Source organism: Macrotis lagotis, chromosome 1, assembly GCF_037893015.1.
Source record: "Macrotis lagotis isolate mMagLag1 chromosome 1, bilby.v1.9.chrom.fasta, whole genome shotgun sequence".
In the NCBI taxonomy this organism is placed as follows: Eukaryota; Metazoa; Chordata; class Mammalia; order Peramelemorphia; family Peramelidae; genus Macrotis; species Macrotis lagotis.
This window is the reverse complement of record NC_133658.1, coordinates 504937358-505417949: the sequence shown is the minus strand read 5'-3', so window position 1 is coordinate 505417949 and position 480592 is coordinate 504937358. Positions and strand designations below refer to the sequence as shown.

The 480592-nt window shown below is 34.3% G+C and overlaps 1 protein-coding gene across 2 annotated transcripts; it reads right to left on the bottom strand.

Annotated features, from left to right (window-relative positions):
- Positions 1–110798: 110798 nt before the first annotated feature.
- RUNX1 (RUNX family transcription factor 1) lies at positions 110799–450151 on the bottom strand. Of its 2 annotated transcripts, XM_074214031.1 has the most exons (9): positions 450017–450151; positions 449685–449802; positions 256117–256155; positions 249182–249435; positions 242101–242257; positions 209387–209491; positions 173385–173576; positions 120197–120358; positions 110799–111914 (listed from the first exon to the last, which is right to left on the bottom strand). In XM_074214031.1, exons 2-9 carry the CDS (start codon positions 449740–449742, stop codon positions 111436–111438), a joined length of 1446 nt encoding a protein of 481 aa, XP_074070132.1. In that variant the 5' UTR covers positions 449743–449802; positions 450017–450151; the 3' UTR covers positions 110799–111435. The 2 variants fall into 2 exon arrangements, with proteins under 2 accessions (XP_074070132.1, XP_074070133.1); XM_074214032.1 differs by lacking the exon at positions 256117–256155.
- Between the last annotated feature and the right edge of the window lie 30441 nt (positions 450152–480592).

Here is a 480592-nt window from a genome sequence, read left to right as displayed (position 1 = left end):
TGCTAAAATTGCTAATTATTTCCAGTAGTTTTTTGGATGATTTCTTGGGATTCTCTAGGTAGACCATCATGTCATCTGCAAAGAGTGAGAGTTTTGTATCTTCCTTCCTAATTCTAATTCCTTCAATTTCTTTTTCTTCTCTAATTGCTGAAGCTAACATTTCTAATACGATACTTAATAGTAGTGGTGATATTGGCACCCTTGTTTCACCCCTGATCTTATTAGGAATGCCTCTATCCTCTCCCCATTGAATATAATGCTTGTTGATGGTTTCAGATAGATATTGCTAATTATTCTAAGGAACAGCCCATTTATTCCTACACTCTCTAGTGTTTTAAGTAGGAATGGATGCTGTATTTTGTCAAAAGCTTTTTCAGCATCTATTGATTTGATCATATAATTTCTGATAGGTTTGTTGTTGATATAATTGAGTATACTAACAGTTTTCCTAATATTGAACCAACCCTGCATTCCTGGAATAAATCCTACTTGATCATAATGTATTATCCTAGTGATAACTTGTAATCATTTTGCTAAGATTTTATTTAAGATTTTTGCATCTATATTCATCAGGGAGATAGGTCTATAATTTTCTTTCTCTATTTTAACTCTTCCTGGTTTAGGTAACAGCACCATATTGGTTTCATAGGCAGAGTTCCATCTTTCCCTATTTTTCCTATTTTTCCAAAGAGTTTATATAGAATTGGAACCAATTGTTCCTTAAAATGTTTGGTAGAATTCACTTGTGAATCCATCAGGCCCTGGAGATTCTTTCTTAGGAAGTTCAATGATGGCTTGTTGAATTTCTTTTTCTGAGATAGGGTTGTTTAGGTATTTAATCTCCTCTTCATTTAACTTAGGCAACTTATATTTTTGTAAATATTCATCCGTTTCACTTAGATTATTAAATTTATTGGCATAGAGTTGGGCAAAATAATTTCAAATTATTACTTTAATTTCCTCTTCATTGGTGGTGAGTTCACCTTTTTAATTTATACTAGCAATTTTATTTTCTTCTTTCTGTTTTGTTTTAATCAAATTGACCAGAGGTTTATCAATTTTATTGGTTTTTTCATAATACCAACTTTTTGTTTTATTTATTAATTCAATAGTTTTTTGCTTTTGATTTTATTAATTTCTCCTTTAATTTTTAGAACTTCTAATTTGGTATTTAATTAGGGATTTTTGATTTGTTCTTTTTCTAATTTTTTAGTTTCATGTTTAGTTCATTGATTTCCTCTTTCTCCAATTTATTCATGTAAGCATTTAAAGCTATAATATATCCCGATTGTTGCTTTGAGTGAATCCCATAGGTTTTGGTATGTTGTTTCATTATTATCATTATCTAGGATAAAATGGTTAATTATTTCTATAATTTGTTTTTTGGTCCACTCATTTTTTAAAATGAGGTTATTCAGTTTCCAATTTGTTCTGGGTCTATATCTCCTTGGTCTAATATTGCATATGATTTTTATTGCATTGTCATCTGAGAAAGGTGTATTAACTATTTCTGCCTTTCTGCAGTTGATCATTAGGTTTTTATGTCCTAGTACATGGTCAATTTTTGTATAAGTTCCATGTACTGCAAAGAAAAAGGTGTATTCCTTTCTATCCCCATTCAATTTCCCCATAAGTCTAACATATCTAATTTTTCTAACACTCTATTTACCTCCTTAATTTCTTTCTTGTTTATTTTATCATTCAATTTATCTAAATCTGAGAGTGGGAGGTTGAGGTCTCCCACTAGTAGAGTTTTGCTATGTCTTCCTGTAGTTCTTTCAGCTTCTCTAAGAATTTGGATGCTATCCCTCTGGGTGAATATATATTCAGTATTGAAATAACTTTATTGTCTATGGTACCTTTTAGGAGGATAAAGTTTCCTTCCTTATCTCTTTTTGCTGCTTCTTTGTCTGAGATAAGGATTGCTACTCCTGCTTTTTATACTTCAGCTGAAGCAAAATATATTTTGCTCCAACCTTTTACCTTTACTCTGTATGTATCTCTCTGCTTCAAATGAGTTTCTTGTAAGCAGCATATTGTAGGATTCTTGTTTTTAATCCACTTTGCTATTTGCTTACATTTTAAGGGAGAGTTCATCCCATTCACATTCAAAGTTATGACTACTAATTCTTTATTGCCCTCCATGCTATCTTCCATCTGTTTGTATTTTTCCCCTTCCCCCCTTATCTATATTCCCCAATATTTTGTTTCTGAATACCACCCCCTTCAGTGTGTTTGCCCTCCTATATCACCCCCTCCTCTTTCTTTCCCCTTTCCCTTATTCCCTTTTCCCTTCCCTTCCTTTTGTTGGTTCCCCTTTTTTCCCCAATCCCCTTCCCTTTTTTCCGTCACCCCTCCCCTTTTCCCCCTTGAAATACTTGAAAGGTTAGATGTTTTATAAGTTAACTGAGTATGTGTAGGTTGACTTTAAGCCAAGTCTGATGAGAAGAACATTCAGGTGTTTCTCATCTGCTCCCTTCTTCCCCTCTATTACCATAGCTATTTTGTACCTCTTAGTTTAATGAGATTTGCCCCATTCAATCCCCACCCTCCTCCTTTCTCTTTCCTGTCCCCCTTTTTAAGGAGGTAGTGTTTTTTTTAGATCATTCTATCTGAGTCATAGAAAATTCTGAGTATGTGTCACTTCTAGTTAAGTATATTCTATCTAATAGCATTAAAATTCTTGAGAGTTATTAGAGTCTTTCTCCCACGTGGGGTTAAAGTCAGTTATATCCCTTTAGATAGCAGTCTCATGGATAGACCATGAATGTTCATCATTTCTGGCTAGGTATATTCTTTCTGTTAGAGTTACAATTCTCCAGATTTATGAGAATCTTTTTCCCCATGCTGGGATATAGCCAGTTTCAACTTACTGGATAGAAGTTTTATTCCTTTTTCGCCCCCCCCCCCCCTTTTTCTTACCTTTTCATGTGTCTCTTGAACCTCCTGTCGTTTGATGTCCAAATTTTCTATTTAGCTCTCATCTTTTCATCAGGAATTTTTTGAAATCTTCCATTTCATTAAATGTCCATTTTTTCCCTGGAAGAGAAGGCTCAGCTTTGTGGGATAGTACATTCTTGGCTGCATTCCAAGCTCCCTTGCTCTTCGAAATATCTTGTTCCAGGCCCTTCTATCCCTTAATGTTGATGCAGCCAGGTCTTGCGTGATCCTTACTGTGGCTCCTTGATATTTAAATTGTTTCTTTCTAGCTGCTTGTAGGATTTTCTCTTTTATCTGATAGTTCTGGAACTTGGCCACAACATTCCTTGGTGTTTTCATTTTAGGGTCTTTTTCTGGAGGGGATCGATGTATTCTTCTAATAACTACTTTGCCATCTGGTTCCATGATATCAGGGGAGTTTTCCATCACTAGATCCTGTAATATTAATTCCAGGCTTTTTTTCTCTTCAATGTTTTCAGGAAGTCCTATAATGCTCAGGTTGCCCCTCCTCGATCTATTCTCGAGGTCAGTGGTTTTGCTAATGAGGTATTTTACATTTTCTTCTATTTTTTTCTATTTTTTGATTTTTTTTTACCTGGCTCTTGCTGTCTCATGGTGTCATTACTTTCTGCAGACTCCATTCTTTTTTTTAGGGAGTTTTCTTCATTAACCTTTTGCAACTCCTTTTCCAATTGGTCAATTCTACTTTTGAAAGAGCTTTCTATTTGACCCATTGAGGTTTTGAGAGAATTATTTTCTTTTTGCATTTGCCTAATTGAGGATCTGAGAGAATTATTCTCATTTTGTATTTGTCCAAATGATGATGCGAGAGATTTATTCTCATTTTGTAATTGTCCAGTTGAGGATCTGAGAGATTTAGTCTCCTTTTTTGTTTGTCCAATTGTATTTTCTAAGGATTTGTTTTCTTGTTGCAAGGTATTAATTGTCCCTCCCAAATTTTCCAGTTGATTTTTAAGCTCCTTCCTTATTTCTCAAGGAAGTCTTTCTGTGCTGAAGACCAGATTGTATTCTCCTCAGAGGTTCCAGGTCTTTCTGAATTAGGGTCTTTCCCTTCCAAGAATTTTTCTATGGATCCACCTTTCTGCTGACCCTTCTTCATTTTGATAAGACCTTGAGTTGGGGAGGGGCTGGTTCACAGGGGCTTGGGATCCATAGAGGCTTTATTCATTGAGTGCAATTTCTCTGGCTGGCCAGTAGGAGGTGCTGGTTGCTTTCTCTGGAGTGTCTGTGATCTTGATTGAGGCCTTCTCCCTTTGCTTGAAGGGAGGAGTTGGAGCTATTGAATTCTTTTGCCTTCAATCAATGGTGGGCTTTACTCTAGCCTGAGGTCATTCACTCTTGATTGTCAGCTGGGCAGATTCTTCTGCTCATCTGGGCCTGAGGCAGAATTAGTCCGCAAATGTTTGTTCTGGGAAGAGGCCTCAGTAGCAATGGAGGCATGGACTCAGAGTTCCTTAGACCAGAGGAGCCCAGGGATGGTATCCACAGCTTTCTTGCACTGGAACTCGCCCCCCCCCCCCAGTCGGCAAGCTCCAGAGGGACAGCACCAACACCAGTGCCTCTGCTCCCTAGTTGACTCAAGCCCCTGCCGTCTAGCCCCACCACTGATCCAGCAGGTCCAGCTCTTGGGCCCTCAGACTCCCAGCTCCACTTCAGCTGCTAATCTGGCTGATCTGGGGCTGAACCACCCTCTGAGCCCAGACTAACCTACCCGAATTCTGCCAATGCTGCTGCCAGAGACAAATCCTGAGGTAGATGTTCTTTCTTCTGGGTTTTGTGGGTAAGATTTCTGTTAAGAGATTTTTTTTCATATGATAGATGGGGAAAGATCAGGAGACTTCAGAACTGTGCCTGTCTTCTCTCCATCATCTTGGCTGTAAGTCCTTTTTTATATTTCTTTCACCAAGTTGCTTATTTGGTTTTCATAATTTATCTGCATTGCTCTCATTTCTCCTCCCAATTTTTCCTCCACCTCCCTTAATTGCTTTTCAAAGTCTTTTTTGAGCTCATCCATAGCCTGAGCCCATTTTCTATTTCTCTTGGAGGTTTTGGATATAGAAGCTTCGATTTTGTCATCATCTGAGTATGTATTTTCATCTTCCATGGGACCAAAGTAATTTTCTATGGTCAGATTCTTCTTTTTCTGTTGTTTGCTCATTTCCTCAGCCCAAGGCTAATTTACAGCACTTCCAAGGCTTTGTGGGGTTTTTTGGGACACCCCACTGGGAACTTCATTCCTCTAAAGTCTTATGCTCTCTTGCCTGTGCTTTGAGATATAGATGACCCCAGGTGCTCCCCTCTGCCCTGGAGCTATGTGGAGGGTCCCTGCTATCTTAGTATGAAAGGCCAAACTAAAACCTGGATCTGAGTGTGGACAAACTGCAGAGTCCTGCCCCAGGGAGAGCAGAGAGATTTCTGCAGTCTCCCCAACCCCCTCACAATCTGTGGCTGTGCTCTGGAGATGCATGCTGGTTTCCCCTGAAGGCTGTGCAAATAAAACAAACTCTGGTGGGTCCTATCAAAAAAATGCTTCAAATAGAAATCCAGTAATAGACTGTGTCTGTTTTCTGGGGACCATCAGGGAAGGCTGATTGCAGAGAAATTCCTCTCTTGGCTGGTTTCAAAGTCATGACTTTCAGCCTGGGAGAATGGTCTTCATCTGCTGCCTTGGTTGCAAGAGGATATCCCTGATCCTTGAAAACATTGAAGTAAGTCTCTGAATGCTAATGGGAGTGATGGAACTATGAAGGATAAAAGAAGAAAATAAAATAACTGAATAAAATGTTATTAAATGCTTACTAGATTGCACACATTCTGCTAAGCACTGAGGATACAAATACAAAAACAAAGATAGGACTTGCCTCTCTGTCACCTCAAGGAACTTAAATTTTAATGGGGGAGGTAATTCAGAAAGGGAAGAGTTGTTCAGTAGAGTTTTTATTTTTATTTATTTAAATTTTGGGGGGTTTTGAAAGCTACAGGGATTGTAAGTGGAGCCACAGGGAAGCAAATTAGCACAACTTTTCCAGGAGGAGTGGAAGTAATGCTGAGATTATGGTTCCAGAATTGAAAAGTTGGAGATGACATAGAAAGTATGAGTCTGAAGGCAAGTGAGTGATGATGGTGAGTGAATTTACTGAGGCAACTTTAGTTAACTCTTACCAATCAGGGTAGGAACCATGAGAATGACTTCAGTTCTTACTAGTGGGTCTTTGCCTGTAGCCTGTGGTGGTAATTTGCACTTTTTTGTACTTCTTTGGGAAGGGAAAGTGAAAAGGAAAGGAAAGTTTCTAAATATTCTGTAAAACATTTTGGTTGGCCAATGTGAGGAATTTGTCTGATCTCTTCAGAAGATCAATCACGCAACCTAGTTGAAACCTGGGTATGTTGCTTTATCATCAGTCTGGACCTCAGTTTTATTATCTGTAAAGTGAAAATTTTAGTTCAGATTATCTTTGTTCTCTTTTTAGATCTACTATTTTATGAGTCTAAGATGGAGGTAATAGATTCTTTAGAAGAACATACCTGTCTAGCAACACTGAAGGTTGACTCCAAGTTCAGGCCACAACGGTCACCTGAATTTTCAGACCTTTGAATCATGATATCATCATTCATTAACTGTGTGAGTTTGACTTTTCTGAAACTCAGTTTTCTCATGTGAAAAATGAGGATAATAACAGCTATACTACGCATAGGAAATGTTCTGGAAATCTTAAAGTATAGAATTGGAAGTCATTTTACCTTAAGTAGTTTTTTTAGGTTTTTGCAAGGCAAATGGGGTTAAGTGGCTTGCCCAAGGCCACACAGCTAAGTAATTATTAAATGTCTGAGACCGGATTTGAACTCAGGTACTCCTGACTCCAAGGCTGGTGCTACGCCACCTAGCCACCCATCATTTTACCTTCTTATGAAGAGTTACAACTTTTGAGGTTAATTCAGTGTTTCTTAAGAAAGCTGTCACTAGAGTCTTCAAAAGGGACCAAAATGATAAATAAATTAGAACTAATTAATTAATGATTTTCTAATCATTACTTTCTCCCAGCTACTATTGGCATGCTACAAATATATAGTGATACTTTTTGAAAGTTCTTTTAATTAACAGCATAGAAAACAACTATATGCCTTCTGGGCTCATCAAATCATAACTTTAAACTCGATCCACATCCTTAAGCAAGTTAAGGTCCAGAGAGGCTGGACCTTAAGGTCCAGGTGGAACTGTAGATTGAACACTGGGCCTGGAGTCAGAAATACATGAGTTCAAATACAGCCTCAGACAAATATTATCCTTATGATCTTGTTCAAGTCACTTATCCATTGTCTTCCTCAGTTTTCTCATCATTTAATTGGAGATGATAATAATCTAACTTCCTAAGGTTTTTATGAGTTTAAAATGAGATAATATCTGTTAGACTCTATGCAAACTTTAAAGTATTATGTCAATGGTAGTTAACTATTATTATTTTCATTGACTTGTCTAAAAGAACAGAAATAGTAATTGACATGACTAGAATTTGAGCATAGGTTTCTCTTACTCCAAATCTGGCTTTCTTTCTACTGTGCCTAATAATAACAATTAATTTCTACAAATAATCATTGAAGTTCAGTTATTTGTAGGTGATTATATAAGATGATACAAAGATAGACATGAACAGTTCTCACTTTCAAGGAGTTTATTGTCTCCTGGAAGAGCTATTACTTGAAAACAGATAAGTAAATGCCAGGTAATTTGAGAAGGTAGACATCACCACCAGCTAGAGGAGGTATCCTGTACTAAGTCTCAAAAAAAGATGAGGATAGAAATGCAAAAGCTGAATGTTGCAATGGTCCTCAGCAGGCTTCTAAAGTATTTCATAAATGTAAATCCTTCCTATTACATGATTAACAAGTGTTCTTCTCGACTCTTTGAAGATCTCTGAGGTATCTCAATACATTTTTCAATATTTCTAATTATTAGGAAAAAAATTTTTTACATCAAATCTCAATTTACTTCTTTGCAACTTCTACCCATTTTCTTGGTTCTGCCCTCTGAGATTAAACACAATAACTTAAATCTTTCTTCCAGTTCCTTCAAATACTTGAAGACAGGAATCATGGTTTTCCTGAACTTTGTCCAAACTAAATATTGCCAGTTGCTCCAATAGATTTCTAAAAGGCAGACAAAGATGAAGGAGTGCAAATTGGAAGGGTAGAGAAGAGGGGTAGAGCAACCTGTGTAAAGGTGTAGAGACAAAAATATCAAGTTATATAAATAGAAAGAAGTCCATAATTTGGGCTAGATTTTAGAGTATACATATATAATACAAATATGAATTTGGTGTGAAAGACTTATTAATGACATGACAGGCCTTATGCTAGAGGATATGAAAAAAAAAGACCAGTTCCTTCCTTCTATACTGGAAAAAGTAGATACAGAAGGGAAAGGAGCAGTAGACAATATGAAAACATAGAACAATAAATCAAATTTGTAGACTTGTTTTAAGATTTGTTAAGTTCCTTCTCCTCTATAGCTCTGTGAAAGCATATGAAATTGTAGGAATTAGTAATGATAAGGTTACAATGTTCCCTCCATTTCAAATGAATCCGCAGTTCCTGTAACCTAAGGTCAGGTAAGGTGACATCTCTGAATTTTCTAGATGATGTGTGACCCTGTCAGAATGGTGGCTGCACCCAGTCTTGGCAGATCTTTCCAAGGTGCTTTTGCTAATAATATTCCAGTTTGGATATTCATGGGGCTAGAAGAGAGGGCGTTGCCATGAAAGGTACTTGATTTAATTCCCATGTTCAACTGACAAAGCAGAAGTTTGTTGACCTTAAAGTACTGGCACTAAACCTAGCTATTTACTCAGTCTTTTGCCAAAGGGTGGGAAGGGAGGGTGGAGCAGAAGGAATTCTTTTGCTGTTGGTCAATGAGGTGCTTTGTTATGATTTTACTTCATGTGGTACAGGTGTCCAAGTGTCTCATGTAATAGCTAGATTTTTTTTCTCCTGAAGACTAAAAGCAAATTGTGAAAATCAAGGATGAAAACAATGACCTTACTTTTTTTTTTTTTTTTGACTATAGGGAAAGTTTACTTTAGAGAAAGTAAAGGACCAGAGAGCAATTACTCAGTACTTATCAAAACAAACTTAAAAGTACAAACCAAGAAAAGCTTTAAAACCTATTCATTTCAAATTTCTTTTTGTGTCACCCAGGAATGTGTTTTTTTTTTTATTTTGGTATAGATCTGATTTTTATTTTTATTTTTTGGCTGGAGATATTTCTGCCTTCCTCAGGTAGAATGGTCCTTTGGGTGAGAAAATTTGAAGTTGAAATGGGTTTTCTTATTATTACCAACATTAAAATTTTAATTAGGAGACTTACAGTCATGTATTTTAACCACAGGGAAGGAAAAATAAAATAAAACATTTTCTTTTCTCCTTTGACTATGTGAAAGATTTGTCCACATAGATAAACCTCAATGAAGAATTGATGCAAATATTTGTTCAGATGTCTTTACTGACTGCAGGAGCTTGGAAAGGCTAATATGGGATAATAGAAAGTACACTGACCTAAGAATTAGTAAATCTGAGTTCTACTACCAGTTCTTCTGTCACTTAACTATGCAATCTTGGACAACCTTAACCTTTTGGGGCCTCAGTTTCTGTATCCATAAAATGAAAGGTTTGGGCTAGATGACTTCTAAGGGTCTCTTCTACCTCAAAAATCCAAACTAGGAAATACATGAGTTTTTTATTTCACTCTTGGGTGTACTATATAATAACTAAAATTCTGAATTTTTTAATGAATCAACGAAGTAAGTTTTTCCATGACAAGTTGAATGAATGGATATATGAGAGATCAATGTTATGGTCATTTTCTAAGGTCCAAATATTTTCCCATACTGATGGCTTCTCCTTTCAAAGAATCCTCTCAAAAATAAAAGCAATGTGAATATTTTCTAGTAATATGCAATATATCTTCTTTCATGGAACTATGCTTCTTCTCATAGAACAGAATGATAGAGTGATCCATAATCCCAAGGAATTTCTTCTAGATTTGATTTGAATAAGAAAAAAAATGAAATCATTTTGTAGAGAGAAATGGACAATGGATGAAACAGTTTTAATTTGTTTTTTTTAACTTTTTGTTTTCAAAACATTTTTCAAAATATACAACTTCAAGGGAAATGTTATATGACTTCAAATGGTGTGAATGTGACTTCTTTAAAGGAACCTAGTATCTCATTCAATCCTTCCAGCATCCCTTAGATTATCAAGCTCTGAGTGGTTAAGTGATCAACTCAGTACAAAGTTATCAAGCTACAATAGAATTTAGAGGGGCCTTATAAAAGATCTTAGAAATCATGTAGAACAACTGCATCATTTCATAGAAATAAAAATTCTAGGCCTAGGATAGGGGAATTATTTGCCTGAAGTCACAGAATCTCAGGTAGCAAAATCAGGATTTGAATTTGCGTCTTCCCAATTCAAGTCCTATGTTTTTTTTTTCATTATACTTCATTGCTAGAGAACCAAACTCTTCTCACTCTACTTCCAGGTCTTCTTTCTCCCCCTTTCAACTGCCACTGCCAAAATGACACAATACCTTAGCAACATAAACATGAAAGTCTTTTTTTATCCCCCTTTGAGGTTTGGACTATTATAGAGAGCTCTACAGAGTATTTATCTTGTAGCCCTTTTGCAACATGAAAATGTAGCAAAAGTGATTTTTCTCCTTTGGAGGCTGCCCTATTTTCATGAAGAGTTTCTTTGGTGGAGGACAACCAATCCTGATTCTATCCAACTCTGTGTGACTCATAAAAAATCAATTTAATCAAATTAATGCAAGGAGTTAAATTTTATGGTAATACATGATATTAGTCAAATCTGAGAATATGAAGAAAAAAGAATGATATGAAGAATGTTATTCTTAGCTTCCCAACACTTTCTTTCATATATGCTATCCCAAGAATCACTGTGATACTTTGTGTAAAACACTTAAACATGTATACACATACATGCAGTTTTTTGGACCTTAATCTTTCCATTATGATAATGAAGTAGAAATTGATGGAGAATGAGGAAAGGAATCATGTTTAAAGTGGGTGGGAACAGCTGAGTTACCTAATACTTGTACTTTTAATCAATGAACCTTAGAAAAGACAGGGTATCTTTTGTCTGACCAAAAATAAATACATAGAACAAAAGCCAGGAGAGATTTAATATAATTAATAAGAAGGGCTGTATTTAGTTATTTTTGTCACTCTCCAAAAATGATAGCTGTGGAGAACTTACTGAAAGACATTATTTTAAACATGTCATTGGAAGAAAGGCAATGGTGACATCCTGTTGGTCGTCTCAAATAGTAGACCCACAAAGTTTATCATTTCAAATGAACTGACAAAAATAGGCCATTTTGATAAATGTTAATAGAATTTGTTTAGTTTACATTATATTATAATACTAAGTTTTCTTAAAAAAAATAAAACCACATAGGATTGGATTTAGAGTCTCTTCAATAGCTACAAGATATACTTTAAAATGGGTATCTTTTTTTTTATACTTTTTACTTTTTTCCTTTATTTTTCCAAATACAAGTAATGGTAGTTTTCAACAATCATTTTTAAAAAATATTTTCTCCCTCCCTTCCTTCCCTCTCCCTTCCCCCAACAGAAATTAATGTAATATAGTCTTTACATCTATTAACCATGCTAAACATAGATCCATATTATTTATATTGTGAAAGAAGAATCATATTCAAATGAAAAAAATTAGATCAAAAATGACATAATTCATAAGATAACTTTTTTTAAAAACTAAAGATAGTAAACTTTGGTCTGCACAAGATAGGTATCTTCATCCTTCTGTTTCTTCCTTTTAAAAGCCTTGCCAATCTAGCCTGTTCAAATATCATCCCCTCCAGGAACACTCCTTTGACTCTTCATTTTTCCTTTCAGTTTTCATAAAGAATTCTACTTGCATCTATCTTATGCATTGTTTATAGTATAGAATTTTGATTTGTTAGTCTGAAAGGTTTGTAAGGGTTTAGTATTTTATTTAATCTTTATACTTCCTTTACCAGCATAGAATTTTATATACAGAGGTCAATATTGAAAAATAGCTTCATTTTAGAGAATGAACTGAGGCACAGAGAAGTTATGTGACTTTCCAAGGTCAAAAATTTAGTATTAAAGTTGGGATATGAACCCAGGTCTTCCTAACTCCATTTACCAATATACTTTACCAATATGCTTTACCAATATACAATGCTACTCCATTTTGCATACATAGTAAGGACTTAGGAAACTTAGGAAGATCTGAGTTCAAACATTACCTAAGAAACTCACTTAGCAGGGGCAGCTAGGTGGTGACACAGTAGATAGAGCACCAGCCCTGGAGTCAAGAAGACCTGAGTTCAAATCCTATCTCAGACACATATTACCTAGATGTGTGACCTTGGGCAGGTCATTTAACCTCATTGCCTTAAATAAATAAAAATAAAAATAAAAGAAACTCACTAAGCTGAGTGTCCTTGGGCAAGTTATTTAGCCTCTATCTCCGTTTCCTCATTTGTAAAAAGGGGGATAATGATGGCAAACATAAAATTAGAGGATACTTATAACTTACTTTGTCAATCTCAAAGCAATATAAAAAGTCTAGCTATTATATAAATGCTGGATATTATTTGATGAATAAATTAGTGAATGAATAGATTTAATAGTTTTTCAGAAAGTTGCAGGACTATGTCATAACACTTCTAACTTGTTTTTAACTTTTCCCTCACTTCCAGTTGGATCCAAATGACGTATAGCAATCTAGTATTTCTGTTTAAAATTGTCTTTCTCCCTCTTTTACCAAAGACCTCTCCAAAGGATTGTGGGCACTGTGTAGTAATCTGAGTCCTGACGCTGATTCTGTGATCTTAATGACTTAATGGAACTTTCTTCATCTGTAATATGTGAAGATCTATAGCTGACCTAGATGGGGATTGTTATAGTAGAAAGAATGATGGATTTGAAGTCAAAGGATCTGGATTGAACTCGTGCATCTCTTATTAATTACTCATATAACCTTAGAGAATGTCTTACACAACTTTCTTGGATCACAATTTCATTATCTACATACATACACTCCAAGAGATTAGAAGATCATCATTTACATCATCATTTCAAAGGTGCTTTTGAGTTTTCAAAACACTTTGTGTTTTGCAGGTTATTTTATTAGATACTCACCAAGCCTGTGAGGTAGGTTCTAGACAACAAATAGGCATCATCCATTCCATAAGTAGTTTTCTTTTTATAAATAAGTTAAATGTATTAATATTCAAAATTATTAACACTTATAGATGATCTCTAGGATCTTTTCTAGTTTAAAAATGCCATGAATTTTAAGCTTAGAATTTATAAACTGTCTGCTTAAGGTAGTGTAAATATTATTATTTTTATTTTATAAAAAAGAAATTAAGAATCAGAGTTAAATAACTTGACTAATGTCAAATAGCTATTAAATGGTAGAATCAGAAATCAGGTCTTTTGATTTGAAGTACAGTTTTTCCATGATACAATTCTACAAACCTGCCAAAATAAAATATTTGTAGCAGGAAAAAAAGAAAAGTTGTTCAATTGTTTTAGTCATATCTAGTTCTTTGTGACCTCGTTTTGGGTTTTCTTTGCAAAGATACTTGGAATGGTTTGCCACTTTCTTCTCCAATTCATTTATTCAGATAAGAAAACTGAAGCAAATAGGGTTAAGTGACTTACCCAGAGTAATGTCGTTAGTAAATGTGGGAGGCTTTATTTGAACTCTGGGAAAATGAGTAGTCCTAAATCTAGACCTGGCACTCTATCCACTGCTGCCGTGAATAACATCATCAGCAACCACATAAACAACACCACACACTTACATCCTTGTTTCCCAATGTTTGTGAAAGTGTTGAACTGAATTTATAGATATAGTTAGATACCTATAGCTCTTGCCTCCACATATATTATGCAGACACACATATGTGTGTATGTGTGTGTGTGTGTATGTACCAGTTATAGTACATTAAATCTGGGAAATATTTATATTGGAACTTCAAACAGTTTGATTAGGAGGTGTCAGAATTTCCACTTTTACAAAGTTTGAAAGGTTAAAGAAACAAGATCTAAAAAAGATAAAATAGCTTACTGGTGTCAGATATATAACTGTATAAATTTAGTTCAACAATTCAACAAACATTTAGAAACAAGAAATATGTGGAAAACTGTACTGGGGAGGATACGTTGCTTAAAGTTGGAAAACTCTTGCCTTCATAGAGCTTACATTATACTGTGTGTGTTTTGAGGGAGGAATGCATAAACATAGAACTATAATATACAAGAGTGTATGCAGATGCAAAGTGATGTGTGAATTACCTATAGTAAATATAAGAAGAGGGACAGGTGGACTTTTTAGAGGAAGTAATGTGTATATTGGACTTTAAAGGATGATTAGGAATGTTTAGAAACACATATAGGAAACAGGATAAACAAAAGTAAGATAGTAAAAAATACAAGTTTATGTCTATATATATATCTCTATAGGGAGAGAGACAGACAGACAGACAGACAGACCTACACACGGATGGGAGACAGAGGCAGAGAGAGATAGAGAGAGGCAGAGGGATAGAGAGACAGAGACAGAGAGATAGAGAGAATAGTATTTCCATTTGGCTAGAAAATAGAGTTGGAAAGTTAAGAACATGAGATAAAGCTTGAAATGAGAGGTGGTACCAATTTTTTTATACTAGCAATTTTTATTTGTTAGGGGGCAAGGAGATATTGGATAATCTTTAGTGAGGATTAGCAAAACAAAATATCTGTATTTGTGAAGGTGATCGGGCAGTAGTATGAAATACCATTTAGAGCAAAGGGGAGAAAAGAGTCAAGAACATCTATCAATACAATTTTAGATGATTAATCATCTATTTGTTTTGCTTGACTATGGCTTTTTGTTTTTCTTTTCTAAAATTTTGTTATATGTAGAGAAAGTTAGAATTAGTGGAAATGAATATCTACAAAAAATAATAAAACAACCACTATCAAGGGTATTGCAATAGTACAGACGAGTGATAATAATGATCTCTTCAAGAGTGAAAGTCATGAAAATAAAGAAGAGGGAACAGAGGTGAGTTATATTGTAGAGTTATAAATCACAGGATTTGCAATTGTTTGAATATGAGCAATGATAGTAAAAGGGATAGCAAAGAGTTAAAGGCAATATCAAGGTTTTGAAAGTGGGAGATTGAGCTGCATTGATAGAAATAGTAAAATCATAAAAAAGGAAAAGATTGGAAGTTAATTTGGAGTTTCCTTTTAAAAAATGGGAATAATGCCTGCTTCACTGGGGAAAATGAAATCAAAAGGACTGTTTAAAAAGAGTGCTATATGTATACCTATAGTATTAGGTTTTTGAACTCTTCCCCTATCCATAGATCCAACAAGAAACTTTTGTTTCTCTAATATGTACATAATGGAATAGATACTGGAAGTCAGAAGACCTGAGTTCAAATCTGATCTCAGGTACTTCAGAGATTTTGATCCCAGAAAATCACTTATTGTCTATTTGTTTCAGTTTCCTCAGACGTAAAAATCTGAAATTCCTATCTCATAGTGTTGTTATGAGGATCAAATCAGATGATATTTTGAAGCACTTTGCACAATGCCTGGCAAACAATAACTACTAAAGACATTATTATCATGTGACTTTTTAATTTCAAGTCAGGTATCCATTTGGAATTTATTTTACTAGAAGGGATAAGGTGCTGGTATAAATCTAATTTCCTATTAACAAGAGATAGAGAGAATTGCAAATGAGTAAATACTTAATTCTTATTATAGAAAGTTTGAAAACTTTTATACAAACAAATCTAATACATTTAAGATTAAAAGGGAGATAATTACATGGGAAAAAATCTTTGAACTAAGGTTTTCTAATAAAGATCAATTTCTAATATATACATATAAGGTGCTGATTAAAATTTTTAAAAATAAGAGTCATAGGGGCAGCTAGGTGCTGCTGTGGCTAAAGCATCGGCCTTGGAGGCAGGAGGACTTAAGTTCAAATCTCATCTCAGATACTTAATAATTGCCTAGCGGTGTGACCTTGGGCAAATCACTCTTAACCACATTGCCTGAAATAGTTGAAATAAAAAAAAAACAGAGAATACAAACCATTCCCAAATTAATAGATGATGCAAAGATGTTAAAAGACAACATTTGTATTACTAGTAATTACAGAAATTAATGCAATTCTGATATTCAGTCTGATTCAATAAATCCAATAGATTGACAAAAATAAAAAAATAACTAAAATGACAAATATTGGAAAGTAGTGAGAAAACAGGCACATTGATATACTATTTGTTGAGCTATTAATGTGTTCAACCATTCTGGAAAGCAAGTTGCAACTATGTAACTACTAAATGATTTACACCCACTTCCAATTCTAATCCAAAAGAGATTTAAAAAACTGTGATTAAGGTCCTGTATATGCATGAATATTTAAAAAAACAGCTCTTTTTTATACTAGCAAAAACCAAAAAGAAACAAAAAAGCCCTGAAAACTATGGGAATAAATGGGAATCAAATGGGAAATGAATGAATAAATTTTTGTATATGAATATAATGGAATATTCTTGCGCTGTAAGAAAAGAGGAAAAAGACCAAGGGGATATGGAAAGACTTTTATGAATGGATGCAGAATGAATTGAGCAAAATAGGAACAATTTAGACTTTATCACAGATATTATAAAAGCAAGAAATTTTGAAAGACAAGTACTTTAATTAATTAATCAATCACAATGTTAGAAGATTAAAAAAAGAATGATGTCCATCTCATGGAAGAGAGATGTCGAATAAGAAATTTATTTTTGAATACAATTAACTGTGCTTATGCATATAAGCACATATGCAAGGATTCTCTCTCTTTTCTTTCTTTTCTTCTTTCCTTCTTTGCTTCTTTCTTTGTTTCTTTGTTTTTCTCTCTCTTTATCTTTGTCTTTCTGCCTGTCTTTCTGTCTTTTTTCTTTCTTTGTTTCTTCATTCTTTATCTCTCTCTTTCTTCCTATCTTTCCAGAAGATGGGAGATGGGATGGAAAAATGCTTGATAATTAAACATAAATAATTATTTTTAGAAAATTATCTAGATTTTGTCTTACTTCATCTTAGTTGATCTTTCTCCTTGGAATCCTCCTGAAGATTGCCTGAAATACTGTCTGGGACATCCCCTCCACTTCAAAAAATCATTTCTGAAATTATAACAAATATGCAATGCACTGAATAATTTCCTCTAGAATTTACACTTCTTTCTACTTCATTTCCCCAACTAGATTATAAATTACTGTCAATTTTGGGAAGAAAAAAGGGAACAGAAACCTTAGAAAAATAAGAAAATTACTCAAGATTTAGCTTGCTGCTAACTTTCTAAATTACTTTAACTTAGCTACTTTTTTTTAACAGACCAAGGAAGAGAGAATAAATTAAATGCTTCATAAAGTGCATTTTAATTTGGAAGATGGCAAAACTACCTTTCAATTTAATTCAAAACACTTATTTGTGTGTTCATAGTATATAAAGCACTATACTAGGTTTTGAGAATACAAAGGTGAAAAAAGTAGGACTTTTAAACAAATAAATGTACTACAAGGTGGTAGACTATATTGGGGAAAAGGGAGAGATCCAGACAAATCACTTTGTCAGTTGCAAAATTCAACAACTCCTTCTGCTCATACTTCAAAGGGATGCTTCTTATTGGTTTTATGCTTATCACTCTAGGCTAAGAATAACAAATAATAATTGTTCATATTTACATGGCACTTTATGATGCAAAGCACTTGGTCTGGTTTTATTACTTCCCTGTGAGGTACATAGAGTATTACTAATCCATTTTTACAAATGAGGAAATAAAATTAGGAAAAATTAATTTACTTAGGATCCTAAAATCATTCATGTAAATTCAGAAGGAAACTTAAAAGTCATCATTTTCCAGAAGAGGAAACTGAATCATAGAAAGGTAAAATTACTTGTGAAAAATCACATAATAAGGGGGTCAGACCAACCCTTAGATTGAGGTCTTCAAATACCAGTTACGTGGTTTTGATCCTGTATCATTGTTAATGCTTTCATTTCTTTTTTTTTTTTACATTTGGACCTGATGTAGCCTTATCCCAGTTCAATAAAACTCATCATCTTAGAAGCAATATCTAATCACTCAAGATAGATAGATCTTAATAAGTTACCATCTGTCATCCATAGTGGGTAGATCCAGATTTTTTGTTTTTGCAAACAATTGTCTACAGACATTCATTTGCTCATGGGTAGGTCTATCCAATCAGAGACAGAGAATATCTATTCTGTTATTAAGAAGCGTATAAGTAGGAATTTCATTCTATCAATAAACAACTTAGATTCTTTGTGTACAAAAAGCATTGAGGGGATACCAATGCTTCCTCTTTCCTAGGTACCACTCCCTTTTATATGTCATCTCCCATATTAGATTATGAATTCCATTAAGTCAGGGACTGTTTCATATTCATAATTGTATCTCAAGTGTTTGACAAAATTCTTGACACATAGTAAACACAATAAATTTTTTTAATTCTTTCATTGCCAGGAGGTTTGGTACATGTACTCCTCTGACAATGTTTCCCCATGTGAAGAGGCTGGGCGAGCCTGCTTCCAGGAAAATCATAATGACATGTAACAAAAGAGATACTTGAAGATGGGGATATATTCTGTAACTGATTGCAGTCTACTAACTGCCTTGTTTAAGAGAAAGCTTTTTCTTTTGGCTGTATCAGTTTAGGCTAAACAAAAAGGCATCAGTGACCAGAGGCTTAACCATTCTGTGTGGCACTGCACTCTTGGTTGATCTCTCTGACTCCTCTGTTGATAGTATCTACTTGCTTAGTCAATAAGCATTTATTAATCACCTACTCTATATCAGACACTAGAGTGAGATATCATGGTATTAGGGAAGAGGCCTTGGTTCCCTTCCAAGTTCACATAGTCCCATGAAAATAGGTCTCATTTCTTTGCCTGCCTTAAAGTTTGTTCTTTTTCTTTTTTGATGAAAGAGATTAATATTGAAGTTCTGACCTTCTAAATATTGAAAGATCAATAGAATGAGCCTCTAGGAATCTGATCCCAAGTGGAATTTTGTAGCCAGTCAAGCATCAGTGCCATGATGAACAAGGAATGACCTTCACAGTCCAGTCTGAGAATAGCTGAGATAAGGATTCATTTATTATTTATGTGTCATTTGGATGTGAAATTGTTGAGCATCCAAAGCTATGAAGAAAGTATATTAGCTTTGAGCCACTCTCCCCAGAGACCAAGGTGGGATAGGAAATAGTATGTTGATACTTCTGTTCTTGGTTATTTTCAAAATAAATATCTGTTTGTAAAACCTAATTGATTATAAAAGGTTTAATAGAATTGAGGTATTAATTACTGGCACCAAAAAGTGGTGCTGGTTGGGGTTCAACTGATGTCCTTATAGACATCTGTTAAACTCTCAGGGTAGTTCTAGAACCCTGAAAGATGATATGGATTCCTTACTACAGAAGAATAAAAAAAAAGAAGATACAAAGTCATTATTTTGTCCTCATGTAAAGGATAGGAGACATTTTCGGGATAATGTGACAATCTGGAAGTTGATGGGGATGGTTATATTGAATCATAGAAATGGCAGATCTAGTTATTCTCATTTCTACTACTGCCTTTCCAAGATGCTACAACAAGTTGAGGCTGAGAGTCAAAAGACCATAAGAAGGAAGTAAAAGAAAGTATTAGGGAAAGAGTTAGAAAACTTGAGTTCTAGTTGCAACTCTGTCACCTATGAATGATTTGATCTTGGGTAAGTCTTTTAACTTCATTGAGCCTCAGTTTCCATGGGAAAATTAATTAATGATTCCCATTAGCTGCTCCAATTTTCCTTTATTTAAGTGAGAGTAAAGTTCCCTCCTGGGGAAATATTTTTATTTATTTTTTTTTAATTTTAGGGAAGTAATTAATGCACAAAATAATTATATTCATCCTTGAAGATCAATTATAACATTCACATGTATGTCAAGGAAAGGAAATAGATGGCTCATTTGGGAATCAACTTTCTATTAAACTTAGATTAATTATCAATATAGTGATTAATTCACTAACTAGAATTAATTCCTTTATCCAATATTTATTGAACAAATATTAATGTGTAAGCATTAAGCTAGAACAATAAAATAATGTTTTTTTAAAAAAATATCTAACTTAGTACTTGGCATCTAGTAGGTATTTAGGTTGTTTTTTTTTTTTTTGTAAGGCAATGGGGTTAAGTGGCTTGCCCAAGGCCACACAGCTAGGTGATTATTAAGTATCTGAGTCCAGATTTGAACTCAGGTACTCCTGACTCCAGGGCCAGTGTTCTATCCACTGCGCCACCTAGCTGACCATCTAGTAGGTATTTAATAAATCCTTATTCTCTTCCTAGATAATGTAGGGAATTAAAAAAAGTCTAAAATATAATTTCTGCCTTCAAGGAGTCTACAATTCAGGACATGAGCACTCCAGTCTGCTTTGTTTTTGTAAATAATTCTCCTGGAAAAGTTCTTACGAGACTCTAAGATATAATATTCTCTACAAAATATCCAAAAAATAGCCATCCTGCCTTTGTTGAAGATTTCCAGTGACTGGCAGAAATATCCATAAACCAAGGGAGTCTATTTTACTTTTTATTTAGGTTTTTGCAAGGCAAATGGGGTTAAGTGGCTTGCCCAAGACCACACAGCTAGGTAATTGTTAAGTGTCTGAGACCGGATTTGAACCCAGGTACTCCTGACTCCAAGGCTGGTGCGTTATCCACTATGCCACCTGGCCACCCCCCATTTTACTTTTGAATCTAATTGTTAGAATGTTTTCCACTACACCATGCCTTATTTCACTTTTTTGCAATATGTGTTATTGAGAATGATAGAAGAAAATATGAAAAGTAAAATAATTCTCAACCTCCTTGAAGAAAAGATGATGGGGTTTGAGGAATGACTCTTCATTGTTCAGGCTTTTGGGGGTGGGAGTGAGGTAACATTTTACTTTTAAAATAGAATAAAGGATTTCATGTGAAAAATAACAAAAAGAAATCTGAAAAGATAGAATAGTATTCTGAACTGTATAAGGAATTAGAGAAAAGAAGTATGTGGCACAAAGGGAAAAGGAGTGCAGTAGAACCACTGAATAATAGCAGATTGAGCGGGGGATGAAATTCTTGATGTGATTGCACCTTCTGAAATGGAAGCAACTATTTTTACCCCCAAATGATGATTTGGGTCCTGAAGTGCTGTCAGATGACCCATAAACCTCAGAGGAAAATCAAATTATAAAAGATAGTTAGTCATTTTCTGTTTAGCAATACTGAGGCAGCCATTTATGTCATTTGTCAGACAGTTAACAACAGAAAAGTCTGACCTTTTCCTAGAGCATGCATCCTGGTATTTCAAAGAAACCTTTAATACTTGTTAAACTGAAAAATTAATCACTTCTAGTGATCCAAGCTTGGTATAGAGGAGAAGATACTGTCTTTGGGATCAGAGGAACTTGATTTACATTTCTAACATTTACTACCCATATAAAACCTATTTTATTTGTGTGTTTTTGCAAGGCAATGGGGTTAAGTGACTTGCCCAAGGTCACACAAGCTAGTTTACTATTAATTGTCTCAGGCTGGATTTGAACACAGGTCCTCCTGACTCCAGGGCTAGTGCTGTATCCACTGTGCACATCTAGCTGCCCGCATCTAGCTGCTCTCTACCCATATAATCTTTAGTAAAATCACTTAAATTCCCTGGGCCCTAGTTTCATCATCTGTACAATAAAGAGACTGAAGAAATCATGCTTCTGAGATCCTGGCAAAGAAGTAACAGACTAGACATATGGAATGAGATATATATTTCCAGGCACAAACAAGATTTGAGTTTATTTTTTCTGGTGATATTTAATTGTTTCAAGGGAAGGAAGAAGGAGATGGAAAATTAGTAATAATGATATTTTTAAAAGAAAAAAGAAAAACAGGAATAAAAATCAATTATTTTAAATAAGCAGAAATTCAGAATGGTACACAGATTAGCAACATAATATTGAAATTGTTATATTGGAAATATTTCTTAAAAAGTAGAAATTCACTTTCAGATGAAGTGTTTTTTCTTTTTTGTATAGGGAAATAATCAAATTAACTGGTGCTTGAAAAGTTCATAACAATAAAAAGAGTTTTTTAAATAAGAGAGTTGGACTAGATGGCACTGAGGTAGCTTCTGGTTGTAGAGCTACTATCCTATAATACCATGACATGATACTGTCACGAGGAATCAATAAGTCACTATTAAGATTATGAAATCTTAGACAAGAAATGGAAAAGCATAGGAGTACAAGTGGTATTGACATTGTTTTTCAGTCATGTTCAACTCTTTGTGACCCCATTTGAGTTTTCTTGGCAAAGAACTGGGAGTGGTTTGCCATTTCCTTCTCTAGCTCTTTTTTTTTATAGATAAGAAAACTGAGAAAAACAGGGTTAAGAGACTTTCCAAGGGCCACACAGCTAGTAAGTGTCTGAGACTAGATTTGAACTCATGAATATTAGTCTTCCTGACTCCAGGTCTGCCACTCTATCTACTGTGTCAGCCAATCACATTGCTGATAATCAAAGGCAAACTCTCCACAAGAGAGAAAAGCAGATTTGAAGAGTGAATAGCTTGCTAAGAATCTGGCATACAAGAGTAGGATTTGGATTTCTAGAATATGATTTAAGTTTAAGGAATAATACATTTTTTGGCCAGCAGTGGAAAACTTAACAATGGCTAGCAAGAATGCAGTTGCCTGAATCTTACAAATCTCATCCAAAGAACTAGAGAAAACTACATACACATATACATATAACACACACACACACACACACACACACACACACACTCAAATACACCCACAAACACCTTCAAACTAGATTATGCAAAGAGTAATAAGTAGGAAGAGTAGGAAGAATAAAAAGTTTAAAAATTCATAGATAACAAAATACAAAGGGTCACTAATAAAAACTTAATTATACCTTTCAATGGTACAAATTTGAATGGATCTTTTTAGTATATTTATTACTTGTATCAAATGAGAAATAGTTATGTAGATATAGCCCATGTAAACTCTGGGAATCTTTATCTCAATGCCCATCTCTACTGTTGAGTTAAGTTTCCAAAGCTTTCCTAGCTCATCTATCCTTTTTTTTAAGGTTTTTGCAAGGCAAATAGGGTTAAATGGCTTGCCCAAGGCCACACAGCTAGGTAATTATTAAGTGTCTGAGACCGGATTTGAACCCAGGTACTCCTGACTCCAAGGCCGGTGCTTTATCCACTATGCCACCTAGCCACCTCTAGCTCATCTATTCTTATAGATCCAAGGAATACCTCTGAGAATTCAGGAGTCATTCAAAAATGACAATGAGTAATGTCTCCTCCAGTGAGATTCCCTCACAGGATAAACATCTGACCATCATTTAGTCAGTCAGATTTAAATGACTTTTAGAAAGTAAAGTACTTATACATGATATAAAATATCTTCTCCATAACCCATGACACAATTCTCCTATAAGTGCTTATAGAGTCCAGGGGGAAGTGAGCTCAAACTTAGCGATCACATGTGGTAAATGGGTAAGTTATAGGTCTTGTTGCTGGAAATCACTTTATCCCATTTGTGTGGTACTCAAAAAATTCTCCTTAAGCATGGTGAATCTACATCCAATTTATTCTTGGTACAGATACTATAGCCAGTTGATCAAGAAATGTCATTGAGGATACCAAAAAGTAAATGGGAAGTCCAACATCCTCTGACTTTTAAAGCTGGAACATCTTTTTCCAATATAAAACAAAACGTGTTTGTGTGTGTGTGTGTGTGTATGTATGTATGTGTTTGTGTGTATGTCTGTGTGTGTCTTTTTAAAAGGGTTGATGATATTCCCTATGCAACTACATTAGTCTTTTTAGATAACTCTCCCTTTTACTTAACAATGAAACTTTCTTTTTAAATCTTCAGAAGTTCCCTCAAGAGTTTCTTATCACTCCTGAACTGCCTTCTGTGGAAATTTAGACTGAGTCTACTTATTCTTTTTTTTTAACAATGAGATTTGTTCTCCTCAAATCTAAGGTGTGTAACAGAGTATGCCCCCCATCTTATCCCCCTAAAGATAATTGCTATTTTTTTGGTAAGGATCAGATTTATACTAGTTCCCCACATTTGTTTCTCCATCTTTTGAAGGATGGAATGATAATTAAGACAAGTCAAGACATTACTCATTGCTCTGCTTGGGGCAAAGAAAGAGAAAGAACTATATAACAGATAATTCAAATGCTTCATTACTACTACTAAATCTTGCTTCTGCCTAGGTTTGTGATTTCTTTCCCAAATATCTCATCCATTTTCATTATTCCATATTCTTCATCTTATATTCCATTAAGATCTGTCAATTCTATCTCAGCAACAGTACTTTTATTTGGCCCTTCTCCACTACAATCATGCTAGTTTGGACCATTGTTATTGTTGTCTCTTCTCTTGCTAGTCTCAACAGGTCTTCCAAGCTTGACTCTCTCTCCCCTCCAAATAGTCATTCTATTGCCAAAATAATCTTTCTCACATGGTCATGACATTCCTCTGCTCTCAAAACTCTTCTTGAAATTTTTCAGTGTCTCTCTAAAGTATATCAAATAAAGATCTACCTCATTTGTCTGATATTCAAGGCTTTCCACACTCTTTTGCCATTTTCTCTTTCCAGATTTAATTAACATAACCATTAATCTTTGTGATCCCTATGCTTCCAAAAAACTCTGCTTCCTGAATTTTCTCTGAATTTTCCTATTGATAATGCCTTTGTTTAAGGCATTCTTTTTAATGCTTTTCCTCTGCCTGTTGATTTTCATTCCATCCTTTAAGTCCAACTCAAATGTTAATTCTTCCAATATGCTTTTCTAGATCCCCTGGTTGGTAATAAACTTCCAACGTAGATTTCCCTTTTTTTTAAAAAACTCTAAGACACTTTGCAATGTTGCCTATTATAGCTATGCTTAGCTATGGTCTCCTTGTGGATAGGAACTGTCTTAACTAAACCTTGTGGTTCCTCTAGCTCCCAGCATAGCATTCTTCATACAGTACTTAAAAATATGATTCAATGAATGAAATGTATGGCATTTAAGTAACCCATTAATGAATTGCTAATGTAGAGCGAAAATGTTATAAGTAGTTCAAAGGTGAAAGAGGTGACTATGGATTAGGAAAATTTCGTGCAAAATTAGAACTTGGCATAATGTAGCTAAAATCCATGTGATCGTCATTTTCTCAGATGAGACTACTAATACTAATTATAAACTGGTTATCTAGGGAGAATCATTATCCAAATGTGAAGTCATTTTTGTGATATTTAGTGGTCTTTAATGGTGTCAATATAAGCAACCAGAAAAAATTAGCATATATTAGTCGACTTTGTTTTAAAAGGGGTAAGACTGGTTGTTGGACCACATCAACAAAATTATGAATTACCTTCCCAGTTCTTTGATGAAGTTGTTATACTTAATGTTATACTTAACCTTTGATGCCTTAAGGACAATATTTTTTCATAAATTCTTGTTAACACAACTTTACAAAAAAAATCCCTCTTCCCCCTTGGATGAAGAAATCTTGGCATTTTGCATTCTTAGCTAAGTCACATTAATTCCTGCATCCTGTGTCAGCTCCTTCAGTTAGTGATTTAGAATGACCTTTAGCTCACACAGGGTCACATTCTTCCTTTTACAATGAATTAGTATATGAGTAATATTAAGAAGTAATATTATGAAGTAAAATTCTGTTTTGCTTTCATCTAGACTTCAACTGTTGAAAAATAATAGATGAATTATATAACTTATGAATTCGTGTCTCTCACTAGTTTCATGGATAACTTTTTATGGCTGAAGTATAAACAAATATTTAAATTTGGGCTTTCTAGGTGCTCAGGACTTGAGAAACACTATTCACCGCTCATTTCTGAAACCAGACCTTTCCTAGGGATTCAATCTTGCTAGGAAATTGAGTCCTAAGCATAGGGAAAGTAGATAGAGAAAAGATATGACATGTGAAACATGAAAACTTTTATGTATATTTTTAAAATAACTTTGATTTCCTTAAATAAATAAATAACCTCTATTTCTTCAAAGAAATATGTGTGCTGCTATCATTTTAAGGAATTTATTTGATATATGAACTAAAAAACTAGCTCTAGATTAGTTCAATAAATTCCAGACTGAGAATAGTATTCACAGGAAGTGTGCCTGTCTCTTAGAGTGAGAGGGGGAAAGATGGAGAAGTAGTCTTTTTGGAATTTAGTTATCTAGAAGATTTTTTCCTGGTAGAAATCTGTATAGACTTAAAAGTACTTTGAAAAGATAAAATCTCATTTGTCAACCTAACCATTTCTTTCAATTATTTAACTCATGTTGCAATATTTGAATCCGGTCCCTTCTAAGATCCTAAAGTTCCATGGTTTCAGTCAATTTAGGAGGAAAGTCAATGCCAACTTGTAGCATATTTTAAGTAAGTCATCAGAATCTTATTTTGGAAAGTATAATAATAATAAAAATAATAATAATAATAATGATAACTAACATTTATGTAATGTGATTATATAATGCTAAAGGAGGGGTTCTAGATCTGTGATTTCATTAGTATGGGAGAATTTTCAGTGTGGAACCTCTATTCACCAATGTAGACTGGCAATTGTTATGTATCTCACAGACTTAGAGAATCATCTGAGGCTCTGGGAGATTAAGTGACTTGCTCATTTAGTATGTATATGAGAGGGAAAATATAAATTCAGGTCATTCTGACTGTAAAACTAGGCCCCTAGTCTTTATATAATACATATATATATATGTATTACATTTAAAATTTTTAAGTTTTGTCCTCATATGAATCATATAAATTAGACATTACAGGTATTTTATAGCTAAGGAAATTACTTATCCAACATTATAAAGTTAGTAAGTAATCAGAATCAGGATGGAAAATTCCTTTTTCTCAAATTCAAGTTAAGTCCTTTTTTTCACCTATATCAGACTGTTGAAATCCAGATTATATAATTCACAGTCAGATTTACTTTAAAATTAGATATTTAATTCTATTTTTCTCATTTATAAGGTGATATGATTGGTTTAGATTAAATAAGCTAGAATATTTTGTGAATATTACATAAAAGAGTTTTAGAATAATATTATTTTATTGTTTCTTGTAAAAGAAAATCAGAGGTATCCAAGAAAATTACTTTGAGACACTTTAGTCTCTGAGGACTATTATTTACTCTTAATTGGGAGATGATAATTAGTTAATTGGTGATAGACTATAGTTAAACCCTCTCCCTCTATATGCTAGAACTGTGGTAAACTTTCCCACCCTTCCTGAGGCATTTTTAATTGTATCTATATTTAAAGAATTTCTTGGTACTTTATTTGGTTTAGGATGAGCCTAATTGGGTGCTGAGGTGAAATCCATTGGGACTGAAGAAACTTTCAGTGCTATTCAAAAGGATGGTTTGTTCCCATTCATCATTTAGACTGCTAGGAAATTAATTCACTTCTTAGATAAGTGTCAATCTGAGGAGAAATAAGAATTTTAAGACTGAATTTTCTATGTCCTTGAAGTGAGCATTTGTTTTTACATTTAAGTAAGGAATTATCATAAGCATAAGATTATTTCATATTTGAATATTCCTTATAAGTATGTCAAGTCATATTTCACTTTCTTATCTTTATGCTTTCTTATGCACTGACTCATCTCTACTCATTGAAATCCTTTTCTTCCTTCAAGACCTACATGAATTTTTCTCTGATCTGTGAGCTAAAAATGATCTTTTACTGTTGAAATTTTCTCAGAGAAATTAATCCACATCATCATAATGTGAATTTCTCTAGTTAAGTGACTTTATCAGTTCTCATTTCTGTATCTCCAGCAATTTGTTCATAAAGCCACATAATAAATAGTTGACAGATTGATAGCTCTCACATTCTGCTTTCCAACTTGCATTCTAGTTCAAAATTTTCTGTATGCAAATCTGCAAATCTCACTTGTAAAATTCAGATATTTCTTTTCTAAAAAAAAATCACATTTGGAGAAACAAAGTCACACTAATATAAGGGTGAATTGGTCTGACAATTTTGGAAAACTGTTTCAACTATATTCATAATGTCAATAAATTATATATTACTCTTTGACTTAGAATTGGTTCTTCTAGTCATATAATGTTCAAAGAGGTATAAGATCAAAAAAAAAAAAGAAAAAGAAGCCAGTTTGGTGGTACAATGCATTAGGCACTGGATCTAGGGTTAAAAGACTCACTACCTGTGAGATTATAGGCAAACCATTTATTTGACTCAATTTCCTCACCAAATGAAGGTTACAATAATCCCTAGGGTTGTTGCAAAATAAAATATGATATTTATAAAGTGTTTTGTGATCCCTAAAATTTCACAGACTTACAAAGGAAAATAAAGGAGGTCATTAAAGGGCCAACTGTATGGGAAGGATGCAGTCAGTCAGTCTGAATTCTCCTCAAATCTATGTCTCCCTTCTTGTTGTAAAAATGTGACATTTTTTCAAATAATAGCTACCTCAAAGAGTTAATATGCTAATAATATTTGTCACACTATTAATTTTATAATTATTGTTTAAATTCATAATATTGTTTAATTGTATAATAATGTTTCTATTGATAAAAGACAGTTATTTTATACCAAATATTTATATCTTCACTTTTTTTTTTTTAGGTTTTTGCAAGGCAAACAGGGTTAAGTGGCTTGCCCAAGGCCGCACAGCTGGGTAATTATTAAGTGTCTGAGACCAGTTTTGAACTCAGGTACTCCTGACTCCAGGGCCAGTGCTCTATCCACTGTGCCACCTAGATGCCCCCATCCATATCTTCACTTTTTACTATGGCAATGAATTAATTAGTAAATGGCTGAACAAATTGTGGCATATGAATGTATTGGAATATTACTGAAATGAAAATAACAAATGTTCAGAGAAATGTTTCAAATTGGATGACATATATATATGTGTATATATATATATATATATATATATATATATATATTCATTCTGTATGTATATAATAATGAAATGAGTAGTATTCCAGGAGGAAAATTTATATGTTTCCTCAGTATTGTAATTATAGAATATTTCAGAACTTTGATCAACACAGTGACCAGTCATGACTTCAGAAGATCAGTGATAAAATATGTCCTCATCCTCACTTGCCACCTCTCTCCTCCCACTTCTTAACTGAGATGGGGAAGAGCCAGAGGTCTAGCATGAGACATACTTTTTCAAATATTGTCAATGTGTTTATCTGCTTAAACTAACTCTGATTATTTGTTGAGGATTGGGGGAAGAGTTAGTGGGAAGAGATGGATGTAAGAAGAAAATAAATGAATAAAATACTAAAAATATAGAAGAGAAAACAAGTAGAAGTACAGTATACATGTAGAGTAGTTTTGTTGCTATCATGTTAAATTTAATAAGTTTTTAAAAACTGTAAAAATATTTTCTTGTTGTTCAGTTGTTTTTTTAGTTTGTGTCCACTTCTTTCTGACCCCATTTTTGGGTTTTCTTGGCAAAAATACTGGAATGGCTTATCATTTCCTCCTCTAGTTCATTTTATAGATAAGGAAATTGAGGCAAACAGGATTAACTGACTTGCTAGCACCAGGTAGTGTCTGAGGTAAGATTTGATCTCAAGAAAATGGACCTTCCTGATGCCAGATCTGGCACTGTATCATCTAGTTGCCCTGTACATAATTCTCACTTTTGTTCTTCTTATGTTGGATTGTTTATGATCTTGATTAAGTTCATTTTTTTTTAAATTTTGAAAATAATTTGTAAACAAAGTAATACATCTTTATAAAAATCACTTCTTCCAAATATCATAAAAGTTAGTTTGTTTGAATAATTACCTTTGAGGGACGGCTAGGTGGCACACTGGCCCTGGAGTCAGGAGTACCTGAGTTCAAATCTGGACTCAGACACTTAATAATTGCCTAGCTGTGTGGCCTTGGGCAAACCACTTAATCCCATTGCTTTGCAGAAAAACTAAAAATAAACAAACAAACAAATAAAATAATTACCTATGAGTTCAGCAACTATAGGATTCAATATCACTTTGGAATTTTTTTTGTTTCTTCAAGTATACATAAAAGTTTCAGAAATTTCCCTTTTTGATCAGCATTGGAATTTTTCAGAGACGTCTTTTACCTATATAAAGCAAGAGAACATGTTATCATTTATACATTAAACTCTAAAATTGTCAGATTCTTTCTCTACAACAGGTAATAAAATGGAGGTAGAGAGGCAGGGAAGACAATCAACATTTCTTCTTTCAGTTGATTTACCTAATCATTGCTACAACAAAAATTGAGCTTATATGTAATTGAGTACATAACAAATACTTAATATTTATACAGTGTTTTAGATTGCAAATATATTGCATAACTGAATAGGTCAAAAACAAATCTAACTCTGACTGTGTAAATCACTGTGTGATTTTCTTCACCCCATCATTTGTATACACATGGTTTAAGTGAGCATTAGGAAAAAAATAGGAGAGAAAGGGCCACCTGGATGCAAAGGATAATTTCAGTCAGTTCCATTCCTCTTCTACACAATAAGACTCCTTTCTTTATGTGGTAGGTTATCAATAATAATAAAACCAATTGTCAGCACAATTTCCTTCTATATAGTTGATAACAACATTCTCTAGTCTTTCTGTATCTCTATCATCCTGGCCTCTGTATTCCCTTCAAAGTTCATACTTGGATTGGTTGCTCATGTTACCACTTAGTTTGGGGGTATATTCATTTAGATCTTCCTTCCATACAAGCTGAATCAAAGATCAGAATCCTCACCTGACCTGCCATTCCTGCTAGTAAGAACTAAGAGTTCATGAAATCATACAACTACAGAATGTTGAAAAGTTCTCTGCCTGGTTTTTAATCTGACTCTTGGCTACCTTTTCAAGCTTATTGTATGGGATTCTCCTTCATTCTTCCCCATGTTCTAGACAAATTGAACTTCTTGCTATCCTTCACACAAGGACATTGCTATCCCCTGCTTTTGCACAGGCAAAATGTTCTGAAATATACCCCAGTTTCATTTCCATAAGGCAGAAAACCTAGATTTAAACATTTAACTCATGTCACCTTTTACAGGAAGTCTATCATGATATCCCCAGTGCCTAGCATCTTTCCTTGGGAAATTTTTTGGGACATATTTTTCCTTCAAAAGAGTGTAAATCCTTTGAGAGTAGACTTTTTTGATTTTTATTTTGTATTCCCCAGAGCCTAGTAAATAACAGACAACTGCTTGCTAAATATATGTTGAATAAAAGGTATCTTAGGGATCATCTGATTCAGCTTCTTCCTTTCATGGATACAAAACTGAGAACCAGACTTGCAAACTGACTTGTCTAAGACTACACATCTGGTTAATCTCAGAGACAAAGGAAAATGTCTGTCAAGGAAGTGTTCTTTGTTTGCCTCTTCTAGACATGGTTGAAATTTCTCGAATTTCTCCAGGGAATGGGAAAATCTTACTTGAAGTGGCAGCTCAACTGGCTTTATTGTAGATTTGTAGGCTGGAAAAGCTGCAGGCATGAGACCTGTGAGTAGCAGTATCACTAGAATTTTAATTCCCATTGTGACTCAAAATAATCTCTTTAAGTTTATGAAATCTGACTGACAGGGGCCTTTCCTCAGGGCACCTCCAATTAACCTCTAGCCTGGTTGTTTAGAGTACACCCGAAATTTGCTTTTATAGCTCTGTCCACCCACTGCTAGCACTGCTTCTCTCTCTCTCTCTCTCTCTCTCTCTCTCTCTCTCTCTCTCTCTCTCTCTCTCTCTCTGTCTCATACACACACACACACATACACACACATCCTGGAGATAATGTCTGTTTACCTCTCTTGTCACCCTAATTTCATTGGCAGATGAACATCTTAACATTTGAAAATACCCCCTTCTTTTGATGGAAGTTTGTTCAGTGCTCTTCCAGCTATCATTCTCACATTAGAATTCCCTTTACCTCTTTGAGCAAACACATTAAACTTCTTTTATCAATGGCTAACCAGAAGGAACTTCTAAGGAAGCAAAGCCCAAGATTTTAGAATGGAGATATTTGAAGCAACAGGAGGACTAGATGGTTTCCCACCATCCTTATCACCATCCTCATGTCCTTTACCTCTCACCAGGGTAATTATATTGGTTCATTCAAAGGAAGACATTTCTAACAAACCAGTGATGCAGTGACTCACATAGCAAATCATGGAGGAACACAGTAAATAGTAAGGATTTCTGGAAAAAGTCACATGCTTATCATTGGAGATGTAGGCATGTTGAATCCTGGGTTTGGGAATATCCATACCTCCACACCATCATGGACAAAACTAACATTTTCAGAACTTTCAGAAAAGCACCTTGATAGAGGGATAAATAGATGGATGCATGGATATGTAGATAGATAGGTAATGAAAAACTTCAACTAATAGGAAGCCCAAATGTCATTATGCAACTTACATTCATTGCTTTTCTTCTGTCTTCTGGGATCAAACAGGTCAATTATAATTTCTCCTCTACTTGATATCTTTTCAAAATTCTTTAAGACGTTATGTCCCACCTACTACGTTTTTAGTCAACTAATGAATCAATGCAATAAGCATGCATTAAGTGTTTAATATGTATCAAGAACTATATACTAAGTAGTAGAGACAAAGATGTTCATCCTTTGTAATCAAAGAGAACAATGTGGTATATACACGTTGACATGACTCACACAATTATGCTTATTCTAATGAAGAGAGGGTTGTACAAAGACCTCCTTCTCATTTGCCTTTTCCAGAACCATTCCACCCCATGGCCTGATTTACAGGAAAATACTGGGTACAATCTGTATACTGTGGAAGTCTCTTGGCCTTTGAATTGGTTTCTCTTCCTCCTATATCAGGAGATGCAGCATCAACACAGCATCAATGTCAGGGAAGCACCAGCTTGTGATTTCTGGTGATAGAAGGCAATGACCCAGCATATCCAAGCCTGTTTCTTGATCAGTCAGTATGGCCTTTCCTCTCAGACCTTCCTCCTTTAATCAATAGTATGATATGATTGGCAACAGCTTTGACCTTAGGACATTATCAGTTTATCACTCATAGTTCTATTCTATTTTGAACACTAGACCTGAGATGCTTTCCAAGGCACTGGCCTCTCTTTTGGCAAACCCATCCCAGGTGGCCCTGTCCTTCACAAAGAAAAGAGAACTCTTCCCTCCAGGCTCCTGTCAGCTTCTCCATTATTGGTTCTGTTGCCCAACTGCACATTTCTGAGTCTGTGTCTGCCACTGTAGATTAGGATCTGAACCTGAATCCTTTTGATTGGCCTAGGGCAATGGAGGCCATAGTTTGACTCTTCGGAAAGGTGCTCACGTATCTCTCAGGAGTGACTGACCTATGTTGAACTGCTGTTATATGGAACCCTTCTCCATTTTGTCCTTCAAAATTCTCATCTGAATATAAGGCAAAAGTGAAAGTCCCTGCTCTCAAGAAGCTTACAATTTAATTGGGGATGACAATAGGTAAGCTCAAGATATCTGCAAAATAGGTAGTGATAGGAGCTAAACTTGTGATTTCATTAGAAAGAGGAAATTCCAGATGAGAAAATGTTTTAAAGGTTTTTTTTTTAACTTGCCAATGAAGACCTGACTTTTCCCCACAATTTACAATGTGTGCCTAGAGCAATGAGAAGTTGAGTGACTTGCTCACAGTCACAAAACCAGTATGTGTCAGAGGTGGGAAATGAACCCAGGCTTCATGACTTGCTCTCTATTTCCTAAGTCTATGCACTCTGTCTGTTTTTCTGTATGCGTGTGTGTGTGTGTGTGTGTGCGCACACATGTGTGTGTCTGTCTGTCTCTATCACTTTCTCTCTCTGTCTCTGACTCTTTCTGACTTTCTCTGTTTTTCTCCATGTATATAGAAATTTATATTCATGTATATGTATGATGGGAAAGGGGAGCCAGATGGCTCAGGAGATAGAGCATCAGTCCTGGAATCAGTAAGACCTGAGATCAAATTTGGTTTCAGCTACCTGCTAGCTGTGTGATCCTGGGCAAATCACTTAACCCTGTTTGCCATAGTTTCCTCATCAGTAAAATGAGCTGGAGAAAGAATTGGCAAAGTACTACTCCAGTATCTTTGCCAAGAAAGCTCCAAAAGGGGTCATAAAGTGATGGAATTGTCTAAAGAGCAAAAAGCTTCCTGATTCAAGGTCCATTGTTGCATACATTGAACCACCTAGCTACCTAGGGAAACAGAGGTCAAGTGACTTGCCCAAGGTCACAGAGCTAGTAAATATCTGAGACTAGATTTGAACTGAGATCTTCCTGAACCCAGATCTAGAACTCTATTTAGTGACCCATTTTAGTGGGTAGGCCCTAGCAACTTAGGACAGAGTCAATCAGGAAAAGTTTCATGTAGAAGGGAATGTTTAAGTTGACTCTGGGGGCAGCTAGGTGTAGCAGTGGATAGAGCACTGGCCCTGGAGTAAGGAGTACTTGAGTTCAAATCTGGTCTCAAACATTTAATAATTACCTAGCTGTGTGGCCTTGGGCAAGCTACTTAACCCCATTGCCTTGCAAAAACCTAAAAAAAAAAAAAAAAAGAAAGAAAATGTTTCCAAGCTGACTCTGGAAGGAAAGTAAGGATTCTAAGAGAAAGAGGTAAAGAATTCTATACTAAGAATTGCATTCTTGACTTAGAATTACATACTTTATAAAACTTACATGAAAAAGGACATTCTTCAAAAGAATGAGATCAAGATGAAATAATATTTTAACCCAAAATCAATAAGTAGATATTGGAGTTGGCATAGTGGATAGAATGCTTGGTTTGGAGTCAGTAAGATTTGAATTCAATTCTTGCCTCAGATACTTACTAGCTGTGTGACCCTGGGCAAGTCACTGAACCTCTCTCAGCTTTAGTTTCCTTATCTGTAAAATGTAAGAATGACCTTAAGATTCCTTCCAGTTATAAATCTATGATCATATAAATTTAATGAGTAGGATACTGAGTTGGTCAGACATGTACTTTGTGAAAATCACTTTGGTGATTCTCTGGAGGGTGGATTAGAAAGAGGAGAAATTTGAAGGAGGGACACAATTAGGAGTCTATTTTACAAGGCTCCAAATAAGAGGTGATTAGGTCTAAATCAGGGCAGTGGCTGTATGAGTGCCAGAAAGGGAACACATGGGAGAGATGTTGAAGAGATAACCCTTTTTTCCTTTAACCAGTCATCAAGAGGAATGATCTTAGGGTCCTTCACCATTTTAGATGCTCAGTAGCTGACATATACTTTCTAAATGTAGCTTCCAGTATGGCAACATATTATTCCCAAACATTGGCTAAAGCTGATAACCTTGTCAAATATGTGAAAAAATTTCTATTCATGGGCAATATTTTCAACAAATATGACTTTAAATTGTAATCTATGTAAACTGTATATCCAATTCCAATACCTTGCAGAATGTTCTTTTGTACACAGTAGGTATCAAATAAATCTATTTTCTCTTTTTTTCAGTTTCATACATAGTCACATGAATACCCACCAGATGAGAAATGATTCCTACCTAGGTTTGGGGTTTCTGCAATGTTTAATCCTTTTCCTAGTTATCTTAATGTGCTTTTCAAACCCTACTTTTTTTTTCAAACCCATAGCCCTTTTTTTCCTCCTTAAATAGTTAGAAAGCTTGGTTTTCAAAAAATGTATAAATCAGAATAAGTCCATGTGCCTGACAAATGATAAAGCCCAGAGACAATAATATTACAAATTGAAAGAGAAAGGAAGCAAATCATCTAAGATCACAGTTAGGAAGCCAGAATTCAAATCTAAAAATTCTAAGAGACCAAGTGACTAATACAAGGATCCATGATCCATCAGAATTAGAAAAGGATTAGACCTCCAAAATATGTATTGTTAACTTTGTTGTTACACAGTATCAAGTTGCCTCTTACAAGCTCCATCCAACTTTCCATTGTCATTTAGGGATTATTTATTGGTGCACAAAGATCACGTGGAGAGCCTGCCAGCTCTAGGCTCAGAATCAGGAGACTTGGGCAGGCCCAATTTTTCTGCCGCCAGAGCATAAGACCTTAAGGCAATTTTCTCTACCTGTCTGGGCCCCGGCTTTCTCATCAGTAAAGTGGGAGCTAACATGCTTATCATTAGATAATGTTTGTCAGGTGTTATGAGATCTGGAGATAAATAGTGCTGCATTGCTGTAAGTTAATACTAATTACTTTTGCTGAGGGCAAAGCTCACCAGCCAAGTGAAATTTTCCTTACCTGGTTACAGAGTGCCATAGGGAGAACACTGAAAAGATGTGCTGGAGCCTGGTCTAAGGGGCTTGGGAGAACCCAGTACTAAATTTTCAGTGAGAAGATTTATACTCAGAAATCTGAAAATGCTACAAATCAGTATTTAATTTGTTATTTTGTGGACTGCTTAAACTCAAGATAATGATGGGGAAAACATTTATCATGTGGGTTATACTTAAAAGTGTATGATATTTATGTACATTATTTTTCCCATTGAGAAGGTTGTTAAAAAAAACAAATAAAACATCGACCAACATACTACTAAAGCATAGTTCTTGTACAGTAAATGCTTAATATTTACTTATAGAATCATATAGAATTGTTTAGGTTACTAAATCAATATGGTATGCCTCTGAAGGGTTGCCACATTTCTTGGTATGCATGCAGTTTGAAAGGCAAGTTTAGTGTATTGGATAGGGACCTAGACTCAGAGTAAAAAAGACAAAAGTTCAAATCTAGACTTACATATTCTATCTGTGTGTTTCTAAGCAAGTTTCCTACACTTTTGTGCTTTATGAAACTTCCTAAGCTATAAGATGCAGAACAGTGGTCAATCTGCACTGCCAGAGGAAGATTTTTCAGCAGGAGTACGCAATGGTTATGCTGGAACAAGCTCAAACTGACTCAAGAAAGCCAATTGTTAAATTTTCAATGTGAGTCTCAGAAATCTACAAATGCTACAAATCAGTCCTTGCTTTATTATATTCTTAATTGTCTAGATTTAGTAAAATGATGGAGAAAATGTTTATAATTCAGGCTACATCTAAAAACATAGCAAGCATATGCTTTCTCCCTCCCCCTGCCCCAAACTTCTTTGGTCCTCAGTTCCCTTACCCATAAAATCAGGGAATTGAACTGGATCAAAGATTGGACTCTATGAATATATTTTAAAAATATTTTGATAACTGTAATTCAGCATAATTGGTTTTCTTTGTAATCTTATATATTTTATAGTTTACTTTTAAGAAAACATTCTAAGAAAAGATCCACTGGTTTTACTTCCCTGTTTAAGGGGTACCTGATACAAAAATTTTTTAAAATGGTTAAGATTCTCAGATATCAAATGTCTCTTCTAGTTCCACATATAAAATCCTATGTTCTCATCTCAATAGTGAGCATAGACCTACCTCTCTATAAAGTCTCTGGGGGGAAATTTGGAAATAACCAGAGATATTAGTTTGAATTGAGCATATCCACATTATAACTATTGAGAAAAAAACAATGCCTAGGTTTCAAGAGGAGACAATGGAGTTTTGGAGCCAAAGCAGAAGAATCTCTGGTTCTTACTCTTGCTCTCCCAGTGATTAGCTCTATAACCATAAGGGCTAAGAAACTTAAATTTTCCAGGCTTTAGTTGCCTCATTTGTAAAATGATGGATTTTTCTTGGTCTTCATGGGTATCAGATAGATTCCAATGAGAATCTGATCTCAAAAATGTGAATGCTTAGCTTTGCTGCCCTACAGCTTCTTAAAATTTTCAATTAGTTAGAAGACTTTCAATGTCCTTCAAGCTCTTTTTTATAATTCTGATTCACAGGACCCTTTATGTAGGGTGCCCTGGATCTAATCTTATCTAGATCTATATTCAGGTTCCCTGAAGACTCCCAGACTAGTCTTAGATTTCTCCCTCACTTTCTTCTTTTTCTTTCCTCATTCATGGCAATGCTCATGTTGAAGCATAGGAGTGTCAGATGATCAGTGACACAATAGAAAATGCTGTTTGGCTACAGTATTCATTTTCATTTCCAAAGATGGCAATTTGTGAAAAACTGTGATGTCTCATATACCATATACCGAAGGCTACTTTTTAATCAGATATTTTCCAGGTGGCTACTTTTGCTTACATGCATCTTTTCCTCATGAGGAAGATATTTGGAACCTTGAAAGAATGCTAGCCCTCCCCTCTCCCATTTTAAACTATATTTGAAAGTTAATAATGTCTCGTGGGTTTCATCCAAAGTGATCAGCTTGGCTATCCCATGGTGGAGAGAATGCACAGAGGAAAATTTGAGAGCTCTCACTATTCACCACAACCACAACCACAACCACAAACCTTTCCTGGAGTGACACAATCGTCAGTAATCACCAAGTGGTTAGTGGTCATTCCCACATAAACCCTTTGATCTCCATTAGTGGACTTCTCAGGGATTTTCCCCAAGATCCTTAGCCAGGTGTATGAAACAGGAGGCCTGCCAATATAGTGGCATTATTAACAAATATATGCTAAGGTGCACAAGATGGCTATTCCTATGCAGACTTTTATTCTTTGCTCTCTTTACCCAGGCAATTTATAAAGATTCAGTTTTATTAGGAATAAAGTAAGGTTATCATAATGATATAATCCACAGTGACCTGACCTCATAGTCAGAAAACCTGGATTAAGGATCTACCTTTGATATCTTTGTGTCAGTTGTTGATTTTGGTCTTTTCAGTTTCTTAAGTTCTCTAAGGCATATCTTATCACTTAAAAATGAATATCAGACATAATGATCTCTAAGACCTTTTTTCAACTTAAGTCATCAAGTTTTCTGACATTTGTGATTATATTATTTCAGCTTGTTTTATGTTTTTATCTTCACCATTCCCATATCACTTCACCAAATCCCTTGACATCATAAGTGTGCAGAGGAAATGAAGAAAACTGCATGTTGCCATAAAAGGACTTTGGAATAGTTTAAGATAGCCTGGGTCTTGTACCCAGAAGTAAACAGCTCCCATAAAGCAGACTGAGGAAATTCTCACCAAGTTACTGAAAATCTCCAGAATATAATAATTTTTTTTAGGTTTTTGCAAGGCAAATGGGGTTAAGTGGTGTGCCCAAGGCTAGGTAATTATGAAGTCTTTAAGGTCAGATTTGAACTCAGGTACTCCTGACTCCAGGACCAGTGTTCTATCCACTGCACCATCTAGCAGTCCCAAGAATATAATAAATTATTTCTAGTCCTTCTTTCTCAGGAATGTTTGTTCTTCATTATTGAAGAAGACCATGACATCATGGAGATGATGCCATGACAAGTACTTGAATTGGATTTGAGTGAGTGGGGACTATCCTAAGTCACCAGCCTCACTTTCTCCTCTGGAGCCATCTGGATCCAGTGGCCAGATATGAATCAGGATGACTGGAGATGGCTCTGGATGTGAGGCAAGCAGGGTTAAGTGATTTGCCCAAGGGTTCACAGCTAGGAAATGATAAGTGTCTGAGGCTGGATTTGAACTTCTGTCCTCCTTACTCCAAGGCCAGTGCTCTATCCACTGCACCACCTAGCTGTCCTTTCTCAGGGAGGCCACTGGTCAAATGTCTTCCTACCTGAAGTACACCTATTCTGAGAAGGATATACTTCACCCTTTCTCCCTTGCTCTAGGGTCTCCTTACTCAAGCTGGGTATGACCAGAATATCTCTTATCTTGTAGTTCCCCCTAATCTTTAGGGAATTCTTCCTTTGCTCAGATCTTATCACCCTATGGGATGGGGAACACTAACATTTGTGGGTCAGATAGAACCCATGTTGCAATCACTTATTGAACCCTGGGCTTTATTTCCTCTCAAAATCTTTTTATTAGATTAAGCTGCACAACCAGTAAAGAGTCTACTCTTGAGTCCCAAGACATGGCCTGAAGAATACCTTCAAAACTCACATTTTTTAAGACTTTCATTAATATTGCTCTCTTGGAAAGTGACAACATTCCTCTTAGAAAATACTTCAAATAGAAATAATTAAACCAAGATTCTTTTCCTCTAAAGAAGGAAGGCAGGAGACTATTGCTAGAGGAATATGGCAGATCTCAGAAAAAAATCTTTGACAACATGTATGTTTTTAATTAGTGTTTTGAGAAGCATCCATTTCTTTGAACATAGTAGGCTTGGATTATAATAGAAGCAGAATATATTTACTATCTGTCCTCAAGAATTTTAGATTTGGGGAGGAGAAAGCAATAAAGGGAATTCTAAATCTTATAAAGCCATCTTTTAAATGTATAAGTAAAAATGATGACTGCACTGAGAGAAAAATAATACAAAAATGGATAGAAATTTGTGGAGTGACTAGGTTTCCTCATCTGTAAAATGAGGATTTGCACTCCATAGGCTTTGAGGTCCCATCAAGTGCTCAAGCTCTGATTCTCTGAGCCCAAAACAGTTGTCTTTTCCTTCTTATAATCTTAGCCCAACATTATCAATGTCCCTCTCTATGTGATATTTTAGATCACTCTTGCCCTTCCTATAAAGTAAATCTGTTCCCAGAAATTGGGGTATAGCTTTTGAAGGATAAAGCCTTCCCACCCCAGATGGCATGAGCCTATGGGAATCTGATCTCTGTATGATGATGAATTTATTATGTCAGTCATTGGGAAAGCAGGGACTAGATTTGTCTTGGCTTGACTTGTTTCCATTTTCAATTGAAAATGAAATTTTGGATAAATTTCCAGCCTAACTTGGTCTTGGAGACCTTGGACACCTGCCAGTGAGCTATGAGTAAGTGCAGACAGGGTGGGGTAACTGGGATTTGATTATTAGATTTTTTCCCCCCTGTGGTTTTGGACAGACTACTTCATGATATCCTGCTGCATCATCTGAAAACTGTAGGTGGAATTTCTGGCACAGTGTTCCATTTGTTCAGGTCTAGATCACTTGATATGCCACTTGGAAGAGGCCTGTTGTTCCAAAGGTATAAATTGTCAATTATAGAGAGTTATATGCCTTTTACCTTGCTCCCCTTTAGTGCTCTTAAGTCTTTTAAAGTTCTGGAAATAGCTAGGTTAAATGGCTATTTGTTCCAATATTTAAATGAAACGAAATGTTACACACATTTAAATAATGAAATAATTGTATTGGCTTCTCCTTGCATCTTGGGAATCTGTTAACTGTACTTCATTTGCCATAACTTTACTCACCTCCCACTCATCCTCTAAGGAGAAAGAATGAGGAAAAGTCCTGGTCAAGTTGCATCCTATTCTAGGATCAATCTTTTCTGTTTCCCAAACAATCACAAGTTTCTTTTTTCTTGGTAGATTGTTAATGGAAATAACCTGAGAGAGAATGCTACTTTTCCTCATTTAGGAGGTAAGCTCCTTGATGGCAGAAACTTTCAGGTTTTTTTGGTTTAGTTTTTGTATTGCCTGAGTTTGGAGGGTGAAGAAAAATTCTGAAGGAGGAGGTATTTACTTACTTCTTTAGACCCAAATCTAAGAAGTTGACATTAGGGACTGGCATCAGACATTCCCTTACCCCTCTTTTTTTAAGTTTTTTTTTTGCAAGGCAAATGGGGTTAAGTGGCTTGCCCAAGGCCACACAGCTAGGTGATTATTAAGTGTCTGAGACCGGATTGTCTGAACCCAGGTACTCCTGACTCCAGAGCAAGTGCTTTATCCACTACACCACCTAGCCACCCCATCCTTACCCCTCTTACTAGGAAATTCCTACTCTCTAATCACCACCCTTGACTCTGATCTTCCAAAGACCTTTCTTTGACCATTACAAGAGTGTGGGTGAGAGGGAAAAGAATAATCCCTAGGGAAGAGGAAACAACCTGATTACTCAGCGCCTTCCAGACAGCAGTGATGACTTGTATTCATCTAAGAGCAGAAGGAAAAACAAACCTGAATCTATCTTTGTCTACTTTGAGACATTTCTAAAAATTAGTGTTGACATCATTAAGATTTTTTCTCTTTAGACTTTTAGCCCCTAGGCTGGATAGAAAACTAGAATTTTAGACGAAGAATGAAAACTTCTGCTCTTTAGATTTCTGTATGTAGCATGTTTTGTTGTTGCCAGCACTTTTGACCCCTCTACCTTCCCTTTCTCAGATAAGGCATACAACCAGGCAGTGGGGATGGAGCCTTTAACTTTAAATCAGCTAGATTTTGTCCTGATTAAAAACAATAAGTAAACAACTTTAAAGAACAAAGATAAGGTTTGAATTTAACATCTGTCCTTTTGGATAGCAAGAACAGAGAAGAGAAGAAAAGAGATCTTTTATCTAATCTGCATGAATTCTCATTTGGCACAAATTTCACCACTGATTGAACTTGTTTTGTGCTGCGCTGATCTTGGTTTTCCATTTGTTTTGGTGGATAAAAGTGCTGGGCATCACAGAGGAACTTTTTTATTTAACACACACACACACACACACACACACACACACACACACACACAGTATTTAGTGCTGAGAATTTGTCATGGTATATAATCTTTCCTGATAGCTTCTCATTCCCTATGAAGAAAGGCAGAAAAAAAATGTTGTCTATTTAGAACTCTTTTCCCCATAAATTCATGCACTTATGGCTCATAGATTGTTTTATCACTACCCACAGAAAAACATGTCTACTAAACAATACATTTGTATCACTGGCATTGGCACAGTTTCTCAAACTCTTTAGGTGTTTAATAAATCCTCTTTGAATGGATGATTCTTTTTCCCTAGGTCTAATTAGCTATGTTACTTTGGGGGATGGAGATTGGAGATAGCTGAGGTACCCCACAAGTCAATCTCCTCAAGTTCCTGATGGCTTTCTTGATATCTCCCTTCACTCAGCTGCTCACTAATCCTAGGCCCAAGGAGGTCAGTGTTTCTTTTTTTCTAATTTAATGTTGAACATATGAAATTCTGTATGAATACTTCCCAAACCAAATATGCATGTGAATAGCCAGAATGTAGTCTGTTTTCCACTTCATCTCATTCCAGATTCATAACCTCAAATATGAAATTAGAGCACAGAAGCATAAATAGACATCTTTTAAAATGGCCAGAATATAAAAGATCCCTGTAGATGCGCTCAACCAACTGATATATTGTAAATTCTTGAAGTGAGTGGGATATTAAAGAATAGAAAGCAGTACTTTAGCTCTGGTGTTCTGAATTTTTGTCAATGAAGTACAAATTACACCAGAGCTTAAGAAGGCTTTTTACCATGCTCAGCCATTGGTGTCAGATGCAAAAATGAGGCAATGACTGAAAAAAAGTTGCCAGACAATTTATCCTATTGGCATCAAGCCTAGAATTAAAATCATATCTTCACTTTTTCAAAACTTTCTCGCTTTGAATTTTCCAAATCTGAAAAATAAATATTGTGAGTAATGACTTTCCGACAATTCTCTGATGTATGAAGAAATACTTTCATCTAGTTTTGTTCAGAGAGAATTAGTCCATGGAACTTGTTAATGTAGTATCAACAGAGCCAGACCTTTAGAGTTTGACCAAAAAGAGAGGAGTTATCATGTTCTGGGTTAATATTTTCTCCTTTTTAAGAAGTTTCAGGAATACAAGATGCCCTTCACAGACAAAATATTTTGTTTCTGCAACATTGACTATTTCCCATGTCAAAGTCCTTCATTAAGAATTCTCCTATCTCCCACGAGGTGGCAGCAAACCACCATTTCTAGATGTTTATATTTTTGTTCCACACAGAACAAGATTTTGTTCTTCAAACTAAACCATTGGTTTGACGTTTCCTAGAGGAGCGGAATCCCTCCTTCCCCTTTTAAGTTCTCTAAGTTAAACACTGAAGGGCTTCTCCTGAATAGTAGCTTAAAACTGATCCTTTTCATTTGGAGGGCTGCAGACCTATTTACTTTGTAATTGACATACAGTTCTTTGAAGATTCAAAGTGCCCTATAAATGTGTAATATTATGATGCTGATTGTAACTGCCAATAGGTATGGCAAGGGAAGTTTCTCTGTCTCTGTCTCTCTCTCTGTCTCTCTCTGTCTCTCTCTGTCTCTCTGTCTCTCTGTCTCTCTGTCTCTCTCTCTCTGTCTCTCTCTCTCTCTCTCTGTCTCTCTCTCTCTCTCTCTCTCTCTCCCTTCCTCCCTCCCTCCCTCTCTCTGTGTGTCTCTGTCACTCTCTTTTTGTCTCTATATCTGTTTCCTGTCCCAGTCTTTATCTTTCTGTCTCTCTTGTCTCTGCTCTGTCAATCTCTTGTCTCCTTGATTATCTCTCTGTCTTTCTCCTCTTGTCTCTTGTCTCTGGCTTTCTCTGTATCTCTGTCTCTGTTTCTCTCTTCTTTTAAGTGAAGATATCAGGTATCATGGACCTGTTTTGGAAATCTACTCAGAATCTACACTAAGCAAACAGCTACTTGGGAATAATAGAGGGAACAACATCTCTTGAGTGAACTGGATCTATAGATGCTTTCTTTGTTTCAGGTCCTGTTAAACAAATAGATTATGCCTTATAGAATATGCTCAGCATCCTTAGATTTCTGACTTGACATCTGAAAGATGGGGCCTTCACTTATTGTAAATTCACCTGTGGGATGAAAAGGAACAACATACATCAAAGGTTTTTGGCTACAATGATACCAAAGGGCATATCTTTTTCTTTGCCTTTTTGTTTGTGGTTTTGCCCTGGAGGCCCAGGGAACTGATTATATAAGAATTATTTATCTCTTCTGTAGTGGAAGAAGTTCTAACCTTAAGTCGGGAGACCTGGATTTGAGTTCTGTCTTTAACTCTAGCTATGTGACCATGGGTAAAGCTTCTAATATCTCTGAGTCTTATTTCCTAAATATGGAGAAGTATAAGGGAGGGAGAACCCTGGAAAAACTGTCCAGTGTCCAAACTGCCCTGATAATAATGCAAATATTACCTTCCTTAGAATTTTGTTCTGAGGAAAGTGCTTGATAAATCATAGAATGCCATAGAAACATAAATGGTGTTGTTATTTTTATTATAGTTTTTTCAGATACCAGAGTAAATTTTTCAAGTCTTGCTTATTCCTTAGAGTTGGGGTGGTAGATATTTCTGACTGAATTATAACAGCTACTTCATGGGGGGAGTGGATGGAGATGGGCTTCAATCAGAGTATACCTACTACTTTAGCCTTCACTCCCTCTGATGTACCAGTCTCCTGTGGTTGGGGGATGGGAAAGAAGGGGATGAGGGTTAGTGAAGCCAGCAACAGTCCTGATTCTGCACCTAACCTACAGACAACTGATAGAGAAGTAGCCTATAGTGAAGAACTTGGTCTTCCTTTTCAATGATTATAGTGAGTGATAAGTACTTCCTGATAGACCAAGGGATAATAGGGGATTTAATGATTATAGATTTTGAGGTAACATGGTCCTTTAGAGACTATCAAGCATAATGTCCTTTATTGACTATAAAGGAAATTGAGGCATAGAAGGCATAAATGACTTGTCTTATTTGTCTGTGTCACATAGCTAGTAAGTTTATGAGATAGAATTCAAATTCATGTCTTTCTAACATCAAATCTTATATTTTATTCACTATACCATGCTGATCCTAACAGCTTTGTCATATATTCTATACCATTCTGACCACTGGGCCTTCCCTTTCATCCTGCCACTGCATCCTGGATACCACTAGAGTTTTCCGTCCATCCTAATCAGCTCTGAGTACTATCAAACCTTTCCATCAGTCCCGCAGCTGGATCCTCTTATTTATGTTTCCTCCCCTGATCACTCATGTGAACTCCTTGAGAATAGGGATTGTTTAGTTTTTCCATTTGTCTCTCTAGCACTTAGTACAGTGCTTGAAGACAGGTAGTATTTCAGAAATGATAATTCATTCTTTATTCATTCTTTTTTGTAAAGGGAGCTGGGAATGGAAGAACAAGCAAAATTATGAGTCTGGATAATTGAAACACATAGACCATCTTGAAACCAGATTTTAACCTGTATTTCCACATTTCTGCTAAATATTTTATTAGAATTTGCTAGGTTATTTGCTTTTCAGCTGGTATGGTAATTAATTAATTAATTAGTAATGAAAAGACAAGCAGCTGAAGAAAGAAAGAAAAGTCAGTAGAAGATGAATTCATTTATGTATAAATTTGTGTGTAATTAGGGCCAAAGTATTTGAGAGTTGGCTACAATGTTCTTTTCCAGGGAGATTATCTTTACATTCCTAATTGGAAAACTAAAATGGTTAAGATGACAAAGAAAAATGAAACTGAAATTCTCATAAGATAAATTTATACTAGGAAAATAAGTGTGACACTAATTTCAAGGAAAATTTAAATCTATAGTAATAAACTGGGCTTAACAATGTCATTGCTGTTACTGTGGTTCCAGCCTATCTTTTCATATTGCTCTTTACAAAGTTACCAATGATTTCTTAATGACAAAATAAAATGGCTTTTTCTCAATTACTTTTGGGTACTATTCTTTTTTTGGTGATATTCTCTGTGTGTGTGTGTCTGTTTGTCTGTGTCTATGTGTGTGTCTGTGTCTATTTGTGTATGTGTCTGTGTGTGTGTGTGTGTGTGTGTGTTGGTTCTTCATAGTTTATTTCTTTTCTTCTAATTAATTTATTATTATCCTCTCTTCACTCCTATTCTCTCTTCACTCCATTTCATTCTCCACAAGCTACTTAAAATGATTTTGCTAAAACATGAGTCTCTCATCTAACCCTGCTCCCACTCCATTTGATATTTTTTAGTAACATCCTACTACCTCTAGGAGCAAATATAACATCCTTTGGCATTTAAAATTCTTTATAAGCTAGTTCCTTCCAATCTTTCCAGCATGCTTACACTTCACTACTCTATTTGATCTATTAACCAGCCATACTGACCCACAATGAAATGCCTTCTACCTTCCTTTGTGCCTTCACACTAGATCTCTTTGTCCACCCATCACCTCACCCCATTACCATGCTCTTCCTCCTTGCTTTTTCCTCTTAGAACCCTTGGTTTCTATCAAAACTCATTTTACATTCCACCTTCTATTGGAAGCCTTCTAAAGTGCACATAGAAATTAGATATTTCCTTCCTATGATAATATTCTATATCACTATTTATATAAATGTTTGCCCCCCATTAGAATGTGAGATCCTTGAGGAGAGGTATTTTTCCTTTCTTTGTATTCCCAGTTCCACAATTCCTGAAACAAAGTAAACATTTACTGAATGTTTATTGATTGATTGCATATTGCTTTAATATCCTCCATTCTCCATTCCAACTAAACTGGTCTACTTGCTTTTCTCCATATATAACATTTCATTTCTTATCTTATCTCCATGACTTTGTAGAGTGTTGCCCCCTTACTAGAATCCTTTCCCTTTTCACCTCTGCCGATTAGAACACCTAGCTTGATGATATGTTGTCTCGCTGTTGTCATTAACTTTCATGAAATTAATTGAGACAAAGCATCCAGGGTTTTTTGGTTTGGTCATAATTTTCTGATAATCCAGGGATTCTTAGACTTTTCTTTCCTTGACTTGATTTTTAGGTGAGTTGTTTTTAATTGGTGATTCCTTAAATTTACTTCTTTTGATTTTGTTCCAATATTTATGTAGTCTCATGGAATCTTCTATCTTTACTTGATCTTCTCTAATTTTTATGGCATTGTTATCTATATAGAATGTTATATCTTCTAAGCCCTAGCAAATTCTTTTCCCCATTTTTTTCCACTCTAGAGTTTTTATTTTATTTACATTGTAATTTTTTTTTACCAAAAAAACCTCTTTCTTAATTTCTTCTAGGAATTCTAGTTGACTGACATTGTGCTTTTTTGTTTGGTTCTTTCTTTTGCATTTTGTTGCAATTTTTGTTTGGTTCTTTCGCATTTGTTGCATTTTTGTTTGGTTCTTTCTTTGCAGATACTGTTATTTTCTTCTTATTGGTTTGTACCTTGGAAATATAAGGATATATTTTTCTATCTTGATTTTTCCAGCTTTACTTCTTATATTTAAAGCTTTTTTCATCACCAATGTCTATGCACTGAGGAGAGAATAATAGAGCATTATTTGGCAGAATGTGTAATATCTGTGGTCCTGCTACTAATTTTTCCAGGTAATTAGTGCTGTGACCTAAACCATAGTGTTAACCTCAAATAGAAATGGGGGTAATTAAACCATATTTTAAAGATCCATGTAGGCTATATGTTGATTTAGAAAACCACATATTAATATTATCTGTTAACTTTTGTATTTTTATTTATTTTGTTAAATATTTCCCAATTTTACTTCAACCTCATTTGGGCCACACTTGACAGTGTTGCAGACTTCAAAAAAGTCCATAAGCAGTTTGTTTAACTGATTTATAATAATAATAGGATGCTCAAGCCAGCAAGCCCAAAACTGCATTCAGTTCCACTTTGGGGTCTGAGTGACATTTGCAGACTATTTTCTGATCAGAGTTCTAGATGTTGGTGCTTATCCCTATCAGACCCTGTCTCAGGTAAGAGAACTGAAGGACCCTGATCTCTCCTCTATCCCCAACATCCATAGTCCTTGAACCTAATCCATAACTATGTAGTGTCAGAACTATATCGTTACAAACTTCCTCTTGCTCTGGTTTTCTCTCTCCCAGCACACAACTATAGTCCCCAGTCCTCAAGCCTGAAAGTTCTATGCACAGGAACCAGGATTAGATAACATGATGTTAACAAGAAGTACTTCAAAACTAACTCATTAGATTTTTCATTGATATGATCATCTCAATTTCTCCATGATTCCCTTCCTTCAATAACAGCATTGACAATGATGACAACAACAATAATACCACCACCAACAATAATATTCTATATTTTGTACTGTAGGCAACCTCTCTTTTGCCTTGTGGTTAAGCCCTTATCCTTATAACTGAGTATTGGTGGTAATGTCAAAAGAATATGATTTAAGGGGCATCTAGGTGATGTGGTGGATAATGCATGGGAGGACCTGAGTTCATATGTGACCTCAGACAATAATGGCCTAGCTGTGTGACCTTGGGCAAGTCACTTAACCCCATTGCCTTAAATAAATAAAATTAAGGAAAAAAGAATATGGCTTGAATTTTAGCACCTGGACTCTAGTCGCTTATTTACCAATTTTTAGCTATACAATTTTTAGGCAGATCACTTAACTTCTTTGAACTTCAGTCTCCTAAACTGTAAAATAAATAGGTTGGGTTAGATGACTTTCAAGGACTCTTTTAGCTCTAACTTCCTAAGTTTCCGTGATAGAATTCTAAACCTGGCCATCTTCAGATCAGTAATAACTTTTTTCTACTCTTCCATTCCCATTGCTTCATAGGAACTCAGTTCCTTAGCACCATATCTCTAAATGTGGTGGAAGGGAGGTCTTGGTTCAATCTTGGAAGCTTATCAATAATACTATTATATCTCCAACTATCATTTCCTCTGGGAACAGAATTTGCTTCATTTTACCTGCAAGTAGTACAGTTAAAACTTAAGGAAGTTTTAAACTAGTAGGGAAAACTCAGGCCACCCACTATACAAACGAGTTATAGATATGGAATGGGGGTTGCTATGGTGACCATCTGTGGGGCAGTTGCTCATTCTTCCCTAATTTCAAATGTCTGGGAATTGAATGACAGAGGTACTAAATGTGGAGATTAATAGGTTACTGGTACCCAGGAGTATTTACTGCTTTATTATAATCTAATATATTGCCCTATTGCTCAGCAGCTCAATCCCACAGAGTAGGGTTGTATTCTTAGTGTGTCTGGTTGGAAATTGGAGTGTTTTTTCCCCCTGTGGAAAAAATACTATAAACAGGGGTTAGATAAACTTTAAAACAGATCAATGACCTGGGATTTCATCTGAGTGAATACTCTCTCTCCAGAGATAGGTTAAATAAACTCTTGTAGGGGTCCTTGAAATTTAACCCTCATTTGTAGTACTGTTTCTGGGCAAAAATCTTTCTCAGAACAAGAAAAGTAACTCACACATTGTAATATTTTGCAAAATAATCTATTATAAATAGATATGTATTGTGATTATATGTTTACATATATGTCCTATTTTTCCAACTATATTTTAAGCTTTTATAAGGGATAGATTTCTTTAACCATGGTACATGGTACAATTGCCATGAACTTCAGAAACATTATTGGAATTCTTGGAACCATGGTCAAATCCAGTTGAAAAGAAAAAGGAAATGATAGGAGAGCAAAGATATAGAGATCCTGGAACACTTGGAGGCCAACATGTTCCACTATCTTCCCTTATCCCAGGTATCCCTTGTGCCATAGATTCAGCATGAAGTCAATCTGCCCTAGGCAAGTACAGCCAGTACACTGAGGACAGCCAGACCGGAGGATAAGGTTGGAATGGTTCTGGTTTCTAGGGGGTGTGGCATAAGTCTGGGTGAGGGAGGGGAAGGACAAACTCACTACAGAGAGAAAGCAAGCCAACTTCTTCCCCCATCTTATGACCCTGATAGCCTGATGCTTATTAGAGATCTGATGCACACATTTGATTTTAAACATCTGCTTTTTGATAAAAATGACAATGTGTCAATAAAGCTTCTCTTTGTCCCTATGGTCAACCAAAGTGCCTCTGAATTCTTTACAAAGGTTTAACCCAGAATGAGTAATCTGTTCCCACACATTGATTTTTTTAAAGAAATCTTTTGTCCTCTTAATTTATATATTTTTTCAAAAGCAATTCCTATTATTTTAATGGCAATAGAAGACTGTGAGTTGAAAAAAAAAGCCTAAAAAAAGCCTAAACATGGAATCAAAAGATTTGGGTACTAGGACCTAAATGACTCCACTAATTATTTTGTGTTATAACCTTAGCAAAGTCACTTTACCTTTGGGCGCCTCAGTTTCTTCCTCTGGGAAATGAGGACATTTAATGCAATAATTGCTAAGGACCCTTCTATCTTTGACATTCTGCATCTGTGATTCAGTTTCCCCTGAGAAATATAGCTATATAAAGTTAACAGGAGCTGCCCTCACCTGGTGACACCATGAGGCCACTTCCCTGGCAAAATCAATTGTTTTTTAATAGATGTGAAATTAGAATCCAGAGATTCCCTGAATGATAAAATACTAAAGAAAGACATGAGGGTAGACAGGAATGTTCTAGCCAAAAATGTGCCACTGTAGAGAACATTTCAGGCAGTCAATAAAAGTAATGGCTACTTGTAGCATTGAAAATAACAGCTGCAATCCTTTACAAAATCCTGCTATTAGAGGTAGGAGTAATTAGGTTACATTTTTTCACCTGTCCATCATATCTGTCTTTGGGATATGGGTATTGCCCCAAATAGGGCTAAGTCATGTGGAACCTGAATTAAAGGATATAAATAACTACTTCAGTGTGTCCCGGGATCAAATGACCACTGAGTAATAATAATAATTTTGTTGTTGTTCAGTCTTATCTGACTCTCAATGGCCCATTTGAGATTTTCTTGGCAAAAATTTTGGAAAAGTATGCCATTTTCTTCTTCAGTTCATTTTATAGTTGAGGAAACTGAGGCAAACAGGGCTAAGTAACACAGTTAAATGGCTGAGGCCAAATTTCACCAAATGAAGATGGGTCTTCTTGATTCCAGGCCTGACACTTTGCCCATTTGCAGCACCTAACAACCCAATAATAATAATAGCTAATAACAATATAGTACCTATGTGTACAGTTGTTGCTAAGTACTTTATGTTATTTCATTTGATACCAGTAAAAAATATTGCGAAAGAGGTATTATCTCCATTTTACAGATGAGGAAATTGAGGCAAGCAGCTAGTAAGTGTTCTGAGTCTGGATTTGAACTCAAATCTTTCTGACTTTAGGCCTCCCATTCCATCCACTGCACCACCAAGTTTCTCCTTAAGTAACAAGATGCTATAGTTTTAGAGCTAGAAAGATCGTGAAGACTTGTAAACCCAACACAAATAGTTTAACAAGCCCAGATAGATGAGGGTCACATGGTTTAGCAAAGATAAGCTTAGAATTTAGGTATCCTGACTCCCAGTCTAGTACTCTCTCCTATTTTACCCTTCAATATCCAGGTAATATAATCACTCAGGGCCTCTGGCTAAAAAATAAAAACAAAAACAAAAACAAAAAACAAGTAGGTGTTGCATTTTTTTTAATCACTGAGGATTTTGAGTGTCTTTAAAGGCCAAGGAGAATCAGTCATACTTCCATAGCAACACTATTTGGCTCACCAAGATTGACATGTGGCTAACAAACCACAATTAGATCAATCCAATTATATGTTTAGTTGCCAAGCACTGAAGCACTGTATTTTGAAGACCTGAGTTCACAATCAGGGGACCTGAGTTGGAATTCTGACTCCTCTTGACCTTGGGCAGTTTGAGAGAATTGGACTAGATGATCTTTTAATAAGACTTCTATTAGTCTTAGAACCTATGAATAAATATGACCCTGGTCAGGAAATTCAAAATAAAATTGAGAATAACAATAGCTTAAAGTGATCATTTATGTGAAAACATACTTTGAAAAGATCTCTGTGGAACAGCCTGGCTGCCATCCCTTAAACTGGGTTATTGCTTAAAAACAAAAACCTCTTATGGAAAGATGAAATGAGCCCTCTCCACAATTTCTATTCAGAAAGGGGGCAAGGGCTTAATGAATAAAATTCTCTACTTGGAATTAGGAAGCCTTGGGCACAAATCCTGTCTTTGCTATTTCCTTTCTGTGTTAGCATGGGCAAATTACTGGGAAAAACTCTCTGAGACTCAGTTTCCTCATCTGTAAAATGAGGGCATTGGACTAGACTGCTAGATTTTGTTGTAGCTCTGAACTGATGAACCTATAAACTGTAGTAGAGAGTAGGGAGACATTCTTTTCAAATTATTTTGATTCCCAGGAGAAAAATTTGAGAAATTAAAAAAAAATCCCCAAACAAACCAAAACCAAACAAAAACCTATTCCACTTATCTACATTTTAAAGAAAAGACAAAAACTTCATAGAATTCTATTCATTAAGCAAAATTATGCATTTTTCATTCAGTTCTAATTTTGAGCAGGCCATGACAACAACTAAAGAGAAGACAAAATTAAAGTAGGAGAGAAATGGCCAAAGGCAGAGACAGATAAACAAAGGTGGGTGGGTGGGGAATTTCCATTAAAGTTTTTTGAAACTGTCATATTTTCATTAATCAAAGTACATATCAAAATATCATCTTTTATTCTCCCTATAGTCAGAGAAAATTAATCTATGCCAAATATTGCCCTTGGGCTTGAGATTCCCACCTCTGACTTAAATGACTATATCCACATTTAGGGACATTTTTTTTTCAGTTGGAATAATCTCCAGTGTGTAGTAACCAAAATCTTTCATTTATTCAACAGGTATTTATTGAGCACACCCTATGAGCAAGCTATCAAAATAACTCAATATCCATTTGTTTAGATATTGGCCTCTCTGAACCTTCTTCATGGTGTGGAGATGACTTGCTATTCTTAGAACCTTCACTGTGCAATGAATATTGGACTGGACTTAAGAGTCAATAAGATATAGGTCCAAATCCTATTCCAGTCATTTAGTAGCTGTGTGACCTTGGATCGATCACTTAACCTTTATCAACCCCAATTTTGCACAAAATTGGGATAATAATATTTCCCAGGATTGTTGAGATGATTAAATAGTACAATACACATAAAGTGATTTGCTAATCTTAAAATACTTTGTGAATGTTAGCTACTAGGACAGGATAGTGCAAACATTGGCAGATTCTACAAATCTGGAAAGGCTTTGATTAGGGATCTAATGTAGCTAAGTTTAAAGACGTTCATTCCTAGTACTCTAACAGTGATGACAATCTGGACCATAACAACTCACAAAATCCATGTTCCTGAAGAATGTGTGGCAACGGTGGGAGTATTCAGAGTGAGTTAAAGCATAAGCCTGTCCATCTCCTTGGATGTTATAGAGGGCTACAATGAACTTGCAGAAAGCTCCATATTCTTGACTTGTTTCTCCACTCTTAAATTGTTTTGGGGAAAAAACAAGAAAATCTTGTTGAATTTTGTCCAACAACAGGTCCATATTACCAGCTGAACTGAAAATAACTGATTGTTGGACTGACTTCAACAGTTTTTTTTCCTTTCCTCCAAAATGGTTTTCATTTAACATAGCAGTTCTCAAAGTGTACCTTAAGGAACACTGGGGGCTCTGAGACTTCTTCGGGGAATCTATGAGGTCAAAACTATTTTTTTCATAATATACTAAGACATTTTAATTTCTAATTTGTGGTGAATATTGATATTTATATCCTACAAAAGTAAAAGTTCTTTGAAAAGAAGTTCTCAATAATTTTAAAAGTCTAAAGAACTCTTGAGACCAAAAAGTTTGAAAAAGTAGTTCCTAAATAGCTCTTTTCAAAGTATTAAAAAAAAAAAAATTGGTTGGAGCATGTAAATGTAGCTTCCAGAACATTGTTGGGAAATTTGCTTCCAAGAAGGATGTGGGTAAGGTCTAAGGTCTCTAACCCTTTTGGCGTCTCTTCATGTTGATTACTTACTCCCAGCAAAACCATAACTAGCAATTCCTACTCCTTAAGCAAAATTAGGGTGGGGTGGGGGGAGGGAGTCCCATTGGCTCACCTGAAGGCACTTCTTTGTGTATTATCCCATAGCACTCCTCCCCATTCCTCCATATATATCTTTTTTTTTTTTTTTAGGTTTTTTGCAAGGCAGTGGGGTTAAGTTGCTTGCCCAAGGCCACACAGCTAGGTAATTATTAAGTGTCTGAGGCCAGATTTGAACTCAGGTACTCCTGACTCCAGGGCTGGTGCTCTATCCACTGTGCCACCTAGCTGCCCTTCCATATATATCTCACCATTAGACCCAAATGGCTCCAGAGGAGAAAGTGATTCTGGTGACTTTGAACAGTCCTACTCTCATTTAAATCCAATTCATTTGCTAGTCATGATATCGCCTTCCTGATGTCAAGGTTCATTGGTCAGATGTGAATCAGGACCACTGGAGACGGCCTTGAATGTGAGGCAATCAAGGCTAAGTGACTCGCCTAAGATTATACAGCTAGTTAAATGGCAAGTGTCTGAGATCAAATTTGAACTCTGGTCCTCCTGAATCCAAGGTCAGTGCTCTCTAACCACTGCACTACTTAGCTAAGACAAACAACAACAACTATTACTACTACCTCCTAATGGAACCACCATAGTTTTGCTATCCAATCTAGGCACTATGTTTTTTTGAAGATGTTTCAATTATTATATTGGTTGCCCCCCAAATCTGAAACTTTTGTCTGAAATTCAAATTTCTCTACAATTCTCTACAAATCTCTCTACAATTTTTCTCTGAGAAGGAATCCAAGACTTTTGGGACACCCTGTACCATATTGTCTCAAAGTGGTCATCTGGTCTCTGCTAAAAATCTTCCTATGGTACAGAATATACCACCTCCAGAGAGAATCCTTACCTGTATTTTCTTTTGCTAGTTCTAACAGACAGAATTTTTTTATAGCGAACTTGATTTTTTTAAATAAATGCATATGTGATTACATCTTCATGCTTATCTATAAATATCTATTTATAATTTCCACCAGGTACTTGTGTCTCTTTCTTCTAAGCAAAATAGCATTGGTAATCTTACTCTTGGATCAAAAGCCCTCATTTTCTACAGTTAATTCAGACTAAAAGAATGTGATGTCAATTCAGAATAATATCAATCAAGACCAGTCTAATTTTTTTGTTTTTGTTTTTGCAAGGTAGTGGGGTTAAGTGACTTGCCTAAGGTCACACAGCTAGGTAATTATTATGTGTCTGAGCCTGCATTTGAATTCAGATCCTCTTGACTCCAAGGCTGGTGCTCTATTCACTGTACCACCTAGCTGCCCTAAGACTAGTCTGATTTAATGAAAAAGGAGAATATCAGAATATTTTAAGAAAATAAATTATTTCCAAATAATTCCTAATAAGCTAATAATTATGAGGCATATCTTCGAACTACATTACTAACCTGCTTTATCATCCTCTGGATAGTCTTCAGCTTTTGGCAATCGGGAGATCACCCAAGTTGGCAGAATAGTGGAAAGTAGAACTACCAAGCTCTTCCCCACAATTCCTTTACAATGATCAAAAAATTACATCAGACCAAGAAAATAGACCTGATCAAAAGCTCCAAGAAAAAAATCATAAAGTTTTTTTTTTTCTAGTTTCTGTTGGTTAAGGGAGACAGATGAAGAGTGATGTGTGGAAAATGACATTGAAGTTTAGTCAGGAGGAGTCAAAGGAAATGTCCTAATACAGTGCTTAAAGGAAGATCTACCTGCAGCAGTGTACCAGCAAGAAAAGATCTCTTATTTGGCACAGAGAGCCCTGGACCTGTTCAAGGAGCTGGGCATTGTGTCATTGACAGTTCTGTCACTCATTGCCCATGTTTGGGGGCCTTTGGTCAGTCTTTAAGGAGAAGCAAGCAGCAGCCATGTATCCCTGATCCTAGAAGCAGAAAGGGGTCAGATAAAGCATCTTATACAATCTGAAGCCTGTAACAAAATAACCAGGACATCAAACCCAGCCCAAAAGGGAGCACAAGCTCACAGCTGCATTACTCAGACACAAACTCAGGTCAGGAAATTGCAGAGCTCAAAGCAGGAAGATAGTGCTCAGATTTCATTCTGGATCATACCACAATCCCCAGTCTGAGCTCTCCTGGAAGAGTGCAACACAAATACCCTGATAAAGCAGGAGAAGACCATAAGAAGACACAAAACAGAAATAAAAACAAACTACTTATCCCCTCCAGAAGTTTGCAGAAGCATAGCCAAGTCCCAACACAAAATCTGAAGTCATGAAGGATAGAATAATGAACAAACAAACAAAAAAAGGAGATTATTATATTAAATGCAGGGATTCTTAAGACACAAATGCAGAAAAGAATGATCTCAACACATTTTCAAAAAGTCCAAAGTCTCAAAGAAAAACTCAGCTTGTATACAAGTTCAACTGAAATTCCTGAATAGATGGAGCAAAAATAAACAAATAAATAAATAAGATTTAAAATGAATTTATAAATGAAATAATAATACTATAGGATATAATTAGTAAAATGAGATTATTATTAGGGAGAAAGGGGGAGAATGAAAGCTATAGAATAAAATTGGAAAGAAAATTCACACTAGGGCACAAGAGGTAAAATCTTATCTAAATTATAGTTTCCTTGAAAGTTAAGATGACTCAAATTAAAGTTAATGACTCTATGAGACAAAAAAAAATTTTTTTAATTTAAAAGTCTGAAAAAATAGTAGTATAAGGTAGCTCATAGTAAAAGCAAGTGACATAGAAAACATCAAGGAGATTTAAGAATCACTATTGTATTCCAAAACCATGTCAAAAAAAAAACAACCTAGTTATCATATTTCAAGAAACATAGAAGAAAACTGGTTTTAGAACCAGAGGGTAAGAATCTATTGGATACCTTCTAAAAGAAACAAAATTCAGAACTTCTAGATAAAGGGGAAAAATGCTGCAAGCAGCAAGAAAATAAGAAAACATGTCTTAAGGAGTCAGTCATAAAAAGTTTAGCAATTACCATTATGAAGTAATGGAGAATTTGGACTACAAGATTCCAGAAGATAAGAAATTTAGACTTATATCCAAGAATAACTTACTCAGCAAAACTGAGTATAATCCTATGGGGGGGGGGGGGAATGGACACTTAAGAAAAAAGAATACTTCCAAGCATTCCTGATTAAAAAAAAAAAGACTGATCTTCATAGAAACTTTGAAATATAAGCAAAGATATGAAGTGAAATATAAAAATGTAAATACAAATTTGCAGTACTAAAGAACTAAAAATGTATGAATTGTTTATATTCAAATATGAAAAGATAATACACAGGTGCCCTCAAAACTTTATCATTATTAACAGTCATAGAAAAAAGTCTAAGAAAAAAACTTGGAGTTTTGCTTTTTTGTTGGTTTGTTTTGATGATGTTAAAAAAAGGAAGGAAAAGGGAATGGTGAGGAAAATCATCTTACATAATTTGGTTATAAGTAGATAACTATGTAAACAAGTAGGAAGAGTTAGGGAGAGTTAGTGACATTTGAACCTTACATTCATCTGAACTTGTCAAAGGAGAGAAAAATATACCCACAGAGTTGGGTGCAGAAATACATTTTGTTCAATAGTGAAACAGGAGTCAAAGGGGAGAACATGGAGAGGACATAAGAAGCAGGGAGAATGGGGAAAGATTCATCCTCACGAAAATAAACTCGAACCACAAATACCAATGAGAAAAATTTTAAAGGAAAGAAATGATAACAGGTGATGAGTTCTAGGTGAGGGAAAGAGAAGAGAGGTAGGAAACAGAACCACATTGCATGAAATCTAGAGTATTGGTCCTGAGTATGCTTTTCTCAGCCCTCGCTTTTTCTTGATAAAAAGGGATGGGAAAGTGTGTTCATTTTAATAATCAAACATGATTCCAGAGGGCTCATGATAAAACACGGTACCTATCTGCTGATAGAGAAGTAACAGATCAAGGTACAGACTGAGACACATATTTTTTAACTAGATCAGTGAGGAAATTTTTTCTTGACTGCATAATTGTTAAGAGTATACTGTTTTTCTATCTTTTTCAATGGGGTGTGTGGGAAAAGGTCTGCGGAAATGGTAGCTTTGCCACAGGAAAAAAAATTAAACTTTAAAAAAAGGGGGTCATTAGGGGCGGCTAGGTGGCATAGTGGATAAAGCACTGGCCCTGGAGTCAGGAGTACCTGGGTTCAAATCTGGCCTCAGACACTTAATAATTACCTAGCTGTGTGGCCTTGGGCAAGCCACTTAACCCCATTTGCCTTGCAAAAAAAAAACCCTAAGAAAAGGGGGTCATAGTCTGAATGCAGATAATATTGGAAGGAAAACAAGTAACTGGTGGGGGGGTAGGATAATTGCAATGCATTTCTCTGATAATGGTCTCACTTCCAAGTTATATTAGGAACTGATTCAAATTCATAAAAACAAGAGCCATTCTCTACATTCTAAGTGACCAAAGTATATGATTTAGATCAAAGAAAGCGGGAAAAGATTCAAATATACAAAAAAATATTTATAGCTTCTTTTTGTAGTGGCAAAGAAATGGAAATTAAGGGGTACTTATCAATAAGAAATTAACTGAACAAATTATTTTATGTGACTTTAATGGGATAGTATTGTGGTATAACAAAACCTTCATTTCAAAGTAAGCTGGGAAGACTTGTAAAAACTGAGGCAGAGTAAAGTGAGTAGGACCAGAGTAATAACAATATTGTGAAGACAAATGACTTTGAAAGACTTAAGAATTCTGATGAATGCAATGACCAACTATGATTCCATGAGATTGATGATGAGAGAAATGATGAACTCAAAATGCAGAATGAGAATATATATTTCTACATACAATGCAAGAATTTAATTTATTGACTGCATATTTCTATCAACATTTTACTTTCATTTTTCTTCTCCAGCGGGAGGGAAAAGTATATAGAAAAATAAATGCTTGTTCACTGAAAAAAAAAATTTGGAAAAAATGCAATGGTTTGACACTGGGGAAAATTTATTTGTTTGAATGTTCAACATAAATTTGATTATTGAATTTATGAGTACATTTTGTTTTATCTGAACAAAGTCAATGTTTTGGCCTCAATCCTCTCATTAGATATTTTTTATTATTACTACTAGCTACTAAAAATAATTCAATCAATCATCCAATAAGTATTCGTTTAGACTTACTGTGTGCCAGTCACTGTGTTAAGCTTTATGAATATAAAGAATAGCAAAACCACAAAAAATTCATTGCCCCGAAGGAGAATATTATCTAATACGGGAACCAGAAACAAATAATTATGAACATGTGGGAAGAAGAAAGATAACTATAGAGGAGAAGGCTTAAGTGGGCTGAGGGAACTGGGAAACCATTCGAACTGAGTTTTGTCTTTGACACATAGAAACTGAGGGACCATAATCTCTCAGTATATATCCAGACAACTAAGTAGCCAACCAGCATCAGTGGAGGGATTTTTGCATACCAGCAACACTCTTTCATAACAAAGTCACAGATTCAGAAAAAAAAACCAAAATGAATTTAAAAAACAAGCAAGCAAACAAAAAACAACCTATCACCTTGTGATAGACAATTTATTTGCACTTGACTGATCAGTTCCCATTTGGCTCATCTCTAATCTTGACCCAAATTGCTTTTCACTTTTCTTCCAACATGCTGTTAATTCTTGGACTCTCATAAGAAAACAGATTCACTCAGTCGATTAACTAGCATTTATTAATGTATCATGCAAACTCTTTAGGAAAGCAAAAGTCACTAGTTTCATAGGACCTCGGAATTGGGGAGGTAATGGGAGGTGATCTCAGATGAAAGGAAATAAGGTTAAATAGAACTGGGAAAGATTGCAGAAAACAGGAATTTACCTGAGACTGAAGGAAGATAAGGAGGTTTGGAAGGAGAATGGTCCAGGCATGGGAGACAGGTGGTGAAAACTCTTGGTGTGTGGCGGTGATTAAAGTTAAGGAGGTCAGTGGTCAACCAGGTGACACAGTAGATAGAGTGCTGGATTTGAAGTCAGGAAGACTCATCTTCCTGAGTCAAATCTGACTTCAGATTCTTATTGGTTGTGTGACCCTGGGCAAGTCACTTACCCCTCTTTGCCTCAGTTTTTTCATCTACCACTATATGTAGGGGAGAAAGGTGTAAAAAAGTCTGGAAGGCTGGGAAAGGAAAAGGTCATGAAAAGTTTTAAAAGCCAAAGAAAGTATGTTATATTTGAAAGGGAGTCACTGGATGGCTTTTTTTTTATTAAGGGGTGATCTGATCTGATCTGATCTATATTTCAGGAAAATCATTTTAGAACTTAAAGAGACTTCAGAAAGCATGAGTCCAACTCTAGAAAAAGAAACTGGCTTTGGAGTTGATTTCTCAGGTTTTGTCTCCTTTTGACCCTCAATTTCTCCTCCCTCCTATCATGCCAGACATCCTGATAGAGTCATAAGACCTGATAAACTTGAATCCTTTTAGTTTCAGTAATAAACTGCAGATGATCTTCAAATATGAGTCTATGTAGATCCTGCTCAGCCTAGCCTCTTATTTCCCTATATCTGCTACTACAGGCCAATTTAACTCTTCCCCTCCTACAGCTCACCCACTGAACTCTGATGAGGAACTCATAAGTGCAGAGGTGTCTAAGTTATTCTCCAGGATACATGTAAGAGCTAGGAAAAGTGAAGTAATAATAGGGCACCCTGCAAAATCAACCTCTAGGGCAGCAACTATGTCAGGACAGCTCAGAACTCAATCGTTTATTTAACCAAGCTTTTAAAAAGTGTCTACCTTGTGCCAGGTTCTGTATTAAGCAATAGAGATATAAAGAAAAATGAGATAATCTCTGACCTAGGGAACCCATATTCTACTGAAGAAAACAACTCATCCACAGATAGGTGGACACCAATACTTTCCTGATGAGAGAAATGGCATGGACAGAGCTTTGTTCTAGAATATCAATTTAGCAGCTAGGTGAATAATGAATTATGAGAGGCAGGGAAATTGTTTAGGAGGTTCTTGTAATTACCCAGATAAGAAATGATAAGGATATTAACTGAGGTGATTGTGTTATGAGTGGAAAGAAAGGGATGGAGGCAAGAGGCAGAATCAACAAGATTTGGCAACTGGATCTGGGAGGTGGGGTTGGAGTAAATGAAAGAATATTCTGCCAGTTCACTCCCATTGTTCTCTGTTGTGATACCCAAGTTTGAACTGTGTGGTTCCTACATGTACCAGCACCTTGACATGGGTGAACAGATGCTTGGTGTTTACTTTGGATGCTTTCTTGTACAGCCTCATTGAAACAATTACTCATATATTAACTAATTATTAAGGACTGGCCAATGTGCTCCCCTTCCAGATGACCAGTAGGCTGGTTCCTTGTTGCCATAGAACAGGTTGCATAGCACAAAGTCTTGAAAATTTAATCACGTTCAATTAACAGGCAAGGACTGGTTTGCCAGGTAGGGGAAAAATGCTGCAAATACTTTGAATTAAGCCATGTGTGTTAGATCTTGCTGGAGCATGCTGAGAATTTGAAGGCTCTGAAGGCAGCTCTTAATTAGTTTCTGGAGCCAAGTAGAGCAATCTTGTGAAAACTATAGCTTTTGTTAATCTGATCCAGTCTTATTTAGGAGGAGGAGCTACCTTGGTAATTGGAGGATAGTTGGGGTGGGGGGTGAATAGGATGGAGTAAGGAAGGGTAGAAGGATGGAAACAAAACCTGAGTATGACAGGGATTGGCCAAGGAAGCATGGATGTTAGCATACGAAACCAGGAAGGTTCCTTAGAAATATCTAACAACTTCCTTTCTTATCTGGTCTGAAGTTCCCCAGCAAGTAAGTCTATGTTCCCTGCTCTGGTTTCTTGATGTTATATTAATGGACACAAGCTCTGGCAGGTCTGGTCAAGTTGAAAGACTTAAGAGTATGGACCTGTTGCATTAATGGTCTGAGGACCAGTGTATGTGTGAATTAAGCATTAATTTATTTTTCAGGTTACTAGTTGCTAACCTAAATCAAAATTTGCCAGAGAATGGTAGAAAGCAAAGACAGCAACTGATGCAGATGTTACATAAAGCCAATGAGTCCAGGATGAGCAAAATTCTTCCCAATGCAAGAATGCATACATGAATGAATGAATTGAAAAGATTTTTTTATTTATTATTTGCAAAACACTGGTCTAAGTTCTTGGGATATAAATAGAAAAGTCAACAATTTCTTCTCTCAAGAACATGCATGCTAATAAGGAAAGACAACATATTAAGATTTCAGCCACAAATCAGATGATTCTTGGGGGTATATTTATTAATGTGAGAGCAGTCATATGGACAGTTAGGCTAATGCCATTTGGATAAATTTAAAGAAGATAGTAGAGAAGTACAGCATCTTGTCTGAGGAAAAGGTATAAGTATGGCCAGTTACTAGAATCTATTCAGTCAGCCATAGTGATTTGGGAGAGTAGAAAGAAACTTGATTTTAACTCAGAGAATCTGGTTTTTATTGTTTGTCATCTGTGTGACCTTGGATAAGTCACTTAAGCTCTCTAGGCCTTAGTTTTCTCATTTGTAAAATGAAGAGATTGGATTTAAGATCCTTTCTAGCTCCATGATTGGATCATATTGCTGTTAAAGGAAGGTTAACTAAGTTGACCACAGACATAAAGGAAACTAGAGCAGAATGGGGTTTGGGTCAAAATAACCAAGGGACTAGATAGGAACTTAAAGGATGTGTCTTTGTTGAGATAAGTTATCAAATTCTTCTAGTATCTGCCTGTGCCCAGTTGAATACCCTGAAGGAGCCAAAATTCAATGCCTGGATTCTTGGCACTTTGGAAAGCCAAGGGGCAGATGGCATTCTGGACCCTTGTCCAGATGACATTCAGCACAGACAAATTTCAGTGACAGAAATAACAAGCCCTATATGAAGACATGGAGTAAGGTGGGATGGGATGACAATAGAATGTCATTTCCTTGAGAACATTTTTCTATTTGTGTTTTCATAATGCCTACCAATGGAAGTATCTTGTACAGGTAGTACAGTGGATAAAGTATTTGTCCTGGGGTCAGGAAGACCTGAGTTCAAATCCAGTCTCAGATATTTTCTGGTAATGTAACCTTGGCAAGTCACTTAAGCTCTCTCTGCCTCAGTTTCCTCATCTATAAAATGAAGATATCAATAGAACCTACATCCCAGCGTTTCTGTGATGATCAAATGAGATAACATTTATAAAGTACTTTGCCAGTTTTAAAGCAATATATAAATGCTTGTGATGATAATGTATCAATACTCATTACACAGGAAAGAATCTAAAGCAAACCTTTTCTACTTCACAATTTTGCCTATAAGAATAGCCATATTGGGAATTTATCAGCAAACTTTTCTAGAATTCTAACAACTAAGCTATTGGTAATTAATATGCCTCATATCAGGTATATAAGGAGAAGCTTGTGACTATCCAAATCTAGGCTATGTTTTATGGAAAGAGAGAAGAGAAGAGAAGAAGGTATTCTATGGGGACCTAATAACATTTTCATTTTATAATTCCATTTCTTGGGGTCATTGAGCTGGAGAATATCTCCTTATATCTTTTCTAATTTAGGTAGATTGGATCACTACTGACTTGAATAATTCTCAGTCTCATCCACCCAGAAACTCTTGGGTACTTCCTTCAGCAGATCTGTAACTGGTTTCTGGTAGTTCTGGAAACACTTAGCTACTCAGCAAGTCTTTGTTGAATTAAAGTGAATAGTATTTCTATTGAATAGTAATAGGATGGCATCTGAAACAATCAATCTGTAAGTAGTTATTGGTCTGCTTCTCTACATTAGACATGGTGGGGATTAGAAATTGGATGGATGTTACTCTAGCCTTCAAGGATTAAGTTGGGAAGAGAAGACACAAATTTACACATATAAAGGTCATCATCAAGAGGCAGTATTGCCTAATGGTTAGGGGGCTGGTCTTGGAGTCAGGACATCCTAGGTTTCATGCTTGCTACTGTGTGAACTAATCAAGTCCCTTAACCTATTATGTCTTAGACAGCACTCTGAGACCATATTTGTAAATCAGTTGTTAATTGGCTTTGGTAGAGGGAAATTTCCCATCCCATGGTCCTTATCCTAAGGAAATTACAAGTCCTATCTATGCCAGGCTACATATTTTAAATTGCTAAGTGCTAGATAAGAGCATGAGTTCCTTTTGTGCTAGGGTGGTCAGGAAGACTTCATAGAGGAGTAGGAATTTGAGCTGGTCTTAGTCCTGGAGTGAATCTAATTTGATTAAATGCTTATTGTAAGACACTATGCTAGATACTAGATATATAGAGATGCAAACAAAATAGTCCCTGTCTTAAAAAGACCCCAAATTCTAAAGGCCATAAGTGTATTTTCTCAATAGCAACTGGATAATACATTAGTCTATTTTCAAAAGTAGATTAGTGGGGCAGCTAGGTGGATAGAGCACTGGACTCAGGAGTACCTGAATTCAAAAGTGGCCTCAGACACTTAATAATTACCTAAATGTTGCAGCCTTGGGCAAGCCACTTAACCCCACTGCCTTGCAAAAATCTAAAAAAAAAAAAAAATCCAGAGATTAGTACTATTGCTTCTAGTTTTTCTGGAGGAAATAGACAATTCAACCCTACTGGAAAAAGTTTGAGAAACACTGTAGCTACAACTAGAAGGTGCAGTGGATAGAATACTGGCATGGAAATCAGGAGAACCTGAGTTGAAGTCTATTCTCAGACACTTATTAGCTGTGTGACCCTGGACAAGTCACTTAATCACAATTGACTTCCTGAGTACCTATTTGGTTCTAGGAGTATAGAGGACTGTAGTTAAAAAAGAGTCCCTGCTCCTAATCTAATTGTAAGCATATACAACACTATGGAAACACGTATAAAACAACTAGATGATGCTAAATGCATTCCAGTACCTCTCAATTCTAATTTAAGATATCTTCTACAAACAAACTTCAGATTATAAGGGTTCAGGAAACAATGGGGGAAACAATAATCTAAGACACAACTGACTTGTTATGAAAACTGGATGTAAGAGAAGATAGATGGCACAGTGGAGAGAGCACTGGCCCTGAAGTCAGGAGGACTTGACTTCAAATCTGCCCACAGACCCTTGATACTAGCTGTGAGATGCTAAGCAAGTTACTTAATCCTGAGTGCCTCACACCCCCCAAAAAAATTTGCCACACCCTGAAACAACTTAGATTAGGGATGTCATAGTCTGTCCTGATCTCTGAGCCCCCTGCACCTCACCATGAGAATTTGGAGTTAAAAAATAGGATTTGAATTCTCGTCCTGTTATTACTTTCGTGCCCTTCCTTTCTCTGAACTTAGTTTCCTCACCTGTAAAATGAAAATATTGAATTAGATACCTAATTCACCAAGCTCTAATCTGTAGAATGTGAAATTTTTATTAATGTTATGTTGTGAATTTGTTTATTTTATACCAACCCGATATGACTTATGTGTTTCTTCCAGGTTTGGGGATCAATATGTCCTGCAATGCTACAGCTACTACTAAGAGAAGGAAAAATTAATTCAGTCACTATATCTTTTCAAGAGCTCTGCAAATACTCAGTAACAGTCCTGATTTTTTTCAAATTTTTTGACTTTAGAAAGCTCCAAAATGGAATTGAAGCTGGTAGCCTTCAATGTAGCATTTGCTGTTGCTGTTCTATTCCCATAGTCACTTGCCTAGGGAAAATAATAATATTCATAATGCCCATGAATTTAGATTCTCATTTTTGGCATATCTTCTGGCTTTTCTTAGGTCCTGGTTTTCACATTCCATGTTACCATCACACATTGCCACCCATAGAGCTAAGATGATGAAAGAATACTAACCATTCACTTTTGTCAGAGGTCTTGACTTTACTTAATCTTTAACAAGAATTGCTATGACAAAGTAAAATTTCTTTCTTCCACTTTTTGTCTCATCTTGTGACCACTCTCATAAAAGATCCTGGATAATTCTCAAATGGGATTTCAGTCTTTAAAAACTGATGAGTTACCAAATTTCTTGCCTTTGTTTGCTCCAAATAATGATCTGAAAGTGCTAAGATGGTTAATTTGTGTCCTTGAAAAGAAAGCAAATCCAACCTTCAAGGGTCAGCTATCTGTGATTCACCCAGAAGTAGAATGAGATAAATCTGCTACTTGCTATCTCAAAGAAAAGGTAGTGGGGTTTAGAGCTGGAATTCACACATATTTTCCCTATTGGGGATATCATCTCAACCTTCTTTTTTCCACTTTATCATCTCATCACATGCTGCTAAACCAGAGTTATAACTGACACAGCAGCTGGATTCTGTAGAGGAAACCAAAGGTTCTGAATTAAGTCATTCAGTGCTAAGTAACACTCTCTCCTTTAGTCCTTTCCAAGGAGAGTTAGGTAGTGCAAATAGTATTATTCCCACATTATAGAGAAGGATTTTATAGCCCAGAAGGGATATAATCCTAGTAAAGTTGTTCATTTCTAGGCCTTAATTTACTTATCTCTAAAAAGGAGAGCTTTAGACTAGATACTTTTTAAAGTCCTAATCCTACTCTGCTAACATTGTGTGGCTTTATGCATGTTGCTTAACTTTATTGAAATTCAGTTTCCTTATCCATAAAATGGGGACAATAATGTCTATTGTACATGCTTTACAGGGTTCTTATGAAAATCAAATTTCTTTGTAAACAACAAAAAAGCTTTATCTGTATCAGTTATTATATCTAGCTTTATAGAATTAGAGATTTCCATACTGAAGGAAACCCCAAATATAGCTAGTCCAACTTTCTAATCTTAAAACAATGCAAATGAAGCCCAGGCAAGTTAAGAGAGTTACCTAGAGTCACACAAATAGTCACTGTCAGAAGTTGGATTTGAACCCAGGTTCTCTGACTTCAGAACAAAGAGCCAATTTCATTATTATTATGTTTCCTCCAACAACTACATTTTATTATTATAATGATCATTTTTATTAGTGCAATCATTATTATTATTATTTGAAAGGCTCATATTCAATAGAATTTTATAAAAGGAGCTAATAGATAGTTCAAGGCCACTAGCTGCTAATAAACAAGGGAGGGACTACAAATAAAATAGGAAAGTATTTAATTGAGAAAGAATAGCAAAGTCAATATTAGGAAAAAAACAATAAAATAATGCTTAATACCTACATCCATATGCATCTAATCTCTTATAGGCTTAAACACTGACGTGGAAGGGTTTAAGTCCTCCTCCCTGAGCAAATCACCAGAAAAATCACTCTATGAGGTAAAGGAGGGCTGAAGTATCAGTGCTGTCTTCTGATGAGAATTCTATTCTGTTCCTAATCATCTTGTCTCTCATCAAGTCTTCTACAACACCCAGAATCATTCACTCTCAAGTTCACCAAAAAAGCATATGTATTCATTTAGCATAAGGGTAAAGAATTGGTTGCTGATTATAAGTCCCTTTCTTGAAAAGATGCTTCATTTTCATTATGTCTTTGGGAGCTCCCTGAGAAGTTGGTTGATTAGAAATATGATGGAGAGCGGTTAGAACCTAGGTGAGAGGGAAAGGTATGGGAGGTTTCTCAATGAGTGTCTCCTGAGCACTGAGCTGAAGGGCAGTGATAATCACAAGTGTGAGAGACAGGCTATTCTTTAGATATAGTTTGTATAAGGGGTGTCCTTTCCTAGGTGCTAGATAGTGCTTTATACTCACAAAAGATACCTTTCTCATCTACATATCTGTATATAATTTATAGTGAGATAAGGCTTCAAATGCAAATATTCACAGAAGGGGTAACACTCAGACATGAATTCACACCAAAAGTGGGATTTCAAATCTGATTTCCAGTACTTTCCTAGGAGCAGGCTTTAACAATGGTGGTGTAAAGGAATATTGGTTGAAATGTAGGAGAGGAGAAGGAAATGGAGTGAAATGCAGAGAAAAGAGTATGGCCTTGAAAATGCCTTTGGAGAACTGAACAGTTTTGCCAAATATCAATCCTGTTCTCACATGGTTAACATCATCTCTAGCATTTTAAGTAGGGAAGATCTTCCATAAAATTGTCAAGCAGCCCAGAAGGTATACTAAACAATAATACCTTATGGTGCTTCTGCTTGAAGAACTCCAAAGGCAGGAAATTCACTACCTTTTGGGCAGTTGTAATTATTTAGAAGTTCAAGTTGAATTAAGATTGGCTACTTTGCAATTTCTACCCAATGCTCCCAATTCTGCCTTCTGGGACATTTCCTAGAAGACTGGGTGAATGACAACTTAGTGTAGTGCACATTGATATATCCTAAGAGTTACAAGTACCAACACTGATACATACTATCCGTATAATTCTGGGCAAGTCAGTATCTCAGTTAATTCTGTAAAAATAAAAGTTACTGATATGCATTTGTGGCATGCATTTGTGGTATGACTTTCCATACTGGAAGCTTCCTACACTGATAAAATCACAGGTTTAAATTGAAAAAAAATGCAAGACATCATTTGTACTTGATCTTAGAACATTCAAAGATAATAAAAACCTGGTTTCTGCCTTTAAAGAATTTACAATTTAGTATAAGAAACAAAATAGGAATGGAAAATTACTATAACAAAGTAGACTTTGAAAAGTGACTACAAAGAGAAATGAGATGAAGAAATCACTTTCAGCTAGGGGAAAGGTTTATTTAATTTGTTAATTTGGTTATATCAGCATGACCTCTGATAAGGACCTAAGTTCTTTTAACTGAAATTTAAAGAGGTTAAATTTACCTTCTCAAAAGATGAAGATGTTTATCTATAGTCATATAAAGAAGTGCTCTAAATCACTTTTCTTTTCTTTGACTTTCGCAAGGCAATGGGGTTAAGTGGCTTGTCCAAAGTCATACAGTTAGGTAATTAATAAGCATCTGAGGTCAAATTTGAACTCTGGTCCTCCTGACTCCAGGGCCGATGCTCTAGTCACTGCACCTCCTAGCTGCCCCCCCAAATCGCTTTTGATTATAGAAATATAAATTAAAACAATGTATATTATTGACTAATTTATCAAAAAAGGAAAATTATAAATGTTGGAGAGAATGTGGGAAAAGTGGGACAATAATGCACCATTGGTGGAGTTGTGAACTAATCCAATCATTTTGAGAGCTAGCTGGAACTATGCCCAAAGGGAATTAAATTTTGTACACCTTTTGACCCAATAATACCATCACCAGGTCTGTATTCCAAAGAAATTATACAAAAGGGAAAAGAATCTACATGTGCAAAGGCAGCCCTTTTCTTGTAGGTAAAAGATTAGAAATTGTGGGAATTCCCATCAGTTGCGGAAAAGTTGAACAACTGTGGCATATGAATGTAATGGTATACTATTGTGCAATAAGAAATGATGAATGGGTAAATTTTAGTTAAAAAAACCAGACTTGTTCAAACTGATGAAAAGTGAAATGAACAGAACCAAGAAAACATTGTACACAACATCAGCAACATTGTATGATGATCAACTATGAATTGTCTCAGCACTTCTCAGCAACACAATTATCTAAGACAAGTACAAAGGACTCATGAAGGAAAATGCTATTCACATTCAGATAAAGAACAATAGTCTCTCACTACAGATAGAAACATACTTTTTCACTTCTTTTTCATGTTTTTTCTGATCTTTCACAACTGTGACTAATATGGAAAAATGTTTTATATGATAACATATAAATAATCTATATAAAATTGCCTATCATTTTAGAAAGAGAAGAGGGAAGGGAGGAAGAAAATTTTAAAACTTAAAAATTTTGTGCAAATATATGCTAAATCCCAAAGAGATCATAAATAGGGAGAAAAGATCCACATGTACAAAAATATATAGCAGCTATTTTTGTAGTATCAAAGTATTGGAAATTGAAGGTATGACCATTAATTGGAGAATGGCTGAACAAATTATGGTATATGAATGTGATGGAATATTCTGTAAGAAATCATGAGCTGGAGCAGCTAGGTGGCACAGTGGATAAGAGCACCAACCCTGGAGTCAGGAGTCCCTGAATTCAAATCTGGTCTCAGACACTTAATAATTACCTAGCTGTGTGGCCTTGAGCAAGCCACTTAACCCCATTTGCCTTGCAAAAACCTAAAAAAAAAATCATGAGCAGATGGATTTCAGAAAAACCTAGAAAGACATGAACTGATGCTGAGTGCAGTGAGCAAAATCAGGAGAATATTGTACACATCAACAGGAATATTGTATAATGATCAATTATTATAGTCTTAATTCCTCTCTGCAGTTCAATGAGCAAAGATAATTCTAAAAGACTTGTGATGGAAAACACCATCCACATCCAGAGGATAAAGCTATGGAGTCTGAATTTAGACCAAAGCATGCTATTTTCACTTATTGAAATTTGTTTTATGTTTTTTCTTTCTCATGACTTTTCCCCTTTTGTTTTGATTCTTCTTTCACAATATGACCAATATGAAAATATTGTAAACATGATGGTACATGTATAACCTTTATCAGATTGCACTCTGTCAAGGGAAGAAGGGTGAAGGGAAGGGAGAGAGAGATAAATGTGAAACTCAAAATCTTACAAAAGCTAAATTTTTACATGTAATTAGAAAAAAGTCAAAATTTTAAAAAATGAATGCTAAAACTTATCTTGACATATAATTGGGAAAAATAAAATATTATTTCAAAAAGATTGAACTCAGTCAGGGAACAATAAACTCTCAATTACACTTATAAAAATACTTCTCAAAGTCTCACAGTTAGTCAAGAACTCTGAGAAAACAGAAAAGGACCCCCAGAACCAAGCTCTTTTATGCTCCTACTTTCCCCAGAAATTTGGTGTACATAAGAAAGCCACCCCATTACAAATTGGGGTGTTTTATGAGTTCTGTTCTATGCCTTTTCAGGAAATATTGGTGAGATGCGCTATATTGGGGACTTGAGCAGTAATATTGGAAAGAATAGCCCCTAGAAACCTGAGTGGAACTTGGGTCAATTGGGTTACGAAGTTTAAGGGAGAATTTCAGAGTTAGAGAAATTATAGAGAAACAAGATCAGAAGAGGAGGAAGAGAAGAGGGATTTAAGTTTCTGAAAACTGATAAAGTTTTAGCAAATAAATCAGATCAGATGTAAGTAAAGGCCTGATTCTTTTATCAACAAGGATATCGGATAAGAAAGCTTTGCAGGACAATTGGCATTGATAGTATTTTTGCTGTGGTATCATTATTTTGAAAGTACCAGGTGGCACTCTTAATTTGGAAGCCATTCCATATAGAAGCTCATTTAGGGCCAGATTGTGAAAAAAGCTACTGCCTTTCATAAAGGTTATTGGTTTTCATAATAATAGTAGCATATTATCGTGGACAGGGAGTCAGCCTCAGAGTCAGGAAGACTTGTGTTTAAGTCTTGTGACACACACTGACTTGGTGATTCTGGGCAAATTTCCAAAGCTATGAGCTGCAGAACATGTGCCAATCTACATTGGTAAGGGAGTCTCCTCATATTGAATTCTCAGTGAAATGACAAATCTGGTTCCACCATTTCCTTCTCCCATCTTCTAATAGTTCACATGAGTGGAGCATTTCACATGTACCAGTGGATCTCAAATTTTATAGTCTCAGGAATCCTTTCCACTCTTAAAAAAAGTTATCAAGAACTCCCAAGTATTGAGTTATATGGATTATAACCAGATATAGTTACTATATTAAAAGCAATATATATATATATATATATATATATACATATATTTGTATATATATCTTCTCTTACCTGATTCTTCATTCAGTCTGTTGAGATGTTTTGCTTCGGCTGAAGATGAAGAAAAGCTAGCTTCAGACAGATATATAGTTGTGAAAGGAAGGAGCTACACACTGGGAAAATTATAAAGAATAGAGAAATCTTCTAACCTTATCATTCTTTTTTCCTAGTTGATATTTTATTTTATTTTGCCAATTAAATGCCATTAAAGTTTTTTCAACATTCATCCACAAGCCTCTGCATATTTTAAAGTTAAATAATTTCCTTCCACCTTCCCTTCCCCCCTCCCCTTTCCTCAGTGGTGAATAATCAGGTGAATATTGTATATACATATTTGTTTTAAACATGTTTATGGATTAGCCACTTTCTATATGAGGAATTAGGATTAAGGAAAAGAAAGAAAACCATGACATAGGAAAGAAAAACATAAGAGAAATTTTTAAAAAGTAAATGTAGTGTTAATTCAGATTCTATAGTTTTTTTCTTTTTGTTCTGTTCTGTTTTGTTTTTCTTCCTGTGGATGTGGATAGCCATGTCCTTAGCTGGTCTCTTAGAGTTGTCCAAGCTCTCTGAACTGTTAAGAGGAGTTGCATCCATCAAAGCTGATCAACTCACCATGTTGTTGTTAATGTGTACAACGTTTTCTTGGTTCTGCTTCCTTCGCTCAACATCAGTTCCTGTAATTCACTCCATGCTTCTCTAGAGTCTGACCATTCATGGTTTTTTATGGAATAACAGTACTCCATAACATTTATACACCATAAGTTGTTCAACCATTCCCCAAATGATAGACATCACCTTAGTTTCCAATTCTTTACCACTACAAAAAGAGCAGCTATGAATATTTTGGAATGTGTGGGACTTTTCCCATTTTTTATGATTTCTTCTGAATATAGACCTAGTATTGATATTGCTGGGTCAAAGGGTATAACTGAGTTTTGTTGCTCTTTGAGTATTTTCACATTGCTCTCCAGAATTAACCTTATCATTCTTAAACTTCTCTTTCCAAAGTTACTGATGATTTATTAGTTGACAAGTTCAATGACCTTTTTATACATATTGATTTCTCTGCAGCTTTTGACACTGTTGATCACTCTCTCCTCCTCAATACTCATTTCTGTCCATTTTCTCTGGACACTGTTCTCTCCTGCTTCTCTTTCTGTTGTACTGCCTCTTCTCTGTCTTCTTTCTGGATCATGCCACACTCTATCCAGTCCCATAGTGTTCAGTCCTGTGTCATCTTTTCTTCTTCCTCTATAATATTTCACTTGGTGATCTCATCAGCTCCCATTGATTTAATGATTTCCAAATCTATCCTGTTGACCTGTAATATTCCATCTTCAATAGCCTTTAAAATATTTCGAATTGGATGTCCAGTAGACATCATAAACTTGATATATACAAAAAAGAACTCATTATTTTTTTCTCAAGACCTTTCTTCCTTTCTCTCTTCTTCCCAAATTACTTTAGAGGGCAATACCTTGCAGTCCCTCAGGCTTGCAATCTAGAATTCATCTTGAACTCTTCACTTTCTCTCATCATGTTCCCCACACCCCCCTTATATTCAAGCTGTTGCCAAAGCCTGTAGATTTTATCTTTGCAACACTTCTCAAATACTCTCCCTTTTTCCCTTCAATACTGCCACCATTCTGGTGCAGGTCCTACTCACCTAAGCCTTGGATTATTTTAATCACCTTCTCATAGGTCAGCTGACCTCAAGTCTCTCATTCCAATTTATCCTCTATCTAGCCACTAAAGTGATTTTCCTAAAATATAGGTCCAATCATATCATTCCCCTACTCAATAAATTCCAATGGCTCCTTATTGCTTCCAGGATTAAATACAAAATGCTCTGACATATCATTCTCTAACTTTTGAAGTCTTCTTATGCCTTTGATCAGACCCTTTGATCCAAAGATGCTAGGCTCCTAGCTATTCCACAAATAAGAAACTCCATCTCTCAGCTCTGGGTCATTTTATCTGGCCATCTCCATATGCCTATAATGTTCTGCCTTCACTGTTCTACCTACTGACCTCCCTGACTTTCTAAAATTCCTAATTAAAAAATCATCTTTTACTGGAAGACTTCCCTAATCCCTTTCTTTCTAGTGTCTTTTCTCTGTTCTAGTGTCTTTTCTCTGTTATTTATTTCCTATTTATCCTGAATATAATTTTGGTTGTATATATTTGTTTGCAATATTGTCTCTTCTGTAAAGTTTTGCAATAAGCTCTTTGAGAATAGGGGCTGTCTTTTGACCCATTTTTGCATTCCCAATGTTTAGCACACTGCCATATAATAAGTGCTTAATAAATATTGATTAATTGATTGGGTGGCCAGATGTTCCCTCTACAAAATAATATTAGTTAATTATCTAAACAATATATAGACTAAATACCATGGAAAGTCTGAAGTTGGGGAGATCAGAGAAGACATGCTGGAGTTGGTGTCACTTTATTTGTTTTTTAAACTGGTAGCAGATTTTCAAAAAGATAAGATGCAGGGGGTGAGACTGAGAAAAAGGAAGGCAAAAAAAATGATTTTGAATATAAGTAATGATCTAAACAAAAGCTTGGAGGCCAGAAAAACCATAGTCTGGGTTAGTAGTTCAGCTTTGATCTCATTTATTCAGATTTGAATTTACTTTGTGAATCATATATTGTGTAGTATATGTTTTAAGCAAGGGCTACTTGCCTTTGGCATTCAGAAGATATAGATAACTTCCTTTCTATGTTAGTCTCTATATTCCCAGGGAAGGCCTACTAGACAAAAGAATTATCTTAAGCAAAATAAAACTATGAAAATGAATGTGCTGCCATAAAAAAATAAATTAGAACACCAAAAGAAGAATGATTTCTGTATCATTCTGCATTTGGGATTTTCTGTCATTGTTAGATATTTTAGAGCTGATTTCATTATGTAGATACATAGGATCTGAAAAATATTTTTGGAGAAATTTGTGATTCTTAATAAGAATTATGGGAATTCAAAGACCCTTAAAATTTCAAATGCAAATTTAAGGAGAATGCAATATAATATATTCTGGTAAATGCCCAAATATCTAGAGCTGACTCTTTAATAAGGTCACCATGAGATAGTGGGAGGTGGCCAAGAACATTACCCTTTGATTTCCCAGTCTACATATAATAGTTTGTTATTTTTTTCAATTATCAAGTATTCTTTTTTTCTCCCTCCTACTTTCTCCCAACTGAAAAAAATAAAGAAATAAAAAACATTTTTAAGGACATAAATATAGTCAAACAAATTCCCATATTTTCTTGTCTGAAAATGTGTCTCATTCTGTTCATCACCTATATGTCATGAGTTACATAATATTCTCTCATTGGTCCTTTGGAATCATAATAATTAGAGTTGCAAGTCTTTCACGTTTATTCCTTTTATTTCTTCCTAAAACAACATTGATGTTTTAGCATAAATTATTCTCTTGGTTTTTTTTTTCTCTTTATCATTTCATGCAAGTTTTCTTGGATTTTTCTGAAATTGCATATTCATGTCTTATAGTATAATAATATTCCATTAAATTCACAAACTAAAATTTATTCATCTGATGAGGACCTTAGGTTCTAGTTCTTTGCCAATATAAAAATATCTGTGAGTCTTTTTTGCTTTTTGTGACCTCCTATCATGCTCACTCTCTCACTTAATCTTCATTCTTTCCCCATCTAATATCTGCTTCCCTACTTCTTAAAAAAACATACTTGTCTCTCAAAAACCCATCATCTTCCAAATGTCCTCACATAATCCTTCTATCTCTGCTAACTGTCATCCTATAACACTTCACTCTTTCGTGTCTAAACTTGAGTCAATGCATTTCCATGTTTTCCTTTCATTCTCTTCACAACATCTTGGCCTAGCTTCTGAACTCATCATTAAAATGAAATTTCATTTCATTCATTTCTTTCAAGGCTAGATCTGTCCTGAGCCCTTTTCCTCCTTTAAACTACTGTACTTGGTGATCTAATTTTGTGGTTATTTACAATTTATCCTGTATATAATCTTGTTTGTACATAGCTGCTTGAATTTTGTCTCCTCCTCTTTAGACTGGGAGCTCTTTAAGAGAAGGGTCTTTATGTCTTTTTTGTTTATTTTGATCACCAATGCTTAGTATAGGGTCTGGCAGATAGTAGATATATCATAATGCTTATTGTCTGCTTTAATTTAGAGGGAGAATAAGTCAAGACAGGTCAACAAATATTTATAAGCACCCACTAAGCACTAGGAACACCTACCAAGGAGCACTTGCTAAGAATACAAAGGCAAAAGACAGTCCTTGTTTTCAAGAGTCAGCATAGTTGTACTTCAGCTGAAAGAGGTAGTGGAGATTTCAGCTATGCCTCAAAGTAGCTCAATAGATCAACCTGTTCAGCTGAAAGAAGCAAGCCCTACTAAGTTGCCTATCTGTGATGAGAGCTATAATTTGTGGGAAGTCAATTAATACTGGCAATCAAAAACCCCATTCAATACCCATGCTGAAGAGAACTTCGTGAACATTTTTTAGAGAGATAAAAGGTAATGAAACCTACAATAATTTGTGAGTTGCCTGGATTTGTGAGTTAGTTGCTTTGATTATATATTTTGCTACACATGTACCTTATTAACATTATATTTTTCTATCTACCTCTACCAATCCTAGAACCTTCATATGTTGGAGAGTGTGTTTTGGGGAATGCTTTGTGGCCGTTACTCTTGCCAATGTCCCTTGAGTAAAGGTCTTTTTGAAGAGCTAATTGAGTCCTCTTGCTGATTATTAATGGAAAGTATACTTGTTGGGACTTGTGAGTTACAGTATTAAGATTACCAACAGAACGAAGGGACTACTACTCCTAGAGTAATATTAATTAACTGTTCTCAAAAGAAAATTGCTGTATTAAGAACTGGTACCCAAAGGATTAGGCCTAGAACCCAATATGGCATTATTATTTTGAAGATCCAACCTACCAGTTGGAATTTGAATTGAGTGAGTAAACTCAGAGTGATTTGGAACATTAATCCATTTACAAGAAGAGTTTATTAATATTTCTTTTCTACTTAGCTTTTGAAATCCTTTGAATCTTTACTAATTTTCAAGTCCTTAAAATGTTTAAATATTTATTATTTCTTTTCTGCTCATCAAGGGAAAAAAGATATCATAAAGTAAACTGTATAGGGTAAAAGGTAAATTTCTAGTTGGCAAATGTGATAAGAATAATTTCTATTCTATAAGTGAGACTAGTTTTTCTTTAACCAATTTAAACCCCCCCCCCCACTAATTTTAGCCCACTTGTTTCTTCCTGTATTTGATCCAGCTATTGTAGTTTATGGACTTTACATGTGTTGAAGTCATCTGTGAGATTTTATTGGCTCAGGGATAAAGGCTTAGGACATTAATACAGATAGTTGAGGCAGCTACATGGTGCAGTGGGTAGAGTGTTGGGCCTGGAGTCAGGAAGATTGATCATCTTCCTGAGTTCAAATCCAAACTCAGATAACTATTAGCTATGTGACCTTGGGCAAGTAATTTATCCCTGTTTGCCTCTATTGGAACTATTCCAGATATCTTTGCCAATAAAATCCCAAATGGGGTCACAAAGAGTTGGATATGACTGAAAATGACTGAATTATAGATAGCTGGAGGTCTATTTTCAAAAGGTAGCATATAAGGAGACAGGAATTGTTTTCTCTTAGACATAACTATTGCTCCAGCATAGTCAATACAGAGACAGTTAAGTTACATTCAGTTGAATCAATATGTATCCTTGCTGAGTTTTCTTTCCATTCTCTGGCAAAGTAAGCTTCTTTTTTAACTATTAGATCGTCACCACTGTTATCATTTCATTCCATTTTGAAACTTGAAGCACTAGACTGACCTGAGCCAGGACTAGATTAAAATAATTATAACAATTTGGTTTTTTTGGTTTGTTTGTTTTTGTTTTTACCTTTAAATACTTGGGCCTTGTTTTTTACTTTGACTTTGTACATCAAGACCTTTAAATAAATGCTTGTTTAATCAAATTGAATAGACCATTTCTCTCTTTGTCTTATGCTTTAATTACAAAAGAAAAGGAAAGGCAAGAGGAAAAGGAATAGAGAAATGCTTATATAGAACTTCTTTTTCAAAAAAAGGTAGTGACTACCACAAAATGAAGTAATAAATTAATCAGCATTTATTGAGAGTCCATTATATGTAAGCACTATGTAAGGAACTAAAGATAGGAAGACAAAAAAAATGAAAGCATACCTCCCCTCAAAGAGTTTTTTTTTTTTAACATATCTTGGGAAAACAACCTGTATATCTAGGGAGCTTTATTTATATCTAGGGAGCTTCTAAATGGTAAAGGTCAGCAATTTCTAGGCAATTTATATTTTATACACTCAATATAGTTTATATGTTTTATATTTAGAAATTAAGTGATTTTCTTGAAGCCAAAGAGCTCCAAATCTTGACTCCAAATCTTCCTAGTTTGATCTACTCTCTTCCCACTATGCTACCGCTCACATAAGACTATACCTCTAAAAACTTGCAAAGTAAATGCAAGAGTTGTTGATTAAGTGAATTTTGAAGAAGGTGGGAAAGCCTTCTAAGCATGGGGCAAGTCCATGTTAGAATATGAAGAGAGAAAAATTGTCAGATACAAAACAGCAAATAAGTAAGTTTGATGGGAATGTAGAATGCAAGAAGGTGAGTAATGGGTATTAAGTCTGCAAGGATGGCATTTTACATTATCTGTTTAGTTTTCATTATCTTTCTCTCATTTTCTCCCCTTCCCCTTCTTTTGTGAATGCCTTGCTGGGATTTTATAATTATTTTAATCACATTTAAAATAAGTGCTTGCCTGTGTTTTAGTTCTTTGGTTAACAATTAGCAAAGCTTGTCTTAAGCTATAAAAAGTTTCATGAAATTGGCCTCCTATGCTTCTTTCTGGCTAAACTGCAAACTCCACCAGCCTTGAAACTCCATTTGGATTACCTACTGACATTTGGATATGTAAATATAGGGCTGCAAGTGGACTGCCCTTGTTTATGAGCCTTTTAAAGATCAAAGAGTCATTTCCAGCCCTTGGGCTTGTCCCTTAAAACATATTGTACTTTACCATTTAACTGGCTGTGCTTTCAGAATGCCCCATTTGGCTCTTCTTGGCCTTGGCTCTCCATGTCCCTTTCAGTACTGAGATGAACAATGTGTGAAAAAAATGGCTTTAATGGAGGATATGTTTTATTCTTAATATTATAACCAGAGTAGTTATCTCTTTGACTCTTGGATCCTATTTTTTGACTTAAGATGTAGATACTATTTTTTTTGTCAGTACAATTACTAATTAGCACATTGCAGTAGAAAGTGAATTAAACAGGTAATACAGAGCCTAAACCTTGCTTTGCTATGTGACTAGGGGCAAGTTATTTAACCTCTTCAGGCCTCAGTTTCTTTATTTGTAGGATTAGAGAAACTTAGAATATATGATCTTTAACATTCCTTTCAGCTCTAATAATTTATGAAATTGATTGCTCTATTTTACAAAGTAGACTTTTCCAAATATGAACAAAAGTGAAACAAACTTATGCATCTCTCTTTTGGATTCTCTCTAAATAATGGTTTCAAGCACAAGATCTCTTCAGTAGAGACTAATAGTGACTACAAATAATCTTTAACTCTCTCTCTCTCTCTCTCTCTCTCTCTCTCTGGGGTCACTCCTCACAGTGGACACATAAATCACAAGCTGGGGTTTCCAGAAGACTGGTAACTATTACTTAGTCAGGATTGTAGGGAAATCCTGAGGAATTTAGTTTCTCCTACTGTCACTCATGACTCTTCATTGCTGTGCTCCTGGTGAAAGGTTAGCCAGCAAGATTTAATATATATTTTGAGACAAGGTCATTTACTGAGAAGTCATAGCAAAAGCAGATAAAAAAAATAATACCCCCCACCCAACCCTGAGTGTATTTTCCCACAATTAAACATAGAATTTGTGAAGAGCTATACATGTGACAAAGGACTACCTTTCAACTTTTGACCCTAGAAGTCTATTTCTCTCTTCGTGGAGTCCTCCCTCCTGGAGTTTCCCTTAGTTGAAGCCATGGTTTTATAGAATTCAAAAGGGCTTTTGATCCTGGAAATGACTTTTCCTCAGGTAACTATTTTTCCCTGTCTCTTTGTCCTTGGTATGTTTCTCTGCTCCTGTTGCTCCTGCTGCCACTGATTTTAGTTATGTCTCTCTAGTGACTCTTGCTACTGTTGCTCTTCAGCTCTGACTATCAAGGGGGACTCTCGATCTTCTGAATGCCCAGACACAGCTACAAACAAGCATAAGAAACAGAGATATTCATGTGCTTATTGCTACCCTGTACAGGTGGTAGACAGAATAACTCTCCTTACTCACATTTTTCTCTTGGCTACAGTTCAAAGTAATCCTGCCTTCTTGAAACCTCAAAGGAAAGAAAGAGCAAGGAAGGGCTAGGTTGCCCCTTTTGTATACCCACTTAGTTCTGGCTCAGCAATCCCTGAATCAACAGTTTTTCTGGCCAATTAGAAAGCTTTTCATTAGTACACAATAGCAGCCTCTCAGTCATGCATGATCAGAAAAAGACTCATCCCATGTTTCCATAATCAGTCAAGGAATATCTATACATGTTTTCAAGAACACCCCCAGCCCCACCCAAGCCAGCCCAGGTGCTACAGATAACTTATTATTTATATAACTCTTTAAAGTTTATAGTTATTTATGTATCTCTTCCATTAGATATTCACCACACCCCAGGTAAAGTAGACAATTGCAAGTATTATTATCCTCATTTTACAACTGAGTAAAGTGAGTCTTAGAATAATGATAACTTTTCCCAGATAATATTGATGATAAGTAGTAAAGTTACAATTTAAAATCAGGTTTTAAAAACCAACAATAAACAAAGTCAGGTTTTTAAGCTCTACTTTTTTTAAACCACTCCGAACTTTTACCATGAAACTCTATTGAATCCCAAAGAACAAGATTGATATCCTTGTGTGGATTTTAAAATCAGCATATACTTCATGGACACAGTTTGTACACTTTGGCAATCATATTACCTAAGTATTATAGTGAATCAAGGGGGACTGAGTCTAATTGGTGGAGTACAGATTGAAACTCAGCTGAAGTGTCCCAACATTCCCCTCCAAACCACTTTAAAATAACTCTTCCAATACATTTTGGAGTGACAGGGCCAATAAAAGATTCAAGGCAGACACTTTTCCAACCTAAGACTTAGGAGGTCTACAGGAGAAATTTTGAGGTGGACCCAGACACAGAATTAGGTAAGAACACTAGCAATGGACTTTGGAATTGACCTTGACAGTAGTAGCAGAAGCAACAACAGCTTCAGGGACTCTCACCCCAGAGATGGGAAGGGATTCAAATGAGAAAGCAATCACAGGGGACCCTTTATTGCCCTGAGAGAAGGTGGTACTTATTGACAACTCTATAGTCCATAAGCAGTTCTGAGCTGCCATTCTGGGGTGTAGGAGAGTGTTTGTGATTGGTTACAAGGGAGCAAAGACCCAGGGCCAGGATGAGTGCTAGTATTTGGGATTGCTAGGGAGCAGGGGTTTTTTCTAATAAAAACCAGAGTGAAGACCAGGAGATCAATGACCATACCTTTCCCAGGATACCACCAATTTGATTTTTTGTTATTTTTCTTTTTAGGTTTTTGCTAGGCAATGGAGTTAAGTGGCTTGCCCAAGACCACACATCTAGGTAATTATTAAGGGTCTGAGGCCATATTTGAACTCAAGGTTCTCCTGACTCCAGGGCCAGTGCTCTATCCACTGTACCGCCTAGCCACCCCATACCACCAATTTGAAAGCATCAAAAACTTGCATACCCTCCACAACTACCTCTGAAAATAGTGGCACAAAAAGTCTGAACCTTGGCATGGTGTTGACCTACACTGAAAGCTGAACTATAATATAAAATTCAAAATGAAGAAGTGGTCTGGGAAAATTAACAATCGACAAAAAAAGAACTTCACCATAAAAATCTTCTATGGGGCAAGGAAAACTAACTTAAGAAGAAAACAACAACGTGAAAAGAGCTTTAAGCAAAGTCTCAAATAAACATGCTCATTGAACCCAAGACCAGTAAAAATCCCTGGAAGAGTTAAAGATAGAGATGAGTGGTAGAGGAAAATTTGGGGAAAATAAATGGGATTAATGTAAGAACAGCATGAAACATTTTTAATAGCTTGGTTAAAATAAGGAATAAAAGGTATTAAAAAAGATACTATCTCAAACTGAAGAGGCACAAAAAAAAATCACTGAAGAACTCCTTAAAAAAAAAAAGAATAGGTCAAATAGAAAAAGAAATGCAAAAATTACTGAAGAAAAGAACTCCTTAAGAAACAAAATTGGCCAAATGTAAAAAGAGATGCAAAAGTTCACTAAAGAAAGTAATTCCTTAAAAATTAGACTTAAGGAGACAACTAGGTGATACACTTAGTTCTGAAATTAAGAGGATCTGAATTCGAATTTGACTTCAGACACTTTCTAGCTGTGTGACCCCAGGCAAGTACTTAATACTGATTAGCTCAAAAAAGATTTTAGAAGCTAATGATTCTATGAGAATTCACAAAATAAAAACAATGACTTTGTTTTAAGTCAAAAGATTGAAAAAATAGAAGAAACTGTGAATTGGAAAAAAAGAATTACCTTGACAAGTAGTTTGAGAAGAGATAATTTAAGAATTATTGGACTACTTTAAATCCATGATTTTAAAAAAAGAGCTCTTATTTCAAGAAATTATAAAAGAAAACTTCCCTAATATCTAAGATTCAGAGGGTAAAATAAAAATTGATGTAACACATTGATCTACTAAAGGAGATCCAAAATGAAAACACTCAAGAATATTATAGCCAAATTCCAGAACTCCCAGATCAAAGAAAAAATATCACAAGCAGTCAGAAAGAAACAATTCAAATATCATGGACCCATAGTAAAGATCATATAAGATTTAGCAGTTTACGTATTAAATGAGGAAGGAGGAAACTTGAAATATGATATTCTGGAGGGCAGCAGAGCTAGGATTACACCAAGAATAATTCATTCAACAAAAAAAGAGTCTAATCTTTCAAGGGGAAAGTATATATTCAATGAAATTGAGGAATTCCAAGATATTCTTGATGAAAAGACCAGAGTTGAATAAAAAATCTGACATTCAAACAGAAGACTTAAGAAAAGTACAAAAAAGGTGAATATGAAAGAGTTATCACAAGGGATTCAATGAATTTAAACTGTTTCTGTTCCCTACATGAGAACTTGACATATATGACTCCTAAGAACTTTATCATCATTAGAACACTTAGGAGTCTGCATAGACAGAGGGCATGGATGTGAGTTAATTATGTTGGGATAATCTTCAAAAAAAAAAAGAATCTAGGAGTAAGAAAGGAGGATATATGGGGAAAAGAGTGGAGAGAGAGAGAGATAGAATGGGACAAATTTTCCCATAAGGTAGAACTTTTATAGTAGAAGGGAAATGGGGAAGTAGGCAATGCTTGAAACTCAATCTTATTGGAATTACTTCAAAGAGGGAAGAAAATATATTCACATTCAGTTGGATATAGAAATATATCCTACTCAATAGGGAGATAGGGAAGAAAGGGAATAAGAGATATTGAGGGTAAATAAAAGAAAGATGAGTTTGTTGGAAACAAGACATAATTTTGAGGAGGGAGAGAATTTTCTTTTTTAGTTTTTTTTTTTGCAAGGCAACAGGGTTAAGTGGCTTGCCCAAGGCCACATGGCTAGGTAATTATTAAGTGTCTAGGGCCAAATTTGAACTCAGGTACTCCTGACTCCAAGGCCAGTGCTCTATCCATTGTGCAAGCTAGCCGACCCAAGAATTTTTTAAAAAGGGAGAAAGGGGGTGGATCTGAGATGGTGGCATGAGGGCCAGATTTCCCAGAAGCTCTCTTCCAAAATACTCTTAAAAAAGGGGCAGTTAGGTGGCATAGTGGATAAAGCACTGCCCCTGGACTCAGGAGTACCTGGGTTCAAATCCAGTCTCAGACACTTAATAATTACCTAGCTGTGTGGCCTTGGGCAAGCCACTTAAACCCCATTGCCTTGCAAAAATCCTAAAAAAAGATACTCTAAAAACCTTAAAATTATAACTCTTAAATTTTAGAGAGGTAAATCCCAGAAAAAAGACCCAGTGAAACAATTCTCCAGCCCAAGGTAACTTTGAACATCTGTGGGAAGGCTTTGTTCCACTGGGGTCAGAAGTGCAGTAGTGTAATGGTAGTGCAACTAAGGTTGCACTGCATTGGAGTAAACAAGCTCCAAACTTTCCAGGAATAGCCCGTGAGATTCCTGGGTCCCTGGGAGTACCAGTTAGTAGCGGCAGAAGTGGTTTCCAGACCTTGTAATCCAGGGATCACCAAGCACAACTTGGAAGATAAGTGAAGGACTTCTGGGGCAGAGCCAAGATGGCGACATAAAGCTAACATGTTCCCAGAGCTTTTCCCTACCAAAGATAAATGAAGTCTCTATTCTGATATTCGAGCTACAGATTCCATCAAAAAAAAAAAAAGAGAAGATTCAAAGAAGTTATCAATGGAAGACATTGTAGAGGTTCAGTGAAAGTTTGTCTCACAGGGGGAAAAGGGGAAGTAAAGCCCAGGAGGTGGGAGAGCAGGAAAGGTACCTGGAGGTTCTTAGAAATAGAGTAACCCAACAGCTTAACAACAGCAGAGGTCCCAGAAGCTCAATAGCAAGCCAGCAGGAAGGATCTCAACCCCAAACAAAGTTTAAACCCTGGGAACACCAGCACAATATCAGAACTGAGTTGGGAAAAAAAAAAACCACTGCTAAGTCAGAACCTGGACATAAAGAAGGAAACAAACCTCTGCAAAGGCAAGACCTGGACTGCATAGGCAACATCTTGACCAATGACAAGCCAGGGATTAAACCCCAGCCTCAGCAAAAAAAATTAAAATTAAAATTAAAAAGCTTGGATCTATTTTCCCTACACCCCTGGAGCAGAGCTAAAAGAGCAAAGATGAGTAAAACAGTGCTCACTATAGAAAACTACTTTATAGACAAAACATATAACAATGCTATGTCTGAAGAAAGAACTAATGAAAAATCACTCACAGGGAAGTAGCAAAAAAGACTCAAATACAAAAGCTCACTGAAGAACTTAAAAAAGAATTCAAAAACCAAAAAAGAGAGGAAGAAGAAAAATGGAAAAAAAAATAGTCATGCAGGAAAATTATGAAAAATTGATCAGAGATTTCAACATCTTTAAAAAGGAAACACAAAAGATAATTGAAGAAGATAAAACCCTAAAACTTAGAATTGAACAAATAGAAACCAATGAATCTTTGAGACTACAAGATTTCATCAAACAAAATAAAAAGGCTGCCAAAAACTGAAGAAAAATGTAAAATACCTTTTAGGGAAAACAAAAGACCTTCAAAATAGATCCAGGAGAGACAGTCTGCAAATCATCGGACTACAAGAAGGCCTAGATCAGAAAAAGAACTTGGAAAACATCATGCAGGAAACTATAAGGGAAAACAATCCAAATTTGCTAGGACAAGTAAACAATAACCATTGAAAGAATATACAGAACCCCTCCAGAAAGAGACTCCAGGATAAAACTCCAAATTCCAGAATTCTCAAATAAGGAGAGAATATTGCAAGCAGCAAAAAAGAAAACAATTCAAATACAAAGGAAACACAATCAGACTCATGCAGGACCTATCAGCCTCAACACTGAAGGATCAGAAGACCTGGAATACCATTTATCAGAGAGCAAAGGACCTGGGATTACAACCCAGAATATACAATCCTGCAAAATTTAGCATGTACTGACAGGGGAAAAAAGATGGATGTTCAATAAAATAGAGGACTTCCAGAATTTCCTGACACTAAGACCAGAACTGAACAAAGAATTCAATTTCCAAATACATAACTCAAGAGTTGCATAAAAAGGTAAAAGAAAAGGGGAAGAAAAAAAACAAATCAAAACAAATGTTAGTCAAGACTATCAAATTGTATACAACCCTAAAAGGAAAGATATAACACTTCTAATTCTCCAGAACTTTACTTCACTTAGGATAATTAAAGGGGTATATATAATTGAAGAGATTGGATTTAAAGGATATGGTTATAATTGGGTCTTGTCTCTCCATTGAAGGGACCCAAGATGACCTCACCATGTTGGAGACAAAAAGTCCTGATGAAAAGCAGGGGTGCTAACTTTAAATTTGTGTCATTATAAGTTGACTCACTTTAATTCTTCTGTGCTGACAAAAGCTTCACACTTTGTCTAATGAGGCCATCATAAACTGGTGGCTCTGAGTCAGTATCTCCTATAACTTACAATCATTTGTAAAGTTCTCAGGTGAGACCTCCAGAGCCTCCCAGTACTTAAAAATCTTAAAATCTCATAAACTGGGTGGTCCTGAGTCAGTGTCTATAACTTACAATCATTTGTAAAAGTCTCAGATGAGACCTTCAGAGCCTCTTAGGACTTAGAGATCTTTAAGATTTTTTCAGTTAATTAGATTAGGATTTGACTTAATTTATCTTCACTTAACAAGGGGTTAAGTATCCTGTTTGGTGGTGGGAGGTGGGGTAAAGTGTGAGAAAAAAAAATAGGCCTGGGGGAGGGGCACAAATAGTTCAAGAAATGATTTGACTAGGGGTGAGGTAAAAATGATTATAATTATAATTTGATGTAATTTGAGACAATGCTGCTTATCAAGCAAGCAATCTGTGCTGAAATTTTGATAACAATATGAGTTTATCAAGCAGTCAAATGATCAAACTGTGATTGATGATACCTGATTAATAGTACTAGAGTGACCAGAGTAATGCCAGGGGAAGAGACACAAAGATAAATAATTTTAGAGGGAAAGAAAGAAGAATGTGAATGCTGAGTAAATTCTATTCAATAAATTTTGCCCTGAAAGGGAATAAGATACATTCCCACTTGAGTTTAAAAATCTATCCTAATATACAGGGAAGGGGGAGGCAGGGGAAAGGGAAAGATAAGAAAGATAAGACAAGAAGGGACTGATAAAAGGGAAGGTGAAGGTATAAGTGAAAAGAAACTGAAAGTTAAATTTTAAAAGAAAAGTCAAAGGGGAAAGTGAGTAAAATTTTGTTGAGGAAAAATAAGAGAAAAGGAAAAAGAAAAATATAAATGGAGAAAATAGTACAGAGGGAAAGAGAAAAATATAAATGGAGAAAAATAGTATGGAGAGAAACAGAATTAGTCATCTTAACTGTAAATATAGACATACATATGAATGGGGATGAATTGTCCATAAAATGGAAGTGGATAGCAGAATGGATTAAAAACCAGAATCCTACATTATGTTTTTTACAAGAAACACATTTGGGGGGTGGCTAGGTGGTGCAGTGGCTAGGGCACTGGCCCTGGAGTCAGGAGTACCTGAGTTCAAATCTGACCTCAGACACTTAATAATTACCCAGCTGTGTGGCCTTGGGCAAGCCACTTAACCCCAAATGCCTTCCAAAAAAAAACCCTAAAAGAAAAAGAAACACATTTGAAGCAGAGAGATACACATAGGGTAAAGATAAAAAGTTGGAGCAGCTGAAGTAAAAATATCAAGGGTAGCAATCCTGATCTCTGATAAAGTAAAAGCAAAAATCAATCTCATTAAAAGGGATAAGGAAGAAAATTATTTCTTCTTAAAAGGCATCATTGGTAATGAAGCTATATCATTATCAATCATGTATGCACCTAGTGGTATAGCATCCAAATTCTTAGAGGAAAAGTTGAGTGAATTACAAGTAGATATAGATAGCAAAACTTTAATAATGGAAGATCTCAATCTTCCTCTCTCAGAACTAGATAAATCTAACCACAAAATAAACAAGAAGGAAGTTAAGAAGGTGAATGAAATCTTAGCAAATTTAGATATTGGAGAAAAAACTTGATGGAGATAGAAAAGAATATAGGTTTTTCACAGAAGTACATGGCACCTATACCAAATTTGACCACATACTAGGGCACAAAATCTTATAATCAAATGCAGAAAGACAGAAATAATAAGTACACACTACTTAGACCATAATGCAATAAAGATTACATGTAATAAAAAATCATGGAAAGATAAACCAAAAACTCATTGGAAGTTAAATAATGTTATCTTAAATAATGGGCAGATCAAACAGCAAATGATAGAAATAATCAATAATTATGTCCAAGAAACTGAAACTAATAAGATATCATATCGAAATTTATAGGGGTGGCTAGGTGGCATAGTGGATAAAGCATCGGCCCTGGAGTCAGGAGTACCTGGGTTCAAATCCGGTCTCGGACACTTAATAATTACCTAGCTGTGTGGCCTTGGGCAAGCCACTTAACCCTGTTTGCCTTACAAAAAAAAACCTAAAAAAAAGATAAAATTTATGGGATACAGCCAAGGCAGTTTTGAGGGAAACTTCATATCTCTAAATACCCATATAAATAAAATAGAGAAAGAGGATATCAATGAATTGGGTATGCAACTAAAAAAGCTAGAAAAAGAACAAATTAAAGATCCCCAATTAAATACCAAGTTAGAAGTTCTAAACATCAAGGGAAAGATTAATAAAACTGAAAACAAGAAAACCATTGATCTCATAAATAAAACTAAGAGAAAAGAAAAAAGCCAATAAAATAGACAAACCTTTGATTAATCTGATTTTTTTTAAAAAAAGAAGATAACTAATTTACCAATATCAAAAATGAAAAAAGGTGAACTAACCATTAATGAGGAGGAAATTAAAGAGATAATTTGAAGCTACTTTGCCAAACTGTATGCCAATAAATTGGATAACCTGAGTGAAATGGATGAATATTTACAAAAATACAAACAGCCCAGGTTAACAGAAGAGGAAATAAATTACTAAAATAACCCCATTTCAGAAAAATAAATTGAGGAAACCATCAATATTCTCCCTAAGAAGAAGTCTCCAGGTTCAGATGGATTTACAAGTGAATCTTACCAAGCATTTAAAGAACAATTAATTCCTATGCTACATAAACTACTTTAAAAAAATAGGAGTTCTGTCAAACTCCTTTTTTGACACCAACATGGTACTGACACCAAATCAGGAAGAACTAAAACAGACAAAAGAAATTATAGACCAATCTCCCTAATGAATATTGATGCAAATATCTTAAATAAAATTTTAGCAATGAGACTACAGCAAATTATTATTAGGATTATATACCATGATCAGGTAGGATTTATACCAGGTAGGCAGGGATGGTTCAATATTAGAGAAACATTCAACATAATTGAACATATCAATAGCAAAACCAACAGAAATCAAATGATTATCTCAATAGATGCTGAAAAAAACCTTTGAGAAAATATAACATCCATTTTGATGAAATACAACATCCCTTCCATTATGTTTTTATAAAACACTAGAAAGGTGAGGAATAAATGGAGTTTTCCTTAAATAGTAAATACTATCTATCTAAAACCATCAACAAATATTATATGTAATGGGATTGAACTTAGAGCATTTCCAATAAAATCAGGACTGAAAGAAGATGCCTGTTATCATCATTACTATGCAGTATAGTATTAGAAATGCTAGCATTTGGAATAAGAGAAGAAAAAGAAATTGAAGGAATCAGAATTGGCAATGAGGAAGTAAAGCTTTCATTCTTTGAAGATGATTTGATGACATACTTAGAGAACTGAGAAAATCACCTTAAAAACTCCTTGAAATAATTAACAAATTTAGCAAAGCAGTAGGATATAAAATAAACCCACATAAATCATCAGCATTTCTATATATGCACAATAAAGCCCAAGAGCAAGAGATAGAGAAATTCCATTTAAATGGAATTAAATACTTGGGAAACCCAGAAACTTTATGAGTACAATTATAAAGCACTTCTCACCCAAACAAAGTCAGATTTAAATAATTGGGAAAATATCAATTGCTCATGGTAAGGTCAACCTAATATAATCAAAATAACAATTCTACCCAAATTAAATTACTTATTCAGTGCCATACCAATAAAACTACCAAAAAACTACTTTACTGAGCTAGAAAAAAATAGTAACAAAATTCATCTGAAGAAACAAAAGGTCAAGAATAGCAAGGGAACTGATTAAAAAAAAATGTAAAGGAAGGTGGCCTAGCTCTACCAGATCTGAAACTATACTATAAAGTGTCAATTATCAAAACTATCTAATACTGGTTAATAAATAGAATAATAGATCAGTGGATTGGAATAGGTACAAAAGAAATCACAGTAAATGATTACAGCAGTCTACAGTTTGACAAACCCACTGGGTTTATCTGGGATAAAAATTCACCACTTGACAAAAATTGTTTGGAAAACTGGAAAATAGTATGGCAAAAACTAGGCCCAGACCCATATATCACACCTTATACTAAAATGAGGTCATCAGGATTTAGAAATAAAGCATAATACCATAGATAAATTAATAGATCAAGAAATACTCTATCAGATCTATGGAAAGAGGGTAAATTTATGACCAAACAAGAATTATAGTACATTATTAACTGCAAAAATGAATGATTTTTGACTATATTAAATTAAAAAGGTTTTGCACTAATAAAATCAGTGCTGCCAGAATTAGAAGGAAAGCAGAAAATTGGGAGTTCTGATACAGGTCTCATTTCTAAAATATAAAGAGAATTGTATCAAATTTATAATGTTACAAGTCATTCTTCAATTGATAGATGGTCAAGGAATATGAATAGACAGCTTTCAAATGAAGAAATGCTCCAAATGAAAAATACTCCAAATCATTATTGATGAGAGAAATACAAATTTCTCTATACTAGGTAGGCAGGGATGGTTCAATATTAGGAAACACTCAGCATAATTGAACATATCAATAGCAAAACCAAAAGAAATCATATGATTATCTAAATAGATGCTGAAAACTCCTTTGACAAAATACAACATCCATTATGATAAAATACAACATCCATTCCATTATGTATCACCTCACATCTATCAGATTGGCCAAGATAAAAAAAAAAAAAGGGAAAATGATCAATGTTGGAGAGGTTATAGGAGGACTGGAACATTGATGCATTGTTGGTGGAATTGTGAATAAATCCAACCATTCTGGAGAGCAATACAGAACTATGCTCAAAGAGCAATAAAAATTTTATTCCCTTTGACCCAGAAATTCCAATTATAGGCCTATATCCATAAGAAATCATAAAAAATGGGAAATGTACCACATGTTCCTAAATATTTATAGCAGCTCTTTTTGTAGTGGCAAAGAATTAGAAATTGAGGGTATACCCATCAATTGAGGAATGGCTAAACAAGTTATAGTATATGAATAATATGAAATATTATTGTTTTACTGTACACCCTAACAGCAACATGGGAGTGATGTTCAAACTTGAAGGACTTGCTCATTCCATCAGCGCAACAATTGGGAACAATTTTAGGCTGTCTGCAAAGGAGAGTACCATCTGTATCCAGATAAGGAGCTGTGGAGTTTGAACAAAGTACAAGGACTATTCCCTTTAATTCGGAAAAAAAAAAACCCAGATGTCTTATTGTTTGATCTGGTTACCTCTGAGAATTCTGTTCTCTTTAAGGATATGATTTCTCTCTCATCACACCCAATTTGGATCAAGGTACAACATGGAAACAAAGTAAAGACTGACGGAGTGCTATCTGTGGGGTGGGGGTGGAGGGAGGGAAGCAAGATTGGGTGAAAATTGTAAAACTCAAATAATATTTTTAATAAAAATTTAAAAAAATACCATCTTGGAGGATATACCAAGATGGTTCAATAAACTTTATTATGCTCTTGCATGGGCAGAGATAAGTCAAAAAAAAAAAGAAATATTATTGTTTTATAAGAAACCATAAATGGTCAAACTCTAGAGAAACATGGAATGACTTACAGGCTCTGATGTTGAGCAAAAGGAACAGACCCAAGAAAACAATGTACACATCAACAGCAACATTGTGAGATGATCAACCTTGATAGAAGCAGCTGCTCTCAGCAGTCCAGAGAGCTAGGACAACTGCATATTAGACTGTGGATTATATTATCCCCATCCAGAGGAAGAAAAATAAAACAAAAAACAACTTTTCACAATCTGATGAACATTTTATAAAAATTATCTCTTCTGTATCTCTTTCCCTTAATCCTAATTCCTCAAACCAAAAGTGACTAATCTGTAAACATGTTTATCAAAAATATGTATGCATAATGCTAACCTGCCTGCCACTGAGGGGAGAGGTTTGGGAAAGGAGGATAGATGGAAATTTTGTAACTTAAAAATATACATGTACACATGGATGAAAAAAAAAGATAAGCAGGGAAAACTCTACCAGAGTGAACATGGAGGCCAGGCCAACATGGCCTTCAACACACCCAAGGCCCTCAGCACAGCCTCAGTACTGGAAACAGAAGCAGGTCTGCAGAACCACCCAGCAGGAAGCTGCCTGGCAACTGCTTCCGGAGTGCTCAGTCCACAAAAGGTAAGGGGGGGAGGAGCCTGTCAATGTCTCTCCACTTTCCCTGGGACAAGGAATCTTGTGCTTTGATCATATGCAGACCCTGGTTGCAGTCTGGGGACCCCTACTGCTATAGAGCAAGAACTTTCCTCAAAGCTGAAGGGTAGAAGGGAGTGCTTGTGTGATCAAGCACAGACCAGAGCATAGGCAGGAGAGCAGTCAGAGCCTTTCACAAGACACTGAAAGAACTGAGGGTGCTCCAATAACACTCAAAAGCTTGGGAAGCACCTCAAAACCAGGGTATAGGCTGGGGAAATGAGTAAACAGAAAAAAAAAAGAATCTGACCATAGATAATTACTTTGTTCCCATGGAGGATTAAATCACACAGTCAGAAGTTGACAAAGTCCAAGCTTTTGTATCCAAAGCCTCCAAGACAATATAGGAATTAGTCAAGCTTTTGAAGAGCTCAGAAAAAATTATGAAAATCAAGTAAGGGAGGTAAAGGAAAAATTGGGAAGAGAAATGATAGTGATGAAGGAAAAAAACCATGAAAACCAAATCAAGCAGCTTGTTCAAGGAGATGCAACAAAATTCTGAAGGAAACAAAATGTTAAAAACCAGTTCTGCAGTCCAAAAAGTTAATGAGGAAAAGAATACCTTAAAAAGCAGAATTGGTTAGATGGAAAAGGAAATGAGAACTCTCTGATGAAAACAATTCTTTCAACTGTTGAATCGAGCTAAGGTAAAGCTGAGGACTTTGTGAGGAATCAAGAAACAATAAAACAAAACCAAAAGAATGAAAAACTAGAAAGCATGAAATATTGGAAAAAACTGAACTAGAAAACAGATACAGGAGAGATAATTTAAAAATTATTGGGCTATCTAAAAATCATGATCAGGAAGAATCTTGATTTCATTTTTAAAGAATTTCTATAGGAAAATTGCCCTGATATTCTAGAAGCAGAGGATGAAATAGTGAGGGAATTCACCATTCTCTTCCTGAAAGAGATCCCAAAGAAATAACTCCCAGGAATATTATAACCAAATTCCAGAACTCCCAAGTCAAAGAGAAAATATTACAAGAAAATCGAAAGAAAAATTCAAATATCATGGCACTGTAGTCAGGATTACATAGGATCTAGCAGCATCTACATTCAGGACTTGTAGGACTGGGAATAAAATATTCCAGAAAGCAAAAGAGTTTAGAATGCAACCAAGAATCAACTGCCCAGCAAAACTGAACATCCTCTTCCAGGGGAATGGATGGACATTCAATGAAATAGGGGATTTTTAAACTTTCCTGTTGAAACTACCAGACCTGAACAGACAGTTTGATCTCTAAGTATATGACTCAGGTGAAGCATAGAGGGTGGATGAAAAGGGTAAATTATGAGGATGTTGAAATGCTTGTATTCCTGCAAGGGAAGATGATACCAAGAACTCAGCTGAAACATTTCAATTAATAGAGCAGTTAGAAGGTACATATTTAGACAAAGAAAAGGAGAGACCTGAATATGAAGGTATAATATATTATAAAGGAGACAATGGTTGAAAAAGGAATGTATTTGGAGAAAGGGAAAGGAGAGATAGAATGGGCTAAGATATTTCATGTAAGAGAGTCGAGAAAAAGCTTTTGCAATAGAATGGAAGCAGGGAAGGTGAGGGGGGGGATGAGTAAGCCTTCATTCTCATTGAAAATGACTGAGAAACAACAGACACACTTAATAGGGTATAGAAATCTCTTAGCCTAGAGGAAAAAGGAGAGGAAGGAAGTGGGAGAAAGAGGACAGGGGGGGTGTAGGTGACAGAGGAGAAGGCAGATCTTGGGAGAGGGTAGTCAGAAACAACACATTATTTTTGTTTTTTGCAAAGTGGTGGGATTGGGTGACCTGCCCGGGGCCATACATCTGGGTGGTTATTGGGTGTCTGGAGTGAGATTTGGGCTAAGGTCCTCCTGGCCTCAGGTCTGGTGCTCTGCTCACTGTACCACTCTTGGCTGCCCCATAACAAATTTTTGAGGAAGGACTAGGTGAAAGGAGAGTGAGAATAGAATAAATGGGAGTGGGGAGGAATGGATGGAGGGAAATACAATCAGCAATAGCAAGTGTGGGAAAAAATATGGAAGCAACTTCTTTGATGCTTAAAGAATGTGATCCACCCCAGAGACAGAGCCGATGGTATCTGAATACAGACTGAAGTATAAGTTTTTTCCTCTTTCTTTCTCTTTGGGTTTTTTTTTTTTGCAAGGCAATGGGGTTAAGTGGCTTGCTCACGACCATACAGCTAGATAATTATTAAGTGTCTGAGGGTGGATTTGAACTCAGGTACTCCTGACTCCAGGGCTGGTGCTCTATCCACTGTGCAACCTAGAGGCCCCTTTTCTCTTTGTTTTTTAATGAGGTTTTTCTATTTTTGTGGAGGGGTATATTATATTTACTCTTACAACAAGACTATTTTAGTAATGTATAAACAAATCAAAAAGAAAGAAAAAACAAAACAAAATAAAAAAAAGAGGAAGAAAGAAAATATGGGGAAAGTGAGATGAAGACAAATGTACAGTCAGTGAAAAAAAATGAGTGATTAACAGATTAAGAGGGGGAAAAACTACAGTGGATATTTATTGCTACTGGGAATAAATATAAATTCTTTGACATGGCATTTGAAATTCTTTTTCAGGACAGACCAAAACAGTCTGTGCAGATGTATTTTACATTTAGATGAAAAATGTTCCAATTGAACTAGACATCTACCAATTGTCCACTAACAGCTGATCTTTTTCTGCTTCTATACCATGAATATTCCCCACTTCTGAATTACTGCTCTCCATTTTTTTCTTCTTTCAGGATCCAATTCATGAAGTACAGAGCTGCTAGGCTTGTTGTTAAGAAGATCTGAATTCATATTTGGCCTCAGATACTTCCTATATATGTGACCCTGACCAAGTCACTTAACTTCTGTTTGCCTCAGTATTCTTAACTAAAAAATGCTACTTACCTCATAGGTATGTTGTAAGGATCAAATGAGATAACTATTCAACAATTTAGGATACTGTCTGACACATAATAATTCTTGTTTTCCCTTCCCTTTCATGGAGTCCTCTTGAATCTTCATTGAACATCATCTCTCCTTCCTTAAATTTTCCAAGAATACTTTGTTTAAATCTCTCTTCTCTTTGGCCACAATGAGAGTCTACTATATTTTATAATAATTTATGTACAAATATTTTTAAATGACTGAAATGTAACTTTTTTGAAGACAGAAAATGGTTAGAGTTAGTTCAAGTATATTGATTTTTTTTTTGGTGGGGAGGAGGACTGATCTAAAAAGTCTCTAGTTAAATTTCCATCTGGACTAATAGCATTATTTTTTTAATTCAATTTTATTTTATTTTTTACATCCACATTCTCTCTCAGTTCTCTTTCTTTCCCCACCCCCCCATCATAGTGGGATGTATCATCATTTTAAAAAATTTACATTGTTCATATTCAAAAAAATCCATTTTTGCAAACTGAGTCCTATAGCACAATAATTTAAGAAATTAAAGAATATTTGATGAACTCAATTATCAAATCAACTGTAATTTGGTCAACATAGTTCCTTTTAATCTCAATTAAAAGGTCAGATTTGAGTTCTACTTACCTAAACTAAGAGGAAGAGTGAGGCAGATAAGAACAAATGTAAATCCCAGATCTTGAACAGAAAAAAAAAAGTCACACTATAAGTGGCTATAGTTGAAACTGCAACATTCAAGAAGCTTAATTTGGGTTTTGAATTACAAGTATTCCCTAGAAGGCTCACACCTATAGTTCATAATCAGGAAAGTGGGTATATAAAAAGTGCATATTTAATTAGAGGATCTAAAATGACATTTAGACAAACCTGTTCTGACAAGTTGTGCAATATGCTAGTGAAACTCGATATTTAAAGTAACTTAAACAATTAATAACTTACAAAATGGATTCCAAAATGAATAAGTGAATCAAAAATTGACCTTTTTCTCATACCCAGACACATCCTTTTCCCCTCTTGCAAACTCTATGAAGACAAGCACACTGCTCTGCTCACAGTGTTGTTTAGTTGTTTTCAATCATGTCCACTCTTCATGACCCCTTTTGGAATTTTCTTGGCAGATATATTAGAGTGGTTCACTATTTCCATCTCCAGTTCATTTTAAAGATAAAGAACTGAGGCAAACACATGAAGTGACTTGCACAAGGTCACATAGTAAATGTTTAAGACTGGATTTGAACTCAAGTCTTCCTGACTCCAGATCCAGCAACTATACCAACTGTACCATTTAGCTGCCCTTGTTCATGGCAGGCACTTTATAAATATTGGTTGAAATTGTTGAAGAGCTAGTTGGCTATAAAAATAATCTTTGTTTTTCACAACCAGTTCCATAGAAAAAGTTGCAAGCACTCATAATCTTCATTCCTCTCTTATCATTTGACTTCTCCATCTTTTGCAATCTGGGTTTTTTGACTTCTTCATTCAATTGAAATAATAAGTACAGTAATTAATCTCTTGATTGATATATCTGATTGTCTTTTCCAGTCATCATAATTCTGATTCTCCCAGTGGCAGTGGATTTGTTGATTACTCTTTCCTCATGAATTTTCTTGATACATCTGTCTATTGGTTCTCCTTTTACCTGTTTGATCATTTTCAGTCTTTTTTATTGGCTTATTATCCATATAATTTTCCATCAAGTGAGTATATCCCAAGGCTCTATTTGGACTTCAGTTCCCTCTATATCCTTTCTCAGTAAGTAATCACATTATTTCTCATGGGCTTAATGATCACCTCTATGCTGATGCCTCTGAAATCCATATAACAACATTTCTTTTCTGAAGATCAGTAATGCATGTCCATTGCCTGTCACTCATTTCAAACTGTATATCCCACAGGCATGTCAAACTCAGCATGTCCTTATTATCTTTTCCCAAATACTCTTCCTCCTTGCAAACTTCTGTTTGTAGGTTCCTGCCATACTTCTAGACATTCATCTTTATAACCCCCCACTTTTTACTTTCTCACACTTTAAATATTAAACTGTCAAATTTTATTGTTTTTGCTTTTCCTGTATATGTCTTATATTTTCTCTTCTCTCTACTCTAATGGCAACTATTTTCATTCAGACCTTCATCATGTCTTGTCTTGACTCTTTTTGAAGAATATTTATTTTATTCTGAACTTAAGAAATAAGACAAACACTTCCATAATATAGTAGAATAGAATAAAAGATGATTCTACATGAAACTGCAAATCTATTATGTACAAATTATTTTTAAAAATTTATAATAAAATTATCATGTAACTTTCCCCCTTTTTTCTTCCCTTCTCCTGTTCTAGAGAAGGCTACCATTAGACACAAATATGTATAATATGTAAAACTATTCTATACAAATGTCTATTAGGTGTTTCTCAGGATGCAGATAGCATCTTTCTTCATATGTCCTTTGTTGATTAATTGGGTCTTGACTCTTGTAATAGATTTCCAATTGATTCCCCTGTATCATCATTCCTTAATCCAATCCATTTTCTACTCAGCTGTTAAAGCCATTTTCTTGAAGCACAGGGCTATTACCCATGTCACACTCCTCTTCAACAAACTTCAATAGACCTCTTTTGCCTTTGGGATGTAATATAAGCTTCTCTGGTTATCTTTTAAAGTCTTTAACTATTTGGCCCCAAGCTACTTTTCCAATCTTATGGTTGGATTGAGTTTTGAGGGTTTTTTTATTTTTTCCTTTTGATACTTCTCTGTTTCCATGCCTTTAAGATGATTGTCCCTTATACATCTCTACCTCTTGGCTGTCCTGGTTTCTTTAAAGTTCTTCAACCAATCCTTCAAGGATTGGTTTTAAGTGCTATCTTCTACCTAAAGAATTTCCTGACCATGACATCCTATGACCTTGGATGATGCTTTCTCATAACTATATATTGAATAATGCCTGTTTAGATACAAATCAAAGTGTCTCTCTCTCTCTCTCTCTCTCTTTCATACATATATGGATGTATGTATGCATGCATGCACATATATTCATGCATAGTTCATCCATTGATACACATACATAGACATACACACATTATATATATGTTTATACATATAGTTGTAGGGGGAATACAAATTCCTTGAGAATAAGGATAGTTTCACTTTTGTATTTATATTTCAGCTTGGTTCATAGTAGGTACTAATACATGCTTATTGATTAAGTGATTGAGGGACTCAGACTCTGTTGCTAACATTGATTTATCCTTAGAACATTCACTTGAAATATGTAGTAAGCATTATTATTTCCATTTCTAAGAGGAGTGAACTGAGGCACAAAGCAGAGAAGTAAATTTAAAAAAATATGCAGTACTTCTTTAGTATAACAAAGAAGAAAATCCAGAATTTCTAAACTTCTAAGGTGCAAGGTCCTTTAGCAAATAATCTGATAGTGGGCTGCATGTATATCAGTACCTCAATCAATCCACTAATGAGTTTTCAGAAAGTGTTTACTATCTATCAGATACTGTACAAAGTTCTGGGGAGGTGGAGGGAGGAGAGTATAACCTGCTAGTACTTCAAACTCAAGAGATTCAGTACTAAAATGATCAACTTCCTCTACAAATCTGCTCTTATTCCTCAAAAGGAATGGAGATATCATTCAGTCAAAAGAACACCAGATTTTTTAAATCAGATTTTAAGTGGTTTGCACTCTAGTTTTACCAGTTGTTTCCTCTCTGATCTTAGGGAGGTCAATCAACCTCTTATGTTCTCTGATTCCTTTCCTACAAATAAAGGAGTGGGGAATGGCAGGGTGGGATCTTCCATGAGCTCAGATAATGTAATCATAGAACATAGGAACACACTGACAAAGTTTTAAACATATCATCAAGATGACCTAGACCCCATTATCCTTTTAATGAGGTAAGAACTTTTTTGATTAAGTGAGCAGCATGATTGGCTAATCAAATAAAATAAGTAAATCTCTGGCACTTTAGATAACTGGAGGAATTTAAATAGTTTGTCATTTTAGTATTGAAAGATTCCAGGCATGGGAGTGAAACACAGCAACAGATATTATTTCTATGGGGAAGGAGAAGGAAGGTGAATTGTGAGGCCAGAGGAATGGTGGCATAGTCTCTTGCATCCTCACATTTAACATCATCAGACAGACTGGGTCAGAAGGGGATAATGCATCTATCCAAGAATAAAGATACCTGGGACAGATGTATGGGAAGAGACAGTCACTTGAGGGAGGTGGAAGTTTCAGTGACTATGAACCTTGAAAAGAGAGATCCACTGAGGATTGACAAGACTAAGGAAGGTTGACAACTTCAGTGAATGGAATACTTTGTGGATAGTAGAGAGAAGTGAAGGAATCAAGAAAGGACTTCTAGTATCAACATTTGTCAGTTATTCCTTTGCTAAAAATTATCTATCCATCTGTCTGTCTGTCTGTCTATCTATCTATCTATCTATCTATCTATCTATCTATCTATCTATCTGTCTATCTGTCTGTCTGTCTGTCTGTCTGTCTGTCACCTGTCAATATTGATCTAGCAATCTAGCTAAGTTTTTATACCATTGTACTTTACATTTGAACCTATTCTTTCCATGTTCACTATGAGTATCTGTGGGATAGTAAGCCCCAGGATTTGGGGGGGGGGGGTTATTCTAAATATTCTTTAAACACCATCTCAACAAATGCCTTTGCTGAAAAGTACTTGAGTCTACTGGTTGATTGTTAATGGTAATCATACTGGTTGGTGATTTTTGAGCTATAATATATAGTTATATATAGACTGTGAGCTATAGCTATAGTCATCTCTAGAATTACCCATAGAACTAGATGCTCAAGAGTTGTCTTTAACTCTTCCTTCTCTGCCAGTTCCTTTAAAATGACCTTTCCTTGCTCAATAATATCTCATAATTGTTCTTTTTGCTCCCCTTTTTTTCCAATCCAACCTATAAATCTGCTCCTTAAGCATGGTTCTCATCTGCTAATAATATCAGGTTGTTATTTATATAGTAGTTTAGATTTTACAGAGTTAGAGCAATGTGTTCATATCATCTACTTACTCAAAAACCTTCAATGGGGTGGCTAGGTGGCACAGTGGATAGAGTGCCAGCCCTGGAGTCAGGAGTACCTGAGTTCAAATGTGACTTCAGACACTTAATAATTACTTAGCTGTGTGGCCTTGGGCAAGCCACTTAACCCCATTGCCTTGCAAAAACCTAAAACAAAAACAAAAAACTTTCAATAGTTTTTTATCCTCATCAAAATCTAAATATTTTTCCAGCCTTCAAAACCCTTCTTGATTTAACCTCATTGTACCTTTTTATTCTTAATTGACATGATTCCTTTTCACATGCACTGGGACAGGGAAAGTAGGCTAGTTGTTTTCCAAAAACATCTCCCATCTTCATTTCTTAAATGTCTTTCCAGTCAGTTTTACTTCTCTAATTTCTATTCATATTTTAATGAGCAATGCTATTTCCTCCATTAACCCAGTTCTCTTCCCCTTCTCTCCCTCCTCCCCTTCCCCTCCCAAACCAGTGTTCCCTTATCAGAATTCATTATGCTGTGATGTGATTGGAACAACATTGTCTTTTTTGTTTGTTTATTTTTGCAAGGCAATGGAGTTAAGTGACTTGCCCAGGGTCACACAGCAGGTAATTATAAATTGTCTGTGGTTGGATTTGAACTTAGGTCCTCCTGACTCCAGGACCAGTGCTCGATCCACTTTATACTGGGATCTGTAGTCACAACCCAGAACAAAGGTATAGGGTAATCTTACGGGACTGAAGCAGCAGTGAGATGCAGCAGCCCCTTGTGTGTCTGAGCAACCTTGTTAAGGACCACACTGCTCACTTTTGGCAAGAGAAAGGAGTTAGAAGAGGTACCCTAAATTTTTTCTGCTTCACCTATCCTAATCCTGGCCTACTTATGGCAGCAGGTAGAGATTTCAACCTGTAGTCAAAATACAAAAACTTTTGTGAAAATGATTCCACTCACAATTGGTACATGAAATGTGCTCATTATAAATCCTTTTGGAATTGCCTTACATCATTGATTCTTAAGAAGAACTAAGTCTATCATCTGATCATTGCATAATGTTGATGTTACTATATACAATGTTCTGCTGATTGTGTTCATTTGACTTTCATGTAAGTCTTCCAAGATTTTCTGAGAGCATCCTGCTCATCATTTCTTACAGCACAATAGTATTCCATCACAATCATGTACCATGACTTATTCAGACATTCTCCAATCAGCAGGCATTGTCACAATTTTTAATTCTTTGACATCACAAAAATGATACCATAAATATCTTCATACATATAGGTTGTTTTCTTTTTTCTTTTTTTATATTTTTGGAATACAGACCCAGTGGTGGTTTCGCTAGGTAAAAGGGTATGCACGATTTTATGGCCCTTTGGATATAATTCCAAATTGTTTTCTAAATTGGTTGAATCAATTTACAGCTACACCAGCAATGCATGTGTCCCAATTTCTTCCACATCTTCTCCAACATTTATAATTTTTCCTTTTTTTGTCATATTACCCAATTTCATAGGTTTTAGGTGGTATCTCAGAGTTGTTTTAATTTGCATTTCCTCTAATCAACAGTGATTTATTTCTCTAATTACTTTAGATAGCTTTAATTACTTCATCTAAAAACTGCTATTTATATCCTTTGACCATTTAACAATTGAAGAATGATTAGTATACTTATAAATGTGACTCATTTCATTATATATTTGAGAAATAAGGTCTTTATTAGAGAAATTTGCTGTAATTTTTTAACAACGCATTTCCCTCCTTCCCACTTTCTCTTACTTATTTTGCTTTTTCTCCATTCACTCTGTCCATCCTCAAAATTGTTTTGCTTCTGACCATTGCCTCTCCCAATCTGCCTTCCCTTCTATTAGCCTCTTTCCCTCTCTTATTTCCTTTCTATCGTGCTTTCCTATAGGGTAAAATTGATTTCTCTATCTAAATAAGTGTTATTCTCTTTTTGATCCATTTCTGATGAAAGTAAGGTTCAAGTGCTGCTCACCTCCCTCATGTTCTACTCCACTATAAAGTTTTTTCATGCCTCTTTTAGGTGAGATAATTTATCCCATTCTACCTTTCCTTTCCCTGTTCTCCCATTGCATTCCTCTTTCTCACCCCTTAGTTTTATTTTACTTTTTAGATACCATAACAATATATTCAACTCATATATGCACCTTCTATCTATATATACTTCTAGTTGTCCTAATAATGATTAAGTTCTTAAGAGTTACAAGTATCATCTTCCCTTATAGGAATGTAAACAGCTCAACCTTTTTGAATCCCTTGTAGTTTCTCTTTTCTGTTTACCTTCTTATGCTACTTTTGAGTCTTGTATAGGAAAATGAAAATTTTCCATTCAATCTGGTCTTTTCATCAAGAATGTCCCAAAGACCTCAATTTCATTAAATATACATTTTTTTCCCTCCTAAAGGATTATATTCAGTTTATTTGGGTAGGTGATTTTTGGTTGTAATCTTAGCTCCTTTGCCCTCTGGAATATCACATTTTAAACCCTCTGATCCTTAATATACAGAAGCTACTAAATTTTGTGTTATACTGATCATGGCCACATGATACTTGAATTGCAATATTTTCTCTTTAACTTGGGAGCTCTGAAATTTGGCTATAATATTCTTAGGAATTTTCATTTTGAGATCCCTTTCTTCCTTCTTTCCTCCCTTGTTATTTTTCCCCTCCTCTTTCTCTCTCTCTGTTTCTCTCACTGATTGTCTCTCTCTCTCTCCCCCCCATGTCTCTGTCTCTCCATTATTACTCCCCCCACTTACCTCACATCTGGCCTCTCTCTATTTGTGTGTATGTATGTATATATATATATATATATATATATATATATGTATAATATACATATATAATATAATAATAATAATAAATATATGTAATAAAATAAAACAAATTCAAACATTGGTTATGCCTGAAAATATCTTTCTTATTCTGGAACTCTATTCTATTAACTCTCTATCAGGAAGGGAAAAAAATCATATTTCATTTTAAATGTGCTTTAAAAATTTATTGATTTGCTCTGCTTTTATATTACAAACATTACAGATTATTCCAGCTTCATGAAAGTGCTCTTTCAACAAGGGAAAAGATTTAAGTAAAACTAACAACACAGTAACTTCACCCAATAAGGAATGCAATATTTCATATTTTGAGATATCTCCCTTTTCTCTCTCTTTAAAAAAAGGGGAGGGGCAGCTAGGTAGCACATTGGTTGGATCACTGGCCTTGGAGTCAGGAGTATCTGAGTCCAAATCTGGCCTCAGATGCTTAATAATTACCTAGCTGTGTGACTTTGAGCAAGTCACTTAATCCCATTGCCTTGTAAAAACCAAAAAAAAAAAACCCCAACCCCAGGAATCTATATTATGTCACTCCTATCCCATTCTTTGGGGGGGGGAAGGAAAAAATGCACACATAAATAAGAAAGGAAAATAAATACACATAATTAAGCAAAGCAAAGTTCTCCGGTGGTTGTATACACACATATGCAGTTATTTATGCATCTGAAATCCAACATCTCTTTCTAATAGGTATCATTTCTTCTGAAATAATGGTTATTATAAACCAAATATCCATATGTATCCAAAAGAGACTAGTCCTCTGTCCTCTATGTTATAGAGTATATACATAATAAACTTGTACATAGACACACATATATAATGTGTATATAGTTATATACATATATACTTATGTGCAGATATTATATAAATTTATATACTTAGAGTCAGGAATTATCTGAGTTCAAATCTGACCTCAGACACTTACTAGCTGTGTGACCCTGGGCAAGTCACTTAACCCTATATGCCTCAGGTCATCTTGTATAAAATGGGGACACACTGGCAAGGGTAATGACAAATCATTCTAGTAACTTTGCCAAGAAAATCTCATTGACACAGGTCCACAGGAGGCAACATAGAATTAGACATAACTGAGCAAATGAACAAAACAACATATATCCAGGATGTAATGTATTAAAAACTAGAAAGGCTGGAACAAGTTGTAAAATGTTAAAATAGTCAAAAAGAGGAATTTGAAGCCACAGGAGTCTATTAATTAGGGGAAGGACACAGTCAGCAATGTATTTTAGGTGAATCACTTTATATGGAGGATGTTTTTGTATGATGGGCAATACAGTATCTTATCATTCCCCTTTTATAGATGATGACACCAAGGTCAGAGAGGTTGAGTCACTTTTTTGAGATCACAAAGCTAGTGAGTCACAAAATCAAGGCTTGGGTTGTTACAGTTCAGGCTATACTCTATTCAATCAGATTGTCTCCCAAAAGGACTAGGGTCTCATCCATTTCTGTTACTCAATAACTCTGAGATCTTGGGCCAGTCATTTAAACCCTCTGTGTCTCACTTTCCTCATTTATAAAATAATGGAGTTGGTCATGCTGAGTGATCTCTAAGTGACTTAAAGATCCTTTCTGATCTAAATCAGTGATCTACAATTTCACTATTAGTCATTTCTACTATGACCTTATTTTATATAGTGCAAAAAATTACCAGGATTGTACTTGACCAAGTAAGTGGGGTCATGACTCTGAAAGCTGGTTCAGGAAGCATGCTTGGGCACTTTGGAAGTTGTTATAAGTAATCCTCTCAAAATACTAGTCCTATTTAACTGAGTAAAACATTATAGTCAACAAATGGCAGAAAGAGCTAACGTTTCTCCCAGAGTGCCTATCTTATAGGCTGTGTGTATTTGGGTAATGGCCTATCTATGAGTATTATAGGAATAACCCCTTATTGTAAATTTTTCTGCCCTTCTTTCTTCTTTCCTGGTTGGATCCCTTCCCTCTGGACTCTCTAGCTTCCTGTGAACCATAGGATTCTTTAGTTACTATATATACAATTAAATTTAAAAACTCAATGTAGAGGAAATCAGACTGAAATGAATTAGAGAATAAGTGATATTGGAAATGATTATTACTCTGTTGTAAAGTAACTGATACAAGATCTACACTGAGGGAGGAGAACAGTCATTGGGAAATGAAAGCAGGATAAAAACAACCAATAAAGCATTTATTTATTTTTAAAAGAAAGGTACCTGGAGAAACAGAGTACTTAAGATTTCTGCTATTAACAGAATTTTGCAAGGTGGAGAAAATATCTGCTACAAAATTTTAAATCCCACCAGAAATGGCACATAGTGCTTTACAGAAAAGGATGCTAATATTGTTGATGTTCCAGAATAAAAATACTCTCTTTTCTTTTTTTTCTGGGTGCTTTTTCATATTGAAATGAGCATATATAAGTGAATCAATGCTGGGGACCTAGACCTGCTTTAAGCTACTGTACCATTATAAACAGACAAGAACCTTCAACCTAATCAATGTAGAAGTCTGCATTTTTGATGTCATTCCCATGGACAGGTTCAAGGTCAAGTCAGTTGTTCTTTAAAAACAAACACATTCAACCCTTTATATGGCTAAGAAATCAGTCAGACACAGGTATGTACTTGTCAAACTGTTTATTTGCCATTCACACTGGTTATAATATTGAATTTACAGAAGTGTGGTACAAAGAAACAAAGTCTCCATGAGAACCACAATTGCAGTCCAGCTGCCCTAGATGCCAGACATTAATTCTGTAGCATTACACTGGATACTGCCTTTCACTGACTGTACATTAAATGCCTACTTTTTTGTGGTATCAAGCAACACCTTGGTGAGGAAGGAAGCTATTCATATTCTTTCATTTCTTATCTGGTTCAAAATGCCAGACTAGGAAAATTCCCCTTCAGATAATGTCCAGTACATCAGAACAGGGTAGGGAGGAGGAAGGGATTCCCCACATGAATGATCCAGTGCACTTTGTAAACATATCCAATAAATTGCTAACCGAAGATATACTTTTGGGGGGTGAGGGTGGGGGTGGGAGGAGGGAATTGTTCAAAGGAAGCTGCTTTTCCTCTTGCTTTATTTTCCAATAGATGGATTACTCTGCCACTTCATATGAGAAGTTGATTTTTACATTAATTTTTTTTTACATCTGGAATACCACAAATAACCCACAGTTGTTCTGCACATTCATTTCCCCTACAACAAAGAGTGAACAGTTTTTTTATAAGAACCATGCTTTTAACTGTTGACAAAATTGAATAAAAAGTAGCTCATTTTAAAGTCTAAAATAACCAGGGTAGAAAAAAATAGGTTCTCTACAATATTTAGCAAACATAAGGATAAGTTCCCTTAAAACACAAAAAAGGGGAAAAAGTTATTACAGGCACTAAAAATATTTTGCAATGAAGCTTAAAATCTATTTACATACTTAAATACAATTAATTCTGTCAATGCAACTCTTCTTCAGGAAGGAGAAAAATCCAAGTAGTTAGACTCATCAATACTGACCTAGCTAAATAAACAACTCACAAACAAATGTATATTTTGCTCAGCTCTGTGTGTGTAATTATGTGTAAGTATACATAAACATGTATACATATATTCATGAGAGCAAAAATGAATTACATTTTCTGAGATTGTCAAACTAACTTTCAGGTATGGAAAAGGCAGGACTTTATGTCCTAAGAAAACAGGTATTTCAAGCTAGAAATCCTCAATTCTAAATTACAGGTTGCTTGAGTGAAACCATTTATTTTCTTTCTAATCAGAGCATTTCTGTTTATCTACAAAGAAACCCCAAGCAGCAGAAATGCTGCCTATTTACCCTCTGATTTTAATTTGTACTGTAGACTTCTGTTTTCAAGTGTTTCTGAATTTGGATAGCAGAGTAGATTCAAAATGGCTGGCAAAGTCTGTTTTGCTAGAAGAAACCCTACATTCAGGAGAAAGGCTGACTCATTGTCTTTAGTTAAAGGAAAGTTTTATGCTCAGCATATTTGGCATTTAGAGAAAGGGCTTATCATTTAATAGTGACTGAGAGAGACAGAGGCAGAGAGTTGGAGACAGAAACAGAGCAGAGAGGCAGAGATACACAGAGGCAGAGACAGATAGAGACAGCCACAGAAACAGACAGACAGGCAGACAGACAGACAGAGACAGTCAGAGATGGGGACTACTGAGAAATATTTCAAAAGGGAGATAATGAGACAAAGATGGAAACACAGAGAAAGAGACAGACAGGCGGGGGGGGGGGAGAAGAAGGGTGATGGGGAGGGGTGGAGGAGAAAGACAAAAAGTGAAAGATAGGTCCCCAGAAACACAGAAATAGAGACAGGAAGAGCCAGAGACAGAAGAGCCAGAAGCAGAGAAAAATCAGAAACAGAGTCAGAGAGAGCCATAGCAACTTGCTTGCATGTGCACACAAATACACACACACACACACACACACCACACACACATACACATACACACACACACATACACACCCACACAGGAGATAAGACTGTTTAGAATTAGGGAAAAGGAAAGAACTGAGAAATATGAGCAAGTTGAATTAATAAGACAATGAATAATAAACACTGGAATGGTTTATCCCAATTTTCCTTTTCAATTTTTCAAATGCTTCCTGATACCTTGGGCATGTCATTTAACCTCACTGTATCTCAGTTTTCTGACCAGCAAAAATGAGTGTGTTGCACTAAATGGCTTTTAATGTCACTTACAGCTCTAAATCTATTATCCTATGATAGCATGAAATTCAATTATTGACCATTGTAGGGGCCTCAATTGACATGGCTGATGTTTCCATTTTTTTTAATCTCTGAAGAAAAACAGATACCAGTGAAGCTATTTTCTTATAAACAACAAAGATTTAGTTGCCTTTTTAAAAATTAAATATTGTTTGTTTCTATGTATCAGGAATGACATTCTCAATGACCAATTCAAAGGATTAATAACTAGGGGTACTATTAGATAGATATGAAATCATACCTGCTTTTTTTTTTAAGGAAAGCTTAACTAGAGAGAATATTTATTTATCTCCTTGTGTTGGAAACTAGATTTGAATTCAAAGATGGATTTTCTAGAGGTATTAGAATCTTACTGGGAAAGACTGAAATTTTTCATCTTTTTTGTTAGTCATTATCCAAGGCCATGAGGGACAATTTTGGTAAAAATCTTGTGGAAAACAAAATTGCTTAATTTAGGAAAATGGGTAGAAGTTTCTTTTGAAATGGAAATTTTAAATTTTGCTATCATTGTGGGTTATTTTTGCTGCTAGCAAATATAATATGTAGTCATACATGAAACTGAACTGAAAAAGAGTTTTAAACCTAAAAAATTAAAAATTAACAACATTCTGAGTTTTTCTGAGATATGATACAGCTCTTTTCATTAGATGAAAATGGTTTGACTGACAGCATGAATTGTTTAATTTGTAACTTTTTATACCAAAGTGCTACTGCATTCATGTATAACAAATAAGCAAAAAATTATTTTTAAAACTCAAAAACAAGTTGTTTTTAAATAAGTCCAGCTGTTTTGCTGCCTGCAGCCAAAGATCTAATTTGAATTCTTAAAAAAAAATTTTTTTAGCATCAAACAATGATGCAAAGTCGAGTTTTCAAATACTCTTTAGAGTTGACCTGCAATTGTTTCTTCTTTCTTTAAGAGGTACATTAAATAACAATCAGATAATTTTGAACAAACATGTCCATATCAGCAGTTTGTACTTACCAAGTCACACAACTGCATTCCAACTAAATCCTCAAACAAAAACAGTGCCATAAAATGTAGAATGATGTCTAATCTGTTTGAATCTTAAGGATGGGAAGGAATAACAAGAATCTCTAATATCACACTGCTGTGTGGGTGTAGTAGGTTCTCTCAGAGAATTTGGGCTCCCCCCTGCTGAGGGTGGAGAGGGGAGTTCAAGGGGAGAATTAGAAGAGAAATACTGCAGCAAAAGCATGCAACTGAATTCCATCTATGCATGGTGTTGCTGCATTGAAATATAATATTTTTGTGTATTATAATGATTGATGCACATGGATATTGTGCATCCAGATGTGAATTCAGATTTCAGTCTCTGGATTCACTCAACGAAAACTCATGGAGAAAAAAAGTTGTTCCTTTCCACTCTCAAGTTTTTGAGGTGATCAGAAACTTTCTGCCAGGGAACAAGTCCTAAGTTTAAAAACAAATTTTCTATAGACTAGAATACTTTACACTCTGGGTTCAGAAGTTTTTTTTTTCTCACTTAGACCTAACTAGTTAAAATATCAATTAAGATCCATAAATTCCCATTTAATTATAACTCAGAACTCAATTCTAGCATGATATATTCAATACTGCGTGCCTGAATAAAAATCAGAATCTTGGGTAATGTTCAGTGATCTGTTAGGTGTCAGAAACAGACTCCTGGGTCCATTCGGTAGTCAGTGGAATCTACCTGAAGACACAAAAGCCATTTTTGGTCTTCTTTATTTGAAGAGAGGCAGACAGATGTGACATGTTTCATTGAGCAGAGTTTTGTGTACCTGATTCTTAAAGAAACCCTCACTGTTTGGAAAACCAGTTAAAACTGTTAGCTACAAAGTAGTTGATTTAAATGAAAGGGAGTTACATGTAAACAATATTTCTGTGTTACTAAGTGATCTTATTACCCATCCTTCCCCCCGCCCCAACTTTGGTTGCTACAAAAAAATGTAGTACTTGATTGTTTTCCCTCTTAGTATAAGTACATTTAAATAATAAAAGTATCAACACACAAGTAAATGTCTAGACATCAAGATACATAAATACCTGGGAACTCACTATAGGAGTACAGTAGTTGAAAATGACCTAAGGCTGTAGCTGTCACTTTAAAAACAACTACACCCAAGTTCAAAGGAAAAGTTAAATAAAACCTCAATGAAAAGGGAATTGATTCTTTCAACTGTTAAAGCAAGAAAGAAGCAAGCACAGTATATATATATATATATATATATATATATATATATATATATATATATATATATATATACACATATATGTATATATATATATATATATACACATACTACCCAAATGCAAATATGCATTTTGCAATTTATAAGGTGCCTAAAAAAGAAATAAAAATGAATTAGATGCAAAACAGGATGAGTTGCATTCCCCAAAACCAAAATTCCAAACTTTGGAATATACAACTTAGCTAAAAATTTAAGTCAAGGATAGAAAACCTTTCTTTTATTCACAGCATTGCTAAATCAGAAGCATTCACAGTTTCCCTCTGGGAATCTACCTATACTTCCTTACACCTATTAATGGGTCCATATGGTGAAGTGGACACAGTATGGTTGTGTTGGGTGTAAAAATCAGAGATGGGTCAAACATTTGAGAACTGTAGGATCTCTGAAGCAGTGGATGCTTAAGAGGCCATTGGTGTGGAATTAGATCAGAATAATGACCTACTTCAAGACCAATGGGTAAAACCATTTGGGATTCTTTTAGTTCCAGAAGGCTTTATCTCCTGAAAAAGGGACCATTACAAGTAAAATATTGTTCCTCTTTGAAATAATGACACAGTGGCCTGATGGGACAATAGCCACCAGAGGGAGTTCTTTCTAATACAGCCTTCAGGTTCCATAGGGCATTTGGAATAACTGGGAAAAAGTAGATTGAAGCAAATTCAGTCCTAGCCCATCTCTAGAGAAAATTCAATATGGCCTCCATACTGCTTCTTCCAGCCTTGCTGTGGTACCCATGTTGGTTGGGGAGTTGCTGTGACTGCCTTCAGCCTCAACCACATCACTTTGGTTGGGAAGATTGGGGTTGAGGAGGGTAGATCCCGTGGAAGCATTAGTGCAAGGAGGCAGGATACGTGGAGGTGAGCGGTCTCCACCGGACATCATTGAGAACTGATAGGACCCTGCTGACGTTCCATAGTAGAGATGATAAGATGGTGAACTTGTCTGAAAGGGGCTTCCTTGAGCCTGAGAAGAACCAGGATATGGAGGAGGTAAGTAAGTGTGGTATCTTGTGGCAGTGGTCATGGCAGACATGCCAATTCCTATTCCTGAAGTGACTGGTGTTGGGGTATAGGTAAAGGCTCCTGGATAATGCATACGAGCATCAGAAATGGAAGGAAGAGTCGGGAATTGCCGAGGATCACTGAATGCAGTCAGGTCAGAAGCAGCTGAGGAAAGAAAAGATGAAGGAGTTGTAAACAGATAGGGAGAAAATTCATTTTTGCAGGCTATAATGGACACATTTTAGAAATGCTTTTGAATAAAAACAAATGGGAAAAATCAGTAGTATTTTGTCAATACCTTATCAGATCATGAATTTTATCAGTTAGGTTGGTACACTGGACTTGGAATCAGTAAGACTCATCTTCATGAGTTCAAATCTGATCTCATCCACTTATTAGCTGTGTGACCCTGGGTATATCACTTACCCTGCTGGTCTCAGTTTCTCATCTATAAAGTGAACTAGAAGGAAATGGAAAATCACTCCAATGTCTTTGCCAAGAAAATCTCAAAAAGGGTCACAAAGAGTCTAAAATGACTTAATAACAAATTAACCTATACTATTGTTTTTCTAGCCCACTCGATTCTTCTCTACTTAATTGGTCTGAGTCATACATATAGAATTGTATTGCTGGAAAGAGTCAGAGAGATTATCTAGTCAAAAACTCTTAATTTTATAAATGAGAAAGTAGTGACCCAGAGAAATTATATTGACTTCCCTAATTTATGCAAAGCCAAAATTAGAACACAGGTGTCATGCCCAGTCTAGTTAGTGCCTTTTCTAATATGTCATATTGCCTTTCCAATTAATTACTAATTGTCATTGATACAGATACTAACAATGGACATTAATAATGTAAATGAACAGAGTCCTACTGGCTTTCATTTTGGTCTAAGTTAAGTTATTTCAGGCTGCTTCATGGACTTATATGTTGGCTTATGGTACATCTCCCTTCCTCATGCAGATCCCCAAGTTCTATTTTTTCCTAAAATTGATAAGTTCAATTTTTATACTAATTTTCTACAATTTACAATTATAGAGGCTATTAAGCCTGTATTTTCTGATGTGGGCCTTGTTTCATCTAAATTTTTTCACATTATGAGAGGTTCATAAACTCATTTTCCTTGAATTGTGCATTGATAGCTTTATTGACAAATATTGATCACTAAGGAAGTTCTCTTTTCTCTTAAAGCAAATGTGTCCCACACATTTGTGTCAGAGATGAGAACACCTGTGAAGTATACAGAAAAATTTAAGATCATGGGTGTTATAGTATGCTGTGTGTGTGTAATTTCTGGGTCTGGGTAAGATTGTATTATGTGATCATTTAATTATCAATTAATTATTAGTGATAATGATGAAAAGGTTAATGAAACCACCAGTTATAAACAATTACATTTTTGGCCAGTCAGTTCTCACACAAACAAAATAATTCTAGACTCAGTAGGTTATGACAGTAGACATTATAATTTTGCTTGAGAGTTAATAAAGACTTGACAAACCAGAATATTACTCTGAAGATGAAAGTTTCAAAGTGGACTGTTTGGATTGGAAAGATAGTAATGGATGACCAATATCCCTATGTCATTGGCTTATTATTCTAGTCAGAAATTGCTACTGTATGATATATTACCCTAATACATTTTCTTGAAATGAACTGATCTGTGGATATGGAATGACTGAGATGAGGGAAATGTGGCATAGTGAATGGAGCATTGGACTTGACCTTCATTGTAATCCTTCCTCCAACACTTGCTAGCTTTATGACCCAGGAACAGTCATTTAATCTCTTTGAAGCTCAGGCAACTACTTAGGACTTATCTTCTAAGTCATAGATGGATGGTGAACTGAATTTATATTTGGCAGAGGCATATATATGTATATATGCATGTATGTATATATATCAAATATGTGATTGATGTATTGTATGTTGTCCATAACATCCCCAAGTATGGCCCAAGCTAGATTAAAGTACAGTTCCTACATGATTTGAATATGTTGATGTGTTAAAAGAAAAGAGAACCACATAAACATGATTGTTTTCTACATCACTCTGAGGTCTGCAAGTATCCTTTATATAGTTTCTATTTGAGTTTGACACCACTGATATAAGGTATTCATATAAGGGAAGTACCTTATGATGACAAAAACCACAGATCCCTTGCATTATAGTGAAAGAATAATTTGTCCTCTCAAAAACCAATTAAAATTTATGACATCTAATGTTCAAACCAAACTCCCAATCCCACTGGAACTCATTGAGAATAACAGGGGTGGGGGAAGGTGTGTGTGTGGGGGGTGGAGGTCTCACTTCCAAGCAAATACTTTGCTAATCATTATTGGAAGAAGGCAGACATGAGAACAGAGAAAATGTTATACTGACAGTAGCTGGAGATTATCTTTCCTCTGTTTTCCAAAAAATACAATTAAAGAATTTTATAGTTGAGATGAATGTTAGAGATCATTTAATATGATCTTCCTTTATTTTGACAAACTAACACCTAGAGAAGCAAAGGGATTTAATTTCAACAAACACAATTAGTAAGCCACATAACTTAGACTTAGATCTTCTGATTTGAATTCTGTGCTCTTCCCACAACCTGAAGCCTCTCTTTGCTCTAAAGAACAGCTGTTCCCCACACTTGAGTTCTATCCTTGTGACTTTGAATCATGACATCTGCTTTTGCTAACTCCCAAAGCTGCTTTGCTTTCAGTCAAATTAGAAAACTTATATCATCATTCCCACTATATTATCCAGAGTTTTGTGGAGGGGAATGGTCAGAAACAGAGCAAATGAAATCAGTTTGTTTCATTTGGTACACTATTCAGGATACAAATAAATGAGTTCACTTATTTCTAAAGATTGCTTCACCTGCTCTGAACCAGGAAAGTTGAATTTGTTGGAAAATGAATGGAAAGGTCATTTAGTTTCACTGCCATGTCTGCAAGTATGATGTCAGTCCTTGCCCAACCACTATGTTGTAACTACCTAATACAAAATTACAGACACCAGAAGAGGCAGAAACAGCAATGAGCTGTCATGGGCACCAGAAATGGAATGAAGTTATAATTCTAACTGTCAGGGCAAAACAGACCTCACTGTATTCAACTGAACAAACATTTTAAAGTGCCTACTATGTGTGAGGAATTCATGCTGGACGAGAAGGCTACAAAATAAAAGGTCTTCTGTGCTTCCTTGGTAACTTTCCAAAACCAAACATGCTTTAGTCAAATAATAGTTACTCCTCATTACCAGGAACTATTTCTCAAGTCCAGTTATTCACTGGACTCATATTTCCCTAGTGAAGTAGCTCAGAATACCATGTGTCCTAATTTAAATAATTCATCTAAATGTTTATTTTCCTAAAACTAACCTAAACACACAGTTGACTATGGTGTATCTATTTCTGCATATGAGCTAGCCTTAGTACATATAGCAGTGAGGGTGAGGGTATGGGTGGGGGTCTCTGATACTCACTGTGGCTCCAGTTTAGAAGTAGGAAGTCTGAGGATTAGCAAATTTAAGCATTTGGGGTGGAAATAATTCACAAGTGATCACTGGGTTAAATATTTGCCATGACAGCTCAACTCTTCCTTCTGAAGTTTGACATGGATGAAGGCAGCTCCACTCTATTGCCCCTCCTATCATCCCCAAAGGATTAAACAACCTGAGCTGATAATGGGTCTCCTTAAAAGGATCCCTCCCATGACTCAGATTAATGCATACTGATAGTCCTTTCATTTGGCAGCTAAACATCACTTTTTTTTTAAAGGAAGAAGGAAGAAAAATTCAGATGACAATCCCTTTCAGAGTGGAGAATTTGAGAGAGAGAGAGAGAGAGAGAGAGAGAGAGAGAGAGAGAGAGAGAGAGAGAGTGTTTGTGTGTGTGTGTGTGTGTGTGTGTGTGTGTGTGTGTGTGTGTGTGTGTGTATGTGTGTGTGTGCTTGTACTCCCTGCACACATCTGTGAAGAAGGAAATTCAGGGAGGTGGGGAAAGTAAAGGTAATACAAAGTAATTTGACTGGATTAAAAGGCAGAGCAGACAGTGTAGTGTCAAGTTCTCAAAGCTTGTTGCCTGGTGAGCCAGTTTTCTTTCATGTACCTCAGTCTCCTCCTATTCCTAAGTTTATTACAATACTTAGCAGGCCTGCATTATATGCTTGATTTCTTAGGAAGGGCATTCTGCCAAGTTTAAAAGTAGACTCCATTTCTGTTTCTTTCAATCAGCAAATGCAGGCCTGTACTTCCTTCTTTGTCTTGAAAAACAGAGTATAAAATGGCACCTGAATTTTTGTCTGTGGAAATTCCAGGTAACCCCCCCCCCAAAAAAAACCCCCTTATGTTCCCTCTTCCCTGTGATCCTTAATTAAGTTGGTAACCATGGAAGTTCTTAATTAATCCTTAGTTGAACAGAAACTGAATCAGGATTCATTTTAGTGTAGAAAGGTTTGTTCCTAATTTTTTAACTTTAATAGCTCCTAAAATCTCCTATCTTGGTCAACTGTAGCAAGCCACCAATGGTCTTGAGCTATGGTTCTCTACCTGACATGAACAAAAAACAACACAAACATCCTGACAAAATAGAGCTTGTGACATAATGAATTCCAAGGAACAGTCACCTAGTAAGGAAATTCCCATTGAAGAGGGAGGCTAAGGCTACACAACATAATGGGTCCAAGAAAAACAGTACATGATTCAAACACAGAATATAGCCAGTGGACATAGATCAGATGCCAAGACAAGTCAGGGGAAGTTGACACACAGACCTTTGAAGGCAAACTTTGTCCCTTAGGGACAAATCCATAAGAACAAATAAGATTAAAAATCACAAAGCCCATACCACTACCTTTAACCTCCACACAGCCAAAACTATGAAAATGAAGGAGCAGATGCTAGAAAAAGAGAACATCAACTATTGATGCCAATAGACCTTTGTCTACTTGCAGGTAATTATATCAAGGGCTGTCAAGAACCTTTATAAAAATTAGGTCAGATTTTAAGTATTTGTGAAATCATCAGGAACCTCAGTTATTCATAAAAGAAAACATGACAAGACATGTATTTGAAACATGTGATAAGAATCTTATCCTCTGTTGTCTTCCATGCCTCTAATCTGCCATGACTATTCTTAAGGGGAAAGACAGCACAACTGACATGTCTTAACAGGAAAAAGGAAGTAATAATCTCCCTGTACTATCCTTTGTCAGGACATATATGGATTATTGAGTTCTATTCTGTTATCGAATATCAATAGCAACATGTCATCAATAAATCTGAACTCATTTGAAGGAAGATTACTAAGAGTGAGGGGACATGAAATTATGCCATAGAAGAACTAAGTGCAGGAACTGGGTATGTTTAGAGTGGAGCATCTGAAGGATTGATCAGCTGTAAAACCGTGAATTCTGATTTTATTTGTGATGTGAATATGGCCAAGGCACTAAGCCTCTCTGAGGCTAATTTCCCACATTTATAAAACAGGGATAATAATAACTTGCATTACCTACCTCACAGGGTTGTTGTGAAGAAATTGCTATTTGTTAGTGAAAACCTATTTTTTTAACACTAAAGTTCTTCTGAGAATGAATCATGGAACAACACGATCTTGGAATAATCCAAATTGCTAGTTATACAAATGATAATGAAAAGGAGGATGGTGGATTTAAGGAAACTGTAACATATTTCCAACAATGATTTTTTGTGACAAGAAACATCAAAGGTATAAAAAGCAGATGTCTAAAAAAGGAGAGAGCTTGGTCATGGACCAAGAATGCAAGTCAGAATACCTTTTTTTGTTGGTGCCATATCATACTGTTGACTCAAATTGAGTTTGCAGTACATTCAAACATCAGATATTTCTCTAAAGGAATTGCTAGCTAGCTGTGTATGTCCCTCAGTGTTATACTTGTGAAGCTAGTTTTTTTCTTTGGTCCTAAGTTAGTTACTCTATATTTATCCCTATTAAATTTTATCTTATCCAATCATTTTATCCTGTTGGAATCTTTTAGGATTCTGATTTTGTGATCCAGTGTGTCAACTCTCTTTCCTACATCATGGCATTTGCAAATATTACAGGTATGCCTTCTATGTATTTTTCTATGTCACTGGTAAAAATACTGGACAACACGAGTGAAGAGCAAATCTTTGTGGAATTCCACTAGAAATGTCCCTCCAAATGGACCTAGTCCCATTAATGATCACTTTTTTGGATCCAGTCATTTAACCAGTTCCAAAATCATTTATTTGTAATCTTGTTAAATCTAGTCCTTTGTCAAATGTTTTGCACAAGCCTAAGCATAATACCTCTATGGTATTTCCCAAATTTACAAATCTAAATATTCTGTGGAGGATTCATGAAAAGACATAAATAGTAAAGAACAAAAATAAATCTTCACTGATGGGCTCATGGACCTATATCAGTATTACTACTATCTTGCCTGGTCCCAGAGAGAAGAAACAATGACTATAAGTAACAAGGAGATGAATTTTCACTACTGAGTTATCTCAAAATGGAAAAGTTTCCTTCATTAAATAGAGTTTCCCATCATTGGAAATGTTTAAATGAAGCTGGATGACTATTTGTCAGGAGTACTGTAGGTGAGATCTTTCCATATTAAAGAGTTGGACCAGATGCCCTCTAAGGTGCCTTCAAATCATGAAAGTATATGATTCAACTTTCCATTAGCAAGACTGGTAAAGATCTATATCCTATTCGATTTGGCTTGTCTCCAATTCCAAACATTTAAAAAAATGTTCATTTGGAATAAAGGGAACAGTTTTCATTTTCCTTTTCAACAAATTAATTTTACCACATAATGTCAACTTCCCTTCCTATTGAGCAAGCTGAGTTTAAGAAGTAGAATACTCAATTATTAATAGGTTAAAAGACAATTTTTAACATACCCATGGCAACAAGAATTGTTACAAGTATGACAAAGGGACTTACCACTGGAAAGCATAAGAAAATGCATCTTATGTTCATGACTCCTTGTGTGTGTGTATGTGTGTGTGTGTGTGTGTTGCTCATTTTTAACGGTTTTCATTTTTATGTATATCTCTCTTGCTTCAGATGCATTAGTGAATTGTCAATTTTGTCCTTATGAAAATTAACTGCTATTATACATATGGCCCATCCAGTCTAGCATTTTGCCTTTGACTGTATATAGCAGAAGACATGCTGTAGAAGAAGGTGGCTACCTTCCTTTATATTGACCTCAAATATTAGGTAAGCTTGTCAAAACAAAATGGTAACATGAGAGGCTCTGGGTTGGTTTTCATGTGACGCAGGTTCTAATTCCTGCTCTCCCACTACCTGAATATGTTACCCCAGGATTTGTGGGTCCTCAATTTTCTCCTCTTTCAAAAATAAAGGAATTAAAATGTATGATTTTTTTAGGCTGCTTCCAGTTCTAATAAACAACAAATCCATTCTTACACATGCTCATATCATCCATGAATTTACCTAAGCTATTTCTGGAATCTTAATATTGAAGTAATAAATTCTAAAATCAAATAGAATCAATAAATCTAATTTTGAGTTCTTGATCTGACAATAAATATGTAATTAAGTCCCTTAACCTTCCATAGATTTCAGTTTTGTCATATGTAAAATGGGATGCTAATGTTGATATATGCTGCTGGTTACAGGAGAAGCATAAATATTCTCTATAGCCATTGCTATTATTGTTATAAATTGCTATCATCAACTTTTTCAAGTATTGACTTCTTATCACAGAAAATTTGTAGTTGTCCACTGGCCTCTGCAAAATTAAACTTTTACATGTTAAGACCATCATTCTTTTTGGGAAGGCAATGTGGTTAAGTGACTTGCCCAAGGTCACACAGCTAGGTAATTATTAAGTATCTGAGGCTAGATTTGAACTCAGGTTCTCCTCACTCCAGGGCTGCTGCTCTGCACCACCTAGCTGCTCCGCCCATCATTGTTTTTATATATATATATATATTTTTTTTTTCAGGGAGCACCCACATTTGGATATATGAGAACAAACTAGGTCAGTATCATAGTCTACCCAGTCTAGTATGGGAAGAAGAGAGAATGGTGCAATGGCAAGAGAATTGAATTCAATACAAGAGAACTAAAGAAGACCTGGCATCAAAGTCCAGTTCTGTTATTTATTGCTGGATGACTTTGGACCAGTCACTGGGCTTCACTGACCCTCAGCTATCTCATCTTTAAAATATGGGGGATGAATTCAATGATCCTCAAGGTATCATCCAGTTCTGAATTTATGATCCTATGATTATTTTTTGTGGCAAAATATGAGGTTAAGAATTTGTAGATTTTATCTTCAGACCTTGAACATGATATATTTTTCAGTTTTAAAGTATCTCCTTCCTTTCTTTCTTTTCAAAATATCTTTCTCATCTCTTGTGCCTTCCAAATCTTCTACTAAAGCTGGAGCTGTCAATGAATTTTGAATACTTACTTGAAAGTCTGCTAGAAAGCTCTGCAGAGAGAGATGTCATGCCACTAGCTCGCCCAGGGGAAATAGGTGTTGCTGGGTGTACAGACGGAGAAGCAATCGGTCCCAAGTACTGGTAGGACTGGTCATAGGACCAAGGAGGGGAAGGCTGAATTTGCTTTGTATCTAGAAAAAAGAAGAAAGTTTATTATAACAGAGAAGATGATTATTATTTATATTATTAGGATAATTGTTATGGATTCTCAAAGTCTATGCTAAATAGAACAGAAATTTTACAGGATCCTATTGATTTTGAAAGATTTCAAGTGGGAGCCCAGTGGTATATTGCATATCTGCTGTATGAAAATTGGGTCTAAATAAAGCCTGGTACATGACCAGGTTCTGGTTATCAGGTAATGATTTTTTCAGCCACATCAGGTCACAAATACCATCAATTAAGACATGTAAACTATTTGATCTTCATGGCAATGAATAAATTATAGATCTTAAAAGAACATTATTACTATTATTATTATTATTTATTACTATTTGAGAACTTTATAATAATCAACAAATTGTTGGCAAAAACATATTTTTATGTTCATCTTCAGGTTCTATATGTTACTGGAAAAGAAAGTAAGCTATTTGATCAGTCAGTGAGAATGAGATAAAAGAGATGAATAGCTTTGAGATGAGAATCCATTAAGGGATTACAATCCACTGAGCATACCTGCAGATTAAGTCTTGGACAAAACCACTAAAGTCCTGAAGTAAATATCAAAAGTGCCAAAGTACAGTGATTTTAGTGATAGGTGGCAGGATATTTAACAACATTACATTGATATGTCAATATTTCAAATCAATCCACAAGCACTTACTGAGAAGTATGAAGTAAATTTAAGGCATTGTGATAAGGCATATGGTGAGCTGCCCCACCTTCAGTGTATTACAAAATTATAGTTTATTAGTACTCCTTTGAGAATTTGCATCTGATGAAATTTCTTTACAAAGATATTAGATGAATTCACATTGAAAATTATTTTTAAAAGATAAAACTTCTTAGAGTGAAAATATTAGTTCAAAAGTGGACAAGATTTATGCTTTGTCATCAGAAAGCATTTTTCAGAATACTGGTTTCCAGTATCATTATGGGCAAATAATTTTTGTATATCCCAACTTATCTTTTTGTGGGTAAACAAATTGGAACAAGAAGATAATATGATATAGTAGAAAAAGCACTGGGTTCGGGGTCAGAGGACCTGTGTTCAAATACTTGCTTCTTGCATGCTCTGTTTGTCCTTCATTTTTTAATAGGATCAGTGATGTTTTGAGTGATGTTTTGACTTGCTCATTAAGTAGATTTAAGCACAGCCACATTACACAAAGTTGTAGGCCTTATTCTCCTTTCCTGAATTCCAATGGCAGGACAGAAGTCAAGACAACTAGTGATGGTCTGGGATGCATTGGATGACCTTGGTTTCTTTGATGTCTGACCTGGTTGTAAACATTCCACTTTCATGGCTGCTGGAACAAATTGTTCCCAGCCAACCAATCCATCAGGGAAAATGTTTACATGCTTGGTGGAACTCACTGATGGAGTTGGGGCATGTTAGTTCTCTTGAACCTAATCTAGCTCATTTGTTGATATGGTTTTACCAGGGTTTGACTGTTAGCAGGGCTTCTTGGAGTCACAGGTGAAAGTTGAGTGCCAGAGGAGCACCAAAGGTGGATCTGCAGTCCTGAAAAGTGCTTAGCATCTCCCTCAGAGCTGCTAGTCCCACCTGAACAACCCATATATCCTTGGATACCCTAAAGCAAGAGGGACAGAGGGGCCAAGCTGACACATAGCACAATGAGATGGAACAGTCCTTGACTTCTAAGTAACCCTAAATGTACTAATAATGTGACTAGACAAATCATTTACTCTTCTATTACCTTTAGGAAACTCTTTAAGAGACCAAGTTGCAAAGTAGTTGCAGACATGCATGTATAGAGGGATTTCCTCACTGAGAATTCCTTATAACAATAAAGTCATACATTAGGTACAAAAACAGAATTCTAGTGTTCTGCTGACTACCATTTCACAGAACCTTTGGGAAAAAAGCCTATGTTGACCCTTAACCATGAATTCTGAGCTGCAATATTTATACATTCAGGGAAAAAGTTTAATTAGAATAAGACAAATATCAGAAGTGTGTGGAGATAGCTTTATAATATGATTACATTATAGTATTACATCATAAAAAAGTGGGAAAATGCTGTTTGTAACCAGAGAATTCAGGTTCAAAGCCTATCTTAGCTCCTTATTATCTGTGTAACCTTGGGCAAGAAGGTCTATACCTATTAGTGGTACAGCTGATAGAGACTGGACCTGGAGTTGGAAGATGTCAGTTCAAATTCAACCTCATACACTTATGATATGTATGACCCTGGTTGGGTAAGACACTTACCTCTGTTTAATTCAGTTTCTGCAACTGTAAAATAGGGATAAGAGCAACTAACTCACAGGGTGGGTATGAGGGTAAAAGGAGACAATATTAATTTAAAAAAATAGTGTCTGTTGTATTTCAATATTTATCTCCTTATCCTTCCCCATAAGGAAATTAGGGGACTTGCATTAAATGATCTAATAAATTTCCCTTTAGATTCACATGAACCTTTAAAAAACTGACATGTTTACAGATTGAAAAAAAAAATTCTGCTGCTAGAAAGAATATTGAGAGAATTAAGGGATAGTTCTTATCCCATCATAGATCAATGATATATTTCCTTAGGGTACAATATTTATCTCACTTTTTGGGGGCCATCTATTTTTTTAAATTTTCTTTTGTTTTGTAGGTTTTTCAAGGCAATGGGGTTAAGTGGCTTGCCCAAGGCCACACAGCTAGGCAATTATTAAGTGTCTGAGGCTGTATTTGAACTCAGGTACTCCTGACTCCAGGGCCAGTGCTCTATCCACTGAACCACCTAGCTGCCCCTACCACCTAGTTGCCCCAGGGGCCATCTATTTTAAAATAAATCACAGCTCAGGAGGGCCCTTAATAAATACTGCTTCACAATGAGGATGCTGGTCACAAACTACCTCCTCTCAAGTACTTTAAAGAAAAATTTTATGTGATATACCATAAAGAAATTAGGTGTTCCTAAATGGCATGTTTTCATTTCCTATTTAGTTTATAAGAGAACCAGGCTATTAAAGAAGGATTTTCCCTCTTGACCTTTCCTTAAATATTCCTGAATAGTACTGTGTTTTGGGGTTTGTTAGAACTCAGGAGCAGTTGACCCCCAAATAAAAAGCTCATCATAGATTTGGGGATAGAGTGTGGTCATTTAATTAAATTCCACTTTACATGATGATGTGGAAACTAGGGTCATAAATCAAAAAATATGCCCAAGAATAGATATATATTAAAAACAAAACTGTGATTTAAACCCAGGGCTTCTAACTCCATGATGTTTTTCAATTTTGCAAGGAATTTTGGAATTCTTTGATTAAATTAAGTTAGTTTATTCCCAATTTCAGAGATGACAAAGAATGACAACTACTTTAAATTCAGAAGAAATGTTCCATTTGAGTTGAAGCCTCTGCTACACACACACACACACACATACACACACACACACACACATATCAGTGTTTCCCAGACACTTAGAGGCAAACAAGATAGTAGGAGAGACATCTAACTATGCTTCTGAGGAAGTAAACATTTCACAACTATACTGAATTTTGGGAAAAATTCAGTGAATAGTACCATGCATGTATTATATTTTGGAGAAAATGGATATGGAAATGGACAATCTGAATGTGAATATGGAGATATAGGCACATATTAAATGAGTAGATAATACACAAATATCATTTTAATTATTTAAAAGGCAAACAAAAGAGGTTTTATAATTGTCATAAAACACTCCAGGGTGTGAATTGCGGTACTGTAATTCATGCTTGTTGTGAAGACAGCATAACGCCCTTAGCCTCATGTCTAAAACCACACTAGGCTAGGCATATAGTATTATGCCATTTTTCAAGCCCTGTCATGTTTTACTGTAGTGAAAAAGTTGTGTTAGGCTTTTCCAAAGTCATAATCAAACCATATAAACATTGCATAATAAGTTTCATAGCCTTTTAAAAATAGGCTTTGATAAGATGGTCTTAGGATCAAAGTCTATGGCCTCTTCTTGTATTTTCACAAGGTTTGGTGACTTTCTTACTAACCCAAGACCACAACAATTCTGCTTTCTAGGAAAGAATAAGGTAGAGAACTGAAAAACACAAGATGGCCAGGAGGAATTGGACATTTCTCAATTTAACAAAGACTAAGGAGGGTAGTTTGCTTTGGTTTGCTTTAAACTTTGGTTTCATTGTCATTGTAGGGCCAGTAGGTGGTAGTGGAGAGCTTCTAGCCATGGTTTGAAAGTTTAATTACAGTAATGATTATTAATAATAAAAAACTATTGTATTCATTGCACTCTGGTAACTGTATTTTATCTAAAAGATTAATCCTTGCCCTCATGGAGCATGCTTCTAAAAACAAATAGGGCACAAATAATATGAAAACAAACACAGTCTATGGGGAAGGAGTGATTTGGAATTTGAGATCAGGATTAGAATCATAGCTCTGTCTTAGACAAGTCACCTTTCCTGACCTCAGTTTCCTTTTCTGCAAAATGAGGCCATTAAATTAGATGACCTTTAAGTTTCCTTACAGTTCTAAATCTATAATGCATTGGATTTTTTTTCCTGTAATGATTTCTTATTCATTTTTTTTCTTATACTAGATGTTGGAGTGAAAGTTAGAACTTATAGTCACAAAAACATATATATATATATATATATATATATATATATATATATATATATTCTTTGGTAGAAAGAGTATAATGGTGAAGTGTAGTGCAATTAAAGGTATCTAGAAAGGTCAAGAAGAAGTTGTTAAGTCCAGGGAGCTACCATCATTCTATCTTATGTAAGATGATTTTTTTGTCCTTCATTCTTGAAGAAGACCACAACATAAGACAGGTGATACCATAACAAGCATTTAATTGGATTTGACTAAAAGAGAGCTGTGCTAATTTGCCAGACTCACTTTCTCCTCCAGAAACATCTGGATCCAGGGGCCAGATATGAATCAGGAAGACTGGAGATGGCCCTGGAGAGACAATCAAGGTGAAGTGACTTTCCCAAGGTCACACAGCTAGGCAGTATCAAGGAATTCAAATTCCTGTCCTCTTACCCCAAGGCTAGTGCTCTATTCACTGTATCACCTAGCCATCCTTAGTTATTTAAGTTAGTAGAGTCATCTATATCATTGAGGACTGCTACCTGTGGGGAGCAGAAAGAGGGGCTAGATAAGGGGATCTTAACAAGAACTACATATTCTTTTTTTTTATCACTTTGAAAATGACAGCAGTTTTTTGACACAATAAAGAATCCAACTTCCTTTGTTTTATTGAAGAAGAATCAAAGTTAGCTAACTTGTTGCTGGGTTCTATGTGAACTCAGGCAAATTTTTGCCATCTTTGGGGTCATAGTTTTCTCTATTGTGAAATGGGGAGAGGGAGAAGAAAAATGTGAGAGGTGCTATTATTTGGCCATCACATCACTATCTTCTTCCTTGAGTTAAGTCATTCCAACTCTGAATCCTGGTGAAAATAGCATTTAGTAGAAAGAGCCTTGGATTTAGAATCAGAGGTCAAGGATTTGTACTCTTAATAATAATTAATAATAATAATCCCATGAAAACAATTTAAGCCTCTGACCTTAAGTTATTCAACAATAAAATGAGGGAGTAGAATTAGATTGAATATAAGGTTTCTTTGATTCTAATATTCTATGATCTAGTCCAGTTCTTTCATTTTACAGCTGAGGAATATGAAACCCAGAGAGTAAAGTCTTGCCTAGGGGACGCACAGGTAGGCAATCAATAGAAATGGGATTTAAAGCTTGGTTTTTGAAAACTTGATTCAGTGTTTTTTCTATTATACTGTACCGTGGCAGTGCTGGAACTATAATTCAGATCTTTCAATTCCCAATTCAATGCTCTCTCATTTTTAAAATAAATTTTTATTGAAATCTTTTATTTTATATCATCAAAATTTCTCAAGGCATTACACTGACTAATGAGAATACAAAGACAGCAGAAGATTGTTCTTATCTAATGGGGAAGTTGATCTGCCAACCAATAACTGAAAGCTGAAGAACCTAGAGTGATGAGGAGCTAAGTGTGTGGCTATCTAAGTAACATTTTCTCAATCAGGCCTCTTTTACAGGACAGAAAAAAAATATACCAGAAGTGTGACTTTAAATTTGTCTGTTCACAAATTCCTATCCTTACTATGTTCACAACCACTCTTTGATCAAGAGTAGAAATACAGCTTAAACTTTTTCACTGTTGATGCTCAACCATGTTGTTTCCTCGATTTCCTGAATATTCACTCACCCCTAAACATATTTTAAAAAATATTTTGCATGGATATTAGCTGCACCATTCTCCCTAAAGCCTGGTTAAGAGGAAGGATGTTGGATGATAAGGTCACATTTTAACAGTCATGTAAAATAAAAGAGCATAACGTTATTCATGCTATAATACCATACAGTATGTGTATACTGATATATATGTGTGTGTATATATACATATCCAAACACACATATAAGCATTTATATCTATTTCTATATTTGTTTATAGCTTGATGAAAAGATAAACCTTTGAGGCAGTGTTTTATCTATTCTGTCCCTAGAATTCCCCCTCCCTTTACCAGGCTGATACTGGGCAAAATATTTTTCAGGGTACCATTGAAGTTCATCTCCTAGTATAGTCTTGCTTTAAGGTGTAACAAAGGCTCTTGGAAGCTCTCAGAACACACAACAGGATGTGAGTCAGGCCTCAGGGATGTGATTCAGTTTCCAGGGTGATGTGTCAGGGCGAGCAATGATTGTTCATCTCTCCCATCATCACCACCCCATGAGACAATCTGGGTTCCCCTTAAAAAAGGGAATACCCCATGATGCTCCTCCCTCCACCTGACTCCCTTCTTCTCATGACTCTAAAACTGTTTTCAAAATGATAAAAAAAAAGATGCTTTACAGTTACAAATTGTAATCCTTGGCTACAAAGAACCATTTCCCTGAAGCTCTGGTTTGGTTTCCAGAAATTGTGTCTCAGCTCAAATGTCAGAGTCAAAACAAGTTTTTAAAAACTAAAATTAAAAATAGCCATCAATTACACATAAGTCCAAGCTATAGATGGTTAACTGGAATATTATCCTGATCAGGTAAACTCATGATAATACAATTTAGTTATTACAAGCTCTAGATTCTGACGGGGGAAAAAACCCCCAACAAAACAAAACACCAGGAAAGACCTTTGTTGACTGCCAACCTTTTATCTCTGACTGACTTGCAGACATCTTGGTTAGTCATGGGCTCTTAAGTTGCTTTATATCAGCATACTTTTCAGGGAAACAGCTAGCACCAAGTTGAGACAGAGGCCTGCCTTAGGTAGGCAGCTTTTAAAAAGTCCTTTGGGGTTTTGAGTTACTAACTACCCGTGGCAAAGCAATGTGGCTTATGATGTGCCAGCCGGAGGGAAGTGAGGAATGAGCATTGCTCCCACAGAGCTTCAATGATTGCCTCTAGTGTACTTTTTCCTTTCCCTCTCCCAGTTGTGGGAGAATAGGTGGCTTTGTGGTTAAATGGTAAGGCTGGGAATCTGGACCTCTGGATCCTAATCTCAGGGCTGCCCTGGAGCCCTGGTGCCTTAGGCTGTCCTTTAACTCCCAGTACCTCTTTCCTCATTTCTAAAGTAGGGTGTAATAATACTTACCTGCCTCACAAGTGTGAGAAATAATTAATGTTTGTAAAGCCACTTTGAGATCTACAGATGAAAGGCTCTCTATAAATGCAAAGTGTTACTCCTCATAAGATCTTCCAGACAGTTCCCAGGGGAAATACCACCTTATGCAAAGGAGGAGTAGTCTGGGATTAGTCTTTTAAAAAAAAGCATCTTCTGATTTTCTGAGGAGGTGTTATGTCAAGTTTGAAGGTAACAACTTCCAGAAAAAAAGCAACAAACCAGAGGAGTCATCAGCAAAATTTTCATTTCCTTTTTCTCAATTGGACTCTATGGGACAGAAAATGAATTTACACCCTCCCCTCAACAGTGATGCTTTATTTCTCTCTGCTCTATTAAGCTCTTACTGCATAAACCATTCACATAAATACTTTACTTTCTTCCTGCCCCTTGCCCCTTCCTCCTCCAAACATCATCAGTATTGGACTCTTTTCCTATGAAATTGGCAGAGCAAATTCCCATGATACCAGCCCAGTAAGTTCATTTCAATTCAATAAACATTTATTTTAAACAGTGTTTTACATTATATATAGAGTTTCTCAGGAAAATACCCCTCTTCCCTTCCTGCCTTCCAATGAAATTGATTTTCCTTCATTCTGTATATCCTTTCCTTCAGCAAAAAAATGTATAAAGATTAAAGATTCTTCCATAAGTGACTAGTAAAATCTCTAGTGGTGTTGTTGGGATATCCAATTCCACTCACCTTCACTCACATATTCTCAATCCTCTTTTCCTCTACATTAATAGCAATCCATAGAGAATGAGTTTTGAAAAAATGAACATTTGGAATGACCAGTCTTGGTATTAGAGGACAGATGTTGAAACATGTTTCCTTCTTCTCATAAGAGAAGAATGGGACCAAAGATATAGAATGTTTCATGATATTCATTCAATTCTTTCAAGATAAAGTCATTCATTGTGTGATCAAGTTTTGTTTTAGATTTTTTTCTTTTTTAAATAAAGGATGGTTTTATGAGTATGGTCATTGTGGTATAGAATGATTATGATGAGAAAAACCCTGAAAAGATCTTAAACATTTTTTTAAAGTTCTATGAATAAGTGCCCTAAATTGAGAAATTGAATTCTTTATCAAATGGATTTCTGATCCAGGGATCTGTTAAAGTTATGGAACTAGCTCCTGGCATCCCAGGGAGCAAAGTGGTAAACTTGAGAAATTTATTACCTCTCAGAAATGTTTAAAAACCAAAGGGAAGAGATTTTTCTGAAGGAAAAATTTATTAATCACAATCATATTTATATATGTCTCATATAAGGAAAACTATTCTATCAACTGGAGCTCTTAATATTGACATAAGGTACATTAGTTGGAAGTAAGTATGATTCACTGAACTAAAAATATTCAAAAGTAGGATGATCATTTGTCAGGTATATTGTAGAGATTTATATTCAGGGAAGGGTTTGATGTTATAGCTTCTTAGATCCTTTCTAACTCTAGGAATGTATGAACCTAGAAAAATCATGTTATTTAGCAGGTCATAATGAGAAAGAAATCAGGAAACCTGTTTGTTGCTCAGAGGCCAAAAGCAGAAAAATTCAGAATTTATTTTCAATGACAACCAACAATAGAATGTGCTTTCCTCTGTTTGACAAAAACACATATCACTGGATTATCTTCTCTTACTTCAGAATTGCTTCCTTCTAACAATGCAGATTACAAATCCAACTAATTCCTTGGGTGTATATATATATATATATATATATATATATATATATATATATCAGAACAGATGGAAAAATACCTTAAGTATAATATATTTACATATATATTTATACATATAAACACATATATACATATGTAATACAATATGTTGATTATGTTATACACATTACTATTTGGAATAATGTCTTATTCAGAATTACATGAGAACAGAGCTGGAAAGTCCTTTGGGATCAGTCAATACAATCCCCTCAATTATAGAATGGGACTGAGGGCTAGAGAAATAAAATGCTTTGCCCAAAAGCAAGCTCTTAAGTATGGGATTGTAGAGCCTGGCATCAAACTGAGATTTTCTGACTTCAAGGACAAGGTTTTTTTCCCCCTACTCTTGCTTGCAAGGCAGTTTCTTAGAGAGATCACACTAAAATTGTAATGATACCCTTCGAAGTAACAGTCAAACTGTCACTATGGCATGACACGATTGTTGAATCATACTTTGAGGCAGTCCTCCCTAATAGAGAATGGAAAATAACTGAAACAATATAGGAAAGTACAGCCAGTTGGCACTAAAAAGGCCTATTTCTACAAAATTAGCCTATAATCACTCCTATTATCACTCAGGCAAAGTGGCTAGGGTTATCCCTTTTGATATCTATGCCTATAGAATTACAAGATTCAAAATGGAAAGGGACATTGGACTTCATGTAGTCTAACTTGTATCTGGTCATAAATGTTTTCTATAATTTTTAGCAACAGGTGATTGATTAACCTCTGGATCAATCCTCTGGAGAACTCCAGAGCATTGGAGGCATCCTACTCTACTTCTGAATAGTTCTAATTGTAACAAAGTTTTTTTTTAATTTTTCTTATTTCAAGCTTAAATCTGACTCAGAAACATCCACCCACTGCTATTAATTATATATGTGGGGCTAAATAAAACAAATTCTAATGTCTCTCCTGAATGGACAACAGGCAGATACCCCTTTATTTTACAGGTGAGAAAGCTGAAGCTCAGAGGTTTTTCCATAGTTGTAAACAATTAAGTTATCTCTAAGCTTCTCTTTCTCAGGATAAACAGATCATTTCCCTTAAAGTCTTCTCATTCCAAACATATGATCCTCAGTCTGTTTCTCCTCTGAATCTTTTACAGTTTCTAAACATGGAGCCACAAATTGCACAAAGATGTTTGATTAGTGCAATTTGGGAGGAAATTGCTACTTATCTCCATCTAAAAACTATTTTGTTTAAATGTGTTTTAAAATGTAAGGATAAATGAATTTCTGCTTTTAGGACCAGTTTTAAATGGAGGTAGAAGCTTTTTAGCTAATCTTAAGCACTTTTGGACAAATTAGCGTTGATGCTAACAGTAGATTCAAAGCAGAGAATTACAGAAAAAAAATAGGTCAGGTAGAAAGAAAATATCCTGATTGGGAAAATTATTTTAATGGAAAAATACAGATTAGAAAAGTGTAATGCAGTCTATCTCTTTCAGTTATTTTTGGCTAGTAAATATCTAGTTAGTTGGTCTATGCTGTTTGAGCCAAACCAATACAGATGCAATGGAATAAGAGATGGGAGAAAATCAGCCACCACAAAAATGGTAGTAGAGAAGGCAAGGATCATAGCCAGCATGCTCCAGTATAAAAAAATACTAGCTTGGGGAAGGAAAACTTCTTAATTAGAACTCAGGATGCCCTTTTGTGACCTTTTCCCCTTCATGACTGATCTCAGGCTTCATTTTAAATTGATTTTAAGCCTACAAAAATGTGTGTGTGTGTGTGTGTGTGTGTGTGTGTGTGTGTGTGTGTATGTTCTGCAGGTATAACCCAAGACAGTGACAGAGTGAGTGATCTCTCAGGTTTGAACACAAAGCTGGATAGGTCTGATCACAGTTCTTGTCTCAGGGCCTTTGGTATCCATTCCCATATAAGATCTGACATATGAACTCTGTGGTATATAAAATGGATAAAAGTAGTACTACATGGTAGAAAGTTTCCATAAGTGGCATAAGCAAAAAATCGATATGTAGACTCTTGAGTCTAACAAGAAAATAATGATAATTAGAAGTGGCTTATTTATAAATTTATTTGTTTTACTAAGTACTCAGTGAAGTACAATATCCCTATTTTCTTTTTTTACAAATGAGGAAACTGAAAATTCAGAAAAGTGAAGTGACATACCTAACATCACATACTTCCAAGCAACAGAATTACAATGAGGGATTTAATGGAGAGAATCTTAGATTTGGAGTCTAAAGACCCATGTACAGTCTCAGATCTACCAATTAGTACCATGATCCAGCCATTCACTTCCTTCATCTGTAAAAGAAGGGAGTGGACTATGTATTCTCTATGATCCCTTTGAATTTAAAATCCCATGATCCTCTGAATGGGACTTGATCCTAGTAGTCCCAACTTTTGACCCAATGCTCCTTGTTCTAGATCATGATGCTTCTAAAACTTGCAGCCTTATCCCTATCTTTGAAGGTGGCATCCCTGGGGAGTGGGGTCTATCATCCTTGGATATACCACTGCACAGCAGTGATCTCTCTCTCTCTCTCTCTCTCTCTCTCTGGAACTTTTAGGAGTGGCCTCACACCTCCCCCATCTTTGTTTTTTCCTTAGCACTTTTGTGGTTTTGTGAAACATTAGAACTGTTTGAAAAAATTCAGAGTAGTTTCAAGACCTTGACTCATCTTCTGTTCCCATGTGACATGGACACTAATGTATCCTTATTTGATTTCGAGCCAGAGACCCTAGTATAGGCAGCAATTCCAAAGACTGGTACTTTAATAAGATCCAATGAAAAAGTCTTTAAAAGGAAAAGAAAAGTACCAGTTGCAAAAACAATTTTAAGTAAACTGAAGTAGGGGAGGGAAGAATTTTAACTCTCTCTTTCAATTTATGCTGGTGCTGAATAGTCCCCAAGATGTCTACAATTTACATTCATCTCTCTCTGAATTAAAAAAAAATAGTTTAAAAGGTATCTATAAGGACCTCATCTGAAGTAGCAGGTGTAGACCCTTTCATGATGAATGCATTCCAAGCAAAATGAAGATACTGGGAATGAGGCTTTCTTTCATAGCTTGTTGTTCCCAATCTGATGCCAATGTTGGATATTACAAATGACCACGAGTACTTGACTGTAAAAAACGTGATTTCACAATCAATGTAGGTGCTGTTCTAGCAGGTTAGCACATAAGCTGCTCAGATGAAATATAAACCATCTCTCCCACTGAGTAAGCACACTCCTTCAAGGCTGGCGTCACAGTGGCTTTGAAGAACACGGCTGTATTATGTGCAAACGACAAAGTCTCCCAGGGCCAGTGACACACACAAGAGGGAAAACTGAGTTTTTCAAATTGAGGATGTATTGTTCTTTGTCTTCCTAGATATGAGTCATACTGGGTAGTAACAGTTAAACAGTTATGTACCCAAGAACCTCCACGCCTCCAACCTGAAGAAATATTCATTATGAGGGAAGTAAAATGCTTCCTCCAACATGAGCAACTGCACCCCTTTTAATAGATTCTTGGGAATTTAATCAAATCAGGTTTCATCTTAACTTTCTGATTCTTCTGTAGAATATACACATCCCTATTTCTGTTGCAATATTTTTTCTCCCTATGATGATAATTTCTTTTTCCACAAACACATTTGCATATGTGTGCATACATACATATACCAACACATACCACACATACACAAACACACACAATGAGAATTAGAGGAAATTCCACATTTTGCCAGAGAAAGATTTGTACTATAGAAGCCAAAACACTTTAGTTCTAAACCCTCAATCAATAAGCATTTATTTACTACTTACTGCATGATGGTGACTTTGTTAGACAAGGGGGATTCAATGCCTGAAATAAAATAGTCCCTATCTTCAAGAAACTTACATTCTCTGCCATTACTTAGCTATATAATTTTGGACAAGTTTCTTACTTATTCTCTCGGTCAGAGATGCCTTATCTCTCTTTTAATACTTCAAAAGATCCATTAAGACTTCTTTCATCAATATGTGCTCTCTCTCTCTCACTACCAATAAGACTATTACTACTACTACTACTATATAAAATTCTAAAGTTTGCAAAGTAAATATACATGAGTTGATATGACCAAAAAAATCATCACTTGGTATACAACATTTTGGTGATGAATATTCTTCAATGTTAGGTAAGCTTAGACCACAGACCTTCACTTGGCCCATGTTCAGCATATTTCTAGCTTGGTAAGACCTGGCCCACTTTGTGCTCACTGGCTAGAATAGCTTTTGAGAACTTCCTCTTTAATGAAACTGTCTGCCTTATTTGCAAAAATGGCAATAATGATACCTTACTTTCCAGAAAGCAAGGAGTTGGATGGCCTAGGAGACCTCTAAAGGATTCTTCCAAACTGTGGCAGCTTTGAACTTAGAATATTTGTGCATCTGAATGCACATTAATACTCATTTCTTTTCTACAAACATTACAATTTCTCCTAGACTTTGAACCTTTCCTCATTCCTAATCTGTTTATGGGCATAGGTTGTTAGGGTAATGCATAGTAGATCCTTAACAAATGCTTGTTAACTAAGTGGAGCAGTGGAGTATATTTGAAAAATTGTATTAATGCCTTCTATATTTTACACCACATTCGTTTCCTTATTTCCCTTCCCCCATCCACTTAAAATGATCTTGTAATAAATAAACAACAACCAGATTCTGTGCTAAGACCTGGAGATAAAAAGACAAAAAGAACATTGAAATAATTCCATTAGAAACAAAAATTCATACATATATTAGTTAATATAAAGCTATATAAAGTACATACAAAGTGAATTTAGGGGGCACTGGTATATGTAGAGAACAGGAAAGGACTTATGTAGAAGGGGCAATGGAATTTAAGTTGGAAGATTCATATTCCATCACCTTATATTAGTTGTGTGATAAAGAGAGGCTCTTCATTATTCAGAGGACCTGGATTTGAAAACTAGCTTTTCCATTAACTATGTGTGTGACTTAGGGCAAATCACTTCACAGAAATTTATTTCATATTTCATTCTCTGTTTTCTTACCTGTAAAATGATAAAAATAATACTTGGCCCTTTCCTGGCAGGATTGTTTTAAGGAAAATCTTAATGAAAAAGGAAAAAAAAATACAGGGGGTATTTTATAAATGAGAGCTATCAGGATGATAATCATGAAAAATCTGTACTCCATACTGTGAAGGCTATGAATTCTTAAGTTCAATTAGATAAGGTCAAAATACTATTAATTAGTTTTGTTCCTACCTCTCTCTCTCTTTTTCTTAGTTTCTTGATCCTTAACTATTTTCTTTCTTCATTTGAAATTTTCAGGAGATAGCTTGTTTGAGTTTATAGTCAGTCTGCCCACCATGGTAACACTGACCTTGATGAGAACTTATCAGGATTGCAATAGATTAATAATATGGATCGCCAAAGTGGCATTTAATTTGTACAAAAGAAGCCTTTGAAGATAAGAGCTATTTATTCTTTCATAAGCTCATCCCTAGGACTCAGAACAAAGAACATAAACTACCAAAGTGAAATTCATCTGGGATAATCTCTGTGTGTGGCAGAATATCTATCCAAACTCTGATTTCGAAAGGCAAAGGGAAATCTTCCAGACTTCTTTTAAATGTTAACATAGGCCACAGTTTTTTTTTCAAATGGAGAAAATATGTTTAAAAACATTTGCTAATAAACAGGTCTCTCATGATCTAATGATACCCTCTTTCATTTTATTGACTTAGAGAGAGTAAAGGACATATCAAATGCAACCTTTCTACTTCAACAGATGAGGTCACCTTGAGAAAAATGATACCATACTGAGCCCAACAGGATGAAACCTCCCTCTAGGGTCTTGCTTGATTTACAAGGTAAAGGAAGGTCTTCTTTTATATGAGTAACAGTTTTTTACTGTTTTTCCTTAAAAAAAAGGCAGGAGATTTTTTAAAAAATTAAAAGTACATGTCACACAGCAAACAACCCACAGAACTGTTGCTTAGTAGTAGGAAAGACTTGAGAAGAAAAAACTTTCTAGAACACAAAATAAATGGTAAAACACAAGCTGAATCAATAACAACCTCTTCCCAACCATTTTATTCTATTGCTTGTTATGGTATGAAGGAGATCCTCAGATCTTAAAGGCTATTGCAGCAGATAGAGATCTGTTTTGTTTTAAAAGGTCTTTCCAAGGTGGAAATTTTGTCTAAAAACCAACATAAGTAGGGAAAGGTTCATCCTTATTCAGTGGGTCTATGTTTGAAAAATTGGTTCTTTCATAAACTACATATGTGACCTTGGGCACAAGTGAAGATTTTAGTTTTCTCATTGATAGGCTGAGGTTGAACTGGATGTCCTTTAGTTCTAAAGATATGGCCCAGGTAAAGCAACTGCTTGGCCATAGCAATCCATGAAGACCAATTACTAAGATATGGAAGAATTGTGATTTTCAGAGGCATGAAATTATAGATTGAGTAAAGAAATATTCAATGTGTATATATACACATATATATATATACATATATATGTATATATATACATCTTCCCTATAGACTACAAACTTCTTGAAGATAGAGATTATTTCAGGTCTTGTTTTTTTCTGTCATTTCATCTTGCCTAATACAGTGCCTTGCACAGTGTAGGTAGTGAATAAAAATATTTGTTAGAGATAAAAAGTCTGTTCTCAGATCTGTGAATTATTGCATAGTTGTTTCAGTCTAAAACCACTCTTCATAACCATTTGGGGTTTTCTAGGCAGAGATATGGGAATAATTTGTCATTTTCTTCTCCAACTCATTTTACAGATGGAAAAACTTAGTGTTAAAGTCACTTGTCCAGGGTCACAGAGTTAGTTGTTTCTGAGGTTACATTTGAACTCTGGTCTTCCTGACTCTAAGCCGGAGGCTCCATTCACTGGGCCTTCTAGCTCTCTATATTCCTGTATATGTACCTTCTAAGAGGGAACACTAATTCATTTAACTAATCAAAGCATTTTGCTCACAACAATCTCAGTGCAGATAATTCCCTAAGTAGTGAGTTGATTTAGAAGATGGGGTTATTAACATTGGGTATGCATAATCACCAAAAGGGAAACAGTACTTAAAAAAAAAAAGCTAAAGTTTGAAAAACTCAGTGAGAAAAAACACAATACTGAAATATGATTTTTTTCAGTTCCTTTAGTGAATTAGAGAAGAACCAGCTATTAGTTGTTTTAAAGAGGTATTTGCAGACACTATGAAATTTCACAAGGGCTTGTAGAATGAAAATAAAACTTGAAAACACAAGGAGATGGAATGTCAGTTTCTGCAATTTTCTGGAGAATTGTTGGAATCCTTGTATGTGAAGTTTGTTTTTCTCTCATGGTTTCAGTGGTTGATTCCATAATCATGATTAATATTGGAAAAAACTTCATTCCAGCACCAGATCTTCTTTTACAATTAAATGTTCTGATATTTTAAAACAATGAGCTTGGCTCTCAAACCTAATGTGAGTGACAGGCACAAAGAGATAGTAATATTGCTCTTGAACTTGCAAGTGGACTCCTACAAGGGAAGTGGCAGGGTCTCCTTTATCCACATTGAATTGGTATCACTCACAATTTGACCACTGTGATTATTTCATAGTATCCTAGAGCTATAAGTATTAGAAAAGAAAGAAAAGAAATTGTTGATCAAAATCTTATTTTATTTTTCTGGGGGATGCTTTTCTTGCTAGATCCCTATCCATATAGAGTTACACAGTGGTAAGAACAATGTGTCTGAAGTCGGGAACACCTGAGTTTAGATTTGGTCTTAGACATTAGGCAAGTCACCCCAGTTTCCTCAATTATAAAATGAAGAAAATGGTCGCAACTACCTCCCACAGTTGTTGTAAGATCAAATGAGTTACTGTTTGTAAAGGGCTTAGGACTGTCCTGCCACATATTACAAGCATATGAAATACTGGTTTCCTTCCTTCCATATAATTCTAATATATATATATATATATATATATATATATATATATGTACATATATATATATATATACATACATAAGAATAATAAGAAAGTGAAATGTTTCAATATTTGTGCCACACCCAGGAAACTAAACAAAGAACCCAAAACATCAAATGGTTTAGTCCTGCTGTTGTTCTGTATTCATGAAAAATCTATGCCAGATGTGGAATGGAAGAAAAATAACTTGACTGCAGTTAATATTTTTCTGTTTCTTTCTGAAAGTCAGAGATGGGGAGGGTTAGGTTATAGGACCAGAAGAAAACAATGATCATGCTAACATGGGCAGCATGCTTTCCTAAAGTCTAAACCTGCCAAGTGCCTTCCACATGCTTGTTTTAAAAGCCTTTATGGAAAATGCCATACATTTTTTTGCTAACATCACTTAAACTAATGAGCTAGCTTCACTTGTATTTTTTTTCAAGTGGATTAAGCACACACAGACAAGCTCTCTCTCTCTCTCTCTCTCTCTCTCTCTCTCTCTCTCTCTCTCTCTCCCCTCTCTCCCTCCATCCATATGTTTCTGGACTAGGCAGTCTAAACCTCCAGCTTAAAGTGAGGATGAGATGCCAGACAGTAATGAAACACAATTACCTAGGCAAACTTTTGAAGGATTTGAGCCCTGAGGCAAACACTGTTTACTAAAGACCAAAAGCACCATTTGTACAGAGCACAACCAATTGACTCAGTCCTCCCTAGTTGAGGATACTGGCAGCCCCTGCACTCAAAGCCAGATTTCTAGGTGTGAGATAACATCAAACTCCTGTCTGCACTTCAGCACCTCAGGGTCTTTGCTATGCTTTTCAACAAGAAAATACAAGTACTAACAAAAGCCTATTATAACATTTTCTTTTGTATTCACTCAGTTCTTTTCTTATTGACTTCTTTTTTATATTGTGAAGCACCCCCAACAAGTAAAGTTTTAGAAAATGCCTTATTGCCTTAGATCAGTAAAATATTCCAGGACCCCCCACCCCCATGGCCCTTAAAGAACAAAAGTAACCTCAACAACTTTCCCAGTGTTAGTCTGTTGATTTGGGTGGAAAATATGCATTAGGATCATAGAGATCACAGAATCTGAGAGACAGAAAGTACCTCAGCAGCCATCTAGTCCAACCTACACATAGAAAAAAATAACTAAGTTGTGATTGTTCAGCTTTGCTTATAGTGAGTACAGAGAGCCTAGACTCATGGTGAGAGTGAGCTCCTTTTGCTCTTATTGATTCATTATAAGCAACACCCCCCCCCCAAGTCTCCAGTATAATACTAATTATAATAAAAGTGAATCTATAGATTCCCCCAAAGGGGAAGAAATAAAAGGTACTTGATGAAAAATATAAATTGGATACAGGATAGGTAATTTCTTATTCACAAAGAGCAGTCCTGAGCTAAAAAACATCACAACACACATTAGTAGAATGACTAGAACATTAAAACTTATAACAATGGTTATGGTCATCTGAGAGGCCAATATTTAGGACACATTAGAACATAAAATAGTTTGCTGGAACTCTCTAACTCCTGGGACACATCTGTTGGTAAAACAAACCAGGCTTCAGTCAATTTTCTTTCCTGTGGCTATTCCTTCTGATATATTTGAATCCTTGGTCACTAGTTCATTCCTGCCACTACTGAACTGATAGTTTCTATCATTGGGTTCTGGACCTTGAAATCTTCTTAACATGGGTGGGGGGAGATATAGAAGTAGAAGAAACCATTTTGCTGACAGCCACATGGAGACCACTTGGCTCTTGGGATGCATCTTGAAAACAGTTCAAATGCTTAACAGCTGGAAAGGAAGAGAGGAGGCAAAACCAGTGGCTCCCTTTTGCACATCCAATTAGAAATCAACTCTTCAGATTAAGTAGCCAATTAGAGGACTTTTCATCATCTCCCATTGTAAATAAATTATATTATATTACCAAAAGCAGTTTCTCCCTTTCCTGCACCATCCCCTGTCTCCTCCAACCAAAATGAGTTTCCATGTGGTTTTTCTGGAACCAGAAAATGCTGAATATATGTGGGAAGCTCCTCTATAACTAATGGAGAGTTGATATCTAGGAAAAATAAGAATGTACTCAGCTGACCTTATTTTGACCCTGTTTGTCTCCTTCCTTCCTTCCTTCCTTCCTTCCTTCCTTCCTTCCTTTTCTTTTTTCCTTTCTTATTCCTTCCTTCATTTCTTTCTTTCTGTCTGTCTTCCTTTCTTTTTTCTTTCTTTCATTCTGTCTTCTTTTCCTTCCTTCCTTCCTTCCTTCCTCCCTCCCTCCCTCCCTCCCTCCCTTCCTTCCTTCCTTCCTTCCTTCCTTCCTTCCTTCCTTCCTTCCTTCCTTCCTTCCTTCCCTTCCTGGGGAAAAACAGTCATTCAACTATTACATATTAAGCTGTTAAGTTTCCTGCATAAGAAGTTGCAAGTCAGGTCATCTGGAGTATAAGTCTCATCTGGGAAAACCATATTCATGACCATGGTATCTCCCCTGCCAAGTAAGTACAATCCTCTCCCATTCTTGTCCAGACCTTGTCTTCATACTTTTTTTTATCCATACTCCATTAGTAAAAATTCATGAATTGTTCCTCTAATACATGTATATGCTCTTATTTATGAATTATAAGTATGTATTAATTTGTTGAAAATCATATACAACAGTACATAGAAAATAGAGATGAAATAAAATGTAACATAGGATCCAACAGGGATATACTGGAGTTTTTTGAGTGAGAGAGTGACATGGTGAGACTTCTGCTTTAAGAAAATCACTTTGACAGCTGGATAGAGAAAGGCTTGGAAAAGTGAAAGACTTAAGGAGTCTGAGGAGACCAAAAAGGAGTCTATTGGAATAACTCAGGTGATAACTGAAGAGAGTCTGTACTGATGAATGTGTGGATATGAAAGAAATTATGGAAGCAGAAACAAAAAAATGATTTCGGGAACTGATTACAGATGTGAGGTTGGGGAGAGTCAAGAATCTAGGCAACATCAAAGGTTAGAAAATACGTTTTAGGGGATGAGATGCCCTTTAAAAAATAGGAAGGTTCAAAATATTAGTGGGACCCCATCACGTTTGGGGAAAAGGATAATTTAATTTTGGACATGCTAAATTAGAGGTACCTTCAAGCCACCTATTATTTGACAATCTTTTTAATTCATTTAACCATTTGCTAATGACTTGAGTAAAGTATGACTGAGAAATCAGAGAAAGAATTAGAAAGAGTTCACTAAAAAAATTTCTTAGTCTATATATTTCTTTACCATGGAAATATATGCATTGGATGCACCTAATTCTGTAGTTGTGTTGCACTAGGGGAAAATGTTTTAAGAATGAGTAGGTCATAGTAGGGAAACAGTTACTAAAAGTTTCTGTTATATGTGAACTCACCTATTTTTCCTTGTGTTGGTAATATATTGTTATACAAGACACTTGGTCATTTTGCCTAGCAATACATGTAATAAAAATAAGCAAAAAGATCATCAAGAAGATGATTACAGATTGTGTACCAATTTCTATTGCAAAGCAGAGAATTTTTGTGAAGAACTTAACATGATTCTCCAAACCAAATGAACATATACCTTAATAAGACAGCAATACAAAGCTTGTCACAGAAGAAGACTACAAAACACACATGTCTATGCATGTGTGTGAGGGGAAAAATACAGTTCAGGATTAAGAAATAAAAGAGATCAAAGACTTGCAAACTACCTAGAAAACTCATATCTAGATATCATGTATGGTTTGTTTTTTTAAAAAAAGAAGAATGGTAAAAAATGATGATGGTAAAACATATCTTTTTTTTTAGGTTTTTTGCAAGGCAAATGGGGTTAAGTGGCTTGCCCAAGGCCACACAGCTAGGTAATTATTAAGTGTCTGAGACCGGATTTGAACCCAGGTACTCCTGACTCCAGGGCTAGTGCTTTATCCACTGTGCCACCTAGCTGCTCCAAAACACATTATCTTAATGAATAGGAAAAGAATAGTCATCCCTGGAGAAGTCCTTTCTGAATTAGTGGTTCATATATAACAAGACCATTAACTATTAGGGAAAAGATAGAAATCAACACCAATTTAGAAGATGAAAGTTAAAGAAGAGAAATTGTATGTAATTACAAAAGCTCTTATCTGAATTATATTGTCTATATAAAACTGGGGGACAAGCCCTTTTGTTCTTCCTCACACATTCCATTTCCAGCTCTAGAGTTTGCACTGATGATCTCCCACACCTGGAATGCACTACCCCTTCACATTCACTTCTTAAAATCCCTAGTTTTCTTTAAAATTCAACTCAAGCACTATCTTCTATATCAAGTTTTTCCTGATTCTCCTCAGCAAGTGCCTGGACAATTATTGTACTCATTTCTCTGTCTCTCTCTCTCTCTCTCTCTCTCTCTCTCTCTCTCTCTCTCTCTCTGACTCTCTCCCTCTCTATCTCTCTCCCTCTCTGTCTCTGTCTGTCTGTCTGTCTGTCTGTCTGTCTGTCTGTCTCTCTCCCTCCCTCCCTCCCTCCCTCCCTCTCTCCCTCTCTCTCTCTCCTTTCTTTTTCTTTTTCCTATGTATGTATGAGAAACTCTCTTCTTCCCTGATAAAATACAAACATTATTTTCTGGTTTTGTTTTTGTTTTAGTCTTTATAAAGATAGCACAATGCCTAGAATGTTGTAGTTACTTAACTATAGCAGTTTCTTTCAGTAGTTTAATTTATTTAAACAATCACCACAGTAAAAAGGCCACATTGAACAAGATGATGAAACAAACACTTGAACATCTTTCCATTCCCAGAGTTATGGGAGAAAGGTGGCAGACCAATTTAAAGTAGAAAAGCATTGTAATGTCATGCTAGACGATGATTGGATTATCATGAGCAAAATCAACTCAAAAAAATAGGGGAAAAAAGTGAAAGAGAAAATGAGTTCTGTACAAAGTTTGGCCAATAAACCAAGTCAGTCGAAGGGCATTCATAGATGTCCTAGGAGAATAAAAGGTAGACAAAAATTAGAATACATTTGCCTGCATTTCTATTGCTACATATTTTTATCTTCAACAATGGTGGAACTACTACATTTGGACTCTAATAACCAATCAGTATCCAAAGAATTACTGAGGACTGAGATAAGAAACTTGTGAAAGTCAACATGGAGATGAAAAATAAAGATGAGGTTCAGAAGAGAGGACATACCAAACCAAATACAAATAGCAAACAAATCAGCCTTTAATGACATTAAAATGTCTTTCATGAAACTGTTAAAATAAAATAAAATTCCTAGATATATGCTCATAGAAATCCCAATTATCAATATCAAGAGAGGAATAAAACAAGATGAAATAATTTTGAAAGCATTGTTTTCATTTTTCATTCATTCAATTCACAAATACTTATTTAAGTACCTAAAAATGCATGCAATGGATTATGCTAGACTCTGAGAATATAAAACCAAAAGTGAAATCATGTCAGTTCTCAAGGACTTTACATTCTTTTTTTAAAGGCATAAGAGCATGAGAGTTTATTTAATAGATCCACACCCCTCCTGAGGGGCAGGTTTACAAAGGAAGACAAGTCCTTAGCATATAATCAGTAAGGAAGGATACAGGGGCAGGAAAGTTTATTTGTAAGATGATGCTTCACAAGAGTGGGCTAGTTTCCCAAAGCAGATGTCTGCATTGAATTTTTGTATGGGAAATAGGATGAGGAAGGTGGTTATGAGATATGCACAGAGAAGTAGGCACAAAGTAATTTGAGGAGGGAGAGGACATAAATAATTAGAGCAATCATGGAAAGCTTAATGGAGGAGGGGGAAATGCTATATAGTTGAAAGACCTCGAATAAGAGTTGAAGGACCAGAACTTGAGTGTCAGCTCTGCCTCTTACTATCTATGAAGTATTAAAAAGTCATTAGATTTCTCTAGGAGTTGGACAAGATGACCTCAAAGATCTCTTTCAGTTCTAAGTGTATGATCCTATAAGGCCAAGCTTTAAAGTGAGCTAAAAGATTTTGAGAGCTGGAGATGAGAAGGGGGCAAGAGGGAAATAGAATATTGAGTTCACTAAATCTTGTGATTATCAGGATGAACTACTATTTGACCAGGAGGCAGGATAAGGAATTCATAATATGCCCTACTACTACACTTGACAAAACAACAACAAGAAGACACATAGTCTTAAATCTCTACTTTGGTGAGACAATGATGATTTTATCTCATCCCTCCCTAAAGATAATTAAAAGTTAGTCTATTTTTGACCTTTATGTAAACTTTCTCATTTCTATAAAATCTTTATGATTATTTCCCATGAACATACATGGACATCTTTATTTAGAGCGAACAAAAAGTTTTTTGCAAAACCACAAAATCAGCCATATAATTGTATAGCAATAAAAAGTATAGCAAGATATTCCTATATTTATAGTTTGTTGATTAAAAAATAATTATAATATTTTTATTTGGAAGGGCAAAATCATTGAAAAAATTTCCTTCAATGCTTCTCTCGTACCTTTAAAGATCAAACCTGATTCCTTGATAGATTTCCCATAGACGTCCTAATTATCTATATTGAGAGGATTACAACAAAGTGATACTAGTTCATGGAAGATGATTGCAGATAATATGGTGGGTATTTTGGATTTTGTGTTCCTCCAGATACTCCTATTCTTGAATAGCATCAAATTGATTGCATAAAGTTTCAGAATGCTATATTAACTCCTCAATTAGAACCATAAGTCTAAAAAGACATTGATTTATTAATTCACACATGAAAAATCAAGTAGATAAAAAATCATTATTGTGCAAACTGAGATATACAGTTTAAGGAGTTATCTTTTTAGTCATTTCATCAATGCATCATTTTGGACAAGGCACGTAACTGTGTCAGGAATTGAATAGGAGGAAAAGTGGTATTGCATTTGGGGAACTGTGCAATATGTTCATACCCAGTAAGGAAATATAAAGGATATCTTTCAGGAAATGAATGATTGGAAAAGTATAGCATATAGCAAGAACAAGACATAATAGATAGACATCTTGCATGAATGCAAAATGGTAAAAGACATAGACATTCTCAAGCATTTGGGTATATTGTCTATGGAGGATTTGTGAAAAAATCACTAAGAACTACCCAAGATAAGAAATCATGGATAGGTTATATTTTGCAATAGTGGAAGAAGTACCCACATCAATGAAATGATACCAATCCATAGAAGTAAAAGTATATATTAAAAGTTCTTTTATAAAGAAAAGAAAAAAGAGAAGTAAGGGCAATTATAGATTAAAGATATTTTTAACTGAAGAAAATTGACTCATGGAGCTGCTACTAGCTAGTTATTCACTAGCTTGCTAATTCAAATTCAGATTTTATAAAATTCAGACCCTAAAATTTAAATGTTCATCTTTTAAGTTTTTTTCTATTGTGGCAGTAGGAATCTGTGCCTTACAAATGAAGTATGGAAGACTCTTGGTCTAAATTGAATTTAAGAAGGAAGAAGAATAGGAAACTGATTGGTTCTTGTTAGAAGAAAAATAAGCAGAAAGTCATCTCTTTCATTACCAATTCTCTCTTTGTAAGATGTATGTTTCTGAAGCTATGAAACATAGCAGAAATCCTTGGGTAGTCCCTAGATGCTCTCATATGAACTCCTAAAAGTAATTCATTCATGTCTAGGATGATTATAAAATGTAGGAGAACTGCTAACAATGTCTTGCCTGTGGACTTTGATTACTCATGGGCTTCAGGTCCATGAAAAATAAAACATTGCAAGATTCTGATGAATCAGGGTGATTCAGACATATTTAGCTAGAGATGGACTATATTCCCAGGTAAGGTCAGTGCCTACTCAGTTTCCAAAAAGCAAGGACTAACTAATGTCCAGTATCAGTGGTCTTTAGAGACTTCTAACTTGGGATCCAAAGAGAAGGTTCCTTGCTGAAAAAGTTGGGCTCTCCTTACTTTTTTCTAGGAACACATTCTTATCAGATAGCATGTGGGTGCCAGCAGTCACTATGAGTAACTATTCTGTTGGCTTTGTTGTTCAGATGGGATACAAAGGGTGAATTTCTTCCTTTCTTTTATTATTTGTACTGTATCTGCATATGCTGAAAATCAGTCTATTTCTCAACAAATATAAGATGGAGTGTCACATCATTCTCCTTTGTCACCAGATTCTTAATTTATCAAAATGTCAAAAGAGGAAGGAAAGAACAATAAGAAAGAGGGGAAACTCCCCAGAATTAAAAACAATATTGTTGTGATAAAAGATTGAGTGTTAGGGACCCTATTTTCACCCTTCTTTTCCTCTGGAGAGTATGAAAATCCTCCTATGTCCTTTTATTTTTTCGGAAGGAAGAGATACTTTAGTGCCCCTCCCTCTATCTTTGAGAAAAGGAGAGACCACCTCAAAAACAAGAATTAAAAATGAGAGAAAACCAGTGTTTCCTAAGTCTCTATTTTACTTCACTCTCCTGCCCCCACACTCTCCCTCCCATTACTGCCCTGTTTCTGAATGTGAAAAATATGCAGCCTGAACTGCCTTTACTGGAGATGTGTCTAACAAGAACTTCATTGTCTCAGACAGGTGTGAGATTGGACTTGATTCAGGGCCAACAACTCCAGTATCAGAGCCAGCTCTGTGAGCTGAAAACATGCACCAACCATCCAGTAATACCACTGCAGCCAGCCAGAGACTCAACAATTTAAGGCTTAACACACACAACATAAATCAGATGAGGATGTACCAGCCAACCGTCAGCTTCTTGGGTAGGTGCCTGCAGACTGTCTGTGCAGATCAGACCCTGCCTGTTTGGGTTATTTGAAACTTTTCTTTCTTTCTTTTTTTTTCGATATAAAGATGAGAGACTGGGTGGAGTAGCTAGCAGAGGCACATTTTAGTTTGCCCTGTCTTGCCCCAACAGCCTTCTATATAAAGTGCTGCTTTTGAGGGAGCTCTCAAATAAAGTTACCAAATGGTATACACATATCAGAACTGAATTAAATTTGAGTATGAGTAGTTGGGAAAAGTTTAGCAGTTAGTAAAAGAAATTTGTTTTGTGAACTTGAGTAAATTGATTAACATCTCTACACTTCAGTTTCTTAAAATGCTACAGATTTGATGACAGTTATTTTTTTTAATTTCTAACATTCTACAGTTTTATTATAATTATTTCTATTCAGTCACTGCTATGGATATCCCAAATCAAACTGACTTTGATTGATATGTTTATCAACAGAAATCCAGTTCACAGCACTTCTTCCCTCCTCTCTTCTGTTTTTGAGTTCCTATGATAGTACTTTAGTAAATTATGTGTTTCAGAACCACCAGGCACTATATGAGGTACAGAATCATTGAGAATCTTGTGCCTAGAAGTCTTAAGCATAGAGGCAATTCTAGAATCATTGGAATCAAGGAAGAAAAATGATAGGCTACATTTCAGCCAATTAGTCTGACTCCCTAAGTCTCCATCTCGTGAAACAAATTCTTGCAAGAGTTTAACAGAGGCAGACATAGAGGATCATAGAATAGGCACCACAGAGTACAAGCAGTTCAATATTACATCCAATGAAGAAATATCTCTCTAGTATCTTTTAGAGATAATAATAATGGCAATCAAGTCAAACTTCCATCCAATGCAGAAATCTCTGTTCAGCATTCTTTAAAAAAAATAATAGTAATTACCATTTACATAATACTCTACAAAACATCTATCTCAGAACCAAAGAGAATAAGAGAGAATATTGAGAGACAGAGACCAAAACATAAAGAAAACAAAGGTGGAAAAATAAGTCAGATTAGACAAAGTACATATAAGGGAGATTTTTGTTGAAGGAGATACATTTATGAGTAATAAGGAACCTTCTAAACAAAGTATCTTATTATACAAGGTATCTATAGGACGAAAGGACACTAAAAGCCTGGCGGAAAAATCTGAGATTTTATTATTGTTGATAAGGGAGACAGAGAACATCAGTAATTACCAATCTATATCCCTACTCTCCCATCTATGCAATCTTTATGAGTACTATCTATACAAAGGGCATCCTGGATAACGTAGGCTTTAACAAATAATATTCCACAATGGATTACATCTTTTCTATCTTTCACCAAAAGATCATAATTATAATGAATATATTCTGCATCCCTTTTAATTTAGTAGAACAAGATTATCAGTTTATTGCCCATGTGATGCTGAAGGAGATCTTCCACAAAATGGTACTAGACCATTTTACTTGTCTCTAGAGGAATCTTTTGCAACTCAAGAAGCAACAGTTAGAATTGAACATGGAACAAACAACTGGCTGGTTTAAAATAAGAAAAGGAGTACAATCAGGCTGTCTATTGTCACCTTATATATTTCACTTATATGTTGCGTACATTATGCAAAATGTCAAGGTGGATGAATCAAAAACTAAAATTAAGGTTGTAACCATCAATTATCTCAGATGTGGAGATGGCAGGTGAAGAATTAAGATACTTCTTGATGGGAGTAAAAGATGAGACTATCAAAATAAAAAAACAAACAAACCCACAAACCCACAAAACAACAACACTAACTCATGGCAACTGTTCCTATCACTTCCTGGCAAATAGAGGGAGAAGAAATAGAAGCAATGTCAGATTTTTATATTCTTGTTCTCAAAGATCACAGCAGATAGCAACTGCAACCATGAAATTAAAAGATGATTACTCCTTGGAATGAAGCATATAGACAGCATACAGACAAAAGTCACATTACCAACAAATGTCATTATAGTCAAAGCCATGGTTTTTCTAGCAGTAATGTATAGCTGCGAGAGCTATAATATAAACTGTAGAAATGACACTTTCAAATTGTTGTGTTGAGCTTGCTGACAAAAGTCTTTATATAGGGCAGCTAGGTGGTGAAGTGGATGGAGCACTGGCCCTGGAGTCAGGAGTATCTGTGTTCCAATTCAGTCTCAGACACTTAATAATTACCTAGCTGTGTGGCCTTGGGCAAGCCATTTAATCCCATTGCCTTGCAAAAAAACCTAAAACAATAGTCTCTATAGTCAAAGGCATGGTTTTTCCAGTAGTAATGTATGGCAGTGAGAGCTATAATATAAGCTGTAGAAATGACACTTTGAATTGTTGTAGTGAAGAAGACTTTTGAAAGTCACTGGGACAGTAAGGGATCAATTAGTCAATACTTAAAGTAATTCAGACTATTCATAGAAGGTCAAATCCTGAAAATGAAATTTAAATCCTTTGGGTATTTAATGAGGTGGGATTCATTGGGAAAGATTATTACTCATAAATTTATCTCCTTCAACAAAAATCTCCCTTATATGTACTTTGTCTAATCTGACTGATTTTTCCATCTTTGTTTTCTTTATGTTTTGGTCTCTGTCTCTTAATATTTTCTCTTATTCTCTTTAGTTATGAGATAGATGTTTTGTAGAGTATTATGTAAAATGTTAATTACTATTATTATTTTTAAAGAATGCTGAACAGAGATTTCTGCATTGGATGAAAGGAGAAGGGGAAGAACAAGAATGAGATGGATAGATGGCATCTGGAAGCAACATGATCTTGAATAAACTCCATGGGGTCAAGAAGAGACAGATATGACCATATTACTGAACCATAAAAACCACTACATAGCTATAGTGAGAAATTTAGATGGAATGTCAATTTTAGCCTTTCCAATATAGGTGATGAAATAAAATAATATTTTTCTCCCAAAAGAAATTAAAAATAAAATTAATTTAAATTAGAAGATAGAATATTGTGTTTATTATTTATTGATTATAAAAAGCATTTGTTGGAACAACAAAAAAGAACCTTATAGGTTCTTTTACAGAAAGCTGTTTTCCATCTATACACCAAGACCATTTGATATTATTTGAAAGATTTGACATCAATAAGCCTGTTCAATTGTTCTGTGATTCTCGATTTCAGGCAAGATATAAGAAGCTGTAGTGTTTGCCACTGTGGTAAAAGAATCCAAGTTGAAGATGGTTTCTCTCCAGAGTGTTTTGTTTCTCAGATACCTTTGTTTGTGGGTAACTGTGTTAAAAATGAATATGAGAGTAGAGAGTGATATGGAGGGGATAAGAAGGTTGAAACCCGTAACAAATGAGAAACTTTAAAAAAAATATATCAATCAATTGTAAGCCAGAGAGATATGATAAACTGTGCTAGATGTTCTGCTAGCACATTAGGGGGAAACTCTATTATAAATTTATAGAAAGATAAGAAGAGAATCATAGAATGACAGGCATGAGTGAAGTGGGATCTCCATCTTTGCTGAGAATTTCCAAACTGGTGAGATCCCACTTTCATTTGAATATATGGTATATTTCAAAATATAAAGAAATTTGGTATAGAATAGAATAGATTGAGAACTGGCTTGAGAGGCAGGAACCTTGGAAGCCAATACATACTTCTGACCCATATTAGCTAAATGACCATGGCCAAGTTATTTAACCACTTAATGCTTTAAAAACCTTCCAAAATTATACAAGTGATATTTCCTCCAATAATGGAGGGAATTTCTAATCTGGGAGTTCTTCACATCAATTAAATTATAGCCTTTCCTGCCTCCTCTCCTTCAAAAATGGAAACAAACCCAAACCACAGAATAACACTGTGACAAAGCTAGTACAATTTTTTTCCAGAAATACATTTAAAAGAGACTTAAGTCTCATAATTAAATATATATATATATAGCTGGGATGAGTTTAGAAAACTCTCTCCAAGATCAATATGCCATTGTTAGTGGTTAGTTAATAAAACAGCTGACATCAACTTTAAGAGGGTGAAATAAACTCGAATAACCCCTACAATAAGCTACTAGTTATGTTCACCAATCAGAAACAATAGATTTTCATTCATTTTTCTCTTTAAGTTTGCCAAATGCAGCACATTCATTATTTTAACAAAAAGCCCGATTATTCCCATTTTTATACAGGATGAAACTAAGATTACAAGAGAATAAATGATTCAGTCATTCTCACTAATAAGTGACAACTAATAAGTGTCAGAGATAGGATCTGAACCCAGATGTTATTTATTTCAAAATAGGGAATTTATACCATTTTGCCCTTTTCCAGGGTGGCATTTAATGCCGTCCTCAACATGGTTTCAGGCTACCTTTCTAGACATGTTTCGCATTGCTTCCCTCCCCAGTCTACATTCTTGAAAAACTAGGCTACTAGTTGAACAGTGACTGGTAGGAAAATATTATAAAATAGGGGAAATATTTTAAAGTGTCAACTGACAAAATTAGGAGGAGGTTCATGGAATATGAACAATAGACTTTTCTCTCCTTTCTCAGTTATAATTTTGAACTACAGCAATGCTGAAGTATTTTTAGAGGGTGATATAAAATTAAACAATGTATTTTCCCAGCAGTGACTTTTACAGCTTGGCAAGATACAATAAATAGCCCCATGATTCTGTAGGCTTTACTTTGCTATGTATCATAGCTAACCCTAAGCACAACATAGAGGATTTCAAACAACTGCATATTGATCTGTTCAAGTCCACTATCTACTCATGTAAAAGCAGAGCCCTTGTGCACTACCAAGTGCTAAAGTTGAAAATGATAGAAATGACATGACCTTAACCTGAAACATCCCTGTTGAAATTTTACTACTTTTTCCTAACATCACAATACTTATTTGTATATGTGGTGGTGAGCCACTAACATGGTGCTCTGGATAGAGTACCAGACCTGCAGTCAGGAAGACTCATCTTTCTGTGTTCAAATCTAGCTTCAAATACTTACAATCTGAGTGACCCTTGGCAAGTCATTTAATCCTGTTTGCCTCAGTTCTTCATCTGTAAAATGAGTTGGAGAAAGAAATTGCAAACCACTCCAGTATCTTTGCCAAAAAAAAAAAATCACCAATGTAATCAGAAAGAATCAAATATGACTAAAATGTCTGAAGAAATAAAAATCATGTGGTGGTACAAACATATGTTCCTATATACCTTTAGAGTCTTAATCCTCAAAATCAAATAAAATGTAGCATTTCCAAGGTAGTTATGTCTCAAAGTTTGGATAATTATAATTGTTCCAAAGTTCAAGTAACTCCTAGGACATACCAGAACCAATAAAGATTAATCGGTTTCCAGAATCTAAATCAACTAGTCAATGAATAGAAATACTAAGTTGAGATTGAATTTATCCTAATTTTCATAGTTATTTGAATAACTTTATTATCATCCAACTTGCCATCTGACACAAAGAGAAGGCTTCTAAAGGAGCAAGAAAGAACACAATATTCAGTAATCCCATGGGAATGAATAAACCAACCATGTGCATTTCCTTCCTTATCTACTTTTCTGAGAAATGCAATCACCAACAGATTATCTAACATTTCAATGCTTCTCTTTTACTGCCAAAGCATAATAGTATAACACATATAACAAGAAACAAAGAAGAATTTGCTTGGATTGCAGCTATTACCAAAAGATCTTGTGAAGTTAAAACATCTAGATTTGTGATCTTGAGCAAATTACCTAATCTCTCTGAGCCTCAGTGTCTTAATCTTTAAAGTGAGGTAATTGGACTAGATGTCCTCTAAATTCTAAAATCCTATATCAGTAATGTTCTTTCTCTTATAATACATTTAAAAAGGAAGTGGGGAGCAAAAAGTTCTTATACCCAAAAATCAGTAGAGTATCCCAATCTGACCAATGGTTCCAGGAGCTTGGGCTAATAAAACACAAGTTCAATTTCTACTTGTTAAAAACCTAAATCTAATGCTGAATTTGGTCTTAAAATCATAAAATAGAGGCGGCTAGGTGGTGAAGTAGATAGAGCACTGGCCCTGGAGTCAGGAGTACCCGAGTTCAAATCCAGCCTCAGACACTTAATAATTACCTAGCTGTGTAGCCTTGGGCAAGCCACTTAACCCCATTGCCTTGCAAAAAGCTAAAAAAAAATCCTAAAATACTAGAGCTGGAAGGAAACTTAGAGATCATCTAGTCCAAAATTCTCAATTTATACTTGATGTAATATAAACCCAGAAGGCTGAAATGACTAATAAGAATTTATTGAATAGACTGGAATTGCACAAGATTAAACAGGTAGCAGATATTAAATCCAGAGAATGGAACCCAAGTCTTCTGATTCCAAAGCCAGGAATCTTTCTACTAAACAAAAATACTGCTTGTTGATTTGTTTGTTTTTTAATTCAGATTGATGTCATTGAAATAAAAGTTCTTCCTCTTCCTTAGGAAAAGAGGGAAGTTTTATTTTAGATTAAAATGCTCAAAAGTTTTCATATTTAATTGTTATTATCTTTTCAGAATTTGAATGTGAATTTGGAATCAATCCTCTTTCTGTCTCTTGTGGTCTTATTTCCATGATGACTTACAAGGATCTTACCACCAAAAGAGTTTTTAGGGAGAAGGGAGAAAGAATAATTTTCAATTCAATAGACATTTTAAAAGTGGATAAGTGTTCATTTGTTTTTCAGTCATATCTGACTCTTTGTGACCCCATTTTCGATTTTCTTGGCAAAGATCCTGGAATGGTTTACTATTTTCTTCTCCAGCTCATTTTATTGATGAAGAAACTGAGGCAAATAGGATTAAGTGATATGTCCAGGACCACATAGCTAGTAAGTGTCTGAAGCCAGATTTGAACTCAGGAAAGTGGTAAGTATTCAATATAGCTATTGGATATTAGAAGGAAAAAGAGTAAAATTTTCATGGGTGAGATGTCTACTGGATCAGACACCAACAGATATAATAAATGCAAGATAATTTGAGAGGAGAGAAAGGACTAACAACTAAAGAGATCAAGGAAGAATTTGTTGATAAGACTGAGGATGAGAATGGTAGGCATCACAGCCATAGAGGAAAGCCAATGCTAAAGTACAGAGGTTTGTCTATCTGGAAAATAGAGTACATGGAAGCAGAGTAGAATAGATAAGTACAGGGAGAAGTGGTAAGGGGACTAGCAGGAGTTAGGAAGAGCTGAGTTCAAAATCTACCTCAACACTTATAATTTGGCTCTGGGCAAGTCAACTAAAGGCTGTCTGCCTCTGTTTCCTCATCTATACAAAAGGGATTAAAATATAACTATTGGGATTGTGTGAAGATGAAATGAGATAATTGTAAAGTATTCTCCAAACCTTTAAAGTTTATTTATAAATACTAGCTGTGGAGTGTAGTTGTAACTGCAGGGAACTGAGAATTGGTTTCAGACCTACTTTCACCATTAACTGACTATGTGACGTTGGGCAGACAGGCATTTAACTTATTTGGGCTTCTAAGTTTGTGGTCAGGGTTTTGGGGTTTCTGGGTTTCTACATGGGATTTCTGACTAGAACAGAAAATATGTGAAAGATATTTATTCTAGAAATTGTGGTGTTGTGGTAACCCACTGGATTGGGAGTCAGGAAATTTGGGTTTGAATCCTGACTCTACTAATAACTATCTTATGCAAGTGACAATCTCTGTGAAAGTTTGAGTTTCCTCATATAAAATGAAGGGGATTAGTTCAGATGATTTAAGTCAAACATTTTATTTGATCAATAAAGTTAGCACTGATGATTTAAAACAAAAAAGACTTGAAAATATGTATTTTGTGGCTTGAAAAAAAATTTAGAAACAGGATAAGCTAAATGAGGAACTTAGAACACAAAAAATCCAGTCTAGCCTGGTCTTTTCTATTTTTTCAAGCTACTATCCATTAACATTATTCAAGAACTTATAATCATGTTTTTTTCTAATATATTTAGTTATTTAATTTTAAGCATTAAAATATTGCATCATATTTATATTGAAGATACAACTAGATTAGGGAAGGTAAGCTAGTTTTTAAGAATCTAAATTAAAAACCACTGTTAATCTAGTTAAAAATAAGTACAATAGCAAAGGGTGAAATCAATTGCTAATGATACTTTTATATTCTTTCTTACACTATTCTAAAATAAAACTTATTTCTTACACTATCCCAATGGTAAAAAAAGCAAAACAAAAATGAAAAAAACAAATAAACAATAAAAAACATCTGGGTAATGTTTGCTAGCAGGGAAAGTTAACTTTTTTTTTTTGTATTTTAGTTTACCGTGGTTGGTAATTGGATCTCTAGTCTTAGAACATGAAATGTTCTGCCAGAAAGAGATTACAAGAGAAAATTCTATGAAAAGAAACCAGATTTGTCATTAAAAGAGATTTTATTTACAGGAGTTTTGCAATCAGCACTTTTAATCTTTATAATAAGTTGTGCTTCAAATGCTAATAATAAATACTACAAAAATCTAGTGTAAGATTTTGTAAAACCTGAATTAAAAAATAGGCATCAAGACTTGAATTTTGGAAATATGAGTAAACAAATATACCTGTCTCTTTTGGGTAGATATTCCTTACCCACTTTAATGTCATGAGAGTAAGAGGAAAAAAGGTCCAAAAATGAAAAATGAGTCAAAAATAACAGATACTCATTTTCTCCCTAAACTCCAAATCACATCTGTTGAACTAGCAAAAAAATTCCTAAAGAAAAATTGTGTTAATATGAACATACTGCTGAAATATAACATAGAGAAAATAATGAAAATGAGTAAAAACTTAATTTGAAGGCTTCTGACTAGTAGTAGGTTATATAATGAGAATCTTTTCATTAAAGATTTTCCAGTTTAGTAGAAAAATTCATTGCCCCATTTTCTCTGTCTAAAAAAAAAACCAACCTTTTTACAAATTTCTTTTTCATGCTAATTAATGACAATGATTTTTGGTCCCTTTAATCATTCACGATCTTTGGAGAATTTTCAAGTTATATAGAGTGAGATACACAAACTTAATCATCATTCTCCTCATGTGTTGTCAATGATAACTTGAAAATAAATCTACCTTCAGAAAGTGCCATTTGTTGCTATTAAAAAAACCCCCACCAAAAACCAGTGGAAAGGTATACCCTGTTCAAGAAAAGATTTTGACCTTTCTCTTTTAGTCTTTTATAATCACACTCTTGAAATAGAATTTTAGACCTCAAAAGATCTGAGAAACCATCCATTTACTTAGTCCCCTTAGTTAACAAGAGGAAACCAAGGCCCTGAGAGGCTAAATTATTTGCACTGAGTCATAATGTAGTAAAGGCTGCACCAGAATTCAGCACCCTTTTCATTCTACCAGACTGTCTCAGTTCCTCTATATGGTTTTTCATAGTTTGATTTCAACAGAAGCACTAAGAGAAATGATATTTCTAAGTTAGGAAGAATCAAAGAAATGAAATGGAAAAAAGGAAATGAAACATTCAGCTTTTAAGAAATTCTATTTTATCCAGTTCCACCATGGTCCAGATAAGATCTTGAGGTAAAGTCATTGTGGGGGAAAAGTAACATTGAACTTCAGCAAGGATGGACTCAAAACAACTATGATAGGGAAAAAATAGGATGATTTGGGGAAGACAAAAGATCGGGATTTCACATTTATTTACTTTAAGTAAGCAAGGTCAATAATACTTTAAAATAAGTGAAATATTGTGTGTTCTTTCCATTTCCAATGACAGAGAGCTTTCTTTGTCTCTCTTAATACCCCCAACAACCTATAGTAGGGTTACAGATTTGATACCTTTTCTTATATAGAGACTGTTATTCAATCTAATATTTGCTTGGCTATAAGACTAGACACTTTACTTTCTCATCCTCCTCAACTCTCTGTAATATATTCATAGAGCTTCTACTTTGTGTAATAGGGATGAGGTAATTAATCGTTTACTTATAGATGTTCTGAGTGTAGTTGTGAATAATTATCTATTTTCTGAATCCTTCTCCCCCAAGTTAGAAATTTCAAAGAAAATATGAGATGATTAGCCCCTTTCAAGAGTCAGAGAATCAATATTTCATCACTAAGATAAACTCATATAATTACTTATCCTTCTCTCTGAAACACTCCCCCCCCCAAAGAAGATGTCCATGAGGCACTAACCACATGCCACTGAAATCATGACCTGATCATCTGGCACAATATCTATGAAAACATTCCATCTGTAAATTCATTCCTACTAAAATTTACTGGTATATAATTAGTAAGGTGTTGACAGTATGCCAGATTGGCGGCTCATTTAAATAAACTAGTTTATTAAGTATATAGCTATGAGGTACTTGTAAAGACATTATAGTCATTTGATCATCACTTGTTAAAGTTAGTAGAAGGGTAGTGATAATTCTAGCCCATATATTTTAGATGTAGTATCTACCAAGCATGTCAAGTGACTCACATTAGCTAAAGAAAAGTATTTGACAATGTGCACAGCATGAAATTAAGGGGGAAAAACACTTTTAGGAAATAAAATGGGCAAAGAAAGTAAAGGAAGCAAAAAGTTTAATTAAAGTCATTTACTCCAAAAAGTACTAGTATACAAAGATAGAGTTTTATACCCTCTTTTCAGTATCTGTAATGTAGAGTTCCCCTTAAGTCTTATAAAAATCTCCTTAAATTTATAGTTTGCACTTGACAAAACTAAAAATGTATATAACTATAAGTGAGTTTTAAACACCTATAGTTAAAATGCTCTTATTTCTATTAATTTGTAAATTGTTTGGGTTGATTGTAAGGTGTAAATGACAGGTACAAATGAGATCAAACATTTAAATTCCATTTGCTATCACATAAGTTTTTATTTCTTTTGATTTTTTCTTTCATTGGTTCCTGGGAAGCCTAATAAATGTGAACTCTTTTGAAGTCAAAAGTATGAGTGTAGCCTTGAAGTTTCCCTTAAATGCTGCATCTGGACATTTAAATACAATTTTTCATTTTTAATGCTTTTGGTTTTACTACATAAGTTGATTTTCAAAACCTTGATATTCATCTTTTCTTCATTATTAATGGAACTATTACAAATGACAATTCTGGATTTTGCTGGGAATTCTGCTTTCAAAAAAAATGAAATAACTCATTTTTTCCACTTCTATAATTTCAGCAAGAACAAAAAAAGTTAGGATACATGCAGATTGATATCAGAAATTTCTTTCCCCATATCCCAGTCTACATTCAAGAATTTCAGAGGTTCTTGCCCAGGGGTTTTTTAAGACAACAACTCAGATTACGACTGAAAAAAGGATAGAAAGAATATTCTCTTCATGATGATTTTGGGGTTAGATGAGTATGAAAGGCAAAATATGGTTGCTGTTGTAGATGATATTTTGCATCTGAAAATAAACTGGAGGAACTGAATTGTACAGATAGTGACATTCTTCTCATATTGAAACTAGAAGACAAAAAGAAGTTGTTGCTAAAGGGAAGCATGGCTTATGGGTTCTTCTTAGAGGGGTAAAAAAAGAGTTGGTTTTATTGTGCATACAAGAGCTAATGGAAGATATTTCAATTCTTCATCTCCTATCACAGTGACTATGATAAACATTTGCTCAAAAAATACTTTTCTTTCTCTTCCCTTAAGTAAACAGCAACTTATATATCAACATATCTATCCAGAATAATGAAATAGAGAAATTATACAAAGAACTAAATAAGACCCTTTAAAATCGAACTATATTTTTTTGTGTGATGATATCCATAAGTGCAGGAGCACAGTGAAAAATATGTCAGAAATATGGCTCAGAACTAATCAAAGAAGTCAAAGGCCTAGAGAGAGACTGGACAAAGAGGCTTTATGCCCATTTTTCATGAATAAATTCTTCAATAATAGAGTATGGAAATAATTTTATTACATGTTAAAGAGGAAATAAAATCAACTACCTGTACATAGATAGACTGTCAACTTCTTAGAGCAAAGATCATCAATACCAAATTTGAAGAAATATATAATAAGAAAACATGGAATACAATTAAAATAACATCAATCTGGCCTATTTAAACAAGCTATTATGCTTAAAAGGAAATAGAGATAACATTATCAAAAATTATTCCCATTTGTTAAGAAAGTTTAATCCATATGTGATTTGCAACAATTAAAAGACCAGAATTTTCCTTGACCAGAAATATTTTATGTTTTCTTAGTAGAAAGATATGATGTCAAAGAGTTATGCCAATTTTAAAATATAAACTTGTAAGAAATATAACAACCATTTCCATGGTTGTGAAGATAAAATGTGATATTTGCAAGACACTTCATGAATTTTAAAGTACTATGTAAATGCTATTATTTTAAGTAATTATCTAATGTATATATATATATATATATATATGTATATATATGTCTTGGCTAGGCTAGACTAGAAAGGAATCAAAACTAGAAACTGGATTAAAACACCCAAATTTTATAGCAACACTTTTTGTCGTAGCAAAGAAATAAAGTTAGACTAGATATGATGTTTAGGGGCTGATTAAACATTGTGACCCATGAATATAATAGATTTTTTTTTGCTAAATGAAATACAGAAAAGTAGGATAAGACATAGGAAGTAATGAAAAGTAAAGGGCAAAATTAGGGAATAGTATACGCAATGGATATAACACTATAAATGGGAAGAAGAACAACAGTAAAATCAAAACTGAAAGCTATCCATCTAAATACAAATTAAACTTGTCACAAAGAGATATGAGAATTTACCTTCCTCCCTTTTTCACAGAAGAGGGAACTATAGAACATTATGTATGATGTTAGTTAGATGAATATGAGTTATCTTTGCTGAGCTTTTTAAATTTTCTTCTTTTTTTCCTACTTTGTAATAAAGGATGACTCTGGAATACAGAAGGGAAATTATATACATAGACTAATACACATAGACATATGTATATATTTGTATATGTATAAATGTCTATATACCAATATTTGGTCACCAGCTCTTCCTCCTATATAATTCTGAGAAATCTCTCATTCCAATATCTTCTAGTACATTTATGATTTGACTTTTATACATGTCTTGTATTCACTTGGAGGCTATTGTAGCACATTATGGTAGGTTTTCCCAGAACTTTTTGTCAAATAGTTCATATTTTAGTAGTTTGTGTCTCTAGGATTATTTAACTCTATACTATTACATTCAAATGCTCCTGAATTTTATGTAGCTAATCCACCCAGTAATAAATATTTCAATTTTTAAGAAGTGCTAAATTATGTTGATGATTGTTTTGTAGCATGGCTTAAGGTCTTATATTGATAGAACCCCTTCCTTCTCTCTTTTTAAAAATTATTTTCCTTAACATTATTGGCTATTTGTTCTTTCACACACACACACACACACACACACACACACACACACACACACACACACACACATATATATATATATTTAATAATTTGGTCTAGTTCTTTTAAGTAATTTTTGTTCATTTGATTTGTATGACATTGAAAGGGTAAGTCAATTGATGTATTGTTTTACTGATATTAATGTGGTCAAATAGGACTAACTAATCTTTTCCATTTATATAAATCTTTATCCTCTGCAATTCTCTACAAAAATTCCTTTATAATATATTCAAATAATTCTGGTTTTTCTTAATATGTTATAAATTTTGTAGAAATGATGAATGAAATTTATTTTTAATTTTCATTCTGGAGTTTTAATATTATGAGTCCATTGACCCACAAATTACTTGAGATTAAATCATTAGACTCTATTTAAATTTTTTCTTTTTTTTTTTAGGTTTTTGCAAGGCAGATGGGGTTAAGTGGCTTGCCCAAGGCCACACAGCTAGGTAATTATTAAGTGTCTGAGATCGGATTTGAACCCAGGTACTCCTGACTCTAAGGCTGGTGCTTTATCCACTACACCACCCAGCTGCCCCTTACTCTATTTAAATTTGATTCCTTCTTAAAACATTCTTTATTGACTAGAATTTAATTTCAGAATTCATTTAATATTTTTACTCCTCTGCATTTTTCATTGTATTTTTATGCCTTATCAAAGCACAATTTTTGTAAATATGACAAGAACAGCTGAGGAATCTAGTTTTTCCAAAATTCTATTTTAGATCATTATCTTCTTCATTTTTAATATTTTTGTTAGATTTTGATATTGTTATTTTTGTCTGAAAGGGACATTGAAATATCAAACTTTTCCCTATAATGTGATCAAATTTTCCTTCAAAAACTAAGATTCTATGCCTTCCAGTGCATTTTATACTAAGTATTGATAGCCTTCCTCCCTTCCTTCCATCCTTCCTCTCTTTCTTTTACCATTAAGAACAATGCAGTTTTCCTGCTTTTATCTTTTAATAGTATATTATTTTTCTTTTGTCTTGTCTGAAAATATGATTGTTTTAAGTGTTTTTTTGATTTGACCTTAGCATATTAATTCCTATTCCATCTCCTCACTTTAACTCTGACTTTTTACATTCAAGAGTTTTTATTAAACATGATATCTTGTTGGATTCTCTTTTCCAATTCATTATGCTAACCACCTCCATTTTATAAGAAAGTTAATCACATTTTCATTTACTGTTATGATTTACTTTGTATACTCTTATTTTCCTCTTTTCCTTCTTTGATCTCTTCTCACTACCCTCTTTATAAATGAAAAGTGAGTAGAGAAAGAAGGAATCTGACCTTTACTAACCCTGTCAGTTTTTCTTAATACTATACCATAGTCTAATCTAATGTTCATCTTCTGTTACTTGGCATTGATTGGTTCTTATGTACATTTCTTTAAAAAAATTAATTCTCTGTGTATCCATATTTGTCTACTCAAATTCCAGTTTTTCCTTCTTATTGGAATTGTTTTCCTTTGTGTCTTCAGAATTTTGCTTTTGATTATGCCCCATCCTTCCTGAGTTGACTTTCCCTGGTAGTATTTTAGACCTTGTGATCCTACATTTTTTAAAAAAATCTAAATTCTTGGAAATCCATTTTCTCAAAATCATAATTTCTTGTCAGACTATGCTCAGATTTCCTTTTCTCTATCACAAACATTATGAAGGAAAAAAGTTACTTCTCCCCTAAGGTTCCTATTTTGCCACCCCAGACAATCATTTTCTTACTATTGGTAAGAATCAAATCAAAAATAGAATTTCCCCTTCTGGGTTCCCCTATTTTTTGAAGTCATATCATAAGTTCTTAGTTGCTTTGCTTTGGGGAGGAAACAGGGAGAGAACTTTAGCAGACATTAAGTTCTTCACCAATATTATTTCATGCCTTTTGTTATTTCACAAATTCCCCATCTATATTCACTTTTTGTCTCAGTGGTCTATGATATACTCCATGACAAAATCACTTTCATTTGTCCCATATTTGATCCACATGTTTTCCATCACTACCCCAATCTGGAAACAGATATGTGAAGTTTGAGATACCCTTAGAATATTCAGTTTGAAATGTCCAATGTGATACAGGAGTGAATATCAGAGTAAAGACTGGGGCTAGCCAAAGGGCAATAAAAATGTGTATACCCTTTGATCCAGCAATACCACTATTGGGTCTATGCTCTGAAAAGAGCATGACAAAAGGGTAAAAACATCACTTGAACAAAAATATTCATATCAACCCTGTTTGTGGTGGCAAAGAATTGGAAATTGAATGAATGTCCATCAATTGGGGAATGGCTTAATAAACTATGATATATGTAAGTGATGGAACACTATTGTTCTATTAGAACCAGGAGGGATGGGAATTCAGGGAAGCATGGAAGGATTTGCATGATCTGATGCTGAACGAGATGAGCAAAACCAGAAGAATATTATGCACCCTAACAGCAACATGGACTTGCTCATACCCACAGGGCAGCAATCAGGCACAATTTGGGGGTATCAGTGATGGAGAATACCATCTGTATCCAGAGAAAGAATTGTGTAGTTTAAACAAAGACTATTACCTTTAATTTTTTAAAAAAAGTTATCATTATGTAATTTTGCTGTCTCTTATACTTTATTTTTTTTTCTTAATGATATGATTTCTCTCTCATCACATTCAACTAAGATCAGTGTATACCACGGAAACGATGCAAAGACTAACAGACTGTCTTCTGTGGGGGTGGGGGGTAGGGGAGGGAAGCAAAATTAGGAGAAAAATTCTAAAATTCAAAATAAATTTTAAAAATGGAAAAAATACTAGATATATGGATCTGTGAGTTATCTGTGTAGAGATGACAGTTAAGTGGGAACTGATGAGGTCACAAAGAGAAAAGAGGCAGAGAAGAGAAAAGGTCCAGAATAGTATTTTGGGAACCAATAAAGTAAGGAGGTATATTATACTAAATAAACCTGCAAGGATATCTGATAAGCAGTACCAGAGCAGAATAGTGTCATGAATATCCATGGATAGAATAGGAAGGAAGTGGTAGTCTGCAATGTCAAATGCAGAAGACAATTCAAGAAGGATAAAGAAGAAAAGATCGAAAGATGAAAAGCTCTTTGACAGTTTGGAAAGAGCAATTTCATTTGAGTGATGAAATTATGAATCAGATTCCAGACATTTGTTAAGAGGAGAAAAAGTGGAAATATAAGTGGAGACTTTCTATGAATCTGACTGACTGAGAAAGACATGGGGAAATATAAAATTATAGCTTTAGGAAATGGTAGTTTGTAGCCATTTTTTTCCTTCAAGGATTGAGAAAAATTCGGGGAAAAAAAAACTAGGTCATCAGGTGGATGAAAATTGAAAACAGAAGAATGATGGGGTGGGGAAATATATTGAATAAAACACTGAAAAACAAAATTTGTTGATCTATTGATCGGCTAAGCTGATCTGATCTCTAAGAGTATTTTAGAGGTGTCAGAAGAACATTTTGATGTCTAGTACTGATCCTGATGAAACCAACTAAAAGGAATCCTTAGGGAGTATGGTATAGTGGAAGGGCACTGGTCTTGTCAGAATATCTGGGCACTAGTACTTGGGCTGCCACCCTCAACAAATCATTTAATTTCTCTTAAACTCAGTTTCAGCATCTGCAGTATAAGAATAGCCATACCTTCACAACCTCTTTATTGGATTATTCTGAAGATCAAAGGAGTTAATACCGAAGTTCTTTGTAGGGCATAAAAAATTAGGCAAATATGAGCCACAAACTTGTAGGTGCAGATCCTAAATTATTTGCATGTACAGATACATCTACACTTCAAACAATATTATCTAAAACCAGTGTTAAATGTGGTTATATATTTTAAAAATACAATTCTAATGATTTCAAGTGTCTCAACCATGAAATCATTTACTTAAGTACCACTGTGAGGTTTACCACAACCCACAAAATCATCAAGCTGTCTTCTTTCACCTCGTTATGACAATTTTCCTCACCAAGTTCCCAAATCAGCATAGCTCATATTTCCTCCTACCTTCCCTACCATAGCAGGAAGAAGTTAGTTCTTTGAATTTACAATTCTATTTCCTTGTTTTCATGATTTAAAGTCAGAGTATTAACATTATACAGACTCATTCAAAGGAATATCTCTTTAAATTGGGAGGGAGATGGCTGTATATTTAGAAATCTGTATGGTTAAAGTCTTATAAAAGCAGAGATAACAACCAGGTTATGGGAATTTATAATGGCTTGACCTGCATAAACTTATATTCAAAAAAACAAATGTCTTTCTATTCAATTTGATGATCTGGTAAAACAGGAAGTTAAAATTAACGTTGGTCCTTTTATAGCAAAACCCTCAACAAATAAACAGTGGCTTAATGCCATGGCAACCTGTCCTCTTTTATATTTGTAAGCTGTTTGTATAATTTGAGATGTCTATTTTCAGGTATTAGGAGTCATCTATAATTCTGAATAAATAACCAAAGAAGGAACTACAATTCACATGCACTGTGTTAGGGCAGAAGAACTAATGTTATCTATTAACTCTTAGGGACTACAATATTTTCCAGCTTTTATGTAGAAATTATCTTTCAATGTACTGAATTACTGACCTTCTTTGAAGCTGAAGTTGGCAGCAAACATTTATTGGGTAATTAATATGTTAATCACTAGCAAAGAAAGGAAGAAGCCTGTGCTCCCAAGAAGGCCACAGATGGATTACAGATTGGACGTGGTAGGAGGGGTAAGATGTTGAGCTTCAGATTCAAATGGTATGTTCAATTTTAGATGCCCAGTAAATGAAAAAATTAAGACTAGATAAGTAAATCCAAGAATCATCAGCATAGAGATTATGCCAGAATTCATTGAGAGCTGTTTAGAATACCCATTGGTAAATAGAGTGATCTAGATGAAAATCTGGCATAGGAAACAAAAAGTGGCTAGGCAAACAAAAGAACCATGACCTAGTAGTGTCACAGAAACCTTGAAAGAAGAGAGCATCAAGGAGAGCAGGGTCATTCATATTGTCAAAGTCTGCAGAGAGATCAAGCAGGATGAGAATTAAGAAAAATTCCCCTTAAATTGGAGAATTAATCTAGTAACTTTGCAAAGACTTGAAACAGCTTGAATGATGAGATTGTAAATAAGCCTTGCAGAATTAAGAAGAGAAGGGGAAAGGAAGTGGAGGCATGAATCCTAGACAGACCTTTTGAAGTAGTTTAGTCATAAAAGGGAAGAGAGATAAGACAATAGCCAGTGAGCATGGGCAGGCTGAATGAAGGCCTTTTGAGGATACTGAAGATATGGGTTTGATTGTAGGTAACAGGAAAGAAGTTGATAGAGAGACTGAAGATTAGTGAGAGGGAGGAGAGGTTATTCAGATTATTCAGCAGGAGAAAGTGTAATCTGCTCTAAAGCAAAATTTTCTCAAAATGAATGCTGCTTTTCAAATAAAACACACTGAATGTTAAAATTTATGTATAAAGTAATTTTAAATATGGTGCTGAAGCTGTAAAATTAAACCTATAAATTTATCTAAATTCTGAGAAAAATATTACATTTAGTGTTGAGACTTTATAAACATGTGGAAGGGCACTGGTCTTGTCAGAAAATCTGGGCTCTAGTACTTGGGCTGCTACCCATAACAAATCATTTAACTTTTGTAAATTTTTGTTAAATTTCTAATTGTCAAAAAGTTTCAAAAGGTTGCTAAAATCTGACTAGAATAAAATGTTAGTTCGGAAGATAGGAGAAACCCAAGTTTTTAATTTTTTTAATTTTTTATTATTTTTAGGGTTTTGCAAGACAAATGGGGTTATGTGGCTTGCCTAAGGCCACACAGCTAGGTAATTATTAAGTGTCTGAGGCCAGATTTGAACCCAGGTACTCCTGACTCCAGGGCGGGTGCTCTATCCACTGCGCCACCTAGCCGCCCCCAAGTTTTTTATTTAATATGACCTATCCAAGATAAACAATATTCAATTGATAATCCTTTATAATAGGGCTGGGGGCAGAAAGGAAGGAAGGGAAATAAATCCCTTTCCTTAGGAAGCTTCCAATTTAATCAAGGAAAAACTGAAAAGGAAATTGAAAAGGGAAATAGGAAGATACCTAACTGAGGACAGTATGGTAAAGTCCAGAGTGTAGCTAAATAGAAAATGAAGGGATGGCTGAACTAGTTGCCTTTTTAAAATGAATATTCTGGGAGGATGTCTCCAATTCATCCTAAAGGCTGATTCATGTTTATAAAAGAATCAATTTTCAAAAGATAATGTTTATTAAGCACCAGTTATGTGCTTAACAAACAATACTGTACTTAGTACAGAAAATACAGTATGAATAGAGGTATCAGTAAGGATCAATAGATAATAGTTTTTCAAAGGAAGAAATCAAGTTAACAACCATGTGAAAAATGTTTTAAATCACAGATAATTAAATAAACACAAGTTAAAGCAATTTTGCATTTCTACCTCACATTTATCAGTTTATCAAAGATGAGAAATTTGGATGGGTTATAAGAAAATAGGTGTACCACTGCATTGTTGGTTGAGCTGTTGCCTTCAAATGTTGCAGTGGATATAGTAATATCCACTGACCTTGGAGTCAGGAGGATGAGAGTTCAAATCCAGCTTCAGATCCCTGAATGACCTTAGGCAAGTCTTTTAACACTGATCGCCTTGCATCCAAGGCCTTCTCCTAATTTTTGTTTGTTTTGTTTTTTTAGAAAGATTTTATTTATTTTGAGTTTTACATTTCCCCCCCCCCATTCTTACACCCCCTCCCCACAGAAGGCAGTCTGTTAGTCTTTACATTGTTTCCAGGGTATACATTGATCTAAGTCAAATATGATGAGAGAGAAATCATATTCTTAAGGAAGAAAAATAAAGTATAAGAGATAGCAAAATTACATAATAAGATAATGGTTTTTTTCCCCTTAAATTGAAGGTAATAGTCTTTGGTCTTTGATCAAACTCCACAATTCTTTCTCTGGATACAGATAGTATTCTTCATGGCAGATAGCCCAAAATTGTTCCTGAGTGTTTCACTGATGGAATAAGTGAGTCCATCAAGTTTGAGCATTGCCCCCATGTTGCTGTTAGGGTGTACAGTGTTTTTCTGGTTCTGTTCATCTCACTCAGCATCAGTTCATGCAAATCCTTCCAGGCTTCCCTGAATTCCCATCCCTCCTGGTTTCTAATAGAACAATAATGTTCCATCACATACATATACCAGAGTTTGTTAAGCCATTCCCAAATTGAAGGACATTCACTTAATTTCCAATTCTTTGCCACCACAAACAGGACTGCTATGAATATTTTTGTATAAGTGGTGTTTTTATCCTTTTTCATCATCTCTTCAGGGTATAGACCCAGTAGTAGTATTGCTGGATCAAAGGGTATGCACATTTTTGTTGTCCTTTGGGCATAATTCCAAATTGCTCTCCAGAAAGGTCGGATGAATTCACAGCTCTACCAATGATGCATTAGTGTCCCAGGTTGCCCACATCCTTTCCAACCTTGATCATTGTCCTTTCTGGTCATCCTGGCCAGTCTGAGAGGTGTGAGGTGGTACCTCAGAGATGCTTTAATTGGAATTTCTCTACTAAGTAGTGAATTAGAGCAACTTTTCATATGACTATCGATTGCTTCGACTGCCTCATCTGTAAATTGTCTTTGTATATCCTTTTTTTTTTAGTTTTTTTTCCAAGGTAATGGGGTTAAGTGGCTTGACCAAGGTCACACAGGTAATTATTAAGTGTCTGAGGCTGGATTTGAACTCAGGTTCCATGGCCATGCTCTATCCATTGTGCCACCTAGCTGCCCCCTTTGCATATCCTTTGACCATTTGTCAATTGCGGAATGGCTTGTTCTTTTTGAAAATTTGACTCAGTTCTCTGTATAGTTTAGAAATGAGCCCTTTGTCAGAAACACTAGTTGTAAAAATTGTTTCCCAATTTACTACATTTCTTTTGATCTTGGTTACAATGGTTTTGTCAGTGCAAAAACTTTTTAATTTAATGTAATCAAAATTATCTAGTTTGTTTTTAATGATGTTCTTCATCTCTTTCTTGGTCATAAACTGCTTCCCTTTCCATAGATCTGACAGGTATATTACTCCTTGATCTTGTAGTTTGCTTATAATATTTTTATATGTCTAAATTCTGTATCCATTTTGATCTTATCTTGGTATAGGGTGTGAGGTGTTGGTCTAATCCAAATTTCTTCCATACAAATTTCTTATTTTCCCAACAGCTTTTATCAAACATAGAGGTTTTTATCCCAATAGCTGGAGTCTTTGGGTTTATCTAACAGTAGATTACCATAATCATTTCCTGCTATTATACCTAGTCTATTCTATTGATCCACCACTTTGTTTCTTAGCCAATACCAGACAGTTTTGATGACTGATGCTTTATAATATAATTTTAGATCTGGTAAGGCTATGCCATCTTCTTTTGCACTTTTTTTTTATTGAATCCTTGGAAATTTTTTTTTTACTTTTTGCTAGGCAATGGAGTTAAGTGGCTTGCCCGAAGCTACACAGCTAGGTAATTATTAAGTGTCTGAGGTCAAATCTGAACTCAGGTACTCCTAACTCCAGGGCCGGTGCTCTATCTACTGCGCCACCTAGCCACCCCTATCCCTGGAAATTCTTGATTTTGTATTTCTCCATATGAATTTACTTGCAACTTTTCCTAACTCATTAAGTAAGTTTTTGAAATTTTGATTGGCAGGGCAATAAACAAGGAGTTTAGTTTTGGTAGAATTGTCATTTCTATTATATTAGCTCGATCTATCCATGAACAGTTGATGTTTGCCCAGTTATTTAAATCTCATTTTATTTGTGTGAGAAGTGTTTTGTAATTGTTTTCAAAATGTTTTTGCATCTGCCTTGGCAAGTAGACTCCCAGGTATTTTATATTGTCTGAGCTTACTTTGAATAGGATTTCTCTTTCTAGCTCTTCCTGCTATATCTTGCTAGTCATATATAGAAATGTTGAGGATTTAAGAGCATTTATTTTATATCCTGCGACTTTGCTAAAGTTGCTAATTACTTCTAGTAGGTTTTTTAGATGATTTCTTGGGATTCTCTAGGTATACCATCATGTCATCCGCAAAGAGTGAGAGTTTTGTCTCTTCCTTCCCAATTCTAATGCCTTCAATTTCTTTTTCTTCTATTATTGCTGAAGCTAACATTTTTAATACAATATTGAATAATAGTGTTGATAATGGGTATCCTTGTTTCACCCCTCATCCATCTCCTGATTAGTATCTGGCCTCTGGATCCTGAAAGTGAAACTGGTGACTTAGGACAGCACCCCTTCACTCAAATCCAATTCATGTGCTTGTCAGAGTATCAGGTCCCTGATATCATGGTCTTCTTCAAGAACAAAGGACAGAAACCATCACCAATTTGTAGATACCCTTTGACTTAGCTAATACCATTACATGTTCTATTATCAAAGATCTTTTTATGATATAAAATTTGAATCTAAGGGGAGTATCTCCCTATTGGGGAATGGCTAAGCAAATTATGATATATAAATGAAATGGAATATTACTATGTCATTAGTAATAATGAAATGAACAATTTCTATGAAAATTTGGAAGACTTCTATGAACTGATGATTTAGACCAACATATGAAGCCCTAGGGGAATAGTGAGGTTCAGGTAAGAACACCCTGCAAATATTAAAGATACACATGTATACACACACACACACACACACACACACACACAAATAGAGAAAACTAGGTGACTCAGTAAACAGAGTTCATATTTAGCCTCTGATACTTAGTAACTGTGTGACCTTGGGCATTTAATCTCTATTTAACTTAATCCACTGGAGAAGGAAATGACAAACTACTCCAAAAACTTTGCCAAGAAAACCCCATAAACAGTATGGTACATGGAGTCACAGAGTCAAACATAACACAAATAAACGCATACATATAAGCACAAGTGTGTATATATATATATCTAGAGAAACACATACATATACATATATACACACACATATGAATATATGCCAACTAGTATTCTTATTATCCTCCAGTTAACCAAACTTTCAGTCTGGCAATGACTTCATTTCCATTTTAACCTGTAAACCTCTTGTTTGCTTGTATAAACAATGCAGTTTTTTTATATGTTGTCTCCACTGTTGAAAGTAGGAACTGTCTTTTGCCATTCATACTGCATTTTCTGTGCTGAGTACAGTGTTGTTTATTGAGCACGTAGCTGGTGCTTAATAAACATCTATTGATTGACAAAAAAAGTGAGCAGAAGTTGGTGTATAAGATACATAATGATTACAATATTAGAGAAAACCAACAACTTAAAAAAATGCAAAACTCAGAATAATGGAAAGATAAATGATGAGTTCAAAATAATGATGATGAAACAAGCTACTTATCTCCCAACAAAGAGATAGTGAGGAAAGATACATATATATATATATACACATACATACATTTGTATATCTATCCCTGAATATACATATATGCACACAAATACACACACATTCAAAATGGCTTATGTTGCATTGTTTTTGCCAGATTAAGGCACTATATATATTTATTGAGAGTTTTATTTTCATCATGAGAGTGAGGTTAATGGGAAGGAGAAGTTAATGAAAATGTTTCTTAACTAAAAAAAATAGTAACCTATTTAAAAAAAAAATCTACATAGATGGGGAACCCACTATTGGATGAGGTAGTCCATTCTATTTTTCAAAGCTGGATGATAGAGTTAACTAATGTACTCAAATAAATTAAAGAATTAAAGACACTAGTAGCTAAAAATAATCATATAATATGGAAACAACAGCAAGCATTCTTACCTTTCCTAAACCATTTCTAAAAATTCATTCATAGGTGAGGTAATATGTCCATAATTTATTTAGAAAATAAATAATTATGGTAATATATTAAATTATATTTAAAAAGTAGTTACCAGGTTCCTGTACCACTACAAAAGAAAGTTAATATTGTTTAGACAATAATAGAAGATGTTTTTCCCCTCACAAAGGAACAAGAAAAAAAATGATAGTGTTGAACCTGATATGTTGCTAAGCATATCCTGTAGCTGAAGAAGGCAAGTCCTTACTGATGCCTCTACCCACACAGCTACTGAATACTGAGAAGAGAAAATACTACATTCACTTTATTTTAATAGAGTATATCTAGAAATGAGATTCATTATTCACTAAATTAGCTGAGATAAAGAAAATAAACAATAGTTGGAATTCAATTTATATTTATAGTTATCTTTTTTATTATTCTAAAAAAATATATGTTTTGTTTTTGGAGCCATTATTTACAGAAAAAAATCATCTAGTGTCTTTAATGGTATGTCACTAAGTTTACAGACTAAAAGAATCTTTAAAAATCCTTTTCAGTTTGGAAAAGATTTCTACAGAAAATTATTTTCTAATAGTGCATTTTATCTAATGATAAACCAAAATTTAGGAAATTTGACCAAATCTATTTTATTCCTGTGAAAAGAGTAAGTAATCACTAATTAGAAAGTATTTTGTGTGTTCACCTTTGTTTCCCCTCCAAAGATTATCAAATAAACTTTGGTACTAGAAAGAACACTTTGATTCCTAATAGTCTGCATTGTAATTCATTCTAAAATCAAATTTATCTGATGATGAAAAGGCTGAAAATAATGTCTGAGGTTATAGTGATAGAAGGGGTCATGACTTATAACCTACTTTTGTATCTCATTTGGCCCTAATTTTCAGGTTCATTTGGAATACTTATTTTACTATTGATTGGCTAGCTAGCTATCTATTTGAACTCAGTTTATTATAATCTAGAGTAACAGAATTACCTCTAGTTGCTTGGTTTAAGAAATTAATCAGATTAATTTTTTGTCTGAATAATGTGGTCAGTTACTATGAAAAAATGAAATCACTCTGCAATGGTATTTTCCATTGAGCCATGTAGGTGTGATATTAGATTAAATCAACGATGTGATTCATACAATTAAAGATTTTTGTTAATACTCACAAGAGCTGGAACTATACAAAGATGCCATTTAACAGTTGTCACCAGTACTAAGCTCTCCTAAATTTCCTTTGGGACTGGCTTCTTAGGGAAATGAATTCCACACTAATACAAAAATCTCTTTAAGGTTGCAATTCATATACAAAACAAACAAAAAGAACTATGTCTTCTCAATTAACAAGGCCTGTGGAAGAGAGTAGTACACACTGCAGTTGCTCATTTTAGAAGGTCCCACTACCTCCAATATTCAAATCAAAACACATTATTCACAAGGGAGTTCTGAAGAATTCACAGTTTTAAAATATCAAGGATAGACATTGAGATATAAATCTCATAGATTTGGAGTTCAAATCCTGCCTCAGATTCCTATGAATTGTCTGGCCTTGGGCAAATCATTTAACTTCCCTCCTCCCCTTCTCTCATTTGTAAATTGAGGATAATATTTATTAGCATCAATCTTATGGGATTGTTGTGAAGATAAAGTAAAGATAAAGTAAAGTAAAGTAAAGTAAAGCTTAATTTTGTAGACCTTAAAGTGCCAGATAAATGTTACTGTTATCACAATTATTATCATTGGTTCTTGGAAAACAAGACCTCAGGCAAAACATAGAGCAGCTGCCTTTAAAGAAATGTTATGCATGGGGGATGGTTGAAGGATTTGGTGGGGTTTTACAACCATATATGTGTGTGTGTGTGTGTGTGTGTGTGTGTATTATTAATAATTGTATTACAAAATTATATTAGAACAATATTATTTGAGGTATGCCTAAAGTTTAGTAAACAACTTAAAGTATCCCTAACATATTTATTATATCCTCCCTAACTATAAGCTTGATAGTAACTTTAAATGAAAGACCCTAATACCATTCTGGCCAACCATATTGGGGTTGAAAATGTCCTTTCCCACTGAATTTCATCTGAATCTGTTTAAGGTAGCATAATCGCTGCAAAAGAAAAGGGTCTAATTTCTGTGACCTTTAAGCATCCAAAAAGTAAATGATATTAGATATGTTCTGATGTAATACCTACACAATAATGATTTGCCCACATGCCTTATTTGTTGTCAGGATAAAGTATGTCATCTATAGCAATTCTAGAACAAACAGTGCTTTCTACCCTAGCACATAACATTGTTATTTTTTAATAATGATTGATATTTTTGCCATGCTACTTTTATAACGAAAATACTGCATTCTTTGGTGTTGTCAGCATAGAAATATACAGAAAAATTCTCTCTAAATTTTCCAGGTTCTGAGACAATCATATTTGAAAACTGTGATTTGAAAACTAGGATTATGAATTATGCCCAATTTACTCTTCTCTGCTCAACTGTAATAATTCAGATCTTATAGGTTCCATCAAGAAGTAAAAAAAAAGTCCTACCAAAGCTAAAATTTTTCAATTAAGGTACATATCTATAAATTAATAAGTATCTTGAAGGGTCTAAATAAGTCTTGTGGAGAATGAACAAAATCCCATTTAGTGGGTTTTACCTGTGTGAATATGAGTTTATGGATAATGGTGTAATGAGAAAGAAAAGAAAAAGAGGGAAATGTTTTATTTGTGTTTTCCTCTAGGTACTTACCCTGAATCTGACTCTGAGGCTGAGGGTTAAAAGCCGTTGTGTGGTTCAAGGAAGCTCGTGGGTTAGATGTAGGGGCTGGGTGATGTGGGCTGATCCTCATGGCAGTACGGCGTAGCTGTTCCAGTTCACTCAGTCTCTCTGAGAAGGACAAGCTCCCCGGCTTCGTCTGTTCATCTATTTTCTGACGATGCCCTATTGGGAGGGAGAGGAGGCGGAAGGAAGAAGAGAAAGGGAAAGAGAGGAAAGGAAGGGAAAGATTTAAAGAAAAAATTTCAATGACTTTTTTTTGAATTTTTTTTATTCCAGATTTCCTTTTCCTCTTCTCTTTTCTCTCCCACTCCTTTTACTGACTCGCTGTTGTTCAGCAAAGTTAGTTAGTTCCCAGTGGAAATTCAGTGAAAGGCGATATCGAGTCAGTTCACACATTGTCGCCCGCACAGGAGAAGGCTACTTCTATCCCACAAGCTTATAAAACTACTCTCATAATATATCTGTTCAAATGCTCCACAACTAACTCCCCTGATACATTATCTGGGCAGAAAGCAATGAGAATGGTTTGAAGGGATGAGGACATGCAGGGAATTTTTTTTTTTTGGTAGTGGTTGGCAGTTCATTATAAATACACTTCCTATGCCACAAGTACAACAGCAGTTAGGTATGTAGCTTATTCTGGCAAGTCATTAAAATCACTAGGTTGTAAGTAGGTTGGAGCATACTGTAGTCACAAACCATTAGTACATTTTAAAGCAAAGAATTAGGTCTAGAGCCCTGCTGCAGTATGATTTTTAAACAGGAAATGAGTAATATTTGATAAAGCAGACATAATGGTGATTTCAAATTGCCTTTGAAATATATTTAAAGCCCTTAATTCTACTGTTAAGTTCACCAACACGAAATCAGAATGTCTTGGTAAGAGACTGTGATATTCAGATATAATTCAACTATTCCCTATAGGCAAATGTAGTGTAACTCTGGGGAGCAGCCCCCAAATACTTTTAACAAGCATAACAGGTGAAATCCTTTTGGTCCTCCAGACAAACAAACATAAATGAAAAAAAGATAGACTACTAAAGTTATTTCTTGGCAAAAAAAGATTGTTTGATGTCATTAAAATCAACCATGATCTTCAAATAGCAAGAAAGGTCACTTAAAACTGGACAGGTCCAAGACTTTTCCTCTCATTTCTTTTGTCTCATAGTCTAATTTCATATCAAAATTCTTGAATGATGACTTGCTTTTTGTTTATGATGTGGCATATAACTTGCTGGGCAGCTAGGTGGCACAGAGATTAGAGTATCTGGCCTGAAGTCAGGAAGACCTATTTTCCTGAATTCAGATCTGGCCTTAAAATAAAACAAAAAATTAGTTATATGACCCTGGGAAAATCATTTAACCTACTTTGCCTTAATTTTCTCATGCCAAATAAATTGAGAAGGAAATAACAGACAGCTGCGGTATCTTTGACAAAAAGCAAAAACAAAAAATGAAATGGGGTTATGAAAAGATGGATACAACTGAAATGACTGAACAACAACAAAGGAAGGTAGCTCAGTATACTGTAAAGAGGTCTTAACTTAAAAGTCAAGGGACATGAGTTTGAAACCTGGCTTTGACTCATTCTAGCTATATAAACCTGGACAAGTCATTTAACCCTTTTTGCCTCAATTTCATCATTTGTAAAATGAGCCGGAGAAGGAAATTACAAGCTTTTCTAATATCTTTGCCAAGAAAAACCCCAAAAGGGTTCACAAGTCAGACATGACTGGTATGACTAAACAACAGCACATAACTTACAATGTGATGCTAGATATTGGTATCTGAGGCTGCATGATCCCCCTTTTTAGTCATTTTATATTTTTTTTAAAAGGGGAGATTCCTCTTCTCTAATACTTTCCTTAACTCTCCATGGGAAGACTGTGTGTAAGTTAGCACTGGCCAATTATATAAACATGACACAGATTGTCAAATGGATGGAAACAAGATTGGAAAAGTCTTCTACTTGTCTGCAATAAAATACTCTTTCACATACACCCTCCATACATTCTTAAGTAAAAGAGGGGATTTTTTTAAATTTATGTTTTCCCCTGTGGAGAAAATTAAAGATCAGTTTCCAGTAGCTAAAAATTCTAAAGTTTAAGTTTTATAACTCTTATTTTGGTTCCAAATCTCAGCAGTTCAACTTTTCTTCCTGCTGTCAGGCCCCTTGGCAGAGTTTGCACTGTCTCAGATTGCAAACTAGAAAAAGACCCACTATATTGAGGTGACTTTTACCATTAACAAGATCTTTTTGGCTCTCAAAAAAGGAAACATGTTAAGTATAATATTTGTGTGGTTTAAATGCAACTCACCCTCTTTCATTTGTTTGAAAAGCAAACCTGGACTCAAGTTGAGAGCTCCAGCCCACAATACTTGATTTTAAAAGTATAATCTTTTAAAGTTCAATTTTAACAAATAATGCTAAATTCTGATATTTTTACATGGTATTTTTCTTTCTGTTCACTTTCCCTTTCACCCATGTTTTCCAAACAGACACAAAGTCTTGCATAAAAATAAAACATCTCAATCAATAAATCATATAAGGAGTGAATTAAGCTCTATAAGTGTACAGCTTCAACCCAAAACAGTCACTGAAGGGAAAGGGGAAGAGTAAATGTAGGGGAAAAGATTTAGAAAAACGCTGCTTCAATGGAGCATGACCTCAATTTTTTTTGTTTTGTTTTATTTTAAACCATATTTCAAAATTACATATTTCCTGGGCATAAGGTAGCTTCTGCCAAAGGAAGCAGGTGATATGAAGAGAACAGTTTTTGAAATTTTTTTTGAAATTTTGGAAATTCCATTGGCAAGACAATAGGAATCTACAAGTTTAACTGTAGTGGTATAAACCTCAATCAGGGGCCTTCATGACCTTTGCTAGAGAGGAATGGGACTCAGATTTATAATTGGGATAGATATCACTAGAAAGGCAAAAATAAGGGGTGCATATTTCTCCTCTTAATGACTTATTTTTAGAAACAAATGTTTACCACTGAACAGTTATTATGATGCCAGATGAAATTTTATATTTCATTACATGACAAACATTTAGTCATTTAAAGAAATGAATGATGACTGATAATTTCTGTTTTCAGTAGAACTGTTTAAGACTTAGGCTACAACTATGAGTGACTCAGAAAAATGATCCTTTACTATAAAACATTTCATAAGCCCTGAAAGAAATTAAGGAAATGGGAATGGGTAATACAAAATGATTTTGACAGGACTCCTTCCCAATTGAATTGCAGAAATGACAGAGATTTTGCAGGGAACCTTGAACTCCTTTTCTTTGTTTTTTTGTTTGTTTTTTAGGTTTTTGCAAGGCAAATGGTGTTAAGTGGCTTGCCCAAGGCCACACCCCTAGTAACTATTAAGTGTTTGAGGTCTTATTTGAACTCAGGTACTCCTGACTCCAGGGCCAGTGCTCTATCCACAGGCCACCTAGCCACCCCATGAACCTCTCTTGGAGAGTTGTAACATCTGAGCAAAAAAGGAAGAAAAAAATCATGATACTGAAGGTGTAGGCAAATTTTCATTTATAAACTAGATCAAAACAGTACTTATTTTTACTTAAAGTCATCAAAATATCATTCTTCAAGGCTTAAAGATCAAATTATATTTTGCATGACATATAAATGCTTCCATTATGTTATGATCTATTTGGAAAAATGAAAGGTCTTACAGTTCTTATTAACTATTGTTTTCTTGTAAGTGTAATGCCAGTCCCCAACCCTGACAATGAATTTTGAGAACAGTATGACATTTTCCAAGATTTCTGATGCTTTTACTCCAAAATCAATGTTAAATTCATTTTTAATTAGATGAAAATACTCTTTTAGTTTCAGAAGACATGGGGGATTCAATTTGGACTGTACCCATTTGGCTTGAACATTTGATTCTGATCTTGACTGAAACATAAGCAGGCTAACAGTTCTGGCTTTGAGTATATTCAAAGGTGATTATAAATGTTTACTTGGTGAGGTTGAATATTGTGTCTGACCCTAGAGGTTCTTAAAAAAATATTTTGGAGTTTTTTTCTGCAATCATCCAATGATATTATTTTGAAATAACATTAATCAAGGCTATTATATGTTAGCTACCCAGAATTCTGCGTTAGGTGCTGCCGGTGAAACAAAGTTTAGGTAACCTACTACTGTTTTCCACTTTATAGAATTTATAGTTTAGAAGAGGGGTATACCACATATACTGCTAATTATAATATAATACAACAGGTGTTGTATATGTAACTTAGCCTCTATCACATAAGCTAAATACGTTTTTGTTCCCCTAAAAAAAAGCAATGAAACTTGCTTTAGTGACTTAACTGATTCAGAGGACTAAGGTTTTAATCTTTGACATGGCTTCCTATTTGCCTAAAGGATGAAAAAAGTTCAGTCCAAAAGAAGTTGGACCTGGTCTGGAGCTCAGAGGTTCAATATATCTTCCTAATCAGGAATAAGGAAGCAAGGGAAATTATGCCCACCTGAACCAGTGTGATACTCTAGCTGATATCATATTCAGGCTCTTGTTAAGTAAATTCCTTATTTGTTCATTTGTTTGTTTATTTATTTATTTTTGTTAATTGTAATCTGATCTGCAAATATCTTCTTTTGTTTTGATATAGAGAATAAACTACTGAACTGACTTGAGTCATGCCTGTCCCAGAGCAAAATGGCAAATTCATTAAAAATTCAGGGATGGGGTAGGTTTGAGTTGCTTTTATTTATAATTTCCACCTTCTCTCTTTTTCATAGTTCTTTTTACAAAAATCTACCCAAAATGCTTGCAATATTTAAAGTAAAATGCTTTAGCCTACATGAAAAATAGATAATAGAAGTTCTAGGCACTCCAAGGTCAAGTAATTTTTGTTTGGGCATGCCTTTCAGAGGAATTCAGATCACATCAAATAAGCAGCCTCCTTACTCTACCTTGACATAGTTTAAACCTTGAGGCCATATTACCTTTTTCCAGTTTAGAGCTGTCTCATCAGGGGTTGATAAAGTATTTTGAGGATGTTTTGAAATACTGTAACATCTCATTTGTCTGACATACTTACAGAATGACAATCCAGATAATTTAAGCACAGTCTTTTTAAGTCCCAGACCTTGAATAATTTTAAATTGTTTTGACTGAAATTTTTCTAAAATGAATCATGTATTTCCCTGTTGTATGTCATAGAGAAAACTGGCTGTTTTCTTTATTATCAATCTTTTCTTGAAAATTCAGGGTTTTGAACCCAGATCTTATTCATTAAAGCATCCTATAATATATAGTCATACCCTCCAAAACTCTTGTAAGATACAGAGCTCTTTACATCTACACTAAATCTGAGACCAGATTTGAACTCAGGAAGATGAATCTTCCTGACTCTAGGCTCAAAATTCTCTAAATCTGCAGTCCTAGAGACAAGATGATATAAGCTGAGGGATATGCATAGTGATATGAATATCAGACACTGGAAGATTAATAGGGAATGTATTCCTGAGGAATAATACCACATACACATTCTCCCCACTGTGCCACCTAGATGCCCATAATATGATGCTTTAAGTGGGGCTTTTGAAACTTGTAATAGAAAATAAAAGGAAGATCTAAGAAAATTGTTTCTAGTTTCTCTGCAAAGTAAGAGGAATGGATATTTGGTGAGAAGGCATAGGGGAGAAAATTGGAACTTGAGAAGATGAGAAAATGTTTGAAGCAGCCACTAAAGGAAATGAAATAGTTAATCAAGGAAGAATAAAAGTTTTACCATCTAGTAGAGAAGGACTGGTTTAAAATTAGATAAATGAAGATGTAGAGGAACTTGTCAATATGATTGGTAGTAATGGTAGAAGTATGGTTGCCAAATCAAATTAAATCTATCCACTCTGCCCCTTAGCTCCCCTTGGAAATAAACATGCTAGAGTGAAAAACATTGTAGATCTTGGATCTGAGGGACTGAGTTCAAATCCACTTACAACTTGTGTGGCCTTTGGCAAAGTCAATTAGCCTCTCTCAACCTGTATCCTCATCTATAAAATGAGAAGATTAGATTGAGGATTCATAAAATATCAGCTGTTAATCTATGATCCATAAGCCTATATCATAATTTCTCTATGCAAATAAACATGAGAACATTACAATGTAGATATTAATCTTCTGTATTTGTTTTAGTCAGATCTCTATATATAATAATGACCCAGTCCCTTTATTATTTAACTACCTTATCTACAAAGCAAAAATTAAAAAAAATTAAACATGGATTGCTCTAAGAACCTCTAAAAGTGACAAATGTTAACTGTCTTGATGATCTACTCAATTAGTTTCTTTAACAAGTTTAAGAATCATGATAAGCACTTAGTTTTTGTAGGACATAACAGGCTGTCTTGAACTCTAACTTCAGTTAGTCAAATGTTATTAAGATAATAATTTTAATGCTTTTTTCATTTAATTATACTTATGTGCTAAAATAGGTCAATCAAGGCTAAGTATAAGGAAAATTGTGAAATCTATCTTTAACATCATTGGATTCCATTTGGATATCTCATCATCACATGACATGGGTACATGGAGAAGAAGTGTACTACCTCCCCAAGACCTGGCCTGTTCAGTTTTGTCCCATATTCTGACTCTCTTCCTATCCCTATCTTCAATACTCCCATCCAGATTTATCTCTTCTTTTTGCCCCCCTTTCCTCAAAATACCTTTTTCCTCTCTCTTAAGGAACTGAAATTAGATTAACAAGGAATTAATGTACTGTGTCTTGCTCATAATACATTTGCACTTTTATAGAAGTCTCTTATAGAAGTTGGTCTGAAATAGCAAAAGAATACTGGATTTGAGAAAACCTGAGTTAAAATTCTGTCTGTAAAAACAACCTTGTTAACAAATCATTTAAGAAACATTTATTTCAGGCCTATTGAGTGTCAGGTACATAAAGACAAAGATGAAATTGTGATTTCAAGAAACATATATTCCATCAGAGGAGCCAGACATTTGACTTCTTTAGGTCTCAGTTTCTTCAGTTGTAAAATGAGGTGGTTGGGCTCAAAATTCTCTAAATCTGCAGTCCTAGAGAAAAGATGATATAAGCTGAGGGAACACCAATAGTGATATGAATATCAGACACTGTGGAATATTAATAGGGAATGCATTCCTGAGGAATAATACCACATACACACCCACATAGTTTGGTAATATGTAGGGTAAGCCATGATACCTTCCTGAAGTTGCCCCTGTATTGAATGAAGACCTGAGAAAGGTCATCATAATATCTACAATCCCATATTATATACAATTAGGCTCCAAGTCTTGCTATTTCTATTTCTACAACTTTCCTTCCATGCGAATGCCTGGCATTGGTATTTTTCTAATTCAGAACCTCTCACCTGGGTTATGGGATAAACAATTTCTTAACTCCCTAGTTCTCTCTTCCCTCTCCCTTTCCCCCATTCCTTCTCTACCCCCCCCCCCACCCCTCACCTCAAGCCAAGATAAAAGTATTTGGAATCAAATAACTCAGTTAAAGTCTCACTTTTGATAGTTGCTACCTATGTTGCTCTGAATAAATCACTTAACCTTGATGGATCTATTTAATTATCTTCCTAATTTTCCTAATATGAAGGTCCGAATCAAGGCTGTTTTAGTCAAAAAAACTTAAATGTCTCCTCGCTACCTCTGAAAAAAGACTGATTGGCATTCAAGACCATTAATGTGATTCCAACTGATCTTTCCAGTTTTATCACATATCACATTCCTCACCGTGTATTTTCTTTTCAATGAAATTGTTTCAATAACTTTGCTATTTCCCCCCCAAAACCTTTTGCACTTTCTAGTAGCCAAGCTTTGGCTTGCATTATTCCCTATGGCTGAAATATTATTATTCTCCCCATCCTCTACCTTCACTTGTTGACATTTCAAATATTTCAAGTCCATCCCTCCACCCCCATGTTACCTTGCTTTTGAAAACCTCCCTTATCTCTCCAACCACATATGATCTTTCTTTTTTAGAACTTTTTTCATCACTTTGTACTCTTTTATATATAACATTTTTCTTTTAAAAAATCTAGTTATTGGTGTATATGTCTTATTTTCTCAACTATTGATTTATAGGTATTTATTAATCACCTACTCTATTCATTGTGCTGAGTGAGGTACAGAGGGTACAAGTTCAAATAATTTGTTGTTGAGTCAGTTCAGTAATATTCAACCCTCTGTGATCCTATTTAGATTTTTCTTGGCAAAGATGTTGGAGTGGTTTGCTATATCTTTCTCCAGCTTATTTTATAGATGAGGAAACTAAGGCAAATAGGGTTAAGTCACTTGCGCAGGGTCACACAGTTAGTATCTGAGACTTGATTTGAATAAGTCCTTCTGTCTTGAGGGCTGGTGCTACTCACTATGCAAACTGCTTGCCTCATTCAAATAATGACTGCTATTGCTACTTCTACTCTTACTTCCCCTACTCTTCCTTCTCCTCCACCTACTATTACTACTGCTATTGCTGCTGCTGCTACTACTATTATTATTACTACTACCACCACTACCACTACCACTACAATCTAACATTATGTAAGACTTGCCATGTACAGGCACTGTGTTAAGATCAAATATCTCATTTGATCCTCACAAGAATTCTGGGAGGAATTATTATTATTATTATACCCATTCTATAGATCAGGAAACTGAGGCAAATTAGGCTAAAGTAACTTGCCCAGGATCACTCTACTACAGGTGTCTAAGGCTGGATTTGAATTCAGGTCTTCCTGATTCTGGGTCCAGTGCTCTATCCATTGAACCATCTATAATAAACAAACTTGTGTCCCAATGGGGGAAACAATTAATAAACATATAAATATTAATAAACATATAATATATGTGCAATTCAAATAAAAAGTGAATGGGAGGGGATCAAAAAATGCTAAAGGAAGTAAAGGACTCCATGAGGTGAAGGGAATGCATCCCAAGCATGGTATTACTAGGCTGTGAGTTCCTTCAATGTAATGACTAATCTTATTTGCCTTCTTTAGGGGCTATTGACCCTATTTGGGGTTTTCTTGGCAAAGGTGCTGGAGTGATTTGAAATTTCCTTCTCCAGCTCATTTTACATTTGAGGAAACTTAGACAACCAAGGTTAAGTGATTTGCTCAGAGTCACATAGCTAATATCTGAGGTCAGATTTTAATTCAGCAAGACAAGTATTCCTGACTCCTGGTCTGAACCTTCATCTACTATACTATCAAGATGCCCATTCAGGGCCTACCAAATGCTTTGTACATACTTAGCATTTAATAATTATTGTTGGGACACATTGTATTGTCATGCATCATTTTACCCCTCAAAATAACAGTTAATAAGTTGAATGTGCTGTCTATGTGAAAGTTAAAGGGGAAGAAACCTTTTTTTCTTCCATGCTCCCCCGATAACATCAAGTTCACCCAATAATTTCTTTAGAATGTAAAAGAGTAAAATTTGTTTGGAGAAAAGCAACTTAAATGGTAAAAATGCTGTTGTTTCATATTCATAAGTGACTCAGGTTATTGACAAAAATACAATAGAGAATATAAAATTTAATGAATAACAATTTCATTGGAAGTTCAAAGAAAGCAAACATTATATATTTTCTTTCATCTTAGCACGTACACTTTATTTTCAAAAAGGAATCACTGCAAGAGATTCTTGTTGCCATCTCCAAATAAGCAAAAAGCTGCAAAAAGACTTCTTCATTTCTTTGTTGTACAAAATTGATCTAAAAATATCCTGAAGACATAGGTTAAGACATAATTGTTAGAGATGAGTATAAAAACAAAAGATATAAAAAGCCACAGTAAGGGAGGGCATAAAAGCGATTGAGCTCAAAGCAAAATCAACATCTAAACTAGACGTAAAACAAAAGAATATTTTTTTGCCACCTTTACCATCTCTCTTTGACATTTTATGTTAATTTCCCAGAATATATAAAAAAGAAGGTACCAAACCAATAACTCCAAGTTGGGGGACTTTGTATTCTCTGTATTTTCTTGTATATTCTCTGAGACCCAGAACTCAAGAAATGTCTTCAGTATTAGTCTCTTAAACATTTGTCTAATGACAAGGGATATAACTCCATTTTTCAACAGATAGAAGGGACTAGATTTTCTTTTTCCTCTTGACCAGGATTAGCCCTTCCTTCACTAGAGCAGGTAATCCTGTGTAGTATACTTTGAAAGGTAATGAATGTCTGAGGTAGCACCTCACACCTATCAGATTGATCAATATGACACAAAAGGAAAATGATCCATATTGGAGGGGATGTGGGAAAACTGGGACACTAATGTATGATAGTGGAGTTATGAACTCATCCAACCTTTCAAGAAAACAATTTGCCTAAAGTTCAATAATTCTGTGTGTAACCTTGGATCCAGCAATACCACTACTAGTTCCGTATCCTAAAGAGATTATAAGAAAGGGTAAAAATCACACATGTACAAAAGAAGGGGAAAGTGAGGGGATGCCCATCAATTGGGGAATGAATCAACAAATTATGTTTTATGAATGTGAAAAAGTATTATTGTTCTGTAAGAAATCATGAGGCTATGAACTTCAGAAAAACCTGGAAAAACTTTCATAAGTTGATGATGTTGAGTGAAGTGAGTAGAATCAGAAGAAAAGTATACACAGTAATAGCAACATTGCATGATGGTCAACTGTGATAGACCTGCTCTTCTCATACAGTTGTAAAGGATTTGTGATGGAAAATATTATCCATATCCAGAGAAGAAACTATAGAGTCTGACTGCAGACCAAAGAATCCTATTTTCAATTTTTAAAATTTGTTTTATGTTGTATAATTTTTTCTACTTATGGTTTTTCTTTTTGATTTGATTCTTCTTTCACAACAGGATTGATATGAAGAGGAGGGGGAGAAAGGAGAGGAGAGAGAAAAAATGTGGAACTCAAGATCTTACCAAAATAATGATTGTTGAAAATTAATCTTTACATGTAATTGGAAAAATAAATAAATAATTTTATTTATAAAAGAGAAAGCTAATGAATGACCCTAAATTTATTTTTTCTTGCATCAGAATTCAAATGATATCAATTCTCCCTTAGATTAAGAAATTTTCTCAAGAAGATCTCTTATAATATATACATACATTCATACATTCACACACACACACACACAGACTTGATTTTTTTCACTGACCTGGGGAGGGGTGAGGGGAGGAGTGGGGACAGTGTCAGATGGGGAGTTTGAGGTGGTACTTCTATCAAACCTTAGCACAAGTGTCCTAAGTATCAGGGAATGAAGGAATTGAAATGACTAAGACATAGTATCATAAGGTCAAGTATATATATAGTATCATAGGTCATATATATATAGTATCATATTTATATAGTTTCATATATAGTAGTATCATATATATATATATAGTATCATAGGTCAAGTATCAAGAATGGTATCATAAGGTTGAGATTAGATAGAGCTGAGTGAAATGAACAGAATCAGAAGAATATTAAATACAGTATCAACAACTTGACATAATGATCAGCTATGATGGATTTGTTCTTTCCAGCAGTACAATAATCAAAAACAACTCTAAAAGTCTTGTGATGGAAAACAACACCCATATCTAGAGAAGGAACTGTGGAGTTTAAATGCAGACCAAAGCTTTCTATCTTCAATTTTTAAAAGTTGTCTTAAGAATTATGTTTTTTTCTCTCTAATGTTTTTCCCATTTTGATTTGATTCCTCTTTCACAACATGATTAATATGGATCTATGCTTAGCATAGTTATACATGTATAGCCTGTCTTTGTTTTCTGTGAGGGAGGAGGGAGAGGGAAGGTAGGGAGGGAGAAAAGTATGAAATTCAAAATCTTGAAAAAATGACTTGAAAACTAAAGAAAAAAAGATTAGAAAGTTAGAAATGAAATACTAGAACAAAACAGTCAAACTGGGAAAATAAGATGGAATCAAAACAATAATGGTCACAATTAGGCAAAAAGGGAACCATTATGAAAGGAATAAGGGTTCAAGGAACTTAGAAGAACTTTAAATTAGTTCTAGCTATGTGAAGGCTCCTAAAAAAACAAGGCTATCTCTGATCCCCTTCAAACAATACTGACACTTTCTATATCATTCATCTTTGGGATATGGTCAGATATTACACTTGGAGTTAGCTGACAGAATCCCCAAATTATGTATGTGGTCAATAATTTTGAGTTTAAGTCTTCAGACCTAGAAGAATATGAAGACTAAATTCCCTTTATTTTCTATAAACATTATTTTCTACAAATGTCATCTTCACTAGTAGATCAAGAGTTGTCATTTCTAGGTGCCAAAAGTGCCCTGCTCATTGCTTTATAAACAGGCTCCAAGTTAGCTCTTATTTCACTCCTAGAATGTCCTTCATACTCATTACTCTTTTTTTTCCCACAAGGCAATGGGGTTAAGTGGCTTGCCCAAGGCCACATGGCTAGGTAATTATTAAGTGTCTGAGACCAGATTGGAACTCAGGTACTCCTGACTCCAGGGCCAGTGCTCTATCCACTGTGCCACCTAGCCACGCCCATACTCATTACTCTTATCAAAATTCTACTCACCCTGGAAGATTTTTTAAGTTAAAACTCTTTCAGGTAGTTTCCATTGAATTTCAGTTTTCAATGACATCACTCTTCTTTGAATTTGTGATATTTCATGATCTCTGGCCTTGGAATATCTCCTAAACTGTTGCTATTTCCCCCAAGTAGATTATAGTCTACTTGGGGGAAAAGATTGTTTCTTATTGCTTATTTGTATCCTCTATCATGCCTAGAACAGTGGAGGTCAAATAAATATTTGTTGATTGACTTAATATGGTAATATACTTTGCATGACTATATTTGTATAACATATCCATGGAATAGGATGGGGGAGGGGAAGAGAAAGGAAGAGAATTTGGAATTCAAAATTTTAAAATGAATGTTTGAAATTGTTTTTACATGTAACTAGGGAAAATGCTAAATAAATAATTAAAAAATAATATCTTCCTTCAAGTAGGAAAGAACTCTTTTCCTAGGTGACACCAGAATACATTTTTCATATTCTATGTGGTAATGTATACTTTTTTCACTTGCAGAAGAAGTGAAAGCATATCTACCTCATCATCCTCAGCAATAGCTATTGATAGACAACAACCAACAGTCAGACAGGCAGAGGAGTCCTGGGAGTAACAACATCTCCTGGAACATGGGTCCTGTTTCTGGCCCAGCCCTCACAGTCATTATCTTGAGAAAAATATGAAGAATTGGTTAGTCAGTCCTACAAACTGCCCACCAACTGCCATGTATGACAAAACACCCCAACCCAATTGAAACTGAAAAATAAACTAAGGGAGAGAAAGGAGGCAGCATGTGTCATACAACTCAAACTATGACTACCTGGAATACCATCTTCCATTGGATTCTGATGGAGATAATCTAGTGTTTTCAGTTTAGCTATAATCCTTGGAAATGAGATACAGCTGGCAATTGTTCTTACTATAGCTACAATTACTGAAAACCCAGAAAAGAAAGTTCTGGTGACTAAAGTCCTTGGCATCATCAAATAAGAAACTAATATGATTTTTCTCAGTGGAAATAACATTAAAGAAGAATCATCATATAATTTGTCATTGCATCCTAAAGATCATGGGAAATACCTTTCCTATATGTTGTCTCCATTAAAAGGTGAGTGAGCTCCTTGCTCACCTTTCTTTTTTACTTCTATCTCTGCCACTTAATATAATATTTTTACATAGCAAGAACTTAATACATATTTTCCCATTCATTTATTCATCTAATATCCCTAGCAACAAAGCTTAGTCACTTGATATTATAAGAACTTTCCCAAGAGTGCTGAAAGATAGAAATCCAATCAACATCTTTGATTTAACTTCTTAGGGGAGAAGGAAAGATAGGAAAAATTATTAATTGAATTCTTTTAAAGGATTAACAAACATTCTGTCCCTCTTAATAATCAAGTAACAATAATCACAGCATTAATGATGGTGTGTTAATAGATCAAAGATCCATAGTTTCAATGATTTAACCAATGTATATCACAGTCCTCCATCTAGTACTTAGTAACTAGCCTTACCATGGCAGAAAATTTCACCATCCTTCAGCTTAACCTGATGATGAGTCTTTGTGAATTTAACTTGACTGCTCTTGGGTAACAGACACAGGAGTCAATGCCAAGCCCATACTTGAAGTCTTTCCAGCCAAATAGGACCTACTAAAGCTTGCTTTATGCTTACATACTCTGTTCCTTTATTTATTTATTTCTCAATTAATCAAAAAAAATTCTTTTCTCTCCATCTCATCTTCCCTATTCAAAAAACAAACAAACAAAAGCAAAACATTCTTGAAACAAATATGTATAGTTAAGAATAACTCTTGAATTGGTTATGTTCTGCTCCCTATCCCCCCAAAAAAAAAATCTAAGTCTGTATCCTGAGACCATTACTTCTTTATTAGGAGATGAGTGACTTTATGGGACTCCTGGAGTTCTGGTAGGTCACTGAATTGATTTATATTCTTAATACTTTCAAAACTGTATTTACATTGTTCTTATTGTAAATATTTTTCTCCTAGTTCTGCCCATTTCACTATTTCCATCATTTTAATACAAAATTTCCATTATACTCATATATCATTATATATTCAGTCTATTCAAATTTAGATGAATTTCTTAGTTTCCAGTTCTTTGTTAGAACACCAAAAGTTGCTGTGAATGTTTCTGAACATTTGGGTGCTTTCTTCATCTTTCTTTGATCTCTTTCGAGTATAGATCTGGTAATAATATTGTTATATCAAAGGTTATACACAATGTAGTATCTTTTGAGTCATAGTTACAAACTACTTTCCACCATAACTAGACATTTGTGACTCTAGCCTCAATATATTCTTAAACCTATCTTCACACCATCCTTCCATCATTTGTCATTTTTCTTTTTTTCTTGTTATTTTGCTAAGCCAGTGAATATGAGGCATATTCTAAGTTATTTATTTCTCTAATTAATAGTGATTTGGAATATTTTAATTTTTTAATTTTATTTTATTTAAGGCAGTGGGGTTAAGTGACTTGCCCAAGGTCACACAACTAGGCAATTATTTAGTGTCTGAGGTCACATTTGAACTCAGGTCCTCCTGACTCCAGGGCCTGCGCTCTAACCACTGTGCAACCTGGCTGCCTCTGAGTATTTTAATTTTTAAATGATTATTGATACTTTGAATTTCTTCTACTTTTTCAGTGCCTGTTCATATCATTTGACTATTTTTCATTTAAAGAATCAATCTTATTCTTATAAATGTGAATAAATTTCCTATATATAATAAAAATGACACCTTGATCAGAGAAACTTTCTTCAAAGATGTTTTCCCCCCCGTTAAGTTTTTCTTCTAATTTTAGTTACATTATTTTTGTCTATGCAATATATATATATTTTAAAGTATGTCCAATTTGCCTCCTTTTTCCTTTATTTGATCATCAATTCTTTTCAAACCTGGTTCCTCTAAATTATTTATTATATTACCATTTTTGTCTCAGGAACAGAATTTGGATTTTATCTTGGCATATAATGTAAGATTTTGTCTAAATATAGTTTTTACAAGTTGCTTTCCCAAGAGTTTTTGTCAAACATTAATTACTTGCTCTGGTAGATGGGGTATTTTAGATTTTATAAATACTAGGCTGCTAAGTCCATTTGCCTTTGTATTTTGCATACCTAGTAAGTTCCAATGAATTGCCTCTTTATTTCTTAACCAGTACCAAATCTATTTGATTATTTTTTCCTAAAATAGTTTGATATGTGGTACTGCTTAGTCCAAATCCCCCCCTCCCCCACCCAATACTTCTTTCAGAATTTTGGCCTTTACATGTTCTTCCAGCTAAATTTAGGTTTGGTTTATTTGCAGTTCCATAAAGTAATACATTGGTAGTTTGATTAGTATGACATTTAATAAGTAGATTAATAAGTAATATTGCCATTTTTATTATGTTGGCTCAACTTATCTATGAATGATTAATATTTCTCCAATTATTTAACTTGGTCTTTATGAAAATGATATTTGTAGTTGTATCATATAGTTCCTGTATATATCTTACCTCTCATATATTTTATATATTTTGTGGTCATTAGAAATGGAATTCGTCTTCTATTTTTTCTTGATGGGTTTTCTTGGTAATATATAAAAATTCTGATGATTAGCATGGGTTTCTTTTATATGCTGCAACTTTGGTGAAGTTATAAAATCAATCCTCTAGAGTTATCTAAATAACCTGAAAAAAGTGACAATTTTGTTTCCTATTTATTATTACTCTGTTTCTTGTTCTTGTCTTATTTGTACAGCTAACTAGTTTGAGTACTATATCAAAGAGCTGGGGTATCAATGAACATCCTTGATCTCACTTGCAAGGCCTATTCTTTAATCCCATGACATATAATTCTAGCTCTTAGTTTTAAATAGAGACTATGTATCATATTAAGTGAAGGTCTGTTTAGTCCTATGTTTTATTTTATTTCTGTGTTTAAAAAGTAATGATGTTATATCTTTTAAAAAATTTTCCTGTATCTGCCATCAATGCATTTATTTTTTTTGCTTTTCTTGTGATTAATATGATCTATTATGTTGATAATTGTCCTAATATTGAACCAATCCTGAATTCCTGGTACAAATGAACTTGGTCATAATGTATCATCTTGGTGATATGATGCTACAGTCTTATAATTATTTTATTTAATATTTTCATTTCAACTTTCATTAATATATTAATTTGTAATTTTCTCTCTGTTTTAACTCTTCATAGTTAGATTTCAAGTCTGTGTTTTAGGAGGGATTTGGCAGAACCTATTATTTTCCTAATTTTAAACAGATTACTTAATATTAGAATTTATTTTTCTTTGAATGTTTTACAAAATTTTCTTGTAAATCTGTCTAGTTCCAGAGAATTCCTCTTATTGGAATGTCAATACTTCATGTTTGTTAAGTCCCTTATGACAGTTTGCCCATGTTTATCTTTTCATTTTTCTTATAGCTCCTATGCTTATATAGCAAGGTTCTACTCACTTCTGATTTTTTCATCAAGAATGCTTTAATCTATTTCATTAAAATCCCATTTTCTTTCACCTTATAGGATTGTACTCAGTTTTTGTTTGTAAACTTATATGTTTGGCCTTCTGGAATGCCATATTTTAAGTCCTCCACTCCTATATAGTATTGTCCGATAAATCTCCTGTGATCCCGAATAAGGCTTCTTGATACTAAAGAATTCTCTCTCTCTCTTTTTTTTTTTTTTTTTGGCTATTTGCAGTAGTTTATTTTTCTTTAATCTGAAAACTCTGGATGTCAAGAGAGTTTTAAATTTTTCAAGTTCTTTCTATTTTTATTTTGTCCTCTGGTTCTAAAAGACTTAGGCAAGGTTTCCCCCTACCCCCCTGAATTTCTTGAAATATCAGGCTTAAGCACTTTTGTTTTTATCATGGCTCTGAAATAGTTCAGTGAATAGCTGATACATACTAGATGCTTAATAAATTCTAAATGACTTACTGATTCTTAAATTAGCTCCCCATGATCACTTTTCCAGGCCAGTTGTTTTTATATATGTCATATTTTCTTCTATTTTTTCAGTAGTTTGACTTTTACAAGAAAGTATTTTTGTTATTGCAGTGTCAAATTGGATCAAATTTTATCTCTTTTTTTGCTGTTTTTAATTATTTCCAAATCTGTCTTAAAGCTTTCAATTCTTTTACAATTCTTTCTTCCAATATTCTTATTTTCATTTAAAATCATTTCAACTCTTAAAAAACTCTCTTGTTATTTTTTGAGTAATTCTAGCTTAACTTGTGCCCAATCTGTATTTTTTTTTTTAGGTTTTGCTTGACAGTGTTTTAGAGTTATTCTCTTAGGTTTTGGTTTCTCAACCATCCTTGCTACCATAGTAGCTTTTTTATGGTGAAATTCTTTGTTTGTTTGTTTGTTTGTTTATCTTATTTCTGACCAGAATATTAGGGCTAAATTCCACATATTTCTGGAAGGAAAGTTTGGACTATGCTTGGCCTTATTGGATCTTGATGCTAATTTTTCCAGTTATTTGATATTGTGTTCTTCAAAGATCTCAGGGACATCTTAGGCTGGGTACCTGCAATCTTTCAGTGCCTTTAAAGTAGTCTGTCTGATTAAAGACAAAGTCTGATTTCTGCCTTCCTGGTCTGTACTTTCCAAACTCCTGACTCTGCTTTGAAGCTGAGTAAAACTGTGGATGTAAAACTATGTTAGAGCTTTAGTATACTGCTGCTTATCCCCAATCTACTGTCAGAAAGGTAAAAAGATGTACATGTTCTAATCAAAAGAAATGCAGCTTCTACAAATGGTCTAAGAGATCTGTCCCATTTTCTCTGTTATAGCCTTTAGACTTAGACCTACTTCCACTCTCAGGGTCAAAGTCACACAACCACTCTCTATTTCTTTTCCTGATGCTTGCCCAGTACATAGCCTCAGGCCCACAAGCACTCCTTGGTCTGTTCTGCCAAGCTGAAGTATACCTTTGTGACCCAGCTTCATAGTATGAGGAACAAAGTTGTAGGTTAGTTCTTATTTCTATTCCCTACCTATTGATAGTCCTCTCCATGTTGGATCCTGTACTCTTAGCTCAAGTATACAATTGGTTTGAGAGTCTATTTCAGTTTGAGAGCTGGAAGACTTCGACATAATGGTAGCTTCCTGGACAGACCCATTTTCTTTCCTTCTGTTTTTATCATGGCTCTCAAATAGTTTGGTGAATAGCTGATACATACTTTGCTTTGTTTCAATATACCTACTTGGGCTGGAATTCTCACTGTGACTTTTCCTTGTCCCATTCAAGACTCATTCTGGTGCATTTTTCTAGACCTTTTAAAAGTAAATATTGAGAGGAATTAGGTTATAGTAATTTCTCCTACTTCATTATCAGAGCTGGTCTCTGACTGGCCTAGCTTTTGAGAACCCATGGTCCCCTCTGCCTGAGGATCAGGCATATATGTGATAATAAGAGTTTTTCAATTTCTATCTAATTTTAACATTTACAAAGTGCTTTCATAATTCTGTGGAGTGGTTAATGCAGGAAGTCAGTTAAGTAAGCAAGGTCTAGTGTCCAGGTTGACATAGCTGGTAAGTATAGGAGTCAAGATTCGAATGTTACTCCTTTGGATTGAAGTTCTTGCTCTACTAGAGTGAATGTGTCAATCAATAAACATTTAATAAGTACCTACTATGAGCCAGACAATGTGCAAAACTCTGTCAGCATAGTGGGCATAATCTAATGGGGAAGAGAACAAATGGATATGTACAAACAAGCTATTTACAAGAAAAACAGGAAATAATTAAAAGAAGTTAGAAATCAGAAATAAGAGGGTTGGGGAAATAACTCATAGAAGATGGGAAGACAGGAGGGAGAGCATTCCAGGCATCAGTGATAGCCACAGAAATTACCCACAGTCAACAAATGACATCAAGGAGGCTTAGAAAGAGTGTTAGTACAGTACTTATTTCTTCCTCTCACATACATAAATGTGTGCATGTGTATGATACATATACACACATACACACACACACACACACATATATATATATATATATATATATATATATATAGAGAGAGAGAGAGAGAGAGAGAGAGAGAGAGAGAGAGAGACTATATTTTCTTTAGTAGTTGACTCCATGGTTTCAATTATTTATTCTATACAGATAACTCCAAAGGCTAAATCCCTAGCCCTTAGCTCTAGATATCCCATCTCCAGTTTTCTCTGGGGCATCAACACCATTTTTTTGCTCACTCATCAAAATGAAAATGTCTGAAACCAAGCTTATTTAATGATCTTTCCCCCCCCCAAAACATGCTCTTCCTGATTTTGCTATTTCTCTTAGAGACCACAATTCTTCCTTGTCTGAAATATAAGTATTATCTTTGACTCCTCCCTCACCAAAGATGATCGATATCTCTTCCACTTTAACTCCACTGCCAACTCATTAGGTCCTCATTAAAAGCCTCTTGGTCAACTACAATAGCCTTGCAACCAGTTTTTCCACCTCACTCTCTTCTCTCTTCCAATATATCTTTCATATTACAGGTAGATCCATCTTTTTTGTACATAAATCTGGCCACTTCAATCCTTTGCTTAATCCCTTTGATGACTCTTTATTTTTATAAAGAGAATTCAAACTCTTTAGTGTGGCATTCTAGGTCTTCCATGACCTGATCCTACCATGCCTTTCTACCTTAATCTTACTCCTTTCAGTGTAGTACATGCTCCTGATTTTCTCTTTGCATTTCATGACTCAATGATTTGACACGTTATTTCCTATAAATCTCTGGTAAAATAATATGAATCTTTTAAAGTTCTTTAAAGTTTCCTGATTCTTCCTTTTTCTTGTAGAATCAAAAATAAGTTTTTTTCCTTGCTTGTTTCAAGCTCTCTGATGAGCTTATATATTATTTTATACTGTAGTTATTGTGTCATATCCCTTCATGAGTTTGTAAACACCATGAGGACCTATCCACGTAATTTGTATATCTACTTTTTTGATTGCCTGACTATCACTATACTATTATTATACATACACATTTGTATATGCTTATATGTACACAGATATATGTGTGTGTGTGTGTGTGTGTGTGAGAGAGAGAGAGAGAGAGAGAGAGAGAGAGAGAGAGAGAGAAAAGAGAAAGAGGGAGAGAGGGAGGGAGGGAGAGAGAGAGAGCTACTTGATTTCCTTAATTCTATTTCACTAAGAATGATCAGTCTTTAATTTAAAAAGATTTAGAAATAGAAGAAATTCAAGGTCATTAGTTCAATTTCTCCCATTTACAAATGAAGAAGCTGAAACCTAGAGGGTGAAGTATTTTAGCCAAAGTCATTATAGCTACAGAAACTGAATTAGACCCAGATTTTCTGTCTGCTCTTTTCAATATGTCATGGTATATCTCAAAAAATAGATTTCAAAAAGTAAAAAAGGAAAGATCAGGGGACAATTCCTTCTGTTCAGCTTTGTAACAACATTCTGCCAGCTGGTTTAGGATAATTGAGTTTGGTGAATCTGGGTTGAATGTGACAGGCATAGCTCCATTAATAACTGGGAATATTCTGATTTTTGTGTTTGATCTGGGGTCTCAAAATAAATGAAACTTGAGAGTTCATGAAGTTCTGCCTTTCACCTAAACTGTAGCTGACTTAAAAAACTGGTTGGGTCTTAATGCTCTGATCTAGAAATCCTACTGGAGTTGCTGCCTTTAATTTAAAATGGAGTCTGTGAATTCTTTATTCATTTTGTATGAACTTTTATATGATATATCACAGCAATAAAGCATCCTAAGGGCATTGAGACCCAACCATTTTAGTGAGGCATCAACAGGAGAGAGGCTTAAGGGATACATAAAGTCTCATGCATCATTTAGTTTGAGTTCCCTTGTCCACTATCAAAAATATCAGAAAACATCCAGTCATATTGGATCTAGCCACCTTTGCCAATCACATCCAACCCAAAATCAAAAAATCAGTCACCTCAACCAAAAGCAACTGTGCAAAGCCCTGGAATAAAAAAAAAACAAACAAACTGGGTCTGGTTTTTCAGTTCTGACAGTTACTAGCTGTAGTACTTCGCCAATCTGAATCTTATTTTTTTTATTCTGCAAAATAGAGACCTGATGGTAACCTATGACTTAGCTACAGCAAGAGTCCAGGGCCTTTAAAATTTCTTCTCTTGAAAGAAGGCTCATAAAAAATAGTTTGGATAATTTGTGACTTGAGTGTGTTGAATGAAGTGTGCATATGTTTTAAGAACAGTCTTTCCAAACCTATTCTCCATCATCTAGGAAAGGAGCATTATACTTGTCATTCTAAAAATAATTTTGTAAATGTGAAAAGCTCATTTTTATACTTGACAGTGGTTGCCAATGATACTTGGCAGCTAACAACAGCTTGAAAAGGGTTTTCCATCATGGGAACACTTGCCATTAACTAATGGACCAATATAAGTCACATTTCACCTGAGATGTTAAGAGCCATAGAGTGGTGAAAAAAACAAACATGCAAAACAACAATTGAGTGATGCATGTGATAGAAATTCCCTGTTTTTATATTTTTTTTCTGGGACATAAGGATCTCCTTAATTCTTCTATCACACCTGCATCAGTAATGTAAGGGAGAGCATACATCCCAAAAGTCTGAATAGCTCACTCTTTGATCCCCAACCACATCCACCCTACCTGATCTTTAACCTCTTCAAAAACAAAAAGGGTGAATTCTCCCTTTAATGAAGCATTTTTTCCTCCAATATGCCAGTTAACTCATAACAGCTTAACATAGCAATGCTATACTCTGAAGGCAGTCAGAAAGCTGACTTTTCAGTGAAATGTTTTGAACTTTTTTCTCACTTTTAACTTCTTAAACAGTCTGTCCTCTGTATGAATACTCTGATGTGTACAAGTAGAACCTCAGTTCAGTGAAAGCTCATAAATTTTTAGAGGTTATGCCCAGTCTTCTCTTCTCCCCAATCCCTCCTCCCTCAATCTTCCCCACCCTCTGCTTCCTTCATTTTCTTTGCAGCTGCAGCAGAGGAGATATAGTAAAGCTACTGTATAGTATTTTGAAAGCAGGGCCTCTGAGAACTTTCCAAACTGCATACAAGCAGGTTATTCTTTGGCTTGTTTTCTTTGGCTCCAGGTTAGTAACACGGAATGAGTCAAACAGTATTAACTTTCAATAGGGAAGTGATGTGGTCAACCAAAACTCTTTGTGGCTAGATTGTGAAGATAGGTAGAGCAGGTAATGAAGAACAGCCCATAATACTGTGTGTAGGAAGAAGGAGACAGAAGCTTTCAGAATGCTTAACAATTAAATCAATGCCAGTAAAAATAGTTTGGGTCAATGTATATGTTAAGGTTATAATGTAGCATAAAGGCTTCTGACCAAACAGTATGAAGAAATTAGTCATATTAGTAAATTTATATAAGTTCCCCCCTAAATTTTGTGGGTTTATGGATAGTTTTCTTTCTATCCATTTTTTACTGGTTGCCAGTACATCAGAAATATGTTAATATGATATCTTTGCTTATATTATATTACTGTGGAGTACAACTTACAATTTTTTAAAAAAAATTTGCACAATAGAAAGGTGTTTACATTCCTCCTCTCTCTCTCTCTCTCTCTCTCTCTCAGCCTCTTTTCCTGACTTCTCAGTTTGGTCAGATCGTGCTTTATATGTTAACTGGCTTACTGAAGTGCAAACCATCTAAATTAAGTGACAAAAGATTTTGTGTGTGTGTGTGTGTGTGTGTGTGTATGCACATGTGCATGTGTGCTATTAACTTGTAAAATCATTGAACTTTAAAAATAAGAGAACTTAGATTTCCATATCATGTGGCTCAGGGAAGTGAGACCCACGAGATGAAGTGATTTGCCTATAGTAGCTTAGTTAGGTAGGGGCCAAGTTCAAACACTTTGCCCCTCTACTGGTTTTCTAATCACAGAATGCTGCCTCTCTCTCTTACTCAAGGAATAACATTCTCTTGTCTTTTAAACTTCAATGACATAGCACAGCATTTATATGAGAATAGTTTATCCCTTAAGACTCATATATGGGCACCTCTCTCCCTTTACCCTGATGCATATTCAGTTGCTTATTCAATTTATGACTATGGATGATAGGGAAAAGTATGAATCACTTAAAGAGCAGAATTTTTTTCCAAGAATCTTTTCATGGAAGCATAGATCCAAATGTATAAAGCAAAATAAGATAGCTTCTGGTATTTTTTTTTTTCAATATGCCTACTTAAAAGAAGCTGCAACTTCTGATACAATTTGGGAAAATGGCCTTGAGGCTACTTTTTGATTTATTCTTCAGTTGCTTTTCAGTCATGTCCCACTATTCATGACTATTTTGGATTTCCTTAGCAAAGATACTGAAGTGGTCTTCCATATCCTTTTCCACTTCCTTTTCAGATGAGGAAACTGAGACATAGTGAGTTGCCTAGGGTCACACAGCTAGTAAGTATCTGAGATCAGACTTGAAATCAGGAAGACAGAATCAGGAAGACCCATTTTCCAGACTCAAGGCCAGGTTTTCAAGCTTTTGTACCACCTAGATGCCTCAACATTCTGATTATGTGAAATCTAATATAGACGTTAAAGAAGTAAATGAAATAAAAAAAGCAATGGAGAATTTAAAAAGGAATAAGGATTTTATAAACTATGAAACTATCTTATATACTTTGCAGAATTTCTACATTATCTGATTGTGTAAAAAAAATCACACTAAGAGAAAAGGTAAAAAAAAAACCCTGTAGAATTAAAGGGTGGGTGGGTATTGTGCAAGAAACACCAGGAGAGTATGTGACTTAACAAAGTGCACAAAAATAAGATACAATGTAGTACTCTAGATCATTTGTTCCATGCTGTCTCTTTTCAATTCCAATTTTCATAATGGAAATACAATAAATTAAGGAAAACGGGGAGAGGGTTATTTTTAAGGGCAGAATGGTAAAATTTCTAAAAAAAATGAGAATCAGTGGGTAGCAATTTAAGTGTTTCCAATTTCCCTTCACAGGTCTTTCCTGATAAATCCTGAATCTGGCCCATGCAACAAAACCACCTCCAACAGAACAATCTTTCTTTTTCTGGTGAAAGATTTTTTTTAAGATTTTGTATGCTCCATATTTTTTCTTTATACACACATACACAGTTACATGATGATTAAATCCATATTTGCTTAAATAAAGGATCTCTTGTCATCAGAGCAGTGTGAGACCATAGCTAAAGTAGCTGGTGTTCGATTTAAAAAGGAACTAACTGCTTTATTTGTATGATGAACAAATTTGTCAAAACTTATTTTTACTAAGTCCTCTATTTGGGTTGAGCAATTTGTAAGGAGCTAGGAATAAAGCTGTTATTCTACAGTTACCATGGGCCCATTCTTCCAGGAAAGTCTTTTTTTTTTAAATTCTCTCCCAATGAAACTAATCTTAATCTTTTGGAAAACCTTTCCTATTTTGGGAAAACTTCAACTGTTTTGCCCAAGAATAAATCATATGATAAGGTTTATTCAATGAATTTTAGCTCATCTCAAAGAACTTCATAAAGAAGTAATGAAAATTACAAGATTATTTTTCCGTTCTCTAAGGATAAATACTTATGAATAACATCAAGTTTAATTAATGGGAAATAAATCAGCTTGGTAATGAACAAACCAAATAGTGGAAATAGTTAATGGCTCTGTATGCTCATCTTAAGAGTATATCCAAAATAGTAACATTTGACTCCTGTGTGATATAAATGTAAATAAAATTCTTACAGTTTTACTGTGCTTAAATCATTAAAGATCTGAATAGCTAATGGTGGTGGTGGAGAAATTATGACATTTAAAATTATTTCAGTCAGAGAAACAAGTAGAGATTTGAAAAGAAACATTCTGGCTTTTAATCAAACTTGTACTTAATGGAACCCAAGTATGTGAAGTTCATGAATGTCCCAAACTAATGCATTATCATTAACTTTCCTTATAAAGGTCTAGGGATTTAGCAGATTAATGCAATTTATTAAGTTCAAAAGGTATGGTGGGGGGGGTGTTGCTCTCAGGACTAAAATGCTTCTAGCTTGCCTTTAATTTTATATATACATATATACATACATATATATGTATTTGTATACAAATATGTGTGAGTATAAAATAAAGCTTTTCATATTAAAAATATACAACTTACAGTTCAGAGATATTGATAAAGAACCTTGAATTATATTGAATTTTCACATTCTCAACCTTTGTATACATTTTTTAGGTTTTTTTTCCCAAGGCAAATGGGGTTAAGTGGCTTGCCCAAGGCCACACAGCCAGGTCATTATTAAGTGTCTGAGACCAGATTTGAACCCAGGTACTACTGACTCAAGGGCCGGTGCTTTATCCACTGTGCCACCTAGCCACCCCTAATTTTCACAATCTCAATATACAATTAGTACAGATTCATTTCTTATTGAATTTGAATTAATTTGTATTATGCTTCTCTTCATTGTCATTACTATAAATCATAATAAAAAGGAATTAGCAAAATGTTAATAAAATATTGGGAAAAGTTAAAAATTGTGGGATATGTTGGCTTCAGAGCATGTGATTTCATATAAATAAGGAACTTCTACCAAAGTAGATCTGTAATTCCTTTGTAATTCAACATGAGTGTCTCTTATAGTCTTATAAAGTTGCCTAGGGCAATGAGTGATTAAGTCTTTTGGTTCTGTTAACACAGGTAATATATGTCAGAACCACAATGTGAAGTAATGTCTTTGTGACTTTGAGGTCCACCATGTAGGTTATCATGGCCTCTCAGGAAAATCTCCATTTGCAAATAAACATGAACAAATGCATATATGTATATAGAAGATGTATATAGAAAAGACAATGGAATTAGGCATTTCAAATTGAGACAAATGCGATAAGAATATCTAATGCAAGACTATTCATTCTGAATTTCCTTACCATTTAAAAAAATTATGTATAACTTTTGATTAGTTTAATACTAATGGATTTCCTTAGTAGTGTCAAGGGAGGAAATGAATCAGACTGCCTTTTAAAATTAAAAATGGAAAGTTAAATATTATGATTTTGAAAAAATATCAATCTATAACAAAAACAAGGAAATATAATGGGGGTAATATCTGTGATGCTATAAAATACTGATCATAATTGCTTTAATTGTGGAAGGACATGTGTCTATGCAAATAGAATGATTATATTCCTGACATATACAAGCAGAGCATATTAGTTATACATGTACAGCTAATAAAAATAGTCACTATTTAAAGGATATAGAAATAATGGTAAATAAATACAAGTCTTGAATTTAGAAACTTTTCACAAATGGAGTTGACTGACCAGAAATAACCTTGCCTAAATGTGTTTCCTAGATAATAGGCTATTCTAACATTAAATTCTAGGGTCAACTAAGAATGTATGAAACAAACTTCATAAAAATAAAATTATCATAATATTAATGAAATTCCTTTGGGTAAAATGTAGTATTAGAAAATAAGAAAAACAAGTAAATAAAGAAATGATAGATGGAAATTGCATAAAACAAAAACAAAAACAAAAAAGAAATAAAAGTGAGTCACTCCTTGTCAGGGATCCTTCAAGTATGAAGGAAGTTCTTTTCAACTCTATGTTTCTATGAAAAAAACAAGATACTATAGACCAAAAAAAAAAACCCCATGATAATTACAAAGACATATCAAAGGATTATAGACTTAGAATTGGAAGAAAAAATATCAAGTCCATCTGACTCCTTTTATAGACAGGGAAAACAGGATCAGTATATATGATTAGTGTAGGATCACATAGCTAGTAAGTGGTTGAATTTGTTCTTAAACCCAGAACTTTTTGGTTCCAAGACCTGTATACACTATGCCATGCTAACTATTCCCAAAGTGGAATATTTGTATAAGTGTGTGTGTGTATGTGTTTATATGTGTTCCTACTTTTATCTATTAAGTATATACATTGAGTCTTAACGAATTTATGATTTCATTGATGAAATGATTCCTTTCCCTGGTTCAGATTACAACAAATCAACTCCTTTCATTTTGGACAATTCTTATCTATTTGCTCCTAAAATTTCTCCATAAAGGGAGAATTCCAAAATATTAGAAGCCTTTCTCTACATTTTAAAAAATATTTTGTGGATTACATTTTAAAAAAATCAAAATTGCAGATGACCTAAAGAGTGAGATAGAGACACATGGTGGATTTGTCATTATGACTTTATAATCATTGATAGTTGATAGGCAGGAAGGATAATAATAACATTTTAAGGAAATATTTGATATGAAGTGAGTCACATATGTAAGAGACAACAAATTTAAAAAATCCCAGTATTTCACTGGTACTATGAATTCAGCAACTTCATAATCAGAAAAATATGTGGTCTTTTTCTAACCCAGTACTTGTCTCATTTGTCTTTTTCTTTTGCATTTCTCAGTAACTGTATTAGGGATAATAATCTATGTCCCTTTATCAATACACTGAAAATTACTTCTAAAGTTTTATGTAACTACTTTAAATGATTCAAATACAATTTTTAAAAAGTTTCTCAGGTAAATGGAACAAGTATTTGAAGGAAATCTTAAGTATGATAAGCAAGCTTATTACACCTGAAAGTACTTGTGAATCACAGATTTATTCTCTCAAATCTATAGATCTAGATCAATGAGCCAGTTATCAAGTAGTGGGCACATAAAGACATATAAAAGCAGTCCCTGCCCTCAAGAAGCTTACATGTGAGATAATATGTACAACAACAAGTACAGACAAGATACATAAGATGAAAGATAATCTTAGAGGAGTATCTTTAATAAATAGTGGAAAAGACTGAGAAAGGTTTCCTGCTGATGGTGGCAGAAAAGAATTGAGCCAAGACATTCAAATTGAGAAGGGAAGAGAGTATAGCCAGTGGATCATCATATAATCTAGTAAAGGGATAGAGAGAGTGGAGGTTTTAGTGAAGATGAAAAGAGATTAGATTCAGGAGGAATACATAAAGTGAGATAGAAAGAGAAATTGTCATGAACAGCAAAAAGAATTTGGATATTCTTGAATGTGGAATACATATGGTGTGATATCTGAGGTGTTATGATCCCAGAGTATAGCTAAAGCTGAGTGAGAAAGTCAATTATCTTAATGGGTTAGATCTCAGAACTCAGAAATTAGGTTATTTGAGGGAGGCTATAAGTCAGCCTTAAACTCATTAAGGAAGAAAAGAAAATGCCCCAGGAGTCAGCAGATAATGACCAACATCTATATTGAGTGATGAATTTGAATAGTAAGAACTTGAAGAATTAGAAGGAGGGAGAGTCTGGAAGTGGCACTGAAGAGAAAGAGTATTGCTTCTCCTCCACCATGACCAGTGAATGGAAGAATATGAAAGAAAGTGTAGCCAGGACTTTTTCTGTCTCAGTAGCTTGACTGCTCCCTTATTAAAGGGACACCTTACTGGAAAAGGAAACTGGGGAAGTAGTCTTATTAGTAGGAAATCAATTTTCAGTACATACCAGAAGACACAAAAAAAGAAAGATAAAAGTTTAAGGTGAAAGTTATCTATGCAGAAAAGATTCCAGAGAGCATAATGCAAGGGACAGGAACACTTGGAGTGGGATTTTAGAAGTGGGAAAAGATATGAATAGGCATGAGGGAACAGAGAGTTAAGGTTTAGAGTTACTGGGGAGATTAATGGGGGGGGGGTGAGAAGATGATAACTAGTGGGGAATTTTGTGCTCCATAGAAAATATTTAATATATCAGAATTCCAAGGAAGCTTGTAAGAAGAAATTAAAAAATATTTTGTGGGAAAGATATACTGAAAATTGTACTCTTATCACCAATAAATCAAATGATTGTGAGCTGTTAAATATAATACAATTGTCAAAGACCATGGATAATCTGAAACAGTCTTCAAACCAATTAAGATAATTAACACCATAAAATATTAGAGTCCTACATTCTACTCTCAAAGAAGGGAAGGGCCAAAGAAGGAGGTATCTACTAGACCTTTTCCCTACTGTTATTTTTATTGTGTCATTATTATCATAATTTTTACTGTTTTCTGACAATATAATTATACATCTTAGCCAAAGTCTCTATTAGAAGAGGCATAAAGATAGTTTTGTAGAAAATGCCCTATTCAGGTGGGCATTATTTATACATTTCACCTTCTTTGGTTTAATTTAATTAATTAGTTGCACAACCCAGAAATAGGTACAACACAGATAGCCTTGCCTGAATTACAATTGTTCTGTTACTACAAATGCAACTTTGTCAAAACTGTAAGTACTTTCTTTTTAGGGAAGAAATCAAATTAGAATTAATTTGTCCTACTGGTTTCCTAGTGAGAGGCTGAAAATATCTCTAACACAAAACATAGAAATTTCAGAATAAAGATGCTCCAATAATGAATACTTAAAAATCATCCAAAACTGAGTGAAATCAACAAGTTCTATTTCTTTTGTTTCACTTTATTTAGCTTCATAACTCAGCTCAGAATCTAAATAAAGCAAAAAAAACTCTTGTTAATACTGTTTATTCCTGAAAGTATTTTTAAAAGAACTTTCTAACATAATAGTAGATTAGTCTTTAAAATAGTGTTCATTGTAACTTAACAACACTTGAAATATGTTGAATAGAATATTTAAAATAATTGTTATGCTCTACCCATCTGTGGTCAGAGAGGTGATAGACTCAAATGGAAGAATGAGGTATAAATTTTTGGATATGACCGACATAGGAATTTTTTTGCTGAACTATTCATATTTTGTTATTTTTAACAAAGAGAAAATGAGAGAAGTAGATAATAAATCCTGTAAAATTAAAAAATATATATATATATATATTGCACTAAAGAAGATGAGTGGTCTGAGAAGGTAGCATTCACCAGAGTTTGTAAATTATAATTTTGACCTCACTGTCAGTAATTATGAATCTAAAAATTTCAGGCACAGCATAACCATTTTGAGGGACTGTTTTAACCTGAGGGCAGAATTTGTCCCCAGAAATAGTCAATATTTGCTTTATTAACCTTCTGAATTTTTAATTAGGTATCTCAATGTTCTAGATGTTATGGATACCTGATTAAACAGATGATGAGTTATGACATCCAAAGCACACCTTAATTCAGCTTACCAGGAGAAATATCCAGATGGGTCGATTGAGGACAACAGTTTTTTTTTTTTATGTGAGTGCAACTGAACTATTCAAATGGTTTGGTAAAAGAAATATATGTAGGCATTTATGTGTCTATTTTATTATTTCCAAAAAATTTGGTCAAACCAAATTCCATGCACATGAAATTATGATGAATACTTTTATTTTTATTACTGAGGGGGAAAACCCAATTCTTAAACAGTCTATAGTTCAGCTTTATCCATAAAAACTAAAAACAATAATGAGACAGGTAAGGGAATGATGTTTTCCATTTATTTCGCTATTATAGGTCCAAATTTTCAAGTTAAAGTCTCTCTTAATGAGTTAATAATATATTCCATTAATTAATGGTCTACATAAATGCACATATAGATAGCTAGATAGCTAAATAGCTGGAGAGAGAGAGAGAGAGAGAGAGAGAGAGAGAGAGAGAGAGAGAGAGAGAGAGAGAGAGAGATTCCTGCTGTATACATGGTACTTTCTGGTGTGTAGGATTCCTTCTGTGTATTCCCTAAATTCCTTCCTTTCTATTTCCTAAAATTTGAAGCTTCATAAAAGAAATACTTTCTATATTAGAGTAAATATTTTATGAAATAGCAGATCAATTATTTTAAAATAATCAGTAAGGGAAGAAAATAAACAGTTATGTAGTTTCTATTATGTGCCAGGAAGTGCTAAAATTTTTTACATTGTATGTAAAAACATGTATTTTAGCCTTTTTTAAGGTTTTTGAAATAAGAGATAAAAATACAGAGCTATCTTAAAGAAGGGAAATGACTTGCCTTCAAATATCATTTGACAGGAAAGACTATGAAAATGTCCCATAGTTGAGTTAATTTCCTTTTTTTTCTCAAGTCTTTCCCACATCTACTCTTATCAAAAATTGTAAAACAAACTTGTTTACAATCACATTAAGGGTTAATCTTATTTTGTCCTCTGGGTGATTGGTTTAAGAAATAGATTAACAGGGTGATCTTTTCAAAAGTTAAACTTACTAATATAATTCTCTGGCTAAAGATTCAGTAATTTCTTCTCATATCTTTACTTATGTTTAAATATTATCATGAACCTTATCTTCTGCTCATTAAAAGTCTTCCTTGTTCTTACTTATTATATGTTTCCTCTGTTTGATATGGGGAATTTATTAATAATCTCATAATAACTTGCATTTACCTGGAGTCACAAATTAGGATATCAACACACAGGGAAGAATATCAAGATTAATCAATATTAAGGCAATACAAAATAAAACAACTCTAAATTTGCACCTTACCCTATTACAATGGCAAAGATGACAAAAGTTGAAATGGTAAATATTGGAAGAATGGTGAGAAGAAAAGCAGAATTTTGCAGGAACAGTTCATTGTTCTAACCTTTCTGAAAATAAATTTGTAATTAAATTAAAATAAATTTAACCCACAAAGTCAAAAGTGAATAGTAATTAATAAAAAAAAACCATTTATTAAGCACCTAAAATATATGCCAGATATCATACTAAGTTGTGAGGATACTAATAAGAAAAAGAAAATCTTTTCCTGCTCTCAATGAGCTTACAGTCTAATGGGGAAGATAATACATAAAAGGAAGCTACAGTCATTGAAATGTTCCTGGGAACAGGTGCAAGATATTCATGAGAACCCATGAATGAATTTAGCTGAAAAAATCTGAGCCCTCAATAAGAACAGCCTTGAGAAGAGATGGCACAGTGAATAGAGCACTGGCCTTGGAGTCAGTAGGACAGGAGTTCGAACCCAGTCTTGGATATTTGAGTCTTATTAGCTTTGCAATCTTGGGCATGTCACTAACCCTGGTTGCCTCCCATCCAGGACCATCTCCAATTAACCTGATTCATATCTGATCACTGGACCCAGATGACTCTGATGGATGGAGAAAGTGAGGCTTAGCACACCTCCTGCCACCCCAATTCAAATCCAATTCATGTGCTTGTCATGGCATCACCTCCTGATGTTGTAGGTTTTCTTTGAAAATGAAGGACAGGGGCGGCTAGGTGGTGCAGTGAATAGAGCACTGGCCTTGGAGTCAGGAGTACCTGGGTTCAAATCTGACCTCAGACACTTAATAATTACCTAGCTGTGTGGCCTTGGGCAAGCCACTTAACCTCATTGCCTTGAAAAATATCTAAAAAAAATGAAGGATAAAACATTATTGTTCTACCCCTTAAGAGAAGAGAGGCAGCTGAAGGCACTTAATGAAGTGCTGAGAATCAAAACTGAACCAATCTTCAAGATGATGAAATATTAAATCTATACCCTAAGGGCATCAAACTCAGAGGAAATGATCTATATACAAAAACATTTATAGCAACACTTTTTTGTATGGTAAAGAATTATAATCAGAATAAATGTCCATTGGTTATGGTATGATTAAACGAAATATGGCTTATGCACTATTCTTTTGTCATAAGAAGTGAAAAATTTTAAAAATTCAAAAATGAGGGAAAAATTGGGTTATACAAGCTGATACAGAATCAAGTAGGCCAAACTAGGAGAAAAATTTACACAATGTAAAATACAGTTTTATTGAAACATTTTAAAATTCTGTTCATTATAGACCTTTTTCACAACCATTACTTAAACCACAGAGATGGTGGACAAGGGTTATAGAATGAGGTATACATTTTCAGATATGACCAATGTGTTGATTTGCTTTGATGAACTATGTCTATTATCTATTATTATTATTATTATTATTATTATTATTATTAAATTTACATTGCCCTTTTAAAGAAATCATTCACTGAAAAAAATGAAAAAATCCTTAAATCTAAAAAAGAATATATTTTTGAAAATAGTTGTATCCTTGAAAAAAATGGAAGTTTTGAGGAAGGATGATGTGATTAACCTTAGCGGGCATATACACATTACAAGGGTAGAACACAGATAAAATTTCAAAGGGGGAAGAGCCTAGTCTGTGACACAGCTGGGAATTTAAGGCATGAAGGAACTTGGAATACTGCTGTCTAGTAACCCTTGCCATGTAGACAGGTAGAATATAAAGATTACTTCTTTTTTTATGAATAACAGAATGCACTAGTATCCCCATTAGAATATGAAAGGTACCTACTAAAAGCAAGCTCTCATTGGTATCTTTAGATCTGGGTGGAATATCCCATTACATTTGCCACCATCTTGGTATCATCTTTACAAAGAAAAGGGGAGACAAGGGAACTTTGGTGCTCAATTAAACAAAGGCAAGAACTATTAAATGGATCTTTGACCTGTTTGAGCATTATATCCTCTGAAGCTTCATAAATCTGTTTTTTAACCCTAGTTTAAAACAAACCAACTATTTTATTCATTCCATTAAAATAATAAGATCAATAACTAGCATTTATTTAGCTATATTTATATAGCACTCAAGCACTGTTTGATCCTTAACAACAACCCTATGAGGTAGGTTGGTGACATCATTATCCCCATTTTACAGGTGAGGAAACAGAGGTAAGCAGAGGGTGAATGTCTTGCCCAAGGTCATATAACTAATAGGTTATAAATAGTAAATCTGAAGTTGAATTCAGTTCTTTATTGTATTCTATTCACTTTTCCACTTGAGTCAAGATTTAGGGGAAAAGATAATGCATTCTGTTTTGGATGTTTGTAGGTTGAGATACTTGTGGGACATTAAGATGGACATACCCAGTTGGAACTGGGAATCTAGAAAGAGAATGGGGCTTGATACAAAGATCTGGAAGTCATGTGGTTAGAATTGATTATTGAATTCCTCAAAGTTTAAAAGATGAAGGAGAAAGAGGGGGTGAAGACTCAAGTCAGTGCCATGGGCTACATCCACATATATGGACAGGTTGAAAATCTAGCAATGTTGACAAAAAACATTTAGATGTGTAGGAAGAAGATCAAGAAAAAAAGATTAGAAAAATTTTGAGAAGAAAAAATAATCAGTTTTTTCCTTTTTGTTCTTATTCTTTCACAACATGACTAATAGGTAAATAGGTTAAACATGATTGTACATGTTTAATATATATCATTTTATTTACTATCATGGGGATTGTGGAGGGAAGAAAGGAAGGAAGAAAAATGTGGATCTCAAAATATTATAAAAAATTAGTACTGAAACTATATATATATATATATATATATATATATATATGTAATTAGAAAAAAAATAAAAGAAAAAGAAAAAGAAAGAGTAACCAGAGGGAATAGTTAACAGTGTTAAATGCTTTAGCATTGTAAAAACAGTTTGAATTTATCCATAAAGAAGTTATTGGTGACTTTAGATGTGTAGCGTTAATTGAGTTGTAGGTATTGAAGTCAGATTGTAAGAAGTAGGAAATTGACTGGGAAGTGAGGAAACAAAAGCAAACAAAACTTTTTCTAATATGACTATAAAATAAAGGAGGTGTGATATCTGGGTAGTGAAGGTTGTTTTCTTATTATTGTTTGTTTGTTTTCAAATAGAGATAATCTGAATATCATTGTAGCCAATAAGGAAGAAACTAGTGAATGAGAAATTGAAAAATAAGGAAAGGTGTTTTAATCAAAGGGGCAAGCTTCTTAAGGGGACAGAAAAGGATGGTATCAAGAACTGGTGTTGGCAAGTAGAATGCTCACTTTCTCCTCTGAGCCTGAAGCTAAGGAGGAAAGAATGAAGTCAGTCCTAAACCTTCTAGTTTCCAAACTAAACAAACTCAAGTTCTAAAAATTTCCTTCACAAACACATTTTTCTTCACCTATATTCTGTAACTTTTCTCTAAAAATTTTCCCATTTATTTACTCCCATTTAAAAGAAAAAAATTCAGAGTCATGCAGTAAAGGCTTTCATCAGTACAACATAACAAAATTTATTCTCTGTTTTGTATTATCAGACTCTGGTTAAAATATCTCAATATGTATTTTAAAATTAAGAATAGATCAACACTACTGACATTCTACATTCATCTATATTAATGCATTTCACTTCCTTTTTTTGTTTTATTATGGATCCTATATAATTTCAATGAGTTTTTGATGTGCTGTTTCTGCAACATATCCCATCTCTTCAGGAAGTTCCCAATTTAAATTATATTAACTCCATTGATTAATCTCCTAATATTCACCACTGTGCTTCAAACAATTTCCTCCATTACCCAGTATATTTGAAGAACCAGTGTGCTTAGCACATCTAATTACAGGTGGTTGATTTACCCTTTGTTGGTAAAATTTCAGTTTCCTTTAAGATGATACCATACTTGCCAAGGTCACAAATTAGGACTGAGTACTTTAGGGGTTAAAAGCTTAGGGAGTATGTAACTTACTTCTAGGCTCCCGAGGTCCATCCACCGTAATTTTGATGGCTCTGTGGTAGGTGGCTACTTGTGGTGGATTTGTGAAGACGGTGATGGTCAATGTGAAACTTTTCCCTACAAGAAAGAAGAGAATGATAGTATTATATTACTAAATATGAAATCACCCTATTTGCTAGGAATTAATTATCACTAACCTACTTTCTGGGGCAGAAGTAGAAATGACAATGGCAACTTCACATTGAAGCAATTGAAATTTCATGTTCAGATAAATTTCATGCCAGTATACTGGCCATCATTCTAGCATAAAGAAAGTTGTCCATGAAATTTCAAGGTAAAATACCATATTTAGAAGACATGGACAATAGTTAATCCATTCTACTATATAACTTTATTTGTTGACATATAACATTTCACATGATCATTAATTTTAATTATTCAATTCTACAAACATTTAATAATTATAATAATTAACAAGTAAGAGAAGCCTGAGGTACTTTATCCTAATGACCAGAAACTCTAGGATCAGTTTGGCAGATTCACTCATTTGGCTTTGGGACAAAAGGCATAAGTAAGGGAACAAAACAAGGCAAGATAAACTTTTGAAAGATAGGAACCCAAGTTATTGGGCCAATGTCCATCAGAAGATGCAGTGGAATTCCTTTGGATCTATTTATAAAGCCTTCTCAGTTTCAATCATGAACCTTTCTGCTTTCCTTAACTGTTATTTTTGAGGAAGGAAAAAAAATATTTCTAATTGAGGGAACAGATTGGATATAAAACATTTTCTCAATATATTTGAAAAAGCAACTTACTGATACACTGTAGGTTGGCTTTATTATTTTTGTTTTGCTTTGTATTCTCAAGATATACAGAGAGAAACTAGACTATTAGCTCATATAAAAATTAAAAGTCACTAAAATAAACAAGGAAATGTGCTTAATATACTGTACTGAAATAAATATGAAGCCAATATGAATATCCACTGTGTACTGCCCACTGAAATTGGCCTCTATAAAATAAGCAAAACAATTCTTGTGGTATCTACTTCCCAGGCTAGTTTGAGGATCAAATGATGATTTTGTAATCAAGTGAGCTATAAATATGATATAGTTTCTACTCTCATATAGCATGAGTACATGGAAGAAGAGTGAGCACCAAATCTAGAAGAAAAAAAAGTAAAAACATACATAATTCCTTTATCTTCCTAACCCCCAATCATACACCATTCAAAAACTAATTTTTCTCTTCCAAGCCAGAGCATACTATTTTTTATTATTTCCATCTGTGACAATAATAGAATGAGATAATCAATGTGTGGCAATTTGCCTTAAAGCTCTATATAAATGCTAGCTATAATTAAGTCAGTTGAACTAGTGAACCTGTAAAATTCCTTCTAGCTCTAAAATCCTTCAGTTGAATCAATCTAATTAACTATGTTGTCCCAAACCTTCCATGGGTTCCATTAAACAATATACTGAGGAATTCAGATAGTAGCTAGGAAGTTCCAGGAATGTTTTCTGTAACAACTTTAAATGAAGCTTTTAAACAGGCCCTAAAGCTATAGAACCCACAAAAAAATCCAGAGTGAAACAAGTTCTCAACTCAAGATAATGTGGAGGAACTTAATTGAAAGTCTGTCTCAAGTCAGTAAAAGGTCAGAGTGCAGCAAGCCAGTAGTGCAGTGGGCCAGCAAAGAGGGTCCCAACCCCAGATCTGAAGACAAAGTTCAAGAACCCTAGTACAAGAGACCGATTCAATACAGGGAATAAAGTGCTAGCACCTGAAACACCATAGATAAGCCAGGGACCAGATCCCTGGCCCCAGCACTAAAAGCTTGATACTGAGCCTCCTTTACCCCAGGAGCAGAGCTCAAATATCAAAATGAGCAAAAGAATAAAAAAAAGTGTTAACCATAAAAAGCTACAATGCTAATAGGTATGATTTAAAAAAATGTCTATATATGAAACCTCAAAGAAATTTTTGAATTGGTCTCAAATTCAAAAAGACCTTTTGGAGGAACTCAAAAAAGTATTTTTAAAACTAAAGAAGAGATGAATAAGAAAAATAAAGAAAAGAAATGAGTCATGCAAAAGAACTATGAAAAATTTACTAAAGAAAATGACTTTAAAAGTAAAATTGACTAAATAGAAAAATAAGTCAACTCCTCTAGCAGTAAAAAAAAGCTAACTAACTGAAGGAAACAAAACCTTAAAAATTAGAATTGAACTAATGGAAACTAATGACTCCAATGTCATGATTCCATCAAACAAAACCAAGACTGAAAAAATAGAAGAAAATGTAAAGTACCTCTTAGAAAAAATGACCAACCTGGAAATTAAGTCCAGGAGAGACAATTTATGAATTTTTGGTCTACCTGAAAGCCATGATCAGAAATGGAGCCTGAAAAATGCAATACAGGAAATTATCATGTAAAACTACCCTAATATCCTAGAACAAGAACATAAAATAGTTCTTGAAAGAACCCATCACCCAAAAGGAGATACCAAAATAAAAACTGTAAGCAATATTCTAACCAAATTTCAGAATTCTTGGAGAAATGAGAATATCTGCAAGACACTAAAAAAGAAACAATTTAAATAACAAGGAACTATAGTCAGAATTACACAGGACTTATCAGCTTCAATAATAAATGATTGAAGTGCCTGGAATATGATATTCTGGAAGGCAAAGAACTTGGATTACAACCAAGAAACAAATACCCTGAAAAATTCAGTATATTATCTCAGGGGAAAAGATGGACTTCAATAAAATGGAGGATTTTCAAACTTCCCTGATAAAAAGACCAGAACTCAACAGAAAATTTGATCTTCAAATACAAGACTCAAGAGATGCATAGAAAGGTAAATGGAAAGGAAAAAAGGTTAGCCAATAAGACTAAGAAAAAAGTTAGTTAATAAGACTAAACAGTTAGACAATACCTGTAACTCTTGCGAATTGTATTTCTCTTAGGAAAGCTGAAAAGAACATAACTAGAGGGAAAATGTAGGTATAGATTGGTCATGAAATGATGATTTACTTTAGCCCATGAGGGTTGAATTTCTGTTGGCAAAATTGAAGGGAGTATACTTGAACAGATGGTGAGGGTACAAATTGATCTTGATGGCTCTTAAGAATTATACTTTTATCTGACTAGTTGAAATCAGTACACTTTGAGAGGGTGGAGGTACAAGATAGATTTAAAGCAATTAAGACCATGTGAAAAAAGAATATACTAGAAAAAGAAGGTGAAGGCATTAGAAAATAATTAGCATCATGGGACAAGGCAAAAAAGAACCTATTATAGAAGAGGGAAAGAAGGGATAGTGTAAATACTGAGTAAATCTTTCAACAAAGGCTCAAAGACGGAATGATATACATTCCCAATTGGGCATAGAAATTTATTCTACCCTATAGGAAAAGGGGAAACTACAGTGTAAGGAAGGCAGCAAGCAGAAGCAAAACAATGGTGAGGAGGGATAAGGTAAAGGAGAAAGAAAAGTACAAATTGAGGAAGATAAAATAGAAGAAAATAAAACAAGTTTTTGATATTATTTCTTTCCTTCTCGTGATCTTTTTCCCCCTTAGTTTTCTTTTTTCTTTTTTTACTTTAATTTTCTATTTTTATAAAAGATATTATTTGAGTTTTACAATTTTCCCCAATCTTGCTTCCCTCCCACCCCCACCCCACAGATAGCACTCCATACCCCCTTAGTTTTAATTCTTCTTTTGCAACATTCCTAATATGTTAAACATGTACAACCTATATCAGATTGTTCACTGCCATTGGGAGAGGAAAGGGAAGGGAGGGTGGGAGAAAACTAAAAACTTGCAAAAGGATGAATGTTGAAAACTATCTTTGCATGTGGATGGAAAAAAGTAACATGGAAAGACAACATGAACTGAAGCAAAGTGAAATGAGCAGAACCAGGAAAATATTGCACTTAGGAGCAGCAATTTGTAAGATGTGCTATTGTGAATAACTTAGCTATTCTCAGCAATAAAATGATGCAAGAAAATTCTGAAGGATTTATGATGAAAGGTGCTATCCATCACCATAGAAAGAACTGACAGTATGAATGTATTTTGCTTTATTTTCTTATTTTTTTGGTCTGTTTCCTTTCACAACTTTACTTATACAAAAACATGTTTTTCATAATAAAATTACTTGTTTTCTCAATGGAGGTGAGAAAGAAGAAAGAGAATTTAGAACTCAAAATCTTAAAAAATAATATTAAAATTGTTTTTACATGTAATTTAGAACAATTATTAAAGAAAATAAAAAATAATATACTGAGATACAAAGTTTCATCTTCTATTTCTAACTTCAGAAGAAAAATGTTTTACATTTCAAGGAGCTGCAAATTTATCAGTATGAATATTTCTTCTATTAATAAAGAATGCAATTTTCATATAACTTGCTGGATTGTCTCTCAGATTTGTTGTGACAGAAAAAGTTATCAACCTTCACCTGACTTAGTGACAAACATCTCTGCACTTAGCCAGGCTACTTATTAAAAACCAGACATTATTGAACCCATATTCAATTTCTTTGAGAGCCAAGGTTCACCAGTAGCACTAAATCCACTGTTGAAGTATGCTGTTGAAATGCAAGATAAGGTTCACCTTTTGCGTAGGTGGTTGCTTACATGTTTTAATCTTAAAGGTTTCAGGAAGACAACTTTCCAAATATACCTCCCCCACCAGTCTGTTAATGATGCCTGAAATTCTACCACTACAGATTCTTTTTGTCCCCCAGTGCCCTGGATGGGATAACACCATAAGCTGTTGTCAGCTAATATCTCAGCAGGGATTAGTTGATCAGATGCATTCCAGCTATCATATCTAGTTGAGAGAAAGGCTCTGCTGGAATAGAACAGAGGGTAGCTAGTTTGTGGGGGTGGGAGCTGCAGGAGGTCATAGATCTTGGACATTTATCAAGCCTACCCAGAACACCAACTGTCAAGCAATCTTTATAAAAATAGCACACTTTCTTCTGTTACTCTGACACTATGAACCTGGAGTAGCTCCCCATTTCAATTCAAATCAACTAACATTTATTTGTATCTGCTATGTACAGGATACTGTACAACAGCTTGAGAGTAAAAAGACAAAAATGAAACAGTCCCTGCTCTCAAGAAACTCTATCCTATTACTTAAAATGTTACACCTAAACTCTACCATGTATGTTTCAAGGCCTACAAAATTAAGACTTCATTCTTACCACTCTCTAGTAATTCATCGACCTCATCTCTCAAAAGCTATGCTAGTCTCTCTCTCTCTCTCTCTCTCTCTCTCTCTCTCTCTCTCTCTCTCTCTCTCTCTCTCTTTTTGGGTCATGTCACTTCCCCAAGCAAAAAAGTTTTTCCCTTGTCAGAAATGAAAGACCCTTTAAACTACTGAATCTAACCCATTTCTGAACAATATGCCCCTCTGACATGCCTAAAAAATGATTATCCATTCTAACTTGAATGTTTCACATATGAGAAAATTCATTACTTTCTAAGACAGTCTAATCTACTTTGGGAAAATTCTAATTGTTTACAAATTTTCCCTTAGATCCAAGCAACATTTTTTTCTTTTTTTCTTCATTATTATTCAGCCTCAGAGGTCAAGCAGGACAAGTCTCATCTTCCTTCTATATGACAGATATTACAAGTAACATACTCATTCTAAGACTTTGCTTGTTCAGGTTAAACATTCCCATTTCCCTCAAACTCTCAAATGAGATATTCTTTAGTAATTTTATCATTTTAGTTTCTATTCTCCTAAAAAAACCTAAATATTTTAAGCTACCATTTTTAGTATACATGCAAAGGATGATGCTCAAATTTATACGATAACAATTCTAGTCCCATACAATCTCTCCTTTTGTTGTTCTTGAGTCATTTTTTTTTGACAAGGCAATGGGGAGTTAAGTGACTTGCCCAAGGTCACACAGGTAATTATTAAATGTCTGAGGCTGGATTTGAACTCAAGTCCTCCTGACTCCAGGGCCAGTGTTCTATCTGGTGCTCTATCCACTGCACCACCTAGCTACCCTCATTTGGTTTTTTTTTTTTGCAAAGATACTGAAATGGTTTGCCATATTCTTCTCTCATAACTTAGTTTATTAATATATAAAATGAGAATTATGATTAGACATGTTAGTCTCAAACTATGAAAACTCATATAAAAAGATATTGTGATGTTGGTAGCACTTAAAAAAACCCTACTGTAGCCAATGACTACAATAATATAAATGAACAGAACAACATAACAATTGAAACTAAATCCCGAACCATTTAATGGCCAAGCTTGGACCTAAAGAAGAGATATAAGAAGTCTTCTTAGAAGTGTCCAAAGTGTCTGTGAAGATGTAGGTATGTACGTGGAATAGTGCATTTAAAGAAAGTTTTTCTTGATATATTGGTCAGTCATGTTGAACTGTTTCATTCATCCCTTTGTTATTCTTTGTTAAAAAGTATTACTCTCAGTGAAGGAGAATCTTGAGATATGAAAGTGATATGAATAAAAGTTTACTTTAGAAAGCAAATAAAAAGATATTAAGAGATACATAATATAAAACAATGAATGACAAGAAAATCTAGTATAAAAAGAAGCAAAGAGCAACACTTTTAAAAGAATGAATGTGTCAGTCTGGATATACAGAGACAAATAAACAATACAAGTATTTTTTAAGAATATAGCATATAAAAACGTCTAAATGCTATACTCAGGGAATAATGGAAGAAAATTTCCCAGAACTTCTGAATATTGACAGCAAAGCATCAATTGAGATAGTCCTCAGATCATCTCCAGGAAAATAACAATAACCATGTTTTAAGACATGTAATGTTAGATTGAATGTTTTCAGTGACAGACAACAAATTTTATGAGTCCAGGAGAATGACTTTCAAATATAAAGAAAAGGAAATTAAAACAACACTAGCTTATTCAGTAGTGACACAAAATTTCAGGATGTAATGGAATAGCTTATTTCAAAAAGCAAAACAGTTCAAACTTCAACCCTAAATTATATATCCTGAAAGTTTGAACTTAAGCATCAATTAAAAAAATAGATGTTCAAAGGAAAGGTATTTAAATCTATTCTGGTAAAAAAAAGACCAAAGAGCAATTATCAAGAGATAGAAATGGACAAAATGGAATAATTATATAAATAAATCTTTTTTTTTTTTAGTTTTTGCTAGGCAATGGGGTTAAGTAGCTTGCCCAAGGCCACAAGTGTCTGAGACCAGATTTGAACTCAGGTACTCCTACTCCAGGGCTGGTGCTTTATCCACTGCACCCAAACTTATTATATATTACTGTCCTTTATATTTTTGTGGTCCAACCAGAATTTTGCTCCTTACATGTAAAATTATTTTTATTTCTTTTTACTTTTGCATGCCTGAAGTATACTTCCACCTTATATGGTCTCAAAGAATCTGTATCTGCTCTCACAAAGCAACACATCTTTTATGAAGCTTTTCTAGATCCCTTTATACAGCTACTGGTACCTTTGAGTTTCCTGGACATCATTTATTGTGTGTATGTGTGTGTGAATGATTTTCCCCATAGAATGTAAGTTGCTTGAGAAAATGAACTGTTTCATTCTTGTCTTTTAATCTCCAGCATCTAATCTAATAAATAGTTGTTTGAATGGTTGTTGATAAAGTAGTTGTAGTCCAAATTCCAAATGAGACTGTTAGCTTCATGAAAATAAAAACTTCAATCAATCGGTTTACAAGTATTTCTTAAGAACACATTGGAGATACAAGAACAAAACATTTAATAAGCTCTACTTCTATGTAGGGATTTCATTATAAAGGGAGAGACAACTACATATAAAGGAAAAAGAGAAAGCCAATGTAGCATGAATCTATATAAAGGTATTTTGGAAGAGAAGTACTCTGGTAGGTCAGGAAAAGCTTCATGCAGATGTTACTTGTGCTGCTTCTTAAAGAAGATGGGGGGGGTGCAGCTAGGTGGCACAGTGGATAGAGTACTGGCCCTGAAGTCAGGAGAACCTGGGTTCAACTGTCCTCAGACACTTAATAATTGCTTAGCTGTGTGACCTTGGACAAGTCACTTAACCCCATTGCCTTAAATTTAAAAAAAATTAAAAAAAGAAGACAGACTGTGAAGTGGAGAAGAGAGCATTTCAGTCATGTAGGATGGCCTGTGCTAAGGCACAGAAATAGGAAATGGAGATTTCTATATGAGGAAAAGAGAAAATGCAGGTTTGACTGGACTTAAGACTGATTTCCTTTTGGGGGAATAATATCCGTGAGATATGAAAATTTCCCTTTGTCATAAAGGATTATCTGCACATGTAGAAAATTCAGTTTTTAAGATTAAGAAATTAATTAGAAAAATGTTTTTTAATTTTTTTCTTTTACTATGTTGTATATCAGTCACTGAACCAGCTAGAAGTAAAAGGAATCCACTGTTTTTGAGGCAACAAATGGAAAAGATACAAGATTTGGATTCAAAGGCCCTAGAGTCAAATCCCAGTTCTGCACCTTATTGCCAGTGTGACCTTAGAAAAAACATTTAACCATTTTGTGTCCCAGTTTCTTCATCTATATAATAGTGGGGCATTGCATATAATCTAAATTTCAGCTCTAAATCTACTACCCTGTGAATCTCTAATTACCGACTAAATTAAAAAGAAATCTTATTTATGTGTAACTAAAAAATAGCAAATCATTAAAAATTTCATTCTATTTTTTTTAAATCAGGAATGTCCCTGGTGATTTACAAGTGATGGAGAAACATTTTCCTTTGCATATCATGTTGAGTCAAAATGTGTCCTTCTAATATTAACACATTGAGCCACAGAGCAACAGATTCCAAAAACTTATGTACTTTGGAATTCATTTGGTTTCATCTTCCTGAAGAAACTACCTTAAAGCTAAAATTGTATACATTTTATCCAGATACCAAAAGGTTTTTTAATTATTTATTCAAGGATTTCTATCAATTTCTACAGGTCTTGAACTTCAACTGTTTATGAATATGAACAAATATACTAATTTACATAATGAATAAAATTAGAATTTTTTGAGGTCAAAGTCTTGAATACAAAAATGTTTATGAAAATGATGTGTTTTGCTGATCCCAGAAAATCTGGTTTTCAGACGTGGGTCCTTAGTTTGTAACCAACCTTTTGGCAAACCCACTTAAATTCTCTGAGTCTCAGAGGATAAAATAAGAATAATAATATTTATGCTGCCAAATTATCACTATATATTTTTAAGAACAAATTAAAATATGCATACATAAATATAGAAAAGATATATATGACATATACATACACATATATTCAATTCTTCCTAATTTATAAATTACTATTTAAAAACTCTTTTAACAGAACTAGAAGAGACCTTAGAAAACTTTTCCAACACACTCAATTTACAAATGAGGAAGCAAAGACACAGAGAGCTTTAACAACTTATGCATGGTCCCACAGCTTATCAGGAACCTAGTATAACTAGGATTAGAACCCAGGTCTCCTCACTCCCAAACAGGTTTTCTTTCCACCACACTAAATTATAGTATTTTACAAGAAAAGATAATATTGTAGAATCTTCTATTTTCTAGATATATCAAGACATTTAAAAATTCAAGATGCTTAAAATATCTTTAAAAAGATATGTAGTATTATTATACTTTAAATCAAGAAACTATTAACAATTGAAAATCAAAATTTGAATAGAAATTGTTTTTTATGTACTTTGAATGATATTGTGTGAGAAGATCTGGAGAATGAAAAAGTGTGAAGGATCCTTTGGAAATAAAGAAGGGAACATGGAAGATTTTTAAGATCTCTGGAAGTTCATATTCTTTTATTATGTCTAATGTCAATTAAATTTTTGAAGAAAGAAATTGCCAGTTTGTTTAATGATAAAATGATCATTTCCTTAGTGATAATTTTTTTACTTCAGAAGGTAAAGGAATCAATGATAATTTTTTCTTTTAAAACTGATTCTCACTACTTAGGAGACACTAGTAATTAGGGGGTGAAAATGATGAGAACTGAGAAAAAGTAACCCTTCCATCTTAGAATATGGATACAGAAGAACAGGGAAGTCAGATATAATCTGACATGTGCCCCAAATTTGGAAAGATATATTTCAAAGGGGTCAGAAATATATAAATTAGAAATCACAAATTAAACATTTACCAGAAAAATGACTTCTAAGAAAATTATAGTCTGAAAATTCAAAGAGAAACAATTCCTAAGAGAGAAAAATGGGATAGTTTTCTCCAGAAATCAATATGGATTGTATTCAGTCCAATTTAGATTTTAAAATGTTATTTGCTGAATATGGGGAGTTAACAGAGTGGAATATGGCCAGTGTGACAAAGTATAGTGTCAGAAATGCTGAAGCCCAGAATAGACTGATGATGGTGAAGAAACCTATGGGTAACAAACAGGGAATTTTTTCAAAGTCATGCTGAAGAAAGGAGGACGAATGGGTGAATAAGGGACAATCATTAAAAAAAAAAAAGAGAAGAAGATTGAGTTGGTCAACACCTACTTTGCATATTTTCTCAAATGGTTTATTGGGACTTGATATTCAAGGCAAACAGGGAGTTAGTAAAACATCCATGATTAGTAAAAAAGAATAAGGAAGTGCAAATTCAAATCTTTAGGCTAAGATGAGCTACATCTTTGGGAAATGAAAGAAAGGCAATTGTCAATGGTAGCTACTGTCACTACTCCCTGGAAGACTGTAAAGAATGGGAGAGGTACTCCAGGATTGAAAATGAGCAAGTGTCAGAATGTAAAAGGGAGAAAATGGAGCCTGTAAACTAAAGACCACTGAGTTTGACTTTGCGTCCTATTAAAAGATAGAGCTAGTTAAAAAATAATAATTATTATTATTAATTTGTATAGTTATCAGTAATTAGTTATTAGTATTAGTAAATAAATATCTAGAAAAGGACACAGTGACCAGAGAGAGAACCAGTATGATTTCATCAAGAAGAGATTATTCCAGAATAATATGGTTTTTTTGGGACAGGATTACTAGGTAGATTATAGATTATAGGAATGTTGTAATTAAGTATAAGCTATTTAGATTTAATAAAGCATTTAGCAATCTGTCATTCTTTAGGAAAAAATGAAGAGATGTGGGCTATGCAATAGTATATTTAGGTAGTTTGGACCCAGTTACATGGCCAAATCCAAGACTTAGTTTTTAATGATTCTTTGTCAACCTAAGAAGAATTCTCCATCAAAGTACCTCCCTGGGCATATATGATTAGCATGTTATCAGTTTCTTCCCCACTACAACCACCACCAGAAGAAAAGATTTGAGAAAAATTTTGAGAAAAATTTGAGAAAATTTGAGAAAAATTTTCTTGTACAAATGTAAAGCCTCAGGACTGGAGTTTAAACATAGTTAAATAACAACTTGTCTGAAAAAAAGATCAATATCTTTTAGTGGATTGCAAGTTCCATATCAGTAAACAATAATGATATGGAAGTCAAAAAAGCTAGTATTGTCTTCGACTTTATAGTGTCCAGGATTGAGAAGTGATAGAACTTTTATAATCTGCTCGTACTGAGTTCAATTATGGATATATTTTAAGAATGATATTATTAAACTAGAAATTTTCTAGGGGAGGGCAGCCTGGTTGGTGAAGAACCTTGAGTTGATGCCATATGAAGATCAATTTAAGGAATTGAACATGCTTAGTCATAGGAAAATAAGAGATTGCTTTGGGTGGGAGTGGGGGAGAGACATTATCATCTTCTCTGTTAGCAATTATATGGAGCTTAAAGTTTTGCAAAATGTATTACATATATTATCTCATTGATTATCACAGCAACCTTGGGAGAAAGTTACTTCTATCACCCCCATCTTATAGATGAGAAAAGGAAGGCAATGAATTAAAGTTAAATGACTTGTCCAGGATCATAGTGCTAGTTACTGATTTGAGAGTTAGAATGTTAACTCCAATTTTCCTGACTCCAAATCCAGGAAAATTAGCTATTGTGCCACCTAGCTGCCTCTAGAGAGCTACCATAGCTGTTTTTGATTATTTGGATATATATATACATATATATATATATATATATGTATATATATATATATATATATATATATGTATGTATATATCATATACGATCTGCCTGGATCCAGAGGACAGAACTAGGAACCATCAATAAAAGTTGTAAAGAGACAAATTTAGGAAAATTTAGGATCAACTTCCTGGTAATTCCAGGCTCATACACTTAATAATTACCTAGCTGTGTGGCCTTGGGCAAGCCACTTAACCACATTTGCCCTGCAAAAACCTAAAAAAAAATAGAAAAAAGAAAATCAGATTGGCTTGTCTCAGGCAGTGTCACTATAGTAGGAGATTTCTAGAAGAATGTTCCTTTTATGAAGATATAGATTATCAAAGAGATTATTATTTAAGTACTAGGTGGACAAAATAGCCTCAAAAAAATTCTGATTTTTCCATAATGTGAGGTTTATATAGAAAATTATTGTCAAACATAAATGGCAATGTCAAGTAAAAAAATCAGCAAATTTGACAAAGTAATATTCCTAAAGGTGATGAATGCACAGATACACATGACAAGTTTGATTTTTCATGAAATGACCTAGAATGATCCCAGTTAAAGTTGTAAAACAAATGAAATCTTTTACTGCTCTCCCACTTGCCTTAACAGCTTCTAATCTCCATCCTGTCTCTTCTCCCTTCTCTTCCAAGCCCTTTCTGTGAGTGACTTGATATAAAATTAACTCTTTGTCAATTTGTGTTGTTCAGTTGCTTCAGTCATGTCTGACTCTTTGTGATTCCATTTGGAATTTTCTTGGCAAAGATACCGGAGTGGTTTGCCATTTTCTTCTCCAGTATATTTAACAGATGAGGAAACTGAAGCAAATGAGCTTTGACTCACTCAGAACTCAGGTCTTCCTGACTCTAGGTCACTCTACCAGTTCCCTGCTCACTATCAGCCCTTTCAGTCAAGTATTTGTTCCTGACATGCTAATTAATAATTAAAATATTGTTCTGAATCTTAAGGGATGGGGGAACAAAATATTTGCATTTTTAATGGAGAGTTTATCAGTTTCTTCCCCACCATGACCACCACCCACCAAAAGGCACAGATAATATGCTTATCAAATTCAAAAATAACAAAAAAACCTCAGAAGAAAAGATTTGATGAAATTTTTCTTGGATAAAAGTAAAGTCTCAACACTGGAGTTTAAGCATAGTTAAATTACAACTCATCTGAAAAAAAGAGCAGTGCCTTTTAAGTGGATTATCATCTTAGACTTTACAGTGTCTAGGATTGAGAAGTGATTGATCTTTTATAATCTGCTCATACTGAGTTCAATTATGGGTGATATGTTTTAAGAATGAGAGAGGGAAGGAACACAAGGGGAGGAATCTACATGATTTCCCCTAGTTCATTTTTTCTATTACTGTGTCTAGATTATAATTAGGTGACAAGGGAAAGGACTTTCTAATTCATCCCACCTAACCCTTGTAACTTTTTCAGGTGAGAAAATAGGACCAGAGAATTTCAGTGATTTATCTGAAGTAATCTAGATAGTCAATGACATATTTGGGCCTAGACCCCAGGTCTTCTAATTCCCAGTTCAAAGGCCACAGAACACTGTTATATAGCTAATGGTGCTTCATAAATGTTTTAGGTAACAGCAATAAAAAAACTCCAAATGGTATATGACCTTTGGTAGGAAGTATTAGCAGTACAAAGACTTTAATATTAAAAATGCTTTTTGATATTAAAAATGCTTTTACCAATTACCACATGACAATTATCTGTATATCTATATTAATATATTCAAGAAGTATTCTAATTCTAATTCTACCTACATCAGTCTCTTCCCTCCCCAATTCATTCTTTATTGCCAAAATTCAGTGACTCTAGGATAAAATACGATGTATAAGCTAGACATTTAAGGTCCCTTACAGAATATTTCCAAACTACTGTACACATCAGACATTGCTCTCTTCAGCCAAAGTGAACTACTTGCTCTTCTCAATAGTCAGCATTCTATTTCCTGACTCTTTGCATTGGCACAAGCCATCCTTTCTACCTGAATTTTCAGTCTTGTCTTAACTGTTTCTCCAAAAATCCTTTTCTTCACTCAAAGTTCAGCCAAAATACCAAAGCTTCTGGGATGTTTTCCTTTATACACCCAACTGTTACTATTCTCTCGATAAATCATCATATATTTATTTCTTTGTGTATAATGTATCCTGTAGTTGACAATAAAAGGAAAAATATATGAATATATATGTATTTACATATATATATATATGTAAATACATATATATATATATATATATATATATATATGAATGAATAACTCCATTCACTCAATTCAGGGACACTTATTATGTTAAGATCATAGATTTAATAGGGTTGGAAGGGATGTAAGAGAGACCACTTACTCCTACCATCTCAGATGTAGAAACTGCAAAGACAAATTTTAAATGACTTAGCCAAGGTCACACAGGTAGATTTGAGACTAGGTTATCTGATTCCAAATTCAGATAATCAACTCTTATGTAATCTAACTCTTATATGCAAACCATGTTCCAGACATTGTCCAAGATGATGTAGGGGATACAAAGATGTCACTTCCTATTCCTAGTAAATAGCAACATCCATTCCATTTTCCCCCAGCTTCACTCACTGTATTTTAATGATAAGTGATAATGTTTTGTCCTCTAAACTAGTTTTAGAACTTTTAATTTAATATCACCTTATTTTTGCCCTCTAAATAGTTCTGAAAGTTAGATAAGATAAGAATTTTTTTTTAGGTTTTTTGCAAGGCAAATGGGGTTAAGTGGCTTGCCCAAGGCCACACAAGCTAGGTAATTATTAAGTGTCTGAGACCAGATTTGAACCCAGGTACTCCTGACTCCAGGGCCGGTGCTTTATCCACTGCGCCACCTAGCCGCCCCAAGATAAGAATTTTTATCTTTATTTTAGACCTAAGAAAAAGTAAGCCTCAGTCTCAGGAGAGTTCTCCTTTATTATTGATCTTAGGTACTATTATTCCTAGAGTCAAAAAATGTTGATACACAGAAATCTTCCACTACTCAGATTTTTGTGAAACCACAAAAGATAGTCAGTCAGTGAGTATTTAAGTTTTCAAGGTGCAAGCAGAATATTAAGTCTTAGAGATACAAAGAAAAGGCAAAAATTGGTCCTATTCTCAGGAGGCTCATATTCTAATGGAGGAAAATAATAAATAGTAAATTTCCATCTTGAATTAGGAGATTACAATTTTGCAAGTAGAAAACTTCATTAAAAAGATATCCCTAAGGACTTCTAAGAGTCATATGAGTTCCAATTTAACATTTTTCTCTTTAATATTTTATATAAAATTGGAAATGGATCAGTGAGGCCCATCACATGAGTTACCAAATGCTGTCATGTCCCTATACAAGGGAAACGATATCCTCATAAAAAAAAAAAAACTGTCAGAGGTCAGATAAATATAGATAAATCTGAAAGGTATACATTCTTTAAAAATATCATCCAGTGAGGTCTCCTAGCTTAACATAATTCTGCTATATCAAGTTCTATCCAAGCGTTTGGAAAGAACTACTGATGCACTGATCATTATTGTCCTAACTCTCTATATATGTTTGAACAAAGCTAAATTTGCCCAGGGACAGAAAGAGGTTGAATTTCCATTTGGAGCTTATAAAAATGGTGAAACAGTCAGAACTTCAAGAATGATGTCTAGTGGAAAAGCCCAGATGTCCTTAAGTACAGTCTGAGGCCAACTGCTCTGGCATTGCTACAAATTCTTTGAAACTTGGGTGGAGGCGGTAATTACAATTCAGGAAAAATGTGATACTGTTGAGTGTCCAGCCTCAGCAGTACAGGGACCCACAGAGACACCACACTGCTTTATTGTTAAAATACAGTGTTTATTGTGAAAATATCACGTAAACAGAAAAGGGCATGTTTGAGTTATAAGTATTTATGTGACATTAATGTTTATATGAATAAGTCAGAATGATTTAGGAAAAATATTTTTCCTATGGAAAACAATGATTCAGATAACAATACTAATTTTAGTTCTTTTCTTCCACTGATAATCTGTTCTCTCGTGTCCAGTGCTTATAAGTTTTTAATATGATATTTTATGTTGCCAAGAAACAAATCAACTAGTTTAAATTGAAGGGTTCCAACTATACATTTTAGCAGACTTGCAGACAGTTGGAAATAGAACTGAAAAACTTCTGCTAACCTACAAAATGTTCACTATCTATTCTTTTCCTAAAACTTCTCCATTAAAATTCTACTCTCAGGGCCTCCTTGGGAACCCATACCATGGCCCTCTGTTTTTCAAGGTTATACCAGTGGAATACAGTTCTGGTAGGTACCATCTAGTGAAAAGGACTTTTAAAGGGTTTTGGTGGAATACAGTTTCAGTTCAATGGACTTTGTGCCTACCGTGCAAGCACTAATCTAATTACTCAAAGGGAACTGTCAATATATCTTCTCCCAGCACTCACTATGAATTCTTTTTAAAGCATTGAATTTTGTGGAAATCAGTTACAAAATGGAGGACCTTTGAACTACATTAGTAAAGAACATACGGATGTTCTTGAAATCATGGGTCCTTGTGGTAATGAAGTGTTACAGTCATGATTTATCATAAGGAATCTCTTCTGGAATCTGAAAAAGTCTTAAGACTGTGAGTAAATTTTTCCTTTTAAAATAAAATTCTAATTTCTCTATAACCTGGACTAATCCAGGTTTTACTTTATTCCTTTTGGGATTAGGAATATTAGGACCATTTGCTGTCACTTTTGAATCACTTACAATTGAAAGGTAATTCCATTCAGAGTATGTGGAGCTAGAGGACAGAAAGGAAGATGAAAGCTGTTTAACTGGAAGAAATAATGTGCAGATATCATGGTGCAAGACTAAATTTATTCAAGAAACTTTGTGGGAAGATAACCATAACCAAGGTAAACAGGGCCTTGATTAACCTTGAATAGGGATGATTCCCTTATAATCACATATAATCTAGTCCAATGTCTTATTTTATAAATGAAGAAATGAAAGATAAAAGAGGTTAAGTAACTACAGATAGTTTGTGGAAGAACTAAGAGTTGAATGCAAATCCTCTGACTTTAGAGTATTTCCACTGTACTCACCACCTCCCCTCAATGATGGGTTTTTTTCTCTCAAGTGCACAAAATAGATACTAACATTGTTGTTGTTGTTGATGATGATGATGATGATTTTTGACTGGGCCATAAGAAAAGAATATCTGCTACTGGATATGTAAAAAGACAGTAGAACAACTGCCTAAAAGAAACCTAGCCCTATTCTACTTATAGTCTTGGATTAGATAAGCATATTAAAGAAAGATGGCTGATGCTTCTTAGCCTACATTATTATAGAGTATTACCTCTGAGCCTTAGAAAGGCTTTCTCTCTGTCTCAGTATGATGATTCAATTAGAACCACACACTACTCTTAACTATGGTAAATGTTCCATTAAGTTTGTGGGATTTTCTCACATGGTCTAGGGGGCAGTATGCAAATCATAAATTCTTAATGATGGTCTTAGACCTTATGGTAAAAGCAGGGAATAATCTGACTTGAAAAATAAGTAGGATATTTACTTACATCTTCTTTGAGAAAAATACAATTTAAGTGGGTTCTAATTTAATGTTTCTACATTTCAGAGTAGCACTCGGGAAATCATAGGAAACACATTTTAAATCCAGCAATATGCAAAGTGCTGTGAATATCTCAAAAGTTCTGGTGAGGCCATTTTACAATTTAAAAGCACTGCAAGACCTAAAATATAGATAGAAGATGTCAGTGACATGTGATGTCATAATTAAGAAAATTTATTATTTCATTAACCATTTTATTAACCATTCAATGTATGAATCTCTACTCTGAGTTGGTAGCATATTTCATGTGCTCACTTGAATGGTAGTTGGTCTTTGCATTGTTTAGGATTTGTATTTCAAAATTGTTTCTCTGTAGAATCATTGGTGTTTCTACTGGTTTCACTCATTTCACTTTACATTAGTTCACTGAAGTATTCCAAGTTCTCTGTTTATTTTTCTGCTTTCTAACCTATTCTGCAATCCTTTTATGGCTACCTTTATTCCATTCATATTCATAGTTAGGGATATCTGTGTATTTATTTTCATCTTACACTTTTTCTCTTCAATTCTTGCCTCCTCTACAAAAGAAGAGAATATTTAGTGAAGGAGTGTCCTCAGAACCTCCTCTAGGTTTTAAAATCTTGGTTTACCTCTTCAAGGAGTTGATCTTATGGTAAAGTTGCATTTTTTAGATGGTTTTTGTAGTGCTATTGATTTTGTTCTTCTAGGTTTGCATCCCAAGCTTTCCCATCACTATAATAATTCTTTATTTGGCATTTTTTTGTCTAGTAATTCTTCCAACCTCCTCCCTGAATTCAGATTTTATTTTAGGGTTAAACTTTTTATACTTCTGAAGGTGATGTCTGGACTCAATTTATGTCCTCATTGGTCCTCTTATTCCTTTCTTGGGGTATTGAATGTTGTATTATTGCAGGATAATAGAGACCTCTCAGGCTGGGGACCTGCAGGTTTTTACTCTCTTGGAGACGAATGATTGTTGCCCTTCTCTCTGTGCTCTACAAATTCTTTTTTTTTTTAGGATTTTGCAAGGCAAATGGGGTTAAGTGGCTTGCCCAAGGCCACACAGCTAGGTAATTATTAAGTGTCTGAGATCGGATTTGAACCCAGCTACTCCTGACTCCAGGGCTGGTGCTTTATCCACTGCGCCACCTAGCCGCCCCTTTGCTCTGCAAATTCTTAACCTGGGTTTCAGGCTTCCCCCTGGTTTGAGTTTGAGTAGACTGTTAACTAAAAAGTTCTGTAGGTTCAGAAAGAAAGACTGAAGTGTCCCCTTTGGTTTGAAATTATTGCCCTAGTTATTCTGCTTTAGGCTTCAGACTGAGTTGAAACAGACTCTCTCACTCTCTCCCTGGATTTAGATTCAGTTGCTCCATACTCACTCTACAACCTATTAATAATAGCAAGTATTTGTATTACACTTAAAGTTTTTCAAAGTGCTCTAAGTATGTATGCTAACTCATTTTATCTCCACAACAACCCTTTGAGGTAGTTATCATTCCCATTTTACAGACACAGAATCTGAGGCTGAGAGAGATTAAGTGTCTTGCTTTGAATCTTATAGCTAGCAAATGTCTGAGGTAGAATCTAAACTCAGGTCTTCCTGACTCCATATCAGGAGCTATAACACTCTGTCCATTAAACAACTTTGGAATCTGACCTCTGCTCAATCTTCCTTGTTACTTCTTTAGGTATATTTCCCCTCCTCAGTCTCCCCTGGAGTTTTTTCTTGCAACTGGGTAGTAAGTGACAGAACTAGCTTTTGGCACCAGTTCTTACTTTCTACACAAGATCTGGTACCCACATAAAAGTCTTGGACTCCTTGTCCTAGGCTAAGCCATCTTTAGGTCCCTTTATTGAAAAGCTCCTAGAAGCCCTTCTTAGTTATACTTTGTCCCCAGTGTTTGCAAACATCTCTGTCTCCATATGCTATCCTGGGCTGAAATATTTGACTCACTGGTATTTTTTTTTAGATTTATCAATCAGGATTTAGCTTGGTATGTTTTTGAGCTCTTTCTAGCAAAAAGCTCAGTTGTGCTTTTCTACTATCCCACCATCTTGACTGATCTCCCACCTTTAACATAAACCAAAATAAGATTAAAAAACTGCCTCATTATGACTGAATAAAATCAAATTAGTAGAGAGATATGTTGTCCACTAAAGAATATGTGTATGTTGCAAAACATCCTTCTTTTATTATTCTTTGGCAAGACCAACATAAATTCATAGAACATAGAATCAGAGAGATAGATGTAGAAGGTATCTCAGCAACACTTTATTCCATTTCTCCTATTTTTTTAAATGAGACCATTAAAGGCCAGGTAGGCAGTTTATAGTAAGAAATGGAAAAGCTAGGAACTTTTGAATTATTCTCTCAAAATTCAAAAAATTCACCAATTAACTCATTAATTTTTTGTTGTTTTATTTTGAATGCAGATTAGCATTTTATTAATAGGATGTTAGTAGCAATGGATCTTTTCTTCACACAATTTGGATGAAGAGTCTTATAGGAATAAACATACACACGGTCACATGGTTTGGCTAAAAAAAATCCCAAACCCCAGATAATATTGTAATAATGTTAAATGTTGAGATAACTTAATAAACCCATAAGAAATTTTGTCCATTTGAATTTTGTTATGATCATTGAAAACAAGGTAACATTAAGCAAATAGCATATTATCTTTTCCTTTACCACAAAAGAAAAAAACAAAAAAATTTATACATGTGATTCAGCACTTGTTTGGGTGGCCATTATGTCTATAATACTTGATGCTGAAACAGGAAGCTCTAAAAATCACTCAACTATTATTTCTCTTATAGTTACTTTGTAATTGATAACTGAGATATCTCCTCTCTACTCAGATCAAAATGAACTACAACTACTCAAAAAATATATGGACTGGCAAAATAAGGGTGGAGAGTGGGTGGGAAGATGAATCCATCTTCTACTATCTCTACTAACTAAATCATAAAATTTATTTTAAAACAATTGTCAAGAAAAAGACTACTTCATACTTATTGAAATACTCAAGCTCTAAAATTCATAGTAATACTCAAGCACTTAACAAAATCATAGCAATCCCCAAGATCTTAATAAGATCATGAAAATATATAATATCAAAGAATTTGTTCAAGTTATGTAAAGTTTCAGAAATTATTCATTTCCTGAGTTCCATATTATGGATAATGACTCCTAGGGCATAGAATGAGAAAGAGCTTAATTTAATGTATATAAAAAAATCACTGCTATTTTGTTCAGCTATGTAAAACAAAGTTAAGAAAACCAGTGATTTAATAGATAAAATATAATAATTCAAATTTCTGCCATAAAATTTCAATTTGCCTTGCAATGTAAAACAATCAGTTTGCTGAGACTAGCTGAAAATTCAATTAATCACACTAAAATATGAACAGTTACTTCCCTGTCTTCATTGTTTCAAAGCAAGAGGGGAAAGTATAACTATTTTTAAATATATTTAAAATCAGCAACAAGAACAAAAGTTGTTTGGCAATAATTGATTATTTATAATTTAGCTGTTATTACACCAGCTGGTCATTTTTTTGTTTTCAATAAGTCATGCCTATTTGATTCCCTTAAAGTAGATAATTGTTCTCTGGAGCTAAACAACTAAACATTGTCCTTTCCCATAGCATAAAGCAAGACTATATAAATAATCAATAATCAATTTCTGTTATCAGTATTGCATATGTTGAAATAATAGTTCAAATATATTAATAATAGCCATTTAGTATAAAGAAAAAAATTTTTACAGGAAAAATCATTGGTTATTTAGGTTCTTTCTTTCTATTCCATTATATTAAGCACTCATTGGGAATGTATGTTTTTCTTGGAATTACCTAAATAAAGGAAACATCCTACTAAATTAAAATTTTTCTAAATAGAGAATATCTATTTGGGGAAAACGCAATGGTCTAGACCATTAAACAATAAACACTTTATGTCCAAGGAATGTTTGCTGAGGAATATTCTCAATGTATTCATGATTTTGTGGCACAATTAAATTGTGAGAGGTAACAACAAGTATAAATTCTAAAATATAAAAATTAAAATTGAAAAAACCTACAATGACAATATAGAGAGAGCTTGATGCTTGGCCTAGTATAGTACATGTACGGGCTGTACCATGAAGGATGGATAAGTATCATGTATATAGTAGAATTTTTTTATAGAATGAGAAAATATATGGAAATTTTTTATTTTGATTTATCTGACAGTCCTCTAAAATTTCTAAAGATTGAATGAAATTAAGTCTATATTTTTAGTTATTCAAATTCTACCCATTTGAAATAAAATTGGCTATAAAAGCAAGCTTGGGATATGAGATGTCTATTGTATTCATTCATTTATTCATTATTTCATTTAAGAACAAGGAGAGATGATGGACTTGCTCATTCCATCAGTGCAACAATCAGGGACAATTTGGGGCTCTCTGCAATGGAGAATACCATCTGTATCCAGAGAAACAGCTATGGAGTTGGACCAAGGACTATTACCTTAACTTTAGGAAAAAAACTGCTATCTTACTGTCTGACTTGCTATCCCTTATACTTTATGTTTCTTCCTTAAGGATATGATTTCTCTCTCATCACACTCAATTTGGATCAATGTATACTGTGGAAACAATGTAAAGACTGACAAATTGCCTTCTGTGGGGAGTGGGGGGAGTGAAGTAAGATTAAGGGAAAAATTGTAAAACTTCAAAATAAATAAAACCTTTAATAAAAAAAAGGAAAAATGTAATAAAAATTTATTTAAGAAAAGAATAAGAAGAGATACATAGAAGATAGAGAGCTAACTTTGTAGTCAGGAATGAGTGCTTGAAAAAAACAATTCATTAAGCTCTTGCTATGTCCAATCAGTGTGCTAAACAGTAGAGGATTCCAAAAAAAGCAACACAGTCCCTGCTCTAAAGGAACTCAAATTCTAATGCAGGGACCCAATATTTAGGTGATATCAGCTGCAGGGTTGATAAGACCTCATAGTTCTTGGGGCACAGCACTGATGTATAATTTTTTGATGTTGTTCAGTTATAACCAACTTTTTTATGATCCTATGCAGCATTCCAGTACTGTCCATGGGGTTTCTTGACAAAGATATGCCATTTCCTTCTCCAGCAAATTAAAACAAAGAATGAGTGACTTGCCTGGGTCACACATCTAGTAAATGTCCACGTCCTGATTTGAACTCAGGAAGATGGATTTTCCTGACTCCAGACCCAGAGAGCCACCTAGCTGTCAATGACTTTCCTAAGCCTAGAAATTAACAATAGCAGGTTAAGCTCTGATTGTAGTATTTGTCAAATACTGATGTATGAATGTCTACAGTTAAAATTAACAACTGCCTCTCTCACAACCTAATTTGATCTGGTTCCAGCACACCCCTTATTTACTTCCCAAAATAATTCTCAGCCAAGAAAGGAAAATGAAGTAATAAAAATAATTTTGTAAAACATTAAAAAAACAAACAAACCTGATACTGGTTAATACTTAAAACAGAGATTTTTGGAAGTAAAAATTACATTTGTAATTTGGTCATTTATGATCATAAATCAAAATACTCTCACTATTGAAAATACAGAATATTGAAAATTCAGGAACCTACTCAGAGGCTAATCTGCTCTATTTGGAAGTTATTAATATGTTCTCCAAGGTAATGAATTGGACTTTCTTCTCTGTATCTCTGTTTCTGTCACTCTCCCTCTCTCTCTTTCTCTCTCTCTCCGTGTTTAAATAGATAAATAGATAGATATAGAAATATTCTTTTCCATTAACACACATTTCTTTTATGCAAATTATTTTCAAATTTAAATAATCAACCCTGATAAACCTATTGAACTTTGATCCCCAATTGTAACTAACTACTCACCATATATTTGACTAGCTTAACAAAATCTCATCATTATGTGGGCAGAGCCAAGATGTCAGGAAAAAGTCAGCAAATTTTCTGAACTCGCCTTACTTTCCTTCAGAAACAATGTTAAATCAAGGCTCTAAATGGATTCTGGAGCAGCAGAACCTACAAAATGGCAATAAAACAGTTTTCCTGCTTAAGATAATTTAGAAGGTCTTTAAAAAGGTCTGTCTCACTTGGACAAAGGGGGAGGGCAGCATAATACAGATGGTTTCCCACAAGCCACTGGGAGGTTCTTAGCCATAGCAGAGATAAGCAATTGAGGGCTCTTGAGCATGACTTAGCAGGTCAGCTTGTGAGAACTCCAGCCTCAGCAGAGAAGGCAAATTGTCATCCCCGAAACCCAGGTCACGACAGGAGTGAGTAGACCAGGCTACCCCAGTACAATGGGTGAGCTATCAGTACTTGAGACCCTGGTATAGAGAAAGTCAGTGCAACCAGGCCCCTTGTCCCCAGCACAAAAAAAACAAAAACAAACCTGGGACAGATTTCACTGTGCCTCAGGAGAAGAGCTAAATTTTAAAAGCCACAAAATTGGCAAAAAAATGAGCCAAACAATTTCCCAAAGAGCACTGGTCACAGAAAACTTCTATGGCAAAACACAAACTCTGAAGAGGACAATAATATCAAAATGCCTACATGTAAAATCTCAAAGGGGAATATGAATGAATTGGTCTTAAACCCAAAAAGCTTTATTGGAAGAACTCAAAAAAGATTTTAGAAATCAGAGGTGGAAGGACAATTGGAAAAAGAAATGAAAGTAATGCAGGTCAGAGTTAACACTTTGGAAGAGGAAGGACAAAAATTGACTGAAGGAAGGTGATCACCTCTTGAAGAGATCCCCAAATTGAAAACTACAAGGGATATCACAGTCAAATTTCATAATTATCATGTTAAGAAGAAAATACTGCAAACAGCTAGATAGAAACAATTCAAATATCAAGGAGTCACAGTCAGGATTGCATAGGACTTAAAAGCTTCTATATTAGATTGGAGAGCTTGGAATCTGTATTCTAGAAGACAAAGGAGGTTGGATTACAAAACATGAACCAACTGCCCAGAAAACTTTCAGGGGGAAAAAGATGAATAATCAATGAAATAGAGCACTTTTAAACTGTCCAGTTGTAAAGACCAGAGCTGAACAGAAAAGTCCATCTTTAAATACAAGATTCAAAAGAAGTATAAGAAGGTAAAATAGGAAAGAAAAAACATTATTCAGGATTAAATTGTTTACATACCCACATGGGGAAGATGATACTTATAACTCCTGAGAACTGTAACTCTTGAGAACTATAACTCTTGAGAACTATATTAAGGTCATTAGAAGGAGTATACATAGACAATATTATGTTGTCAGTATAAATTGACTTTGATGTGGTGATATTAAAAAAATTAATGGGTGAGAAAAAGAATTGTACTGGGAGAAGAGGAAAGGAGGAGGAAGAAGAGGGTAAATTAAATCATATGAAAAAGCACAAAAGACCTATTATAGCAGAGGAAAAGAAGGGGAGAATGCACATTTTTTGAACCTGACTTTCATCAGGTTGGCTCAAAGATGGAAAAGCATTCACACTTAGTAAGTTATAGAAATTTATCTTACCATATAGGGAAGTAGGAGGGGAAAGGGGAAAGAAAAGGAAAGAAGGGGCTGATAGAAGAGAGGACAGAAATAAAAGGGAAAAGAGAAAGAAAAAAAGCAGCTGATGGAAGAGCAGATTGATAGAGGTGTAGATCAGAAACAAAAACTGGTGAGGAGGGACAAGGTGAAAAGAAAGAGAAAAAGATGAATGGAAAAATAGGATGGAGGGAAATACCTAGTTATCAATTATAATAACTAGCTATTAATCATTCACTGAATGTGAATGAGATGAATTCTCCTACAAAATGGAAATGGATAGGATAGTGGATTAAACTCTTGAATTCTTCAATATGTTGTTTACAAGAAATACAATTAAGGCAGAGAGAGATATAGACAGAGTAAAGGTAAAAGGCTAGAGCAAAATATATTATCTTCAGCTGAAATAAAGAAAGCAGAAGTAGCAATCCTCATCTCAGAAAAAGCAAAAACAAAAAATACATTTAATTAAAAAGAGAAAAGAAAGAAGCCATATCTTGCAAAAAGGTATCAAAGACAATAAAGTAATATCAATACTAAATATACATACACTGAGTGGTACATTTTCCATATTCTTGGAATTTAAGTGAGTTACAAGAAAAAATAGACATCAAAACCAGAAAAGTGGGAGGACCTTAATTTCCCCCTCTTAGAATTAAATCTAATCACAAAATAAACAAGAAATAAGTTAACAAAGTGAATATAATTTCAGAAAAGTTAGATATGATAGCTCCCTGGGGAAAACTGAACACAGAGGGAAAGGAATATACCCTTTTTCAGCAGACTCAACACCCACACAAAAATTGACCATGTATTTATTAGGGCATTAAAAATATCATAATCAAATGCAGAAAGGCAGAAATATGTAATACATCTTTTTCTGAACAAGATGCAATAAAAATACATGCAATAAAGAGCCATGGAAAGAGATTAATTAGAAACTCTTTTATCTTATCCTAAAGAATGAGTGGTAAAAACAACAAATTATAGAAATAATCAACTATTTCATCAAAGAAAGAGAAAATAATGAGATAACATACTAAATTTATGGGATGCAACCAAAGCAGTACATGGGGGATATTTTATATCTCTAAATGTTTACATGAATAAAATCGAGAAAGAACAGGAAAATGAGTTGGGCATCCAAAAAGTTAGACAAAGAATAAGTTTAAAATTTCCAATTAATTACTAAATTAGAAATTCTCAAATTAAAAGGAAATAATAAAATTGAAAATAAAGAAACTACTGAATTAATAAATGAAACTAAGAGCTAGTTTTAAGGGAAAATCCAATAAAATAGATCAACATTTGGCTAATTTGATTTTAAAATAAACCAAATTACCAAAAGTAAAAATAAAAAGTGTGAACTTACAAATAATGAAGAAGAAATTAAAAAAAATAATTATAAGGTATTTTGTCCTGGATAAGAACCAGAGTGGTGGACCAGTGGAATAGGTTAGGTACACAAGATAGCAGTAATCTTTTTGATAAACCCAAAGACTGTAGTTATTTGGCTAAAAACTCACTATGTGCCTATGTGAAAAATAGAATGAAGAAACTAGGCATGGACTAGCCTTTCATAAACCAAGACAAGATAAAAATGGATATATAATTTAGACAGAAAAGGCAATTCCATAAGCATAGTAGGAGAGCAAGGAATAGCTTGCCTATCAAATCTATGGAGAAGGGAAGAATTTATGACCAAACAAGAGATAGAGAACATTATGACATGTGCAATGGATAATTTTGATTACATCAAATTTATAAAGAAAGTCATTACAACCAAGATGAGAAAGAAAATAGAAATCTGGGAACCAATTTTTATTCTGATAAAGGTCTCATTTCTAAATCAGATAGAGAATTGAGTCAAATTTATAAGAATATAAGTCAAACCCCAATTGATATTCAAAGGATATGAATAGTCAGTTTTCAGATGAAGAATTTAAAACTGTGTATAATCATATAACAAGGCTTTAAATCACTATTGATTAGAAAAATGTAAATTGAATCAACTTAGAGGTACCACTTCACATCTATTAGATGGACTAATGTGACAGAAAAGGAAAATAATAAATGTTGGAAAAATGGAAAATTGGAACACTAATGCATTATTAGTGGAATTGTGAACTTATCCAATCATTCTGAAAAGATATTTGAAATGATGTCCAAAGGTCTATATATACCTTTTGAATCAACAAGACTACAACTAGGTCTGTATTCCAAAGAGATCATAAAAAGAGTGGAAAGCACTCACAAGTATGAAAATATTTATGGCAAATTTTTGTAGTAGCAAAGAATTGGAAATTGAGATTATGCCCATCAATTGGGGAATGGCTAAAAAATTTTGGTATATGAATATAATGGAATACTATTTTGCTAGAAGAAACAATGAACAGATGAATTTCCAAATACCTGGACTTACATGAACTGATGCAAAATGAAATGGCCAGAACCTGAATGCTGTATAGAATGACAGCAACATTATGTGATGATCAGTTATGATGGACTTAGATTTTCTTAGCAAATATAATGATCCAAGACAATTCTAATATGGAAATGGAAAATGCTGTCCACTACCAGAGAAAGAAATTTGGAATTTGAATGCAGATTATTTTCTGAATATGGAAGCATATTATTTTCACTTTTTAAAATATATTTCTTTCTTGTGATTGCCCATTTTTGTTCTGACTCTTCTTTTACAACATGACTAATGTGGAACTGTGTTTAGTATGATTGTATATGTATAAGCTACATCAGATTGTTTGTTGAGTTGAGGAGAGGGGAAGTAAAAGGAGGGATAGAGAAAAATTTGCACCTCAAAATCTTATAAAAATGAATAGTGAAAACTATCTTTACATGTATTTGGAAAAAATACTATTAAGAAAAAAACAACTTAAAGAAACTATAATTTTATGTGGTGCAATTGAAAGGTTGCTAGATTTGAAGTCAAGGATGTTGAATTTCAATCTTGGTTGTTCTATTTACTATTGCTATCACCTTGGTTATTTCTCTCAACTTCACTGGATCTGTTTCCTCATCTATAAAATTAAGAGGCTGAGCTACATGATCTTTAAAGGTCCCTTTTAGCTCTAACTTAATGATTCTGTCATCCCTTTGCTATGGATTTTTATTTATTTTTACTTATTAGCCCCATTTTAGAAATGAAACAGATTTAGAAATGAAAAGGGATTTGACCTATGATCACAAAGCCAGTAAATATCTCATGTGGTATTTGAGCTAAGGTATTTCTGATTTCAAGACCACCCCTCTATTATCTAAAGCTTCTCACCATTCTTCTGATGAAATGAACTCTACATTATTTTATGTTTGTAAAATTGATTTTGGATCTTTCAGCCAAAGTCATAATATTACATGGTAAAATTCAATTAAGACTAACAGTCACCATATCAATTCCTGTGACACCGATATCAACTTTCATGTTTGGCTTTATATAACAAAGTGGTATCTTTTTCTTATTATTTTCATACTAATGAACACTTTCAATAAACAATTTCCCGTAATTGTTGGTCAAACTCAAATTATTACCAATAACAAAACATAGTTTAAAAAAATCACTGGATTTTGAGATAGAAAACTCAGGTTTTGCTTCTTACTAGCTCTGGAACCTCAGATTCTTCATTTATTAAAAAGAAGTTAATTACCTAATACTACCTCCCAGTACTGTTGTAGTAAAAGTGAGATAAATTTATATATTTATATATTTGCATATATACATTATAATTAATGTAATATATTAATATAATTAATGAGAATCTCTGTTCTCAATATGATTTTAAAAAGATTTTCCCTTCTATTCTCCTTTTGTGATGACAGAATACTATGTCTCTTTCATATTTTTACATCTATTATTTCTATTTTGTCATAGAGACCTGAATCAAAAGGACCAAAATGAGAAAAAAATCAGAGATTATTTCACATCTATTTAAACTGGGGAAGGGAGAGCAGGGAGTAGGAAAACAATTTATTTAGGGAAGGAGGTTCAAAATATCAGAAGCCTTAAACTACGTGGGGGTGGGTGGGAAATGAATGTGTTTTAGGACCTTAAAAGCCAGATAGGCAGGTTTTCCCAGTTGCATGATGAACCTGAGTTTAGGAGCAGTAATTCTGGATATCAGCCAATGCCCAAACAGATTTGTTTTGTGGATCAAGGGAAGCCCTTTATATCTTACTATTTCCAAGGAACTTTGTGATTTTCAGTTTTTGTTATTTTAAAAGAACCTTTGTTTCTTCTTTCTGAATCCTGCAGAGAGCTAATAAGGAACAAAAACATGTTTTTGAATGAGTGTGTACAACACCCTCATTACAAAGTGTGATTGATAGGATGTTTAGTTTCTTCTTTGCCATACTTTGCATCTATTCTAATTGCATATTTTGATGCACAAAATTGTAAAAACAGCATATGAAGAGTGACTGGTTTTAAGATCCCTTTAAAGGAAGTAATGATACTTTAAAAGGAATGAATGTCACAGAAAAATTAGCACTAATTGTTAAAATTAGTGAGATTCAACTACTCTCACAGTAGTGGAAGCAAATTTAAAAAAATTGGCAGCCTTCTGATGTTGACACATTTGGAACAGCAGCACCTCACTTTCTACTTAATGTAGAATATAGAAAAATAAGAAATGGATACAGATTCTCAAAGCTTAAAAAAAGGTTTCTATTGCAGTCATAATCAGATATCACTAAAGGCAAAAAGTACACAGTAACCATAACAGATGCAAGCTTTCAATTCCAGTTTTATATATCTTTAGTTTCTACTTATCACATGTAGGAAGGTGAACTTGATGAAGGTGAACAAATATTTCATATGTAATGCTTCAATTTTTTCCTTTCTTTTTTAAATAGTGAATCAAAAGAAGCACTGCCATTCTTCTGATGCTGAGATTTTTCCTTTCAGGTTATATGCAAACTCAAGAACAAACCAGAAAAAATCAAGGAGCCAAAAGCAAACATCCACACCTTTAGGAAACAATTCATTGTTATAAAAGTAAACAAAAGTACCTATTAGTCACCCACTCAAAACAGGTATATCCAATGCCATTTAGGAGATTAGAATTTTGATACGGAAAAGAGAGCAAGCAGTTTCCAAATTCTCATTATTTACCATTAACAACTGAGTTTTGGCATATCTCCAGAAACTTTATTTTAATAAAATGTAAGCTATATTGTTAACTAGTTGTTAAAGGTTTCATAAGTAAAACATGAGATAGCTATACATTCTAGTATGACACTTGATTTCTTTGGAAAACTATGTAACATATTTAACTATTAAACCTTAATGTTGAAAATCAAAAATAGATTTGTGATATTTAGCTTAGCAAGCATGGCAGGAACCAAGCTATAGGTCTTCCATTTCTTAAAGCTTCTCAATCTCTTTGCTAGTTCTTGTTCTAGTCTTTGAAAAACTTTCTAAACACATATGAGAATCACAAGATGAATCTCACCTATTGAAAGGAGGACAACTCTAATAAGTAAACATATTAACAACATATCATACTGAAACTTATATACATGAAAGCATTGCTCATGCTTTCATTAAATAGATTTTTTTTCTCTTTATAACATCATTATCCTTAGGACTCAGAATCTATATTAGAAATCACATGTTATACTTTGCTCCTAGAGATTTCCATTAGAAAGATACATCAAATTCTTAGGTTAACAGACACAACAAAATTCTAAATACCTGACCTCAAATTTACTGGAATGCACATTGATTACTTCATATTCCTTTTAAATAATAGCGAATATTTTTAAATAAAGATAATATATATTATACTTGCATATATTTTCTTAATACTTTTAAAACTTCTCAAGTGGAATACACACACACACACACACACACACACACACACACATATATATTTAACTTATTTGTTCTGGTTTTTTTAGGGGTTTTTTTTGCAAGGCAATGGGTTTAAGTGGCTTGCCCAAGGCCATGCAGCTAGGTAATTATTAAGTATCTGAGCCCAGATTTAAACTCAGGTACTCCTGACTCCAGGGTCAGTGCTCTATCCACTATGCCACTTAGCTGCCCCTGTTTTCTTTTTAACTCTACCTAACATATTTTTATAAATTGACTCAATCCTACAGTTAGTATGTATGCTAGAATAGAAAGGGAACAGATGGTTCTAAAAACATGGGTTCAAGTCTTCCCTCTGACAAGTACAAGTTGTACCAGCCAGGATAACACATTAGGTCACTTAAACTCTCACTGCCTTAGACAATTCTCTGAGATGACAAACTACAGAAGAGCTGCCAATCTTCATTGGTGTAGGGAGTTTTCAACACTGATGAAATAATAGGCCAAGGCCAAACAACAACACAGACTTTACTCCTATAATACAGAAGCAAAATTTTCCTGATAAACCATGCCATCCTCTTAAGCTATCCTTCTACCACATTTGTCCCTGTTCTAAATATGTCAGGCATACATAATGAAGGATTAACATAAAACTAACTTTATATTTTTTTAATTATAAACCAACAAGGCTGCTAATGTCTTCAGAAGTTAAATGCTCTTGTTAAAGTTAAAAACTCTTGACTAGTTAAATGTCATTTGTTGACTGAACTCCTAGCCAAACTAAAGGAAACTTGGGCATAAAATATAAGTGTAACAAGAAAGCATAATACAAGAATACTATAGATGAAATGGAATCAGAATGCCTTGGCCAATTTTCCTTCAATATTTCATGATATAAATATCTAAGATTTATTCCAAGTAATGTAATGAAGCTATATTGTAATGAAACTACCTTGTTATATGTTTTATACACAAACATCGTAATTTTTTACATAAACTAGATCAGAATTATGAAATAGATGAGACTTAAAAACTTGTTACTCATGAATTCACAAGAGTGGCTCAGGTCAGATTAAATTGTAATTAGGAAACATTTAACTAAATAAATTTTTTAAAATATAATAAAACATAGATAATGTTAATTTGTGGTTTTTCAAAGTCAAATGCAGCCCTCGAGGGATCTGTTTCTATTTGAGTTTCACACCACTAATCTAGATCATAAAATCTTAATTACCACCTAATATCACTTGTTGACAAGTAGTAGTATATGGGACCTAAGTTAAAAGTTTCTCTTTAAAAGATAGCTGGTCAAAAAAGAGAATTTCTATATTTTAATCTTATAGTTACCTCCTATTGGATATGTTTTTAAAAATTTTTTGATTATGAGGGAAAAAAGCTAGAAGTTATGCCCTGAGATATAGAATTTAAGGTACACATCTTTTAAAACATTACAAAAATCTTATATTATGAGTATACAGTAAGACCCAAATTCCGTAAAAGTGTTAATATCATTCTGCAAAGACAAAAGTGAAAAGAAAATTTTAAAAAAGATGAAGGGAAATGTCCATGATAAAAATTGAGCAAATTTTTAGGAGGATTTTCCCCCCAAGGAAATATTATGTAAGTATAAATATATGTATTTATTCACATCTATAATTATAAACATAAGTATATGTATATGCAGTTATGGAAAATATGTACCTCTTCCACTTCTCCCCACAAATCTGAGGTCGTTAAACCTTGCAACTTGGTTCTTCATTGCTGCTGTAGCATTTCTTAGTTCTGCAGAGTAATTTTCATCATTTCCAGCCATCACAGTGACCAAAGTCCCATCAGGAACATCTCCCAAGGCAACCACCTAAAGTTAGTCAAATAGGAAACACAGACATCAAAAATTCTAGTATTTGGTATAGTAATTTGTCCAAAATTAAATATGAAATTATATTATTTTAAGATTGTAATGGAAAACATTACTTCAAATTATGCAATACTCACGAATCTCTGTATCTGAAGTTATTTTTAATGTGTATTTTAAATAACCTAAATATAGGCTTTTTAAATAGTAGAATATCTATCAAAAATAATATAACCTAATAAAATAATAATGTAATACAATATAGTAGAATTATCTAGCAATATGATGTGAATTGGAAATTTTACTTTTCAAAATAATAGTCTATGTTAGATCAATTTATTTTGCAATAAAATAATGGGAAATTTTTTTTATTACTTCCTGAATTTGCATATATCACTAGTATAAGCAGTTTGGATGAGCAAACTCTTGATTGAAACTGGCATCTGCTCTGCAATTTTTCATCTGAGAGAGTTGGGTTAAATAACTTTTTTCCAGGGTAACATAGCCAGTAGGTATAAGAGTTTTATTCAGAAATGTCAGAACTTCAATTCAAGTCTTCCTGTCTCTGAGGCCAAGAATGGCTCTAATCTCTATTCCACAATGCCTCTCTGAGATATTTCATATTTATATAATATCTAGAAATTAAGCTTTGAAAGATGTTTCTGTAAGAGATAAAATACAGTACTCTATATGAAAGCTAAACATTGTAATTACCACTATAATTTCTTCCTCTTTCTTTGCCGCTTACTTCTGCTTGTATACATTTAAATTCAAAAGCAGAAGGGGTGGGCACAAACACTTCAGAGAAAGAACTAACTAGCCTTGGACTTTTTTTTTAAACTTTGCCATAAAATTATCTGAACTTTATTTTGGGGAAAATATTCAATAATCTGTATAATTGAATCAATGAAAAATCATTAAACACTTTTAAACTGTCCTTTGGAATATCATCTTATTCACTTCTGATGAAGTTTGTGAATTTTAAAAGTGCTATATCAATTCTAGCTAGACTATGTGCTAGTATTAGGGGCTTTAGATTAAGTTTTGGTTCTAAAAGAAAAAAAATTCTGCAAAGAAACTTCTTTTTAAAGTTAATTCCTAAATAATAACACATATCCAAAGACCCAGATTTCACAATTTGTGAGTTCCTCTGCAATGGAGGGTCTTCTTGAATGGTACTATAACTAAAGGTGAGTCTCAGAAACATATAGTAAATCTGGAAAGATACTTCATGCATAGCTGTATCTCAAATTCAAATCCTTGGTATTCTTATTCCTATTCCCTTTTTACTTTTCATCTAAATAATTCATCCTGCTTAACTATTTTTTTGTTTTTCATCTAATAATTCGTCCTTCTTAATGTGAGGTAATACTAAACTTCTCACAAGCTACCTCTACTTACTTATATCACTTCCCTGCCCTACCCATACTAATTTTTCTTCTAATATTATATAAAAGTACTCTAGTCTTTTGTTGTTATTGTTGTGAAGGCCCAGACTTTCCATCATCTTCAAAAATGGGCTCTATGCCTCTTGAAATTTTGATCTTTTCCTTCTATTTTCCCTTAATCATTTTCTTGAGATGATTATTTGCTTTCTTTGCAATGATATAATTTCTGTGATAGAATATGACAAAGAAAAACAGCGATAATAATAGCTCGTTTCAATCATTTTTTGATTTTCAAAGTTCTTTCCTTAAAATCTTATGAAATATAGAGTGTGTAAGAAATAATATGCCCATTTCTCAGATTGAGAAATCGAATCTCAGAAAAGTTGAGTGACTTTTCTAGGATTACAGAACTAGTTAGTGTTACCATCTTGAATTTCATTAATATTTTCTATCTACAAGATGAGTTTTTCCCCAGTAGATCAGCTGAGCAATACTTAATGCAAATCATCTCTAATCACAATATTAAACTTGTGTAGTAGTCAAACATTTTGCTTACCTAATTTAAGGTTCCCTCCCCCCCAAGAGAGTAAAATGATGGAAAGTTATTTTGTTCCTGTTTTTCAATATAAGTAGCTATTAATGTTTCTAATAGAGTGCTTTTGAAAAATGTTGTTACATTTTAAAAAAATATTACTCTGCTTTTTAGGTCTTTGATTCTTATGTTTAATTTAGACTAGAATTATGATCAATGTCTTGATCAACAAAGGGAAATTAATTTATTATTTTCATATTCTCTCTCTATCATAAGAACATCTTTTCAATAGTGGAAAGATAATTGACCTCAAGACCTCTGACAGATATTGACGGAATGAGCCAAGGAAAGTAACAGCCTTCTACTACCCCAGGCAAGGTTCTAAAACTGTGAACTACAGAACAGGTGCCATCCTGCATTAGCTGAGGGAGGTCCCCACCAAGAGCTCCTCATAATGATGAAATCTTGAGTCCATTGTATTTTTTTTTCTGTAAAGACCTCTATCACTTCAGCATTCTTTTTGCGAAAGTGTTTCGATTCTACTCTCTTAGATCTTTAGATCTTTTCTACAGTGTTGATTTTTTTTCTCACTTCCCTAAATAAAATTAGTCTCACACAGTGTTGAAATGCCCTCCTTAAGTACATATTTCTACTTCCTCCTTTCCTTCTCCCCATGGTGGCTCAGGCTTCCTTATTTAATTCGACATTCACTAAGTACACAGAGACTGGGTTAAAATATTTGTTTTGCAAAGTGAATAACTCATTGTTGAAATTGAATTTGTAAGAAGGTCAAAATAAATCTGCTCCATATATATATATATATATATATATATACACACACACACACACACACACACACACACACACATAACTACATATACTTAAATCACTTCCGTCTCAGCAAAATTCCACTTAAATCACCCCAGTTCTGTGATTATTTTGTTCCACTTTGCCAATACCGTGCAAATTACTAATCTGGCTGTTAAATGAAGAATTCACTTTGAATTTCTCAACAAATCTTTACAAATATGATAATTAATGTTTATTAAATTGTAAAAGACTTCTGGCATAAAATTTTAAAGCTAATTTTTAAAATTTTGAAAGTTATCATCTGAGGAGAATGAGTTTGGTCCTTCAGTACAGTGATTTAAGCATGATGCTTTGTTACTATTAATATTTTTTCTGATGGGAGTTGAGGGGAGGAATTAATCAACAAACTGTACATCTGGTACCACAAAATGACTGCTACTATATAATTAAAGCTCCAAGACTGTGTTAAAGCATTTTTAAAGTTCATGTTTAAAGTGTCATCTTTAGATAATATGAAAGGAAATAAAAAAAGAATTTAGCCTTTAGAGATGATGGGGTAGGAGTATCTGGAATTAAAGATCATAAACAATAGGTAGGAAAATACAAACATTTACATTATGACACAGACTAAACAGACCAGAATGGGCTTGTTGGATAACATTCTCATATTATGATTTACTTTTCTGTTTTCAAAGTATCAGGAAACTAAGCAGAATGACAATACCACTATACTCAGAACTAAATGGACACTTTATGGATGTACTGATACAGCTCTTGGCTAGTCCTTTCAACATCACTGGTTACTTTAAACCTAAAATTATTATGTTTAAGGCACAATTACAATTCATTTAGTTTAAAAATCACTAAATCTTCTGGTATTCCAAAAGAACATTGTGAAATAGAACTTTGATTATATGTCATTCATATTTAGAAATTTTCTTTGTGTCTTATAGATAGAAAAAACTTCTGTCTTATAGACAGAAAAAAAAGTTTTTCCTTGCTCTACAAAGAATATCACCTAGTAGGCAATGCAGGATCCCAGAGTATTGGTGATTTTTAGTGTACTAATAGCACTAACCAAACATTATTATATCATGACATTTCTGTATTTAATGCCTTTTAAATGATATTTTAAATCACTGAAATACATTTAAAATGAGCTTTTTGGAAAATTTTATTAATGAGTAACGGATGTAAAGTTTCCTAAAAATTTAGCAAATTACACATACTTCCTAATTAAAAAATAAGTCACATTATCTAAGACAATAAATTAAGAAAAAATAGAACTTTAGAATTATTTTACAATAATTCTTGATTTTACACCTTCCTTTATATCTAAAGATTGTGTGTGTGTGTGTATATATATATATATATATATATATATATATATATATATATATATATATATATATATGTATATATATCTATATATGTCAGCAGATGGCCAAGGAAGTCCTGAAATCTTTCAGTGTTACTATTACCAACAGATGTAGTTTGTCCCTTAGAGGAAATTTGGAATGTTTTTTTATTTATGGTTTTTTGTTTGTTTTGTACTTTTCCCCCTGCTACTGCTGCTGAATGTTTTACATAGTTAACTGAAAATTTCTTGAAATGTAAATATTGAAATGTCTAGTTCTACAATAACTAAACAGGGTAGGTAGCATGGGTAAGGAGGAATTTCATCTTTGGCCTAGTCACTTCTTGAAGTCTTTGTCCTTCCACTAAGCTTTACTAACTCCAAACTCTACATTCACTGAACATTAAGGAAAACAGACAGTGTAGATAAATTTCAATGCACTATCCACAGCAAAAAAACTAAGTTACTCAGAGACAGGTCTGTATTTGAACAGGATGGAGAGAATATAATAAATCTATTTGATGACTTTGAAAATTTCTTTCCCCAATGTGCACTTAAAATTTAGTGGGAATCCTCCTTCCCTGCATGCTACAGTGTATATAAACTACTAAATTCAAGGATCTTACTTCATTTGAGAAATAAGAAATTAGGAAGGAAGTTGACATCTCTAAAAAGAAACATCACTCAGACAAATAAATCTTTTTTTTTATTAAATAAAGGAATTCAATAATGATATAGCTCTTTTCTACAAGTATTTTCCTCCATCCTCTTTATTTTTGAAGGAATAACTTCTTCTCCTTCCTAAAGTTACTAAGATGAGCAGTTTTGTTTGTTAGGGGGAGGGGATCCGGATCTTTAATTATATAAATTTTAATTGAAAGGAAATGTGAGTATGAAGGATGTGAAGTGTATTGAAGTACAAATGTTAAACAAAAGTACCTGATTACCCAGACCAGTATGATCGATATTGACCTCTCTGATCCCAAATAGCTATTTCTTTAAATAATATCATTGTAAAAGTTCCTTTTGCCTGGCCATCTTTGTGTGGTATTCTGGACCCTGGAAAATACTTTTATGCTTTGGTAAAGGTTTCAGAGTGGGCAGAGGAGGTTTACAGGAGGACTCTTTTTGCAAAGAAATAAGACAACTAAACATCAAAATGTGTTCCTGATCCTAAATGTAAATAAATGGAGATGGGATAACTTATAAGGTAACTCCATACCTCTTATACCAGTAAAAAGTAAAATGAAACTTTTAGAGCAAATATTGGGGCATTTTTATAGAGAGAGCTATTGTTTTAAAAAAATGTTATAGGGCAACAAAGATATAGAATGTATTCGGAATTTAAGAATAAGGGAGGACTTCTATTAATGATTGTGCATTCCTTGTAAGTCAGTTCCAAATGCAGAATTACCTAAAATAATATTGAGTCAAGAAATGTATAGTGTTCAGAAACAAAAGGTTATTTAAAAGGAAGCAGAAGGTATAATTACACAAAGAAGGGGAAAAAAAGTGATGCATTTCTGTGGCTTGAATCACCTGCCTTAAAAACCTCTTTAAACTGTTTAAAACTCTTTAAATAAGCACTGCACTGATGCTTCAAAACCAAAGAAGGGACAGGAACAACCCAAGAAGAAATGTTTTGATTTTTGAAGCAAATATGTTTTTGATGTTTGAGATTGTTTATTTGCTCCCCAGTTAAAGGCCCTTGCTTAAAGGAACCCAAAATTGAAGAGGGCTCCTAGATCAAAAACGAGAGAAATTTTTCATCCCCCCGCTCCATTCCTCCACTTCAACCTCAAACAGAAATTGTTGCTAAACTAAGCACTGATTCAGAGCATCTTCTTTCAAAGTACACCCTTCTGTTACCTTTCACTGCCTCAAGGCTTTAATCTAGGTGAATCAGGCGATAACATTAAAGAGATTTACAGAGAGAAAAAAACAAAAAACAATAATAAGATTTTCTACTCCTGGCTTCTAGTAAGGACAGATTAACACAATTACCCGGAAAACTTTTTTTTAATTCAAAATTTAATGTAATCATTTGTACTCTGTTGTTTGGAACAAAAAAAAAATACACTCCCTAAAGCTAGCATAGACATTTTCCCCTTTGGCAAAAAATTAAATCTACACAATTAGTTTGTTTCATATCACTGGCAAATCCGAAAAAAAAAAACCGCTTTGAGAAGAGGTATGAGGAGAGGTAGCATTTGGATGCTGGGTGTAGACAATTTCGCCCTTAACCTGCGGTCCTTTTCAGAAAAAGTGAGTGGAAAGTCTAATTCTCAATCATTTCACAATGAAAGAGACTGGAAAAGAATGGTCTTGTAAATTAGGCACTTTCAAAAAGGTGCACTGTCACCCCCGATGCATTTTTAAGATGATCTTAGAGTGCTTATGTACATTTATCCACTTTTTCTTAATTCTAGCTCCGCCCTCTTCACCCCCAACCTCCCTTCACTCTTAGCTGTGGGACAGCCGGAGACCAAAATAACTAATATATTCTTTGAAAGTTGCTTCAGCAATGCAGCATCCTCTTTAATCCCAGAGAAAACGGAGAGCTTCAGTTAAAAAGAGGCTCATCCTCAGTCTGGTAAGGTACAGGAGAGCTGGGCAGGCTGTTTAGATAGTTAAGCTCTCTACAAGATGTGGGAACAGCTATTAGAAGGAAGCGGGGCGGGGAACCACAACTCTTTCTTTGCAGTTTTCACTCGGGCCTGGCTCTCTCATCTCTTCTTCCTAAGTATATGTACTCGTCCTTTCACCTTCCCCCCTCCCTTCCCCCCTCCTCCCACCTTTCTTCCTCATCACCTCGGTCAAAGTTTAAAAACATGAAATACCTTGAAAGCAATCGGCAAGGTTTTGTTGCATCTCCAGTGCGTGGGTAACACGGAGCAGAGGAAGTTAGGGCTGTCAGTACGAACCAACTCTCCCGCGTGATCCGCTAAAACCTCCACCATGCTGCGGTCTGTACTTCTGAGTTTTCCCACCAGGGAGGCGCTGTTCTCCTGGACAGCCAGCGGCAGGGTTTCACTCATCTTCCCGGGACTCAGCGTGGTGGAGGGTGGCGTGAAGCGGCGGCTGGTGCTTGTATCTACGGGGATACGCATCACAACAAACGTTTTGAGTTAGGTCCCCAAACAGTTCTTATAAAACAGAAATAACTGCAAATCTTCAGCAATTAGCTTTCTGGAAACCAACATAAAAGTATTTAAGACTTTATTTTTTGAGTGTTGGGGAAGAGAGACGAAAGAAGTTGCTAAGCCAGTCCAAGTTTTTTAAAAAATAGTTTTAACGATGTTGCAGGGCTTCGGGATGTACACACAAGCCTTTTTGCTCCTGATTTTTTGATGGATTAAAAATGTAGCGAAAATAATCTTCTTATACTTTTTCCTCTTAAGTTTTCAAATTCAGTCTTTGGTTGTTATAAAAATCACCATAGGTCAAGTTCCCAAACACTTCCTAAAATACTTATGCAGAGAGAAATATGACCACCACACATACAATCTGGAGTTTCCAGGAGTTAACTGCCTGAGGTTTTTCCAGGTGATTTTTCTAAAGTCCCAAAAGAACACAAAATACCTTAGTGTCTTCCATGAACAGCCAGTTTTAAAATATAAAATTGTCTTCAGTCCACGAAGACAAGAGTTGTAATTTCCAAGGATCAAGCTAACAATGTATGTGCACTATATATACACACACACACAAACATATATGCATACTGTACTTCATCAAATATTTACAATATAATCTTTAGAGAATTTAAACACAACAAAAATCCATTAATGTTCTATGCAGGTTTTTTTTAAGTAGCCTTGAAAATCAGCTTCAGTAGTTGGATCTGTGTTGATCTAGGAGTACTTGTCATGATCTCTTGATATAATCTTGCAAAATGCTCATTGTAGAAATTCAGCTTTTAAAAGATTTTTTTTTCTTGCTCTCTCGAATTTTAGAAAAGTTCCAGTTGATGATGAACTCTCAGGCTAAAAGAAAACAAAACTCCACATCTGAGAACTTGGGTTTGGGGGTGTTGGTTAAACTTGTGGGTTCCTCTGTGGTTTTTATAGTGTGCGAAAGAGCACTCAGAAACACATGCACTCTCCCTCTTCAGAAGCCAACTAATATTCTGCATCAGCCAACTTTTGCAAGACTTAAACCAATCTTCCTCAAATTCAGCCACAGCAGGACTGTTTAGCTACATAGAAATACGTATACGTCCACATATACATATGTATAGTTATACATATCTATATACATAATATATGCATATATTATGTATAACCCAGCAGGTGTAATTCCTTTCTGAATCAGACTCAAACCAACAGATCAATGCAGATGCTGCAGTTCTGGTTTAAAACACACACACTAACGTTTCTATTTGAAGTGCTGCACACTTGCTTCCGCAGAGAGAGAGAGAGAGAGAGAGAGAGAGAGAGAGAGAGAGAGAGAGAGCAGTTGTCAAAGGAAACAAACAAAAAAAAAGTTCGTAGCCAGGATAGACGTTAAAGCATCCAGCCAAGAATACAGCTCATTAAAAAAAAAAAGTGGGAAAAAAATAAAAGCGAAAACACCAATGCAGGGCAAGGAAAAATAAATCCTGAAATTCTTCACGGGTTCACGGGAGTCAGCTGGAAAGAGCTGTCTACAAGCTCACTGAAAGTGCAGCGTTATGACCTTCTATGAGATGTTTGTTTGCTCAGATTGCGTCTTGAGAAAAGCCCGGTCCAGCCTGCGCCTTCTGGCTCTATGAATGAGATTGACTGGAAATGAATATGCTTTTACTGTAAGAGAGTTCGGAGGAATGCCATTCCCTCAGCTTATTTGCATAGGGGGAGGACGCTGGCCAATCAGCAATCTTTCCGGTTCAAGCCAGGGCGCGGCTCAAGTCCACTGGCTCCTGGAATTGGCCAGTTGATTCAGCCGCTGCCGCTACTGTACTGAGCTAGGATCCTATGTGTCAATGGGATGCCAAGGCCACCACAACCCATAGGACACAGTCACCCACTTGTTATGGCTGGGATTGGAACCTTACCACCCACCGACCACATTTCCTGAGGCCCGACCCTGATGCTTTGCAATTACCCCATTTCCTTTCAGACAGGCAAAGGGGCTACGCGGGAGTAGCTGTAGTTTATACAGCTACCAGCCTGTGGAGGAGGAGGGGGTGGGAGTTGCTGGTTTAGGGAGGATTTATGCAAGATTCAAGTCTGTTATACAATATGCAAAGGAAGGGTTGCAAGCAGGGGTTGGATCTCTGTGCAGATGGAGTTGGTGCTCTGAGGATAATTGTCTGGAAACTGGCTCGGGATTATTGTCTGGACATCTCAGCGAGGTCACCAGTTTTCCTTCAGAGCCCACGCGAAGCCGCAAACCTACTCCTCGGGTTCAACGACCTCCCCAGGTCCTGGCGGTGGTAGAGAATGATTCAGGACAAGGGCAGGGTGGAAGTTAGCGGGAATTGTGCATGCAAAACATGGGCATGTTTTGAGGATGCAGAAAATTGGTGCTGATTCATTTAAGGGATCCAGACAACTAAAACCTGGGATCTTTGTTGTTGTTTCCTTTTAATTGCGGTTGTATCGTGTATCCCCCCCCCCCCCCGCTTTCAAATGGTGTCAGTCGGTAATAAGTTGCCCTGACGTATTCTAAACTTTAGAGAAATACGTGCGCGTTGGTATGGTGGGAGAGATTACTGAGAGGCAATTTCCACCCCCTTAAAAAGTCCCTTTTCCATTTCCTCTTCTATATTCAACAGGAATGTTGCACCAAAGGAAACACTCTGCTCTCCGGCAGTTCAGTTTGTATTACACTGCCCCTGGCCAGAGTCCGTTTCTCTAGCTTAAGCCTCAGATTCTTCCCTCCTCCCTCCTCCTCCTCCTACTCTTCCTCCCCCTTACAGCTTCTTTCTCCCGGTGACCATCTAACAAACACTAACTCAATAACTCGACCTAGGAACTTTCCTGGTTCAGATCACCAAAGGGCCCCCAAACTCTCTCCAAGTTGGTTTCCCTCCTGGGAACTTCCGGGCAGACTCATCACTCATCTCCTCCTCCACCCGTCTGGCACCCAACTCGCACCTCCCCTTCTTCGTAGCCCGGGGCGGGGGGACGGTGAAAGCCGTAGCTGGGAAGCAGGAACTGGGGGAATCAAAGGGTGGGTGGTGGGGTGGGGTGGAAGAGAGGACTTTTCGGGCCACAGGCTCCTCCCGGGACTTGAAGTCTTTCCTTCTCCCTATGCTGCATTAATGTGGCAGAGAAAAGTCAGAGGGGGATGAACTGGGGTTAGATGCATATGGGCTAGTGGGGCTGGTGGTGAGGGGTGGAGGGGTAAAGAACAGGCAAAGCGTTTTCTCCTTGGTTTCTCGGGTGACTGATTATTCCTTTTCTCCTCCTAGCGCCTTCCTACCTCCCCAAGGCACTGCATGCACCCCCTGACCGCAGGCCAGCGTAGGCAGAATACAAGTCCCGAGGGAGGCGCAACAAAACCCAGTTGCTACCGCGGGCCGGGTAGTTGATCTGGTCTGGGAGTGTCTCCTAGCCTCAGCAGTCAACCGCCGCCGGCGTAATAAAGGATGGACACTAGAGGGCACCGCTAGCCCTGCACATTAGGCTAGCACCTTCACACTTTTCAGAGACTGGCCGGAGAAGCATTAAGTATTTTAGTGACAGCATGATTGCCGGTCCAAGCCATCTACTTCGACTACACACCTCTCTGGCCCCCGATTCCTAACGGGAAAAACTTTCAATGCACCGGCAGCCCCAGATTGCTCTCCATTTCCTTACTCCCTCTAAGCCAAGGTGCGGCAGCAAGCATAGAGGGAGGAAATGCGTACAACTCAACCCAGGACCATTAACAACATTTTAGAGCAGCTATCTCCATGTATCATACGTCGTTTCCCTTCCTTTGCTCCCAAACTGGTTGGAAATATGACTTGGTAGGAACTGAGTTCCAGTCGACCAGTGCCAGACCACGATCTCCTCCTTTGAAACCCCAGGAGTTTCAAAGTTAAATTAGGGGTGTACATCCGTATCTTGGAGAAGCTGCTTGTCCATGTGTTTCTTTTCTCTCTCTCTCTCTCTCTCTCTCTCCATCATTTTCTCTGCTTGTGTCATTGATTCCAGCACAGTAGCTTCAGCTCAAGCCATCTTCGGAAGTGTCTTGGTGAGGGGGGAGGGGGTATGAGGAGAGACACTGCCACTAGTTCTGGTGACTCCATTCCCAGCTTGACCTGAGACCCTTCTTCCTCCTTTTCTTCTACCAGAGACTGAGCCTTCCCCATTTCTCCACAAGCCGAGAAACTTCTTAATTACTGACCTGGGAATAATCCCGGAGAACACCTAGTACTGACATGCTTTATAAAACAAATTGAACCGGAAGAAAAGGTCGACACTTGTGTTTCTAAGAATAGTTTTTGAGAAAGATCAATTTCTGGTCAACCTTAAAGAAATCAAGTGCAACCTTTCAACCTGCAAGAAGACTCAGTGACAAAAAAAAAAATGAGTTAAACATACACAGGCATATAGAGATCAAAAACTCCTTTCTTTTTCTCCTTCACAAGTACCAAATATTCTCTCAGGTCTCCTTCTGTGAAAAGTGATTACACTATCTGATTTCTATATGCTACTCCACTGCACCCCTTACAATACACCAAAACCCCTGTGGTGGATTTGTTCCAGACAGGTAAAATGTGTATCCCCTATTAAAGTGCCGCCCAGCATTCAACCATGCTAGACTGTTGTGCAAATTTAGCTTTGAAGATATAATTAAATCCAAAAATTGAATTTAGAGATAAAGAGTTATTCCTCTTGGAGTGGTGAATATGAACTCTGACTCCTTGATGTCTGAATCGTCTTAAAAGCACAATTGCCCATATTTTGTCAGGGGAAACTTATGCCATCAGATCTTCGGAGCCCTCTGAGGCTGTGCAAAAAAGATATAATCAAAAGGAAGGTACTCTTGAAGCAATAGCTTGTCTACCAGGCTATAGAAGTTGTACTCTTATCACTTTTAAAGGAAAGTTTGATAATTACATGGCTGCACATATTGCATGTGTCAGTATTTTAGTGATGGGGTTTGTGAGTTTTCAAGTGATATTATCAAACCTTTAATCTTAGAAGATATTTTTGAAGGAGGACAAATACAATAACAAATAATAAAAATGTTAAGTCTTTGCTCATTTGTTCTCTGTTGGATATTTTTGCATTTCTGTTTTTCCAGTACCTGCTCCTTTTATATAATGTGCTAAACAAATCTGATAAACTGCTAATAATTTTTCTTCTTTTCTGGGAGCTGAAAGTGAATGGAAAGCAAGTTATTATGGCCTGAGTAAAAAGTTACTGAAAACCTAAGGGTTGCTAAGTTTGCTACACTATGCACAAATTTCAGTAATGCAATATCACAAACAATGTTATCCTTTCCATTGGGGGGGGGAGGATGTGGGAAGAATCCCTCATGTAATTCATTTCCCATGCTCTTTAAGAAAGAAAAAAGAGGAAAAACACTATAAAATTACTTTCCTCTCTTTCCCACAAAAAAAAAATTGAAAAGACCCCAGGTTTTAAATTTACTTCAAGTGCCTTAAAAATCAAGAATTAAAGATAACTCTCTAAATTCTTTTAGAATCACAACTGTTTTCAAGTTTGCTATAGGAAAAAAGAAAATCAAAAATGCTTGACAAAATGAACATTGCCCTACTCTGTAATAAATAATATGTGTCTAGATAGGAGGAGCAACCATTTCCATTGAAAGCTATGACTTTTTTTTAATGTCCTCTATAATAGAATAGAGCAGAATAGAATGGAATAGGGGAAACATTCAACTAAGACTAGAAGGATATGTCAAAAGTATTTTGACTTATTTTTAGTAAATTTTCAAAAAAGAAATTATGCATGTAGGTGAAATAAAATTTCTCTATTAAACACATTTAAAATTGCTGGATTTTATTCTGGCCTTTCTATGCATCTGTCAATTTAAGCATAAATTGCTTTAAAATATTTAATTCTAGTTCCAGGATTAATTAAATGCATTTTATTATAGCTTAGTTGAAACATATTTCAGTGGGGGCTAGTCATTGCACAAGAAGATTTTAATCTGAATATAATAATATTAAGGTATGATGACATAGAGTTTACAGACATATACCTAATATTAAAATATATTCTTCTCTCTGGAGTATTTTAAAAATCATATCATTATGGAGTTTTACACCTTATCCCAGTGTCTCCTTTCTTAATTCAAATATTCAGGATATTGTGGTCAGTTTGTATGAATTTTATTGTGAGTACTCCTCATTAAGCCAATTGTGTATGTAATAAGTAGCAAATTTTGAAATTAAAAAAAGAATCCTTTTAATTTAGGAAGGCTGAGTAAACATTCTATCCTCAATAAAATTTTGTATTGCTTAGTTTGCAATATATATATATATATATGTATTAAAAAACATTATTAAAATAGGTAATAAAATGTGTTCTAACAGAAGCCAAGCTTTACAATAGACAGCATTCCTACAAAGAGTCACTTAATAATGGTAGAATGCCGGTGTTGTAAATACCTCAAAAATAAAGGTATTATTTAAAGTTTCATATGAATGTTTTATATGGCATGGCACTTATATGGAGAGCTGTTTTAAAATATTTGGATCAGCAAAAAGCTTGCTTTAATTGTTTAATTAATTGACTTGCCTTTATTTTTATATCTAAACATGTTACACATGTGTCTGTATGATGCATTCATGCTTAAATGCATCTGATATAGAAATAATTGCAGTTTTCCATACCGTGAAAGTCTCTAGGAGGATTCATTCCATGCACACACTCTGAAAGAAAAGAAATTTGCGAAATAAATAAGTTATATGAAGAAAATGAGAACTGCTACTGAATTTGCTGATAATTGGTAGAATTTTCTATTGAATGAGTATTGCTTTATTTTAAAGATAAGTTTTCTTTTAACTTAAGTGTCATGCTTCTTAGAATATTTAACACATGCTGATTTTGCACAGCACATATTGTGTAATTTTTGGCAATCGAATCTCTTCAAAATATTAGTAACATACTGAATAAAAGTGAACATGCACATATGTACATGATCACATGTGCTTTAAGACAGTGCTTTTCATTATATGCTATTGCTGAATTTTATCTTTTTCTAGATTAATTTCTCCAGTAATCTTTATATAATGCAATAAAATTGAATTTCTAGTTAACTTTAAAATTAAAAGAATCAACATATAAGCAGCTTAGGAAAACCTGAAAGATAGTCTTCATTTGATAGATATAATAAAAAATATTAGTGTCCTTTAAAATAAAATAACATGTAAGACCCAGAAAATAAATCTTCAAAGATAAATATATTCATAGATTTTAAGGTCATTTACTTGTTCACAGATGATAGTGATTATTTAAAAATATTGCTTTTTTCTTTTCTTCTGCTAGAGGAAAAATGCCATGGGATCTCTACCACTTTCTTTTAGACAATTGGAAGGATTTGTCATAAAATATGCCATTTGTAAGTAATTTTTCTGTTTGACTACTGTTTTTGAAACATTTCAAATTCCTTTTGGGGGGAAGAGTTAAGAAGAAGGCATTAGACTAACAATTTTAGGTAAATAAGCAGAGTGTTAAAATGTTCATTTTCTTACATTTGTCCAACTATGTTTGTAATATTATGAATTTTCAATGACTTTTCAAATTTCATACTGTAATGCAACACAGAATAGTTTGTTAATATTGAAAAGACTACCTCTCAGAGGTGGTAAAAATGAACATCTTGAGGATTTTTGCCCAAAAATTTGATGCAGATACATGAAACAGTTATATTTTTAAAGCTTTTCAATAACAGCACAATTTATGCCAAAATTAATCGTGTTTTTAAATGATTGATTTATTTTAAATGTTTGTTTTCATAGAAATCTATTAATAGAAATATTACTACTATATCTACTAAGAAAATGCTACCAAGAGGGAATTATTTCAATTTTCCAAGAAAATGGAATAGGATTCATTTTTTTGTGACTGGAAAGGGCAAACAATTCAAATGAAGGAATGACCTATAATGAAAGATAGAAGGAATTAAATATGGATAGATAAAATCATAGCAAGACTGTGGTTTATAAGCACATAAAAGGAGGTTATAAAGAAAAAAGGGAGTGGGGTGAAGGTAAATAATTGTTCTTATGCTTGAGAATAATCAGATAAAAAATAACACATGGATACTTAATTCAGATAATATGTTCAGTTCAGAAAGAAAGTCTAAAACATTAGGAGCTACTAGGCAACTGAAATGTAATTAAAAAGTACTGACAGTGGAAGAATCAACTCTGGAAAGTCCCCCACCCCCACTCCTTCCATCATCACCAAGTGACAACATGAAAAATGTAGGGATGTACAATAGTTTAAAAAATAATGGGTGTATTGTTGAAAGCAAGAACTTAATTCAGCAGAGCTAATGGTTTTGTGATTCTAAGCTACTTTACAAAAGCAGACACAATTTCCAAATTTTCATGGTTTTTCTTTTTTAAAAAATGTAACACAGAGAAAGAAATATGTCAATTGCGATAGTTATTTCTTTGTTTTTAACCTTACTGGGGTGTTTGGTTTATAAAATCTAGGAATATATATATAGTCTCTGTATAGTTAATTTTTTGATAATAAAAGGTTACTCTTAATAGGGAAAATAACAGACTTTGAGATTCTAAGTCATTTATGCAAAGAAGAGACAAAAAAAAATAATCTAAGAATCAAGCTCTTCTGTACTTTACCACTAAAGAAGCCAGTTAACTGAGATGTTTACAGTACACACTCATGATGCACATTTCTATTAGAGGGGAGAAAATGTCTACAATACTGTATTCTTTCATTTATCTCAATTTCAGACTTTCTAAAGTATCATGTCTTAGATTTCTCATCTTTTCCCTATCTGGCCTTATTAATAACCATCAAGTTCTTTACCACAGTAGCCTCTTTATAGCCATTTTAAAGTAAAATATTCACTCACTTTTTTTAGTATGTAAGCTATTTTTGGAAAATCAACTAGATCAGTTTCTGAAGCCCTAAAGAAAACCTTCAAAAACTGGGCCCTTGATAGATGAAAGTTGATTTTGGCTACTCTGGCCATTTTAGTACATAGAATATTAGGAATATTGACTCTGTTATAATATATGTATAATATAGAAGTAGTATTTATTATCATTTCTTATATAGAAGATGTACACATTACAAATAATCATGTAACAAATTTTTTAAAATAAATACATGGCAATTTGTGGTATTGGTGGTGATGGGGTGGTACTAGCAACTGAGGAGATCAGGGAAGGCCACAGGTAACTGAGTTTTGAAAGAAGTTAAGGATTTGAAGAGGTTTAGCTGAGAAGTTAGTAGATTCTAAGCCTAGGGAAAAAAATTTGACAGACATTATGCTAGACACTGAACAGACAAAGAACAATCTAAACTTTCTTTAGTTTGTATTCTCTACACGGAAAATAACATTCATTCATTCATTATTGTTGTCCTTCTTCCTAGAATAGGACCCAAATAAAATCAGGTCAGAGTAGTATGCCCAATTGTGGTTAATCAGACAAATATGAGCTCAGAAGACCCACAGACTGGACACAAATAGTCCATATGAAGATTTGGAATGGAGATATACAACATGCACCCAAAAGTAAATAAATATAACACATGTGCCTAGTCTAAACTTTCTGCCTTTCATACTTCCCTATTTCTGTCAAATGCACCACCATCCTTCTGGTCTTTCCAGGTTTGCATCCTTCGTATTGTTGTTCACTCTTCTTCACCTCACTTAGCCAAAGAGTTGCCAGATCTTTTAGTTTCCATCTCCTTAACATCCTGCTCAGATGACAGCTTCTCTCTGCTCACAGAGCCAATACTTTTAATTCAGACCCATATTACATCTCACCTAAATAATTTCAACAGTTGGCCTCCCAAATTCAAGTCTGTCTCCATTCTAATGAATCCGCCATATAGATGCCAATGTGATTTTTCTTAAGCTCAGAACTGTTCATATCAATCCCTTCCTCAGTAAATTCTATTGACTCCCTCTCACTTCTAGGATAAAATATAATTTTCTCTGTTAAGCTTTTAAATGCACTATTTAATCCATGTTTTAAGATTCAACCAGTGTTTCTCTTCCTCCTGAATGCTTCAGTCCAGCCAAACTACCTTTCTCTTTGTTCCTCTCATATGATACTCTATCTCCAATATACATGACTCCGTTTTCCAACCCCTATGGATGGAATGGGATGCATTCCTTTCGTTCCTCTCCCTAACAGAGCTTCTTGTTTTAAGATGTAATGTAAACACCATATTTTATCTACTGATCTCCCCCAAGCACTAATATTTTCTTTCTTAAACTAACTTGCATTTAACTAATCTGTTTTTATTCTTTTTAATTTTTTATTTCTGTTTAATTTCTATATATTTTTATATGTATTTGTAGTCTTCACCATTAAGACTGTAAGCTCCTTGTGTTTCATTCTTCATACTTGTCCCGAGTAACTGCAACACTATCTAGCATAAATAGTATATAATATATATTGTTAATTTATTGCAAATACTTAAGAAACATGAGTACCTATGTTGATTATGTTTGGTTAATTGTTCAGTGGCATCCAAGTCTTCATGGTCGTATTTGGGGTTTTCTTGGCAAAGACATTGCAGTGATTTGTTATTTCTTTCTCCAGTGGATTAAAGCAAACAGAGGTTAAGAGATTTGCCCAGAATCACACAGCTATTACATGTCTGAGACCAGATGTTAGTTCAGTTCTTCCTGACTTCAGGCCCATCTCTCTGTCTATTGAACTCCCTAACCTATACCTGCTCAAAGTAAATACATGGTAATAAGTAGTGATGATGGTGGTGGTGGTGATAGTGATGTGGTACTAGCAACTGAAGGGACCAGGTAAGGTCACAGGTGGCTGAGCTCTGAAGGAAGTTGGGGACTGAGAAGGTGGTGTATTCCAGTCATTAGGAAGAAATAATTAAACAGATAATTATAGAGAATCTGTGCTAAGGACTGAAAGCTGGATTGAAATGTTCTCTGATTATGGGAGCTTAAAAATAACAACATGCACATACATGTAAATAAATATAACTTGTGCACCCAGAAAAAAAATTGTTTCTTGTCTGAACTTTAATCATTTCTGTGAATGGATTGCATGAGTAGTCTAAACAGTCTAAAATGACCTATGCAGCACTTTCTGAAAGAAGAGGGTAGTTCCTTCCAGTCTTCTGATTCTAAAATTTATCAGTTACTGAGAGAATAAAATTCACTCTGAATAGCAAATTTGATACCTGTCTTTTAGTGATTGATTATGTTATGTAATATTATAACAATGATTAATTAATTGAGCAGTACCCAATAACAATACAGCTTCACAGAATGGTTATTATGTGCCCTTTAAGTTGTGAGCAGACAGAGTTTAAAATTTCACCAAAGCATCTCTGAATTGAATCAGAAAGGGAAGTAAAACAACAATCAACAACAATTGAATTGCACAACCCAGGATCAACACCACTAATGCATTTTCACAGCCACACCTGAAGCCACAAGTTAATCTCATAAATTGTTTCTTGTCCACTTAACATTTCACCAGTCACTGACTGCTTAGTCTGTCCTTTGATTCTAGGGACGCTGATACATTACTTCAGTAGTTTTCCTGTTCTTTTCTTCCCTAGCAAAACTCCTTTATATGAAAACTCTTTTGACAGAATTTTAATACATGCAATGAGATTCTCAATCTGTGGGAACAAGAATTATACTCCAAAACATCTTGACAACATAGGCTTTACACAAGAATGGGCAAGTTAATTAAATATTTCTTTGCCTAAAAAAGATGAAATCTTTTAAAAAAATTTTGGGTATAGGGCAAAAGGCATGATAAATTCCTCAAATTTAACTCCATTTAGTTCAACTCAACAATCACTTATTAAGTTCCAATTATGTGTGAGGTACTAAAGATATAAACAAACAAAAAAGAAAACAGTTCCATCACTTAAGAAGTTTACATTCTATTGAAGGAAAACAATGAGAAGTACAAATAAAGTAATTACCTGGGTTTGAGGTGGGAGAAGCTAATAAATAAGGCCATTCAGTGAATTAGGCCTTCTCTAGCACTGGAGTTGACTCTTCAAAGAATCAATTGAATTTCAACCTTCACTTCAGAGCATCAAGAAAGAAGTAACTAATATGCCTGGGGTCATCCATTCTAATTTTGAACAGTGCTAATTGTTAGAGAAAGATTAGGAGCTGGGACTTTGGAGATATTCAAGTTAAGAAAAAAAACTGGAGGGTTGTGGCAGTAGGATCTATTAGACTTGAAAACCCCTAAATTATGAACATGAGGGAAAGGGAAAAGTCAAGGATGATTCCTTTTGAAAATCTGGGTGACTGGAAAGATTGTTATAGCCTCAATGAAAGAAAGTTAGGAGGAAATAGGGTTATAGGAAAAGATAATGAGTTCTGTTTAAAAAATATTGAGTTGGGGCGGCTAGGTGGCGTAGTGGCTAAAGCACCAGCCCTGGAATCAGGAGCACCTTGGGTTCAAATCCGATCTCAGACACTTAATAATTACCTAGCCGTGTGGCCTTGGACAAGCCACTTAACCCCATTTGTCTTGCAAAAACCTAAAAAAAATATTGAGTTTAAGATGCCTATGGCATATTTTGTTGTAAATGTGTTTTTTTTTCTTATAGGTGCTTAGAACTGGGACTGAAGCTCAGGAATAATTTACTGTTTCATTTGGTTAATGAATCTGTTATCTAATCCAAAGTAATATCTAATAGTTAAAAATCTAATACATGTATAAATGGTATGGAATCCTATATGCATAAAGAGCCAGATAATATTTATCTTTTTTTTAAGGTTTTTTGCAAGGCAAATGGGGTTAAGTGGCTTGTCCAAGGCCACACGGCTAGGTAATTATTAAGTGTCTGAGATCGCATTTGAACCCAGGTGCTCCTGACTCCAGGGCTGGTGCTTTAGCCACTACGCCACCTAGCCGCCCCCAGAATATTTATCTTAATTTTCTTCAGAAAGGAAAAATAGAAACTGCAAATTCTCTAAATTTGATTATAACCTGATGCTTTTTATTGGTGCTTCTACAGTCCTAATCTATCTCTTGGTACTTGTTGCCCTCTGCCTCACCTCTCCAAGTGCTACAGAGTAGTATCTCAACATCAAATAGCTGTGGAAAATGAAAGACAGCCACTCTTCTGTACTGCTAGTTGCTTCTCCACTCTAGCAGATAGAACTACAAACTTGTTCTAAGAGGATCTTTGAGTCCCCTTATTTGGAAACCTATTCACTTTGCTATCAAAGCATAACATGTATTTTTTCCACATTGAGTCTAAGAACACATCAAGAGGTCTCTATTCAAAATTATATAAAAATACCATTTGTAATTTTCTGAGACTTTGTTCAATCACTTAATTATTTATCTATGATCTTTCTCTTTTCTTGACTTCTATTCTTATAAAGGTCAATGCATTGATGAATATGATGTACATATTTGATGAATCTGTTCTACTGGGCTGTTCCACAGCTATATTGTAATATCTTGGTTGGGTAGGTCAACCATGGGTCTCTTCCACTAATTTTTTTTTTTAGATTTTTTCAAGGCAATGGGGTTAAGTGGCTTGCCCAAGGCCACACGGCTAGGTATTTTTTACGTGTCTGAGGTCGGATTTGAACCCAGGTACGCCTGACTCCAAGGCCGGTGCTCTATTCACTGCGCCACCTAGCTGCCCTCTTCCACTGATTTTAAGCTGGATTGTTCCTTTGTTTTACTGGGCTTGTTCCTTGATGATCTTTGGCCTTTCCAATTTCAGGTCCAGATGAGGTAGTTTTATTCTGTTTTAGAAAGGACAGAAATCTTCCCTCCAAGGCATCAGGTGGCAATGCAATTCTTTCCACTTTCCTATACTTTCCAGGTATGAGATGAAAGTATAAAGAGATGTGTATCTTCCCCTTTACAATCATCTCTTCTAGACTGTGCAGAGAGCTATGGTATCTCCTTAAAACAACTCAGAAGTACTGTCTTTTCTGTGACTTCTTATTTAAGGAATTATTATTTACATTGCTTCTCTCTCTAAGTTTATCACTAAATTCTCATTCCACCCAATTTGTAACATGGAAGGTATGTGAATATGAAAGGCAGTCTGGTACTCAATCCTTTCTGCTCTTCTTGTAATATCAGTAAATATGGATTTAATTGTTAATGGATGTAGATAGTCACTTTCTTTAATTTTGATCAGCTGCAACAATTTGCTTTTTAGTTTAAGAATAATATAAAACTCACACACATATGATCCTTTTCCTCTTTTATTTCAGCACAAAAATTATAATCGCAATAGCTCACAACTCCCAATCAAGGTATGTCTCACATTCTGAGAAAGGTTTGACTCTGCACTAATTCAAATTTTCCTTTATCTTTAGTTACCCTTTGATCTCTTTTTATTTGGGGCAAAATACGGAAATAATTAGGCAAGAAGTGTGAACAAATTATACCACTATCAGTTATTAAACTGGCATGGAAAGAAAAAAGTTATGGAAAGATTAAACCTTTTTTTGTGGGGGGAACTTTTCTCAGTCCTCAAAGAAGTATATACAACTAATAGCTTAAACTCAAGTCTTCTGCTCAGAGATGCATATAGATGCCAAATGATCTGCTTCCATCTCTCCCTTTTTTTATCTAAGTTCAACCCTCCTTTCACTCTCTGTTTCCAATCTTTCCTTTGGATCTTCCTTTTAGTTTCTTCTTTCCTCTGTTTCTCCTATGTTGTCAATTCTTTCTATTTCAGCTTCTTAAGTCCTGGGCTTCTATGGGGATGGAATCTCCCTCCTGCTACTCACTTCTTGAATTCTTATTCTTTCCTCAATATTCAAATCTTAAAGGTTGTGTGTATCTCTAAGAATTCCCAAACACTAACTCTTTGTCTCCTAACTAAAAAATTGTGATAGTCTTCAGTTTATCTCAGGGCTAAAAGGGAGGTTCTTGTCTTTCTGGACTGTGGATTCCAGGATGCCAGTTGGTTCTTAAAAAGCTCTATGATGACATTCTTCTCTGGAGTTTGGAATATTGCAGTCCGTTACAAAATTGACTGTGGTGAGCTTAATATCTAATATTTGTCAAATAATCATAAAAACAGCTTTACATTTCATAATTCCCAAGTTATTAGCTCCAAATTTCTCCACTCATAGTCAAATAAACAATTTCATGGAACATTGAAGGACACTTTGCCATGGGCATATGAATTTTCTCTCCTGCTGCTGCTGCCTTTGCAGTATTTTTCATTTGCAAGGCTTTGATTTATTTTTTGTTACCTTTTCAAAATTCAAGTGTCAGACACTGAAAGGGTCATACTCTTAGGAAAGCATGGGATAAAGAGATTCTTTTGAGGTCATAGGATTAAGACCTGGAAAAAATCTTATATCCCTTAAATCTTCACTAGGACCCAGAGAGTTTAATCCAGTGATTCTCCTTCCTGGGCTACTTTGAATAGATTGCAATTGTAGGGGTCCTTGAGAGTCGATTGAAATGCTATGTTTCCACAAAGATCTTTTACTATAAAAGATGTAATAAAAAGATTTAAACCATTCACTTGACTCCTCAATCACTAGAGTATAGCACAATAAAAAACACACTGATTCTGGAGTCAAATGTTTGAACCCTAACTCTTGTTGATATCTATGTGATGTTGGGTAATTCATTTAACTTTCTTAAGCTTTACTTTCTGTATCTGAAAATGAAGGCACTGGACTTCTTACTTTAAAACTATAATCCTTTGATCCAAACCTAAGCCTTAGTTTGTTCACTGAAGAAATGAATCTTCTATCCAGCTCTACTTTTATAGCAATTGACACTTAAAATGCAATTATTTATTTAAAATGCAATTCTATTCATTTGAAATTTTTGACAGCTCCATCTATGCTAGAATTAAAAGTTTGCCTTAAAAGTACTTTTGGAAGTGTTGTACACAATAGAAAAAAATCTGGATCTGGAATGAAGAGAGACTTGCTTCTGATTCTTCTTAATTTTTTAACCTTTGCACAATTATTTAATGTCTCTGAATCTCAATTTCCTCATCTATAAAATGGGGTACTAGTACATACTTCAAAGTTAATTACAATAAGTACAAATACTATGAAAACTTCAGCTAATGTCATTATGAAAAGGGTTTGCTAAATTTCTCTGAAGGTGAGCTAGGGAATAAAAGCCTTTAAGATATGAACACATTTTTAAGGACTATAAATAATTTTTTAAGTATTGAGTTTACTGTTTATTCAAACCAGCCAACAAAGAACCAGAGTTAGCAATGTTTTGAGAGCAGTTTGAATTTCTCTGTTTCCTGCTGACATTTCTTTAATATTCCAAGTCACACATTTCACTAATCTTGATAACTTTGCCTCAACTTCTCTGAATCAGTAAGATTTTTCTTACATGCACACACACACTCATGCACACATATTTAAATATCTATGCATTCTGATATAAGTAATGAATGTATCTATGTTATTAGACTAAGAATTTACTCAGATGAATTTAAGATGAATTGCCATGATTTATTATTTTAAAACATTGTTAATTTATTATGTATGTTTAAACTAGTTTGAACTTAAAAGTTTCTTTTATTATTATGTTTACTAACATGGTTTTAAATATGTATATAATGTCTGTCTTCAAAAAAGCCTGTGTCAGGCAGTCAGTAAGCATTTATTAAGCACCTCTTATGTTCCAAACACTATGCTAAGCCCTGGGAATACAAAAAGAGGGAGAAGAAAATATCTTCAATCTAGGAGCTCACAATCTAAAGGGAGAGGCAGCAATCAAACATGTGCTTGCCTTCCTGTAGTAGATGGAATTTTAACTGTTTTTCAAAGGAAGCCTGGTAAATCAGAAGGACAAGAAGAAGAAGAAGAAGAGAAAAAATTCCAGATTGGGGGGCAACCAGAGAAAATGCCTCAAGCCAGAGATGAAGTAATTTTTTCATGGAACAGCAAGGATGCCAGTGCTACTGGATTCTTATAGATTTACTTCTTGGTAAATATTTATTTATTGGTTACATATAGTATATGTATGTTTTATACACGCATATACACATATCTGCAAAAAAGACATTCATATTGTAGAAGAGTAGACTAGATACTATAGACCAAACTTTATTTCTATATTTTCCTAACTTCGGGAATTTTACATAGACATGAAGGATATAAGTGAGTTAATTATTCATTAAATTTCAATCACTGTAGATAGTTTATTAAGATAAGACTTTGAAATTTCCCAATGGAGATTCAGTTAACTGATCTGGCCATTTATAAAGTTAAATAAGCTATACAATTGCCAAATCTCCATTTCCCTTTGTGTTATATGAACACAGTTAAAAAGATAAACTATATTATGATGTCTTTAAAATTGGGCAATGGAATTAGGTTTAAAAAAAGTGAACAAATTTAAATGACCATCATTCCTTTTTGAAAAATTGTAAAATTATTATTCACCACAAAACTTTTAAACTGTCATATTGCCTTTTGAACCAATGAATGCTTAAATTAAAAATTCAGCTGTTTGGGAGGTAATAAATACGTTTATTAACATTAACTGACTAAAATAAATCTAATGGGATTTGCATCCAATATGTAATATTTGTGGAATATGTTGAAATTAAGATCATATTAGATTTTTTATAAATTATTGGTTTAAAAATGTTTACATGTCACATAGGAAACTAGATAGTACAGTGAGTAGAACTTCAGCCCTGAAATTTGGATTTCATGATCTACTAAAATGAAGGATCAACATGTCACACAATTACCTGAACCTTAAAATTCTCTTATAAACAGGAAATAGCTTTTAAAAGTTGTTTGAGACATCCTAATGGTTTTAAAAATAGAACAAAATGTAGGGATAAGAGCACTAACTTTAGAGTCTGAAGTACTGGGTTCAGATTCTGATGCTGACATATATTTAACCTTAGGCAAGCCATTTACCTTCCCAAAGCCTCAGTTTTCTCATATATAAATTGAAGGGATGGACTAGATAACCTAAAAGATTACCAACTCCAATTCAAAATTGCTGGTTCCAATCTTTTCAGGTAATCATTTTCTTTCCCTTGTGAATTTTATAAAAATAATATAAACAGAAACATTTTTATGGAAATAAATGGAATTCAAGCATTAATGTTTGAAAAAAATTCTGCTGCTTTTAACAAAAGAAATTTATCTTTTAGGCATTACAATTTTCTAGAATTTTCACTTTTTATTCAGGGAAAAAGGAAAATGTGCTTAAATTAAGGAGAGATTAATGTTTTTGAGGAATAGAAATTTCATAGCATTTGGTTAATAGTTCACATTTAGCTGTGCAATATAAATAAAAAAAGTCTATATCATTTAAAGAAGTTGTTTTTAAAGATTTGATATTTATAAGTATATTCATATATAAAAAGCCCATTGTGAACTTATGAAGTATAATCTCATTAAACTTTCTCCAGTGATGAAATTGAATGGATAATTGCTATTTATTTTGCTGATTATCTTCACTTCTTTGCAGAATTCCATGGTATCTGTCTTTTACAGTATAACTCATTTCCTATAGATGTATGTAATATATATATATATATATATATAATATATGTATATATAGTCAGTGAATATTTAGTAAAAAGTGAATCTATATAAATATATTTATGCAACTAGATGGTACAATGAATAGAAAACCAGACCTGTGATTAGTAAGACTTGAATTCAAATCTGGCCTCAGACTCTAATTAGCTTTGCAACCCTGAGCAAGTCATTTAATCCTACTATGTGCCTCAATTTCCTCATCTTTCCAATGAGTTGGAGAAGGAAATAATCTATCACTTCACTATCTTTGCCAAGAAAATTTCAAATAGGGTCATGATGAATTAGATACGACTGAAACAACTGTATATCAACAAACAACAACAATGTATATAAACATAAAGAATAACTAAATGAGTAGATAATAACCCAAATATGATATCTATTTGATAATTGAACTGGAATTAAACTTATAATCAATGAGTGCATTGATGCTTAAGCTATTGCAATGTAAAATATTTATTCAAATAATTTGAGGAAGTCCAAGTAAGAAAATTTCATTTGTAAGAGCATTTTCAATATTCTTAATATCTGCAAAACTCTCAAGTTGTTGATATCAATTTCTTTAAAATGGGCTATATAGATAATTCTTTTGCAAAAAAAAAATTCCCTTTGAGAAATTTCAACTTTTCTTAAAAAAAACTTACAAAGTATTTAAAAATCTTAAGAAACAAAGTTCTTAGATCCAACTCCTTATATTTATTGTGCAAATGTAATAACATTCTTTATATAAGAATCACTTAAATTCAGTCAACAAGTTTTCCTAAGGAATTTGAACAATAAATAGGTTCAAGTAGAAGCAAAAATAAAATTTTACCTAAGATACCAGTGGCAGCTCCATTTGTTCTTATCAAACACGTAGTGCAAGACAGGGTAGATGTTATACCAAACTGCTCGTTGTTCATGATTTAACTGAATAATAGTCATATGGAGGTCACACACTACAGAAAATGAACATACACTAAACTAGACCTGGGAGAAATTCCTCTCTTTCACTTCACTCTCTCACTGCCTAAGAAATCATTATTTAACACAAGCAAATTGAAAAATGACATGTAGCAATCCTTAATGTGTTTCATTTTTTTTTCCCTTCACTGACCAAATTCACAAGAGAATTCACCTTTTTTCTTTTTTGCCTCAGGCATATATAGGCTAGTAATTTTCATTTAGCTACTAAAATGCTTTTTCTTCCTCTTCTCCACAATTAGAGTGAAAATAGATTAAGATTTCCAGTTAACCCATTTGATACTAGAAAAGAAGATGGACCTGAGTTGTGCGTAAAATGCCTTCAGTCACTTTTAAGTTTATTTTTTCCTGGGTATCAGAACTTTTCAGATATAGGTGGGATTTATTATGCTCTCCTAGAAGGGTTTTTTCCCCTTTTAAAACTTCATTACTCAAAGAAAACAGCAGAGAAAAGGTGTTACAGTTGGCACCATTGTTCCCTATTTTGTCTTTGCCATTGTGATACCCAGAAGAATGTCCCTTCTACTATGTTAGCAAATCAATTCTTATGTGTAAAATCAATTAGTTCTGGTATAAATGAAGTGAAACTTATACTGAAGTAACAAAACATATAGATTCCCATATACACAAGGGATATAGGACTATACACATTTTTTCTTCCTTGCCATTAAGTTTGTAATTTTAAAATTTTGAAAAGATTTGGAATTTAGGAATAATGCAGATGTAAGGTATCATCTTTAACATATGAATAGCTTGTTGAAAGGGGCAGAAATAATTGTTTTACTTTAAATAAACTTACGAAGAGAGTAAAACCATGTCCCTTTCATAGGTAAAGAGTTTGGTGACTGGAAAGTATTGAAAACAACTTTTGTTTAATTAAAAATTGCTAAATACTCATGTGAAAACCCCCCAGTTTTCACATAATATATGAGCAGTTTGGTAGCTATAAAGGTCAAAAAATGAACCTCTACATTATTTTTTTGGAAAAAAAAGATTTTAATTAACTTTTAAATGATACAATTTGATATATCCTTCATATGCATTTTGAAAACTGAAAAGGGCAGGAAAAATGAATCTTTATATACAAAAAAAATTATAAAATTCAAGGGTGAAGAAATGCAGTTTTCAGAGATTCAGAATGCTTATGTCATTCCTCAGCCAATTTGTAGACAAGTGTTTTTAGGATTATGTTAAACTGACATGTGAAAACTGACAAAATGATCACTTAAATCACTATTTGAAAACCATGGGATGATTGAGTAGAGTTTTGTAATGAAGGGTTGGAGAATTTATACTTTATCAAGGAAAGGCGTGTCACTAAGCTCCTGGAAACTCTATTCTGAGCCATTGAAAGCAGTGAAAAACCTGACTGGAATGGTGAACTAACTAAATAGAAGGTAGAAAAACCAGTTTTGAGAGAGTCGTATGAACAAATTATGCCTTGCTGGATAAAGGCAGAGGCTCATCAGAAGACATCTCTTGATTTTTAGTATCATCTACAATTTGAGAGAGGTGAAGATTCTCCAGATGCCCATTGCTCTCTTTTGCCCTCTCTTATTTGGGCGGAAAAGGTAGAAAAGGAAAACTGAAACTGATTTCCTGTTGGATTGATTGATAGACAGATACATGGATTAAGTTGAATCTTGGTGACTGAAGGGTTGGTTTTTGATTTCATCTAAAAATTGTCCTGTCTAATGGAGCCCACAGGGTTATTTGAGAATTGTTTCATTGATAAATAGATGAGGAAAATAGAGGAGATGCTGGGAAAGGGAAAAGCATGAAAGAGAAGAAAAGGAGAAAAGGACCAGAATATGGAATACAGCTGGAATATATTCTTCAAGATTGGGAGAAAAAAATGGAGAACAGAATTGAATAGCCTCATTGAGTTTAGTGAATTTGGCAAGGATGAGAACATTTTCATGGAGTGGTTTGGTTACTGTGTATGGAGCAGATGATACATGTGTTTTTAATAGAATGTTCTGTCTTGTTTTAATTGTTAAAGGAATTCCAGGTAATTTCTTTCTGAAGTGCCACAAAGAATGACCAAAGATCAATTCATCTTCAAATAGATGATCCAAAAAAAGAATACTTCAATGATAACCCTAGTGTCTCCTTTTCTATTATAGAACTTAGATGGATAAATATTTCAATGACTTATGTAAGATGGCACTTAAGGAGCAGAACTAATCTTATTTTGGTTTGAAGCCCATCTCCTGATGGTTTAAATATAAAACACATTAAAAAGCTTTGTTTTTGCTTTTTAATTTAGAAAGTCTGAGCCATTTATAGGAAAAATCACTGGTCAAGGGATTGGTCTATGTAGGCCCTCCAATTTAAGGGATAAAGAATTATATGAACAGGTGTCTCTATATTGTCATTAGTATTTATTATTCATTGAAGATTGAAGGTTATGGATAGGAAGTAAATTCTCAGCCAAACAACAGAGAAAAGGGATTACAAAAAAACTTAAAAATTGATCTTTTTGATTGCATGAAATTGAAAAAAAAGTTTTTAATGAATACTATTAGTGTAACTTTGACTAACAAAATAAGTGGTCACCTGGGAAATACACTATATCTCTGAAAACAATTTGATATTATAGTTATTTGGGCAAGTGATATAGATACACATATTATCTGACTATCTATCTGTCTGTCTGTCTATCTATCTATCTATCTATCTATCTGTCTATCTATCTGTCTATCTACCTATGTCTGTCTGTCTGTTTTATATGCCTATATAAATACACTCTATCTCTCCTTCTGGGCATAGTTCTAAACTCTTCTCCAGAATCTTTGGACTAGGATATCTAAATGTTTCAGAGTTGTTTGTCTCTACAATATTGTTATCTTTCTATAATTTTTCTCTTGGTTCTGTTCATTTTAATTCACTTCACTTCATACAAATCATCCCAGGTTTCTCTGAAACCATACCCTACTTTGTTTCTTACAGCATAATAGTATTTCATTATGTTATATGCTGTAACTTGTTTAGTCAATATTCAATTGATGAACAACCCCTCAGTTTCCAATTCTTTGACACCACAAAAAATTTCCCCCCCTTCCCTTCTCTCCTTTTCTTCCTCTTTCCCTTTTGAATCAGATGTATTTTTGTACTTAATGTCTCTGTGTGTGTGTGTGTGTGTGTGTGTGTGTGTGTGTGTGTGTGTGTGTATAGGTGTTTTCTTTTCTCCTTTATTTTTGCCAGTATAGATAAGGTGAAGATTTAAGTGCCACCACAGCATCCACTCCCTTCTTATTATATATTTGCTCCCCTTCCCCAATTATGTGAGATGATTTTTCTAATCTTCATTATTCTCTGCCCACTGCCCCAGTGTTCTTCTTTCCATCCCTTTCCATTCTTTGAAATATATTAAAAAATATATAACACAAAACCACTTCCAGGCCCACCCCGATTAGATTTTTCTATGGTTCCTGATGATAATTGGAATCTACAGAGGATATATATTTCAGCTCTCCATTTTAGATTGTAAATGTTTTATCCTTATTCTGATGATTATTTCCTTATCTTCACCTTTTCATATTTTTTCTCACTTCTTGTGTTTATACTTCAAAATTTCTTTTCAGTTCTGATATCTTAATCAGTAATATTTGAAAGTCCTCTATTTCATTAAAAATCTAGCTTTCCCCATATGGAATTATAATTAGTTTTTTAGGGCAACGTGTTTTTGTTTGTAAGTCTATATCCTTTGTCTTTTAGTATATAATAAATGTTCTTAGCTTTCTGCTTCATTATAGAGCTAGCTACTAGATCATCCTGAATGGTTTCTGACTGCTTGCAGCCTTCTTACTTTGACCTGGAAACTTTTGGATTTTGGCTATGATACTCCTGGGAATTTTCATTTTGAGGTCCCTTTTTGAAAAGGATCACTGGGTTCTTTTTAATTTCTTCTTTGTACTAAGAGATCTGAGCTGTTTTATGGTTTCTTGAAATATGTTGTTTAGGCTCTTACACATTTATTTTGGTCATGACTTTCTTGCAGTATGATTTTTTAAAAAAATATTTTCCTCTGTTACAGGTAAGGATGATTTTTAACATTCATTTAAAAAAATTTTGAGCTCCAAATTTTCTCTCTGCTTCCCTGTCTCATGCCTTTTGGAAATAGTAAACAATTTGATATAGGTTATATATGTTCAATCATGCAAAAAAACTGATCTTATAAGTCATAATGCAAACGAAGACACAGACCCCTCCCCCCATACAGAAGGTGAAAAAATAATATGCTTTCATATGCATTCAGACCTCTTCAGTTCTTTCTCTGGAGGTAGATAATATTTTTCATTCCAAGTTCATTGGAATTTTCTTGGATCATTATAAGAACAGCTAAGTCATTCACAGTTGATCATTAGAGTACAATGATTTTTAAATACTTTCTCTTTGATCTGTTTTCTAGGTCAGTTGTTTTTGCCTTGAAATACCTTACATTTTCTTATAATTTTTCAGTCTTTTGTTTTTATTTTGTTGTTTCATAATGCCATTATCTTCTATTTGTTCCATTCTGCTTTTCAGGGAGTTTCTTGTCTGGGTCTGTTTTTTCCCTTTCCACATCTTTCTTCTGTAGTTTGTATTTTTTCTTTTCCCCTCCCCTATTCTAGCTCTTTTATTTGTTAGTAACAATTTTTAATGTACTCTTGTTTCACCTCTCTCAGGAAATCTAGACAAATCTTTGCTCAAACTGTGTTTTATTTTTGAAGCTTTGACCATAGATCTCTTGGTGTTATTCTTATTTTCTAAATCTTTGTCATGCTGCTATTTTTGTAATAGTTTTTTGATTGTTGTTTGTTTAGTCATTTCTTCTAGTCTACTTTCTGACAAGATTTTTCAATAATCCAGGGCTTCACATAATATTGTATGGCAAATCTGAAGGCAATATAACTTTCTTGGTTTTGAGTGTTGAGTTATTTCAGGAACTCAGAGATAGCTTAATGTGGGAACCTGCAAGCTTTCAAGATGGCAGAATGACTTGATCCAGGTCAGAATCTGTTCACTGCCCTCCTTGTCTGAACTCTACAGGTTCCCAGTATAGGTTTGGGTCTGAGCAATACATCTGTTGGTATACCTCTCATAGCACTCCTGTTGACTTTGGCTGGACTAGCTGCAATTCACCAGTTAGAAAATTCTAATGGTTCAGAGTTTAGAAAATACAAGCTTCCCTTTGAGCTGGTATTTCTGCATTTGTTATTCTGCTACCCTCATTCTCTAAGTCTCAGGCCAGAGTTCCGCAGTGCTTTTGAGCTAGCTTGATTACCATGAATTCTAAGGCAAACACCTCTTGCTAGGGAACACTCCTCTGAGACACACGTTTCCTCCTCCTCAGTCAGCACTGGATCTGTGACTAGGAACTAGGAAGTGGTCAATAGGGCTGCCATTTAGCACCAGTTCCTGTATCCTGCAAGAGAATAGGCCACTTAGACTTGGATGTTGAACTTCTTGTCCTAATTCACAACATCTTCCTACTCTAGAACATTTATTCTTGGCTAGACCCCATACCAGTGTCCCTGTGTCCACCTGAGTTGGAAAAATGAATCTCTGTGATTTTTTACCCTAGGCTTTTGTGATCAGGACTCAGTCTGGTACATTTTCTAAATCTTTTAGAGGAGGTGTGGTGAAGAATTTAGCTAACTTCTTCCTGCTACTCAATCATCTTGGCTCTACCTCCGAATTAATAAAATTGTAAATAACTAGGGCTCTTGAATTCCAGTCCAATTCTTTTGCTATCATAATTTATATCTCTCATTGTTATATTTGTCTTTCCTTCTAAAGATATAAACAGACTTACTTATACATCATATGAAATTTTACTTATAGGAAAGTGTTAGCTGAAAAAGTCCATATTGATTATTCTGTCCTCAAACTGATTTTACTGATTGGAATCACAGAATTCCAAATACTCCTATTAAAAAAAGTTTCAGTGACTAACATAAATTTCTAACAATGAATAACAAAGTTCCTTTGAAATCTTTTGGATATTCCAGAAATAATGTCACTGATCTTGCCTGAAAATTATATCTGCAATATGCTGTTTTCAGATTTTATAAGGAAACAGGAAGGTATGCTGTTTCATTTCTTTCTTTCATGGGCTAAAGTGAAAGTAAGAAGAGCTTGGGGAGAAAACTAATATGAACTGAAAGAACTTATAAAGAAGTTTCTTCAGGAAAAAAGAAAATTCAAACACAGACATGGCTGGGCTGAGGCAGCACAAATATTTCCCAACTTTATGTTGTAACCTTATTTAACTGTCACTAAAGGGCTAGGGGGAGGGGAACGGAGATGATCAGCAAATATTTCATCAGCTACACAGCAAGGTGTTTCCTGGGCTTTGCAGACACAGTGGTTGGTTGAAGGTGCAATCACTCCTCTGGTAGAGGACAGATAAAGCATTCACCCCACCAGCTACTATCTTTCAGTGCAGAGGCTGTTGATAACACTGTCATCCCATTTTGTCAAAGCCCTGCTTTCCCAATTTGCCGATTACTACAGAGTTTTATGTTTTATGTTCTTTCTCCAAATGCATTTTGCATTGCTCTGTAACACAGCATCTTTTACTTCTTGATAAATATCAAGATATTTCAGCATGAAAGATTTTACATTTTTTCCTAGATTTCTAGTGAAATAAGATTAAGAATATCTTTTAGTCATAAACTTAGGTCTTGGGGCTTATTTGATATATTCTAATGATCATTCACACATTTCTGCTATTTAGTTTATATTTTTAGAAGTCTGAATTTGAATCAGAGAGAACTTGAAGCACTATTGAAAATTCTGTGGGTCTAGACTTGACTTATTTTTAAGGTTATCAGATAAGCACGTAATTTTAAAAGTAAATTTTAAAGGATAATTTTAAAGGTAAAAGGGATTCCCTTTACCAAAGCAGGTCAGCACTTTCTCTTCAACTTAAATCTTAAAAAGTTGAGAAGGTTGTGACTTTCCTAGGATCATGCAGCCAGTCAGTTATTTTCAGAGGCAAGGTTTGAATTGAGATTTTCTTGGCTTCTGGGCAGAATCCTGTCCACTGTTACTATAGTGTGAAATCAATCACCTGATTCATGGTCCAGTCCAAGGGGACTGCAGTTTAGATTAATGAACTACAGTAAAATGGGCCAGCTGAGTTTCCAGTCCAGGTCAAGAATACAATCAGTGTCGCCTCAATCATATTAAGAACTTTACCTACCATTTGTTCTACCTTTGCTTTCCAACCCTATCCCAACCCCTAGATCTTTCTGTCTTTGAAAGACTGAATGAAAATTATGTGGAATATTTTTAGGGGTGGGGAGGTATTTAGATTTTGTGTATATGTCTGTGTGTGTGTAAGCAAACTTGTTCACATTTTTTTCTATTTCTGGTAGAAACCACATGGAATACATTTTTTAAATCAAATCTGATTTGTTCATAATTTCACTCTTCCCTTTTCTTTGTTTTTATGTCAGTCAGGAACATCCCAGATAGACATCCTAAAACTGAAATGTCAGAATTGAAAAGAGGAAAGATATAGATATCTGAGGAAGGAAGGAATAGAATCCTTCCTCCCATAGGAACAGAGAAAAAAATCCTTAATTTGGTACACATGCTACTTGATTGACTATATTGTACCTTAAAAAAGATTTTCATTGTGTTCAGTTGGAATATATTACATGTGATGTGTATATATATATATATATATATATATATATATATATCTTTATGTGAATGCATGTATGTAATGTCTCCAGAAGGTGGTACAGAATGATGGTTGATTTTTGCGTTTCGGTATAATCAGTAGGGTTTGAATTGAGCAAGAGTTTGATGGATCTTATCTTTCTGGTACTGGAATGCTTTGGAGGGATGGGAAGTGGGAATGGAAATGAGGGAAAATAGTTTTAGGGAGAGAATACCAACTTACTTCATAGTGGACAGAGGGAATTTAGTAGCTTATCTTGATGAAAACTTCACAGTTTTCACCAATATCTCTCCATTCATATATATAATATATATATATATATATATATATATATATATATGCTAAATGTAAACAATTTATGTCAAGGTTAATAAGCCTGAAATGTAGCGTTTCACAGCCTAATGAAACACCTGCATACTTATATGCAACTGGAAACAGGCAGTGGCTTTTAGTTTTAAACAAATCAGGATTCACATAAGTTGACTTTGAAGTCATTTCTTCTCTTAGCAAGCAGTAATGTATTTTATATTCATATATTAATATTATATCATACATATTAATATTAATAACACTGTTGCCCATTGGCTCGCCAGATCCTTTCCTCACCTCCTATGCATTATTGCAGAATCACCAAAGTCAGGAAACTTCTGACTCACATTCTGTATCACAGCATTGTGTCTCCAAGTGTCTCTTTAATGAATGAGGGGTTACAATTTCTTTTGCATTTTCTGTTTTTTTTCACTGACTATATTTTTGAGTCTCACTTAGAGTCCCTTTCCTCTGTTTTGTAATTTCCTGATCAAATCTTCAGGGACCGAGATAATTTTCAGAACTTTGTTTTCTGGCAGAGAATAAATTTAGGCTTCTGGGAACTGAGAAAAAATAAATGACATTTTAAAAGTCAAGACCTGCATAATGTGAATTATATGGATAAAAAAAGGACACCAACTTCCTTTGTCTACTTCATTCTCAATTTGAAAAAAATGAAGTAAATGGCAACTCATGTGTTAGCTTCTTAATTTGAACTCAAAGCTATTTTTTTTTTTAGGTTTTTGCAAGGCAAATGGGGTTAAGTGGCTTGCCCAAGGCCACACAGCTAGGTAATTATTAAGTGTCTGAGGCCGGATTTGAACCCAGGTACTCCTGACTCCAAGACCGGTGCTTTATCCACTTGAAAGCTATTCTTAATGTAGAATACTGCAATTCATTGACTTTCCAGAGCGTTTGTAGTTTCCTTGCCCTTTTGGGATTTCTAAACTCTCATCCAGGCTCAGAACTTCACTCAGACTCATAAGGTCACAGTTTAAAAAGAAATCCTTGGACATCTCTCCCTATGCTAGTTTAGAATTTTTAAGGTGCTTGAGGAAAACAGAATAGGAAGGTGGGCATGTTGGGGGAAACATGTTCCACTTCTCTGAACATTCACTAAGCTATGCTAAACAGATCATTAAAAGGGAACTCCTTTGGGGAGGCATCCTTATAAAGGGGCAAAATGTGAAGTTAAGTCTAAAAATAGCAACCCTTTCTCAAATATGAGCTACCTATTATGCTATTCCTTGTATGGATGATAGTTTATTTTTAAAGCTTAGACTTGTGCATTATATACTTTTGTGACATTGTTTTGAAAAAATATCCCTTTTCTTAGGAATATTCTCTTCCCTTCCAAATTCCCCAGCCTCCCCAGCCTTCTCTCACTCCATCTTCTTTTTATAAAGCTACTTTAGCAACTCCAGCTTTGACACAATTAGTAAAACATGTTTATAATCTCATACGAGCCACTCTTCTTTTTGTTCATTCAACCTGATTATTAGGCTTATGTCAGAATAGACATTTCATACTATCAGTTTAGAAGGAAAAAAAAGCTCAAACCTTGAATTCTTTAATAATTCAAGTGTCAGCATTGTGTAGATACTCTTAACTTCTACTTAAAAGTAATTAATTGATTTTCTGACATATCAGTTAACAGTATATTGCACTGACACGAAGCTGTGATTCAGCTGCTGATTGGGCTGGATGACGATATGAATCATGCTCAAGCTCTGGAGTTCTGCTTAGAAGACTCTAAAAATATTCATCTATAAAAAGAAAGGCTTTTTACATGTAGTGTTGTCTAAAAATCTAAACCATATGGACTTTCCATTGCTACTAAGGGAATATTTTGGTCTGTCATTGCTGCTTAGACTTGAAAAATCCAACAGGTATGAACTCTTCAGTGTCACAAAATGTACAATACCTTCTGAATCAAAAGAAATGCAGGACCCACAATGAGAAATCTACATTTAGCACAGCAAAAGGGTGAACACTAATAAAGCATCATATTCACTAAAGACTCTTGAAAAGAAGCATATGCTAACTTTTATTTCCTCAAAACAGGTTTGGGAACTGGGAAAAATAGGGAGATGGAACCTATTAGGCAAGTTTCTCTCAAGGCAGAGTTTGTCCTTAGGATTCCATTTATGAGTACATATGAAGGAGGAATAACATATGTATCCACAGAATTTCCCTTCATTAATACAAACTACATTAATCCAGGAAATTAAGACTCAGAATGGTTTAGTGACTTGCTCTATGAAGTAGCTCAATTTATGGTTATGATACTTAGTCCCCTTTAAATGAGAAATTATCCTATTTATTTACTTAAAATATTTTAAATTTGTGTAAATCCCCCCCCCAAAGCTAAAGTATTTACCTAACATAGTACAATAAAAAAGATGACTTCACATGAAGTTACAAATCTGCTATGCACAACTTGCTATTCCTTTCAAATATACAACCAAATTTTCCTGTAAATTTCTTTTTTTCTTCTCTTCCCCCAGCTCCCTTCCTCCCCAATCCCATTAGAGGAGGTTATTACAACTACTGGCTACTGGTCACTAGATTTTTGTAAGTACCCACTGTGCAAATGTCTTTCTCTTTGATATTATATAACTTTTAAGTCTCAAAGATATGCATATTTTGAGCCTGAAAGGAAATAATAAAATTTAATCTAATTCAATTCAAATTAATTTGACAACTTTTAAGTTTTTGATATGGGTAAAACACCATGCTTTCTTTTGGAAGAAATAAACACTTAGGAATTAGAAACTTCCCCCACAAAACCCTAAAAATGTTTACACATTTTGTAACTTTTTTACTTTTGATTTTTTGGGAAAATGACAGTGGAAATAACAGTGCAAATCTATTATCAGAGGACCCAGCTTCAAATCCTGGCTAAGTCATTTTACTACCTATGTGACTCCTGCAAGTCCCTTATAATTTGGGGACCACCGTTTTCCATAAAATGTGACAAAATATAAACAGGATAAATTGAAGGTAATTTTAGAGGGAAGGTACAAGTTTTAATGGGGACAAATAAAGTATTTTTGCAAATTGTAGTTTTCTTAGGTGGGAGCTGAAAGAACTCAGTGAAGCCAAGAGACAGTGACAGGTGTCAGACACTAGGTGGTTAAGGGAGGGACAAGAGAGGACTTGAAGGAAATAACTGAAAATTCATGGAGTTCATAGATGGATATATGTCAAGAGCTAGTGGGATTAAATGTTTCAGATGAGGAGATGTGAACAAATTTATATAGAAGCAGCCAGTAGACAGGAAAGATAAAACATGATTGAGGGAGTAAGGAAGGCAGGTAAATCTGCTCAAGAATACACCTTCATGGAGCATCCATGAGATAGAGAAGCAGAGAGAAAGAATTTTTGAGAAAAAGTGAGATTGTGTTCATGGATTACTGTGGTCAAAGGCAGCTTAAATCCATCTAGTCCATCTCTCTTATTTTATAGGAGGGAATCTAGGGCCAGAGAAGTCATTTGCCCAAGGAAATTTCAATAGGTAATAAATGAAAAAAAAAATGGGGATTTGGACCAAGTTCTTCTTCCTCAAAATGCAATGCTCTTTCCTCTGTTACCCAATGTCTAATCTTATTGGTTGTTGAGGGAGATGCCTTTTGCTAAAGAAACTATTCAGTAACCTGGGAGCCTTTGGAATCAGAAGAGGGGAGAATTATTTGGATTAATTTGGGTACAGATCCTTTGTATTTTCTAGTGAAAATTCTCAATTTCCAGTGTTTATGATGGGAGCTGAGGGAGCTTTAAGGTCAATGGTTCTTGATCTTTTTTGCATCGTGGACTCCTTTGGCAGTATAATGAAAAGCTTTGGACCATCTCTTAGACTAATATTTTTAAAATTGCAAAACAAGATATCCAGGATTACAAAGGAAACCAGTGATACTGAAATACAATCATCAAAATATTTTTTTAAAAAATTCATAGACTCTAGATTAAGGAATCCTAAAGACCTGAGCCAAATTCTGATGTTCCCAGATTTGGAATTTTGGTAGGGTATGAAACCCCAGAGATATTTCAGAGGTCCTCAAGGTGAACTGAGTCTGTGTCATGGAGTAGAGGGACAATTGAAATATGTGTTATATTTTGGGGTTTCTGATGGTATTGATCTTTTTTTTTGCCTAGAATTTCTGTACTAATAATAATGTTCAGAACATTACTTAACACATCAGAATATGAATGAATCTAGAGAGTCTTGCCACAATTATGACTCTCTCAAACTTAGAATTTTCACCTGTATAAAAATGTGTGTAATTAATATTCATATAACCCACCTTACTTGTGCGGAAAACATTTTGTAATTCAATTCAATCAAATAAACATTTATTAAATGGTTACTAGAGTTATGCCAGGTATTGGCTGCATAAAAATAAAAATGAAATTGTCTCTTCCCTCAGTGAACTTACTGTAAACTGGGAAAATGCAACACAAAGAAGTAAATTACACAAACTCTATCTCACACACACACACTCACACAACTCACACATTCACACATTCACATACAATGAATGAAAAGTAATTTCAGAGCAAGAGAGTGCTAATTACTGGGGCAAGAGAAAAGTCAAATAAGAGATGGTCATGTTTTGAAGGAAGCTATAAATTCTACAAGATAGAGGTGACAAGTATAATAAGGGAGTTGGGGGAAGAGGATTCATGAATGCAAAGCTGTGGAAATGGGACATTGAATGTTATATTTAGGGAATAACAAGCAGACCAGTTTGACTAGAAAAAAAGAATGAATATACAAAAGTACTATGTGACCGTAAGGGTAGGAGTAATATAGGTTGTAGGGAATTTTAAATACAAGCCTAAAGTATTGTATTTTATAAATGAAGTAATAAAGAGCCATTGAAGATCATTGAGAGGGTTTGTGTATGTGTTTGTATGTATTTGTGTATGTGTGACAGATTTATTCCTAGCAATATCAATTTAGTATCTTGCAGAAGATAGTTTAAAGATAGATAAAGACTAGAGATTGGGAGATGATGCATTAAGAGGTCATTGTAATAGAGAAGAGGGATGTTTCTTTGAGTATAGAAAAAGGGATAAACTCAGATACTGTGAAAATGGGATTAACAGAAATTGGTAACTAATTGAATAAAGGGATTAAGGTAGAAGAGTCAAGGACAACTCCAAGAACTGAAAACCTGCATAAATGAATTTTTTGGGAAATATATAGTGAATTTTGGCTTACATGTTCATTTTGAGATACCTATGGAACATTGACTTGATGCCTACCAGACACATATGAATACTGTACTGGAATTCAAGAGAGATTAATGCTAACTATGTAGATTAAGAAGTCACCTGCACACCCATGATTGAAGTCTATAAGAAGGAGTCCATAGACACCCTTCCCACCTACCCCCCCCCCTCCACCAATAGATCTGTAGGTGAATTTCTGAAGGTCCATGGAGTTGGATGAAAACTTTTTTTCATTTTATTTTCACTAACCTCTAACTGAAATCATAATTTCCTTTAATACTGAATAAAAACAAAAACAGCAAAACATTATTCTATTAAGGGTTCTAGAGTTTTTTATCAGACTACCAAAGGAGATACATACAGACATATTTATATACATATATGTATATGTGTATGTGTATATAAGATGTATTTATACACATACAAACATACATATACATTATATATATATATATACATATATATATATATATATATATATGCATACTATAGAATCAGTAGTAGAATAAAAAAGTTATAGGATACTGGATCTTAGGGACATCCACACTTTGAATGTACTTAGTTTTATGAGGAAATTATTTTGCCCATGTATTATAATATGGTAAAAGAATGGCAGAAAATCATCAATTAGACAGATTTAATTTTTTTAAAACATTTGTCAATTTTTTATCTTTGGGGAATGAAAAACTTTATTTCTAGACATTATGTTTTACCTATTATATACTTTAGAAAAAAAGATGGTAATAAGAGATTCCAGGCAGATTCAATAATGCATATTCTGTGAGGTATTTTGGTTAAGAATAGAAGAGTTTGGGGGAGGAGAAGACTTGATGAATTATTTACCATTCATCTATAGAGGGAAGAAAATCTCAAGATTTCGCTGAAGTTCCTGATTGATTTTCTGACACAAGTGAAATGATACTGAAGCAGCCACTTTGTGCTTGTTAGATGTATGACCTACTGTCAAATGCACATCTGAATTTCAATTGTGGGAGCTGTTTGTATTCTGGAGAGTCTCTGTTCTCCTATGATTTCTATATTACTTATTGTATGAAAAAAGTTCAACATTGTACCTCACCCAGAATAGGCTCTTAAATTATATTTGTTGGATTAAATTATATAAAGTTACCAAAGTAAAAATGTGAAAATCTGAACTCCATCTGGCATGAATTATGAATTTAGCACTCAGTGTACTAGGTAGGCTACTGATAAACATAGAATTTCCAGACAAAAGGAGACCTCAGAGATCATAGAGCCTAATGTTCTCACTATCACAAATCACAGTTTACTACATACAGCCTCACCATGTGACTCTTGGAATCTCAGATTTTGAGATCAAAAACTGACCTGGTGGGGAGAAAAAGAGGAGGAAATAGTCAAGAAGGGAAGTAAGTGCAAATCACAATACAAAGAGGAGGAGACATAAAAGTTCATTTTTCATTTTTTTTAATTTAAAGGCCTTTAGAAGACCTATAAGTCTTGTAAGTAAAAGCACTTGTAAGTAAAAAACTTAAAGATCGGAATTTTTTTAATGGGTGGATATTTGGATACTAGTAGTTCAGTTTAATGCTTATTTTTATCTCAAAGAGGTGAAAGTACTTCCCCAAAGCCAGAGAGTTAATAAAATCCTACACTGGAACTAAGTTTCTCAACACTTGGCTTAGAGATTTTTTTTTATTATACTACATTTCCAGCTATATATTTAAGAATTAGCTCTGAGTAAATTTATTATTAAATGTTAACATGTATTTTTGTATTTTATCTATATAAATATAAGCGATGATTATTAGACCTATTTTACTGATTAGGAAAATTAAGCTTAGAGTGTGTGAGTGAGAAACTAAAGATCATACTGATAAAGATTTGAGTAAAGATGTTAACAAGTCTAGCTCCAAGCCTGGTACTTTTTCTAGTTTTTTAAATCATTATTTACTCAATTTACAGTTACCTATTTTTTTTTTTTGCATAAAGCCTCATAAGCATTGGAGTCTAAGAGAATTGATTTCCTTGAATTTTTTTCCTTGTTTGAGCTTTCTTTTCTATTTCTACCACTCTACTATTGACTGTGTGTGTGTGTGTGTGTGTGTGTGTGTGTGTGTGTGTGTGTGTGCATTTGAAGGAGTGGGGAATGGTGGTTGATTTCCAACAACATAACAATAGGTCTTACTTTTCTAAAGGATAAAGAAGATAACAGTTTAATTTTTACAAAATTTTATGAACTTCATATAAATCAATTAGTAGATTCAAATCAAAATTAGGGGAAAGAATGCCTCATTGGATTTAAAGTTTCTTTGATAGCTTATTATGGTTAGAAGACATAACTCATGTGCTTACATTTTGCTTGTCCTTTTAATATGTGTGAATGGAAAGCTGGGGCAAAAGGCTGACTTTTTAAAAACTCTCTATTTAGTTTCACCTCTTTTAGATTTAACTCATATATAGTATATATATAGCAAAACATACTTTGCTAGGACAATGTTTGTCAGACATATTTTTTTCTCAGATAACCAATTCAGTTAATTAAATTCTTTATCATGGATTAACAATATCAGTCACTAATCCATCCTAGGTCAATGGTAACTCTGTATCCATTTTCCACTGATTTCTAAAGATATGAAAAATGATCTATAATTATTCAAGAATCCAAAACTCTGTAAAAATGCAGCCGCAATATCTATGTTGACTATTTCATAAGCTATTGAAACATGAGCTACAAGATGGATTCTTAAGTAACACTTTTAGCCCACACAATATCTGCAATAGTAAGAGGAAAAAGGAAGTAGGAGAAATAAAGGGCAGAAGAATAAGCATTTATATAGTACCTTTTATGTGTTAAGCACTTTACAAATACTATCTTATTTGACTCTCACAACAACCCTGCAAAGTAGTTGCTATCATTATCCTCATTTTACACTTTATGTAACTGAGTCAGACAGCAGTTAAATGACTTGCCTAGGGTCATACAATTAAATGTATGAGGCTGAATTTGAACTCAGGTCTTTCTGACTCCAGACCCAGTTCTCTCCCCACTATACCACCAATACTGCCTCTAGACATCTAAATGACATCTAATAAGAAGTAAGGGCTAATATGGCAACAGAGCATGTAATTAAAGAATTACAATGGGGGCAGCTAGGTGGCACAGTGGATAAAGCACTGTCCCTGGAGTCAGGAGTACCTAGGTTCAAATCCGGTCTCAGCCACTTAATAATTACCTAGCTGTGTGGCCTTGGGCAAGCCACTTAACCCCATTTGCCTTGCAAAAACCTTAAAAAAAGAATTATGGTAGGTATAGTATAATTATTATGATTATTCTCTTTTCTTTCCTTTTTTTCCTTTTTTTTTAGGTTTTTACAAGGCAATGGGGTTAAGTGGCTTTCCCAAGACCACACAGCTAGGTAATTATTAAGTGTCTAAGGCCGGATTTGAACTCAGGTACTCCTGACTCCTGGGCCACTACTCTATCCATTGTGCCACCTAGCTGCCCCTATTATGATTATTCTCGACTATTATTGTAAACTAGTTAGCCTTGAACCATGAACTAATACATAGAATGATACCATGTTGAAAGTTTGAACCCAAGAACGTATTTGAATATAACCTCAGAATTTACAGAGATAGAACTGAAATAATAATACATTAACAAAATACTATTATAAAAGCAACAAATAAAATGAAGGAACCTAATATATATTTGTTCAACAATCAGAAATAACTAAAAAAATGGTTCATGAAGACTAATGATATATATATATATATATATATACATATATACACGTATATACATATACACACACATATATGTTGTTTTTGCAAGGCAATGGGGTTAAGTGACTTGCCCAAGGTCACACAACTAGGTAATTTTTTTTTATTTGAACTCAGATCCTCCTAACTCCAAAGTTGGTTGTCTTTCCACTACACCACCTAGCTGCTTTGCCTGATATAGAAATTAAAAAGGGGAGGGCAGGGAGGTTTGAAGCACATCAAAGTAAAGTCAGCTTTTATTCAAGCAATTGAAAATTAATTCAGCATATGGTACAAATGGATGCCAATTATGTTAACCAGATATTTTATTCTGAATATATAATGTTTGTAATACCCAGAGTAAAGGGTTAAACATATTATTTGTCAAATAAATATTTAATCGTAGTATATTCTTTTGCTTGAAGGAATCTTAGAGATTGCCTAGTACAGTGTCCTTTTACAGATGGCAAAACTGAGACCCAGAGAGCTTAAATGACTTTAATCCAGTTGACAAGCACATATGACAATGATACCTTTTCTTTGGTTCTAGATTCACAGAACACAATAGGGCAGCTCTAGCCTCTGCATGATCCTATAAGGGAGGGAATAGGATAATTAAATTTCTGATTCTAAAAAAAGACTTGGGAATGATTTCTTGTCAAAAGTTTAAGATAGTTGATTTCTGACAGTTGTAAAGTTGCTTATTTATTAACAATAATAAATCCACATTGATAATTTCCTTCAAATAGGAAGCATTTCTCTAGTCACAAGGGAGTAAAGAAAAAGAAAACCTCATGAATAATATTAAGTAATAACTTAACTAATGTATTTCTATATTTTATTTATGGATTTTATTTTCTTCTTTGTGGGGAAGGGATAATTATGATTTTATGATTTTGAGAGAGTCCTTAGAATTTTTCCTAATTTTTGCAAGGTATCTGGAATATTTCTTTACAATACAACATATTATAAGATATTAAAATGTTCTCTTCAATGAAGATTGATAAATAAAGTTCTGAAAACTAATGAACACAGAGAAAATAGTGCTCTGATGTAAATGATACTTGGCTGTAAATAAATGATTAGTGGAAGCTAAGGCATAAATCAGCAACTTTTTGACTGTGAATTTTCTGAGAAAGGAGAAGGCAAGTGCTCCAGTAAGTTTTCTGACTTATTGGTCTACTGCTACTTTTGTTAACACAACAAAATATGATACATGGTTTTATCATATCTTTTAAATGCAGTCAATCTGATCACTTTGGGAGGATTTTTTCCCTTCTCTATCACATAGCTGGCATATCTCCAATAGAACCTTCTTTTGGTAGAAATGGACTTATTAATTAGCATAAAGAGAAATATTTCTTTGTTCAATTGTATGGCCTTTTAGATATATGAAACGAACAGATATAGGAAGTGTCAGGTCTTTGAAGGACCTGTGCTTGTTAACTGATTTGACACAGATGACTGGACCAAACTTTATAGAACTCTATAAAGAAAATTATTTAGATTTGTTTGTTTAGATCAGTCTCCAGTTGTGAAAGAAAGGAATATTTTATGTCACTGCTTTCCAGAAATAAAATATGAATTATGTCTCTGAGGTAACTGTAGAGTTAGACCAAAATAAGTCTATTATTTCAAATTCTTATACATGAGAAATACATAAACCCAAGTACTTCTTGTGGAAAAAGAAACATTATTTTCTTTTCTAACATGTCTCTTTTTTATTAACACTTATTACATTTCAGATGTGCCCAAATTTTCTCTGCCAAGCTTGACTTTTTAATTTCTGTCCAGATTTAACTGGGTAGATTTGAATATCCTCAGATTTCAAATTAGATTTGGATTTGTATATATTGAATTTCACAGATACCTTTTATATTTTTCTACCTACTTCCTCTTTTTTCCATATGCTTTCTATTCTCCATCACAAACAATGACTCACCCCTGAATCATGCCTTAATAACATTTTTTTTCCAGTATAAGACCCAACAGATGAAACAGGCAAGAGAGTTGGTCTTGGGCTTCATATACCTCCACATCAATGAAACAATGGAGATGGAAATAAATAAAGTAAATTGTCATCTACATATACAATTTTTTACTTTTTTGTTATCTTTATCTTAGGCTCACAATTAGCACCAGGACATTCCTTTGAAGTCTTATTTGTGGTGATTATAATATCTTTTTTGAGATAGTCAAGATACTTGCATTGTTAAAACATAGGATTAAAACTATATGGGCAATATAATTTTAAAATCTAGATTCTTAGAAAATCTCTAATGATCCAGTTGCCACCTTTATGATGTGGTACATCATACTAGCAATATCTAGGTGTATGTAAAAAAAGGAAGCGTAACTGGGAAAAGACATTAGCTCATAAGGTTCGATATATGATTAAAGCAAAGTCTATCATTTAGTTTGGTATCTATAGCTGATGCTCTAGTACTTTAATGTTCTATCTAGTATTCCAGAAAATATGTGACATTTTTGGAGGACTCCTTTCCATCTTGATATATATCCTAATCCAGAGACTCTCTGCTCCAAGAGAGTTTCAGATTTGTATAGGTTAAATTTTCTTTATTATTATTTGTATAGTTTAAAATAGGAGGATGAATTATGATACTTTTAGAAATTGATGATGATGATGATGATGATGAGGATGTTTGATTTTTGTTATTGAAGAAGACAATGACATCAGGGAGGTGATGCCATTGCATGCATGTAAATTGGATTTGAATGAGAGGTTGCTGTGCTAAATCATTGGTCTCACTGTCTCCTCCAAAGCCATCTGGGTCCAGTGGCCAGACAGGTATCAGGACAAATATGAGGTTATCAGGGTTAAGTGACTTGCTCAAGGTGACACAGTAAGTGTCAAGTATCTGAAGCCAATTTGAATTCAAGTCCTCCAGGGCTGTTACCCTGAACCACCTTGTTGCCCTGAAACTGATAGTGGTAAGCTCTGTGTATGTATGTGTATATGTGTGGCTTTTGGGGGAATGGGTGGGTATTTTTGTGTGTACAGTAAGAATTTTGCCTTCTCAAAATTTAGAACCTCAGGTTAAAAAGCACGTTGGTAGGATCAGTTCACACATATGCCATTAGTTTAACTGGTATCCCTGATTTCCTTCTTGTGACATCAGCCCAAGCAGCAATTAAGTCCCAACCACGCCACTTCCTTCTTGAGATTTACTATTATCATAACTAGAGTCCCCACTAAGCCTGGTGGCCCTCTCAGAACTTAATCCCCATAATTGATTTGTTAGATGATTTGTGGCAGGTAGCAGATATTCACTTTCCCTCATCAGACAAAATGAACTATATGGGAAATTAGGAAGAAAACCTTGCATTCCAGGTGTCTGTATTTCCAATTAACTGTCTCACACCATCTACCATTCCAGAGAATAGAGCTTCACATTTTAGTTCTTACAATCCAGTGCAGCCACATCTGTCACTTACATGCATTTCTCTATTCTGAACAATCTATTCTTCCAGTTATCCAAGACTTGTCATGTTTAGTTTAGCACTTGGTAATTTCCTGCCATCTTCTGTGCCTAAAGCTGTGCTATGGCTATTTATTAAAAAAAAAAAAGAATATAAGAAGGACATGATGAAGCTCTCCCCTTCTCTCACTGTGATTCCCTGGCAACCTCAGAAGCATCTGGACTTGGTCACAGGAAACTTACTGGCTAAATATTTAGATAATGTCACCACCATTTGTCTGTGCAGTATGAATCTCCTAAAGTTGGCTGTAATCCTACTACTGTTCATTAAAATTATAAGTGTAACAATTCTTGCAAGAGGGGGCTTGAACTTGTGTCTTCACTATCATCACACTAGAAGATTCCAGTGGTCAGCTCCTTTGCCTTTGATGTTCTAAACTGAATGTGCAAGTCTGACTGGGAGGATATTGGAAGAATATCCAATAGAGGAATAGAGGAAGAACATTTTCTGCAAGATGATCCTGATGCACAGATTTCCTCTGCTACTAGGTATCCATTACCTAAAGTTTAATATTTCCAAGGCTAAGAAGAGGATTTTTGATAGAGAATATTTTGCCCTTAAAATCTGTGGTCACTTGAGAGCTTTTGGGAGTAGAGAATTAAGCCTTCAGCTAGAGAACTATCACAATTGGAAAGAATTTGAGGGATATTCTCTCTATTGGCAGCCACTTGAAATTTAGAAGAGGTGGTTCAGTTCCCTGCCAAAGCAAAATCCTTATCTTTTCCACACATTTACTCTTTTCTTAGAATCTCACCTTTAGAGATTTACAATCTCTATACTCCTTTTTCTTCCATTTTGAATACTTAAACTTCAAATGAGCATTTGTGAGCCCAAAGTACTTTACAAATATTAGCTAATTTGATCTTGAAAACCAACCTGGAGGTGGGTGCTGTTATTTCCATTTAACAGATGAATTACAGAAGTGGATATAGACTGTGACTAGACTGGGTCACACAGCTTATCTTCCTGATTGCACATATAGTACTCTATCCACTCTCCTCCATAGTTGCATGGAGAGGTTCCTCATTGAAACCACAGAAAAATGATAGTGGGTGAGCTGGTTCATCCTGGTCCTTTTTCTATTATACCATGCTGCCTCACTTTATAGTGTTCCTCTCAAAAAGTTTGGGTAAGGTGAGATTCTATCTCAATAACGAATTTTGTATACAACCCATTAGAAAATTAAAATCATAGATTTAGAGTTGAAAAGGAACTTGTAGGTCATCTGATTAATCCCTACTCATGGTACAGATGAAGAAAATAAAGCTCAAAGAGATTGAGACTTGACTGCAAAGGCTATAAATGACAGGCAGTTTTCATACCCAGATCCTGTGACCTAAAAGCCACTGGTATCCTTTCCACTCTACCATGCTGTCTCTCTCTCTTTTTTAAAATATACATTTTTATTCTCTCAGTGGGTGATACCTGAAGCAGGAGTTGTTCCAAGTTCAAATGTTCTCTTTGCTTTATTCATCTGTGCCTAAACAAAAGCCATCTCTTAGAATTGAACCTTTGGTTTATATGCTCAATGATATCATCAGTATATTTTGGAATTCTAAATTAACCACTAAATTAACTAAATTCACTAAATTCTAAATTAACCACTAAAACATTTTTATAAGTTTTTAAATGAATAGGCTTAATTTTATCATTTAGAAATTTATTTATGATTTTTAAAATAATATATGTATACCATAACATTTTTAGGGGAAATAAAGAGAGTAAGTTAAAAAGATTAGTAAGGAAATAAATGATTTGACCTGAATAATTACCCAGACTTAAATACTATTATTATCACTACTCTTATCCCTTCCTTGCCTAAAAGCCATGGTACATGGGGATGCCATTGCCCAACCCAGATGCTCTCTTTAAGGCAAGAGACATTTAACCTATGATAATTACTATTGTGAAAGATATGTGTACATTCACATGTGTGTGCTTATTAAAGAAGGGGAACAAATGTCAGAAGATTAGATAGTAAATATTTGTTGATTTTTTTGGTTGATTAACAAATGGAATTTGAGGGACTATTGGTATGAGCTTTTTTCCCCATTCAGACAAATGGTGTCTCCTCCCCATTCAAGTTCAGTATTTTCCAAACTCCATTGATACAAACTTGAACAGTTCCAACATCTTGCCTGTTTAGCAAAGGACTCAATTCTTTGTCCTTAGGATTTTATCTCTGGGAATAGAGACACTAAATTTTTTTTTAGGTTTTTTTTTTCAAGGCAATGGGGTTAAGTGGCTTGCCCAAGGCCACACAGCTAGGTAATTATTAAGTGTCTGAGGTCAAATTTGAACTCAGGTACTCCTGACTCCAAGGCCAGTGCTCTATCCACTGCACCACCTAGCTGCCCCACGAGAAACTAAATTCTTACAGGAGATTGCAAGGAAATAGAATCTACTTCTAAGTAAATCTTATTTTTTTATGCCTATTCTCAATTCTAAAAGGTACATCTCTTGTATAATATGATGTTCACTGGTATTCCCCTTTCTCCAGCTCCTCTAAACCTATCTTTTTCTTAGTCTCTCCCTATGACTCATTTATCCCTTTTCCCCTATCTTCTCCTAGTCTACCTAGATTATGTATGTATTTGTTAAATGGAGTTGGTGCTGTGAAACTAAGAAATTTATGACACTACTTTTAGCAGAGTGAGATAGGATGACTAAGACATAATTTTGTATTCATTTTTAGGCTCAGTCACTATTATTTAATATTTTGGCTCAATTGTTTTTCTTTGCTAAGGGAGGATGCAATTTGTAGGTATGGAGATTTCTAGAACTGTTCATAATGTACGAATTAAATAGACCATTTATTTTTCATATAAAGAAATTGATTGTAGGGTTATAAGGCTGTTTTAGAATAACTTGGTTCATTTTTCTCTTATATTCCAATACTTTTGGAGAAGTTGTTCTCAAATTACTTAAAGACTTGGTCACCTTACAGCTAATTAATATACCCATGATAGGAGAGTAATCCCATTTTCTTTCCATTATAGTCTTTTTGAAAGAAAGAGCACATTTGAGAGGTAGTGAAACTGGCACAGAAATATTTTTTTTTATTTTTCCAGAATTCAAAGTTCCAGCTGTTGTGGATAAGGTACCTAGATTACTTTAATGAATAATTAGTTAGAAAATACCTGAATGTATCATTTTAACTAAATTTGTATGGGTACAGAAAACTGCAAAGGTTGTGATATTCTTTATACATTTAGGATACATTTAGGGTAATTGTGAAAGGCAGTCACAGACAACTAAGGTGAACTTCCTATCTTTAGGAAATAACTTTTGGGAAACTTATGATTACTGTCTAATAGTTACTGTTGACCGTTGTGACAGGTGGCTACATAAGTTATCCTGCCTAGAAAATAATAACCTTATCAGACATCCAAAGACTATTGATTCTCTTTTATCTTATGCAACAGTTAAAATAAAATGTCTATATTTAAATTGTGCACTTTGTGAGGTGGGCTGTTACTGTCCGTTAGCTTTGTGGTTACCATTATTTTCCAGTCGAAAATTGTAGTGTGTATTATTCATGAAGAGCCTGACTTTCTGCCATGGAGCTGTTCTGCCTTCCAGTAATGATTAGTCCATAATATTCTATTGGTTTTAGGATTATAGAGTTAGAAGAAACTTTGAAGGTCATTTGGTGAACTTTCAGCACTCTCCTGACATAGATGAGGAAAGTAAGGTGAAGTGCCTTGTCCTAGATCAGATATTTAGTAAGACAGCCAGAATGTGAAGTCAAGTCCTTTGACTACATAAGTAGTCTTTTCACTATTCAATGAAAATTGGTTGTATTGTACAAGAGAAGGAGATAAACTGGAATTTGATGCCAAATGTACACAACTGTTGAGTAATGGACACTGTGCATTGCATAAGTGATTATGAAATTATATATAATATGTATAACTATATACATATACATATATATATATATACATACACACACACACACATATACATACATACTTTGGGTCAAACCATACTTTCTCTTAAATTCCTTCTGCCTCTCCTGGAAAAAAAATGACTCAAAGAGTATCTTTAGGGGCAGCTAGGTGGCGCACTGGATAGAGCACTGACCCTGGAATCAGGAGGATCTGAGTTCAAATGCAGCCTCAGATACTTAATAATTGCCCAACTGTGTGACCTTGGGCAAGTCACTTAATCCCACTGCTTTGCAAAAACAAAACAAAACAAAACAAAAAAAGAGTACCTTTAGACTCTATGCATATAGAGAAAAACCTTGAAATGATGTTGCAATCATCTGGAAGAGATTTTAAATGAACTCCAATACTCCAGATGCCACATAACCTTATCTTGCTACATTTTTGTTACCTGTGGTTCCAATTTGGAACTTTTCAAAAACATGAAGTTTTGTGGGTATTCTAGAAAAATACTGAAGAAAAATGTTATTAGATTATATCAGTGCTATGGCAGAATTCTTTCAAAACTTACTAATGTATGGATCCTTGAGTCATGTCTATGCACTAATGACGTTTATTGCCCTATAGGCTGGTTTTCATATTGGCTTATAGTTTTTCACCAGTCTATAATTATTACCCTTCCCTCTATGCTTATTAAAATTCTATTATTTTTTAAGTTTCAGGTTCCCTAATTGCTCTACCAATTCTTCCCAAACTACTCAGTATGGTACAATAGAAAGAGTCATTTTGGAGACAGAAGACCAGGGTTTAAATCTAATTTATGCCATTTTTTGTGATCATTAAGATACTAAACCTCTCTGGGATTCAGTTTCTGCATTTGAAAACTGATGAGTTGAACCAGGTGACCTCTAAGTCACCTTTATAGTTTTAAATCTATATTGTCTCATAAGATCTCATTGATCTCTCATCTTTTATAATGCACATATATGTGTATGTACATATATATGCATTTAGATATGTATTTATACAATCATGCTGTACTTTTTATAAAATAAGTTTGCTATGGTATTTTTATTTTAAATAATCCATATAAGTAGGATTTAATATAATGTAACATGAATTCAGAATTTGAGAATTCCCTTGGAGTTCCTATTCTTCACTCACTTTCACCATGAATGAACAATGGTTTTCAAGTCTAGTTAGCTCTTTCTACTTATTTCTACAAAGGATGTCTGTACTTTTCTCTCCAATCTCACAGATGCCAGTGGAGAACTGAATAAAACCTTTAAATTTGTCTGCCAGCTCCAAGTCTCTCCTTTTAATTCATTGTCCACAGAGCTGTCAAAATGATAATGTAAAGCAAAGGATACTATTTTGACCAGAGTCAAAGAATTTGAGTGGTAAGGGACCTCAGCAAGCATCTGTTCCAACTTATATATGAAAGAAATCCTTACCATAAGACACTTGACAAGTACTTACCTAGTTCATGCCTGAAAACATACAATTTGGGGAGCTTACAACAAATGGAGCCCATTCTAATTTTAGATAGATCAAATTAATAGAAAGTTTTCTCTGACATCAAGCCTAATAAAACTCTGCAAATGTTGTCCCATTGTTTTTGGATCTGTTCTCTATGGTCAAAGAAAAACAAGTCTGATACATGACAACTCTAATGTTCCCCACTGAGTCGTCTCTTCTCTAGGCTAAACAACCTAGGCTGCTTCTATTTTACTACCCTATTCAGTAAATTCTAGAGATTTTCTGTTATCTTTTTGGATCAAAGTCTTCTGCATGGCATTTCAAGTCTTGAATAACCTAACTCCAATTTGCCAGGTTTATTGAAGATTCATGTGCTCTATAGTTTAGCCAAACTGGTCTTGCTTTGGCATAGACTGTCTTCTAGACCAGATATGAACTGCCTGTAAGAATTTCTTATTTTGGGGAAGTTAGGTAGTACAGTGGATAGAACACTGACCCTGGAGGCAGGAGGATCTGTGTTCAAATGTGACCTCAGATACTTACTAGCTATGTCACTCAAGGCAAGTCACTTAATCCCAATTGTCTCTAAACAAATTAAGAAAAGAAGTCTTTATTTCTTTTACATCTCAGTTCAAGTGTTTCTTACTAGATGAGGCCTTTTCTGATTATCCAGGTACTAGTGACTCCCAAACAATTTTGCAGTTATTTTATTTGCACTTATATAGATTCCTGGTCAAGAGTCAAATCAGGACACACCCTGATAGAGAATGTATAGAGCCAAGTCTGTGCTTTGGCTTCACACTGAAGGGCATTCAAGCCCAGAGGCTCCTGACTAGTCTCTTGGTCCCCAGGTTAAAGCTAAAGAGAATAGACCCCTGAACCAAGAAAAGCCTCCTTATTAGTAGACTTTAATAAGAATATTTTTGCCTTTTCTCTTCTTACTTTTAGAGCATATTGGGAGGTTTGAGTCTTTTTTCTAAGAATTTCAAGAAGAATCTCTCTTTTTTTCTCAACCTCCCCACTTCTCCCCCCATCACATGACAACAATAGTTTGTATATGAGAACTTAAGGACAGATTTCAAGTTCTCAGTTTCTTGCTCTGTTTTGTTTTCTTCCCTTGTCATTGATAAGTAAGAAGATCCTAACTTCATGAATTAGAGAGATCAGGAGTACCTGGGTCTGGGTGCTGTAGCAAAGCCAGCAGAAGGCAATCTCATCATCTTCTCACTGGAGATGATCACTGAGAAGAGTAAGAACCATTCATCCTGAACTGAGCCTTCAGTTAAGTTGTCAGAAAGTGCAAGTCTGAGAGTAATGGCTATATAGCACTTTGCAAGTCTTAAAGTGCTATGAAAAAGACAGCAATGGTATCTCTTCCTCTTCCTCCTCTTCCTCTTCCTCCTCCTCTTCTTTCTCTTTCTTCTCTAGACACCAGACCTCCAGTTTGGGGGGTTGAATACACCCATGACTCTATTTCTTTGGGAATTATATAATAGGGATGCTAGTCTTTTATGAGTCTTCTGAGGGTCTCATGGATTTCCATTTCTGGGTGTCCTGTGTGACCTTTGTGAAGTTTTTTATGTTTTCAGCACTGGAATATTTCCTAGAAGGGAACCTGTTCACTAAAGCCTTTTGAGCAGAACAGATGTGAGCTATTCCTAAGATTTGTTTCAGACATTTTTCCCAACACTTGTACTCCAGAGTTAAGTGGAGCAGAATGAACCAGAGACTATGAGATGCCATAGCTGGGGATAAATTTCCCCAGGACATGAACCTGACTCTTAGGATGGAAGGTTAATTCCCACCTTTCTAGATCTTTATATGTGCATATTGTTTTCTCTGAGAGAATGAAAACTCCTTGAGGGCATAGAGTATTTATTTTTTCTCCTTGCATTCCTAGTGGCTAGCACAATGCATGAAACACAAAGTATGTGTTATAAATATTTGTTTATAGATTTATAGATTATTTTTCAGAGACCTCTGTCACATGCAAGATGACCCAGGTCAGAAAGAGAGGGTAGATAGCTCATACAATAATGTGCCCTTGGAAGTACAATCAAAGGAATCATCAGAAACAATGAGAAAGAAATGTTCAAAAAATGCCTACACATGGAAGTTCAGTAGACCTAGTTTTGCAGGTTCTTGAACCTTTCAATTCAAGCTTTGGTGCTGCGGAAGGATCAGTAGCCTAAGCTAGACATTGGAAGCCGGAGAACTTTTTCTCTACACAAAATTATTCAAGCATAAGTGAAAAAAAGTATGAATTCAAACAATTCAATAACTTCTGATTTTGCAAGGAGGGAAAAATTTCACCAGCACATCAATCTAATTATGACAATAAAGAGAAGAAAAAGTGGGGAAAAATTGGAATCTTGGGAGAAATTATTAAAGAAGTATATTTAGATACAAAATTTGCTCTCATTTGCTCCATATATTGACCATGTTAAGTTACTCAATATTAATTCAATTTTTCTTGACATAGTAATATAGTCTAACCTAATTTTTTATTCATATTTAGAGACTCAAGTAAGATGTAATCTCTTCTGCAGGTGTATTGTTATCTCAGTGGGTCAGGGGACAGCATGCAGAAATTCTTCTAGGGTTATACTTTTTCCTTCTTTCTAAATCTCTGTGGGGGTGGGGAATAGGGTGGGGGGAGTGTATAGTTGTGGAGATGGGTAAGTTGGGAATGAAGTATTGGATCTATATTCAAAGGATGAGTTAAAATACTGGCTGGATCTTTTATATAATACCCAGATGAAGTTTCCCAAGTCACTTCAGCTGTTCCGGTCTTTTTATCTATAAAATTTCCAGCTCTGAAATTTGTAAAGAAATGTATGCAGTCCATTTACTACCTTAAACTATTCTCCTGAGGTTGTATAACTTTCTTGTCTCTACTTTGCATTTCTGGTGATAGGACAGACTCTTTTCATCTCTTCTCATCTCATATTGTCCCTATTACAAATATCAAAAGCTCTTTATAACTAAAATTTATATCTGACACTGTGATCTGATCATGTTAAGGTCTATTTAAGAGAAAAAATAAGTTGCTTCTCTGGGGGAGTCAAACATTATCTTTAATGAACAATATTTAAAATTGTTAGGACTTTTCCAAAAGTCTTAGTGAGATTGATTTTTTGTTTAGGTAACTCAAAACCACTAAGATTTTTAGAATACCCTATCTCCTTTGTAATAATTTTTTTGTATTTTTGATATTAGCCCTTTTATGTATTAATAAGTACTTAGATGTTGTGGGAATCCATAGTGTACTAGTATTATACTTAAGTATCTTTATCCTATTAACACATTTCAGTCATGGATTGAAGGATTGATTAAAATGACTTGGGATTTTCTGTTCATAGTTTAAGCCATGATGGAATGAGCTTTCTTATGTGTAGGTTAAAATGATGGTGACTTTTCATATGACCATGACTGTTTTTGGTACTTATCATCACAAGTGCCATTTGGATTTCATTCTACAACTTTTATCCCACTTCCAAGAATATTAAGAAAGAATGAAATTCCTAAAGTAAGCTCCTGAATGCATATGAAGGAAACTGGAAAACAGATGTTTTAAGTCTTGCAAATTAACTGCTTCAACCTTTACTTCAGTTTTCATTTTGTAAACAAGTCCCTTGTAAGAAAAATCAGCAAACACTTATAAATAAATGACTCATCAGACCTCATTGAACTTCTGAGTGAGAATTTAAAAATGAGACCAGTAGCATAAAATCACCAAAAATAAATGATTAAGTGATTTTTTAAAATATTCAATCTAAGTCAGCTTTTATTTCACAAAACCAGAAATATACTCAATTTAGCTTTATCATCAAATTTCTTTCCTTTATAGTCATAATTATTCAGATCCATTCAGAGATGGATCAGTTATAAGGCTCAGAATATGTAAGTTCAAAGCAAAATGGAATCCAGCAAGATGTTATTTACTTAGAAATATCATATACATCTAAATAAATGCTTATATTTATACACGTATACACACATATCCATGGGTTTGTAAATATGCATGTGTATACATGTACATATGTATATATATATACCATATATACATACATATATTTAATATACGTGTATATATGTCTCCATATTATATATATATAATGTATGTATATATATATATTTATATATATATATATATATCCTGAGAGAGAGAGAAAGAGAGAGAGAGAGAGAGAGAGAGAGAGAGATATGCTGAAATGATGAAAAGATTCAGGAAAACTTGTTCCATAAAGGTTGAAGTTGAAAGGAACCAAACAACTCCCCAACAGTTTGGTAGAGCGGTCATTTTCCCGCCATGGAAGAAGAGTTGGGAAAATGTTGGTACATTTGTAAGAGAAGGAGAATGGACTTTTGGTTGCTTGGCCAAGGAGGATAGGATCTTATAGTAGATACTTGGCAAGTACCAATGAGTTTCTGGAACAAGCAGCACTGTGGAAACTAATGCTGGAGTGATGAGAATGAAACCTCAAGGGAAGAATGGAGGCAGTTGGGACTGGATTAGTTCTGAAGCTGTCAATAGTAGGAGCCAAGGGCATTTTATGGAGAGTGGTCCTGAACTGGGGTTTGAGAATTTGCAGCAGAGCAGAAAGAATGAAGTGGTTCCCCCAAGAAGTAGAAATCTTCTTTCTCACTAAAATAATATGAAAGTTGCTTTCTTTTCCCCTATATATTTCATTTATTTTATTGATATCCCTTATTTTTAAACCATCTTCATTTCTTAAGATAGCCCACTACTCATCCATTAAATCAGTATTATTATTAATAATTAACTATTTAACTAAATTCATATCATATATAATTAATGACAGATAATAATTATATAATACAACATATGTATTTTAAGTAGAATATATTATATAAAATATGATAATATTTAATGGTAAAATTATTTCATATAATCAATATGCCTTGGTATCATTAATAAGTCATAATAATTAGAACAAAAATAAAGAAAATTTATTAGCAAAATTGACCAACCAACACATCAACCAAGGCTGATGTGGTTGCAATGAATGAAATTGCAATATTTCATATTCATAATCTCCCATTTCTGCAAAGAAGAGATGAAAGTCCTTGTTCTCAAATTTTTTTTTTCTGGGAACAAGCTTACTTTACATATTTTTCAAATCTATTCTATGTTTAAATGAATGTTTAATGCCTGTATAAGAAATTTAATCCCTTTGGGATAGAACTGGAAATGAGTTTAAAAATCCCTATATTTTGTCACTGATGCTACACTTTGCAATATTGGAGACAATCTTGGCTACATATGGTCAGATAGCATTGAGGCACTAGTTGCATACAGTGATCAATTCATTCAATTTAATAAGCATTTGTTAATTGTCTAATATCTGCCAAATAATATCTGGGTTTCAGTGCCCCTATTTTAACAGAGCACTATGACATATACACAGGTAAATATAATAAAAAACATAATCACAATAAGTGAATTAGAGTCACAAACCCAAGGTTATGTCAGTCAACAATCTTTTCTTAAGCAATTACTATGGGCAGAACAGAATGCTAAACACCAGTAATGTAATGAAAGGCAAAAGTAGATTCCTTCCCTAAAGAAAATGTTATTCTAATGAAGTAGCCAACATTCAGCTAAATATGCAAACACAAGCTATATGCACAGCATAATTGGAAAATAATTTCAGAGTTAAGACATTGGGAAATTTGGGGGACTAGTGAAGTCCCCCAACTGAAGTTTACTTTTTGAACTGAATTTTGAAAGAAGCTAGAGAAACTAGAAGTTAGGGGAGGGGAGTATCCTTAGTGGGAAATCTCTGATCCCATGAACCTTAGAACCTCAGATTATATTAGGTACTTGGTTACCATTTCACATCCTTGAAATATTAAAGTTATTGCTGATTGAATCCATATGTCTCTCTCTTGGATTAACCAGATAGCTTAGAACTAGTAATGATTTACCATCTAATACTTTTACTTTATGCTTATGATTATAGACTCAACTAGAAACCTGGAACCATATCAAGTGCCAAAGGTCTGTACCAGCTCTTTAACACAAATCTCAAGTTATACTATAAAACTTCTGTTACAAATTTTGATATTCTATGGTTCATGAGAAACCTCTCAGGCTAATTAAATCATAAGATTAATTATTCCAGATTGACTTGTACTATGGCCTGAATATGGAGGAGTAGCCAATAAAAAAAACTGGAGAAATTCAAGCTGTTCACAAGTTATCAACATGAGTTATCTGCCCATAAAGATTGTCTTTAAAAGAAAATCATATTGTTATTCCATGGCGGTAGTGGGATCATTATATTATCTTGGCCACACCACATATAGCACATCTGGGAATAGTTCACATGAAAGCATTGACTAGAAGCTAAGTATGCTGGCCTGCAATTGATCCTGACACTGAGAAGATGGTAAAGGAAAGTAATGCTTACAATGTTATTCAAGAGACTAATCAAAGTCATTGGGGTAGCCAAATTGGCTCAGCCCAGAATCATTGATCTTTTCACAGAGAGAAGTTGGTCATTGCAGATGCCTTAATATGAAAAATTATTTTAAATACTATTTATGTCTCTTTTGCAATTGTCGCAGCTATGTGCAGCTTATTAACAATGCACAAGTTGCTGAATGTTATTGTTTTAGACAATGGAGCTGGAATTACCACAGTTGAATTCAAAGAATTTGTGGTTAAGCACTTCATTCAAATTGTCATAATCACACTTCATTACATTCCAGTCAATGTTCAGTCTAAAAGAATGAAGACAATTCATAGTTCTCTCAAAGAAGATCGAAAGAGAGGCTTCCTAAACATTCTTCACTATTCTGTTCCATTATTTCACATCAAGAATCAATCCTGCCTATATACTTGTCTTAACTGACTCCATTAAGATTTAGTTGAAGACTTTAAAGAACAAGAATATATTATGTGAACAGCTGTTAATTATCTCCTTTATTCAGTTCAAGTTATTAAAAAACCTTTTATTTATATGACAAAACAGTGCAATCATAATCCCATTTAATCACAAAATCCTGTGATAATCAATAGGACAGATATCATTATGCCTCATTTCATGGATGGGAAAACTAAGGCCCAGAAAGAATAACTGATGTGTCCAATATAATTACTAGTTAGTGATAGACCTGGGATATGAACTAAAAATTTCTGATTCCTTTCAAGTTACAATATTGCCATGTCTTTAACAGAAGGGTTAGTCTTTAGAAAGAATAATGGAGTTTTAGTGGTTGGGTTCCTGTTACTGCAGAAAGCTTATATCAGGTAGGGTTCTTGTTAAAATATGGTGGGACCAGGTCCATTGCTTATCGTAAAGGAACTTCTCCTAGAATGACTTAGAAATAGGATAGTATCAGGGCAGCTGGGTGGCACAGTGGATAAAGTACCGGCCCTGGAGTCAGGAGGACCTGAGTTCAAACTGGCCTCAGACAGTAATTACCTAGCTTCGTGGCCTTGGGCAAGCCACTTAACCACATTGCCTTGCAAAAAAAACATAAATAGGACAGTATCAGAAACATTTGTATCAGAACTATTTGTATTGATTTTTTAAGTTACATTTTCTTAGTTGGTCCCAATGCTATTGGGGTCACTAGGCATTTATATAGCATTTTATTTAACACAGAGATAGGTTCTTAGAAAGAAACAATTAAACTACCTAAAGGCTTTGTAATCTGGTGTGGAACTCTGATGTGAAGTTAGTTGGTGAACTTTAGAAGTTGGTTACTTTAATTTCCTTTTAGTTGCGTGTTGTATCTTTTGCCAAGAGCACTTTTGCAACTGTAAGAAGACATGTTGAAAGTCTATTCATCCCTTTTTTGTTAACTGATACCAGACATGAGAGCTATCTGGTGCAGCACCCACCTTTGTACTTGGCTCACAGAGTCCTTGGGAATCAATGAAAGAACTAGAGAGGCTGGTCTGTGGTTACTGCTTCTTGGTAAATGACGCATCATTTTGAAGTTCTCTCAATAATATTATTATTTTTCTAAGTGTCTGGAAGGAATAAGTACCTTTGTTTTACCTTTGGAAACATGTTATCCAGTATGTTTTCATTAGCTGTGGTAGCCAAACAATAGTAACAATAGTGGTTAGGGTTATGCCATTTACTCAAGCTTTATTTTTTGATTATCCATTTGAATATTAAGCAAGGATGAATTCAAAATTGATTAAAAAAAGAAATGAAGATTTCAGGCCATTCAGGATGATATTAATGGGTGAAAATACTTGGGTATAAACCTTCAAAACTGGTCTCATACACATTTAGCAGTATGCCATTAAAATACTCTTTTATGGCTTGACTTTTATTTATTCAACAAACATTAGGAATTTGCTATGCACAGAGTAAAGTGACAATTATTGTAAGTGCTACAATTATATGATTATTCCTATTTTCATGGAATAAGCACTCTGGTATGTATGTATGTCTTTACATGGAAGGGTGAGTAGGATATTATATATGTGTATAAGTAGCTAATACAAAATTCAATATGATTACATAGGCAAACAAATTGATAGGTAAGATCTATGGGGGGAAGGCCATTTTTGACTAGGGAAATTAGAAAAGCTTCTTAAAGAAGGTAGCATTTAAACTAGGGTTTAAAATAGACACATGAGCTTTAATAGAAGAACATTCTTAGCATGTAAGAAAATGCATGAATATAGTCAAGGAGATAAGGAAACTTGGGATATGTAGAGAAGTAGTGCAGTTTGATTGGAGTGTGGAAGTAGGATGATACAATATATTGAAGGAAAGATTTGAAATCAAAGGAATTTGAATTTGAATATTGCCTCTGGTAGTCTTTGACCATGACCCAGGAAAAAATCACTTAAACTCTCTCTGCTTTAGGGTTCTCATCTTTGAAATGAGTTAGATTCAACAGTTTTATTTTTTTTAACTTTTTTTTTTAGGTTTTTGCTAGGCAATGGGGTTAAGTGGCTTGCCCAAGGCCACACAGCTAGGTAATTATTAAGTGTCTGAGGCCAGATTTGAACTCAGGTACTCCTGACTCCAGAGCCGGTGCTCTATCCACTGCGCCACCTAGCCACCCCTATTTTTTTTTAACTCTTAATAATATGCCATTGCCTAGAAGCTCTTTTAGATATTCTGGTAAAGTATTTTTTATTATTCCACAAATATTTGTTAGGTATTTGCTTAATACAGTTTAGTAAAATGGTGTTGAAAGTCTATAAACATATGACATATTCCTATGTTTATGGAATTCTTCAATTCTAAATTTTTATGATCCTATGAAATGAGGGTAAAAGAATGCCAGATTGTTGAGGGTCTTGGATTAGTCTGAACTATATTCCATAAATAATGAGCTTCATGTCAAAGTATGGTGAATTTTGTCATCCCTCCCTTCCCCACTTTTTTCTTTCTATCTTCATATAAAAACATCTCTATATTAATTTTCAATGAAACTGACCCATATGACCCTAATGCTCTGATTTCAAATGATTTCATAGAGCACAATAATTGATACTTGAGGAAATTCAAAGCACTAGCAGCTCTTGCATTTTGCATTTGCCATTTTAAGTTTCCCTGCATATCCTTTTCCCACTTGTCACCCTATTCTTTACCTTTCTTCTTTGAGACAGCTATCTACCTTTTTCTAATTGCCAGTGCTGTTTCATAGTTTCTCTCTTTGGGCTCTTTGTTCTTCCTTTTCTTCTGTTTGTATATTTGTATGTATGTGTTCAAAGATCATGGGAGACATGTGTGCTCACATATCTTCTAAGGCTAAAAAAATTCCATTAAGCTATATTCAACCTGAAACCTGAGAAGTGTAGGGACCTCCAGAGAAAAGGAGAGGATAGGAAGTGAGGAGAGAATTATATAGCTCTGTAAAGTTGACAAAGAATTTGTTCCCATCATTTCAATTGATCTTAATAATGTTTACAAAACATTGACCTATTTTTCAATGAGGTAAGTTTGGTCAAGTTCAATTAGACTTTCTTCCATTAACTAGGCTAGAACACAATGAAGTAAGATTCAAACTGTGGTTTCTCTAGACTTCAAAATTTCATCTTTCTAGATTATGCTTTCCAGTAAATTCACATTCTTGAATTGAAGCCACCTTTTTAGTGATTGAGTATAAATCTAAAGAGCAAATTATTCTGCTCAAATTATATAAGGTGATTTTGGTGGATTTTTCTTTACTATGTCATATAAATACCCCCTAAGATAAGACTAGAAATATCCAAACTTGTACGTAATGGTTCAAATTTTATTTATGTTTACACATTGTTAGTGTGGCAGAGTGGATTTCATTCCATGGAATTCCATGACTCTTTTGGTGCCAAGTATTAAAAATTAATATGTTAACCTTGGGATTGTAAGGGTGTGAGTTGGAAGTCTTAGCCTTTTCCTGATTTTTTTCGTGACTTCTTGTAGAGTATATTCAATGAGATTTGTTGCCAGAAGGTGATTATATGTTACATGCAATTAGAAGAGGAGGGGGGAAAAGTCTTAAAATTCCTATACTCTTCATTAAAAACTTGACCCAGACTTTGCCTTGTTTTTCTCTTTACCTAGGAATGTGATAGAGCATGGATGAAGACTTAATTGAAGTGACCATCAGTGTGCTAATTTATTCCATATTTTTTCTCCTAAGTTCCCCTCTATTATCTTCTGCCAAAAACTTATCAAAAACATGATAGAAAGCCTATCAAGATTGGGGGGAAACCATGACATATATTCACAGACAGATGTTTATGTTAATGTTGTATAAAATATTATTGTAAGAGTTTCTTCAGAGAAGTTGGGCTGACTGGGCATGGTGACATATGCTTACAATTCCTCCTACTAGGGCTGCTGAGCCTGGTGAATAGTGTGATCCTCATAATTCTAAGCTGCAGTTGGACTTGGGTGCCCGTTCCAACATTAGCATTCATAGGGTGAGCTCCAAACATTGGGGATGCTATCAGATTGCCTAAGGAATATTTAACAGACTCAAATTTGAAATAGAAAAACATTTCCATGTTAATTATTAGTGGGATTGGTTTATGAGTGCCTACTGCACTTCCAGCCCAGAAGAATTGGAAAGATCCAATGGCAAAAAAAGAGAAAGACAGAAAAAAATTAAGAAAGGAAAGAAGAGAAGAAGGAAAGAAGGGGAAAGAAAGCAAAACGAGAAAGAAAAGAAAAAAGTAGAACTGTAAGAAGCAGGAAAGTAAGAACATTTTTTGAACCTTAGGATTAAAAACATCAAGGTAGCAGGTGGAACACTGACAGTAGGTTTATCATAGAATTAGGGATCAAAGTTAGAGCAAGCTTTCTATTGAAAAAAGCACAGGGAGCTGCGGTCCAAATAAAACTGTTCCTTTTGTTCTTTTATTGGCATAATAGGGCATTGGATACAAGTTGTATGGTCCTAAACCTATCTAAATTTCAGTTCCTTCATCTTTAAAAGTTAGTGTGTGTGTGTGTGTGTGTGTGTGTGTGTATGTAGACTTGATCACACATATAACCTTTTCCAGCTTTAAATCTGTGATCCTAAGATCCTTAGGCATTAAATACTTCCTAGTTTTGACCTCTCTTGCTAGTCTTTTTTTCCCCTTTTATGTCTATCCAAATTTACATCCGTATCTTTTAGAATGTGAAGTGATTTTTAATTGGCTTTCACTGATATGCAGATTTTATAGGTGAAGTTTATGAGAACAAACAGGAAAATATGTCTTGGTTACCTTCTTATAGACATTTTTTTTTTGAACAGGGTTGGTGATTTAACAAGGAGAATACTAATGTTAGGCAATCTGAATTCCAGTCCTGTCCTATTATAAAACCTTTATATGATTCTGAGTTAAAATCATCTATAAAAGTGATAGATATTTAATACCTAGTTTATGGGATCCTTAGGAAAATTTAGGAGAATATGATCATATTGGATTTTGAACATCCTAAAAGCATTATCACTGAAGGTAAATTCATTATTAATATTTGTACTATTGCCAGAAATGTTACATTATTATGTCTCTCTCTCTCTTTCTCTCTCTCTCTCTCTCTCTCTATATATATATATATATATAAATATGTATATATATGTATATACATATGCATATGCATATGTGTATATATAGTATTTATTTATTTGTATTATATTATCATACTGACATATTTGGAACTATTATACAAATTGTGGTTAGAAAAATGTCTTATATAGCTTTATTTTTCCTTCTTTAACTTGTCTTTCAGTATTTGAAAAAATACAAATCTATATTAAAAGGAAAATGATGCATATAGTAAATTATAATCAAGGTACAAATGCCATTATCCACATAATATTTTACATCACAAGTGAAGCAAAGAAAAATCTCTCACAATTTCATATTGTGCTTACTATTAAAAAATCTAATTAGTTTTTGAGGGGTACCCCAAATAGGGAATAACGACATAATAATAAAAATAATAATCATTTTAAGGTGACTCACAAAACTACTGAGTGTGGCCTGAAATGGATAACTGGGAAATGTCCAAAAGAAATAAAAATACAATAAAACATAGATACGGTTAATTTGTTGTTTTCTAAGTCAATAAACAGTCTTCAGGAATTCCTCTCTTGTTGAATTTGACACTGCTCTATGTAACAACTCCCCAAAGGTAGGGTGAGAAAGGGTGATCTTAGTAACTTTTTTTTCCTATTAATGTGATTTGCGGTTAAATTTATGTATAAACATATATATAGAAGATACTGATTTATACTGTTGGCTATATATGTCCTCATAGATACATAAAATTCCATTTGAGATTTAATAATAAGTGCTGCCTTATTCATTTTTTTATTTTTGATAATCATTTTGAAGAAAATCTCTTTTAAATAACATGCTTTCATTTCTAGAAAATGTTTCAAATTAGTATTAAACAAGGCTAAATTTAGTTAATATAGAAGAAAGAATGAAATGATTAATTATTTAAAGAAGAAAAAGAAACCACATGAAATGATCAAACTTGCTGATACTTTGCAGCAAAATCATCTCCTGTGTAACAGATGTCCATAATTTTAAATGGAAAAGGTTGGATTTGGTGACACATCACTGAAATCCAAGTTACCCAAGATGCCAGATTTTTTGGGGGTAGCGTATTCTTTGCTTCAGTGACCTATGCTATATATCACTAAACTTATTGAGCCCCAAGGTCACCAGGTGGACTAAGGTGAAAAACAAGCCCAAGCCAAAAATGGAGTAGTTCCAATTTCTTGGACCACTAAATACTGAGATCATTGGGCAAGTAGTCTGATTGACTATAGCATAGATTTTAATAAAGTTAAATAAAAAGAAATAGATTTAGAATCATCTTCACTATGAAATTCATTAGTGACCAAAAAGCATTAACTATGCAAATGTTTGATGTTAGCATAGGGGCAACATTTTCAGCTTGCTGATTATTTAGAGATATCAAGCATATCAAAGTGTAAGTAAGAAAAAAATTAATAACCCAAGATGTTGGAAGGAATATTGACATATAGAACATTTAGCCCTGACTTTCAGCCTCCAGGCAGCTGTTAGTGCTGTCTGAATGGCTAATTATTGCCAGCAGAAGTGGAAAAACAGACACTATTTTTTAAAACTCCTCAAGTATTAGCCACTAGGTTTAGCAGAATATAAAATATATTTCACAATTGCTATGTAAATACTTGTGTTTGGAAGACTTTTCCCCCATAAGACTATTTATGACTGTTTCATGGGAAAAGGAGTGGTCAACTTAATTTTTAAAGACTGACAAAGATGCTCTGTTTTGCTTTTTAAAAAACGTTTTTAAGAAAAAATGTGAAGAACAGATAAAGACAAAGGATTCTATTATGGCAATGACCTGGGCATGTAATGTCTCTTTCCAACATGCACAGACACAGGACCTAGCCCAGAGCACAACGGCATACACAGATGGATCCAATGTTTGTTAGTTAATAAAGACTCATTGACTAAAAGGCTAAGCCATCATTTATTCTGCTAGATTGACTAACATAACATTCTAACTTTAGAGAAGTCTTTTCTTAATGCTCTGACAATTATTGTTGTTATTATTATAATATTTTCATAATGCTGATGAATCGAGTGCAACCTCATCGCAGCAGTATGGCCCACAGCCAACAATGCAACAATTATCTATTGTTGGAATGGAACTTTCCTGGTTTGTGATATAGCGAGTTTCTAGGTCTACTTCTGTGATTCCTACCCACCCTGCACTGCCCAGATCAAATGTGACCTCATCCTTTCTGAAGCCTTCTCTAAACATCCCAGACAGAAGTTCTCTCTCTTCTTTGAACTCCCATAATATTGGAATTAAGAATATAAATAGTTTATGCAGGCTGTAGTAAGTCAACATAAACTCCCTTAACTAAGTTCCATGAAGGCAGGTAAGGTGTATTACTTCATTTTATATTGCCCACAGTGCTTCTATAATCTATTTCTTTCTCATTATCTCCATTTAGCCCAGTTTTGAAAATCAGTTATATTGTTTATAGTATCAAGAAGAACAAACAACCAAATCTTATATTTCTTCTTTTTTTAGTTGAGGCAATTTTGTATTGAATGAAATTCTTCAATGTCTAAAACAGACTTCTTTTTGCCAACAGAATGAATGCTCCTTGAGGGCAAGGATTTTATTTTTTTTATTGTGCTATCTCCAGTACCTAGCATTGTACTTTGCACAGAGTAGGCACTTAATAAATGCATACTGAAACTGAATTGAATTAATTGATTAAAACTAAGGAACATTATATAGAACTTCAAAGTTTCACTTTTTATATCAAGAAATATAGTTTTAACTTGGGGATAAAGCACCTATCTTTCATATCTTGAAAGCCAAAAGAAAAAAAAAAGGAAACAAAGCAGTCATTTCAGTTAGCTCACACTTCATATGATGTAGATTTTAAAATAATACATTAGGTGAAAGTCAGCTACCTTTTTTTCTGAAATCACCACTACTCAGAGATTCATTAGGGAAAAAAAAGACTAGCTTGACTTTAGAAAGTTAGTTTCCTGTCTTTTCAGCTTTATCATTTAAGAAACTAACCTGAGAAGCAGGATGATTTAAAATTTGTAGTTCAATTTATATTTCTCATTAGGATTATTTTACTTTGTTTCCTATCATTAAAAAGAATTTAAAAAATTACCTGAAATTACTCATAGTATGTCATTCACTAAAAAATAGTTTTTGGTAAACCATTAATAGTGAAACTAGCAGTATAGATTGAGTGCCAAACCTGGAATCAGGAAGACTCATTTTTTTTGCATTTAAATTTGGTTTCAAAAAATTACTACCTATGTGACCTTGTATAAGTCACTTAATTATGTTTGCCTCAGTTTCCTCATTTGTAAAATGAACAGGAGGAAAAAAAGGCAAAGAATTCCGACATCTCTGCCAAGAAAAGCACAAGTGGGGTCACTAAGTGTTAGGAATGATAAACAACTGAACAAAAACAACATCATTAATAGTCATAGAAGTATTCTTTAAATATAGTTAAAGGAATTACAACCTGAGTAACTAAGAACAACTTTTTCAAGCTAATATGCATTGTTTTTTGATTGGATACTTTATTTCAGAAAATCTACTTTAAATGACAAATTTCCAGCTTATTTTATTAATTTAATGAACAAGGAAAATAATATCTTCCCACCCCACCCCAGCTTTAGAATAAATTCCTTTTTTCTAGTATATTGTATTCTAATATATTGTTTACTTTCAAATCTATCTCAATAAGTCATATTGTTCTTCAGATTAGTTTTACTTAAGTACATGTGGAAAGTACTTCGATTTTTCTAAGGACCACATTTGCTTAAGTCCTAAAGGCATGCTGTTTCATAATGATGATGATGCAAAGTTGGCCCTTCTTTATAAGCTCCATTCTGTTAAGTGTTTTTTTGTTCTTCCTTGTTCTTCTTTAGTCTCACATTATGTTTTTACTTTCATATGTAGATTTATACAGCCACAGAATCAATAGTTTTCATCACTGGGTAGTTTCTAGCTAAATTTATGATTAGACCACTTTCACTACAATACATCTTAGGTACTAACTCAAACTTAGTTTCATATAGTCCTTCTTTCCCCACCCACAAAAGGGCTTCATCATGTCTTAAATAAGGTTCAAAAGAGAATGAGAAGGAAAGGGGTTTGGGAGAGGAATAGGGATGGAGATGGAGAAAACAGGCCAAATGAACAAAAGTGATGCTGAGTGGAACTCTGGGGTATTCCTACAGTTAAGAGCATAACATTGACCATGTTCTAGTGAAGAAATGGTCAGACCAGTAGGTGGAGAACCGAGACAAAGTAGTATCAGCAAACCCTGAGTAGAAAGAATATTTAAGAGAAGTGGGTAACAGAGGCAAAGAAAAATGAGAACTGAAAAAAATGTCAACAGATTTGACAATTACAAATCATTGGTTAATTTGGAGAGAACAGCTGAATGATGAGGTCAAAATACAAATTAAAAAGGAATCTTAAGTAAGGAAGAAGAGGAAATGAAGGCAAGGAGACTAGATTTTTTTTTCTCCAAAATTTGGCCACAAAAGGAAGGAGAAATGCAGGATAGGTTAAAGGAATAGCAGAATCAAATGAGGGTTTATTTAAAAGATTGGGGAGGGAGGGGGAAATATTAGGAGGGACAGATTTGGGTTTCCTTGTAGACAAAAAAAGAGGAATCAACAGAATAGAGAGAGATTGTAACTTGTTTAAAAGAAGAGAAGCATATAGAGCAAGAATATAAAAGAGGCAATGGGATCAAAGAACCATCCAGCGGTCAGTCAGCCTTAGCAGGCAGAAGTGGGACTTCTTCATTAGAGTTTGTAGTAAAGGAAGAGGGAATGGAGAATGATTCCAAGGAGTTATGAGATATAGAGAAGGGAAGATAAGAAAGACCTTACAAATGACCTCTATTTTATCAGTAAAGTATGAAACAAAGTCCTCAGCTAGTCCTTACTAGTCCATTTAGTGAGGAAGGAGGAGTATTGTGGAAGACAGGAGAAAAAAAAGAATGCCAAAGATGACAATAAAAGTTCTTTTTAGTTATGTTGGGAAGAAGAGAAGCACCAAAGAAATGATGGAATTGGTGCTATATGATAATGGATGATAGAAAGAAGGAAAAGCTACTCTTTGATTTTGCTTATTTTCTCTGCCAGGAGGAATGATCATCATCCTGGAAAGTGCTGAATAGCTATAAAATAGTAAAAAAATATTTTTTCTGTTATTGTTTTACATATCAATATCTCAACTACATCTTGGGGCACTGAAAAAAACTTGAAATTGGATTGCTAAAACCCTCAGAATAATATCTCCATTCTTTTTGGAGAATGGAATCGATATTAGAGTATAGCAGAAGTAAAATGTCCTATTCCTCACAACAGTTCAAGGGAAAAATTGTAAACTATATTATTAAAGGGATGATATGTAAACATCTAGAAAGTCAGCAAACCCTAAATGTCCAGAAGTTTTCATCAAAATTCAGGTATGACAAGAAAATCTAATATCTTTCATTGAAAAATTTACTATTTTACCATTTGTATTATCTGTGAGTTTTTCCTAGGTTCTGATTTGCTTTTTCTTCTAATTCTCTCTCTATGTTTCTAACTCAGTGTCCTTATCAACTATTTAGTTATCATTTTTTTTGCAGAAATATATACAAAATCTTCATTAGAGTCATCTATACATTGAAAGTTCTAGATGAGAATATTAATAGGGAGCAATAAGACTTTCACTATTAATATTCTATAATGGATTACATCTTACCATTCCCTAATTAACTGTAAGATGAAGAGAATATAAGATTCCATTGTATTTACTTTTCATTTATTTCGAAAAAAAGTTTTGAGATAAAGTACACTTTAATGGCTCTTTTACTAAGTAAAAGATGTCTCCTATTTATGCATCAAGATCATTCAAAATTCCTTGGAATATATATATATACAGAAGTAACTCTATTCAATGACCCTCTGATAATAAACATAATATGCAGTATCAAATGGGACATTTATACTCATCAAAGTTAAAGGAGATGATCAAAAGCTAAGTCTAGGTCAAAAAATGGCAAGATCCAGCAAATAACCCCAGTTTATAGATGACATTGTGTTGACTGAGTAGATAAAACATGGAGGTAATCCATTGATCCTTTTCAAGCCTTGGACCTGGAACAAAATATCTTCTGTCTTTTCATTTTGGGCAATAGTCATATAACCTCTAGATTTATCAATGAGGATTATTTTGAAAAATCTAAACCAAAATTATACAGATTCCTAGGGTCCTGTCAAAACATATATTTTTAATACATTTAATTGGCTTACCTATGTACCAGTTATTTTCCCCAATGGAATGCAATGTTTTTGAGGGAAAGAGATATTTTGTTTTGGTCGTATATCCCCATCACCTAGTATTGAGAAGAGCCTCTCTCACTTATCACCCATGTGACCTTATACAAATCACTTATCCCTTCTGGTACTTCTGTCATCTATAGAAATGAAGTTGGTCTAGGAATCAATGGTGAAAAAGTCAAGTAGAAATACTTTCTTGCTGGGAGCATATCAACTTGCAAAACCATGCATCAATAGTATTTATATTCTACTGTATTTTTTATTTTGCTAAATATTTCCCAAATATAATTTAATCTGTTACCAGTAGCAATAGGGGTCTTAGAGAAGGTCCTGAGGCTGTTTGATACTTCTAGCCTAGATAAACTTCTAAGGTCTCTTCTAGATCTAAATGTATCAACTTAATAAATTCTTGCTCAGATGATTTGCCTCATTGTAGAATTTGAAATACCAAAGAAATCTAAACTAACTATTTGGATTGCATGGTACTATACTATCCTGGCACATATATAATAATATAGAGAAAATTAAATAGGACTAAGAGACTTGATTGTTAATTTCAAATTTGTTCTAATTAGGTTTCTATAATTTTAGACAAGTTGCTTCACCTAATTCATTCTTAATTTCCTTATCCTTAAAATAATGAGTATGAATTAACATTCCTAGTGATAGTGTAGGGGGCAGCTAGGTGGCGTTGTGGATATAGCACTGGCCCTGGAGTCAGGAGTACCTGGGTTCAAATCCGATTTCAGACACTTAATAATTACCTAGCTGTGTGGCCTTGGGCAAGCCACTTAACCCCATTTGCCTTGCAAAAACCTAAAAAAAAAAATCCCTAGTGATAGTGTAGAGAACGCAGCAAATTAGAATAAATAAAGGCTTTCCTTTCCCTGGGCTTCAAATATATTTTTATAGGTGAAGTCCATTTGAAACTAACCTCAATGCAGGGGAATACATTGGCAATAAAGAGTAAAAGAAAAGGGTTTGACTCTGCTTGCCTTAGTGAAGGTAGAAAGAAGTGCATGTGTATGTGTCTTGTAAGCAGGTAGGTAAAATGGAAATCTTTCTTGATATTTAGAATCATTAAGTTTAGAGCTAGAAAATACCTATGAAAAAGAACTAGGACAGATCATGTAATTCAACTTTCTCAGTTTATTAAATCCAAGAGTGACCTAAGGTCACAAAGCTAATTATTCAAGACTTGCCTTTGTCACACACTGGCTGTGAGCCCCTAAAGAAGCCACTTAACATTTTAGTGCCCCAAACAATTCTTTATGACCATAATTTAGGGGCGGCTAGGTGGCGCAGTGGATAAAGCACTGGCCCTGGAGTCAGGAGTACCTAGGTTCAAATCCGGTCTCAGACACTTAATAATTACCTAGCCTTTGTGGCCTTGGGCAAGCCACTTAACCCCATTTGCCTTGCAAAAACCTTAAAAAAAAAGAAAGAAAAGACCATAATTTAGAGAGCAGATGAATTTTTGCAAGGAGTTTCCTCAATGTTACCTTGTGTCAGTGAAATTACATTTGTGGTGTTAAAACAAAATGGCAACAACAATACGCTAATGATATATTTTCTATGTGTTTTTAACTATAGATGATATTTTACCAGTGAAATTTAGAAAAGTATTTAAGGAAAGATATGTGAAAATTTTGCCTCTATACCCAAGAAGTATCTTTAACTCCTTTTCTCCTTATTCTTGATCATTCTGAACTATGCAACAGTGACAACTGATCCTTCATGCTCATTGAAACTGAAAACCACCCACAAGACAGAACACCTTTGTTAGTATAGTCTCCAGTCTAACATTTAAAATTTACTGTTTTGATCAGAATACTATCAATTTTATTTGTGTCAGAAAGATTCAATATCAATATATTATAGAGCAGTGGTGTCAAACTCAAATAGAAACATATCCCTGAGGCTACATTGTATCTTAAAAAACATGAATTGACATTATCTATGTTGTATCTTATTTTTAATTATTTTGTCAAACATATCCCAATTACAGTTTAATCTGGTTCAGGCTGAACTCCAGTTTTACTGTCTGAAGCGAATTTATTCCCTATCAGCACTATAGATTTTCTTTTTTCTTTTGGTTGGGATATAAAGTGGGCTGTGAATGAGGTCAGAATTGCAATAATAACTATTCTTGATCATTAATTTATCTTCTAGTTAATCTAATGAATAGCTAGGTCTCAATTAGCATAACCAATAAATCTCTTGAAGTAGCTATATTATTTAAATTCCAACAGTATATTTCTAGTGATATCGAATCAGTAACCATACTTTACATAACTTCAAATAATTTTAATCTGAATGCATGAGGCCATTTCAGAAGATGATCATCGGCACTAATCAGGACCTACCTGTACAAATGTCATAATTCCATTAAAATAATTTGCTAAATAATGACTATGTTCAAGAAGTCATTATGCTGGGTAAAGATGACACAAAGACAAAAGAAGTAGCCACTGCTCTTAGAGACATGCAATGAGGGGAGACAGAGGAGGCAGAGATGTGCCTCATATGTGCCTTAACTCTGATTGGGAAGGGTTGAGTACATTCAGCTGGCAGACTTAGTATGTATGCACTCAACTTCCTCACCACATGTTCCTGCTTGCCCTTAAGGTGAGGTCTAACTCTTGATGTCCCAACTTTTCTATCTATAGTGCTATCCCTGGCAACAGGCTTCAGTCCTACTCTTCTATCACAGCCTGGTATAGTAAACCAGAAAACTGGGCCATATAGCAGTCTCATCATGCCTTGCAGTCTGTTCATAAGATGTAAAGAAGAGTCAAAATTGTGTCAGGTACAGGAGGAGATTCCTTTAACTGACTTTCATTGTTCATGACTTTGACTTTTCCACTTTTTCCAGAGAATCTTTTTTTTAGGTTTTTTCCAAGGCAAATGGGGTTAAGTGGCTTCCCCAAGGCCACATAGCTAGGTAATTATTAAGTGTCTGAGGCCACATTTGAACCCAGGTACCCAGAGCCAGTGCTACGCCACCTAGCCATCCCTTTTCCAGAGAATCTTAAAGTCTTCCAGTCATTTGTCTCTCCTCTGGTCTTTAACTTTTGCATCTATTCTTTTCTCATGAGGGATGCATATTTAAACACTATTTGATTTTGCAGGAAATAAAGAATCTAAAAGGCAGACATGAGAAAATGTTGATGTGATTGGGTGTCACAGAGATACACAGAGCAATAGAGTATCAAATTCTGGAAACAACAAATGCCTAGTTATGGCTAGAACATAGAAAACCTGAAGGATAGTACTATGGAATAAGTCTGGAATAGGAGGATGGAGTCAATTACAAAAACTTTTAAAAGTAAAACTGGGAAATTTTTATTTTATCTTAGAGACAATAATAGATAAAGTTCCTGAAGTTTCTTGAGCAGGTAAATGACCTGGAGAGATCTAAGTTTTAGAAGGTTTATTTCATTAGCTGATTAGAGCATGGATTGAAAAGTGGAGAAACTGGAAGCTAGGAAACCAAGTAGGAATCTATTTTGTGGAAGAGATGGATGAGAATGGCTTGGATTAAGGTAGAGTCTTTGTGAAGGAATCAGATGAATGTATGCAAGAGATGGTGTGGCTGTAAAATGCATTAAGTCTACTTGAATATGGGAAGTGAGGCAAGGTAAGAATTGAGGGTGACCTTTTTGGGGGGCTGGATTCTGGACCTGTAATTGAGGAAACTCTACTAAATCAGATTAACAATTGTTCAGCAATTGTTTCCTGTGATACTGAAACTTCAAACAATTTACTAAGGATTGCATAGTCACAGGTCCACTATACTGTCTCTGAGAATGACTGTTCAGTTGTAAATCTGAGTGTTTGGAGGGATAGCTATGTTTTTGGAAGAAACAAAGAAGTATAGATGTAGCTTTAGAAAAGATAATGGATTTTTTTTTGTAAATGCCTAGAAGATATACATAAAGAACTTTCTAAAAGGCAGTTGAATATGCAGGACTAGAGTTGAGGACAGACATTAGTGTTGGGTGTATTGATTTAGAAATCATCTACATAGAGACGAAAATTGAAACCTTGTTATATGATGAAATTAACAAGGAAAAGGGTATATGGAGAAAATAGAAGAAAAGCCAGGAAAGAACTTTGGGAGACACACATGTTAAAGGCTGGGGCATGGATAAATTATACAATAAAGGATACTAGGAATGACAGACGAGTGAGGCATAAAAATTCAAACATTGGACACACAGAGAAGATGAGACATTCCTCTTATTAGAATTCCAAGGGCATAGTGATTATGATGAATACAAGATGGTTTAATCATAGAATCATGAAATCAGAGTTTCACATTTGGAGCAACTTGAGAGAATATGTTAGATAAACTCCTGCCTGCCATATGAACCCCCTTTTACAATAGAAAGTTGATATATGGTGAAAAAGAGATTCAAAAGACCTAGGCTTTATTTCTATCTTGTATTTAGTGGATAAACATAGTCATGAACAAGTCCCCACTTCTTCAGATTTCATGTATCCTCACCTATAAAATGTTAGGGGAACTTGAATTAAATCTTCTTTATAATTTCCTTTAACTCTAAAATCTATGAATTTTATTCCCCAAAAGGATTCTCTATCATCCATTTCAAGAATAGGGAATCATATTATCCAATAACAGAGACCTCACCACCTAATTCATGAAACATTTCACAAAATAAAAAATAATTCCCTCAGTTGTTCCCATTCAATGTAATCTTAAAACTTAATATACCCAGATGTTAAATTGTACTTATTTATTTTGAATAAGCCCTAAGTTCTAAATTCTCTTAGTCCATGAAATAAAAACTCTAAGACTCCCTTGGAAAAAAAAGCACATTTTCATCTCTTTGGAACTAAATGTTGCTACATTATTTTTGACTCTTTGTGTCCCCAATTGGGTTTTTCTAGAAATGATACTGGAATGGTTTGCTTCTCTGGCTCATTTTGCAGGTGAGGAAACTGAGGCAAATAGGGTAAAGTGACTTGCCCAGGGAAACCGGCTAGTATGTGTTTGAGGTCAGATTTGAATTTAGGAAAATCAATTTTCCTGACTCTAGGTTTGATGCTGTATCAACTGCACCACCTAGTTGCCTATTAGAACCAAATATTAAAGAACAAATGGGTCCAATTTCCTGGGACAATTTCAATAGAGAGTTTTTTCTATAATCCTAAATTAAGTGAACCATGAAGTTTTGCAAAATTATTATGCTTTCACCTCTGGATTTGGTTCAGAACTGAGTGCAAGTCAGTATTTTAATTCACTACTTTTTCAGCATGTTCAGACATATTTGTAATTGGATATGTAGAAAAGGTAAATAAAAAGAGTTAAGAGATAACAACAAATTATGTCACTAAGTACAGTTTCTCTCCAAAGCAAACAAAGGTGTTTGTGTGAAAATAATTATGCTTTATCTGTTATACTGTTCTTGCTTTTATCATCATATTTTTTTCTCACTATAAACAATGGAAAAAACCTAAAGAATAATAAAAAGAGCAAATAATTTTAGTATATTTTCCTTTCAAAGTCTTTGCTGACTTCTCCAGATACATCATATAAACTGGGATAAAAATCATACAGTAATCATCATGTTCCATTTCTGTAGGAAGTTTCCTAAATAAATGTTAGGGATAGGGAATAGGACATATGAGTATCTGAAATTCCCAAATGGGAAAACTCACTATAGAGATTCAATTCAACATCTTCTCTGAAACTTTCAGTCTTCACAAATTGTCCAAAGAACTGAGAGTTTAAATGACCAGGATTGTGTTGCTAGCGTGAGATAGAGGAACAACCTCAACCAAGATCTTTTTGACTTCAACCAGTGTTCTATGCCATGTTTTCTCTTAAAATAATGAAGAAAAATTCTTTGAAAAATATACACCATAGTGACTTATGCCAAGTATATTTTTTTTCTTACTCCAACAAAGATAAACAAAACAGACAAAGAACTTAATTGGAAGATAATTTAGTCAGGTGATTACATTATAGCATTAAGGATTAGTCTTGCCCAAATTCTGGATATGGATCTGCTAGTCATCTGTATGTCCCCAATCAGGTTACTTAGACTGCAGTTTTCGGACCTCTGAAGGGTGTTTGAAGGTTTTTGAAATGATGTCTTCATGTTGCTCTTACCTCAGGGATGATTCTATTTAAAATTCAATATATTAGAACAGAATTGCTAATAACTAAATTTGACAGGTTTATCTAGGGATTGGTTGGCCTATAAGAGAGAAACTTTAAGGTTTACATAGGGTGTGGTAGGGAGAGCAAAAATATAGTTGTCCTTTGTTCTTCTCCCTGATGTCTTGCACAGAGTCTGCTGCTTTACAGCTGCCACATTACATCAGAAAGTTATATTAGTGCCTGTTCCCATTAGAGGCTTGGTCTAAGCAGCATGAAATTTTAGATGTTATAAAATGATAATAGTTAATATTTATATAGCATGTTGAGATTTGCAATGTTTAAAGTTATCTACATATTGAAAATTTCCTCCCTACATTTATTTTTAAAATAGTGGAAACATGGAGAGAAATGAATATTAGGTAACTATCAAGGTATTCATCTATTGTCACCTTTAGCAGTGTTCATACTCTGAAATTTCTGTACCATTTCATTAAAAAAAACCAACTAAAATCTCACCCAAACATATAGATTAATCAGGGGCAAAGTTAAGGAGAATTTAGATCACCATATTTTTACTTTTCTTCAGTGATTTCTCTGAGAATTTGGGTTGGATTTTTCTCAACCCCCAACTCAAACTGGGAGAATAAGATTATGTTAATGTATTTTCTTGATCTTCCTTTGAATATTATGTGTGTGTTTTAACAGTAATATTGTGAAGATGATTGACTATGATGGACTCAGCTCCTTTCAGCAGTTCAGTGATCATGGACAATTCTAGAATAGTTATGATGGAAAATACATCTAGAGAAAAAACTATGAACTTTAAATGCAGAGCAAAGCATGCTATGTTCATTTTTTAAAACTTCTCTTATGCTTTTTCTCATTTTCATGTTTTTCCCTTTAATTATAATTCTTCTTTCATAACATGACTAATATAGAAATCATGTTGAACACAATTATACATGCATAACTTATATCAGATTACTCACTGCCATGGGAAAGAGGGAAGTATAAGGAGAGTGATAAAAAAATGTGGAACTCAGAAACTTATAATAAGATGAATGTTGAAAACTATCTCTGTATGAAATTGGAAAAAATAAAATAAAAAACAAACAAAAATTATACATGTGTGAGAGAAGCTTAGAACCATAGAATCCATGGATTTTAAGACTGAAAGAGATCTTAGAGAAAATTTAGTCTACTTCCCCTATTTTACAGTTAGATAAATTCAGACCCAGAGATATTACATGATTTGCTTCAGGGCCCAAAGCTAATTTGTTGCACAGTTGGGACAAGATCCTATATCTTTTGACTTCTGGTTTGGTGTTACTTCTTTGTTTCTGTAATACTAAATGCCTGACATGACAGTTTCCTTTAGTCTGAAAACCACATAGGAAAATACATGATTTAGTTTATTCCTATTAAAGTAGATTCTCAGAAATGTTAGTATTAGTAACAGTAACTAGCATTTATATGGCACTTAAAAGTTTACAAAGCACTCAGTTTAAGTTTTCTTCCTTGATTCTCATACAAACCTGGCAATTTAATTGCTATTATTTTATCCCCATTTTATTGAATAAGAAACTGAGACAAAAAGAGTAAGAAGCTTACCTATGGTCACATGGCTAGTAAGTGAGTCAAGATTTTAACTCAGGTCTTTTTCACTCTAAGTTAACTATGTAAATGATAAAGGTGGACATTTATCTTCTATTTGCACAAGGGTGAACTTGTATGCTCCCTCGAATTTGAAAGGGAAAATAATGGTGAAAATGGCTTATCTTGAGAAGGATAAATGTTATTTAAAATATCTATTTATCTACCTTCCCCTTAAATACCAGAAGTTACTATTGTCTCCTTTACCATCAAATTTCTAGAAAGAATATTTTATGTCATGACCTCCCCTTATTCTTCATTTGCTCCCTTCCTATTTTGGGACAACATGAATTCTGCTCTCACTAACATTCTGAAAATTCTGTCTTCAAGGTCACCAAGGTCCACTAATAACCAATCTCAATGGTGTTTATCCAGTAATTATGAGGCACAGTTGACCACACTCTCTTTCTTGAAACTCTCTCCTCCCTAGGTTTCTTTGACACTCTCAGTTCTCTTCTCTTTATTTCTTTTGCTAATTCCCATTTCTCCTTTCTATTACCCAAAAAGTAGGCATTTCCCAAGGCCAGATGTCTTTTTTTCTCTCTCTGCATCTCGCTTCACACCTTCAACTGTCATGACTATATCAATGGCTTTCATATCTTTTATTTCTTTGTCCCATTTTTTTTTGTTTTAGCTCATCTTTCCATTAGCCTGTAGGCATTTTCATCCTGCCAACACATCAAATTTGATATGTCCTATGTTCATCATTTTATTCTCATTCTGAACCCATCAAAACTATATTCATGTTTCTGACTTCTTCCTTTCTGCTGAAATTCTGACAAAGACCTGGATTAAAACCTCAGTCATCTTTGAATTCCCATGGTCACCATCTATAATCATTTATCAAATCCTGTCCATTCCACACATGTACACACACATTCGTATATCTTATCTCTTTCTTTTTTTCCATTCCCACTAAGAGTACACTGTACAGGGTTATAGAATCTTTTGTCTAAAATGTCATAATAAATTTCTAACAAATCTCTTTGCCTCACTGATATCACATTAGGTTTTCTAAAATTAAGTTCAATTTTGTTATTGATCATCCATTTCACCTTACAAATAAAGTTGTCTGGCATTCAAGTATCTCCATGTTTTGGTCTCAAACATTGCTTTTAGTTTTAACCTGCTTCTTTTATATATACTTTGTTGGGTAGTCACCCAGAATCACTCTCTATACCTAATGTGTCCTATATTTTTCCACTGGTATGACTGTACTCAAATCAACTCTTTCCACTGTATTACCCTTCACTAACACTAGCTATTAACATTTAATTATTTCCAAAGGTTCAATGTCTACCCATATCTCCAACTGAAAGATATCTTCCTTCTCTGAATTTCCATAATACTTTCTATAAGTTTTCTAAGGTTCTTATAAATCCTATACTGTATTATAATTATTTGTGAACTTTCTTTTATTAGATTGAGAAATCCTTATATTTATATTCTCTATAAGATATCACACATAGGAGTTTCACACAAACTGGGTACTCAGCAATAATTCATTGAACAACTCTCAGATAGGTAAAATTAGAGCATATTTCAGTCATCATCACTACAATTAACCATAGGTATTATAACTATTATAACTACTAGTTAGCAGTCTACTGCTTAGGTTAGGACTTGCTTCACTAGGACATTATTGAGTGTATCTAGTATATATACATATATATATATATATATATATATATATATATCACTCTATACAGTAGGGGTTTTCAAGTTACAAAGCAAATGATGTTTGGGAAATCCTATTTCTTTATACAAATTTATTTTATGTAAAAATTTCCTATATGAATCAGAAAGATAACTACTGCCTTTCTCCAATAGTATTATATTCTCTTCATATATAATTTCCACAATTCTGGTAACCTTTTATAGCCTTTAGCAGTTCCAAAGGAGATGTTTAATTTTTTTTTTTTGCCTGAAGAAAATAGAAATATTTCCTTCATAGAAAAAGTCTATTACGTTAACTATGACCAAGCTTGCTTCTTCCAAAAGCAAGGACCTGCAGAATTGTGGTATATATAAACTTACTCTTATGTTAAACCTTTCCCAGAAGTGTTTCCTTTGATGTCTTTATAAAAGTCCTGGTTTAGAATGTGGTAAATTACTAATGTTTGAAAAGCAATTGTCACACTGTGGTGCATGTGAGAGGAAACAGTACAGACCACCAGAGTCTAAACCTTTATGTGGACATTCAATCTCCCTCACTAACATCAAAGTCCCAAGATCTGATATTCAATTGGGTTTCCTCATGTGGGTTTTCCAGTTTTCCCCTTTTTACCCAGTCTCATAATCTGTCCTCCTTTTCCTTCAGCCTTTGGTATTAATAGAAAGGAAATATTTCTTTCTTTTCTCAAATGAAGATTAATTTTTCAGCCAGTCTGGAAAACAGGTTAGATTCTTAGTTATTGTTCTTTTGTTTTATAGCCAAACAAAATGGAAAGGAATGGGTAAATCTCTTTAGGTAAAGGAACTTTTAGGAAAACTGTTGCCTAAGGACTAGATTTTTCTCATGTAAGGCTGGCATCTTGGTCTTACAGAAATAAAATTGGATGCTAATGAAACCCAGTGTTCTATCGTTGATCATTGTAAACAAGAGAACAGTCAAAGAGGAGTGTCAGTCTTTGGAAGAGAATACCATTCTGTCCTAGCAAATATAACTCAGGAGAGCTATATACATGCTCCCTATGCTGGTTTCTACCAATTATCAATTTGACCCTGGGCAAGTAACATAGCTCCCTGGGTTTCACTTCCTCTGCTGTAAAATGCTATGATTTCTTCTGAGGGTCCTTCCCGCTCTAAATCTATGAATTAGGAACTATATAAGCTCTAAACTAAATGTAATTACTCTATTGTAAAGAATATTATTGACTGCTGGACTTTGGGGAAAATGTAAAATAAAATATTCTATTCTAAAAAGTTGTGAAATTTTATTTAAACAGTGGCAATAAGCAGTTATCTATCTTAGGTCGAAAAGGATAACAGAGAAGGAATGATTCAGATAAAACAAAAAGTCGAACTTCCAGACTTGAAGAGTTGGAAAAGAAGGGAAGTTGCAGAATTTCCCTTGTCTGAAGATCTGGAAGAAAGAAGTAGACAACTATTGGCCCCATGTCAGAAGGATAAGTTCAATAATAAGCTCATGATCCTGCCTACCAACCTGTCTGTACATTTGGTTCTAGCACTGATTCTGCTGTTTGTTTTATTTTTTTCCCCTCAGCTTGATAATGTTATTTTTTTAATTTTTGCAAGGCAATGGGGTTAAGTGGCTTGCCCAAGGCCACACAGCTAGGTAATTATTAAGTGTCTGAGGCCACATTTGAACTCAGGTACTCCTGACTCCAGGGCCGGTGCTCTATCCACTGAGCCACCTAGCTGCCCTGACAATGTTATTTTTGAAACTATTTTCTCTTAGTCCTTTTCCTCTGTAGCAGAGGAGGAGAGAGCTGCAATTCAGGAGTCTCCAATTCTCAAATGAATTCAAATTACCTGCTATCATAGTCTGTGTCCTGAATTTTTTCTATACACTAGAATTTCCACTGAATTGATTCAAAAATGAGAGTTGCATTTACCCTTTGCATTTAGAATCATAGTTAACTAAAATCCTAGGCTCAAAGAATTTTAGAGTTGGAATAGACTTTAGGTACAATCTAACCCAAACACATTATTTTATAATTGAGAAAGCTAAACCAAGAAGATCAAGTGGTTTGCTTAAGGCTACACAGCTAAAGTGTTATTTAAAATCATTGCCTAATGCTTCTTTTTTATTTTTTCATTTCTTTTAAAATTATAATTAGCAAATAAATTATGGACTAGAACAATATATTATAAAAATTCAAGACATAATTTTTCATGAAAACCTTTAGTTCTTATAAAATAATCACTTAGATAATACAAAACAAATACATAATACTAACCTAGGATAATTAAATAATTCTAGTCATAGTCATTTTATCATTCAATTTCTTTTTTCAAGAATATCTTCCACAAGAGATAAAGATTTGGCTTAATGAAAAGAGAATTGACCTGACAAGACAATAAAATTGGGTTCAAGGTCTACTTTTGACACATACTGGTTGTCCTACTGAACTAGTCATTTAACCTTTGAGGCAACCCTCTAAGATCATAAGTTGTAGAAAAGGTGCCAACTTACAATGATAAGGGAAGTTTCCTTATTTGAGAATTCCTTATATATTAATAAAATAGGCCTCAAACTATTCTTATTTTTGATGATATCTACTGGAGCCAAGTTTCATTGGTGATGCAAATTAAGAAGTTAGAATGATAGACATTTAGTAATTGTTACTTATTTTTCAAAGGAAATAGGGGAGATATGAGTAGAAAACTTTTGGAAGTATATGAAATTTTAAAGAGGTAATAGTTAATTTAAAATTATACATGTAATATCTGCATCAAGGTGTCACCAGCAGAGCACTATAAATCATCTTAAAAAGTAAACAAAATGCATTGTGGCTATGCATTTTAGTATTTGGAATTATATTTTGCATGGATGTAATTTGATCTTTCAATTCAATTCCATTTATTTTCAATTCAATTAAACTCTGTTTTTCAAAAGCAACTCTGCTTCACTTAACTCTACAGAATAGAGTTCATGGATCACCTGAAATCTCATCATCAGGCAGATTTATTCAGGTTTTAACACTCAACACCTTCTCAACTCACCTTCAGTCATCTCTAACCTCTGTTTGGAGGGATGGAGGGCAGAATATCAAGCTTATTCCAAAGTCTTCCTTAAAAGACAGCCAAAGACCTTCCAGGTAACTAATTTCTGTTCTGCCAGGTTTTGGCTCCCCAGGCTCTGGGGACACTAAGGTTTCTATTCCTACCATCATCTTTTCAACTTTCTTTTCAATGCTGGGTACATTGAAAGTGCTTAATAAATGTTAAATGAATTAAATTGGATAGTCTTGTGGTTATGTTTTACTACATTGAACTGAGTTTTGTAGGAATCTGAATCACTACAATAGGCCATTTAAACAGCTTTAAGTATGTATTGATAGGATTTAATCTTGTTAATTTCTAAAATTAACATGAAACAAAAATATTTATTTTACTTTTAAGTCAATTTATAATTATTTCCTCATCTGCAAATATTGTTCTTATTATAAACAGAAACTGAATATTGAAATATTAATTTTGAAGAAGATAAAGAATAACTATAGGAAATGAAATAGAGATAATGCATAACTTATAACATAACTAAAGTCATAAAACTTACTTTTATTAAGAATAAAAAGGAATATATATATATGCATTTAGTTTCTAGCATAGCTTTGATTGAGATAAGACTCACTTAAATCTGAAAGGATCTCAGAAACCATTTAATCCAAACATATCTTTTCATAAATGACTAAAATGAGACTAAGAGAGGTCAAAGGACATCCCTGAGGCCAAATAACTAGGGAATGACAGAGATGGGACTAATATTAGTTTGTTTTTTCCACGTGATATGACACATGATAAAATGAATCACTGAGCCTTATAATGTATTTGGATGGAAGGGGGTCAGGGTGATCTAGGGAATTGTAATACAATGAAAAACATGAAAAGAGTTCTGTTTATTTTGAGTTAGAGGATTGAGATTTTTAGAGTTTGCTCAGTTATTGCCTTTAGGACCCCTGAACAAATTGCTTTCTCAGCTTCAGTTTTCTTTTATGTAAAATGGGGGAAGTTTTCTGATCCTATGAAAGTGGAGATATAGGCTCAGGTATATCATCACTCTATTCATATATCTCAGTCTCTGAAACTAAAATAGCAAAATTTGCCATTTAATCTAATCATATGTGAAGGCTTTATTTAAACTATTTTTTAAAAAATAATAAGCTGAAAGAAGTTCAGGGATACAAGAGGAACATTCAATTTTTCATTGGATGATTTCTCATTTTTAGATGTTGGGCTTGTGGACCAGTATTTGTCACGGCAGTTTTTATAAGATGTTTATGCTGCCAAATTTTAAAAATGCTTTAAGATATTTTATTTAAGGGACCTTTGGACCTTTTCATAAATTGAAAGGTTAATTTACTATGACCACATCATAATTTTGAAATATTGTTGCTTATAGATTGGGTATGTATGCACTTAATTTCTCAGCCACTAAATTTCCTTCAAATTGTTAAAAAAAAAAATCATGCCAGGTAACAAAAAATTGTAGGTTTTAGGTATCACATACTAAACCTATGTTTCTCTGTTTCTTTTATTATTTTAAGTGAAGAGAATTATATTTATGGGAAAAGCATAGACATTACTAAATCACCAAAAAGTAATTAAAATTCCATTTATGCATTTTTATTGACATTCAATAAATGATTTCTAGTACCTCATGCAGTTTCACTTTTTAATATTTTATTCTAAAATATATTAAGGAATAGATTATGAGTAATTTGTCTATTGCCTTTGGAAGATGAGTGACATAGTATTTAAGTTTTTCAGTACTGCCAACTGTCAGAAATTTCCTTGTAGGTAAAAATCTTTCATTAAATTACTATAAAGTCATTTTAAAAACAGTTTTGTACATACAAAACTAACTTCTTTCTTCAGTTACAATCCTACATCACTCTCTTGGATATTTTGAACCAATTTACATACATCTTACATTTAGAGACCTCAAGTTCAACGAGTCTGAAAAATGACTCACCATCTTTTCCTCAGAACCCTGCCCTCTACAGAACATCTTTTTTACTACCATCTTCCTGATACCCTGGCTCCCAACATTCATGCCATTTTGGATTCATCACTCTCCTAGCATCCAACAAATTAGTTACCCAGTCTTGTTGTTTCTACCTTTATGACAGCTCTCATATGTGTACATATATATATATATATATATATATATGTATATATATATATACATATGTATGTATATATTTTCCATCTTATTCACATAGTTGCCCCACTAGTTTAAACTTTTATCATCTTTCATTTGTATGATTGTAATAGACTTCTAATTGATCTTTCTGCCTCAAGTCTCTTCTCATGCTCATCTCTACCCCAATACTTTGACAATGAGATTACCTGCCTGGTTATTTATATGTTGTTTCCCCTTTTAGAATGTAAGCTCTGATGCCAAAGACATTTTTTCACCTTTTTTGTATCCCCAATATGTAGCACAAGATCTGAAATATATAGTAAAGGTTTAATAACTTGTTGATTAACATTAGATTTATTTCAAGGGCAGATAGGTGGTGCAGTGATTAGAGCACCAGCTCTAGAGTCAGAACATTTGATACTTACTAGCTGTCTGACCTTGGACAAATCATTTAACCCCATTGCCTCACAAAAACCAAACCAAACATTAGTATTATTTCCAAGGTATATATTGTATATGGGTGGGAAACCTTTGTATTTGACTTGAGGCTGTGTAAGGAATTTGAAATAATTTGGTGGATGCTACCAAGGCAATCACAGGCAAGACGTGAAATTCAACAAATCTAGGAGCTTTATAAAGTTTAAGGTTTTTAGGTTAATAATTTTATATGGCCTGTGAGTAACATTATAAACATCCAATTGACCCTTGGCAGAAAAAATTGTTCTTCACCTTTGCTATAGACAAATAGCCAATCTGTCAAAAAATTGTAGTTTATTTTCACAATCTGACTTCTGGTTATTTTTCTCAAACATTTCATTTTACTCCTTTTCATTCATTCCCTGGACTAACCAAAACTGATCTAATCACTGCTTTCTAGACTCAGATTCCATCTCCCATCTTTATGTCTTTTGACAGAATGTATCATTCTTCATCACTGCTCATCAAAGGTATTTCTTCCTAAAGGAAGTTCATTAATTCTCTCTTCTTCCTAAAATTATCTTGTATTTACTTATACAAATATATATTATGTCTGCCAATGGATAGGGGTTCTTAACCAGGATTTCAAGGACTTGTTTTTTTAATACTTTTATAAATATGTTTTAATATACTTATTTTTTCCTTTATAATTTTTTCCTTTATAATATTATGCATTTAATTCTATGCATTTAAAAACAGACTACTAAAGGAGTCCATGACATAAAAAATAGCTAAGAAGCTCAGCCAAACATCATTAAGAAGCCCAACAATAGATAGCCCTGCCCATGAGAGCATAGGGTGTTTTGTATTTGATTTGAGTCATTTTCCCCCCCCAATTCAGTGTTTTGCCTATACTAGGCATTATTATTTTTTTTCAATTGCAATGAATTGAATTGATGGTGGTCCTTTAATTTCTGCTAGTGGATAATTGCCTATCTAAAAAAATCAATATTTACACTTTTTTAGAAGTTATTATAGCCTTCTGAGGCTGCTTTGGCAAGAACTAATTTACTTAGTAAAGCCTATGAATGAAAGGAAAGAATATGTCTTTTCTTGCACATTTGCCACTGCATTCTGCAGGAGCCAGGGGATTGGGCATATTTAAAGTAACATGATTTGACTTAAATGGAGATCTGAAATAAAATGTTCTGATGTCCTACATATTGAGCAACAAAACAACACCCTAGAAACTGTTGAAGGAAAGGGTCTCCTATCAACATTATCCCTTAAGATTCATAAGCTTTTGCTAGGGTGAACATTTAAACTTTGATGGAAGTGCATTAATGAGAATGTAAAGATGTGGTTGGAAGCTGACCACCATGCCTGAAGCCTTACTGAAAAATTCTTGACAGCTATATTGCTTATTTTTGTAGTGTCTAGGAAATGAAATGATTTTCCTTAATCAAGCAATTGCATTAAGGAACTACTGGGAACATAACGTTGGCTTGTCTTGCATAGGCAAGAAGTCAACTAAGTTTCAACTAAGTTTTACCTGTCAAGAATGGTTTGTATCAAATTTCTTTTAGCTCCAATGACAAAATTCCTTCTATTCTTCCCAATATGCCTGTGCTTTCTTCCTATAGCCAATATTCAAGTCAAATAGATATTTGTAATATATATATATATATATATATATATATATATATATATATATATAGAGAGAGAGAGAGAGAGAGAGAGAGAGAGAGAGTAAATCTTCAAAATTTGCATTAAAATTTTCAATTCAATTCAAACGTTTAGATAATTTTATTAGTGACATTTTTCACTTTTCACAACTACTCACATTTGTGTCTATGTGCAGTAGAGAAAAAAAAGATCTGGATTAGGCCAATTTTATATCATGAAAAAAGAGGAAAGTAAACTTTTGAGAGTCCCTTGGACAGTCAGGAGACCAATGCAGTCAATACTTATATTAATTCAGGCTATTCACTTAAAGGTGAAATATTGCAGCTGAAACTTAAATATCATGGTCATATAAGAAGTTGGGGCAAATTGGAAAAGACCCTGATGTTGGAGAAAGACTGAAGGCAAAAGAGGAAAAAGGAATGAGATAGTGTCATGGAAACAACAACCATAAACTTGGCCATAATTTGAGAGATAGTAGAAGATAAAAAAAACCTGGCAAACTATGATCCATGGAATCATGAAGAGTCAGGCATGATTGAATCACTGAACAATAAAAATTTATAAGTTTCTGAATGTGTTTCAGAAAGTGCTAAAGTAACCTTTTAAGAGTGCAATGAAATATTTGAAAAAAGTGGAAAAGCAACTTAATTTGTGGATAAATGAAATGGTCACCCCACCCTCTTGTACATGATACCCACTCCCAGGTGGCTGAACTCCTGAGCATTCTAGTTGGTGCAGAAGTAGGGACACTAGGATGAGTCTGACCCATAGAGAGATATGAGATGATCAGGCCTAGGACTTCCCCAAACCACTTGCTTTTCATTGGGAAATGGATCAAATTAGAGCTAAAAAAAAAACAGATTAGAGATGGCAGGAGCTACCACCTTCCTTTTTTACCTCCAATTTCTTCTGACATCTCTATCCATTCCCTTACCTTCCTTCCCTTCTGGCATTATCTATCCTTTACCCTGAATATTAAGGATCATTTCTTGGTAACACATTGGGAAAATGTATGTTATCAAAATTAATGTTTTGTTACAATAATTAATGAGAAAAGTGTTTTTTAGCAATTTCTAGTGCAAGAATTACAATTAGGTTTTCAGAAACCTAATGCCCTATTTCCCATAGATTTGATGTATCAACATTTTCATTTTGACTTTCACTGTTTTTTAGAAACTTTACTTCTATCAAAGTTGAAGATTAATTATATATATATATATGTTTTATATCATCTGATAATAATTAAGATGAAAAAGTTGGAACAAATTCTAGCATATTATTGAAAAGCCTCAGGAACTTAAGAAAAGTGTGACACTTACACGATATGATACTGAGTGAAATGAATAGAACCAGAAGACCATTATACACACTAACAGTGGACCTCCTCTTCTCAAGAATACAAAAATCAAAGAAAATTCTAAAGCATTTATGATAGAAAATATCATCCACAATCAGAGAAGAAACTATGGAGTTTAAATGTAGACCAAAGCTTACTGTTTTCAATTTTTTTAATTTCTTTTATGTTTTATATTTTTCTCCTCTCATGGTTTTTCTTTTTTGTTCTGATTCATCTTTCACAATATGATTAATATGGAAATATGTTTAACATAGTTATATATGTATAACCTATATTAGGTTGTCTGTCAAGGAGAAGGGAGAGGGAAGAGAGGGAAGGAGAAAAATGTGAAACTCCAAACCTCACAAAGAATGATAGTTGAAAATTATTTTTACATGTAGTTGGAAAAATAAATAATTTTTTTTTGTTTTTGCAAGGCAAATGGGGTTAAGTGGCTTGCCCAAGGCCACACAGCTAGGTAATTATTAAGTGTCTGAGACCGGATTTGAACCCAGGTACTCCTGACTCCAAGGCTGGTGCTTTATCCACTACACCACCTAGCTGCCCCAATAAATAATTTTTTAAAAAATGTTCAGGAACTGGAGGAGGTTTTCGTTATTCATTTTGCTGCTTTCAAAATGGGCTTATCCAGAAAAGTGAAGAAGGAATGCAAAGTCCTCCTGTAAATAAAGACAGTCAGGAGGAAACTATGTGTGATTGTTTTTTGTTCATTTTACTTGGTTTGTTCCTATTTCTATTGATGGAAAAGTAGTATTTTCTAGGCAGAATTGTTTCAAATGCTAATTTTACCCCAAATCAAAGATTTCCTATTTTAAAAATCTGCTGAGAAAATATTAAAAATATATAAAAGGAGCACTGGATTTATAATTAATATTCCCTTCATGTTCAAATTCCAGCTCTTTGCCACTTCCTACCTATAAAATCTGGTACAAGTAATTTAACCTTTGAGACCTCAGTTGCCTTATATGTAAAATGAAAGAATCAATCTGATCTATAAAGTACCTCCAATCTAAATCTATGCACCCATGTTGGAAAGATTATGGTCAGCTTTGTGTTATTTTTCAGGTTTCTTATTCTCCTGAACACAACTATTGAATCTAGTTTACAGTAAGACAACACTTAGAAAATATAAAATTCAGTTAATAAGTAGTTTCCCCCCCACTTTCCTATTAAATCAAATGCTTAAGAAAGATACAAGATCGTAATAAAGATGAGCTAGTCACAAATCCTTGCAATGTTAGTAAAGTAAGATGCTAAATAGCTAATTTTCAAAGTAAATTTTGATAGATTGTTTTCATGAAATAGAGAAATAGGTTTTGAATTGTTCCAATGCTAGCAAGCAATAGGCTCCACAGGATTCTGTGGTTTCCTATACTTTGCATCAACAATCTAAATCTTGTCTACTTGCCACAAAATGCTTCACATTGAACAAAATGTATTGTTGTTGGCCTTCCCTTTGACTTCATGTATTTTTTTCCATTGTGTGTATCTCTGCTTGTCTCTCTCATTCAGAGTAATATATATATATATATATATATATATATGTAAAATGTGTGTATGTGTGCATATATATATATATATATATATATATATATATATATATATATATATGACACCTAAACAAAGATCTCAGTCCCCAGCACTCATCAAATATCTTCTATTTATAAGGTAATCATACTATTTTCATCAGTCTGATTATACCCACCAGGCTCACCATGAAGAATGAACTTAAATTACTCCCCCTGTGATACAGAAGCAAATTATAGAACCTAGAATATATATCTAGTTGAGGTAACTATGTTCTCATTTGAAAAGTTGGCATTTTGAAGCAAGAATGGTTTTGAGACTAGTAAAAGGGAAAAGATAGTGCCAACATTTGTTATTGAGGCTATGAGGATATAGATGCGTGATTATGTATCTGATATTTGTGTTTCTGTGCTGTCCTGTCCAAGGTGCTAAATGGGCCCAAAAATTCTGATGAACTTGATACATGTATTAGGTGTGCTTATTAAAATTTGTAGATGAAAGTCATTATAGAGACATTATGTATGTCAATTATTGATAATGAATTCTCATATAACTCTAGAAATTTAGGGATAAGTCAACAAGAAATATAAATATTTGTGAGAGAAAAGGAACCTGAAAAGTATGTTCATCACATAGCAGGCTTACTGGGAGCATATTAGGAATTCATTTTTCATTGCAAAAAGTGTGTCCAGAATTGGAGTAGTAACCTTATAGGAGGTTAAATAGAGAAGTGTGGAAGGGGCTAAACCAGTATTTGCTTTCTGTAAGTGTCCAAGGGATTATGGGAGCAAAGGGAGCACATGTATTTTTCACTGTGGTGCAAAGATCTAGTCTTAGATATATGATTTGACTTTCCTGACAGGAAATACCTGTTCAAGAATAACTTAACCTTTTTCTGGTTTTTATTTTCTGAAGTAAGGGTCTAAGTGTGGAAATAAGAAATATAAATTTGGGTCTAGTTTTAAAATCCATGTATTAATGAGGAAACAAGGGACCCATAGCCCAACCCAGAGATGAATAGAAATCCTTTTTATTACATGAATGAGAAATGATCCAAAGTGGACAGCTATAATTATTAGAAAAAAATTAGTGACAGACTAGAATCTACTCTTCTGAAACTTCTGCTTTTAGTTTGTAGCTCTGTCCTTTAGGGTCAAGGAAAATTATTCTAGGCACTATTATGTGACATTCAAATACTCAGATCTCAGCTATCATATCTGTTTTCAGCCTATCCTGCATTTCAAACACCAATATTTTTGTAGTTGATCCTCACAGAGTATGGTTCTGAGTTCCCTCCAAAGTTGTCCATGCTCCAAATTGTCAATGTCTTTAAAAAATATAGTGTTCAGAGTTGGGCATAGTACTCAGGTGTGATCTGTCCTAGATAAACTTCAATAACATTATCAATTCCCTTATTGTGGATACTTTAATGATTAAAGTAACCTAAGATTGTTTTACCTTATCATGGCTGCAATTGGACATATTAATTCATATTGACCCATATGTCCACTATCACAAGTACTGAGAATGACAAAAGGAAAAGTAGCTATACCCCTAAGACCCTAGGGACTCACAGTGGTAAGTATAGGGCAAATACTGAACTAAATTAATTTAGTTTTCTTGTGATACATTCAATCATGTTTCATTTGTACCCTGAGCCTTTCACACTATACTGAAAATCATGACATTTGAAAAAAACTGAGTGATAGGTTGTGGAGTTAGTGAGCAAGAGACATCAAAAAACAGAGAAAAGTCACAAAGACTGTGAAAGTCTTAGATAAAAAAAAAATGATATCAATAATGTAAAGCCCAACTGTTCTTTCATAAATTCTTCCACCATTGATGACCTCTTGCTATAAGACAATTCATTTAATACAATTCCTGTAATCCACAATGATTCTAAAATTGTTCTTTTTTATTTTTAGAATTTTTCACTGAGAATTGGTGGTACCAGGAATATTTGAAGTTTAAAAAATCACCTAGGGCTATTTTCTCAGTTAATTGAATTCTTTTTTTTTTTAGATTTTTCAAGGCAATGGGGTTAAGTGGCTTGCCCAAGGCCACACAGCTAGGTACTTATTAAGTGTCTTAGGTCAGATTTGAACCCAGGTGTACTCCTGACTCCAAGGCCGTGCTCTATTCACTGCGCCACCTAGCTGCCCCAGTTAATTGAATTCTAAGCAAATACAGAATGCACTTTTCAAACTATCTATTTTCTTTCATTTCCAAATTTTTCCAAATTTTAATGGAAATTATATTCATGTGTTTTAATTATGCTGCACCTTTTGCATTTAGTTTTGTTTTTATAAAGTTAACTTTTTTCCATAGAAAGAGAAAGTTGTATTATACCAAGGGTTAAGAAACAAAATTCCCTTTCAAGCTTAGAAACAGAAAACAATGTTTGGCTGGGCCAAAGAAACATTTCTATCCCCACTTCTCATCCCTCTTATGAACTCTTTCTTTTGTTGGATCTAGAGCAAAAAACATTCACTTACCTAAATCTCAGGCAGTTGGTCAGTTAAATGACACTGGAAATTTATATTTCATGACCAGTTGTTTTTTTCTCCATTTTACAGGCTAAAATGCTTCAACTTTTGCAAATGATAGGCTAGATTGTTGTCATTTCATTCATGAAGTTCTGAACCATCCAGGTAACATGATGAAAACAACTTCAACCAAAAGAACTCAGTCCAGTGACCAAAAAACCAAGACCAGACTTATTTAGCACCTAACTTATCACTTCCTCAAGCTTAAGCAGACTTGATTATACTGCAGCTGTTTTAGAAACTCTGCTTTGAAAGCAGAAATTCCTTCAGAGCTCTTTTCATAAAAGATTGACCTATGGTTGTTGCTCTGTCATCTACCTTGCATGAAGACATTTGAATTTAGGTCTTATGCTTTGCGATGCAAATTGCTTTCATGCATTACAATCCAGAGATGAAGGGCAACACATTCAGGAATGTTAGGGAATATTTGTACCTTTTAGAGTCCCATTTTACTCCAACATGATAAGCTCAGATTCCACCTCTTACTATGTAAGCCTTGGAAACAATGTAGTAAGTTTCCATGGCTTGTCTTTAGCCAATAAGAAAATTTTAGTTAATTCAGTTCTGACTTCTGAGGTCTGTCACAGCTTCAGAATTATAGGTACTGGGCAATGGCATTTAGCTCTTTGTTCTCTGAAACTGGCTCATGTATTAATATTGGGTAGTACAAAAAATGTCAAATAACTTCTTTGATAATTTTGAAACAATTGTCAATCTATCCTTTTATTCAAAATGTTTCCCTTTATACTTTATAGCTTTCTTCTACCTTTCTTCTAACCTGAAAAGAAAAATCACCTTATTTATCTTTAAATCAATGTAATTGTAGAAGAAATGTTGATACATATGAACATGGAATGTTACAACAAGATCTAGACCAACCCTTAGACATTATCTAGTCCAACCTCATTTTGCATGTGAAGTAACTATAGAGAGGTAAAGCGACTTCATCACACATAGAACTACAAGGGACCTTGAGAGATCATTTGATCAAGACCCTAATTTTTTAGAACCTAAGAATCTTGTTATGAAATCTGTCAAAAGATTTCAGTTTCCAAAAATGACACTTTAGTAACTCATTAGAGAAGGCATATTTCTAATGATTACTTAGACCAATCTTAAAAAAATAAATGATTTCTTTAAAAGAAATGTATTCATTTGGCAGTAGATACTCTTCAAAGGCAGAAGAAGAGGTAAGAATGAGTCCTCTGTAAATCTTATTTAGGCTACAAAATTTGCATTAGGCCTGATGCCAGTCTATTACTACTCCTATAGAATTTTAGAGTTAGAAAGTACTTTCAAAATCATCTGATGTAGTTCTCTCAATTTATAATAAGAAAAATGAAGAACAGAGAAGTGACTTTCCACTATTAGCAGAATCAAGATAAAACTATGCCACATTGCCTTCCTTTTGCTATTTCTCAATTCTTTATTTCCATCTATCTAGAAAAATTTTCTTTAAAGTAGGGTCCATGAATTCATCCAAGGAATGGATAATCAACTAATCAAATTGTGGGAAGATGGATTACTCCCAGGGGTAGCCAGCTCAGACTGGCTCACGCAGTCAATTGCTAAATTTTTATTTTGAGTGTTTACACTTCAGAAATTATTAAACATTATACATCAGTACTTAATTTATTGTTTTGTTGATTAAGGAAGTGATGAAGAAAATGTTGATAGTGCATATTAAACTTAAAATTATATCATTTTTTTTTCTTTCTGGAGAGATTGCTAAATAGCATTAGGTGCTAATAGTCACCAGTGCTTGCACCCTACCATGATGTCTGCTCTACAAATAGGAAACTTAAACTTTTCCTTTTCTACTACCTTCCATCTTCTTGAACTCGGTGAAACCTGTCTCCTCCTAATGACTTGGCTTCCCTGGCTACTTTTTTTTCAGAACTGCTTGCACTCTCACTCAAGACTCCTGGACTCACTGGTTGAACTGGGAAAATTGTAATTCCTCTTGCTCAGTATTGCTACTTATAGCTTATCCCTCTATAACTTTCAATTACCTCTCCCCTTATGAGGAATTTATCATTCAATCAAGATTCTGGTGACTACCATTTACCCTCCTCCAGGACTCTCTCCTTCCTTCATCTTTGAGTTGAAGGAATGCTGATATGCATACATACACATGAAAATTCATAAACATACATATGCACAAATTTATGTATATAAATTTATTTGTGGATGTACACACACACACACACACACACACACACACATCCTAACCTCCCAATTTCTCAACTTGCTCATTTCCCATGACCTATTTTTCTACTCTACTTCATCTACAAACAAAGATGGTCATAGTCATAAATTTGTCATCATTTATAAGTATTCCTCTTTCATTTTCATGAACTCTGAAATTCCCATATCTGATCATACAGAAGCTGTTGTCATTTCACCTCTACTTCTGCCTTGAAATCTTTAGCCTTGCTCATTATTCTCACCATGATGTCTAATCTTTCTGCCCTTCAATTCTTTCTCAAGCCATCACTCCTTCCAAGGCAACATTCTCTTTCCTCCCCTATATTTGACTTTTTGGTAAATCGGTTCAAGTTTGCACACTCCTCTTCTTTTAGATCCCTTGCCTCTTTATTTTATTACCAGTTTTATCCTTCCTTGTCTTGGGCCTTCATTATCTTTGCCATTGACTGCCATGCTCATATTCACATGCTGCTGAACAAAACTGGAGAAATCTTATTCATCTGTCTCTGCTAGCTTTCATTCTATAGATCTTCATTTTGTCACTAAACTCCTTGAGAAATCTATTTCCATTATGTGCCTCTACTTCCATTCCTCTCATTCTCTTTATTCTCTACAGTCTGGCTTCTTACCTCATTTATCATTCAACTGACATTACCCTTTTCAAAATTAATAATGATCACTTAATTGCCAAATCTTATGACCTTTTATCAATCCTCATCCTTCTTAATTTCTCTGGTATCTTTGACAGTGCTAATCCAGGTTCTCCTTTTACCTAGAAGGATTGTTCCTTCTCCATTTTCTTTTCTGGATTTGCAACCAGGTTGCACCCTGTAACCATGGATGTTCCCCAAGGCTCTGTGGTCCTCTTCTTTATGTTATTTCTCATGGTACACTCATCAGCTCTCATAAATCTAATATCTCTATGCTAATGATTCTCAGATCTATTTGTCTAGCCTTAATCTCTCTCTCTTCTAACTTCAAACCTCTGTCTTTTTTGCTACCTCAAAATGGATGTCTTGTAGTGAAATTAAACTCCACATGTCCAAAACTTAACTCATTATTTCCTCTTACTTGTCTCACCCACCAAGCCCTTTCATCTTCCCAATTTTCTCTTACTATTGATAGCACTCACATTCTCATAGTCAGGTTTATTTCTTAGGTGTCACATCTCTCTCAGTCCCTATTAAGATGAAAAATCATCGATTTTATATTCATTATATTTATTATATATCCTTCTTCTCTCCTCTGACAATGCCACCACATTGTCACAGATTCCCCTTATTGCATACCTGAACTATTGGAATAATTTTAAGGCTATTTTCCCTGCCTGAAGTCTCTCCTCTCTCCAGTCCATCCTCTATTCAATTGTCAAACTGATCTTTCTAAAGTACAGACCTTACCATGTTATTCCCTATTCAATAAATTCAAAGGTCTTCCTATCACTACTTGGATCAAATATAAAATTATTTGTTTGGTTTTCAAAGCTGTATTTAATTTAGCCCCCTCCTAGTTTTCCAATATTTTTATACTTTACTTATTTGTATATACTCTGGGATCAGTAATACTGTCCTTGCTGTTCCAAATATAAGATTAGATGGCTTAATACATAGAGCACAGGCCTTGGAGTCAGGAAGATGGGAGTTCAAATCCAGCCTCAGATACTTGACACTTACTAGCTTTGTGACCTTGGGCAAGTCACTTAACCATTATTGCCTCATGGTCATCTCCAGTTGTCCTGATCCATATCTGGTCACTGGATCCAGATGACTCAGGAAGAAAAAGTGAGGCTGGTGACTTAGTACAGCACTCCCTCACTAAAATCCAATTCATATGCTTGGCATGGTATCACCTCTCTGATGTCATGGTCTTCAAGAATGAAAGATAAACATCATCATCAGCATAAGATTCCATTGCCCAACACTACACATTTTTAGTAGCTGTCACTCCTGCCTAGAATTCTCTAGAATTCTCTCCCATCCTCCTAAGCTCTAACTCCTGACTTTCCTGGCTTCCTTCAAGTCCCAGCTAAAATTTCTCTTTCTACAAGAAACCTTTCATGATCCTACTAAGTGCTAATGCCTTCACTTTGTTGTTCATCAATTTATCCTGAATGTTTGTACATAATTATATGTATTTTGGATTTTGAGCTCCTTGAGAGCAGGGATTTTTTTCCATGTATTTGTATTCCCAGATATCTGTACAGTATCTGATATAATAAACAATAAATACCTGTTGATTGACCAACTATAGAGTAAATGATGACTCACATCTGAGAGATTATGTATAGACAGAAGTGTCATGTGAAATTATAATGTACGATTTCCATTAGACCTGTTCTGTTTTCTCAGAAACCCTTTGAATGTGTGAAATTGATTCACTTCATGAACTAACTTGAAAATGGGTTAAATGTTCTAATTTTCTAAAAAAAGAGGGAAGTAAATTTTCCAAACCTGTGAATTTGATATTACTTCCCGGGAAAATTCTCGGGAAATTCCTGGGAAAATTATCAAAACAATTATTTTGAGCAATTGAAAGTGAAATATGCTTACTGAGAGTCAAAGTATTTTAATAATAAACAAGCTGATTTCTGTTTTTAACTGACTTAAAAGGCTATTAGGTCAGCTTGAGATATTGTACTACATTTAGACAGCAAAATTGAAGATAGGAAGCTTTAGAGGGACAAACAATGAAAAAAGGAAGTCCTTTCATATGCAAAGGAAGTACTTTCGAAAGATTTTTAACTTGAATAAATTAACAGTATATGAAAAGCCAGTAGAAACAATGAACTTGCCATTAGGGTCCTTACGTCTTTCTCTCTCTAGCCATTTATTTACATAAGGCTCAACTGGAATCTGGAAGGTATAAGGGGAGTAGTCATTAATGAAGATAGAATTTCTTAGGCAACTAGTTCTGAACCAGAAAGAGTAGTAGAAAAAGAGAGGTTAGACCTCTCCCCCTGGAGTTGGGAGTCAAAGCTGAGTTTCTGAATTAATGAAAGAGAAGGGACTTCTCGGGGGTGGCTAGGTGGTGCAGTGGATAAAGCACCGGCCCTGGAATCAGGAATACCTGGGTTCAAATCCGGTCTCAGACACTTAATAATTACCTAGCTGTGTGGCCTTGGGCAAGCCACTTAACCCCATTTGCCTTGGAAAAAACCTTAAAAAAGAGAGAGAGAGAAGAGACTTCTGCCAATCTTAGGATTGCTGCCCTTGCTGAAAAGAATTATACCTACCAGAACAGTTAAAATTATAAAAGGGTAAACTGACAAATGTTGGAAAGGATTTGGAAAAATTGGGACACTAATTCATTGTTGGTGGGATTGTGAAATGATCCAACCATTTTGAAGAGCAACCTGGAATTATACTCAAAGAGTTATTAAGCTTACCCATTCTCTTTGAACCAGTTGCGTCACTAATTCATCTCTTTCCAAAGAAAGTTAGGGAAAAACAACCGAACATATATATTCTAGAATATTTATAGCAGCTCTCTTTGTGGAGGCAAGGAATTGGAAATTGCAGGGATGTCTATCCCTGATGGATTGAGCAAGTTGTGGTATATAATTGAGATGGTATATTATGGTGCTATAAGAAATGATAATTTTAGAAAAACATGGAAAGACTTGAATGAAAAAATGAAGAGCAAAATGAGAAGAGATTACTGTATACAATAAGAATAATATTTGTTAAGAATAACTTAGTGTGTTTGTGTATGTGTGTGTGTGTGTGTGTGTGTGTGTGTGTGTGTATGTGTGTACCCATCTGTGTCTTATGGTAGTCATCTCTAGGGTTGAGGTGAGGAAAGAAAATAAAGGTACATGATAAATTCATTGTATGTTTGAAAGGAATAGCAAGTTGCTCAAGGTGGATTTGTAGTTTCATGTACAATCATCTTTTTTTATTGTACTATGTTATGGAAATTCTTGCTTTATCCATAAAGTAACAATTATATTAAATTTTTAAAAATAATATTTTGACATTTTAGCTAAAAAGAATATTATTCTAAAAAACTGTTCCATAATCTGGAGCCTGGTAGATTGATCTGTCAAGTCGAGATAACAAGAGACCCAGGTCCAGTGAGTCATATAGCCCAGTGGCCAAGTGATCTATCTGGCCTTAGGAGACCAGACCAGTTATAATTTCCGAAGGATTATCTAGAGAAAGAAAGCATATTGAGTTATGGAGTTGTGAGCTGTTTGGGGCTTATTGGGCCTATACTTCCCTCTGCCAGATTTAGTGCATATTTGTGGGAAAGTATACTTGAATTTTTTTTTGGGGGGGGGGGATGCTTTGCTGCTATTGTCCTCTCTATGCCATTTGAATAAATACCTTAAAAATCTAATTGAGGACTGGCTAATTATTAAAGGGAAACACACACTGGTGAAGGCTTATTATCTACTTGTTGAGTCATCTTCATAGTTTCTCCTAAACCCTGAAATAGTATCTATCTCTTCTAGGGATTTAATTTCTTAAAGTCAGTATGAATTAGGATTGGGATCCCAGAAAGGAAATGTTACAAATGAAATACCATCATAGTACACTTGAAATTTAATATGTATCTGACAAATTAAATCATTATATCTTTGTGGACAAAGTCCATTTTACTCTATTCTGCATGTTCATTTCAGAAATGGTATTATAAACAGTGCATATAGAAGGAGAGAAAGATCAGGAGGATACTCAAAGCCATATTATAAGAAAATAGTTTAAAGAGCCTGTACTCAAATCTCATGAAAGAGAAGATTTCAGAAAGAGCAAAAATGTTTCATCATGTTGAAGTGGGGATACATTTTTTTTTTTTGGATTTGGTTACAGAAGGCAGAACTAGGAAAAATGGATAGAAATTACAGAGAAAGAAAATTCAGTATGAGAAAAGGAAAATAATTTTTGCTAATTAGTCTCTCAAATGATGAGCAGGTTATTTTTATAGAAAGTGAATTCCTCATCAATAACAATAATTACTAGTATTTATATTGTATTTTACTAGGCTTGTGAAGCACTTTTATTTATAAAAACTGTCACTTTATCCTCACAACAGTTCTGGGAGGGAGATGCTATTAATATTCCCATTTTTACAGAGGAATAAACTGAAGAGGATATGTGACATCCCCGGGGTAACCTAACTACTAAGTGCCTGAGGGCAGGTTTGACCTGAGATCTTCCTGATTCTAGGTCTGAGGTTTATCCACTGAGCTACTTCCAAGCAGACTCTGGATGGTCACTTGTTGAGGATATTGTAAAAGGATTATACTAAATCAGGGGTTCTTAACCAGGAATCCACAGATCTCTTATGGTTCCATGAATAGATGTCAGGGAGTCTATGACCTTCTATGGAAAATAAAAGTACATCTTATTTTAATGTAATTAGGTTCTTTTATATTCCTATGTAGTGGATTTCACACTTCAAAACATTATTCTGAGAAGCAATCTGCTAAACTTCAAAAGATATCCAAAGATTAGACTTTTGTCAGTGACAGAAAAAAAAATGGTGAAGACTTTCCTGAACTAGATATTCCCTCAGGCTCTTTCCATCTCTGAAATTCAATAATTCTAAATCATGGGTTTGGCAAAGTCATATGGACAAAATCCATAGAATTAGTGATGCCTAACTTCTATCTCAAAATAGAGTCTTAACTTTTAGCCACAGAAGCTAACAGAAAGCATTGTTCTAGGACCTAAGATAGCAGGGTATAATTGAAACAGCACAAGATTTTTAAACTTAAAGACCAGGTTTGTGAATAAACACCTTCATAACCTTGTCCATATACTTCACTTCTATGTATATATTTATTCATTTGTAAAATGATGGGTTTTGAAATATTTCTGTTATAAAATCATGCATTTCAAAATTGTGAGGTGCAAAAAACAAGGTGGGTGGGGGGATGAGTTAGGAGAAAACTTTGAAAATAAGGAAACATTTCTGTTTTCATGATCATGTTATAGGAGAACTCTAAGTTCTCTGCCATAAAATATTAGAAGACACTTCTGAAGGCAATAAAAGATGTGAAATTTGACAGTTGATCAATGAAAAATTATTTAGCATAGCTGTTTCTGTCACAGTAATACATTAGGAAAGTTCTGAGTAGGATAGTCTTCAATAGCACAGATACTTGTGGAGTGTTTAGCATGAATGTTTTGAACAAGAATGTCAGATAAAAATGAGGATTCTGATTGATTTGCTTGAGAATTCCTCAAAGTCTATGCCTGCTTCTTTTAATATGGCAGAAATATAGTTCTGCATCTTAAACAAAATGAATAAAATCTGTTTACAAGAGGTAAGTCTGAATAAAGAAGTTATTTTCTTTTAGTTTTTTGTTTGTTTGTTTTTTTGCAAGGCAATGGGGTTAAGTGGCTTGCCCAAGGGCACACAGCTAGGTAATTATTAAGTGTTTGAGACCGGATTTGAACTCAGGTATTCCTGACTCCAAGGCCAGTGCTCTATCTCCTGTGCCACCTAGCTTCCTGTAAATAAGTTATTTTCCACCAATTTCTTCAACCCCCAAAACCTGAGATAAAGTAATAATGTGCTTATTTAAAGAAAAACTCAAATTGAATTTATCAAACAAGAAGAAACAACACAATGAAAGGTAAAAACTTTATGAAATAGCACTGGTCAACTATAATATTTGGAGCTCCTACTGTCTCCCTGCTCCTAGCCCTTTCTATATGATATTTGAAGTCAACATAAACAATCTAAAAATCCTGTGCTCCAATGATCCTACCCAGTTTTTCCAAGGTAGTGAGTGACTCATCCTGAACCTTTCCAATACTCCAAAAAGTGCATCAGATATAGATTATGCCAGAGACATGAAGGAAGGACAGGAAATGGGTAGTGAAAAGCTGACTAAAAGGAACAGAATTTCTATGCCTAAAGAAAAGGGGACTATAAACCTATATAGGTCAATTCTCTCTGTAGCAAACTCTGGACAAAACATCAAATGCCCCTCTTTCTTCTTCACCCTCCCTCCCTTCCCCACACCAGAGTCTTGTGCAGTATTGCAAGTATTAAGAGACAAAGAGTGAGAAGGCAAACCAGGACAAACTACTGGGAATATAAAAAAAGAAAAACTGAAAATCTAGGTGAGAAAATATGAGTATAAACATGGTTTATAGAGAAATTACATAGAAAAGAAAATAAGAACAAATTCAAAGAATAGTTCAAGAACTATGAAAATTATTGTAGAATGAAAGGAAAATGGATAAAAACTAGGTTTCCTGTGATTTGCTGCAAAATAACCTTACAATGCATACACATCATCTTTGTCTTCATTAATAACAGCATGTATGAATCCCCAAGATTAATGTAGAGGATTGTATTTTCTGGGTTTGGACTTTTTACTTTGTGTTCCTGTCTTTCTGGGGTAGCTAGTTGGTATAGTTCTGAACTTGGAACCAGAAAGACTCAGTTCCTGAGTTAAAATCTAGCCTCACACATTTACTAGCTTGTGCACCTGGGCAAGTCATTAACCCAATTTGCCTCAATTTCCTCATCTGTAAAATGAGTTGGAGAGGGAAAAGGAAAACTAGTCAACTATCCTTGTCAAAAAACAAAAAACAAAACAAAACATCAAATGGCATCATGAAGAATCAGACACTACTGAAAAACAACTAGACAATAGCAACCGCCTTTTTCATGGTTTTTCCCCTTTAGTTCTGATTCTTTCACACATCGACTGATATAGAATTATTTAAAAAAAAGAGAGGGGCAGCTAGGTGGAGCAGTGGATAAAGCACCGGCCCTGGAGTCAGGAGTACCTGGGTTCAAATCTGGCCTCAAACACTTAATAATTACCTAGCTGTATGGCCTTGGACAAGCCACTTAACTCCATTTGCCTTGCAAAAAAAAAACAACCTAAAAAAAAAAGAAAGAAAAGTACCTGACTCAGTCCTACTTTTGACACATACTAGTTGTGGGTAAATTATTTGACTTTCCAATTTCCCACATCGAAGACCATGAATTAAGTATGAACTACTCATATACATTGCTGGAAAGAATATTCTTGCCTTGAATTTCTTACACCAATAAACTCACAGATAAAGACTAAAAATACAATTAAATTAAATTTGTGTTGAACTTAAAAAATAACCTAAAATCGTCCTGGATTTGGATTAAATTGATCTCTATGCAATTATAGGAGTTCTACAAACCCCAAATACTTGTATGAAATAAGAAGAGCAGACATTGGAATAGCTTTGGAATGAAGATGCTCCCTTTTTCTCCTGAGGCTTCAGGTCCATTTCTGCTTAGGCTTGGCAGAAGGTCTCTCCTCCTCCTCCTCCTCCTCCTCCTCCTTCTTCTTTTTTTTTAGGTTTTTGCAAGCAAATGGGGTTAAGTGGTTTGCCCAAGGCCACACAGCTAGGCAATTATTAAGTGTTTGAGGTCACATTTGAACTCAGGTACTCCTGACTCCAGGGCCGGTGCTCTATCCACTGCACCACCTAGCCACCCAGAAGGTCCTTCTTAAAGGTGTTCTAAATTCAACTCTAAACATAAAGTCCATTGTTAAATATTTAGTGATCTTTAACACCCCCAAACTTTCCAGTGGCTACAAATCAGGGTTTGGTTCATTCGTTTTTTCTGATTACCTAGATTTAAGAAAGTGTTAATAATACAGATTAAATTTAAAAGCTGTATGCTTTTTATTACTTTCTCTTTTGTTTGTTGCAAGTCAATTGGGGTTAAGTGACTTGCCCAGGGTCATGCAAATAGTGTCAAGGGTCTGAGGTCAAATCTGAACCCAGATCCTCCTGACTCCAAATCTGGTCTTCTATCTACTGCACTACTGCACCACCTAGCTTCCTCCCTTATCATGTGCTTTTTTTTTTTTTTTTTTTTTTTTTTTTTTTTTTTTTTTTTTTTTTAGTTTTTGCAAGGCTAATGGAGTTAAGTGGCTTGCCTAAGGCCACACAGTGTTAGGTAATTATTAAGTGTCTGAGACTGGATTTGAACTCAGGTACTCCTGACAAGAAGGCCGGTGCTTTATCCACTAGGCCACCTAGCTGCCCCATCATGTGCTTTCTTAATAAAAAGATTGTTAAATTTTAACAAAATACCTTAAATTGCTCTGTAAGTATTTCTTGAACTCAGAAAAAGTACAAGGGCATGAATTTATTACCAGAAAAGAAGCCTTATGACTAGGTATAATCACAACAATACAATGAATAGCTAATTTTGTGCCAGAAACTGTGTTTTATAAATTATTTTCTTATTTAATTTTTACAAATCTTCTGGAAGGTAGATATTATTATTATCTCCATTTTATGGGTTAGAAAATAGGCAAAAAGAATTTCAGTGATTTGACTAGGGTCACATAGCTAATAGTTGTCTAAGGCTGGATTTGTTTTGAGGGCTTTCTGACTTCAGGTCCAATGATCTATAGATTGTGCCATCCAGTTGTCATTGTTATCATTGTCATCATTATCATCATCATCATTATCATTATCACCATCATCATAATCACCACCACCATCATTATCACTGGCACATATAAAGCCAAAATTATTTGTATACATTATTTCATTTGAGTCTCACAATACCTGTCCCTCTCTGGTTCAGGGCTTGCTATGGATGCTCAACACATTTCTATTATTGTTTGGACTTCATTCTTGAAGAGGACTTGGTTCCAGTCTGGCAGGATTTCCAGTTCACTCAGGACTGGTCTTTCTCTAAAGTCCTTTCTCTTGCTTCTGGATCCTGAACCTCTTCTGTTGTCCTCAGGCTGTTCTGCCTCAAACTCTCAGCAGGGACTTGTCTACTTCAGGGTTTCTACAAGATTCTGGTGGTTGTTCTGCATACCTTGTTTTGCCAGTTAGTGGTGATTTTCTTGGCATGTTTGAGAGGATTATGGGCTCCTCAGGTTCCTAGTATACAACTATCATCCTACAGTATCCAAAGTGGTTTAAAAAACAATCCAAAGATACCCACTTTCTATTGAAGAACAACTCTCAAAAGTATGGTGAATATAAGATTATACTTAATAATCATGTTTATAATTTATAATATTAATAGTTAAGATTTATATAGTATTTTAAGATTTGAAAATCACTTTGTATATGTTATCTTATTTGATTTTATTCTCATAACAACCCTGTGAAGTCAGTTATTATTATCCCCATTTTATAGATTGAGAAATTGAGGCTAAGTCAAGTGATTTACCCAGGGTCATCCAGCTAATAATTATCTTGAACTTGAATTCAAACTGCAATCTTTTTTTACTTCTAAGGACACCCAAAAGGGAAGATGGGAAGAGGAATTTCTAAGTATGGAAAAGTAGGAATATTTTAGGACTTGCAAAGTCCCCTCATATTAGTTTTACAAAGCTCAAATAATTAGTTACATGCTAAGGTGACAAAGGCCTACATACATATTTTATGATGTACCAAGAATACAACTTTATGCTAATGAGGCCTATCTTTAGGTTGTTTAGGAGCTCAGACTCCAAAAGTCCATTTCTATTCTATGGCTTTTGCTAAGATTGGATTCTGGCTCCAGAATAAAGGAGAGGTGAGAAGAAAAGGAAGAAAGGAGGGAGGAAATAGGAAAAGGAAATGAAGAGAAAAAAGAAAACTACTAGGTTTCTTCTTCTGTATGTTTAAGCCAATAGATCAAACAATGAGAGTCACTTTGTACTTTTGCCAAGAGACCATATGCTATCTCTCAATGACTCTCCTGCATGCCAGGAATAAGAAACTTTTTCTCTGTATTAACTTTGCTTGTGCTATGGTGCAAACTGAAAAAAAATAAAGAACAGAAAAATTTATAATTGCCTCTTCTTGTAGATGATGAGCACGATTTAGGACCAGAAGGAAAAAAAATAGATTCAACTAATTATGTTTTCACAAATAGGAATGCTGTTGCTGTTGTTTAAATGGAATGAAAACTCAAAGATAATATTGTGGTGTCATGCTTACTTTGCAAGAGTGATCATCTTGAAATATTTTTCTAAGTGATAATGAAACTTTTTATAATGTTAGGATCATATCTCATTTCTTTCATTGACTAAAGATCTAGCATTTAAAATTGAATTGTTCAATTCCAGTCTTTGGAGTCTTTCTTTATGTTTTTATAGCTTACTTTTTTTTCCCAGAGAGTTTTGAAATATACTTTATTATCTATTGAGATACTTTTTGTAAACTCCACTAAAGCTTTTCATGTGTTGAGGCTATAAGCTTTGTACTGCTGAATGGAATAATGGATGCTTTGAAGAGTTTATGCTCTTCACTAAATCATTTGGCAGCAAAGTTTCTGGGAAAAGGAAAACATTCTGGGTACTCCTGACTTCCAAGTTAGTGTAAGGAGACGTGGGTGGGAATTGGGAGCATATGTATCTCTTATTCTTCCCCTTAAAAAGAAATGTGAATGTACCATCAGCTAATTCCACTATGCTACCTAAAGCCAAACCAGGTTGAGTATAACAGTATTCATGTTTCAAAACTGAATTAGCTATTCTTTTGTATAAGCCTTTCAGATTTAAACTTTCACTTTGGAGTATGTCTAGACATGTTTGTTTCTGGGCATGACCATGAACATCCTCCTTAAGCCTATACACTCGACAAGTCTAAAGAAGAGTTTTTCCTACTATTTTTACTGTTTTTAGTAGGACATATGCGAGTGGAAAGAACCATAATAAGGTCAACCATTTTTGTTTGTTTGTTTGTTTTTATTTTTAATCTAATATACCTGTTCTGACTTGTGGCAAAGGAGTACATATATTTATATATATATATATATATATATATATATGTAAAATTAGATATAATTAAAAATCCAGTAACTGTTCAAACACCAACTGTTTAATATTTATGGAATTAAAAAATTAACTATCTGTATAAGAAATATATTGAGGCCAACAATCACTGTATCTGGCACAATATTCTGTTTTGTCCAGTGTTACCAAGAGATGATTAATGGATGAACATGGTAGCTACTGTCAATGATACCCTACTCAAAAATTGAGGAATATTTTGAAGGCTACCACTGTTAATGGTTTTCATTCAGAGAAAAAAAACTTTATAGCCTCCCCTCAAGTAAGACTATAACAAAAGATTTCCTTAAATCCAGAATAATTTGAAAATAAGAAGTAACATTCGTAGCTATAGATACTAAAATTTGTCAAAGAACATTTGATAAGCTTCAGGGCTGTCCAACCTTACTTTTAAAAGCTTGTATTGAAACAATAGACAATATATTTTGATTTGTCATTTTGGTGAGAGCTCTATGGTAACTGGGCTTTGTTTACTAAAGTATTTAGAAAACCCAAGGCCAGCTGCATAAAATAGCTCTGCGGGCTGCATTTTGGATAGCTCTGGCTTAAATATTGTGTAAAGAGGGAGAATATACCACTGAAGTATTGAGGGAAATGTTTGTACATTAATTTTGCTATGTCTTTCAAATAAATTTAACTTTGCCAAAATTAATTGTTATTAATTTTGTTTTTGTTTTTGCAAGGCAGTGGGGTTAAGTGACTTGCCCAAGGTCACACAACTAGATGATTTTTTTTTTAGGTTTTTTGCAAGGTAAATAGAGTTAAGTGGCTTGCCCAAGGCCACACAGCTAGGTAATTATCAAGTGTCTGAGACTGGATTTAAACCCAGGTACTCCTGACTCCAGTGCCTGTGCTCTATCCACTGTGCCACCTAGCTGCTCTAGCTACATGATTATTAATTTGAATTCAAGTTCTCCTGACTCCAGAACCAGTGCTTTATCCACTGTACCACATAGATGGCCAAGATATTAAATATTTAAATAAAACTGGAGTTCTAATCATTTAGTCCCTAGTAATGACAGAATCACAGCTTGTGAGGAATATTAGTATATAGTATACTACAGTAATCCTTCAGGGTACCCTGGAAACCTGAAGGGAAGATAGCAGTATTTATACACTTTCTTAAAGAACAAGACATATTTTATAGATATTTAATAAATTTTTATTGAACTGAATTGAATTTTGTATCTCAGCTATGCATTCAAGGAAAATATTGTATATAAATATAATGGCATATTTTGAATATATTGAGGGACCCTTATTTTTTTTTTTGTTAGGTTTTTGCAAGGCAGATAGGGTTAAGTGGCTTGCCCAAGGCCACATGGCTAGGTAATTATTATGAGTCTGAGACAGGATTTGAACCCAGGTACTCCTGACTCCACTGCCAGTGCTTCATCCACTACGCCACCTAGCCACCCCGGGACCCTTATTTTTCTAAAGATTTTCTGTTAATAATTTTGTAAGATGATTTATTATATGATTCTTTTTAGGTTTTTTTCCAAGGCAATGGGGTTAAGTGGCTTGCCCAAGGCCACACAGCTAGGTAATTATTAAGTGTCTGAGACCGGATTTGAACCCAGTTACTCCTGACTCCAAGGTGGGTGCTTTATCCATTATGCCACCTAGCCGCCACTATTATATACTTTCTTCAGTTGACTTTCATATAAAGTTTACATATCATATTTGCTTAATGCAAACTATACCAAGAAAAGATTAATGAAACATGCTTTCTCCTTACACAAATCAAGGTTTCACCTGTTACTCTGACAAAACTGTCAAGATATTTGCAAAATCAATCTTCAGTTCAGTTTGTGGTATCCAGGTACAATTGTCAACAAATCTTTGACTTATTCTTTAAATCTGTGGGGTCAAAATCAAATAGAAATGAGGTCTACTAATCCATATGTAAGAATCATTGTAGGTTACATATTGCCTTAGTTTCAAAATGTAATACTATGCATGTTTTATTGTATTTTTATTTATTTTCTTAAATATTTCCCAATTACATTTTAATCTGGTGCTGACTGAATTTGGAAGTGTTGAAGTTCATATGCTGCTTGCTGGTTACGTGTTTGACACCTCTGCTCTAAACCACTTTACCAAAATGTAAATGTTAAGTTCACTGTTACAATGATGTTATTCAATCTCATTAAATGCTAGCTATTACAATCTTGTCTGAGTACTAATTTCATTTTTTTTCTGAATAAAGCATGTTAAGAAATATAGTGGAATTACATTATAGCATGACTAATCAAGTCAAATCAAGTTTTTAGGTCATAATTACTATAGTGAAAGTAATTCATAATTTGTTACACAGAAAGATATTAATTTTGATCCTTAATGTCAGAATCATAGAGGAATTTCATTGTATCCATTTTAAAGTTTCAGAGGGATATGTCTCTTTAAATAAACACTCAAAGGAAAGTGGAAAATAAAGTAAGTCTAGATAATTCAACATTCCAGAACCTTTCCTAACCCTCTTCTGCTTTTTTCAGTTTTATGTTTAAATTTATGATAAAATGGGACCTCAAGCTGTGTTTTGTACTCCAATGCTAGAATGAACTTAATTGTTTTAGACAGCTTTTTCTGGTTGGGTTTCTTAGTCTCCCAATCTTTCCTTTTCCTTTTGACTGTTAAGTGCTATTATTATGGATCTTAGGAGCAGGATCATAGCTATTTCAATCATTTTAACTATTTAGCCATCATGATAGCCGAAACAAATCATCAGCCCCCAAATAATTGACTCTGTTGTTCTACATAGACTCAGCCTACAAATTCAACCAACTTTTTTCTTTTCCTGAAACTGACATTTTTCAGATGAAAACCCCAGTTTAAAACTAAAACCATGAAATAAAATGGTGGTTTAGTGTGGTTTTTGACTCAAACCCAGGTGAAGTTTTGTGGTTCAAGAAGGGTTTGACTTGAAGCCAGAGAGCTTGCTGGAGTTTGGTTGAATATTGTTTTATGCTATAGATTTCATTTGATTCTGATACCCAAAGCAGAATCAGGGAGTTCAGAGTAACAATGTGAAATAAATAAAATGAGGCTGATGTGAAATCTTCATGATTAAAATAATCTCTCTTCCCAGTGGCCCAGTGAAGTTGTCTTTTTTGTCAATGTTTGTTACGGCTTCCACTTATGCACACCAGTTTGCGGTTTGATGAGAGTCTCTAAAATGAATTGAAAATGATCTTGCATTTCTCTTTAGGAGAGAGTACAAATTAACTCAGAAAATGATTGCTTATTTTTATTTTAGATTATCTTGTTCATTCAACAGTCTCATTAGAAAGTAAATTCTTTAAAGGTGTGTTGAACTCATAGCCCATAGGTCACATGTGACCCATAAAGCCCATTCATGTGGCATTATTACATTTTATTATTATATTAATTGGTAATATGGATTGCATTGCTAAATATTAAATTCTATAAGTGTTCCAACAAGTTTATATTGGATGATGCAGCCCAGAGGAGTTAAAATGTTTTACACCCATATGAGGCAAGGACTTTCTCTAATTATGTAACATACAATGGAAGTTATAGATCAATATATCTAGGATTCATATAATTTTAACTTATGTGACTATGCCATACTCACTTATATTTTTAAAATATTATTGTCTGGAGACAAGAGAAAAGACAAGAAAGAAAGAAAGAAAGAAAGAAAGAAAGAAAGAAAGAAAGAAAGAAAGCCAGAAGATATCACACTAATTACTTTACTGGGAATTACTTGAAGGCTATTGGTAATGGACTTGAAAGTAAAAGAGGTCAGGGAATTGATTGAACCACTATTGGGCTGCACAGGTTTGCAGATCCTTTTTTTCCTCAACTTGTCTTTTAGAGACAATTACTGATTCCCATGTGGGGCACAGGGAACAGGCAGCCTTAGTGAATGGGCTGAGGCAAGAGGGCAGATTTCCGGTTTGTCATGCTGGAAATAGGCAGCAGAGTTGGCTGCCACTGGACTAAACTGCATATGGGAAAGCTGCTGCTGATTCTGGGATTAAGGGACTGTCAGAAAAGCTCAGAAGGCTGCCAGATGTAGCTTGGGAGTCTATCTGAAGTAACTGGGACTGGAGAAGGTCAGCACTAGACAACTCAAACACAGGAGCAGAGGTAGTTACTGGAGTGTGAGGAGGATAAATGGTCCTATGTACCTAAGATTATCAGCTATTAAGAGTCCAGGTGGCTTGATGAGCTGGTAGAGAGAGATATCTCCCTACTCATGATTCTCTTGTCTTCCCTTTTATATATAGTCTATGCCTAGAGCTGGGGGTCCCAGATATAAGATTCTTATACCCTTATACCTTTTTCACAATCTGTAAAAGAGTTCAGGGAATTTCCTGGTCATATCCAAAGAAATAAATATACAGGAGAGCCATTTAGAGATGATAGCAGGTAGATGGAGCACCTTATGTTTTTCATTTTCTCTTGGCAAGCTTCATTTTTCATTATCTTCAATTAACTACATAATCACTGTATGTTGAGTGCCTGTTTTATGAGAATGTAGGAATTAGTAACTGAGGGAGGACTTAAAAGATACTAGATGTGGTGAGCCCTGAAAAACAACAAGAAATTAAATTGATCATATTTTAACAGACCAGAAATGATTAGTTTACTGATATGGTAGTCATATCAAAATTAGGTGTCTGGGAATGGTGAAATTTTCTACTAGATTTTCTACTAGATTAAGGGAGAAAGTTACCATCAAATTAAAAATAAAGTTACTAATGAGAAGACACTGCAAGCAATTTTAGCAACTTCAACCTAATTTATTCAAATGAATTGTTGATGCTTAAAAATGGGAAACTGAAAAAGACAAAGACATTGACTTTCATTGCCACTTCCTGTCAATGCTTATTCAAAGCTATGACAAAGAATTCAAAAGGATCCAGGGCCCACCTTGGCCAGTAAATACATTATCCTTTTCAAGAAAAAGGAGATAATTATTTAGATCGACACTGGTTCAGTTTATAAATGCATTTGTGAAACTAGAAAATAGAAAGACTTTAGGAGTAATATTGCCTTTCAAAACCTCAAAACCTCAAAACAATCATTTAATGACTTATTTTCATCATTAGTGACTGTGGACTCATGAGATTTGGATTAGAACATGCAATTTTCCTGCTGTTCATATTTATATTCATCTATATGATACAGTATGAATAACACTTAGGAAGACAAGTTGGGTGAGATAGTGGGTCAGAGTAAATACATTCTGATTGAGTCTGTGGGAAAAACAGTAGAACCTTGAAAATATTTAGAAATCATTTTATAATGATCTTGTTATGATAATTAACTTCAAGGAGGGTCAGATAATAAGAAAATGGGAAAAATATGAATGATGTTCACACACTCTTAAGAGGTAACTAAATGACTCAATGGAATGTATTTGGAAATCTGCTCGGTACTTTTAATGATCCTAATGTGATTTTTTATGCAAAGACCTATTATTTCTACATAAATTTTTCTCAGCAGTTCCATGGAATCAAATTTACATGCAATGTGAGTTTCTTATGCAGTGCTTAACCTCTTGATGGGTGGTGGATGGAAAGGGGATATAGTATTTTCCCAATCCTGACCTACTTTCTCTCTCTCTTTTTTTAACCTTTTGACCATCTTTCTAAAAAAATACATATCAAGCAACCCCTCCTTGGGACAATTCTAGAGAACTGGATAGAGACAGTGGCACTGGAAAGGGAGAGGGGGATAAAAAGAAGGAACTGGGGAGAGGAGGAAGTTTCAGAGAAAGGAAGAGGGTAAGGTTTTCAGAAGGGGCAGAAGACTTCCAAGCATCTCCTTTTTAGTTCTCAAATACCTATTATTATTCACAGGGAGGGGAAGATTAGTCCTGAGAGAGTAAGGTGGCCACTGGGAGGGTAGAATGTTAATCAAATGGCCTGGGGAGAGGGAAGACATGCTCAGTTTCAAAGCCCACCAAAGTCTGTCCCTCCTCACAAAGAGGAAGGGGGCCCAAACCCTAACCCCAGCAGGACACCCAGCCCCACGCCTTGTTCTTCCAGTCCTGGGGACTTGGGGCTGCCTCAGCCACGTGGGACAACTGCTTTTCCCTACTGGGCCGATAGGTGCCCTCTGTTTGACATTTCTCTTGAACCTTCCGGCCCAGCAGGACCAGCACCACTACCAGGAGGAGGATACCCAGGACTGAGAATACAGTGATGATGGCAGTGACTGCACCCTGAGACAAGGCCCCACTGGCTGGTGGTGCTGTGGGAGGGGTAGTAGTGTTGCTTTCGTGTCCAGTGGAGCCAGTATTATAAGCCAAGGCAGACTTCGGGTTCAATAGTTGAAAGCTCAGTGCCAAGCACAGGCCCAGGCCAGGGTTACTCTCTATGGGCCACTGGGGAACCAAACCAGGTCTATCCCTCAGCTGACCTAGCTCCAGCTCCCAAACAGCAGGACCGCCAGTGGCTACTGCATCTCAAGCTACTGGTGCCAGCCTTCAGCTCTGGTCCTCAGCCTGGCAGTCGGTCGTTCTGTCCCACAGTCTTCTCCAGCCGGGTCCTGACCTACTCTTAACAAGTGATATTAGGGGATCCTCTTGAAAAATAAATGCCCCTCCCCAAAAGGTTGGAGATATGATCTGGTCATGCAGTAAGAGTTAAGCATAGTAATTGAATAATCAATTCTTAAGGTATTCAAGATATGTTAAATAACTTAGTAGAAGGATTCTACCTAGTGTAAATGCTCAGTGAATGATCTTTGGAAGAATAGGGAAAGAATCACAAGGAAGATACTCCATGGGAAAGTACACCACTGTGTGTGTCTAAAGCATTCATTACATGGAATCCATTGGTTCTTTCAAGGCTGCATATTATGCCAAATAGATATAAAAAATTGCAGATTTTAGAGTATATACTTTGTTGTCTAGTTATTTCAGAGACTGTTGGTGTCATGATGTCAAGAATTTAATAATCATTTAAACCTTCAGTGCAATGATTTTAGCATCACCAAAGCACAAGGAAAGATGTAGGGAGAAAGAAAAAATGAAACAATGCCAAGAACTGACAAATGATTGCAGTGAAGCAGCTTAATTAATTCTCATAAAACAAGCAAAGACCTTCAAAGGCTTCTGGCAACTGAAGGAAACTGAAGGAAGGGCTGTTGATTCCTCTACAATGAGATGTAGGTTTGAAGTTGGGGAAATGGCAAGAAGAGCTAATAAACAAGAGTTGAGAGAGGACTTAATAGTTGCAACTATTGCAACTAGTTGCAAATAGGTGCAACACATTGCGATAAAGAAAAAAATTAATTTGAAAACTAGGGTTCTAAAGATAAGGGAAATGGTCCTTTTCTTTGGTTAAACTCATTTTTTTCATTCAAGGCCATTGTCAGACGAAGTCTAGATGATTCTGGAAGATTATCAGACTATAAGGCCCCAAAATGTTTTGGGAATTTTTTTACATGGTTTTGTTCCCATTGAAAGAATAATGAATTCTAATAAACAGATTGATATATTAAGAGACAAAATTAAATTCCAGGATTATAGAAATTCTCCAAAGGCGGTGGTATATTATAACTTTACCTTGCACTGTGTCACATATCATGAAAGGTTAAGAAATTTATCCAAGATAATGATATAATATGCTTCAATGGCCCCCAAACTATCTGAACCACATATTAAATAGGACAGAAAAAAACTGGCAATAAATAAGGCCAGACTTGGAAAAATCGACTGCTGGCCAATGCTATGATTATTATTGCTGTGGTGGAAGTTTGGTATAATGATAATAAATTAAACAATATGTATCATAATCTTGTGAACTTAATGATTGAAGCAAAAGGAATCCAGGTTGCATATTAAAGTTTTGTTTGAGTTATTTTAAGATGTAAAAGGTTATGATTTGATGCATGTCAAAAATTTTAATTATTTTATGTGATACTAGAAATTTTACATATCATTGCATGTATGCATTCTGTCTGCTGATGTTGTTGGAATGACAAGAAGAGCAAATGAACAAATACATGCTATCCATTGAGATGAAAGAAAAAAGGAATTGGGACACCAAAGACAGAGTAAGTCTAAGGGTTAATGGTCAAAATTCAGACACTTTTTCATTTTATACTTGTAAACTCAAGATTCTATGGCTTTGATTGACAGGTATTTCAGTTTGAATGGGATTATCTTTTGCCCCTCTTGCAGGATAGGCTAAGAGTTAGAAGGAGTCAAAAATTCTAAAATGACTTGTAACCAAGACAGGATTTATCACACTATGTATGGAGTGAAGAAAGTTTAAGTCCTCTCTTAACTCTGAAACTGAGCCACCATATTTGTAAGTTAGTCCACACAATGGTACTACTTCCTGTGTAACTTTATAGTTTTCATGATGTGCCTATAATGTATCATGATTTCCTTCTTGGGGAATGACATCAACTAAAGTTTTGTTAGTGTAATTAGGTTTGAAATCTCTCTGAGTGCCAAACTGAATTGAAGAAAACATTTTTATGAGATGTTTTGAGATACAAAACTAGTTCCTCATTAAAAAATTAAAATCCAAACCTATATCAAATGATTTACAATCTCATTATATATATTAGTTTCCTTTAGTTTTGGTTTTATTGATATGAAGTTGTTTTCTAAATTAAAGCTCCTTTTGAGACAGGAGCAGGATCCATATCTCTAAAGAAAAAAGACTTGAATTCCAGACCAAACTAATAATTTTTAGTTGTGTAGTTTTTTCTTTCAAGTCTACTATCACTATCTCATAAGAAAAATTTTCCCATTAATTATGGAAATTGAACTCTCCTCATAAGATATATTTTCCCTGTCCCAAGCTAAAGTGAAAATCAGACAATGTGACTGGTTTGAATGTAATAAATTGTTTCGTATGATCTATATGTATCAGACAAAGCTTTTATGGAAAACAAAAAAGAGAAAAATGAATAATAAGGCTAAAAATTTGGAAATGTTAACTAAAAAAGAAATTTGCTTTATTTTTGTCATGTTCCAAAGTAACTGAGAATATAGTATAGTTAGAGAACTGCTTTTTGGGCCAGAAAGACCTGAGTTTGAGTCCTATCTTTGATATATACAGACTCTGGATGCTTAAGACTGATGAATAAGGCCTTTGAAAATAAATTCAGCTCTCAGTGCCTTAGACAAATCTATAAAGTACTGACCTGCATCAATATAGGGAATTTCCCAGTCCATAAATATCCCCTTGACAATGAAATCATAGATTCATTTTCTTTCAGAAATAACCAGAGGTTAGAACTTAAAGTTTATCCTAAAAAAGCCACTACAAACAATTAGATAACCAGTCCAGAAAGGTCCTAGTCAGATGAAACCATATTATAAAGTGAAGCTATTGGTTATTAATAAATATTGAGTTACCATGATTATTCACCATCTTTTTATTCACTGAACTTTCGTTGAATAGTTGCTATTTGAAAGGTTAGGTGCTTAGTATTTTAATTTATGATGTATTCTCACAATATGCCATTCTTTCCAAAGCTGCAAATCATAACCTAACCATCTCCATTTAATCTTGTGAATCTTTAATTCGTCTTCTCCCATAATTACTCCAAAAGGGAACCTCCTATTTATTTTGTTAAACATTTCTCAATTATATTTTAACCAGATTAAGGCAGCACTCAGAGGATTTTTTTAGGCCAGCAAGGAGTTTGACATTTCTATACTACAATACTTTTTGAATCCAAATATTTCATTTTAGGAGTTCTGTTTATTCTTTTGAGTCTTCAGACCAGGAATTGTAATTTTGCAACAATAAACTTGTACTCTAATGAAATAAATGAATAATACTATGACAAAGTAGAGATCCTTCTGCCCCATTTCTTGTTTTCTGAATGACCTTGGGTATATCATTTGGGTCTTTGAACCTCAGTTTCCTCATTTGTAAAATGAGAAGGTTGGATGAATAATTTGGAAATATAGTAAAATAAAGATTGTATGTATACGACATATAACAGTCTGTTCACTATCATTGGGAGGGAGAGGGAAAGAAGATGGTTGAAAAATGTGGAACTCAAAGCTTGTAAAAGTATGTATGTTGAAATCTTGCATGGAATTGGAAAAAAATTAAATAAAAACTTTGCCAAAATTGAGAGGTTTGATTAGATGTTTCTAAGGTCCCTACCAGCTCCAAATCTACTATCCTATCTTATGAAGCTATTTATATGGCATATGGGGTTTGTCCCATACATGATATGAATAGCCACATCCTGTTGTCCAGAAGTTATTTCCATTCCAGGAACATCAAGTGTGATATAACACTCTCAATCTATTTTTCATGAGAAATAAATGTTGCTTTTTATTTTATTTTCTTGAGAAAGAAGAAAATGGTAGATTTTTGTACAGGTGGGATTACTGCTAATCATTCCTTGGTATTTTTGGTAATTTTCTGGCATATAGTGTTCATCTTCTTTTAAAAACCATATTCGGGTGTGGCTAGGTGGCTCAGTGGATAGAGCACTGGCCCTGGAGTCAGGAGTACCTGCATTCAAATCCAGCCTCAGATACTTAATAATTACCTAGCTGTGTGTCTGGGTAAGCCACTTTAACCCCATTGCCTTGCAAAAAAAAAACATATTCAATGCATCAGGGAAATGTAGGAAGAAGTTGTGCAGGCTTATCAACCATGTTCAATTCTTTGTGACCCCATTTAGGTTATAGAGTAGTTTGCCATTTTCTTCTCCAGCTCTTTTACAAAAGAGGAAATTGAGGCAAATGAGGGTTAGGGTCATATAGTAAGTATTTGAGTTTAGATTTGAACTCAAGTCTCCCTTGAATCCAGACCCAGTGCTATATCACTGTTCAGCTAACATAGGTAGCTGATGCTAAAAAAAAGGAGGCAAATCATTAATGTCAGCCTACAAATATTACCAGTACAATAAGAAGTTTGTTCTTGAGTTATGGATATGTTTATGGATATATTGATTACATATGTCAATATTGTGTCGTTACAGCAAATACCTTAGGAAAATGTAGGCCATCTCAATGATCTTTAACTTAATCTTCAACAATACTATAGTATTAATTAAGTTAAGTTGAAGGTATTATTTTGCATTTTAAAGTTCTAGTTGCAAGTAATTTTGTAATTTTGCAACTTTAAAAAGACCAATTTAAGTTTCTGTAATTTTTAAAATAAAATTTTATACATTATATTCATCAAAGGATTTTATATTTCATGTAGTAAATAATGATCTATTACTATGTGTGTAGCATGTCAGATGTTCTATAGATGGAACAGAAGATAAAGAGACCTGACCCTGAATTCAGATCTGACCTCTAATATTTACTTCTTGTGTGACACTGTGCAAATCATTTAACTTCTGCCTGCCTCAATTTTCTTATGGGAAAAATTGGGGGATAATAACATCATCTCTCCAGGAATTACTATGAGAATCAAATGAGAAATTTCAGGGGGTCCAAAAAGTTTTGGTATAGTTTTAGGTTACTAAAGCTTAAATATATAATTATTTATGTTCTATGTATATAACAAGATAGGTGTATCAATAGCATTATGTGAATATCAACTCTGAATGACTTAGCTCTTCTTAGTGATACAATGATTAGAGACAAGTATAAAGGACTAGAAAAATGCCATCCATACCCAGATGGAGAACTGATGCACTCTGAATGCAGATCAAAGCATAGATTTTTCACTAACTATATTTTTCTTTCGATTTGTTTCTTTGACAACTGTGACCAATAAGGAAATATATTTTATATAATTGCACATATATAACCTATACCAAATTGCCTAATTTGAAGAGGGGAAGGGAGTGAGGGAGAAAATTTTGGAGCTCAAAATCTTCTAAAAGTGTCTGATAAAAATTGACAAAATTGGGAAACTAAAATGCCATAAATAAATAATAAATAAGTTTAAACTAAAAAGATGAACATATTTATATGTTAATTCATAGTATTAAAGTATAGTGTTAATTTATAGTTTTAAAGCTTAAAACAAAAAAAAAATCTGAGTATAGTAGCTCATTCCTATCAGATACCAAAATACATAAATAAATAAATAAAATAATGGGATAGATGGGACAGTAGCCAATAATAGACAATAATACAGTCAACAAACATTTATTGTGTATCTTGTATGGTCTTGTACTAAGACTTTTGGGGCAAATCTATTTGTAAAATTCTTTGCAAATATTAAAGCACTATATAAATGTTAATCATTATTATATACTTCAAGAAATATATGTCAGAAGAAGGTAAAGCACACAGAGATGTCTATAACTTAAGGTTAAATGTGATAAATAAATAGGAGAGATCAATCATGGAAGAATGGGAAATTAGTGATAGAAAAGTAACTTCTAGCTGTGTAGATTAAGGTAGGCTATATGGAAAGAGTGGCATCTGATCACTGTCTTGTAAGAAGAATATAATAAGAAGGGAATGAATTTCTAGGCATGAGGAAATGGCCTTCACAGAAACATATGGGAGAAGAGGGCAAAATGTGAGTGGGAATGTCTAACAATCTAATTTTGTTGAAAAATGGAGAATGTAACAGAGAGAAGTATTAGATAAAGCAAAAAAAAAATTAGAGGATTGTCAAATTGCAGAAAACCTAGATGTCAGGGTAAAAGCTTGTATTTTATATGGAGGGAAAGGGATTTGAACATGTCTCATCCACCTACTAGATAGTAAACTACTTGAGTATAGGATCCATATGGTTTTCCATCTTAAAATCCCACCAAACTGATAAAAATAGAAGCCCATATAAGATACAAAATAAATATTTGTTGATGATACTGTTGTCTACTTTCCCATCAATTCAGTTATTCATTCATTCATTCATTCATTCATTTAGGTATTTGCTAGGAATGTGCTACCTAGGATAAGGTCTTTGGAGTGGGTCAGCTTATAAACCACAACACATATTATGAGTTTAAAAGTAAAACAGAAGTGAGTACTGTGATGTTAGTGCTGTTTTCCCTATCATTCCAAAGTTAACTCAATTAAGACTCTCTTCAGTACCCCAAACTTACCCCATTCACCCCCTCCCCTACACAACTACCTCTTTGCTTTCTGGTCAAACTTTGCTTTCAGAACTTTTGATTTATGAAAGTATTTATGATTAATTAGAATGTCACCATTCACAAGGTTGTGTGTACTTTAATAGCCACTGAAAATCTAGAGGTAGAATATGAGACATAAGTCAGATATTGAGAAGGACTTTTGAGATTCTCAAATTTTCTAGCAACCATAAAACAATACTACAATCAGTCAATAAACCAGCCAGAATAGATTAAATACCTACTGGGCATTGTACAAGATACCAGAAACATAAAGACAAAAATGACATAGTGTCTGTCCTCAGAGGGCTTACCTTTTATTGGGAGAGGCAACAGTACACATCTTAGTACATACAAAATGCATATCCCAGAAAGATTTCATGGTATGACAGAAAGAAATGGGCATAGAGAACTTGTGCCTGACCTGTGATAGAGCATTCTTATCTCATATTGGTATGATCAGCCACTGTCAGATACACAATTACTTGTCTCTAACATGGTGATATCATTTTGATCTTCTTCAATAAGGAAGGACCAACCAGTAGAAAGTGAACTGGGACCTCCCACAAGAGCAGCATATGGAGAAAACAAATGGATGGCTCTTAACTCTATGTATCCTGGTTTACAACCCTACAGGGAGGTGTAACTTTCTCAATAAATTGTTACAAGATCCCCATGGAAACTTAGATCCTTTGCCTTGCACTATTACTCATTTTATTGAGCCCCTTGCTTTGGTTCTAGGCTACTCATGCTGTTTCTCTTGTTTTGCACTCCCCCCCCTTAACTATATTGACTTCCATACATATAGATATCCTTTAGTGAGACTTCTGACCATTCTTTAAGTCTCTTTAAATACCTTGTGGCTCTATTTTGAGCGGGAGTAGGGGGTGGGGGTGGAGGTGGGGGGCGGCAGTTCAAATTCCCTTCATCAACTCTCTTACATGTGGTTTCTACCTTTGAATAATCTATGTAGTTATATTGTTCCTTAGATCCTTCCTCTGTATACCCTCCTTCTTTCTCCACCTAGTAACGTGTCTGAATTCATATTAATAATTGGGTGATATTTTAAAGCAATCTCTTAAATTCTCTAAATCTAATTTATTTATGTTAAATATTTAGGAATAAGTCAGGGAGGGCATTATGGTTGTGATAATCCAATGAGCTAAGTATGTGAAAATACTTCTACAAATATGAATTATTTTATAAAGATATACCAGCACTACTACTATTCCACTGCTTTTGCATAAAGACCAGTTCACATGTTTCTTGGGTGCTTAAAAATTAGCAGCTATAGTGGCAATGTGAATCACAGGAAACTTTGAGTTTAAATGACAATCCCAATTCATTTTTCCCAGTAGGAAGAATGGGTTTTAGATATCTTGAAGGGGAGGTAAGAAAAACAATTTTAACTTAAAGGACTTAGATTTTCCTAATAGCAAATGCCTACCTGTCAGATTCCTAAATGTTTAAAGCACCTGGTGGTATAGCAGGTACTTCAATAAAGCTAATTAAATTAAAGAGTAATTATACTCAATCTTCTAAGTGTTCATCTTTTCCCACCTAACTTTCCTGTGTTGTGTATTCCACTAGTGAAAAATAAATAATGTGGATATTGACAATAGATACAAGGCAGAGAAGAGATAAGAATATTTTCATTTAAGCACTCATAGCTAATAGTGGTTATATTTTAAATAGTTAAATGTAAAATATCTGCCCCTGTTTAATCAACTAAATAAAATACTTATAAATACTTTTGGTGATGCTTTAAAAAGGATGTCTAATTCATTTAATTCACTCACTTATTCAACAGATATTTACAAAATAAATACATTAATAACTATGAAATAAAGGAAAATATGATTGTGCATTAGAGAGGTATAGAGAGTTTAGAGGGGAAAAAGGTTTACTTAGTATTGAGATTAGGGAAGACATCTGAGAGAAGGTAGCATTTGAAAATTTTAAAGGATAGGATAAGATTAAAAAGTATATAATTGGAAAACTGGGAAAGGATAGGTATTTCAGGGGGGAAAGACAAAATAAAATAAAAGTGGTGGAGAATTCAATGAGAGTGGTGCTAAGAATCAAGTATTAGAAATCATGGAGGTATTGGTCAGAGAGAATCTAAAGAATAAGATGAAGAAAAGCTAAAGAAACAAAGAGAAGAAAAATGGTAAGAGATATAAGAAGAATTTATATATATAATATCATATACATATTTATATATATTACAACTGAAATGGCTCTTTGAAATCTTATAATAGTTTCCCTTTCAAAACATAATGTTTTATACATGTTAAGTATATATATATATATACTTAACATGTATAAAACATTATGTTTTATATGTATATATATATATATATATATATATATATATATATATATATATTAATTTTAAGGTTTTTGCAAGGCAAATGGGGTTAAGTGGCTTGACCAAGGCCACACAGCTAGGTAATTATTAAGTGTCTGAGGCCGGATTTGAACTCTGCTACTCCTGACTCCAGGGCTGGTGCTCTATTCTTTGTGCCACATGGCCGCCCTGTTATATATATTTTTGAAGTAAATTTACAATTGAGGAAATAGATCCATCAGTAAATGACTTTACTAAGGCTATACAGTCAGCTAATGGCAAAATCAAGGCTTGAAACAAAATCTCCTAATGCCCAATTCTCTTTCCACACTACTTTGCTGCCTCAAAGACAACCAGAATAAAAATGTTGTTTCAGAAGTCAAGGGAGAAGAAAATTTCAAGAACTGAAAATCTACTATTTCTTAAACCACCCCCCCCATCTGTTTTATGTCCAACTACTCTGATAATTTTAGTAAAAAGCAGAACTTGAACTTAGGTCTTTTGACTTCAAGTTTGAATTTCTTTCTGTTGTGACCTCCCACTGACTTATATGCCATCATTGCTAGCCTTAAAGGTTACTTTCTAATCAGTCAGGTATGTATTAACCAATAATCATATACCAACTCTGCAAAGAGCCAGAGTGAAACTGGTCTCCCTGCTTTCAAGATCACATTCTAATGGAGGAACACACACAATCACAAATATATATATATATACATATATATATGTATATATATATGTATATATATGCAAGCATAAATGTAAATATATATATATATAAACATATACACATGATGTACCTAAGTAGATGGCCACAGTTATATGTATGCATATATGTGCATGTAAATATATGTCCCTACCAATAGATACAAGATACAGAGTAGTGAACCAATGGGGCTGTTGAAAGCTTACTTTCCAACACACCATCAGTCATGGTTAAGAAATTTAAATTCCTTCCGAGTGAGTGCAGGGTGCTGTCAGGAACTGCAACTTGGGAAAGGACTTGGATTATTTTCCTCGAGTGGCATTTGCATTTTGGTGAGTCAACAAACCTTTTAGCTAAAGGAACAAGTTCTAATTATGGAATTTAAGGCATTAAACTTGAGTGGGGGAGACACCTCTCTGATCATATTACAAAGGCAGCTGTCAATGATTTCTCTCTTTCCAGGAATGTTTAATTTTCAGAACTGTACTTAAGGTAGTCAGTACTTTTATGGGAGGTTTGGTGGGGGGGAGGGGGAAAGGGAGAAGGGGGGTACCAGGAGGATAGGGGAGGAGTCTCCTGCTTCCCTTTCTTCATAGCCTTCACCCTAGTCTGTTCTGGAGATAACTCATACTAGCATTCAAGAACCTTTTGCTAAATTTTCAATGTGAACATTTATACCTCAGAAATCAGCAAATGACACAAATGAGTGTTTGATTTATAGTTTTGTTCACTGTCTAGACTTATGAAGGTGGTGGAGAAAATGTTAATAATGGAGATTAAACTTTAGAATGTGTCATGCATTCTGAGCCAGTTTTTAAACATTTACCAGCACACTCCTGTCTTCACCCCTTTCCTACAGCAGACTATTCTTTAGATTTGGGTTTTAAAATCTGTGGGCTATTGCCAATCCAGAGAAGAAGGATCCTATGTTCTTTCTGGTCTTCGGCAGATGGGGATAATAGTTGTTTCTTAGTACTCTCTCAGGTCATTAGCCCTGCTCTGGATTTTTTCACCTTTGATTATAAATCTTGACCCTCAGAGTTAACCATTTTAACTTTATACTGTTCTTACTGAATCCCTTTCCTTTTTGTATTATCATCGCTTTCTGCCTTGCCAAAAACCCAACACTAGATTACTCCGACCATCTTCTGCTTCCTATTCATGCTCAGTGGCTCTGAACAAGGCTGGAGGAAGGTAGCAACCATGCTGATTGTGCTCACCAACAAATTTTGTTGCCTAATCTCACTGCAACAAGATGATGCTTTTGCTCTTAAATTGAGTAACTCTGAGATTCAAAGAAATGGGGATTGACATTTTTATAATCACTGGAATGAGTCACCTAAATCCAAGGGAAGCTTGATTGAGTTTGAGGTGGCTGGGCTAGATTTGGCTTCAGCTTTGAGAGGATATAAACAGTCCTTCCCTCTAATGGTAGCAGCAGTGGTGGTAGTGATGGTGACAACTGAAGAGAAATGGGGATGGCAATTGGCACTGAAATGCAGAGGAGTAGATACTGGACATGGCAGAAGCAAACCTCCACTTTATAGAACAAAGAACCATGACTAAACTTGTTGGATATGATCCACTTTTAAGAAGAGAAGAGAGCTGCTGAAAAGTTTTACTCTCTCCTTTCTTTTTTTCTCTCTTTTTCTGTCTGAAAGGACAGATGTTTAAATCTTAAGCTCCCTGTTTCTTTTAAAACATTTCTATGGTTTTGAATAGTACTTTAAAGCCAACTATCTCTGGATAAGATCAATCATAATGACTTTTGGATTGCATCATAGCATAATGGATAGAGCTGGCCTTGAAGCCTGGAAAACTTGAATTCAAGTGCCACTTCTGACACGTATTGCCCATATAATTCTGGGAAAGGAAAGGGGAGAAATATTAAAAAACCCATTTATTAAGGACCTTCTGTGCATCAGATACTGTGCTAATCATTTCACAATTGTAATCTCATTTGACCTCACAACAACCCTGGGAGATAGATACTATTATCTCCATTTTAGATTTGAAGAAATTGAGGTAGAAAGAGGTTGTCACTTGCTCAGAGCACTCAACTAGTAAATAGAGTAGGCTAAATTTGAACTCTTCTTCATATGTCTAGAACTCTATTCATTGCACTATCTAGTTGCCTTTGGGTAAAACTTTTAGTTATCTGGTCAACTTTTCTACACATATAAGTTGCAGAGAAGAATTTATTGGTAGGGGGAGATTTCTTACCCTGAAATTCCAAAGCATTAGTCTCTATCTAGGTCTTAACTTTCTAGAGTCTGCCAATGGGAGTGAGAAGATGCCAATGGGTAGCTTCAACACTGCAAAATTTAGATAGACCAGTGGAGCAACTCTGTCCTAGTGATCAGATTTCTGTCCTGATACAGGGGCACTGAGCTATGGTTATTTCATCAATATATTTGTTTTTAAAGATTTCTAAAAGTACAGAGAAAGAAGCCCATGTGGATTCACACCATTCTCCATTTGTATTCATTGTTTGCTCTTGCCAGATAATCTTAAACTTGGGCTTTTTAATCAAGAATCTCCAGCTTCCAAAAAGCAAGGAAAACAGTAGAGGGGGCAGTGACCATTAGAAGGTTAAACCTTTGAGTCAACCCAATGTGAGGAAAACAAAAAACAAGGTCAGTGGGTAGTCAGTTTTCCCTTTTCATTTGAGAAGTGGGAAGTTCTACTCAGTCAAGCTTTGCCATCCAGAGAAATATTTGTTGATTTTATTTTATTGACTTGTTATTTCATTAATCACATAATTGTTCAAAAACTTCTCCTCAAACATACCATTCTTTGATCTTTTCCTCTGCAGAGGATTTGACTGAATACTTTTAAAAATATTATTTTATTTATTCATTTTTCCAACTACATGCAGTGGTAGTTTTCATCAATCATTTATTTTTTTGCAAGGTTTTGCATTTTTCTCCCTCCCCCCTTTCTGCCCTCCCCCCCCCATAGAAAGCAATCTAATCTAGGCTATACATGTATAACCAAGCTAAACATAGATTCAAATTAATCATTTTGTAAAAGAAGAATCAAACCAAAATGGAAAAAAATGACATAATACATAAGACAACTTTTAAAAATTGAAGGTAGTAAACTTTAGTATTCATTTAAACTCCACAACTACTTCTCTGGATATGGATGGTATTTTCCATCACAAGTCTAACTTTATATTTTACTGAGGAAATTTAGCCCTATCAGTATGTGAACTTGTTGAAGGCAGAGACCAATCTTTGCCTTCCTTTGTATTCCCTCTACTTAACAAAGTGCCTGAACCATAATAACAATGAATGAATACTTGACTTTTTTATGAATTTTTTATTCTCCCTGACCCTGTTTCCAAATATCTTGAAATAGATAACCCTTCTCTGAGCCAAGTAATCCCACCTGTTTACATGAAATGGAGATCCTATTTCATACTACCTTCTACAAAAGATTTGTTTCTCTATCAGCCTCATTCTCTTGTAAAAAAATACATTTCTCCTTGTCTCTTGACTTCTTTCTGCTTATAAATACATCTATTCTCAGGATCTTCATTTGTTCTGTTCCCCACTTCTAACTTTTATCCAATAGTTCTACCACTTTTTTGCAAACACCTTAAGAAGGACATCTATATCTCTGATTCTTTTCCTCTCATTCTTTTCTTTAATCTTTGTGCTCTGACTTCTAACATTATTATTTAATTGAAACTGTTCTCTACAAAGATATCAGTGATGTTTTAATGATTAATTCTAATGACCTTTCCTTAGTCCTCACTCTTCTTTGCTTCATGGTGTCATTTAACACTGTTGATCACCATATTGCACAATTGCTCCTCTCTGATTTTTCACAACTCTGCTTTCATTCCTCCTCCTACCTCTATAACTGTCTATTTTGTTGAATGATAATTCTTCTCTTGTTCTTGTAAGTTGACTGTGGTCTATGATTCTCTCATAGGCTTTCTTTTTTCTATATTTTGGTTAGTCTCATTAGTTTGCCATAGGGTCTACTCAACATTTTAGAGGTCTTTTTTACCTTTTCTTGACATTGTGAGGGTACTAGTGGGGCAGAATGGCTATTAACCTGTCATCCCATCTCTATCTTCTCTTCCAATCATAATTTCCTTGATGACATCTTTAATTCTTGGTTTTTTAAAATGTAATGGGAGGGGGCCTGGATAATGAGGGGTTGGTGGGATGGTTTTCAGTTCAGCTTCTCATGAGTAATTAATTTTTATGATTTTGAAGCCTATTTTTGTCACCACCCAGTACCAGCCACTAAGAGATTCATTACATTAGAACAGGTTAAAAAACAAACAAGCAAACAAAAAATGTGTTGGACTGGAACTAGGTAGGTATATAATCCACCAATGATGGCAAATATGAGAATGCCTTAAAGACTGGGTCCTTATTGACCAGTCCCCATATTATAGATATTTATGTTGTATGGAACAGTCAGTCTGTACCCAACTGTTTTTCACCACTGTTCTCTATATGTTCTTCGTTTTTAATTTCTTCGAAGTTATTGTAGTACCTGCCTTGATGCTTGCCATAGAATAAATATTTTAAAAAATGTTTGTTCTAGAACTTCAAAGCAATTTTCCTTAATGATTTTTTGAAATATGATATCCAGATTTCTTTTTGTGATCAAAACTTCCAGGCAGTCAATACTTGTTTTGTTCCATGAATTGAAAATTAAATTTAAAATGCTTGTTGATTGTTCTGCCAATGTTTCATTTATTTGCAACTATTTAACTTATTGTCTAACTGAAACAAAATTGCATTTCTCCTTTGAATCTTTTTTCCATAATTTTTTAAAATAGTTTCACTATCCCTATGGAATACTTGAAATTCTACTGATTTCATTCAAAATACCAAGTCCAAGTTAAGTAAAAAATTTACAGGAGGATAATTAAAATATTGGAGAACACAAACTCATCCCAAAATTGTTGAAAACTTACTGACAAGAATTCCTTAAACTACAAAATTAATTCTGTTCTCTTAGACCAGTGTTCATGGGGTGCATGTTCAACTAATCCTGATGATAGTCTTTTGTAATACATCCATGTCATTCCTTTTAATCATTATCTAATACTCTCCCTCATCTTCCAATTTGACCCTTCTCTTCTCTGTTGCCATGAAACTCCAAGACTCTTTCTTTCTGCACTTTGCTTTGGCTCCACAGGGTGTTACAACCTAGCCATAGGTACCATTCCTGATGCTGGTATCTATATAGATAAAATTTCTTACCCTATAATTCAGGCCTGATCATATCACTTCCTCAATAATTTTTAATGATTTTTCTGTTACTTACAGGATCAACTATTATTTAACCTTTGTCTCATGTTTTAGGACATTCCCTTTTGATATGTTATATGCTGTACTTAATAATTAGCTAATTTGCACATTTATATCATTTATAGATAAACATTTATGCAAATACTGCTAAAATCAATTTTTTTAGGTTTTTGCAAGGCAATGGAGTTAAATAACTTGCCCAAGGCCACACAGCTAGGTAATTATTAAGTGTCTGAGGCCAGATTTGAACTCAGGTCCTCCTGACTCCAGGGTCGGTGCTCTATCCACTGTGCCACCTAGCCACCCCTAAAATTTTTGATGATGATGATGATAATAATAATAATAATAATAATAATAATAATAATAGTATTCAATCAAAATTTTAGAGTCCACTGTTTTGTATATTGGAGGGATAGTAGGCCTAATCTACTTCCTTTGAGAAGATTCTCTAGGAAGAAAAAGGGAATAACTCCTACAGTATTGGCTTTATAAGGACAATATCTGAATAGTTGACATGTCAAGTATCACAATCGAATGACCATATGCAAATAAAAGAAGGCATGTCTGGATGAATAGTCTTCCCTTTATAATGAATCACCCCTGAGCTGTTCACTTGGGAGAAACAAATGTGAAAGGAATGTTAATAAAATGGTCTGAATGAAGTTTTCTAGCTCAAAGATGAAAGATTTTGAGACACATTTTCCTGTTGATATTACATCATGAACTGGAGTGACACATGCACATCTGGAGTTCTTCCATTAATAGATACAATGGTAGGAGACAGGGAATTAAATTTTTGCTGACATTTTCCTTCAAAATAGACAAAAGCTCAGCAACTTTTTCATAGGAAACATCAGTACTGCACTTTGTTTTTAATGAGATCTCCACAAAGTTCTCATATTTTACATTGAGGTTTAGGGAACTCAGCACATAATGCTGACATCACTGACACCAAGGAATAACAAAATACTTTTAGGTCCATAGAATTATAGAATTTTAATGTGGGAAAGGACCTCAGAGAGATCATCTAAATCCTATTCCTCACTTAATTGCCAGAATTAGTCCACCATGATGGGTAAATAGCCCTTTTCTGGTACAACCCTACTCTATGGAAAACCTAATTTTCAGTGATTAGGAAAGAATTTTATTTGCTTCATTAATAGGTGAGAATCTTTAGTTTCATCTGACTAATCTAGAAAGGGCAAGACATGAGGTTAAATACCTTACATAATCTACCCAAAGATAGGTAAGGAGAGTTGGCATTGTGTCTAGAGCGCTTGATTAGAATTGGGAAGTTCCAAGTTTGAATTCTGGCTCAGACACATTGTGTGATCATAGGCAATGACTTCATTTCTTTGATGGTCAGTTTTTTGATCTCTAAAATGAAGGGGTTGGATTTTAGGCCTATAAGTTTCCTTGTAGTTTGAATCTCTCTTCCAATTGTCTATGATCTTTTTGTGGCCTATAAGGAGAGATTAAACGTCTAAATGTTCTGAATTTATTTGAATATACATGATGTTAATATCAACAAATTGGTTAACTTAATAATGAAACCAAATAATTGAGAAAATGTTTTCTGGATTGATCAATTTTTATTCTGGATTAATTTATTTTTATTCTAATAACTTCATGAAACCATTATATATTCATTTCATCCTTTGCCAGAATGTTAAAATGATATAAAATGTTTGGTTTTTTTTTAAGACACTAGAGAGGTCCGAATTTAAGAATATTTCAAAGACCCATGCTGCATCAATTTATGCATCTGGTTCTTATAGATAGAGCATTATTTCTTTTATTATTTGAAATCTTTAGAATGCAAAGGAATATTGATAACGAAAGATATAGACTAAGTCATTATGTATGAAGTAGAACTACTTAAACCTTATGGAATTTCAAGTTTCTAAAAATGATATAAGTTGAAACACTTTCAACATAACTAGGTCATATGGTTGTGAGGAAAGTACTCTCTCGACCTTAACAGGCTATATAATAGTTAAGTGCCCTTTCCACAAAATCATAGAAGGAAAGGTGATTTATTCAAGGAAGTAAAATAATTAGATCGCAGTAGAAAGAGTAGTGACTAGTCTTGTGTGAAAACCTTGGATTCTAACAAGTTTTGCCACTGAATGACTGTAATTCTGATAAGTCAATTAACTCTGGACCTTGGTTTCCTCAATTATAAGATGAGAATATTTGATTAGATAATGTCTATGACCTTGTCTAACTCTAATACTCTAATATACTATCTAAATTAAATTATATAGAATCTTTTTCATTGAAGAAGAGAAAAATATTAGTTCATGATTAGCACGTGCAAATATATTAGGTAACTGAAATAGCTAATAGAAAGGTTAGGCTGCTTTAAAAATAAGCAAGTAAAGAAAAACCATTACAAATCAAAGTCTATAAAATATCTTACTAGATAGATTTATTTATGGAAGGAAAGTTGGATATTTATAGCATTTATTAAGCCAAGCTTCGAGAAAATTAGTATGTCGTTTAAAAAAGACATTGGATCTGGTAGCTCAAGATCTGATTGAGTTCTGACTCTGATACTTAGAATCCAGTATTAGAGCTAGATGAGATGTAAAAGGTCATCTAATTAAAATACCTTCATTTAACAGATAAGGAAACAGGTCAAGAAATTAAATGACTTGACCAAAATCAAACAATTCTTCACTGACAGTATGTCAAGAATTAATATCCTTCAACAGCAAAGCTAAGACTCTCCACTTTAATATGTTGCCCTCATCATCCCTGAGTCTGTTTCCTCATCTGTCAAATATTACTACCATCAACTTCACAAGATTATCATGAATAAATGTTGACCTTAAAGTGTCGACCTTAAAGTGTTACTTATGTTAGTATTGTTCCATGCATAACCCCTCTGACATTTTACCTGAATTCTCTAATGGACAACCTTTGACTGGAATTATAATGGTATTTCTGTAAAGTGCCTTGTGGATTCTCGCAAGATTGGTGAGCAAAGAGTCAGGAAATTCAGGAAAGAATGAGTCAGGGTTTGTACTTTGGTTGCATCAGTTTAAAAGGAAGCTCTATAAGTGACTAAAGTCAATAATGGGCATTAAAAAAATTCAAACTACTAAGTCACCCATCTGCAAATGGCGGTACTGCCAGCAGAGAAAGGAAAAAAAAAAGAACTGAGAACGTGTGTATAAAAGACGAACTTATCCCTAGGAAGACAAAATCAATTATGGGTATTTCTTCCTTACTGGACTCTACTCTTTCTTAAGAGAAGAGGAAATATTTAGTATAGAAGTAAAAATACTTCCTTAGTGGAATCAAAAGATCTTGATTCCAGACTAGTAGTTCACTTTACTGTTTGTATAATCTTGGGCAATGCATTCCACTTCTTTGTACCTTTGTACCTTAACTTTCTTTAAAATTTAAAATGTAAAGAATTAAACTAGTTGCCACTAAGGTATCTTTGATTCCAAATCTAAGATCCTAAACCAACCATGATAATCTCTTCCATGAAACTATGACTACAATGGGTGGAATCCAGTGATCTGGGAACATAATTCATTTTAAAAAATTAGTAGATTGAAAATAAAGAAAAATAACTATGTAAGTCTTGCAAGTTAATTAAACTCTAGTTCTCAGTTTTCTCATTTGAGTACTGGACCAGATGATAACAAATATCCCCTTTAACTCCATTATAAAGGGATAATTAAAAACTCCATTTGAATTTTAATTGGCATTGAAAAAGGGAACTCATAGCAAAAGTATTATTTTAAAGATAGTCAATTTAAGGGTTTAATTCAATAGTTATATAGAAATAATATAATTTCACTCTAAAGACATATAGTATATAGTTAAGATTGAGCAATTTCTTATTTAAAAATAATAATAGTAATTGTTTTTATTGACACTAGAAAACTCTTAGATTTAACATAGTAAGCACTTAATAAATGCTTGTTGATTCACTGATGTACTTAAAAGTTGTTGTACTCATATGTAAATTTGTTTTACAGAATTTGGAACAATTCAAAGAACAATAATTTGTTGCATATTAGCCCCAGAGCACAATTTATTTTCAGACTGTGAGTTGGCAATTCTGCATAAAATATAATATGAAGTACATAACATAGCAAAAGTTTAGGAATCTCCAGGAATTACAAATTTTTCCATATTTTGTTAAAAGATGAGGAATTCTGATAGGGGAAGGATGTGGATACGGAAAGGAAACGGGTGATCTAGATAATGAAGAATACACCGAAAGAAAGGAATTCTGCTTTAAAATATGCTTTAAAATACCAAAAGCTTAAGAAAATCACTTCCTAAACTATAACTTCCAACATAAGCTGAGTTACTGGTGTATCTCCTTTCAGAAAGCCAAATTTCAAAAAAAAGCAAACCAGCAAATACTTATACAAGTACCTCTTCTGTCCAAGACAGTAGACTGGGAACTATTGAAAATGCTGAGATATGTCTTTGCAACAAAAAAGTCATAATTTAGTTGTTTTTTTCCTCTAGCATCCCCTCTTTCTCCTCAAATGGGAAATTGGGGACATATCCCCTTTTGTTGTTGTTGTTGTTGCTGTTCAGGCATTTTAGTAGTGTCTTGCTCTGGCAAGGGTACATTTCTCTCTCCAGTTCATTTGACAGATGGTCTCAGTTAAGTGACTTGCCCGAGATAATACAGATAGTAAGTGTCTGAGGCTAGATTTGAACTCAGAAAGAGGAATCTTCCTGAATCTGGTCCTGACTCTTGTTACTTAGCTGCCAGTCATATCTCCTACTCTATCTATATAATACAGCACCTTTCTTAACATTAATTTGGCCCCAGTATATTATCTCTTGAAACATGTTGGCACAACTTAAAAATTCTTAGAGGTATGGAATGGCCTTGAAATAATTTAGGGTAGATAGAATTTTGACATAAAAACAGAACAATTAAGCCAATTTTCATACTCTAAATTGCTGCATGTAATTGATGAATATCCATAATTTCATATTTTGTATTTTTGATGGAAATCATTACTAATTTAGAAATTTTCTCAGGGAACCTTTTTTTTTTCCAAATAATGTGAAATACTAGTATTTCACATAACATTATTTAGGTTACTAGTTTTACTAAAAATAAATGAGATAAGATTTACTATGCTAAATATTTCTTTACTCATAGACATATGTACATTGTATATAAATTTATACTTATTTTTTGCATTTTCACTGAGGATTTTAAGTCACCTGAGCAATAATGACATGGATATCAGAACAAGAATAAAAATTAAAAAAACTTGCTATCTTATCTCAGCATATTTATTATTCTTATATATTTATATCAAATTAATATATATATCATATACACATGTATAAATATACATATACATCATAAATTTTACTGGATCTTTGATTTTATCAGTATTGGGAACTCTGGATAAGAAACTGCTTTTAAAAAACAAACAAAAAACTCAATTTGACATATACTCTAACTTCTAATTAGAGTTGTCTAGGGTACTGAGAGATTGAATGATTTGTAGACAGACATACACTGCCAGTTTGTAGCACAGGTGGGAAAGAATTACTGGTGAATGAAGGATTCTGATCAATACTAGTAACTTTTATTTGAACCACTCTATTCCTATTCCTCTGCCTTGCTTCTCTTCACCAAGCCTAGACCATGACCTTTGTTTATTACATTTTCTTTTCTTTTTTAAAACTTCCCTTCATGATCACTGCTATGACTCTGAAGTTTATTTTGTTTTTGACTATTTTTACCATTCCCTCATGGATTCTATTTTTCCATCCCCTTTCCTGGTGAATTCAACTATTTCAGCATCAAAATCTTTGTTCATTCCGAATTTTTCAGGTTATATGGCAAGAGGAAGTTATATTTCAGTAAGTTTGTCTGACTCAAAATAGCTTCTCCTTACTTATATGTTTAGATATTTTTGTCATGTGCCCCATTTAGGTAAAAAATATTTTTTTTCTTTTTGTTACTCATTAATATATTATATTGGTTACCCCTCCTTTTTCTTTCCTCTCCTAAAACAACTTAAGAATACACAATCACACTAGGAGCTGTTTTTATTTTAGTTACTCTGCACTTTCTTGAATTTAATAATATTTTGAAGGGATACTTGTTTCTTTACTCTCTATTTCTTCCTATTAACTCCTTCTAGTTGTTCAAATACATTTATCTTACAAGGTTTCTCTTGACTATTGCATTTTCATTTCAAAATTTCAACTCAGATCTGGTGTTCCATGAGGAAAATGAAAAATCTTTTAGTCTATTAAAATTATATTTTCCCACCACATTGTTTAAGACTGCATTATTATTGATTGCAAGTATTTTTTACCTTTTTCATGCTAAGATTTTCACTTATCTATAGAATTTAGAGGGTGATAAATATGTCTCCTTTAGACCTAAATTGCCTTAGGTTGGAAAAACATCTCCCTCTGATCTTCTGTTGGTGCTTCTGCTCCAAAATTTGACCCAAGGTATTATTTTAAAGTTTTTTTGAGGAGAATATTTGGAGAGTTCAGCTGGATTTCAACCTGTACTCTATTTGAGTATAACTTTTTTGTCAGTTGTCCATACGGCACCTTCTGGTACCTCTAATTTGGGCCTTTCCCAATGTTTGATTTTGCACAATGTTGATGAGAGGAACAAAGTGGGAAAAAAACCCTGCTTGTCAGAGGTGATTCATTCATTTTTTTTTGTGAGAATTCTCCCGAATGCCACCACTGACTTCATAAATTCAGTTCTTCTTCAGAAGAATTGCAGAGCTTTGGTTTCACCATTAGAATCACTGAAATAATACTGACTATCTTGCCAAATTATCCTTGAGCAGTGAGGTGATACAGTGGATAGAAAGTTGGCCCTGGAGTTTAGAAGACCAGAGACCAAATCCTGCTTTATAAATTTTCTGAGGCACATCACCAGGGCATGTCACTTAATACCTCTATGCCTTAGATTCCTCAACTGTGAAATGGAGATAGTAAAAGTACTTACCTCCCAAGGTTATTATTGAAACAAAATTTGTAAATATTAAATCAAAATATAAAAGCCAGCTATTGTTATTATTATAAATAACTTAGCAAATGTAGTGATATCTAATAGGAATGGAAGCAAAGATGCAATAGAAAAAACTTCATGACCTGGATTTAAATTTTTTGCTCTGTCACTTGCTATTTTATGACTCGAATCACTTGTAAATTATCAATAATAATAATAATAATAATTAAGAGTTATTGTGAGGATCAAATAAGATTAGTGTATGAAAGCTAATATGTGCAAAACTCATTGAAATGCTGAGAGATAATATAAATATTTCTTTTTTAAATTTCTATGAGAAAGACCGGTCACCTAAACATATTTTAAATGAATACCTTCTTTCCTTAAATAAAATCAGTAGTATTCTTTGCATCAAGAACACTTATAATAAGATAGTTATTTTATCCTTAAAAATATTCAGAAAGTTAAACAAAAATTAAGAATAATATTGTCTTTTGAGAATATTTCTCCAAAGTAAGCTTATATATTCACCTACTTTTATATATTCTTGATTATCTAACAGAATATTTTCAAAGTCATTTATCAAGATTGAACATTCTTAAAATATTTCTATGAATTAGCTATTTAAATCATGGAGTTAAAGAATGTTTGACCTGGAAGGGGAGCAGGGGAACTTAAAAATCATCTAGTAAAACTTTTCATGTTGCAGATGAATAAAATGAGATCTATAGAGGCGATGAAACCTGTCCAAGGTCACATAGCTAGTTAATGAACCCTTCCTAGTTCACATAACTTCTTTTGGGTATAGAGTAAATTCTATTAAAGTGCGAGCCTTCTTAGTACTATCATTCTGTTGCTGAGAAGATTAAGTCATAGGCAACTTAAAAAGAACACAGTCCTGGGATACCTTTTAAGTATCAATTGAATACTTGGATTTTACCTTAATACAAGTTACATTGTATTTCAGTGAGATCCTCAGGACATTTCAAAGTCTCCTGTGGTATGGAAATTATGATGTATGAAATACTAGGGCATTACCTAATTCATCACCTGGGGGCTAGAAATTCTTTGTTACAATGTGTAGAGACATACTATTTGCTGTCATTGTATTTGACCTGAAAAACTTATACATTTTCCCAGTCAGATGAAGCTGACTAACTCAGAGAGAGCGTTAAGTGAAATTATTTTCTAAAGGAGTTTTGGGGGAAAAAAGTGTGACAATTTCTGAGTACTATTAATGCCACACATCACAGGAAAGTCTATGAAAGAGCTAAGAATAAATCTCAGGAGTCTGACCCTATTTTACCACCTTATCCATTATGCATGTAGAGTAATCATTTAATTTTCCTAAATGGACCAGGTGATTGTTTAGAAAAAGCCTCAACTGACTTAGCTCTATTTTCAATTCATGATGTTATTCTTGCACCTGCAAATTTTGGGATTATTTCTTTGATGAAATGGAAATGCACCTTTCATACTGACAAAAGGGGCAGCCTAAGTTTCAGATCACCCTTAACTTATTTATTTGCTAACTACAGGTCAGGGAGAATGAGGAGAGTCCCCCAGGGATCACAGGTGCATCCAACATTTCTGTCACATGCCAAAAACTGAGATCTTTAAAATGGTCATATGTAAGCTATCACAATTCTTTAAATTCACTTTACTGTAGTCAAGATTGGCTTCATTAAGGCAACCCTCCAAATAAAGGATTATGCAGTTCTTGCTTTCAGCTTTATGTAAAATGGATAGGATTTCAATAGGCAGCTCCAGCAGTTGGTAAGGAGGGAGGAAGAAGGGGTGTTTACTGGTGTAAAGTATGTGGATAGAATTGTTGTATGAACTAAGGTAAGGAGGAGAGGAAGTACAGGATGTGTTTAAGGAAGGGGTGAATATTCAAGTGGGTTTTTTGTTTTGTTTTGTTTTGGCAAGTCAATAGGGTTAAGTGACTTGCTCAAGGTCACACAGGTGATTATTTAGTGTCTGAGTATGAATTTGAACTCAGGTTCTCCTGACTCTAGGGTCAGTGCTCTATACACTGCATGATCTAGCTGCCCCTGAGTAATCAAATTTGAATGAACTGTTGGTTACATTATGGAGAGTGTTGTGATGGACTTTAAAGAAATATTGAAGCAATATTGTCAAGTATCTTGAGTACCAACTAAGGAGTTTACCAAAATTTTTGAAGGTTTTTCATCCAGGAAGTGAAGTGATACAATCAGAATTATGCATTTCTAAAGGTAGTAACCTATACCATTCATTGGATAGTGAGAGTCATTTTCTGTGCCTTCTCAATTATTAGCATCTCCTCTTAATATCTGCAGATGGCCCTGGATGTGAGACAATCAGGGTTAAGTGACTTGCCCAAGGTCACACAGCTAATGTTGTGTCTGAGGCCGAATTTGAATCCAGGTCCTTCTGACTCCAGGGCTGGTATTCTATTCAGTACTCCACCCAATGTTTATTTATGAGTGCTCACATATGTGACTATATATGTATATGTATATATATATATGTATATATATATTATATATATACACACACACACATACACACACTTATGTGTGTGTAAATATAAATAATTCAAATGAATACATAGAGAATGTATTTCTTTTTACACTGCAGGTACATTTGTGTGTACATTGTTTGTATGTTGTTTTCTCCATTGTAATATAAATCCCTTGAGTTCAGGGGACATGTATTTTACTTTATTTGGATCCTTATCACTTAGTGTAGTCCTTGGTGCATAGTAATTGCTTAATAAATATTTGTTGACTGACAATAAAGATGGAGACATTAAAAGAATCTGTGTTTTAAAAAGTCATTATACAAGTTCAGGTGATTTAATGAGATGCCAGATAAAGACAGCAGAAGTGGGAAAAGAAAGGAGGGAATAAATGATGAAAATAATAGAGAATTGGACATTTAGCAGGACAGTATTTAGTTCTATGGAGGAAAAGAGAACAGTCAAATTTGGCTGCAATTGTTTAAAGAATTTTGGTTCTGGGGCGGCTAGGTGGCGTAGTGGATAAAGCACTGGCCTTGGAGTCAGGAGTACCTGGGTTCAAATCCGGTCTCAGACACTTAATAATTACCTAGCTGTGTGGCCTTGGGCAAGCCATTTAACCCCATTTGCCTTGCAAAAGCTAAAAAAAAAGAATTTTGGTTCCAATTCCACTCTGAGAAAATATCTGTTTCGCAATGTACAGTCCAGTTAACTTAATTGGCCCTTAATTTCTTCACTACAAAATCAGGAGCTTCTGTGTTACCTTCCATCTCCAAATCTGTGATCCTATGAAGTTAAACAAGGGTCATAAAATAGTAGCTTTTGCAGGATACTATAATTCTGCCTGAATACCTTCTATTCATATAAAGTAGGTTTAAAAACATATTTTTCCTGCTATAGTTAATATAGACCTACCAGTGAAATGAAATGTAGAACTACAAAGTCACATGGTTACATGCTCTTTGTCCATATTCAGCATTATCTTTAGCTATATACCTACAGAAATTAAAGGGACCTGTTTTAATCTGAACCATGGAAATCATTGGGAAATTCTTGCATTGCTCTGCAGGAAACCTTGGGCTTGGACTTTTGTTAACATCTTGTGAATCAAAAATGTGCTCTTCTCTATGGTAAAGTGTACTATGATTGAACAATATAAAGCTGTGAAACCATAAATAACTTTGCTCCTTTAGGGAAAAAAAATGTTTTGTTTTGTTTTGTTTTTGCCACATGTCCTTATCTTGTAAGGAAAGATAATGAATATGCGAGATGGAAGAAAAGAATAGGAGGAGGGGGAAGAGGAGAGAGAGAGAGAGATGGACAGAGAGGGAGAGACAGATGTAGAGAGACACAATGAAAGGGACAGATAAGATTATTTTCTTTAAAGAACATCAGCTTGTCTGCAGTTCTGGAAACACCATTAGATGTCTGTGTGACTCAATTTATGATTCAGGAAACAGTCTCTTCTGTCCTTCAAAGTACCACATTTTCATTTCCAGACTCAAGTCAAAGTGAAGTCAGATTAGATTGATGCTCCCTCCTCCCCCAAATTTAATTAGTCTGTACCCCCAAAGCTCAACATTAGAGATTCTGTTTATTTTTAAAACCAGGCCACCATCAGTATTCTTAACATATTGTACTGTTTAAAAGATGGAAGTGAGAATCTCATACCCTCCCCCATTTCCTGGCACCTACTGGCATCCCTCAAAATATACCCAAATATGCTGCCCAGCTGTGTTCCTGAATCCTTCTCAGCAGCTCTGCCTCCAGCTGGTGGGAGTCCAAAGCATAACAGTTTGTACTATTCACTTTTTTCATCAATCTCACTGCAATATATTTTTAAACACAAGGAAAAAACATAGGATCATGTTAATAACTAAGGAATCTCTAAATTCCATTTTACTGCCTTTGGAGTAGCAAATGAAATTGTACAATGGAAAAAATGTTCTGTTTCATCTCTTTTTTGGTTCACTAGCCTCAGTATATACAGTTGTTCTAGTAATTACTTTGATCATTCCAGCAAGAATTGATTTGCTTCATTGCCTTGCAAATTTAACTTTTTATACAATATGAGCAGTAAAAAATACACCAATACCTGAACTGTCTTCATTTAAATTATACTATTTTATTTTTATTGCATTCACATTTTTATAGTTTGGAAAACATTTTTTCTGGGTCTTTCAATAATAAAAATGTTGAAGTTTCTAAACTTCTCCTATCATTACCTGGTATGCTGATTTTCTTATGATATTATCTTTAAAAAACAAAGAGACACATTTTATTGATCAATTCCATTTGTGCTTGAAATATTGAGTAGCCAGACTATAGTTTAGTAGGATGATATGACATCCTATTCATATCTATATCTTATGTCTGAGTGGAAAGAACTTGCATGTAAAACTCAGACAGGAAAAGAAATATCCTTGATTCTTTCATTATCCATTAAATTTGCTTTTAGGATTGGATTGAGGCTATCAATGGCAGCACTATAAAAGTACCAATTCAGGTATAAACTGACCTGAATGAATCTTTAGACCAACAGAAAGACAATTTAATTCCATTTGTCATGTATTACAGCACACAATCACCAAATATATTCCAAACAGATTGCCACCCCTTTTATACATACGGTCATGTACCTCTAAGGAGACAGGGATCCAGTATTATTATAATTTTTTGTGCATTTTCTCTAGGTACTATAAACATATGTGACACCTAAAGTTTCATAATAAGTCAGTAGATCCTTAGATTCCAGAGCTCAACATGGCAGCTTGGAAAGACCTTGCACATACCACTGATGGTACCGGAATGAATGCCAATATATCTACTCTTCCATATGTAAGCAGAATTAGCCAAAATGCTGGGAGAGGGGCCAGATGTCATGAAAGAGTTCTTCTGAAGATACAATAATGAGCTTCTAGTTTTTGAGATGTGTGAACAAAGTGAAAATATTGCTATGAATAATCTAAGCAGTATGGGAGGCAGCTTGGCAGAGTGTAAAAATTCCTAGGAATTTTGACTGGGAATGGTTTGACTCCTTGCTAGCTGTGTGATACTGCTCACAATTTTTGGTTTCCATCAGCTTCCTTTTTTTGTATCTATAAAATGGAGACAATATTAACTTCTGTGAAAATCAAATCAGAATGAAAGGTGCTCTGTGACCCTCATCCCATAATAAATGTGAACTCTTCCTATTAAAGGGTACTTCACAGATTTATCAGAAAAAATTATGAGCAATACACAGTTCTCAATTATTTTAAAGGAAGGAATAAATTCATAATCAATAATAATAGCCAGCATTTATATAACACTTTTAGACTGGCCAAACTCTTTGCAAATATGATTTCATTTTATCTTCACAACAGCCCTTGGAAATATGTAGGTTCATTACCCAATTTTTTAGGTGAAGACACTTAGATACAGAGATGTTAAACATTTTGTCTAAGGAGCAGGGCCAGGAAGCAGCTATTTGAATTTGAACTCTAGGTTATTTTTCTCCAAGTTCTGTGTTTTATCTGCTGTCACCTAATGCCCCTCAATCTAGGCTAGATATAGAGAAAATGGGAAAGGAAACGTCATTGTCTTCACTCATATGTATGGGACGTCTTGGAATTTGGAAAGAACTTTCCTTGTAACCACTCTGAGAGGTCAATAGTACATGGTATTTCTCTCTTCATTTGACCCAGAGGTGAAATGATTTTCTAATAGTCACAGAGTTGGAAAGCATAGGAGTTAGAGCTCAAATGCAGACCTTTAGACTCCAATTCCAGGTCTCTGCATTCCGCTTAACATTTGGTATGCATCTGCTATGTCTAGGGCACTATACTGCAGCTGCATAATTCTAAATTGGGAGGCACAGACCAGAACCAGTCTGAATATCACTCTGCGGGACAGGGGGAAGCAATGAATCCCATGAAAGTTTCTTGTGTGTTTTCATAATGCTCCACAATGGTAAAGGACAACATCTATCAAAAACTATTTGGAAAAAAGGTATTGAGTCCAAGCCCCAAAACACTGGTGAATTTGAAACATTCTTCTAACTTTAGGTTTTTGTGCCATATTTGTTTTCTGGTCTTCATCATTTTTTGGATTGCTTAGTCACTAAAACAGATCAATAAGTCAAACCACCCGGTCATGAAAGTCATGATAGTTTCTGGATTTTTTAAAAAATGGACTTTTAGGGAAAGGTGGGATTTTACCTCTATTAGGATATCAAACAGGAAAAGAGCTACTGGTCCAAAAGCAGGGAAAGAGTCCCATCAATTGTAATTGAGAAGCAGATGTACAGCTTTCAGAAAGAAAGCTAGTCGTGTGTGCATTGAATAACAGGCAATTATCAGTGGTTTTACTGTTTGCCCTAAAGAATTTAGAACAGCGTCAAAGGGAAATTTGATCTATTAGAAGGAAAATCCTACTGCATCTTTAACCCTGTGCCACCTCAGATGGGTTGTAACTTTTTTTTTCCATAACATATTTTATTTGTGAAATGTCAGAAAAAAGTCTGTGTAGTGATTAAGCTCCCAACAAGAGATATGTTTATAAGAGAACAAACTGGGAAACTGAAAATATTGAATGACTTTAAATGCAGATATAAGTATAGTATGGCAAACTCCATTACCTACTATTCTCTCAATTAGAATTCTATATAAATTGATCTGTCTGCATTTAGAGGACAATTAAACCTAAGATTATCTGATCTTGAAGCACTGGGAAATCTTAAAGAGCCTTCAGTAAATTTTAGAGAAAAGGCGACTGGATTGTAGAGCTTGAATCCTAACTCTGCAACTCATTAGGTGCATGACCTATTTCAAGTGTATATGTTTCATCAGCTGTAAAATGAGGATAAAAATGTTTTCATTATCTACTACACAAAGTTTTAAAGAAAGTACTTTTTAAGTGAAAGTTGTTATTGAATATTAAATTATATTCATGATATGATTAAAAACCATTCAGTAATTTTGATGCTGTACATTTGTTTAATCATTTGATAACTCAATGATATCATATTCCTTTATCTGTCATTAGACAATAGAGTTTTCTACATGAACATTAGGATATCATTTAATAAGTAAACAAGATCAAAAACCATTCTCCATTTTAGGAACTATCACAAAGAAAAAGGAGAAATGCATGTACTAGATTGGCAGGGTTTCTTTTTTTCCTATAAAAATATTTTTCCCAGACAAGGCCAAAGAAATCTGGTTCTATTTGATGCATCCCAATTACTGTAACCACAAGGGCAGCACAATATGATAGAGACCAAGTGCCAGGACTGAAATAGGATTCCACCACTATGTCCAACTTTATGAACTGTGCTGGGCTTTGTCAAACATTAGTATCTTCCATGAAATTCTAAGTCCATTTAATATCAATATTATTCTTCCTGTAATGCTGAAGAAACCATGAGAATACATTCACATTTAGAATATTTTCATTATGGTGTCAATTATGTAGACACTTTAGAACAAGATGGCAATTGATGATTACTTATTTAGTTCAACTTACTCATTTAAGTTGAAAAAATTAAGGTACAATATCATTACATAATTTGACCAAGGTCACATAGATAGATTGTCAGATCCTAATTAGGTTGTAGAAAATACATCCAGAGGTACCATCTTCTTCACATTTCTAAATAATCCACCTTTATTTATGGACAAAATTGATTGAAATCAGCCTCTTACTTGTACAATGAATTATCACTTTCTAAAATGATATCCAAAGAAAATATTTATGTCATAGTTTATACCTTTTTCATTTTTAATAAGTGTGAATTATTTCCATTCCCTATAGACAACAATGCCTTGACATTGACCATGATAGTCTTTAAAACTATAATTCAGTCATCTTGATTACAACATACACAGATGGACTGTTCCCAAGGGCCCTGGCAGAAATTTGTTTGAGATCTATTTGATTACAAGTGCTAACCTTTGAGGACATGTTTTGATTTTGAAATGTATCTCTTTGGTTTAGTGAGAAGTAGAAAAAATTTGACATACATTCCCACAAACATGAATTAGTTAAAGACACTATCTCAAGTACTACAAAGTATTTGATTTTTTGGTAATTATTTCTTCCTCCAATTTGATGAAAGTGAATTGGGAATGTAGTCACTAGACAGAATAGTATTAGAATGAGAAAGTGAGCATATATATACCTATGAAGTGACTACTCTTTGATTTTCCATTTGATTGCCTTACATAAATGATCCTTATGAAACACTATTAAAAGAATATTAATTTAATTATATTAAAATATAGCACTATTTTAAATTTTATATTCTATATTTGTCACAAAACATGATAGGTTCTATAGTATTTTTTTAAACTCAAGTTTAAAGTATTTACCAAAGTGACATAAAGTATTCCTAAGATACAAACTCCCTATCCCACTAAATTCAAATAATCATGATTTTTTTTATTTCATGCCAAAAAAAAAGTTTTTCCAGGTAAACATTTTTTAAAAAGTAGCTAGCATTGGGGTGGCTAGGTAGTACAGTGGATAGAGCACCAGCCCTGGAGTCAGGAGTACCTGAGTTCAAATCTGACCTCAGACACTTAATAATTACCTAGCTGTGTGGTCTTGGGCAAGCCATTTAGCCCCATTGCCTTGAAAAAAAACCCTAAAAAAAAGTAGTTAGCATTGAGGCTAGGTGGTGCAGTGGGATAGAGCACAGACCCCAGAGTCAGGAGGACCTGAGTTCAAGTCTGTCCTCAGATACTCGATACTTATTTAGCTGTGTGACCTTGGGCAAATCAGTTAATCCCATTACCTTGCAACCCCCCCCCCCCAAAAAAAAGTAGTTAGTATTTTGAAAAGAGGCTTTAAAGAGGTTTAGCTAGACAAAATTAATGTAAATTTTGTAAATGTTAATAAGTGTTGATTGGGGAAAAACTATTAAATATCTCTGTAAAAATGTCTGATCTAAGAATTCATGCACACACACACACACACACACACATATATAATATATATATGTATATCTATCTATCTATCTATCTATCTATCTATCTATCTATCTATATATGTATATATATATTAGAACAAGAGCCAGTTTCCAAGAGATGGGTGGTCAAATAATATGAACAAAAGATTCTTAAAATAAGAAATGTAAACTACCAACCAACACATGAAAAGATTCTCCAAATTGTTACCAATAAGAGACAAACAAAAACAACTTTGAAATTTCAGTTCATGCATAACAAATGACAAAGATGATTATAGACAGTATTAATCAATAATAAAGAAGATTGTGAAGTAGAAACACTGATATGATATTTGTAGAGCTATGAATTGTTCTTATTGAAAAACTATATAGAATTATCTGAGGAAAATTATTAAATTGTCCATTATGACTCAGCTATCCCAATACTGGGCATATTCCTCAGGGATGTCAATAAAAATGGATATCCTCTATAGAACAAAATATTAATATTAATAATTTTCTGTTAGTAATAAATTTAAAATCAAAGTTGGTGCCTATACATCAAACAATGGCTGAACAAAAAAGTTATCTGAATATATTGGAATATTTTTGTGCTATTCGCAATGATGAGCACGAAAAATTCAGAGAAATATGGAATAACTCATATTAACAAATAGTGAAAAGAGTAGAATCAAGGAAAATATATACACAGGACAGATAATTATGTAATTGTAATTTCTACTGACTCTGATAAAATGCAATGCTCATTCTTGGCAGCAAAAAAAAAGGATTAAAACAGTATATGAATAGAGCATTTTGGGTATGGGAATATGACATATGTCCTCTGACACTGTTTCATTTTGGTTTTGCTTAATTTTTCCTTTGTTAAAAAGAAGGTCTCAGAGTGTTGGGGCATATCAAGAATTAATTCTGGCTTTTAAAAAAAAGCAAAAATTATCCCCAAATGATGGGGATATTTTATATAGGATTTTAGTACAGATATGTGAAATTGACTTAATTTTGACCTTGGGCATGGAATATTCTCAGCTATCCCATGTTTCCCCCTTATAAATAAGACTTGAAATATAAGGAAGAAACAAAATAGAAAAACAAAAACTAACAAAAGCAAAATCAAAAAATGAAAAAAAAATTCTCTAATGCTAGCATCATGATTATAGTCTCATATAACAATGAATTCAAGCTAGAATGTGAGTTGTATCATAAGACTTTGTGTTCTTCTGTTATATAGTCCTTTCTGAGACAGAAGTTCTTTATTACTTATTTTATCTAGACTTTTCTATTTAATTTTATCTGTTTTCTTTTCAAATTATCTATTCAAACAACTTCACCATCCCATTCTTTGCAAAATATATATTTATGTTTATTGTTCTTCATATTACAAAATCTATCACTTCTGTTATTTCTGGGAATCTTTCAGATGCTTTTAGACTGAGCTTTTAGTAGTAATTATATCTGGCGTGGCAAATAATCACCTTTGTTTATTATTGACAAGTAGCACTGGGTTCTAGACATCTTTATCTTATTTCAAAAATATTAAAAATACTATTTACAAAATACTGTCCTGGCTACTTGGGGAGAAACAGAGGTAAATAAATAAGACATGGCCTCTGCTCTTTAGACATCTACACTCTTGAAATGAAGATATTAGATATACACAATAGCAACTAAGATAGAAAATGATATATTCATAAGAAAGATACACATCAGTTACTTATATCTAAATTTGATTGTCAGTGAAAATGTCATCTTCCAGATATTTGAAAGTTACAAGCATCCAAATTGACTTTAAATGATGAAAAAATAATTTTATATCTTGTGATATATAGAAATGAATTCTAATTAATTGAATTTTTCATATATATATATATATTTATATTTGCAAACTGGGAGGCTATCTTAAATGTTTGAGTTATTCAGCTGACTTACCATTTTCTTTTTAAAATATATTTTAAAATATTTTTAATATTTTATTTTAACATTTTATTAAATTGTAATTTTTCCCAATTATAGACAGTATTTTTTTCCATTTTTCACTTAAGACTGGTGAACATTACTGTGCACACATACACATATATACATGCACATATACCAGCAAAATATGGACTTGTAATCCTGGCAACCATATTAGGTAGTGCTAAAAGCTCAGGTTCTTAAAGTAAGATCATTCTATGATATCTCTTCTCTTAATGGATCATAGATTTTGAGGAAGAACGACCCTAAAAGCTTTTATAAAACAATGCCCTATTTTTTACAAATGATAAAATTTAGGTGAAGTTAAATTATTTGCTCAATGACACCCACAAAGTAAGTTGGAAAGCTAGAATTCAAATCCAGCTTCTCTGATTCAAAATGCAGGTGGTTTCATGTTGAATCACATTGTTCTTTTTTGATTTAAGAAAAGGAGACTTTCAATTTCCATGTTATAAAATCAGAATGAGACTTCGAGACCAATGATGGGTAGCAGCTTTTCAAAAAAAATTATAGATCACACCAGGTGCCTGAGCAGACTTCATGGATGCAAATTAATCTAATGTACCTTCCACATGATTTTATTCAGTCTGATAAACATTTATTACTTATTGTTTGTATAACATTGTGGTGGACACTGAGATATTTATGATTAGGATAAGATAGCCCTCATTGAATTTATCATCCAAGAGAAGTGTTTATATGGTAAAAGGAATTACTAGATAACAGAAAACTTCAATATATGATTATTCAAAAAAACATTAGAATGTTGGAGCTGTTAGAGCTAGTGATTCAAAAATGCCTCAATTCATGCTTCAATTATTTATTGAAATACCTTTAATGTGTCAGGCATTGTGTAAGCTCAAGAGATGCAAAGAAGCAGAAGATTATATCCTCATGATCTGGTAGTCATTATATATCTTACAGTTGCTTTGAATAGAAAAGCAGAAATCTCATACAACTTTGCATCAGTGCAAAGACACGAGAACATATTAGTAGGAAAATAGTACTCTGGTCAGGGCCAAATGTCATTTTAATGAACAAACTTCAGAAAAAACTGGTAGAGACTTGATTCTGAAAAAAAAATTATAAGGATTCCACCCAGTACCCTTTGCAAAGATTTGGAGAATGACAAAAAAAAAGCAAAGCACAAAGTTTAGGTACTTAGCCTAACCCAACTAGCTGTTTTTCCTTGACTTTTATGTGGGCAGTGTTGATGTATTCCTCTCCCTTTAAATAAAGTCTATAGAAAAACCACAAAAAGTGATCTGGACCCTAAAAGCTTAACGGATTCTGGAAAGCAGCTGGCTTGTAACATGAGTCATTTTAGCCACAGCTTTCTCTTTTGTATGTTTTCTCTGAGCTAAAAAGCAGGTTATTGGATGTCTTATGGCAGGTGCTATTGGATTAGGGAGGGAGCTGGTCAGAAACAAACTTTGAAAATTTCAGTCTTTCTCTGATTTCTCTCTCTCTCTCTCTCTCTCTCTCTCTCTCTCTCTCTCTCTCTCTCTCCTCTCTCTGAATCTCTCTGTCTCTCTCTATCTGTCTCTTTGTCTCTCTGTCCCTCCCCATAACTCAAATGGATATGATTGTTAACATAGTACTGTTTATTAAAATTTTTCCTTCAAATAAATTGTTGATAATTGTTGATAACTTTTGTTATTTACACTACCAGAATCTCTCCAAATATCTTCTCCCCACCCCCACTGAAATGCATTATATATATATATATGTAAATATATACATATATATATATATAATGTATATATGTATGTATATATGGAAGAAAAGAGGAAGAAGAGAAATAATGAACAAAAGTGATCAAATATTGAAAAACATCTGAAAAAGTACAACATTCCATATCTATAGCTCTCCCAATCTGCAAAGAAGTGAAATGAATATCTTTTCATTTCTCAACTTCACTATATCCAATTTGTTGTTTTCTGATTATTCTTTGCATTTACCTTATTATAGCCATTAAGCATTGGTTCTACTTTACTTTGCAACAGATCAAATTAGTCTTTTCATACTTTTAAAAATCATATCTAGTCATTTCTTACTGTGCAATAATATTCCAGTACTTTGATGCTATAAATTTTGTTTAGTCATTCCTCAATTAATAGGTATCTACTTTGTTTCTAATCCATTACCAAAAAATTGTTAATATGAATATTTTGATATACATGAGGATTTTCTTATCAATCTCCTTCTTTGAGTTATAATCTCATAGGAGGGTGAAGGAAATCACATCAATAGGTATGGGTATTTCATTCACTTTATTTGAATGATTACAAATTCCTTTCCAAAATATATGTATAGATAAGTTTCATAAACAATAAATTATGGGGCAGCTAGGTGGCTCAATGGATAGAGCACTGGGCCTGTAATCAGGGAGACCTGAGTTCAAATCTTGATGCAGACACTTAAAAATTGCCTAGCTGTGTGCCCTTGGGCAAGTCACTTAACCCCAATGACTTAAATAAATAAAAAAACCCAAACAATAAATTAACAAGCTTGTTTTCTCACCCTCTCTCCATTTCCCTGCCCAGCCAATACTTACTATTCCCACATTTTGAAATCTTTGAAATTTTTCTTTGTGGGAGGTAAAACCTTGGGGTTGTGTTTCTTATTTCTCTTATTTGATTTGGAGCATTTTTTAAAATGGTTATAAGGAAGAGGAAGGGAATTGGTATTTGCAGAACACCTATTATTTGTGATTCCACTGTTCTAAGCTCTAAAATATTATCTGCTTTGATTCTCACAGCTTCCATGAAAGATAGGGTTTTTTTTTTAGGTTTTTGCAAGGCAAACGGGGTTAAGTGGCTTGCCTAAGGCCACACAGCTAGGCAATTATTAAGTGTCTGAGACCGGATTTGAATCCAGGTACTCCTGACTCCAGGGCCGGTGCTTTATCCACTATGCCACCTAGCCACCCCGAGATAGGCTCTTTTATCTCCCCATTTTCAATTGCACAAACTGAGGAACAGAGAAGTTTGTTAACAATTGCTTAGTTGTTTTTTTTAAACAATGCAAATGGTTTGGAATTTTTCTTTTTAGAACTCATCTTTTGACAACTTATATAATGAGCAATAGATTTTAGTTAACATATACATACATATATGCATAAATATGTACTTATAAATATTTATATCATATTTATTCATACATGTATATAGATATATGTCTATTGCTACAGACACATATATCCATAAATACTGAGTGATGGTAGTTGTGGGACAGCCATCACCATCCCCCAAATTATTTAGACTCACAGCCTAGGTGTTTTCCTTGATTCACTCTCTCAATCAACAACTAAGTTCTGTCAACTCTATCTTTCTCACATCTTTCATATATGACTGCTTTTCTCTAACACTAACAGCACCCTTATGAATCCCATCAGTCCTAGACTATTACAATAGTCTTCTGATGATCTCTCTGCCCCAAATCCTCATTTCAATTCACCCTCCACTCATCAAATGAAATGATCTTCCTAAAACACAAGTCTGATCATATTATCATCATCCTGTTATTATTATTTCATTTGCTAATAGTAGTCATGGTAGTATTCAATATTGCTGCCATTGTTGTAGGAGTAGTGGTGGTATCAGCAGCAGAAGTAGAAGAGCAGGAGTAGCAGAGTAGGAGTGGGGGTAGTAATCAAAGTAGTAGTAGTAGTACAGTTTTTTATTTTAGTACATATTTCTTCTTTGATTGTGATATAGACAACAGAATATAAGAAAGACAAATAAAATACAAATATTTGGTCATCAAACAATAAATAATCTGCTCATTTTGGAGGGGATGGAGTAGGAATGCCTCATATGAATCTTTTTATTAAATGTTTCTTTTTTCATTGATAATTAAGTTTTCTGGATCTTGGGCTGAATCCTGAGCGTTTTTCCTCTGCAGTATACATTATTTCATTATCTTTTATGACTTCCAGTGGGTACAAAATAGTTTTGCATTATTCAAATTTCCTTTCCTTTTTAACAGGAGTTCTTGTCACTTACAGAATTTGTGTATTTGCCATCAGAATTGGTAAATTTAATCATATTTGAGGACCTGGGATTTTCTGCCTTTATTCTCCTAGAGGTTCATTATGGAATTTTTTCAACTGACACTTTGCTTGCTTAAAAGTTCTGAGAAATTTTCTTTTATCCTCTCTTGAATTGTGGTGGTGTGTTTTTTCCATGACTTTTGTTTCTTTGGAAGACCAATAACAAGTACGCTGTTTCTAGGAATACTATCTCTGAAATCACTATGTCTCACTTTATAGGGATCATATTTTCTCTAAACATCATTGTTTTTTGCTTCTCTTCTTCCAGAAAACAATCACATGCTTTTCTTTTGTTCCTTTTCTGTGATTTGCCATGATGAATTCAAGTTTTTCTCTTCTGTCAATTATTTTTTGCTATGTAGGTCATAATTTGTGTTTTTATGATTCTTGCTTCTCTCTTGAAGGTTTTCAGCAATATATTGCTATGGTCCCATTCTCTCATGGAAATCCACATTGTACTCTAATCCATCAGGTATAAGTTAATTTACTTTTATCTTGCAATTTTTATTCACAGATATTTGGACTTGTTTAGATATCCCTGATGTCATCTTCCATCATACTATTAATATTTTTCCTTATAATTCATCTACTGTACTCAAGGTTTTTACCTGAGTTTTCTTCTTGAGATCATTGGCAATTTTAATATTTTTTTCTGTATACCCCCATTGGTCATTTTCTGACTCCTTCCCTTTGGTGGCATATTCCATAATTGTTGAAACTCAGAACTTTTTAAATTATATCCCTCACTCAAATTCATTTTTTTTAAAGTTTAGGACCCCATGTGACTTCTCAGAGGACAGAACTAGACTGAGCTGAGCTGAATGGCAGTCACAATTCCGTCAAGCCTGCTGGAGTGCTCTCTGACTCTGTCTTTACCTCAGATCTGTGTATGTATATGTTCCTGTCTCTCCCTTACACACACAAACACACACACACACACACACACACACACACACACACACACACACACACACACAAACATTTTGGTGTCCTGTCCAAGTTTTTTCTATTCTTTAGTTCTCTGATTAAGCACTGCTGTAAAAGAGCATGAATGTTTTTATTTTTAGGGAGAATTTTGCTTTGCTTTCCTTAACCTCCATCTCTCTTTACAATTATGGAAGGAACAGAATTGAGTCCTGGTCTCTGTTATCAAAGAATGATAGTTCAAATTCAGAGGCTAGAGATAGGAGGGCAGTTTAGGTTTGGGAAGAGTTTGGCAGAACTTATAGCAATGGTAATACTGAGTGTGTCCCACAATACAAATTTATGACTTCTGTTGCATATCTCTACTAGAGAATGTGAACTGTTGGGAAATCAGTATTGATTGAGTGTTTTAGGAATTAGGGATTATCCTTCTCTGCTGTTAATTCATCAAGTTGTTATCTCAGTAGCATTCTTGGTTTCTTAGACTCTGGTGGCAGCTGCAAATGCTTTACTTCCTACACACAATTTTCATGTTGGAGAAGTTTGGGAGGTGGTAAAGATCAGAGAAAATGTCTATTTTTTTTTGTATTGTGACTTGCAACCATGAGTATGATACAATATTGGATTTTTTAGATTGTTTGTACATTTTATGTATACATACAATTACATATATTGTTGATGATGTTGCTTGGTAATAAAATATTAAGCAAATAAATATTTATCAAGAAATATAAAATGTATGAGCTCAAATAAATATAATTATTCATGAGAAAAAGAATATTGATAAGTAAACAAGATTATACAAAAGACTGATTCACAAAAGTTATTTTCAGGAAACTGGGTTATGATTTAATAAGTATATAAAAGGTGAAAAGAGATTCAAGTCATTCTCCTGTATCTGGAATACTGTTCAGTGAAAATTGACATATGAACTGATTCAGATCCTCAGGCACTTCAAGGTCCTAAACTTCTTTTTGTCTTTATATGAAATTAGGTTCTTTATTTAAGGCATAAATCTAAACCTAAAACATTTATTTTATTGTTTAAAATGTTATTTTATATTCCTTAATGACTTTTGGTTTTATTATGACATTTTTTTCCACTAAATCTTTCCTTGTTCCCCATCTAATATATTACCTGTTATAAAAATGATTTTAAAAGAAAAAGAGAAGCAATAAAATCACATACAAAATATTCCATTCTTATAGCTCCCCAACTCTGCAATGAAATAAGAGAAATACATTTTTTCAACTCTTTCAACTCTTCTCCAGAATGAAGCTTGTTCAATTACATTTCATTTTATTTAGTTTAGGTTTTTTTTTGGGGGGGGTTATTGATTGTTCTTTCCATTTCCATTATTATCTTGGTTCTGTTTACTTTATCAATTCACATGTCTATTTATATTTCTCTGATTTCTTCATATTTGCTTTATCTTACAATTCAATTATAGTCTATTATATTCATATAATGCATTTTAATTAGCTATTGCCCAATTGTATGTTATTTCAACTTCTTTGCTACCAGAATTAGCACTGCAATGAGAATTTTATTTTAATGTCTTTTTTTTTCCTATTCTGACTTCCCTGGAGTATATTCCTACACTTGATGAATATTTTATTCAATTGTTTTCATAATTCTAAATTGCTTCCCAAATTAGTTGGACCAATTTACAATTCTGCCAATATTGTATTAGTATGCCTGTATGCTGAAAACTATCCAACATTAATTAATTTCATTTTTTGTCATTTTGGTTAATTATCTGAGTATGAGGTCAAACATCAAAGTTAGATAACTCTTTTATATTGCTATTAATCAGCTATACTTTTAATTTTCATAAATATTTGTAACAAATTATTAATTGAATTCTATTTCTTTGATAATTATTAATCTACAAAAGTAAATATGGTGATATTTTACTGATAATAATAATCAACTAAATAGTATATTCCCCAATCATTCTGTATAAATGGGAAATGTTGCCCTAATTGATTTTACTCATTTTTTCTACTTCATGGTCACTGATGAAGCCCTCTAATAACACCACAGATTGAAATATGGAAGGTTCCATCACTCTGGAATGATTTTGAAGATGATCTAATAACATATTGTTTGTCTATCAGTCAAGTTTTATCTTCTCTAAATAGTAAGAGAATTATAATCACCAAGTAACCGTTTCTTTTAAACCAGTGCCAAAAAGATGTTGGTGGTGGGAGTTAATAAGTAATTTTGATGTGAATTGTTGAAGAAGTACAGATCTTTCAATTATTGAAGGAATATCTAAATATTTAAATACAGTCATCATGTGCTGTATAGAAGAGATAGAAGTTATGATTTGATTTTTTGAAAAAATATTTAAAGTACTGAAATATTTTTTCATAAACTATATGTAGTAGTCTTTTATGAATCTTTAGACTCTTGAGATAAAACATCACATTTTCAGGATAGAAAAGAACTTGAATGAAGAAAAAAATACTAAATACCAAGGAAATCTGTTCTTCGAGGACTTACCGAGAGTGTTAAATTCATAGGTTGCAGCACCACCAGATAGTCAAGAACATGCCCTTTCAAATAATGGTTTTAGAAGTTAATCATTTCAGAAATGAATTATTTTCAGCTAGAAGTCACTTCCAAGTAAACATCAAATAACTGTGATAGACAGTGACATAAGAAGTCTAATTTCCAGTACAAAATAAGAAATTGTGTTTGGGTGGCAAGAAAGTTGAAAGGAAAAAAAAAGCAATGACTTTCTGTTCTATTTGTATATATTTGGAACAAGTATATAAAATTAACAATGTGATTGAATAAGGAGGGGGAAAATCATATTATTGGAATTTTAGACAACAAAGACATAGGTTAGAAATAATGCTAGAGGGGCGGCTAGGTGGCATAGTGGATAAAGCCGGCCCTGGAGTCAGGAGTACCTGGGTTCAAATCCGGTCTCAGACACTTAATAATTACCTAGCTGTGTGGCCTTAGGCAAGCCACTTAACCCCCGGTTGCCTTGCAAAAACCTAAAAAAAAATAATAATAATGCTAGACTTGAAATCAGGAGACCTATGTTCAAAATATTGTTTCTAATCCTTAGAATTAGCTATTCATAAATTGAATAATTTATTTCTTTATCTGAACTACCTATCTCAAATGGTTGCATGAAGAAAAAAACAATTTTTATATAACAAAATGCTTTAAAATGTAAAATTTGAACACCAGTAAAACATCAGTAAAACTATTCTTGAAAATATGGGAAAAATTTGACCTATATCAGCAATACATATAACACATTTGAATAATGGCTGAATGTGTATATCAAAGCACATTGTCAAATTTATTTAGAACCAACTACATAACTATTGGAAGGATCATGCTTTACAAAAATAACAACAAAAACTCCTTTGCCTTTATTAAATATATCAGCGTCCATAAGGTTGCCTTGTATTTTTGAATGCCTTACATAAATGTTAGATTTTTCACAACAAGATTCCAGGTTCAGGCTATAACTATAAAGCAGAGAATCTTATATAGGCCACTAATTTCCTTCAGAATCAAACTGTAGGTACACTAAATGGTGCAGTCTATGGAGTCAGGAGGACCCAAGTTCAAATCTGGCCTCCTACATGTAATAATTACCTAGCTGTATGACTTTGGCAAGTCACTTTACCCTATTGTCTTGCCCCTGACCCCACCCCCACCCCCAAAAGAATCAAATTGGAAATATAATCTTGGTTTTTGACTTTGCTAGCCATTCTTCTGTCTAATGGATATCAGTTGATGTTTGGTTTTGATGATTTACATGAGCTCCCAAAGTCAAGAAGAGGTAATATAGTACTGCATAAAGAATGTATTGATAGAGTCAGGAGGCTCTATCTATCTATTTGTGTACTGTTTTCAGTACCTATAGATGTGTGGTCATAGACAAGTTATTCAATTTCTCTGAACCTCACTTTCCTGATCTGTAAAATGGGGATAAATCCCCTAATAACAACAACAACGATAATGATAATGATAATGATAATGATAATAATAATAATAATAATAATAATAATAATAATAATGTTTCCTTAGCAATTTAAGGAGAGGAAACAGGGAGGTCAAATGATTTAACATGGTTTATACAGCTAGTGACTTTCTCATTGTAGCCTTTTAGTAGCCTCCTATCTCAGAGAGTTGATGGAGAATATACACATGATAAAATGCTTTGCTAACATCAAGCTGTAACAATTAGCTGATGTTATTAAAGCCATTGTGTTTAAACAATAGGAAATATCAGACACTTACAGTTAGAAGTTGGAGATATCATATAGAATGGCCCCTTGTGAATCTCAATAGACTTCTGAGATAAAATTTCATTGTATCCAGATAGAAAAGAAGATAATGCTTCATCTGATGCTAAGCAATATGGAAAACTTTTGGCAAGTTATTTTGTCTCTCAGTGCTGCATTTTCTTTACCTTTGAAAATGAGGAGTCTGGAAAAAATGTTACCTAAGACCCTTTCCAGCTCTAAAATTCTATGAATCTAAGATTCTATCTGATTTTTAGAAACTTTCTGGCATAAGTTGAAAGGAGAAAAGAAAAAGGTGATCTTAGGAACTGACCTCATTAAAACAATTATTGACAGAATTATACTTTCATAATAATATACATAGAAAAATATCAACAGATATTAGCAAGAGGTTAAACAAAACATGACTTCTAGGTTATGTAGTGTAGTTAATAAAAAGTCAACCTAATCTTTTGACTCTTCTATTATTTCAGAATGCTGACTGCAATGTTATCTATGATAAATTGAATTATATTCAGAATTTTGCAATTCCTAAGAGAGGAGGATGAAGTATTACAATTGAAAAATATTTCAGCAAGGGTAGAAATTTAAAGAATTTTCTAGATAATTCTCATTTAGCTATTCAATTCAGGTCCTCCCTATCCTGATTATTCTACTATTCTAGTTATATGCAAAATAACAACTATCTTTAAGGAAAGTCACCAAGTTTATGTAAAGATGGTGTTAGTAAATATCCCAAGACCTCCATCTGCAAAGGTGAATTCAATCTCCTGGCCAAATTCCAAGCAAGGTAATTACAACCTGCTTTAAATTACACCATGTAAGCATATTATAAAGCTTAAGGGGTCTTGTTTAAGACTGACAGTGTTACTGCCTTAATTACTAGCCTGTGGTGAGGAATGAGGAAGAAAGGCATGTTAATCTAGGCTGCCACTCACTTGAATAGTAATGTTTGCTGTTGATTGAGAAGGAAAAAAATTGTGAAACTACTTTTTAGTATCTCAAGGTGGCTGATGTTTCTCTTTCTGCTATTGTGTTTATTAAAAATTATTTGATTGTGTTTTCACTATCAACAATATCAATCACCATCTGCATTAAATACTGGTATGGGTCCTTCCTTGAATTCCTCTAAGAATCTTGTTTTTGCCTTGATAGAGGCAGATGGAAAATACTTTCAAATTACAATTCACGTGGAATGCAATTTACAAATCAGTTCATTGTTCTCCTTTAATGTACAGGAGAATAACATAAATAAGTGAAATTAGTAATTTATTCCATTATTTGCACTCTTATTACACTCTACCCCTAAGGAAGATTTACATGATTAGGAAAGACTACTTTTAACTTTCTCCAGTCTTCCTTATTCCATCCTCTAACCCTTGCTCTCAAGATTTCTACCCTTTTAAAAGTTTCTACACAACCCGAGGAAATGTCTCAGAGCCACCTTAGTTGACAAGTTTCCTTTACCTTGGGAGGGTTTTGATATCTTCTTATTAGAAAACAATTGAGGAATCATTGGAATTATTGGAAACTGCCTTGCTTTTTAATGACATGGGGGATGTGAACATGTCTTTTTTTCATAGACATTACAAATTGGAATTCATTTAAGAGAAAGAAGATCCCTTTAGTTATGAAGAACTGCATAAGGGAAAATAACAATGAGAAAACATGGTGAAGAAAAATCTGAAATTTTCAGATCATTCCAGAAACATTTATGGATGAAATTGAATGGAGAATGAATATTTTTAGCAGTGGCAACAGATCTATTCCAAATTTCTAACAATTTTCACCATTGATGACTATGAATTCACCATATGTGTACTCTAACACCTCGGTTTCCAAAGTACTATATAAGAAATTAGAATTGGCATTTGAGTAGATGAAAAATGGGGAAGGTAGCTACATGAGGGTGTACAAGGATGGAATTCATATTGGATATAACATCATTTTCAAAATATCAACAAATTTATTTTGAAGTCATCTAAGAAAAGGAAAATACTGAATGATAGGAAAAGAATCATAGCTGGAAATATCAACTCCTCAAAATAAAAAAAAAAAGAAAATTGAGAGTATATCAGGTATATCTCTTCACTATAAAATTTTCATAAGAATAAGTCCCATGTGTATAAAGGGTATGCTCAGTAAAATGAGAAAGGAGATAGAAAGTTTTCATAAACTTTTCATTTGCTAAATACCTTCTATTATTTAATCACTGCTCTTATAGGTGCTGGGATACAAAGAGAAAAAGTGAAAGTCCCTGTTCTCTCAGAGTTAATATTCTATTGGAATAGACATGTCCATATATAATGATATATGCAATTAATATAAGCAGAATAATTACAACTTATTTAAGGAGGTCTCTAACAGTTGGAGGGGTCAAGAATGACTTCTTATAATAACATTTTCTCAGTCCCCATTCTTCCTGAATTCTCTGGAGTCTTTGATACCCTCAATCCCTTTTCTTTTCCTGAAAAAAATCTCTTTTATAAAGGATTTAGTAATAAAGATTTCTCTTTTTCAATCTCTCCTACTTGGATGTTCTTCCACTTCCTGTGGGTATTTCCCAAGGATCTATCCTTGACCCTCTTCTCATCTCCATTAGTTAACTCATCAGCATTCTTGAATTCAGTTATCATCTTTATGTAGATAATTCACATATTTATATATTTAGCCCTAACTTCAGTCCTGAATTCATGTCTCAGATTACATCAATCTTTTGGACATGACAGTCTGGGTGTACTATAGATATCTCAAATTTAGCTCATCCAAAATAGCATTCATTATTTTTCCTTAAATTCTTCATCCTTTTGAAATTCCCTATTACCATTCTTCTGAGACAATCACCTAGCCTTGCAGTCTTGAAGTCATCTATGATTTTTCACTTACATTCAGTCTACTTATCCAATGTATTATCAAATTTTGTCATTTACACCTTCACATTTCTCCTATATATATCTCTTTTTCTTCATTCACAAAGATGTTCCTCTATTATAAGTCCCCTTTACCTCATGTCTGGAGTTTCTTTAGAACAATTTCCCTAATGAGCAATGAGCAATGATACAACTTTAAAAATTAGCAAATGAGCCACAGCAACATATTAGGAAATTATGAAATATAGAAATATCACAGAAAATTATGATCAGGCAGGATTTAATACTCAGAATAGAATGTTTTCTTAATATAAGCTATACTAGGGGGCGCCTAGGTGGCGCAGTGGATAAAGCACCGGCCCTGGAGTCAGGAGTACCTGGGTTCAAATCCGGTCTCAGACACTTAATAATTACCTAGCCGTGTGGCCTTGGGCAAGCCACTTAACCTTGTTTGCCTTGCAAAAACCTACATATATATATATATATATATATATATATATATATATATATATATATATATATGTATGTATATATATACATATATATATATATGTTATACTATAAAAATAATGGTTACTAAAAAAGACCTTTGACAAAATTTCATTTTTATTCTATTAAAAATAAATTAGAATGCATTATCTGCATGTATATATATATGTATATTTTCTTTATATAGTAAATAATCAAATGGAGAAGTTTTGAATACTGTGGATAAGTTCACTTACCTTCTCAGTATGCTTTCTAGGAAAGTACACTTTGATAATGAAGTTGATGCATGCATTGTCAGAGCTAGCTCAGTGTTTGAGAGACTTGGAAAGAAAGTTTGGGAAAGATTGATTACCAAAACGAAGGTCTACAGCCATTTTGCTGACCTCATTGTCAGATACGAAGGAAACCTGGACTGACCAACAGCATAATCCCCAGAAATTGAATCACTCCCATTTAAATTGTCTTAGGAAGATTCTGAAGATCAACTGGCAGGAGAAGATACCAAATGCAAAAGTCCTTTCTTGAGCAAAACTGCCAAGCATGTTACTCAGAGAGTGCAACTGTGATGGACTGGCTCTTATATGAGTGCCAATTGTATGCTTGCCAAAACGATTATTTTATGGAGAACTCATATATGGCAAGTGCTCATGGGAGTGGTCAGAATAAGCAACACAAGGGACATTCTGAAGGTCTCTCTTAAGACCTTTACAACTGATTGTTCAGCATGGGAGACACCGGCATAGGACTGCTCAGCATGGCATATCCTCATCAGAGAGGATACTGTGCTCCTTGAGCAAGGCAGAATTGAAGCAGCTCAAAGGAAATGTGAAATGTATAAGTGGAGAACTCACCCTAGGTCTTCACAAGGACTATTTGTGCTTGATCTGTGTAGAGCATTCTGAACTCATTTGGTCTGACCAGCTATAGTCATACACATTGCGACTTATCTCTAACATAGTGATCTTGTTTTGTTCTTCTTTGATAACAAAGGAAAAGAACCAACCAAACAACCAATAATCAATAGTCTCTATCTAAAACCAAGAACAGATAGTATCTATAATAAAGAAAGGTCATTTATCACTTTTTAATAAAATCAGGGGTAAGACAAGGACATCCATTATTATCACTAGTTTTTTTTACATAGTGCTAAAATGCTAGCCAGATGAATAAAACAAAAGAGAGAAATTAAGAGTATTGTTAGAGAATTGTGTGAAAGAAAAGGATATTCCTAAAATGTTTTGGAGTGGAAACTAAGTAACAGAACTGATTAAATCTTAGTAGTTAGGAATTGAAAGGGAAAGAAGAGGTATTAGTTTGACTGCCAAAATGAAGGTCTACAGAGTCATTGTGCTGACCTCATTGTCAGATGCCTAGGGGACTTTCTTTTTTTTTTTTTCCTAGGGGATTTTCAAAAGACTTAGGGTAAGGAAATGAAAAATCTCCTACTCCCTCCCCCTAACAACTCTTTAATATAATTTTCAATGAACCATAAGCTGTATTTCTGCTGCCTCAACTCATCTTTTTTTGGTTTACATTTGTTTTGTTTTTGTTTTCTACATTATGTAGAACTCTTTTTGTACAGATTTATTTTTTAGGTTTTTGCAAGGCAAACGGGGTTAAGTGGCTTGCCCAAGGCCACACAGCTAGGTAATTATTAAGTGTCTGAGACTGGATTTGAACCCAGGTACTCCTGACTCCAAGGCCAGTGCTTTATCGATACACTATGCCACGTAGCCGCCCCTGTACAGATTTTTAAAAGGTTATTTATACAACTTAATAGTGCTGGTTTTTGTTGATTTTTGGTTGAGATTGCCAAAAGTTATTATTTACTTGTTGCAAGAAAAAAACTTAATCTTTATTTCCATGGATAAAATAATGCATCAACAAATGTTCCCAGGTCTGGCAAAATAGACTCACACTTTCAAATTAAAAGCATGTTTGCATAAAAATTTATCTTGCTTTGTATACTTCAAAAGTGGTATATTTGTTGTAAGAAAACTGTAAATTACAGGTGAAGTAAGTTATTTTGCCAAGTTTTCTCTTAATAAATTCACTTTTTTCTCAAAATTTTGAGTTTACATTCCAGCATGAGCTTTTGCTACTCTATAGATATAATATTTATATAGTGAATCAAGCTGTAGAATAAATTGTCAAATAAAAAAAGTAAATTTAAAAATAAATTAGATTTGTATTCATACAGATTTAATATATCACTTCTTTTAATCTAACAACTGTAATATGTTTCAGGGTAAAAAAAAGTGAGACCAACTAGTTATACATATGTATTATCCCAAGAATATATTCAGCTTACCTGAATCCTAAACTTTGAACAACAACTGGGGTAGTGGTGATTGTGGTGAAATTACTGACAAGTGGTTTTAATTTTACCACAGGAGGAAACTTACTATTTGTTGGAAAATTTGGCATACTCAACCCCTGACACCTATGAGATCAAAATACTGATTAGATAAGTTTTTTCCTATCATATTTTTTTTTCTACTTAGGAGAAAAAAAGAACAATGCACTCCAAAACATTCAATTTTGAATAGATAATTTTTGTGGCCCCACAATGTATATTCATGAAAATGTACAAATATAAATGTGTATGCACATATTTATACACATATATTCATATATGTATGTAGTCATAACACCAATCTTGTCCATATAAAGGTGCTTTCAACAGTAATATGGAATTTCTGAAAAGAACAGGATTTTAGGGAAATGTCAATGACTTTTATCTTGGACAAACTGAATTAGAGTCATTCTACTAAAGGATCTTTGCTCAGTCCTGGAAAATTCACATATTAATAGGCAGTAAATGAGGAGGTAGATAATAATTAATTTTTCTTGTGCTTTATTGGTTCTGTAGTGTTTAGAATAGTGAAGAATGGAAATTAGCATAGATTCTTAAGAGAATAAATTCACAGCATGTGTATTAGCTATATGTGAATTAAAATGGTAGAAGGAAAAGGTGAGGAAAAGAATATTTTTGTCAGTCTTCTAGTGTCCTACTTCAAGCTATCCTAAATCTAGTATTCTTGTCTTCAAGTATCCTACTGTGTTAATACTTGAATAAATTAAGCTTAAGATTTAATAAGGGTCTGATGAGAAGAAACACACATTGAATTTAACATTAGAACTACATTTCCCTTTATTCTCTAGCTCCCAGGCTGTAAGTATCTGATAGGAAGGAACTGATACTTCAAATTTCAGTGAGACCACTAGGAAAAAAGTGAGGGAATGTCATTATGGTAAAGAGATGACTAGAGTGCAGGAAGAGGAATGCAGACAATCCCAGACATGCATAGGAGATGAGAAGAGGTCCTAAGTTCTGAGACAGACAAAGTGGTAGTGGGTGGTGTTTGTCCTTCATTCTTGAAGAAGACTATGACATCAGGAAGCTGATGCCATGACAAGCAAGTAAATTGGATTTGAATGAAGGAAGTTACTTTCTCTTCTGGAGACATCTTTGTCCAGTGCCCAGATATGAATTGGGATGACTGGAGATATCCCTGGATGTGAGGCAATCAGGGTTAAGTGACTTGCCCACACAGCTAGTGTCAAATGTCTGAGGTTAGAACCTCCTAAGTCCAGGGTTGCTGCTCTATTTACTGCACCTCTTAGGTAGGCATAGAAAGGCTCAGTGGATATGCAAGATAATTTTACTGCTGACTGAGCTATGGGGAAGAAATTCCTAGTTGAAGATGCTCTCATGATTTGTAAATAAATGCTCTGAGAAGTTGTAACCAGGAACTGGAATGATTATTGAGACCTAGTGCCTAGATTTTTACATCAGTTTCTATTTTATAGCCATAAATATAGAAGAGGAAATTTTCTTTTCTGGACTATACTGGGGAAAACAAAATAGATATGAAAATGGTTGCAGGGAATATTATAATCAAGGATCATTGTTCAATCCTGGAAAACTCGTATATTAACAGGTTTCTGATGGTTTGTTAATATATGAACAACTAAACCTGAACTGATTCTAGAGGTTTTGTTTCACACTGAGGTAAAGGTTCCTATCATGTGGAATAAACTTAGCAAAAATCCATCCTCATACACACAAAACCAAATTCATGAGGAGTTAGTACTAGCTGGCCCATAACCGATACAAAGAACAAAGGCAAATAAATGCTACGGCTTGATCTGAGAGAGCAATTAACCACTACCTCTCTCTATTCCCCTTTGTTAGTTCTGCAAAAATTTAGCAACTCCCCTGAAATCACATGGAGGGAGAATCCTCTGCAATGTAGTATATGTAGAAAAAGGAGCACAGAAATAGAAGTGAAGAGATGTGGATTCACTAACTAGCCATCTTACCCTGGACAAGTCATCTCCTCTCTCTGGTACTAGTTTATTAATCTATAAAATAAAGAGATCAAACTAAATGATGTATCAGATCCCTTCGAGCTATGAAATTCTGTGATTTTGGGGTTTCTTTCCATTAAGTGAGGCTAATATAATTATTGGTGAAGGAGAGAGAGGGGAAAAATATAAATTATAATTTTTATCTATACAGTACAGTAAGGGTTGGAAAGTACTTTATGTGTTGTCTCCTTTCATCCTACTAATACTATCTGAATCACTGGGAGGATGATATCAAAAGGGAAAATATTGTCCATGACAGTGAGTGGACTGAGGGTAGTTTTAGGATGAGATGAGGTGCTTGTATTGTTAATAAGAGAGGTACGTTGGTGTATGAAAAAAAAAGTATTAGACTTGATTTTTGGTCTTGACTAATTCAGTTTCCTCAACTATAAAAAGAAAGTATTTAACTAAATCATTTGTTATGTCCTTAAGGATTTAACATCCTATTGCTCTAGAAAATGGAACAGCTCAGTAAATGGATGAGGGAATATAGGTGAATCCTTGGGTAGACCTGAATAACAATAGGCAAATTCCTTCTTCTTGCTGTATACTCTTTCTTGATGCTTGTGGATAATCAAAAAGGGGGAGGCAATGTAGAAGAGTCAAATGATCTCTGATGGAGGCTCAATAACTCCCCAGTGGGAGCAGGGAAACTTATTATACTGTATAAGAATAAGTAGTTATTCAGTTAGTTGTCAAAGAAAGACCTGGACAAAAACAGGCAAATTTAAGTAAAGCTAAAGAATATAACGAGAGATGGAGGAGTCAGGACCTGTTGTTAGGTTCCTTCACAAGGCCCATAGAATAGGCATGATATTACGGGTTATCCCAATAGCATCTAAATTTATATCCAAGACTATGGAAGATAAAAATTCAGAACTTATCAGAACCAAAAGTGAAACATCTTTTAATCTATTTAGATTACAAAAAAGTCTATGGAGCATTTTAAATCATGTCCCATTATCATTTTCTTACTTTTTACAGAAGAAGCAATAATGCTCCAGGTGCCAAGGGGTTTGTTCTGAATATTTTAGTCAAATCTAAAGGTACCTTCCATATTTTAGTTCTTGATAAGTAAGGAAAGAATTTTAATAAATTCATGGAAATTTAAACATTTAAAGCATAGCTTTTTCCTTTTGAAATAATCATCCTAATTAGACTTTATATTTAATTGCAGTATTGTTGCCATTACTTAAAATATTTTTGAAACCCTCTTTTTCAATCTCTTTCATAGAGTAAGCCCATTTGAACTGATGTACCATAAAAGATACAATACCTTAATTGAATCAATTAGTCAATAAACCAGTCAACTAGCTTTAAGGAATTATAGTGTCATCACCATGTGTGGCCCAGTTGAGAAGAACAAATCACAGGACTAGGGTTATTTATAACATGCACATACACACACACACTCATAAGACAAACACACTTAGTCACATACAACTTGGTCCAATATAGGTTCATCCAGTAGTGGAAGATTCCAGGTTCAGGCCAATGACTTTCTATTCTTTCCCTACCCTACTCCATTCATCATTTCACTGGAAAGAAGGAATATCTTTCCACTTTAGTTAATGACTGAGAGATGTGCTATGGGAACACAGTTGATGACTGGAAAAAGGAGAAGCTATACCTTCATTTTCCCCACCCCTCCCATGCCTGGAAAGTTTCAAGCCTCAGGTCTGGTGTAGTGGTGAAGGAGAAAGGTAACTCCCCAGGTTCTCACTTGGTCATGGATAGGCATGGGACAGAGAACATTATTCTGAGGACATATAGAGGACAAACATATATAAAAATGCACACAGAACACAAAGGAAGACAGTTTCAGGAAAAGTAAGCTGTTATGTCCAAGAGAAGTGTTGACTAGGGACATGGAGTGTCCAACTGAGAACTACACCTAAGGCAGATTTTATGATTACTTTATGAAAGGAGAAAAACACTTCAATAACCAAAAGTTGCCTCATTTTTGTCACATGTATGCTCTCTATAATAACTTTATATTTTAAATTGTTTCTCACTCTCCTCCCTTTATTTGTGATGGAGCATGTCCCTTTGGGGAGGAAAGTCTTGCATCAACCTTTTTTACTATCGCATTTTAGAAAATGCTTTTTGTCTTTAAAGAGTGCTAATTGAGTTTACTGACTTTCAAAAGGGACTGAGAGACAGTTATAGAAATCTTAGTCCTTAGTAGTAGCATCTCTCTTTTTTTTTAGGTTTTTGCAAGGCAAATGGGGTGAAGTAGCTTGCCCAAGGCCACACAGCTAGGTAATTATTAAGTGTCTGAGACTGGATTTGAACCCAGGTACTCCTGACTCCAAGGCCGGTGCTTTATCCACTATGCCACCTAGCCGCCCCTGTAGCATCTCTTAATTATTTGAGGATAGATTTTTCCTTTGAAAAAGACAAAGGTATTTGGAGCAAAGACTAGACAGCAAATATTGAAACTGGGCAATATAATATTTATCCTAGAATAAATTCTGTCTGTAATGATAAGGATTTCTTTACACGTTTTCATGCTAATTTTGAAGGTAATTCCAAAAACCATTAAATAAAGAAGACAGTATTAGAGAGAAAGTAGCTTCCCAACATGATGACAAATGTCTTGAATGTGTTTCCCCACTCCCAGGTAGAATGTAGCTTCCTTGAGGGAACACTATTTCATTTTTATCCATATATCACCAGACCCTAACAGAATACCAAGCATATAGTAGGTACTTACTAAATACTTGAATTGAATTAACTTGAATTGACAACACTAAAATAAGTGAGAAAATTCTAGTATGATATTTAAAAATAATTAATCATAGTGCATACATATTTTTCATGATTTTGCTGCTATTTTGATTACTCTATTTCAAAAAAGATAAAGCAAATTTCTGACATTTTCAATGGGTTTCAAGGAATGATACATTAATGATATATTATTTGAAATAATAACAAGAATCATGAATATTTAAATTCAGCATGTGCTTGAAAAGTTCACTTCTCCCATAACTAATTTGTTTTATGTTTCATATAGAAAAGTAATCAGAGAAACATACCCAACTTATCACCTCTGCTTTATATATCATTTATCTGTTGATCAACTAAAACATTTGGGAACCTTTAATACTTGGGGAAACAAAATATTTACTATTTGGGGAAACAAAAGTAGTTTTTGATGACATGAACAATTTGAAGGTGGGAGATATCAAGGTGATTTTATAAGTTAAGTATAAGACAAATGAGGAAACATTAAAAGGAACTCAATTGACTAAATCAAGAAAGAGATGGCTAAATAGTAAGCAACTAATATTATTCAGGTACAGGACGAACTTCCATGTTAGGCAATTACTTGACTTTCAGAGTTGTCAAACCAGATGTTAGCAAAGGATAGTGGAGGCTGGGGTCTTAGGGAGAGTGTTAAATTAGCAGAATTTTAACAATCTCTGGCGATATTTAAAAATAAGTTACATTTTCTTCAGTGGCACAGTGGGTAGAGCATTCCTAAAGTCAGGAGGCCCTGAGTTCAAATCCGGTTTTAGACACTTGGCACTTACTAGATGTATGACCTTGGGAAAGTCACTTAACCCTTACCACATCCCATCCAGGGCCATTATGATTCATTTTGATTCATATCTGGCCACTGGCCCCAGATGGCTCCAGAGGAGAAAGTGAGACTGATGACTTAGCCAGTCCTCTCACACTCAAATCCAATTCATTCGCATATCATGACATCACACTCTTGATGTTATGGTTTTTGGTAAATGAAGGACAAACTGACCTGAGAGAAAAGTATATAAGACCTTGTAATCCCTATATTCACTCCCTCACCAACTCAACTTTGAAATTTGTTTTATATACTTATTACTACTCTCCTAAAACCTGTTTTTTCCTCTGTCAGCTTTTTCCTTTTTACCCTTTAAATGAAGGATAGGGAGCTTTGCTGTATTCTATACTTAAAGTGGGACTTTCTGATTCTGTGCTTTTATATGGGTTGTCTCCATTCTTCACTGCGTCCACATTAGAATGTATAATCTCCTCACTACCATTTCTTAGAATACTTAACTTTCTTTAAGTTTCAGTTCAAATGTCACCTTTCAATGGGAATTGTTTCTTGATATCTGTATTTGTCACAACAATTCAGATGTAATTACTTATGTTCTCTTTCTCCTCTCTCCTCTCTCCTCTCTCCTCTCTCCTCTCTCCTCTCTCCTCTCTCCTCTCTCCTCTCTCTCTCCTCTCTCCTCTAAGCATACTACTAAAACCAAGTTAATAGGGGCAGTTTTTTACTTTATTCTCCTCTCTCAATCAACTTAACATTTTTTTCCTCTCAAAACTTTTTGTTGTTGCATTTATTTTTCTTCATGGAGAATAGCAGGTATGGATATGCAGGTACCATGCTTTGTTCCTAATGATCACATGAAAAAAAACACAATGATAATTGCATTTTGTGTGGCAATCACAATGTCTTTAGCAAAGGATAAAGATGTAGAGAAATTTTATGAAGATAATTGACAATATTTTCAAAGTCTAGGTACACATTTATGCTTAATGACTTTTTGGTGAAAATAGGAATGAGTGCCTGAAAAATATGTTAGAAAATGTGGTTCAGAAATAAGAAATGAAAGATCAAAGGTTTAAAGTCTATTCCAAATAGTGATACATATGTCACAAACATTCTATTTAAGAAAAGAGGCAAACAGTACTAGACATGAAGAAGACCACAGAATATCACAATGAGATTGTTTATATCTTTAATTTTTGGTATTGATGACTTTTGTATTTATGTCACATTCAGTTCTATGCCAGTCAAGTTTTTTCCTTTTAACATTTATTTTTTTTAAAAGGAAATAATAGTTGAGTAAAATCAATCAATACATTAATAGCACATGCAATTTTTTCCACCTGGAGACTCTTGCATCTGAAATGAACGAAAGGAAATAATTTTCTCAACTCCTCTCTTTTTGTCATTATATTACATAGTAATTAGTTTCAAGTTTTTATTTTCCCTTTACATTTACATTGCTATAACCATTGTGTATATTGATTTCCTGGTTTTACTTATTTCACTTTGTATCAGTTCATGCAATTTTTCTCATATGTCTTTGAGTTTTTCATTTATGTTTCTTTTTTGTTTGTTTGTTTTTAGGTTTTTGCAAGGCAAATGGGGATAAGTGGCTTGCCCAAGGCCACACAGCTAGGTAATTATTAAGTGTCTGAGACCGCATTTGAACCCAGGTACTCCTGACTCCAAGGCCAGTGCTTTATTCACTACGCCACCTAGCCACTCCCATTTATGTTGCTTATAGCACAACAATATTCCATTATTTTCATGTGCCACAATTTGTTTAGCTATTTTCCAATCAATGACTATTTGTTTTCTAGTTCTTTACTCCAACATATGACATTATATATTTATACATACATATGTGTAAACATGTATCTGTATATATGTATAAATAATAATACATACATACATAAATATATATACACATGTCTTGGGATATATATCCCAAGGACTTTGTGTGTGTGTGTATATGTGTGTGTGTGTGTGTATACCTAGTGGTGGAATCTTTACATCCAAAGAAATGAACATTTTTAATAACTTTTTAGTAAAATTCAAAATTTCCCAAATTGTTAAAACAATTCACAAATCTGCCAGTGAATTATTAAAGCTTCAGTTTGTATATTAAAGCTTCGGTTTATAGCCTGGGCAGCTACAAGATATTCATTTGTTTCCCCTCTTCCCACTTTCTTGCCTCCTTTGGTTCGTTGACTCCTACCTTTAAATTATAAGCTCCTGGAGGTGAGGGACTGTCTTTCTTTTTATTAATTCTATCTTCAATATTTAGAACAATTCTTGGCACATCATAGGTACTTAATAATATTTATTGAATTGGTTTGTTATGGAATTAGTGTGCCTCTCTTCCTAAAGATCTCCTAAGATTGAGTAGTTTGATATAAAGTAAAACTCAGAAAAGTAAACTCTCATTATTAGTGATTTGACGCAACATTCCATATAATTGTTAATAGCTCACAGTTATTCTTCATAGAACTCACATCTCTTTAACATTGAACCCCTGGAAAATGGCTCTTGCTCATATATTTGTGTTAATTTTTTATGGAATTTAGACATTAAACACATTTCAGAGATTTTTAATGACTTTTTCAAATCAGCAGTTTCCTTTCTAATCTTAGATGCATTGAATTTGTTCATGCAAAAGTTGTCTCTACTTCATGTATTTAAAATTGATCATTTTGTCATTTATAATCTCCTCTCCCCCTTGTTAGTAATAATGATCCCTATTCATAGTTAGGAACAATATCACCCTCCATTTTCTTCTTTGTCAAGCAACAACTTGGCACTTAATAAACACATGGAAGCAATTTGACTTCCAATCTCTTCATTCAATTAAAATTGTTCTCAAAATTGTCTGTGATCTCTTAATTGCCAATTGTAATGGCCTTTAAAAATCATTATTCTTTTTTGGTTCATTTCAGTTCTTGTCCTTCCTTATTGAAGAAAACCAAAATGATATCATTATGTTTGAGATAAATTACAGTATGTTCAACTGTGACTGATCTGAGTAATACACGCTCAGAAAGCTCTACTATAGGTTGGTCACAAATAGCCCATGTGAACACTTGGGATGGGTACTCTGAACTTATGTATGTAATGTTTCTTCTGAGCTGCTTCAATTCTGCCTTTTTTTCAAAGAGTGCAGGACCCTCACTGATAAGAGTATGCCATACTGGCTGGCCCTGTGCCAGTATCTCCCAAGCTGTACAATCAATTCTAAAGTTCTTCAATGAGATCTTCAGGGTGTCGTGATATTACTTATTCTGAAACCCCTGTGAGTGTTTGCCTTGTGTGAGTTCTCCATAAGAGTTTTTTTAACCATACATCTGACATTCTAACAACATATCCAATTCATCGTAGTCGTACTCTCTGTAGTAATGATGGAATGGTAAGCAGTTTAGATCAAGAAAAGATCTCAGTATAGAGTATCTTTCACTGTCAGGTGATATTCAGAATCTTCCCAAGACAATTTAAATGGAAGCAATTCAGTATCCTGGTTCAGGTTTCACAGGCAAATAGCAAAGAGATCAACACAATGGCTCTATAGACCTTCTCTCCCATATTTTCTTTCAGAGTCTCCCAAATACTGATCTCGCTCTGGCAATGTGAGTGTCAACCTTATTGCCAGTGTGTACCTTCTTGGAAAGGACACTGCCAAGATAAGTGAACTTGTCCACAGTACTCAAAACTTCTCCATTTACTATAATCAGGTTTCACATATGGATGATGTGGTGCTGACTGATGGAACAACTGTGTTTTCATGGTGTTAATTGTTAGATCAAAATTCACATAAGCAGCAGAGAATTATACATTGAGTGCACCATCATCTGCAAACCCAAGATCATGTACCAACACTCCCTCCACTTTGGTCTTGACTTGTAGCCTTTTTTCAAGTTAAATAATTTGCCATCAGTGTAGTAGTTGACTTTAAGGCCATGTTCATCCTCATTGAAGGCATTTGATAACTTGGTTGAAAATGTCATGCTAAAAAGTATGGAAACAAGGACACATCCCTGTTTTATGCCATTGGTAACTGGGAAATCTCAAGAGCATCATCCACTGTCTAGAACCTAGGCATGCATGCCATCATGAAATTGATATACAATACTGCTGAACTTCTTCAGGCAATCAAATTTTGACTTAATTTCCCATAAACCCTCAGAACTGTATCAAAGACCTTGGTCAGATCTACAAATGTTGTATACAGACCTCTGTTCTATTTTTGGAATTTTCCTGGAGTTGTCAGGCAGCAAACTCCATATCTACTATTCCTCTACCCTTTATGAAGTCACACTGGCATTCGGGAAGATGACTAACTTCCTTTTTAACCTCTCTGCAGCATTAGACATTGTTGACCACCCTCTTCTTTCATATATTTTGTTTTCTTGGTTTTAAGAAAGATACTTTTTTTTGGTTTCTTTTATCAACTGCATGACTACTCTTTAATCTCCTTCATTCTATTAACTATGGGTATGTCCTAAGATTCTATCCTGGGTCCTCTTCTCTTTCCTTTCTATAATCTGACACTTAGAGATCCCTTTAAGTTTCCATGGGCTCAATGACCACCTCAAAACATATTACTTCCAGATCTATATATCCATTCCTAGTATCTCAATGAAACTAGTTCCACATCACTAACTGCTTATTGTACATTCTAAACTGGATGTCCAGTATCTCAAACTTAACAAGTCAACAAACTCAAAATGACTCAAAATTGAGTCATTTTCATGCCACCAAGAAGACATTAGAGAAGGAACCTATAAAGGGTTCAAGACATACAAATAAATTTATAAAATTGTCTTCAAAGAAATACCAAATTAATAAATAAATTGCTGAATATTAATTAAAGACAAATATATTAAAATGCTTGAGGAAGGATTCCCTTATTCTCCTATTAAATAAGAATTTCTGGAAAAACTACTGCAGCAGTTTGGAAAATTATGATTTAAATCAAGATATCAGTTGATCAACATTTATTAAGTACCTACAATGTGATAAACACTGTTTTGAGTATAATAGAGCAGTTAATACATTTTTCAACATGAATGATGCTAGAATCCTTCTTCAAGAAAGACATAGTGATATCAAACAGAACTGCCTTGCTCCTGGATTTGGCCAATGTGCCAAATTCAGTGACTAGTTATGTTCTACTAAATTTAGTAGAGGGAAAGAGAAAGGGTATGAGCATTTATAGAGCATCTATTGCACAGCAGATACTGTGCAAAGTGCTTTACAAATATCATATCATTTGATCCTCACAACAACCTTGCGAGGCAAGGGATGCAGAGAAATTCCAGGGTCACAGAGCTAGTAAGATTATAAGGCTAAATTTTAACTCAGATTTTCCTGTCTCTAGACCTAGTGCTCCATCCACTGTGCCACCAACTGCTCTGTTTCCTCTACTGTTCCCTTTCATAGTCATGGCCAGACCAATCCAGCAACAGCAGAGATTTGGACTCATTTATCCCTTGGCTATACCACAGTTGGAAGTGAACTTGGTGGGGAGAGAGTGCTCTGTAAAAACTGTGTTATGTCTGAGGCAATTTCTTTGGGGGTTATGTACTAATAATACTCTAGACTTATTCTACCAGTGAGAGGCCAGTTATGTTATCTTCTTTAGGTTTTAGATTTAGTCCTAGAAGTTGTATTTCTTCTCTTTTCTCTCTCTCTCTTTCAAAGTCTAAATTTAGGTAACAAAATTTTTAGTCCACAATTTTCTAAGACATTTCCTTTATATTGCCCTCCTTCATTTTCTTTCTGCTTCTATTCTCTTCTATTCTGAATTTTATTTTACAATTAATGGAATCTATGATTATTCTTTCCTTTTTTTGTTATTCCTGTGTCTCTTATGAAAGATTCTTTGAATTACAAAAACTGAATGCCCTATTCTTGCGTTTTCAGATTGTATTGCATATTTTTAATTTTTTATGCCATTCTATATTATTAGAAATTATAGCTCATTAAGGAAACAATGTTGAATGGAAACAGCATAATGTGATGGGGAACATTCTATGTCTTGAATAATGAGTCCTGGTCCTGAATTTTGCCCTTACCATGATAGCTCACAATTCTTAAGATCTCTACTTCCATGTATGCCATAATATCTAGGATGTTTCTTGCCTTTGGAGACCTCTATATACATTTTTTAAGGTTTTTTTTTCGTAAGGAAATGGTGTTAAAAGGATTGCTAGGTAATTATTAAGTGTCTGAGGTAATATTTGAACTCAGGTACTCCTGACTTCAGGAGGGCTGGTGCTCTATCCACTGCGCCACCTAGCTGCCCCTATATATCTTTCCTTGAGGTGAGATAAAGGCTAGTTTTGTTGCATATATCCCTTTCAATGAAAAGATATTCTAAAATTCCCAAGTTGTATATACAATAAAAATATATTGAAAAGCCTTTTTCTCTTTGTACAGAAATACACTTCCTCCTTGCCCTGTTCTAGAGCAGGACTTTCCTTCTAGTCTCCCTTCCCCTCCCCCCATCTCAGTCCCTCCCAAGCTATTATTTTTACCTTATTCTTCCCTATAGCCCGTTATTCATAAGAGCTAAAGAAAATCCTACCAGCATGTTATGTGGCTCCTCTCTGGATGACTTCTGGCAGAATAAGGAAAAATTTGTAGGGGATGAGATGATGCGGGTGGTCTGTGGTCTGTACTTTTGGAAGGGATGCCCACATCAATGAGATCATGGATTGATTGAAGTATTACTTATTTGAGAATACTGGGTGTTACAACTTCCAATGGAACTGTTTTCATGGTATATCTAACTTGCAAACTTTGTCTCAGAAGGTCAAATTTTCTGGTTTCCAATGAATACTGTGGTTGTACCTGTGGTTACCCACTAACTTCTCATCTGCCTTGCTTAGCTGATAACAAGCAAATAGGGAGCATAGCTTTTATTACACACACACACACACACACACACACACACACACATACACACACACAAGATTGGTAATGCTCTGGTCATCTTCTGTGAATATGAAAACAATATGGCTGATTACTTTATTTTGTAGCACCATTATAGTTATCACATGCAATTTTAATAATCCAAATTCAAGCACTGAAAAAAAAAACTCAGGAAAGACAGGATCTTGGCTTATTCTCACTCCTTTGGAGACTTTTTACTGTCCCTTATGGATTTCTTCAGTAGTTCATTTCACATCTTTAAATATATAGCAGAATAGAATAGAGATAGGCATTAGGTCTATGATTTCATTGCTTTAATGGACAATTGGATAAGAAAATTCCCTCTATTAGTATGGATTGGAACCATCTTTGTAATGGATAGAAGAGGAGAATGTCACTGAAAATATGGGTGAGATAATTGAAAACATGGGGTAGAAATCAATAGCCCGAGATGGCAGGAACCAGGATGCCTCAACAGGAAAAGAGCCAGTGACGTGGAGATACCTTCTCATCAGTGCTCTGTGGGACGGAACTGCTGCAAAAGCTTTTGAGGCCCTGTTATCAGTGGGGTACAGGCCTGTGGTTTTCTTGCTCTTGCAACCTTCCTCTAACTGTCAGTTTATTTTTTGACAAACAGGATGCTTCCATCTGAGGCTGACAGCATCTCAGCCTCTTTGGTAAAAAAAAAAAGAGGTAGTTCAGCTCCACCCCACGCCCAAGGCCCAGGGTCTATTTCAGGAGACTTTCCAGAGAAGTGAAAAAGCTACAGGTGCAGTCTTCGAAGTACAGGGGCTGGGGTTAGGATAGGAGTAGGGAGTAGGGAAAGAAAACTTCATCCTTTTCAGAAATGGAACCAGCAATGTAGAAATGGTTGGTTTACTGAAAGAAGGCCAATGTACCCTCAGGTAATTTAAAGTTAACAAGGAATCTGAATCCTCAACAATTTTCTAATGGAATGTTAGTCATAAGGGTGATGCCAGAAACTTTTAATATAATTTTATTGCATTAAGAAAACTTGGGCTGGTCTCATACTCTCTGTTTTCTCCTATTTAAATTAGGGTGTCAGATTAGGCTTAGTTTTAGGATACTTCCTGCTCTGAGATCCTGTGATTCTAAGTTTTTGTGCATTCTGCATGTGTGTGTATGTGTGTGTGTGTTTGCGTATCTATCTAATGTACATGTATATTTACATATTAGATATGTATATATGTATATATATATATATTATATATATGTGATTTCTTTTTTTTTCTTTCTTTTTAGGTATTTGTAAGGCAAATGGGGTTAAGTGGCTTGCCCAAGGCCACACAGCTAGGTAATCATTAAGTTTCTGAGACTGGATTTGAACCCAGGCACTCCTGACTCCAAGGCCAGTGCTTTATCCACTATGCCACCTAGCCGCCCCTATATATATGATTTCTATAGGGAAGTTTAATGTTAAATTAGATCATATTTAAAGGTAGACAACAATGTAAGATGAATCTGTATTAAAAAAAAGGATCATAACACCTGCCTTTAAAACAGGCTAATTTTTAGAGAAGAGCATAAAGAATGTTCTAGGATCCCCTCCCCATGTAAGTACACATGAAAGGTTTCTGCTAAAGTCACACACACAAAACATGCACCAAAATTTTTATCAACAGTGATGTTCATTAGAATTCACGTATAATGACATTATTCAGAAACAAAATGATCTTGTGGAAAAAAACACAAGATACATATTCAATGATGTAGCTCAAACTCAGCCTCAAAACTAGTTTTATAACCTTGAGAAAATTATGTTAAGTGGTTATGCCTCAATTTCCTCACTTGATATTTATGTCTAGTCCAAAAATATCCCTTCACCTACAGAGAGAGACTTGTGGTATAATTGAAAGATAACTCATTGATTTTGGCACTTGAAATATAGATCTATTCCCCATTTTTAACAAATATGTATATAATAGGTGATTCTGAACAAGTCAATTAACCTGAAATCCAGATTCCTCATCTGTTTGTGTTACCTGATACACAGGGATATTGTGAAGAAAACATTTTATAATTCTTGGAAGTCAAAACATATGTGTGTGTGTATGCTATTATTAGAGTTGTTATTCAGTTAATCAATTGTATGTGACTCTTCATGTATCATAATCCATCAATACTGTCCATAGGGTTTTCTTGACAAAAATATTGGAGTGATTTGCCATTTACATTTTCAGTAGATTATGGCAAACAGAATTTTAAGTAACTTGCCCAAAGCCAAATGGCTAGTTGTGTCTGAGACCAAATTTGAATTAAGGTTTTCCTCATTGTAGACCTTATACTTTAGCCACTGAATCACCTAACTGCTTCAATTATTAATTATTGATTATTAGAGTAGATACACAAGAAATGGTGAATGAATTTAATATGGAAGAGAAATGTTCTGAGAACCAATGGTAAAAAATAGCGAAGATTTAAGAAAGAATTTTTTTTTTTGCAAGGTAATAAGCTTAAATGGTTTGACCAAGGCCACACAGCTAGGTAATTATTAAGTATCTGAGGCCAGATTTGAACTCAGGTACTGCTGATTCCAGGGCTGGTACTCTGTCCACTGTGCCACCTAGCTGCCCCAAGAAATTCTTTATATAAATGTGATATCATCCATAATCCAAGTTGTCCTTCACAATATACATAAATTTATTAAGAACTAAAACCAAAACATGAAACACATCAAAAGTGTGACTTAAAACATAGAGTTCAATAAAACATTAAGTACATTATGGATAGGAATCTTATGAGGTCATTTTCATAATGTTACTCCACTAGTCCAAAACCCTTAATAGCTCCTTATTAATTGAATGAAGTCCCTATTCCTCAGCCAGCAATAATAGCCCACTATCTTCTGTGGAACAGTGAATAGGTGATAAACTTCTAATTAGGGAAATTCCCAACTTTAATATTGGCTGGAGAATCATAAGCAAGACTTTTTTTCTTTCTCTGTTTCTTCAACTGTAAAATGAGAGGGTTGTACTATACAATTCATAAGGTCTTTTTTAGAGATAAATTTTATGGATTGTTTTTATCTGCATAATTCCTGTCAATCTAAATTGGCCCATTCACCATGCCTAAAACACTCCTTCTGCTTTCCTGTTTATAAAATGTGTCTCATGATGTGCCTTTCTTCATTCAGTTTCTAGCCTTTTTTACCTTAAAAAATCCTTTTTTATTGGGAATTAGTAAATTGGGAAAAAAACAAACAAAAAAGCAACAAAGAGGGCTGTAATGAAACTATGGAATTCCATAATAGACAGGTTTTTCCTTCCTTCCTTCCTTCCTTCCTTCCTTCCTTCCTTCCTTCCTTCCTTCCTTCCTTCCTTCCTTCCTTCCTTTCTTTCTCTCTTTCTTTCTCTTTTTTATTACAAATATAGCTTGGTAGGTCAAACATTGATCGGCTTCTATATGTCTTACAAACTTCCTTCTACTCTTTACTTTGTATCTTAATGATTCACTGACACTTTCTTTCCTTCCTTTTTTCAGTATCATTATCACTAGCCCTTATCCCCCCCCCCCCCCCCCCCCCCCCCCGTCAACCTGCAACCCACGCTAAAGAAAAACCCTTCTTTGTAAGTAAATATAGTCAAACAAAAGAAATATACATATTGGCTGTATCTGAAAATGTTTATCTCATTCTTCACTTCTCTCAATGAACAAGTATTTATTAAGTCATTACTATATTCCAGGCACTATGCTAAGAGCTGAGGATACAAGTATGAAGGATGTAACAATCTCTAAATGTGATGAGCTTATGTTCTTATAGTGAATTTAGTCATCACTTCAAGTTCAAGTCCATTACCTCTTTGCTAAGAGGCGGAAACCATGATTCATCATCAGTCTTATGGAATCTTTGATCCCAGTTTTTAAGTGGTTACAGTTGTTTTCCTTTTCAATATTATATACAGTGTATAAATTGTTCTAGTTTAATTTACTCCATCACTTCCTACAACTCCTCAGAATTTTCTGAATTTATCCTTTTGTTTATTTCTTACAACAAAATAATTCTTTATTACATTCATATATTGTAAGTTTTTCAGTCATTTGATAATTGATTGGCATTTACTTTATTTATAGGTCTTTGGGCATTTACTTAATAGATCTACAAAAAGTGTTGTTATAAATATTTTTGCACAGATTAATACTTTCCCTCTAAAAAATCTCTTTACTATTAAAGCTTAGTTGTTATCATTGGGTTAGAGGACATGTACAGTTTAGTAACATTGAAGTATAGTTTTAAAATGCTTTCCAGAATGATTGGAACATTTTATAGTTCCACTAACAAAGTATGAGTGTACCAATCTTCTCTGAATTCCTACAACAACCACATTTTTTGTCATCTGTGTAAATTTAATGGGTATGTAGTAAAAATGTAGCATTATTTAATTCACATTTCTGTAATCATTAATGATTTGTAGTATTTTAAATGTAATTGTTAGTTATGCACCTTTATTCTCTTGACAACTTTCTATTCATTTTTTTGACTATTAAATAGATTATTTATCTCAATGTCTTCTCTATATTAGAGATAAAAATTTTATCAGGGGCAGCTAGGTGGTGCAGTGGATAGAGTGGAGCACCTGAGTTCAAATATGACCTCAGACACGTAATAATTAGCTAGCTGTGTGACCTTGGGCAAGTTACTTAACCCCATTGCCTTGGGGAAAAAAAAAACTTTATGAGAAAAGTTTGCCATAAATTTTTTAGCACTTTACTGTTTACATTCTATTTTTAACAGCATTTATTCTATTTCTGCCACTTTTGTCAATTTTGTATAATTAAAATTATCCATTTATCTTTTATAATCATCTTTAATCTTTGTTTAGTCAAGAATTCTCCAATTCGTAATTATTAAGATATTTCCTTTACTCTAATTTATTTATGATTTGAGCTTTTATATTTAGGTTATGTATGCATTTGAAGCTTGTGACGGTACCTGGCATGAAATGTTTTAAACCTAATTAATTATTGTCAGACTGCTTTCCAGTTTTTCAAAACAGTTTTTTTTTTAAATCAAATAAGGAGGCGTCAACATAGTAGTTAGTGTCCTGGTTTGTTGAACTGTTAAGCTACATTGTTTCTGAGATTGTATTTTGTTGGTGGGGTGGTGCTAGTGGTGATGATTTTTTATTTTGACCTGTTCCATTGATTTACTTCCCTATTTTTTAACTCAGACCACTAGAAGGCAAAGAGGATAAAGTGCTGAACCTAGAATCAGGAAGACCCACATGCAAAGAGTACCATATCTATATCTAATCTATACCTATATCTATATGTATACCTATTTATGCATATATTTGTATATCCTTTGTATATGCACATGATACACATATGCATGTGTATATATGTACATATGTCTATATGTATAAAGTATAACATCTCTATGTGTTATTATATACACATATTCCCTTTTATCTCATTATATAAATAGTAAATATATGCACAGTAAATACAAATATATAATGAAACAAAAGGTAATATATATGTATTTGTGTGTGTGTGTGTGTGTGTGTGTGTGTGTGTATGAATGTGTGTGTGTATGCGTGTATGCATGGGTATCTTAGAAAGAGTAATGATAAGGATAATGGGAAAAGCCATTTGAAGAAGATAGGGTTTGAGGTGAGTTTTGAACGAAGCCAGGATATAGATAGAGGTGAAGATGGAGAGCTAGGGGGTATACCATAAATCTAGATTGTTTGTTTATTATTGAGAAATTGTTTGTTAAGTTGTGACTATTTGAAGATGACCTGAAATAAAAAATGTGCTTACACATTCATTAAGAAGAGAGAAGTAGTGTCAGGAAATGGCGCTCAGCAGTCTGTTTTGTCTGCCGGGTTGATCTGGGTCCATTCTTTGTTGCTTTGTGAGTCTAAGATCTTATTTGCATGGTCAATTAAGGAAAGGACTGACTAGAACATTGTTAGCACAACAGCTACCATAAAATATCAAGCTTTATTTTGTTTAGTTTTTTCCAGGAGGGTCAGTTGGGGAGTTGGCAGAATCATATAATCCATTTCTTAGTATCCTCAGTATCTCACATCTGATTCAGTCTTGATTGCTTAGCCTAACATTCCATTTCAGCAGCCAGTTTCCTGCTTGCTTGACCCTTGGATTTTAGTTTTCCAAAGAAATCTTGGCAATAATCTTGTCTAGTCTTTTAGTTTATGCTTGCTTCACTCTGGATTTTGAAAACTATACTTTTTTCTACAGGTAGGGATCAAACTCTTTTCTACCACTACAATGGATGTCTAAGTTGAATGGAAGGGGAGGGGAGAAGGGACTAAGAATGTATATAGTGCTTACCAGGTTTTGCATGGAATAATTTTTACAAATATTATCTTATTCACAGGATTACAGTTAGTATCTGAGGTTAGAAATGAAATGAGGTTTACCAGAGGCCCTGTTTAATCTGGCTTTCCTTACTGCCTCTTTCTTGTCTGGGGTCAGAGTTTCTTTTCTACCCCTTCTACTATTGTAAATCAACTATAGCTAATTCAAATTTGCCATTAAACTTTACAGAGTATGGAAAGAATTTGGGAATGTTATCTCATTGAGATCTTTCAGTAATTTATTTTCAATATTTCATTACCTTTATTGAGTTAGAATACTAACCAACAAGTCCCTTTCTAGCCATGTTTTTCCTCAATTTGGAAGTTAGACTTATCTCCAATATGCAGAATTATGGTTCTTCTACTGTACCCTATCTCTGTCTAGGATCCAGTGACCTTATGTGATCTCTTATCAAAATGATTGACTTCATAATAATGAATCTTCTGTCATAAACTTGCTAGGTAACCCCCCTCCCCCAATTTGACCTGAGAAATTCTAACTTCACTCTCTCTTTAATCATGATTCTTTAAAGAGAATGCCATAGAGTATCAGCCACCTTGAATTCAGGTGGGTTCTTCATCCCATCTTCTCATATTGTAATAGATTTGCAGAGCTCTGTTACATTGTTCTCTCTCTCTCTCTCTCTCTCTCTCTCTTTAGTTTTTGCAAGGCAATGGGGTTAAGTGGCTTGCCCAAAGCCACACAGCTAGGTAATTATTAAGTGTCTGAGGTCGGATTTGAACTCAGGTACTCCTGATTCCAGGAGGGCTGGTGCTCTATCCATTGTGCCACCTAGCTGCCCCAATATTGTACTCTTGAGAAGTTATCTGATCCCCTACCTTAGCTGCATATCTTTTCACTGAAATATATTCTGGACCAGGAGAAACTTTTTTTTTTTTTGGTAGAGAGAAGGAAACTAAGGTCCATTAAAGTAAAATAACTTTCTCTGAATCACACATCTAATTACTAATTTGGTCTGACATATTCATGCCCCCAATCCAATCCTCCTTCCAACATAGTACGCTATGTGGTATAGATCCCAGTCATCTCCTACAACATTCTTTTAAAACATTCATTCAAGGAGTATATTTCCATGTTAAGAACAGCTCCGACTTGTACCTAGGGGATCCTAATCAATATCTGCACTGATTTTTAAGGTGTTCATTACTTCACATTTTCATTTTAATATATCTGTAGTCCACAAGTCTTTTACCGTAATGATACAACAAATACATTTAGGTGAATGGGTTGGTTGGAGTATATTTATCCTGTAGTGACATATTATCAGGTAATTTTAGGATGTGCATTGACTTGGAATTATAAAGGACCTCAAAAGACTAATATAAACCCCTCATATTATTGAGGCCCATCAAATTTAAGTGACTTGTCCCATTAGTATGTTTAAGAGTCAAGAAATTGAACTCATGAACTCTAACTTCAAATTACTTTAAATCTGACTAAAGTCATTGAGTCATATGGATTGTTCTTAAGATTATAAGAGACCTTCAAATGTGATAAAGATTTTGATAAGGAAGGTAATTCATTTAGGATATCTAAATCTAAATCAAGTGGCAAGGAAAGCCAGGAGCCCAAGTAAAATGAAGGGCATGGAATTGAACTTAGAGTTAAAGTTAATGATAGCAGAAAGTGATTGAATTTTATTTACAAATTTATTAACATAAATTAAGATAGCTACTTATTGAAATAGATGATTTATAATTTATTTGTATAATTTATATATGTATATATGCATATGCAAATAAGTGCAAGAGCAAACAATTTAGTTGCTATTTAAAAACAGTGAATTCCAACAGTGGCTCTAAAGGCCATCACTGTTAATACTTCTTTTTTTAAGGTTTTTGCAAGGCAAATGGGGTTAAGTGGCTTGCCCAAGGCCACGCAGCTAGGTAATTATTCAGTGTCTGAGACCGGATTTGAACCCAGGTACTCCTGACTCCAAGGCCGGTGCTTTATCCACTATGCCACTTAGCTGCTCCCTGTTAATACTTCTTAACCAGGAAAATGCCTCTTCAGATTTTTCCCTTAATAATTTTTTCAGATCTACAATAACAAAAAACAAGAACCTTTGTCAAAGGAACTGTGATAAGGTAAATAAATTATATCCCTGCTTTACATGTAACCATATATTCACACACACTTTCTCAAAGAACAAGATAGGTGTACTTCCTGTCACATAATGATTATGTTCCTGAAAAATGGCATGTAAATAAATTTCAGTAAAATCTATTTATACATTTTTAAATACATTAGCGGGATTTGTTTTATAAAGGAATTATTTTGCCTATTCTTTTTTTGTAGGCTGAGTAATTACTACTTCCCTTTCTCCATTTGTGTTTTATGTAAAGTTTATCAAAGAATTTTTCTTAATGAAAGATATAATTACAAAAAATGAATAAAACATGACTCTCTTTTAACAAAACAACAGCATTTCTTTTGATACTCTAACCATATTAACAGAATACCTAAAAATCCTCTATTTAATTTTTGGTATATAAATACAATTTTAGGCATCTCTTTCACTTGTTCTCCTAAGCCATTTCCCCAGTATCAAAATGTTGAATTCACAGGACAGCATAAGCCCATTCATTTTTGAACAAGCAAAATCATCTTATCAATATTCTCATACAATTGCAGGCTATTACAATCTTTTCTGAGTATTAATTTCACTCGTTAAATGAAGTGTCTTGAGAAATATAGGGGAACTGCCTCAAAACATGACTAGTTAGATTTCAATATATCAAATTAAGTTCTATAGAAAATAGCAACCATAATGATGAAAATGTTACATGATTCACTAAACAGACAAAATACAAGTTAATTCAATTCCCCACTGCTAAAATCATGTAAAAAGTCTGTTTTGCTGTATCAGTTGTAAAACTTAAGAAGCATAACATCCTTGATCTAAATTTCTGTCTAAAAAAGTTACCAAAATTAACATGGAAAATAGAGTAAATTTGTATAATATAATATACTTACCCTTCTCTTCTTTTCCTTAATAATCTGTATATTTGTGAATATTTAAGAACCTTCTATTCCATTTTGTGGAAATGGATGGAAATGGAATATGGCCAAAGAAAACTATGGAATCATTGTACTTCTCAATATAAAAATATGAATTCATTATTCTTTCAATGTGGAAATATCTCCAAGCCTCTGGAAGTGGAAGTTAATTCATTGAACCCATATGGTTGCAATGAATTAACAGCATTTTCTGGTCCTGAGTTTCACCTTCTTCCATTTCTCTTTTTATATTTCAACAGTTAAAAATTTATAAATTGATTGCTCTGCCTGGACTATAGAGAAGGATCATTTCTATTTTAGTCTTTTTAATATTAAGAATATTTAATATTAAGGATAGTGCAACATTTAGCCAATTTTATATCTGTGAAAATTCACCTGTTTCAAATGTACTAAACAGATAGTCTACAACTTTTTTCTTCTTCTCAAACTGGTATGTTTTTGATGAAAACCTTAGTTTTGAATTGGAACTATGAAATAAAATGGTGGTTCAGTGTAGTTTTGACTCAAAACTAATGAAGTTTTGTGGTTCATGAAAGACATGACATGAGGCCAGACAATACATGCTGAAGTTTAATTAAATATTGTTTTAATTTAATGAATATATATAAATATTATTTGATAAAGGAGAGGCAAAGAATAAGAGAGTGAGAGAACGAGAATCAAGAGAATCAAGAAATGTTTCTTCTAGGAGTGGATGCATGAACTGAGACTTGAGGAAGGTTACGGATTTTAAGAGATGGTGGTGAAGAAAGAGTACATTTGAGGAAAAGCTTGAACAAAGCATACCTATCCTATAAGGATTCCTTCAACTGTCATAGAACTTTAAAAGTGTTTGGTTTATAAAATGATTGTATCCAATCCTAACATAAAGTACAAATCTCTGCCAGATAATTATATTATAATACTATTCTGTAAAAAGAGCTGTGGTTTAGCAACATGAGGTAGTAGTAAGTTCTGATTTGTACTTTCTCCTCAAGGTCCAATCACACATACCTCCTCTGCTTCCTCAAGGAGCTCCCACAAGTGGTTTGAATAATGCACCTGCTGACAAGACCACAGTCCCCACAACAACCCAAGACTTTCCCAAGGGACATTTTGGTAAACTTTTTTTTGTGCAAGGTGACATGAGCATTCTGCTTCTGAATATTTTTGTCCTTGTACAAAATGCTTGAAAGTAACAGTATAGCTTATGGTGCATGTGAGTATTTTTGTGATAATCAATTTGTATTTGCTATACTTCTTCCTAGGACTTTGAGCAAGTACAAGGAGTTTTCAATCAGAGCATATTTACAGACCACTATACTATGTGCCCTTCTTTTGACCACTTTGCACAAAATTATAGTAAGAGCAATGACACTAGAAAGAAGATGAGGAAAGAAAATTTTCTAGATGCAGAGAGCTAATCCGGAAAATGATAATATTTATGAGGCTGATATCATGGGATGAGGCAATTGTTTGTGGCTGAGATCATATGGCAAATGTTATTAGATTCCCCTAAGAACCTTGAAGAATGCAGTATTCTTTGATTAGAGGGTAAAGGTGAGTCTGAAACCTTCTAGGAGAAGCAAACCTAGATAATAAAGATCAGGACACAATAGAGCCATAATATCCTTGATTCTGAGTCTCATTTCAGGAAGTAAGGATGAAAATTTGAGCAAGTAGAAGATGATATTACAAATAAAATGAAAGTTCAAGAGAAAAGAAATGAAAGGAGAGTGAGTAGCTTATTATACATAGTAAATACCAAATCTTATCAAATTCAAATGAACTTCCTACAAATTAGAATGCACCAACAGAAAATATTGACTAAACCAAAGAATAAGAAATGGCAGAATACAATTAAAAGACTGAAAAATGAAAGAAAATATAAGATATTTTCAATCAAAATCAAAAGACCCAGAAAATAGGTCGAGATAATTTAAAAATCATTAACATATCTGAAACACATAAAAATGCAGTCAAAACTATCTTTCAATTTCCAGCAAAAGCTATCTAGATTAATTGGTATCAAAGGGCAAAATGAAAATAGAAGTATTACTATTAAACTCCTGAATATTTCCAGGAATTCATTAGTCACAATCCAGATCTCCTAGAATAATGAAAAAAAATTTCAAGGAGACAGAAAAAAAATACAATACCAAGGAACTACATCCAGAATTACATAAAATTTTGTATCTAGCACTTTAAAGAAGAAAAGATATAGGAATACAATATTACAAAAAGCAAATGAGAAAAAACTTTCAATCAAGAAAAATTTGTCCTGCAAAAATGAGTATAACTCCATCTGGGTAAAATATACCTTACCCAAATATTAATGAAAAAAAATTAGACCTAAGAAAAAATTTAGAATGAAATATAAGTCAAGAGAACCTGAGAAGTATGAATTTATTTTAATAATTGCAGAGGACTATATGATGATGTTGTACTTACATTCTGTTAGAAGAAACAAAAGTGTTCATTCAGAACACTGTCTTTGAGGGTTATATAGGGAGTTATGTAAGACAAATAGGACTTGAAATTTATCTGTTTGAATTTTCTTAAGTGAAAAAAGAAAAAAAAGAGGTAATACACTATGGAAGGAAGAGGGAGTAAAAGAGTGGAATTTCCTATTTCTTATAATAAGGGTATATGAGAAGAATATACCAATGTGGGGAAAAAGGATGAGGAGAATAAGTAACACGTTAACTTCACTTTTATTTCAACCAAACAAAGGAATTAATCCCCCTGATACTACCGTTACAAATACGCATAAAGTTTGGTGTTAAGATTCATTAAATGGATCTATAATTCTAGAATAATTTTCACCTTTAGAACTGATGAACCACCATTCCATTTAGTGGCAATATCCTTTTATCTTCTGCTTCCATTCATAGAAGCATTTCAATATTTATATAATTCAATTCCTGCAGTAATATATGAACTCATTTTTCATTGTTCACAGATCTCATATTTAGAATATGGTTAAGTTAATGTTTATAGATGGGACTAAAAACCTCCAATTCTTAGTACCTTTGACAAATTTCCATCTTTTTTCAGGGGCAAATAGAACTGAGGGCTATTTTATATTGTCTTTTCTTTTTTGGTTTTGATCACCTATAGAATGGTCTTCAAAATTTTGAATCTTTCACTGACACTGGGAATGGTGAGAGGTAAGATTTCCCTATATGAATATTTTGTTCAAGTACGCATCTCTCTTTAAAAACTAAGCTCAATCAGTAAAGAAATAGTAATTAAACTATTACTACTAAATGCTACAAAAGACATTGTGATGATAAAGGATGAGTGTCATGCTTTCAGACTTTGGATGAATAAGATAGGTCTGAAACAATATGAGAAAATAGGTCAGAGCCACTTATAAAAGCAAAAAAATGGGGGGGGAAGAAAAGACAGATTCATTATAGATGACCCTATTTCTGTCCTATAATTGTAAACACATGAAAGTAGATGTTTTTGAATAATTTTTTTAGGATTTTGCAAGGCAAATGGGGTTAAGTGGCTTGCTCAAGGCCACACAGCCAGGTGATTATTGTCTGAGTCCTGATATGAACTCTGGTACTCCTGACTCCAGGGCTGATGCTCTATCCACTGTGCCACCTAACTTCTCCGACATGTATTTTTTAAAAAAAATAAGACAGTAATAAAAAATAAAAACCAACTCATTTCTTTAAATTTAACTTCATCTATACCATCCCTCATACAACAGAGTGCAGATAATTGAGCCTGACAATGCAGGGACTTTCAGAGCTGACCCACAGCAGCAGCCTGAAGAAGGGCTGATGTACCTTTAATCCTTTGGAGTAGACTGGACTTTTTGAAAGCTGAAAAGGAAGATGAAGTTGTCAAAAACAACTCCAACTGCTTCTGTTTAAATGTTCCTTTTGATCCTAAACTGATGTGCTCTAGTTGAAACATAGAACAAAAATTCTGAGAGAGAATTAGGTTTCAGTCTTCTTGGGACATTTGTCAGCAATGTTGGGAAGGGGGAGGTTGGAAAGCAAGACTTTCTTGAAAGAATGAAGCTTTTGTAGTGGAGAAGTGCGAATAGCTGAGGGAAAGGAAAGGCAAAAAAAAAAAAACTGAAAAGAAAGGGAGGGGAGGTGGAGTTTGTGGTGGCTGCTACAAATGAGCGTGTAAAAGGCGTCTCCTAGTCAGCAGGCTGCCTGAAATGTGATCTCCAATTTATTCAATGGAATTTTTATTCTACAGCAATCACAAACACTGTAAAAGAAGAGAAACTATTACACTCAAGCTGCCCTTATAAAAGAGGATTTTTAATTACTAAGACTAATTAAGATGACTACCTTTTAATTTGTTACTATTAAGGTGATGTGTAGCAACAAAAGATACTAATTATATTTGCATCCTGCTCTTTGAGCTGTTTACAAGAGAGAAGGCTTTTTTTTTTCTCCTTCCCTCTAAAAATAAAAACCACCAAAAAAGAATATGTTGAATGGCACCTTAGTTAGAAAGAGAAAGAAAATATTTGGAAATCTAGGGCCACAGGACTGAATCATCAGCTATGAAAATAATAATTATAACAATAACAACAAAACCTACCACCAAAAAACAACCTAAGCACTTGAAAATAGCATTCTTCATTTTGGCTGGGGGAATGTTGTCTCAGAAAATCTCAGACTTTTCTCTAAAATGCCCCAGGCACAGTTCTACTTTTACACATAGCTGAATTGTTGCATATTATTACCCTGCCCCTCCTTAACTGATGATTGGTTTTGTGATATGAAAGATCCCCTTGACCTGAGACTAGAGACAGTGTTTATAACTTTGCTGAATAAAAATCTTCTGAGATAAATTTGTTTCAGTCAGGGTAACAGCTGGGTGCCAAGCAATTGACACTTGATTCAGTTTTGTGTTTGTGACCTAGGCCACACAAAATAAAAGGGAGAGTTTTGGCTACACACACACACACACACACACACACACACACACACACACACACACATGCGCGCACACACATTTGAGCATACAGAGAAGTACATATACTATAGATACAGTATATACATATGCACATACTCACATCACAGAAAGACAACCTACACACATGCATACTCACACCCTACACAGAGTCTTGGAATCAGGAATTAGGCTTTACATCTACCTCTGTTGCTTACTGACTGAAGGATCTCTGAAACTCATTTTTCATCTATAATATGGCAGTGCCTACTACTTCATAGAATTATTGAAGACACAAAGAAAACAATTTATTCAAAAGACTCAGCAAACTTTGAAGATTGCTACCTTTCTCTTTCTCTACCTCCCTTTAATATCATTTTGAATTTGGACCTCTCATTTATATTCATCATATTCTAATGTGAATTATAGTTATATAAATAAATATATATATATATTTATTGTCTCTCTCTTAGTAAGCTTTTTGAAGATTCTGTTTTGATCATAACAGATTTTTTAATAAATATTTATTGAAATAAATGAGCAAAACTAATCTATGCCACTTTATCTTAATAAATTCGTCTCAAGATCAACTTCAATTACTTAACTGATTCTAAGGTTCAAACAGATCCATAAATGTATACAAGCACTACCTAAAAGTTAACCTTTTGGATGATTATTACAAACAACAGAGAGAAACAATTTCAGAAAGCACAGGAGGTGTAAAAAGAAGGAAAGCCTGTCTATCAAGGATTTCTAACAAAATGTTAGCTAAAATAAGTAGCACAACAGAGAGTGATATACAAAGGAAGAGTAAAAGGAGGGAGAGCAACAAGGAATATTGTTTAATATAGTAAAACAAATATTTTTAATCATAAACATTTTTTTTAGATTTTTGCAAGGCAAATGGGGTTAAGTGGCTTGCCCAAGGCCACACAACTAGGTAATTAAGTGTCTGAGACCGGATTTGAACCCAGGTACTCCTGACTTCAAGGCCTGTGCTTTATCCACTATGCCACCTAGCCGCCCCCATTCATAAACATTTTGCTCTCCATGTTAGGTATATTCATCTTATTCCACAAAGAAATTTTTGTGTTTTCAGTGTCAACTCAAAGAGGAAATAATTTTTAAACTTTTTCTAGCATATACAATAATGCTTTTGTTTGATTTTAGTATCTAATTGTCCAGTTGTGACTCAGGAAGCAAACACAAATCTGTTTAGAGCTGCTCTCCAGATGTGGAAAACTTCATCACTGGGTTCAAATTTAATATGACAGTATTTATGTCCTCTACAGAGCTAAGGGATCTGTTTCTTTTTACTTATGAAAGTTTTTGAAACACTTCTTTATACTTGTTTAATTAGTAATATTCCTCAGGTTGTCTGTACAAAACTATGGGCTATGGTCAAAACCACCAAGGTTGTTCTTAGGGTTGTCTAATCATAGGTCCAGAGAAGGCATTTAATAATTACTTGCTAATGTGATGCTATGGTTTAGCTTTTCCTTTACAGCTTGTCATCACCATCAAAGGAAGTTGGTAAAATTAGTAATCTGCCATTTATAGCTGTGTGAAGTAGAATTTAATAGCCAAAGTATCCACAATGGCAGCAACACAGCAATTGCACCATAAACCTCTCCTTTATTCATGGGAACATCAAGGAAAAGTCTGAGGAACCAGAATTTCTATATAGTAATTACATTCATATACCATACTCATATTTTAAAATTTTCCCCTGATAAGAAATTTAGTTTACAAATGTCCATAATATCTGTTTAGGTAATTTGTAAGAATACCTAATACAGAAGGAAAATATTTTATGATCATTTCATATATATATATATATATATATATATATATATATATACATACATGAAGAATTCAGGAATTCAGAAATTTTTTTTGACTAGTTGATTTATATTTGCCAAACAGAAGCAGCCATGTTGAATTATAATGTTACATTATGCATGGTATACACACACACACACACACACACAACACACACACACACACACACACACACAAACACACATTCAAGCCCCAGAATACTACAGAGAAACTCCTCAATGAAATTCATGAACACTCAAAAATGATGACTTTTACACAATACATATAGAAAACAATCATCTAGATGAAGAAAAACTATTGCTCCCACAATTTTTGTGTGGAAAGCTCTAACAAAGAACTAGAAATAAAAGACATCAGCTAATAGGGGGAATGACCATACAAATTGTGGTCATTGTGTGGAATATAATTGCACACTATTGTGACAAAAGAAATGACAGAACAAATTACACCCTTTCACCAAGGGCAGATAAGCAGAAAAGTTCTGGGACACTTGACCATCAGTCCTTCATACAGCCCAGTTTCAAGAACTATCATAGAAGGCAGCAGCTCTTGTGGAGGACCATACAGTCTTATCTACCATCACTAATACCAACACCAGTTAATTTGCATTAACTAGCACCCTATCTGAAGTAGTAAGGTGTTCTGAATTTAGACTTGTCTCAGATGGGTGAAATCACTACCTTTATCACTATCTGCCCAATGGAAACAGTTCAGGACTTTGAGTCCAAGAACCTCCCCTCCCCCACAAACCATTAGCCCTGCTTCTAGATCAGTCTGTATAGTCATCATATTAGGAAACAATTCTTATGGAGAAAGGGCCAACTATCTCCATTGTCACCAATACCAGTTGTCAAAGACAAGTAAGAACAATGCCACAAGTAAGAACAATGCCCTAGAAATAAGTACCCCAGTTCCCTCTAGAATACTGGCTCTACTGGCTCTTTTTCTAAATGAACCAGAATACTTTTTATTTTTTGAATTTTATTTATTTAAGGCAATGGGGTTAAGTGACTTGCCAAGGTCACACAGCTATGCAATTATTAAGTATCTGAGCTTAGATTTGAACTCAGGTCCTCCTGACTCCAGGGCCAGTACTCTATCCACGGTGCCACTTCACTGCCTTGAATCAAAATTCTTGATTCTATCAAATAGCTTAACATCAGAAATGGAAATTGCTACTATTGAAGAAGCTACATTATCTACTACTTTGTTACTGAGTTCTAAGGAGTATAGGTCCCTCCATCTGACTTTGAGCTAAAATCTACAGTATATATTGTCTCCTTTTATTTCTTAATGAGCTCCTTCAAAGTAGACTGCCTTCCTATTTGTATCTCCAGTACTTTGCATATAACAGGATGCATTTTCACTCATTCATTCATATCTGGGAAGACTTATTTGAACTAAATTTTATTGTGCCATGAAATAAAGAATATGATATTTTCAGGGGTAAATGGAAACATTTAATGAATTTATGCTGTAAATTTGAGAAAATTTGGAAGAAAAATTTGCTTCATAAGCATGAGAACATGAGGAGAAATGACTGAAAGATCTCAGTGCCTAGACTAAATAAATGATGAATCATGACTTCAAATCAACATACTTTTCACCTCTTGTGAGAAAGGTGCTGAAACAAAAATACAGAACTAGACATATGATATGACTATTGGTGTTTGATGTTTTGCCTGACTTATTTGGTAAAGTTTATCATCAGTAAAAAAGGGGAAAGAAGTGTGCTCCTGGGTAGTGATTAATATGAAAAGGACATCAATAAAACATTTTAAAAAATGCTTATAAGAAAATGAGGAGAGGTACAGAGACATAGAAAGAACAATTTGCCTTTGTAATTTTTTACATGAATATTTTGCTACAAATAAACATGCACTTGTATATGTATATTATATTAGTAAAGGGGAAGTTAGGTAGCACAGAGGATAGAGCATTGGCTTTGGAGTCAGGATGATGGGAGTTTGAATCTGATCTCAGACACTGGCTGTGTGACCTTGGGCAAATCACTTAACCTGATTGCCTCCCCATCAGGTCTATCTTCAATCATCCTAATTCATATCTGGCCATTGGACCCAGATGACTCTGGAGGAGAATGTGGGGTTGGTGATTTAGTGCAGCATCCCCCTCACTCAAATCTAATTCATGTGCTTGTCATGGCATCACCTCTCTGATGTTGTGGTCTTCTTCGAAAATGAAGGAAACTTTAATTGGGGAATGGCTTAGCAAACTGAAGTATATGTATGTCATGGAGCACTATTGTTCTATTAGAAACCAGGAAGGATGGGAATTCAGGGAAGCCCGGAGGGATTTGCATGATCTGATGCTGAGTGAGATGAGCAGAACCAGAAAAACACTAACAACCACATGGGGGCCATGATCAACCTTGATGGACTTGCTCATTCCATCAGTGAAACAATCAGGGACAATTTGGGGCTGTGTCTGCAATGGAGAATACCATCTGTATCCAGCTAAAGAACCGTGGAGTTTGAACAAAGTTCAAGGACTATTCCCTTTACTTGAAAAAAATCTTATTGTCTGATCTTGGTATCTCTTATACTTTATGTTTCTTCTTTAAGGATATGATTTCTCTTTCATCACACTCAAATTGGATCAATGTACAACACTATGTAAAGACTGACAAATTGCTTTCTGTGGGGGGTGGGGGTGGGGGAGGGAAGTAAGATTGGGGGAAAATTGTAAAACTCAAAATAAATAAAATCTTTAATAAAAAAAGAGCTATGAAATTGTGGTTGGTAATTTAATTGATCAAGAGTTTTTCAGTCCAAGCATAATAAATTTTGTTTATTGCCTTAAAAAATGAAGGACAAAACATTGTGTGTGTATGTATAAATCATCTATGCAGATAATTAAAAATATATGTGATGTATATATTATGTACTTTAAACACTGTGGTAAAAGTTAACAGTTTCTTATAGTCTTCTCTGTTCTTCATGTCCTGATATATTTAACCCTGAAGATCTGAAATCTTACAATCATCCTTTGTTCTTCCTTTGTATCATATCATTCCCCTTAATCAATCAGTTGCTAGGTTTCATTAATTCTAACTTTAGCATCTATATCTTTCTCTTTAATCATAAGGCCATCACCCTCATTCTAGCCTTCTTAGTCAAGCAATTTAATGAGAGAGAAAACACTACCAGGTGGTGGGATCAGGAAAATTAGGGTGGAGCCAGATGGCACAAGATTTTAAATGTCAGTCCAAAGATTTTGTGCTTTATTTTAGAGATTAAACAGGGAACCTGAAGAGTTTTGAGCAGGGGATCAATATGGTCATATCTTGGCTTTTGAAGATTATTTTGGCAATTATGAAAGGATGGATTGAAGAGAGGAGGGACTAAAAGGGGGAAGGCCAATTAAGAAGCATTCTAATCTAACCAGAAGTGACAATTTCCTTTGTTTCTATCTGCAGAGCATAGGATAATGTTTTGACTTAATAAAGAATTTGTTGCTGCAATGGAATATGAAAGGAGCCCATACTTCACCCATACCACCACTTGATGGACTAACCTCCTTGGGCCTGAGCCCGTACATTGACCACTTAAGATGGGCTGATCAGGTCCCTTGCAAAAGGACATGGATAATTTTCCTCTCTCCACCCTTGCCCTATCCTGGTCACTCAGCCAGAAAGAGTGGTTCACTCATTGGACTTAGAAATGAATGATTCTGCTCTAGCACTTTCTCCTTTTATATTTGCAAGGCCATGGGGTTAGGTGGCTTGCCTAAGGCCACACAGGTAGGTAATTATTAAGTGTCTGAGGCCAGATTTGAACTCAGGTACTGCTGACTTCAGGACCGTGCTCTATCCACTGCGCCACCTAGCCATCCCCTAAAAGCCAGTTCTTAAGCATCTCCCTTAAACTTCCCTTCCCCCATCTCCATAGCTGTGCCAACTTATGGGATATGGCAATTAGAGCATGTTCTGTTAAGGTAAGCCAGAGGTTGGATTTCAGGACCCTAATGCCTCCTCTGCTCTATATTCTTTTTGGGACAAACCAACTTTTCTAGCCTTGGCACAATAGGAAGTGGTGGAAGCAGGGTTTGGAATGAAGGGATTCAAGACCTGGACAAACCATTTCCTGACTTTGGCTTCTCAACAAGAAATAGGTCCATAATATTACCATGCTTATTCCAATACACATCAGCACAAATAGATTGGGCAGTCGAAATCTATACTAATTTAAGTTATGAACCTTCACTCTATACCAATTTAAGTTATGAACCTTCAACTTTCTAATCTTTTTCTTTCTTTCATCAGTGAACTTCACTATTGCTCTTCCTGGCCTCATTACCCAGTAGGTCCTAACCCTACAGGCCATTTTCTTTTTAATCTTCAACTTCTTCTATCTAATGGCTCATTTACTTCTGTCTACAAATATCACAGCATGTTATCCTGCCAATTTTGATCTCTTCTCTCTGTATCATCTTAATTATTTAAAAAAAAAGACTTCCATATAGGTGCGTCTACTTTTTTTCCTTTCACTTTCTTCTAAAATCTAAACTCTGACCTCATCACTAACTAAAAGTATTCTCCACAGGGACAAATTATCTCTCTCTCACTCTCTTTTCATATATATATATATATATATATATATTTTATATATATATATACACATATATATTATATATATCATTAAATATTTCCCAATTAGGAATAAAAATAATAAACATAATTATTTAGTCATTCCTGTGTTGATGGCCATTTCCTCAGTTTCTAATTCCTTGCCATTACAAAAAAAGATACATATTTTTGTACAAATAGACCACCCCCCTCCTCCTTTTTAAATCTCTTTTGCATATAGACCTTGTATTGGTATTACTAGGTCAAAGGGAACACAGAGTTTTATAACTCTTTCACCATAGTTCCAAATTGTTCTCCAGAATGCATAAGCTAAGTCCACAACTCCACCAACAATGGGGTAGATTCTCCTCCAGCATTTATCTTTGATATTTCTGTTATGTTATTCTGTAAGGTGATACTTAAGAGTTGTTTTAATTTGTATTCCTCTAAATAAAAGTCGTTTTGAGCATTTTAATATGACTATCAATAGATTTGATTTCTTCTTCTGCAAACTGCCTGTTCATATCATTTGACCATTTATTAATTGGGAAATGAATCTTATTTTTACAAATTTGACTCAGTTCCATATATATTTGAGAAATGAAGTCTCTTTCAAAGAAATGCTATAATTCCACTGCACTCCACTTTACTGTTTTTCTTCTATTTTTGAGTGCATTAATTTTGTTTTTGTAAAACCTTTTTATTTCATATGATGAGAATAATTCATTTTACTTCTCATGACCCTCTTTTTCTCATGCTTTGATAAAATTCTTCCATTATCAGGATATAAATCTTATAAATATATTTTACATTCTCCCCTAATTTATGATTTTACCTTTTCTGTCCAAATAATTTATCTTTTTTGACCTTAACTTGATATAGAGTGTGAGATACTGATTTCTGCCTAGTTTCTGCTAAACTGCTTTTCAGTTTTCTGAGCAATTTTTTCAATTTCTTGCCTGAAGTCTGGGATCTTTGGGTTTATCAAACACTACTATAGTCATTTACTACTGTGTATCAACTACCTAATCTATTATGCTGCTCTATTATTCTAATTCTTAGTCAGTACTAGATTGTTTCAGGATTACCACTTTGTAACATTATTTGAAATCTGTTACTTCTAGATCAACTTCCTTTCCAATTTTTCCATTAAAGCCCTCGATACTCATGACTTCTTTTGTTCCAGATGGATTTTGTTATTTTTAAAACTTTGTAAAATAATTCTTTGGTAATTAGATTGGTATGGTGCTGAATAAATAAATAAGTTTAAATAGAATTGTCATTTTTTATTATATTGGTCAGCCTACCCATGAACAATTAATAATTCTCCAATAATTACATCTTTTCTTAAGGATGTAAAGAATATTTTGAGATCATGTTGTCAATGATCTCTTATTTTCTCAGTCTTCATTCTCCTTCATTTCTGTACATTATTTACCACTACTGACCATTGTTTTCTTCTGAATATGCTGTCAACTCTGGGCTTTCATGACTGCTCATAACTCTAATGGGCCTGGGCCTGAAGTCAGAAAGACCTGAGTTTGAATCAGGTTTCAGTCACTTATTAACTGTTTTAATCCTGGTCAAGTCACTGAACTTCTGTCTCAGTTTTTGCTACTATAAAATATGGGAAAAATAATCACAAGTACCTCCCTCCTCATTTTTAAGATCAAATTTAAGATCATATTTGTCAATTATCTGTTGCCTGGCATGTAGTCATTGCATAAAGATCCTTTCTTCCTTTTTTCCCTGCCCTTTCCCAGATCTCCCCTTTTCTATATGGCTATTCTTTCTGAGTTTTCTTTGCTGGATTTTCATTTATGTAAGCCCCCCCCCATCTGCTGGTATCCTGTAAGACTATTCTGGATGCTATTTTCTCTTTATAGTCTCTCATTTCATGTTCTAATCATCTTCAATTATCATCTCTATAAAGATGATTCCACGATCCAGTTACCCATCCTAAGTATCTCCTTATCTACCAAGAGAGATAGAATACTACTACATGATATAACATGATTCTTTCCAGTGGGGGATTAGAGTATTTTGTTAAATGCATTATTCCTCACATCTTTCTACTTATAAAAACAGTAAATACTCTCAAGTCCTATGCATTTTAATAAAAATTAAACTTTGATTAACACAATCAATAAAGGTTACATTTGAGGGAAGAAATGTGATTTCTAAATAGGATTGTTATTGTAGTAAGTTTAGGGTTTTTATTTTCACCCAAATTTTATAATTTTTTGCTTTTTAGTTATTTAGTTGCCCTTTGTAATCTTATTTTAGGTTTTCCTGGCAAAAATATTAGTATGGTTTTCCATTTCCTTCTCTAGTTCATTTCACATATTAGGTAACTGAGGCAATCAGGATCAAGTGATTTGCCCAGAGTCATACAACTAGAAGGTTTCTGAGACTGGATTTGAACCTAGGTCCATTTGATTCCAGTAATGACAATTTATCCACTGTGCTACCTAGCTTTCCCTTTACAACTTAACTTGGTATAATTAATTAACAGAGGGGGTTAGCTAAGGGATCAGGAGATTCATATCAAATTTCAAAATAATGGAAGTAAGAATAGGAGAAATATGAGGAGCAATCCTGTAGAGAAAGGACCAGTCATCCCTTCCAACTGCTAATCTTCTGCTAAACCACACAACAGTCGAGCCAGCCTAACTGAAAGAGCAAGGATACCCTAAGAGAGAAACAAAGGCAAGCCATTGCTACCACCTTGGCATCTCCTTCCCTCAGACCCCTATTGAAACATCCAAGGACCCTGAGTCCAAGGGCAAAGAATAGTGGTGCAAATCATAGAATCATAAATATTATTTCCAGCCTGCTCCCTGCAACCATTATACAGGGGAACAAATTTTATGGATGTGTCCTGGCATCTGCTTGTGCAGGTCCTATATCCCCTGTCTCCTCAACAGTTGCAGTTACTGAGGTTTCTGCCACAAATTCATGGGCAATGTTAAGTGTTTCAACACAAGAAATAGATATGTCTTAATCAGGGGAAATCACAAGAAAGAAGACACATTACTGCCATCTTCTTTGCTGCTGCGCCCTGAGGACCATGAAACATTTCCATCTGATTTATTTCTCTCCTATTAGAATATGGGTTTCCTTGAAAGCCAAGAATGTCTTGCTTCTCTCTTTGTAGTCCCAATGCTTAGCATAGTGCTTTTTCCATTAATTTCATTTTTATTCCAAAGAAAGTTTTAAAGTTTTATAAAAGGCCAGAGACTACCAATTGCAATTTCCTAGTGTTTGTGGTTACATATGAATGTATTTGGTATATACTTTATGATCATGCATAATAAAGTTAAAAGGACACATTTCCTTACCCTGTGTAAAGGGTTGGAGATATAAGGACAAAACTGACTTCCATGCTCAGTAAAGTTATATTCTAATGGGGGGTGTTGACAAGGTCATATAACTTTTTAAGGAATATTTACCCAATGAATACAATGTAAGAAGAGAAACTGAGGGAATCAGGAAAATCTGCACAGAGATTAGCTTGAACTGAATTTTCAAGGAACCAAGGATTCTAAAAATTAGAGATTAGAAAAGAAAGCATTCTAGACATAAGGGGACAACCCACACCAAGTTATAGGAGAAAAGTAATAATTGTGCATGTAGAGCAATATGGAAGGACTATAGACTTCATGGAGGACAGTTATGCATAGGAAGATTTAACATATAGGAAGGGGCAGGTGGTAAAATGTTTTAAATACTAGCAAGAGGGATTTATATTAGATCCTTTTATAACAGAATGTCAATGAAGTTTTTGAGTAGGTGAGTGGAATGTTGACTTGAATGCTTGGAAAATTAATTAGGTGGCTTAGTTGGAGATAGATTTAAGGCAGCTTTATGAATTGAAAGAAGTGAACAAATGAGAAGGAAGTGGGAATAGGAAAGACATTCTAATGGGCAAGACAATGTGTACATATATAGGTTTTATATAGGACATATGTACAGTTCATTCATCTATCTATCTATCTAAAATATAGAAATTAAATAAAAGGAAGGAAGTATACCTCCTGGTGGGGTGTGAGGAGGGGTTGCAAAGAGTGGCTTCATGTAAAAGGTGTTGCTTGAGAATAATGTTGAATGTTGAGATTCTGAGAAGTGGAGATGAAGAGAGGTACATTCTAGAAGTGGGAGAAAGCATAGAGTCAGAAGGGATTGTGTAAGTGTGTAATAGTAAGGCAGGTCAGTAAGGTTGAGTATGTATGTAAGAAGTTTAGAAGCTGCTGGGTCGCAAAGATATTTAAATACCACAAAGGAGTGTAATTTTAATCCTAAAGATAATATAGACCCATGGAGTTTATTGTTTATTACATAATACCTTCACTTTAAGACAGTAGATTGGAGTAGATGAAGCTTGAAGTAGTTCCAAAGAAAATATATGGGTCTGTAAACCAAAACTATAAAAAGTCTTGCCTTAATACATAAGTGTACTGTTTGACTAGACATCAATATTGTTCTCTTTTTTATTTTCTTCTGTTTTTAGGAAGATGTACCTTTGCTTTCATTTTTGAATACATCACTCATTCACTTCAACATATTAAGTCCAGTCCTCTGGTCTATGACATTTCTGGATGTCAAGAATTATCAAGAAAACAAAATTTGCCAAGGCAGGGGTCAGGACAAAATAAAAAAGGAAAATGCTTTTCTTATAAAAAAGAAAATATATGAAACAGTTTTCATTTTACTTTTTTATCTAAGATATCTATTATTTTATGAAATTTTAATTCCAACTTATTATGTTTACAACCTGAATTCATTCTTTTCCTCTCCCTAAATGCTCTCCTCTGCTTTGCCAATGATTAGCCCCAAAACAGAGTGATTTTAAAATCTCTCTTTTCCCTCATTTTCCACATTCAGTCAGGTTCCCTGTTATATTGATTCTACCTCTCAAATATCTTTTACTTCCTTTCTTTCTTTAACATCCTCACTGCAATGTTCCTTATTGACTTTACCATGGTCTATTGTAATAAGCCATTGATTTCACTATCTCCAGTCTTTCTTTTCTAATCTATACTTCATGCCATTTGGTAGTGTATATTCCTAGTCAAAAAATTATCTCTAGTGACTCCCCATTTCTTCTTAAATAAAACAACAGATTTTCTTTACCCTAATTTTCAAAGACTGTCTTTTATTGTCTTTCCATTTTGTTTTCTCCTTGTTCCATTTCTGTACTGTGTCTTCTAGTCAAACTAAATTTTCTAGTCTTACAGTTTTACTCTCTCCTATCTCTGTGTCTTTATGATCATCAGAAATTTATTAAGAGCTTATAAACATTCAAGGTACTACTATGGGTATCAATCACACAAATATACATATATACAAATTTAGGGAGAAATATGTATATATGTGTATATATTCATGCCATATGTGTGTATGTATGTCATATATATACATATACATATATATGGCATTTCCTTTTAGTTTGGAGGAAACAAGGTATTTTTAAAGATTAAGGAGAGGAAGAAATATATTCCTGATATGGGGATAGAGGCAGAATAAATGAAAAGAAATAGAAGATGGAATTTCATGTGTCAGGAACAACAAGAATACAAGATGGTTGGTCTGTAGCATGTAGAAAGGGAGCAATGGTAAGTGAGAGTCCAGTTGTAAAGGACTTTGAAAACTAGAGAAGTTTATATTTTTTCCTAAAAGTAATAGGAAGTGATTGCAAATTATTGCATGAGGGAGTGACATGATCAGAACTGTGAATTAGAAAGTAGTTCTTTGGGAGATGGTTTGGAATAGTAAGAGGTCTAAGGCATAGAAACCAATCAGGAGGCCACTGCATGAGACAAATTAAGGAGCTGAACAAAGGGAGTCACTGTTTTAATTGAGAATAAAAGTGGGATTCAAAAGACAATCGAGAGATAAAAATGAAAAAATTTTGTAAATGATTGGGCATGTGGATGGGAGAGAGGAAAGGGCAATACCAAGATTAGAAACCTAGGTAGCTAGGAAAATTCAGCAGAAGGGTAAGTTTTAGGAAAGAAGATAATGGTTTGATTTAACCATATTGAGTTTGAGTAACGTAAAGAGCATCTATTTTGAAATTCAATAATAAAGAATTTTAGATTAATAGGTAATATCTGGAAGTTATCTGGATAGGTAGGTAGATAGAGAGAGACCCACCTACCCCATATGTCTATGTATATACATATATGAACATTAAACATTTTGTAACATAGGTCTTTTTCCAAATTCATATTTGCTGTAGAATCCTTACTATGGTTCAGAATCCCCTTGCCCAATTTTATTTCCTCATCAAACTTTAACTTATATCAGTAACTGCTTAATCTAATCTATGTTTTCCCAAGCAGAGGTAAATAAAAGCTCATTGAAAATATTTCTTATAGTAAAAATCCTCCTAAGGAATATTCATGGCTTCAGTGCTTTTCACTTTCTGTCATTTTGTCTAAAAATAAACAATAAAACAATTTTTAAAATGACTTTATTCTAGTGTTTCTAGAAAAGATTTCAACAACCTGCTTACAATTTATCATAGGAAAATATGAAGCTTTTGCATTCCTCAAACTCCCAATTAATTATCTCCCTGAATGCTGTCAGCTTCCTCTACTCCCTAGTACTTTCATTTCATAAGGAAGTAACAGTTTAAAACAGAAAACAATGATTACCATCATACCATATGTGCACATCTATAGATCTGTGATCAAATGTGACTGACTTTTTCTAATTGGGGCTTTTTGTCATATACAAGCCTATTAACTTATTTAACTATCTCTTCCCTTCAGATATATGCTGTGCATCAGAACATAATTTCTTCTTATTTAGTTCTGCAGCATTCTAGTAGTTTAATAGCATTGCTTTTATAAGGTACTTCTAATGCAAACTTGCCATTTTTTTTAAGACAGTGATTTCCTTTCCTTATATAATACCCCCTCTGGGATACTTTCCCAATTTGTACTCAAATTCTTAGAGGTTAATAGATGGGAATTTTATATTGCATTAAAGTGTACAAAATGCTTTACAAATATTATTCTATCTCACACTCTGGGATGTAGTTGCTATTAATATCTTCATATTATAGATTTGGAAACTGAGGCAGATAAGATATCAAAGGACTTGCTCAGGGTAATATATAAAATAAGTAGCTGGAGTAGGATTTGATCTTGTGTATTCCTAACTGTAGGTCTAGGACTCTATCTAGTGTGCTACCAAGATGGCACCTATTATAGTACCTAAATAGATCTCACTGATGTGTTTGCCATTAGCAAATACACACACACAAACACACACATACACACACATACACACATCGTATGTCTATCTATATATGTCTGTGTGTTTGTGTCTCTTAACAATGTTGACAAGCTAAAAATGTTTTAAATGCTTTAAAATATTTTAAATGTTTTAAAATGTTTTAAAGCTTAAAACATTTTTTCCTTTAAATTTATTCTCCTAAAAATGTACAAAGCCTTTATGAGAAAAAAAAGTTTCAAATTTAGAGCCCATTAGTAATAAAGTTCATTCATTGAATACACATATGGCAAAGACAGAACTGGTAGTCTTGGTTTCGCCTGACCTGGAAGTGTTTCATTTCTTTATAGTATTCTCATGCAATTGCCCTGAAGTGCACCACTTCAGATAAGCTGTAGCTCAGCTATATTCCAAAGGTCTGCTCATCTTTGGAGATAGCTCTGTTTTCTGCTGCCAAAAAATCCCAGTTCTTGAAGCTAATTTTTGTAAAATTATTGTTTCTATGTGTTCATGTCTATATTGAGTGTCATTTAGGTCCCTATTCAATGCAGGAGTAATTCCCCTTACAAAAAAAAGATCTAATGGGAGGGAGCAAAGATAAATTCTCTTATATCTCTAGAGGAGTGACTAATTTGTTTCCTCAGCCAATCAGATTAAATTATGTCAGAAAAAAGATTCACATTTCATAAATGGATCATTTAGTGTGATCTTTTAAGTTAATCACTTTATTTGCAGCCATTGATTATATTATGGCTGTCTTGATTGGAGGTTAGTCAAAGATAAATTCACCTAAACCTAGAATATATCTTTTAGCAGAATGGTTTCCAAACAAGGAAAGTTTTTTCTTTATAGTCAGAGAGTATCTATTATATAGGTATGCTAATAATTAAATGATTTGCTTACTAACTTTCAAAGGTAATTCAAGATCTACAATCTTCAAAAGTTCTGTCTTAATTCAACTTTATAAAGGCATCTTCATCTCTTAAAATTAATAATGTATTGTTCTTGAGGATTACATTCCAACATCTTCCCCCCCCCATCATTAAGCTCTGATACCAATTAGCATGTTGATAATGGCAGATTCTTTTTGGATTCCTTTTCTTTCCCTGATCTTGTAATACTTACTTTTGCTAATTTTCTGAGTGTATAAATATATGGAAAATTCCCTGGCTATGTAATATACATAGTAGACACACTGTGTTTTTGGTAATTGATTAGATATTGAAAGAAATTTAGGCATTTAAAATTGTTTTGTCAGTTTAAGAAACATGTCAATATGTGAAATGGTTAAAGGAACAATTTTATAATTCATCTAGATTGAAAGGGCTTCTTCATCCATTCCTCACTCCTCATTTTCTGTTTGTGTAGACAATTTTAGAAGGTAAGAATCTTTATCTTGCAGAAACAAAGCAAAACAAAACCGGAGGACCACACATTCTACATTTTCTTAGAGTCACTCTGGCATTTTATTTTTTCATTTTTTCAAAAAAAAGTCATCATTGAGAATTTGGGGTATCCAGCTCAAACACATTCATATCTGAATGCTTTATTGCTAATACATCTTCAATAATTCAGATGAGTTTTTAAATACATATTTTTCTTAACAAATAGAAATTGATTTATTGTATTAGGGGACAGGAGATTAAAATTCTAGTGTGGTTCTGCTCTCTAGGTTTGTGGTTTCAAGACAGTCACTGAAACTCTTTAGGTCTCAATTTTCTCATTTATAAAGTGAGTGATGTGGATTAGAAGATACCTAAATTCCATGTTAACTCTAATAATCTAAAATAATATTGAACATTCATTTACTCCTCCTTGTTGGGCAAATTACATAACTAAATGCAGCCTTTGTTCTACAGTTTTCTTTGAAAGATTTTACTCTGGGGTAACTAAACCATGGAGATGATGAAGAGCAAGTCAGAACTGTTGAAATTTGTACCTGTGGTTCTAGGAACTCAAAGGTATGCCAGTGTTTAACTTTTATAATAGACCACTAAGCCACTTCTAAAAACAAGGCTGCTTACCTGTTTGTTGCCATGAAAAACCAACTATACAGTTGCATTTTCTTTCTTTCTTCTCTTCCCCCCCTTTCCAGTCTTTTTAGCAATAAACTATTCAGAGGCCAAAATCCTTGGTTGAGAGGATGGTTTCATGTTCTAAATATGGGTGATGTACACATCAGGGAATTTCACCAGTTTCTTAGTTTCCTTACCTAAGTGAACTAAGTGAGGACCTGGTGTGGTGTGATAGAAAAAGAGCCATATCCTTTGTGGTATACCACATTCATTTACTCTGTCAGACTTGCAGAGTCTGACGTTATTCTCACAAAGAAGGGAACAATTGTTTGCTTGCTTCCCTAACTCCCCCTCTTCCATTTTCCCTAACTTTCACATGAGTATCAAGCTAAAAAAGAATTATGGATTTCCTTCTACAAGGACTGCATGGACTGATAAAATAAAATTCATGGAAGAAAACAAACTGTTATTTTCCCCTTTAACTGGTAATTGCACTTGGTGAGGGAGCAAAATGCTATAAATTTCAGGGAGCAAGAATGACCTCTTTAGAAATTGTCAACGTCCAGGGTATGTAAACAGTGTTGAGAAATATGGGACAGAACATGTCTGAGAAAGTGGTTATTATTGTTGCATCAGACTCTTAAGATGAGTTTTAAATACTGCCAAATAAAATGAAAAATTGGTAGATATTCAGTTAATATGCTCAATGTTTTCACCCAAGTGAATAAATTTACAATAGCAATGTTGATAAAATAAATGATAGTTGCCAAAACTATTAGTGTCGTTTCAGGCAAACATTAGAGTTACTTCCAAGTCAGACCAAAGAGTTAATGTGATCTGAGGCTTCATTGAGTGAGCCATAGTTCAAATGAAAGAAGCAATGGATTTCCTACATTTTGTTTTGGTCAGAACATATAAAAAATATATATTTTAAATTTCTCACTGCCACACTTTAGGAAAAACTGATAAAAATAGAACTTATCTAGAGGAGGGAGAACAGGAAAGGTTTAGACACTATGCTGAAGATCAGTTGAAAGTCTTGGAGAGATTAAAGAATCAGAAGAACTGACTGAGAGATTTTACAATGACTCTGTTCCAGTATTGAGAAGATTGTTATATGAAAGAAAGATTAGACATATTCTTGTCTATGAAAGGTAGAACTCAGAAGTGGGTTGAAGTTTCTGAGAAGCAGCTTTAGGTTCAATGATATGAAACTTTTCATAATGACAAGAACTGTCAGAAAATTGAAAGGGACAAAGGCCTTCTGGTGAAAGCTAGATGATCACTTCTTAAGGATGTTGTAGAGGTCATTTCTATTAGGTTGGGGGGGGTTTAGATAGCTGCCCTTCAAAGTCCCTGCCTACTCTAAAATTCTATATTCCATGAAGTTTAGTGTTTTGAAATGTCTAAGTTTCTGTTTAATGAAAGAAAGAAAGTGATTATTAACTTATAAGTCTGATTTTGAGTATCATAGACCTCTCCATACTTACCCACTTAAAGGCTAATTGACCCATTTGAATGGTTTGGACCATCTATCACTGGAGTGCACTTATGGTGCCAGAATTAAAACTGGGTTCATTCTAGTTTGTCAACACTGCGTAAATAGTGATAAATCATTTTACAGCCTTCTGTGGTCTTTCTGTAAGGAAGTTTTTAGCATGCCAGAATTATACAACAAGAGTCCAATCTATTGCCCTATGGAATCTTCTAAAATTTCCTCAATAAGTCTTCCTGTGTTAACAAAATAGGAAATAATAAACTTTTGGGAGTGAAGAGAGGGAGGGAATGTGTAAAATTAGAGTAAATGCAGGAAGATCCCTTTTTTGTTTTCTGCAAATATTGTTTCCTTTACTTGTTAGCAGCTGAAAGGAAATGCCGAGCCAGGGGAGTAGTTAGCAGCTTTTCACTAGAGGTCTAATGTCTGTGCTATGCAAGCTGAGAGATCTTGCAAGGCTGCATGACTCATAGTTCTTCTCATGATTCAACTTCACTAAAATTCCCTCCAATGCCAGTAAAGAACAACTTAAAACCCTTTAATTTGAAGTTTTAAATCTGTTAATGACTCTTGCTTTCGTTCCCTTTCCCTTATCTCCCAACATCTTAATCAGGTTTTTAAATCTCAGAGAAATAGCAGTAGCCTGCCTTGGCTTACTTTTTAGTATGATTAAAACAAACAAAAAAGACACCATGGCACTAATTGACAATGATCAAAAGATTTTATAACCATAAAGAATTTACAAATTTATTTTTTGTTCTCACTACCCCTCCCCTCCAAGATCATACAAAATTGCTATATAATTTTATTAAAACAAAATTATACATACAGGTTAACCCTCTCCCCCCCTCCCAAACCTAACAAAACCATTTACAAATAAAAGAAAACTCAATTTAACTATAGTTTAGACAACTTGACCTAGTCAGGTCTCATGTATACACTCAGGCTTTTCAAACTGGCTGTTTAGATTAATAAACATGAAGTCTAATGACAAAAACATCTGCCCTACTGAGAACATAAGAACATTTGACAAGCCTTTTTGAAACTTCTTTCCTATTGCTTGTAGGGGAGAGTTTTGCCCTTTAGAATTTGACTTCTCTCTCTCTCTCTCTCTCTCTCTCTCTCTCTCTCTTTCTCTCTCTCTCTCTGGAACAAGCTGGCTGTTTCTTTTAGTGTATCTACTTGATGATACAAAGTTGTCACAGTTTGATATTTTAAAGTTAAAGCTTCATTAAAGAGTCTGTCCAGTTCTCATCTTTATGAGACACCTGTATTGTCTTTTCTAACCCTGAATTCCAAGGCTTTACCTCATGCTTCGTTCTTCCCAAACTGACAAGGTATCATAAATGAGACGGCATTCTTCTCTACCGACTGCATCCATGTGCTCACACTAAGACATGAACCTTTAGGAATGAGTTACAGACAGCACCCACAGTATTTCAGTATACCTAAGAACTAACAATCCACCGATATAAATCCCAAACAGCTTTGGACTAGCCTTATAATCTTCAGCACTTTAAAAACAGAAGCTGACTGAAAAAAAGTTTCTTAAATACCAACTGAGTGCCTCAGCAGCTTAACTAATTATTTCTGAAAAACTTTTCTGAAGAGCTGCCATATGATGAATAAGTAACCCAATCGCCTTGTAATCATATGCCTCAGCCAGAATCCCTCACACAGAATAGACAAGAGCTTCAGGCACTGCTGTGCCATGAACTCAACCACCACTCTTTTTCTATGCAAAACTGAGCAGAAGTACATTTTAAAAGTCTGAAGAACACTTACCTCTTATGAAGCACTGTGAGTATGAAGGAAATGACTCAAACATGCTGTCCGAAGCCATGGTTTCCTCCTTTCAATGAAGTCTTTTCTTAAAGTTGGGGGACTATATGATTTCTTTCACCTTAGAAGTGAAAACCAAGAATAATCATTTGCTTTAACCCTTAACCCCTTCCATCATTTCCTACATCTTCCTTTTACTCTGGTACTTATGAGACTTCCAAAAGCCCTGAATGAAAAATACCTCTTTGAAAACAAATATTCAAATTGTTGAAGATCAAAAAGTTTTTTTTTTAAAGAGCCTAGTAGTGGCTTGGTTGTGGCTTGATGATGCTTACCGCTCTACGAAACTCTGTGGTTTGCAGACAGTGTGATTTGCCCTGCCTGCTGACCAATATCCCGGACCCAGTCTTGTGTGACTGCCACTGTACCCAACTTGTGGTTCTGTGGTTGTTTATGAGGCCCCAAAGAAGTGTTTCACACAACCAAAATTACAAATTTAACTGTTCCTCTTTCCACAGCCCATCTTAATTGGTTCTTGCCAATCATGTGACTTAAATGATGTCATTTTAAAGATTCTGAGCAATGCCTTCCCTACCCCCATCTGCCCACCCCACTCCAGACTGCAAGGAAATAGTAGAGTTAGCAAAAGGGATGTTAAAAAAAAGTGACTCAGTCCCTTATTATACAAATGGTCTTTGCTGATCTAGTACAATTTTATTTCTGTTGTTATTTGTGGTTTTTGGAACCATTGAGTATTTTGATAAAGATTTTTAATTGCTGCTTATTCAATAATAATTTGGTCCTGGCATCATGCTACTATTAAAACAGGATATATGTCCCACAATCTAAAATGCTAGGTATCAACCTTAGGGAAATTCATCCCTAGTAAAGAATATAATCACATCAATGAAAGAAAAAAAGAAAAAAAGACAATGTTAAGCAAAATATCTTCCACATTTTCTCCTATTTCAAGAATGGAAACATTTTTAAATATAAGCAAAACTGATTTTTTTTGTTTTAAGTCCATCTTTCTGATAAATGGGTTGGGAAAAGGGTACCATTCCTTGACAAAATACCAATCAGTTAATTCCATTCTATCAGAGGACAAATATTTGTAGCATCTATTTTTGAACAACACATTATCTGTTGGATAACTACTGTTTCCTTGTTGCTCTTTCTAAAAATTATCACCCCCTAGTATCTACTTTTCTCTATTTAAAATTAAACCTGTAGAATGCCTACTTCACACCTGTAGAGAAAACTATGTCCAAGGATATGGTAACTATAATCTTAAACTTGTCAAAGTATTCTACAGAACATATTTAGGAGAAGATATCTTTATTTCACTAGAAAAGGTCATTGATAAATCTCATACAACTACAAGTAATGACTTGTACAGAGATTCCTATTCTGAGAAAATGCAAATAGTCAGGTTTGTATATAGATGAAACCTTATGATTGCATGTATTTATTTCTTTGTTTTTGATATTCTTAGACTTATGCATGGAAGTAGCATTTTGCTCTTTCCTAAGTCATCTTTTCAAACAACTTCAAACAAATTTTTTAAAATTTTCTGGTAGTATATCAAATAAAATGTTATTTTTAGATCATTTGTTTTTTTCCCAATCTTAGTGTTTACCTTAAAGTAATCCGATTAATGTATATATATTCAAAGTAAAGAACTGAAATAATTATACATTACATTTGGAACTTATATTCTAATTTAGTATATAGTAACAGAAAATGTATTTAACAAACAAAATACCAACTAATAAATTCAATTTTTCTACTTCACTTTGCAAAAGATAGAATTGGTCCAGGAATAATGTCAATTGCTGGATGAGAAGAAAAAGGTAAGGTTTTGACTTTAAGAAAACATTTTTTTTTCCTGGGGCTGTGAGGTGACACAGTGGATAGGGCACCAGTGCTAGAGTCAGGAGAATCTGAGTTCAAATTCAGTCTCAGATACTTAATACTTAGTTGCCTGTGTGACCTTGAGCAAGTCACTTAAACCCATTGCCTTGTAAAAACAACAACATAAAGAAAACATTTTTCTCCAATCCCTTTTGTATATACTGAGCATTTAATATTCAGAAAATGTTCATCACTATATATAGGTCATGTAAAATCTGTCTGCCAAATTTTGAACCTCTGTCCTCTTTTCTATGATAATGACTTGTTTTGATTCGTTTTTGTTTCTGTTTTTGTTTTCATTTAAAATACTGTCATCATATACAATTATTTACAACATAAATAGAATTTACCCATTATTTCCAATGTTCTTGTATCACTTGATAAAACTGAAATCATACTTGTATCAATGATAAGGTTTTTTATATATTTATTTTAAAATGACGTTTTCCCAAAGAAATCATCTTTTGAGGATCCTAGAAATGAGTATTCTCAGGTCTACTTGTCATTGCAAGCTGTAGTTAGAGCCAATAATGACATGTAAATCAAGTAGAGAACTGATGGGTTCATTTGGATACTTCTGTTTAAACATCCCCACAAGCTTTGCCTGAAGTATTTAGATACTTCAGGCAAAAATATTCGGCTATTTTTGCTTGAATTGTAAAGCTAAATAGTTGGAATCCTCAATTTAATGGTATGGGAATAGACAGGACCAAGAGCGATCACTTGATGGAGTGGTAAAGGCAAGAAAAATTTTCAAGTCTATAGTAGGGTATAAAATTGACTGTGGTCTCACTACACACAATCACATACAGCTGGGATTTAAACATAATACCAGAAGGCAAGACTACCCAGGCTTGATTGCATGCATAGTTGCATGCAATCGTCCCCATTGTTAGGTGCCACACCAGTCACAGGATAACTTGATTGCTCTGTGAAGCTATGATGGGACTTTCTTTGCCTATTAGCTAGTGCCTGTACAAAAACTTTATTGTTCTTGAATTCAGTGTGTCTTTGCAACTTCCCTAAACTGTGTGTGCAAATAGATTGTGTATGTGTGCTGGACAAGTAGAGAAAGCAGACAGAGGAAGAGAGACAGAGGGAGGGGAGAGACAGACAGACAGAAAGTCAGAAGGGGTGGGGAAAATAGAGACAGAGATGGTGAGAGAGAGAGAGAGAGACAGAGAGAGACAGAGAGACAGAGAGACAGAGAGACAGAAACAGAGACAGACAGATAGAGACAGAGACAGACAGTACAGAGAGAATGTAATCAGGAATAACTTGATTCAAGTTCATTTTTAATAAATATTGCTTTATGCTACCTTTGAAAGAACAATTAAATTCTCAAAATTCTAGACTCTAAAATCTCTAAGACTGTAAATTTCTGCTTTGCTTTGGTGGATACACATTTCCTCATTAGGAGTTCCTTATGTCAATGTCTCATTGCAATGTATTTTAAATTGATTAGTATGCTGCCTTAACCAAGTCTATAGAATGGCATCATGTTGGGGTGGAGCCAAGATTGCATACAAAAGATTGCAACTTGCCTGAGTTCTCCAGTAAATCCCTCCAAATAAATTTAAATAATGTTATAAAACAGTTCTTTTTTTTTTTTAGGTTTTTTGTAAGATAAATGGGGTTAAGTGGCTTGCCCAAGGCCACACATCTAGGTAATTATTGTCTGAGACCGAATTTGAACCCAGGTACTCCTGAGTCCAGGGCCATGGTTTATCCACTACGCTACCTAGCAACCCCCTAAAACAGTTCTTATAGCAGCAGAATCCTCAAAAAGACAGAGTGAAATAATTTTCCAGCAAAAGATTACTTAGAAGATCTATAGGTCTTCTGCCTTTGCAGGTATGTTGCACCTGGATAAGAGTGAAGCATAGTCCAACACTGGACACAGCTTACACCAGGTCCCAGCAAACCAGGGGCAGACTTTGGGAGACACTGAATCAGCAACTTCAGCAGCAGCAATTGCTTCCACAGCTTGCAGCCCACAGATGGTAAGGGTGTCAAACTGGTCAAAAGGAGATTATGTGGGTTTCTTTGCTAACTGAGGTAAGATTTTATTGCTTTACCTATACTCAGATATGGGTCACAGTCCTAGGTGGCAGTATCAGAGCAAAGAGGAGCATTAGCACACTAGAACTTAGAGCAGTATTGAAACAGGAACCCTAAAACAGTTCTAGGATGGAATAGAGTGTTTATGGGCTCTCACAAACCAGAGCACAAGCCAGGAGAGTAATTTATGCACCTCTCCTTAGGTCATATCACTTTGAAAAAACTAAAAACTTACAGGTCCCTAGAAGTATCTCTGAAAGCAGCTACTCAAAATTCCTGAAGCTTGTGACAATGCACCCTCCACACTGAAAGCAGAACCCTATTTTAAAAATGATTTAAAAGTCAAGGAATATAGCCTGGGAAAATGAGCAATTAAAAAAATTAAATTAAAAAAATTCTGACCATGGAAAGTTTTTATGATGATGGGAAAGATCAAAACACACACACACACACACACACACACACACAAAGTCAGAAAGTCAAAGCTCCTGTATTCAAAATCTCCAAGAAAAATATGATTTGGTCTCAGTCCATGAAAGAGCTCACAAAAGATTTTTAAAATCACGTAATAGAGGTAGAAGAAAAATTGAATAGAAAAGAGAGTGGTGCACGAAAATCATGGGAAAAAGCATCAACAACTTGTTAAAGAAACACAAAAAATGAAGAAAACAATACTTTAAAAACCAGACTGGCCAAATGGTAAGAGATACGAAAAGGCACTAAAGAGAAGAAAATTTTATAATGCCTAACTGACAAAATGGAAAAGGAAGTACAAAAATTCAGTGGAGAAAAATAATACATTTAAAATTGTAATTGAGCAAATAGATGGTAATAACTTTATGAGAAACCAAGAAACAATAAATAAATAAAATGAAAAAAGTAGAAGAGAATGTGAAATTTCTCACTGGAAAAAAAACAAAACAAACCTGATCTGAAAAATGGATCCAGGAGAGATAATTAATGGACTTCCTAAAAGCTTTGATTCAAAAAGAGCCATGACATCATCTTTCAAAAGAAAAGTACAAGAAAACTGCCCTGATATTCTAGAAATAGACTATAAAATAGGAATTGAAAGGATGCATGAATCTCCTCCTGAAAGGGATCTCAAAATGAAAATTCCTATGAATATTATAAATTCCAGAGATCTTAGGTCAAGGAAAAAATATTGTAAATAGCCAGAAATAAACAATTCAAGTATCATCTAGTCACAGTCAGAATAACACAAGATATGGCAGTTTCTACATTAAAAGATTGGAAGGGGGTGGCTAGATGGTACAGTGGATAGAGCACCGGCCCTGGAGTCAGTTCAAATCTGTCCTCAGACACTTAATAATTACCTAGCTGTGTGGCCTTGGGCAAGCCACGTAACCCCATTTGCCTTGCAAAAAAACCTAAATAAAAGATTGGAAAGCTTGGAATATGATATTCTGGAGGGCCAAGGAGCTAGCATGACAACCAAAAAATCACCTATGCAAACCCTGCCCTTCAAGGGAAATATTTAAAATTGAAAATCTTGATGAAACAGAGGATTTTCAAGCATTCTTTTTAATGTTTTTAATTTATTTAAGGCAGTGGGGTTAAGTGACTTGCCCAAGGTCACACAGCTAGGTAATTATTGCATATCTGAGACTAGATTTGAATTCAGGTCCTCCTGACTCCAGGGCAGGTGCTCTATCCATTGCATCACCTAGTTGCCCCATTTTCAAGCATTCTTGATAAAAAAAAAAGACCAGAACAGAAGAGAAAATTTGACTTTAAATACAAGATTCAAGAATAACATAAAAAAGGTAAATGAAAAGAAAATCACAAGGGACTTCATCTGATTACACTGTTTATATTCTTACATGGGAAGATAGTACTTATAACTCCCAAGAACTTTCTCATTATTAGAGTAGTTAGGAGTGATTATATAGTCAGAGGGCACAGGGATGATTTAAACAAATTAAATTTTTATTTTTTATTAAAGGGTGAAAGGGGAATGTACTGGGAGAAAGGGAAAGGGAGAAGTAGAATGGGGTGAATTCTTTCATAAAAGAGACAAAAAAGCTTTTAAAGTGAAAGAGAAGAGGGGAGATGTGAGGAGTGAGAGAATCTTACTGTAATCAGAACTTTCTAAAAAAAGGGAATCTATTTTGTAAATAGGATAGGAAGTTGATAAGAGAATGAGGATGATAGGAAAGAGGGTAGACTGGTAGGGAGAAGCAAAACACTTTTGAGAAAGAATAGAATGAAAGGAGAGAAAGAATAGAATAAATGGGGTGAAAAGAATGGAAGGAAATACAATTAGTAATTATAACTGTGAAAAAAATTGAAGCACATTTCTCTGATAAAGACCTCAATTCTCGAGCATATAGAGAACTGAGTCAGATTTATAGGGATAGGAATTTTTCTCAATTGATAAAATATCAAAGATATTGATAGTTTTCATATGAAGTAATTAAAACTATCTATAGTCATACAAAGATGTTCTCACTCACTATTGATTGGAAAAATGTAAATTAAAACAATTCTGAGGTATTATTTATGCTTATCAGATTTGCTAATAGGACAGAAAAGGAAAATGACAAATATTAGAAGGGATATGAGAAAAATGAGACATTAACACAATATTGTGGGTTGCAAACTAATTCAACCATTCTGTAGAGCAATGTGGAAATATGCCCATAGGGCTATAGAACCATCATCTGGTGGCAAAGAATTGGAAATTGAGGGGATGCCCATCAATTGGGGAATGACTGAATAAGTTATGGCATGGGATTATGATGGAATACTATTGTGCTCTATTAAATAGAGAGCAGGATGCTCTAATAAAAGCATGGAAAGACATGAGCTGATGTAAAGTAAAATGTACATGGGTAAAAAGTAACAGCAATATTATAAGATGATCACCTGTAAGTGATTTAACTGTTTTCAGCAATTCAATGATTCCAAACACTGGGATCTGAGGGACTTATCCGACTGCAGAGAAAGAAATAATGGTATTTGAAAATGGATTGAAACATAAATTTTAAACATTTATTTATTATTTCTGAGTTTTTTTGGTTTATATTTTTTCACATAACTAATATGAATGTGTTTTTCATGACTACACAATGTAACTTTTTTGGAATTGCTTGTCTTCCCAAGGAGTGGAATGATGAGGAAAGACAGTAGAGAATTTGCAAATGAAAGTTTTAAAATAGTTGTTAAAATTGTTTTTTACATGTAACTGGGGAAAATAAATCACAAAATACATTTTAAAAAGATGAGAGAAGTGTCATATGTAATAAGTTTTAAAGATAGAAATGACAGGAATTGAAAAAAGGATTGGATGTGGGATATGTATAATGAAGAGGTGAGAATGACTCCTAGATTTTAAGCCTGGTTAATTGGGAAGATGGTGGCTCCCTCAACAACCATAGGGAAGGTAGGAAGAGAGGAGGAGACTTGGTGTGGAAAAATTATGCCTTCAGTTTAGAATCCACGATATCTCTGGAATTTCCACTGTTAGATAACTGTTAGAGGTATAAACTTGGAGGCCCAGAGAGAGGTTAGGGCTGGACAAGTCAATTAGAAATTCTTCTGCATAGAGATGATGGGAACTGATGAAATCACCAAGTGACACTGTTCATAGGAGCAAGTGAAGATAGTCTGAGACAGAGCCAGAGGTGAAGAGCCTGCAAAGAAGTCACAGAAGTAGTTAGGGTATGAGGGAAAGTCAAAAGTAACATCATTGAACCTAGACCATCAAGGTGGTAAACTTGGTTAATCTGTAAAAATGGTTTAAATTTACTAAAAACAGAATTAGCTGAGACAAGTATGATAATTTTACCCTAAAATGCTTTGTTTGGTACTAGATTAATTGCTTATTGAACCTCTATAGGGAAAAGTCATTGATAAGTTGCAGAGCCCCTCAGAAACAGAAGCCTGGATGATGATGGAAGCCTTCATACTATGAAAAGAACTGACTGAAGGAACTGAGGATATTTGTCCTCAAGAATTGGATGCATCAGAGATTGTGCTGGGGGTGGAGGGTAGAATGGCGGTGAGCCTAAGGGCACTAAAGAGCTGTCTTCAAGAATCTGAAAGTTTGTCTTAATAGGGCAGAACCAAGGGGGATGGGTTGAATGTGAGAAGTGACAAGTAAAGGCTGGAAATCATAACCTTATGTTATGAACTATCCGAAAGAGGTATGGACCATCCTACCAACCATTTACCTTCGTAAAGGGATCCCTCCTACTGGAGTACATCAAGTAGAGGCTGGAGAACTTCTGGTTGGGAATACTTTAAAGGACAACTTGGTTCATTGAAGGGTTATATAAGATATAGCTTGTGATGTCCTTTTGTATAACTGATGAACATCTTGTTCCATCCTAAGGGATAATAGATGTTAAAGATTAACAAATTGTGAGACATTACTTTAAGGCACAATAAACAGAGGAGACTGCAATAACTAGATTTTTCCTCTAGTTCTCTTAATTTTAATTTGTCCCTTTTAAAGTTAATTTATATTTATTCTGTTTAAAGAACACTATATATTTGCATGTTATCTTCCTCATTAGACTGTGAGTCCCTTAAGAACAGGGACTCCATTTTGTCTTTTTTTGTGTCCTCACTGCTTAGCACAGTAACTGGCACACAGTAGGCACATGGTGCCTACAATGAAAGATTGAGTGAAAAAAAGAAAAGCAGTATGTTACCATATACATTTAAACTGATACAGTGAAAGATCTGAATTGTTTCTCAGGGAATCCTCCCCTAGATCCAATAGCCCAGTAGCTCTTCAGGTCTTTTCTGATAACTTTTTGTGTCCACTGGCCAATAAATTAAAGTTGCCAAAGCTTTATAAATTATTCCCTATTATTCCACCACACTTTACCACCGTGCTTTAAATGATGATACTAAGAATTCAAACCATCACTAACCAGATTTAGAGCTAAAATTGAATATTACTCAGCATAGCAGAAATACATGGTCTCTAAATAGTTCTAGAGTCACCAAACTACATCTAGGTTCTCTTTCTAACCATCACTTCCCCTCCACCATCCTCTCTGTTTACATTTATAGGACTCAGATATATAGCTATAAAGCTATAAAGATCATTTATTTTAACTGAACATTGTGGAAATAGAAATGAATAGATTATCTCCTTCCTATATGGAACTTCTAGTTAAATTGCAAAGCTTCTTTCATTTGCCTCCTTCCTCTTCCCCTCCCTCAGCTCTTGAGATTTGACAGGGAATTCCTGAGCCACATGTTCCTGCAATACATTAAATGATCATAAAGGGAGAACTGTGTATCTTGGATCCTGGTACAGATTATAGACTACAAGGGAAAGTAGAAGTAACTCATTATTCCTCTTCTTGATCCCTGGCCTGGGGGGCCGGAGAGGGGAGGAGATTCTCACTTTTTTTTTCAAGGCCTGGAATGTTCTCTAATGACAGATTCCACCTCCATTTGCTCTAGGAGAAAAATCTCCAAGGAACTCAGCTTCTCAGTCAATGACTGACAATCTTTGACTCTAGCAATACCAGTAACTGCCATAGTAACACTAGCCGTAGACACCAGGTAGTTCAAACAAATAACTTTTAATTCTTCCTTGTGGATATTCATGTGTTAGTCAAAAATTTCAGTTCTAAAATCACCTGCTAATAATCATAGATATCTATATTATGACAGGAAGTCTGGATATTGAGAAAAGTAGATGGAAGAATTAAAAGTCAATTCTGTGATTGACAGTTCCAGGGTAGGCATGACTTAGTCCAGTCTTGAGGTAGTTTTTGTTTGATATTCAATAAAATAAATTACTTGTAGGTTATTCAACAGTTAACAAAAGGAAATTTAATAGCCACTAAACAAGAATATGCATTCATGACACCACAAGTTGATTCAGCTGAATGAAAGTAGCATGCTTTTAGATGTTCACTGTTATTTAGGCAAACATCAAAGAGAGACTGGAGCTCCTGTGGTTTGTACTCAGAAACCCAGTCTGGAAGTATCATTGTCTTGGACAATTAGTTTTCAAAGTCAATAAAGTATTGTAATTGGCTTTAATTTTTTTAAGAACAAAATCTAACCAAACTTTCATAGGGATGGAAGACAGTGGTTAGAATGTGGCACTCACTTCACTAGGGTAATAATGCTGGCTATTCTTGACCATATTGAGCGCCAAACTTCCATAGATTCCTAGTGAAGAAGGAAGAGGAATTATTCTTTTGTGCATGCCAGGATCATTAGAAACTTGTCTAATACATATATTATATATATATATATTATATAATATATACATATGATATTGATACAGATTTTGATAAAAGAATAAAAGACAACTTTAGATACTGGAGGCAGTGTGTTGCAGTATAGATGAAGTTAAGAAAATCTGGTTTGAGGTGTCATAGATAACTCTCTAATATTTCATTCATAGTTTATGGATATATACCATATATTATCTGAGTGAGAACAGGCAAGTTATGGAATTTCTCTGGATCTCAGTTTCATAGTGATAGACTGATACTTACATAAAATCCCATATCTAAATAGAAACAAACTTTTATATTAAATAACATTTAAGCTACTTTCTCTCTCTCTCTCTCTCTCTCTCTCTCTCTCTTTCTCTCTCTCTCTCTCTCTCTTTCTGTCTCTCTCTGTCTTTTTTTCTCTCTGTCTCTATGTGTGTCTGTCTGTTTCTCTCTCTGTATGTATGTATGTATCTATCTGTCTGTCTCTCCATATTGACATTATAATCTCTGTCTAGAACTGTGATTCTATTGGATAGAGAATTAACCAAGGTTACACAAGTATCAGAAAATTATTTGGGCCTCTGAGAGGTTAAGTGACTTATTCATGAGTCACCCAATTATTATGTGGTAAAATTTGAACCCTGGATTTCCTGAGTCTAAAACTGACATTCTCTCCACTATGCCATATTGCCTCTCTGTGTGTTATACAAATAAACATATATAATATATATTATGTATGTATATCTTATATCTAATAAGAATACATTGTAAATGAAATGTTAGACTATAAAATATGAGAGCACAAGAACAGTTGGTTTCATAAGTGAGGATTGAGAAATGAGGTTTCCTAACAAACTGCCATTGTCAGTCACAAATAAAACATATCTTTTAGACCAAGCTCTAATAATGATCCTGGAGGCCCAGAAGGATGCCTATGCTACTAGTCTTCTTATATGGATCCATCTAAGTGCAGGAATTGATAGCATATTGCACATGACAAATAATAAGTTTTCTTATTTATGCCATCCTACATTGATTATAGGGAATCTAGGTGGTGCAATGGATAGAGGACCAGCCCTGGAGTCAGGAATACCTGAGTTCAAATATGATTTCAGATACCTGGCACTAACTAACTGTGTGACCTTGGGTATGTCACTTAATTATGATTGCCTTACCTCCAGAGCCAACATAAGTCATCCTAATTTATATCTGGCCACTGTACCCAATTGGCACTAGAGATGGAAGTGAGACTGGTAACAGCTCAGCAAACCCACCCCCCAAATTCAATTCACTTGTTTGTCATGGCATCAGTTCCCTGATGTCATGTTCTTCTTCATGAATGAAAAAGGGGTGGCTAGGTGGTGCAGTGGATAAAGCACTGGTCCTGGAGTCAGGAGTACCTGAGTTCAAATCCGGTCTCAGACACTTAATAATTACCTAGCTGTGTGGCCTTGGGCAAGCCACTTAACCCCATTTGCCTTGCAAAAACCTAAAAAAAGAGAATGAATGAAAAAGGGGCAGCTAGGTGGCTCCATGGACAGAGCGCCAGCCCTGGAGTCAGGAGGACCTGAGTTCAAATCTAACCTCAGTCACTTAATAATTACCTTGCTGTGTAATCTTAGGCAAATCGCTTAACCCCATTGCCTTGAAAAAAAAAAAAGAATGAATGAGAAATATCATCATCATTATCACACTGATTATAACTTGCATGTAGTATTATTGGAAAAAATTAAAACCTTTTATTAATTAGTACAAAAAATTACAGTAGAGGTTGAACATTATAGTTGTGTAATTCTATAAATAATGTAAAGTATATATGTATGTATGTGTGTTATTCAATTCAAAGACTCTCTTACATTTCATAATTCATATATAAATGTACATAAATCTGTACATATATACATTTGTGCATGCATGTATAGAGATATACATATATCTATATCTATCTATCTATCTAGTCTGTATATGTTACTGATGTGGAGTTGTGTAAGTCATGTTTGTCTCTCCATCACCCCATTTGGGATTTTCTTGGCAAAGATACTGGAACAATTTGCTATTTCCTTCTCCATACACACACACACATACACACATACACACACACAGATGTTTGTGTATTGATGCACATGCATATATCCATATATATATATATATATATATATTTAAAAGAATTCATTTGTGTTCTCTGAAAATTATATCAAAATTAGAAGAGATAAATGTTGATGAATTCTATTTAACATATAGTTCCATTTTTTTTCTAGGTCTATAACCAAATCTAGTGCTGGGGAATAGATTATCATGTTGACAAATCAGTAATAGACATGAAATAGATCTAGCAAGTAATGCTTTATAGAATTTATATGATTAACTATTCTCATGTCAAGTTATCCTAAAATAATCTGGAGGCATACCAACAATGTGTATTAAGAACTACTCTCATAGTCAATGCCTTCACATAACTCCATAATTACCCAAAATTAAATCAAACCACCAATAACAAAAAAACAAAAACAAAACAAAACCCAAACACCAGGTGGTGATCGTGAACAAAGCAGGGAGGCTGAGCTATCAATCAGTCCTTGAGTCAGCCTGACCTGTTGAGAAGATTGTGCAACTTGCTACTCTTCTCTTCTTGTCCGTAGTTCTTCTCTAGAAGATATTGCACCTTCAGAGTCAAGGCTTTTCTCTTCAAGTACTTCTCAATTCTTAAGGGAAAGGGGACAATAGCTGCCATTTTATTTGCTTAATCACCACTATGACTGAGAACATCTTGAGAGCATCTGGTCTTGAGGATTTTTCTCTTTCTCATTTAAACTCTCATCTCTCTTAATGATTGGTTCTCTGTTCACAAAGCCAACATTAATTTGAATTTCATAGAAATAAATACCAATATTTTAAATGTCTTCCCTTTTTTCCTCATATTTGTGCCTGCTATCTTTTGTGAATTCCTGTAAATGTGATATTGATAATAATTATTTTTAATGGAATCTCCCAAAAGGACAGCCCAAAGGATGATGTTAGGGTGAAAATGATTCCAACCATCAACCACTAAAGCTAAAGCCAGAGGGTGGAAGAAAACAAAATTGTTCTGGCTAACTCACTCTGTATGGGGATAGGTAAAGGCAGAGTATAAAGTTGGGTCTTGTCCTTCCAATCAAAGAAGACCAAAATGACACTATTAGGTTAGAGATGTTACAGTGTATTTTATTATGACTTGTTAGCTCAATATTAGCTTGGACACAAACAGATTGGGCACAAATAGCACACAATGTATGCTTACTCCAAACTTGCACATCTCACCTTTCCTTTGAGATGCTTCAATTCTGCCTTGCTCACAGAGTGCAGCACCTTCACAGATGAGGGCATGTCATGCTGGATGGTCCTGTGCCAGTATCTTTCATGCTGCACTATCAATTCCAAAGTTCTTGAGAGAAAACTTCAGGGTGTCCCTTTATTCATCTGACCTCCCTCTGAGCACTGGGCCTGTGTGTGTTCTCCATAAAAGAGTGTTTTTGGCAAGTGTGCCCTTTAGGCATTCAAACAGTGTGTCCAGCCCACCACAATTGCACTCTCTGTAGTAACGTTTAAATGCCTGACAGTTTAGCTCAAGAAAGGACCTCGGTATCTAGTATGTTCTCCTGCCAGATGATCTTCAGAATCTTCCTAAGGCAATTTAATTGGAAGAGATTCAGTTTGCTGGCATGGCACAGTAGACTGTCCAGGTTCTCAGGCATATAGCAATGAGCTCAACACAGTGACTTTGTAGACCTTCAGTTTGGTTAGTCAGTCTCACACCTCTTCTCCCCCACACTTTCTTCCATAGCCTCCAAAAATATATGCTGGCTCTGGCAATGCATGTGTCAACCACATTGTCAGTGTACACCTCCCTGGAAAGGACACTGTCAAAGTAAGCAAACATCCACAGTATTCAAAACTTCTCCATTTATTGTAGCTGATAGTTCCACATATGGCTGAACAATTGATGGAGCAACTGTATTTTCTTGGTGTTAATTGTTAGACCAGAATTAACAGAAGCAGCAGAGCATCGATCCATACTTTGGTGCATCTCAGCTTCAGAGGTTGCATTGAGTGAACAATCTTCTGCAAACAGAGGATCATGCACCCACACTTCTTCCATTTTAGTCTTGGCTTTTAGACTTTCCAAGCTGAAGAATTTATCAACAGTACAGTAGCTGACCTTGATGTGTGTTCATCCTCAGTGATACTGAGTGAAGGTGCTTGGTAACATCACTGAAAACATAAAAAAAATGGGAGCAAGGACAGTCTTTTTTCACTCCACTAGTGACCAAGGAATCACAAATTTTTGCCTTTTATGACAATGGCGACCCTCTCTTAGTCTGATTTTTTTTTCATGATTCTTGCTTATGTAAGTCTCTTGAAGTTCCGGACTGAATTCTGAGGATATTAGAAAGACTGGGCAAATGTTCAAGCCCATAATCATTCATTTTCTCCATTTTTATCTTCAAGTTCACTTGGTTATATCTACAAAAGGTATAATCAAGGTAGATTTATGACACATTTCATCTGGACTTTTTCTCTGACATTATCACATTCAAGATTATTTCATTCTCATTTGTATTCATATCTTATCTTAGTCTAATAAATTGTAAACTCCTTGAAGGAAGAAACTGAACTGTTTTTCTTTCTTGGCATCATTGCAGCTTCAGTGCTAGTCCTACAATTATAATTATATTATTACCCAATACCTTGGGTAAAAATTTAACTTGTTATTAGACAATCATGGTTATTTCATAATCTAGGAAAATTTCAAGTATTGGTACTTGGGTGCAGTAAATACACCCCTGAAACTGAATCAGAAAATGTGGCATTTGAGTCTGGTTTCTGAAATTTCTCATGATATTGGCAAGTTACTTGATAATTCAAATTTAGATATCAGTTTAAAGTATGAAATACTCTCTTTAGGCATAGTCTCAGTTGATTTTCATAACAAACATATCAGGTAGGTGCTATTTTTTCTTATGTTTACAGAGAAAGACTGAGTTCCTAGATATTATAATTTGACCAGATTCTTACAGTTAGTAAGTATTTGAGTAAGAGTTCAAATCCAGATATTTCTGACTCTAAATGAAATGCCCTATTCTATTCTTTCTTTGTAATATGGGGAAGAGAATGTCTGCCCTACCTATTTCACAGGGTCAAAAGGGGACAAACAAAAGTTACATAAATTTTGTGCATACTTTACTTAGTGTATAAATAAGATGAGGAAAAAAAGTTAGGATTGAAAGCTAAATAGTTTAAGATTAATTATAGCAGATGGCAGTTATTTATCCTGTAGATACTATTTCAGATGCATGATTCTGAATCCTGTTCTGTACAACTGACATACTTACTAGAACATACCTAGTAAGAAAGAGAATTACTGCTTTCCACATTAAAAGAGACCTCTGCTGCCACCTATTTCTGAAAACTTTTCTGACATTCCTCAGTTAATAATAATAGTTTATATTTATATAGCAGTTATTACAGAGCATTTTGTAATTCTCTCATTTGATCCTTATAGAAATCCTGAAGTCAGGTACTTTATTTTCCTCATTTTTCAGATGAGACAAACAGACATTAAATGACTTATCTAGGCTATCACATAGCTAGCTAATGTCTTAGGTTACATTTGAATTCAGATCTTCTTGACTTGTAATTCTGATGCTCTATCCATTGCATCACTTAGCCACCTTAAATTATACCAGCTAGTATGCCAGCAGATTTAATCTCTCTTTTTTCAGTGCTGGTAGCACTAGGCTTCTCCTCTGACCTTATCATTTTCAGTTTCATTGCATCCTCATTTGTCCTCCCCTATTAAATTGCAAGCTTCTTCAGGGTGCCAAAGTAGCTCATAATAGATGATAATAAATGCCTTCTGAATTAAATTCAATCTCTAGTTTCCCACAGATTTTGTCTAAATGATTTATTTTCCCACCAAAAAATTAGTGGCTAGGACTCAACATGCCAGTTCTAGTGTAATTCATTCATTGACTGACTGTACAGTAGAAATCTGGAAGTGCTTAAAGAATGAAATGATCTCAGGACTACTTGAATCTGTCATCTCAGGTGATATTTTTAGATTAAAATAGATAGTTTGAGGTTTGACAAAACAATGTGGGAAGGCCTTCAATTTACTCCATCTGCTTTATAAGTGGCCATTTTTACACAGACATAAGGTTTCTCTGCTCCAGTAGCATTACATGCTCAATTTTTACTCAGTTTGCAACTTGGAACCACTTTACTTTTTGAATTTTTCCACATACTCACTCAGAATATGTTCAGTGTAGCCATTCTCCTGGCTCTTCCGGAATCCTGATGCCTATTGTTAAATTCGACATGTACTGTAACTCTTGCTCTGTCATATTGCATGTCCTATATAATGCTTTGATCCAAAATCAGGTTCCCTGCCTAAAAGATGTTTACTAATTAGTATCAGCCAAATCCCAGATATTCCAATGGCTGAGATGACAAACAGAAGTTGGCTACCTTTTCCTAATGCATCTGGATCAGCTCTTCACTGGTCTAGAAACATTGTTGGGAATGACTCCTAGCTTCGACTGCATTTGGTGCCATTTGAAACGAAGGGCAGAACTTGAAAAGTTAAACTTTTTTTTGAATGTTAGGAATCTGCAGTAATGGAGATTTAGTAAAAAAAATGGAAGAAAATATGAGAACAAAGCAGTTCCTCTAGCCTTGTTGCTAATTTTAGACCCATTTCAGGACAGGGGAGAAAAGGGAAGTGAGAAAATTGACAATTACTAGAAGTTATTGAAGCCAAACTCCTCATAAGCCTCCAAATTTAGGATTAAAATAATAAACTTCATATGGGCAGTTCTAGCTAGTGACACTGAACCAGAAAATGGATCTGGGGTTCAGGAACTTCTCTGACTCATAATTTTTGACATGCTACTGACTTACTGTATTTTAGGAAAATCAACTAATCTCTTTATGTTTCTTTAAAAACAATCATGATACTTACCCTTATCTGTAAAATTCAATGGGGATTAGTTAATGTTTGGAGTATGCAAAGTAATTTCAAATAAAATTAGAAGGACATCTGTGGTTGAACTCCTTACTGGGACCCACCTGGTGCTCTCAGAATTGAATGCTGTTAATAAAGACTTGGAATTAAAATTCTTAAATTAGTGTTTCTTACTGAGACAAAGCTAAAAATAAGCAGTGTGAAAGAAAGAATTTTGGATTTCATCATTATTTGCTGATACACTCTTAAGATACAGTATTCAGCTCTACATATGTAGAAAATACAGGAGAATGCAAAATACCATAAGCTTCTCCCACAAAATCATAGTAGCAACTTTATAAACAAAATGTTGTACTTAAAATTCTGTGTATGCATGAATACAGATGTGCATGAATTTCTTTTCCTTCTTTGCAAGGTCACCAACTGTCTGGGTGTCTGGGAAGAAGCAGACAGGTTATAGGCTCACTGCCTATAACCTTATTTCATCACCTTCTATAGTTTATCTAAAGGGGAAAAATCTTGGAAAAGAATGAATTCAGTTTTGACATAAATAATTATAAAAGTATACAATATATCCAATTTGATGTGTTCAATAGAAAGTGAGAAATGAGACACTAATGGCCTGGAGAGAGGTTAGGGATAAGTAGATCGTAGAATTATCAGCATAAAGATAAATAAGTTAATCCATAAGAGCTAATGAGTTAAGCAAGTGAAATAACATAGGGAGAAGAGAAGAGACTGCAGGACAGAGCCGTGGAGGACATCTATGGTTGGTTAGTAGGCGTTAACTGGAAGAAACTCTAACAAATGAGACTGAGGAGTGGTCTATGAGTAGGAAGAGAACTAGGAGAGAGTAATACCATGGTAATTTTTGAGAAATCAAAGTATCAATGAGTAGAGAACGATCAGCAATGTCAGAGGTTAAAAAGGATGATGACAATTAAGGAAAAGGTCATTTGATTTGGCAATCATGAGATTATTGCAGGGTGAAATAGGGATGAAGGAGGAAAAAGTGACTGAAGGCATCTAAATATCAGATGACAGGGAGGAGACAATAGGGGACCTGTCATTTATTGGACATCAATTGTTTCAGTGACATGAGGCAAAATTCTCATCTAAGGGGATGGTGGGGCAGGAGCTGTGGAAGGTTTGAGCAGGGATGAAAAAAAGTTGAGAAAATCTGCTGTCATAAGATAGGATTGCCTTGATACAATGAAGGAGCAGTTTAGATGTTGTAACATAAACATAAATCCTGTTAGTATGACTGAGGTGGACCTTGGGGAATAGACATGATTTTTATATTTAAAAATAAAGAGAAAGGTGTGTGACATGAACGAAGCAAGAAATATTAAATTATTATTAAATGTTCAAGGAACAGTGATGAGACTAATTTGACATTATCTGTGCCTTCATTTTAGGGTAAGAATTTTTGGATGCTCATAATTTCAATAACAAATTCTTTTTCTCTTTTATAATCTATACTTTTTATCATTAAAATTATGTTTTCCCAATTTTTCCAATATTTGCCAGTATGGATTTTTATTAGATGTCAACTGTTAAGGTCTTCTATAATTCTCCTGGCTTTCTGTCACTTAGTCTTAGTTACTTTTCTTCAATAATTTCAAATTGGAACAAGAGTTGAACTGAGATCAAATTATTTAAGGCTGAACTATTTCATAGCTTCATTAATATAATATTAGTATGTCTGTCCTTCCACCACACCATCGACATTCAGTGTTCCAATTTTTTAAAAAATTCCCTTTGCTAATTAGGCAGATGTATAAATTCTCAGACTTATTTCTCTTATCATTTGAGGCATATTTTCAAAAGGTTCACAATATTTAAAAATTTGCAATTTTCCTTTTAAAAATGTTATTATCATTTGATCTCTTATCTATTAAGGAAGGATATATTTGTGTCAACTTCCTATGTATCTTGAATATAGCTTTTTCCTCATTTTTATCAGTGACATTTGATAAAAAAGTGCTCTTCCACTCTACAATTTCCCTTTTTATTGATCTCTACTTATTTGTGCAAATGATTTTAAATTTTTTATCACCAGAATTATTTTGTTTTTATTATATATTCTAGTCCTTGTTTGATTGACAACTCCCATTCTATCCATTGTTGTAGCTGGTATGTTTCTGATAATTATTTTTTTTTTGCTGTGACTTTTTATATTTCTGTTGGTTATCTATTTTTGGCTTATTATAGTATAGATGGGAAAACATTGATCTAAATCTCATTTCTGCCAACTAGCTTTCCAGATTTCTCAGAAGTTCTCATCAGAAAGGAAGAAGTTTATCTCTTTATCATTTGGAAGATAGTTTATCAAGCACTGTACTACTATTTTTGTTTCCTACTTATTTAGTGTATTGCACTGATCAACTTTTCATTTTTTGCCCACTTCAAAAATGGTTTGACAATTATGGCTCCATATTGTTTTATGAAAGGTAGTGATTTCATACCCTTAGCATTAATACATTTTCCCATTTTTACCTTATTCCAATAGCACAAAGGAGTACAAGTCACTTTGAGGCTTGGCTGGTGGATCACAATGTATATGAATTGATTCCTTGTTCAACTGATTCAACTTAAAGTGTCCTCAATATCCATCTGTGTTGAATATTTTTCTCCTGTTAAGGCTAATTAAGTCCTTTTCTTTAGTTAATAGTTGAATGAATGTCTCATTTTGATCTAATATTAAACTTAAATTACCATAGAATAGAATTGAGTTAGATTCACTCATAAACTACAGAATATATGTATGCATATATGCATACTTGTATTTATATTTTCCTGAGCTCTACAAATTTAATTACAAAGATCACCTTAGTGATCTTAGTGGTTTAATTGTTTTAAGCCTAAGGATGAAAATCACTTTAAGCAATATCATCATTTTTCTTATATTGGAACAGTCCAACCATGAATATTGAGCACTAATCCATTTAGAAAGTCTTCTATTCTATAAAGAATGTTCTGTGGTTACAATTATAGACATTTTTACTTGTTTTACTATTTAAACTCTATATATTTTTATGTTTTTATAATAATTTTAATTGGAATTTATTTTATTTCTTCTGTTTTGCTATTACTGTACAGAAATGCTGATAATTTTATGAACTTAGTCTATATTTTGTTAGTTTCCTGAAACCATTGTATTTGTTCAACACTGATTCTTTGAGGTTTTCCAAATACATCAATTAAACAGTTGTAAACATGAGTAATTTTGTGTCCTCATTGTTTTCTTTATAGTTTTGATATTGTCCTTTTGACTTGTTGTTATAATTATACAGCTAGTATTTTTAAAACCTTATCAAATGTATTCAGGGAATAGAAACATTCACATAGTGTATGTTAAAAGAAAAGATTGAAAGGTTATTCTGGGAATTCTAACCTGATGAGATTAGAGAGAAATAATGAGAGCAACAGAAATAAGGAGACAAAAATTGGTAGGGTGAGTTGATTTTAGATGATCAACTTGTCATATCCATACCAAATGCAGGATTTAGCTTTGGGCAATTCATGTTGTAGATGATGTGGGATATACATAGGGAAATAGAGCAACTGAAGTCTGAGACTGAAGTTTAGCGGAGAGATTGTACCCAGATAAACAGGTATGAAAATGATCATTGTAGAAGTGTCCAGTGAAATTGGGAACAGGACTGGTTCACCAGTGGAAATTCACCAAAGGGATATATAAATGGAGAAAAGAGGAATGGACTAGCCCTGATAAGTTTCTAAGTTAGGATGTGGAAAGAAGAGGCAGGAAAAGATACTAAGAAAGACAAAGAGCAAAAGTAAGATGCAAACCATGGAAGTTTGTTATAAAAACCAAAGAAGGGGAGAATTTTTAAGAAGGAAAGAATGATCAACAATGTCAAATATACTATAGAGACCAAGGACAATGAAGACTAAATAAAAAACTGATGAATTTGAAAATAAAATTATTGGAAATGTTTAAAATGAGGTTTAGGCTATCTCTAGGGGTAAAAGGGGGGAAAGAACCCTTTCTATCAAGTAAAATTAGCCAGAAGTTAAATAAACTGATTTAAGTGATGTCCCCTCATCAGAAATTTTTAATGTCCGTTGGTGCATGAATATTCTTTGAAGATGTTTTAGAGTTGATTCTCAAATAGCTATGATGGGGGATGATCTCTGATTAGCTCTCCCACTTAATACCATGGATTTTCTAAAATTCATAAATTGCAATGTGGAGTAGTGTATATAAAGCTGGTTTCAGAATCAGGAGGGTTTATGTTCATTTCTGATTATATTAGGCAAATCACTTCATTGTTAAATGAACTTTGTCATGTCTTTATGATACTAAATTGTAAAATCATTGCAAATCTAATTGATAGTAGGAACTATTGCCTCTTCAGTAATAAAAAATAATCTTATCTTCAGGTAACTACACTTGTTTAAGTAAATTAAGGACATTGTGTTGGTGCATTTCATCCTTAATCAGTAAAAAATAGGTAAGCATGTTCAAACACATTGTTTTGGAATTTCTCCATTTTCTTGGTAGTCACTCAAGGAGATTGAATTAAAGGAGATAATACATTTGCCAAATGATAAATGGTTAAATGATATGAACAGGTAGTTTTCATGTAAAGAAATGAAAGCTATTTATTGCCATATGAAAAAATGTTCTAATTTACTATTAATTAGAGAAATAGATATTAAAACAACTCTGAGGGAGCACCCCACACTGATCAGATTGGATAATATGACATAAAAGGAAAAAAGACAAGCATTGAAAGGGATGTAGAAAAACTGGGATACTAATGCACTAATGGTGGAATTTGAACTGATTCAACCATTCTAAAAGCAATTTGGAACCATGCCCAAAGGGCAATAAAATTGTGCATATCCTTTGATGCAACAATACCACAATTAGTTCTGTATCCCAAAGTGATCAAAAAAGGGGTAAAAAGAACCCCATGTGTAAGAATATTCTCAGCAGCCCTTTCTGTATTGGCAAATAATTGGAAAAAATGAGAGGATTCCCTCAATTGGGAAATGACTAAATACATTTGACATGTCAATACAATGGAATGTTAATGTTCTTTAAGAATGATGAGCATCGGGACGGCTAGGTGGTGTAGTGGATAAAGCATAGGCCTTGGAGTCAGGAGTACCTGGGTTCAAATCCTGTCTCAGACACTTAATAATTACCTAGCTGTGTGGCCTTGGGCAAGCCACTTAACCCCATTTGCCTTGCAAAAACTAAAAAAAAACCAAACAAACAAGAATGATGAGCATCAAATTTCAGAGAAACCTAGAAAGACTTACATAAACTAATGCTGAGTGAATTGAGCAGAACCAGGAACATATATATTGTACAAGTTAGTAGCAATAATGTGGGATGATCAACTATGATAGACATAACTCTTCCAAGTAATATAATGATCAAATACCTGAGATTGAAAATGCCATTCACATTCAGAGAAGGAAATTTGGAATCTGAGAACAGACCAAAGCATACCATCTTTGTTTTCTTAAAATTTGTTTTTTGCTTTTTCCTTCTCATAGTTTTTTCCTTTTTGTTCTAGTTTTTTCACAATATGACTAATATGGAAATATGTGTAATAGGATTGTACATAGTGAGGGAAATCTGGGAGGGAGAAAACTTTGCATAAAAGAATGGTGAAAATTATATTTACATATAAATGGAAAATAAATAATAAAATAAATTTTAAAAAAGAGAAAAAATAAAATAATTCAAATTGTTTCAAATTCAAAATCGTATTTCAATGAAATGTTGTACATAAGGATTATCTTGATTTAGTCATTTGATCATATTCTTCTCTTTGATACCCTCTTCTATCTATGTTATTGGGATACTACTCTCCTACTCTCCTAATTATCCTCTTACCTGCCTGACTACTACTTCTCAGCTTACTTTGCTAAATCTTCATTCAGATCATGCCCATTAACTCTGGGAAAACTTTCCATATTTTTTCAATTGACAATTTCATCAGCTACCATGGATTCAATTATCATCTCCAGTCAGAGGACTCTAAGATTTATTTGTTCAACTTTGACTTTTTTGTGACCTCTAGTCTTACATTTCCAAGAGCCTAGGGCAGCTAGGTGGCACAGTAGACAGACCACTGGCTTTGGAGTCAGGAGGACCAGAGCTCGAGTCTGGCCTCAAACAACTGACACTAACTAGCTGTGTGATCCTGATCACGTCACTTAACCCTGATTGCCTTCCATCCAGAGCCATCTCCGGTCATCTTAATTCATATCTGGCTACTGGATTCAGATGACTCTGGAGGAGAAAGTGAAGCTGGTGACTTAGCACAGCATCCCCTCACTCAAATCCAATTCATGTACTTGTCATGGCATCACCTCTCTGATGTCATAGTCTTTGAGAATAAAGGACAAAAACCACTATCAAATAACCTATTAGACATCTTGAGCTGGATGTAGTACAGACATTTTAAATTCAGTATGTCCAAAACTGAACTCATTATCCATTTCCCTTACCCTACCACAAATTCTCTTTTCTTACTAACTTACATATCATCATGAAGGATACTACCATCTTCTCAAGTCATCTAGGTCAACAAACTAGATGTCATTCTCAAATCATCACTCTCTCACACTCCACTTTCCCCAAATTCAATTGGGTACCAAGTCCTGAGAATTACATATATCTATGTCTATGTCTATGTCCATATATATATATATATGTAAAATCTTTATATCAACATTGATATAGATATCTATATGCATATCTATAGGTATAGATATAATGATCAAACTGACCATCCTAATGTGCAGGTCTGACTATGTTGCCCCCTTACCAAATTATTATTCACAGTCAAATTTGCTTTTCGTATTTACTACTTTCCAGAAATATTAATGACAATTCATAATTGTAGAATGGAATTCTTCTTTTAGTCTTCTCCCCAAGCATTGTGAGTGTATAACTTATTCCTTGTTTGGCTCTGCTTCAAAAGCTATTATGATAAGTTGGAAATGATTTCTCTTAGGTACAGACTACCTTCATCAATTAGAATGAATGACTCTAGAATTGACCCAACTTTCCTATTTATATGTTCAACAAGGTCAGTGGAACCATTCAAGTGGTTTAGCATATTATATACTTGAACAGAGATCATTGCTTTGAAATAAATTGGATCATCTTACATTTCAGGTCCTTATATCATTTTTAATATTTTGAAATAGTATTATCTTTTTCAATTCAGAACCCACAAAACATGTGGCCTTTATTTCTACCAAGAGTATTCTTCTGGCATTTATTAGTGCTAGATGATAGGATGACTTATGTATAATCCCAAGGAATCTCCAAGGTCTTGTTCAACCACATTGTCTTGACAATAAAGAAATTGAGATCTGTAAAGGTTAAGTGACTTGCCCAAGATTTCATGTATAGAAAGTATTAGCAATAGTATCTCAATTCAAATCCTATGGTTCTAAATCTAGTCCTCTTTCTTCTATTGGATCATGCTGCCTCAAAAAGAAGCATATATTAATTAAATCATATTGAGTTTAAAATCTTGCTAGAGATGAATATTGAAGCCCATATTACTTGAATCCTTAACAAAGTTATTATTTTCCACTATTTTTTTTAATGGCAGGAGAGTTTAATACTTTGATCATCTTGCTGGAGGCTTGTTAAACAATGGGAAACAGTGGCCAAAGGGATCATTTACCTTGTTTTTTTCTTCCATGTTTGAGTCACCTGCTTCTTCTTCTATGACTATGATTGGGGTATTGTCCTTCTCTGCTCCTTTCCCAAAAAGGAAAGGCTCAAGTGAGTTAATTGCTGGGTCGTAGCTATGTTAGATTGAAGTGGACGGCAGCTGCAAGCTGGCACATACTGCAAGGAAAGGTTTGGATTTCCATTATAGTCTGCCATATAATACTTCACCATTCCATCTGGCACCATCTTTTGTTTAGGGTCACTCATTTAAAAGGATATGGATGAAAACATAAACACCTCTATCCACCCATGCCCACATTATATCTCTCTTTATTTTGATTTAGACAACACAACTGACAGTTTAATGAATATAAAGCCAAAAGCAATTATACCTAAACACTGATCATGGACATGTAGCAGTGAAGTAGAAAATAACATCTTCAAGTTTGGTTTTTTATTTATAATGCTTAGAGATTGTTTTATCAGAAGGTGCATTTAATTTGTTTTTATAAGGCTTCTTTGTTGTCTTAATAATATGAGCTAATATACATTTAATACAATTTTCATTTTTCATGGAAGTAGAAATTTTTCTTGGGAAAATTATAAAAATATCCATTATTAACAACTCTTTATTAACAGCAAAAGAGTTGAGATTTTTGGTGGTTATAAAAGTTATATATGAATACACACATATATGATTTATATATATATATAATATATAAATATTTACATCTAGTATATACATGCCTGTATATATTTTCAGTTACCAAATATATACAAATATACCAAATTTATACATGTATGCATATATATATATATATATATATATATATACACACAAATATACATAAACATATATGCATTGTTATTTCTTAACACGATAATTAGCTAATTGCAAAGTTTCCAGAAAGAAAATTTGATGTCTTTCTTTAAGTGGAAGATTTTGTTGAGGGATGACTTAGTGGATAAAATGCTAGATTGGAATCAGGAAGACCTGCATTCAAATCTGCTCTCAGACAACTACTAGCTATGTGATCCTGGACAAATCACATAAGCCCTGATTTCCTTCAGCAATACCCTCCAATATTTTTGCAAAAGATTGGAAAGTATGGGTTCATGAAGAGTGGAATGCTCCTAAATGATTAAATAACAAAAACAACCACAAACACAATAATAGGTATCTGATATAGGAATCACAGGTGGATAATTGTTTAGAAGGAAAAGAAGGAGCAGAAATATCTTGAAGAATGGTTCTTTTTTCTTTCCCTATTATTTTCTTTTAAAATACTTATTTAATATTTTATTTTCCCCAATTAGGCATAAAAATTTTAATGTTAATTATTTTTTAAGTTTTGAGTTCTAATTTCTTTCCCTTCCTTCTTTCCTTTAGTCATTATTGAAAAAGCAAAAATTTGATACAGGCTAAATATGTGCAGTTATGCAAAAGATAGTTCTACATTAATTAGATTGTAAAAGAAAGCAAAGATGAAAAATAACAGAATAAAACAAGAAAAATTTTGATAATATACTTAAATCTCCATTGAAATTCCATCAATTCTGCCTCTGGAGGTAGGTAGTAATTTTCTTTTTAAGTCTTCAGAGTTGTCTTAGACTAATGTGTTGCTGAAAATAAATTATTCACAGCTGGTCATGCATGGTACAATATTGCTATTACAGTATGCACTATTCTCCTGGTTCTACTCATTTCACTTTCATATAAGTGAAATATAAGTTCCTATAGAACTTTCCAGATTTTTCTGAGAGCTTCTTGCTCATCATTTCTTTTATGCAATAATATTCTATAAGGATTGTATAACATAAATTGTTCAGTCATTCCCCAATTAATTGACATGTCCTCAACTTCTAATTCTTTGACATCACAAAAGAGTTGCTATAAATATCTTTGTACATGAAGGTTCTTTTCCTTTCTTATATATCTCTTTGGCATAAAGACCTTGTAGTGGCATTGCTGGATATGTACAGTTTTATAGCCTTTTGGGCATAGTTCCAAATTACTCTTCTGAATAGCTGAATTGGTTCACTTTTACCATATCCCAAGATTTTTAATTTTCCCTCTGTCATATTAGACAATAGTATAAGGGTAAGATACTACCTGAGATTTGCTTTAATTTCCATTTCTAAAATCAAGAGTGATTTAGAGCATTTCATTTAACTATAGATGTCTTTGATTATTTCCTCTGAAAACTTTTGGTACATATCTGCTGCCCATTTATCAATTGGGGAATGGGTCTTATTTTAACTCAGTTCATTATATATTTGAGAAATGATACCTTTTTCTGAGAATCATGGGGGAAAAGATTTCCCCTCACAGTTACAATTCATTTCCTTGAACCCAATCCCCCTTCCACCTTTATCATCCTATCATCTCTCCTCCTCTCCTCTCCTCTCCTCTCCTCTCCTCTCCTCTCCTCTCCTCTCCTCTCCTCTCCTCTCCTCTCCTCTCCTCTCCTCTCCTCTCCTCTCCTCTCCTCTCCTCCCTTCTCCTCTCCTCTCCTCCCCTCCCCTCCCCTCCCCTCCCCTCCCCTCCCCTCCCCTCCCCTCTCCTCTCCTCTCCCACTTTATTTTACCCTCTGAGATATAATCTTTCATAATTTCTTTTTTAGGGATATTGGGAAAGGATTTTAAAATGATTTATTCAAAGATAGTTTTCAACAATCTTATTTTTGTAAGATTTTCAGTTCCTCATTTTTCCCTTCCTTCACTTCCCTTTCTCCACTCTTGACCTGGGAGCAATCTAATATGGACTAGGCATTTATAACCATGCTAACAGATTTTCATATTAATCAAGAAGCAAAATGAGAATCAGAATAAAAATGGAAAAAAAAACATGAGAGAGAAAAAGACCAATAAAATATAAAAAAATTAAAAAATTGAAAATAGCAACCATTTTGGTCATTATTTAGACTCCATAGTTCATTCTCTGCAAGTGGATGGTATTATACATTACACATCTTTTAGAACTGTTTTCAGAACCCTGTTCTTCTTCCTTGCTGTGACCTAAACACCCTTGTCACTTTAATAATTACTTAAGCAATAACCCCCACCCCCATCCCCAAAAGTCACCCCCTGTCTAGGAAAATTTCCTCTTCTCCCCATCTTGATCCCTTAGTAAACCATTTCAACTATATACTACTTTTTCCATTTTTATATTTTGCTCCATTTATCCTTTTACAACACTTGCCTTTAAAAACAAGAGCTTTGGATTACTCTCACTATTTGATGTTTCCAATGCCAAATAAAGTTAAAGAAAGTCACAAAAGTATATTCTTTGGGTTTTTTCACTTCTTTTCACTGAAAAAAAAAACACCATTCACTGAAGTTTTTTCACCTCTGTTCTTCCTTGATTCAGGTACTTCAGATCCACTTTGACACTATTTTTACCTTTACCATTATCTCACACAATGAAGTGGCTCTTCTTCATTCCAGGGCAAACCCCTTACACAAACTCACTTGCCCAAGTGATCTATCCAATACTTTCTTCACCAAGACATTATAACCTTTATCATCTTCACATTTTCATTTGTTTTCAAATTCTGTCTGCTTGCTTCTTTCCTTCTTCCTACATATGTGTGTACATCTCCCCATCCTCAAAAACCTTCAATTGATCCATTTTTTCAGTTGTCATTTCATATCTCCCATATCTTTTAAGACTATATATAATCCTTGATAAATAATTATTCTTATTCTCTTCTTACCTTCATAATATCTACTTGCTGAATCCTGGAAAGGCTTGCATGAATTGAGGAAAGGGAAATGAACAGAACCAGAAAAACATATATACACTAACAATAACATGGGGAGATTTCAGGCATGATGGAATTGTTCATTTTAGCAGTACAATATTAAAAGAAAAAAATTAAAAGATGTTATGGAAAACACCATTCATATTCAGAGAAGTGACTGTGAAGTTTAAATGAAGACCAAAGTTTATTGTCTTCAATTTCAAAAAGTTGTCTTATGTATTATGTTAATTTTTTGCCTCTCTAATGTTTTATTTCTTCCATTTGGATTTGATTCTTTTCTCATGACATGATCAATATTGATCTCTGTTTAGATTGACTATAAATGTAGAGCATATATCATACTGCTTACTGTCAGAGGGAAAGAGGGGAGGGAAGGGAGAGGGAGAAAAATTTTAAAACTCAAAACTTTGAAAAATTATTGGTAAAAACTACCATTGCATGTAATTTGAAAAACAAATAAATAAAATATTTTTAAAAGAATTGGTTTTAATTACTATACTGCTGAGATAAACAAGTCAATCATAATTGACCATCACATAGTGATGCTATTAATGTGTACAGTGCTCTGGCTCTTCTTATTTCATTCAACACCAGTTCATGGAAGTCTTTCCTGTCTTTTCTGTTGTTCCATCCCTTCATGATTTGTATACCACAGTTTTTTCAGTCATTCTCCATTTGGTGAACATGAGCTCGATTTCCATTTCTTTCCCTATACACATTTTTGCGTTTTTTTCTCTTTCTTATGATCTTCTTGGAATACAGACCTAATAGTGATATTGTTGGATCAAAGGGTATGCACAATTTTATTGCCCTTTGGGCATAAATTCAAATTGCTCTCCAGAAAGGTTGGATCAGTTCACAGCTCTACTGAAAATGCTTTAGTATGCCAGTTTTACCACATACCCCCCAATATTGATCATTTTCTTTTTTCCTTTTTTTGTCATATTGACCAATCTAATAAGTGTAAATTGGTACTTTAGAATTGTTTTAATTTGCATTTCTCTGATCAATAATGTTGTGTAATTATTTTCACATAGTTTCTGAGTTTGTTTTCACAGGTAGGATTCACAAGTATTTTATGTTGTCTAAGTTTCTTTAAAAGATTTTTTTCTATCTCTTGCTGCTGTGCTTTATTGATAAACTAACAAAATGTTGATATTTTATGTGGGTTTATTTTATATCCTGCAATGTTAATGAATTTGAGGTGATTTTCTAGGGTTCTCTCAGTATACCATCATATCATTTGCAAAGCGTGATATTTGTTTCCTCAATTTTAATTACTTCAATTTTTTTTTCTTTTTGCTAAAGTACAATCACTAATACAATATTAAATTAAGAGTGGTGGTAATAATGGGTATCCTTGATTCAACCTTGATCTTATTGGGGATGCTTCTAGCTTATCCCCATTATATATAATATAATACTCTCTAGTGTTTTTAATAGGAAATGTTCTTTAGTTTGTCAAAAACATTTTCAGTATTTATTGAAATATTTAGGGGGCAGAGCCAAGATGCCAACAGGTGAACAGCCTTTCCTAGGAGCTCTCACCAAAATATTTCAAAAACCTTAAAATTATGACTCTAATTAAATTTTCGAGAGACAAAACCCACAGAAAGTTCCTATGAGGCAATTCTCCAGCCCAAAGTAACCTAGAAAATCATGGGAAGGCTCTGTTCCATGTGATTGGAGGGGGTGGCAGAGTACCTGAGCAAAGGAGCTCCAGCCTTCTGGGAACAGCCCCCATGGCACTTGGGTGCCTGGGAGCCCTGGCTGTTAGCAGCAGAAGAAGTTTCCTGACCTGCTACTCCAGGGAACATCAAACCAAGATGTTTGGAAGATCAGTGGGGAAAACTCTGCCAGAGCAAGCATGAAGCCCTGGACAGCCTGGCCCTCCTCAGCATAGCTACAGCCCTCAGCATAGTCCAGATCCCAGGAAAGTGAAGCAGGCGCACAGAGCTGACTAGTAGGGAGCCATCTGGCAGCTGCTCCCAGAACTCTCAGCCCATGGAAGGTAAGGGAGTGGAGGGAGACTACTAAGGTCTGTTCCCTGTTCCTGGGACAGGACTCTGGGGCTTTTTCCATTTTCAGACCCATATTCAGTCTGGGTCCCCCCCCCAATAGAACAGGAACCCCCATCACAGCTCCAGAGCAGGGCCATAGAGCAGAGTGGTCATCCACAGATCAGAGCACAGACCAAGAGAGCAGTCAGAGCCTCTCCTAAGACTGTGAAGGAACTGAGGCCATTGTGGGGTTTCCCAATAATACTGAAAAGCTCA

Coding starts and splice junctions, on each gene's coding strand:
- RUNX1 (XM_074214031.1), bottom strand. CDS start 449,742: ATGGCTTCGGACAGCATGTTTGAGTCATTTCCTTCATACTCACAGTGC. Junction 249,436..256,116: donor TCCTCCTAGAGACTTTCACG/GTATGGAAAACT, acceptor GTATCCCCGTAG/ATACAAGCACCAGCCGCCGC. Junction 209,492..242,100: donor TGTGGGGAGAAGTGGAAGAG/GTACATATTTTC, acceptor TCTTTCTTGTAG/GGAAAAGTTTCACATTGACC.